The 522,606-nt window shown below is 49.5% G+C and overlaps 5 protein-coding genes across 14 annotated transcripts; 3 read left to right on the top strand and 2 right to left on the bottom strand.

Annotated features, from left to right (window-relative positions):
- Positions 1–102,274: 102,274 nt before the first annotated feature.
- LOC141055651 (farnesyl pyrophosphate synthase-like) lies at positions 102,275–154,043 on the top strand. 4 transcript variants are annotated; one of them, XM_073552316.1, is made up of 10 exons: positions 102,275–102,296; positions 133,479–133,625; positions 133,705–133,845; positions 133,918–133,998; positions 134,072–134,194; positions 150,610–150,698; positions 150,779–150,851; positions 150,923–151,000; positions 151,071–151,205; positions 153,023–154,043. In XM_073552316.1, exons 2-10 carry the CDS (start codon positions 133,488–133,490, stop codon positions 153,221–153,223), a joined length of 1,059 nt encoding a protein of 352 aa, XP_073408417.1. In that variant the 5' UTR covers positions 102,275–102,296; positions 133,479–133,487; the 3' UTR covers positions 153,224–154,043. The 4 variants fall into 4 exon arrangements, with proteins under 4 accessions (XP_073408417.1, XP_073408416.1, XP_073408415.1 ...); XM_073552315.1 differs by lacking the exon at positions 102,275–102,296 and adding an exon at positions 102,340–102,408; XM_073552314.1 differs by lacking the exon at positions 102,275–102,296 and adding an exon at positions 103,344–103,565.
- A 58,072-nt stretch (positions 154,044–212,115) lies between these two features.
- RUSC1 (RUN and SH3 domain containing 1) lies at positions 212,116–305,358 on the top strand. Of its 3 annotated transcripts, XM_073552309.1 has the most exons (12): positions 212,116–212,228; positions 287,608–289,204; positions 289,899–290,204; positions 295,217–295,279; positions 302,102–302,178; positions 302,476–302,650; positions 302,728–302,827; positions 302,958–303,004; positions 303,176–303,674; positions 303,750–304,118; positions 304,580–304,705; positions 304,833–305,358. In XM_073552309.1, exons 2-12 carry the CDS (start codon positions 287,767–287,769, stop codon positions 304,999–305,001), a joined length of 3,369 nt encoding a protein of 1,122 aa, XP_073408410.1. In that variant the 5' UTR covers positions 212,116–212,228; positions 287,608–287,766; the 3' UTR covers positions 305,002–305,358. The 3 variants fall into 3 exon arrangements, with proteins under 3 accessions (XP_073408410.1, XP_073408412.1, XP_073408411.1); XM_073552311.1 differs by lacking the exons at positions 289,899–290,204; positions 295,217–295,279; XM_073552310.1 differs by lacking the exon at positions 289,899–290,204 and having other exon boundaries at positions 303,176–304,118.
- A 3,749-nt stretch (positions 305,359–309,107) lies between these two features.
- On the bottom strand, positions 309,108–435,565 carry ASH1L (ASH1 like histone lysine methyltransferase). 4 transcript variants are annotated; one of them, XM_073552306.1, is made up of 28 exons: positions 435,418–435,565; positions 358,773–359,170; positions 331,244–334,964; positions 330,968–331,057; positions 329,726–330,392; positions 329,434–329,619; positions 327,836–327,930; positions 326,289–326,362; positions 326,157–326,202; positions 324,213–324,321; positions 323,933–324,139; positions 323,713–323,859; positions 322,984–323,092; positions 322,748–322,906; positions 322,585–322,673; positions 321,720–321,868; positions 321,489–321,641; positions 318,262–318,316; positions 313,359–313,491; positions 313,038–313,286; positions 311,886–311,975; positions 311,725–311,815; positions 311,509–311,647; positions 310,645–310,817; positions 310,393–310,559; positions 310,269–310,309; positions 309,929–310,191; positions 309,108–309,806 (listed from the first exon to the last, which is right to left on the bottom strand). In XM_073552306.1, exons 2-28 carry the CDS (start codon positions 359,115–359,117, stop codon positions 309,715–309,717), a joined length of 7,839 nt encoding a protein of 2,612 aa, XP_073408407.1. In that variant the 5' UTR covers positions 359,118–359,170; positions 435,418–435,565; the 3' UTR covers positions 309,108–309,714. The 4 variants fall into 4 exon arrangements, with proteins under 4 accessions (XP_073408407.1, XP_073408406.1, XP_073408408.1 ...); XM_073552305.1 differs by lacking the exon at positions 435,418–435,565 and adding an exon at positions 360,983–361,200; XM_073552307.1 differs by lacking the exon at positions 435,418–435,565 and adding an exon at positions 360,983–361,197 and having other exon boundaries at positions 311,886–311,972.
- On the bottom strand, positions 406,830–411,768 carry LOC141055650 (uncharacterized; the record flags this gene model as incomplete). Its single annotated transcript, XM_073552312.1, has 1 exon — positions 406,830–411,768. A coding segment is annotated over one exon (3,351 nt), but the record flags the coding sequence as incomplete, so codon positions are not given.
- A 77,541-nt stretch (positions 435,566–513,106) lies between the features above and the next one.
- Positions 513,107–521,333, top strand: DAP3 (death associated protein 3). Of its 2 annotated transcripts, none has more exons than XM_073552303.1 (13): positions 513,107–513,239; positions 516,509–516,541; positions 516,646–516,750; positions 517,968–518,069; positions 518,134–518,242; positions 518,342–518,434; positions 519,089–519,219; positions 519,393–519,473; positions 519,577–519,735; positions 519,847–519,906; positions 520,010–520,099; positions 520,778–520,895; positions 521,002–521,333. In XM_073552303.1, exons 1-13 carry the CDS (start codon positions 513,234–513,236, stop codon positions 521,085–521,087), a joined length of 1,173 nt encoding a protein of 390 aa, XP_073408404.1. In that variant the 5' UTR covers positions 513,107–513,233; the 3' UTR covers positions 521,088–521,333. The 2 variants fall into 2 exon arrangements, with proteins under 2 accessions (XP_073408404.1, XP_073408405.1); XM_073552304.1 differs by lacking the exon at positions 513,107–513,239 and adding an exon at positions 513,291–513,315.
- Positions 521,334–522,606: the final 1,273 nt, after the last annotated feature.

The raw sequence follows: 522,606 nt of genomic DNA, 5'->3' as shown, positions 1-522,606 counted from the left end.
TCCTCCTCCTCCTTACAGGGACAGGAAAAGCACACGAGAGGTTAAAAGGTCATGTCCCACCCCCTCTCCCTCAGTGTTTTTCCTGTCCCTGCATGGAGGGACACATGAGAGACTGCGCTGAACTTACCGGAGGGGCTCGGGATCGTGTGGCAAGTCCAAACCTTCCCCTGTCAAGAGGTCCCGGGGCCGAAACGCCGAGGGGGGAGTCCCTCTGCTCCAAAGGCCAGGAGCAGGACGACGCTCCTGGAGGGAGCCGTTCCTCCCCATGGGAGGCTCTCGGCTCCAGGATTCACCGCTATAGCAGGCGATGGTCGGCTGGCCGAGCAGGCACCGGCAGGAGGATGGCACGGTCGGCGCCGGGAGGAAGGAGCTGCGGCTCCAGCAGACCGCCATAACAGGCGGAGGTCAGCTCCCCGCAGGCGGCAGGCCGAGCGGGCACTGGCAGGAGGACGGTGCGGTCGGCGCCGGGAGGAAGGAGCGGCAGCTCCAACAGACCGCCACAGCAGGCGGGGGTCGGCTCCCCGCAGGCCGAGCGGGCACCGGCAGGAGGATCTCAAAAATTATGGAGGGCACCACTAAGGGATCACCAATTACATGCTTAAGACCAATATCATAAACCAGAAAAGAGGCATGTAAAGAGGAGGGATCACCAATAAGGTATAACAAAATACAAGATAATAAACTTTTTATTAATCATCCAAAACAAACAACATGTAGTGCAATTATAAAAACAGTTAAAACCGCACAATCGCGTTCATTAAACACAATAACCCCTGCACAAACCCTTCATGATGCTATTATTTGCAATTATGCTAACAAAGCACCTGGTATGAGTATATAAAACCCTATCAACAGGTAATGAAAAACATACACTCCACCTTCCACCTTATATAATAATGGATGCAAACTACCTAGTTAGTCTAACAAATTGTTAGGACAAAAAACCTGCTCAAATTAGCACAAAAAACCCCTAGCAAATAAACAATGTGTATGCACAAATGAGAACATAGGGGTTGATAGGGTAAAAGGCTGCTAATGCAGTGTAAACAGGCCAAAAAACAAGGGTCCCAATTGCCAATGGCCCCCTCTATACAACCTGTTAAGAGCAAAATAATGCTGGCAGGTAAAGCCCTAATCCAGTAACCAGTGGAGGTAAGAGTGAGAAGTGGTGAGGCAGGGGCAGAGGAAACGCCCGACGCGTTACGCCAGAGCAACTGGCTTCATCAGGAGCAGTGTCATGTTGTGAGTGGATGGTGTATAAATACCCATAACATCAGCTTTCAGCCAGGGAACAGGTGTGAGAGCAAGGCTCAAGGGTTGCCATGACATAGTGCAATGATCACAAACCGGAAGGGAGGTGTCTGGTTTTGCACAGCCGCAATAGACTGAGATGAAGTCTTCATAATGGTGTACAAAAATGGCGCTGAGAAAACTCTAATGCGCATGCCCAAAGTAGCGCAACTTCCGGAACCACACCGGAAGTAGAGTGTCCGGTGTTGCGCAGCCGTAATAGGCCAAAAAAAAAAAAAAAGCGTACAAAGTACACCAAGATGGCTTCTAGCGGGCTCCAGAGCGCATGCCTAGATACAAAAGACATTAATGAGCGGGTAAGGGTCACCGGCCATCTCCCACATCTTATCAGAGACCGGAAGCCATAAAAATATGAGAGAAAAAAAAAAAAAACACTCAGCAATAAAAATAGTAACAGAATCCCAGTTTTAGAATGAATGCGCTAAGAGAGCTTAAAGTCATGAGCCACAGTTCTATTCAAGTGCTACTTGGTATAATAGAAAAAGTGTATGAAAAAATACCATACAGAAAGGGATAGGAGAGAAAGAAAGAAAAAGGGGTTAAATGGGGAATTAGAATAGCGGCTAGTTATATCATGATGAGACCACATATGTGCCTTACAATAAAATTAAGGCAACTAGCCTGAAAATATACACAAAAAGAGAAACACAAGTCTCATATGATTTTGACAGACTAACAGTCCCATTCCTTCTTTTGCATTTAATTAAAAAACCATGGTTTTTTAAGCAGATAGAATACAATTCATCTGCAAAGTTGAAATACCAAAAAAAAAAAAATAAATAAATTTTAAATTTATATTCCTTAAATTTTAATCAGATTTTACCCCTATAGCTCATTGTAATTACAACAATAAATATACACTTATAAAGATAAGAAAAAAAAATAAAAATATATATATGTATATACAAAAGCCAGTGTAAGCTGATATAATAATTGACTAGCCCCCATAAGAAAGCGCAAGGACCAACAAACATTATGAAAATCAAAATAGATCCATCAAAGATGTAACACGGATTTGATTGCAGTGTTATCTCAGTCTATTGCGGCTGTGCAAAACCAGACACCTCCCTTCCGGTTTGTGATCATTGCACTATGTCATGGCAACCCTTGAGCCTTGCTCTCACACCTGTTCCCTGGCTGAAAGCTGATGTTATGGGTATTTATACACCATCCACTCACAACATGACACTGCTCCTGATGAAGCCAGTTGCTCTGGCGTAACGCGTCGGGCGTTTCCTCTGCCCCTGCCTCACCACTTCTCACTCTTACCTCCACTGGTTACTGGATTAGGGCTTTACCTGCCAGCATTATTTTGCTCTTAACAGGTTGTATAGAGGGGGCCATTGGCAATTGGGACCCTTGTTTTTTGGCCTGTTTACACTGCATTAGCAGCCTTTTACCCTATCAACCCCTATGTTCTCATTTGTGCATACACATTGTTTATTTGCTAGGGGTTTTTTGTGCTAATTTGAGCAGGTTTTTTGTCCTAACAATTTGTTAGACTAACTAGGTAGTTTGCATCCATTATTATATAAGGTGGAAGGTGGAGTGTATGTTTTTCATTACCTGTTGATAGGGTTTTATATACTCATACCAGGTGCTTTGTTAGCATAATTGCAAATAATAGCATCATGAAGGGTTTGTGCAGGGGTTATTGTGTTTAATGAACGCGATTGTGCGGTTTTAACTGTTTTTATAATTGCACTACATGTTGTTTGTTTTGGATGATTAATAAAAAGTTTATTATCTTGTATTTTGTTATACCTTATTGGTGATCCCTCCTCTTTACATGCCTCTTTTCTGGTTTATGACACCGGCAGGAGGATGGCGCGGTCGGCACCGGGAAGAGAAAGGAGCGGCGGCTGAGCGGCATCGGCGGCAGGAGCATAGCGCGGTCGCGCGCAGGCACAGCCCGGGCAGCAAGAGGAGGAGGCGGCCTATCGCGAGAGTTTGCACGTCACGTCCCGTGACATCACACGCCGGCCTTGAATCCCAGCGCGCGCTCCTGAGGTCATCATCGCTTTGCAGAATCGCGCAGGATGGAAGGAAACGCTCCAGCAGGTAGAGGGGTAAGTGCGCAGAGCGCAGACCACCCTCCCCCACCCATCCCCGCAGCCCAGATCTGAGTAGGTGCCCCATTCTGTATTATTAGGAGAAGGGAGCCCCTGCAGAATCCCCCTCTGGGGTGAAGGACCCGGCAAAAGCCACCTCCAAATAGGTCTGATGCCCTGTATGTAGGATAAAGCTGCCAGACACCTATAACAAGACCCTATGCGGACCCTGTACCTCAAGGGTCATAGGCGAGAAACAGCCATCCCTCCTTTCCGAAAGATCGCTGATAAGGGAGGAAGTTCAGGCCTCTGCAGCCAGCCTTGCATGGCGTCAGTCCCCCAGCCCAGGGCTGAGTCGCAAGCGTCCAAGGTGGGAAGCAGACCCAGTTTCGGAAGCAAGCCCTAGTGAGGAGTCCGGCTTCTGGGATTCAGATCAGGAGGAAGAAGGCGAGATCCTGGGGGATAGACAGGATCAGAGCAGGAAGTACCAGTTCAGACTGGAGGACACAGACGAGTTGGTCCAGGCAGTCAGAAATACTATGCAAATAGAGGAAGTCCCTAAACCACAGTCCAGACAGGACTTAATGTTTGGAGGACTGGTGGCCTGGAAACAGGTAGTGTTCCCCGTAAGTGAACACATCAAGACAATGGTCCAGGAGGAGTGGAAATAGGCAGAGCGTCGGTTGATACTCTCCCGAGACTTTAAAAACAGACTGCCTTTTGATCCCGAGGAAACACGGGCATGGGAGGAAGTCCCTAAAATAGACGTTCCAGTCGCCAAGGTTACCAAGAAGACGGCCATCCCATTCGAGGACTCATCAGGTCTCCGAGACCCGATGGATAGGAAAGCGGACGTCTTGTTAAAGAGAACATGGGAGACGTCGGCGGCTCTTATTATGGCCAACATAGCAGCCACCTCGGTGGCCAGGTTTATGTTTTTGTGGATGGGGCAGTTGGAGGAACACCTATCCAACAAGACCCCTAGATCAGAGATCCTAGCATCACTTCCTCTCATGAAATCGGCCACGGCGTTCCTGTCGGATACATCGGCTGAGTCAGTGAGGTTTGCAGCCAGAAACAGCTCCCTCTCTAATGCGGCCCGAAGAGCAGTCTGGCTTAAATCCTGGTCAGCGGATAACGCTTCTAAAACAAAGCTATGCGCCATCCCCTTCTCGGGCCTGAGGGTATTTGGTCCAGCCCTAGATAACATTCTAGAGCTAGTGTCCGATAAACATAAGGGATTCCCGGAGGAAAAACCTAGACGGCCCCAGCCCTTTCGGAGAGGCTCCTTCTCTAGGAGACAGACTGACTTCAGGGGTCGGGCAAGGTCCAATAGAAGCTCCTATAGGAGCTCCTTCAGCCAAGGTGGGAGGAACAAGGGTCCCCTCTTCACATCAACATCTAGATTGAGGAGGCAATGACGCCATAGGTATTGGGGGGAGACTTCGCCACTTCGCAGCAAATTGGTCCCGAGTCACCCACAATCAGTGGGTCCTCCGAACCATCACGGAAGGCTACAGTATAGAGCTTTATTCACCTCCCCCCGACAGATATATTGCCCCCACTGTCATCCCGGAGGACTCCGCTATGTGGATGGTCCTACAGGACATGGTCAACTCAAAAGTCATAGTACCAGTTTCCCCGACGGAAAGAGGAAGAGGGCACTACTCTTCCCTGTTTTCGATCACAAAACCATCCAGCGAGGCCCGCACTATCATAAACTTGAAACCACTGAATGCCTGGGTCAGGTACAAGAGATTCCGGATGGAACCGATCCGATCCGCAATCCTCCTAATAGACAGGGACGCCGTCATGTGCACCCTAGACCTGAAAAAGGCATACTACCAGGTCCCTATCCATCCCTCATCCCAGAGGCTACTAAGGTTTGCGGTCAGTTTACCAGCCCGGACCTGCCACTTCCAGTTCCAGTGTCTTCCATTTGGGTTGGCTTCAGCTCCCAGAATCTTTACAAAGCTGGTGGTGGAGGTGGTGGCCTACCTGAGAGATCAGGGTATCGTGATCATTCCATATCTAGACGACTTCCTACTGGTGGCAAGATCCAAAGAAGCGCTCATTCGAGACAGGAACCGAGCAACTACCGTAATGGAGTTCCTTGGCTGGGTGATTAATTGGGAGAAGTCGGACCTCAGGCCAGAGACCAGGAAAGTATTTCTCTGAGTCCTTCTAGACTCAGCCGACAGAATATCCTGGCTACCCGAGCGGAAGCAGAGGACTATTTAGGCCAGAACCAGAGACCTGTTGAGGCGTTAATGCTCCATAAGAGAGGCAATGGAGGTCTTGGTCCTCATGACGGCCTGCATCCCGTGTGTCCGATGGGCCCAATTCCACTCAAGATCATTGCAGAGAGAGATCCTCGCAAAGTGGGACAGAAGTCAGGCGTCGCTAGACAAACCCCTAAGGCTGCCAGAACGAGTAAAGGAGTCCCTTCGGTGGTGGACACAGTCCAGAAACCTTCAAGTGGGCGTACTATGGACAACCTCTCCATACATGGTAGTCACCACAGACGCCAGTGCGTGGGGATGGGGAGCCCACATAGAAGGGAAGATCTTCCAAGGAAAATGGCCAGTAGACATCAAGACCAGATCCTCCAGTTTCAGAGAGCTCTTCGCGGTCTGTGAAGCGTTGCGGCGAAACCAGTCGGTACTAAAGAATCGTCACGTTCGCATATTATCCGATAATATAACGGCAGTTGCATTCCTGAAGCACCAGGGAAGGCCCAGACATCAACCACTACAGGCCCTGGTGGGAAAAATATTCACTTGGGCAGAACGAACAGTCCGATCAGTGACCGCAGTACACTTAGAAGGTTCCCAGAACGAAGTAGCAGACTACTTGAGCAGACAACAGATCCACCCGACAGAGTGGGAACTGAACATGGAAATCTTCGACCATCTTTGTCAGCGTTGGGGGACCCCCAGTATAGATCTTTTTGCAAGCCGAAAGAACTCGAAGGTCCCCAGATTCTACTCCCTGAATCCAACGGACCACTCGGAAGGCGTAGACGCCCTGAGTCAGACTTGGGGAGAATCCCTCTCTTATGCGTTCCCACCACTGGCTCTCATACCGGCAGTGCTCAGGAAGATACGCGAGGACCACGCAAGAGTGATGTTGATCGTTCCATACTGGCCGAAGAGAAGCTGGTTTCCCCTTCTAGGAGCCATGACAGTAGGAAATCCAGTCGAGCTACCCCTGTGGAAGGACATCATCCACCAGGGCCCAATCCACCACCCGAACCCAGCAAGACTCCACCTATCGGCTTGGATCCTGAGAGGGACATCCTGAAGGCGAAGGGGTTGTCGGATCAGGTCATATCCACCCTACAGGTCAGTAGAAAACCGGTGACATCCGCAATCTATCGAAAGATATGTAAAAGATTCTGTCTGGAGGGTGGCAGGTCCGATCTCGTGGCAGGCACCCCTGACCTCCCTAGCATACTAAGCTTTTTGCAGGCAGGGTTTAATAAAGGCCTTAAGCCCAGTGTAACGGGGTCTCACAAGCTGGAGTACCTCTTTCAGTACCACCCCGTGTTTTCGGAGGTCCGCTCTGCGTTGGCTGGAGTCTGAATGAATGACAGTGGCTGGAATTCCTTGGTTACATGGGCGCATATAAAAGATCACTGCTTCTCCACATATTTCCAGTCTGACAACACTTTACTCACAGGACACAGAATATATCACACAGATACAGAGAGCAGGCCAATAGAAAAACGGCAGGCCAGACATGCATTACAAAAGCCGCAGGTGGCCGGAGCCTGCCGATGTTTACTGTGGGAATTACAAAGGTGGGGGAGGGCGGACAAAAGGAGAATATCATGTCCCCTCTGCCCAGGGGCGCAGCCTGTGGCCTGTTGCATTAGGGACATGCATCTCACATAGAACCTATTATACATACATATAAGTGTACAACATATTCTGGGTGTTGAGTGGTTCTGTAACATGTAACACCCAGCACTCTAAAAGTCCAGATTTCGGCCTTGAGCGCCTTCTTTGATTACCAGTTAGCTTCCCATCCCTGGGTAATAAGATTTATAAGAGCCACGCAGCGCCTGCGCCCCACGATTAGGCAGCTCACCCCGCCTTGGGACCTGGGCCTGGTACTCAGGTTTCTCTGTACAGACCCCTACGCTCTCGGCGAGAAAATAACCATCTATGCTCTCACTCGTAAAACGGCCTTCCTGGTAGCCATTACCATGGCCAAAAGAATATGGGAGATCCAGGCCCTGTCCACTAAGGATCCATATCTCCAGATAAGAGATGACCATATAATCTTAAGGTTAGACCAGGCATTTACCCCAAAGGTAGCCTCTTCTAAAAATTTAAACCAAGAAATAGTGTTACCATCTTTCTGTGATAATCCCCGTAATAAAAAGGAACAGCGTCTTCACTCACTGGATGTGAGGTGGGCAGTTCTAGACTATCTACAGGCCACCAATAGCTGGCGCATCGACCCAAACCTGTTCATCCTTTTTGGGGGGAAAATAAGGGGTAAAAGGCCTCTAAGGCGTCCATCGCGTGCTGGGTTACCTCAGTAATCTCTGACGCTTACCAAGCCGAAGGCGCCAACCCGCCAGATTCCATAAAGGCCCATTCTACAAGGGCGGTATCGGCCTCATGGGTTGAACGGTCGGGGGCCTCGGTTGATCAAATTTGTAGAGCAGCAACCTCGGCCAATCTTAATACATTCTGCAAGCACTACAAGCTTGATGTGCTAGCTGGTCAGCAGACCGCATTTGGGAGAAAAGTTCTCCAGGCAGTAATCCCACCCTGAGGAGGTGCTTTGGTATTCTCCATGGTGCTGTCAGGTGGATGTCCTGGAAAATAGGTATTAGATCTATCGGTAATGATGTTTCCAGGAGTCCATCCTGACAGCACGGGTAGTTCCATCCCTGTTATGTTATACTACGTTGTATTATGTTATGTCATATGCTGCAATATGATTGTTTCATGAAACTGTTACTAGCATCATCCCCCTTGTGGTACTTGTTATATCACTGAGGGAGAGGGGGTGGGACATGACCTTTTAACCTCTCGTGTGCTTTTCCTGTACCTGTAAGGAGGAGGAGGACGTCCTCCATGGTGCTGTCAGGATGGACTCCTGGAAACATCATTACCGGTAGGTCTAATACCTATTTTTCACCTCCTTCCATAGGATGGACCTCTTACAGGGGGAGTTCAACCCCTTAACATTTAGAGACATAGTGGTAACACTCATAATTAATCATTATAAAACTTGCTATCACACAAACATCTTCATGAACCCATATCACCTGCATCAGGGCTCGTGTGTTGGCAACATAGAGAACCACAGTAGCTACTTTAAAAAGACCCATCTCGAAGGTGTACCTAAAAAACAGGAGACAAGGGAAACAAAACAGAGAACACTGAAAAAAATTCTAAACACAAAGTCATGCAGCCACTAGGCCAAAGGCCAGGCTAGTCAGGCAGTGAAACGCCTGAGTGGTCAGTCCTAGACCGCAGGTAAATGTCAGCTCGGGGCAGTTCCAAGGTTCACTCCCAAAAAGATGGAAAATAACCGAGAGTTATCTTGGACGGGGTGCTGAAGCAAAAAGAAAAAAGGTGGAAAAAGGGAAATAGGTTACAAAATCCGTAGCACCCTCACAGCAGAGTCCTGCATCCAGACAGCATCTCATCCTCCTCTTCAAGTTTGAATCCAGTCCTGAACAATTTTCTTTCCCATCGGGTTCTGGCAGCGAGCAAAGGAAATCTTCCAATCGGTTAGCATGTTCTCAGCCTGTTTGGGAGATTGGCAGACCACACCACGACCTTCATAGGATATTATCAGCCTGACTGGATTGAATCCCCATTTGTATCGGATATGAACATCACGTAGTGCTTTACAAACAGGAGTGTATTCTCGCCTCTTTGCCAGCGCGGACGCTGATAAGTCTGGGAACACCTGTAAGCCTTTGTATTCAGCAGGGAGCTCAGGGGGATTCCTCATCCTCTGCATGAAGGCGTCTTTGGTAGTATAGAAGTGGACGCATGCCAAAGTGTCTCTGGGCAAGGCTGGGTCCACATGCCGGGGTTTGGGGAACCTATGTAACCTGTCAATCAGGAAATCTCTGGGGAGCAAGGTTGGGAGTACAGTTTGCATGAATTTAAGCAAAAAGTCAGGGAGCTCCTTATCTGGAATGTCCTCCGGTATGCCCCTGACACGCACATTATTCCTCCGTGATCTATCTTCTAGATCATACATCTTATCCTGGACCACAGCCATAGCCTCCCTCAAAGCTTCGTTGTCATCAACTAGAGCATTTATAGCTTGGCATATTCAGCCATCTTGCTCTCATCATGAGCAGTTCTCTCCCCCAGGGACGAGACATCCCCTCTAATCTCCTGCAGCATGGACGGCATGTCTTCCTTTAGGGAAGCACAGATGGAGGCCAGAAAGGCCCTCATGTCTCCTTTAGTAATAGGAGACAGGTTGTTGTGAGTCTCAGATGCCCCCCTCCCCACAGAGCCACCCAACAAGCGGGAGGAAGCTGAGGGGGAAGCCGCCACCATTTTAGCTGCAGCATGTACAGTCTGTCCTCGGGGGAAGAAGTCTGGGAGCTTCGGCGGGGAACTGCGTTTCTGCGCTCTCCTTTGGGTCATCATGTGCCCAGGACCTTCCAGGAGCCATTACTGTGCACAGGGAGGAGGAGAGGTAATATAGAATGCTGTTATTAGCCGGTTTAAGTCCGGAGAAGCAGGAGCCTGTGAGTTATGTGGCCTCTCTGGTCTGCATGCAGGACACGCCTGTCCATTTCTTTGTGATCCTCCTTGAGATGGTTCTACTCCTTCATTGGAGTACAGCTGTGTTTAATTAAACTGATAGGACTTGATTTGTAAAGGCTCACACCTGTCTATATAATGCCTCACCGCTCACAGTGCATGTCAGACCAAATGAGAATCCTGAGGTCAAAGAAATTGGCCAAGGAGCTCAGAGACAGAATTGTGGCAAGGAACAGATCTGGCTACGGTTACAATAGAATTTCTGTGGTACTCAAGGTTCCTAAGACTACAGTGGCCTCCATAATCCTTAAATGGAAGAAGTTTGGGACTTCCTAGACTTGGCCGTCCAGCCAAACTGAGCAATCATGGGAGAAGAGCCTTGGTGAGAGAGATAAAGAAGAATCCCAAGATCACTGTGGCTGAGCTCCACAGATGCAGTAGGGAGAAGGGAGAAAGTTCCACAAAGTCAACTGTCACTGCTGCCCTCCACAAGTTGGGCCTTTATAGCAGAGTGGCCCGACAGAAGCCTCTCCTCAGTGCAAGACATATGAAAGCCCGCATAGCTTGCTAAAAAAACACATGAAGGACTCCCAGACTATGAGAAATAAGATACTCTGGTCTGATGAGATGAAGACAGACCTTTTTGGTCTAAGCGGTATGTGTGGAGAAAACCAGACACTGCTCATCACCTGCCCAATACAATCCCAACAGTGAAACATGGTGGTGGCAGCATCATGCTGTGGGGGTGTTTTTCAGTTGCAGGGACAGGATGACTGGTTGCCATTGAAGGAAACATGAATGCGGCCAATACAGAGATATCCTGAATGAAAACCTCCTCCACAGTACTCTGGAACTCAGACTTTGCCAAAGGTTCACCTTCCAACAAGGCAATTACGCTAAGCACACAGCTAAAATAACAAAGGTGTGGCTTCAGAACAACTCTGTAACCATGCTTGACTGGCCAAGCCAGAGCCCTGACCTAAACCCAATTGAGCATCTCTGGAGATACCTGAAAATGGCTGTCCACCAACGTTCACCATCCAACCTGATAGAACTGGAGAGGATCTGCCAAGAAGAATGGCAGTGGATACCCAAATGTGAAAAACTTGTGGCATCATTCCCAAGAAGACTCGTGGCTGTACTAGCTCAAAAGGGTGCTTCTACTCAATACTGAGCAAAGGGTCTGAATACGTATGACCAAGTGATATTTCAGTCTCTAAGGAACCATATCTACGTTTGATATTATATTCGCCCAGTCAAAATAAAAGTTGTTGGATTGTTCATCGGCCTGCTGTCCCTGCCTGCTCTGTAGCACACCTTGCCACAAACTGGTTGGCAGTGGCGGGATCAGAGCAGAAGGAATGGAGAACAGCGGCCCAGCAACGAATAAAGCCAGATCCTCAGGATACAGGAATTGGTCTGTTGGGAACCTGAATACAAAGGCCCACGAATTAGGGGTCAGTTACAAATGACTGTCCAAAGATCGACTTATTGAGGTTTTGGAAGAAGTTAACCTTCAAGATGGCACTGGAGAGAGATTCCCAGAGCAGATGGAGGAAAGACGGGACCTGGAGGTAAATACCCGGAAAAGTCAGTGGGTTGAGTGGTATCAAGAGGAGATGGCATTGCTAGGGGATGAAGCCACCATAGAAGATAAAAGAGAAGCTATTCGAAGAGCTCATGAAAGGCAGCTCGCTGTGGAAACAGCTAGAATTTCCAGGCAGACATTGATCACAACACCCACCATGAGGGAAGCCTCAAGAGTGTCCTAGAACATTATGCTGTAACTCCAGACACTTACAGAACTCAGTTCCACTCATTAGCCTGTAATGGGGAAGGCTCTTTTAAAATGTATACACTTAGGATCAAACAGGTGTGTTATCGCTGGCTGGAGGGAGAGGGGAGCCTTAACTTGGAAGACCATCATCCAGGCCATCCTAAAAGAACAGTTCTTTGCCAAATGTCCTGCGGAGGTCAGGGAATGGGTGCTTGAAAGAAAACCAGTAACGGTAGAACATGCTGCTGCTTTAGCTGATGAAGTTCTCACCATGAAGCCTCTGTGGAAAAAGCTACTGGTGGACGGTAAAAAAAGTACCAACACCTCATCAGTGGTCTCTTGTCCTACCGTTTCCAAAGTTTGCTATCCCACTAGATCACTACCTCCTGTTGATACCCATGTGAATCACCTTCAAGCTACTCCTAACTCATCCTCTGGAATGTGACAAGGAGAGAAAATAGTAGAGCGCAGGCGTTATGGCTGTGGGCATCCCGGGCATCTGCAGACTACATGCCCAACTATCCAGTGGAGGAATCATCCTCCACTCCAACAACCACCTCATGCATCTTCACATGGAAATCAGCCTCCAAGTTCCCTTACCTCTGTTCCCAGAGTGCAAATGGGAAGGAGGGCTACACAGCGCAGATGTTGCCGATGTGGGCAGCCAAGACAGCTGCAAGGCACCTGCCCTCAGGGTCAATTGAGGAATGACCCTGCACCAAATTGGCCCATATATTATTTACAGCCAAATACAATGGGGGAAAAGGCATCACCTCTCCAAGTTGACTTGCCTAATGGATCAAACACCCATATTCAACCACTAGGGGTTTATGAGGTGCGGGTTACAGCTGTGAGTTCCTCTAATCATCAAGGAAAACACTTACAGGCTTCTCCTGAAGGGAGGGAAGGATTTGGAAGACCCTTCGGGATAAAGACCGATATCATTAATAAATCAAGATGTTAAACTTCTCTCAAAAATAATGGCAGACAGGCTGGCTAGGATACTGCCTAGATTGATATCAAAGCAACAAACAGGTTTTGTGAAGGGAAGATCAGCCGTTACTAATATAAGGAAAGCCATGTTATTGCTAGACAAGATTAGAGGGAAGCATTTGGATAAGGGAGAGGATCCAGCTATGGTCACACTGGATGCAGAAAAAGCGTTCCATAATGTGAAGTGCCCATGGCTGGGTCAAGTGTTGGATAAAATAAATCTGGTAGGTCCGTTTAGACAATTTTTGGTGGTACTATATCAGAATCCCAAAGCAAGGGTATACATTCCGGGGTTTCTCTCAGATGCCTTCGAGCTGAAAAAGGGAACGAGGCAGGGGTGCCCGCTGTCCCCCTTACTGTTTAGTTTGGCGATAGAACCTATGTCGACATATTTAAGTGATTGCAGTTCCTACAAAGGGATAAAGGTGGGAAATGAGACAGTCAAAAATGCCCTATTTGAAGACGACGTAATTCTGTTCATGAACAACCCAGAGGAAGATCTCCCTATGTTGCTGCTTGAAATTGAAAAATTTGGAACATTCTCGGGCTTTCGTTTAAATAAGTCTAAATGTGAGATTTTGTTCATGAGGAGTGAGGTAAAATGTGGCCAGGAGAGTAATATAATGGGTATCCCGAAAGCGACAACATCTATAAAGTACTTGGGGAGAACGCCGAAACAGATTTATGATCTCAATTATAAGCCTATCCTAGACAAAATAGAGAAGGAGTTGGAGAGGTGGGGAAATCTACCCCTCTCGATGCTGGGTCGCTGCCACCTAATCAAGATGAGAATCTTTGCGAGATTACTGTACCCAATGCAAACTATCCCAATATTAATTCGCTATGCAGAAGTTCTTAGATTAAACAGGGCCTTTTCTAAATTCATCTGGAGGGGTAAAAGAACAAGATTGGCTATAAGAACTCTAATGCACACAAAGGAGGGAGGGGGAGTGGGATTGCCAAATATTAGGGGATATAATTTATTGTGTTTAATGAGGAATGTAATAGACTGGATTAAAAAAAACGGGGCGATATACTGACTACAAATGGGAAACGGAATTTTGTGGTTTGTGGGACCTGACGGCTCTGCTACATACGCCGCTGTCACATATACCGCCAAACATTAAATATTCGGTAATATGTAAAGATACCATTGCCACATGGAAGGCAGTAAAAAAAACTAAAAATGTCGTGGAGAGTGTCGAAACACCTGAATCCTTGGGCATTTCCTGCCTTTAGATTAGAAAGAGAAAATAAATTATACACAGAGTTGTTGGGGAAAGGTATATAGACGTTAGGGGACTTACTACATCTACAAGAAGGCCGCTGGTTGACGGGATTGGAAGTGATAGACAAATTTGAACTGCCGAGATTTCATTTGAAGTTATATAATCAATTAAAGCATTATGTATTAGACCTCCTTCAGGATGTGAGGAAGGAAATCGATTCAGAAATATGGGAGGACATGGTTACCAAAGACATTGGAGAAATATCTATCACCTCAATATATGGGATGCTGAGGGACATATTACACCCTTCAGGGAAGGGCAAAATATTTCAGAAATGGGAAAAACATATACATGATGAAGAACTTGAGCATAAGATTCTGCGGGGCTGGGAACTGGTAAGAAAGCATATCATCAATGAACAATGGAGAGATAGTCAGTTCAGAATAATGCATAAAACAATATGTGGCTTCAATATACCTCCGACTCTGCAGAATCCTGATAGGCAGACAAGTTGCCCAAAATGTACAATGCCCAAAACAGACACAGAACATGGATTGTGGTCATGTCCCAGGACACAAGAGCTCTGCTTAAAAGTCCAGGATATGTATCTGAAGATATGTGGGATATGGGTAGAAGTAGATCCATTGTGTTGGTTGTTTCACTTTACGACGGGTAAAACAAGAGGGGGACGGCTACATGACTTGTTTCACACCATTGCAATGGTGACAAAACATCTAATTCTGCAACACTGGCTAGCTAAAACACTCTTAGGGATAAAAGAGATCAAGGAAGGTTTAACATCGGTCTTATTTTTGGAAAAAAGAGAAACAGAAAGAAATAAAGATAAAATGACAATTTTTTTTTTTTCAAATGGAGTGTTTATAGAAACGTCACTGACCACCAGAGAAATTCAAGACTTAATGAGCACCTTTGTGGATTCGGATTGGTATCAGAGGATTTGAGTGGTAATCTGGGTAAACTGAAATGTGTTATATGAGCTATATGGAGGATAAGGTGGAGCTGGAGATAAGGTGTCTGATTTCAGTCAATGTAATCTATGAAAATGTGGACGTAAGGGGGTTTGATAATTTTATATTTGTTAAGCTTATTTTTGCTTCTATTCAGGCTTAGGTGATAAGCATGTTTAAATATGTTCTTTGTAACAATTCAATGCAACGTTTATAACTTGTAATATGCAACTTCATTACAAAATCAATAAAAATGATGTTTCAAAAAAAAAAAAAAAAGATGTAACTTATATATCTACATATATATGCCTATAGGGGCTATCTCGAGCAACCAAACAAGTTAACAGTAGTTATCTTCGCAGGGATCAACACAAGAATACACTGGTGACACAAACATGACTAACCTGGCAAAGACCGGTCACTATAGGGCTGTGGTATGGCCGACTACGGGTCCAGAATGTTAACTACAATGTGTCACTTATCCTCTCTGATGTCCGGCAGAGCGATGGTCGATGATGCTTCGGCGTATCAGCCGCTGGGCCCAGCCGAGGATTTGGTGGAGACTTTGGGCGTTCCTACGCCCCGACGAAGTGGGGGCACAGTGGGATGGCGTTGCCTGGGGTCCAGACGGCGTAGGCCGCAGCCACGGGCGGCAGCAGACAGGCCGCAACTGTTGGCTGGAGAGTCGGGCAGCGGCCGCCGCGGGCGGGAGCGGATGGGCCACACCCGCGGGGTGGAGTTAGGCATCATCTGCCGCAGGCGGGAGCGGACTGGCCGCACCCACGGGGTGGTGTCGGCTGCCGTGGGCGGGAGTGGGCGGACCGCACCTGCGGGTTGGAGTCGGGCATCGGCTGCCGCGGGTGGGAGCAGTCAGGCCACACCCATGGGGCGGAGCTGGGCAGTGTCTCTCCGTTGGACGGCTCGGTGCTGTCTCCCTTCTGTTAGCGGTAAGTCTCCCTGCAGTCTCTCCCATCGCTGCTCTGCTCTCCTTGCTCTGGTTCTGGCTCTCTGGCGCCCTCTAACTTCCTTGCTTCTCCTCTCCTGCTGCGTCGACTGACCCCTGCTGGCGTCCTCAGCCCCTTTTATAGTGGCTCCTCCCCCAACCTTTCTAGAAGTCTCTGCGGTCCGTCCCCCAATTTTGTCCCCCGGAAGCAGTCTCCCTAGGAACCTTGGTGACGGCCCCCTTGGTTCCGGTCTGGATACACAGCAGGGACTCCTCCTCCTATGCTCCCCCATCCTGTATGCTCGCCAAGTCCTCGGGCGGGGGCTTGGGGAGGCCTGGGTCGGTGTCTCGAGACAAAAGTTTCGTTTGCCATATGAACTGATCCTGCTCGTAGCGTTCGGGGGGTTTGCCAGCTGTTGACCGCTCGGAGCGTCTTGATTCGACTGTGGTGGAGTGTTCTGGGGTGGTGGAAGGTGGCGGGTCGGTCGGGCCTGGTGTGTCGACTGGGTCCGCTTGGATATTATTCATTGAAGTGTCCGTTTGTAGTGCTGGGAGGTCTTCCTCATCGTCCTCATCCCATACTGCTGGCAGAGGTTCTGAGACCTGAGGCATGGGCTTGGGTCATGTGGAGTCAGTGGAAGTACAGGGCCGTAACATATTACGGTGCACGGTACGGGTAGGGAGATCCCCGTCTTTCTCAGGTTGTATTTTGTACACTGGCCCGTCGGGGCTTACTCAGTGCAACAGTCGATATGGACTCTCTTCCCAGCGGGGTTCCAGCTTGTTCCGAGGGCGGTGATCTCGTACGAGTACTTGATCCCCGGCCCGAAGGTCGATGGGTTGACGCAGAGTCCCTCCTGGATGTTCCAGGTCCTGAAGTTTTGTGTGGACGATTCGGTGCAGGGTTTGTAGCCGATGCCTGTGGTTCCGGACCCACGACGAGACCTCTGTCCACGGTTGTTGCTCTTCCGGATTTAATTCCACCTCCGTGATCCCCTTGCCTTCCCGGCCAAATAGCAGCGAGTAAGGAGTGTAACCGGTGACGCGGTGTACCCGGTTGTTATAAACCCACACCAGTTCAGGGATGTACTCAGGCCAGCGGGCCTTCCGGTCGCTCTCCAGGGTGCGTAACATTTGGATTAGCGTCCGATTAAATCATTCGCAGGCCCCATTCCCTTGTGGGTGGTACGGAGTGGTCCAGGATTTATTGATACCATACAGATGGTGTAGTTCTTCCATGACTCTTCCCAGGAAGCACACACTCTGATCTGTATGTATCCATTGGGGGCAGCCGTACACTTGGATAAAGTTTTTACAAATCGCGTAGGCGGCCGACTCCGCAGTTTGATCTCGAGTAGGGGTTACCACGGCGAATTTGGTGAAATGGTCCACCATGACAAGACAATGTTCATTTCATACCCCTGGTGTGCAGGGCCAATGGTCAAATAGTCAATCTTCAAGAGTTCGAGGGGTGCTGATGTTACTATGGTCTGTACTGGGGCCCATTGTGCGGGTGGTTTAGTTAGCTCGCATAGGCGGCACACACGGCAAGCTTCTTCCACTACAGTCTGCAAGCGAGGATGGTAAGCTATTCGTTGTAACCACTGAAAAGTCTTTTGAGCCCCAAAATGAGCCCCTTTTTCATGGGCCTCTCGAGCTAGTTCATTAAGTTGGGCTCCTGGTACGACTACTTGCCAAGCTATTGCTGATGTTGTCCACGATACCGCCTTGCAGGACAACAGTCCTCCTTTGATTACCAATTTCTCCCATTGGCATAGCATTAACAAAGTGTCCTGAGTCAAAGTTTGTCTCTGAGTGTCGTTAGGTATTTTGCCGGTGGCCACCCATTGGCACAGGACCCCAATCTCTCCATCTTCTTGTTGCTGTTGGATCCACTTGTCCCGGGATTGTTCTAGCATGCCTCTAGTGAGTCCTATTGTCACGTGGACCCGTCCTGTGTGACACGACCCGCAGGTCGGTAACTAAGACAACAAGACACAGGGGAAGGGGAAACAGTTACAACGGTGGGCCCTGCGATAGGTAAAGGGGACGTGGAGACCTCCTGCACTCCCCTGAGCCAGTGTCCCTCACACTCCTAACGTTCCCTATACAGGCTCCTCACCTGTCGCCGAGCCAGAACCTGTCACCCTAGCACACCCTACACCTATCCCTTGCTAGGGAGCTGGGTGGTGCAGGCACTGGCCCCACCGCTGTACTAATACACACCAGGGAAAAATACAAACAGGGAAACACCACTTAGCTTTGCTCTGTTGCTATTGCTCCCAACAACAGAGTCCACCACCAGAATGCAGCTTTCCTCCTGAATAGCTGCTACGTCACCCAGCGTTGTCAGAACTGCAAGGAACTCTAGCTCCTTCCGCACCAGGATTCTGACTGTGCTGCAAGGAACTCTCTCTAGCTCCTTCCTCCACCAAGGATGGTTGGAAATGCCCAATATCACCAACAGTGATTGCAACCACCTGACACTCTTTTATAGGTAAGAGCCAGCAATCACACCTGCTTCATAATCACGTGCACTAAACTAAAGTAACCAGAGTGCAATGACCCTAACGGCCACTGGGGGCAAAACAAGAACTGAAACCACACAGTGCAATGACCCTAATGGCCACTTGGGGCAAAAACTAACTTTAAGTACACAGCTTAAGGAAAAAAAAGGTTACTAGTGCTTTTGTCTGTCATAATCCAGCATGGATCATGACACCTCTGTGGGATTGTTCTCGGATCATGGCAGTGAGTCCGGCGGGGGTCAGAGCGAGCGGCGTCTCTTCTTCTTTCAGTTCGTAGTCTCGACTGTGCCCTGGGTTTGTACGTCGAATCCTGGAGAGGGCATCAGCAGGTACATTCTCCGCTCCCCTTTTATAGGTGATCTTGTACTTGAACTTGGCCATCCGGGCCACCCATCGTTGCTCCAGGGCCCCTAATTTGGCATTTTTGAGGTGTGCCAGCGGATTGTTGTTGGTTCGTACCATCACCTCGGAGCCCGCCAGGTACTCTGCGAACCGCTCCGTCATGGCCCACACTACTGCAAGGAGCTCAAGCTTAAAGGAGCTGTAATTGTCGGGATTACGTTCAGAGTCATGGAGTGATCAACTGCCGTAAGCGATCACTCTTTCCCGGCCATCTTGGACTTGCGACAATTCAGCTCCTAGCCCATGTAGGCTCCTGTCAGTGTGCAGTAAGAACGGCTGCGAGAAATCCACATAAGCTAACATCGGGGCTTCCGAGAGTGCGGCTTTGAGATCTCGGAAGGCCTCTTCCTGGGGTTCTCGCCACTGAATCTTCCATCCATTCGCACCGGCAGGGGATCCTTCAGCAGATCTTTCAGGGCTCGGGCTCGACGTACAAAGTTCTTTACGAAGCGGCGGTAATATCCGTCCAACCCCAGGAAGGCTCGTATATCTTTTATCATCTCGGGAGTAGGCCACCCTTGGATCACGGCGACCTTTTCCATGGACGGTCTAACGCCTTCGGCGAAGACAGTATGCCCCAGGTATTTGATCTGTGTATGAAACAAGTGGCATTTCTGGGGCTTTACCTTCAACCCGTACTTCTGCAGCCTCCCGAGCACCTGGCAAACCCGCCGCAGGTGGTCCTCAAATGTGGCGGCATAGATGATGATGTCGTCCAGGTATATCAAAGTGGCCTCGAAGTTGAGATCTCCCAGACACTGCTCCATCAGCCGTTGGAAGGTCCCGGGGGCGTTGGCCAGCCCAAATGGCATACGATTAAATTCGAACAGTCACCTGGGGAGAATGAATGCGGTCTTGGCATGGTCTTCCTCTGTGTAATGTAATGTCTGCAAAATATGATGTTTACGGTTGGAACCTTCCAGAATCTCCCCTTTTCAGCTGAGTTACATTGTACATGTCAGCTCCTACAGCTTTCATCCGTCCCCCTCCTTAACAGCCGGTGTCCGCACTGGTAATAGGACACTTCCTGTTACAAACATTTGGCTCCTCTCCACAGCTAGGAAGGTTAATTATGCTGAAGAAAAAAAAAGGGATTCCTTTGTTTGGAAGCCATGAGGCCAATCTAGCGATGAGTAACATTAAAAAGAAGCCTAGCGTGCACTTCGCTCGTACCAGAGATATAATAATCACATTTCTATGATCTGAGTGGACCCGGCTTCGCTACGGTGGCTCTTGCAAAGTTCTAACACGTCCAGAAAATGAGATATGGATTCCTTCTAAACGGTGTGTCTGAAATACTGCATATTTGGGCTTGAATTATTGTAATCAACAAACTACAAAGAATGATACCATGTGCGTGTTTGTGCGAACTTCCTCCTACGAGATATAGTTATTCTAAGTTTTGTAGCCAAATCATAACTTGGAGAGAGGGAGGTTGGACCTCTCCAGACCGCCCCTTTCATGAGGTCAAAAGCCCTAGTCTAGAGTCATTCCCTACCATATCCCAGTCAGTTGGAGCTGAGTTTTGATGCTGAACAGACCTACTCCCATGTCTTGGGACGTCTGGCCCCTTCCCCCCAGCCACATGGGATGCCTAAAGATTCATAAGCAAACGTGAGTGTACTTTCTGTTTTCATCCACTTTTGTTTTATACTTGTATCTGTACATATTTTATGTCTCAACTTTATAGCAACTTTTATCTGTATAATCACTGCCCACATTTTGGGAATAAATCGTAAAATTATCAGTTTGTCTCCATGCTCTAAGAAACGAACTATGCGCCTCTTTTAGATAATCGCTACTGATTGCAGGGGTTTGCCACGGACCCTCTTAATATAACTCTGTGAATTAAGAAAAGCATGGATGGTGGCAGCGTGGTGTGTGCGATTGATTAGGCTAGTTGGCAGGACAGAGGGGTCTTATATTGCTAAAGGGGGGCTGCGGCCTCAGCATTGATAATTCCCTTACTGCGGTTGCCTAATTGCCCGTGCACAACAAACAGCCCGTCCGGCGACTAATTATCCTAGGTGCAGTTCCCTGACTGACCTGAGGGTAAGGGGGGCGCCGGAGAGCTGCGAGTTCCAAAGTGAAACTGAGAAAGTGGGATATACATAAATCCCCGCAGTTCTTGGAAGGTTGTTAGCAGTGGTGGGGCAACCAAAATACCCCCTGCGATAAATTGTTAGAGCAAGATTAGCTTGCTGTGTTTTGGTCACATGGTGCTAGTGGTGGGATAACTAAGATAAGCCCCCACTGTGCCTGTGATAGCCATGTGCCGGCAGTGTGTCGCGTCCCTCCATCCGCTGATACACCCGTGTCAGTGGTGGGATTGTGACATATTGGTGAAACAGGGTCCGCTGTCCGTCGCGTTTTGGTGGCAGCGGGTCTCCCGTTCGTCACATATTTGGTGGCAGCGGTGGGCTGTTCATCACATATTGGTGTCAGAGCGGTGGGATAATCCTAGAGCATTAGTGATTTGGTTTGAGCAATCATTCCTCTCACTAAAGACCTGCACGGTTCCTGCGGGAATCCTGCATCATAGGTTTTGGAGAACAGACTCAGTGGTTTCTAGTCCTGAGACATTTTTGTGTACTTGCAAGTATTCCCTCCCTTTCTCTCCATTTTTCTTTTCTATCTTTTATTTGGCAACCATGGCTACGCAGGGAGAATCTTATTATAAGCAGCTCAATAAGGACACCCTGACGTCCCTGTGCACCTCAAAGCAGATTGACATCGCCGACAAGACCAAAGCCCCGGCTTAGTGCAATGGGATGAGAGCCAGGGCGCAGAAGGCAGCGCCAGTGCCGATGGTACAGCCGCAGGGGTCCAGATGGTGCAGACCAGCAGCCGGGAAGTCCTGGACCCCTATCTGCAATTGGCCCTACAGCAACTCCCTGCCGAAGACCATGTGGGACGTCTGCAGCTGATCCAGCTATACCGGCAGGAGGCCCAAGTCGAAAGAGAGGCTGAGAGAGCCGAGCGCCAGGCGGAGAGGGCCCATGAGTTGGAGATGCTCCAACGGGGGGGAATTCCCCCACAGCTCGAAGCATGAGCCCAGCAGCGTCGAGACTCCTAAACCCCGGCCAGAGCATTTTCCCGTGATGGAAAAGGACGGGGACTTGGACATGTTTCTGCGAGCCTTTGATAAAGCCTGCAGACAGTACCAGCTGCCTACCGACCAATGGACCAGGTACTTGACCCCAGAGCTAAAAGGCAAAGCCCTGGAGGCATTTGCTTCTCTTCCGCAAGCGCATGATGATGACTATGATGCCATCAAGCAGGCCCTGATCGCCAAATACCGGCTGACACCTGAGGTATACCGAAAGAAGTTCCGGCACCTCCAACGTGGCCCACATGATAGCTACAGTGATGTGGTGCAAGGACTCAGGACCCACTTTGACCAGTGGATCCATGGACTGTCCGTTGATTCCTTTGAGCTGCTATGGGACCTGATGATCAAAGACCAGTTCCTGCATCTCTGCCCAGCTGAGGTCCGACAGTTCATCCTGGACCGCGAACCACCGAATGCGGACAAAGCGGCGCAGATCGCCGACAACTATGAGGCCAACCGGAAGCCAGAGACGCGGAGGCCAGTCACCACCAGCTGGAGAGGGGGTAAGCCTGCAACCAACCCCAGTGCCCCAGCTAGCCGTCTCTCCGGAGACCCTGTCCCTGTTGCCAACACCAGGCCTACTACTGACCGTCGCCTGTGTTTCACCTGCAATCGGACTGGTCACTTCCGTTCCTCCTGTTCCGAAAAGCCGAAGAACCCCCCAGCCAAGGCCTCTGGGCCCAACGCCTCTGTTCTTTCGGTGGGACATGTGGTTGGGAGGACTGACGACAACGTTCAACCTGTTCAGGTGGGGGCCCATCTTGCTACAGGCCTCAAGGACGCCGGGGCTGAACGAACCCTCATCCGTCCTGGACTGGCGGCCCCTGAAGAGTTTGTTGAGGGGAAAACCCTGACTGTCACCGGGATTGGAGGCACCCGTTGTCCCTTGCCAGTGGCCCGGGTTTTTCTTGATTGGGGTGCTGGGAGCGGGTTGAGGGAGGTGGGAGTGTCTGAAAACCTGCCCACTGATGTTCTATTGGGGACTGACTTAGGGAGGATGGTCGCATACTACGTCCCTGACACCCCTCCCAAGTCTGATAATAAGGGTAACGTTAACCCTGATGATGATGATGATGATGATGATGATGGGAAACTGAATGTGTTACCTGCTAATGCCTTGATGAGTAATGATGCAATGAACAACCATTCTTTCCCCAGGAATGATGCTGATGATAATGTGAATGTACCAAAGCAATCTGATAACCATTCTTTTCCTAGGAATGATGATAATGATGATGATGATGTATCTGTGCCGACTGAACATGTTAACCCTTTCTTTGAAACGGTAGATGTGTCCACAGGTACCGAAGTGCTCAGCCCCGTCACTCTGCAGAGTGAGACGGCTGAGGAACCCCTGGCAGGAGCAAGCAACGGTGCTCAAGGAAATGGGGAGGTGCATGGGGACCATGAGGAAGGTAATGCCATGCAGCTGACCAGTGCCACCGAGGAAGGTAACTGGCCCATAAGTAGCACTGCTCCTGAAGTGTTGGGGGTGGATGGGGAGGTAGGGCCCATGGCAGCACCGATTGGTGGGTCAGTAGAAATCCCCAGGGAGATAGCATACATAGCAGCTGTCACACGCAGTCAAAGTGCCCAGATCGCAGGTAGCGCCTTGTCTTCTGGACCCTCTTCTGCTACAGGAGAGACTGAACCAGAGGTGACTCCAGAGCCGGTTCCAGAGGGTCCCAGTATGGAAGGAACCCTGATGTCACTTCTGGCAGCCTCCAGCAAGGCGTTCCAGGCTGCTCTGCACTCAGATGCCAGCCTGGAGAAATTGAGACACCTCGCCGAGACGCCCACCTCCGAGCCTGATAAGGAGAGGGTGTTCTGGGAACGAGGAAGGTTGTACTGGGAGACAGTACCCGGAGATCCCCAAAAGGAGTGGTTGAGGGAAAGACAGCTAGTCGTTCCCCTACAGTTCAGAACTGAGATGTTGCGGATTGCCCATGAGATTCCACTCGCTGGACACTTGGGGATCATCAAAACAAAGGCACGGCTGTCTCAACACTTCTATTGGCCCAAGATGGGGACAGATGTCATGACCTACTGCCACTCCTGTGCCACCTGTCAAAAAGTGGGTAAGGCGGGGCCTGCTCTTCAGGCTCCCCTTATTCCTTTGCCGGTGATAGAGGAGCCTTTCCAGAGAATCGTGGTGGACATTGTAGGCCCGCTGGCAGTCCCCAGCCGCTCTGGAAAGCGATACATTCTCACCGTGGTAGACTACGCTACCCGGTACCCAGAGGCAGCAACTCTGTCTTCAACCAGTGCAGATAAGGTGGCTGACGCACTGGTGACCATCTTTTCAAGGGTAGGATTTCCCAGGAAGATGCTTTCTGATCAAGGGACCCAATTCATGTCTCGCCTAATGGAGGCTCTCTGTAAGAGAGTTCAGGTAAAGCACCTGGTTTCAAGTGCGTATCACCCACAGACTAATGGTCTGTGTGAACGCTTCAACAGTACCCTCAAACAGATGCTCCGCATGCTGGTTGAGACCCAAGGGCGCGACTGCGAGCGGTACCTCCCACACCTGCTGTGCTTACAGAGAAGTTCCACAGGCCTCGACCGGGTTCTCCCCCTTCGAGCTCCTGTATGGCAGGCGAGTCTGGGGACCCCTTGGGTTGATAAGAGAATCCTGGGAAGATGAGCCAAACCCCACAGAAGTGTCCATCGTGGATTATGTCATGTGCTTCCGTGACAAGATGCAGACCTTGACGCAGTTGGTGCATGACAACATGACGCAAGGTCAGGCTGACCAGAAGCACTGGAACGACCAGAACGCTCGGGAGCGGACCTACCAGATGGGTCAAAAGGTGTGGGTACTGGTCTCTGTACCAACGGATAAGCTTCAGGCAGCCTGGGAAGGCCCATACGTTGTCCACCAACAGCTCAACCCGGTCACCTACGTGGTCACGCTTGACCATGCTCGGGGTAGGCGCAAGGCCTTTCACGTCAATATGCTGAAGGCGCACCACGCAGGTGAAGCTTGCGTCCTACCGGTCTGCAACCTGCCCGAGGATGGGGAGGAAGAACCCCTCCTGGACATGCTGGCCCAGGCCAAGGCCAATGGGTCCATTGAGGACATGGAGATAAGTGGTTTGCTAACCGTATCCCAGCGGTCGCAGTTGGTGGAAACCCTGGAACCCTTCCGGGCCGTGTTCACCAACCGACCTGGGAGGACGGAGTTAGCGGTTCATGAGGTGGACACCGGGAATCACGCCCCACTTCGGCGAACACCTTATCGGATCTCTGAGGCGGTGAAACAAGTCATGCGCCAAGAGATCGATGAGATGTTAAGGCTAGGGGTGATTCGACGGTCAAAAAGCGCGTGGGCTTCACCTGTAGTTCTCGTGCCTAAAAAGGATCGAACCACCCGGTTCTGCATGGACTACAGGGGGCTCAACTCCATCACAACCTCTGATGCCCACCCGATGCCGCGCATCGAGGATCTGCTTGAGCGGTTGGCGAAAGCAAGGTACATATCCATCATGGATTTGAGTTGGGGATACTGGCAGATTCCCCTGAGCCCCGAGGCGCAGGAGAAATCCGCCTTTATCACCCCCTTTGGACTGTACGAGTCCACAGCCATGCCCTTCGGCATGACAAATGCCCCTGCCACTTTCCAGTGGATGGTCAACCACCTGCTTCGGGGACTGGAGGAGTACGCAGTGGCATACTTAGACGACATCGCCATCATCAGTTCCACCTGGGAGGAGCACCTTCAGCACCTCCAGGAGGTGCTCAAGCATCTTCACAAGGCAGGCCTGACTATCAAGCTGGGAACGTGCCAGATGAGCATGAGCGAGGTCCACTACCTGGGGCACCGGGTAGGCAGGGGTTCCATGAGTCCGGAGCCAGAAAAGGTGGACGCAATCGCGTCCTGGCCCACCCCCAGGACCAAGAAACAGGTGAAGTCCTTCTTGGGCACTGCAGGGTACTATAGGCGGTTTGTTCAAGACTATAGCACCCTTGCAAAACCCTTGACTGACCTCACCAAGCAGAGGCTATCCCAAACAGTCAACTGGACAGATGACTGTGAGGTGGCTTTCCAAGCTTTGATAGCAGCCCTGTGCAGCTCTCCAGTGTTGAGAGCAGTCGACAGCAGTCGCCGGTTTCTGGTACAGACCGACACCAGCGAGATTGGCCTCGGTGCTGTGCTCAGCCAGGTCGACTCGGGGAACCAGGAGCACCCCGTGTTGTACCTGAGCCGGAAACTTTTGCCGAGGGAAGTGGCATACTCGACCATCGAGAAGGAGTGTCTGGCCATGGTGTGGGCACTGCAACGTTTGCAGCCCTACTTGTACAGGCGCACCTTCACAGTGGTAACCGACCACAACCCTTTGAGCTGGTTGGTCCGGAACCAATGGAAGGTTGCTCCGCTGGAGCCTTGCCCTTCAACAGTACGACTTTACTGTACAACACAAAAAGGGCAGTGAACACGGCAATGCCGATGGGTTGTCCTGCTGGTGCGAACCCGCTGAGGTGCGCATGGCTAATTACCGACAGGTAATGCCGCCGTAGCGCCCTCTAAAGGGGGGAGGTGTAATGTAATGTCTGCAAAATATGATGTTTACGGTTGGAACCTTCCAGAATCTCCCCTTTCCAGCTGAGTTACATTGTACATGTCAGCTTCTACAGCTTTCCTCCTTCCCCCTCCTTAACAGCCAGTGTCCACACTGGTAATAGGACACTTCCTGTTACAAACATTTGGCTCCTCTCCACAGCTAGGAAGATTAATTAAGCTGAAGAAAAAAAAGGGATTCCTTTGTTTGGAAGCCATGAGGCCAACCTAGCTATGAGTAACATTAAAAAGAAGACTAGCATGCACTTCGCTCGTACAAGAGATATAATAATCACATTTCTATGATCTGAGTGGACCCGGCTTCGCTACGGTGGCTCTTGCAAAGTTCTAACACGTCCAGAAAATGAGATATGGATTCCTTCTAAACGGTGTGTCCGAAATACTGCATATTTGGGCTTGAATTATTGTAATCAACAAACTACAAAGAATGATACCATGTGCGTGTTTGTGCGAACTTCCTCCTACGAGATATAGTTATTCTAAGTTTTGTAGCCAAATCATAACTTGGAGAGAGGGAGGTTGGACCTCTCCAGACCGCCCCTTTCATGAGGTCACAAGCTCTAGTCTAGAGTCATTCCCTACCATATCCCAGTCAGTTGGAGCTGAGTTTTGATGTTGAACAGACCTACTCCCATGTCTTGGGACGTCTGGCCCCTTCCCCCCAGCCACATGGGATGCCTAAAGATTCATAAGCAACCGTGAGTGTACTTTCTTTTTTCATCCACTTTTGTTTTATACTTGTATCTGTACATATTTTATGTCTCAACTTTATTGCAACTTTTATCTGTATAATCACTGCCCACATTTTGGGAATAAATCGTAAAATTATCAGTTTGTCTCCATGCTCTAAGAAACGAACTATGCGCCTCTTTTAGATAATCGCTACTGATTGCAGGGGTTTGCCATGGACCCTCTTAATTTAACTCTGTGAATTAAGAAAAGCGTGGATGGTGGCAGCGTGGTGTGTGCGATTGATTAGGCTAGTTGGCAGGACAGAAGGGTCTTATATTGCTAAAGGGGGGCTGCGGCCTCAGCATTGATAATTCCCTTACTGCGGTAGCCTAATTGCCCGTGCACAAGCAGCCCGTCCGGCGACTAATTATCCTAGGTGCAGTTCCCTGACTGACCTGAGGGTAAGGGGAGCGCCGGAGAGCTGCGAGTTCCAAAGTGGAACTGAGAAAGTGGGATATACATAAATCCCCGCAGTTCTTGGAAGGTTGTTAGCAGTGGTGGGGCAACCAAAATACCCCCCTGCGATAAATTGTTAGAGCAAGATTAGCTTGCTGTGTTTTGGTCACATGGTGCTAGTGGCGGGATAACTAAGATAAGCCCCCACTGTGCCTGTGATAGCCGTGTGCCAGCAGTGTATCGCGTCCCTCCGTCCGCTGATACACCCGTGTCCATGGTGTGATTGTGACATATTGGACACAGGGTCCGCTGTCCGTCGCATATTTCGTGGCAGCGGTGGGCTGTTCATCACACTCTGACATTGGCACCTGCCTGTACCCGCTGGCCAGATCTAAAGTCGAGAAGTATGTTGCCTTCCCCAGGGTGGAAAGGGACTCCTCTATCCGAGGCAGCGGGTACGAGTCTTTGATGTACAAGCGTTCAATTTTCGATAGTCCACACAGAACCGCAAGGTGCCATCTTTCTTGCGCACCAACACGATGGGGGCCGCTCAGGGGCTCTGGCTTTCTCGGATGACCTCCTTCCGCAGCATTTGGTCCAGTAATGTTTTCACCTCCTGATATAGTCGCGGGGGAATCTGTCGATATCGTTCTCTGATGGGAGCCGTTCCTGCAGCGGGGATGCCGTGTGTGATGGCTGTGGTACATCCAAAATCATCCTCATGGTTGGCGAATACCGGCTCCTGCTACTGCCCGAGTAGCGTTTCTACCTGGAGAATTTGGGCCGGGGTAAGGCCAGAGAGCTCTGCTCACATTCTCTCCAGCAAGGCTCGGCCCTTTTCTTCAGTCGAGGTCCCGGTGGCCTGAAGAGACCGGATAGACACCGCCCAAGGGTCCCCTGCCTCAATTTTAGTTGTAACGCAGGGGTTGGAAGCACCTCTTCCAAAGGTCTCACCAGCTTCGCCATTTCGGCTCATGGCTTCGGGACGATCTCTTGGTCTTCTATGTTGATGCAGCGCACCAGGACGGTCCCTTTCCGCACAGTGGCTAGGGTGCGGGCCACCAGGACTCTAGAGGGTAGGCGCTCTGAGAAGCATGGCTCCACCTGCACCTCTACTCCCTCCAGGGGCACAGGGGTTCGGATAGGCAAGGCCACTACTGTCTGCCCAGGCGGCAGCACAAGTGGAAGAGCCGCCGGCGCGATCACCTTCCCCAGTACGTCGCCCTCCTGGCAGTCCTGGAGGACTTGCGCTCCCCGCACCAACTGCTGGAAGACCCGCCCTTGGGGCGTGCGGGAGCCTCACTGGCTCATAGTCTCTTGTGTGGGCTCATTGAGGAGGAGGTTGCCGAACTCTCGCAGTATGTTCATGCCCAGGATAACCAGATGTTTGTTGTTTGAGTCTCCCTGGGTCAGGACCACTCCCCGGCGGCCGAGTGATTTGCTGCTTAGCGAAATCTGCATCCAGACTACTCCGACGACAGGAACCGGTAGCTGGTTGGCGGCTACCAACTTTATCACGAACCCCCACTGAGGTCTCACGGCTTTGTGAAAATGCTGCCGAAAATAAGTCTCTGGCATGGTCGTTACTTGCGACCCTATATCTACTAGACATCATAAGGCACGGCCTTCAACCTCTGCCCATACCACTGGACACTGCGCGACCAGGTCTTTATGACTTCCACAACCCCGTGTGGTGGGCTCTGGCCCCGAGCGGCGTCCCCCCAGCTCAGGGTCCTCTGATCTACTTGGCCAGCGGGGCAGGTTCCTCCTGCAACATAGGCACTCTTGGGCAGAGTGTCCCAATCCTCCACAACCGTAACAGGCGAGTGGTCGCTGGAACCGACTCTGGTGAGGGCCGTGATGGTTCATGCCTCCTCTGCCCGGCCCTAGCCAACTTCTTGTGGCCTCTTTTTTCGCTTCAGCCAATTCACCTTTACTACTTTGTATCTCTTGCTTCATCTCTTGTACCCAGTGGGGTTCATTCAGGGCGCTTACGGATGCTTCGATACTCCGAGCCATCCCCACAGGGACCATTACCCCTTGCTCCTATTCCCGAACACATGCCTCCTTTTCTATGTCCGAAAAGGTCAGGTGTGGGTCCACTCGCACCCGCTCTTGCAGAGCCTGTTTCGTCAGGGTGTCTCGTAGCCCGGTCACTAAAAGGTCACGTAATGTTACGTCCACGGTCCCCACGCCGACCCCATCCTTCCTTTCAATGGCTACAAACAATTCCTGCAAAACAGACTGCAATAGTGAAGATGAGGAGGGCACCACCAACAATAAATACAGGGATACACCAATAGTCAGTGTGGTAGGGTGCCGGGTTAGGGGGGTGGGCCACTGCTTACCAGACGAGGCAAAGATGAGACGGAGACAGCTTCCACTTGTAACAGTTCCGGATTTATTTGTCGTCCTCCTGACGACTACCAAACATGCACCGCAGCTTCTTTACACCACTGTATCGCCAGGCCCGGGTACCTATTCTTCAGCTCCAGTCGCAGTAACGCACCTCGCGGATCTTTCACTGGGGGCTGTCCTAGACCAATCTACCCCTAGCGCTTCACCTACCCGAGGTCGTCTTCCAATCGGTACCCCCGGGGCCTCGTTTGTTCTGCGGTCCGTTAAGTCAGGGTCTCCCCCCTGGCTGCCTCTTCTCCTTGCCTGTCCTGCAGTCCGTCGGGCCAGGGCCACCCCCCTGACCGTCCCTCCCCGGGCCATCCCCCTGGCCGAGCCCCTCTCACTTTCTCCGTCTTCCTCTGAGCTCCTCCCGGGACTAAACTCTCCTGGAGCCAGGCCTTCTTCTATTTATCCCCTCTCTCACAGGGGAATTTCCCACCCGGGCTCCTATCTCCCCGCCCCCCATGACCAAGCAGTTTCCTAAGCCCTAAGCTGATGTTAAGTCCTGCACCACTCTCCCCTGCCATCTTATGGTCATCTCACGGTACCGCACTCCCTTTTCTGTCTTTCCCTGCTGTTACCTTTCTAACCTGTCAATCTCCGTCCCTAGTGCACAAACCGTCCCCTCCTTCTACCAGTCATGTCTGTCCGTCAAGTCACCTTCCCCACATCAGTACAAATCAATAATGCAGTAAAAGAGAGAAAAAGCTACTGACCAAACACTGGGATCACCACAATAAATCACCAAATATACAAATGTTATTAATTTTCAGACAGGCCAAAACACAATTTAAAAACATTAAAAAGTCACACCATGACAATTATAGTATACCCATGGGGTTAGTAATATAACCCTAGAAGACTCCCCTGTCACACTTGTACAGTGTAGATAAAGACAAACAGCTGGTCAATATATTAGATGAATGACAGAATCATGTTGTATCAAAAATATCATATACATATAAATATGAGTAGAACCCAAATGGAAACACTGTAAGACCAGAATTATTAGGCTGCTATATACTGAGGAAATGCACCTATAATCAAACTACCCTGTGAGTCAGTGAAAAGACATAATACGGAGGTAAAAACAATAGGTGCATATGCGCCCTGAATGCAATGGCTCAGAACCAGGTGACCATCCTCCAAAGTAGCGCATACCATAAGCGCTAAGCACATAGCAGCTATACCATACCAAAGAAAGGGGGAGCCTGTGGAAGTGCCCGACGCGTGTCGCTACCGCAAGGTAGCTTCATCAAGGGCTTGCAGTAGCGACACTTCTGCCTCTAGGTCGGGGGTCAGTGGATGCATCCTAAATAGCCCTCGCATTCGCTCTGTCCAGTTCCACAGAATAGTATTGCTGCCGGAGAACCTGGGTAGATTGCTCAGAAGAGCCCCCAAGGATAGGCTGGGCCGGGGCCCACCATTGCCTCCCTGGCCCATTCCATCTCCGCTCACGCTCGGAGACTGCATCCTGCCAACTACGCCAAATGTAGTAATCGCAGGTACGTGGGATGCAGTGACGAGGCGAGAGACGGGAGGAGCTTTAAAATGTAACTTTTATTTATATATATGCCTATAGGGGCTATCTCGAGCAACCAAACAAGTTAACAGCAGTTATCCTCGCAGGGATCAACACAAGAATACACTGGTGACACAAACGCGACTAACCCGGCAAAGACCGGTCACTATAGAGCCGCGGTATGGCCCACTACGGGTCCAGAATGTTAACTACAACGTGTCACTTATCCTCTCTGACGTCCGGCAGAGTGATGGTCGATGATGCTTCGGTGTATCTGGGTCACCCTCGCTGGCTTCACCCAGGGCTGTGGGGTACTCGGTACCGGGTCGGTGTCAGGGGGATGTGTCGTGGTGTCACAGCAGCGGTGACCTGGTCCGTGGCCCTTGGCACCCAATATCAATGGCGGTGATGTTTGTAGTGTAGTTTATATGAAAAGTTTGTGACGCCACCCGTGGTGTTTGGCAAGTAAGATGGTAAGCCAACGCTGCGTGCAGGTCCACTGGGACTGATGGTGTGATGCAGCAAAGATGGTATAGCTCCCCACAGGTAGAGCTATAGCCCCAGGGCAGTGTAGGTGCGATGAAGGAGTAGGGGGCACCGGATGGTGTAGATGTTGATACCCAAATGTAGCGGTGCTGATGCGGGAATGAATGGAGGACACCAGAGCTTGCAGTTTCAAAGCTTTACTCACAGTTCGTAGTGCACACAGGTGCCTGCTTCGGTACCGTGTCATCCGGGGCAGAGGCCCAGCCAAACTCCAGGCAAGATAGGACTCTCCCCGCCAGCACCCCGCCAACATGTGCCTTCCTGAACGACTCCTCTATTGCGCCTTTTAGTATGAAGAGCTCCAGTACCGTGGTTCTCTGAAGTTCCTCCTGTCAGATGTTACTAACAACTCTCACTTGTATGACAGACAGCTGTAGCCTGCTTCGGGGACTCCCTTCTCCTGAATCCCAGCTCTCTATCAGTTTGCTGTTGCGTCCCAAGTCTTTGATGGGAGTAGTGCATTTACAGCCAACTACTCCACCGGTGTCTGCTGCAGAACCATAAGTGTCCGTACAACCTCGAGGACCGGGCCCCGGCCTTGCACTGAGAACCTATAGGCAGGGTTCCTAGCCAACCCATTCCTCCTCTCTGTTCTCTCTGCATGGAAATGCAGGTTACAGTTCTACGTCTCTCTTTCCTTTCCCGTGCCAGCTGGCTCAGGTCACTGAGGCAGCTGCAGCACTTCTTCCTCCATCCCTTCTTCCAGGGACCTCTGGGACTCATCCCAGACTCAACTGTGTCTGATGGCCCCCTAAGGGACTGACCTCTATCCGACTCTCCCCCTCAGGGACTGAGCTGTAATTCTATCTTTCCCCTTCTTTTTATACTAACTCCACCCACCTCCCAGCAGATCTCGTGTTACGAAGCAGGGTTCCACGAAAGGTGCTCTGCTACACACCCTGAGCCTAAAGCTGCAATGTGGCCCTGCTGAACTATCCTGTGTGTGGGATGCAGGTGTTGGAGTGTGGCAAGGAGTTCCCACCTTACCTGGATGGTGGGGCACTACACCTTAGGAGAAGGTTCAGTACCTCTGTGGTGATTGAGCCACAGGGGCGCCACATATCAGCCGCTGGGCCCAGCCGACGAGGATTCGGCTGAGACTTCTGGCGTTCCTACGCCCCGGCGAAGTGGGGGCACAGCAGGCCCCTGAAGAGTTCCTCTGCATCGCACCTCCCGGCGGAGGTGGGATGGCGTTGCTCAGGGTCCGGATGGCGTAGGCCGCAGCCGTGGGCAGCAGCAGACGGGCTGCAACTGCGGGCTGGAGTGCAGCGGCGGGCACGGCCGGGCCGCACTCGCAGAGTGGAGTCGGGCGGCGGCTGCCGCGGGCGGAAGCGGACGGGCTGCAGCCGCGGGGTAGAGTTGGGTGTCGGCTGACACGGGTGGGCCGCACCCGCGGGGTGGAGACGGGCGTCGGCTGCCGTGGACGGGAGCAGTCAGGCCGCACCCGCGGGGTGGAGTCGAGCGGTGGCGGCCGCGGGCGGCATCGGACAGGCCACACCCGTGGGGCGGAGCCGGGTGGTGTCTCTCCGTTGGACGGCTTGGTGCCGTCTCCCTTCTGTTAGCAGTGAGTCTGCCTTCAGTCTCTCCCGTCGCTGCTCTGCTCTGGTTCTGGCTCTCGCTCTCTGGCGCCCTCTAGCTTCCTTGCTTCTCCTCTCCTGCTGCATCGACTGACTCCTGCTGGCGTCCTCAGCCCCTTTTATAGTCTTTTTTTTTTAAGTCTCTGTGGTCAGTCCCCCAATTGTGTCCCCCGGAAACAGTCTCCCTAGGAACCTTGGTGACAGCCCCCTTGGTTCCTGCCCGGATACACAGCAGGGACACCTCCTCCTATAGTGACGCCACCCCACATTCTATGCAGGTATCTATGACTGTGGTGACGTCACCTCACACTGTATACAGGTATCTATCACTGTGGTGCCACCACCCCACACTCTATACAGGTATCTATGACTGTGGTGATGTCACCTCACGCTGCATTCATATTATGTCCAAAGATCAAATAATTTCCTTTCCCCCTTTTTTTTTCTTTTTTTTTAATTAAAGGCATAATAATAAGCCCAAAAGGAAAAAAGGATGAGAAAGTGTGGGTTTTTTATTTTTCACTCAATACTTTTTCAAAATTTATTCGTGTATACAGTGCGTTGCGAAAGTATTCGGCCCCCTTGAACTTTTCAACCTTTTCCCACATATTATGCTTCAAACATAAAGATACCAAATGTAAATTTTTGGTGAAGAATCAACAACAAGTGGGACATAATTGTTAAGTTGAACGAAATTTATTGGTTATTTTAAATTTTTGTGGAAATTCAAAAACTGAAAAGTAGGGCGTGCAATATTATTCGGCCCCTTTAACATAATACTTTGTTGCGCCACCTTTTGCTGTGATTACAGCTGCAAGTCACTTGGGCTATGTCTCTATCAGTTTTGTACATGGAGAGACTGAAATTCTTGCCCATTCTTCCTTGGCAAACAGCTCGAGCTCAGTGAGGTTTGATGGAGATCGTTTGTGAACAGCAGTTTTCAGCTCTTTCCACAGATTCTCGATTGGATTCAGGTCTGGACTTTGACTTGGCCATTCTAACACCTGGATATGTTTATTTGTGAACCATTCCATTGTAGATTTGGCTTTATGTTTGGGATCATTGTCTTGTTGGAAGGCAAATCTCTGTCCCAGTCTCAGTTCTTTTGCAGACTCCAACAGGTTTTCTTCAAGGATGGTCCTGTATTTGTCTCCATCCATCTTCCCATCAATTTTAACCATCTTCACTGTCCCTGCTGAAGAAAAGCAGCCTCAAACCTTGAGGCTATGTGCACACATTGTGGATTCTACTGCGGATCCACAGCGGATTTGGCCCTGCGGGTCCGCAGCAGATTCTGCTGCGTTGTACAGTACCATTAAAGTCAATGGAATTTGAAAAACGCTGGGCACATGCTGCGGAAAAATCTGTGCGGAAACGCTGCAGGTTCATTTCCGCAGCATGTCAATTCTTTGTCCGGATCTGCAGCGTTTCTGCACCCATTGACTTGCATTGATCCACAGCAATATCCGCAGGTCTCAAAAAGATCTGCGGCTTTGCTGTGGATGAAACGCTGCAGATCAGGAGTGGAGGCGGAGTGTGGGCGGTGATTTGTGCGTGTATGGTGTGTGGGCGGTGACTGGGCGTGTATGTGTGTGCAGGCTATGTGTGTGTGAGGGGGTCTGCGGGGCTCATTGGGCTGTCGGGGGGTTTGTGCAGGGCCTGTGCGATGGTCATCGGGCTGTCGGGGGTCTGTGCGGGGCTGTTGGAGGTCTGTGCGGGGCTTATCTAGCTGTCGGAGGTCTGTGCGGGGCTTATCAGGCTGTCGGGGGATCTGTGCGGGGCCGGTGCGATGGTCATCAGGCTGTCGGGGGTCTGTGCGGGGGTCAGTGCGGGTCTCATCATGCTGTCGGGGGTCTGTATGGGGCTGTCAGAGGTCTGTGCAGGGCTCATCGGGCTCGCGGGGGGCCTGTGTGGGGCTCATTGGGCTGTCGGGGGGTCTGCTGGGGTCTTGCGGGGGGGCTGCGGCACTGTACTTGGGTCATCTGTCTGTCCAGTGGATGTGCGGGGGGGGGGCTGCGGGGCTGTATGTGTGTGTGTGTGTGTGTGTATATGTATGTATGTGTATGCAGGCATCGTCCGATGGGACTTACAGGTCCCATCGGGCTATGCTGCTACCCTGATAGTGATTGACACATTAGCCAATGATGGGACAGCAGTAGTCCCATCATCCGGCTAATGTGTTGAAAGTAAAAAGAAAAAAAAAACATGCAACATATAACATACAGAACATATAAAGAACATACATACTACAGAACATACATATTAGATACAGAACATATAACATACAGAACATACATATAACATACAGAACATTGTTATGAATAGGCCACCGAGGAGGAACAACAAAAAGCTAAGTCCCAGAAAACCAGAGAGTTTGGTAACTATGCAGATTGCAGATCCCTGGTCTTAACCACACAACTAACAGTAGCAGTGGAGCGTTCCTACGTTGTTCCTAGACGCCTCGTCACCGCTGGAGGACTGCATAAACCTAAAGCAAGAAAAGGGAAAACTAACTGCCCCAGAGCAGATCTCAAAGGAAAAGACAGCCCCCACTCATGTATTGACGGTGAAGCAAAATGAAAACACAAACACAGACAGGAAAATAGGCTGAGCAAACGATGGGGCCCAAACTAACTAGAAAGGACAGGAAAGGAAAGACACTGTCTGCAAGCTGCCAAAAAACCCTATCCAACACGTCTGATAGCAAAATTAACCCTGAAGTCACTAGACTTCTCCCACTATATCAGCACTCTGAAATATTCTGAAACAGAGCAAAAAGAGGCCAATCTAATAAGGGACAAAAAGGCAAATTGGCAAATACAGATAAATAGGAGTGGAAGTTCAGCATGGCCCTAGCAGGGGCAAGCTGACCACACAAGAAACTGAATTGACCATCAAGCGCAAGTGTGAACATTAGCAAAAAACAAACTTAACTTAAGAAGACTGGAAGAGAGCTGAAGTCCAAGACCTGAGAAGCAAACTGAATCACCAGCACTAGGATAGGGCGTCGGCTGTCTTATATCCAGTCTGATACTCCAGAGATACAATCGTTATCCTTCTCATCAGGTGGCAGATCACTACCACTTAAACCAACCTCACTACCTCCTGTCACCACCAGAGGGAGAACGGAAGGAGAACTCTCAACTGGTGGAGCAGAAAATGAGCTCATAACAGAACATACAACATATAACATACAACACATAACATAGAGTACATTCTCACCGCACACACCTAATTCCCCGAAGTCATCGATCTCCTGTAATAAAGATAAAATAAACAAACCTATGCTCACCTCTCTGCCATAGTCCAGATAATAATGAGGGTCCCACAACGATCTCCCGATGCGACCGCTCTCCAGGGGCTCCAGCACTGAAAATACTGGCAGAGATAATCCTCCGCTGAGTATCCCTCCGCCGAAAGAGGTCCTGTAACCCTAACCCTAGCCCTAACCCTAATTGCACGGGAGCTCACGCCATTTTTTCCCTTTTTTTTAAATATATATGGCTATATATCTATAGATATATCTATGGAAATATCTATAGATATATCTATAGATATATCCATGGAAATATCTATAGATATATCTATCAAAATATCTATGGAAATATCTATAGATATATCTATGGAAAAATCTATGGAAATATCTATAGATAGATCTATGGAAATATCTAAGGAAATATCTATGGAAATATCTATAGATATATCTATCAAAATATCTATGGAAATATCTATAGATATATCTATGGAAATATCTATAGATATATCTATCGAAATATCTATGGAAATATCTATAGATATATCTATGGAAATATCTTTAGATAGATCTATGGAAATATCTAAGGAAATATCTATGGAAATATCTATAGATATATCTATGGAAATATCTATTATCTATGGAAATATCTAGGGATAGATAGATATATCCATATATCTATATCTAACGATCAATCTATCCCATATTTATCTATCTATCTATCTATCTCTCTATCTGTGTGTGTAATGGAGTGTGGGTTGGACAAATGGAAAAGAGGAGGTTAGACAGAAATGACATCACAAATCTTTTTTTTTGTTTTTGTTAAATAACATATCTTTATTTAGCTTACAAAACACATAGAAATCCACAGGCAAAAGCGCAACGTGTGCACATACTCTTAGGCTAAGTGCACACGGAGATTTTCCTCCTGTGGATTTTTCCTCGCAGATTTGAAGAAATCCGCAAGTCAAATGACCTGCATTTTTCCTGCGGATTTCTTCCTGTTTTTGTGCGGTTTTCTTGCGGTTTTTGTGCGGTTTTCCACTGCGGTTTTCCCCCTGTGGATTTGGAGAATGGAGCAGGTGGAAAACCGCACAAAAGAAGTGACATGCTGCATTTTTTGCACCACACAAAAACCGTGCGGAAAAAACCGCAGCGTCTGCACAGCTTTTTTTTTTGTAATTGATTTACATTGTACCTTAAATCACTTTGCGGATCCGCAGCATTTCTGCGCGGTAAAATCCGCTGCGGATCGGCAGGAAAAATGCATTATGTGCACATGGCCTTAGGCTTTAGACTTAAAGAGACTGTGGTAATTTGAGGCCTTTAACTTAAGGTGACTGGGACTCTATGGACTCTATGAGGACTAGGACTTTCAGAATACAAGGAGATTAAAAGAGGCAGTTACACTACAGGCCTGGGAGTTAGATCTGTACACTATAGTCTGTTGGATATGACTCAGTGCTGTGGCTCATTATACAGGATGGGAATGTGCCCCAATAACGTATCCTGTACCAGGACTGCACCATGTATGCCCCATAATGTTCCCTGACATGTTCTGTGCCCCATTTTACAGGACAGGAGTGTGCGCCATAATGTACCATGTGTGTCCTACTGTATATGTGTCCTGTATTAGGACTGCTCCAATGCCAGGTCAGAGCCTGACACCATGTGTGCCCCATAATGTGTGCTGACATGTGCGGTGCCCCATAATGTGCTGTGCTCCGACATGTGCTATGCCCCATAATGTGTCCTGCGTTTCATCATGTGCCCAATAATGTACCTTTGGGCCCCAAAATGTGTCTTGTTCCAGGACTGCACAAACACCTGGTCAGAGCCTGACGTGCTGTGCCCCATTATATAGCACAGTAGTGTGTCCCATATTTTGGCCCATAACAGATCTGCCAGAGCTCTAGTTACAGTATGTGCTGTATGTAGGGATCTATGACTGTGGTGATGCCACCTCTCACTGTACACGGGTATCTATCATTGTGGTTGTCAGAAAAATATGAATATGTTTACATTCTATGTACACTTCCAGAGCTTATGCTGCCCCTCCCCCATTATGTTTGTGCCGTACAGGACTGAGCTCTCATGCGCAGCGTCCAACCCCCTTCCTCTTTCCCCTCCAGCTATGCCAGCTCTTGTAATGTGAGATCCTGGCCGGCTAGCTCAAACAGGAAGTAAAGGTTTGAGCACACGTTTTCTTTGTTCCTTCAAACTCGAATATAATAGCACAGAATAATCATAGAGGCAGGAAACTTATACATTTGGCGTATGCATAATTTAAGCTATCCACAGGTGGATTTTGAAGCTTGTGCGGCCGCCAGAAATCTGGAAATTTCTTCCCTCTCCAGCCTCCCAGACACGGCATGTTTGATCTTAAATGAAAGATAATTTGGTAAGAAAACATATAATACTCCTGTCGTCACTCTGGGAGCCTCACAGCCAGAGTTATGGCACTTATAAGTTTTTAGTAACTTTAGAAAGTGAAATCAGCAAAGAAAAGCATAAGGCTAGAAGGCTCAATGAAGCCACTGTTCAGACCTGGGGAGACAGCTTTCTACCATCCATGCTGTGGACTGAATCTTTGTCCTTGGGAATCCAACTCCCCCTCCTCTACATGGCGTGCCAGTGACTGAGATTTATAAGTTTCATATCTTAATCCCTTTTATTTTGTAATTGTCTGTATATACTGTATCTTGTCTCTTTTGTAACATCTTTTATATTTTTATAAACACTGCCTATATTTTCTCAACTAAAGGTACTGTCACACTTAGCGATGTACCAGCGATCCCGACCAGCGATATGACGCGGTCAGGATCGCTGGTACATCGCTAAGTGATTGCTAGTGAGCTGCCACACAGGCAGATCTCACTAGCGACATCGCTGGGGACGGGGGTCGCTACTTACTTGTCACACCAGGCGATCCTGCGTCCTCCTGCCCGGCTCCACGCGTCGCTCGTCGTCACAGCAGGAAGCACCGCAGGAAGCTGACGACGAGAAACAGTCCAGGACGTTCTTGCGCAATCAGCGATAACCAGTGGGGGAGCGGGTTGTAGGTAAGTATCACACACAGCGATATCACTAGCAATATCGCTATAACGTCACAAGTTATAGCGATATTGCTAGCGATATCGCTTGGTGTGACAGGCCCTTAAATCTAAAAAATTTACTAGTTTCATTTTTCTTGCTCTATAAACGAACCACCACGACCTCCGCGCTAATTAAGCTACACTGTGGGTGGGCTCCTGACCCGTTATTGGTTTTAATGTCAAACGAGGGGCTGGTGGCAGAAACGTGTTCTGGGGATTTTGGAGACCCTGGAAGTGACGGAACAGGGAGTTTCTGTGTGTATTTCCTGCCTGAGACTGGGACTGGGGAAATAGATTACTGCCCTCACAGCAGAGTGCCCAATAGCCAGTATAGGGCAAGGCAGCCTTTCTGGTGACTACTTACCCTAGGTGTAGTTCCCTGAGTGACCTGAGGGTAAGGGGGGTGCCAGAGAGCAGCATGTTCCTAACCGTAACTGGAATGTGGAATCGCAACCTAGGATTCCATGACATATTGATGGCAGAGCAGTGGGATAATAGAACATTAGTGACAGTGTTTGAGCAATCATTACTCTCACTAAAAACTTGCACAGTTCTTGCAAGGACCCTGGGCAAAAAGTTTTGGAGAATTAACTCAGTGTTCATTAGTGCTGAGACAATACTGTGTATAGCAGTTACTCCCTCCCCTTCTGTTTGTTTTTCTGTCCTATCTTTTATTTGACAATCATGGCTACGCTGGGTTAAGGCCCCGTCACACTAAGCGACTTACCAGCGATCCCGACACCGATATCAAGGTGTCAGGATCGCTGGTAAGTCGGTATGTGATCGCTGGTGAGCTGTCACACAGACAGCTTCACCAGCGATCACAGCGATGCCGAGCGCCCAGCAGCGCTGGCCATCCTGTAAAAAATAGAATCAAAATAAAAAATATAGTTATTCTCACCTTCCGACGTCCCGTTCAGCCATCCCGCCTCTCTCCACGCTCCGGTCCCAGTGATCCTTTGCACGAATGACCGCGAGATGTCACAGTCTCGCGGGATAACAAAGTCTCGCGGTCATTCGTGCAAAGGATCACTGAGACCGGAGCGTGGAGAGAGGCGGGATGGCTGAACACGACGTCGGAAGGTGAGAATAACTATATTTTTTATTTTTTTTATTATTTTTTACACCTGATCGCTGGTCTCCCGCCTGTCACACACAGCGATGCGTGCTGGCCAGCGGGAGACCAGCGACCAAAGAAATGTCCAGAGATTACTTGCAGCGATCAGCGATACTGGCAGGGGGGCCGCTCGCTGATCGCTGTCACACACAGCGATCTCGCTGGTGAGATCGCTGTTACGTCACAAAAGTTGTGACTCAGCAGCGATCTCGCGACCGAGATTGCTTAGTGAGACGGGGCCTTTAGGCCTGGTATAAGCAGCAGAAAAAGGATACTCTTGCTGGACTATGTACCACCAGAGGCAATGAGCCCCGTGGCAAAAACAAAAAACAAATAGTCACGGAACTGGTGCTACTTGAAGCAGAGCCAGTGGAGAAATAAACTTGGCACTCAAAGTTAATAAAAAGAAAGGTTCCTTTTATTTCGCATACAGTGATTATGTTGCTCAGTTAAACGTTTACAGTTCACTTCTGGACCTTCATCAGAACTTATAGTTGTTAACTGGTTCTGTAGGTAAGCCGCAGGGATAGGTCAATCCTGTTGTATTTCAGGATGAATCTCAGTGGAACCCGGATGCTGAAAGGAGCCACTGTGCTTTAGCCCGTGGTACTGCGAATAACGTCGCCTGGGGAATGATGGAAAAGGACGGGGACTTGGACATTTTCATGCGGAGATTTGAAAAAGCCTGCAGACAGTACCAGCTGCCTGCAGACCAATGGGCCCAATATTTAACCCCAGGGCTCAAAGGAAAAGCTCTGGAGGTGTTTGCTTCTCTCCCTCCAGACCAAGATGGAAACTATGATGTCATCAAGCAGGCTCTGATAAAGAAGTACCAACTGATTCCTGAGGTTTACCGTAGAAAGTTCCAGAACCTCCAACGTGGCCCACATGACAGCTACAGTGATGTGGTGCATGGACTCAGAATCCATTTTGACCAGTGGGTCCAAGGACTGTCAGTGACCACCTTTGAGCAGCTGCTTAACCTGATAACACATCTTTGTCTGGCTGAGGTGTAACAGTTTGTGATGGACCAGGAGCCAAAAGATGCAGACAAAGGAGCGCAGATCGCCAATCCCTACGAGGCCAACCGTAAACCGGAGGTTTGAAAGCCGATCACCGCCAACTGGAAAGGGGGTAAGCCATTAACCAACCCCAGTACCCCTGCCAGCTGACTCACTGGAGGCCTTGTCTCCTTTGCCAATGCCAAGGCCTACATCTGCTTGCACTCATATTTGCACACTGTCTGTGGAGTTTTTAATCGTGTGAAAACTTTTTTGGAATCATTAAAGGATTACATTTTTTAAAGGAGCTGGAACAAACTTTTTTTTTTTTTTGCCTACATCTGAGCCCTGCAAGTGTTGTGTCTGCAATCAGACTGGACATTTCAGCGCCACTTGTCTGGAGAAGCAGAAGAAGAACCCCCCAGCCAAGGCCTTAGGGCCTAATGCAGTTCTTTTGGTGGGTGGGGTGGTTGGGAGGGCATATGAAAATTTGCAATACGTCACCGTGGGGAGCAAGGGCGATATAGGCGTCAAGGACACAGGGGCCGAACGAACCCTCATCCAACCTGAACTGGCGACCCCTGAAGAGATTATTCCGGGTAAAACCTTGGCTGTCATCGGGATTGGGGGCGTTCGTTGTCCCTTGCCGATGGCCTGGGTTTTTATAGATTGGGGTGCCGGGAGCGGGGTGAAGGAAGTGGGGTTGTCCAAAAACTTGCCCACACAACGTTTTGTTGGGGACCGATTTCATGAGGATGTTCACGTATTATGTCCCTGACACCCCTCCCCAATCTGATACTGAGGGTATTGTTAATGATAATAATGTGAATATGTGTAATACAATGGCCGCCGGGGAGTAGCTTCTGCGGCCGCTCCACTTTGGGGACCCAATGGACTGCAGACAGAGGCTGGAAACAACTTTAACAACTCAACTTTATTCTCTTCAGGGCACAGCATATCCACAATGGCTACAGGACTCTTTACTCGATAACAGTAATACATCTTCATCTACAGCAGTACGTCACTTCTTCCTTCACTTCACACATATGAACCACACAGACAAGCTGACACGTCACACGGAGCACGGTGAACACGGAACTACTTCCTTTCTTCCTGAGCCCGACTTCAGCCCACTTAGGTACCTGACTTCTCCGTTACAGCTCACCCCTTAACGGCACTGTTGCTCCTGTTCGTGTCCTACATTTGCAGCTCACTAGACTTCTCACAAAGCTCCCATACTTCAGCTGCTACTTCCACAGGGGGCTCACCCATGGACCTTCCTGGCTTTCACAACTCCAGACATGGGTGTCAGGAACACCGCACTGCACTTGCTCACTGTGCCAGTGCGGGTGTCCTGAGTACAAAGACAGTACTCACAGATACCTGTGGAGCAGGGCAGCAGCGGTGACGATGCGTGCTTCAGAGTATCAGGACCTGAAGCACATGACTGCTGGGGGCATGGCCTAAGCTCCACAGATCTAGGAGCTGCAGGGAAACTCCTAGAAAGGTAACTACGGGGCAATGTTACCAAGGGGCATAGACAGAGACAGAACCCAGACGAAGCCAGGGTCAAAGCACCAGATAGCAATACAGTACCACGGGGTTTAGACAGAACGGATAGTCAGGACGTAGCAATAGGTCAGAAAACCAGAACGGGCAATAGACGGTACAATAGGGACAAACTGTAACGGAGTAACGATAGCCAAGCCAGGAGGTCAGAACCGGAGAAGACAGTAGTACCAAAGCGAGAGACGGAGTACAGAGTGAGGGAACAGGCTGGGTCATACACGGGAATCAAACAAGCAACGCAGAATACACGCACACCAGGGGTCAGACACACCAGAACAACAGTATAGCTGACAGAGAACCCTGGTAAAGAGTGAGTATAAATACCCCTCCCAGATCCAGAAAGAGGCCACGAACACTTAACCCTGTGAGTGCAGGACAAGAACCCTGTTCAAACCATGACAGTACCCCCCTCTTAATGGGGGGCCACTGGACCCCCAGGCTTGTCTGGGTATCCGGCGTAGAAAGACCGCACCAGACGATCGGCATGCACCGAACTGGCCGGAACCCATGACCGATCCTCCAGAGAGTACCCCTTCCAGTGTATCAGATACTGGAGTCTCCGGCGCACCCACCGGGAGTCAACAATGCACCCTACTTCATATTCCAGCTGCCCCTCTACCAGCACTGGCGGAGCATTTGATGAGGGATCCTCTCTCACCGTCCCCACAGGCTTTAACAGGGACCTGTGGAAGACATTAGAAATTTTAAAGGAGGTGGGCAGCTGCAGTCGGTAGGCTACTGGGTTAACAACCTCCACAACTTTGTATGGGCCAATAAACTTGGGGCCCAGCTTTATAGAAGGTATCTTAAGCTTGATATTGCGGGTGGATAGCCACACCTTCTCCCCTACTGCAAATGCTGGACCTGGCCCCCTCCTCGTGTCAGCAAACCACTTATAGTTTTCCTGGGCCTTGGAAATATTCCTCTGAACCTCCCTCCAAAGAATTCTAAGACGTTGTGTCACATCCTCAGCACCAGGACAACCTGAATCCATACGGGAAAACTCTGCAAAATGTGGGTTAAAGCCATAGTTGACCTGAGAAGGAGACTTCCCAGCAGACTGACTCACACGACAGTTGAATGCAAACTCTGCCATGGGCAATACCTCACACCAGTCCTCCTGCCTGGAAGAGGCCAAGCATCTCAGAATCTGCTCCAACGATTGGTTCGTGCGCTCCGTCTGTCCATTAGACTCTGGGTGGTAGGCAGAGGAGAAGGACAACGAAATCCCCAGCTTTTTGCAAAAAGCCCTCCAGAACCTGGCTACAAACTGTACCCCTCTGTCTGACACCACATTCATAGGCACTCCATGTAACCTAATTATATGCTGCATAAATAAGCGGGCCAGGGTTTCAGCAGATGGTAACGCGGGGAGAGGTACAAAGTGAGCTTGTTTTGAAAACCTATCCACCACCACCCATATCACCGAGTTGCCCCTGGAAGGGGGAAGATTTGTGATAAAATCCATGGACAAATGTGTCCATGGTCTATCCGGAATTGGCAAAGGCACCAATTCCCCGGCTGGCCGGACCTGAGAACTTTTAGAACGAGCGCACACCCCACATGCAGTCACAAACTTTTTAATATCTGTTACCATAGAGGGCCACCAGAAATCCCTCGCAATTGCCCCCCCGGGTAGCTGCAATCCCAGGATGAGCACTCATCACAGAATCATGAAATTCCTGCATAAGTCCGAGACGGAAACGTTCCGGTACAAACAATTTACCCGGGGGTTTACCACCAGGAGCCCGAGCCTGGGCCTCCAAAATCCCTCTCTGTAACTCAGATGAGATTTCGGCCACCACTACTCCTGGCTGAAGAATGGAGGAGGGAGGTTCTGGAGGGGACACCGAATCAAAGCTTCGGGATAAGGCATCAGCCTTGATGTTTTTAGATCCCGGGCGGAATGTGATGGTAAACTGAAAACAAGAAAAAAAAAAGTGCCCACCGAGCCTGTCTGGGGGTCAATCTCTTGGCAGACTCGATATAGGCCAAATTTTTGTGATCAGTGATGACTGTAATGGGATGAACAGACCCCTCCAGGAAATGCCTCCATTCTTCAAAAGCCAACTTTACCGCCAACAACTCTCTATTGCCGACATCGTAATTTCTCTCAGCAGAGGAAATTTTTTTAGAGAAGAAGGCGCAAGGCCTCAGGTTAGTAAGGGTAGGAGGGCCCTGAGACAAAACTGCCCCCACCCCCACTTCCGAGGCGTCAACCTCCACGACAAAAGGTCTTGACGGGTCGGGTTGTACCAATACAGGGGCTGAAGAAAAGCACTTTTTTAATGTCATGAAAGAGTTTTTTGCAGCTACAGACCAATTTTTTACATCAGCTCCCTTGAGAGTGAGGTCCGTTAGAGGCTTTACCACCTGCGAAAAGCCCTTAATAAATTTCCTATAAAAGTTGGCAAAGCCCAAAAATCGTTGCAACCCTTTCAAGTCATGAGGTTGCACCCACTCCGTAACAGCCTGGACTTTCTTAGGATCTATGCGGAACCCCTCTCCTGACACAATCAACCCCAGAAAGGATACTTCTTGCATGAAAAATTAGCATTTTTCCAGCTTGGCATACAAATGATTTTCCCTCAGTCTCATGAGAACCATCCGCAAATGGTGCAAGTGAGATTGACTGTCCACCGAGTACACCAGAATGTCATCCAAATAGATAACCACAAAACGACCGATTAAATCAGAGAAAATTACATTAATAAAATTCTGAAAAACAGCAGGAGCGTTGGTGAGACCAAAGGGCATAACCAAGTTTTCGAACAGCCCTTCAGTCGTCAGGAATGCTGTTTTCCATTCGTCCCCTTCACGGACTCTTATAAGGTTATATGCCCCACGTAAATCCAGTTTAGAGAACCACTTGGCCCCGGTGAGTTGGTTACATAAATCAGGAATTAGGGGGAGAGGGTATGAATTTTTCACAGTAATTTTGTTTAATTCCCGAAAGTCGAGGCACGACCGCAAACCACCATCTTTTTTCTTAACAAAAAAGAAGCCCGCTGCCACAGGTGAAACAGAAGGCCTAATATGCCCTTTGCGGAGACTCTCAGTAATGTACTCCTTCATGGCTAGACGTTCGGGCCCGGACAAATTGAACAGGCGAGCCTTGGGTAACTTGGCTCCAGGGACTAGATTAATGGCACAATCAAAGGGTCTATGTGGTGGTAGTGCCTCAGCCTCACTTTCAGAAAATACGTCTTGAAAATCTTTCAGGCACTCCGGAATACCTTCCAGATCGACAGACGACACTGACACAGATTTTACTGGGGTGACAAGGGTTGTCAAGTTACAACATAGACCATTAAGCCATACAACCCCACTGAATGATCTCCCCTGTGACCCAGTCAATAGTAGGATTGTGACGTTGAAGCCAAGGCATACCCAGTATCAGTCCAGCCGGCAGATTATTTATGACAAAACATCTTAATTTTTCCACGTGAGTGGAACCCACTTTCAGAGAAAAGGTATCAGTCATGAAACAAATTCCCTCCTGGGTGATAGGAGAAGAATCAATTGCCACGATTTTAACAGGATCTTTTAACCTGACTGTCCCTATCTTATGAAAAGTCACAACTTTGGCATCGATCAGATTAATAGAAGAACCACAGTCAACAAAGGCGGTAGTCCCAACCGGACCGCCTGTAAGTTCCAGTTCCACCGGAAGCAGAATTTTAGTAAGCGAGTAAAAGGGTACCTGGGAGTCTGGGCAACCTCCTTGATTGTTACCCAGACTCAGTCGTTTTCCTGACGACTTCACTGAAGAAGGACAAGAAGGACAGTTCCTTCTCCAATGTCCAGCGGATCCACAGTAAAAGCACAATTGGTTGTTTCTTCGGTGTCTCCTCTCTTTTTCCTCCAATGACGTGGCACCAACCTCCATGGGCTCAGGACTAGATGCAGAGTCTCTCAGATTGGAGAATAAAGGGGTCTCCTGCAGCATGACCCCTCTTGCCCGCAGCCTACGGTCCATGCAGACAGCCTGGATCATAGCGTCCTCCAAAGAATCCGGTGGAGGATGAAGGGCTAGGGCATCTTTCAAACGTTCGGACAGGCCTCTACAGAACTAACCCCGGAGGGCAGCGTCATCCCAGGAGACCTCCGCTGCCCAGCGTCTGAACTCAGAGCAGAAGAGCAGAACCATTCAGCAGAGTTCCTTCCCTGTGTCACACTCATCACCATATCCTCTGCCAGACGCACTCTATCAGGCTCATCATAAATGTGCCCCAGAGCCTCAAAGAACAAATTCACAGACATGCGTTCAGGAGCAGAGGAAGAGAGAGAGAAAGCCCATGCCTGTGGAGCCCCCCGAAGTAGGGAAATGACGACCCCCACCCTCTGGAACTCATCCCCGGAAGAGCGGGGCCTCAGAGAAAAAAAAAGCTTGCATCCTTCTCTGAAAGACCTGAACTCCTTTTTATCCCCTGAGAAAAGGTCTGGCAATTTAACCAGAGATTCTGGGAATGCCAATGACACATCTCTATCCCCAGCACAAGAATCCCCTGTAGAGGCAGCCCCCTGTACCGTATCCACCAACTGTTGCTGGGTCTGGGCCATCATGCGCTGTTCCACATTAAGTTTGTGGAACATTTGGGTCAGGTGCTTGACCTGATCAGCCAAGGCTTGTATGGGATCCATGAGGATAACACACTTTTTTTTTTTTTCTCAGAGGGGGAAAAAAAAAAACTGAAATGGTCAGCTATAATGTCAGGAACACCGCACTGCACTTGCTCACTGTGCCAGTGCGGGTGTCCTGAGTACAAAGACAGTACTCACAGATACCTGTGGAGCAGGGCAGCAGCGGTGACGATGCGTGCTTCAGAGTATCAGGACCTGAAGCACATGACTGCTGGGGGCGTGGCCTAAGCTCCACAGATCTAGGAGCTGCAGGGAAACTCCTAGAAAGGTAACTACGGGGCAATGTTACCAAGGGGCATAGACAGAGACAGAAACCAGACGAAGCCAGGGTCAAAGCACCAGATAGCAATACATTACCACGAGGTTTAGACAGAAAGGATAGTCAGGACGTAGCAATAGGTCAGAAAACCAGAACGGGCAATAGACGGTACAATAGGGACAAACTGTAACGGAGTAACGATAGCCAAGCCAGGAGGTCAGAACCGGAGAAGACAGTAGTACCAAAGCGAGAGACGGAGTACAGAGTGAGGGAACAGGCTGGGTCATACACGGGAATCAAACAAGCAACGCAGAATACACGCACACCAGGGGTCAGACACACCAGAACAACAGTATAGCTGACAGAGAACCCTGGTAAAGAGTGAGTATAAATACCCCTCCCAGATCCAGAAAGAGGCCACGAACACTTAACCCTGTGAGTGCAGGGCAAGAACCCTGTTCAAACCATGACAATGGGCTGGTTTCAATAGACTGGCTTGGTTGTCACTTCAGCTCTTCCTTGCTAGCTGACTTGACCAATGAGACTTTCTCTCTTAGGGTCCCGTCACAACAAACGATGCACCAGTGATCCCGACAACAATACCACCTGGTCAGGATCGCTGGTACATCACTACATGATCGCTGGTGAGCTGCCAAACAGGTAGACCATGGAGGACACTGGTATCCAAGGTAAATATCGGGTAACTAAGTGCGCGCATCGCTTAGTTACCCGCTGTGTACCTTGGATACCAGCGTGCTCGCGCTGAGAGCTGGTATCCAAGGTAAATATCGAGTAACTAAGCGTGCGTGGCACTTAGTTACCCGTTGTTTACCTTGGATACCAGCTCTCAGCGCGCTTAGTTATCCGATATTTACTTTGGATAACAGCTCCCAGCGTCTGCTTACAGCGATGGGAGCTCACTGATCGTTGCTCTCCCGCTGCCATAAGCAGCGATGCGTGCTGGCCAGCGGGAGACCAATGATCAAAAAATGGCCCAGGACGTTCCTGCACGATCAGCGATACCCAACTGTTATGAATGGGTCAATGAGGAGGATGGCAGGAACAAGCTAAGCCACCAGGAAACCAGAGAGGTTGGTAACTAAGCAGATTGCAGACCCCTGATCCTATCCACACAACTAGCAGTAGCTGTGCAGCGTACCTACGATGCCCTAGATGCCTCGGCACAGCCGGAGAGCTAACTAAGCCTAAAGCAAGAAAGGTGAAATCTAAACTGCCCCGGAGCAGACCCCAAAGGAATAGATAGCCCCCAAACATATATTGTCGGTGAGACAAGATGAAACACAAACACAGGCAGAAAAATAGACTGAGCAAATGATGGGGCCCAAACTGACTAGACAGGATAGGAAAGAAAAGACACTGTCTGCAATCACGCAAAAAAATAATCCAACACATCTGATGTACACAAAAACACTGAAGTCACACGACTTCGCCCCCACTATATCAGCACTCCGTTATTAACTGGAAGCAAAGCAAAAGAGACCAATATAACAGGGGACTGAACAAACTGACACAAGCAGTATCATATGGAGTGGTGGTCCAGCACAGCCCCCAGCAGGAGCAAGCTGAACCCGCACAACAAGCAGAGATAGACAAAACCAGATCAGATGCAAATGAATCACTTAGCTTAACAATACAGGAACAGGGCAGGAGACATCATTCCTCTGAATGCACAGGAAAGCAATCACCAGCAGGGATTGCAGGAAGTCTGCAGACTTAAATACTCCAATCCGTAACCCCAGATCTCCAATCGTCATCATCATCATCAGGTGGCAAATCTCTGTCAATGTGGCAAGCTCCACTACCTCCAGTAACCACTGGAGGGAGCAGGGGGAGCTGAGGCTCAGAAGTCTGCGATTATTAACAGTTAAGAGACATTTCTTTACTCCTGATTCTGGTATTGGTAATCAATTTTCTGATATATCATCCTTGAGTTCAAACAATGTTGATTTGTTGCCACTTGCTGCTCCTGTTAGAGATCAAATTTTGTTTGACATGTTGTCTAGTTTGGAGAACACAAATCAACATACAGCAGTACAATGTGACACAAATGTACAGATATCTAACCCCACTTTTTATCCCCTGATATCTAGAGTGCCCATTATGGATACTTTCCAGAGGGCAATAGAACGTGATGTTAAATCTCTGTTGGATTCAGATGTGCAGTCTTGTATGAATTTATCTGCAATTGAGCAGCATGCGCTTCATTTACTAAGTAAGAACCAACATATAGTAGTCCGCCAATCAGACAAGGGGGGGTCAGTGGTGATTCTAGACTCACTACTATATCGCAATGAAATTTTATCCATGTTATCTGATATTAATACATATCATCCTCTCAACAATGATCCTACAAGCTGTATTCAGCAGGGTTTATCTGTGATTTTGCAGGAGGGTCTTGCTTTGGGAGTATTGGACAAGCGCATGGCTGATTTTTTATATGTGGATAAACCTGTGTGCTGTATTTCACGCCTTACCCAAAATTCATAAAGGCGTGTTTCCTCCACCTTTCAGGCCCATAGTGGCCGGTATTGGAGGGGTTAATGAAAAACTCTCCGAGTGGATAGACAGAAAATTACAACCTTTGGTTTTGAAAACACCAGGTCACATTAGAGACACCAAACAGCTTCTGCAGGCACTTCAGGAGGTTGCATGGGGGCCTCACCACACATGGATAACATGTGATGTTGTTGCTCTATATTCATGTATACCTCATGATTTGGCATTATCTGCTGTTTCCACCATTTTGACTGAAGAAAGTAATTTCAGTTCTGATCTTAAAAAATTTATCATTATGGCGTTACAACATCTTTTGAACACCAATTTTTTCAAATTTGACACTAAGTACTATCTTCAGGTGTGTGGCTGCCCGATGGGGTCAAAATTCTCTCCTACTCTGGCCAACTTATATATGTCCTTTTGGGAGAACAAATATATATATACTATGGATAATCCCTATTTAGACAATGTATTGTGGTGGGGGAGATACATTGATGACGTGATCCTATTGTGGTTTGATCGTTGTGATGTATCTCCCTCTCCTGGCATGCTTAAGTTTTTTGAGTATATTGGGACTAATTCTTTGAATATTAAATTCACCCACGAAATACATGGCATTTGTGCCACATATCTGGATGTTAAAATTATGGGAGATGTCAAAACGGGGAATATACAGTGGGGCAAAAAAGTATTTAGTCAGTCAGCAATAGTGCAAGTTCCACCACTTAAAAAGATGAGAGGCGTCTGTAATTTACATCATAGGTAGACCTCAACTATGGGAGACAAACTGAGAAAAAAAAATCCAGAAAATCACATTGTCTGTTTTTTTTTCATTTTATTTGCATATTATGGTGGAATATAAGTATTTGGTCAGAAACAAGCAATCAAGATTTCTGGCTCTCACAGACCTGTAACTTCTTCTTTAAGAGTCTCCTCTTTCCTCCACTCATTACCTGTAGTAATGGCACCTGTTTAAACTTGTTATCAGTATAAAAAGACACCTGTGCACACCCTCAAACAGTCTGACTCCAAACTCCACTATGGTGAAGACCAAAGAGCTGTCAAAGGACACCAGAAACAAAATTGTAGCCCTGCACCAGGCTGGGAAGACTGAATCTGCAATAGCCAACCAGCTTGGAGTGAAGAAATCAACTGTGGGAGCAATAATTAGAAAATGGAAGACATACAAGACCACTGATAATCTCCCTCGATCTGGTGCTCCACGCAAAATCCCACCCCGTGGGGTCAGAATGATCACAAGAACGGTGAGCAAAAATCCCAGAACCACGCGGGGGGACCTAGTGAATGAACTGCAGAGAGCTGGGACCAATGTAACAAGGCCTACCATAAGTAACACACTACGCCACCATGGACTCAGATCCTGCAGTGCCAGACGTGTCCCACTGCTTAAGCCTGTACATGTCCGGGCCCGTCTGAAGTTTGCTAGAGAGCATTTGGATGATCCAGAGGAGTTTTGGGAGAATGTCCTATGGTCTGATGAAACCAAACTGGAACTGTTTGGTAGAAACACAACTTGTCGTGTTTGGAGGAAAAAGAATACTGAGTTGCATCCATCAAACACCATACCTACTGTAAAGCATGGTGGTGGAAACATCATGCTTTGGGGCTGTTTCTCTGCAAAGGGGCCAGGACGACTGATCCGGGTACATGAAAGAATGAATGGGGCCATGTATCGTGAGATTTTGAGTGCAAACCTCCTTCCATCAGCAAGGGCATTGAAGATGAAACGTGGCTGGGTCTTTCAACATGACAATGTTCCAAAGCACACCGCCAGAGCAACGAAGGAGTGGCTTCGTAAGAAGCATTTCAAGGTCCTGGAGTGGCCTAGCCAGTCTCCAGATCTCAACCCTATAGAAAACCTTTGGAGGGAGTTGAAATTCCGTGTTGCCAAGCGAAAAGCCAAAAACATCACTGCTCTAGAGGAGATCTGCATGGAGGAATGGGCCAACATACCAACAACAGTGTGTGGCAACCTTGTGAAGACTTACAGAAAACGTTTGACCTCTGTCATTGCCAACAAAGGATATATCACAAAGTATTGAGATGAAATTTTGTTTCTGACCAAATACTTATTTTCCACCATAATATGCAAATAAAATGAAAAAAAAACAGACAATGTGATTTTCTGGATTTTTTTTTCTCAGTTTGTCTCCCATAGTTGAGGTCTACCTATGATGTAAATTACAGACGCCTCTCATCTTTTTAAGTGGTGGAACTTGCACTATTGCTGACTGACTAAATACTTTTTTGCCCCACTGTATATACTTCCCTATATAGAAAAGATACCAGTGGTAATGCCATATTGCATGCGGATAGTTGTCACCCGCCACATGTGATACGAAATTTACCGTTGGGTGAATTAATCCGTGCCAAAAGATCGTGCTCTAATGACGCTCTTTATGAATCCGAGCGTCGTAAAATTTGCACCAGGCTATCAAAAAGGGGTTATAAGAACTGGATGTTAAATAGGGCTATTAAGAAAGTGGATAACAAAACTAGGAGTAGTTTATTGCAGAATGACATGGTACACACTAATCAAAATAAAAATATTCCCACTTTTTCTACCGCTTTCAGTTCAGATTACAAGGGTGTTATTAAAATCATAAATAAACATCTTCCCTTACTGCATCAAGATCCAGTCTTATCGCAGATATTGGCTGGTGGACATAGGTGTGTTCCAAAGAGAGCTAAAAATTTGAGTCATTTTTTGTCCCCCTCATTGTATTTGTCTGATTGCACTAAACCTACGTGGTTAAATTACTTGGGCAATTATAAGTGTGGTGAAAAATTGTGTGGTTTGTGCCGCTATATGGATATTACAGATAAATTTGTTAATTTTAGTACACAACAAACCTACAAAATTAAAACCTACATGAATTGCAACACCACACACTTAGTGTATATGGCAGAGTGCACATTGTGCAGTTTATATTACATTGGCTGCACTACACGCAGCCTGAAGAGGAGACTAAGTGAGCACATCACCGCTTCTAATCCAGAGTCTATGTCCAGTCGTAGGAATGTGTCTGGCTTGTCCAAACATTTCCTTGAAATACACAAGGGTAATTTATGCAGTCTTAAAGTTAAGGGAATAGAACGGGTATTGAAACCCCCCAGAGGGGGTGACTGGGAACATTTACTACACTGTCGGGAAGCCTTCTGGATACTTGCGCTTGATGCACGATATCCGCAAGGTCTAAATTATAGAAATGATCTTATGTATTTCTATTGAGTGCTGAGATTTTTGGTGTTTTTTATTTATTTATTTATTTTTATTTTTTTTTTTATTTATTTTTTTTTGTTGCTTGTCATTTGATAGTTGCTATGTATTTATGCATTTCTACGTGTGTATTGCACATGTTTTTATTTATTCTATGTCTTGTCCATTGTTGTATAGGTCTTTTCCTTTTTTTTTTTTTTTTTTTCTTCTTGCAAGGGAGTGACTCCACCAGTGATTTGAGGGCTTAGTTGTCTGCCTCTTTGATTATACACATGTGTGGAGTCCCTCTGCTGATTAGGAATGTTTATAATCATTTTGTGAACTGTTCTGTTTCATGTCTCTGAGGAAGAACCTGGTGTAAGGTTCGAAACGCGTCAGGCGTGGGGGGTCTGTTTTCCCCTTTATGGTTTTATCATGAAATTATGTGAATAAAACTTATCGTGGATTTTATCAAGTCTCCAGTGCCGGATCTTCCTTCTCTCTTCATGTTTGCAACACATGGTGGTCAGCCATTTGATCCCTAGGCACGACCGGCTTACAGGACTATTTTGGTGAGCACAAATTTCCCTTTCCCCTTCCTAATTTTCTACAGGAAAGCAATCACCAGCAGGGATTGCAGGAAGTCTGCAGACTTAAATACTCCAATCCGTAACCCCAGATCTCCAATCGTCATCATCATCATCAGGTGGCAAATCTCTGTCAATGTGGCAAGCTCCACTACCTCCAGTAACCACTGGAGGGAGCAGGGGGAGCTGAGGCTCACAAGTCTGAGCCAGGGAATTCACAACACCCGGCAGGGGGGGGCGGTCGCTGATGCGTGCCACACACAGCAAGATCGCTGATGCGTCACAAAATCAGCGATCTCGCTATGTGTGACGGGCCCCTTAGTCTCCCTAGTCCTGCAGTTCCCAGTCTCTAACTGCAGGACCTCGAACGACCTTCCTCGCTGGCTACTGCTGTAGGCATTTGCTGTTCTTCTACCACCGTCCTGTATAGCTACCCCCGGCTCAACTCCTCATGAGGGAAAAACCTTCTTCCTTTTTGTCTCTGGCTAGCCACTCCTCTAACTTAACCTTCTCCACAGGTTCCCTCAGTTATGCTCGGTGCCCCTATCTAGTGTCCCTTAATGGTACTACAACTAACTCTAACTAACTATTGTCATGCAGCCGCAAACACACACACATGACATATATACTGCACATAGACATGTAAGGAACACAGTTAATCCAACATAACAATATTTACAGGGCTATGCCCTCACCTCCTTACATTCCCCCTTCCTGAAAACTTTGCCGTCCCCGGCAATGCCAAAATTTACCTAAAAGTCAAACTTATTAATCTATACAATATGTACACTTCTATATCTCACTTTAAAAACATTTTTCACACTTTTTCTAAATCCTCCTACTAAGCATAACACTTTTACTAGCATAGATATATATGTTTCTATGTATTATTCCCCATAGAATATATCAAACTTCTTTTCTTTTAGAAAACACAGCTACACCGTACATATTACAAATATCAAAATTCTCATCACGTCTTGTAAAAATGCAGTACTCAGTTGAGAAAAAACAATAATGTCCATTTTTTTCTCTGTAACACGATGACGCACATGTCCATATATAAAACTTCTTCAGAGAAAAACAAAAGTGTCCTTTCCAACCCCTTCCTGTGAGGGGAGCACTACTTATTTTCTTACCACACGCTGGTGTGCTGAAACAGTCCTCCAAAGCACACCGTCAGTCCATCTTTACAAAATATCTTCACTTTAGCAAACCTTAAAGGGGTACACCCCTTCCTGGTGTACAGCACAGTCCGGTGCTACATGTGCGGGCTGCCAGGTAATAAAACGCAGTCTATTGCTGCAGCCGCACTTGGTCCAAAAGTCCATGGACCTATGGCCCCACAAAAGGCAAATCCTATAACGTGAGCGCAGCAGGCGCCATAGAAAAACACAAAGCAAAAAAAACATTTTCACAAAAAAGGTCCTATAGACCGTCATAGGCTCTCCAGAAGAGCGTTGTAGGGTTCCCTTTAGGCTGTGTATAGCTTTTTTTGCATTTTCGCAGTTTTTAAACGCGCGATTTTGCCACGAAAACGCAACATTCCTATGGGATTCCGCAATGCTGTGCTAATGCTGCGGATTTTTCCACGGCGGAATCGCATTGCAGAAAAATACGCAGCATGCTCATTAATTTTGCGGAATCGCGGCGATTCCGCCCACATAGGAATGCCTTGTTCTGCTTACTTTCCGCATGTGGCTGTGCCCATCATGCGAAAAGAAAGAACATTTGCGGATGGTACCCACAGTCTGGAGGAGAGGAGACTGTCCTCCGGGCTGTGAATACCACAGAGGAAGGTAACTTTCTCATATATAGCACTGCTCCTGAGGTAATGGGGGTGGATGGAGAGGTAGTACCCATAGCCGAGCAGGCTGACAGGACTGTGGAAATCCCTGGGGAGACGGCCTTCATAGCCGCTGTCACCCGCAGTCAGAGTGCCCAGAATGCAGATAACGCCCTGCCTTCTGGACCCTCCTAAGTCAGAGGGATGACTAAACCAGAGACGGACCCAAAGCAGGTCCCAGAAGGTTCCCGTGAGGAAGGGACCTTAACGTTGCTTCTGGCTGCCTCCAGCCAGGAGTTCCAGGATGCTCTGCACTCAGATGCGAGCTTGGAGACCTTGAGACACCTCGCTGAGAAGCCCACCTCCGAGACTGATAAGGAGAGGGTGTTCTGGGAACGATTGAGGTTGTACCAGAAGACAGTTCCCGGTACATCCCAAAAGGAGTGGTTGAAGGAAAGACAGCTGGTCGTCCCCTACCAATTTAGGGGTGAGTTGTTACGGACTACCCATGAGATTCCACTCACTGAACAATTGGGGATCAGCAAATCTAAGGCCTGGCTGTCTCAACACTTCTATTGGCCCAAATTGGGGACAGATGTAACAAACTACTGCCGCTCCTGTATCACCTGTCAAAGAGTGGAAAAGTCCGGGCCTGCTCCAAATGCCCCCCTGATCTCTCTGCCAGTGATAGAGAAGCCTTTACAGTGGATTGCTGAGGACATTGTGGGACCACTGGCTGTACCCAGAAGCTCTGAAAAGCAGTACATCACAGTGGTAGACTATGCTACCCAGTACCAGGAGGCAGTGGTTCTGTCCTCAACTAGCGCGGATAAGGTGGTGGATGCCCTGTTGGCCATCTTTGCACGAGTAGCATTTTCCAGGGAGGTGCTTACTGACTAGGGGACTCAGTTCATGTCTCGCCTAATGGAGGCTCTCTGTAAGAAAATGCAGGTGAAGCATTTGGTATCGAGCGCATATTACCTCCAAACCAATGGTTTGTGTGAGCACTTCAACGGTACCCTCAAACAGATGGTAAAAATGTTGGTTGAGAGGTTCCGCAGGCCTCGACGGGGTTTTCTCCCTTTGATCTCCTATACGGCAGGCGAGTCCGGGTACTCCTTGCGTTGGTAAGGGAATCCGGGGAAGATTATCCGAGTCCTTCGGAAGTGTCCATCATGGAATATATCATGAGCTTCCGTGACAAGATGCAGAACTTGACGCAGTTGGTGCATGACAACATGTCACAGGCTCAGGCTGACCAGAAGCACTGGTATGAACAGAATGCCTGGAGCAGACCTACCAGGTAGGTCAGAAGGTGTGGGTGCTGGTCCCCGTAGCAAAGTATGAGCTTCATGCGGCCTGGGAAGGCCCGTACATCGTACGCCAACAGCTCAACCCTGTCACCTACGTGCTCTTGACCACACTCAAGGTAGGCGCATGGTCTTCCACGTCAACATGAAGAAAGCTCATCAAGAACGTGGAGCCAGCATTCTACCGGTCTGCAACCTGCTAGAGGACAGGGAGGAAAACCCCCTCCTGGACATGCTGGTCCAAGCTAAGGCCGGTAGGTCCACTGAGGACGTGGAGGTAAGCACCTTGCTATCCGCACCTGTCATGATCCAGGTGGGATCTGACAGAGTAAATGCACAAAGTAACCCTTTTTTTTCCCTTGGCTGTGTGCCAAAGGTGGTTTTGCCCCCAGTGGCCATTAGGGTCATTGCACTGTTGTGATTTCAGTTGTAGTTTTCCCCCCAGTGGCCATTAGAGTCATTGCACTTTGGTTACCTTCGTTTGTGCACATAATTAATGGATCAGGTGTGATAGCTCTATAAGAGAGTATCAGGTGTGTTGATCACTGTTGGTGATAAAGGTCTTCATTTGCAAGCAAGCCAGGGTGAAGGATGGAGCTAAAGGAGAGTCACGGGCAGCTCAGGGAGATTCCTGGAGTAGCAGCTATGGTGTCTGCAAGGAGGGCTGGCATGGCGTGGTGGAGTCGCAGCTATGGTGTCAGCAAGGTGTTCGTGCATGGATTGGTGGAGTGGCAGCTATGGTGTAGAGCTGCACTCAAAATGCTGGACGTTGTTGCTGAGAGCTGGACTCAAGCATGCTGGACTTTTTGGCAGAAAAGCTGGACTCATTTGCGGGACTCTGTTTTTGGACAGCTGCATGGAGGTGGTGGACTCTGGTTGCTCCAAGGCTGCACTATGGTGTTGGATCCGGTCGGAGGAAAAGATGCATGCAGGTGGTGGGCTCTGTTGCTGGGAGCATAAGCAACAGAGCAAAGCTAAGTGGTGTTTCCCTGTTTTGTCACTTTTCCTTTTGTGTGTTTAGTGCAGTGGTGGGATTAGTTTCCACAATGACCAATTCCCTAGCAAGGATTTAGGTGCAGGGCGAGTCAGGGTTGTTAGGTTCCTGATCAGCGCCTGGTGCAGAACCGGCCTAGGGAACCTTAGGAGTGTAGAGACACTGACTCAGGGGAGTGCAGGAGGTCTCCATGTCCCCCATTCCCTATCGCAGGGCCACCATTGTTATTGTTACCCAGGTTTTCCCTATTCCCTTTGTCTTATTGTATTAGTTACCGGCCTGCGGGCAGCGTCACATAGAACAAGTACATGTTCCGCGTCCAGTTGTATCAGTTACCGGCCTGCTGGCCCTGTCACTCAGCACGGGGCACATGACAGCACCCCAGTGGTTGCAGCTGCAAGCCACGCTGGAACCCTTCCGGGCTGTGTCTATCAACCAATCCGGAAAGACTGAGGTAGTGGTCCACGAAGTGGACACTGGGAATCATGCCCCCCTACGGTGGACAACCTATCGGATCTCTGACAAAGTGCCTTTTGGCATAAAGAATGCCCCTGCCACATTCCAGCGGATGGTCAACCACCTGCTTCAGGGACTGGAGAGGTGCGCGGTGGCATACCTGGATGACATTGCCGTCTTCAGTTCCACCTGGGAGCAACACCTTCAGCATCTCCAGGAAGTGTCCGGGCGCATCCACCAAGCAGGCCTGACCATCAAGCTGGGAAAGTGCCAAATGGGCATGAGCGAGGTCCACTACCTGGGGGGGCACCGGGTAGGCGGGGGTTCTATGAGGCCAGAGCTTGGGCAAGTCGACTTTATAGCGTCCTGGCCCACCCCCAGGACCAAGAAGCAGGTCATGTCCTTCCTGGGCATTGCGGGGTATTATAGGCGCTTTGTACAAAACTATAGCAGCCTTGCGAAGACCTTGACGGACCTCAAAAGGAAAAAGCTACCCCATACAGTTGACTGGACAGATGGCTGTGAGGTGGCTCATAGGGCTTTGAAAACAGCCCTGAGCAGCTCTCCTGTGCTAAAGACAGTCGACAGCAGTCAGCCGTTCTTCATACAGACCAACGCCAGCGAGTTTGGCTTCGGTGCTGTACTTAGCCAGGTCGACTCGGAGAACCAAGCGCACCCCGTGTTGTACCTGAGCCAGAAGCATCTGCCGAGGGAAGTGGCCAATTCCACCATAGAGGAGTGGCTGGTCCTGGTTTGGGCCCTGCAGCATTTGCAGCCCTACCTGTACGGACGCACCTTCATCGTGGTGACCGACCACAACCCCCTGAGCTGGCTGCACACTGTGTCCAGCACCAATGGAAGGTTGCTACGCTGGAGCCTTGCCCTCTAGCAATATGACTTTGCCATCAAGCACAAAAAGGGTAGCGAGTATGGCAACGCAAACAGGTTGTCCCGACGGGGCGAATCCACAGAGGTGCGCATGGAGGAGTACTGAGAGGACCTGCCTAAGAGAGAAACGTTGTGCACACACGTTTTCTGTGGGTGGTGTTCAACCTAAGTTTCTTCTGGCAATTACTTTGATCTGCTCCCTGTCCACATTTTCCGCCAAGGCTTTTGTGGATTCAGGAACAGCTCTGAACCTGATGGACTTGGATTTTGCTAAACGTTGTGGATTTCCTATGACACCTCTGCAGACGCCTATCCCTTTGATGGGGTATTGATGCTACTCCTTTGGCGAAGAATAAACCTCAATTTTGGACCCAGGTGGTAATGCGGGTCGCCCCAGACCATCAAGAAAATTGCAGATTTTTGGTTTTGCATAATTTGCATGACACCATTGTTCTGGGGTTTCCCTGGTTGCAAATCCATAATCCAGTTCTGGATTGGAAATCTTTGTCTGTGGTGAGTTGGGGTTGTCGGTGTGCCCTTAGTGATGCTCCTGTTTTCTCCACCTCTCCCCAGTCGCATGATGTTCCTGACTATTTGGCTGACTTTTATGATGTATTTAGTGAGAATGAGTCTGCGTCTTTGCCTCCTCATAGGAGTTATGAGTGACTGTGCAATTGAGCTGAAGCCGGGGTGTAAATTCCCCAAGGGTCGGCTTTTCAATTTATCTGTACCCGAGCACGAGGCTATGCGATCCTATATTAAGGAGGCATTGGAGAAGGGTCATATTAGACCATCCTCTTCACCCTTAGGTGCTGGGTTTTTTTTCGTGGCTAAAAAGGATGGTTCATTAAGGCCTTGTATTGACTATCGTGCCCTCAACAAAATTACTGTTAAATATCAGTATCCGTTACCCCTGATTTCTGATCTATTCTGCAGAGTTAAAGGTGCTGCTTGCTGGTTTACCAAGCTTGACCTCAGGGGGGCGTATAATCTTATTCGCATTAAGCATGGGGATGAATGGAAGACGGCGTTTAATACTCCGGAGGGACATTTTGAGTACCTGGTGATGCCTTTTGGGCTCACTAATGCCCCTTCTGTCTTCCAGTGCTTCATGAACGATATATTCCGAGACTTTGTGGATAAATTTTTGATTATCTATCTGGATGATATTTTGATCTTCTACAAGAATTGGGATTCTCATGTGGAACATGTTCGGACTGTGTTCCGGATTTTGAGGGAGCATTCCCTGTATGTCAAGGGATCGAAATGCCTTTTTGGGTACAGAGGATTTCATTTTTGGGATTTATTTTGTCTCCGTCAACTATTGAAATGGACCCGGCCAAGGTACAGGCCATTTATGATTGGGTTCAGCCCACTTCTTTGAAGGCCCTCCAGAAGTTTTTGGGTTTTGCTAATTTTTATCGGAAATTTATAGCTAATTTTTCTGGTATTGCCAAGCCATTGACGGATTTGACTAGGAAGGGTGCTGATGTGCTGAATTGGTCTCCGGAGGCTGTTTCTTCCTTTCAGGAGCTGAAGCGAAGATTCACTTCTGCTCCGGTTTTGCGGCAACCTGATGTCTCACTCCCGTTTCAGGTGGAGGTGGACGCTTCTGAGATTGGTGCAGGAGCGGTGTTGTCCCAAAAAGATCCTGTGACATCTAAAATGAATCCTTGTGCTTTCTTTTCCCGAAAGTTCTCCGCATCCGAACGTAACTATGATGTGGGGAATCGGGAACTGTTGACCATGAAATGGGCATTTGAGGAGTGGAGACATTGGTTGGAGGGAGCCAAACACCAAGTCGTGGTCCTTACTAACCACAAGAATTTGATTTACCTGGAGTCGGCCAAGCGCTTGAATCCTAGACAGGCTAGGTGGGCCTTGTTTTTCACACGTTTTGATTTTGTGGTCTCTTTTCTTCCGGGCACTAAGAATGTCAAGGCAGACGCCCTCTCTAGGAGTTTCCTTGCTGATTCTCCTGTTGTGACTAAGCCTGCTACCATCTTAGGCGAGGGGGTAGTTCTTTCTGCCATCTCGCCCGATTTGAGACGTGCTCTGGAAGAGTTTCAGGAGGACAAACCTGAGCGTTGTCCCAGTGGAAAGTTGTATGTTCCTGACCAGTGGAGGAAGAAAGTGATGTCTGAAGTTCATTGCTCTGCATTGGCTGGTCATCCAGGTATTTTTGGTACTAGAGATCTGGTGAGTTGGTCTTTTTGGTGGCCCGCCTTGTCTCATGATGTCAGGAATTTTGTGCAGTCCTGTGGGACTTGCTCCCGGTCTAAACCTTGTTCTCGCTCTAGTGGCTTGTTGATGCCTTTGCCGGTGCCCAGGAGGCCATGGACCCATATTTCAATGGATTTTATCTCTGATATGCCTGTCTCTCAGAGAATGACTGTTATTTGGGTGATTTGTGATCTTGTACCACTCCCTAAGTTGCCATCTTCCTCTGAGTTGGTGCCCTTGTTTTTGCAACAGGTGGTTCGCTTGCACGGGATTCCTGAGAACATTGTATCTGACAGAGGAGTTCAGTTTGTGTCTAGATTTTGGAGGACTTTCTGTTCCAAGCTGGGAATTCAGTTGTCCTTCTCCTCTGCGTTTCACCCTCAGACCAATGGGCAGACGGAGAGAACAAACCAGACTTTGGAGTCGTATTTGAGATGTTTTATTTCTGCCGATCAGGATGATTGGGTTTCATTTTTGCCCTTGGCCGAATTTGCTTTAAATAATAGAGCTAGTTCTGCCACTTTGATGTCACCTTTTTTTTGTAACTTTGGTTTTCACCCTCGATTTTCTTCAGGGCAGGTGGAGCCTCCTGCCTGCCCAGGTGTTGACACTGTGGTGGAGAGAATGCACCAGATCTGGGACCAAGTAGTGGATAAGTTGTCTCTCTCCCAGGAAAAGGCCCAGCGGTTTTCCAACCGGCGTAGGACCTTTGGTCCCCAGTTTAAGGTGGGTGATATGGTTTGGTTGTCATCAAAAAATATTGCTATGAAGGTGGCTTCTCCTAAGTTTAAGCCTAGATTTATTGGACCTTACAAGATTTTGGAGATTATTAATCCAGTCTCTTTTCGGTTGGCTCTTCCTGTCACATTTAAAATTCATAATGTGTTTCATAAGTCCTTGTTGAAGAGGTTTGTTGAACCAGTAGTTCCTGTGGTGGCACCTCCTGACCCTATATTGGTTGAAGGTAACATGGAATATGAGGTAGAGAAGATACTGGATTCCCGTCTGGCTAGACGGAGACTCCAGTAATTGGTTAAGTGGAAGGGTTATGGTTAGGAGGATAATTCCTGGGTCTCTGCCTCTGATATTCATGCCGAAAGATTGGTGCGTGCCTTTCATCGGGCTCTCCCGGATCGCCCTGGTGGCATGGATGAGGGTTCGGTGACCCCTCCTCAAGGTGGAGGTACAGTTGTGAGTTCATTTTTCCCTTCATCATTGAGGTCTGATGAACTCCCTCCTCTGTTGAAGGAAGGTAGTGAGGCTGATTACCAAACACCTGGGCAGCTAGATGATGACTGGGTGGCTGGAATTGAGGACTGGATATAAGGCTGCCGACGCCCTTCTTCCTGGCTGGTGATTTTCCTGCTGGATTCTTGGAGACCAGTCTGATTCCTGCATCTCAAAGCTAAGTTTTTCTGCTCTTCTTTGTACTCTTCAGTTTTGTTTTTGTTTTGCCTTGTTTTTTGGGAGTTCTGCTATCCCCAGCCGGGGGTGAGCTGAACTCCATTTTTGTCTCTGTTCTGTTGATATTTTGCTCTGTTTTCAGAATATACCTGAGTGCTGATATAGTCTTTTGAAGCCTAGCGACTTCAGGGCCTGTTTTTCCTATCAGTCGGTTGGCTCATTTTGATAGGGTTTTTGCGGATGGCAGACAGCAGCTTTCCTATCCTCTCCTATGTAGTTAGCTTGGGCCCCATCATTTGCTCAACCTATCTTTCTATCTGTGTTAGTGTTTTCATCTTGCTCACCGTCATTATATGTTGGGGGCTGCCTATTGCTTTGGGGTCTGGTCTGGGGAAGTTTAGTTTTTCCCCTTTCTGTCTTTAGGCTATATAGTTCTCCGGCTGTGATCGAGGGGTCTAGGGCACCGTAGGAACCCCCCACGGCTACTGCTAGTTGTTGTGGATAGGTTCAGGGGTCTGCAATCCGATAGCTGCCAACCTCTCTGGTTTTTCTGGACTTAGCTGGTATTTTGTTTTTTCCTCCTTCGGTGACTCATCATAACAGGCATTCTTCATTCGTACAGTCCAAAAGGGGTAATAAAGACAGAACATTCCCGTGCCTCCTGCTCAGCCTGAAATTCCCACACTGCCAGGAGTTTATCACAGGTTGCCTGGTCCTGAGCCTTGAGATGAGCTAGAGCCACTTGCAGTAGGGCATACGATCCTGCTTGGCTGGGGTTGGTAGGTGAGGGGAAGTCCACTGCAGGACTGAGCTGGACTCCCTATAAGCTTAAACAACATAATCGTCCACCTCCTCCCCATGGACCATAGCAATGGCCATTTCCTTAGCTCTGACCCCAGTGCCAAATCGAAAATGGAACCTCTCCCGTCCCTCACAACATCAGCCTAATATTGTATACAGGGATTTATGACTGGTGACATTACCTCACTCTGCATAAAGAGATCTATGACTGTGGTGATATCACCTCACACTGTATACAGCTATCTATGACTGTGGCGACGTCACCTCACATTATATACAGGTATCTATGACTGTGATGACATCACCACACACTGTATACAGGTATCTATGACTGTGGTCACGTCACATCACACTGCATACAGATGTAAGGTACTAGCAGGAATGCGGGACGCAGTGACAAGCAGGAGGCAGATCAAGAGTTAGCAGGTGTTTTTATGCAAGAATAAAATTAGAAGTATATGCTCCACGCAGGGAGCACGAGGGTTCAACAGATGTAAAGCGGTACACAGACAATGTACAATGAACACTTTGCAGAGTCAAGATTGATAATAAAACGTGTTAACTTATCAGTTCGTAGTTCCTGGAAGCGGGAGGTTGGAGGAGTCTTCGGTGACGCGAGACGGTATTGAAATTATAGCACAGTCTCTGTACTGAAGCGGTGCTCCTAGGCTTTTTCAGGCGGAGTCTCTCAGTGCTGGTACACGTCAGGGAACGAGTGGAGCTCTCAAACACCGCATGCGTAGTGTAAAGTCCCGGAGCGAAGGCCACAGCCGCCACTTCGCGTTCAGAGCAGTAAAGGGGCCCAGCGGTGAGTGAAGTGCCGAACCTTGTCTGGGACGTCGGTCTAAGGCAGTGATGGCGAGCCTATGACAAGCGTACCAGAGGGGGCACGCAGAGCCCTCTCAGCTGGCACGCGGCCTCGCCTCACTGCTCCGGAGCTGCAGCTTCCATCCTCTCACTTCGTCTGTTATTGAGCGGCGCGGCCGCGGAGCTGAGTGATGGTGTCATCCGGCCGCGCCGCTCAATGTGTGAGAGGAAGTGAGAGGAAGGTAGCTGCCGGTGCGCAGAGAGGTGAATGTGGCCGCTGATGTATGTGTTTGGCCGCTGGTGTGTGTGTGTGGCCGCTGGTCTGTGTGTATGTGGCCGCTGATGTATGTGTGTGGCCGCTGGTGTGTGTGTGTGTGGCCGCTGGTGTGTGCGTGTGTGTGGCCGCTGGTGTGTGTGGCCACTAGTGTGGCCGCTGGTGTGTGTGTTTTTGTGTGTGGCCGCTGGTGTGTGTGTGTGTGTGTGTGGCCGCTGGTGTGTGTGTGTGTCTGTGGCCGCTGGTGTGTGTGTTGAGTGTGGCTGCTGGTGTGTGTGATGGGGAGAGGGCCAATGATGGGAGTTGTGGTACCGGCAGATACGCGGGATGCAGTGACGAGAGACACAAGACTTTATGCTTTTGGTAATAACTTTTTATAAGTATAGATCAGTTGACTAGTCTAAGCAACCAAACAGGTAACAGGGATTGTCCTCACAGGGACTCAACACAAGCAAGCACGGATATATATGAACGTGCCTACCACGGCAACGGCCGGTCACTATAGGGCCGCGGTATGGCTGGCTACGGGTCCTTAGTTATATAATGTCACTTATCCGTCCTGACGTCTTCAGCGTCCTGGGTGATGGTTCTTCGGCGTAGCAGCCGCTGGGCCCAGCTGCTGAAGAACTGGCGAAGTCTTTGAGCGTTCCGACGCTCAGTCGAAGCAGGGGCACAACAGGCCCCGGAAGAGTTCTTGGACAGATGGGCCGCAATCCCCGGACGGGGGTAAGCGGTCGCGAAAGCGGCGTGGTGATTCACAAGCCACTGGCGCAGCCAGCGGCTGTAAAAGGGAGTCCGCGGCGGGCGACGGCCCGACTCTTGCCACGGACTGGAGCGGGGAACTAGTGGCTGCCGTCTGCAGTGAACTGGCCGCAGCCGCGGTCGGGAGCGGGGCGGCTGCGGGCTGCGAGGGTTAGGCCGCAGCCGTGGGCTGGAGTGAGGCGGCAACAGCCGCAGGTGTCCGCAGGCAGGCCGCAGGTTGTGAGCGGAGCAGCGGTTTTCTGACGGCCGACTCGGCGCCGTCCCTCTGCTGTCCAGTGTAAGTGTCCCTCTTGCTTCTGTCCTCCTCTCGGGCCTCTGTACGTCGTTCTGGCTCTCACACACTCCCACGATCTCCTGCTCCTTCCCCGTTCTGCTGACTCACTGTGACTGGCGTTCTCCTCCCCTTTTAAATCTGTCAGTCTCAACGGTCCGGCCCTGAACTCTGTCCCCCGGAAACAACCTGCCCCGGAACCTAAATGATGGTCCCCTTGGTTCTGCCCGGACACTCGACGGGGGCCCCTTCTCCCACACTCCCCCATCCTGTATGCTCGCCAGTCCTCTGGCGAGGGCCTTAGTGGGCTTGAAGTGGTCTTTGGAGATGACAGTTCTTGTCGCCATACGAACTGATCCTGTTCGTAACGTTCGGGGGGTTTGCCAGCTGTTGACCGCTCGGAGTGTCTGAGTTCAACTGAGGTGGAGCCTTCTGGGGTGGTGGAGGGTGGTGGGCTGGTCGACTCTGGTGGGCTGACTGAGTCTACTGCCATGTCCATACTTGGAGAGCCCGCTGATATGGCTGGGCAGTCCTCTTCATCGTCTAGGTCCCAGACCGTTGGTGGAGGGTCGGGGACCTGAGGATAGGCTCGGGTCGTGTGGGGTCAGTGGATGCACATGGACGTAACATATTACGGTGCACGGTACGAGTGAGGGGTACGCCGTCTTTCTCAGATTGTATTTCATACACAGGTCCATCGGGGCTTACTCGGTGCAACACTCGATAGGGGTTTTCCTCCCACAGTGGGTCTAACTTGTTTTGGGGCCGCTGATCTAGGACGAGTAGTCGATCTCCAGTTCGGAAGTCAGTGGGTGGAGGCAGCGCTCCCCCCGGGTGCTCCAGGTCCTGAAGTTTTGTATGGACGATTCGGTGGAGGGTTTGCAGCCGGTGCCGGTGGTTTCAGACCCATGATGACACTCCAGTCCCAGGTTGGGGTTCTTCCGGGTTTAATTCCACTTCCGTGATTCCTTTGCCTTCTCGTCCAAATAGCAACGAGTAGGGGGTGTACCCGGTCACCCGATGCACCCGGTTGTTATAAACCCACACCAGCTCAGGGACATACTCAGGCCAGCGGACCTTTCGGTCACTCTCCAGGGTGTGCAACATTTGGATTAATGTTTGATTAAATCGCTCGCAGGCTCCGTTTCCCTGCGGATGATAAGACGTAGTTCTGGACTTGTCGATACCATAGAGTCGATGCAATTCTTCCATGACTTTTTGCTAAGAAGCACGCTCCCTGGTCTGAGTGTATTCGTTGCGGGCAGCCGTATACTTGGATGAAGTTTTTACAAATTGCATAGGCGGCCGACTCCGCAGTTTGGTCTCGGGTGGGGGTGATCACGACGAACTTATTGAATTGATCCACCATCACGAGACAATGTTCATACCCCTGGTATGAGGGACCTATGGTTAAATAGTCCACCGTTAAGGGGCTCAAGGGGAGCTGAAGACACTATTGTTTGCACCGGGGCTCGTTGTGCGGATGGTTTGGCGAGCTCACATTAGCGGCAGGTCCGGCAAACTTCTTCCACGGCAGCGTGCAAGGACGGATGGTAAACGATCTGTTGCAACCATTGCAAAGTCTTTTGAGCACCAAAGTGAGCCCCCTGTTCATGGGCTTCTCTAGCCAGTTCAGCTAGTAGGGCTCCAGGCACGACCACCTGCCAAGTTGTAGCAGACGTCATCCGTGACACTGCTTTATGGTACAATAGCCCTTTCTTGATGATGAATTTTTCCCATTGGCGCAACATCAACAGCATGTCCTGAGTCAGAGTCTGTCTCTGTGAATCAGCGGGCAGTTTGCCGGTGGTCACCCATCGGCGCAGGAGCCCAATTTCTCCATCTTCCTGCTGCTGTTGGATCCATTTGTCCCGTGGTTGCTCCAGCATCCCCCGTGAGGGTCCTGAATGGGATGCCTCCTGTGCGCTCGCTGTAATCATGGCATGGGTGAGGGCGAACGGCGTCTCTTCCCCTTCCAATTCGTCATCCCGACTTTTCCCTGGAGTTGTATGCCGAATTCTGGAGAGGGCGTCAGCATGTACATTTTCGGCCCCTCTTTTATAGATGATCTTATAATTGAACTTGGCCATTCGAGACACCCACCGTTGCTCCAGAGCTCCCAATTTGGCATTTTCCAGATGGGCCAGTGGGTTGCTGTCCGTCCGTACTACTACCTCGGAGCCCGCCAGGTACTCTGCGAACCGCTCCATCATGGCCCACACACTACTTAAGCTCGAGCTTAAAGGAGCTGTAATTGTAAGGCTTAAGCTCGGATTCATGCAGCGATCGGCTACCATAGGCGATCACTTTCTCCCGACCATCCTGAACCTATGATAACACAGTCCCTAGTCCCTGGAGGCTCCCGTCAGTGTGCAGTATGAACGGTTGCGAGAAATCTGCATATGCTAACACCGGGGCTCCTGAGAGTGCAGCCTTAAGGTCTTGAAACACGGCTTCTTGCGGTTGCTGCCATTGAATTTTCCGTCTATTTGCCCCGGCATAGCCCCGAAAGAAATGCTGGACCGGGGGCCTCCGTTACCTGCGTCACCTACGGCCCCGACTTGTTCGGGTGTGCCGCTGTCTGCGCTCGGAGACTGCATCCTGCCGACTACACATTGGAGAAAAAAGGATTTAGTTCAGCTCACCCCTCATTGATGCTGCAGCAAGGTCCGAGCAAGGACACGTCTCCACTTGGACGTCTTGGAATACTTCATAGAAAAAGGAAAGTCCAGCTCAAGGAGTAAAATCCAGAATTTTCTTTATTTATTTCATTAAAATACAAGCATGGCTGCTTTAGTCATCATTGCGGTTTTTACCCTAACATGGGATAGCCGCACAGATAGTGCCCAGGAGGTTCTGTACGCATTTCGAGGGGTATACGCTCTTAGACTCAGAATAACCCCAAAGAGCTAACACAGCAGAATATCAAGAAAGTGCACAGGTGCACATAATTAATTATTTAAAATAGACACAGAGAAAAAAAAAAACAAAACAACAGGAATGTATCCAAAAAGGACAAAAACGCAAATATAAGTGAAGTATACATGACATTAAATTAATATATCACATCAACAATAAAACAAAAAAAAACTTTATGTGACTATGATTAATAATAAAGCATAAACTCTTTCCTCAAATTCATACCCATAGGTGTTCGTGTATCAAGAAGGTAAATCCAAAATGCCTCTCTGTCTCTTAGTAATTTTTCTCTATTTCCACCTCTGGTTCTTATGTTAATTTGTTCTATAGCATAAATTTTAATGAAAGAAAGATCCCTATTGTGAACAGACACAAAGTGCCTCGATACATTGGATATATTTAATCTTACATCTACTAAGAGAAAAACTTTGAAAAATTTGAAATCTAACCCTTGATATCATAATTAAAATGTCTGATAAAGGGGGCTCGGTTGTGATTATGAATTCAGATGATTATCTTACTGCAGATGATCTCTAAGGATACCATTTACACTGTTTTACAAGGAGATCCTACCGTTCCTTTTCTCAGCAAATGTAAATCAATCATTGATGACGGCGTTAAATAAGGTTTTTTTTTACTAAAAAAACAGTCAGAATATCTTTTGATTGACAATCCTGTCATCCCAATTCTACATGCACTACCTAAAACACCTAAGAATGTATTTCCCCCTCCCATGCGCCCAATAGTGGCAGGCATAGGTTCAGTGAATGAACGTTTGGGTCAGTGGTGGGACTCGGTTCTCCAGCCTTTAGTGCATCATATTCCAGGGTTTGTAAAAGATACAAAAGACGTCTTAGGTATTTTTCACTATGTTTCTTGGCACACTAATTGGACATGGCTTACAAGTCACGTAGTTTCGCTATACACGTGTATTCCCCATAACATTGCAATGTCAGCAGTACGATATCATCTATGCAAATATAGTTCATATTGTGTGGAACTACAGAACTACATTGTTGCGGTGTTACAATTTTTGCTGTCCCACAAATTCTTCTTATTCAATGAGAAATTCTATCTACAGAATAGTGGTGTGTCGATGGGGGCCAAGTTTTCCCCCTCGGTCGCTAACTTGGTGATGGCATGGTGGAAGGAGCTGTTGTTCTTTGATGTAAATAATCCTTTCTTGGAAAACATTGAATGGTATATAAGATACAGAGACGACCTGCTCATTATATGGAAGGGTGACGTTTGCCTCATTCCTCTTTTTATTGATTACATTAATGTTAATCAATTTAATTTGAAATTCACACATAGTTTTGATAGGTCTACAATTTGTTTTTTAGATCTTTGTTTAATTGGGACACGGCAACAGTGCATTTCCTCCTCCACCTATCGCAAAGAGGTTGCTGGCAATACAATCTTACATGCACATTCCTTCCACCCTGCTCACACAATTAAGGCGATTCCTGTGAGTGAATTAATTAGAGCAAAGAGAAATTACCGTGAAACTTCGTCTTTTGACAGGGAATTTTCTTCTATAAAAAATCTTTTAAATAAACATGGCTATCCAAATTGGACAATAAATAGAGCAGCTAATATCGTAAATAACAAAACAAGGGAAACATTACTCAAACCGAAATGACATAATCAAAATAGAACTCAACAGAATGATAGTCCCACACTGGTTCTTACCTACAGTTCTTACTTCAAAGAAATCAGTAAAATAATTAATAACAATTTACATTTTCTCCGTAATAACGATGTTATGGACAAGCTATTAAAAAATGGGATCAGGATTGTTTCTAGGAGAGCCTCAACTCTGGGGAATTTTTTATCTCCTAGTTTATACAGTACTAATAAAAAAAAAAATTGCTTATCGGTAACGGGCTACCACAGATGTGGTCAGTCTCCCTGTAAATCGTGCACCTTTTCATTCAAAACCCTGTCTTTTTTGATTCCTCAAACAACAAAGAATATAAAATAAAAAAAATTTTGGACTGTAATTCAAACTTTGTTGTTTATATTGTGGAATGTACACTTAACTTAAAATATGTGGGTTAGACCATTCGTAGAATAAAGGACAGGATTCGGGAGCACCTGTATGACATTGTTCAGCCCACAACCCGCAATATATCCAATGTATCGAGGCATTTTGTGTCTGTTCACAATAGGGATCTTTCTTTCTTCAAAATGTATGCTATAGAACAAATCAGAAAAAGAACCAGAGGTGGAAATAGAGAAAAATTACTACGAAGGCAGAGAGGCATTTTGGATTTACCTTCTTGATACACGAACACCTATGGGTATGAATTTGAGGAAAGAGTTTATGCTTTATTATTAATCATATTCATATAAATATTTTTTTGTTTTATTGTTGATGTGATATATTAATTTAATGTCATGTATACTTCACTTATATTTGTGTTTTTGTCCTTTTTGGATACATTCCTGTTGCTTTTTTTTTTCTCTCTGTGTCTATTTTAAATAATTAATTATGTGCACCTGTGCACTTTCTTGATACTCTGCTGTGTTAGCTCTTTGGGGTTATTCTGAGTCTAAGAGCATATACCGCTCAAAACGCGTACAGAACCTCCTGGGCACTCTCTGTGCGGCTATCCCATGTCAGAGTAAAAACCGCAATGATGACTATAGCAGCCATGCTTGTATTTTAATGAAATAAATAAAGAAAATTCTGGATTTTACTCCTTGAGCTGGACTTTCCTTTTTCTATGAAGTAATCCTGCCGACTACGCCAAATGTGGTACCGGCAGGTACGCGGGATGCAGTGACGAGACGCAAGACTTTATGCTTTTGGTAATAACTTTTTATAAGTATAGATCAGGTGACTAGTCTAAGCAACCAAACAGGTAACAGGGATTGCCCTCGCAGGGACTCAACACAAGCAAACACAGATATATAAACTGTGTTCCAAATTATTATGCAAAAAGAGTTTCGGAGTGATAAGGTTAGAATTTTTTTGTTTGTCATTTAAACTCATTGATGGTGATGTGTGTTAGGGCTCTTTATATCACTGAAAGCAATTGCAGATACCTGTGCAAATTAGTTTGGCAGGTGTGTCCAAATAAAGGCAAGACTACTTAAGAAGGCTGTTACACATTATTAAGCAGCCTACATTTTTTGCCAAAATGGGAAAGAAAAAGGATGTGTCGGCTGCTGAGAAGCAACAAATTGTGGAGTATGTAGGTCAAGGCATGACTACAATCAACATTGCCAAGACACTTCATCGTGATCATCGCACAATCAAGAAGTATGTAGCCGATTCCCAGCACACACGTGTGCGTGCTGATAAGGAAAAATTGAGGACTCTTTCCAACAGGCAATTGCGTCAGGTTAAAAGAGCAGCTGCAAAGGCAAGCCCGGACGCCTGCCCCAAAGGGGCTACAGGGAGGGCGCACATGACTAAGGAGGGATGCTAGGCCTGAGGGTTAGTGAAGGGTAAGGTGTAGTGCTTTTGTGTTTGTGGGGAAGGTGTGGGTTGGAGCTATGGGGCTTATGGTGCAATGTGAGTTGGCAGGGAGTGGTCAGTAGTGCTTTGTGCTTGTGGGGAAGGTGTGGGTTGGAGCTATGGGGCTTATTGTTCAATGTGAGTTGGCAGGGAGTGGTCAGTAGTGGGATGGATATATAGGGCAGAACTGTGGGGGGATGGTCATTCCTTACCTTGCAGACGTCCGGAATCGTCCCGCCCTCCCGCCCTAATTTTAGGATCTTCTGGAGATCGACATGGTGAAGAGAAGAAGAGGTTTGACGTTGTCGCAGCAGTCGGCGGAAAGGAGGGGGGGTATTTGAAGTCGGTGGATTGCACAAAGAGCGGGGGGGTGAACCCAGTGCAGGAGCGGGTTACCCCTGGTGGTGCAATGGTATACTTGGTTAAGGTGGGTCCCAGCTGTGCTGGGTCACAGCGGGACATGTTAACGTGGGACCCTGCTGTGCTCGGTCACAGCGGGGCATGTTAACGTGGGTCCCTGCTGGGCTGGGTCCCAGCAGGACATTGGTTGGGCAACACTCGGCTGGGTGTCCTCGAGCCGGTGTGATGCGGCTGAGGGCACGTGGTGGAGCTGGTGTTGCAATCATGTACAATGGGTTTTGCAACACTCGGCTGGGTGTCCTCGAGCCGGTGTGGTGCGGCTGAGGGCACGTGGTGGAGCTGGTGTTGCAATCATGTACAATGGACTCTTCATTTACCCCCCCTCCTTTTGCTTGTGGTTATGTTTATGGAATATTTCTACGTTTATGGATAAAATGTTATTGCTTGTTTGGTGTTAATAAACGGGGCTGCTGTGGCCTTTTACATCCAATGTCACGCAGTCGTGTCTTATTTAAGTTAAGAAGGGGTAAGTGTGGGTTTTGGGAGGGGTCATTACAGTGAAGCCGTCAGTCAGACTTTCCTAAGTCAAGATGCCTTGTCATAGCAGCAGACAAGTTTTTGAAGCTGCTGGTGCCTCCAACGTTTGCAGCTGTGCGTAAGCCATCCTGTCGACCACCTCTATCCACTGCACACAAGCAGAAACGGCTCCAGTGGGCCAAACGATACATGAAGACTGACTTCCAAACTGTTTTGTTCACCGATGAGTGCCATGCAACGCTCGATGGTCCAGATGGATGGAGTGGAGGATGGCTGGTTGATGGAAACCCCATGAAAACACGGCTAAGGCGCCAACAAGGAGGAGGTGGAGTAATGTTTTGGGCTGGAATCATGGGAAGAGAGATTGTCAGCCCCTTTAGGATCCCTGAAGGGGTAAAGATGAACTCCATAATCTATGTGGAGTTTCAAAAACAGCACTTCCTGCCATGGTTCAAGAGGAAGAACCGTGCTTTCCACAGCAAGATCATTTTCATGCATGATAATGCACCGTCTCATGCTGCAAATAACACATCTGCATCTCTGGCTGTTATGGGCATAAAAGTGGACAAACTTATGGTGTGGCCACCATCTTCCCCTGACCTCAACCCCATTGAGAACCTCTGGAGCACCATCAAAAGGAGTGTCTATGATGGCGGGAGGCAGTTCACATCTAAGCAACAGCTTTGGGAGAGTATTCTGTCCACATGCAAAACAATTGAAGCACAAACCATCCAAAAACTGACAAATTCAATGGACGAGAGTTCAGAAGCTTCTTTCGAACAAGGGGTCCTATGTGCAAATGTAACATCACCTAGAAGAAAGTTTTGACTTGAAAACTGTTTGATTTCATTTTGTAATAAGCTGATAATGCTTATAATTTCACAATTCACCATTTTTTTGTTCAAAATAAAAATAAAAAGGTTGAAAACTCTGCTGTGCATAATAATTTGGAACATGCATTTTGAGTGTTTCTTATTTTTAAAAATATACTGTTTTCATAGGCAGTTTGTTTAAAAACATTGCAATTATACTAGAATATTAGATGGCGTCCTGAGTGTTAGTTCTTTGGCGTAGCAGCCACTGGGCCCAGCTGCTGAAGTCAAGTCTTCCAGCGTTCCGATGCTCAGGCGAAGCAGGGGCACAACAGGCCCCGGAAGAGTTCTTGGACAGATGGGCCGCAATCCCCGGACGGGGGTAAGCGGTCGCGAAGCAGGGTGGCGATTGACAAGCCACCGGCGCAGCCAGCGGGTGTAACAGGGAGTCCGCGGCAGGCGACGGCCCGACTCTTGCCACGGACTGGAGCGGGGAACTAGTGGCTGCCTCTGCAGTGAACTGGCCGCAGCCGCGGTCGGGAGCGGGGCGGCTGCGGGCGGCGACAGGTAGGCCGCAGCCGTGGGCTGGAGTGAGGTGGCAACGGCCGCTGGTGACCGCGGGCAGGCCGCAGCCGAGGGCTGGAGTGTGGCGGCAACGGCCGCAGATGACCGCGGGTAGGCTGCAGCAAAGGGCTGGAGTGTGGCGGCAACAGCCGTCCCTCTGCTGTCCAGTGTAAGTGTCCCTCTTGCTTCTGTCCTACTCTCGGGCCTCTGTACGTCGCTCTGACTCTCACACACTCCCACGGTCTCCTGCTCCTTCTTCCCCGTTCTGCTGACTCACTGTGACTGGCGTTAACCTCCCCTTTTATATCGACTCCTCCCCCAGCCCATCTGTCAGTCTCAACGGTCCAGCCCTAAACTCTGTCCCCCGGAAACAACCTGCCCCGGAACCTAAATGACGGTCCCCTTGGTTCCGGCCCGGATACTCGACGGGGGCCCCTTCTCCCACAGAGTGATGGGGAGAGGGGAATGATGAGAGTGATGGGTAGAGGGCTAATGATGGGAGTGATGGGGAGAGGGGAATGATGGGAGTGATGGGGAGAAGGCAATAATGGGAGTGATGGAGAGAGGGCAATGATGGGAGTGATGGGAAGGAGCAAATGATGGAGGTGGCGGAATGGGCAATTTCTACATTTCTACCTGAAGGGGATCATGATGGGGCATATCTCTGCATGAAAGGGATCATGATGGGGCACATTTCTACAAGAAGGGGATCATGAAGGGGCATTTGCCACGTGTTGGCACTTCGTCATAAATAATTGGGTTTTAGGTTGCAGTTTGGGCACTCGGTCTCAGAAAGATTCGCCATCACTGGTCTAAGGCCTCTTTCACACTTCAGTCTTTTGGTGTCATTCGAAATCCACCATTTTTGAAAAAAAACGGATCCGCTTTTGTTTAGGTGGAATCCATTTTTTTCCCATAAACTTACATTAGCGGCGGATTGTGACAGATGGTTGTCCGTTGCATCCGTTTTTTGATGGATCCATTGGAATTTAAGAGTCTTGAGTAGATGGACAAAGTAACGTTTTTTTCAGTGGCGGAACTGCTTTTTTAAACTGAGCATGCCCAGAAGAGTTTCCCATTCATGCAATTTAACCCTAAAAGCCGTTCTAGAAAAGGCCAAAAAAAAAACCGGATCCGTTTTTTTACACTTTGACGGTTTGCAACTGACATCAAAAGACTGAAGTGTGAAAGAGGAATAAAAGAGGGCATATAAGGACTACAGTCTGAGTGGAAAGGCGGTCAGGAGCTGCACAGTCAGCGTGAGCGGGGGAGGACAGGCAGTCAGCCTGGCTGGATACTTTGCCTGGCAGAGCGGAGACAGAGTAAACCTTCTTCCTCAGGGTAAGCTCTGCTCCCACCAAAAGCCCCAACTTCGCACGCTCTCCTCTTTTTATGATTACCCAGCCCGCTGCAGTCAAGTGCCCAGGTCTGCTCTGGTCTGGAAATGCTTCCCCCTGCAACAATGGTGACAGCCCCGATGGCTCCAACCCAAACACACAAGAAGCTGCCCCAGCCCAGTCCATCTCCCTACACAGATATCTACTGTATGACTGTGGTGACATCACCACACAATGTTTACAGGTTTCTATGACTGTGGTGACGTCACCTTGCACTGTATACAGGGATTTATGACTGAGGTGACATCACCTCGCACTGTATGTTCTGTCTCCAACATTTAATTCATAATCCCTGATTATCTGCTTGTTAATGTTTACAGTGTTTTCTGGCTCCGTCTAGTGACCAGAGTCATAACCGCATTGTTATTGTATGTTTACTTTCACTTTGCTATTTCCCTCCGTTTGCAGTGCATTCTGGTAAGGTTGCAGTACACCCTAGTAGCCTTTTGCAAAGGATTATTGTTAGTTCAGCCCCATTTTCCCTTCAGTCCACCGTTTTCTTTCTGCCTGCATTCAGGAAGCATCTCATTTCTCTTCTCCCCTTGTGACAGCATCACTGGTATGTACTTATGTTTCCTGTATCCAATTCCTGTCTCATATTAGCCTGCTTAGTTATTTCTCCCCTGGTTAGCTATTAGTGCAGATATGTATTATGTATTTGTATTATGTATATATGAATCCCTGATGAACCCAGTATTGATTGTATGCATATGTTTTGTTTGTAGTTTCACCCCGCCAATATACCATCACGTTCAATAAAGCACAGATTCAACCTACAGTCTCCTTATTGGACCCCGGTATAGCGGTTTAGCTGCCTGTATAAGCTACATCAATTCTGCTTCATTTAGTGAAGACAGAACACTGTACACAAATATTAATCACTGTGGTGATGTCATCTCACACTGTATACAGGTATCTATGACTGTGGTGATGTGACGTCACCTAACATTGTATACAGGGATTTATGACTGGTGACATTACCTCACTCTGGATAAAGAGATCTATGACTGTAGTGATATCACCTCACATTAAATACAGGTATCTATGACTGTGGTGACGTCATCTCACACTGCATACAGGGATCTATGACTGTGGTGACATCATTTCACACTGTATACAGGTATCTATGACTGTGGTGACATCACCTCACATTATATACAGGTATCTATGACTGTGGTGACATCACCTCACACTGTATACAGGGATCTATGACAGTGGTGACATCACATCACAGTGTATACTAGGATCTATTACTGTGGTGACGTCAACTCACACTGTATACAGGGATCTATGACTGTGATGACATCATCTCACACTGTATACAGATATCTATGACTGTGGTGATGTCACCTCACACTGCATACAGGGATCTATGACTGTGGTGATGTCACCTCACACTGCATATAGGGATCTATGACTGTGATGACATCACCTCACACTGCATACAGGGATCTATGACTGTGGTGACATCATGTCACACTGTATACAGATATCTCTGACTGTGGTGACGTCACCTCTCACTGCATACAGGGATCTATGACTGTGGTAACATCATCTCACACTGTATACAGATATCTATGACTGTGGTGACGTCACCTCACACTGCATACAGGGATCTATGACTGTGGTGATATCATCTCACACTGTATACAGATATCTATGACTGTGGTGACGTCACCTCACACTGCATACAGGGATCTATGACTGTGGTGACATCATTTCACACTGTATACAGGTATCTATGACTGTGGTGACATCACCTCACATTATATACAGGTATCTATGACTGTGGTGACATCACCTCACACTGTATACAGGGATCTATGACAGTGGTGACATCACATCACAGTGTATACAAGGATCTATTACTGTGGTGACGTCAACTCACACTGTATACAGGGATCTATGACTGTGATGACATCATCTCACACTGTATACAGATATCTATGACTGTGGTGATGTCACCTCACACTGCATACAGGGATCTATGACTGTGGTGATGTCACCTCACACTGCATATAGGGATCTATGACTGTGGTGACATCACCTCACACTGCATACAGGGATCTATGACTGTGGTGACATCATGTCACACTGTATACAGATATCTCTGACTGTGGTGACGTCACCTCTCACTGCATACAGGGATCTATGACTGTGGTAACATCATCTCACACTGTATACAGATATCTATGACTGTGGTGACGTCACCTCACACTGCATACAGGGATCTATGACTGTGGTGACATCATCTCACACTGTATACAGATATCTATGACTGTGGTGACGTCACCTCACACTGCATACAGGGATCTATGACTGTGGTGACATCATCTCACACTGTATACAGATATCTATGACTGTGGTGACGTCACCTCACACTGCATACAGGGATCTATGACTGTGGTGACATCACCTCACACTGCATACAGGGATCTATGACTGTGGTGACATCACCTCACACTGCATACAGGGATCTATGACTGTGGTGACGTCACCTCACACTGCATACAGGGATCTATGACTGTGGTGACATCACCTCACACTGCATACAGAGATCTATGACTGTGGTGACATCATCTCACACTGCATACAGGGATCTATGACTGTGGTGATGTAACCTCACACTGCATACAGGGATCTATGACTGTGGTGACATCACCTCACACTGCATACAGGGATCTATGACTGTGGTGACATCATCTCACACTGCATACAGGGATCTATGACTGTGGTGACGTCACCTCACACTGCATACAGGGATCTATGACTGTGGTGACATCATCTCACACTGCATACAGGGATCTATGACTGTGGTGACGTCACCTCACACTGCATACAGGGATCTATGACTGTGGTGACGTCACCTCACACTGCATACAGGGATCTATGACTGTGGTGACATCACCTCACACTGCATACAGGGATCTATGACTGTGGTGACATCACCTCACACTGCATACAGAGATCTATGACTGTGGAGACGTCACCTCACACTGCATACAGGGATCTATGACTGTGGTGACGTCACCTCACACTGCATACAGGGATCTATGACTGAGGTGACACATCACCTCACACTGTATACAGATATCTATGACTGTGGTGACATCACCTCACTTTATATTCAGGTATCTATGACTGTGTTGACGTCACCTCACACTGTATACAGGGATCTATGATTGAGGTGACATCATCTCACACTGTATACAGATATGACAGTGGTGACGACACCTCAAATTGTATACAGATATCTATGACTGTCGTGATATCACTTCACACTGTATACAGGGATATATGACTCTGGTGACATCACCTCACACTGTATTCAGGGATTTATGACTGTGGTGACATTACCTTACACTATATATAGATATCTATGACTGTGGTGATATCTCACACTGCATACAGATATCCATGACAGTGGTGACGTCACCTCACACTGTATACAGGAATCTATGACTGTATATGACGTCACATCACTCTGTATACAAGTATCTATGACTGTGGTGACATCACATCACTCTGCATAAAGAGATCTATGACTGTGGTGACATCACCTCACACTACATACAGGGATCTATGACTGTGGTGACGTCACATCACTCTGTATACGGGTATCTATGACTGTGGTGATGTCACATTACTCTGTATACAGGTATCTATGACTGTGGTGACATCACATAACAATGTATACAGGTATCTATGACTGATGTCACCTCACACTCCATACAGGTATCTATAACTGTCGTGACGTCACCTCACACTGTATACAGGGTTCTATGACTGTGGTGACATCATATCACTCTGTATACAGGTATCTATGACTGTGGTGACATCACATCACTCTGTATACAGGTATCTATGACTGTGGTGACGTCACATCACTCGGTATGCAGGTATCTATGACTGTGGTGACATCACCTAACACTGTATACAAGGTATCTATGACTGACGTCACTTCACACTGTATACAGGTATCTATGACTGTGGTGACATCACATAACAATGTATACAGGTATCTATGACTGATGTCACCTCACACTCCATACAGGTATCTATGACTGTCGTGACGTCACCTCACACTGTATACAGGGTTCTATGACTGTGGTGACATCATTTCACACTGTATACAGGTATCTATGACTGTGGTGACATCACATCACTCTGTATACAGGTATCTATGACTGTGGTGACGTCACATCACTCTGTATGCAGGTATCTATGACTGTGGTGACATCACCTAACACTGTATACAAGGTATCTATGACTGACGTCACTTCACACTGTATACAGGTATCTATGACTGTGGTGACATCACATAACAGTGTATACAGGTATCTATGACTGACGTCACCTCACACTGCATATGTGGCGCCCCTGAGGCTCATTCGCCACAGAGGTACTGCACCTTCTCCTAAGGTGTGGTGCCCCACCCTCCAGGTAAGTTGGAGGCTCCTGACCATGCTCCAACACTCGCACCCCACACAATAGAGTAGTTCAGCACAACCACATTGCGGCTCTTTGCTTAGAGAGAAGCAGAGCACCTTTGGTGGTTCCCTGCTTGGAACACTAGACGTGCTGGGAGGTGGGTGGAGTTCAGAATATATATATGAGCGGGATGGTTTAGGATGAGAGGTCAGTCTGACAGGAGGTCAGTGAGGAAGGAAGCCACTCGGGAGGAGAGGGGATCCCTGCAAGAAGGGATGGAGGAAGGAGTGCTGCAGCTTCCTCCGTGACCTGAGCCAGCTGGCACGGGAAAGGAAAGAAGGAGAAGGACGTTGACCCGAAGCCTGAGCTTCCATAGAAGGGAAAGGACAAGTACGGAACGTAGGAGTAATAGGGAACACAGAGGACGTGGGTTAGAGGAGAACCCTGCCTAGAAGTTCTAAGCGCAAGGCCGGGGCCCGGTCCCCGAGGTTGTATGAACACTAATGGTTCTGCAGCAGACACCGGTTAAGTAGTGGGCTGTAAATGCACTATTCCCATCTAAGACTTGAGGGCACAACAGCAATACGGATAGAGAGCCGGGACTTAGGAGTAGAGAGTCCCCGAAGCAGGCTACAGCTGTCTGCCGTGCAAGTAGAGTTCTTGAGAACATCTGTCAGGAGGAACTCCAGTGTAACACGGTACTGGAGATCTTCACACTTAAAGGCGCTATAGAGGAGACGTTCAGGAAAGGCACATAAGTTGGCGGAGCGTGGAAGGGAGCTTTCTATCTTGCCTGGAGGTTGACTGAGTTCCTGACCCGGAGGGCACGGCACAGAAGCGGGCACTACAGACTGTGAGTAAAGCTTTGGAACTACATGCCCTGGTGTCCTCCATTCCTTCCTGCGTCCGTCCGCCTGACACTGCTTCATCCCCTGCGCCAGACACTACATCACCTAAGTGTCTCCACATCTACACTGCCCTGGGACAACAGCCCTGCCTGTGGAGGGCTATACCATCATTGCTGCACCACACCATCTGTCCTGGAGGATCTGCATGCAGCGTCGGCTTAACACCTCCCTTGCCGAACACAACAGGTGGCGTCATGAACTATACATTTAACTACATTTCACCATTCACATCTTCCTATTACTTGGGCGCCCAGGGCCACGGTCTGGGTCACCGCCGCTGTGACACATCCCACTGACACCGGCCCGGTACCGAGTACCCCACAGCCCTGGGAGGGCGACCCACATACAGGTATCTATGACTGTCGTGACGTCACCTCACACTGTATACAGGGTTCTATGACTGTGGTGACATCACATCACTCTATATTTAGGTATCTATGACTGTGGTGACGTCACATCACTCTGTATGCATGTATCTATGACTGTGGTGACATCATCTCACACTGTATACAGGTATCTATGACTGTCGTGATGTGACCTCACACTGTATACAGGGTTCTATGACTGTGGTGACATCACATCACTTTGTATACAGGTATCTATGACTTTGGTGACGTCACATCACTCTGTATACAGGGATCTATGACTGTGGTGACGTCACATCACTCTGTATGCAGGGATCTATGACTGTGGTGACATCACATCACTCTGTATGCAGGTATCTATGACTGTAGTGACATCACCTAACACTGTATACAGCTAACTATGACTGTGGTGACGTCACATCACTCTGTCAGGCCCCCCCCCCGCAATAAAGAAATACATAAAGGGGAGGTCCCATGGCCATACGGGCCGTAATAATATTTATTTATTGTTTTAATTCGAATTTTTAAAAAATGGGTTAAAAGTTGGCTGGATGCCCTCAGTATGGTTTGTGGAGAAGGGCATGTCTGGTTTCTGACTGGTTTCCTTGGCAACGTTTTAATGGGCCAGGATTGGCTGGAGAAATTTGGCGGTTTTTCTGTGTTTATAAAAAGCCCTGCACTGGCAGTTTTTACCTCAGACAACATTTTCCTGAAGAAAGAAGATTCCTTATAAAGATGGAAGCTCTTCTTCAGCAACTTTTAGCAAGAGCCGGCGAGGAGGGAGGTCTGGAATGGCTAAAAAACTGCATGGCGACTAGACCTTCATCCGCAGGGCCTGACGCTGCCTCTCCTACCTCAGCTCCATGTACCCAGCTCCAGACTCCGGGTCAGCCTCCAGCCTCAACCGCGGCACCCCCATCTGTAGGGAGAAGTAGGAGACCCCCGGCAGCCTATTCTCCTACTATATCACCGCAGCGCTCCAGACTTCCTGTCAGGGAGCAAACCAGGAAGTCTCGCCGTCCTCCTACCACGAAATCCCGCAGCCCAACGCGGAACACCGGTCGTCGTCATCATCAAAGGCCGGGTATGTCAGCTGATTCCGCTGGCAGGGCAGATCGGCGCTGTGGTCGTAAAAGCACCTTGGCGGCCACTAAGCAGATTGCCCTGGGGCCGGCTTCCACACTGCCCCCAGCACAGCAAGCCACATCATCTGAGGAAGAAGATGACGATTCACCTGCAGGCACCTCTCAGCTGCGCTCGCCCAACATGGAGGGCTCGAGTGCAGGCTGTACAGCAGAACAGTCTACAGCATCCTTAAACCATGGAAAGGGTGAGGACTTGAACTTGTCTTTATTTTCTAGTCAGAGTGAACATAAAAAAATGATTTAAGATGTTCTGGCAGAGGCTTTAGGCGGAGCTATCACTCCAGTTCCTCAGCCGCCAGCTAGTATTGATTTAATTAATAATCCTCTCCCTTTGAGAGGCAATGCAAAAAAGAATACGTTTAAAGAAACTTTAGTTTGTGAATTATCACCACTTGGATTCCATTTAAGTTCCGCTATTAAGGAACTTTTTTGGGATGGACAGTATGTCGATTTATTCTCTCTTATTCCTCGCAGAGAACAGCCAAATAAATTGGAAAAAAAAAGATGACAAATTTGAGTCAGACGACTCTAGGAAGGGCTCAGTCAAGTCCTTCAATAATTGGATCATTGAAGCATTTTCCATTTATTCTGCTGTCATTGGCGAGAAATGCCCAAATTTATGTAGTAGTCTTTTTCAACATTTGGACATAATCCTTGAGGCATATAGAAATTTTGGTGGATTAGCTTGGCTTCATTACGATGAAGCATTTAAACAGAAACTGGCCGTTCACCCTGAAGTTTACTGGTGGACTAAGGATGTCGGATTGTGGATTAATTTGATGCTTCCCCAAAGACAGGCTTTTTCCAGACAATTTTCCACCCCCGGTGTTAAAAAAGGATTTTGCTTTGCATTCAATGACTCCTTTTGTAAGTGGAGTCACAACTGTAAATTCAAACATGAATGCTCTTTTTGTGAGAATTCCCATCCCGCCTCAAAGTGTTTCAAAAAGCATTCAACCCAGCTGTCAACTGCTAAGGACGCTAACACAAAAGGCCTTGACTCCGGTGAAGGTGGAAAACATGCGCTATTGGCTAAGCATTTATCTAAACAAGGAGATTAGCAAATTATTGTTTGATGGTTTTACGTACCGCCCTTTGAGGGTGTTGGCTGCTCAATTGTTAACAATCTCCCTTCTATAAGGTTGCACCCACAGGTGGCAAGTGAAAAAATTTTGAATGAGATCTCGCTAGGTAGATTTGCCGGTCCCTTTTCTTCTCCTCCTTTCAAATATTTTCGGATTTCTCCGTTAGGCATTGTTCCTAAGAAAGAGCAAGGCTCTTTCCGTTTAATACATCACCTATCGTACCAACATGGTAATTCATTGAATGATCAAATTGACAAGGCAGCGAGTTCAGTTACATATGCCTCTTTTGATTCAGCCATTCTCCTACTAAAAAAATTTGTCCGGAATGCTTTAATGTCAAAATCTGACATTAAATCTGCTTTCAGACTCCTTCCGGTGCATCCAATGGGATTTAACTCTTTAGGGTTTTATTTCAATAATGAATTTTTCTTCGACAAATGTTTGCCTATGGGCTTTTCTCTGTCTTGCTTTTACTTTGAAACATTTTCTTCTTTTTTACATTGGGTCTAAGGGTATGTGCACACATAGTTTTTTGTCTCTGCGGATTTTGTAGAGAAAACCGCAGGAAATCCGCAGGACAAAGTGCTGCGGTTTTTCTGCGGTTTATCTGCGTTTTTTCTGCGGATTTGCCCTGCGGTTTTACACCTCAGGCCATGTGCACACGATGCAGATTTGCAGCGTTTCCGCAGCGGATTTTACCGCGCAGAAATGTTGCATATCCGCATTGTGATGTACAGTACCTTTAAAATGAATGAAAAAAAAAAACGCTGTGCAGACGCTGCAGATTTTTCTGCGCGGTTTTCCTGCGGTACAAAATCCGCAGCATGTTACTTCTTTTGTGCGGTTTTCTATCTCCCCTGTCACCAAATCCGCAGGGGGAAGACCGCAATGGAAAACCGCACAAAAACCGCATGAAAACCGCGTGAAAAATGGAAGAAATCCGCAGGAAAAATGCAGGTCATTTGACCTGCGGTTTTCTTCCATTCTGCACGGAAAAATCCGCAGGGCTCAAAACTCCGTCTGCACTCAGCCTCATAATGGATGAGGTGTAAAACTGCAGCGTTTCTGCAACAAACAATTGACATGCTGCGTTTTGAAAACAGCAGCAAAACCGCGCGGAAAAAAACGCAGCATGTGCACAGCTTTTTTTATTTCCATAGGAAATAAAGGTACTGTACAACACAGCAGAATCTGCTGCGTTTCTGCAGAGCCAAAAACGCTGCGGAAACGCAGCAGAAACCGCAAAGTGTGCACATACCCTTAGAATCCACTACTAGCAATGTAGGAATACTACATTATTTGGATGATTTTTGTTTGTGGGACCAGCTTCATCCCCAGATTGCTTACATGCTCTTTCCGGTTTTGTAGAGCTATGTGAATTTTTTGGCGTTCCAATTGTGCATGAAAAAACGGTACTACCTTCCAAATGTATCGAATTTTTGGGTATTTCTTTAGATTCTACCATGATGGAATCAAGGCTCCCTTTGGACAAAGTTTCAAAACTGCATGATGCTTTGTCGAAATTTATTAGCAAGGAAAAGGTTATGCTAAAAGAGTTGCAATCTTTATTAGGATTGCTGAACTTTGCACTCAGAATTATTCCCATAGGCAGGCCGTTTTCAAAACGCCTTTACGAAGCTACGAAAGGTCTATCATCTCCCAAGTCTCATATCCGAGTTGGTGCGGAGTTGAAGGAAGATGCCAGGACTTGGCAAAAATTTTTATCAGATTTTAACGGAAAATCTTGTTGGCAGTCCGATTTTATATCTGCGGATTCTTTTCCGTTCAATTTTTCTGTTCACCCCACGACGGGTTGTGCAATTCTTTTCTCCTCTCAATGGACTGTTCAGAGGTTGCCCTCTCAATGGATAGCTATAGATTTGAATCAAAATTCCATGGTTTTGGAATTATTTTCAGTATTTTTAGGTATTTTTCTTTGGGGAAGATTTATGCGGAATTCTAGGATTGTTTTACTTTCAGAAAATCAAGGTTTTTTGTTGTCCGTCAACACTCTTTCATCTAAGAATAGATGGGCTTCAATAATCTTGAGACAATTGACACTCCTCTGCCTAAAATTTAACATTTGGATTAAGGCAAATGTTGGCTCTAGTCATTGGAAAGAGGCTACAGAATCCTTATTGACAAGTCATCGAGTAATTTTTTGCCAACAGGTTCCAGAGGCAGCTGTCGAAGCAACACCTTGCCCTCAAGAATTTTGGGACTTGATATCAATCTGATACCTTATTTCATTCAACAGTCGTTATCTGAAAGATCATGGGCAGATTTCTCGGCTGCCTGGTTAAAATGGTACTATTTTTGTAACTTATATGATTTGGATCCCAAAACTTCGGATCCAGTATATGGTTTAAAATTTGCTGAATATTTAGTACTTAAAGGATTGTCCTATTCAGCAGTAACTAAATTGATCATTGGTGTTTCATTCCTTCTCAAACTCTTAGGCTCCCCACCTTTGACAGCTTTCTTTCCTTTGAAGCAATTTTTGAAAGGATATAGGAAAAACAATTTCAAGCTGGATGTGAGACGTCCAATTTCTTTACCATTGTTAAAAAAAATCTATGCTTATCCCTTAATTCAGTTTGCTTGAATCCGTACGAAACACCGTTATTTTCTACAGCATTTTTAACTGCATTTTTTGGTGCTTTGCGTATAGGCGAGTTAATTTCTTCAAAAAAGTCGGAACTTTCCGGACCGATGATTTCTGATGTTCAGCTTCACGAGCTGTATATAATTTTGTTTATAAGAAAATCAAAAACAGATCAATTGGGAAGGGGGGCTAGAATGAAGATTGATATTTTCCCTGACTCGGTCCTATGCCCTGTCAGTAATTTAAAAAATGGGTTGAAATCCGTCCTAAAGTGCAAGGTCCTTTATTTTTACATTCAGATCTTTCCCCTGCTACCATTTTCCAATTTAATATTTTGTTAAAGAAATATCTACGTTTTTTGGGAAAAGAGAACTTAAGAATTACCTCCCACTCATTTAGAATTGGGGCCGCTACGGAAGCAGCTAGGGTTGGCCTTTCAGATTCAAGAATAAAAAGTTTGGGTAGATGGGATTCAAAAAGATTTAGAATCATAGAATCATAGAATCGTAGAGTTGGAAGGGACCTCCTGGGCCATCTGGTCCAACCCCCTGCTCAAAGCAGGATTCGCTAAATCATCCCAGTCAGATGTCTGTCCAGCCTCTGTTTGAAGACTTCCATTGAAGGAGAACTCACCACTTCTCGTGGCAGCCTGTTCCACTCATTGATCACTCTAACTGTCAAAAAGTTTTTTCTAATATCTAATCTGTGTCTCCTCCCATTCAGTTTCATCCCATTGCTTCTAGTCTTTCCTTGTGCAAATGAGAATAAAGTTGATCCTTCTACAATGTGACAGCCCTTTAGATATTTGTAGACAGCTATTAAGTCTCCTCTCAGTCTTCTCTTTTGCAAACTAAACATTCCCAAATCCTGCAACCTTTCCTCATAAGACAGGGTTTGCAGACCGGTCACCATTCTGGTCGCTCTTTTCTGAACTTGCTCCAGTTTGTTGATGTCTTTTTTAAAATGTGGTGCCCAAAACTGGACACAATATTCCAGATGAGGTCTGACCAAAGAGGAGTAGAGGGAAATAATGACTTCACGTGATCTAGACTGTATGCTTCTGTTAATACATCCTAGAATTGCATTTGCCTTTTTTGCTGCTGCATCACACTGTTGACTCATATTCAGTCTGTGATCTATTAGTATACCCAAGTCTTTTTCACATGTGCTGTCACTTAGCCCTATTCCTCCCATTCTATATATGCTTTTTTCATTTTTATTGCCCAGATGTAGTACTTTGCATTTCTCCCTGTTAAAAACCATTCTGTTAGTTGCTGCCCACTTCTCCAGTTTATTTAAATCTTTTTGAATCCTCTCTCTTCTCTAGTATTAGCTATCCCTCCTAGCTTTGTGTCATCAGCAAATTTAATCAGTTTACCCTCAATTCCTTCATCTAAATCATTGATAAAGATGTTGAACAATACAGGGCCCAGGACAGAGCCCTGTGGTACCCCACTTGAGACATTCTTCCATCTGGATGTGCAGCCATTTACGACCACTCTTTGGGTCCGATCACTAAGCCAGTTATGAATCCACCTAACAGTTGCCTTGTCCATTCCATACTTAGTCATTTTTTCAATAAGGATTGTATGAGAGACTTTGTCAAATGCTTTGCTGAAGTCAAGATATACTATATCTACAGCATTTCCTTGATCCACCCAATCAGTGATACCGTCATAGAAGGAAATAAAGTTAGTCTGACATAACTTATTAGTTACAAACCCATGCTGACTCTGTTTAATCACTTCATTCTTATCCAGGTATTGACATGCTTGTTGTTTAATAATTTGTTCAAAGATCTTTCCTGGTATAGAAGTCAGACTCACCGGCCTATAGTTGCCTGGGTCCACCTTCTTCCCCTTTTTGAAGATAGGAACAACATTTGCTCTTCTCCAGTCTTCTGGCACTTCTCCTGTTCTCCAAGAATTTTCAAAGATTATGGAGAGGGGTTCAAAAATTTCTTCTGCTATCTCCTTCAGTACTCTGGGGTGTAATTCATCTGGACCTGGAGACTTGAATTCATTTAGGTTAGCTAAGTGTTTCCTCACTATCTTTCTGTTTATAGATATCCTGGATTCTTCTATTCCCTTAATAGGACAGTGAAGAACAGTTGATGTTACATTTCCTTTCTGAGAGAAAACAGATGCAAAATAGGAATTTAAAAGTTCAGCCTTCTCAACATCCTGTCTTACCATTTCATCATTTTCATCCTGTAAAAATCCTATAGCATCTTTGACTTTTCTTTTACTTTTGACATATCCCCAATCCTTTATTATTGCTTTTGACATCTCTTGCAAGCCTCAATTCATTTTCAGCTTTAGCTGAATTTAAATTATACATTTGTCATGAGTTATATGATTACTAACACTTTATTTAATTTTAGGCCCTTTGGTTGTCTGGATCATCGACCATTCCTTTGTGTTTTGGGCCTAGAAGAGGGCTAAGCTTCGCTATTATTCCGAGAACTTATCATTCAGCCCTACTTCAGTTCAGATTTATTGGCACAGCGTTCGAGGAATGAAGTGGTCAAGTTTTGTTTTAGAGTTTAAGAAATGTTATATTTATTATTTATTTATTATTATTATTTATTGTTCTAGCGCCATTTATTCCATGGCGCTTTACATGTGAGGAGCGGTATACATAAAAACAAGTACAATAATCTTAAACAATACAAGTCATAACTGGTACAGGAGGAGAGAGGACCCTGCCCGCGAGGGCTCACAATCTTCAAGGGATGGGTGATAATACAGTAGGCGAGGGTAGAGCTGGTCGTGCAGCGGTTTGGTCGATCGGTGGTTACTGCAGGTTATAGGCTTGTCGGAAGAGGTGGGTCTTCAGGGTCTTTTTGAAGGTTTCGATGGTAGGTGAGAGTCTGATATGTTGTGGTAGAGAGTTCCAGAGTAGGGGTGATGCGCGAGAGAAATCTTGTATGCGATTGTGGGAAGAGGAGATAAGACGGGAGTAGAGAAGGAGATCTTGTGAGGATCGGAGGTTGCGTGCAGGAAAGTACCGGGAGACGAGGTCACAGATGTATGGAGGAGACAAGTTGTGGATGGCTTTGTATGTCATGGTTAGGGTTTTGTAATGGAGTCTCTGGGCAATTGGGAGCCAGTGAAGGGATTGACAGAGGGGAGAAGCTGGGGAATAGCGGGGGGACAGGTGGATTAGTCGGGCAGCAGAGTTTAGAATAGATTGGAGGGGTGCGAGAGTGTTTGAGGGGAGGCCACAGAGCATGAGGTTGCAGTAGTCAAGGCGAGAGATGATGAGGGCATGGACTAGGGTTTTTGCAGATTCTTGGGTGAGGAATGAACGGATGCGTGAAATATTTTTGAGTTGAAGTCGGCAGGAAGTGGAAAGGGTTTGGATATGTGGTTTGAAGGAGAGATCAGCGTCAAGGATTACTCCGAGGCAGCGAGCTTGTGGGACTGGGGAGAGTGGGCAGTCATTTACTGTAATTGATAGGTTCGTAGGGGGGGTCACGTGAGATGGGGGAAAGATGATGAATTCTGTTTTGTCCATGTTGAGTTTCAGATATCTAGTGGAGAAGAAGGATGAAATAGTGGACAGACATTGAGGGATTCTGGTTAGTAGGGAGGTGATATCTGGTCCAGAGATGTAGATCTGTGTGTCATCAGCATAAAGATGATATTGAAAGCCATGAGATTCTATGAGCTGTCCCAGGCCAAAGGTGTAAATAGAGAACAGCAGGGGCCCAAGGATTGAACCTTGTGGGACTCCGACAGATAGGGGGCGAGGTGAGGAGGTGGTGTGTGAGTGGGAGACGCTGAATGTCCGGTCTGTTAGGTATGATGAGATCCAGGAGAGGGCCAAGTCTGTGATGCCGAGGGATGAGAGGGTCTGTAATAATAGGGAATGGTCCACTGTGTCAAAGGCAGCCGACAGGTCCAGGAGGAGGAGGACAGAGTAGTGTCGCTTGCTCTTGGCAGTTAAGAGGTCATTGGTGACCTTAGTAAGGGCAGTTTCAGTGGAGTGGTGTGACCGGAAGCCAGATTGTAAGCGGTCGAAGAGGGAGCAAGAAGAGAGATGGGAGGACAGTTCAAGGTAGACGTGTTGTTCCAGTAGCTTGGAGGCGTATGGGAGAAGTGATATAGGGCAATAGCTAGATACAGAGGATGGGTCAAGAGAGGGCTTTTTGAGGATAGGTGTGATGGAGGCATGTTTAAAGCTTGAGGGGAAAACACCAGTTGTTAGTGATAGGTTGAAGAGATGGGTTAGGGTTGGGATGAAGACTGTGGTGAGGTTTGGGATGAAGTGGGATGGGATCGGGTCGAGTGCACAGGTGGTGAGATGTGATCTTGAGAGTAGAGTGGAGAGTCGATCTTCTGTAATGGTGGAGAAGTTGGTTTTGAAGGTGGAGGGCTGGGAAGTCGGGAGGAAGGGCTCTGGGGGTTGTTGACCAAAACTGTCCCTGATGTTATCAATTTTCTGCTTGAAAAATGAGGCAAAGTCTTCAGCTGAGATGAGTGGGGAGGGAGGAGGTGCTGGGGGGCGGAGGAGAGAATTGAAGGTGTTGAATAACTGTTTAGGGTTGTGAGACAGGGAGGATATGAGAGATGAGAAGTAGGTTTGTTTAGCTGTGGCGAGTGTGGTCTTGAAAGTAGTGAGGGACTGTTTGAATGCGATGAAGTGCTCGTTGGAGTGGGATCTTTTCCATCTGCGCTCAGCAGCCCTGGAAGCTCGCCTCAGCTCTTTGGTCAGGCTGGTGTGCCTGGGCTGTCTGTTGATTTTGCGAGTTTTGGTATGTGTAAGTGGGGCAGCGGATTCCAAAGCTACAGCTATTGTGGTGTTATATAGAGCGGCAGCGTCATCCGCATTGTGTAAGGAACTTATATCTGTAAGAGGGAGGAGGGGTTATAGGTTTTTTCCATGTCCTGATTTAGTTATATTTCATATTGGTGGTAATGATCTAGGGAAAATGAAGACTTTGGACCTGCTCGCATTAATGAGATTGGATGTTTCGGTTTTGAAACAATCCTTTTCTACTACAGACTTCGTTTTCTCGGAGATCATACCCAGACTTTTATGGAAGAGGAACGGTTTATATTTCATGAACAAGATACGTATAAGGGTTACCAGGGGCATTCAAAAGTTTTTACCATTGATTAATGGTTTTTCTTTTCGGCACACAGAGCTTGAGGGTTTTATTTTGGGCTTATATATACAGGACTTGGTTCATTTGTCCGACATTGGACTGGACATTTTTAATTTGGATTTGCATTCTATGGTAGAGAAGTGGCTGTGTGGTTTGGGGGGGGGCCATGTCTCAGTGAGCCCTGGCTTTTGGGAAAATCGCCCGGATTGTTTCTCTGGTATGGTAATATTGGATAATTTTATGGAATTATTTATTTAATGGTTTGGTTATTTATTTATTATTAACCCAAAATAAACTCACGGCCACTTTTCTTCCATTATTAAAGTGTGTGGTGTCATTTATTTACTGATATCGGTCCTGTAGGGCCATGTCAGCACCCCCCCCCCGCGCAATAAAGGAATACATAAAGGGGGGGTTCCATGGCCATACGGGCCGTAATAATATTTATTTATTGTTTTAATTCTAATTAAAAAAATGGGTTAAAAGTGGGCTGGGCGCCCTCAGTATGGTTTGTGGAGAAGGACATATCTGGTTTCTGACTGGTTTCCTTGGCAACGTTTTAATGGGCCAGGATTGGCTGGAGAAATTTGGCGGTTTTTCTGTGTTTATAAAAAGCCCTGCACTGGCAGTTTTTACCTCAGAAAACATTTTCCTGAAGAAAGATTCCCCCTCCCTCCCTCCCTAATTTTCAGATTATCTATCGTGATGTTTTACTATGGGAAAATCGCCCGGATTGTTTCTCTAGTATGGTAATATTGGATAGTTTTATGGAATTATTTATTTAACGGTTTGGTTATTTATTTATTATTAACCCAAAATAAACTCACGGCCACTTTTCTTCCATTATTAGGCCATGTGCACACGCTGCGGTTTTGCTGCGGTTTTGGCCCTGCAGAACTGCAGCAGTTCCACAGACATGGTACTTTACCATGTTAGCCTATGGGTTTTCAAAACCGCAGTGCTCACGCTGCGGTTTTTTACCTGCGGAAAAGCTGCGGTTCTTTTCTTTTTCCGCAGCATGTCAATTGTTTCTGCGGATTCTGCTGCGGTTTCACACCTTTAACATAGTAGGAAAAAACCCGCAGCAGAATCCGCAGCGTGTGCACATACCCTTAAAGTGTGTGGTTCATTTATTTACTGATATCGGTCCTGTAGGGCCATGTCAGCACCCCCCCCCCGCGCAATAAAGGAATACATAAAGGGGGGGTTCCATGGCCATACGGGCCGTAATAATATTTATTTATTGTTTTAATTCTAATTAAAAAAATGGGTTAAAAGTGGGCTGGGCGCCCTCAGTATGGTTTGTGGAGAAGGACATATCTGGTTTCTGACTGGTTTCCTTGGCAACGTTTTAATGGGCCAGGATTGGCTGGAGAAATTTGGCGGTTTTTCTGTGTTTATAAAAAGCCCTGCACTGGCAGTTTTTACCTCAGACAACATTTTCCTGAAGAAAGATTCCCCCTCCCTCCCTCCCTAATTTTCAGATTATCTATCGTGATGTTTTACTATGGGAAAATCGCCCGGATTGTTTCTCTGGTATGGTAATATTGGATAGTTTTATGGAATTATTTATTTAACGGTTTGGTTATTTATTTATTATTAACCCAAAATAAACTCACGGCCACTTTTCTTCCATTATTAGGCCATGTGCACACGCTGCGGTTTTGCTGCGGTTTTGGCCCTGCAGAACTGCAGCAGTTCCACAGACATGGTACTTTACCATGTTAGCCTATGGGTTTTCAAAACCGCAGTGCTCACGCTGCGGTTTTTTACCTGCGGAAAAGCTGCGGTTCTTTTCTTTTTCCGCAGCATGTCAATTGTTTCTGCGGATTCTGCTGCGGTTTCACACCTTTAACATAGTAGGAAAAAACCCGCAGCAGAATCCGCAGCGTGTGCACATACCCTTAAAGTGTGTGGTTCATTTATTTACTGATATCGGTCCTGTAGGGCCATGTATACAGGTATCTATGACTGTGGTGACGTCACCTCACACTGCATACAGGAATCTATGACTGACATCACCTCACACTGCATACAGGGATCTATGACTGTGGTGACGTCACCTCACACTGTATACAGGGATCTATGACTGTGGTGACATCACCTCACACTGTATACGGGAATCTATGACTGACATCACCTCACACTGCATACAGGGATCTATGACTGTGGTGACGTCACCTCACACTGTCTGTGTACACCCACCTATGACTGACATCACCTCACACTGCATACAGGGATCTATGACTGTGGTGACGTCACCTCACACTGCATACAGGGATCTATGACTGTGGTGACATCACCTCACACTGTATACGGGAATCTATGACTGACATCACCTCACACTGCATACAGGGATCTATGACTGTGGTGACGTCACCTCACACTGTGTACACCCACCTATGACTGACATCACCTCACACTGCATACAGGGATCTATGACTGTGGTGACGTCACCTCACACTGCATACAGGGATCTATGACTGTGGTGACGTCACCTCACACTGCATACAGGGATCTATGACTGTGGTGACATCACCACACACTGTATACGGGAATCTATGACTGACATCACCTCACACTGCATACAGGGATCTATGACTGTGGTGACGTCACCTCACACTGTGTACACCCACCTATGACTGACATCACCCACTGCATACAGGGATCTATGACTGTGGTGACATCATCTCACATTGTATACAGGTATCTATGACTGTGGTGACGTCACCTCACACTGCATACAGGGATCTATGACTGACGTCACCTCACACTGTATACAGGGATCTATGACTGACGTCACCTCACACTGCATACAGGTATCTATGACTGTGGTGACATCACCTCACACTGTGTACGGGAATCTATGACTGACGTCACCTCACACTGTATACAGGTATCTATGACTGTGGTGACGTCACCTCACACTGTGTACGGGAATCTATGACTGACGTCACTTCACACTGTATACAGGTATCTATGACTGTGGTGACGTCACCTCACACTGTGTACGGGAATCTATGACTGACGTCACCTCACACTGTATACAGGTATCTATGACTGTGGTGACATCACCTAACACTGTATACGGGAATCTATGACTGACATCACCTCACACTGCATACAGGGATCTATGACTGTGGTGACGTCACCTCACACTGCATACAGGGATCTATGACTGTGGTGACATCACCTCACACTGTGTACACCCACCTATGACTGACATCACCTCACACTGCATACAGGGATCTATGACTGTGGTGACGTCACCTCACACTGCATACAGGGATCTATGACTGTGGTGACATCATCTCACATTGTATACAGGTATCTATGACTGTGGTGACGTCACCTCACACTGCATACAGGGATCTATGACTGACGTCACCTCACACTGCATACAGGTATCTATGACTGTGGTGACATCACCTCACACTGTGTACGGGAATCTATGACTGACGTCACCTCACACTGCATACAGGTATCTATGACTGTGGTGACGTCACCTCACACTCTATACAGGTATCTATGACTGTGGTGACGTCACCTCACATTGTATACAGGTATCTATGACTGTGGTGACATCACCTAACACTGTATACGGGAATCTATGACTGACATCACCTCACACTGCATACAGGGATCTATGACTGTGGTGACGTCACCTCACACTGTGTACGGGAATCTATGACTGACGTCACCTCACACTGTATACAGGTATCTGTGACTGTGGTGACGTCACCTCACACTGTGTATGGGAATCTATGACTGACGTCACCTCACACTGTATACAGGTATCTATGACTGTGGTGACGTCACCTCACACTGTATACAGGTATCTATGACTGTGGTGACGTCACCTCACATTGTATACAGGTATCTATGACTGTGGTGACATCACCTAACACTGTATACGGGAATCTATGACTGACATCACCTCACACTGCATACAGGGATCTATGACTGTGGTGACGTCATCTCACACTGTGTACACCCACCTATGACTTGGGTGATGCTGCCTCAGGATTCACCTCTGTACGAGGCTGAAGTTGGCTTCTTATTCGACAGTCTCTTATTCTGCAATTTTTTCTTTTCTGTTTTTTTATAGGTTTAACCACGAAAGAGAAGTATCACAACAATAACATATAATGCAGCGAGGAGCCTGGTGAGAATACACTTAACAGCTACAAAGAGTATAACATGGGCACCAAAGGGCGTTAATCAAAGGCCTGTTTCACACATCAGTTTTTTTGGTCAGTCAAAGTCCGCTAAAATGGCGGATAACGGATCCATTCCTGTACTGACCACAACGTTTGGCACCGGACCGTTATTTTAACGGATCCGTCAAAGGAAGAATTTTAAAGGAACCGCTGGGGGGGGGAGAGAGAGAGAGAGAAATTGGCGGATCCGTTTTTTTCCAAAACGGCGGATTTTGACTGATGGACACAAATGGATGTGTGAAACAGGCCTAAGACTACACAGATAGTGATGCCCCCCCATCAAGCCCAGGTCACTCCAGCCTGGCCCAAATGGGTTCTGGGCATCAGAGTAGGCATCAAAGTGGGCTGTTTGCCTAACCAACTTCAGCCTCATTAACCCCTTTCTGACATCAGACGTGCTATCCCGTCCATGGGACCCGGGCCCCTATGCCCATGGACGGGATAGTACGTCTAGCGCGATCAGCGGGGCCCATGTGGTGAGCGCCGCTGATCGAGGCCGGGTGTCAGCTGATTATCACAGCTGACACCCGGCACAATGTGTCAGGGGCGGTCACGGACCGCCCCCGACACGTTAACCCCTTGCACACCACGATCAAACATGATTGCGGTGTACCGGGGTTTAAAGGGAAGCATCGGCAGGGAGGGGGCTCCCTCCGTGCTTCCCTGAGCCCCCCACGGCAGCGCAATGTGCAGCTCCTTCCCTGCAGGCCCCCGAATCCAAGATGGCGACGGGGGCCTGCAGGAAGCTGGCTTCCTCAGTGTCTGCAAAGCGCAGGTATGAGGAAGTCTGCAGCAGTGCCTGTGACAGATCGCTGATCTGTCACAGTGATCTGTGATGTGACAGATCAGCGATCTGTCACAGGACAGTGATGTCCCACCTGGGACAATGTAATAAAGTTAAAAAAAAAAAGTGTTACAATAATTTTAAAAAAATCGCCAAATAAATTAGAAAAAAAAAAAATTCCCCCAATAAATCCATTTTTTGGAAATAAAAAAAAAACAAAAACAATAAAAGTACACATATTAGGTATCGCCGTGTCCGTAACGAACTGCCCTATAAAACTGTCCCATTTAGCGAACCCCTTATAAAATAAAAATAAAAAACAAAGCAAAAAATAATGATTTATTATCATACCGCCAAACAAAAAGTGCAATAACACGCGATCAAAAAGACGCATATAAATATCCATGGTACTGCTGAAAACGTCATCTTGTCCCGCAAAAAACGAGCCACCACGCAGCATCATCAGTGAAAAAATAAAAAAGTTATAGCTCGCAGGAGAAAGCGATGCAAAAATAATTATTTTTTATATAAAATAGTTTTCATTGCATAAAACCGACAAAACATAAAAAAAGACCTAAATGAGGTATTGCTGTAACCATACTGACCCGAAGAATAAAACCGCTTTATCAATTTTACCGCACGCGGAACGGTGTAAACACACCTCCCAAAAGAAATTCATGAAACGCTGGTTTTTGTTCATTCTGCGTCCCAAAAATCGGAATAAAAAGCGATCAAAAAAGTCACGTGCCCGAAAATGGTACCAATAAAAACGTCAACTCGTCCCGCAAAGAATAAGACCTCACATGATTCGGTGGGTCAAAATACGGAAAAATTATAGCTCTCAATATGTGGTGATGCAAAAACTATTTTTACAATAAAAAGCGTCTTTTAGCGTATGACAGCTGCCAAACATAAAAACCCGCTAAAAATAGTAAATCAAACCCCCCGTTATCACCCCTTTAGTTAGGGAAAAATAATAAAAAATAAAAAAATGTATTTATTTCCATTTTCCCATTAGGGTTAGGGCTAGGGTTAGGGCCAGGGTTAGGGTAAGGGCTAGGGCTAGGGTTAGGGCTAGGGTTAGGGCTGAGATTAGGGCTAGGGCTAGGGGTGTGTTGGGGTTAGGGTTGGAGTTAGAATTGGGGTTTTCCACTGTTTAGGCACATCAGGTGCTCTCCAAATGCAACATGGCGTCTGATCTCAATTCCAGCCAATTCTGAGTTGAAAAAGTCAAATGGTGCTCCTTCCCTTCCAAGCTCTGCCATGCGCCCAAACAGTGTTTTACCCCCACATGTAGGGTATCAGCCTACTCAGGACAAATTGCAAAACAACTTTTGGGGTCCAATTTCTCCTGTTACCCTTAGGAAAATAAAAAATTGGGGGCAAAAATATCATTTTTGTGGAAAAAAATGATTTTTTTATTTTCACGCCCGGGCGTTATAAACTTCTGTGAAGCACTTGAGGGTTCCAAGTGCTCACCACACATCTAGATAAGTTCCGCGGGGGGTCTAGTGTCCAAAATGGGGACACTTGTGGGGAGTTTCAATAGTTTAGGTACATCAAGGGCTCTCCAAACGCACGACACCCGCAGACCATTCCATCAAAGTCTGCATTCCAAAACGTCACTACTTCCCTTCCGAGCCCCGACGTGTGTCCATACAGTAGTTTTCGCCCACATATGGGGTGTCAGCCTACTCAGGACAAATTGGACAACAACTTTTGGGGTTCAATTTCTCCTGTTACCCTTGGGAAAATAAAAAAAATTGGGGACTAATTGATCATGTTTGTGGAAAAAATACAATTTTTTTTATTTTCATGCCCAGCCATTATAAACTTCTGGGAAGCCCTTGGGGGTTCAAAGTGCTCACCACACATCTAGATAAGTCCCTTAGGGGTTCTAGTGTCCAAAATGGGGTCATTTGTGGGGAGTTTCAATAGTTTAGGTACATCAGGGGCTTTCCAAATGCCCATGACACCCGCAGACCATTCCATCAAAGTCTGCATTCCAAAACGTCACTACTTCCCTTCCGAGCCCCGACGTGTACCCATACAATAGTTTTCTCCCACATATAGGGTATCAGCATACTCAGGACAAATTGGACAACAACTTTTGGGGTCCATTTTCTCTTGGTACCCTTGGGAAAATAAAAAAAATTGGTGACTAATTGATCATGTTTGTGGAAAAAATACGATTTTTTTATTTTCATGCCCTGGCATTATAAACTTCTGTGAAGCCCTTGGGGGTTCAAAGTGCTCACCACACATCTAGATAAGTTCCTTAGGGGGTCTAGTTTCCAAAATGGGGTCATTTATGGGGGGTTTCCACTGTTTAGGTACATTAGGGGCTCTTCAAAGGCAACATGACACCCGCAGACCATTCCATCAAAGTCTGCATTCCAAAACGTCACTACTTCCCTTCCGAGCCCTGACGTGTGCCCATACAGTAGTTTTCTCCCACATATGAGGTATCAGCATGCTCAGGACAAATTGGACAACAGCTTTTGGGGTCCAATTTCTCCTGGTACCCTTGGGAAAATAAAAAAAATTGGTGACTAAAAGATCATGTTTGTGGAAAAAATACAAATTTTTTATTTTCACGACCGGGCGTTATAAACTTCTGTGAAGCACTGGGGGGTTCAAAGTGCTCACCACACATCTAGATAAGTTCCTTGGGGGGGTCTAGTTTCCAAAATGGTGTCATGTGGGGGGGTTTCCACTGTTTTGGTACATCAGGGGTTTTCCAATCGCGACATGGTGTCGGATCTCAATTCCAGCCAAAAATGTCAAATGGCGCTGCTTCCCTTCCGAGCTCTGCCACGCGCCCAAATAGTGGTTTACCCCCACATGTGGGGTATCAGCGTACTCAGGACAAATTGCACAATAACTTTTAGGGTATGTGCACACGCTGCGGATTCTGCTGCGGGTTTTTTCCCACGGAAACGCAGGTAAAACCGCAGGTAAAGTGACCTGCGGTTTTGCTGCGGTTTGGCCTGCGGTTTTGCCCTGCGGTTTTGCCCTGAGGTTTCACACCTGTACTATGTTAAAGGTGTGACACCGCAGCAGAATCCGCAGAAACAATTGACATGCTGCGGAAAAAAAACCGCAGCTTTTCCGCAGGTGAAAAACCGCAGCGTGAGCACTGCAGTTTTGAAAACCCATAGGCTAACATGGTAAAGTACCATGTCTGCAGAACTGCTGCAGTTCTGCAGGGCCAAAACCGCAGCAGAACTACAGCAAAACCGCAGCGTGTGCACATAGCCTTAGGGTCCTGTTACCTCTGGGAAAATAAAAATTGGGGCTGAAAAGATCATTTTTGTGGAAAAAATATGATTTTTTAATTTTACCGCTGTATGTTATAAACTTCTGTGAAGCCCTTTGTTCAAAGTTCTCACCACATATCTAGATAAGTTCCTTGGGGGGGTCTAGTTTCCAAAATGGGGTCACTTGTAGGGGGTTTCCACTGTTTAGGCACATCAGGGGCTCTCCAAACATAACATGGCGTCCGATCTGAATTCCAGTCAATTTTGCATTGAAAAAGTCAAACGGCGCTCCTTCCCTTCTGAGCTCAGCCATGCGCCAAAACAGTGGTTCCCCCCCACATATCAGGTATTAGCGTACTCAGGACAAATTGCACAATAACTTTTGCAGTCCAATCTATCCTGTTACCCTTGGTAAAATAAAAAAAATTGAACCTGAAGTATTTTTTTTGTGAAAAAAAGTTAAATATTCATTTTTTTTTAAATATTCAAAAAATCCCTGTGACGCACCTAATGGGTTAATAAACTTCTTGAATGTGGTTTTGAGCACCTTAAGGGGTGCAGTTTTTAGAATGGTGTCACGTTTGGGTATTTTCTATCATATAGACCCCTCAAAGTGGCTTCAAATGTGATGTGGTCCCTAAAAATAAAATGGTGTTGTAAAAATGAGAAATCGCTGATCAACTTTTAACCCTTATAACTTCCTAACAAAAAAAATTTTGGTTCCCAAATTGTGCTGATGTAAAGTAAACATGTGGGAAATGTTACTTATCAAGTTTTTTGTGTGCCGTATCTCTATGATTTAAGGGCATAAAAATTCAAAGTTGGAAAATTGCAAAATTTTCAAAATTTTCGCCAAATTTCCGTTTTTTTCACAAATAAACGCAAGTTATTTGAATGAAATTTTACCACTAACATGAAGTACAATATGTCACGAGAAAACAAAGTCAGAATCACCGGGATCCATGGAAGCGTTCCAGAGTTATGACCTCATAAAGGTACAGTGGTCAGAATTGTAAAAATTGGCCCGGTCATGAACGTGCAAACCACCCTTGGGGGTGAAGGGGTTAACTTTGTACTGTTGACAACTACCAGTGGGCGGAGCTTTGCTGCTTCCCGAGCGGTGATTGGCTTATCTGTACAGAGCCCATCCTCATACGATACCAACAACCAATAAACGTGATAGATGTCATATTGCCTTCGTTCGTCTCGTCCCATCTGCCGAGTCCCTGCCTTCTCCTGGGAATTGTAGTTCTTGCTGAGGTGGTGAATACAGTAAGTATAGAAAGGATGAACTACAAGTTCCGGCATGCAGGGGGACTGGAGAAGCGTTTAAAGTCGGTCTCTAGGTATAGGGCTGTAGTACTGAAGCCGGTGCACGAGAGAGGTAATGGCTGCTGATGCGGATGAGGAGTATTCAGAGTCTGTCAGCATGATGATGGGGGGAGATGATATTATGGAGACTGTCAGCAGGGTGATGGGGGGAGATGATACTATGGAGACTGTCAGCAGGGTGGCGGGGGAGATGATACTGTGGAGACTGTCAGCAGGGTGGCGGGGGAGATGACACTGTGGAGACTGTCAGCAGGGTGGCGGGGAAGATGATACTGTCAGCAGGGTGGCGGGGGAGATGACACTGTGGAGACTGTCAGCAGGGTGGCGGGGGAGATGACACTGTGGAGACTGTCAGCAGGGTGGCGGGGGAGATGACACTGTGGAGACTGTCAGCAGGGTGGCGGGGGAGATGACACTGTGGAGACTGTCAGCAGGGTGGCGGGGGAGATGACACTGTGGAGACTGTCAGCAGGGTGGCGGGGAAGATGACACTGTGGAGACTGTCAGCAGGGTGGCGGGGAAGATGACACTGTGGAGACTGTCAGCAGGGTGGCGGGGAAGATGACACTGTGGAGACTGTCAGCAGGGTGGCGGGGGAGATGACACTGTGGAGACTGTCAGCAGGGTGGCGGGGAAGATGACACTGTGGAGACTGTCAGCAGGGTGGCGGGGAAGATGACACTGTGGAGACTGTCAGCAGGGTGGCGGGGAAGATGACACTGTGGAGACTGTCAGCAGGGTGGCGGGGAAGATGACACTGTGGAGACTGTCAGCAGGGTGGCGGGGAAGATGATACTGTGGAGACTGTCAGCAGGGTGGCGGGGTAGATGATACTGTGGAGACTGTCAGCAGGGTGGCGGGGTAGATGATACTGTGGAGACTGTCAGCAGGGTGGCGGGGTGATGACCATTTGATGAGGGGGATGAAGAGCTCCTGAGAGCATGGGTGAATTAATTGCTGCAGTGGGCGTGGCTGAGCCCATATATGGCCGGGCGGAACCTTATGACGCTGTTCCTAGGCAGCAGTGGAGACGCCGGTGGGCGGGGCTCGTTATCGGTGGAGGTGACGGCGTTCTGCATGTGGTTCCGGGTCTTGAGCGCCGGACTGCTGTGGCTCCGCCCTCTCCGGGGCGTCAGCGGCCCAACATGCGCCCGGTACCGGCCAACTAAAGATGTGATATTGAGGAGACCCGGAGCGGCCGGAAAACGGGTGCGTGCGGTACTTCCTATGCGGTGCGGTGTGCTTGTATACAGCAGTATGTGACGTCACCTATTATATATATGTCCTCTCCCATCACATACATATATCGTGCATACAGGAGGTGTGTGTGTGTGTGTATATAGTGTGTAGAGCAGAGCCCGGCTGTCCTCTCCCATCACATACATATATGGTGTATACAGGAGGTGTGTGTATATAGTGAGTGTACAGCAGAGCCCGGCTGTCCTCTCCCATCACATACATATATGGTGCATACAGGAGGTGTGTGTACAGTGTGTATATAGTGAGTGTACAGCAGAGCCCGGCTGTCCTCTCCCATCACATACATATATGGTGCATACAGGAGGTGTGTGTACAGTGTGTATATAGTGAGTGTACAGCAGAGCCCGGCTGTCCTCTCCCATCACATACATATATGGTGTATACAGGAGGTGTGTGTGTATATAGTGAGTGTACAGCAGAGCCCGGCTGTCCTCTCCCATCACATACATATATGGTGTATACAGGAGGTGTGTGTGTATATAGTGAGTGTACAGCAGAGCCCGACTGTCCTCTCCCATCACATACATATATGGTGTATACAGGTGGTGTGTGTGTATATAGTGAGTGTACAGCAGAGCCCGGCTGTCCTCTCCCATCACATACATATATGGTGCATACAGGAGGTGTGTGTATATAGTGAGTGTACAGCAGAGCCCGGCTGTCCTCTCCCATCACATACATATATGGTGTATACAGGAGGTGTGTGTGTATATAGTTAGTGTAGAGCGGAGCCCGGCTGTCCTCTCCCATCACATACATATATGGTGCATACAGGAGGTGTGTGTACAGTGTGTATATAGTGAGTGTACAGCAGAGCCCGGCTGTCCTCTCCCATCACATACATATATGGTGCATACAGGAGGTGTGTGTACAGTGTGTATATAGTGAGTGTACAGCAGAGCCCGGCTGTCCTCTCCCATCACATACATATATGGTGTATACAGGAGGTGTGTGTGTATATAGTGAGTGTACAGCAGAGCCCGGCTGTCCTCTCCCATCACATACATATATGGTGTATACAGGAGGTGTGTGTGTATATAGTGAGTGTACAGCAGAGCCCGACTGTCCTCTCCCATCACATACATATATGGTGTATACAGGTGGTGTGTGTGTATATAGTGAGTGTACAGCAGAGCCCGGCTGTCCTCTCCCATCACATACATATATGGTGCATACAGGAGGTGTGTGTATATAGTGAGTGTACAGCAGAGCCCGGCTGTCCTCTCCCATCACATACATATATGGTGTATACAGGTGGTGTGTGTGTGTATAGTGAGTGTACAGCAGAGCCCGGCTGTCCTCTCCCATCACATACATATATGGTGTATACAGGAGGTGTGTGTACAGTGTGTATATAGTGAGTGTACAGCAGAGCCCGGCTGTTCTCTCCCATCACATACATATATGGTGTATACAGGAGGTGTGTGTGTATAGTGAGTGTACAGCAGAGCCCGGCTGTCCTCTCCCATCACATACATATATGGTGTATACAGGAGGTGTGTGTACAGTGTGTATATAGTGAGTGTACAGCAGAGCCCGGCTGTCCTCTCCCATCACATACATATATGGTGTATACAGGAGGTGTGTGTATATAGTGAGTGTACAGCAGAGCCCGACTGTCCTCTCCCATCACATACATATATGGTGTATACAGGAGGTGTGTGTATATAGTGAGTGTACAGCAGAGCCCGGCTGTCCTCTCCCATCACATACATATATGGTGTATACAGGAGGTGTGTGTATATAGTGAGTGTACAGCAGAGCCCGACTGTCCTCTCCCATCACATACATATATGGTGCATACAGGAGGTGTGTGTACAGTGTGTGTATATAGTGAGTGTAGAGCAGAGCCCGGCTGTCCTCTCCCATCACATACATATATTGTGCATACAGGAGGTGTGTGTGTGTGTGTATATATAGTGAGTGTACAGCAGAGCCCGGCTGTCTTCTCCCATCACATACATATATGGTGTATACAGGAGGTGTGTGTATATAGTGAGTGTAGAGCAGAGCCCGGCTGTCCTCTCCCATCACATACATATATGGTGCATACAGGAGGTATGTGTGTATATAGTGAGTGTAAAGCAGAGCCCGACTGTCCTCTCCCATCACATACATATATGGTGCATACAGGAGGTGTGTGTGTATATAGTGAGTGTAGAGCAGAGCCCGGCTGTCCTCTCCCATCACATAAATATATGGTGCATACACGAGGTGTGTGTATATAGTGAGTGTACAGCAGAGCCCGGCTGTCCTCTCCCATCACATACATATATGGTGTATATAGTGAGTGTACAGCAGAGCCAGGCTGTCCTCTCCCATCACATACATATATGGTGTATACAGGAGGTGTGTGTATATAGTGAGTGTACAGCAGAGCCAGGCTGTCCTCTCCCATCACATACATATATGGTGCATACAGGAGGTGTGTGTGTATATAGTGAGTGTACAGCAGAGCCCGGCTGTCCTCTCCCATCACATACATATATGGTGTATACAGGAGGTGTGTGTACAGTGTGTATATAGTGAGTGTACAGCAGAGCCCGGCTGTCCTCTCCCATCACATACATATATGGTGTATACAGGAGGTGTGTGTATATAGTGAGTGTAGAGCAGAGCCCGGCTGTCCTCTCCCATCACATATATGGTGCATACACGAGGTGTGTGTATATAGTGAGTGTACAGCAGAGCCCGGCTGTCCTCTCCCATCACATACATATATGGTGTATATAGTGAGTGTACAGCAGAGCCAGGCTGTCCTCTCCCATCACATACATATATGGTGCATACAGGAGGTGTGTGTGTATATAGTGAGTGTACAGCAGAGCCAGGCTGTGCTCTCCCATCACATACATATATGGTGTATACAGGAGGTGTGTGTATATAGTGAGTGTAGAGCAGAGCCCGGCTGTCCTCTCCCATCACATACATATATGGTATATACAGGAGGTGTGTGTATATAGTGAGTGTAGAGCAGAGCCCGGCTGTCCTCTCCCATCACATACATATATGGTGCATACAGGAGGTGTGTGTGTGTGTGTGTGTATATAGTGAGTGTACAGCAGAGCCCGGCTGTCCTCTCCCATCACATACATATATGGTGTATACAGGAGGTGTGTGTGTATATAGTGAGTGTACAGCAGAGCCCGGCTGTCCTCTCCCATCACATACATATATGGTGTATACAGGAGGTGTGTGTGTATATAGTGAGTGTACAGCAGAGCCCGGCTGTCCTCTCCCATCACATACATATATGGTGTATACAGGAGGTGTGTGTATATAGTGAGTGTAGAGTGGAGCCCGGCTGTCCTCCCATCACATACATATATGGTGCATACAGGAGTTGTGTGTGTGTATATATAGTGAGTGTAGAGGGGAGCCCGGCTGTCCTCTCCCATCACATACATTTATGGTGTATACAGGAGGTGAGTGTAGAGCAGAGCCCGGCTGTCCTCTCCCATCACATACATATATGGTGTATGCAGGAGGTGTGTGTATATAGTGAGTGTAGAGCGGAGCCCGGCTGTCCTCTCCCATCACATACATATATGGTGTATACAGGAGGTGTGTGTACAGTGTGTATATATAATGAGTGTAGAGCGGAGCCCGGCTGTCCTCTCCCATCACATACATATATGGTGCATACAGGAGGTGTGTGTACAGTGTATATATAGTGAGTGTAGAGCGGAGCCCGGCTGTCCTCTCCCATCACATAAATATATGGTGCATACAGGAGGTGTGTGTACAGTGTGTATATATAGTGAGTGTAGAGCGGAGCCCGGCTGTCCTCCCCCATCACATACATATATGGTGTATACAGGAGGTGTGTGTGTGTGTGTGTGTATAGTGACTGTAAAGCAGAGCCCGGCTGTCCTCTCCCATCACATACATATATGGTGTATACAGGAGGTGTGTGTATATAGTGAGTGTAGAGCGGAGCCTGGCTGTCCTCTCCCATCACATACATATATGGTGTATACAGGACGTGTGTGTATATAGTGAGTGTAGAGCGGAGCCTGGCTGTCCTCTCCCATCACATACATATATGGTGTATACAGGCGCTGTGTGTATATAGTGAGTGTAGAGCAGAGCCCGGCTGTCCTCTCCCATCACATACATATATGGTGTATACAGGAGGTGTGTGTATATAGTGAGTGTAGAGCAGAGCCCGGCTGTCCTCTCACATACATATATGGTGAATACAGGAGGTGTGTATATAGTGAGTGTACAGCAGAGCCCGGCTGTCCTCTCCCATCACATACATATATGGTGTATACAGGCACTGTGTGTATATAGTGAGTGTACAGCAGAGCCTGGCTGTCCTCTCCCATCACATACATATATGGTGTGTACAGGAGGTGTGTGTATATAGTGAGTGTAGAGCAGAGCCCGGCTGTCCTCTCCCATCACATACATATATGGTGTATACAGGAGGTGTGTGTGTATATAGTGAGTGTAGAGCAGAGCCCGGCTGTCCTTTCCCATCACATATATATATATATATGGTGCATACAGGAGGTGTGTGTACAGTGTGTGTATATAGTGAGTGTAGAGCGGAACCTGGCTGTCCTCTCCCATCACATACATATATGGTGCATACAGGAGGTGTGTGTGTATATAGTGAGTGTACAGCAGAGCCCGGCTGTCCTCTCCCATCACATACATATATGGTGCATACAGGTGTGTGTGTGTATATAGTGAGTGTACAGCAGAGCCCGGCTGTCCTCTCCCATCACATACATATATGGTGCATACAGGAGGTGTGTGTATATAGTGAGTGTACAGCAGAGCCCGGCTGTCCTCTCCCATCACATACATATAGTGCATACAGGAGGTGAGTGTACAGCAGAGCCAGGCTGTCCTCTCCCATCACATACATATATGGTGTGTGTATGTAGTGAGTGTACAGCAGAGCCCGGCTGTCCTCTCCCATCACATACATATATGGTGTATACAGGAGGTGTGTGTATATAGTGAGTGTAGAGCGGAGCCTGGCTGTCCTCTCCCATCACATACATATATGGTGTATACAGGAGGTGAGTGTAGAGCGGAGCCCGGCTGTCCTCTCCCATCACATACATATATGGTGTATACAGGAGGTGTGTGTATATAGTGAGTGTAGAGCGGAGCCCGGCTGTCCTCTCCCATCACATACATATATGGTGTATACAGGAGGTGTGTGTACTGTGTATATATAGTGAGTGTAGAGCAGAGCCCGGCTGTCCTCTCCCATCACATACATATATGGTGTATACAGGAGGTGTGTGTATATAGTGAGTGTAGAGCAGAGCCCGGCTGTCCTCTCCCATCACATACATATATGGTGTATACAGGAGGTGTGTGTATATAGTGAGTGTAGAGCAGAGCCTGGCTGTCCTCTCCCATCACATACATATATGGTGTATACAGGAGGTGTGTGTATATAGTGAGTGTAGAGCGGAGCCCGGCTGTCCTCTCCCATCACATACATATATGGTGTATACAGGAGGTGTGTGTACTGTGTATATATAGTGAGTGTAGAGCAGAGCCCGGCTGTCCTCTCCCATCACATACATATATGGTGTATACAGGAGGTGTGTGTATATAGTGAGTGTAGAGCAGAGCCCGGCTGTCCTCTCCCATCACATACATATATGGTGTATACAGGAGGTGTGTGTATATAGTGAGTGTAGAGCAGAGCCCGGCTATCCTCTCCCATCACATACATATATGGTGTATACAGGAGGTGAGTGTAGAGCAGAGCCCGGCTGTTCTCTCCCATCACATACATATATGGTGCATACAGGAGGTGTGTGTGTATATATAGTGAGTGTACAGCAGAGCCCGGCTGTCCTCTCCCATCACATACATATATGGTGCATACAGGAGGTGTGTGTATATAGTGAGTGTACAGCAGAGCCCGGCTGTCCTCTCCCATCACATACATATATGGTGCATACAGGAGGTGTGTGTATATAGTGAGTGTACAGCAGAGCCCGGCTGTCCTCTCCCATCACATACATATATGGTGCATACAGGTGTGTGTGTTTTTAGTGAGTGTACAGCAGAGCCCGGCTGTCCTCTCCCATCACATACATATATGGTGCATACAGGAGTTGTGTGTACAGTGTGTATATATAGTGAGTGTAGAGCAGAGCCCGGCTGTCCTCTCCCATCACATACATATATGGTGTGTGTACAGTGTGTATATATAGTGAGTGTAGAGCAGAGCCCGGCTGTCCTCTCCCATCACATACATATATGGTGTATGCAGGAGGTGTGTGTATATAGTGAGTGTAGAGCGGAGCCCGGCTGTCCTCTCCCATCACATACATATATGGTGTATACAGGAGGTGTGTGTACAGTGTGTATATATGAGTGTAGAGCGGAGCCCGGCTGTCCTCTCCCATCACATACATATATGGTGCATACAGGAGGTGTGTGTACAGTGTATAGTGAGTGTAGAGCGGAGCCCGGCTGTCCTCTCCCATCACATACATATATGGTGCATACAGGAGGTGTGTGTACAGTGTGTATATATAGTGAGTGTAGAGCGGAGCCCGGCTGTCCTCCCCCATCACATACATATATGGTGTATACAGGAGGTGTGTGTGTGTATATAGTGAGTGTAAAGCAGAGCCCGGCTGTCCTCTCCCATCACATACATATATGGTGTATACAGGAGGTGTGTGTATATAGTGAGTGTAGAGCGGAGCCTGGCTGTCCTCTCCCATCACATACATATATGGTGTATACAGGCGCTGTGTGTATATAGTGAGTGTACAGCAGAGCCCGGCTGTCCTCTCCCATCACATACATATATGGTGTATACAGGAGGTGTGTGTATATAGTGAGTGTACAGCAGAGCCCGGCTGTCCTCTCCCATCACATACATATATGGTGTATACAGGAGGTGTGTGTATATAGTGAGTGTACAGCAGAGCCCGGCTGTCCTCTCACATACATATATGGTGAATACAGGAGGTGTGTGTACAGTGTGTGTATATAGTGAGTGTACAGCAGAGCCCGGCTGTCCTCTCCCATCACATACATATATGGTGCATACACGAGGTGTGTGTGTGTATATAGTGAGTGTACAGCAGAGCCCAGCGGTCCTCTCCCATCACATACATATATGGTGCATACAGGAGGTGTGTGTATATAGTGAGTGTACAGCAGAGCCAGGCTGTCCTCTCCCATCACATACATATATGGTGCATACAGGAGGTGTGTGTATATAGTGAGTGTACAGCAGAGCCCGGCTGTCCTCTCCCATCACATACATATATGGTGCATACAGGAGGTGTGTGTATATAGTGAGTGTACAGCAGAGCCAGGCTGTCCTCTCCCATCACATACATATATGGTGTATACAGGCACTGTGTGTATATAGTGAGTGTACAGCAGAGCCCGGCTGTCCTCTCCCATCACATACATATATGGTGTGTACAGGAGGTGTGTGTATATAGTGAGTGTAGAGAAGAGCCCGGCTGTCCTCTCCCATCACATACATATATGGTGTATACAGGAGGTGTGTGTATATAATGAGTGTAGAGCAGAGCCCGGCTGTCCTTTCCCATCACATACATATGTGGTGCATACAGGAGGTGTGTGTACAGTGTGTGTATGTAGTGAGTGTAGAGCAGAGCCCGGCTGTCCTTTCCCACCACATACATATATGGTGCATACAGGAGGTGTGTGTATATAGTGAGTGTACAGCAGAGCCCGGCTGTCCTCTCCCATCACATACATATATGGTGCATACAGGTGTGTGTGTATATAGTGAGTGTACAGCAGAGCCCGGCTGTCCTCTCCCATCACATACATTTATGGTGTATACAGGAGGTGAGTGTACAGCAGAGCCAGGCTGTCCTCTCCCATCACATACATTTATGGTGTATACAGGAGGTGAGTGTAGAGCAGAGCCCGGCTGTCCTCTCCCATCACATACATATATGGTGTATGCAGGAGGTGTGTGTATATAGTGAGTGTAGAGCGGAGCCCGGCTGTCCTCTCCCATCACATACATATATGGTGTATACAGGAGGTGTGTGTACAGTGTGTATATATAATGAGTGTAGAGCGGAGCCCGGCTGTCCTCTCCCATCACATACATATATGGTGCATACAGGAGGTGTGTGTACAGTCTATATATAGTGAGTGTAGAGCGGAGCCCGGCTGTCCTCTCCCATCACATACATATATGGTGCATACAGGAGGTGTGTGTACAGTGTGTATATATAGTGAGTGTAGAGCGGAGCCCGGCTGTCCTCCCCCATCACATACATATATGGTGTATACAGGAGGTGTGTGTATATAGTGAGTGTAGAGCGGAGCCTGGCTGTCATCTCCCATCACATACATATATGGTGTATACAGGCGCTGTGTGTATATAGTGAGTGTAGAGCAGAGCCCGGCTGTCCTCTCCCATCACATACATATATGGTGTATACAGGAGGTGTGTGTATATAGTGAGTGTACAGCAGAGCCCGGCTGTCCTCTCCCATCACATACATATATGGTGTATACAGGAGGTGTGTGTATATAGTGAGTGTACAGCAGAGCCCGGCTGTCCTCTCACATACATATATGGTGAATACAGGAGGTGTGTGTACAGTGTGTGTATATAGTGAGTGTACAGCAGAGCCCGGCTGTCCTCTCCCATCACATACATATATGGTGTATACAGGCACCGTGTGTATATAGTGAGTGTACAGCAGAGCCCGGCTGTCCTCTCCCATCACATACATATATGGTGTGTACAGGAGGTGTGTGTATATAGTGAGTGTAGAGCAGAGCCCGGCTGTCCTCTCCCATCACATACATATATGGTGTATACAGGAGGTGTGTGTATATAGTGAGTGTAGAGCAGAGCCCGGCTGTCCTTTCCCATCACATACATATATGGTGCATACAGGAGGTGTGTGTACAGTGTGTGTATATAGTGAGTGTAGAGCGGAGCCTGGCTGTCCTCTCCCATCACATACATATATGGTGCATACAGGAGGTGTGTGTGTATATAGTGAGTGTACAGCAGAGCCCGGCTGTCCTCTCCCATCACATACATATATGGTGCATACAGGTGTGTGTGTATATAGTGAGTGTACAGCAGAGCCCGGCTGCACTCTCCCATCACATACATATATGGTGCATACAGGAGGTGTGTGTATATAGTGAGTGTACAGCAGAGCCCGGCTGTCCTCTCCCATCACATACATATAGTGCATACAGGAGGTGAGTGTACAGCAGAGCCAGGCTGTCCTCTCCCATCACATACATATATGGTGTGTGTGTATATAGTGAGTGTACAGCAGAGCCCGGCTGTCCTCTCCCATCACATACATATATGGTGTATACAGGAGGTGTGTGTATATAGTGAGTGTAGAGCGGAGCCCGGCTGTCCTCTCCCATCACATACATATATGGTGCATACAGGAGATGTGTGTACAGTGTGTATATATAGTGAGTGTAGAGCGGAGCCCGGCTGTCCTCCCTCATCACATACATATATGGTGCATACAGGAGGTGTGTGTATATATAGTGAGTGTAGAGCGGAGCCCGGCTGTCCTCCCCCATCACATACATATATGGTGCATACAGGAGGTGTGTGTGTGTGTGTGTATATAGTGAGTGTAAAGCAGAGCCCGGCTGTCCTCTCCCATCACATACATATATGGTGCATACAGGAGGTGTGTGTATATATAGTGAGTGTAGAGCGGAGCCCGGCTGTCCTCCCCCATCACATACATATATGGTGTATACAGGAGGTGTGTGTGTGTGTATATAGTGAGTGTAAAGCAGAGCCCGGCTGTCCTCTCCCATCACATACATATATGGTGTATGCAGGAGGTGTGTGTGTGTATATATAGTGAGTATAGAGCAGAGCCCGGCTGTCCTCTCCCATCACATACATATATGGTGTATACAGGAGGTGTGTGTATATAGTGAGTGTAGAGCAGAGCCTGGCAGTCCTCTCCCATCACATACATATATGGTGTATACAGGCGCTGTGTGTGTATATAGTGTGTGTACATCAGAGCCCGGCTGTCCTCTCCCATCACATACATATATGGTGTGTACAGGAGGTGTGTGTATATAGTGAGTGTACAGCAGAGCCCGGCTTTCCTCTCCCATCACATACATATATGGTGTATACAGGAGGTGTGTGTGTATATAGTGAGTGTAGAGCAGAGTCCGGCTGTCCTCTCCCATCACATACATATATGGTGCATACAGGAGGTGTGTGTGTGTGTATATAGTGAGTGTACAGCAGAGCCAGGCTGTCCTCTCCCATCACATACATATATGGTGTGTACAGGAGGTGTGTGTATATAGTGAGTGTAGAGCAGAGCCCGGCTGTCCTCTCCCATCACATACATATATGGTGCATACAGGAGGTGTGTGTGTGTGTGTGTGTATATAGTGAGTGTACAGCAGAGCCCGGCTGTCCTCTCCCATCACATACATATATGGTGCATACAGGAGGTGTGTGTATATAGTGAGTGTAGAGCGGAGCCTGGCTATCCTCTCCCATCACATACATATATGGTGCATACAGGAGGTGTGTGTATATAGTGATGAGTGTACAGCAGAGCCCGGCTGTCCTCTCCCATCACATACATATATGGTGCATACAGGAGGTGTGTGTGTATATAGTGAGTGTACAGCAGAGCCGGGCTGTCCTCTCCCATCACATACATATATGGTGTATACAGGAGGTGTGTGTGTATATAGTGAGTGTACAGCAGAGCCCGGCTGTCCTCTCCCATCACATACATATATGGTGTATACAGGAGGTGTGTGTATATAGTGAGTGTAGAGCAGAGCCCGGCTGTCCTCTCCCATCACATACATATATGGTGCATACAGGAGGTGTGTGTACAGTGTGTATATATAGTGAGTGTAGAGCAGAGCCCGGCTGTCCTCTCCCATCACATACATATATGGTGTATGCAGGAGGTGTGTGTATATAGTGAGTGTAGAGCGGAGCCCGGCTGTCCTCTCCCATCACATACATATATGGTGTATACAGGAGGTGTGTGTACAGTGTGTATATATGAGTGTAGAGCGGAGCCCGGCTGTCCTCTCCCATCACATACATATATGGTGCATACAGGAGGTGTGTGTACAGTGTGTATATATAGTGAGTTTAGAGCGGAGCCCGGCTGTCCTCCCCCATCACATACATACATGGTGTATACAGGAGGTGTGTGTATATAGTGAGTGTACAGCAGAGCCCGGCTGTCCTCTCCCATCACATACATATATCGTGCATACAGGAGTTGTGTGTGTGTGTGTGTGTGTGTATAGTGAGTGTAGAGCAGAGCCCGGCTGTCCTCTCCCATCACATACATATATGGTGCATACAGGAGGTGTGTGTGTATATAGTGAGTGTACAGCAGAGCCCGGCTGTCCTCTCCTATCACATACATATATGGTGCATACAGGAGGTGTGTGTGTATATAGTGAGTGTACAGCAGAGCCCGGCTGTCCTCTCCCATCACATACATATATGGTGCATACAGGAGGTGTGTGTGTATATAGTGAGTGTAGAGCGGAGCCCGGCTGTCCTCTCCCATCACATACATATATGGTGTATACAGGCGGTGTGTGTACAGTGCATATATAGTGTGTAGAGCAGAGCCCGGCTGTCCTCTCCCATCACATACGTATATGGTGCATACAGGTGTGTGTGTGTGTGTATATAGTGAGTGTACAGCAGAGCCCGGCTGTCCTCTCCCATCACATACATATATGGTGTATACAGGCACTGTGTGTATATAGTGAGTGTACAGCAGAGCCCGGCTGTCCTCTCCCATCACATACATATATGGTGTGTACAGGAGGTGTGTGTGTATATAGTGAGTGTAGAGCAGAGCCCGGCTGTCCTCTCCCATCACATACATATATGGTGTATACAGGAGGTGTGTGTATATAGTGAGTGTAGAGCGGAGCCCGGCTGTCCTCTCCCATCACATACATATATGGTGTATACAGGAGTTGTGTGTGTGTGTATATAATGAGGGTAGAGCAGAGCCCGGCTGTCCTCTCCCATCACATACATATATGGTGTATACAAGAGGTGTGTATATAGTGAGTGTAGAGCGGAGCCCGGCTGTCCTCTCCCATCACATACATATATGGTGTATACAGGCGGTGTGTGTACAGTGCATATATAGTGTGTAGAGCGGAGCCCGGCTGTCCTCTCCCATCACATACATATATGGTGCATACAGGAGGTGTGTGTGTATATAGTGAGTGTAGAGCGGAGCCCGGCTGTCCTCTCCCATCACATACATATATGGTGTATACAGGCGGTGTGTGTACAGTGCATATATAGTGTGTAGAACAGAGCCCGGCTGTCCTCTCCCATCACATACATATATGGTGTATACAGGAGGTGTGTGTGTGTGTGTGTGTGTGTGTATATATATAGTGAGTGTACAGCAGATCCCGGCTGTCCTCTCCCATCACATACATATATGGTGCATACAGGAGGTGTGTGTGTATATAGTGAGTGTACAGCAGAGCCCGGCTGTCCTCTCCCATCACTTACATATATGGTGTGTACAGGAGGTGTGTGTATATAGTGAGTGTACAGCAAAGCTAGGCTGTCCTCTCCCATCACATACATATATGGTGTATACAGGCACTGTGTGTATATAGTGAGTGTACAGCAGAGCCCGGCTGTCCTCTCCCATCACATACATATATGGTGTGTACAGAAGGTGTGTGTATATAGTGAGTGTAGAGCAGAGCCCGGCTGTCCTCTCCCATCACATACATATATGGTGTATACAGGAGGTGTGTGTGTATATAGTGAGTGTAGAGCGGAGCCTGGCTGTCCTCTCCCATCACATACATATATGGTGCATACAGGAGGTGTGTGTATATAGTGAGTGTACAGCAGAGCCCGGCTGTCCTCTCCCATCACATACATATATGGTGCATACAGGAGGTGTGTGTGTGTATATAGTGAGTGTACAGCAGAGCCGGGCTGTCCTCTCCCATCACATACATATATGGTGTATACAGGAGGTGTGTGTGTATATAGTGAGTGTACAGCAGAGCCCGGCTGTCCTCTCCCATCACATACATATATGGTGTATGCAGGAGGTGTGTGTATATAGTGAGTGTAGAGCGGAGCCCGGCTGTCCTCTCCCATCACATACATATATGGTGTATACAGGAGGTGTGTGTACAGTGTGTATATATAATGAGTGTAGAGCGGAGCCCGGCTGTCCTCTCCCATCACATACATATATGGTGCATACAGGAGGTGTGTGTACAGTGTGTATATATAGTGAGTTTAGAGCGGAGCCCGGCTGTCCTCCCCCATCACATACATACATGGTGTATACAGGAGGTGTGTGTATATAGTGAGTGTACAGCAGAGCCCGGCTGTCCTCTCCCATCACATACAACTCCTGTATGCACGATATATGTATGTGATGGGAGAGGACAGCCGGGCTCTGCTGTACACTCACTATATACACACACCTCCTGTATGCACCATATATGTATGTGATGGGAGAGGACAGCCGGGCTCTGCTCTACACTCACTATACACACACACACACACACACACACACACACACACACACACACACACACACACACACACACACACACCTCCTGTATGCACGATATATGTGTGTGTGTGTGTGTGTGTATATAGTGAGTGTAGAGCAGAGCCCGGCTGTCCTCTCCCATCACATACATATATGGTGCATACAGGAGGTGTGTGTATATAGTGAGTGTACAGCAGAGCCCGGCTGTCCTCTCCTATCACATACATATATGGTGCATACAGGAGGTGTGTGTGTATATATAGTGAGTGTACAGCAGAGCCCGGCTGTCCTCTCCCATCACATACATATATGGTGCATATAGGAGGTGTGTGTGTATATAGTGAGTGTACAGCAGAGCCCGGCTGTCCTCTCCCATCACATACGTATATGGTGCATACAGGTGTGTGTGTGTATATAGTGAGTGTACAGCAGAGCCCGGCTGTCCTCTCCTATCACATACATATATGGTGCATACAGGAGGTGTGTGTGTATATATAGTGAGTGTACAGCAGAGCCCGGCTGTCCTCTCCCATCACATACATATATGGTGCATATAGGAGGTGTGTGTGTATATAGTGAGTGTACAGCAGAGCCCGGCTGTCCTCTCCCATCACATACATATATGGTGTATACAGGCACTGTGTGTATATAGTGAGTGTACAGCAGAGCCCGGCTGTCCTCTCCCATCACATACATATATGGTGTGTACAGGAGGTGTGTGTGTATATAGTGAGTGTAGAGCAGAGCCCGGCTGTCCTCTCCCATCACATACATATATGGTGTATACAGGAGGTGTGTGTATATAGTGAGTGTAGAGCGGAGCCCGGCTGTCCTCTCCCATCACATACATATATGGTGTATACAGGAGGTGAGTGTAGAGCAGAGCCCGGCTGTCCTCTCCCATCACATACATATATGGTGTATGCAGGAGGTGTGTGTATATATTGAGTGTAGAGCAGAGCCCGGCTGTCCTCTCCCATCACATACATATATGGTGTATACAGGAGGTGTGTGTATATAGTGAGTGTAGAGCGGAGCCCGGCTGTCCTCTCCCATCACATACATATATGGTGTATACAGGAGGTGTGTGTGTGTGTGTGTGTGTGTATATAATGAGGGTAGAGCAGAGCCCGGCTGTCCTCTCCCATCACATACATATATGGTGTATACAGGCGGTGTGTGTGTATATAGTGAGTGTAGAGCGGAGCCCGGCTGTCCTCTCCCATCACATACATATATGGTGTATACAGGAGTTGTGTGTGTATATAATGAGGGTAGAGCAGAGCCCGGCTGTCCTCTCCCATCACATACATATATGGTGTATACAGGCGGTGTGTGTACAGTGCATATATAGTGTGTAGAGCAGAGCCCGGCTGTCCTCTCCCATCACATACATATATGGTGTATACAGGAGGTGAGTGTAGAACAGAGCCCGGCTGTCCTCTCCCATCACATACATATATGGTGTATACAGGAGGTGTGTGTGTGTGTGTGTGTGTATATATAGTGAGTGTACAGCAGATCCCGGCTGTCCTCTCCCATCACATACATATATGGTGTATACAGGAGGTGAGTGTAGAGCAGAGCCCGGCTGTCCTCTCCCATCACATACATATATGGTGCATACAGGAGGTGTGTGTGTATATAGTGAGTGTACAGCAGAGCCCGGCTGTCCTCTCCCATCACATACATATATGGTGTGTACAGGAGGTGTGTGTATATAGTGAGTGTACAGCAAAGCCAGGCTGTCCTCTCCCATCACATACATATATGGTGTATACAGGCACTGTGTGTATATAGTGAGTGTACAGCAGAGCCCGGCTGTCCTCTCCCATCACATACATATATGGTGTGTACAGAAGGTGTGTGTATATAGTGAGTGTAGAGCAGAGCCCGGCTGTCCTCTCCCATCACATACATATATGGTGTATACAGGAGGTGTGTGTGTATATAGTGAGTGTAGAGCGGAGCCTGGCTGTCCTCTCCCATCACATACATACTGTATATGGTGCATACAGGAGGTGTGTGTATATAGTGAGTGTACAGCAGAGCCCGGCTGTCCTCTCCCATCACATACATATATGGTGCATACAGGAGGTGTGTGTGTATATAGTGAGTGTACAGCAGAGCCCGGCTGTCCTCTCCCATCACGTACATATATGGTGCATACAGGAGGTGTGTGTGTATATAGTGAGTGTAGAGCGGAGCCTGGCTGTCCTCTCCCATCACATACATATATGGTGTGTACAGGAGGTGTGTGTATATAGTGAGTGTAGAGCGGAGCCCGGCTGTCCTCTCCCATCACATACATATATGGTGTATGCAGGAGGTGTGTGTGTGTATATAGTGTGTGTGTGTATATATAGTGAGTGTAGAGCGGAGCCTGGCTGTCCTCTCCCATCACATACATATATGGTGCATACAGGAGGTGTGTGTATATATAGTGAGTGTAGAGCGGAGCCCGGCTGTCCTCTCCCATCACATACATATATGGTGTATCCAGGAGGTGTGTGTACAGTGTATATATAGTGTGTAGAGCAGAGCCCGGCTGTCCTCTCCCATCACATACATATATGGTGTATAAAGGCGGTGTGTGTGTGTATATAGTGAGTGTTGAGCAGAGCCCGGCTGTCCTCTCCCATCACATATATGGTGTATACAGGAGGTGTGTGTACAGTGTATATATAGTGAGTGTAGAGTAGAGCCCGGCTGTCCTCTCCCATCACATACATATATGGTGTATAAAGGCAGTGTGTATATAGTGAGTGTAGAGCGGAGCCCGGCTGTCCTCTCCCGTCACATACATAGATGGTGTATACAGGAGGTGTGTGTACAGTGTATATATAGTGAGTGTAGAGCAGAGCCCGGCTATCCTCTCCCATCACATACAGTGCCTACAAGTAGTATTCAACCGCCTGCAGATTCAGCAGGTTTACACATTCGGAATTAACTTGGCATTGTGACAATTGGACTGTAGATCAGCCTGGAAGTGTGAAATGCACTGCAGCAAAAAAGAATGTTATTTCTTTGTTTAATTTTTTTTTTTAAATTGTGAAGTTTTTTTAGAGGGTCATTTATTATTCAACCCCTCAAACCACCAGAATTCTGTTTGGTTCCCCTAAAGTATTAAGAAGTATTTCAGGCACAAAGAACAATGAGCTTCACATGTTTGGATTAATTATCTTTTTCCAGCCTTTTCTGACTATTTAAGACCCTCCCCAAACTTGTGAACAGCACTCATACATGGTCAACATGGGAAAGACAAAGGAGCATTCCAAGGCCATCAGAGACAAGATCGTGGAGAGTCACAAGGCTGGCAAGGGGTACAAAACCCTTTCCAAGGAGTTAGGCCTACCTGTCTCCACTGTTGGGAGCATCATCCGGAAGTGGAAGGCTTATGGAACTACTGTTAGCATTCCACGGCCTGGACAGCCTTTGAAAGTTTCCTCCCGTGCCGAGGCCAGGCTTGTCCGAAGAGTTAAGGCTAACCCAAGGACAACAAGGAAGGAGCTCCGGGAAGATCTCATGGCAGTGGGGACATTGGTTTCAGTCAATACCATAAGTAACGTACTCCACCGCAATGGTCTCCGTTCCAGACGAGCCCGTAAGGTACCTTTACTTTCAAAGCGTCATGTCAAGGCTCGTCTACAGTTTGCAGGGGGTTGAATACTACTTGTAGGCACTGTATGGTGTGTACAGGAGGTGTGTGTACAGTGTATATATAGTGGGAGAGGACAGCCGGGCTCTGCTCTACACTCATCACATACATGTATGGCGTGTGTATATAGTGAGTGTAGAGCAGAGCTCGGCTGTCCTCTCCCTTCACATACATATATGGTGTATACAGGAGGTGTGTGTGTGTATATAGTGAGTGTACAGCAGAGCCCGGCTGTCCTCTCCCATCACATACATATATGGTGTATACAGGAGGTGTGTGTATATAGTGAGTGTACAGCAGAGCCCGGCTGTCCTCTCACATACATATATGGTGAATACAGGAGGTGTGTGTACAGTGTGTGTGTATATAGTGAGTGTACAGCAGAGCCCGGCTGTCCTCTCCCATCACATACATATATGGTGCATACACGAGGTGTGTGTATATAGTGAGTGTACAGCAGAGCCCGGCTATCCTCTCCCGTCACATACATATATGGTGCATACAGGAGGTGTGTGTATATAGTGAGTGTACAGCAGAGCCTGGCTGTCCTCTCCCATCACATACATATATGGTGCATACAGGAGGTGTGTGTGTATATAGTGAGTGTACAGCAGAGCCAGGCTGTCCTCTCCCATCACATACATATATGGTGTGTACAGGAGGTGTGTGTATATAGTGAGTGTACAGCAGAGCCAGGCTGTCCTCTCCCATCACATACATATATGGTGTATACAGGCACTGTGTGTATATAGTGAGTGTACAGCAGAGCCCGGCTGTCCTCTCCCATCACATACATATATGGTGTATACAGGAGGTGTGTGTATATAGTGAGTGTAGAGCAGAGCCCGGCTGTCCTTTCCCATCACATACATATATCTTGCATACAGGAGGTGTGTGTACAGTGTGTGTATATAGTGAGTGTAGAGCGGAGCCTGGCTGTCCTCTCCCATCACATACATATATGGTGCATACAGGAGGTGTGTGTATATAGTGAGTGTACAGCAGAGCCCGGCTGTCCTCTCCCATCACATACATATATGGTGTATATAGTGAGTGTACAGCAGAGCCCGGCTGTCCTCTCCCATCACATACATATATGGTGCATACAGGTGTGTGTGTATATAGTGAGTGTAGAGCAGAGCCCGGCTGTCCTCCCCCATCACATACATATATGGTGTATACAGGAGGTGTGTGTGTGTATATAGTGAGTGTAAAGCAGAGCCCGGCTGTCCTCTCCCATCACATACATATATGGTGTATACAGGAGGTGTGTGTATATAGTGAGTGTAGAGCGGCGCCCGGCTGTCCTCTCCCATCACATACATATATGGTGTATACAGGAGGTGAGTGTAGAGCGGAGCCCGGCTGTCCTCTCCCATCACATACATATATGGTGTATACAGGAGGTGTGTGTATATAGTGAGTGTAGAGCAGAGCCCGGCTGTCCTCTCCCATCACATACATATATGGTGTATACAGGCGCTGTGTGTGTATATAGTGAGTGTACAGCAGAGCCCGGCTATCCTCTCCCATCACATACATATATGGTGTATACAGGAGGTGTGTGTACTGTGTATATATAGTGAGTGTAGAGCAGAGCCCGGCTGTCCTCTCCCATCACATACATATATGGTGTATTCAGGAGGTGTGTGTGTGTATATAGTGAGTGTAGAGCGGAGCCCGGCTGTCCTCTCCCATCACATACATATATGGTGTATACAGGAGTTGTGTGTGTGTGTGTGTGTGTGTGTGTGTGTGTGTATATATAATGAGGGTAGAGCAGAGCCCGGCTGTCCTCTCCCATCACATACATATATGGTGTATACAGGAGGTGTGTATATAGTGAGTGTAGAGCAGAGCCCGGCTGTTCTCTCCCATCACATACATATATGGTGCATACAGGAGGTGTGTGTGTGTATATATAGTGAGTGTACAGCAGAGCCCGGCTGTCCTCTCCCATCACATATATGGTGTATACAGGAGGTGAGTGTAGAGCAGAGCACGGCTGTCCTCTCCCATCACATACATATATGGTGTGTACAGGAGGTGTGTGTATATAGTGAGTGTAGAGCAGAGCCCGGCTGTCCTCTCCCATCACATACATATTTGGTGTATACAGGCACTGTGTGTATATAGTGAGTGTACAGCAGAGCCCGGCTGTCCTCTCCCATCACATACATATATGGTGTGTATAGGAGGTGTATGTATATAGTGAGTGTAGAGTAGAGCCCGGCTGTCCTCTCCCATCACATACATATATGGTGTATACAGGAGGTGTGTGTGTATATAGTGAGTGTAGAGCAGAGCCCGGCTGTCCTCTCCCATCACATACATATATGGTGTATACAGGAGGTGTGTGTGTGTATATAGTGAGTGTACAGCAGAGCCCGGCTGTCCTCTCCCATCACATACATATATGGTGCATACAGGAGGTGTGTGTGTACAGTGTGTGTATATAGTGAGTGTAGAGCGGAGCCTGGCTGTCCTCTCCCATCACATACATACTGTATATGGTGCATACAGGAGGTGTGTGTGTATATAGTGAGTGAACAGCAGAGCACGGCTGTCCTCTCCCATCACATACATATATGGTGCATACAGGAGCTGTGTGTATATAGTGAGTGTACAGCAGAGCCCGGCTGTCCTCTCCCATCACATACATATATGGTGCATACAGGAGGTGTGTGTGTATATAGTGAGTGTACAGCAGAGCCCGGCTGTCCTCTCCCATCACATACATATATGGTGCATACAGGAGGTGTGTGTATATATAGTGAGTGTACAGCAGAGCCCGGCTGTCCTCTCCCATCACATACATATATGGTGCATACAGGAGGTGTGTGTATATAGTGAGTGTAGAGCGGAGCCCGGCTGTCCTCTCCCATCACATACATATATGGTGTATACAGGCGCTGTGTGTGTATATAGTGAGTGTACAGCAGAGCCCGGCTGTCCTCTCCCATCACATACATATATGGTGTATGCAGGAGGTGTGTGTATATATTGAGTGTAGAAGGGAGCCCGGCTGTCCTCTCCCATCACATACATATATGGTGTATACAGGATGTGTGTGTACAGTGTGTATATATAGTGAGTTTAGAGCGGAGCCCGGCTGTCCTCCCCCATCACATACATATATGGTGTATACAGGCGGTGTGTGTGTGTGTATATAGTGAGTGTAAAGCAGAGCCCGGCTGTCCTCTCCCATCACATACATATATGGTGTATACAGGAGGTGTGTGTGTATATAGTGAGTGTAGAGCGGAGCCCGGCTGTCCTCTCCCATCACATACATATATGGTGTATACAGGAGGTGTGTGTGTATATAGTGAGTGTAGAGCGGAGCCTGGCTGTCCTCTCCCATCACATACATATATGGTGTATACAGGAGGTGTGTGTATATAGTGAGTGTAGAGCAGAGCCCGGCTGTCCTCTCCCATCACATACATATATGGTGTATACAGGCGCTGTGTGTGTATATAGTGAGTGTACAGCAGAGCCCGGCTATCCTCTCCCATCACATACATATATGGTGTATACAGGAGGTGTGTGTACTGTGTATATATAGTGAGTGTAGAGCTGAGCCTGGCTGTCCTCTCCCATCACATACATATATGGTGTATACAGGAGGTGTGTGTATATAGTGAGTGTAGAGCGGAGCCCGGCTGTCCTCTCCCATCACATACATATATGGTGTATACAGGAGTTGTGTGTGTATATAATGAGGGTAGAGCAGAGCCCGGCTGTCCTCTCCCATCACATACATATATGGTGTATACAGGAGGTGTGTATGTAGTGAGTGTAGAGCGGAGCCCGGCTGTCCTCTCCCATCACATACATATATGGTGTATACAGGCGGTGTGTGTACAGTGCATATATAGTGTGTAGAGCAGAGCCCGGCTGTCCTCTCCCATCACATACATATATGGTGTATACAGGAGGTGTGTATATAGTGAGTGTAGAGCGGAGCCCGGCTGTCCTCTCCCATCACATACATATATGGTGTATACAGGCGGTGTGTGTACAGTGCATATATAGTGTGTAGAGCAGAGCCCGGCTGTCCTCTCCCATCACATACATATATGGTGTATACAGGAGGTGAGTGTAGAGCAGAGCCCGGCTGTCCTCTCCCATCACATACATATATGGTGCATACAGGAGGTGTGTGTGTGTGTGTGTGTATATAGTGAGTGTACAGCAGAGCCCGGCTGTCCTCTCCCATCACATACATATATGGTGCATACAGGAGGTGTGTGTGTATATAGTGAGTGTACAGCAGAGCCAGGCTGTCCTCTCCCATCACATACATATATGGTGTGTACAGGAGGTGTGTGTATATAGTGAGTGTACAGCAGAGCCAGGCTGTCCTCTCCCATCACATACATATATGGTGTATACAGGAGGTGTGTGTGTATATAGTGAGTGTACAGCAGAGCCCGGCTGTCCTCTCCCATCACATACATATATGGTGCATACAGGAGGTGTGTGTATATAGTGAGTATAGAGCGGAGCCTGGCTGTCCTCTCCCATAACATACATACTGTATATGGTGCATACAGGAGGTGTGTGTGTATATAGTGAGTATACAGCAGAGCCCGGCTGTCCTCTCCCATCACATACATATATGGTGCATACAGGAGGTGTGTGTGTATATAGTGAGTGTAGAGCGGAGCCCGGCTGTCCTCTCCCATCACATACATATATGGTGTATACAGGAGGTGTGTGTGTATATAGTGAGTGTAGAGCGGAGCCTGGCTGTCCTCTCCCATCACATACATACACTCACTGGCCACTTTATTAGGTACACCTGTCCAACTGTGTGTTAAGACTTAATTTCTAATCAGCCAATCGCATGGCGGCAACTCAGTGCATTTAGGCATGTAGACATGGTCAAGACAATCTCCTGCAGTTCAAACCGAGCATCAGTATGGGGAAGAAAGGTGATTTGAGTGCCTTTGAACGTGGCATGATTGTTGGTGCCAGAAGGGCTGGTCTGAGTATTTCAGAAACTGCTGATCTACTGGGATTTTCACGCACAACCATCTCTAGGGTTTACAGAGAATGGTCCGAAAAAGAAAAAAAATCCAGTGAGCGGCAGTTCTGTGGCCGGAAATGCCTTGTTGATGCCAGAGGTCAGAGGAGAATGGGCAGACTGGTTCGAGCTGATAGAAAGGCAACAGTGACTCAAATTGCCACCCGTTACAACCAAGGTAGGCAGAAGAGCATCTCTGAACGCACAGTGCGTCGAACTTTGAGGCAGATGGGCTACAGCAGCAGAAGACCACACTGGGTACCACTCCTCTCAGCTAAGAACAGGAAACTGAGGCTACAATTTGCACAAGCTCATCGAAATTGGACAGTAGAAGATTGGAAAAACGTTGCCTGGTCTGATGAGTCTCGATTTCTGCTGCGACATTCGGATGGTAGGGTCAGAATTTGGCGTAAACAACATGAAAGCATGGATCCATCCTGCCTTGTATCAACGGTTCAGGCTGGTGGTGGTGGTGTCATGGTGTGGGGAATTTTTTCTGGGCACTCTTTGGGCCCCTTGGTACCAATTGAGCATCGTTGCAACGCCACAGCCTACCTGAGTATTGTTGCTGACCATGTCCATCCCTTTATGACCACAATGTACCCAACATCTGATGGCTACTTTCAGCAGGATAATGCGCCATGTCATAAAGCTCGAATCATCTCAGATTGGTTTCTTGAACATGACAATGAGTTTACTGTACTCAAATGGCCTCCTCAGTCACCAGATCTCAATCCAATAGAGCATCTTTGGGATGTGGTGGAACGGGAGATTCGCATCAGGGATGTGCAGCCGACAAATCTGCGCCAACTGTGTGATGCCATCATGTCAATATGGTCCAAAATCTCTGAGGAATGCTTCCAGCACCTTGTTGAATCTCTGCCACGAAGAATTGAGGCAGTTCTGAAGGCAAAAGGGGGTCCAACCCCTTACTAGCATGGTGTACCTAATAAAGTGGCCAGTGAGTGTATATGGTGTATCCAGGAGGTGTGTGTACAGTGTATATATAGTGTGTAGAGCAGAGCCCGGCTGTCCTCTCCCATCACATACATATATGGTGTATAAAGGCGGTGTGTGTGTGTGTGTGTGTGTGTGTGTGTATATAGTGAGTGTAGAGCAGAGCCCGGCTGTCCTCTCCCATCACATATATGGTGTATACAGGAGGTGTGTGTACAGTGTATATATAGTGAGTGTAGAGTAGAGCCCGGCTGTCCTCTCCCATCACATACATATATGGTGTATAAAGGCGGTGTGTGTACAGTGTGTATATAGTGAGTGTAGAGCAAAGCCCGGCTGTCCTCTCCCATCACATACATATATGGTGTATACAGGAGGTGTGTGTACAGTGTATATATAGTGAGTGTAGAGCAGAGCCCGGCTATCCTCTCCCATCACATACAGTGCCTACAAGTAGTATTCAACCGCCTGCAGATTCAGCAGGTTTACACATTCGGAATTAACTTGGCATTGTGACAATTGGACTGTAGATCAGCCTGGAAGTGTGAAATGCACTGCAGCAAAAAAGAATGTTATTTCTTTGTTTAATTTTTTTTTTTAAATTGTGAAGTTTTTTTAGAGGGTGATTTATTATTCAACCCCTCAAACCACCAGAATTCTGTTTGGTTCCCCTAAAGTATTAAGAAGTATTTCAGGCACAAAGAACAATGAGCTTCACATGTTTGGATTAATTATCTCTTTTTCCAGCCTTTTCTGACTATTTAAGACCCTCCCCAAACTTGTGAACAGCACTCATACATGGTCAACATGGGAAAGACAAAGGAGCATTCCAAGGCCATCAGAGACAAGATCGTGGAGAGTCACAAGGCTGGCAAGGGGTACAAAACCCTTTCCAAGGAGTTAGGCCTACCTGTCTCCACTGTTGGGAGCATCATCCGGAAGTGGAAGGCTTATGGAACTACTGTTAGCATTCCACGGCCTGGACAGCCTTTGAAAGTTTCCTCCCGTGCCGAGGCCAGGCTTGTCCGAAGAGTTAAGGCTAACCCAAGGACAACAAGGAAGGAGCTCCGGGAAGATCTCATGGCAGTGGGGACATTGGTTTCTGTCAATACCATAAGTAACGTACTCCACCGCAATGGTCTCCGTTCCAGACGAGCCCGTAAGGTACCTTTACTTTCAAAGCGTCATGTCAAGGCTCGTCTACAGTTTGCAGGGGGTTGAATACTACTTGTAGGCACTGTATGGTGTGTACAGGAGGTGTGTGTACAGTGTATATATAGTGTGTAGAGCAGAGCCCGGCTGTCCTCTCCCTTCACATACATATATGGTGTATACAGGAGGTGTGTATATATAGTGGGAGAGGACAGCCGGGCTCTGCTCTACACACCTCACATACATATATGGCGTGTGTATATAGTGAGTGTAGAGCAGAGCTCGGCTGTCCTCTCCCTTCACATACATATATGGTGTATACAGGAGGTGTGTGTGTGTATATAGTGAGTGTACAGCAGAGCCCGGCTGTCCTCTCCCATCACATACATATATGGTGCATACACGAGGTGTGTGTGTATATAGTGAGTGTACAGCAGAGCCCGGCTGTCCTCTCCCATCACATACATATATGGTGCATACAGGAGGTGTGTGTATATAGTGAGTGTACAGCAGAGCCCGGCTGTCCTCTCCCATCACATACATATATGGTGCATACAGGAGGTGTGTGTGTGTATATAGTGTGTGTAGAGCAGAGCCCGGCTGTCCTCTCCCATCACATACATATATGGTGTATATAGTGTGTGTAGAGCAGAGCCCGGCTGTCCTCTCCCATCACATACATATATGGTGTATATAGTGAGTGTAGAGCAGAGCCCGGCTGTCCTCTCCCATCACATACATATATTGTGTGTGTACAGTGTATATATAGTGAGTGTAGAGCAGAGCCCGGCTGTCCTCTCCCATCATATACATATGTGGTGTATACAGGCGCTTTGTGCATTTAGTGAGTGTACAGCAGATCCCGGCTGTCCTCTCCCATCACATACATATATGGTGCATACAGGAGGTGTGTGTACAGTGTGTATATATGAGTGTAGAGCGGAGCCCGGCTGTCCTCTCCCATCACATACATATATGGTGTATGCAGGAGGTGTGTGTATATAGTGAGTGTAGAGCGGAGCCCGGCTGTCCTCTCCCATCACATACATATATGGTGCATACAGGAGGTGTGTGTATATATAGTGAGTGTAGAGCGGAGTCCGGCTGTCCTCTCCCATCACATACATATATGGTGTATACAGGAGGTGAGTGTAGAGCGGAGTCCGGCTGTCCTCTCCCATCACATACATATATGGTGTATACAGGAGGTGTGTGTACAGTGTGTATATATAATGCGTGTAGAGTGGAACCCGGCTGTCCTCTCCCATCACATACATATATGGTGCATACAGGAGGTGTGTGTACAGTGTGTATATATAGTGAGTGTAGAGCAGATCCCGGCTGTCCTCTCCCATCACATACATATATGGTGTATACAGGAGGTGTGTGTATATAGTGAGTGTAGAGCAGAGCCCGGCTGTCCTCTCCCATCACATACATATATGGTGTATACAGGCGCTGTGTGTGTATATAGTGAGTGTACAGCAGAGCCCGGCTATCCTCTCCCATCACATACATATATGGTGTATACAGGCGCTGTGTACAGTGTATATATAGTGAGTGTAGAGCAGAGCCCGGCTGTCCTCTCCCATCATATACATATATGGTTCATACAGGCGCTGTGTGTATATAGTGAGTGTAGAGCAGAGCCCGGCTTTCCTCTCCCATCACATACTGTACATATATGGTGTATACATGCGCTGTGTGTGTATATAGTGAATGTACAGCAGAGCCCGGCTGTCCTCTCCCATCACATACATGTATGGTGCATACAGGAGGTGTGTGTTCAGTGTATATATAGTGAGTGTAGAGCAGTGCCCGGCTGTCCTCTCCCATCACATACATATATGGTGTATACAGGAGGTGTGTGTATATAGTGAGTGTAGAGCAGAGCCAGGCTGTCCTCTCCCATCACATACATATATGGTTCATACAGGCGCTGTGTGTATATAGTGAGTGTAGAGCAGAGCCCGGCTTTCCTCTCCCATCACATACTGTACATATATGGTGTATACATGCGCTGTGTGTGTGTATATAGTGAATGTACAGCAGAGCCCGGCTGTCCTCTCCCATCACATACATATATGGTGTATACAGGAGGTGTGTGTGTGTGTATATAGTGAGTGTACAGCAGAGCCCGGCTGCCCTCTCCCATCACATACATATATTGTGTGTGTACAGTGTATATATAGTGAGTGTACAGCAGAGCCCGGCTGTTCTCTCCCCATCACATACATATATGGTGTATACAGGAGGTGTGTGTGTGTGTATATAGTGAGTGTACAGCAGATCCCGGCTGTCCTCTCCCATCACATACATATATGGTGCATACAGGCACTGTGTGTATATAGTGAGTGTACAGCAGAGCCCGGCTGTCCTCTCCCATCACATACATATATGGTGCATACAGGCACTGTGTGTATATAGTGAGTGTAGAGCAGAGCCCGGCTGTCCTCTCCCATCACATACATTTATGGTGTATACAGGAGGTGTGTGTGTATATAGTGAGTGTACAGCAGATCCCGGCTGTCCTCTCCCCATCACATACATTTATGGTGCATACAGGCACTGTGTGTATATAGTGAGTGTACAGCAGAGCCCGGCTGTCCTCTCCCCATCACATACATATATGGTGTATACAGGAGGTGTGTGTGTGTATATAGTGAGTGAACAGCAGAGCCCGGCTGTCCTCTCCCATCATATACATATATGGTTCATACAGGCGCTGTGTGTATATAGTGAGTGTAGAGCAGAGCCCGGCTTTCCTCTCCCATCACATACTGTACATATATGGTGTATACATGCGCTGTGTGTGTATATAGTGAATGTACAGCAGAGCCCGGCTGTCCTCTCCCATCACATAAATATATGGTGTATACAGGAGGTGTGTGTGTATATAGTGAGTGTAGAGCAGAGCCAGGCTGTCCTCTCCCATCACATACATATATGGTTCATACAGGCGCTGTGTGTATATAGTGAGTGTAGAGCAGAGCCCGGCTTTCCTCTCCCATCACATACTGTACATATATGGTGTATACATGCGCTGTGTGTGTATATAGTGAATGTACAGCAGAGCCCGGCTGTCCTCTCCCATCACATAAATATATGGTGTATACAGGAGGTGTGTGTGTATATAGTGAGTGTAGAGCAGAGCCAGGCTGTCCTCTCCCATCACATACATATATGGTTCATACAGGCGCTGTGTGTATATAGTGAGTGTAGAGCAGAGCCCGGCTGTCCTCTCCCATCACATAAATATATGGTGTATACAGGAGGTGTGTGTGTATATAGTGAGTGTAGAGCAGAGCCAGGCTGTCCTCTCCCATCACATACATATATGGTTCATACAGGCGCTGTGTGTATATAGTGAGTGTAGAGCAGAGCCCGGCTGTCCTCTCCCATCACATACATATATGGTGCATACAGGAGGTGTGTGTTCAGTGTATATATAGTGAGTGTAGAGCAGAGCCCGGCTGTCCTCTCCCATCACATACATATATGGTGTATACAGGAGGTGTGTGTGTATATAGTTAGTGTAGAGCAGAGCCCGGCTGTCCTCTCCCATCACATACATATATGGTGCATACAGGAGGTGTGTGTTCAGTGTATATATAGTGAGTGTAGAGCAGAGCCCGGCTGTCCTCTCCCATCACATACATATATGGTGTATACAGGAGGTGTGTGTGTATATAGTGAGTGTAGAGCAGAGCCCGGCTTTCCTCTCCCATCACATACTGTACATATATGGTGTATACATGCGCTGTGTGTGTATATAGTGAATGTACAGCAGAGCCCGGCTGCCCTCTCCCATCACATACATATATTGTGTGTGTACAGTGTATATATAGTGAGTGTAGAGCAGAGCCCGGCTGTCCTCTCCCATCACATACATATATGGTGCATACAGGCACTGTGTGTATATAGTGAGTGTACAGCAGATCCCGGCTGTCCTCTCCCCATCACATACATATATGGTGCATACAGGCACTGTGTGTATATAGTGAGTGTACAGCAGAGCCCGGCTGTCCTCTCCCCATCACATACATATATGGTGTATACAGGAGGTGTGTGTGTGTGTGTGTGTGTGTGTATAGTGAATGTACAGCAGAGCCCGGCTGTCCTCTCCCATCACATACATATATGGTGCATACCGGAGGTGTGTGTATATAGTGAGTGTACAGCAGATCCCGGCTGTCCTCTCCCCATCACATACATATATGGTGCATACAGGCACTGTGTGTATATAGTGAGTGTACAGCAGAGCCCGGCTGTCCTCTCCCCATCACATACATATATGGTGTATACAGGAGGTGTGTGTGTGTGTGTGTGTGTGTGTGTGTGTATAGTGAATGTACAGCAGAGCCCGGCTGTCCTCTCCCATCACATACATATATGGTGTATACAGGAGGTGTGTGTGTATATAGTGAGTGTAGAGCAGAGCCCGGCTTTCCTCTCCCATCACATACTGTACATATATGGTGTATACATGCACTGTGTGTGTATATAGTGAGTGTACAGCAGAGCCCGGCTATCCTCTCCCATCACATACATATATGGTGTATACAGGCGCTGTGTACAGTGTATATATAGTGAGTGTAGAGCAGAGCCCGGCTGTCCTCTCCCATCATATACATATATGGTTCATACAGGCGCTGTGTGTATATAGTGAGTGTACAGCAGAGCCCGGCTGTCCTCTCCCATCACATACATATATTGTGTGTGTACAGTGTATATATAGTGCGTGTAGAGCAGAGCCCGGCTGTCCTCTCCCATCACATACATATATGGTGCATACAGGCACTGTGTGTATATAGTGAGTGTACAGCAGAGCCCGGCTGTCCTCTCCCATCATATACATATATGGTGTATACAGGCGCTGTGTGCAGTGTGTGTATATAGTGAGTGAACATTAGAGCCCGGCTGTCCTCTCCCATCACATACAGCGCCTGTATACACCATATATGTATGTGATGGAGAGGACAGCCGGGCTCTGCTGTACACTCACTATATACACACTGTACACACAGCGCCTGTATGCACCATATATCTGTGTACAGTGTGTATATAGTGAGTGTACAGCAGAGCCCGGCTGTCCTCTCCATCACATACATATATGGTGTATACAGGAGGTGTGTGTACAGCGTATATATAGTGATTGTACCCATAGCCCGGCTGGCCTCTCCCATCATACATATCTGGTGCATACAGGAGGTGTGTGTACAGTGTATATATAGTGAGTTTACAATAGAGCCCGGCTGTCTTCTCCCATCACTTATATATGGTGTATACAGGCGCTGTGTATATAGTGAGTGTACAGCAGAGCCAGGCTGTCCTCTCCCATCTCATACATATATGGTGTATACAGACGCACATTTCACATTTTAGGCTTCCTAAAGGGGGCTATACCACTGCATATACATTTAGAGTTATTAGGAGGCTGGTCTCTTCTGGTTGAGTATATGATCTGGCCTCGGGGTGGTCTGCTCTTGCTCTAGCATTCTCTTTCCCCGCAGGACTGGACTATGAGCTCAATGGCTGGGACTTTTGTGTCTGATCAGCGCCAGGAATTCTGCGGTTTCTTTGATCAGATTGTGCAGGATCTGACTGCGGAGGATTGGGGTCACCCTGAGATTGGCGATGCGGTTTCGCGCTTACGGCAGGTGAGATTCTTGATTTGATCTTGCGTGGAGATCGCTTTCCATGGTCCTTCTGTGTCCTACATGGCGGTTTATTGTGCAGGTCCTGGAGTATAATGCTGCTGGGGGTAAGTGTAATCGCGGGATGACCGTCTTGGCCTCGTATCTGGAGTTGGTGGGTCCCGAGTTGCAGAAGGATGAGAATATCCAGAGGGCATTGGCGGTGGGCTGGTGTGTGGAGCTGGTAGGTGTGCTGCCCTGTGGCTCCTGCCCCGTTATTCGCGGACCTCTCCATCCTCATCGTTTCTTCTTTTAGCTCCAGGCTTTCTTCCTGGTGGCTGATGACATTATGGATAACTCTGTGACCCGTCGCGGGCAGCCATGCTGGTACAGGAGGGTAGGTGGTTATAGAGAGGAGGGGGATATGCTGTTACACGATGGATATGCTGATCATACTTCTCCTCCTGTAGGCCGGCATCGGACTGGACGCCATCAATGATTCCTTCCTACTGGAGGCCTCCATATACCGTGTCCTGAAGAAGTACTGCCGACAGCAGCCATATTACCTCAGCCTGCTGGAGCTTTTTCTGGAGGTGAGAAGGGACCTCCGATTGTCACCCTCAGATCTTGGGAGGCGCTATACATGGCAGCATGTTCCATTGTGGGAGGGCGCTATACCTGGCAGTCACACTCGCTCTTCTGCTCACAGACCTTCTATCAGCTATCAGGCTGAGCTGGGGCAGGCGGTACATACCACTGTGCAGAGAGGGGAGATGTGAGGACTCTAAGACAAAAAGAGGAACACCGAACATCATTTGTCACTGCACGCATGTTTTATTGTCACATCACATGTTTTAGTCATTTTTTGCACAATTATTTCATGAAGTGATTTTATTATCCATCTTCTATATATCTTTCAAGATAGAGATAGATTATTTATATATATATATATATAAATAATCTATCATTTTTTTATATCCTTATTGCTGTGTCTCACTAACCATATTTCCCCTTTTACATATTGTGTTTTTTTGTTTTATATTTATTTTTTTATAATTTTTATTTCTATTTTTATTTTTCCTTTTTTATATAACTTTGTGCAATAGTCTTATTTATACTTTTTTGTTTTAATTACCTGTGGCAATTGAGTCTTTATTATTATTATTATTATTATTATTATTATTATTTATTTTTTTCTATTGTATTTCCTAAATTATTTTAAGTTATAATTGTTTTTTTTTCTTTCTCCATGTTGGCACCCATCTTAATTGTAGTGCTATTTTTACCCTCATTAATAGAGGTATTTTAGATATATTTTTAGTCTCACCAATTTTATCCTTGTTCGGTGTTCCTCTTTTTGGTCTTCACGATTTATTTTACCTCACTGGCTCTGTGATATGTATCTATTGTGGTTTTTTTCACTAGGTCTCTAACCCAGCAGCTGCTGTGCACCAGGTGGCAGCTCTTCCCTCTGAGCTATTCAGCTTGCTGGACAGTTCCGTGCTAACGTGTCAATAGCTTGGAGGATTCCCATTCAAAATAAAACATAACCTTTAATAATCCATTAACCCCTTCACCCCCAAGGGTGGTTTGCACGTTCATGACCGGGCCAATTTTTACAATTCTGACCACTGTCCCTTTATGAGGTCATAACTCGAACGCTTCCATGGATCCCGGTGATTCTGACCGTTTTCTCGTGACATATTGTACTTCATGATAGTGGTAAAATTTCATTCAAATAACTTGCGTTTATTTGTGAGAAAAACCGAAATTTGGCGAAAATTTCGCAATTTTCCAACTTTGAATTTTTATGCCCTTAAATCACAGAGATACGGCACACAAAAAACTTGATAACTAACATTTCCCACATGTTTACTTTACATCAGCACAATTTTGGAACCAACATTTTTTTTTTTTGTTAGGAAGTTATAAGGGTTAAAAATTGACCAGCGATTTCTCATTTTTGCAACACCTTTATATTTTTACGGACCACATCACATTTGAAGCCACTTTGAGGGGTCTATGATAGAAAATACCCAAAAGTGACACCATTCTAAAAACTGCACCCCTTAAGGTGCTCAAAACCACATTCAAGAAGTTCATTAACCCTTTAGGTGCATCACAGGAATTTTTTTGAATATTTAAAGAAACAAAATGAACATCTAACTTTTTTTCACAAAAAAATACTTCAGGTTCAATTTTTTTTATTTTACCAAGGGTAACAGGAGAAATTGGACTGCAAAAGTTATTGTGCAATTTGTCCTGAGTACGCTGATACCTGATTTGTGGGGGGGAACGACTGTTTCGGCGCATGGCAGAGCTCGGAAGGGAAGGGGCGCCGTTTGACTTTTTCAATGCAAAATTGGCTGGAATTCAGATCGGACGCCATGTCACATTTGGAGAGTACCTGATGTAGGGGCTTTCCACTGTTTAGGTACAAGTGACCCCATTTTCGAAACTAGACCCCCCCCACCCCCAAGGAACTTATCTAGATATGTGGTGAGAACTTTGAACCCACAAGAGCTTCACAGAAGTTTATAACGTACAGCGGTACAATTAAAAAATCATATTTTTTTTCCACAAAAATGATCTTTTCAGCCCAATTTTTATTTTCCCAAGGGTAACAGGTCCCTAAAAGTTATTGTGCAATTTGTCCTGAGTACGCTGATACCACACATGTGGGGGTAAACCACTATTTGGGCGCATGGCAGAGCTCGGAAGGGAAGCAGCGCCATTTGACGTTTTTGGCTGGACTTGAGATCGGACACCATGTCGCGATTGGAAAACCCCTGATGTACCAAAACAGTGGAAACCCCCCACAAATGACACCATTTTGGAAACTAGACCCCCTAAGGAACTTATCTAGATGTGTGGTGAGCACTTTGAACCCCCAAGTGCTTCACAGAAGTTTATAACGCTTGGACGTGAAAATAAAAAAAACATTTTTTTCCACAAAAATGATATTTTTACCCTCAATTTTTTATTTTCCTAAGGGTAACAGGAGAAATTGGACCCCAAAAGTAGTTTTGCAATTTGTCCTGAGTAGGCTGATACCCTACATGTGAGGGTAAAACACTGTTTGGGCGCATGGCAGAGCTTGGAAGGGAAGGAGCACCATTTGACTTTCAACTCAGAATTGGCTGGCATTGAGATCAGACGCCATGTTGCGTTTGGAGAGCTCCTGATGTGCCCAAACAGTGGAAAGCCCCAATTCTAACTCCAACCCCAACCCCAACACACCCCTAGCACTAGCCCTAACCCTAACCCTAATGGGAAAATGGAAATACATACAGTGCCTACAAGTAGTATTCAACCCCCTGCAGATTTAGCAGGTTTACACATTCGGAATTAACTTGGCATTGTGACATTTGGACTGTAGATCAGCCTGGAAGTGTGAAATGCACTGCAGCAAAAAAGAATGTTATTTCTTTGTTTAATTTTTTTTTTAAATTGTGAAAAGTTTATTCAGAGGGTCATTTATTATTCAACCCCTCAAACCAGCAGAATTCTGTTTGGTTCCCCTAAAGTATTAAGAAGTATTTCAGGCACAAAGAACAATGAGCTTCACATGTTTGGATTAATTATCTCTTTTTCCAGCCTTTTCTGACTATTTAAGACCCTCCCCAAACTTGTGAACAGCACTCATACATGGTCAACATGCGAAAGACAAAGGAGCATTCCAAGGCCATCAGAGACAAGATCGTGGAGGGTCACAAGGCTGGCAAGGGGTACAAAACCCTTTCCAAGGAGTTGGGTCTACCTGTCTCCACTGTTGGGAGCATCATCCGGAAGTGGAAGGCTTATGGAACTACTGTTAGCCTTCCACGGCCTGGACAGCCTTTGAAAGTTTCCTCCCGTGCCGAGGCCAGGCTTGTCCGAAGAGTCAAGGCTAACCCAAGGACAACAAGGAAGGAGCTCCGGGAAGATCTCATGGCAGTGGGGACATTGGTTTCAGTCAATACCATAAGTAACGTACTCCACCGCAATGGTCTCCGTTCCAGACGAGCCCGTAAGGTACCTTTACTTTCAAAGCGTCATGTCAAGGCTCGTCTACAGTTTGCTCATGATCACTTGGAGGACTCTGAGACAGACTGGTTCAAGGTTCTCTGGTCTGATGAGACCAAGATCGAGATCTTTGATGCCAACCACACACGTGACGTTTGGAGACTGGATGGCACTGCATACGACCCCAAGAATACCATCCCTACAGTCAAGCATGATGGTGGCAGCATCATGCTGTGGGGCTGTTTCTCAGCCAAGGGGCCTGGCCATCTGGTCCGCATCCATGGGAAGATGGATAGCATGGCCTACCTGGAGATTTTGGCCAAGAACCTCCGCTCCTCCATCAAGGATCTTAAGATGGGTCGTCATTTCATCTTCCAACAAGACAACGACTCAAAGCACACAGCCAAGAAAACCAAGGCCTGGTTCAAGAGGGAAAAAATCAAGGTGTTGGAGTGGCCTAGTCAGTCTCCTGACCTTAACCCAATTGAAAACTTGTGGAAGGAGCTCAAGATTAAAGTCCACATGAGACACCCAAAGAACCTAGATAACTTGGAGAAGATCTGCATGGAGGAGTGGGCCAAGATAACTCCAGAGACCTGTGCCGGCCTGATCAGGTCTTATAAAAGACGATTATTAGCTGTAATTGCAAACAAGGGTTATTCCACAAAATATTAAACCTAGGGGTTGAATAATAATTGACGCACACTTGTATGTTTAAAATTTATTAAAATTTAACTGAGCAACATAACTTTTTGTTTTGTAAGATTTATGCATCTGTTAATAAATCCTGCTCTTGTGTGAAGTTTGAAGGCTCTAACTTATTTGCATCTTATCAAACCTGCTAAATCTGCAGGGGGTTGAATACTACTTGTAGGCACTGTACATTTTTTTTTTTTTTTTTTTTTTTTTTAATTTTATTATTTTTCCCTAACTAAGGGGGTGATAACGGGGGGTTTGATTTACTATTTATGGCGTTTTTTGTTTGGCAGCTGTCGCATGCTAAAAGACGCTTTTTATTGTAAAAATAGTTTTTGCATCACCACATATTGAGAGCTATAATTTTTCTGTATTTTGACCCACCGAGTCATGTGAGGTCATTTTTTGCGGGACGAGTTGACGTTTTTATTGGTACCATTTTCGGGCACGTGACTTTTTTTTTTTTTTTTTTAATCGCTTTTTATTCCGTTTTTTGAGACTCGGTATGAACAAAAACCAGCGTTTCATGAATTTCTTTTGGGGGGTGCGTTTACACCGTTGCGCGTGCGGTAAAATTGATTAAGCGGTTTTATTCTTCGGGTCAGTACGGTTACAGCGATACCTCATTTAGGTCATATTTTTTTTTTTTTTTTGTTTTGGGTTTTATGCAATAAACTTTTATATAAAAAATAATAATTTTTGCATCGCTTTATTCTGCGAGCTATAACTTTTTTATTTTGTAGCTGATGATGCTGTATCGCGGCTCGTTTTTTGCGGGACAAGATGACGTTTTCAGCGGTACCATGGATATTTATATGCGTCTTTTTGATCGCGCGTTATTACACTTTTTGTTTGGCGGTATGATAATAAATCCTTATTTTTTTGCTTCGTTTTTTATTTTTTAAGGGGTTTGCTAAAGGGGCTAACTAATGGGACAGTTTTATAGGGCGGGTTGTTACGGACGCGGCGATACCTAATGTGTACTTTTAATGTTTGGTTTTTTTTTTTGTTTTTTTTTTTTTAAATTAACACTTTTTATTTTTTTTAACTTTATTACATAGTCCCAGGTGGGACATTACTGTCCTTTGACAGATCGCTGATCTGTCACATCACAGATCACTGTGACAGATCAGTGATCTGTCACAGGCACTACTGCAGACTTCCTCAGGCCTGCGCTTTGCAGGCACTGAGGAAGCCGGCTCCCTGCAGGCCCCTGTCGCCATCTTGGATTCGGGGGCCTGCAGGAAAGGAGCCCCCCGCAGCAGCGCTGCACATTGCGCTGCCGTGGGGGGCTCAGGGAAGCACGGAGGGAGCCCCCTCCCTGCCGATGCTTCCCTTTAACCCCCGGTACACCGCGATCATGTTTGATCGCGGTGTTTAAGGGGTTAACGTGTCGGGGGCGGTCCGTGACCGCCCCTGACACATTGTGCCGGGTGTCAGCTGTGATAATCAGCTGACACCCGGCCGATCAGCGGCGCTCACCACGTGGGCGCCGCTGATCGCGCTAGACGTACTATCCCGTCCATTGGCATAGGGGCCCGGGTCCCATGGACGGGATAGTACGTCTGATGTCAGGAAGGGGTTAAAATCTAAGACAACACATACACACGAGCACATTATGTCTGTTTATCAGTGCTCATTTAAAAAATGGTTCGGTCTCCCCATTAATCATGGACCTAGACGCCCCGGCGTATTTTTCAGAGGTCACCTGCCGGGTATTCGGGTCCATATAGCAGCACAAGACAGCATGTGGAAAAGGAGGTTAATGGGGTTACAGGTGTGCAGTTTTCCCTAGCCTCCCTGTCGTGCCCAGGTATTACTCCTGCCCTTACAAGGACAGGCCCCAAATGGACCCTAGTGTCACCCCCAGTCCTCAGAAGGGGTATTGGCTCCCTACGTGTTTCCTCTCCAATAACGTCCCTTACTTTTTGGCAGTGATATGTACAGTCACTCTGCTGGTTGAGGCACCCGGCCATTGCGGGGACTTCTTTTTCTTTATGGACAAATATATTCAAACCCCCTTATATCTATTTGTATAACTCCCCTGATGAATCCCTGTTATTGAGGAGGAAACGCGTAGGGAGCAAATACCCCTTCTGACGACTGGGGGTGACACTATAGGGTCCATTTGGGGCCTGTCCTTGTAAGGGCAGTAGTAATACCTGGGCACGACAGGGAGGATCGGGAAAACTGCACACCTGTAACCCTATTAACCTCCTTTTCCACACGCTGTCTTGTGCTGCTATATGGACCCGAATACCCGGCAGGTGACCTCTGAATAATACGCCGGGGCGTCTATGTCCATGAGTAATGGTGAGACCGAACCATTTTTTTAAATGAGCACTGATACGCACGAGCACTATTATGTCTGTGTTTATGTGATGTCTTTACCTTTTAATAATCCATTAAAAAATGTTTTATTTTGAATGGGAATCCTCCAAGCTATTGACATTTAACCCTTGAGGGTTACACATGTGGTACTAAGCATTCTTTGCCAGAGCTGATTTTGTACAGTTCTGTGCTAACCCAGATACTTGCACCTGTGTTGTTTGGCTTCACCCTGATTGAGCATCCTATTTAAACCTGGCATAGCACGCCCTTCCTTTCAAGATTGAGCTACCAGCCTCTAGTCAAGCTTTCTTTCACCTGCTCCTTCATTCAAAGATTACATTGCTGCTCCTGTGTACCGACCCCTGACTACGCTACATGCTGCTCCTTTAAACTACATTGCTCCTCCTGTGTACCAACCCCTGGCTATCCCTAACTATGCTGCCCCTAGTGGTTTCAATATCACTACTCCAACTCGCGTTGGTCCATAACAGAATAATATTGTGCACAAATGGAGTTTGTTGCAGCCCAACAAAGCCAACAAGTTGCTGAACTTCAGAAAGTTTTTCTTGGTATGTGGTCCCAAAATTCTGAATTGCATACTCGGGTGTTGGGTCAGCAAAAACAAATTGAGTTACAGAGGTAGCTTCTGGATTTGCCGCTGCCCACAAAATTCAGTGGGGATCGTTATCATTACGGTGGATTCCTAAAACAATGCCGTATCTATTTCCAGATGCAACCTTCTCCGTTTACCAGTGACAGGAAAAAAAGTTCTGTTCATCATTAATCTCCTGACTGATGAGGCTGTTTTCTGGGTATCACCTTATGTGGAGAACAACTCTGACCTCCTAAATCACTTGGTCTCTTTCGTCACTGCTATGGATCAAGTGTTTGATTACCCAAGTCGTTCTACTACAGCTGAAAACAAATTGCATAACCTACGTCAAGGGTGGTGCTCTGTAGCTGAATATACCTCCGAATTCCGCCACTGGGTGGCAGATACCACATGGAATTTAGCTGCCCAGAGGAGTCAGTTTCTCCGAGGATTATCAGAGCTAATAAAAGATGGACTTGTAAGGGTCGAGACCCCTAATAATTTAGAGGACTTTATTCAATTGTGCATCCGAATTGATCAGAGCCTCATTCAACAAAGAAAAGAAAGGGGCAACTCCAAACACTCGCTGCCTAACTACTCCTTTACTAAATCTGCATTAAAACACCAACAGGAAATGGAAATTGTGCCTGAACCTATGCAAATTGATGTAATCCTAAAACCTCTCTGCAGTGGAAAAAGTGAGGGTTTCAGAAAATGTATACCTCTATTGTGGGGGCACTGGACATTTTGCCATTAACTGCCTAATAAAAGGATCATAGCCTTCACAAACGCCAGGACTGAAAACCATTTAGACCTTTTTGAACGGCCAGACCCAGTTCTGCAGACCATCTCATCTGTTCTTGGCCTTTATCATGCCATTGTCCCATTTTGTCGTTCCCTTACAGGTCATAATTGTGAGCCCAAAATACAATGCTCTGCCATGTTAGATTCTGGAGCAGAATGGACTTTTTTTTCATGGCCTTACAATTTACACTTGATATTAAAATAGCAAGTAGGACTAAATTCATGTCAATCGATATGGAAACTGGATAGATCACCTTTATCATCTGGACCTCTTACTCACGAGACAATTGAAGTTGAAATCTGCATTGAACCAAATCATCATGAAGTGGTTAGTTTTCATCTTATTTCATCTCCAAAATTTCCAGTTATTCTAGGAATTCCCTGGTTTACAATCCATAACCCATCTATCAACTGGTCATCAAGGACCTTTACCTTTCCCTCTGAGTACTGTAAGAACAATTGCCATGCTAATGTTTCTGTTCTCAAACAAATTCAAGTATCTGAGATTTCTTATCAGAATTATAAACTATCACCTCAATATCAGCAGTTCATTGAGGCCTGGAGTAAGAAGAAAACTGATCCACTACCTCCTCATTGTCCTTACGACTGTCCCATTGAATTGCTTCACAGAGCATCAGTTCCATTTGGGCAGATTTACTATCTTTATGAGAATTGAAAGTACTAAAAGAATGCCTAGATGAAAATGTAGAGAGCGGCTTTATTCAACCTTCTTCTTCACCAGCTGGAGAACCCTTGTTTTTTGTAGAAAAGGACTCAACCATGCGGCCATGTATTGATTATAGAGAAATCAATAAAATTATCATCAAGAATCGCTACCCACTCCTCATAATCCCTGAGTTGCTGGAGAAACTGTGTTCTGCCACGATTTCTACCAAACTCTATCTAAGAAGGGCTTATAATCTCATACGAATTCGCCTGGGAGATGATTGGAAAATTGCCTTTAGAACTAGATATGGACATTTTGAATACCTGGTTATGCCTTTCAGCCTTAGCAATGCCCCTGCCACCTTTCAGCACTACATTAATGATTTCCAAGATTTCGCGGCTCAATTTTGTAATCTTGATTACATTCTTATATTTTCAGATTCCTTGGAGGAGCATTGCAGACAGTTAAGGGGGTTTTACACTAAGCGATATCACTAGCAATATCGCTAAAACGTCACTGGTTTTGTGACGTTATAGCGATATTGCTAGCAATATCGCTATGTGTGATACTTACCAGCGACCGGCTCCCCCGCTGTCCATCGCTGATCGCGCGAGAATGTCCGGCTCCATTTCTCGTCGGGCGCTTCCTGCTGAGACTTCCTGCTGTGACGATGAGCGACGCGTGGAGGCGGGCGGGAGGACGTCAGGATCGCTGTGTGTGAATGGTAAGTATCGTGCGCTGCGTCGCTGCTGCATCGCTGTGAGGTCTGCCTGTGTGACAGCTCACTAGCGATCATTTAGCGATGCACCAGCGATCCTGACCGGGTCGGATCGCTGGTGCATCGCTAAATGTAAAAGGGCATTTAGTCCTGGACCGTCTACAGGACAACCCTATTTCAAAATCGAAAAATGTGAACTCAAACAAAACAGAACTCCATTTCTGAGATATATCCTCTCCCCAGAACGTCTGAGCATGGATCCCAGTAAAATCAAAGGGGTAGTTGACTGGCCTGCCCCAAAAAATATAAGATGTTCAGTGCTTTATAGATTTTGCAAATTTCTACAGAATATTCATTAAAAACTTTTCAAAAACTATTTTACCAGTTACTTCACTCATAAACAACAAAACGCTAGTTTTTCTTGTGTGCAGAGGCACAAGTGGTTTACGACAAACTGAAGACACTTTACTTGCGCACCATTACTAGTCCATCCAAACCCTGAACTGCCATTTGTTGTCAAAGTAGACTCCTCAGACTCTGCCGTGGGAGCCATTTTATCACAATAAGTTAGAGAACAGCATGCAGCTTCATCAATGTGCATTTCTTTCTCATACTGTGTCATCTGTAGAAAAGAATTAGGACATTGGAAATAAAGAACTTTTAGCTGTTAAAGTTGCCTTCTCTGAATGGAGACATCTTTAGAAGTGGATTAACAGCAAGTGATCTTCTAGCTAGAAGACTCTATCTACACCAGCAAGCTAGAAAAATACCAGAAATAAAACTAATCCACTTTATTCAAAATTAGGTTTAAAAAGGACTTAGTCCATGCATAAAAAATGTACATGTACAAAAAGACAAACACTTACAAGAAACCGCTCAATCTGACGCGGTAAGACCAAATTTTTAAACACCCTACCGGTATACCCTTGGTGTCTTTATCCAACTCTCCATAGACACCCTCTCAGAGTATCCGCTTCGTGTGAATTTGTTTTGAAAAAACACACTCTCATGGTGCCAAAAAAATGTATTTTACAGATCTATTGTCCTTTATGTGCCACTTCTGTGTAGCAACCATAGTCATCACTAACAATGATCTTAAACAAATATCATAATAACAGCCTTATATAAAATAATCACCTCTAATTAGAGAATGGCATAATAAATAGTCTGTAATAATATATAACCAAGGTGTAAATCAAGACATTCCTCTTTGCATCCTACAATTCACCACCTTTACAGATTTTTTATGTCATTTAGTATATCATGGAAAGATCTCACCCGAATCTTAACATTCATGGGTTCCTCCATGTGACGCTCCCTTCTCCCTACGCGTTTCACCAAACAGATCATCAGGGGAGTACTGAGTACAGCGTTATGCCTACATGAGAAAAATGCCATCACTGGGCTGTTCATTTATCTGCTTTTTATAGCATGCACTCTTTAGTGTGTTCCCGCCTCATAAAGATGGGCGGGTGTATGCCCATGACCATTTCCTGTTTGTATGTCACTATGGTGACAAGCCTGTTATTTTATATTCATTCACATCATCTACTCGCCTACTCTCATAGCATATTAATAGTATGCGACCACATATGCCTACGTTCAAAATACATGATTGTGCGCATTCTTTCCTTTATCGGGTTGCATAGTAACGCATTAGGATCAGCTTACTTCAGCGCATGCGCATTCTTCTTAATAACATCCAACCCTCTTTTTTACGTCACGGCGCCTATTTACCTCCTTCTATCAGCATCAGGAGAATTATCGCGCCTGCGCACTCCCAAACCTTAGCCGCTTCCCAGCGGGCTTAAACTTCTCAGTGCACGCTAGTCCCCTTATCGTGCCTGCGCACTCCATAAACACCCGCTTCTTTGCAGACTATTATTTGTTAATGCATGAAAGTTCCTCCTATCACAGGAACACATAATCGTGCGCATTCTTTTCCTTATCGGGTTGCCTAGCAACGCATTGTCGCCATCTTATTTTAGCACATGCGCATTCCTCACTACAACATTCAACCCACTTTTCTACGTCACGGCGCCTATTTACTTCCCTATATCAGCATCAGGGGAATTGTCGCGCCTGCGTACTCCCAAACCTTAGCCGCTTCTTTGCAGGCTCCAACTTCTTAGTGCACGCTAGTCCCCTTACCGCGCCTGCGCACTCCACAAACAACCGTTTCTTTGCAAACTATGATTTATAAATGTATAAAAATTCCTCCTATCACAGGATTATTTCATGAGAGCACCTATACCGCCATCAAAATGAATGGCACATAAATGCTTCACATTGTGGTCACCAATTGTAGGTAAATGCTCACTATCCAATCCTCAATTAAACCTATAGGCATAAATCTTACCCTTCTAAAGAAATGGGTTTCACAGTCATTTTGGGCATATTTCAATATTTACTATCCAGTTTTAGGACTTTCAGGATATTGAAGATATTAAACTTCATTAAGTATCCCCTTAAAAAATCCTCTCAACTATCCCGAGCGATCACTAAAGACAATGTACAATATTTTGCTCAGACTTGATACATCCAAAAGATACTTCTTCTCTTCTCTTGATCCTATTCCATTAAATTCCTAAGGTATTAACTCCGTGTTTAAACAAACAAAAAAAAAAAAAAAAAAAAGCAAAAAAAAGGGGGAACATAACCCAATAGAGAAGTATAGCTCCTTTTGGATTCCCTCCTGAGTAACCACACTACCCTTTAACCCCTATACAGGGATCTGGCTTTACGTGGGGCACAATGGAGCTTGTCCTCCGGGGCTCCATCTCATTGTATATGGGTTAATTAGTTTACAAAAAAGCCATGAAAGATAATTGTTCATTGAGACCTGTTGGTTGGAGTGTTCTCAGCCAAAATGACTGTGAAACCCATTTCTTTAGAAGGGTAAGATTTATGCCTATAGGTTTAATTGAGGATTGGATAGTGAGCATTTACCTACAATTGGTGACCACAATGTGAAGCATTTATGTGCCATTCATTTTGATGGCGGTATAGGTGCTCTCATGAAATAATCCTGTGATAGGAGGAATTTTTATACATTTATAAATCATAGTTTGCAAAGAAACGGTTGTTTGTGGAGTGCGCAGGCGCGGTAAGGGGACTAGCGTGCACTAAGAAGTTGGAGCCTGCAAAGAAGCGGCTAAGGTTTGGGAGTACGCAGGCGCGACAATTCCCCTGATGCTGATATAGGGAAGTAAATAGGCGCCGTGACGTAGAAAAGTGGGTTGAATGTTGTAGTGAGGAATGCGCATGTGCTAAAATAAGATGGCGACAATGCGTTGCTAGGCAACCCGATAAGGAAAAGAATGCGCACGATTATGTGTTCCTGTGATAGGAGGAACTTTCATGCATTAACAAATAATAGTCTGCAAAGAAGCGGGTGTTTATGGAGTGCGCAGGCACGATAAGGGGACTAGCGTGCACTGAGAAGTTTAAGCCCGCTGGGAAGCGGCTAAGGTTTGGGAGTGCGCAGGCGCGATAATTCTCCTGATGCTGATAGAAGGAGGTAAATAGGCGCCGTGACGTAAAAAAGAGGGTTGGATGTTATTAAGAAGAATGCGCATGCGCTGAAGTAAGCTGATCCTAATGCGTTACTATGCAACCCGATAAAGGAAAGAATGCGCACAATCATGTATTTTGAACGTAGGCATATGTGGTCGCATACTATTAATATGCTATGAGAGTAGGCGAGTAGATGATGTGAATGAATATAAAATAACAGGCTTGTCACCATAGTGACATACAAACAGGAAATGGTCATGGGCATACACCCGCCCATCTTTATGAGGCGGGAACACACTAAAGAGTGCATGCTATAAAAAGCAGATAAATGAACAGCCCAGTGATGGCATTTTTCTCATGTAGGCATAACGCTGTACTCAGTACTCCCCTGATGATCTGTTTGGTGAAACGCGTAGGGAGAAGGGAGCGTCACATGGAGGAACCCATGAATGTTAAGATTCGGGTGAGATCTTTCCATGATATACTAAATGACATAAAAAATCTGTAAAGGTGGTGAATTGTAGGATGCAAAGAGGAATGTCTTGATTTACACCTTGGTTATATATTATTACAGACTATTTATTATGCCATTCTCTAATTAGAGGTGATTATTTTATATAAGGCTGTTATTATGATATTTGTTTAAGATCATTGTTAGTGATGACTATGGTTGCTACACAGAAGTGGCACATAAAGGACAATAGATCTGTAAAATACATTTTTTTGGCACCATGAGAGTGTGTTTTTTCAAAACAAATTCACACGAAGCGGATACTCTGAGAGGGTGTCTATGGAGAGTTGGATAAAGACACCAAGGGTATACCGGTAGGGTGTTTAAAAATTTGGTCTTACCGCGTCAGATTGAGCGGTTTCTTGTAAGTGTTTGTCTTTTTGTACATGTACATTTTTTATGCATGGACTAAGTCCTTTTTAAACCTAATTTTGAATAAAGTGGATTAGTTTTATTTCTGGTATTTTTCTAGCTTGCTGGTGTAGATCTTTAGAAGTGGCCAGTCATCCGGTAACTACCTACTGTCCACAAAAATTTAGTATTCATCCATACAGCTAAGACGTTGTGTGCAAAATCAGCACGTTGGGCCTTATTTTGCTCCAGGTTTAATTTTTTTTTTAAATTTGTTATTGGCCTAGTTCAAGAAATTGCAAGGCTGATGCTCTGTCTAGGATATTTACTGAACCTGGACCTCAGGAGAGGCCTAACACTGACTGTACCATTCTACATCCAAACATTTTTTGGGAATGCTGGACTCCAAAGAATTTTTAAAGAAAATTAAAGATGGATGCCAAACTGACTTTTTTTTCCTTTAATTATCCCTCTAAATACCTTGCTCTTTTAAGGAGGGGTTTTGAATGCAGAACTAACCAATATATGTCCCCGATTCTTCTCGACTTGAAGTCCTCAAACTTGAGTGATTCTAAATTTGTAGGTCACCCTGGAGTAATGAAAACACAAGATCTACTGCTTTGTTCTTTTTGGTGGCCTAATCGTAGAAAGGATGTGAGAAAATGTTTCCTCCTGTTTAACGTGCACGGAACAAGACACCACGATCCTCACGTCTAGGACTCCTTCAAACTCTTTCAGTGCCATCCAGGCCTTGGGGATCAATCTCAATGGATTTTATCATGGACCTACCTCCTTTGTGGTGGATCAGCTCACAAAGATGGCCCATTTTATTCCAACTAAAGGGATTCCTACCAGTGAACAAACCGCAGAATGACAATGTCATTTGTGATGGAGATGTTCAGTTTACATCAAGATTTTGGAAAAACTTGTGTACAGCTTTAGGAGTGATTGTTACTTTGTCTACTGCCTTCCACTCACAATCCAATGGCCAGACTAAAAGAACTAACCAAACGCTTGAATAATACCTGCACTATTTTATTTCTTACCTACAGGATGACTGGCTGGGCTATTTCCCAACAGCAGAATTTACTTATAATAACTCCAAGTACATCCCAAAGCCCATTTTTTTTTTTTTTTGCTAACTATGGCTTGCATCCAGTATTTATTCCTAATCTTGCATTTAATACTTCGGTTCCTGCTGTTACAAACAGACTAAAGGGCCTGTCACACTAAGCGATATCGCTATAACGTCACTGGTTTTTGTGACGTTATAGCGATATTGCTAGCGATATCGTTATGTCTGATACTTACCTCCGACCGCTCCCCCGCTGGTTATCGCTGATCGCGCGAGAACGTCCTGGACCGTTTCTCGTCGTCTGCTTCCTGCTGGGGCTTCCTGCTGTGGAGACGAGCGACGCATGGACGCGGGCGGGAGGACATCAGGATCGCCTCGTCTGACAGGTAAGTAGCAACCCCCGACCCCTGCTATGTCACTGGTGAGATCTGCCTGTGTGGCAGCTCACTAGCGACCACTTAGCGATGTACCAGCGATCCTGACTGCGTCATAGCGATGCACCAGCGATCCGGACTAGCGATAAGTGTGACCGTACCTTAACAGAGTTGTAGAAAGCTCAAACAGAACTGAGATGTTACAAAAGAGCCAAGAAGATTATAAAGAAACAGGTAAACATCGCAAAGTTCCTCCTACCCTTCAGGTTGGTGACAAGGTTTGGCTTTCTTCCAAAAATCTGATAACTAACATACCATCTTCTAAATTGGGTCGAAAATTCATAGGACCTTTTTCAAATTTCTGCACAAAATAAACCAGTTTTCCGTTTAAATCTTCCTAGCAGCCTTAAAATTCACCTTGTATTCCATGTATGCTTGCTCATACCATTCAGTGAAATCCCATTTTCAGGAAAAACTCAACCACCTCCTCCACCAGAAAAAGGCCATAGTGGCTGAAATTCTGGACTCTAGAAGATTTAGAGGAAGACTACAATATTTGGTGCAATGAAGGGGTTACGGACCAGAAGATAATTCATGGGAGCCGGAGGGCAACGTGCAGGCACCCAGGCTTACAAGAGCTTTTCATCAGAGACCTCCAGAGAAACCAGCACCTGACAAGTCTAGAGGCCATCCTGGAAGGAGGAGAGTACTGTCAGGACTCAAACCCAGCATCTCTTGTGCACCAGGCAGCATCTCTTCCCTCTAAGCTATTCATCTCGCTGGACGGTTCCAGGGTAACACAAATACTTATATCTACAAGCCTCTAGTCAAGTTTCCTTTCACCGGCTCCTTCATTCTAAGATTACATTGCTGCTCCTGTGTACCGACTCCTTGGCTATCCCTGACTACACAACCTGCTGGTGCTGCCCCTAGTAGTTGCAATACCACTACTGCAACCCAGGGCAGTCCATAACAGAGGCACTGTGCCTGGCAGTTATCCTTGCTCTTCTGCCCGAAGACCTCCTATAAGACAGAGATGGGACAGGCAGTACATACCACTGTGAGGGGCGCTCTGCTTGGCAGTCACGCTTGCTGTTCCACTCACAGAACTATCAGAAGGAGCTGGGGCAGGCGGTACATACCTGAGGGTGGGCTTTGCGTCTGGCAATCATGCTTGCCTTTCTGCTCACAGACCTACTATCAGATGGAGCTGGGACAGGCAGTACATACCACTGTGTGGGGAGGGGGGGTGCTGTTTCTGGGGTCATGCTCTCAGACCTCCTATCAGATGCAGCTTGGACAGGTGGTACATACCACTGTTTGAGGGGACGCTGTACCAGGCAGTCACATTCTCTCTTGTACTTGCAGACCTCCTATCAGACGGAACTGGGGCAGGCGCTGGACCTGATCACAGCTCAGCCGGGGAAGGTTGATTTGGATCGCTACACAGAGAGTAGGTAAGTGACGCCCCTGTTTCTTGCCCTGGTTTTGTTTTGTTTTTTTCCCCTTCAGCGTCTCACACCCGTCTCCCTATTAGATATAAGTCCATAGTGAAATATAAGACTGCCTTCTATTCCTTCTATCTGCCGGTGGCTGCCGCCAAGTATATGGTGAGTATAAGGGACTGTTGCTCTGGTGGCCGTTGTGGCAGTCAGATGTTAATTGTCTTCTCTCCTCGCAGGCCGGGATAGACAGCGAGGACGATCACCAGAACGCCAAAACTATCCTGCTGGAAATGGGCGAGTTCTTCCAGATCCAGGTGAGGTGGGTGATGGTGGGGTACGGTGTCCCCAATATCTTCGGGTATTAATGTCCTTGTGTGTTACTAGGATGATTATCTGGACTGTTACGGGGACCCCAGTATCACGGGGAAGATTGGAACCGACATCCAGGACAACAAGTGTGGCTGGCTGGTGGTGGAAGCCCTGAAGCGAGTGACTCCTGAACAGCGGGATGTTCTCCAGGTAAAGAGGGGTGCAATCAACCCAGCCATACACTACATCACACCCCACCAGAGAACTGCCGTCTCCTCCACCGCCATACACTATATCACACCCCGCCCGTTATCAGACCTGGTGGGCTTCACGCCATCTCCCATCCCATGAATTAAAGGGGGTTGTCCGGGCTTTTCACATAATCTCAGTACATATCTGGGCTGCAGAATTTGACAATAAGTAATTTACTTTCTGTCACTAGTTTGCACGGTTTTCTAGATATTCTGGCCAGAACGTCCAAAGGGGGGGGGGGGGTGTTATGGCATTGAAATGAGAACTAGTCGTAACCTCCTACTCTACTCCAAACATGCCCTCTATAGCAACAACCCCACCCTCCATAGCTACAGGCCCTCCCTGTCCACATGAAGAAGCCCTCATCACACAGTAACAAATCCTCCCCCCTCTAGCAGCCTCACCGCAGAGAGCTGCTCCTCCCCCAGACACACACTGAACAGTTATCTATGGAAAGTGAAACTAGTGAGGAGGGAAAATCATCCTGTATTCTGGGCCATGCCATGATTACAATACATAACTCATTATCAGTAATTCCTTCCCTCACTGTCCCAGGCTGCTGGCAGCAGTGAGAACATGATGGCCAGTGATGGGGGTCTGCAGCTTCTAATCTGCACAGGGGATGGCAGTCACTGATGTAATCTGTTGTGTGACAAAGCCTCTGCTGTGTGAATGAGACAGCTCTGTGTCACTGATGTCTTCACACAGCAGCAGATTTGGTGCAGTGTATGTGCCAAGCTCCAGTGACCAACATCACCCACTGCCCACTCATTGGCTGGCAGTAAACTGCACCAGCACTCATCTCTATCATCATTCCAGCATTGGAAAGATCACAGCAGTGATCCTGTATTTGTGACAGCAGCACAATACATACACCCCCAACACTTCACACTGTTACAGCTGCTGATTGGACAGGCTGCTCCCATCAGCAGCTGTAACAGTGTGAAGTGTTGGGGGGTGTATGTATGTATTGTGCTGCTTCCACAAATACAGGATCACTGCTGTGATCTTTCCAATGCTGGAATGATAAAGATGCGTGCTGGTGCAGTTTACTGCCAGCCAATGAGTGGGCAGTGGGTGGTGCTGGTCACTGGAGCTTGCTGGGAGTTTGGTGGAGCTTCGCACATACACTGCACCAAATCTGCTGCTGTGTGAAGACATCAGTGACACAGAGCTGTCTCATTCACACAGCAGAGGCTTTGTCACACAACAGATTACATCAGTGACTGCCAACCCCTGTGCCGATTAGAAGCTGCAGACCCCCATCACTGGCCATCATGTTCTCACTGCTGCCAGCAGCCTGGGACAGTGAGGGAAGGAATTACTGATAATGAGTTATGTATTGTAATCATGGTGTGGCCCAGAACACAGGATGATTTTTCCTCCTCACTAGTTTCACTTTCCATAGATAACTGTTCAGCGTGTGTCTGGGGGAGGAGCAGCTGGGTGGTTCTGCTCTCTGCAGTGAGGCTGCTAGAGGGGGGAGGATTTGTTACTGTGTGATGAGGGCTTCTTCATGTGGACAGGGAGGGCCTGTAGCTATGGAGGGTGGGGTTGTTGCTATAGAGGGCATGTTTAGAGTAGGAGGTTACGACTAGTTCTCATTTCAATGCCATAACACCCCCCCTTGGACGTTCTGTGCACGGTTTTCTAGATATTCTGAAAACTAGTGACCGAAAGTAAATTACTTATTGTCATAATCTCAGTACACATCTGGGCTTCAGAATTATGTGAAAAGCCCGGACAACCCCTTTAACCCTTGCTTTTGTTACCAGGAGAACTATGGACAGGATGACACAGAGAAGGTGCAGCGGGTGAAGCAGTTGTATGAGGAGCTGGATCTCTCAGGGGTCTACACACAGTACGAGGAGGACAGTTACCAGAGACTGCAGACCCTCATCTCTCAGCATGCCAATGGTCTGTCCAAAGAGATTTTCCTGGGGCTGGCACGTAAAATCTACAAAAGGCAGAAGTGAAGGCATAAACTGTATATAACCCGCCCCCCCCATCCAGAGGGGCTTCTCCAGCAGGTCCTGAATAATGCCCTCTGCCATGGCTGACAGCGGGGGAGAGGGGCTGTGCCTGCGGCATGTTTCTGTATCAGTGTTACACCTTGCTATTCTGGGAGGTTTGGAACTCCTCTCCGTTCTGAGAACCCACAACACTGAAGACCACATCTGTAAATGGTTATAGCTGCGACTCCTGCTGGGTTAGATGTGAATGTGGAAATAAAAAAAACATAGGTTGTCTACAAGAAGTATGAGGCCATGTCTTCTGCAACGTTCAACAACACGCACTGGGGCTAAGAGCCTATGCCACCGATCACACATACTGAGCTCAGAAGTTGTCACTAGCCCCACCAAACACATGTACGGAGCACAAAATTTGCAGCTAGTGCCACCGATAACATACTGAGCCCAAAAATCATCAGTAGTTCCGCTGGTCATGTAAACTGCCCAGAAGTCGTCACTAGTGCCACTGATCACATACTGAGACCAGAAGTCACTAGAGCCACTGATTACGAAACCAGAGCCCAGAAGTCGTCACTAAAGTCGATAACATATATTGAGCCCAAGAATCGTCACTAGTGCCACCACTCAAATATACTGAGACCGGAAGTCTTCACCAGTGCCACATATACTGAGCCTAGAAGTAGTCACTAGTGCCACCGATCACATATACTGTGACCAAAAGTCGTCCTAGTGCCATCTACCACATATACTGAGCATACAAAAGACAAAATGAGAAAAACCCTGCTGTAATTAAATAAAAAGCAAAAGTGCATTTAAATCCCGAGTTCTTAGTAATACTGTATTTGATCAAATATAGCATAAAAGCCGTCCCACCATCGACAAGGTGACTCTGTGGTCGGGGCGGTCCTACACTGTCTAATATTAAAAACCTTATGTGTAAAAGTTGACGTCAATGTATGAATAAGGGCAGACAAAAGGACCGGGTCCCAATCAGTGGACACCAGTCAGGGGAAGCCTTTAAATACAATTTCCAGCTCAGAGGGAGGCCACACCCTGGCTTGCACAGAATGCAAAAATACAAAGAAAAAACAAAAAAATTGAGCTTGGTTTGTGTTGGTATACATGCAGTGTATAAATTATGTTCACATTGGCCATAAAGCACACAAAACCTACAAAAGACAAAATGAGAAACCCTGCTGTTTTTAAATAAATAAAAAGCAAAAGTGCATTTAAATCCCGAGTTCTTAGTAATCCTGTATTTGATCACATATAGCATAAAAGCCGTCCCACCATCGACAAGGTGACTCTGTGGTCGGGGCGGTCCTACACTGTCTAATATTAAAAACCTTATGTGTCAAAGTTGACGTCAGTGTGTGAATAGGGGCAAACAAAAGGACCGGGTCCCAATTAGTGGACACCAGTCAGGGGAAGCCTTTAAATACAATTTCCAGCTCAGGAGAGGGAGGCCACACCCCGGCTTTCACAGAATGCAAAAATATAAAGAAAAAAACAAAACATTGAGCTTAGTCTGAGTTGGTATACATGTAGCATATAAACACATGTTCACTTTGGCCACACACGGATGTCAACATTGACACATGACAAGGTTTTTAGGGGTAGCGATCACATTTACTGCGACTAGAAGTAGTCAACATTGCCATCGATCACATATACTGAGCCCAGAAGTCATCAGCAGTGCCACGGATCACATATACTGAGACCAGAAGTTGAAACTAATGATACCAATCACATACTGAGCCCAAGAGTCGTCACTAGTGCCATTGATCACATACACTGAGACCAGGAGTCATCACTAGTGCCACCGATCACATATACAGTCATGGCCAAAAGTTTTGAGAATGACACAAATATTATATTTGCACATGATCTGCTGCCCTCTGGTTTTTATGTGTGTTTGTCAGATGTTTTTATCACATACAGAAATATAATTGCAATCATATTATGAGTAACAAAAGGTTATATTGACAGTTAGAATGAGTTAATGCAGCAAGTCAATATTTGCAGTGTTGACCCTTCTTCTTCAGGACCTCAGCAATTCTCCCTGGCATGCTCTCAATCAACTTCTGGATCAAATCCTGACTGATAGCAGTCCATTCTTGCAAAATCAATGCTTTTATTTTGTCTGAATTTGAAGGTTTTTGTTTGTCCACCCGTCTCTTGATTGACCACAAGTTCTCAATGGGATTAAGATCTGGGGAGTTTTCAGGCCATGGTTTCAAAATCTCTGTTTTGTTCCCTGAGCCATTTAGTTATCACCTTTGCTTTATGGCAAGGTGCTCCATCATGTTGAAAAAGGCATTGTTGATCGCCAAACTGCTCTTGGACGGTTGGGAGAAGTTGCTCTTGGAGGACATTCTGGTACCATTCTTTATTCATGGCTGTGTTTTTAGGCAAGACTGAGAGAGAGCCCATTCCCTTGGCTGAGAAGCAACCCCACACATGAATGGTTTCAGGATGCTTGACAGTTGGCATGAGACAAGACTGGTGGTAGCGCTCACCTGGTCTTCTCCGAATAAGCCGTTTTCCAGATGTCCCAAACAATCGAAAAGGGGATTCATCAGAGAAAATGACTTTACCCCAGTCCTCAGCAGTCCACTCCCTGTACCTCTTGCAGAATATCAGTCTGTCCATGATGTTTTTTCTGGAGAGAAGTGGCTTCTTTGCTGCCCTCCTTGAGACCAGGCCTTGCTCCAAGAGTCTCCGCCTCACAGTGCGTGCAGATGCACTCACACCTGCCTGCTGCCATTCCTGAGCAAGCTCTGCACTGCTGGTAGCCCGATCCCGCAGCTGAAACACTTTTAAGAGACGATCCTGGCGCTTGCTGGTCTTTCTTGGGCGCCCTGGAGCCTTTTTGGCAACAAGGGAACATCTCTCCTTGAAGTTCTTGATGATGCGATAGATTGTTGACTGAGGTGCAATCTTTCTAGCTGCGATACTCTTCCCTGTTAGGCCATTTTTGTGCAGTGCAATGATGACTGCACGTGTTTAGAGAATAAATACAAATGAGTGGGCACCATCCAGCTATACCTGAACAGTATACTAATGCAGGGATCACCACATGCACGTAAATTAGATCAATAAACAAAAGGAGAAGAAAGACTCTGCATATATGTGGGATCACCACGCATGAAACAATTATATGAAAATATAAATTTTTATTGATTGCACAAAAGCAGCAAAAAACACCACACATTAAAAATTAAAAACAGACTAATCAGCATGTACACCGCTGGCTGCAGAATATAATGGCACTAAATATGGATCAATCAAGCTATTAATGAAGCTCCATGTAATACAGACAATACAGTGGGAGCAATAGAAAGAGATAATCAAAAAATGACTGGACAAATTATTATAACCCTGTAGTAATATAATGTGCTAAATGTATAACAAACGGCAAGGAAAACCAATCGATAATCCCTGATAAGAACCCAGCAGTGTTTGGTAAATACCTGATGGAAAGAGGTACAGAGAAACCTGGGTAACAAATGGAGCTCCTCATGGAGTGAAATCACTTATTTAACAAAGCAACTAAAGCTCAAAAAATGGAAGAGCTCATAAAGTGCAATAGTTCCAGACCCCAAACTGGAGTGCAATACATCACCCAGGAGCAGAACAATCAAAGAGTCCAGTCAAAGTCGCCCCAATGTCTGTGTGAAAAGCCAGCAGCCACAGCGGGGTACAGTGACCCACGCGTTCCGACACCACAGGTGTCTTTCTCCAGGTGAGTGCTAATGTTGCTTAGTAGAGCAGCTATTTAAGTCAAAATAATCACTGATAAATCTTTGCCAGGTGGCAGCTAGAGGCGTGCAGACGCGCAGGTAGGCGGATATGGCGTCATGAGTTTCAAGTATACTGCGCAGGCGCCGTCACAGCATAACAAACAAACATTGAAGTATAAGTCGAGATCTCGTGAGAGTTAGATGTCACGCGCATGCGCACTACAATCAGGCAGGTAGCCATAGCGCTATTTATAAGCGCCATCACAAAATGCAAAGCGGCGTTTATTTTAAGTCAAGGTCTCGCGAGATTTACAGATTTCACACATGCGCAAGTACGCCCTAAGGTAACCATAGCAATACAACCAAGTACTAACACATCATACACGGCGGTAAACCAAGATATCATAGGGCCCATACATCACATGTAGGCACAATTCGGCTGAACATATGACTAAAGCAATAGAGGCTAGACAAAAGTGTGAGCACTGTCATAGTCTCCGCTATGTTGCAGAAAACAATGGCTAATACACACATATTAATGTGACAAAAGGGCGGCGTTTGATAGAGATTGAGTCTCATGGACTTAAAGCAGCCCGTGCATACGTTGTGTATTTAAAACTATGGATCAGCATCTTATTATAAAGTCCCGCGCAGGCGCACTGCAATCAGGTAGGTAACCATAGTGCAATTTGTCAACATTATCACAGGCGTCCGTTGCAAGTCAAAGTCTCGTGAGATTTACAAATCTCACACATGCCCAATTAGGCCCTGAGGTAACCATAGCGATAAAAACGAGTGCTGGCACGTCATACAAGGCGGTAAACCAATATCTCATAGGGACCATACATCACATATAGGCACAATTCGGCTGGACATATGCCTAAAGCAGTAAAGGTTAGACACATATAATCTATAATAATAAATGACCTAAGCAACTTCCGGTTGTAACAACTTCCGTCCAGTTGTAACCGCTGACGTCACTGCACACCTCTTTCCATGTTAACCCTCAACACACACACTCCACTCACCTTTCACCATCTCCACTCACGTCCACTCACTCTTTCACTCCACATACGACCCTTTCTCTCACTCCGTCTCTCATACTCACGCCGTCATCGCCGCTGATTCACGATCCCCAACATCTTCCGCCGGCGCCATCCTGGATCCAGACGTCCTCCACGCCGGCGACATGTTCTTGCGGCGATGCCATTTTGGATCGGCAAGAACATGTCGCCGGCGAGGACAACGTCTGGATCCAAAATGGCGTCGGCAAAAACTCGCAAGATTTCGCCGACGCCATTTTGGATCCCGACGTCGTCCACGCCGGCGACATGTTCTTCCGGCGACGCCATCTAGACTATCGCGGGATTTCACGATACTCAAGATGGCGTCGCCGCAAGAACATGTCGCCGGCGTGGACAACGTCTGGATCCAGGATGGCGCCGGCGGAAGAAGATGTCGGGGATCGTGGAGCAGCGGCGATGACGGCGTGAGTATGAGAGACGGAGTGAGAGAAGGGGTCGTAGGTGGAGTGAAAGAGTGAGTGGAGATGGTGAGAGGAGTGTGTGTTGAGGAGTGTGTGTGTGTTGAGGGTTAACATGGCAAGAGGTGTGATGCTATCGCATCCTCCCGATGCGATAGCATCGGGCCATAATCTAGTTAGAATATAAGCGCTGTCATAGTATCCGCTAAGTTGCGGAAAACGATGGCTAAGAATGATAAAGGACGGTTTAATATATACATATTAATGCGACAGAAAGGGCGGCGCTTGATAGAGGTTAATTCTCATGGACTTAATACAGCCCGTACTAACGTTGTATATTTGTAACTATGAGTCAAAAACTTATTAAAGAGACCCACGCAAACGCATTGCAAACAGGCAGGTGACCATTTCTATTGCTCCCACTGTATTGTCTGTATTACATGGAGCTTCATTAATAGCTTGATTGATCCATATTTAGTGCCATTATATTCTGCAGCCAGCGGTGTACATGCTGATTAGTCTGTTTTTAATTGTTTTTAATGTGTGGTGTTTTTTGCTGCTTTTGTGCAATCAATAAAAATTTATATTTTCATATAATTGTTTCATGCGTGGTGATCCCACATATATGCAGAGTCTTTCTTCTTCTTTTGTTTAGTGTTTCTTTAGAGATAACCATGGTTAACAGAAGAGAAACTGATGCCAAGCACCAGCCTCCTTTTAAAGTGTCCAGTGGTGTCATTCTTACTTAATCATGACAGATTGATCTCCAGCCCTGTCCTCATCAACACCCACACCTGTGTTAATGGAGCAATCACTGAAACGATGTTAGCTGGTCCTTTTAAGGCAGGGCTGCAATGATGCTGAAATGTGTTTTGGGGGATAAAGTTAATTTTCTAGGCAAATATTGACTTTGCAAGTAATTGCTGTTAAGCTGATCACTCTTTATAACATTCTGGAGTATATGCAAATTGCCATTAGAAAAAATGAAGCAGTAGACTTTGTAAAAATTAATATTTGTGTCATTCTCTAAACTTTTGGCCATGACTGTATAGAGCCCAAAAGTTGTCCCTAGTGCCACCGATCACTAATACTGAGCCCAAAAGTCATCATTAGTGCCAACGATCATACAGTTGTGGCCCAAAGTATTGACACCCCTGCAATTCTGTCAGATAATACTCAGTTTCTTCCTGAAAATGATTGCAAACACAAATTCTTTGGTATTATTATCTTCATTTAATTTGTCTTAAATGAAAAAACACAAAAGAGAATGAAGCAAAACATTAATCATTTCACACAAAACTCCAAAAATGGGCCAGACAAAAATATTGGCACCCTCAGCCATTGCTGGCCACCTTAGAAGTCTCCAGTGCTTTCTCTCAAACCATTTTCTAGTGCTTTTTGAAGTGTGTTTTGGGTCATTGTCCTGCTGGAAGACCCATGACCTCTGAGGGAGACCCAGCTTTCTCACACTGGGCCTTACATTATGCTGCAAAATTTGTTGGTAGTCTTCTGACTTCATAATGCCATACACACGGTCAATCAGTCCAGTGCCAGAGGCAGCAAAGCAACCCCAAAACATCAGGGAACCTCCGCCATGTTTGACTATAGGGACCGTGTTCTTTTCTTTGAATGCCTCTTTTTTTTCTCCTGTAAACTCCATGTTGATGCCTTTGCCCAAAAAGCTCTAGTTTGGTCTCATCTGACCAGAGAACATTCTTCCAAAACGTTTTAGGCTTTTTTAGGTAAGTTTTGACAAACTCCAGCCTGGCTCTTTTATGTCTCGGGGTAAGAAGTGGGGTCTTCCTGGGTCTCCTACCATACAGTCCCTTTTCATTCAGACGCCGACGGATAGTACGGGTTGACACTGTTGTACCCTCGGACAGCAGGGCAGCTTGAACTTGTTTGGATGTTAGTCGAGGTTCTTTATCCAACATCCGCACAATCTTGCGTTGAAATCTATTGTCAATTTTTCTTTTCCGTCCACATCTAGGGAGATTAGCCACAGTGCCATGGGCTTTAAACTTCTTGATGACACTGCGCACGGTAGACACAGGAACATTCAGGTCTTTGGAGATGGACTTGTAGCCTTGAGATTGCTCATGCTTCCTCACAATTTGGTTTCTCAAGTCCTCAGACAGTTCTTTGGTCTTCTTTCTTTTCTCCATGCTCAATGTGGTACACACAAGGACACAGGACAGAGGTTGAATCAACTTTAATCCATGTCAACTGGCTGCAAATGTGATTTAGTTATTGCCAACACCTGTTAGATGCCACAGGTAAGTTACAGGTGCTGTTAATTGCACAAATTAGAAAAGCATCACATGATTTTTCGAACAGTGCCAATACTTTTGTCCACCCTCTTTTTTATGTTTGGTGTGAAATTATATCCAATTTGACTTTAGGACAATTCTTTTTGTGTTTTTTCATTTAAGACAAATTAAATGAAGGTAATAATACCAAAGAATTTGTGTTTGCAATCATTTTCAGGAAGAAACTGAGTATTATCTGACAGAATTGCAGGGGTGTCAATACTTTTGGCTACAACTGTATATACCGAGTGTAGAAGTCATCACTAGTGCCACCGATCACATATACTGAGCCCAAAAGTCATCACTAATGCCACTGATCACATATACTGAGCACAGAAGTCATCACTAGAGCCATAGATAACATATACTGAGCCCAGAAGTTGTCACTACTGACACCGATCACATATACTGAGCCCAAAAGTTGTCACTAGATCCAAAAATCACATAAACTGTACTCAAGTCAACAATAGTGCTTCTGATCACATACACTGTGCCTAAAAGTCATGACTAGTGGCACTGTCACATATTTTGAGACCAGAAGTCATCACTATGGGTAGGGATCACATTTACTAAGACGAGAAGTAGTCAACATTGCCACCAATCACATTTTCTGAGCCCAAAATTCGTCACTAGTACCTCCGATCACAAACTGCCCAAAAGTTGTCAGTAGTGCCACCGATCACATATCCTGATCCCAGAAGTCGTCACTAGTGCCACCGATCATATATACTGAGTGTAGAAGTCATCAGTAGTTCCACCGATCACATATACTGAGCCCAGAAGTCATCTCTAGAGCCACCAATTACATATACTGAACCCAGAAGTTGTCAATAGATCCAACGATCACATAACACTGATCACATATATTGAGACCAGAAGTCATCACTAATGCCACCAATTACATATACTGAGCCCAAAATTTGTCACTAGTGCTAACAATCACATAAACTGTGCCCAAAAGTTGTCACTAGTGCCACCGATCACATATACTGAGCCCAGAAGCCCGATCAAATATACTGAGCCTAGATGTCGTCATTACTGCCACTGGTCATATTTACTGAGCCCAGAAGTCGTCACTATTGCCTCCGATCACACATACAGTGCCTTGCAAAAGTATTCAGCCCCCTGGAACTTTTCAACCTTTTCCCGCATATCATGCTTCAAACATAAAGATACCAAATGTAAATTTTTGGTGAAGAATCAACAAGTGGGACACAATTGCGAAGATGAACAAAATTTATTGGTTATTTAAAATTTTGTGGAAATTCAAAAACTGAAAAGTGGGGCGTGCAATATTATTCGGCCCCTTTACTTTCAGTGCAGCAAACTCACTCCAGAAGTTCATTGTGGATCTCTGAATGATCCAATATTGTCCTAAATGACTAATGATGATAAATATAATCCACCTGTGTGTAATCAAGTCTCCGTATAACTGCACCTGCTCTGTGATAGTCTCAGGGTTCTGTTTGACGCACAGAGAGCATCATGAAGACCAAGGAATACAACAGGCAGGTCCGTGATACTGTTGTGGAGAAGTTTAAAGCCGGATTTGGATACAAAATGATTTCCAAAACTTTAAACATCCCAAGGAGCACTGTGCAAGTGATCATATTGAAATGAAAGGAGTATCATACCACTGGAAATCTACCAAGACCCGGCCGTGCCTCTAAACTTTCATCTCAAACAAGGAGAAGACTGATCAGAGATGCAGCCAAGAGGCCCATGATCACTCTGGATGAACTACAGAGATCTACAGCTGAGGTGAGACAGTCTGTCCATAGGACAACAATCAGTCGTACACTGCACAACTCTGGCCTTTATGGAAGAGTGGCAAGAAGAAAGCCTTTTCTCAAAGATATCCATAAAAAGTGTCGTTTAAAGTTTGCAACAAGCCACCTGGGAGACACACCAAACATGTGGAAGAAGGTGCTCTGGTCAGATGAAACCAAAATCGCACTTTTTGGCAACAATGCCAAACGATATGTTTGGCGTAAAGGCAACACAGCTCATCACCCTGAACACACCATCCCCACTGTCAAACATGGTGGTGGCAGAATCATGGTTTGGGCCTGCTTTTCTTCAGCAGGGAGAGGAAAGGTGGTTAAAATTGATGGAAGCTGGATAGAGCCAAATACAGGACCATTCTTGAAGAAAACCTGTTGGAGTCTGCAAAAGGCCTGAGACTGGGATGGAGATTTGTCTTCCAACAAGACAATGATCCCAAACATAAAGCAAAATCTACAATGGAATGGTTCACAAATAAACGTATCCAGGTGTTAGAATGGCCAAGTCAAAGTCCAGAGCTGAATCCAATTGAGAATCTGTGGAAAGAGCTGTTCACAAACGATCTCCATCAAACCTCACTGAGCTCGAGCTGTTTGCCAAGGAAGAATGGGCAAGAATTTCAGTCTCTCGATGTAGAAAATTGATAGAGACATACCCCAAGCGACTTGCAGCTGTAATCGCAGCAAAAGGTGGCGCAACAAAGTATTAAGTTAAAGGGGCCGAATAATATTTGAATTTCCACAAAAATTTAAAATAACCAATAAATTTCGTTCAACTTCACAATTGTGTCCCACTTGATGTTGTTTCTTCACCAAAAATTTACATTTGATATCTTTATGTTTTGAAGCATGATATGTGGCAAAAGGTTGAAAAGTTCCGGGGGGCCGAATATTTTCGCAAGGTACTATACTAAGCCCAGAAGTCGTCACTAGTGCCACTGATTACATACACTGAGTCCAGAAGTCACTGATGCCACCAATCGCATATATTGAGTCCAGAAGATGTCACTCATGCCATCGATCACATATATTGAGCCTAGAAGTCGTCAATAGTGCCTCCAATCATATGAACTTAGCTCAAGTCTTCCCTAGTGCCACCGATCACATATACTGTGCCCAGAAATCGTCACTAGTGCCATCAATCATGTATACTGAGCCCAGATGTTGTCACTAGTGCCACCGATCACATATACTGAACTTAGAAGTCTTCACTAGTGCCACTGACCACATATACTGAGCCAAGAAGTAGTTAATAGGTCCAATGATCACATATTGAGTCCAGATGTCGTCACCAGAGCCACCAGTCAAATATACTGAGTCCAGAAGTCGTCACTAGTGTCACTGATCACATATCCTGAGCCTAGAAGTCATCACTATTGCCACTGAACACATATACTGCGCCCAGAAGTCGTCACTAAAGCCAATCCCATATAGTGAGCCCTGAAGGCATCACTAGTGCGACCGATTACATATACTGAGTCTATAAGTCATCATTACTGCCATCAATCACATATACTGAGCCCAGAATTTGTCATTAGTGCCAACGATCACATATACTGAGCCTCGAAGTCGTCACTAGTGCCACTAATCACATATACTGAGCCCAGAATTCGTCAGATGTGCCACCGATCACATACTGAGCCTAGAAGTCATCACTAGTAGCATTGATTACATATACTGAGCCCAGAGGTCGTCAGTAGTGCCTCCAATCACATATACTGGATGGTGCTTCCTCATCCCAACGCACGTTTCGCTGTCGCTTCCGGGGGTATACCGGTTGAGGGTGCTCCAGGAGTTCCACGATTCTGCTCTTAGTGGGCATCCTGGAATCTCAGCCACTCGTAGAACTATTGCTAGGCTGCTTTGGTGGTCCTCTTTGGCTTGTGAGGTTGCCGTGTTCGTGTCTTCCTGTGATACTTGTGCCTGTGCTAGAAGCTCTTATAACCGGCCGGCCAGGGAATTGGTGCCATTGCCAATTCTGGATAGACCTTGGACTCATTTGTCCATGGACTTTATCACTGAGCTCCCTCCTTCCAATGGCAAAACTGTGGACTGGGTGGTGGTGGATAGATTCAGTAAACAGGCGCATTTTGTACTTTTGGCGGGACTGCCTAATGCTGAAACACTTTCTAGGTTGTTTGTTGAGCACGTGGTGCGATTGCATGGTGTGCCTTTGAATGTGGTTTCAGATGGGGGGGCTACAATTTTTGTCCAAATTCTGGAGGGCGTTTTGCAAAAGGTTAGGTATTACTTTGGCCTTCTCCTCAGCCTATTATCCTGAAACCAGTGGTCAGACGGAGAGGACCAATCAGTCTCTTGAACAAATTTTGCAGTGTCTTGCCACATCCCAGCACAATGATTGTTGTTCTTTGTTACCAGTGGCGGAGTTTGCCTTTAATCATCTAATTAATCAGTCCACGGGCACCTCTCTGTTCTTTTGTAATTATGGCTTTCACCCCCATTTTGGTGAGTTTTCCAGGATGGACTCGGGGTTTCCAGGAGCTGATTCGGCCATTCAGCGGTGAAGGGCGGTATGAAGTGAGGTCCAAAGGAACTTTGGGGATGTTCAAGGCAAACAAACAGTTTGCGGATAAGCGACGATCTACAGGACCCATATTCCTGGTGGGAAATAAAGTATCGTTGTCGACCAAGAACATTCGGCTCAAAGTGCCTTCCACTAAGATAGGTCTCAGGTTTATACGTCCTTATGAGGTAATTCAGGTTGTCAATCCAGTTGCCTTTCGCTTACGTCTGCCTCAGTTGTTTCGGATCCCCAATGTGTTCCATAAGTCTCTCCTGAAGCCATTTGTACCTTCCGCTGATGGGTCTCCATCCCCTCCGGTTCCTGTGGGTGCGCAGATGGAGTATGAGGTGGAACGGATTGTGGATTCGCACATGGTCCGTAGTTCGCTGAAGTATTTGACCCATTGGAGGGGTTACGGTCCTGAGGATTGATCCCGGGTCCTGGCGCGATTGGTTCATTCCGATCCATTGGTTTGGGCGTTTTCATGCGTGATATCCTGGGAACCCCCCCCCCTTGAGAAGAGGGTACTGTCATGATCCAGATCGGCTTTTGAGTCCTGTTTTCCCTTTATCCCGGTCTGGTCATGTCGAAAGGTAACCTTTCTCAGCCTCTCTCTGGGTTATAGTTGATTATTCATTATTCATCGCCGTTGCTTCCTGCAGTCCATGTCAGTTATAATTTTTGCCTACTGCTGCTGTAGCTGACTCTGATTGCTCTTGCTGCATTTTCTGTCTGAACCCGTGTCTCTGTTTTCCCCTATTCACATCTTGACTCAGTGTTTCCCTTTAGTGTGCTGACTCCCTGGTTTTGACTTGGCTGGTATCCTGAATAGTGATAGGCAAGCACTAAAATGCTCGGGTCGAGGAAATTGGAATACTCAGATACTCGGACAGAACAACGAGTCCTTTGTAAGTCTATGGGAGACCCGAGCATTTTTACTGTGATACCCCGGGGCTCCTTTTAAGGTCTAAAAACGTCAGAAAATGATGGAAACACTGCTCAAATGACACAGGGACATCATGGGGATCGCCCCTGGAAGCATTCCTGACTCCTAGTTCACAGCTTTAAAAAATGTTTTCAGAGTTTCATGCCATTTTTACCGGTGCACCAAAAACATACCAAAACTGATTTTGCTGGGAAATATGTTAAGTATAAAGCAATAGAACAAAAATTGCAATGAGAACAACATTAACAATGGTCATTAGTTTCAGAAATTCCCTCCGTCCCTCCCTTTCCCCCTGCCCCCAAATTACATACAAGAGCAGCAAATACTGCATGGTGTAATCTAAATTCAGGTTCATCTTCTCTCCACCCAAGGTGTCCAAAGAGTCTCAAATGTTCTTATGCCGTTTCTCTTAACGTAAATGTTTTTTTCCACATCCTTTCCAGGTTAATGACTTGTATATAAGGCAAAATAAATAACCCCAGACCAAAATGTTCTTCCCCCACTTGGGCTATGTTCAGACGCAGTGCTTTTGAAGCGTTTTTGAACTTTAACATTGCTTTCAACCAATAATAATGCGTTCACTGGGAAATGTAATTGTAACATTTAACAACCCTAGCCGGCCATGTGGTGTGTGACACATAAGCAGACACATATTTTCATTTATGAAGGAGAGACTCTTAAAGTCACAGAGCCTATTTTTACAGGGGCATCAGGCGGCATTAATCTGCTTAAAGGGCCATTATTAATCAGTGGGTCTCCTAAACTGTTATAGCCTATGCAGTGAGTGGATGGGCTGCCAAGAATTACGACGCACCCCAATACTCCTTTCACGAGAGGTACAGGAGGGCTTCCCTAAAAAATGTTGCACTGAATGCAAGGCCTGCACTGCTACCAAGTCATATGCACCCCAATAAGCCTTTGAACCCACATACTGGTTGGAAACAGGAAAAAACACTTCACATTATTCATTTTGTACCCTTATTCTGTTTACTTATGACTTGACTGTGTGCTGTTCCGTCTACGTTATGATTATATGGTTTATATAGACTGTGTTATATTACCATTCTTTGTGTACAGTCTTGCATTTGGTCTGCTGCCACCTGCTGTCCTTTTTCTGTATAGCAGCCTGCAGCTTATTAATTCTAGTACATGCCTTCCACTTCCAGGTCAGGTCACTCCTCTTCCTGCTTGCTTCATTTTCACCCGGGAGAGACGAGCCTGTACCGGGCTGTGAAAGGCATCAGGTTTTTGACCACCTTGCTGATCCTTGCTGCACACACATTGCTGTATCACCTTGGTTGTTACATCTGCACATCTGGAGAACCTACTGCATTACCAATCATATGCTGTATGCCCAGATCTCCAAATAAACAAGTCTGGACTTCACAATCCTTGGTGTGTATCATCTCTCCGGACGTATGAACAGCAAAACAGCAACAATGGTCCTGTCTGCTCTGCATTGAGGAAACGGAAGGTAGGAATCTCTCCCAGCCCCAATCAACTACTCCTCCATTCGCCTCATGTTGGGGCAGAACAGTCAAAAAACTGCCTTGAAGCCCAGCAAAAAATCACCCTTATATCCCAACCCATCTGCCCACTTATATACTGCAGCCCTGCTCTGCTAAGAAACTCTGCAGCATCACCCCAGACCGCATTGCGCATAGAGACTGTCTGTATATTATACAACTTCGCTGCAGATTGTCAGACTGCAAAACCCCACAATTCTCCAAAAGCAGCTTGGGAATCTTATCAGGACGTCTTAACTAAGCTGCTCTGCGATTTCCAGCCCCCAATTCAAAAGTTCAGTTTCTTAAAGAGACAGCGCACCTTAAATCAAAATGGCCGAAAAAGACCCTGCACAGTCTCCCACTGCTGAAACAGAGCAAATACTACCCGATACTGTCCATTATGAAGAGGGGGAAACAGAGCCAGCTTCTGAAACAGACCAAGACTCACGACCAACACGCTCTGTCAAACCAACCATAAAGGCTGTCGAAAACTATCATAATACAAAGGATGAGTTCAATGACAACCTGGACGACCTATGGGAACGAGTCACCTCCCTCATGTCAAGCATCCAACGCCACAAAAATGATGCAGTGAGTCTACAGGACACTATAAAATGGCTAGACACGGCCCACGGAAGATACAAGAGACTATCTGCAAGGTACGTTGCCTTCCTAAAAGACTCTAAAATTGATGAAGCCTCATCAGAATTAAGCAAAATAGATTCCACAGAAAGAGAAGGGGACGCCGCTGTGCAAGACACCAAAGATAAAGCGGAGCTCCGTATTGCTCATCTGCAAGAATCAAGATCCCACAGGTCAGGCTCATCCAGACACTCTTCTCGGTCATACAAATCATCCTGCTCAAGAACTTCAGCCTTCAGTGACAGAATCCCAGAGGCCCGTTTAAACGTAGAGCGATCCAAACTAAGACGCTCCTACACAGAAAAGAAAGCAGAGGCAGAAACCAAGAAGGCAGAGGCAGAAGCCAAGAAAGCAGAAGCAGAGGCTCAAGCAAAGATTCTTCAAACAGAAATGGAGGAAAAAATCGCATTAGCTGAAGTAAAAATACTCGAGCAAGCATTGAATCAAAACCTCGACCCGACTTGCCTACCACCACTGGAAGAAGAGGACCCAGCCGTCTGTGATTACGTGCAGAAACAGATATCTGCAGCACATACCTTTTCCAGCGACGTGCAGCCCAACAATGTGGAAACGTCCAAGTCAGCCCAACTTACGGTGCCAGTGTTACCCACAGCATCTGCAGAAACCCAACACCAACGCCATAATGTGTTCCCTCAAGAGCAGCAATCATCACAAGACGACCACAAGACGCATTCTAGTCCATCTCCACAGTTCAAGCCGCATTCATCAAAATCTCCAGAGGTTAAACCACAGCTCAACCCTGCAGCAACATCATTCTACCCGGGAACAATTCACCCTTCCACGCCACACAGCTTATACACTCGAGAGGCAACACAAGCTAACATGGTAACATGGAGTGAAGGATCGGACATGTCCAAGATTGCCAGGTTTATGGTGAGCAAAGATCTAATCAGCACTAGCCTCTCAAAGTTTGACGACTGTGCAGAGAACTACAGAGCCTGGAAAGCAACCTTCAAGGCCACCATTGCTGACCTCAATCTATCGGCAGAACAGGAGCTCGACCTCATGGTGAAATGGTTGGGTCCTGACTCCACAAACCGTATCAAGAGTCTTCGGACCGTCTATGTGGGGCAAGCTGAAGCAGGTCTCGCTGCTGCCTGGCTGAGACTCGAAAGAACCTATGGCAGCACTGAAGCCATAGAAAAGTCCCTATTCAAGAGACTGCAGAACGTTCCAAGGATCAAACCTAAGGAAGCCCACAAGCTTCTGGACTTAAGTGATCTGCTTATGGAGCTGGAACTTGCAAAAAGAGACCCTCGTCTGTCTGGATTATGCTACCAGGAAACCACCCATGGGGTGAACCGAATCGTCTCAAAGCTGCCGCATAGTCTGCAAGAGAAGTGGGCAGTATGCGTTTCCAGGTACAAAAGGTCACATGATGTTACCTTTCCACCGTTCAATCAGTTCTGCAAGTTTGTCGACGAACAGGCCCAAATGAGAAACGACCCTAGCCTAGACTTCCAGGAGTCTAACACTACAGCTCGAGCAACACCGTCATCAAGGTACGAAAGCGTCTCACATAGACGCAAGGACTTGAGGAGCAGTATAAGTGTCAGAAAGACTAATCTGCCACCATCTGTAGTAACTGCCGATAAACAGTACACTATTCCATCAAGAGATAAGTCTTTCAATCGTGAGTGTCCCATTCACAAAAAACCACACTCACTGAACAAATGTAGAGGCTTCATGTCCAAAACCATGCAGGAGAGCAAGAAAATCCTCAGCAAACTTGGGGTGTGTTTCAAGTGCTGCGCCTCATTAGAACACATGCTGTTAAGTATGAAGAGTGTCATAGTGACAATCACCCATCAGCTTTGCATCCAACCTCAGCCACCAGCGATCCAGCAGTCGCAGTTACCTCTAGTCCTCTACAAGCCATGGCGGGGAGCCACAGAATAACGCCAAGTCTACCACGGCTGTCTCCTGCTCATGCTCAGAGGTCTGTGGGGAGAGCCAAAGTGATAAATGCTGTGCCAGGATATGCCTAATCAGAGTTTATCCAGAAGGGCAACCAGAGAAGGCAGTAAAAATGTATGCCATCATTGACAATCAGAGCAATCGATCCCTAGCTGGACCTAAGTTCTTTGAAGCCTTTGGAATCAAGGAACCATCAACGCCCTATACTCTGAATACTTGCTCAGGCCACATAGAGACTAGTGGCAGGAGGGCACAAGGTTTCATTGCTTCTCCTGTCAACGGAGGCATAGAAATACCCCTATCTACGCTAATTGAATGCGATCAAATACCCAGCCAAAGGGATGAGGTTCCTATATATTTCTATTATGTTATGTATTAATGTGTTTTTGTGTTTTTTCTTTTTTTTTCTTATTTTTCTGATTTTATTATTTTTGTATAAATTGTTCACTTCTGATTAGATCACCTGTGACAGAGTTTTATATGTGGTTCAGCTGATATTCCACAGCTACTCTGAGTCTAAGAGCATTTGTGCTTGAAACGCGTACAGAGACCTGGAGAATATCCCCATGCGGTGAACTTTGTTGCCATTACTTGATCACAAGCAGCCATGAATGTATTTTAAACATGATACAATAAAAATCCTGGATTTTAAATTTCTGGAGCTGGACCTTTCTTCCCTTTCTTGGAGTCATTACACGTCCTGGCAGAGACGTGTCCACGCTCAGAGCTTTTCAATAGTTCTTACGAACTTACAAGAGGTGAGCTGAAATTTATCTTTTTCATGAGATTCCTACACCAGAAGCCGCGTTCCACCAACCACACCTAAGGCACCTAGTCAGTGTTGTCCCAACTATGGACTCAGATGCCGAAATCCTACTTCTGCTTGGCAGAGACAATTTAAGGATACATAAGGTCCGCCAACAGTGCAATGGTCCTGACTATGCCCCCTACGCACAGAGACTCGACTTGGGGTGGGTAATCATAGGAAATGTGTGCTTGGACCGAACAAGAGTCGATTCCTTTTACGCAGAGAAGGACGAGCTACTTTCTGCAAACCATGCCCTCATCACTATGAGGTGAAAGAGAAGCCTCCAGATCCCGTACAGCTGCCTGATGTCATTCCTTCACCCCATGCAGACGACATGGGAAGATCGGTGTTTCATACAACTAAGGAGGTAGCCCCGTCAATGGAAGACAAGGAATTTGTCAGGATAATGGACAATGAGTTCCTTAAGGACGAGACTAATCACTGGGTTTTCACCCTACCCTTCCGAGCTACCAGGGTAAGACTCCCGAACAATCGTGAACAAGCCTTGTCCAGATTCGGCTCTCTCCAGCGCACACTTAGCAACAAACCGGAGATGAAAGAACACATTGTCACCTTTATGAGCAAGATATCCGGAATAACCATGTGGAGCCAACGCCTCCCTTAAAGGAAAACGAGGAGTGCTGGTACCTGCCCTCATTCGGAGTATATCACCCTCGGAAACCTAAGCAAATCAGAGATGTCTTTGATTCAAGCGCCAAACATCAAGGCGTATCTCTCAACGATGTCCTCCTCACGGGTCCTAATCTTACAAACAACCTAGTAGGAGTGTTGATGAGGTTCCGGAAAGAGCTCATTGCAATCACCGTCGACATTGAACAGATGTTCCACTGTTTCATAGTCAGAGAGGACCATAGGAATTTCACAGGTTCCTGTGGTACAAGGACAATGACCCCAGCAAAGAGATGGTGGAGTATTGCATGAGGATGCACGTATTCAGGAACAGCCCTTCCCCCTCAGTGGCAACCTATGGCCTGCGGAGAACAGCACAGGAAGGAGAGTCCGGATATGGAACAGACACCAGAGACTTTGTAGAGAAAGACTTTTGTGTGGATGATGGACTAAAATCTCTACCCACAGAAGAAGCAGCTATCGATCTACTCAAGAGGACCCAAGGTATGCTGTACCAAGCTAAGCTTAGATTGCACAAAATTGCTTCAAACAGCCTGGCTGTCATGAGAGCCTTTGATTCAAGTGACCACGCCCCAGGATTCAAGGACATAGACCTGGGACCGGACTGTCCGCCTGTGCAGAGAAGCTTAGGCTTGAGGTGGAACCTGTCAGTCGACACCTTCAGTTTCCAAATCAACTGTGCAGACAAACCATTCACTAAACGTGGAGTCCTGTCAGTGGTGAATAGCTTATATGACCCACTGGGGTTCGTAGCACCAATTACCATACAAGGTAAATCCCTTCTGAGACAGCTTTCCGAAACCGTCAAGGACTGGGATGCCCCACTCCCTCCTGATAAGGAACCAAAATGGGAAAACTGGAAGCAGTCCTTGTGTGCCTTGGATGAGATCCACATACCGAGATGCTACGCCAGAACCTCACTTGCTACTAGCACTAGGAAAGAACTCCACGTGTTCTCGGATGCATCCACAGAAGCCATTGCAGCCTTCGCCTACTTGAAGGTGACGGGACCCGACAATCTAGTTTATGTTGGGTTCGTCTTTGGCAAGGCTAAGTTGGCTCCCAAGCCTGATCACACTATTCCCAGACTTGAACTCTGTGCAACCATGCTTGCAGTAGAACTCAGAGACTTTATACAGCACGAGATGGACACCAACATAGACGACGTACAATACTACACTGACAGTAAGGTTGTCTTAGGTTACATCTACAACCAAACAAGGCGCTTCTATGTGTACATCAGTAACCGTATCGAAAGAATAAGGAGGTCTTCGAAGCCTGAACAATGGCACTATATCTCATCTGAACTTAATCCAGCTGACCATGCCACGAGACCTATGTCTATAAGGTCTTTTACTAACTCTTCTTGGCTTTCAGGTCCTAAGTTTCTGTTGGAACAGAAGGGAAGTGAACGTGTCCAGGAAGTCTTCAGCATCCAGGATCCAGATGGTGATCCAGAAGTCCGCTCCGAGGTCAGTGCTTTGGCGACGAACACTAAAACAACCTCCAGCTTTGGTTGCCAGCGCTTCGAACGCTTCTCCAATTGGATGAGACTCGTCAAGACTATCGCAAGGTTAGTCCACATTGCAAGATCTTATCACAACTCACGTGGAGACAAAGACTGTCACGGCTGGCACGTCTGCCATAAACCACTCTCTGCCGAGGACATTTCTCACTGTGATTCCCTTATAATACGTTACGTCCAGCAGAGCGTAATCAGTACTGAATGGGAATGCCTACACCACAAACAGCAGATCCCTCTGAAAAGCCCCATTGCCCATTTGAATCCAGTAATGGACACCTTCGGTTTGCTGAGAGTCGGTGGTCGTTCAAATCAAGTCAAGATTGCGGCTTCAGAGCAACATCCTTGCATCATTCCCAGTAAACATCATATCACTGATCTACTGATCCGGCACTTTCATGAAAAAACCGAGCACCAAGGCAGGCAGATCACGGAAGGCAAGTTACGGTCTGCAGGGCTTTGGATCATAGGTATGAAAAGACGTGTAGCAGGATCACTACATCGTTATGTGCAATGTCGGAAAACCAGAGGAAAACAGGTACATCAACAAATGGCCGACCTGCCCTCTGACAGATTGAGTGACGAACCGCCTTTCACCTACGTTGGCCTAGATGTCTTTGGGCCATGGATGGTATCTGCACGCAGAACTCGAGGTGGCCATGCCAACAGCAAACAATGGGCCGTACTATTCACTTGCATGAGTGTCCGTGCTGTCCACATAGAGGTAATAGAGTCTATGGACACATCCAGCCTGATCAACGCCCTACGGCGGTTTCTAGCAATCAGAGGGCCGGTGAAACAGTTGAGGTCTGACCGCGGAAGCAACTTCATCGGTGCATGTCGAGAGCTGGATATTGACATAAAGCCAATTCAGGATCAGCTGGCAGAAAGAGGTTGCACCTGGATCTTCAATCCTCTGCATAGTTCTCACATGGGAGGTTCCTGGGAAAGGATGATCGGGATCTCACGCAACATCCTGAATTCTAGGTTTATGGACGTAAACTCTTCAAGGCTTACGCATGAGACCTTGGTTACTCTTCTGGCCGAAGTTTCTGCCATAATCAACTCAAGACCACTTGTCCCAGTGTCAATGGATCCCGAAATGCCGACCAGTCTTACGCCAGCAACTCTTCTCACCCAAAAGACCGGGAACCCGCTAACAGTCAGCGGAGAGTTTACTCATGCAAACACCTACCAGAAACAGTGGAAATGTGTGCAGTACCTCGCTGATTACTTCTGGAACCGGTGGAGAAAGGAATATCTTGTGATCCTCCAAGGAAGAAAGAAATGGCGACAGAGTAAACAACAAGCCGGAAGGATCGACTGGCCTATGGGAATCCTTACAAAGACTTTCCCTAGTCAAGACGGTAAGGTCCGAAAGGTGGAGCTGAAGGTCCTTAGGCTCGCCTTTCCTAAGACATTTCAGAGGCCAATCCACGAGCTCGTATTGATACTACCAATTGAGGACATTCCGGTAGGATGAACCATGAACAGAACACTGCCCTAGTACTTCGTCCATTGGATTACCTTTGGGTCGGAGACAGTTTGGCCTAGTACTGATTCTCTTATCCGAAGATGGGTTTCCTTTTTGATTGTTTCAGGAACCTACCTCATTTTTAGTTATTATTGCATTGAATGCATATTTGTGTTTCTTTTCTAGGTTATTGAACTTTACTTAAAACAAAAAAAATTAATATAGTGAAAGCCCTTACGGAATTTCAGACGGGGAGTGTGCTGTTCCGTCTAAGTTTATGATTATATGGTTTATATAGACTGTGTTATATTACCATTCTTTGTGTACAGTCTTGCATTTGGTCTGCTGCCACCTGCTGTCCTTTTTCTGTATAGCAGCCTGCGGCTTATTAATTCTAGTACATGCCTTCCACTTCTGGGTCAGTTCACTCCTTCTCTTCCTGCTTGCAGCCATTCTTAGTTTCATTTTCACCCGGGAGAGACGCGCCTGAACCGGGATGTGAAACGCATCAGGTTTTTGACCACCTTGCTGCACCTTGCTGCACACACATTGCTGTATCACCTTGGTTGTTACATCTGCATGTCTGGAGAACCTACTGCATTACCAATAACATGCTGTATGTCCAGATCTCCAAATAAACAAGTCTGGACTTCACAATACTTGGTGTGTATCATCTCTCCAGAGGCGTGAACAGCAAAACAGCAACAATGGTCCTGTCTGCTCTGCAATGAGGAAATGGAAGGTAGGAATCTCTCCCAGCCCCTATCAACTACACCTCCATTCAGCTCATGTGGGGACAGAACAGACTGCAAGGCCTGCCCTGCTACCAAGTCATATGCAACCCAATAAGCCTTTGAACCCACATACTGGATGGGCACAGGAAAAAACACTTCACATTATTCATTTTGTACTTTTATTCTGTTTTCTTATGGATTGACTGCAAGGCCTTCCCTTCTACCAAGTCATATGCACCCCAATAAACCCAATCCCCCCTTGGAAGAAACATGTAGGAGGGCCTCTTAACAAAAAATGTCCCATTAAACAGGAGTGGATCTCCTAGACTTGTAATGCCCATACACTAAGTGTGTTGGCTGGCAAACATGTTCCCCTGTAGGGTACACCTCAACCTTTTCCATAACAAGTATTTTACTCCCAACAAAACTACCCACCGTTGTTCGTGTGAGGACTCCTGGCGTGGACCCTCTGGGCTGTAATACCAACCCACCCTGGGCGAGCTGACCTAGTGACGACCACCCCTATACAGGGAGCGTCAGGGGCAGGCCCAGGGGAATAAAGTACCATGACTGCTTGAACCAGGTGGCCAGCTTGAAGGAGGCACGAAAGACAGTGTTTAGCAGGGTGAAGATGGGGGCACGCAGGGTACAGTATGGTGCAGGACGCGTACTGGGAAGCACGCCTGGGTACAAGACAGAGCAGAGTGCGTGCTGGGAAGAATGCTTGGGTACAAGACAAAGTTGAGTGCGAGATGGGAAGCACGTCTGGGTACAAAACAGAGCAGAGCACGTGCTGGGAAGCATGTCTGGGTACAAGAAAGAGCAGAGCACGTGCTGGGAGGCACATCTGTGTACAAGACAGAGCAGAGCGCATGCTGGGAAGCACGCCAGAGTACAAGGTAGTGGACCTGAGTACAGAGAGCCACCATGCAGGCACCGAGAAGGCCTAGCAAGGAAGCAAAGGTGATAAAAAGGTGCCGCCTACAGGAAGAGGCAGCCTGATATAGGGAATGCGCGCTGGGACTTCCGGGTCAGGTCCTCCAGGACCATAGAGACGTCAGAGACAGTGAGGTCACAGTCAGAGCTGTGGGTTGTGCACACGATGGGACCTGGGACCGGGCACGCAGTCGCAGAGTCAAGAGCGTGCAGCACATGTGCACACCCTAGGGGACCTCGGCGCCGGCCGCGAGACCGGAAGTGAAGAAGTCGGGCGGCGTGCTCCAACTCTGGAAGTACGCGGTGAGAGCGGCGTAACAGTTCAGAATTCTGTTGCAGCACGGACCATGTTAACGCTGGTGATCTAGTGGCGGCGGATGATGAGACATGGAGGAAGACATCATTAAAAACTAGGCCCAATTTAAAGGAGCGGGTCTCCTAGACTCGTAATGCCCATGCGCTAAGTGCATGGGCTGACAAACACATAATGATAAATCATACTGAAATCAAACAAATAAATAAAAAATGTGAATCCACCTATGAAAGAAAATAACGAAAGGGAGGGGCGAACACGGGTTCATAGACATGAAGCCAGAATGTGCCCAACGAGATATGTTTGTCCGTAGCGACAGCTCAGAGACAGGGATATAAATTAAAATATAATATAATAGTATTTCACTATTTTTATAATGGAGAGGAATACACTAGGTCATAAGAGGATGTTCCACAGATAGGAAAAATGGAAAATATAAGAATAAATGGGAAAATATATATATATATATATATATATATATATATATATATATATATCACTTTTATGATAGTTTCCCCTGGGGGAGTAACATTTGTTTTGTTTCAAATTAGTAATGGGAATCATAGAAACAGCCTTGCCAAAAATTGAGTGACTTTGGCATCACGGAATACGTTCACCCTGGTGTTCTACTGGTTGTGGATGATGAGGATAAGGAGGAGGATAACACCAAATAGACCAAATCAGGAAGCAAATACCCATGTGTGATTGTGAAGAGGTGCATGAGAATACAAGACAATGTATTTGAGGTTATGTTTCACTGTTTTCATTCGGTGGTGTACAGAAGTCTTGCCCAATCCAGCCCTTGTTCATTTTCATGAGTCAGCCTGTCAGCATTGTCAGTTGACAGGAGGATGCACTTAACTGTTTATAATTCCACCAGTGTCACTAAAAACCAGCTCTGACAGAACGCTACCAGCAGGGCAGGCCAGGACCTACAAGGCGTAGAGATTCAGTTCATGCCACGTGTCTAGCTTGGATACCCAATAATTAAAAGGCACAGAAGAATCCCGGAGGACGTTTATACGATCTCCAAGGTACTCCCTCACCATCTTAACAAACATTGCACTTCTTCTGACAGCACCCCTTACCTCTGTGGCGGCACGATGGGAGAGTCTGAGAAAACTGTTCCAGAACTTTGCCATTGTTCCCCTGCCTGAGCTGGATTGTACTCCTGTCTCTCTCGCTTGGACTCCTTGGCTGTACAACTCTGACGTCTGCTGCCAGCGTTCTCACATGGGAATGTTTTCAGTAATTCCGCTACAAGGGCCCTCTGGTACAGCAACATTTGTGTACATCTTTCTGCCTCTGGAAGAAGAGTTTGAAAGTACTCCTTGTAGCTTGGGTCTAGAAGTGTCACCAACCAGTAATGAGTGTCCCCGAAAATTTTTATAATGCGAGGGTCACAGGAAACGCAGCGAAACATAAAGTCAGCCATGCGTGTCAGACTGCTAACTGGCAAGACTTCCATTTCTTCACAAACAGGATGACTGACCATGCTGTCCTCCTCCCTGTCCTCAGGGCATCCCCGCTGAACAGACTTATGACAGCTGTGCTTGTAGTACCATCTATAGCGCATGAAAGTAGCTCCTGTTCTTCCTCCTCCTCATTATCTGCCAATCCACGTTGCGACGTCATGTGGCTGGGCTGAGTGTAATGACCCTGTATGTTTCCTTTCTCCATGTCCTCTTGCCCGGCCTGCAATCCATCATCTTTAATTGTGAGCAGAGAGGTTTTCAGAATGTTGAGAAGTGGGATGGTGACATTAATTATGGCATCATCACCGCTCACTATCTTGGTGCAGTCCTCAAAGTTCTGGAGGATGGTACATATGTCTGACATCCATGTCCACTCCTGAGGACTTATGCGTGGAGTCTGAATTGAATATCAACGGCCTTGTTGATGCTGGTAGTCAACAACTGTCCTCTTCTGCTCTCAAATTCTTTCCAACATATGCATTGTAGGGTTCCAACGCGTGGGGACATCTCACACCAGTCGGTGAGCTGGAAGCTGCAAATGCTGCTGAAGCCCGGCAAGGACGGCTGAAGTTGAAGCTGAATTTCTAAAATGGGCAGACAGATGGCATACTTTCACTAGCAGATCCGGCAGCTCCGGGTAGCTTTTGAGAAAATGTTGAACCACAAGGTTAAGCACATGGACCAGGCAAGGTACGTGTGTGAGCTTGCCTTGTCTCAGAGCCGCCACCAGGTTCCGGCCATTGTCACACACGACCATGCCTGGCTGTAGGTTCAAAGGTGTCATCCAAATATCTGACTGCTCTTTCAGTGCTGTCCACAACTCTTCTGCATTGTGTGGTTTGTCACCTATGCAGATTAGCTCCAGCACAGCCTGTTGCAGCTTGCCTGAGGCAGTGCTGCAGTGCTTCCAGCTTCTGACTGATGTGTTCATTTCAGAGATGGAGGCTGAAGAAAAGGAGAAGGAGGAGGAGGTGCAAGAGCTGTAGACTGTGGGGGCAACCCTGATTGATGTAGAGCTCGCAATCCTCAGCGTGGGGAGGATGTGTTCCATCCCAAGGTCCGACAGGGTCCCAGCTTCCACTATATTAACCCAGTGTGCTGTCAGTGAGATGTACCGTCCCTGCCCACAGGCACTTGTCCACGTGTCCGTGGTTAGGTGGACTTTCCCAGTAACAACATAGTTGAAGGCATGGGTAATGTTCTGGTACACATGCTGGTGTAATACCGGTACGGCACAACGGGAGAAATAGTGGGGACTGAGTTCCTTGGGTCGGCCGCCGCCATCAGGTTGCGGAAAGCTTCCGTCTCAACGAGCCTAAAAGGCAACATTTCGAGCGCAAGCAGACGAGAAATGTGCGAATTAAGTACTGTGGCCTGTGGGGCATTGGCTGCGTATTTCCGCTTGCATTCCAATGACTGGGGTATAGACAACTGAAGGCTAGGCTGGGACAAGGACGTGGATGGGCTTGATGATGGTGCTGGTTGACTGTGGGCAACAACAGGTGCAGGGCCCGAGGCATCTTCACAGGCACAGTGAACTGGGGATTGGCTTGTACGCAAAACAGTGGAAGAAGCAGTATTGTCGCCTGCAGACAGTGTTCCTGGAGCCTGGGGTTCGGCCCACAAAGTTGGGTGCTTTGCTGCCATGTGCCTAATCATGCTGGTGGTTGTCAGGCTGGTAGTTTTGCTACCCCTGCTGATGTGGACATGGCAAGTTCTGCAAATAGCCTGTTTGGGGTTATCGGCAGAGTCTTTAAAAAAATAACCAGACTCGGGAAGATCTAACAGTTGGAATGGCAACTTCCGTCCTGTTGGATGCACGCCTTCTGTCTGCGGCCACCACACTGCTTCTTCCTGGCTGTTTGGGTGATATGCCTCCTTCCCCATGTGTGCTGCTGTCCTCGCTCTGCATGTCCTCCTGCCAGGTTGGGTCAGTCACTGTGTCATCCACCACCTCGTCTTCTACATCCGCACCCTGCTCCTCCTCCTGACTTTCCGACAATTGTGTCTCATCATCGTCCATCTCTTGTGACTGTGGCTGCTCAAAGATTTGTGCCACCCTACATGGAATATCATCTTGCCCCGCTTCAAGTGGAGCGGGCGAGAGGCACGAATCTCCAAATGGAAAACTGAACAGCTCTTCAGAGTGTCCGAGTGTAGGATCAGTTGTCTCAGGGCACTCGGCATGGTGGGAGGAAGGAGGATCAGGGTGAGTAATATCCGGTCCACTTGACCATGTGGAAGACATGGTGGTGGTGGTGGTGGTTAAGTGACAGGAAGCATTATCCGCTATCCAACCAACAACCGTTTCACACTGCTCTGGCTTCAATAGTAGTGTGGTGCGGTCCCCTAGAAACTGGGACAGGAAGGTCGAGCGCCAAGATGCGGGTTTTTGCTGTGGCACACTTTCAGCTTGGCCACGGCCTCGTCCTCTGCATGCACCATCAGCATCACGTCCACTTCCCCGTCCCTTGCCCCTTGCCTTGCCCATTTTAAAAGGACTACTGAAATATTTGAAAAGCTTAATACAAATAGATTTATTTGGAGAAAAATATGTGATAAGTATGCCTGCAAAGCGAAGATTTTTCCACAACAGATACACCAGGCCTCAACCTGAGATAACAAACTGTATTAATTTTTTTTAGGTTTTGTGTTAATTTTGGAAAACACAAAATAATGAGTAGCAAAAGGCTAGCAGACAGAACTATGCAACGTATGCCTGAGAATCAAAGATTTTTACACCATAGAAAAACCAGGCCTCAGCTTGAGATAACATCTGTATAAAATTTTTTTTATTTTTTGGATACAAAAGACTGCTGGATATAACGACAGTGACAGCCAGGCCAAAAAAATGAAAGCCGCCGTAAACTGGCCAAACTTTGAGCACGCACAGATATGAGCTGGCCTTGCACTGATGTGTATACAGCAACGTACACTAACCTGCCTGCCTAACACTGCAACCTATATACTCCGGAATTAGTCCTTAGAAGGACTGTTGGTTTAGCTGATTGTGAGTATTTAGGATGGTAGACCCCACACTAACTTATAAATCCCCGATTCTGACCCTATCAAGGCAGCCGCTCTCCCTACACTCTCTCAATCCGGAGCTGAATGCGCCGAGCAGGGCGGCGTCTGGTCTCTTATACCCCTGATGATGCTGTGCGGCCAGCCAATCACTGCACGACCACAACAAAGATGGCTGCGGCGTTTCATAGCCTGGCAGACAATCCCTGCAGCATGATTCGGTCTCTTAAGTCCGCCAAAAATGCTGAGTGGAGACCCGATTTCCCACCGAGTAATCCTAGAAATGCTCGGTGCTCGCCAAGTACACCGAGTACCGTGATACTCTGGCGAGTAACAAGTAGTGGCAAGCACGTTCGCTCATCACTAGTGTTGAGCGATACAACCCGATACTGAAAAATATTGGATCGGAATGGAGCAGCCGATCTAAAAAAAAGTATCGGGTATCGCCGATTCCGATCCCGGAAGTCCCATTCAAGTCAATGGGACAGAAATATCGGAATTGAAAAAAAAAAACCCTTTCTTGCCTTGTACAGCCTGTTCGGGAGGGGGGAAGAGTGTGGGCGGTGCGTGGGCAGACACTGTGCGTGTCTGTGTGTGCGGGCGGGGTATGTATGGGCCTCTCGGTGGTCTGTACGGGTCTCTTGGGGGCCTGTGCCGGCCTGCCGGGGGCCTGTGCCGGCTGTCGGTGGTCTGTATGGGCCTCTTGGGGGCCTGTGCCGGCCTGCCGGGGGCCTGTATGGGCCTGCCGGGGGCCTGTGCCGGCTGCCGGTGGTTTGTAAGGGCCTCTCGTGGGCCTGTGCCAGCCTGCCGGGGGCCTGTGCCGGCTGTCGGTGGTCTGTATGGGCCTCTCGGGGGGGGGTCTGTGCCGGCCTGCCGGGGGCCTGTGCAGCTGTTGGTGGTCTGTATGGGCCTCTCGGGGGCCTGTGCCGGCCTGCCGGGGGCCTGTGCCGGCTGTCGTGGTCTGTATGGGCCTCTCAGGGGCCTGTGCCGGTTGTCGGTGGTCTGTATGGGCCTGCCGGGGGCCTGTGCCAGCTGCCGGTGGTCTGTATGGGCCTCTCGGGGGCCTGTGCCGGCTGTTGGTGGTCTGTACGGGCCTGCCGGGGGTCTTGTGTGTGTGCAGGCATCGTCCGATGGGACTACAAGTCCCATCGGGCGATGCCTGCTACACTGACAGTGATTGACACATTAGCCAATGATGGGACAGTAGTAGTCCCATCATCCGGCTAATGTGTTGAATGTAAAAAAACAAAAACATACATACTACATACATACTACATATATACTACATTCATACAGCATACATACATACTACATACATGCTACATATATACTACATTCATACAACATGCATATATACTACATACATACTACATATATACATACTACATACATGCTACATACATACTACATATATACAACATTCATACAACATACATACATACATGCTACATATATACAACATACATACATACTACATACTACATATATACTACATTCATACAACATACATATATACTGCATACTACATATATACTACATACAACATGCATACATACTACATACATGCTTCATATATACTACATTCATACAACATACATATATACTACATACTACATACATGCTACATATATACTACATTCATACAACATAAATATATACAACATACATACATACTGTATATACTACATTCATACAGCATACATGCATACTACATACTACATACATGCTTCATATATACTACATTCATACCACATACATACTACATACAACATACATAGTACATACATACTACATACATGCTACATATATACTACATTCATACAACATACATATATACTACATACTACATATATACTACATACAACATACATACATACATTCATACAACATACATACTACATACAACATACATACATAGTACATATATACTATATACAAGCTACATATATACTACATTCATACAACATACATATACTACATACATGCTTCATATATACTACATTCATACAACATACATACTACATACAACATACATACTGTACATACTACATACATGCTACATATATACTACATTCATACAACATACATATATACTACATATATACTACATACAACATACGTACATACTACATTCATACAACATACATACATACTACATACAACATACATACATAGTACATATATACTACATACAAGCTACATATATACTACATTCATATAACATACATATATACTACATACATGCTACATATATGCTACATTCATACCACATACATATATACTACATGCATACATACATACAACATGCTACAGACATACAACATACATACTGCATACAATACATTCATACAATACATACATATAGACATACAGTACATATAACACAGAGTACATACTCACCAATACTTGTCACTTTGATCCCTGAAGCCAGTGTCATCTAAGGAAAAATATGAAAATAACAAACCACCAAATACTCCCTGATCCGCAGAAATCCACGTGTGAGTGTCCCACGCCGATCTCCTGTGGAGAGCAGCAGCATCAGCTGATGCGACCGCTCTCTATGGGGCTCAGGAATCCAGTGTCGGGAGGTAGGTATCCTTCCGCACTGTATTCCTCCGCCACTGTAAAAAAATAGTCCCTGGTCTCACTTTATGGCAAATGCTGCGTGGGAACTTTTTCACACAGCAATGCCAAAAGTGAGACTAGGGACTATTTTTTTTCCAGTGGCGGAGGAATACAGTGCGGAAGGATACCTACCTCCCGACACTGGATTCCTTGAGCCCCTAGAGAGCAGTCGCATCAGCTGATGCTGCTGCTCTCCTCGGGAGATTGGCGTGGGACACGCGTGGATTTCTGCGGATCAGGGAGTATATGGCTTGTTTGTTATTTTCATATTTTCTGCGGATCAGGGAGTATATGGCTTGTTTGTTAATTTAATATTTTTCCTTAGATGACACTGGCTTCGTGGAACAATGTGACAAGTATTGGTGAGTATGTACTATATGTTATATGTACTGTATGTCTATGCATGTATTGTATGAATGTATTCTATGTAGTATGTATGTATTGTATGAATGTATGTATGTTGTATGTAGTATGTATGCACTATGTAGTATGCATGTATGTATGTATGTTGTATGTCTGTAGCATGTTGTATGTATGTAGTATGTATGTAGCATGTATGTAGTATCTATGTATGTTGTATGAATGTAGTATATATGTAGCATGTATGTATGTAGTATGTATGTTGTATGAATGTAGTATATATGTAGCATGTATGTAGTATGTATGTATGTATGTTGTATGAATGTAGTATATATGTAGCATGTATGTAGTATGCATGTATGTATGAATGTAGTATATATGTAGTATGTATGTAGTATATATGTATGTATGTTGTATGAATGTAGTATATATGTAGTATGTATGTAGTATATATGTAGTATGTATGTAGTATGTATGTATGTTGTATGAATGTAGTATATATGTAGCATGTATGTAGTATATATGTATGTATGTTGTATGAATGTAGTATGTATGTAGTATATATGTAGTATGTATGTATTATGTATGTAGTATGTATGTATGTTGTATGAATGTAGTATATATGTAGCATGTATGTAGTATGTATGTAGTATGTATGTATGTTGTATGAATGTAGCATATATGTAGCATGTATGTAGTATGTATGTTGTATGAATGTAGTATATATGTAGCATGTATGTAGTATGTATGTATGAATGTAGTATATATGTAGCATGTATGTAGTATGTATGTATGTTGTATGAATGTAGTATATATGTAGCATGTATGTAGTATGAATGTAGTATATATGTAGCATGTATGTAGTATGTATGTATGTTGTATGAATGTAGTATATATGTAGCATGTATGTAGTATGTATGTATGAATGTAGTATATATGTAGCATGTATGTAGTATATATGTATGTATGTTGTATGAATGTAGTATATATGTAGTATATATGTAGCATGTATGTAGTATGTATGTATGAATGTAGTATGTATGTAGCATGTATGTAGTATGTATGTATGTTGTATGAATGTAGTATGTATGTAGTATCTATGTATGTTGTATGAATGTAGTATATATGTAGCATGTATGTAGTATGTATGTATGAATGTAGTATATATGTAGCATGTATGTAGTATATATGTATGTATGTTGTATGAATGTAGTATATATGTAGTATATATGTAGCATGTATGTAGTATGTATGTATGAATGTAGTATGTATGTAGCATGTATGTAGTATGTATGAATGTAGTATATATGTAGCATGTATGTAGTATGTATGTATGAATGTAGTATATATGTAGCATGTATGTAGTATGTATGTATGAATGTAGTATATATGTAGCATGTATGTAGTATATATGTATGTATGTTGTATGAATGTAGTATATATGTAGTATATATGTAGCATGTATGTAGTATGTATGTATGAATGTAGTATGTATGTAGCATGTATGTAGTATGTATGAATGTAGTATATATGTAGCATGTATGTAGTATGTATGTTGTATGAATGTAGTATATATGTAGCATGTATGTAGTATGTATGTATGTTGTATGAAAGTAGTATATATGTAGCATGTATGTAGTGTGTATGTATGAATGTAGTATATATGTAGCATGTATGTAGTATGTATGTATGTTGTTTGAATGTAATATATATGTAGCATGTATGTAGTATATATGTATGTATGCTGTATGAATGTAGTATATATGTAGTATATATGTAGTATGTATGTAGTATGTATGTATGTATGTTGTATGAATGTAGTATATATGTAGCATGTATGTAGTATGTATGAATGTAGTATGTATGTAGTATGTATGTATGTTGTATGAATATAGTATATACGTAGCATGTATGTAGTATATATATATGTATGTTGTATGAATGTAGTATATATGTAGCATGTATGTAGTATGTATGTATGCTGTATGAATGTAGTATATATGTAGTATGTATGCAGTATGTTTTTTTTTTTTGTTTTTTTTTTTTACATTCAACACATTAGCCGGATGATGGGACTACTACTATCCCATCATTGGCTAATGTGTCAATCACTGTCAGTGTAGCAGGCAACGCCCGATGGGACTTGTAGTCCCATCAGACGATGCCTGCACACACAAGACCCCCGGCAGGCCCGCACAGACCAACGACAGCCGGCACAGGCACCCGTCTGGCCTGTACAGACCACCGGCAGCCGGCACAGGCCCCCGGCAGGCCCGTACAGACCACCGGCAGCCGGCACGGGCCCCCAAGAGGCCCGTACAGACCACCGGCAGTCGGCACAGACCCCCCGCAGTCGGCACAGACCGCGCATCATGATGACGTCATTTCAGCAGCCAATCACAGTCATGCCAATAGTTAACATGCCTAACAGGATGTGCCCACACTTCTGAGGATTCCCGTTGGCTGAATCAAATCGAGCAGGCTGATAGCTTTATGGGAACTTCCGATTCCGGTATCCGATACGAAAAAAGTATTGGAAGTCAGTATCGGAATTCCGATACAGCTAATAACGTCCGATACCCGATACTTGCGGTATCGGAAAGCTCAACACTACTCATCACTAATCCTGAACAGTTTTTGTCCTTTGTCTTTTCTGCTCCTGACCGTTTTTGACCCCCTGGCTTGTCTCTGACCATGAGTTTTCTTATTCCTTTGGTACTGTGCTACAGTCTAGGATTTGACCCAGCTTGTTTGACTATTCTGCTGCCACCTGTGGTAGCCTCACTGCTGCACTGCAGGCCAGCTCTGTTTAGGTGCAGACTTACTTCCACTCTACTGCCATCTAGTGAAGGCTGCACCTACTGGCATTGCAGCGGCGTGACAACTAGCACTTGTTATGCCATCCAGCTTGTCCTATTACAAGAGGATTGTGAACACCACAGCAGAGTCCTACGCCGGTTTCTAAGGTAAACAGCAGGTATCCAGGAGTCACACGTCTCCTGGATACCCGACGTTTACATTAGAAACTAGCGTCCAGCATCGCTGGTCCTGATCACTGGGGCTGTCTATGTGACAGCTCACCAGCGATCAGCCTAACGATGTTCCAGCGATCCCATCCATGTCGGATCTTTGGTGGGATCGCTGGCACATCGTTTAGTGTGACGGGGCCTTAAGGAAATCCTGAAAACATGATCTGTTGGTGGGCCCTGAGGACTGGAGTTGGGGAACCCTGCTCCACAATTTGAAGAAGATGCCAATTTCTATTAATTGCTGTTCTGATTTGTCTGTAGTGTACATGGGGCCAAACTCAAAATTAGGTCAGAGTCACGCTTAACGTATGAAAAATCGGTCCTATTCTCTCAGCCGAGAGTCGCATGAGTGTTCTCCTTATGATCATCCGTGTGTAATCCGTTTGCAAAGCGATGATGCGATTTCCTCGCATCTAAGTATCCGTATGGCACCCGTATGTCATGCGTATGCCGGGACGTTCTCGTGGACTTGCAAAATGGACATAAATGGCTCAATGGCCTGAAATGAATTAAAACCTAATCATGAACCCTACTTATTGGGTCAACGACAAGTTCTCTCCTCCAACCTTTGCATTACAGTCCTTGCTGGTGTTTTGGTATTGCTGCTTTGTGTCAAACATGTCATACAGGCTAACCTTCAAAACAACTGAGCGGGTTCTTTTCCACTGGGTTTTGTCCCAACATTTTGGGGAGCCTAACCCAGTGATTGTGGATCCGAGGAGGCGGAGAAGAATGTGGGTCCATCCGCTTTTGAGGCGACGGCTGACTGAGGTGTGAATCGGACGGCCGTATAACTCGTGCGAGAATCGCATGGCACTGCACGGATTGACACGCCACCTCTCCTGACCTGAGCAAGACAGCATGATGGATTACTATACAGCTGTCAAGCTCAGGTCAGGAGAGCGGACAGCCAGTGCGAGGTTTACCATTTGATTCTCGCACGAGAAATACGGCAGTCTGCCTCTGCCCTAAAGGTCATTCCCACCTTCTGTACGCAGCCATCCTGACAAGTTCTACCAGTATTGTCGGAGGAGCCTGGCAATATTTGAGATTCTGATGGAGATTGTGAGCCCTGGAATCACCCTCAAGGACACCAAGATGCGCCAGTGTATTTCCGCAGAGGAACGCCTTTTACTTACATTACGGTATGTATTCATCCTCTATGTTGCTTGTGTTTTTTTTTGGGGGGGGTTAGCTATATACACTGCTCCCTTCCTTTTGTTTTAATGGTTTGTTCCTTTTTATCAAATTTAATTTGTTCAGCACATTTTGCATTTCACATTCCCTGCTGTTTGTCATTTAGATCTGTTACGTGACCATTTAATACTGTTGACACTTGTTGAGCCAGGGCTTCGTTTGCACTGTCCATAACTTTTATGATGTCCTAAACTGTTAAGATGATGCATGGATATGTCCTTTTCTAATTTTTTTTTTTTTTTTTAAGATTCCTATCCACTGGGTTCTCCTATGCGGCACTTCATCTTGAGTTTTTAATTGGGAAATCCACCATCTCAGGCATTGTCCGCTCTACAGGCTCAGAAATATGGTCCCGACTGCATCAATCGGTAATTCATGAGCCCAAAAAAGAAGACTGGCTGCGGATAGCTTGTAGCTTTGAGGAAATGTGCCAACTGCATTGGATCCCTGGATGGAAAGCACATCCGTGTTTATAAGCTGCCCAACTCCTGGTCCCAATATTACAATTACAAACAATATTTTTCTGTAGTGCTGTTGGCCCTGGTCGACAGTGCCTACAGGTTTATAATTGTAGTTATTGGGGCCTATGGAAGAACTGGAGACTTCAGAGTCTTCAATTCTTCCATAATGGGTCGGCGGCTGCGCAGTAATGATTGGACCTCCCACCCCCTCATCACCTACCAGGGGCTACTATGGAAGCGGTGCTGTCATGATCCAGGTTGGATATGACAGGTTTTGAATAAGTAACCTTTTTTTTCCTTTGAGCTGGTTGCTTAGAGTTGGTTTTGCCCCCGGTGGTCATTGGGGTTATTGCACAGTGGTGTCTTTTGTTCTAGTTTGCCCCCGGTGGTGGTGAGCATTATTGCACGGGAATCTCTAACAGTTGTGAGACTCTGGCTCCTAACTATAAAGGTGTGTCAGGTGTTCTCACTGACTGTTGGTGATATTGGTCTTTTCCAAACATCCTTGGTGAAGGAAGGAGCTAGAGAGAGTTCCTGGCAGCTCAGTCAGAATCCTGGAGTGGCAGCTATGGTGTCAGCGAGGAGTTCTGGCAAAGCTTGGAGGAGTGGCAGCTATGGTGTCAGCGAGGAGTTCTTCTAAAGCATGGTGGAGTGGCAGCTATGGTGTCAGCAAGGAGTTATTGCAAAGCTTGGTGGAGTGGCAGCTATGGTGTCAGCGAGGAGTTCTTGCAAAGCTTGGTGGAGTGGCAGCTATGGTGAAAGCTGCACTCAGATGCTGGACTCTGTTGCTGGAAAGCTGCACTCAGATGCTGGACTCTGCTGGAAAGCTGCACTCGGATGCTGGACTCTGTTGCTGTAAAGCTGCACTCGGATGTGAGACTCTGTTGCTGGAAAGCTGCACTCAGGTGTTGGATCCGGTTGGAGGAAAAGATGCACTCAGGTGTCAGACTCTGTTGCTTGGAGCATTAGCAACAGAGCAAAACTAAGTGATGATTCCCTGTTTGTCATTTTCCTCAATGTGTGTTTTAGTGCAGTGGTGGGATAAGTTTCTGCATTGCCCACTTCACTAGTAAGGGATTGGTTCAGGGCGAGCCAGGGATTTCAGGTATCCTGATCGGCGCCCGCTGCATAACCGGCCTAGGGATTGTTAGGAGTGTAGAGACACTGACTCAGGGGAGTGCAGGAGGTCTCCACGTCCCCGTTTCCTATCGCAGAGCCACCATTGTAATTGCTTTCCTGGTTTCTGGTTTTCCCCTTCATTCTGAAATTTGCCCTGCTGGAGGCGGTGTATCCAGACATACGTATACTACTGAAATTCGCCTGCTGGAGGCGGTGTATCCGGCTGCACGATCTATTGTTTAAATTCGCCCTGCTGGAGGCTGTGTGTCCAGTCACACGTGACCATGACAGGTGCCTTATGTGATGGTTGCTGATGAGGCCTTTCAATTGAACTGTAGCATCATAAGGCCCTATCCATGTAGAGCCCTGGACCACCGGCGCAGAGTCCTTAATTTTCGCCTATGCCACGCACAACTATTGGTGGAGTGTGCATTTGGCATTCTCTGTGTCAAATTGTGGGTCCCGCAGTCTTCTATTCAACTTAGTGTAGGAAATGTGAATCAGGTTATTAAAGCCTGTGTGATACACCAGATTCCATGACTGTACATCAAATGATGGTGATGATCGTGCGGATGGAAATAATGGCATGGCTACTACACATGTACATCATCCACGTCGTCAGTCCTCTGGACTAAAAGTGCGGGATGGGTTTACTAATTATTTTGTTTCACCAGAGGGGTATACTCCATGGCAAAAAATGCAGTGTCTATGTTGTGATTTTTTTTTAATAATTTTATTAACAATAAAGATATGGTAATATTTGAAGTGTGAGATGTTTTGGCCTTATAATGTTCTAATATTAAACTCGTCTATATAGTTATTACAGCAGAAACCACACACATTGAATTAACTTTTTTTTAATGAAAACATGTTTGTTACCCACAAACATACCATATTTAAAGCATATGGCATATTGGGCCTCTATTACAGGGCCAACAATTTACAAACGAAAAAAAGTTTAGTCCGGGAGGACAGCATGAGTGCTTTGGGTACTTTGTGGCCCAACCTGATTGTGACCCTGAGAAGTGGATGAGGGTGGATTACCGACCAAGGAAGGATCTGGTGTGGATACCCCCCAAGTATGGCCATGTCGAGCATACCCATGTTGTGACCACTCTCCTACAGTGGGTATGTTCCAGTGGCCATATTGTGAACGTGCAGCTGGAGCTGGGAAATGCACATGTTGTGAGTGGTGTTGGTTTGGGGCTTGATGTGACTGTGGTGATGGCATCCATGTGGGAGGTGGTTCAGCGACTGATAGTGCCTGCTCATCGTGGATTCCAGGTATTTGAAGTTGGCTCTCACTGGACATCTGCCATCTTTCTAGGTACAAAAATACCGGAGTTGGATTATTTGGTGGGGTACATGCATCAATTAAAATTTGTATGGCACCTCTGGCACGCAGCCTTGCCTCACAGAGAATTGTGCGCAGATAACATGCATATGCCTCCTCACCGTTATCGTTCTTGGTTCGTGAAAGATAGTCCAAAACCCCAGTGTCCACTTGCCGCCTGTTACCAGTGGTAGCAAGCTCCCTCCTGCTCCGGCCAGGGTGTGGTATGGCTGCAGCCTCGGGTGAAGTATCCAGGGGTAGTGTTGGACTACTACTGTGGCCAAGGTCCTCATCTACTTGATTAGCCTCCTGTCCTGCAGAAGGCCCTGCTGGTGGTGGTGGTTGGTTTGTTGATGATGCTGCAGAAGATGGTCCAGCCACTACATCAGCTTCACCAACAGGGTCGACGTTGACCTCGGAGTCTGAAGCAGTTTCCCGTTCGGTAAGGTTGGAGTCAGTTCTGTTTTTTAGCACAAAGATAAAAAAAGAAAACATTAAGATTGGATCATAAGGCCATGTGTAAAATGTTGGGTCAGGCATGCACTTACGGACGTAGATCCATAACGGGAGCAAGAAAATTTAATCTGTCATAATAGGTGTATTTTCCTTTTTTTGTGCACTCAGCACTACTCTTGGCCCGCTGCTGGCGCTGACGGCGATACTGGTCATGGCAGCTGCACCACCGTTTAGTGACATCAGACTCTGCAAAGTAACACAATAAATGTTTTAAATTTGGATCACAGTGTTTGTATTGCCAAATATACTGTAGATTACAGTGTAATATAGCATTCTACTTGGCAAGTGTAAAGTGTGAAATAGGCAGGATATTACAAAAAACATCACATATGATGTTATGTTCATTTGTTGCTTCATTTTTAATTTTTTGTTTTGTTTTTTTTTATGATTTTACTTACTAATTTCCTGCTGCACCTCATGAGGACTTTCCTCAGACTGCAGCGACCCCAGAGCCAGGACCCGGACCCCCTCCTTTGGCACACTTTCCAAAACACAAACCCCAACCAAATAATGCACATAACACAAAGTGATGGGTGAAGGTCGGTCACAGCTTTATTATCTTTTAATAACAACCATTAAAAAGGCGCTTATATTTTATTAAGACGTTCTCGTCGCCCAATGCCCTGTTCCCAATTCACAGGCAAGTCAGCCAACGAGCCATAGTCTTGGGTCCTTTCTTTCTTTTACAGCTGTGACTTGGAATCTAGGAAAAAACAAAACAATTAGAAAAAATATTACAAACTCATCTCAATAAGGGAGGGAGGGTGGGACAAGCGCCTCCAGGACCCGCTCCAAGCCGGGAGGAAGAGGAAGTAATAGGCATCATACCATAGCATATATAGGAGCTGTAAGAAGGAGGGAGGGGTGAATTGAAACCCCTGCCCCTGATTGGCTTACGATCCCTCACCCCATCCCTAGTCCTCCCACCATGGGCAGCTGAACCAAAGTGTGCCTCAGACAAGCTTGGGGGAAAGAGGGGTGAGAGAGGGGAAGGCGCAGCAGTCAGTCACTCTCCTTAGGCAGTGCAGTGCCTGCCAGACTGCAGCGACCCCAGAGCCAGGACCCGGACCCCCTCCTTTGGCACACTTTCCAAAACACAAACCCCAACCAAATAATGCACATAACACAAAGTGATGGGTGAAGGTCGGTCACAGCTTTATTATCTTTTAATAACAACCATTAAAAAGGCACTTATATTTTATTAAGACGTGCTCGTCGCCCAATGCCCTGTTCCCAATTCACAGGCAAGTCAGCCAACGAGCCATAGTCTTGTGTCCTTTCTTTCTTTTACCACCACGGAGGATCCTGTAAATTAGACAGGACTCCGACCCCCACCCATCAATAACAGAGCCAGCTCAACACCATCTTAAAGCCCTGATAGAAAGATTTATAGCCTGATATTAGCCGGGTGGATGCAGTCCGACCTCAATAATGCCACATTATCTTCTTCTAGTTGCCTGTGACGAATGACAAACCCAAATCTCTCCTGAATGAATTTGGAAATACGAGCATTAAGCCTTCTTGTCCACTCAACAGCTCTTGCCCTTGCCGCAATGCTCTCAAATTATTTTAGACCAAACGTAGACTAACTCTGGAAAAACTGCGAAAACAGTCCACATCTGAGCGCATCATGAACAGAAACTCTGCCAATTTGTAGGGGCATAAGTCATTTCCCCCCCATGCAGCGCAAGGATTATCGTACCAGTGTTTGTTCTGGGGATGTACACGACATCAGTAAGCACTTGTGGCCAATGTAAACCCCTTATACCCTGACACATAAAATTCACCTCCCAAAACCCAAATTTCTACCTCCAGGACGGCCTTCAGCCCGTTGGGTAACCCAGAAAATAAATGAGTGGCTCAAAGGCCAAACCCTATGCCTCATGGCACCTGCGAGTAAAATAGACGGCAACCATACAAGAAATCGGGCCTAAGGCACCTAACAAAGCACGTCAAACGCCACCAACCCAATCACTGCACCTTGAAATCCGGTAAATCCACCTAGCTGCCTTTGTCGCATCCCCAAAACAAATGCGTGGGTGCCATATTCCCGTGGCTCAACACCCAGCGCTGACAAAATTATCGTAAATATGGACTGGAATTGATACCTCGTGAAAAGAGAACCACAACATGTGACAAGACAAAACTATACCTCGCACTGCGTGATGAATAATCGTTAATTAAAGTAATGGGACAAGTAAGGCCTTCAAACGGCCGGATAATCACACAAGCTCCTTTACCCAACAGGTCTTTCTTCGACTTGTGGAAATGAAGACAAATAGTATTCTGTACAACCACGACATTGGCAAATAACCCCCCTACTGAGCTAAACTTCGACCCCAAGAACAAAACGCACCAAAAAGGCGATCCCGAAAGCACCCGAAAAAGAGCTTGGACTTAAAAGTAGAGCTGCATGGAAACTCAGTACAGGCTATAATACTGCTAAGCAAAGTTAAAGAGACGGAATGCCTGCACTCAATGCTAGGTTGCAACCTCTTGCAAACCCTCCTAGCTTGACGAATAATAACATTTTTGTAACATCCGCTCAATCCAACAACTGAAAAACAACAGGCCAACCTAGATAAGCGCTGCTGAGCATACGTGACCGATAAACCCCATCGATGAATCTTCAACAGAAACTACATGGAAACCTGCAAGCATGCTTGGTCACAAGACGTAAACAGATTATTATTTACCAGTATACACCACTCTACCCATGCCTAACCGAATGCTTGCCAAATCTATGGAGCCACAGAAGAACGCACCAGCGGCATTAGTAGATCACCACCACTTCCCTTACAGAAGAAGGGCAAGCAAAAAACTCCTCAGAAAATATCGGGAAAGTCTTCTTTGACGGCTTGACAAATGAAACAATCATAGCAAGAGTGTCGTCTGTTTTTGGCATATGCCGCACCTGTGGTAAAACATTAAATCACAGACATAACACTAAACGACGAAGAAGACCAAACACCGTGGGTGACACGGACGACCTGAGGTTTATACAACGCAATACACCAAGGCTGTTTAACAAAACAAACTTTCTTACTGAACAATTAAGCACCCCAAAATTCTACGATCAATGCAATAGAAAAAACTTTGCATAAAATAAATGTCCTGACTAGCGTTGAGCATTCCGATACTGCAAATATCGGGTATCGGCCGATATTCGCGGTATCGGAATTCCGATACTGAGTTCCGATACTTTTAGCATACCGGAATCGGAAGTTCCCATAATGCTATGAGCCAGTTTGATTTGATTCAGCCAATGAGGAATCCTAAGGCTTCTTTCACACATCAGTTTTTCGCCGTCAGGCGCGATCTGGCTATTTTTACGAAAACCGGATCCGGCGAAATGCAATGTTGGATCCGGTTTTTCCCCATTGACTTGCATTAGCGCCTGATCACGCCGGATGGTCATGCGTTTCATTCGGTTTTGGCCGGATCCGGCAATGTGTCGCAATCCGCCGTCTGGAAAAAAACGACAACTGTAACGTTTTTTGTCTCCGGCGATTTCACACAATGAAAGTCTATGAGCGCCGCAATGTTCTGGATCCGGCAAAAGCCGGATCCGGTTTTTTTGGTCTGAGCATGCTCAGTAGCCCTGCCCACAGCAAACATATATAAAACCATGACAGTGGGACCCTCAGCCACAGCCAATATGCCAGCCAAGAGAGGAGCCAGCCGCAGGAGAAGGCAGGAGAGTACCGCACCACCAGCACCACCACCCCTAATGGAGTCAAGGGACCTTGATGAACAGGCAGAGGGGAATCCAGCAGCAGACGACAGATGGTAATTATCAAATCCCCCATTCCTCAAAACTAGGGCCATGGAATATCAATATATTCAGTGGCCCTTTGTTTCTCTTTAATCACCAGCAGAAGACACCCTATAGATGCAGCAACAGCAGCACCAGCAGCAACAGCAGGAGTGGAGACTGGCCAGCAGGAGGACACCACATCTTCTTCTGGGAGCCCTCCCTCACATCGTCAGCGTTTTTATTTCCAAAATCCATCATCTCTGGAATATATGTCTATTCATTGGCTTTTATTTCAAAACTGGAATCACAAGCTGAAGAGGAGCTCCCAGAAGAAGAAGGAAGGGGTGGACAGATACCTGGAGTGGGCTCGCAATTGGTAAGTTTCCTGCATCAAACGCAGAAACACAACATCACACTACATACAACACATAGAAAACAATGTAGCGCAGATATCACACAGCAAACACATATGCCTATATCCAACCACATAATTTTTTTGCTTTTCTTTTCTAGTCTTCCCAATCTGGTGCTCGACCAAGAGGTCCTCGCAGTGCCTCCCAGGGTCGTCGGCGACAGCAACGCGGCGGTCACCAGCGTGTAAGTATTATAATTTTGATTTGATTTTTTTGCACTTTTTATTTCATTTCTTTAAGTGTGGAGGCTAATTATGTTAATTTTCTCTTTTTCTTTAACAGCCTTCACAGCGTGCTCCCGACTCTGACGGTGAGGATGGAGGGATTGATGTCGACCACCTCATCGATCTTGTTAGAGAAAGGGAGCCGCTTTGGAATATGGCTGACCGCCGACATGCTGATCTAATTGTGACCCGACGCCTCTGGGAGGAAATCTGTTCGCTCCTTGTGGACCGCTGGGAGGACCTTGAAGCTCGGGCCCAGATTAAAGAGCGTAAGTATATACAGTTCCCGTTGCTTGATGTCAAGCAGTGTTTCCCGAACTCCAGTCCTCGTGGTACCCACGGGTCATGTTTTCATGATTTCCTTTTGAGCAACACTATGGAAATCCTGAAAACATGACCCGTTGGAGACCACGAGGACTGGAGTTTGTGAAACACTGATGTTGTATACTAACCACTTCGTGCTTTCTCGTTTCATGGGAGAAAATTGTGAAGCGGTGGCGATCTGTGAGGGATCGTTTCAAGAAGGAGTTCAATAAAGAGATGCGGGCCCCGAGTGGATCTGGAGGATGCAGGAGCAAGTACAAGCACGCCCGAGCCCTGTCGTTCCTCCGGGATACAATGGTCACCAGAAGGTAAATATGAAACATCCCATGTATAAAAAAAAGTTTACATGTCTAAATTTTTTTCAGCCAGGGCCAATGGTATGTCAGTATATTAATTGCATTTTTTTCTCTTTGTTCCACAGCACGGTGACCAGCACTCGGGAGCCTGCACGGTTGGACCCTTCTGCAGCGATCCCTGAGGAGACCGGCACCGAGGGACACTTCGAGCACCCCGGCACATCTGCATCTTCCCAACCTTCCCTCACATTCGACCCATCTGTCCCATCCACCAGCGCAGGAGCATCGTGGCCGCCTATATTACATGAAGCTGCTGGTGAGGAGATCGCTTTCCCTTTACCCCACCCTTCTGCCCCTGCCACCTCTAGTACACCTGCTGGTACTGGGCGGCAGCGGCAGAGGGGTCAGGGAAAGAGCTATGCCCCAGAGTTCTTGCATCTGAATGCATCTTTCCAGAACTGTCTCAAAGTCTTGTCAGAGCAAATCTCCGCAGGCTTTCAGCTGATCAACTCCAGCATTCTGGAGTTGAAGACACTTCTGCAAACAATGCATTCCGAAGCAAGATCTTCTCCAAACCACACCTTTTTCAGGTCTGTTGTGGAGCGCATGGCAACGCTATCTCCTACCCAGCAGATGCATGTAATGCATTCGTGCCACGGTGATCTACAGCTGGTTACCTCCCAACCTACACCTCCCACCACAGTAGTTCCTCCACCTGCACCCCCTCCAGCCACTGCCCCTCCTCCCCCTCCTATTCCATACCAGCAACCTCCCCAGTACCAGCAACCTCCCCAGTACCAGCAACCTCCCCACTTCCAGCAACCTGCCCCGTACCAACCTCCTTCACCGTACCACTTCTCAACCACATCATCTTTTACTCCAGTCCCTGCCCAACCCTCCTCTCCACCACCCACCACCTGTTCTGCCACCCACATGTCCACCCATTCTTTTGCTTTTTCCACCCCTTCACCTCTAACTGTTCCTTCCCCATCACGATCCCAGTCCTCTCTCCACACTCCCAGTGTCGAAGTGTCCCGCAGCCCCTCCAGCAGTATTTCCACCCCACACTACACTAATTTATAAATGTGTGTATGCAAATAAAAAAGAAAAACATTTTGGGCAATTAACAGTTTATTAAAAACAAAAATTTTTCAAAAAAATTTAAATTATTGGTTTACACTGGTTGTCTGTCTTTTATTTCTGTGGCGAACTATGGTATAAAAAAAGGTTAAGTACAGGGTAGACAAAAGGTAAAAATGTATACAAAACCAGGTACATAACTGTGGGTAAAAGATAAATAAATTTTACCTTTTGGCCACAGTTGTGTTCCTGGTTGTGTTTGAGACAAAGTATTTCACCTTTTACCAAAAGTTGTGTATCTTGTTGGGGATTTCACAACTTTTGTTAAAAGGTGAAAGACTTTGCCTAAATCACAACCAGGTACACAACTGTGGTCAAAATGTAAAAGTAATTAAACGACAAGATAGCCAACTTTGTTTGGAAAAGGTATATACTGTTGGTACAAAAGGTACACAACTTTGGTTAAGGGCAGAAATTTATCAAATTCTGTCATCTTGTCAGTTTATTCTGCCTTGAGGTGACATAAAGTATTGTGCAAAATTGTCCCTCATTCGTGACACCGTCACAGAACTTCTATTGGTAAGGTTCTGGTAATCTTGCAAGGTTGTTTCTTCAGAGGTGTCCTCAATGGAAATGGGTTCCTTGCAGATAACAAAATTGTGGAGTACCACGCAAGCTTTGATCACCTTGTCCACAGTTTCAGTCTTGAGGTTGATCGCAGTCAATAGGACACGCCATTTGGCTGTCAGAATACCAAAGGAGCATTCCACCATTCTTCTTGCTCTTGTTAGGCGGTAATTAAAAATGCGTTTTGTTCTTGTCAATCCTCTGCTACAGTACGGTTTTAAAAGGTGTTCTGACAGCTGGAATGCTTCATACCCTACACAAACAAAAGGCATAGGTGGACCAGATGTTTGCGGCAGCGGTCTAGGGGATGGGAACTGGAAAGTGTTTCCATACAGTTTACGCCCCATGGCAGACAGTTTGAAAACTTGAGAGTCATTGGAGCGGCCATAGGCCCCAATATCAACAGCAATAAATTTGTATTCCGCGTCAGCGATGGCCATGAGGACAATGGAAAAATATTTCTTGTAATTGATCCCGATCCTGCTGGCTTTACAATGCGGATATGTTTCCCGTCCACAGCGCCCAAGCAGTTCGGAAACTGACATATCTGTAGAAACTTTTCAGAAATTTCAATCCACCTCTCTGTTGTGGGCTCTGGTAAAAACTCTTCAACTATGGAGTCCCACAGTGCACGGCATGTGTACTTGACGATTTCAGATATGGTGGAAATCCCGAGTCTGTACTGGAAATGCAGTGACGAAAGGGATTCTCCAGTTGCAAGAAATCTGTGGGTAATTAAAAAAAAAAAATTTGTTTAAAATCTTTTATTACATACCAAAACTCAGCTATAACACTTGGAGATACAAACTACCACCAACGCGATTGCAGTGAAAGTGTGCTCAGATGCGAGCATATCCAATAAATGTGGCTTACCTTAAAGTCACCATCAGGCGCTCTGCGGGTGAAATGGAGAAGCGGCAATAGGTGTCCGCTTTTCTTATGAGGTGTGCAAGGCGCTCCACCAAGTAATCAAAATTCTCCGTTTTCATGCGAACATGTGCAAAAAATTTCTCCGGGTTTCGTCTAAAGTCCATGCAGAGTGTAGAATAGACCCCACGCGTCATTCTCTTGGCTGTGATGGGGTGGATCCACAAACGGCATCGCTGATGCCTGATGCGCTGCTGTCTCGCTCTCTCCTTCTCCAGAACAATCACCCTCAAACGGTTCGCCTCCGCTGTAAAATCCACCACATTCTTCAAAATATTTGCAATCACAACATCCATCTTTGCCAGTCACTTCTCTCCAACCTGCAGTTTCTCCTCTACAACCTGTCAAAGATGGGCTGTATGAACACGGTATATATAGATTTCAGCAGCCAATCCCGTTTCGAAGCCCCCAAGGGGCGTTTTTAAAAACCGGATCCGGCGTAATCCGTCGGAAAATGGATGGAAAAACGGATGAAACGGAAGAGACGGATCCGGTTTTTGGTCTGATGACCAAAACGGATCCGGCAGAAAACCGGATCCGTCATATCCAGTTTTCCATAACATTTGCCGGATCCGGCACCCCGGCGCGATGCCGGATCGCGCCTGACGGCGAAAAACTGATGTGTGAAAGTAGCCTAAGAAGTGTGGGCACATCCTGTTAGGCATGTAGGCATGTTAACTAATGGCATGGCTGTGATTGGCTGCTGAAATGATGTCATGATGCACTATAAAAGCCTATGCCTGCTGCGGGCACCAGTGACTCAGCACCCCCCATTTTTACCAGGGAACAGTCCTTTATGTGCAGCTTTGTAGGAGCTCGCCATACCCCACTGCTGCGGGACGAACAAATTGAAGCCGATGTCGGATGGATGGCAGCTAACGCATCGACTTCAATTACTTCCACATCCTCTCAGGTCCAGAGCACTGAAGAGCAACCATCTGTCTCTTCACCACCTGCCAAATTGCCCAGGCAGTCAGAGAGCCCAGGACAGGAGCCATCTCTACTTCTGTTCTCTGAATCTCTTGGCTTGGAAAGAGGGGGCCAGCCAAGCAACATTCTAGAATGTGAAGAAGAGGGAGTATGCAGTGATGCGCAACTGCTTTGTCCCTCTGAATCTGAAGAGGCGGGTGTGGTCAGCACACCTCAGTACGCATCAGATGATGAGACTCAGGTGCCACTTTCTGGTGCGTACTGTGCTGGCGAGACTACCCAGGAGAAGCAGGTGTTTGAAGAGGGGAGTGTAGATGATGAGGTCCTTTACCCATCATGGCGCGAGGAACTGGAAGGTGGTGGGAGCAGCGCTGAGGAAGAGATTCCCCGAACGGCCAAAACAGGAGGGAGAGGGAGGGGGCAGGCTTGGTTGCCTGTAGCCTCCACTTCGGCACCCATTAGGAGCATTCCTCTTCCAAAACCCAAAACGGGCGCTCCCAGGACTTGCAGTGCGTGGTCCTTTTTTGACACAGTTGCAGATGACATTTGCTTTGTCAAATTCAAGCTATATAATCAGAAAGTTAAAAGAGGGAAAAGTGTCAGCAACCTCAATACCACAAATATGTGGAAACATGTGCGGACCAAGCACATGGTGGAGTTACAAAGACACACTGAAGACGTAGGCCAACCTACAGCACCACCTACCACCTCTTCAGCTCGTGTTGTAGCCTCTTCCTCCAGCTCACACACAGCTGGTTCGGCTTCCTCACAGGATCGCCATGGAAGAACCTCTGGCACTCTTGTCCAGAGACCCAGTGACATTCCACCCACAGCACCACATTCCCTGTCATCCTCACACTCCCAGGCCACTCTACAGCCATCGGTAGCACAGGCATGGGAGAAAAGGCGTCCATACTCAGCAAACCATCCTCGAGCACAGGCTCTGAATGCTGGCATTGCAAAACTACTGGCCCTTGAAATGCTCTCATTCAGGCTAGTGGAGACTGACACCTTCCGTAACTTCATGGCATTGGCAGTCCCACAATACACCGTGCCCAGACGCTTTTATTTCAGCAGGCAAGCCGTCCCTGCCCTGCAAAAGCATGTGGAGGGAAAAATTAAACATGCGCTACTAAACGCCGTCAGTAGCAAGGTCCACCTGACCACCGATGCGTGGCCAGTAACCATGGACAGTGACGATACCTTTCCCTCACTGCCCATTGGGTCAATGTTGTGGAGCTGGGTACAGATCTTGAGAGTGGTGCTGTACGTGCTCTGCCAACTCCAAGGATTGCAGGAATCCAGTCTGTACACATTGACTCCTCCTCATACTCCAGTTCCTCAGAATCAGCGCTGCAGGAGTCATCACGGTCTACCTCCACATGGACCCATGAACGCTTACCTGTTACGACCGATATGAGCACAGCCATGGCCAAACGTCAACAGGCCGTACTGAAATTAATTTCTTTGGGGAATCGAAGCCACACAGTGCAGGAGCTCTGGAATGCCATCAAGCAGGAGAGCGACGTGTGGTTTGTGCCAGCGAATCTCCAGCCAGGCGTGGTAGTGTGTGACAATGGCCGAAATCTGGTGGCAGCTCTGGGCCTAGGCAACCTTACTCACATCCCATGTCTGGCACATGTGCTCAACTTGGTCATGCAGAGCTTTCTGAGGGACCATCCGGATCTTGATGCACTGCTGCACAAGGTCCACATAAAGTGCGCTCACTTGCGGCATTCCAGCATGGCAAGATCGCGCATTGCAGCTCTGCAGCGCCGATTCCGCCTTCCGGAACATCGCATCATATGTGACCTACCCACCAGGTGGAATTCAACGTTACATATGTTGGAGCGGTTGTGTGAGCAGCAGGCAGCAGTAATGGAGTACCAGCTGCATCAGGCGCAAACAAGTCGCACTGCGCACCGGTCACACTTCACCACCACTGAGTGGGCCTCTATGAAGGACATCTGCCACGTTTTGCGTGCCTTCGATGATTCCACGTAGATGGCGAGTGCAGATGATGCACTAGTCAGCATGACTGTCCCCCTTATCTGCCTGCTTCAAAAAACACTGCAAGCACTAAGGGAGGAGGTTTTGGAAGAGGTGGAGGATGAGGAGTCACAAATGCCATCTGCTTCTGGATAGTCTGCGCAACGTGGTTCCTCACAAAGGCCTAGGCAGTGGACACTTTGTGAGGAGGATGAGGAAGAGTCAATGGAGGAGGAAGACATCTCTCCAGAGGAGGGAGGTACACAATGCTCTAGTAGTCAGTATGTAGAGCGAGGGTGGGGTGATGCAGAGCAGGCAGAGATGACGCCTCAAGCAGGGGACAGCGTTTCTTGGCCAGTTGGGAGTCTGCAGCACATGGTTGATTTCATGCTGCAGTGCCTGAGAAACGACCGCCGCATCACCCACATTCTCAACACGGCTGAATATTGGGTGTACACCCTCCTAGATCCTCGCTACCGGGACAACTTACAAAGCCTCATAACACCGTTGAACCGGGAGCGTAAAATGTGGGAGTACCAAGACACACTGGTGCATTCCATCATGTTCTCCATTCCACCTGAGAGCAGTGCTGCCAGTGCTTTACAAAGCAGCTCTGTGCGTCGAGGCAGTGGAGGAAGCTCTGCACAAAGAGAGAGCAGAAGCAGCGCCTCAGCACAAGGCAAGACCAGTATGGCCAAAATGTGGCAAAGTTTTGTGTGCCCGCCACAAATGTCTACACCATCACAGACGGCTCCAGTCAGCAGGAGGCAACGTTTCCGTCAGATGGTGACGGACTACATGTCTTGCCCTCTCAGTGTACTCCCAGACGGCTCTTCCCCCTTCAAGTTTTGGGTCTCTAAGCTGGATACCTTGCCAGAGCTTAGCCAGTATGTATTGGAGGCGCTGGCTTGCCCTGCTGCTAGTGTATTATCGGAAAGCGTCTTTAGTGCCGCAGGTGGTGTACTAACCGACCGTCGCATGCGACTATCCTCCGATAACATTGACCGGCTTACTTTTCTGAAAATGAACAAGGCCTGGATCTCACCTGAATTTGCCAGTCCTCTTCCAGATTAAATAATTGGTTGGCGACAGTATCCAGGTCTCCTGTTGTGTTCATGTTTCTACCACCTGAACTGTAATCCCTGGGCTCCAACACGACCAGTTGCTGCTCAGAAGTGCCGTCTGCACAGAAAAAAACACTAGCTCCTGTGTTAGTGGGGTTCAGAAACATCAGCTGCTCCCCTGCTGTGTGTCCGGCAATATCTCCTGCTCACTCCACATTCAAACTACATCAGATTTTAAACTTGCTCCAAGTAGGCCTCAGCCTACACCATGATTGATCCTGGGCTCCAACACCACCAGTTGTTGCTCAGAAGTGCCATCTGCACAGAGAAAACCACTAACTCCTGTGTTAGTGGGGTTCAGTAACATCAGCTGCTCCCCTGCTGTGTGTATGGCAATATCTCCTGCTCCCTACACATTCACCCCGCATCAGATATTAAACTTGCTCCAAGTAGGCCTCAGCCTACTCCTTCATTGACCCTGGGCTCCAACACCGCCAGTTGTTGCTCAGAAGTGCCATCTGCACAGAGAAAAACACTAGCTCCTGTGTTAGTGGGGTTCAGTAACGCCAGCTGCTCCCCTGCTGTGTGTCCAGCAATATCTCCTACTCCCTCCACATTCAAACTACATCAGATTATAAACTTGCTCCAAGTAGGCTTCAGCCTACTCCATGATTGACCCTGGGCTCCAACACTGCCAGTTGTTGCTCAGAAGTGCCGTCTGCACAGAGAAAAACACTAGCTCCTGTGTTTGTGGGGTTCAGTAATGCCAGCTGCTCCCCTGCTGTGTGTACGGCAATATCTCCTGCTCCCTCCACATTCAAACTACATCAGATTTTAAAATTGCTCCAAGTAGGCCTCAGCCTACTCCATGCTTGACCCTGGGCTCCAACACCGCCAGTTGTTGCTCAGAAGTGCCGTCTGCACAGAGAAAAACACTAGCTCCTGTGTTAGTGGGGTTCAGTAACGCCAGCTGCTCCCCTGCTGTGTGTGCGGCAATGTCTTCTGCTCCCTCCACATTCAAACTACATCAAATTTCAAAATTGCTCCAAGTAGGCCTCAGCCTACTCCATGATTGACCCTGGGCTCCAACACCACCAGTTGTTGCTCAGAAGTGCCGTCTGCACAGAGAAAAACACTAGCTCCTATGTTAGTGGAGATCAGTAACACCAGCTGCTCCCCTGCTGTGTGTCCAGCAATATCTCCTGCTCCCTCCACATTCAAACTACATCAGATTATAAAATTGCACCAAGTAGGCCTCAGCCTACTCCATGATTGACCCTGGTCTTTAACACCGCCAGTTGTTGCTCAGGAGTGCCATCTGCACAGAGAAAAACACTAGCTCCTGTGTTAGTGGGGTTCAGTAACGCCAGCTGCTCCCCTGCTGTGTGTCCGGTGAAGTCTCCTGCTCTGTCCACATTCACAATACTACTGATTTTAAACTTGCTCCAATTAGGCCTCTGACTCCACTCTGTCTCTAGTATTTACCATGGGCTCCAACACCGCCAGTTGCTGCTCAGAAGTGCCGTCTGCACAATCGACACTTGCTCCTGTGTTACTGGGGTTCAGTAACGTCAGCTGATCCCCTGCTGTGTGTCCGGCAATTTCTCTTGCTCTGTCCACATTCCCACTAGAATGTGGACAGAGCAGGAGAAATTACCGGACACACAGCAGGGGATCAGCTGACGTTACTGAACCCCAATAACACAGGAGCAAGTGTTGACTGTGCAGACGGCACTTCTGAGCAGTAACTGGCGGTGTTGGAGCCCAGGGTAAATACTAGAAACAGAGTGGAGCCAGAGGCCTAATTGGAGCAAGTTTAAAATCAGTTGTAGTCTACAACAGATATTAATCTTGATCCAATTAGGCCTCTGGCTCCACTATGTTTGTAGTATTAACCCTGGGCTCCAACACCGCCAGTTGCTGCTCAGAAGTGTCGTTTGCACAGTCAACATATGCTCCAGTGTTATTGGGGTTCAGTAATGTCAGCTGATCCCCAGCTGTGTGTCCGGCAATTTCTCCTGCTCTGTCCACACTCACACAACTACAGATTTTAAACTTTCTCCAATTAGGCCTCTGTCTCCACTCTGTTTGTAGTATTTACCCTGGGTTCCAGCACCGCCAGCTGGTTCCCGGCAGTGTCTTTTGCACGGCTACTCCCTCCTGCCCAGCCTGGTTCCAGCACGCCAGCTGTTTCTGGGTAGTGTCAACGTCACTTTGCCTCCAAAACTTTGTCCTGTCGTGTTGCGGTCGTGTTAGCCGACCCTATGGTGCCTGCAGTTTAGGTGCTTCCTATGTGGGCTGCGGGATCTGGCAATAAAGGCTGGTTCCGTAGTGCCAATAGGACAAGCACCCCCTGTAGGACTGTGGGTTTCGGTAACTGCTGCCAGCTCGCGGCCTTGCAACTTTGTTTTTCATGGGTTCCTTCTGCTACCCATCCGGGTTCCAGCACCGTCAGCTGGTTCTCGGCAGTGCCTTTGGCTTAGGTGCCTCCATCTCGGTATCCCAGTTCCAGCAAAGTCTGCTGGTCCTTGGTAGTGCTTTCTAGCACATGTACCTCCTGCTTAGTAACCGGGTTCCAGTACCAACAGCTGGTCCTCGGTAGTGCCATTGGCTCTTGTAGCTTCTGCTACCCATCCGGGTTCCAGCACCATCAGCTGGTTCTCGGCAGTGCCTTTGGCTTAGGTGCCTCCATCTCGGTATCCCAGTTCCAGCAAAGTCTGCTGGTCCTTGGTAGTGCTTTCTAGCACATGTACCTCCTGCTTAGTAACCGGGTTCCAGTACCAACAGCTGGTCCTCGGTAGTGCCATTGGCTCTTGTAGCTTCTGCTACCCATCCGGGTTCCAGCACCATCAGCTGGTCCTCGGTAGTTCTATTGCCTCTTGTTCCTTCTGCTGCCCCTCTGGGTTCCAGCACCGTCAGCTGGTTCTCGGCAGTGCCTTTGGCTTAGGTGCCTCCATCTCGGTATCCGAGTTCCAGCAACGTCTGCTGATTCTTGGTAGTGCTTTCTAGCACAGGTACCTCCTGCTTAGTCACCGGGTTCCAGTACCGTCAGCTGGTCCTCGGTAGTGCCATTGGCTCTTGTAGCTTCTGCTACCCATCCGGGTTCCAGCACCGTCAGCTGGTCCTCGGTAGTTCCATTGCCTCTTGTTCCTTCTGCTGCCCCTCCGGGTTCCAGCACCGTCAGCTGGTTCTCGGCAGTGCCTTTGGCTTAGGTGCCTCCATCTCGGTATCCGAGTTCCAGCAACGTCTGCTGGTCCTTGGTAGTGCTTTCTAGCACAGGTACCTCCTGCTTAGTCACCGGGTTCCAGTACCGTCAGCTGTTCCTCGGTAGTGCCATTGGCTCTTGTAGCTTCTGCTACCCATCCGGGTTCCAGCACCATTACCTGGTCCTCGGTAGTTCCATTGCCTCTTGTTCCTTCTGCTGCCCCTCCGGGTTCCAGCACCGTCAGCTGGTTCTCCCAAGTTATTCCTATTTACCTCTTGTCTGTTCTGACATATAGTCCTATTGATTGAACACACCAGAAGATTCACATACTTTTGACACTCACAGAAATGTGATACTGGATCATTTTTGTCAATAAAAAGGCAATCTCTATATATAAAAATGAATGTGTGTGTGTGTATCACCAACCAATCACAAAGCATCTTTCATTTCACCAGAGCTGGTTAAAAGAAGCTGAGCTGTGATTGGTTGCTATGACCAACAGTTTTCCCACTTGACACTGACAGCAGACACTGACATGGTGGGAGAAATCTAGCATCTTCGGGAACATAATCTCCCAGCCATTGTCTGCCCCCCTGAAAGGAGCACAGAGCACATGACAGAAATGAATCCCCCCTCCTGTGCCCATATACCATCACATATCCACCATCCTATAGGCACATCTTCCCTCTTAAAGGGATCATTGGTATGGAAGTCAGAGCAAATCCATCCAGCGCTTTGGTTTTGACCCCAGGCCTCGCTTAAAGGGATCCCTGGTATGGAAGTTAGGACCGTTCCACTCAGCTCTGTGGTTCTGACCCCAGGGTCTCTTAAAGGGATCATTGGTATGGAATTTAGGGCAAATCCACACTGCGCTTTGGTACTGACCCCAGGCCCTTCTTAAAGGGATCTCTGGTATGGAAGTCAGGGCAAAACCATCCAGCGCTTTAATTCTGACCCCAGGCTCTCTTAAAGGGATCCCCAGTATGGAATTCAGGGCAATTGCCTTCAAATGCTCTGGTACCAATCCCAGGCTCTCTTAAAGGGATCTCCTGCATGGAAGTTACGGCAAATCCCTCGGCGCACTGATTCTGACCCCACGGTTCTATTAAAGGGATCATTGGTATGCAAGTCAGGGCCAATCCACTCAGCGCTCTGGTTCTGATCCCAGGCCTCTCTTAAAGGGATCCCCGGTATGGAAGTTAGGGTAAATCCACTCAGCGCTCTGGTTCTGACCCAAGTCCCCTCTTAAAGGGATCCTTGGTATGGAAGTGAGGGAAAATCCACTCTGCGCTTTAGTACTGACCCCAGGCCTCTCTTAAAGGGATCTTTGGTATGGAAGTTAGGGTAAATTCCTCAGCGCTCTGATTCTCACCCCAGGCTTCTATTAAAGGGATAATTGGTATGGAAGTCAGGGCAAATCCACTCAGCGCTCTGGTTCTGACGCCAGGCCTCTCTTAAAGGGATCCCCACTATGGAAGTTAGGACCGTTCCACTCAGTGCTCTGGTTCTAACTCCAGGCTGAGGGGATGATGTGGGATATTAGTGGTAGTTGTCCGGTGGCTCTGGCTGATGGGATGATGTGGGATATTAGGGGTAGTAGTCCGGTGGCTCTGGATGACGGGATGATGTGGGATATTAGGGGTTGTAGTCCGGTGGCTCTGGCTGATGGGATGAAGTGGGATATTAGGGGTAGTGGTCCGGTGGCTCTGGCTGATGGGATGATGTGGGATATTAGGGGTAGTAGTCTGGTGGCTCTGGCTGATGGGATGATGTGGGATATTAGGGGTAGTAGTCTGGTGGCTCTGGCGGACGGGATAATGTGGGATATTATGAGTAGTAGTCCTGTGGTTCTGACAGGATGATGTGAAATATTAGGGGTAGTAGTCCGGTGGCTCTGACGGGATGATGTGAAATATTAGGGGTAGTAGTCCGGTAGCTCTGGCTGACGGGATGATGTGGGATATTAGGGGTAGTAGTCCGGTAGCTCTGGCTGACGGGATGATATGGGATATTAGTGGTAGTAGTCCGGTGGCTCTGGCTGATAGGATGATATGGGATATTAGTGGTAGTAGTCCGGTGGCTCTGGCTGACGGGATGATGTGGGATATTAGAGATAGTAGTCCAGTGGCTCTGGCTGACGGGATGATGTGGGATATTAGGGGTAGTAGTCCGGTGGCTCTGGCTGACGGGATGATATGGGATATTAGGGGTAGTAGTCCGGTGGCTCTGGCTGATAGGATGATGTGGGATATTAGAGATAGTAGTCCAGTGGCTCTGGCTGACGGGATAATGTGGGATATTAGGGGTAGTAGTCCAGTGGCTCTGGCTGACGGGATAATGTGGGATATTAGGGGTAGTAGTCCAGTGGCTCTGGCTGACGGGATGATGTGGGATATTAGGGGTAGTTGTCCGGTGGCTCTGGCTGATGGGATGATGTGGGATATTAGGGGTAGTAGTCCGGTGGCTCTGGATGACGGGATGATGTGGGATATTAGGGGTTGTAGTCCGGTGGCTCTGGCTGATGGGATGATATGAGACATTAGGGGTAGTAGTCCAGTGGCTCTGGCTGACGGGATGATGTGGGATATTAGGGGTAGTGGTCTGGTGGCTCTGGCTGACGGGATGATGTGGGATATTAGGGGTAGTAGTCCGGTGGCTCTGGATGACGGGATGATATGAGACATTAGGGGTAGTGGTCTGGTGGCTCTGGCTGATGGGATGATGTGGGATATTAGGGGTAGTAGTCTGGTGGCTCTGGCTGATGGGATGATGTGGGATATTAGGGGTAGTAGTCTGGTGGCTCTGGCGGACGGGATAATGTGGGATATTATGAGTAGTAGTCCGGTGGTTCTGACAGGATGATATGGGATATTAGGGGTAGTAGTCCGGTGGCTCTGACGGGATGATGTGAAATATTAGGGGTAGTAGTCCGGTAGCTCTGGCTAACGGGATGATGTGGGATATTAGGGGTAGTAGTCCGGTAGCTCTGGCTGACGGGATGATGTGGGATATTAGTGGTAGTAGTCCGGTGGCTCTGGCTGATAGGATGATGTGGGATATTAGAGATAGTAGTCCGGTGGCTCTGGCTGACGGGATGATATGAGACATTAGGGGTAGTGGTCTGGTGGCTCTGGCTGATGGGATGATGTGGGATATTAGGGGTAGTAGTCTGGTGGCTCTGGCTGATGGGATGATGTGGGATATTAGGGGTAGTAGTCTGGTGGCTCTGGCGGACGGGATAATGTGGGATATTATGAGTAGTAGTCCGGTGGTTCTGACAGGATGATATGGGATATTAGGGGTAGTAGTCCGGTGGCTCTGACGGGATGATGTGAAATATTAGGGGTAGTAGTCCGGTAGCTCTGGCTAACGGGATGATGTGGGATATTAGGGGTAGTAGTCCGGTAGCTCTGGCTGACGGGATGATGTGGGATATTAGTGGTAGTAGTCCGGTGGCTCTGGCTGATAGGATGATGTGGGATATTAGAGATAGTAGTCCGGTGGCTCTGGCTGACGGGATGATATGGGATATTAGGGGTAGTAGTCCGGTGGTTCTGGCTGACGGGATGATGTGGGATATTAGGGGTAGTAGTCCGGTGGCTCTGGCTGACGGGATGATGTGGGATATTAGGGGTAGTAGTCCGGTGGCTCTGGCTGACGGGATGATGTGGGATATTATAGTGAATGTGGCTATGCGGAGTGGGCGGGGCTATACACTCAGCTTTATATCTAATATATAAAGCTCAAAGTGTATGTATGTATGTGTATATGTGTATGTGTGTGTATGTCCGGGATAGGCATCCGCATCGTCGCAGCTACAGCCACAAAATTTGGCACAGTCACACGTCTGGACCCCGAGAGCGTCCTAAGCTATGTTGTGAGGTGAAATTTTAACCCCGCGCATTCCAATTCACCAAACAATTTTGCCCCTGTCTACATAGTGGGGAAAAAGTGTGTGTGTGTCAAGCCCCGCCCCTCATTATGATGTCATAATGCCCCTATCTTCATGATGGGGAAACAGTATGTACGTATCAAGCCCCGCCCCTCATTATGATGTCACAATGGTTGCCATGGCGACGCTGATGTCATCAAGCCCCGCCGCTCATTATGATGTCCTAATGGTTGACTATGGGATGGAGGATGTGTGACGGGTATATAGGCACGGGACTATGGGATGGAGAATATGTATGACAGGTATATGGGCACGGGACTATGGGATGGAGGATGTGTGATGGGTATATGGGCACTGGACTATGGGATGGAGGATATGTATGACGGGTATATGGGCACGGGATTATGGGATGGCGGATATGTATGATGGGTATATGGGCACGGGACTATGGGATGGAGGATATGTATGATGGGTATATGGGCATGGGACTATGAGATGAAGGATGTGTGATGGGTATATGGGCACTTGACTATGGGATGGAGGATATGTATGATGGGTATATGGGCATGGGACTATGAGATGGAGAATATATATGATGGGTATATGGGCATGGGACTATGAGATGGAGAATATGTATGATGGGTATATGGGCATGGGACTATGGAATGGAGAATATGTATCATGGGTATATGGGCACGGGACTATGGGATGGAGGATATGTATGATGTGTATATGGGCATGGGACTATGAGATGGAGGATTTGTATGATGGGTATATGGGCACGGGCCTATGAGATGGAGACTATGTATGATGGGTATATGGGCATGGGACTATGGAATGGAGAATATGTATGATGGGTATATGGGCATGGGACTATGGGATGGAGGATATGTATGATGTGTATATGGGCATGGGACTATGAGATGGCGGATATGTATGATGGGTATATGGGCATGGGACTATGATTTGGAGACTATGTTTGATGGGTATATGGGCATGGGACTATGGAATGGAGAATATGTATGATGGGTATATGGGCACGGGACTATGGGATGGAGGATATGTATGATGTGTATATGGGCACTGGACTATGGGATGGAGGATAATTATAATTTGTTATAACTAACCGTAGTTAGTTACTATGCCCGGGCAGCGCCGGGCTCTTCAGCTAGTATATGGATATAATCATTATAATTTGTTATAACTAACCGTAGTTAGTTACTATGGCCGGGCAGCGCCGGGTCTTTCTTAGATTTCTTTGTTATCTACCTTTAAGACTTGTGTGAGAATTTGATGTAATTTTCGGTCAAGTTTAAAAGAAATATGGAGAATTCCGTTGAATTCCCGAAGTTTAGAATGCTGCTGGATCTATCACGGTTGTTCAGATCAGACGAGTCCTCATTTTTCCTCCATCTAAAATGGAAAAACAAGCTGATCACCGCTGACAATACATCCCCGCCACACACACTGTTGTAGCCAGATATTGGGAATTGTCACTTTTCTATACACACAGCTTTGATAATGGGAACAGTTTCACTTTAACAGCACCCCCTCTGGATGTTCACATAGTCACTAGTTGGGTGGCTCCCTGTACTGCAGGCTCATCCCTCAGAAGATCCCTCTCATGGTCCTCCTAACTCCCTCTGACAATCTGCTCCTTTACTGCATGCCTCCGTGTGTCAGCAGAGCCCCCTCCTCAGTCCTGGTGCCGCCCTGACTGTGGATGCAGAGGAGTGCAACCTCCTCCTCCATAGATGCTGACACCCCTCCCCTGGTGCTGCAATTCCTGGATGCAGGGAAGCCGCAGACATCCGCCAGGACTTCAGGTACCAGGGATGTGGATGGAGGAGATGGACATTGTGGAGGATGTGGATACTGGTGGAGGGGCTGGATATTGTGGAGGAGCAGGATACTGGTGAAGGGTCTGGATATTGTGGAGAATGTGGATACCGGTGGAGGGGCTGGAAATTATGGAGACTGTGGATACTGGTGGAGGGGCCAGATATTGTGGATGATGTGGATACTGGTGGAGGGACTGGATATTGTAGAGGATGTGGATACCGGTGAAGGGGCTGAATATTGTAGAGGATGTGGATACTGGTGGAGGGGCTGGAAATTATGAAGACTATGGATACTGGTGGAGGGGCCGGATATTGTGTATGATGTGGATACTGGTGAAGGGGCTGGAAATTATGGAGACTATGGATACTGGTGGAGGGGCCGGATATTGTGGATGATGTGGATACTGGTGAAGGGGCTGGAAATTATGAAGACTATGGATACTGGTGGAGGGGCCGGATATTGTGGATGATGTGGATACTGGTGAAGGGGCTGGAAATTATGGAGACTATGGATACTGGTGGAGGGGCCGGATATTGTGGATGATATGGATACTGATGGAGGGGCTGGAAATTATGGAGGATGTGGATACTAGTGGAGGGGCCGGATATTGTGGAGGATGTGGATACCGGTGGAGTGGCTGGATATTATGGAGACTGTGGATACTGGTGGAGGGGCTGGAAATTATGGAGACTGTGGATACTGGTGGAGGGGCCCCATAATGTGGATGATGTGGATACTGGTGGAGGGGCTAGAAAATATGGAGGATGTGAATACTGGTGGAGGGGCCGGATATTGTGGAGGATGTGGATACCGGTGGAGGGACTGAATATTGTAGAAGATGTAGATACTGGTGAAGGGGCTGGATATTAAGGAGGATGTTGATAGTGGTGGAGGGGCTGGATATTGAAGAGGATGTGGATATTAATGGAGGGGCTGGATATTATGGAGTATGTGGATACTGGTGGAGGGGCTGGATATTATGGAGTATGTGGATACTGGTGGAGGAGCTGAAAATTTTGGATACTGGTGGAAAGGCTGGATATTGAGAATGCTGGTGGACGGTCTGGATAATATGGAGGATGTGGATACAGGTGCAGGGGCTAGATATTGTAGATGGTTTGGATACTGATGAAGGTGCTGGATATTGTGGAGGATGTGGATACTGGTGGTGGGGCTGGAAATTGTGGATACTGGTGGAGGGTCTGAATATTCTGGATGATGTGGTGTCACGGGGTTACCGCGACAGTGTGGAGCCAGAAGACCGTAGCGTTTGATTGCTGCTACTCCGATGCTGAGAAGAAGCACTTCTTCATTTTAAATGTATTTATTTCTTCTGGCAGAACAGGGGTTAATCGGCCATGTTGTAAATCCCTGTGTTCACAGCTGTGCATGGTTAGCTACTCCTTTCCCCTTTATAATCTGGGCTCTGTTAAAAATCCTTGTCAGAGCTAGCATTTGCTGCATGGCTAACGGAGGAAGAGGAGTACATATGAGGAGAGTTGGATGAGTTATTAGTGATTGATGTTTGGTTTGTATGTTTGATAATTCCTTATCCTTCTCTCTTTTGGTTTATTCCCCTACCTTCACACCCAAGTGCATTTCTTTGTTATTTGTGAGTGAATATTTGTATGCCTGGAGTTTTCTGTTAAGCCTTGCCTGTGTTGCATTGTTTATCGGGTTGGTGTTCTACGGTGCACAGTAGTGCCCCCTCTTCCCTGGTTGGGGGAAGAGAACAGATGGAGGGCTAACTCAGTCATAAGGCAAGGGCAGATGCCCTGGCATCTTCACCATCTGAAGTATCCTGGGAAGCAGGGCGAGCTAGTGCACCCCCTAATGTTAGGGACAGGGAAGGAGCTCCCGGTCCTGGGTCACCCGACAGCTGTGCCATGACATTTGGCTACTGGTGGAAAGGTTGGATATTGTGAAGGATGTGGATACTGGTGGAGGGGCTGGATATTGTGAAGGATGTGGATACAGGGGGAGGGGCTGGATATTGTGGAGGATGTGGATACTGATGGAGGGGCTGGATATTATGGAGGATGGGATACTGGTGGAGGGGCTGGATGTTGTTGTGGATGATGTGGATACTGGTGGAGGGGCTGGATGTTAAGTAACATAGTAACATAGTTAGTAAGGCCAAAAAAAGACATTAGTCCATCCAGTTCAGCCTATAAAATTCTGTCAGAATAAATCCCCAGATCTACTGTATGTCCTTCTAAAGAACCTAACAATAACTGTAAGATACAATATTGTTACGCTCCAGGAAGACATCCAGGCCTCTCCAGAACCCTTCGACTGAGTTCGCCATCACCACCTCCTTAGGCAGGGAATTCCAGATTCTTACTGCCCTAACAGTAAAGAATCCTCTTCTATGTTGGTGGAAAAACCAACATAGGATGTGAATACTGGTGAAGCGGCTGGATATTGTGGATTCTGGTGGAGGAACTGGATATTATGGAGTATGTGGATACTGGTGGAGTGACTGGATATTGTGGATGATGTGGATACTGGTGGAATAGCTGAATACTGTGGATGATGTGGATACTGGTGGACGGGCTGGATATTGTGGAGGAGCAGGATACTGGTGGAGGCTGATATTCTGGACAATATTAATACTGGTGGAGGAACAGGATACTGTTGGAGGGGCTGGATCCTGGTAAACTGGAAATTGGTGGAGGGGCTGGATATTATGGAGGAGCAGGATACTGGTAGAGGGGATGGATATTATGGAGAAGCAGAATACTGTTGGAGAGGCTGGATATTGTCGATAATATGGATAGTGGTGGAGGGACTGGATTGCGTTATGCTATACCCGTTAGCGCAGATGAATCACAGATGATTAATCTGCGCTTACGGTGACGGAGCCTCAGACGCTGCATGACCTTTACGGCATGCGTCGCGATGCGCCCAACAATGGGGCTCAATGGCAGCGTTAACGTACTGCGTTACGTATATGTAGTCACATGGTGTTCCTGTTAAGCTCCATAATAATGTTGAATATTATGTTATTAAACTGGACGTCTTCTCGTGCTCTGTAAACAACTGATGTGGGAGAGAGGTACCGTCCTTTTTATCTGTAGGTTTCCTGTCCTTGACGGGTGGATCCCCTTTCTCTGTGGTGCTGTCATGGGCTCTGAGAAGTCCCGTTACCAGTAATTAACTACATCTTTCTATAAAATAGTTTTTAATGTGTAAAAGCGTCAAAACATAAAAAAACTATAAAAATTAGGTATCACTGTAATCGCACTGACCCGATGAATAAAGCTGCCTTATCAATTTTACCACACACAGAACAGCATTAAAAAACCCTCAAAAAGCAATTCCTGAATTGTTTTTTTTTCATTCTATCTCCCAAAAATCGGAATAGAAAGCGATCAAAAAGGGTCATGTGTCAGAAAATGTCAAGTAAGGCTAGTTTCACATTAGCGTTTACGGCCGCAGCGTCGGGCTGCGCACGGCCGCCGCTAAGCCCCGCCCCCTGCCGCACCTCCGCCGGTAGCTCCGCCTACGGGCGCATGACGCTGCATGTGTCCTTCGTCCCCTATCTTTAGCACTGGGGACGCAGGCCGTGCGCAGGCGCATGCGTCCTTTTGACGCTGCGCCGAGCGCACCAAATTGCAACCTGTTGCGTTTGGCGCTGGTCGGCGCAGCGTAAAAAGGACGCATGCGCCACCAAACGCATACCTGCGCACAGCCTGCATCCCCAGTGCTAAAGATAGGGGACACAGGACGCATGCAGCGTCATGCGCCCGTAGGCGGAGCTACCGGCGGAGGCGCGGCAGGGGGCGGGGCTTAGCGGCGGCCGTGCGCAGCCCGACACTGCGGCCATAAACGCTAATGTGAAACTAGCCTTATCCCGCAAAATACACGCCATAACATGACTGTGGGCTAAAATAAGGAAAAAATTATAGCTCTCAAAATATAGTGATACAAAAACTAGTTTTTGCAATAATTTAGCGTCTTTTAGTGTGTGACAGCAGCCAAACATAAAAAAATCGCTATAAATCTGGTATTACCCTAACTGCATCGACCTGAAGAATAAAGTCGCCTAATCACTTATACCGCACGGGGAATGGGGTAAAAAATAAATAAAAACAATTCTTCACATGCTGTTGATGTGTTCATTCAAAGATCGCAGTACGTTCGGCTCACATTTGTCCTGCGTTCTGCGCTAACATTGGGGTTTTCCGTGGAAATCTCTGAAATATGTGATTCAGACATAACCCCGGGCAGAAAATTCCTTGTAATGAGGCAGATGGAGGCACTGTGGACAGTCTCACCTGTGATTTGGCGGTGTCTGTCTTTTAGGCGTGCCTTAAAGTGCCGATGGTCAGAGTTTTGGGCATCTCTGTAAAGGACATCGCTTAAGAGAGGTCAGACGGAGTCCAGAGTAACTCTGCTGCCTCATTGTAGTGAATGGATCCTGCGGGGTTTTCATCTGAATCATGTCACTCAGAGATTTAAATGGAAACCGAAATATAAGTGCTCAGTGTAGAGAGAAGGATAAATGTGATCCCAAACATTATGTAAAATGTTCCAAACAAAAGCTTCAACTCAATCCCCCAACAAAACAAGTCTCCATTCGGGTCTGTCACCTGTCAATGGAAATATAGGGGACATCCACATTACTGGTAGCACAAAGGATCTGGGAAAGCAAAATAGCTCCTCACCACCAAAAGAAATACAGCAAATTCTGCACACTCCCAAATCCAAATGTCCTTCTCCCTTCTGGTCCCCAGTGTGTCTAGACCACATTTAGCGTCCACATTTGGCATTTCTGTACTGATGAGAGCCCGCCTAATTTACGGGTGCATGTCTCCAGAAGAATTAGCCTGGCATAATGCACTGGTCATTACAACGACAGTTTGTAATTTTCACTCAGCAACATCCACTGCAGTTTGTTTCTAGAAAACACCAATTGAGCCAAAATCATCAATACACCTGTAGATAAATTCCCAAAGGAGTATATTTTCTAAAATGGGGACAATTCAGGGGGGATTCTGCTTTTCTTTCACTTGGGGCTCTGTATATGGAATCTGCCAAGTATTCTTGGAAAATCTGTGCTACAGGAGGCAAATAGCGCTCCCTCCCGAGTATGTATGGCTAAGCAGTACTGTACAGCCTCATATGGGGTATTTTTACATTCAGAAGAAATTATGCAGCACATTTGGTGCTATTTTACCCATTTCTCAGTATGAAATGTAAAATTTGAGGGTAACACAAAATCTTTGTGGTAAAAAAAGCATTATTTTTTCTTCACTGCCCAATGGTATAAAATTATAATCACTGCACCCCTAGCTGAATTTACTGAAAGGTGTAGACTGTAAAATGAGGTCACTTATGGGGGGGTTCTGCTGGTCTGGCACTTCAGGGGCTCTACCAATGTGACATGGCACCCTCAAACCAGTCCAGCTAAATCTGAACTTCAGTATGGTGCTTCTTCCCTTCTGAGCTTTGCACTGTGCCTCAAAAGTAGTTTTCGACCACATATGGGGTATCGTTGTACACAGAAGAAATTGCACAACAAATTTTATGGTCTATTTTCTCCTGTTACCCTTGTGAAAATGAAATATTTGGGGCTGAAAAACATTTTTGTGGGAAAAAATGTGATTTTTTTTTTTTTTTTATTATTTAACGGCTCAACGTTATAAACGTCTATGAAGCACCTGAGGGTTTAAACTGCTCAGCAGACATCTAGATACGTTCCCTGAGGGGTCTGGTTTCCAAAATGGTGTCCCTTGTAGGGGATTTCCACTGTTTAGGCACATCAGGAGCTCATCAAACATGACACGGCGTCAGCTAAGTATTCCAGCAAATTTTACATTCAAAAAGTCAAATGGCGCTCATTACTTTCAGAGCCCTGATAAGTACCCAAACAGTGGTTTTCCCCTCAGGAGAAAATGCACAACAAATTTTGGGGTCCATTTTCTTCTGGTACTCTTGTGAAAATATAAGCTGACCTTTGGACCGTTTTCTGACTACCCGTTTATTATTGCCCCTTTGCTTATCCGCCGTTTCTCTGGTATTCTGACCCTGGTATGTGACCTGACTTACAGCTTCGTATTTTCCATTGGTTTACTATGTGTTCTTTGGTATTGACCCCGGAACGTCTGACTTCACTGACTCACGGCCTGTCTGTGGGTTGTGACTAGCATCACATATGAATACCAGAGACAAAGTGTCTAACTGCAACTGTACAGTTTTTCTTTGAAGAAAATAAGAGTTACCTCTGAAGGTTCTACATTTTTCACTTCTCTACCTCTTGAATACACGGATCTCAGACTTTGTCTTTTTCCCAGCAACTGTCCCTATTGTAATTATCTGGTCATAGCAGGAGGTCACTACTTCAACGGAGATTGAATTATCTCTCTCTCATTTCCTTTGTTTTAATTAGTCCCTCTGTTCCTAGGTCTAATTAATTTAATATGTTCAAAGTGACGGCCTACTGCAATGGAAATTGAAGTATCAGCTCTTTTCCCTTCTCTAGAGATGTCTTTATGGATTTTAATTTTTCTCTATGATGGGGGCTATAATGGGACACCCAGTATGATGTATTTTGGGGATCCTGGAGAAGAGTTACATAGACTTAAAAAAAAAGACTTATTTCCATCGTGCCGGAGCCTAAATCACTTGTGGATGGATTACAGCCATGGATTGGTTACTGCCACTCCTGCTGCCTCTCTGTACCAGCTCATCTGTCATTCCCACCTACTTGGATAGGGCCTTTGTCTTAGTAAGAGCTGTAAAAAGTCTAAAAACAAAAACCATTCCTTCTTTAGCACATTCAGTCCAACAGTACCCCACCCGGGAAGGCGTATGTCCTAGCTATGGAGGTGGCTAATATAAGATACGCCTCACACACTTTCGGTTTCCTTGCTATGGAAGTGGCTAAGATAAGATACACCTCGCACACTTTTGTAATACGTAGTCAGACGATTCGGCTTCAGGGCATGCAGCACAGGTTCAGGATACGTAGCCAACGTCAGGAACGTATGGAAAGACTGAACGAGAACACAATGGGAGGCACTGGCGGACAGAGACCAAAAAGGGCCCCAGCGCAAGAATAGCATATGGGTCCTTCCCCATCCAGTAGCTCATCATAATGCAAAATATCACCTACTTTGGAGGTGGTAATGGGCCCCCTTACCTCTTGGGCCCCTGTGCGGCTGCACAGGTTACACCAATGATATGTCCGCCCCTGATGGGAGGTATAAACAACATAACATCTTAACAAGAACTAGATGCAAACAGCAAATTAGAATGTAAGCTCAGGCAAAGGTGTGGAGGACGGTGCCGCTTAACATAGCACTGGGTGGTTGTTGATTGCCTTGGGAATCCAAACACTTCAGGACACAGCATGGCTAAATTCCTGCAACATTTGTCCAAGCTCCCTGTGACACAGCATTTATTCTTATTTATGGTAGATGTATTGTTCAGTAGGTCAAGGACTGTAGGAGGAGGAGTCACCGCTGTGTGTCTGGGCCAGAACCAAGGGGGCTGTCACCAAGGTTCCTAGGGGGATTGTTTCTGGGGGACATAATTAGGGGATGGAACACAGAGACTTCTAGAAAGGTTGGGGGAGGAGCTAATATAAAAGGGGCTGAGGACGCCAGCAGAGGGCAGTCGACGGAGTAGGAGAGAAGGAGCAAGGAAGCTAGAGGGCGTGAGAGAGCCAGAGCAAGGAGAGCAGAGCAGCTATGGGAGAGACTGAAGGGGGACTCACCACCCACAGAAGGGAGACGGCACCGAGCCGTCCAACGGACAGACACCAACCGCCTGACCGTGCTCCCAGTGGCCGCCGCCGCCCGACTCCACCCCGTCCACTGCCGCCTGCGGCCGCTGCCCGTGGCCGCCGCCCGACTCCACCTCGCGGGTGCGGCCCGTCCGCTGCCACCTGCAGCCGCCGCCACCCGACACCACCCTGCGGGTGCGGCCTGTCCGCTGCCGCCTGCAGCCCCCGCAGTTCGGCTCCGACCCGCAGCTGTGTCCTTGGTCACTGTCCCCCGCAGCCTATGCTGCTGCCCGTCCGCAGCTGGTGGCTGCGGATTACACGTTCCAGTCCCCAGGCAACGCCTTCCCACCTCCACTGGGAGGTGAACGCAAAGGGAGTCTTCAGGGGCCTGCTGTGCCCCCAATTCGCCTGGGCGTAGGAACGCCCAAAGCATCCGTTAGATCCTCGTCGGCTGGGCCCAGCGGCTGAAATGCCGAAGCAGCACCGACCACCACTCTGCCGGACGTCAGAGAGGATAAGTGACACATTGTAGTTAAGACTCAGGACCCGTAGTCGGTCATTCCGCGGCCCTATAGTGACCAGTCTTTGCCGGGTTAGTCGTGTTCGTGTTACCACTGTATTTTTGTTTTGATCCCTGTGAGGATAACTATTGTTAGCTTGTTTGGTTGCTCGAGATAGCCCCTATAGGTATATATATATATATATATATATATATATATATATATAAAAGTCACATCTTAAGTTCATCCCGTCTTGTCAATGCATCCCGCGTACCTGCGATTACTACAGGACCATTGTTCATATGAGCCTGTACGTTAACTCTTGAATCTGTGGAACTGATTTTGTATTGCATCTTCCCCCTGCGGTTTAGTAGTCTACACACACTGAAGAACAAATAGGTAGGTTAAATGAATTGGACAATGAGGGATTACATCCCTCCAATACAGTGGGACAATGCCCTGAATGTGGAATATAAAAAGGGGGCTTCATCTATCTACACATGTGGTCAAAATTGTTGGTACCCCTCGTTTAATGACAGAAAAACCCATAATGGTCACAGAAATTACTTGAATCTGACAAAAGTAATAATAAATAAAAAAATCTATGAAAATTAACAAATGAAAATCAGACATTGCTTTTCAACCATGCTTCCAGAATTAAAAAAAAAAAATAAAACTCATGAAATAGGCCTAGACAGAAATAATGGTACCCTTACCTTAATATTTTGTTGTACAACCTTTTGAGACAATCACTGCAATCAAACAATCCCTGTAACTGTCAATGAGACTTCTGCACCTCTCGACAGGTATTTTGGCCCAGTCCTCAAGAGCAAACTGCTCCACTTGTCTCGTGTTTGAAGGCTGCCTTTTCCAGATGGCGTGTTTCAGCTCTTTCCAAAGATGCTCAATAGGATTTAGGTCAGGGCTCACTTCAGAATAGTCCAATGTTTTCCTCTTAGCCATTCTTGGGTGTTTTTAGCTGTGTGTTTTGGGTCATTATCCTGTTGCAAGACCCATGACCTGTGACTGAGATCAAGCTTTCTGACACTGGGCAGTACATTTCTCTCTAGAATCCCTTGATAGTCTTAAGATTTCATTATACCCTGCACATATTCTAGACACTCTGGGCTAGATGCAGCAAAGCAGCCCCAGAACATAACAGAGCCTCCTCCATGTTTCACAGTAGGGACAGTGTTCATTTCTTGATATGCTTAATTTTTCCGTCTGTGAACATAGGGCTGATATGCCTTGCCAAAAAGTTCCATTTTTGTCTCATCCGAAGCTTTGTGGCTTGTCAACATGTAGTTTGGCAAATTCCTGTCTGGCTTTTTTTATGATTTTTTTCAACATTGGTGTCCTTCTTGGTCGTCTCCCATGAAGTCCATTTTGGCTCATACAACGACGGATGGTGCGATCTGACACTGATGTTCCTTGAGCTTGAAGTTCACCTTTAATCTGTTTAGAAGTTTTTCTGGGCTCTTTCGTTACCATTCGTATTATCCGTCTCTTTGATTTGTCATCAATTTTCCTCTTGCGGCCACGTCCAGGGAGGTTGGCTACAGTCCCATGGCGCTTAAATTTCTGAATATGTGCAACTGTAGTCACAGGAACATTAAGCTGCTTGAAGATGGTCTTATAACTTTCACCTTTAACATGTTTGTTTATAATTTTCCTTCTAATCTCCTGAGAAAACTCTTTCCTTCGCTTCCTCTGGTCCATGTTGAGTGTGATACACACCATGTCACCAAACAGCACAGTGAGTATCTTTAGTCCTATACACAGGCCCACTCACTGATTCCAAGATTGTAGACACCTGTGATGCTAATTCGTGGACACACCTTGTTTTAACAAGTCCATTTTGTCACATTCTTTTCAGGGGTACCATCATTTCTGTCCATGCCTATTTCATAAGTTTAATTTTTCAAATTCTGTGGAAGCATGGTTGAAAAGCAATGTCTGACTTTCATTTGTTCATTTTCATAGATTTTTAATTTATTATTACTTTTGTCAGATTCAAGTTATTTCTGTGACCATTGTGGGTTTTTCTGTCATTAAACGAGGGTTACTAACTGCTCCAGAAACCCCCATCACCCCGAATAGGAGATGCATGTATGATAGGTGCAATGTGAGATGCATACCCCTAATGCAGCAACCGACCGGCTGCGACCCCTGGGCAGAGGTAAACGAGATATCCCACTTCTGACCTCCCCCCACCTTTTTAAATCCCATGGTAAATGATCGGGGGCCGCCGGCCACCTGCGGCTATTGTAATGTGCGTCTGGCATCTTAGTTGGAGCCTGTCTACTGGCCCGCCACATATTGACTGTCCTGTCCTCTGTATGTATATATATTCTGAGACCGGTGAGTAAAATGTTGTCACACTGGAAATACGTGGAGAAGCAGTGATCTTTTATATGTTCCCATGTTACAAAGCCTTTCAAGCCAGCGTCCTTCATCCAGAAGTGAGCAAAAGCAGAGTGGACCTCCTGAAACATGGGGTGGTAATGTAAGAGGTATTACAGCACAGAAGTCCCCGTTACACTGGTGGCAGTGGCGGGATATGATACCCCGTCTATAAGAGTAAAGGACTGAATGGAAAACAACTACCAGAAGTTAAAGAGAAATACATTAAAACACCTGGTGGAAGCTCGAGGTGTAATAATAATAATAATAATAATAATAATAATCTTTATTTATATAGTGCCAACATATTCCGCAGCGCTTTACAGTTTAACAGTTTCAAAACACAAGTCATAAGTAACAACGCTAACAATACAATAATTAAAGCAAAATAAGACGAAATAAGACGACCCTGCTCGTGAGAGCTTACAATCTACAATGAGGTGAGGGAGATACAGAGTACAGGTGTGTATTTACAATGGTGTATTTACAATGAAGGTCCAGCCATCTTGCGGGAGTGAAGGATGGATGGAGATAGTGAATGGGCTACACACGCACACTTACACAGAGAATGACTTTGATTAGTGAATGTGATAGGCCGCTCTGAACAGGTGTGTTTTGAGGGAGCGCCTAAAACTATGCAAATTGTGGATAGTCCTGATTTCTTGGGGTAGAGCATTCCAGAGGATAGGAGCAGCACGGGAGAAGTCTTGGAGTCGGGAGTGGGAGGTACGGATTAGTGCAGAGGTTAGTCGAAAGTCGTTTGCAGAGCGCAGCGATCAGCTAGGCCGATAGACAGAAATGAGAGAAGAGATGTAAGGGGGTGCCGCACTATGGAGAGCTTTGTGGGTGAGAACAAGTACTTTGAATTGGATCCTATAATGAATGGGCAGCCAATGTAAGGACTGGCGAAGAGCGGACGCGTCCGAGTACCGATTACCCAGATGGACGATCCTGGCCGCTGCATTAAGTATGGACTGGAGAGGGGATAGTCGAGTGACGGGGAGGCCAATTAATAGAGCGTTGCAGTAATCCAGGCGAGAGTGGATCAATGCAACAGTGAGGGTTTTTGTTGTTTCCATAGTGAGAAAAGGGCGGATTCTAGAGATGTTCTTTAGGTGTAAGCGGCAAGAGCGGGCAAGGGATTGTATATGGGATGTGAAGGAGAGATTGGTGTCAAACATAACACCCAGACAGCGCACCTGCTGCCGGGGTGTTATTGTGGTACCACCCACGGAGAGGGAAATGTCAGATTTAGGGAGGTTAGTAGACGGCAGGAGCAGAAGAAGTTCAGTTTTGGAGAGGTTGAGTTTCAGATAGAGAGCGGACATAATATTGGAGACTGCGGACAGACAGTCACTGGCGGTCTGTAGTACAGCGGGGGTAAGGTCGGGGGAAGACGTGTATAGTTGTGTGTCATCAGCATAAAGATGGTACTGAAAGCCAAATCTGCTGATGGTCTGTCCAATTGGGGCCGTGTAGAGAGAGAAAAGAAGGGGGCCAAGGACTGAGCCCTGAGGTACCCCGACGGCAAGAGGAAGAGGAGATGACGTGGAGCCAGAGAACAAAACACTGAAGGAGCGGTCAGAGAGATAGGAAGAGAACCATGAGAGTGCAGTGTCCTTAATGCCTAGTGACTGGAGCCTAGAGAGTAGGAGATGGTGGTCAACAGTATCGAAAGCTGCAGATAGGTCAAGAAGAATGAGCAGAGAGTGGTCACCGTTACGTTTTGCTGTCAGAAGGTCATTGGTCACTTTGATGAGTGCAGTTTCAGTCGAATGTAGGGGGCGGAAGCCGGACTGTGAAGGGTCTAGAAGGGAGTGAATGGAGAGGTAATGGGTAAGGTGTAATCGCTAGCAACAAAATAAAAGCGGATTTGATAGCAGCCATCATGGAACCAGGGCCGCAGCTATAATGAGGCGAGTTGAGCCAGCTGCTGAAGCGGCAGGCAGCCAGGGGCGGCATTATGCGCTCCTCTACCCGCAGCACCTACAATTTAGGCTCTGCACGTTGGTGCTGCGGTCGTGCAAGAGGCTGTAATTGATGAGGTCACAGAAGGGAAGGAGTCAGGGCCCCCAGATCATGTGACCCCTGACTCCTCCCCTCCAGTGACCTCATCACAGGTCCTGTGCGCATCAGCCCTTGTTTTATGCAGGACTCTGCTGTCTGTGCTGGCTGTCATCGTCCTGGATGAGTTTATTTGTGGGGTCAGGGGGGTTTACAGGGTGGATGTAGCAGAGCCGCGTGTGTGTGAAATGTACGGGGCGGAGGCGTGTGTGTGTACGAGGTGTACGGAGCAGAGCCGCGAGTGTGTGAGGTGTGTGGAGCTCTGTGTGTTCGAGGTGTACGGAGCGGAGACGCGAGTGTATGAGGTGCACGGAGCGGAGCTGTGTGTGTACGCGGTGTACGGAGCGGAGCCGCGTGTGTACGAGGTGTACAGAGTGGAGCCGCGTGTGTACGAGGTGTAAGGAGCGGAGCCAGGTGTGTGTACGAGGTGTCCGGAGCGGAGCCATGTGTGTGTACAAGGTGTACGGAGCGGAACCGTCAGTGTGTGAGGTGTGCGGAGCTGCGTGTGTGCGAGGTGTACAGAGCGGAGCCGTGTGTGTATATGAGGTGTACAGAGCAGAGCCGCGCGTGTGAGAGGTGCACGGAGCAGAGCTGCACGTGTACGAGGTGTAAGGAGCAGAGCCGCATGTGTACGAGGTGTACAGAGCGGAGCCATGTGTGTGTACGGAGCAGAGCCGCGAGTGTGTGAGGTATACGGAGTGGAGCTGCGTGTGTGCGAGGTGTACGGAGCGGAGCCGTGTGTGTATGAGGTGTACGGAGCAGAGCCGCGAGTGTGTGAGGTGTATGGAGCGGAGCTGTGTGTGCGAGGTGTACGGAGCGGAGCCACATGTGTACGAGGTGTAAGGAGCAGAGCCGCAAGTGTACGAGGTGTACGGAGCAGAGCCGCATGTGTACGAGGTGTACGGAGCAGAGCCGTGTGTGTGTATGATGTGTACGGAGTGGAGCAGTGTGTGTGTATGAGGTGTACGGAGCAGAGCCGTGTGTGTGTACGGAACGGAGCCGTGTGTGTGTACAAGGTGTACGGAGCAAGCCGTGTGTACGAGGTGTACGGAGCGGAGCCGTGTGTGTGGGAGGTGCACGGAGCAGAGCTGCCCGTGTACGAGGTGTACGGAGTGGAGCTGTGTGTGTGTACGGAGCGGAGCCGTGTGTGTACGAGGTGTACGGAGCAGAGATGTGTACGAAGTGGAGCTGTGTGTGTACACGGAGCAGAGCCGTGTGTGTACAAGGTGTATGGAGCAAAGACGCATGTGTACAAGGTTTACGGAGTGGAGCCATTTGCGTACAAGGTTTACAGAGCGTGGCCACATGTGTACAAGGTGTACGGAGCAGAGCCGCATGTGTACGAGGTTTACGGAGTGGAGCCATGTGTGTACTGAGTGGAGCCGTGTGTGTGCGAGGTGTACAGAACGGAGCCGTGTGTGTACGAGGCATAAAAAGCGGAACCGTGTGTGTATGATGTATGCGGAGCCATACATGTACAAGGTGTATGGTGGGGGGCATTCATACCTCCCAGCGGGACAGTCCCGATTTTGAGAGAGATTCTGCCCCACTGCCCCGGCTGGGAGCTTACTTTTCCCGCGGACACAGGAGTACATGGCGGAGCCCCGAGGAGCACTTTAAAATTCGCACGTGACGTTCCGCCGGAAGTGACGTGCTAGAAGCTGACCGGAAATGATGTAATTTCGGGAGGAAATTGTGACGGAACCATGGAGGCACTTCAGGGAATGCTTCAGATCCATCACAGTGTCCTCCTCCAACAGCGTGGACAGCAGGATTGCCTTGGACTCGGGGATGCCGGCCATGTGAGCGGATCATGATATGTCCTGCATCGGGAGGCTCAGGTGGGCACTACAGTGGGAGCCGGGCTGCTATAGTATCTTTATAGAATCTTTCTTTCTCTCTCTGTTTCTTTATCTCTCTAATCTTTCTTTTTTCTTTCTCTCTCTCTGTTCTTTCTTTCTCTCTCTGTTTCTTTCCTTCTTTCTTTTCTTTCTTTCCCCTCTTTCTTTCTCTCTCTTGTTTCTTTCCCCTCTTTCTTTCTCTGTTCTTTCTTTCTTTCTCTCTCTGTTTTCATGTTCTCTCTGTTCTTTCTTTCTTTTCCTCAGTACCAGTCAGTGTGCCCACAGTACCAGTAGAATAAGAGGGGTAGGAAACTAGGTGGCACTGGTCACATTGAGCCTCTCATACTTTTTACTGGTGTATAATCATATCCCCTGAGCACCCCCATAAAGAGGGCCAGCCCCAGACAACAGGGTACAAACAAATAATAATAATAATAATAATAATAATAATAATAATAATAATAAATTTTATTTCTATAGCGCCGACATATTCTGCGGCACTTTACATTTCAGAGGGGATTTGTACAGACAGTAGACATTACAGCATAACATTAATCACATAGATTATAACAAATACCAAGAGGAATGAGGGCCCTGCACGCAAGCTTACAGTCTATGAGGAAAGAGGTAGACACGAAAGGTGGGTGGTAACAGTTGCCCCGATTGTATGGACCAGCCATAATGTTAAGTGTGTAACAGTACAGACACAGAGGGCTAATGGATGCATAAAGCATGTGGGAACATGATGCGGGGAACCTGGTTATGGTAAAACTTTTGACTGTGCCACACAGGGATAGATTAGGTTAATGTGTGGAGGCGACAGGCCAGTCTGAATAAATGCATTTTCAGGGCACGCTTAAAATTGTGGGGATTGGGAACTAATCGTGTTGACCTGGGAAGTGCATTCCAAAGAATTGGCGCAGCACGTGTATAGTCTTGGAGACGGGAGTGGGAGGTTCTGATTATTGAGGATGCTAATCTCAGGTCATCAGCAGAACGGAGGGCGCGGGTAGGGTGGTATACTGAAACAAGGGAGGAGATGTAGGGTGGTGCTGTGCCATGGAGGGCTTTGTGGGTGAGGGTAATAAGTTTATACTGAATTCTGGAGTGGATGGGTAGCCAGAGTAATGACTGGCACTAAATCACTATTACTATCAGTCAAAGTGGACAATTATATAGGTAAAGATAATGATGTCCCTGTGCCAAGCAGTGCGGAGGATGAGAATACACTGAGGAGACCAGAACAGCGGGGTTTGGGTAGAAGAATTATATGGGGCCCATTATACTGTATGAAGTAATATATGGTTCCCATTATGCTGTATGAAGTAATATATGGTGCCCATTACACTGTATGAAGTAATATATGGTGCCCATTATACTGTATGCAGTAAAATATGGGGCTCATAATACTGTATGAAGTAATATGTGGGGCTTATTATACTGTATGAAGTAATATATGGGGCCCATTATGCTGTATGAAATAATATTTGGGGCCCATTATACTGTATGAAGTAATATATGATGCCCATTATACCGTATGCAGTAAAATATGGGGCTCATAATACTGTATGAAGTAATATGTGGGGCTTATTATACTGTATGAAGTAATATATGGGGCCCATTATACTGTATGAAGTAATATATGGTGCCCATTACACTGTATGCAGTAATATATGGTGCCCATTATGCTGTATGAAGTAATATATGGGGCCCATTATACTGTATGAAGTAATATATGGTGCCCATTATACTGTATGAAGTGATATATGGGGCCCATTATACTGTACGAAGTAATATATGGTGCCCATTATACTGTATGAAGTAATATATGGTGCCCATTATACTGTGTGAAGTAATATATGGGGCCCATTATGCTGTATGAAGTAATATATGGTGCCCATTATGCTGTACGAAGCAACATATGGGGGCCCAATATACTGTATGAAGAAATATATGGTCTCCATTATACTGTATGAAGTAATATATGGGGCCCATTAAACTGTACAAAGTAATATATGGTGCCCATTATACTGTATGAAGTAATATATGGTGCCCATTACACTGTATGAAGTAATATATGGTGCCCATTATACTGTATGCAGTAAAATATGGGGCCCATTACACTGTATGAAGTAATATATGGGTCCCATTATGCTGTACGAAGTAATATATGGTGCCCATTATACTGTATGAAGTAATATATGGTGCCCATTATACTGTATGAAGTAATATATGGGGCCCATTACACTGTATGAAGTAATATATGGGTCCCATTATGCTGTACGAAGTAATATATGGTGCCCATTATACTGTATGAAGTAATATATGGTGCCCATTATACTGTATGAAGTAATATATGGGGCCCATTATGCTGTATGAAGTAATATATGGGGCTCATTATGCTGTATGAAGTAATATGTGGGGCTTATTATACTGTATGAAGTAATATATGTGGCCTATTATGCTGTATGAAGTAATATATGGGGCCCATTACACTGTATGAAGTAATATATGGGTCCCATTATGCTGTACGAAGTAATATATGGTGCCCATTATACTGTATGAAGTAATATATGGGGCCCATTATGCTGTATGAAGTAATATATGGGGCTCATTATGCTGTATGAAGTAATATATGCGGCCCATTATGCTGTACGAAGTAATATATGGTGCCCATTATACTGTATAAAGTAATATATGGGGCTTATTGTGCTGTATGAAGTAATATATGGGGCCCATTATACTGTATGAAGTAGTATATGGGGCCCATTATGCTGTACGAAGTAATATATGGGGCCCATTATACTGTATGAAGTAATATATGGAGCCCATTATGCTGTATGAAGTAATATATGGGGCCCATTATGCTGTACGAAGTAATACATGGGGCCCAATATACTGTATGAAGTAATATATGGTGCCCATTATACTGTATGAAGTAATATATGGTGCCCATTATACTGTATGAAGTAATATATGGTGCCCATTATACTGTATGAAGTAATATATGGGGCCCATTATGCTGTATGAAGTAATATATGGGGCTCATTATGCTGTATGAAGTAATATATGCGGCCCATTATGCTGTACGAAGTAATATATGGTGCCCATTATACTGTATAAAGTAATATATGGGGCTTATTGTGCTGTATGAAGTAATATATGGGGCCCATTATACTGTATGAAGTAGTATATGGGGCCCATTATGCTGTACGAAGTAATATATGGGGCCCATTATACTGTATGAAGCAATATATGGAGCCCATTATGCTGTATGAAGTAATATATGGGGCCCATTATGCTGTACGAAGTAATACATGGGGCCCAATATACTGTATGAAGTAATATATGGTGCCCATTATACTGTATGAAGTAATATATGGTGCCCATTATACTGTATGAAGTAATATATAGGGCCCATTATGCTGTATGAAGTAATATATGGGGCCCATTATGCTGTACGAAGTAATATATGGTGCCCATTATACTGTATAAAGTAATATATGGGGCCTATTGTGCTGTATGAAGTAATATATGGGGCCCATTATGCTGTATGAAGTAATATATGGTGCCCATTATGCTGTACGAAGTAATATATGGGGCCCATTATACTGTATGAAGTAATATATGGGGCCCATTATACTGTATGAAGTAATATATGGGGCTCATTATACTGTATGAAGTAATATATGGGGCCCATTATACTGTATGAAGTAATGTATGCGGCCCATTATGCTGTACAAAGTAATATATGGTGCCCATTATACTGTATAAAGTAATATATGGGGCTTATTGTGCTGTATGAAGTAATATATGGAGACCATTATACTGTATGAAGTAGTATATGGGGCCTATTATGCTGTACGAAGTAATATATGGTGCCCATTATACTGTATGAAGTAATATATGGGGCCCATTATGCTGTATGAAGTAATATATGGGGCCATTATGCTGTACGAAGTAATACATGGGGCCCAATATACTGTATGAAGTAATATATGGTGCCCATTATACTGTATGAAGTAATATATGGTGCCCATTATACTGTATGAAGTAATATATGGGGCCCATTATGCTGTATGAAGTAATATATGGGGCCCATTATGCTGTATGAAGTAATATATGGGGCCCATTATGCTGTACGAAGTAATATATGGTGCCCATTATACTGTATAAAGTAATATATGGGGCCTATTGTGCTGTATGGAGTAATATATGGGGCCCATTATACTGTATGAAGTAATATATGGTGCCCATTATGCTGTACGAAGTAATATATGGGGCCCATTATACTGTATGAAGTAATATATGGGGCCCATTATACTGTATGAAGTAATATATGGGGCCCATTATACTGTATGAAGTAATGTATGCGGCCCATTATGCTGTACGAAGTAATATATGGTGCCCATTATACTGTATAAAGTAATATATGGGGCTTATTGTGCTGTATGAAGTAATATATGGGGACCATTATACTGTATGAAGTAGTATATGGGGCCTATTATGCTGTATGAAGTAATATATGGGGCCCATTATACTGTATGAAGTAATATATGGGGCCCATTATGCTGTATGAAGTAATATATGGGGCCATTATGCTGTATGAAGTAATACATGGGGCCCAATATACTGTATGAAGTAATATATGGTGCCCATTATACTGTATGAAGTAATATATGGTGCCCATTATACTGTATGAAGTAATATATGGGGCCCATTATGCTGTATGAAGTAATATATGGGGCCCATTATGCTGTACGAAGTAATACATGGGGCCCAATATACTTTATGAAGTAACATATGGTGCCCACTATACTGTATGAAGTAATATATGGTGCCCATTATACTGTATGAAGTAATATATGGGGCCCATTATGTTGTATGAAGTAATATATGGTGCCCATTATGCTGTATGAAGTAATATATAGGGCCCATTATGCTGTACAAAGTAATACATGGTGCCCATTATACTGTATAAAGTAATATATGGGGCCTATTGTGCTGTATGAAGTAATATATGGGGCCCATTATACTGTATGAAGTAATATATGGGGCCCATTATGCTGTACGAAGTAATATATGGGGCCCATTATGTTGTATGAAGTAATATATGGTGCCCATTATGCTGTATGAAGTAATATATAGGGCCCATTATGCTGTACAAAGTAATACATGGTGCCCATTATACTGTATAAAGTAATATATGGGGCCTATTGTGCTGTATGAAGTAATATATGGGGCCCATTATACTGTATGAAGTAATATATGGGGCCCATTATGCTGTACGAAGTAATATATGGGGCCCATTATACTGTATGAAGTAATATACTGGTCCCATTATACTGTATGAAGTAATATACGGGGCCCATTATACTGTATGAAGTAATATATGGGTCCCATTATACTGTATGAAGTAATATATGGGGCCCATTATGCTGTACGAAGTAATATATGGTGCCCATTATACTGTATAAAGTAATATATGGGGCCTATTGTGCTGTATGAAGTAATATATGGTGCCCATTATACTGTATGAAGTAATATATGGTGCCCATTATACTGTATGAAGTAATATATGGGGCCCATTATACTGTATAAAGTAATATATGGGGCCTATTGTGCTGTATGAAGTAATATATGGGGCCCATTATACTGTATGAAGTAATATATGGTGCCCATTATGCTGTACGAAGTAATATATGGGGCCCATTATACTGTATGAAGTAATATATGGGGCCCATTATACTGTATGAAGTAATATATGGGGCCCATTATACTGTATGAAGTAATGTATGCGGCCCATTATGCTGTACGAAGTAATATATGGTGCCCATTATACTGTATAAAGTAATATATGGGGCTTATTGTGCTGTATGAAGTAATATATGGGGACCATTATACTGTATGAAGTAGTATATGGGGCCTATTATGCTGTACAAAGTAATATATGGGGCCCATTATACTGTATGAAGTAATATATGGGGCCCATTATGCTGTATGAAGTAATATATGGGGCCATTATGCTGTATGAAGTAATACATGGGGTCCAATATACTGTATGAAGTAATATATGGTGCCCATTATACTGTATGAAGTAATATATGGTGCCCATTATACTGTATGAAGTAATATATGGGGCCCATTATGCTGTATGAAGTAATATATGGGGCCCATTATGCTGTACGAAGTAATACATGGGGCCCAATATACTTTATGAATTAATATATGGTGCCCACTATACTGTATGAAGTAATATATGGTGCCCATTATACTGTATGAAGTAATATATGGGGCCCATTATGCTGTATGAAGTAATATATGGTGCCCATTATGCTGTATGAAGTAATATATAGGGCCCATTATGCTGTACAAAGTAATATATGGTGCCCATTATACTGTATAAAGTAATATATGGGGCCTATTGTGCTGTATGAAGTAATATATGGGGCCCATTATACTGTATGAAGTAATATATGGGGCCCATTATGCTGTACAAAGTAATATATGGGGCCCATTATACTGTATGAAGTAATATACTGGTCCCATTATACTGTATGAAGTAATATACGGGGCCCATTATACTGTATGAAGTAATATATGGGGCCCATTATACTGTATGAAGTAATATATGGGGCCCATTATGCTGTACGAAGTAATATATGGTGCCCATTATACTGTATAAAGTAATATATGGGGCCTATTGTGCTGTATGAAGTAATATATGGTGCCCATTATACTGTATGAAGTAATATATGGTGCCCATTATACTGTATGAAGTAATATATGGGGCCCATTATACTGTATGAACTAATATATGGGGCCCATTATACTGTATGAATTAATATATGGGGCCCATTATACTGTATGAAGTAATATATGGGGCCCATTATGCTGTATGAAGTAATATATGGGGCCCATTATACTGTATGAAGTAATATATGGGGCCCATTATGCTGTATGAAGTAATATATGGGGCCCATTATACTGTAAGAAGTAATATATGGTGCCCATTATACTGTACAAAGCAATATATGGGGCCCATTTTACTGTATGAAGCAATATATGGTGCCCATTTTACTGTATGAAGTAATATATAGTGCCCATTATACTGTATGAAGTAATATATGGTGCCCATTATGCTGTATGAAGTAATATATGGGGCCCATTATACTGTATGAAGTAATATATGGGGCCCATTATGCTGTATGAAGTAATATATGGGGCCCATTATACTGTATGAAGTAATATATGGGGCCCATTATGCTGTACGAAGTAATATATGGGGCCCATTATGCTGTACGAAGTAATATATGGTGCCCATTATCCTGTACGAAGTAATATATGGTGCCCATTATACTGTACGAAGTAATATATGGGGCCCATTATACTGTACGAAGTAATATATGGGGCCCATTATGCTGTATGAAGTTATATATGGGGCCCATTATACTGTATGAAGTAATATATGGGGCCCATTATGCTGTATGAAGTAATATATGGGGCCCATTATACTGTATGAAGTAATATATGGGGCCCATTATGCTGTATGAAGTAATATATGGGGCCCATTATACTGTATGAAGTAATATATGGGGCCCATTATGCTGTATGAAGTAATATATGGGGCCCGTTATACTGTATGAAGTAATATATGGGTCCTGTTATGCTGTATGAAGTAATATATGGAGCCTGTTATGCTGGATGAAGTAATATATGGTGCTCATTATACTGTATGAAGTAATATATGGGGCCCATTATACTGTATGAAGCAATATATGGGGCCTATTATGCTGTATGAAGTAATACATGGTGCCCATTATACTGTATGAAGTAATATATGGTGCCCATTATACTGTATGGAGCATTATATGGGGCCCATTATACTGTATGAAGTAATATATGGGCCACATAATACTGTATGGAGCATTATGTGGGGACAGGGGATGACTTTCTGTTTGTTGTGGATCTGACTGCTGGGATCCCCATGATCCTGGGAAACGTACCTTTGAAGAGCACCATGTAAATGGAGCTGTGGTCGATCATATGTACTGTGACGCCATTCACATGTGGCTCTTCAAATAACTCCTTATAGAGAGTGATGAGGGGACGACAAAGTATAGCAAAAATTCACTGATTGGGGTGAGGAGTGCTATTGTTTGTGGGCTGGTGGGATTTGTGTGGCAGGGCTGCTTTTTTGTCCCAGTCCGGCCCTGTGCCAAGCCTACCATTGCCATTATTGACCCTTGTTCTGGATACTTCTGTGTTGTTCTTGCATGTGCGTGTGATGGCCCTGACATCCTTGTGTTTGGACACCTTTTTTTTCTATTTATCTAAATCAAAATGTCCAGTATTGTACTCAGTTTTACAGGATAGATATGAAAATTTACTTTGTGTGCAGGGGGGGGGTTCATTTTGCTGCTCGCCTCAGGCAGCAGATAGGCTAGGTTCACCCCTGCATGGAACATGGCAGTGCAGCGCCTCCCAATGTGAACGTGGAAGAGACTGAATTCCATAGGGAGGTAAAGAGCAGACTGGCGTTCTATGGCCCAAACACTGCAGTAGAGATCGTACAAGAAGTGATGGCTGATGTACGTACTGATCTGAAGGAAAAGATAGCAGAGCGGACCAGGGTAGAGCTAGCCAAGATGGAGATGGCAGAGCGGACCAAAATAGAGCTAGCCAAGATGGAGATGGCAGAGTGGAGAGAGGAGAGTCAGTGAGCAGGGTGAGCTCTGGCCTCCGCCCAGGTACCGTCAGCAGTAAGCCACAAAAAAATCCAGCATAATGCCTTCCGACAGTTGGGGGAGGCAGAGGAAGACATTGATGGCTTTCTGCAGGACTTTGAGCGGCAGTGTGCCCTTCATCAAGAGAAGCCAGAGGATTGGGTTCAGGTTCTGGCCAGCAAGCTGACAGGCCGGGCAGCGGACGCCTATCGCACGGTACCTGATGAGAACTGCATGGACTATGAGCGGGTCAAAGAAGTGATCTTGGCGCGGCATGCGCTGACTCCAGAGGCATACCGCCAAAAGTTCCGCGGACTTATAAAACAGGTACCAGATACCCATGCTGAATGGGCCTGTAAACTAGGGCGGACACTGCTACAGTGGGTACAAGGGAGCCAAGCAACCACTAACTAGGACGTCCTCCAGCTCTTCTTGTTAGAGCAATTCTTTACTGGACTAAACCCCGAGACACAAGAATGGCTTCAGGACAGATGGCCAATGACTCTTGAGGAGGCCGCTCAACTGGCCGATGAACATCCTGATGCCAGGAGGTCTCAGTTGCCAGGATCAAAGACTGTCACTAGGGGCCCTTCCATGGGTCTGGAGGCCCCTAAACCACAGAAGATTGTCGTGGGACCAGCTAAAACCCCGGCCTACCAGAGTCCCCCTGGGGCGCGATGCTACACCTGCCATCAGCTGGGGCACCAGCAAAGACAATGTCCCAACCGGACTCATCATACCCAGCGGCCAAAGGCAGGAACGGCTACCGTCAACCAGGCCGCTGTACACTACTACCAAGGTGAAGCTGACCCGGCATTGGGAGCTAGGACTAATCCGGGGATGCAAGAGATGGAGGAAGTGCTGCATGATGTAGACCCCATGCAGGCAGCCCGGGCAGATAATCGACAACAGCATCGACAGGCGGTGTGGGTTAATGGGAAAAGTATGCAGGGACTAAGATTCCAGAGCAACTTTGACTCTTGTTAAGCCTCATCTCGTCTGGGACCAAGAGAAGATGGACCGGACAGTGGCCGTCCAAGTAGCCGGGGGAGCCATACATCGACTGCCCACTGCCAGGATTCACCTGAACTGGGGAGTCGGGGATGGCCTTGTTGAGGTCGGCCTGATGGAGGATTTGCCTGCGGACGTCTTGCTCGGAAATGACTTGGGGCCCATGTTATCTGCATTCTCAGTGGCCCCTCTGGCTGAGACCTATCCTGTGACCACCCGGAGACAAGCTCTAGCTGCGGAGGCGGAATTACACTCAGGAGGCCCAGGTAAGACACCCCAGCCCTGCACGTATTCCCATAGCCAGACACATTTCTTGGGCCACCCCAGCTGAGTTTAAAAAGGGGGTACTTGAGGATCCCTCATTACAGGGGTATCGTGGGAAGGCACAGGACGGGAGAGGAGTACTGGAAGGGGAACAGTTTGTATGGCATCAGGGACTCCTCTACCGGGTTACAGAGCAGCGCCACACAGGGACGAGCACCACTATAAAACGACAGCTGGTAGTGCCCAAGAAGTATAGGCAGGAGCTACTGCAAATCTCTCATGACATACCCTTGGCCGGACACCTCGGCGTCAGTCGCACCAGGCATCGTCTGACACAAAACTTCTTTTGGCCGGGGGTAACCTATGATGTTCGTCAGTACTGCCAGACCTGTGACAGTTGCCAGCACATTGGCAAGAGGGGAGATCGCTGCAAGGCCAAATTACACCCTCTCCCCATTGTGGAGGAGTCATTTAGCCGAGTAGCGGTCGATCTGATAGGGCCGTTAGCCAAACCCAGTCCGTCATTGAAAAAGTATATATTGACAGTGGTAGATTATGCCACACGGTATCCAGAGGCGGTTGCATTACCTAACATACTGGCAGAGACGGTGGCGGCTGCCCTGCTCCAGGTTTTCTCACGGGTTGGATTTCCCCGGGAGGTTATCTCTGACTAGAGTACCCAATTTACAGCAGAGGTGACCAACCAACTGTGGAAGCTGTGCAGCGTAAAGTCCATTAGAAGCGCCCCGTACTACCCACAAACCAATGGGTTGTGTGAACGTTTTAACGGAACATTAAAACAACTCATTGGGACTTTTACCAGGACCTACAGGGACTGTGAGAAATTTTTGCCACACCTCCTGTTTGCCTATCGGGAGGTGCCCCAAGAATCCAAGGTGTTCTCCCCGTTCGAACTGTTAAATGGGAGGCGGGTAAGGGGACCCCTAGACTTAGTGCGGGAACACTGGGAAGGGGAGGGAACCATAGAAGGGATACCTATTGTGCCCTATGTGCTGGAATTCCGGGACCGCCTACAGGAGCTGACTCAGGCTGTACGTGGGAACATGCAAGCGGCCCAACGGCGCCAGCGCGTGTGGTACGATCGGAGGGCCAGAGAACGCACCTTTGAGATAGGACAGAAGGTCCTGGTGTTAGAACCAACTAGGCAGAACAAGTTCAAAGCTGCATGGCAGGGGCCCTACCAGGTAGTGGGGAAATTAGCCAACACCACCTACAATGTCGCCGATTGTGACGACCCCAGGGCTATCCGCATGTTCCACATGAATATGCTGAAGCCCTACCAGGAGCGCCCTGAAGAGGTAGTGGCCATCTGTGTACCCAAAGCAGAGGATTTAACAGGATTCCCCTTGCCTGATGTCTTAGGGTAGAGGACTCAGTCTAAAACATGGGACCAGGTACACTTGGGAGAAAACCTAGGGCCCCGGGAGAGACAGCAGGCGGAGGCGTTGAGGCAGTGACAGAGGATGTTTTCAGAGAGACCGGGGTACACCCGCCTGGCACAACACAAGGTTGAGACCCAGGATCAGACCCCTCTGAGACAACCCCCCTTCCACGTTCCTGAGTCTGTACGAGAAGGGATGCGACAAGAGATGTTGCGTTTAGGAGTCATTGAAGAGTCAGATAGTCCCTGGGCATCCCCCGTAGTGTTAGTACCCAAGAAGGATGGGACTACCCGGTTTTGTGTAGACTATCGCAAGCTAAATGAGAAAACGGTGACGGATGTGTATCCCATGCCGCGTATGGATGAGTTCTTAGACCGGCTGGCGGGGGCATAGTATTTGATCACCATCGATCTATGCAAAGGCTATTGGCAGATCCCCCTAAGTCCTGACGCTATTTCCAAGTCTGCATTTGTCACCCCGTTCGGCTTATTCCAGTTTCGAGTTATGCCATTCGGGATGAAGAATGCCCCTGCGACCTTCCAGAGGCTGGCTGACCGGCTTCTGGATGGTCTCCAGGACTATGCTTGTGCCTACCTGGATGACATCGTCATCTACAGCGTGACATGGGATGAGCATCTAAATCACCTAGAGACAGTATTGGACAGGATCCACAAGGCCGGAATCACCTTGAACCCCAACAAGTGTCACGTGGGCAAAGCAGAGGTTAAGTATTTAGGACATTGGGTCGGAAGTGGGAAACAGCGACCAGAACCAGCCAAGATTGAGGCCATAGCCAAATGGCCCACCCCATGCACTAAAACCCAGGTCATGGCGTTTCTAGGGACAGCAGGGTATTATAGGAAATTTATCCCCTATTACAGCAGCATAGCCAAGCCCCTCACTGATCTGACCTGTAAGAACCTCCCCCACCAGGTAACCTGGACCCCCGAGTGTGAGGAAGCCTTCCGCCAGCTAAAGGGCGCCCTCACAAATACCCCGGTATTGGCCGCACCCGATCCAACTAAACGTTTCCTTGTTCACACAGACGCTTCTATGTTTGGACTGGGGGCAGTGCTGAGCCAAGTTGGGCCGAACAGTCAAGACCACCCGGTAGCTTACCTGAGTCAGAAACTACTGCCCCGCGAAGTAAGCTGTGCGGTCATCGAGAAGGAGTGCCTGGCAGTAGTATGGGCACTCAAGAAGTTACAACCATATTTGTATGGACAACAGTTTTCCCTCCTAACGGACCATAATCCCCTAGTGTGGCTTAATCAGGTCTCTGGAGACGCCAGATTACTGCAGTGGAGTTTAGCCCTACAACCTCTAGACTTCACCATCCACTACAGACCCGGCAAACAAAATGGTAACGCCGATGGACTAAGTCGACAAACGGAACTTGTTCCAACCCTATAGACTTCGGTCATCCCCAAGCCGATCCGTTAAGGATCAGACTGTGTATGCCGATCGCGTCGCTGAAAAGGGGGAGCCGTGTTACAGAACCCCCCAGCACCCCGAATAGGAGATGCATGTATGATAGGTGCAATGTGAGATGCATACCCCTAATGCAGCAACCGACCAGCTGCGACCCCTAGGCAGAGGTAAACGAGATATCCCACTTCTGACCTCCCCCCACCTTTGTAAATCCCACGGTAAATGACCGGGGGTCGCCGGCCACCTGCGGCTATTGTAATGTACGTCTGGCGTCTTAATTGGAGCCTGTTATCTACTGGCCCACCACATATTGATTGTCCTGTCCTCTGTATGTATATATATTCTGAGACCGGTGAGTAAAATGTTGTCACACTGGAAATACGTGGAGAAGCAGTGATCTTTTATATGTTCCCATGTTACAAAGCCTTTCGAGCCAGCGTCCTTCATCCAGAAGTGAGCAAAAGCAGAGTGGACCTCCTGAATCACGGGGTGGTAATGTAAGAGGTATTACAGCACAGAAGTCCCTGTTACACTAACAATTTTGACCACATGTGTATAGAGAGACTATAAGATCAGCCTAAGGGAACATGGCTCCAGCTGGGAGAATACAGATCTGCTCCACTGTCCATCACTGAGCTCACAAAGACATTTGGAGAACCCCAGTTGAGACTGTACTATATGTTGTTGCTGGCTGGAGCTGGAAACACGTGCTATGCTCTTGGTATCGGTCGTCTGGAGAGGCATGGGCTGTGACTGCAGACTATACCGGTGAAAGATAGAAAAGCTGTGGGCCAACCAAAAGTTGGGACTATTGCCTGGTACGGGGACAGTGGAACTACCAGTACTGGGTTGGGATCTTGTGGCCTGAGGGCATCTTTTTGCGGCCATCTCCCTGAGGATGCTGTAAGACCATGGACGGAAGAAATAAAGCTAATTGAGTCATTAAGTATCAAACCAAAAATAGAAGACAAAAATGGTTTTGGAGGGATACATCAATTATTAACAAATTGGAGAACCCTCCTCTAAAAAATCTCTCTATCAAACCATAAAATTTAACTTTTATGTTTATGCTTAAAATACTGAAGGTTATAAAACTTATCCCTAATCTGCCTCAAATTGAATTATTCCTCACAACTAAATTGTACCGGGTGAGTCATAAAGGACGGACGTTTTTAAACTAATCATAAAATCGTTAAATATTTATTAAATATAAATGTATTCACAGATTTGGTTACGTATACTAATAGCATTTGACAAATTCAAGTGTGGAAAACAACATCTGCCATGTGGTGGCCATTATCAGTGATGCATTTCCAAAGGCGTTCTTGGAAGTTGGCATCAACACGTTCCAACACAACTGTCGATTTGGGCAACTTCCACTCGAATAGCTTCCTTCAGTTCTTGTAATGATCGAGGCTTAAGCTTGTATACACGTGATTTGAGGTGACCCCATAAGTAATAATCGCACATGGACAGGTCTGGGGACCTAGGAGGCCAATTAATATCGCCAAACCTGGAAATGATGCGACCAGAGAAGAGAGGGCGAAGAACGTTCATTGTTGCTCCGGCTGTGTGGGCCGTTGCCCCATCTTGTTGAAACCACACACTAGAGATGGGGATATGTTGCCGTCGTAACTCAGGAACAAAGAAGTTATTTATCATGGCGATATAAAGTTGTGAGTTCACGGTAACAGTATTGCCATTATCGCCTTCGAAAAAGTACGGACCGATCACGCCATATTTGCCCATAGCGCACCACACCGTTACCTTAGGGCTGTGCAGCGGTACGTGCCGTTCGTGGAGCCCCCGGTGGTCGTTTGTTCATTAGTGTACCTCGTGTACGGAGTGCTTCAACCCAACGTAGGATAGTGTTACGAGCGGGAACAGCTTGATTTCTGTGAATATTGAAATGACGCCGAAACTCACGCTGAACGGCTGTGATACACTCATTATTCTTGACAAAACTGTCGTACGCAAAAACGCGATGTTCTATCGTCCACGGCACCATAGCTTAAACTGAAACTAAAATAAAAACAATGCTTTCACCTCACAAACATAACCCCGCCTCCCGCACATCTCTACCTCCACCTGGTGGTGAGTTATAGCCACTTCAAATACATCCGTCCTTTATGACTCACCCGGTATATATTTACTGACTGACACTCCGGGGTGCTAGCACTTATAGGGCAGAATAGGACAATAAAAGTTATAGCATGTGTCCCCTCAACATGTTTCACTGCATGTGCAGCGTCATTAGGGGTTGGGGCAATGGCATGAATGGAGATGTCAGTGTCAGGAATTTTCAATTTGAGGCAGATTAGGGACAAGTTTTATACCCTTCAGCGATTTAAATGTAAACACAATAAAAGTAAAATTTTATTGTTTGATAGAGAGGGATTTTATTGGGAATGTTTCCCCAATTTGTTAATAATTGCATTGCTAACCTGTCTATGTGATTATTACAACCACAACATCAGATCTTCAAACCCCCCTGTAGCCATGTGGAAACTCAACGGTATGTGGCAGAGTTAGAAATGCTGCATGGACTCATATGGCAGCCTGGCAGAGTTGCGGGAACACATGCAAGTTACTGCCATTACAGGATCCCCCCTTTTTCGGCCAGACTGATAACAGAGACTTCTCTAGAATGGCAGGGGCACATATAATTTCGGCAGTCTCGCCAGAACTCTCCTTCAAGCAAAAGTCTTTCACTTCAAATACATCCAAGAGAACCATAGGGACAGCAGGAACCGACAAAGGCAGAAGGGACCCACCGATTCTTGTTACTGGAGGACTTGCATATGCCGACATGGCTGACCCTCTTGGATATGTGTCGGTTATACAAACTTCTCCTCCTAGCTGAGGGAGAACAAAGGTTTTACCCAGAGGAATGTCTCTTAGAAGAACAGGTGCCGCTTCCCCAACACTAGCCGGGTAAGGAATGTGTTGTGGTTCCTCAGTCATATCGAAGTATCAAGACACGAGTTTCAGGCAGGGACAGAGGAACATCTGGGCACAGGGAGGAGAAAAAAGGCCTGAAGGCATGGAAGGCGGAATCTTGGGCACAATGTTGGCAAGCCAGTTGGTTGCACTATACAATCCCAATTGAAGCACCTGGCAGATGGACCAGTCATCAAACAGTGAATGTCAACGCAACCAAGGGAGGCCTAGAAGAACAGAGTTTACAGACTTAGGCAGAATATAGAAAGAATTTTTTTGGGAGTTCCAATCTGCAGGGTGACTGACAGCGTGATATTACAATTAGGTTCTGCCAGAAGTTGTCCTTCAATGGACGCAATAGACAGGGGATGATCCAGCTGTTGTATAGGGAACTGAAATAAAGGACCAGATCCAGATAAAGTTGCCTACGGAGTCGGATTCCAGATGGGCAGCTGAGGAGAGGGACTTTTACTGCCAGGACAGTGTAACTTCGGTCACCAGTTTTAGAGAGCAATCTCTCTTACCTAGGCTCAACTCTCTCTTACTGGGCACTGACGAACATAATGGCTTTTGCCACCACAGAACATGCACACGTTATCACGATACCTTTGCAGTCGCTCTTTTACAGAGAGAGTTTGGCTAATTGCAGCTGCAAGGGGTACTGATAGACTGCAACCAAACTGGGAGGTTCTCTGAAAAGAAAAGACACTTGAGCCTGTTCCAGAGCATGCTCACAGAAACAGAGATCAATCCTTGTAGAGAGGTGTATAAAGGCATCCAGAGAGAATGGAAGATCTCTGCCTGCTGACACATCCTTATGTGGAATGTACAGACCCTGTCAAAAGGTTGCCATTGGGTCTTCTTCAATCTAGACAAGCTCCGCCGCCAGGGTGTGGAAACATAACACATACTGAGCCTTGGTTAACATGTTTTGTCTTAGAGTCAGCAGGGGTTAGGTGGAAGACTAGGAGCAGTCAGCTTCCTCAACTACTGTCCAAAACATCTCAAGGAATGTCCCGGTGTTGCGAGTCTCAGGACCACCATGCTTCCAAATGGGGTTTGCCCAAGCCAGGGTTCATCCAAAGAGCAGAGAGACTACAAACACAATCTTGGTCTGGTCCAAAGGAATAAGATGAGAGTGGAGAGGGAAGTTGATCTGTCACTGGTTTATGAAGTCGTGGCTTTCCTTGGGAAGTGGGAAGTAAGTGGAAACTGAAAGACTGGACAGAAATGGGGTGATGAGCACAGGTTCAGGATATGTAGCCAAGGTCAGGAGTGAAGGAAACAGACAGGACGAGAACACAAGCCAGGACAGTAACGGAATGTATAAACAAAAGAACACTTTGACAGGAACTATATGCAAACGGCAAACTGGAATCTAAGTTCAGGCAAAGGTATGGAGGGCAGCGTTTCCTAATATAGCACCTGCTGGATGGTGATTGGCTGGAGAATCCAAACCCTGCAAGACACAGGGTTTTCTCCCTCTAGCCTTGTGGAGAAATCAGGGATATGCAGCAGAGTTGGAAGTTCTACATGGACTCAGCGCAGTGGTCAGACAAAGCAGTAAATGGCACGGCGGCGGGAACACATGCGAGTGACCGCTGTGACACCTTGTTTTTGCATTCCCAGATTGTATTTCAGACAATACTGAGCAATTGGGGAAGAAACCGAAATAAATGGCTAAATACTGACAGCAAAACACATCTACAGACCAGTGCCTGATTCGCTCTTAGTACTCTGCACATTTTCAATACTTGAACTAAACTGTTTGGGAAAGTGAGAGCATTGCTACCAGTTAGTGGCCAATTATAAGCTGCAGCAGTCACATGATGTAATGTCACACATGCACCAGCAGATACAGATTCAGTCCGGAGGGGAGTATACTGCTGAATTTTAAGAAGGGGTTGTCCAAGTAGTGGAATTAAATGATGTAAAAGACCAGGGCCTAATGCAGGCCTTCTGCAGACTGCACTTTCCCATACACACGGCTGAGTATTATCAATGTGGATAGAGCTGCTGCGTGACACATTTGGCAGTGGCCATCTCCCCTAAAAATAAAAAAGGGGGTGATGAAATTTCAACTGCCCGATCCTTCTCTTTCTCAACATCATGTATGAGAGGAATCTGAAGGCTCCTACACACATCATATGGTCGACTGATCCCACTGAGATTGGAGGGTTATGCTAAATTCTGTCTAATGTGTATGGAGCTGTAATTCAGATCTTGGTGTTTACTACCCCTGGAATAATTTTCTTGGTACAGATCCTTCTCTTCATTGCTTTCAGTACAAGTCCTTGCGATCTCCTCTGAGTCTCCAAGCACAGATATATGCGCTCTTCTCTGCTTCTCCAGGAAGAAGTCCTTGCAGTCTCCTTGGCTGCTACAGGCACAGGTCCTTGTGGTCTTCTCTGCTCCAGACAGATCCTTGCAGTCTCCTCTGCTACTTCTGGCACAGATCCTTGCTGTCTAATTTTCTGCTCCTGGCATGATCCTTGCTATCTCCTCTGCGGCTCCCGGCACAGATCCTTGGTGTGTCCGAAGCTCCCGACACTGATCCTTGTCGTTTCTTCCACTGCTCCCAGCACAGATCATTGCTGATCCCTCTGCTGCTCCAGGCACAGATCCATGCGGTCTTCCCTGCTTCTTCTGGCACAGGTCCTTGCAGCTTTCTCTGCTGCTCCCGACACAAATCCTTGCTGTCTCCACTCAATGCTTCCATAACAGATACTTGCTTTCTTCTCTGCTTCCCCCAGCACAGATCCTTTCCATCTTCTTCGCTGTTTCAGGCACGGATCCTTGCTGTCTCCTCCACTGCTCCTGGCAGAGGTCCTTGTGGACATCGCCATTTCTCTTGTCACAGGTCCTTACTGTCTCCTCTGCTGCTCCTGGCGCAGATCCTTGCTGTCTCCTCTGCTGCTCCCAGCTCAGGTCCTTGCGATCTTCTCCACTGCTCCCAGCACAGATCCTTTCCATCTTGTCCATTGTTCCAGGCACTGATCCTTGCTGTCTCCTCTGCTGCTCCTGGTACAGGTCCTTGTGGTCGTCGCCACTTCTCCCGCAATAGGTCCTTGGTGTCACCTTTGCTGCTCCTGGCACAGAGCCTTGCCGTCTCCTCCTCTGCTCCCTGCAGAGATCATTACTGTCCCCTCCGCTGCTCCAGGCACAGATCTATGTGGTCTTCTCTGCTTCTTCTTGCACCGGTCCTTGCAGCTTTCTCTGTTGCTCTCCGCACGGATCGTTGCTGTCTCCTCTACTGTGTCTGAAACAGATCCTTGCTTTCTCCTCTGCTGCTCACAGTGTGGTACTGGCAGGTACGCAGGACACAGTGACAAGGCGCGAGACGGTTTAGTGCTTTTAGTAATAACATTTATAGGCCTAGAGGAAACTGTCCTCAGTCGTAGCCTGACCAACAAAAGAGGTAACAAGAGTTGCCCTCGCAGGGGCTCAATACAAGCAAACACAAACAAAGTAGAACACGACTACGTCCAGCGAAAGCCGGTCACTATAGGGCCGCGGTATGGCCGACTACAGGTCCTTAACTATATAGTCAACTTAGCCGTCCTGACGTCCCTCGGTGTTCTGGACGGTGGTTCTTCGGCGTAGCAGCCGCTGGGCCCAGCTGCTGAAGAGTTGATGTAGTCTTCGAGCGTTCCGACACTGGGGCACCACAGGCCCCGGAGAAGTCCTTGGACTTATATATATATATGTATATATATATATATATGTATATATACATATGTATATATATATATATATACATATATATACACATATATATATACATATATATATATATATGTGTATATATATATATATATATACTTATATATATATATATATATGGTCAGTATATGTAATAGGCAGCAGCAGCAGACAGTAATGGAATGGACCCTCTATGTATGCAATGATATCTATATACCCACATACAGTGCCTGCATGCCGTGCACTGATGTGCATATAGCCACATACACTCCCTGCTTACCACTGCAATCTATATACCCCGTAATTAGTCCTTAGAAGAACTGTTAGTTTAGCTAGATATGTGGATTCAACGATGGTATACCCACACTAATAAAAGCACAAATCTCTCCCTATCTCAGCAGCAGCTCTCCCTACACAGTCTGATTCCTCTGGCGACTGGATCGAGCAGGGCAGCGCCAGATTTGATATAGACCTGATGACGCTGTGCGGCCAGCCAATCACTGTAATACCACAACAAAGATGGCTGCGGCATTACAGTGCATGACAAACAATCCCTGCATGTTGATTGGCGCACTAAAGAGCGCCAAAAATGCAGGGAGGGGACCCCAGCTCCCGACGAATAATCCCGGATATGCTCAGTGATTGCCGAGTACAGCGATACTCGCGCGAGTACCGAGTAGTGGCGAACATGCTCGCTCATCACTAATGAAGATATAATAGGTGACCTCCAAAAGACTGCAAGGATCTGAGCTGGGAGCAGCAGAAAAGACCTTAAGGACCCATGCTGGTGTGGGAACAAGGGCCCCCCGCCGAGTGTCCGGGCCGGAACTAAGGGGACCGTCACCTAGGTTCCGGGGGAAACTGTTCCCGGGGGGGAGAGTTCAGGGACAGACCGTTGAGATGGACAGATGGGCTGGGGGAGGAGCCAGTATAAAAGGGGCGGGGAGCGCTAATCACGGTGACTCAGCAGACAGGGGCAGAAGCAGCAGGAGACTGTGGGAGCGACAGAGCCAAAGCGACTTACCAGAGCCAGGAGAGATGTTCACCTAGGACATCAGAGGGACGGCGCCCAGACGACCATCCGAGAACCGCTGCCCCGCTTCAACCCGCGGCCGCTGCCCCGCTTCAACTCGCGGCCGTTGTCGCCTCATCCCAGCCCGCGGCTTCGGCTTGCCCGCAGTCACTCGCAGCCGTTGCCGCCTCACCCCAGCCCGTGGATTCAGCCTGCCCGTGGTCGCTCGTGGCCGTTGCCGCCTCGCTCCAGCCCGCAGCTGCGGCCTGTCTCCTGCCACTCGCAGCCGCCCTGCTCTCACCCGTGGCCGCAGCAAGTCCAGTGCCATCGGCGTCCATCACTGCCCTGCTCCGGTCCGCGGCAAGGGCTGGGCCATTGCTCGCCGGAGATTCCCAGTCGCAGCTGTTAGCTGCACAGGTGGCATGCCAATCGCCACCCCGCATCGCAGCCGCTTGCCCCAGTCCAGGGGCTATGGCCCATCCATATCATCTTCATCCTGATTATTTGATTCCAAAGCAATCCAGAGCTCTTTTTTATCTCCATTTGCCTGTTGACACAGCAGACTACTGCCAGAGCACAGCGTGAAAATCCAGCTATTTTAAACGGGGGGTGCCCATCCCAGCCATCACATCTGAGTGCGCAAACATTTCTGACATTTTTGTGGTACTGTTAAATTTTTTTGGGAGTTGCTTATAGAATTTCTTGACACCATTTTGGTGCCCAAAAAATACTTAGCTACCAAAAAAAATTTAGCTACAAGGCAGATACTTTACACCGTGTTTTGTCCGCCACAGGGATCACATCTCATTGCACTCAAAATTGTGCCATTTCAGGCCTCCATAGAAATTTTTTTGTTGTGTCTTATCTTAGCCTACTTGTTGACACAATTTAGCTGGGGAAAAAAAAAATACAGGCCAGATATTGAACAGTCTGGTATCTCTGTCAGATGCCTGATCTATCTGTGGGCTACAAATTGTGGCATTTCAGGCCTACATTCACCTTTTGACGTGTCATACACTAGTTCTACACACTATTTTTGGGGAAAAAGTAAAAAAAAATTCAGGCCACATATTGAACAATCTGGTATCTCCGTCAGACGCCTGATCATGGGCGGACATACCGCCGGTTCATCACACGGGGGCCCAGAGGCTCCAGGGGGCCCCTGCAGGGCGGCTAATGATGAGGGCAACTTGGCAGGTTTCTCCGAGCCCGAGGCTCCGGGGGCCCCTAGCCAGATTGCCCTCATGTGTAGCAGCGGGCAGGGAGAGATCCCAACAGCTCCGCTGCCTGCAAGAGAAAACAGCAGGAGTGGAGCTGCAAGGATCCTTCCTGCCCAGAGCCAGCGCTTCCTGCCTCTCTGACACACACAGAGAACAGCGCCGCTGAATGACGTCATCATTCAGAGGCGCGGCTGCTGTGCCAGAGAGACACAGGAAGCAGGCGGAGGGTGGAGGCGGTGATGCTGTGGAGCGGACATCATGTGAGGTACTGCCCTGCCTGTCACTGCTGCTGTGTGTGTGCATGTGACTGTGTACGTGTGTGTATGTATGCAGTGTGATGGGGAGTGATGGAAGAAGGCAATGATGTAGTATGTGTGTGGAGTAGATGTGTGTGTATATATGTGTCGTGTGTATGTGTGTGTGGATTAATGTGTATGTGTGTAGGTGGAGAAGGCCATGATGGGGTGATTGGGAGGCCATAATGAAGGTGATGGGGAGAAGGCCATGATGTAGGTGGAGAAGGCCATGATAAAGGTGATGGGGAGAAGGCCATGATGGAGGTGATGGAGAGAAGGCCATGATGGAGGTGATGGGGAGAAGGCCATGATGGAGGTGATGGGGAGAAGGCCATGATGGAGGTGATGAGAAGGCCATGATGGAGGTGATGGGAAGGCCATGATGGAGGTGATGGAGAGAAGGCCATGATGGAGGTGATGGGGAGAAGGCCATGATGGAGGTGATGGGGAGAAGGCCATGATGGAGGTGATGGGGAGAAGGCCATGATGGAGGTGATGGGGAGAGGGCCTTGATGGGGGTGATGGGGAGGCCATGATGGGGTGATGGAGAGGGCAATGATGGGGATGGTGGGGTAAGAGGAAATAATGGAAGTGGTGAAAAGGGCAATGATAGGGTGGGGGAGAAGGCAATGATGGTGGTAGTGGAAAAGACAATGATGGGAGTGATGGGGAAGGAGGCAATGATGTAGGTGGTGGAAGGGCAATAATGGGGTGGCAGGGGAGAAGGCAATGATGGAGGTGGTGGAAAGGGCAATGATGGGGTGGCAGGGGAGAAAGCAATGATATAGGTGGGAAAGAGGGCAATGATGGGGTGGGGGAGGACAATAATGGGATGCGGGGAGAGGACAATGAGGGGTTTAGGGGATTGGGATGGGAGGAAGGGGGACTTATAATGGACTTAGGAACAGAGGGAGGTGGAGGAAGACATTATTATCGCTTATTATGTCTAACACAGTCCCTTAGTATATAGTGTACTCACTAATTCTGTATAACACCATCCTTAGTTACATAGTTTCCTCTTTTATTATGTATAACACCGTCCCTTATTACCTACCATCCTCTCTAGTTATATGTGGTGCCGTCCCTTATTATATAGCTTCCTCTGCTGTTATGTACAGTGCTGTCTCTTACATAGTGTATTCTTTTTAATTTTGTTATTAACAGTGCCCTCTTTTATTACAAAGTCCCCTCTCTTTTTAGATATAAAATGACTGCTGATGGAGCAGGCGGAGACCAATCTACCAGTCCATCAGCTCCTCCATTAGAAAGGAAGCTTTCCTAGCCATCATTGCATTATACAGCTAACAAGACAGGACGGTATGTAATAAAAAACATGGCTCTGTATAATCCAGTATGTAGGGAACGGTGCTGTACATAGCAAGAGAGGGCACTGCATAATAAGGGACGGCAATATGAATAATAAAGGAGACTATGTAATATATACATGTATGTGTGTGGCGCAATATATATATATATATATATATATATACACATATATATATATATAGCTTTGTCGCCTTAAAAGGAAGGGGGCCCAGACACATTTCTTGCACAGGGGCCCCAAGCTGTCAGTGTCCGCCCCTGCACTTGATCTATCTGTGGGCTACAAATTGTGGCATTTCAGGCCTCCTTTCACCTTCTTTTGATGTGTCATACACTAGTTCTATACACTATTTTTGGGGAAAAAGTAAAAAAAATTCAGGCCACATATTGAACAGTGTGGTATCTCCGTCAGACGCCTGATCTGTGGGCTACAAATTGTGGCATTTCAGGCCTATATTGAACTGTTTTTGCTGAGTGCTACTGTGGTATCCCACAAAGTGGCCATTTGTATGGGATACCGGATATATAGTGTGTTGTCATATAAATGCTGTGAATGTTTATGAGGACTGTGCATTTTAAATACATTGTCAGACCTGCTGACAGGCAGCACTAAATATCTTCTCCTCCCAGGCTTAAGGCCTGTTTCACACTTCAGTTTTTTGTTTCAGTCAAAATCCGCCAAAATGGCGGAAAGCGGATCCGGTGCTAAAGTGATGTGAACGGATGCCACCGGACCGTTATTTTGACGGATCCGATGAATGAAGAATTTTAAAGGAACCGTAGCGAGCGAGAGAGAGAATTTTTTCCGTCCGCCAGAAATGATTTCAGGGTTAAATTGCTGGCTGACTTCCTTCCTCCGGGCATGCGCACTCTAAAATGCGGATCCTGCAGCAAAAAAAAGTTGCATAGTCCGTCCGGCCATGTCGGCGGACGCAAAAAATTTGGCGGATCCGCAAAAAAAAGGATCCAACGGATGGCCATCCGTCAAGATCCGCTGCTAATGCATCTCAATGGGGAAAAAAACGGATCCGCCAAAAAAATGGCGGATCCGTTTTTTTTTTTTAAAAACGGCGGATTTTGACTGATGGTCAAAAACGGAAGTGTGAAAGAGGCCTAAACAGGTGACCTAGCTGTTTTAATATGCCGCAGGTTCTTTAAAAACAACTCAGGGCACTCTGCCAATGACTGCAGCTCTAGCGTCACATGGAAGGGGGATGAGCCAAGTCCTGGGACAGAGTTTTAAACTTTGAAGTGGCAGTTGGTGGTCAGACATCTTGGTAAGAGGAGACCATTTTGTAGGTGAAGGAATTACCTACTTGCTCCCTTACAGCTTTGTGGACTGGCAAGAAAAGGGGAGGTAATAGTCTCCATATGAGGAAGAATACCATTGCACCTCTAGGAGGGAGAATTACCACAGGGAACAAACAGAGCACAGTGCTGAAGAAGAGATATTCAGAGTTAATAAAACCAGAGGTTACTGATCTTCTGCCTAAAGTCAGTTATTGCGCTGATAGAAATTATGAGGAGCAGAGGGTGAACACTTGGGAGGTGCTGTATTCTGTTAGTGGATTACAAAGTCAAAAGCTTCTAGATTAAATCATGACTGGAAGAGCCAGAGCAAGTGGAAGAGCACGGTGCCAGGACTCGCAACCACCCAAGCCTGGGGTTCCTGGGCAGAAATCTGGCAAGCAATCACCTAGTAATGCTGAACTTGTATGACGATGACGTCAAAAAGGAGCCCCTACAATTGCTAGAACAGAAGCTAGAGATTTTGACATTTCGGCTGGATTTCAAGATGTGTCAATTGGAGAGCAAGGAGGTCGTAGACGTGACTTCCATGATATGGGTATTTCCACTAGACAATCCATCCAACATGTCATAGAATCAAAATCTGCTTTTTCTGCCAACTCTATTCAGCTGTGCACAAACTATGTCAACTTTACCAGCATGATAAATTAATAGGAAAAAGCATGTGCTTTTGATGGAGCTGTTCTTTTCTTGCCAAAGAAACAAAATAAGATCAACGAGGTGGGTAGCCGCACACGCAATGGAGAAATATTACAGATTGTGAAAGTTATTGTAAACAACTTACCAATAACTTCACTAACTTGATTTCATTTTTACATTATATTCCGAAGCCTTGAAGATGAATTTGAAGCAAATAGGTATGAATTATTATCACCCAAATCATGTCACAGAAGTCAGAATATAACAACCTGTGTGGCACTGATTTACCACTGATATTTTGAAATATGAGACTAGTATCATTTTGTGGATTGATGTGAGCCACAAAGTCCTTCAAAGTGAAACTGTTCTGGATGTAATGTACAATTTACTCTAAAAAATTAGAACATGCCTTCTATGATGCTTGCATTAAAGAACTGATTGGCCAGATATGTACAGACTCAGGAAGACCGGGCTTGCGGGTACCTGTGCTGCGCCGGGTCCGGAACTGTCAAGGCTGTTTCCTCTGTTTCCTGGGGGAAGGAATAGGGGAACGGACAGGCCCCATTACCCAGGAAGAGGGGGCGTGTTTAGACGAGGAACCCGCCCAGAAGTTGAGGGAAAAAGCACGTGAAGCAGGAGCGAGTCCCCCGCTGTCAGTATGCGAGCAACAAGGGGCAGCTCGCTACGCACCCGAAGCGCCGTCACTGCGACGGACTGCAGGAGACAGACCCAGTGACCTAGAGGCAGGGTGCGAGGCAAAGAGAAAGTGCGCATGACAGCAGAGTGTTTTGGCAGGTACAAGCAGCACGTAGGAGGCTGAGCAGCATGCTCAGTCCTTCGAGCACTGACACCACGAAGGACTCTTCCCGGTGGCTCCTGCCGCTAACAACGGGTCTGGCAAATAGCGAGGCGACGTTTCCGGTGATCGCCAGAGAGCGAGGTGCCATGTGCTCCAAGACCGTGAGTACAGCGCACGTGTGCAGGAGACAATTCATGCCACATGTCCAGCTTGGATACCCAATAGATAACGCACATATGAATCACGGAGGACGTTGGTACGGTCAGCAAGGTACTCCCTCAGCATCTTCAAAAACTTTGCACTCCTTGTGAGAGTACAGCGTGCCTCAGGTCCAGGGCGGTGGGAGGGTCTGATAAAGCTCTCCCAGAACTTTGCCAGTGTTCCACTGCCTCTGCTGGATTTGTGTTGGGTTTCTCTCACCTGTACTCCTTGGTTGTCCAACGAACTGTGACATCTTCTGCCAGCATTTTCAGATGGGAATTTTTTTTAATAATTCCGCAAGAAGGACCCTCTGTTCCTCCAACATTTTAGTACACCTGTCTGCCTCGGGAATAAGAGATATAAATTTCTCCTTGTAGCGTGGGTCTAGAATTGTCACCAATCAGTATTGCCTGTCATCCAAAATTTTGAGAACACGAAGGTCACGTGAAAGGATGCGTAACCTAAACTCAGCCATGCATGCCAGACTGTAAATACAGATTGTAAATACATCATTTTAAACATACACCTGTACTTTGTATCTCCCCCACTTCATTGTAGATTGTAAGCTCTCATGACAGGGTTGTTTTATTTATATTTAATTATTGTATTATTGTTACTTAGGACTGTTGTGTTTGAAACTATTAGTCTGGCATCACACTGCGTTATGGCAGTCCGTTAGACGGACTGCGTTACACTGCAGCATAACGCAGTCCATTAACACTGCCATTCCCTCCAATTATCGGGTGCATCGCTAACGCATGCCATAATCGGCATGCGCTAGCGATGTGCGGTCACTGTGACGGAGCCTCGGACGCGGGCTACAGTGTCCGAGGCTCCGTCACCGCTAGCGCAGATGAAGCATCTGCGCTAGCGGTATAGCATAACGCGATCGCGTTATGCTATAGCGTTAACGCAGCCTGTCAACGCTATGCGTTGAACGGACTGCTTTAAAGCAGTGTGACCCCAACCTTAAACTGTAAAGCACGGCGGAATATATTTGCACTCTATAAATAACAATTATTATTATTATTAGAACACAGAGAAGTGGGATGTTGACGCAAATTATGGCGTCATTGACGTTCACCATCTTGGTAGACGCCTCAAAGTTTTGTAGGATGGTACATATGTCTGACATCCATGTCCACTCGTGAGGTTTTATGTGTGGAGTCTGCACTTAATAGTGATGGCCTTTTTGATGCTGGTAGTCATCAACTGCCCTCTTCTGCTCACAAATCCTTTAAAACATCTGCAGTGTAGAGTTCTAATGCGTGTGGAGTCACATCACACAGCAGTCGGTGAGCCTGAAGCTACAAGCGCTGCTGAAGCACGGCATGGGCAGCTGAAGCTTTAGCTGACTTTCTAAAATGGGCACAGAGGCGGCGTACTTTCCCAAGCAGATCCGGCAGCTCTGTAGAAAGAGTTGAACAATGAGGTTAAGCACATGGTCCAGACATGGTACGTGTGTGAGTTCGCCTCGCCTCTCCTCAGAGCTGCCACCAGGTTCCTGCCATTGTCACACACGACCATGCCTGGCTGTAGGTTCAGTGGTGTCAACCACAGACCAGTCTGCTCTTTCAGACCTATCCATGTCCACAACTCCTTCAGCATTTTACGGTTTGTCACCTAAGCATATTAGCTTCAGCACAGCTTGTTGCCGCTTGCCTGAGGCAGTGCTGCAGTGGTTCCAGCTTGTGACTGATGTGGTCATTTGGGAGATGGAGGCTGAAGAGGAGGTGCAGGAGCTGTAGACTGTGGGGAAAACCCAGACTGACATAGAACTCACAATTCTCGACTTCGGGAGGATGTTTTCCATCCCAAGTACCATTATTCCACAGCCTCTCCTCTCAGACAGGCCCTTCACAGGCTTTCTATTGGCCAGAGGCTACAGTTCAAATCCATAAATATGACCTACCAAGCCATCCCCAACCTGTCTCCTCCATACATCTGTGACATGGTCTACCAAGGTCCTACTGAGTCTCAGCTTCCACTATGTTAACCCAGTGTGCTGTCAGCGAAATGTACCTTCCCTGCCCACAAGCACTTGTCCACGTATCCGTGGTTAGTTGGACTTTCCCTGTAACTGCATTGTTGAGGGCACGGGTAATGTTGTGGGACACATGCTTGACTGTCTAATGCCGCACACCGAAAGAAACAGTGGCGACTGGGGACCAAGTACCTTGGGACTGCCGCCACCATCAGGTTACATAAAGCTTCTGTCTCCACAAGCCTAAAAGGCAACCTTTCAAGCGAAAGCAGATGAGATTTGTGTGAATTAAGTACTGTGGCCTATGGGGTGTTGGCTGCGTATATTACAATGACTGGAGTAGAGACAACTGAAGGCTGCATTGGCACAAAGACGTGCTTGATCACGGAGCTAGTTGAGTGTGGCCAATGACAGATGCAGGGCAGGAGGCATCTTCGTCTGCACCATGAACAGGGGAATGGCTTGCACGCACAACAGTGGAAGAAGCAATGGTGTCACCTGCAGACACTGTTCCTGGAGCCTGGGGTTCGGTCCACAAAGTTGGGTGCTTTGCTGCCATGTGCCTGATCATGCTGGAGGTGGTCAGGCTGGTAGTTTTGCTACCCCTGCTGATGCGGGCATGGCAGGTGGTGCAAATGGCCTGTTTGGGGTTGTCTGCAGAGTCTTTAAAAAAACAACCAGACTCTGGAAGACCTAACAGTGGTACTGCCAACTTCCGTCGTGTTGGTGTTACGAGTAACGGTTGCCCACCTTCTGTCTGTGGCCACCACACTGCTTCTTTCTGCCTGTTAGGGTGCTACACCTCCCTCCCCCGTGTGCTGCTGTCCTCGATCTGCATGTCCTCCTGCCAGGTTGGCTCAGTCACTATTCAATCTCTCTCATGCCCCTCGGCCCACCAACAAACATGATGGATGACTTCTCTTGCTCCTGTCCAATACCTGCTCCTTTACCACAATTCCGCTACCACCCTACTCTACTCTTCCTTAGTTTTAGGTGCACTACGTCCGCATCTGTTACGTGTTACAGAACCACTCAGCACCCAGAATATGTTGTGCAGTTATATTTATGTATAATAGGTTCTATGTGAGATGCATGTCCCTAATGCATCAGTTCACAGGCTGCGCCCCTGGGCAGAGGGGACACGATATTCTCCTTTTGTCCGCCCTCCCCCACCTTTGTAATTCCCACAGTAAACATCGGCAGGCTCCGGCCACCTGCGGCTTTTGTAATGCATGTCTGGCCTGCCGCTTTTCTATTGGCCTGCCCTCTGTATCTGTGTGATATATATTCTGTGTCCTGTGAGTAAAGTGTTGGCAGACTGGAAATACATGGGGAAGCAGTGATCTTTTATATGCGCCCATGTAACCAAGGAATTCCAGCCAGCGTCATTCATTCAGACTCCAGCCAACGCAGAGCGGACCTCCGAAAACACGGGGTGGTACTGAAAGATGTACCCCAGCTTGGTAGACCCTGTTACAGCATCTATTCCCCTTCAACCTCCCGCTTGCTGTAATCTAACGCCACCCAGAACTAGCCATCTCCACCTTTATTGACCACTTCACCACCTGGCTACGTAATTTCTTTTGTGCTGACATCTCCTCTATCATCATGGCTGACTACAATATCCCCATTGACCCTTCCACCTCAGCTACCTCTAAAATTTTATCAAAGACTGCCTCTTTCAGCCTCACTCAATGTTCCTCTGCGGCCACTCATAAAGATGGTCACACGCTGGACCAAATCTTCACCCGCCTCTGTTCCCTTACTAACCTCACCCCTCCCCCTGTGTGACCACAACCTACTGACATTCTCTTCCCTCTCCTCTCCGAGTGCGCAACCCCCACTTCAGAAACTCGCTCACCCTTGCAGAAATCGCAAACACCTCAATTTACACTTACTCTCTAAGTACCTTCTCCCTCTTACAGACATAGCTTCCTTAAATGATACCTATGCTGCTGCGACTTTCTATTATACCACAATAACAGCAGCACCCGATTCGGCTGCCCCCCTCATGCACAGCAAAATTCATATAATCAACAGGTAACCCTGGCTGACCAGCCTGACCAAAGAACAGAGACGGGCTTCCAAGGTTGCTGAGCGTAGATGGAAGAGATCCCATTCTGCTGAGCACTTAATCGCATACAGGCAGGCCATCATATCCTCTCAGTCTCACAACCCTAACCCTTTCTCTACTCCGTCCCCCAGCACCTCCTCCTTCTCCTCCCATTTCTGCTGAAGACCTAGCCTCTTTTTTTTCTCAGCAGAGTTCACCTATCAGTTTCTTGTGTCTCCCCCCATCCAATGAGGAGTCCAAATAAATCTAAATTTGAAAAAAATTATAGGGTTGTATAGGCAGAGCAAATAGATAGTCGTGGTATGGGTCAGCGCCCTGCCAACACTAGAGTATTTTTTTTTAATTATTACCATCCTTACATAAAAATGTTGAAATTCAGATGAAGTTGATAGAAAACCACAATCTGTGTCCTCCCACTATTCCTCTGTACACATCTCACTATTTATATCACTAGTAGCGTGATCGATTTCCTTTCAGCATTTCTCGGTCTTCAGATCACACATATCACCACATGATTCAATCGCAGGGCAATAAGTATTGCCTACAATTGAACAGTTCTGGATGACATTTTACAGTGTGAAAAATTAATCAGGCATAAAAAATTTATTTGTCTACAACACAGTCGGTGGACACTTAGTAACCCCTGTAGGGATTCAACTCGCTTAGGTGCGACGGGAGACAACCAGGAGGCACGTTCCTTTAAAAGTTCATAGGGTATATTGCTCCATAACCCAGAAACCAGCACATAACATAAGGAATAGCCTTTAGCTCAGGCGAAAGTAAGTATAAGTGTCCATTGTTTCAGGCTCAGTCCTGGAGCCTCAGCAAACACAGGAGGCTTATCCCTCCTCACATACAGCCAATATACATAGGCCTTACCGGGTCAGCAGCCTCAGCACGTGGTCTTCAGGAAGGTAGCACACCTTCCTCCACTTAGGCCTACCGGGACCTTCCACATGGCCCAATCAGATCCATGCGCTCTCTCATGTGACCTACTCTGGTTACCTTATATGGTCCGTAGCCACGCCAACCGGGTCACATGGCTATGACCTCATCACAGGTCCTTCAAGCATTCATACACATATACTTTATTATGACACTCTTAAACACACCCCTGGGTGGATTTGTAGATAGCTCTCGCTGACACAGTGTAACAACAGCTCAGCAGTGCCTCTGCTGATCAGCACATAAGCAAGCCTTCATCTCAAGGCCACCTACCTTGAGATACATAACGATCCTTCAGCTTCCTATACCCATTACCACAATGGATATGACTGTAGGCCCGTCTTGGGACACCCACACAGCGCCCCCTAGCGGACAAAGTGGTCACCGCACCACACCCCCCATTTACTGGAATATGAAGGTCTTGAGGTACATTTGTAGGAATCTAGATATTAAAACAACAAAGATTATCTTTAAAGTAGAAACAGATTATTAAACAAATGTAAACAAGATATTCAACATTTAGCCTCACTTGACAAAACAGTAGAACCATAATCGTGCTCTATCACAATACTAGAGCAAGGGGAAAACGGAAATTCTTGGTGCAATAACGCAAATGCCCCACAACGAAGGTGAACTGTACTACAATGCTGGGAACAGGATTAATTGTCCAATGTCTGATGCCAGACTCCTTCAAACATCAACTACCTGCTGGTGATCATCAGCGATAAACAAAAACCCAGAATAAAAATGAAGGTTTTTTATTTTTAAAGGTGTCTCTGTGCCCATATGTGAATTGTGAATCTCTCTTTTTTACAGTCTCCAAGTTCTGTTGGTGTCATCAGAGCTTAATCTTAAATGCAGTTGGTTGGATGATTGCTGATGACCCTGAGGATTTAAAGACTGCTTTTAAGATAGAATCAGGATCAACTTCAGCTGGAGGATTTTAAGCAACACTGGAGGAGGAGGATATTCCGTTTCTTCTAGATTCACCTTCCTTTTTTTGATGGGGTGTTACTTAATCTTAGAAGTATGGGCTGTTCTGATGTTATCACACTACCATTCAAAGAAAGATTGCGTTTCATTGGTTGTCCATCTAGGTATCTGTTGGATTTTTTGTAGGCACCAACTGTATATTCCTTTCTTACAAACACAACCTCTGCAACTCCGCAACTCAACAAGCAGGTGCGCTTCGAGGCACCGCATACACAGAAAAGCTCCAGGATACCTCCCTCTGTGACTCTTGGATGCAACTGTAACTGTCTATGTAACGCTGGAGGGTGAGGACCCACTGCGCCAAGGGCCAAGCTTACCCTGGAGGGCATGACTAAGTGTCTACCGTGTCTTTACTGGAGCCTCTGATGGTGAGGATAGGCTGGGCTGCCGGTAGACACCAGGTACCACTCCAGGGCAGTCCCTGGGACTGCAGCAGCTGACCGCAGGGTTAGGCTACTTTCACATTAGCGTTTTTTTGCACAGCGCATCATGCGCAATAGAAACGCATGCAAAAAACGCATCATGTATTTGCGTTTTTTATGCGCATTCGTTCTCTAGGGGTTAAAACCAGTGTCTACACATTTTTACGCCAAAAACACATGCGCACTAAAACGCAGACGAACGCATGTCCATGCGCACGCCTGCGTTCCCATAGACTGTAATGCGTCATTTTATCGCATTCAGTGCGCAAGCATGAACATGCTTTTTTTATGCCTTACGGCGGACCCAAAAATGCAGCAGGTTGCGTCTGGCGCGCCTAGGCGCACACGACGGAAAAACGCATGCGCACGAAAATGCATATGAACGCGTGCAAACGCAAGACCATGCGCCCCCATGTTAAACATAGGGGCGCATGGCGCATGCGACCGATAGCGCACGATGTGCTGCGCTAAAAAACGCTAATGTGGATCCAGCCTAAGGGTCCTGTTTCACTTAGTGACGCACCAGCGATCCCGACAACGATGCGAACTGGTAGGGATCGCTGGTGCGTCGCTAAATGATTGCTAGTAAGCTGCCAAACAGGCAGATCTCTTCAGCGATGCAGCAACGATCCAGCGATCAAATACAGCGAAGCATGCTGGCCAGCGGGACGCCGACGATGAAAAAATGTTCCAACTCCAAGACATTCCTGCATGATCAGTGATATCCAGCAGGGGGGCCGGTCGCTGCTGCGTGTCACATGTAGCGAGATCGCAGGCAAGATCGTCACAAAATCTGTAATGCATTAGCGATCTCGCTATGTGAGACGGGGTCTTAAGAGTTGTGGGTACCAGGTACAGAGGGGCAGGACAAATGTGTAGCCAGACACTCTGAGGTCAGGGCAGGAGGAGTTCACAGAACAAAGCAGGAGTCAGAGATGGAGAAGTCAAGCAGAGCAGGTAAACAGGCTGAGTCGATAATGGAAGATAAAATATGCTTAAACAAGGTGCTAGCAGTCTTGGAACCAACAATCAGGCAAGGAATGGGGGTGGAGTCGCCTGATGTATCACCTGCTAGAAAGTGATAGGCTGTGTATTCAAATCTCTGCAAGACAGAGCAGATACAAACTCCTGCAGAGTGCACCCGTGCCCCCCATGACTCCACCAGCACAAGGCAACTAAAAGCGATGGATGGAGCACAGCAAAACATATGGGGAGTAGGGCGGTGTAACAATACTCCCTACTTACACTTTCTGGAAGACCAGATAGGTCTTCCCTTGAACCTTTTTCTATATCTAGCATGTCCGAGGGAACAGTTGTAGTGGAAGTAGCATGGGGATTCGAGAAGTGACTCAACACCACTGGCTTCAGCAGCAAGATATGAAAGGTGTTTGGGATCTGTAGATTTAGAGGGAAATGAAGACGGTAGGTCACTGGATTAAGTTGCTTGTGGATTTTGTACGGACCGAGTAATGAACTTGTACGAAGGCATCTTCAGTCGAATATTCCGGGATGAAAGCCAGACTATGTCCTGGAAGATACTAAGGAGGCAAACTTCTCTTCTTGTCTGCATGAGTCTTCATCCGAGACACAGCCTTAAGGAGTGAAGCCTGAGTCTGCTGCCAGATCTGTAGAAAGTCACAGTACAAGGCATCAGCTGCTGATACCTCCCCAGAGGAAGCAGACATAGCAGAGGGCACTTGAGGATGATGGGAGTATACCACGAAAACTGGAGATGCTCCAGAAGACTCTCCGACATGGTTGCTGTAGGAAAACTCTTCCCAGGATAGTTGTACCCAGTCATCCAGGAGAGTAGTTGTACCCAGTCATCCTGAAGGGCAAAGATAAAATCGCTAAGGTAGTTCTAAAGAATCTGATCAACCCATTCAACCATTCTACATGCCCATTGGTCTGCGGATGATTCAAGGAGGAAATGTTTAGCTGGACATTTAGCAATTTGCAAAGAGCTCTCCAAAACATCAAAGTGAACTGGACTCCACGATCAGAGACTATGTATAGAGGAAGTCCAGGGAGATGAAATATGCTGGAAGAACTTTGTGGCGAGCTTAGGAGTAAAAGGAAGGTCAGTCAGAGGAATGAAGTAAGCCATCTTAGAGAACCTATCCACCACTACCCAGATAGTGACTCAACCCTCGGAAAGAGGAAGGTCCATAATGAAGTCAATAACAATATGTTCTTATGGAGAGGAAGAAACTGGCAGAGGCTGAAGGAGACCAGTAGGCTTGTCCATGGAAGACTTGTTTCTGGTGCACTGTGAATAGGCGTTTACAAAGTCCTGAACATCATTGGCTAGAGGGCCACCAGAAGCAATGAATAATCAGATTGGTAGACTTGTGTATGCCCATATGACTTGGATTTGTGACCTCAAAACAGAATACTCCTCCTCTTAGCAGTTGGGCTAAAATTGGTCACATCCAAGGACCGAGACAGCGCATCAACTGACATTCTTCTTCACAGGGCGGAAGTGTATTATAAAGTTAAAACAAGTGAAGAAGAGTGTCCACCTGGCTTGTTAAGGAGTCAGCCCCTGGGTGGACTGCAGGAAGGTCAGATTTTTACAAGCTGGAGATCCTGACTCCGCAGTCCCTCAAAGTTCCTGCGTGATCAGAGACAGCCCTAACAAGAAAATAGATCGCAACTCGGACCTATGTTGTCTAAGAGGTCGTCAAGCGCTTCACATTCCTCCTAAGGAACAAAAGGCAGAGCAGAGTGTGAATTAGTTACAAAAGGGAAAGTGTGCTGAAAAAAAGAAAGATCCCAGCGTGAGTAATATAAACCACAAAATAAAGTATGTACTGTTAGATAATATATGGCCTACTTCCTAAAAAGAAACAAGATTGGTGCAGAGAAAAGAACTGAAACAGCAAAAGGATATAAACCCTAGCTGTAAATTCACTGGCTGGCTTTAAACTACAGCGGAATGTTACGAGTGTGCTGCACCCTGCTGGGACCTGTGGTTCACCTTGGATCAGAATATCAAAATGGGTAGCTGATCATATGTCCTCTTTGGAGTCTACGAGACCCTTCACATGAGTGGTGCAGGTTTACTGTTTCTTTTGGTACGGAAAGGGTTATTAGCCCTTGGTTTAAGTCTGCTGAGATTCCATTTGGCTTTGGTACACTCCCCCTTCACTATTTAAACTCATTTCTGGCTTCCTCTCATGCAAGCAATATGTTTATCTATCCTGTGCATTACTTACCTGGAGAAGCTGTTGTATTCCTGGAGAGCTGAAGAGTTCTTGGAGAAGTTGTGTGTTTCCCGTCTGTCCCTTTCCCTGTGTTGTCTTATTTTAGTAGTACGACTAGTGGTTTGCTGACCAGCTCAATATCTAGAGTTAAGACCCAGGGTCAGCCAGGGCTTAGGCATGTTATGGTGCAAGGGGGGATGGACCTGTCTAGGGTGTTAGGGAGCACAAGTGTCAGCATAAAGTGAGTGTTGAGGGGTCATCAAGTTCCCCCTCTCCCTACCGTCAGGACTCCCCTTTACCAGTTCCCTCACGCCCTCCCTTTGCGCCGTACACCAGGTATCTCCTTGCCCTGGTGTGACACGTAATGGCTGAACATCCACATGATACCATCACCAGCAGGAAGTACCAGCAGAGGAAAAGAATATAAAGCCGCACCCGAAAGGTGATTGTCAAATTAGTACTATAGGTTCTATGGAACTCAGTGGCATGATTTTATTTCCGCAATGTGTCAGATGTTCAATGACCCTAACCGAAGTACCACGGCAGGAACCGCATTGCTAGCCCTCCATCAGGGAAAGCGCCCTGTCGTAGAATACGCAATGGAATTTTGGAGGTGGGTATTGGACACTACGTGGTGCGACTCAGCAAAATACGCAGTGTTTAGGAGGGGTTTATCTGCCACAATTAAAGATGAACTGGCTAGAGGCGAGTCACCCGCTGCCCTGGGACACTTCATAAATCATTGCATTCGGATTGATATCCGTCTTGCTGAACGCCGGCAAGAGAGATGGGCAGACGCTAACCGCAGTAATTTTGTAACCCTGCCGTCTCCCTCCAGGGAAGCCCAGAGCAAGTCCTTCCTCCCAGTAGAGTCAGAACATATGCAGGTCGATGCAATACGGAGAAGTCCTCCTGACCCACGCAAGGAGCACCGCTTTAGAGAAAATTTATGCTTCTACTGCGGAAAATCAGGTCACTATATTTCGAATTGTCCCGGTAAGAATCGCAAGACCACGGCTGCGGTGATCGAATGTGACTTTTCGGACGTATCTTCAGTAGTTTCCCACTCAAATCCTTAGAAGGAAAGAAATAGTCGACTGGAATCACGACTTCTCCGACTGTACTTCAGAAATATCCTCACCGGTGAATGCAGCCATCTCTTCAGTGAGTCCCACTACTTCGACCTTGGACGGCTCAAGGAAGGACTCACACTGTTATATCCCAATCAAGATATGGACCCAGTCCCAATGGATTGCTAGTTTCGCTATGGTGGACTCAGGGGCCAGCGGCAATTTTATGGACATTACATTCGCTAAAGAACACAGTATATGTTCACAAAAGAGGATCTCTCCGGTATTGATGGAAACTGTGGATGGTTCCCCACTGGTGTCCGGGCCCGTAGATCTTGAAACAACATCACTGAAAGTCCGTATGGGGGCGGATCACTCAGAAAGACTCTCCTTCTTAATTTCCTCCCCTCATTTTCCCATAATCCTAGGATTACCATGGCTACGACTGCAAAAACCTACTATCAATTGGGAGACGAAGGAAATACAATTTCCTAGAAGAAAGATATCATCGAAGGAACCAGCTTTAGTTGGGTCAGCATGCTCCGTTGACTTAAATCTGCCAATAGAGTATCAGGATTTCATCGATGTATGTGACAAGAAAAATGCAAATTGCCTCCACATCGGCCGTACGATTGCCCCGTGGAACTGCTACCTGGTGCCGCGATTCCGTTCGGTAACATTTACCCTTTGGCTGGGCCAGAATTAAAAGCCCTCAAGGAGTACATCGATGAAAACCTAGCCAAGGGATTTATACGACCATCCTCCTCCCCGGCGGGTGCCCCGATCTTCTTCGTGAAAAAGAAGGATGGCTCACTCCACCCATGTATTGATTACCGAGAGCTCAACAAAATTACGATCAGGAACTCCTATCCACTTCCATTAATTCCCGAATTACTGGAAAGGGTGCGACACTCTAAAATCTTCACGAAATTAGATCTCCATGGAGCATACAATCTAGTACGGATCCGTCCCGGTGACGAGTGGAAGACAGCCTTCCGGTCCCGCTATGGACATTTTGAGTACCTCGTCATGTCTTTTGGTCTCCGTAATGCGCCGGCTACGTTTCAACACTTGGTGAATGACATTTTCAGGGACATACTCGATATTTTTGTTGTTGTTTATTTGGATGACATTTTAATCTTTTCCAGCAACATCAAGGAGCATCAGCAGCACGTGATAGTCTTGGATCGCCTACGGCAGAATCACTTGTATATCAAGCTAGAGAAATGTGAGTTCCACAAAACGGAAATCCAATTCTTGGGCTATGTTATCTCTCCTCAGGGTCTCAGCATGGATGCCAGTAAAACTCAAGCCATCCAGGAGTGGCCAATTCCCAAGTCCGTGAAGGAAGTACAACGATTTATTGGATTTGCCAATTTTTACAGACGATTCATTAAAAATTTTTCAGAGATCGTCATACCCATCACCCAATTGACCCGGAAGAAGATACCATTTGTCTGGTCACTGCAAGCGCAGACGGCATTTTCCAAATTGAAAGCTAAATTTACATCAGCCCCGATCCTCGTACACCCGGATCCGGATCGAGCTTTCATAATGGAAGTAGACGCTTCCGACTGTGCGATAGGGGCCATTCTCTCGCAAAGAACAGGTGAGAAAGATCTTTTACATCCTTGTGCCTTTCTTTCGCAGAAATTATCGCCTGCAGAGAAGAATTATGATGGCGGAAATAAAGAGCTATTGGCCATTATAACCGCATTCAAGGAATGGAGGCATCTACTGCAAGGAGCATCTCACCAGATTGTCGTACTTACGGACCATCGGAACCTCGAATTAATGAGATCGGCAAGGTGTCTAAAGCCCAGACAGGCCCGATGGACTTTATTCCTTAATCAGTTCGACTTCATTGTTTCCTACAGGCCAGGCTCTCGTAATGGGAAGGCCGATGCACTATCTAGGATTCACTCAGGTAACGCAACTCCAGCATTACCTCCGAGGACCATACTCTCAGAAACAAACTTCATAGGGGTGTTACGCAATCAAGATCTATTAACAAGTATTAAGGAAGCCTACACTGGAGACCCACTACTGATCCGACCCCCAAATCAGGTAAACCTAACATTGAAAAACAGACTTTGGTTTCAGGGACAACGCCTGTATATTCCGGAAGCGGTCAGACTAAGTGTACTAAAATTAATACATGACTCAAAGATCGCCGGTCATAGAGGAGTCCAGAAGACCCAGGAATTCTTGTCTCGCTTTTGGTGGCCGACCTACCGGAGAGACGTTCAGCATTACGTCTCGTCATGTTAGGTATGTGCAAGATCAAAGGTTCCCCGCTCCTCACCTACGGGACTGCTACAACCCCTCCCTATTCCATCTCGCCCCTGGGGGTCTATTTCAATGGATTTTATTGTAGAGTTGCCTACTTCTAAGGGGAGAAACACTATCCTAGTAGTGATCGACCGTTTGACCAAGGCTGCCCATTTCATTCCCTGTATCGGTCTCCCGACAGCCAAACAGACAGTGGACCTCATCGTACAAAATGTTTTTCGGCTACATGGAGTTCCTGACGAAGTGATATCAGATCGAGGGGTCCAATTTACCTCAAGATTTTGGCGAAGCTTCTGTGCCGCCCTGGATATCAAGGTAAATCTATCATCTGCTTTCCATCCGCAGTCTAACGGACAAACGGAACGGACTAATCAAACCTTGGAGCAGTACTTGCGTTGCTATGTATGCCACTTACAAGATGATTGGGTAAACTTACTCCCGATGGCCGAATTCACATATAACAACTCGCAGAGTGCCTCCACCAAGCAGTCTTTCTTTGCTAATAAGGGGTATCATCCCAGCATTCTCCCTCGACTCCCGAGACACGTCCGTACCCGCAGCAGCTGACCGAATTACGTATTTACAACAGAATTTAGAGTCTTTGAAACAAACGCTGGCTACAGCTCAGGAGAGATACAAGAAGGCTGCAGAAAGGTACCGTAAACCAGCATCAACATACAAGGTAGGAGACATGGTCTGGCTTTTGACAAAAATTTTAAAATTAAGGATTCCGACATCTAAGTTGGGACAGAAATATGTTGGCCCATACAAAATCAACAACATAGTAAGTCCCGTAGCCTGCCGTCTTAAATTGCCTACATCTTTGAAAATACATCCTGTTTTTCATGTCTCCCTGCTTAAACCAGTAGTACCGAATCCTTTTCCCGGACGTACACCCGTTCCACCTGGTCCGGTTCTCATTGACTGGCAAGAAGAATTTATTGTGGAAGGGATCATCGACTCTCGGATCCATAGGAGGAAACTTCAATACTTGGTGAAATGGCAGGGTTACCCATCGGAGAATTCCTGGGAACCTCAGGAGAACATTCGAGCTCCTCGTCTGATCCAACAGTTCCATAGCCGATACCCCAGTAAACCAGATCTAAGGTCGTCCGGAGGACATCCTTGAAGGAGGGAATGGTGTGAGGTTCTGTGCCATGTTTCTGTTCTGCCTGACTTTGCCCTTAATTTTGCCCTTATCAAAGATGGAGTGAGTAGCTTCACAAGGTGCCACCTTGTTCCTGTTTGACTTTTCCTGTTTCCTGCCTGCTGTGTACTTAAGGGACTCTGCAAATTATACCTGTGCTTGTGTATCTGGATCTTCACCTGCTGCCAAGCTTGGAGAACTTGCATTGTGCCTGCTTCTTCTAAACCTCGGGATTCCCCGTTTGTTACTTACCTGCCGTCCTGCCTGACCGTCTCTCCTGTCCGGATCTGCTCTGCTTCTGTCATCTCTGCGGCCTGCTCTCCGCTTGGAGCCTGGTCCAGTCTCAGGACCTTAGGACTGTGTGCGCCTGGACCTCAGACTCTCGCCAGTTGGTTCGTACAGACTTTACCTGTTGCCAGAACTTATATCTACATACCGTGCAATACTGAAGCTTGTTTACTATAATACCCTGAACTACATCTGAATAGTACTGAGACCTGTTGCTACAATACAATACTGAACCTTTGAACATATACTGTGTTTGTCTTCTCTGACCCATGCCACTGAGTTGCATAGAACCTATAGTACTAATTTGACAGGATACACAAGCCATCAAATATGGAGCTCGCTGGGTCAGATTCTGTGGATGTACGCTTTAAAAAGATATGCACATTTATCTCAGGACTTCAAGGGGAGCTTCAGGCTACCAAAACAAAATTGTCAGCACTAGAGACTCAAGCTAACCATAATGCTACTATAGCCGATACATCCATTCAGGCGTTAGCTACTCGTCTCTCAAAGCTGGAGACTACAGTTTCAGCCTCAGCCACAACCCCACCTTCGGTTCCAGCTTTCCCTAAACTCCCGCCATTCAGGTTCGGTGGCGCAAGAGAAAAATTCCGAGGGTTCCTAAATCAGTGTCAGCTGTATTTTGCTGCGCATGCGGCTCAGTTTCCAACAGGACGAGACAAGGTGTTGACTATGATAATGCTGTTAACCAACAAGGCTCTTGCTTGGGCAAATCCCCTGACTTTAGAAGAAGCAGGCACAATGCAAGTTCTCCAAGCTTGGCAGCAGGTGAAGATCCAGATACACAAGCACAGGTATAATGTGCAGAGTCCCTTAAGTACACAGCAGGCAGGAAACAGGAAAAGTCAAACAGGAAAAAGATGGCCCCTTGTGAAGCTACTCACTCCATCTTTGATAAGGGCAAAATTAAGGGCAAAGTCAGGCGGAACAGAAACATGGCTCAGAACCTCACAGTGATAGGGCAGAAAATGTAAAACACCTGTGTGAAACTAGACAGACTGCACAAGTTAAACTTCGTGAGAAATATGAGAGGTATGTGTGCTGTGGCTTGGTGGACAGAGAAGCTGACCAAAAAACAGACTCAAGGGTTCGAACCCAGGAGCATGACACAGACCTTGGAGGATGAGGCCAGTAAAGAACAGCAGAAAATTTCTGTGGATCCTTTTTCAGACCTTGGTTGGAAACAATGTGGCCATGTGAAGGCAAGGAGGTCTTTTCAAAGGCACATTTGGACCATCTGGCAAATTGTTCAACTGATGATACTGCAGAACTTGATGGATGTGTTCTCTGTGGGAAGGTAGATTAGGGGAGAATATCAGGATATTGCACACAACCTCTGAAACATAGCGGAGATATGGGCAGATGTCATTAACGAACTCCTGAAACACGGCGGGTGCATTACACAGCCAAAACGACATGACGAGATACTCATAGTGACCATCACAGGTATTAAAAGCCTTTTCCACTCGTCACCCTAATTGATACGAATGAAGTTTTGACCCTCGCAGATCCAATTTAGAGAAGATCTTAGCTCCACGGATTCTGTCAAATAGCTCAGAAATCAAAGGCAGGTGGTACTTGTTCTTAAGAGTAATTTTGTGAAGACCTCAATAGTCTATACATGGGCGTAAAGAACTAACCTTCTTAGTCACTAAAAAGAATCTAGCACTGGCAGGAGAAAAGGACTTACGGATGAATCTTAGAATGTTTGAGTTGGAAGGGACCTCAAGGCTCATCGCATCCATCCACCTGCTCAATGCAGGATTCACTAAACCATCTCTGACAGATGTCTGTCCAGCCTCTGTTTAAAGATTTCCATTGAAAGAAAACTCGCCACCTCGCGTGGCAGTCTGTTCCACTCATTGATCACCCTCACTGTCAAAAAGTTTTTTCTAATATCTAATCTGTATCTTCTCCCTTTCAGTTTCATTCCATTGCTTCTTGTGTTTCCATGTGCAAATGAAAATCCCTTCAGATATTTGTAGACCGCTATTAAAGTCTCCTCTTAAACTTCATTTTTGCAAGCTAAACATTGCCAGTTCCATTCCCAAATCCTTTAAGTGTACCACGAAGGACATACTTTGTCCGCTTACCATCTGTCATGTCGGCGGCGGTGATTGCCACTGTTCCAGCAGCGGCGGGGTCCGCCGCCACCGCCTCTACTCACCAGCCCATGTCTCGCCTCGCGGTGCCCGCCTCCTCCTCCTTGCTCTCGTCCTCCTGGCGCGTGGCTGTCCTGCACAGGCGCCCTAGGCCGCGGGCACGCTCTGCAGGTTTCTTAACCCTTAGGTGCCCGCCCAGAGGCTCTGGTCACCCAATCAGCCAACTGCATATAGTATATCAGGCGTCTCCAAGATGGTGGAGACGCCTGATTATCGTGAGCTGTTCCTTGCGGTATTCTGGTCGAGTTGTAGGGGGCTGCTCTACAACTTCCTTTTGTTCCCTGTACTCCGTTCTCCATCCTGTACTCCGTGCTTAGTCCTGTACTCCATACTCCGCCCTGTACTCCTCACTCAGTCCTGTACTCCGTCCTGTACTCCTCACTCAGTCCTGCACTCCTCACTCAGTCCTGTACTCCGTACTCCATCTTGCACTCCTCACTCAGTCCTGTACTCCTCACTCAGTCCTGTACTCTGCCCTGTGTTCCGTATCCATCTTGTGCCCTGGTTCCGCCAGTTGCTCTCTGGTCCCTTGAGCCGCCCCTCTTGGTTCTAGCTGTCACGGTGTCTGTCTTCCGAGGATCTGCCCCTAACGGTCCCTGTATAGGGGTCGGCTCTACCTGGCGCGCTCGCCCTCGGGAGCTCCAGTTCCATGATCCAGAGGGTCCACTCTCGGACGTTGCCTCCCTTGGTCGTCACAGCATAATCAGGCCATGGACCCCGCTAGTGCCTCAGCGGCCATGCAGAAAGAATTGCTCTTTTTACGGGAGAACCAGACTAGAATAATGTCCTTCATGAAATCCATGGACACCCGGTTTTCCGCCTTACAAACTGCTGACCCAGGGAACGCCCTGTTGCTAGCTGGGCTCCAGCAGGAGCTCGTGCAGCAGCGCGATGCCCAGTCCCACATGCTGAGTTACATGGCGTCCGTGGATGACCAACTTCTGTCTCTTCAGTCCTCCGCTGCCGCTTCGGCTCTATCATGGGACCCCGTATCTCTACCGCATCCACGCTTAGGGAAGCCTCCCAGGTATAGTGGCGACCCCAAGTTATGTCGGGGGTTTTTAAATCAGTGCCGGTTACACTTTGAGCTCCTGCCCCAGCAATACCCCTCCGATCGAGCCAAAGTAGCGTTTATTGTGTCCCATCTTGAGGGGGAGGCCTTAGCTTGGGTGAATCCCCCTGTGGGAGAGAGATGACCCGGTGGTATCTAGCATACAGAACTTTCTGGATACTTTCCGCAGGGTATTTGACGAGCCTGGCCGTGTGGCCTCTACCACTGAGGCTCTTTTCAACCTCCGTCAGGGATCTCTCACCATAGGACAATATGCCATCTGCTTCCGGACACTATCCTCTGAGCTAGGGTGGAATAATGAGGCTTTGGTGGGTGCCTTTTGGAGGGGACTCTCGGGCAAAATAAAAGATGAGCTTGCCGGTTGAGACACTCCAACCACCCTGAAGGATCTCATATCTCTAGCCACCCGTATAGATTTACGGTTTCAAGAACGCTCCCGAGAGTCAGTTAGGGAGAGGAGACCCTTTAGGCTATGTCAAGTGCCCATTCCCCGCTCCCCGGCATCTCCTAGTAAGTCCACTCCTGAGCCCATGCAGGTGGACCGAGTAAAGTTGTCCGAGCAACGTCGCAGGGAGAGGACGCAGGTGCTATGCCTTTACTGTGGCGGGGCCAATAATTTTGTGCATAATTGCCCAGAGAGGCCAGGAAACGCCTCCACCTAGGCCAGGTGAGAGGCCTCCCTAGGTGATACTGATTCCTCTCTGCCCCTTGCCATTTCGGCTCTAATTGTTTTAGGTCGGGAGCGTAGATCTGTGGAGGCGTATGTGGACTTGGGTGCGGCTGGTAACTTCATTCGGCTCAAGGAAGTGGACCAGTTCCGGTGGTTACTGTAGAAAATCCACGCACAATCGCCTCTGTGGATGGCAAACTGCTACCTGAACCCATCACCATGGTCACTGTCGAGGTGGAGTTACAAGTTGGAGCTCTTCACCGGGAAAAGATCGTCTTTTACGTCTTGCCTAAATTGTACCACGCCGTGCTCCTCGGCCTACCATGGCTATGCTTACATGAGCCCGTTCTGGACTGGCGCTCTGGGGAGATCCTACGCTGGGGACACTCCTGCCATGAACATTGTTTGTTGTCGGTATCTCGTCCTGGATCACTGCACGCTCTTACCGATCTTCCTGGGCTTCCCACAGCTTACCATCTGTACACAGATGTCATCAGCAAGAAAGAGGCAGAGATCCTGCCGCCGCATCGGTCCTACGATTGCCTAATCGAGTTGATTACGGGAGCTACACCCCCCAGGGTGAGAACTTATCCGCTGTCTCCAGCGGAGACCTCGGCCATGTCTGAGTACATCCGGGTGTGATATTTTAGGAAGAACTCCCGGAGTAGACCCGCTGGACTGTGGCAACGAACCTCCCACGGGCGAGCTGACCAGGTGGACCAGCCCCTATACAGGGAGTGTTAGGGGCAGGCCCGCGGGTAACTATCACCACGGCAGCTGGTACCCTGGGAAGGACACAGGAGTCACAACTGGAGGTCAGAGAGGCTGGCGGGGGATCTCCCCAGGACAGGAGCACAGATGGCGATCAGGACTGGAATGACAGCAAAGCGGCAAGGATCGGACACGGACTGGAAGACAGCACAGGGCGGAGTGGAGCCCCGGAGAACCAGGACCTAGAAGAGAGAACAGCGGAGAGCATGGGTAAGATATAGGCAGGAGAGCAGGAGCTGCAGGCAGAAGAACGAACGGAGGGAGGAGGGGCCAGAATCACTAGCTAGGCACAAGTGATCATCAGGCACCGCCAGGAGGAAGAGGCGGCCTGATATAGGGAGTGTGCCTGGAACTTCCGGGTCATGACCTCCTCCCAGAGCAGAGAGAAGAGGAGGGCGCGCGCCTGCAGGGGGAATGGAGCGCGTGAACGCTCCTGAGCACATTGTGGGCGCGCGTCCGAGGAGCAGGAAGCCAGGCAGGGGCGCGCGCCCGACAGAGAGCAGGGGACTGAGCGGGAGCGCGTGCTGGGTGAGTGCGCCGGGGAGCTGAGAGCTGCGGTGAGGACCGAGGCGGGCGCGGCAGCGGTGTGGGAGCCGGGAGTGGGACGGCTGGAGTGGCGGTGAGGGAGCCGGCTGGGACCGCGATGCAGCCGCAACAGGGGCGTGACACCGGGAAAACTTGGCCCGGGGTTTTATTCGGAAGTCATCTTCTCCTGCTGGAGCAGGGTTTTTCTTCGTCCGGAAGAAAGATGGATCCCTTTGGCCGTGTATTGACTACCGAGGCTTGAACACTATCACAGTCAAAAATAGGTATCCTCTCCCGCGAATCCCTGAACTCTTTGACCGTTTGAGAAGGGCCCGGATCTTTACCAAGTTGGATCTGCGGGGAGCCTATAACCTGATCCGAATCCATGCCAGGGACGAGTGGAAGACAGCCTTCAATACTCGGGCGGCCATTACGAGTATTTGGTCATGCCTTTTGGTCTCTGCAATGATCCGGCGGTATTCGAGGAGTTCGTTAATGAGATCTTGCGAGACCTGCTGTACTCATGTGTCGTATATATCTAGATGACATCCTCGTCTTTTCACTTGACTTATCCTCCTAGAGGAGTGTTCGGCTGGTCCTGCAATGCCTACGGGATAACCGACTCTATGCTAAATTAGAGAAATGCCTGTTTGAGCAAACTTCATTGCCCTTCTTATGGTATGTTATCACAGACTCCGGGGTGAAGATGGACCCCGAGAAATTATCTGCGGTACTCAAATGGCCACGGCAGGTTGGAGTAAAAGCCATCCAATGGTTTCTGGGTTTCGCAAATTATTACAGGCAGTTTGTCCCTCACTTCTCTTCAGTGACCAAGCCCCTCTCCGCTCTGACCCAAAAAGGGTCAAAAGCAAATGTCTGACCTTCAGAGGCCGAAGAGGCCTTTCTTGCCTTGAAACGGTCCTTTGCTACAGCCCCGATTTTACACCGGCCGATAGTTAGTAGGCCCTTCATCCTAGAGGTGGATGCGTCCTCCACCGGAGCAGGGGCGGTCCTTTCCCAGCGGACGCCTTCTGGCCACTTGGTGCCTTGTGGGTTCTTCTCTAAATCATTCTCTCCCGCAGAATTCAACTATTCAATTGGAGATCGGGAATTACTGGCCATTAAGATTGTTCTGGAGGAGTGGTGGTATCTTCTGGAGGGGGTGGTCCTTCCATTCATAATCTTCACGGACCACAAGAATTTGGCGTATCTTCAGTCTGCGCAAAGGCTCAACTCCAGGCAAGCCAGGTGGTCGCTGTACTTTTCCTGCTTTGATTTCAAACTCCATTTTCGGCTGGGGGATAGGAATACCAAGGCTGACGCCCTGTCCAGGTCCTTGCAATCACCTGAGACTGAGGAGGTTCCTTCATATATCATTGAGCCTGCCAAAGTTATCACCGCGGCACCCGTGACGCTCTCCCCCATTCCGCCAGGCAAGACCTTCATACCACAGAATAAGAGGTCGGAAGTGCTAGACTGGGGGCACTCTTCCAAGATTGTGGGTCACCTCGAGGTCAAGAAAACCCTCAGCCTCCTCTCTCGCTACTATTGGTGGCCTTCTCTTCGTCAAGACGTGACAGATTTAGTAGCCTCCTGCACGACTTGTGCTCAGAACAAAGTACCAAGGAGTCTGCCATCCGGCCTGCTTCACCCTCTGCCTCCCCCTGAGGCCCCTTGGCGACAGATTGGTATAGACTTCATTACTGATTTACATCGCTTTTCCAGGTGTACTACTATCCTAGTAGTGGTCGATCGCTTCTCCAAGATGGCCCATTTTATCCCGTTGCCCGGATTACCTACGGCACCTGAGTTGGCCAAGGTCTTCATCCACCAGATCTTCAGACTTCATGGACTCCCTCAACGAATTGTCTCTGATCGAGGGGTCCAGTTTACCTCCCGATTCTGGAGAGCACTCAGCAAACTCATGGGTATATCTCTGGATTTCTCCTCCGCCTATCATCCTCAGTCCAATGGGCAAGTGGAATGGATCAATCAGGTTTTGGCAGCCTACCTGCGTCACTTTTTTAACGCCCATCAAGACAACTGGGTGTCCCTCCTGCCATGGGCAGAGTTCGCCCATAACAATCACCCTAATGAATCCACCACTAAAACGCCGTTCTTTGTGGTTTCCGGCCAGAATCCTGGTGTTCTGCTACCTCTCTCCACGCCTTCTGGTGTTCCTGCAGCGGATGCCCTCTCTTCTGAGTTTTCTCAGGTCTGGAGGGAGATCAGAGAGGCACTTGAACAATCGACTATCCGGATTAAGAGACATGCAGACAAGAGACGCAGGGACCTTCTGTCATACCAACCTGGCGACAAAGTCTGACTTTCAACTAAGCATATCCGCCTAAAGATGCCTTCTTACAAACTGGTTCCCTGGTACATCGGTCCGTTTGAGGTTCTTGGACGCATTAACAACGTGGCTTATAAATTGAGGTTGCCGGCTTCACTCCGGGTCCCTAACGCCTTCCAAGTCTCGCTCCTTAAACCTGTTGTTCTTAATCGGTATCGCCCTGTACCACCTCCTTCCCCTCAGCCAGTAGGGGCTGATAACATCTTTGAAGTAAGAGATATTCTAGCCATGAAAAGAGTTCGGGGACGAACCTTCTTCCTTATCGATTGGAAGGGTTTTTGTCCTGAGGAGTGGTCCTGGGAACCTAGGGAGAATATTAATGCTCCACTTATTTTAAGGAGGTTTTTGTCCAATCTCAGGGGGTCCGCCGCCGCCTCTACTCACCAGTCCATGTCTCGCCGCGCGGTGCCCGCCTCCTCCTCCTTGCTCCCGTCCTCCCGGCACGTGGCTGTCCTGCGCAGGCGCCCTAGGCCGCGGGCGTGCGCTTTGCAGGTTTCTTAACCCTGCAGCACCCACCCAGAGGCTCTGGCCGCCCAATCAGCCAGCTGCATATGGTATATCGTGTGCTGTTCCTTGCGGTATTCTGGCTGAGTTGTAGGGGGCTTCTCTACAACTTCCTTTTGTTCCCTGTACTCCGTCCTGTACTCCGTGCTTAGTCCTGCACTCCGTACTCTGCCCTGTACTCCACACTCAGTCCAGTACTCTGTACTCCGTCCTGTACTCCTCACTCAGTCCTGCACTCCGTACTCCGTCCTGTACTCCTCACTCAGTCTTGTACTCCTCACTCAGTCCTGTACTCCGTACTCCGCCCTGTACTCCTCACTCAGTCCTGTATTCCGTACTCCGTCCTGTACTCCTCACTCAGTCCTGTACCCCGTCCTGTACGCCGTTCTCCGTCCTGTACTCCGTACTCTGTAATGTACTCTGCCCTGTGTTCCCGACCCATCTTGTGCTCTGGTTCCGCCAGTTGCTCTCTGGTCCCTTGAGCTGCCCCTCTTGGTTCTAGCTGTCGCGGTATCTGTCTTCCGAGGGTCTGCCCCTAACGGTCCCTGTATAGGGGTCCCTGTATAGGGGTCGGCTCCACCTGGCGCGCTCGCCCTCGGGAGCTCCAGTTCCGCGATCCAGAGGGTCCACTCTCGGACGTTGCATCCCTTGGTTGTCACAGCATCATGGTAGCTCATCCCAGTTTTACGATGTCTTTTTTAAAATGTGGTGCCCAGAACTGGACACAGTATTCCAGATGAGGCCTGACCAAGGAGGAGTAGAGGGGGATAATTACTTCACGTGATCTAGACTTTATGTTTCTCTTAATACATCCTAGGACTGTTTGACTTTTTTGCTGATGCATCACATTGTTGACTCATGTGCTTTCTGTGATCTTTTAGTATACCCAAGTCTTTTCCACATGTGCTGTTGCTCTATTCCTCCCATTCTATAGATGTAATTTTTATTTTTCATGCCCAGATGTAGAATCTTGCATTTCTCCCCATTAAATACCATTCTATCAGTTGCTGCCCATTGTTCAAGCTTATCTAGAACTTTCTGAATCCTTCCTCTGTCTTCTCTAGTGTTAAGGCGAGATTGCTGATTTTGTAACACATCAGTGATCTCGCCAGCGAGATCGCTGTGTGTGACGGGGATCATCGACCGGCCCCCCTGCCGGTTATCGCTGATCGTGCAGCATCAGCCAGGGCCGTTTTTCGATCGCTGGTCTCCCGCTGGCCAGTGCGCATCGCTGCGTGTGGCAGCGAGAGACCAGCGATCAGCGGCGCTGGTTTCTAATGTAAACATTGGGTATCCAGCTAGCGATCTCGCTATGTGAGACGGGGCCTTAACACTGACCAGGACAGAGCCTTGTGGTACCCCACTTGAAACACTCTTCCAATTGTATGTGCAATCATTTATTACCACTCTTTGATTATGATCACGGAGCCAGTTATGAATCCACCTAAAGCCCCCGTTACACACTGCGATATCGCTAGCAATATCGCTGTAAAGTCACCGATTTTGTGACGTTACAGCGATATTACTAGCGATATCGCTGCATGTGATACTTACCTCCGACCGGCTCCTCCGCTGGTAATCGCTGATCGCGCGAGAAGCTGCTGGACCATTCCTCGTCGTCCACTTCCAGCAGCGCTTCCTGCTGTGACGACGAGCGACGCGTGGAGCCGGGTGGGAGGACACAGGATCGCCGCGTCTGACAGGTAAGTAGCGATCCCCGATCCCTGCTATGTCGCTGGTGAGATCTGCCTGAGTGGCAGCTCACTAGCGACCACCCAGCGATTCACCAGCGATCCTGACCGCGTCATATCGCTGGTCGGGATCGCTGGTGAGTCGCTAGGTGTAACGGTACCCTAACTGTAGCCTTTTCAATCCCATACTTGGTCATTTTTTCAATAAGGATAGTATGAAATTCTTTTCAAATGCTTTGCTGAAGTCGATATATAGTATATCTATTGCATTTCCCTGATCCACACAGTCAGTAATTCCATCATAGAAGGAAATTAGATTAGTCTGGCATGACTTGTTTGCTACAAACCCATGCTGGCTCTGGTTACTTACTGTATTCTTATATCCTAATACCTAAATACATTCTGTTTAATATTTTGTTCAATAAGAAATGATCACTGGCCTGTAATTTCCTGGCTTTGTCTTCTCTCCTTTTTTGATGATAGGGCCAACTTTTGCCCTTTTCCAATCTTCTGGGACTTCCCCTGTTCTCCAGAATTTTTCAAAGATTCTAGCTAGTGGTCCTGCAATTTCCTTTGCTAACTCTTTCAGTATCCTAGAATGTAATTCATCTGGACCAGGAGATTTAAATTAGTGATGTGTTCCCTCACCATCTCTCTGTTTATCGATAAAGTGGATTCTTTTATTCCTTCTGTGGCACCGTGAAGATTAACTGATGTTGCATTAGCTTTCTTAAGGTACCGTTACACATAGCGACTCACCAGCAATCCCGACAACTATTTCAACGTGTCAGGATCGCTGGTGAGTCGCTACATGATCGCTGGTGAGCTGTCAAACAGACAGCTTCACCAGCGATCAGCACCAGCGACGCCGAGCGCGCGGCGTCACTGTGTAATTTAGTTACCAGCGCGCTGATGCAGGGAGCTGGTAACTAAGGTACACATCGGGTATCTAAGGCCTCTTTCACACTTCCGTTTTTTACAATCAGTCACAATCCGCCAGGTTTTGAAAAAAAACGGATCCTCAAATTTTTTTTGAGGATCCGTTTTTTTCCCATTGACTTGCATTAATGGCGGATTGTGACGGATTGCTGTCCGTTGCATCCGTTTTTTGTGAGGATCCGCCAAAAGTTGCTGTCCGTCACCATCCTCAAAAATTTCAAAACGGAGCTTGTAACGTTTTTTTCTCTGGCGGATCCTGCAAACACTGATTTCACCCGAATTTCTTTCTGGGTGCCGGACAAAAAAAAAAAGAAAATTCTCTCTCTCTCTCTCTCGGCCAGCGATTCCTTTAAATTTCTTCATTTTCAGGATCCGTCTGAAAACGGATCCTGTGCCATCCGTTCACATCACTTGAGAACGGATCCGCTTGTCCGCCTTTTTGGCGGATTATAACTGATGCAAAAAACTGAAGTGTGAAAGAGGCCTAAGGGACGTGCGTCACTTAGAAACCCGATGTATACCTTAGTTACCAGTTCCTTGCATCAGTGCGCTGGCAACTAAGGTACACATCGGGTATCTAAGGGACGCACGTCCCTTAGATACCCGATGTGTACGTTACCAGCTGATCGCTGGTCTCCCGCCTGTCACACGCAGCGATGCGTGCTGGCCAGCGATCAAAGAAATGTCCAGGGCTTTCCAAGAGCGATCAGCGATACCGGCAGAGGGGCCGGTCGCTGATCGCTGTCACACACAGCGATCTCGCTGGTGAGATCGCTGTTGTGTCACAAAACTTGTGACTCAGCAGCAATCTCGCTAGCGATAAGGAATAGGAATTTAAAAGTTAATCTTTCACATTATTTTTGACCACTTCACCCTTTTCATCCTGTAAAAATCCTGTAACATCTTTGACTTTTCTTTTGCTTTCGACATACCCCGAAAATCCTATTTTGCTGCTTTTGGTCTCCCTTGCAAGTCTTACTTTACTCTTCTAAGTCGTGCCCTGCATTCCCTGCAAACAGCATTATATTCTTCTTTAGATATGCCCCCTCTTTCCATTTGATATACATTTATTTTTTACATTTTAAAAAGTGATTAAGTTCTGAGTTCCTTCACCCTGGTCTCTTTAAATGCTTCCAATTCTTCCTTCTTTTCGGGATTGTTACTGATTGTGGGGTGAGAATTTCATATAGCAAAATCTCCCATCCTTCTTGGACATTTTTGTCCTTTAGATCAACCAGCCATTGGACCTGTCCTTCCCGCTTTCCGTGTCCATTAAAATCTGCCTTTCTGAAGTCCAACCTTAAAGTCTGAGTCCTTGCTGGTCTTCCTCCTCTTGTAATCCAAAATTCGAGGATAGCATGATTGCTTCCTCCTAAATTTCCAGCCACCTTTACTTTCTCAACCATTTGCTCCTGGTTAGTAAGAATTACCGTATTTTTCGGACCATAAGATGCACCCCTATTTTCAGAAGGAAAATAGGGAAAAAAATAATAATGTGTCAAATGGGGGTCCGTCTTACAGTCCGAATTCAGCTTACCTGGGAAGGGATCCGGCACAGGTGGAGAAGTAGTCACAGGGGTCATTCAGTGGTCCAGGCTTGTGCGGTGGCGGCGGCTCTGTGCTGGGGCAGCTGCGCTGGGGCTGGGGCGGGTGGGCTGTGCAGGGGCAGCTGTGCTGGGGCAGGGGCAGCTGTGGCAGGGGCAGCTGTGCTGGGGCAGCTGTGGCAGGGGCAGCTGTGGCAGGGGCAGCTGAGGCAGGGGCAGCTGTGCTGGGGCAGGGGCAGCTGTGCTGGGACAGGTGGGCAGGGGCAGCTGTGGCAGGGACAGGTGGGCTCTGCGGTGGTGGCAGCGGGCGGCGCTCTGCGGTGCGGTGGTGGCAGCGGGCTGTGCTCCGGTGCAGGGGCGGCGGCTCCGCCGGCGTTTCTTCGCAGCCCGGAGGCCCCCGCACACCCCTTGCTGGGCGCCGCCATGTTGCGGTGGCCTCCGGGAGCATGGACGCCGGCAAGATGGCCGCCGGTCCGGGAACGGCGCATGCGCAGCTTCAGATCTCGTGCCGAGATCTCGGGGGACGAGATTCAAATCTCGGCAACGAGATCTCGTCCCCCATCGACGTAGCCAGTTGTTCACCTGTAGAATCCTGTTCAATCTCCTTGGTCCATGTCCATCCACTGGGAGGATCGATGAGAAGACGACCTTTGCTCCCAGTTCCTTCACTTTCCAGCCTATGTCTTCAAAGTCTCTGCCTATAGTTTTCAGGTCCTTACTTGCTGTGTCATTTGTTCCTACTAGTATTAATAGGCTCGGGTAGTCATCTTTAGCACTGAAGAGTTTTGATACCCTATCAGACATCTTTGATTTGGACACCTGGAAGACGGCACACTTCGCGTGAAGTAATGTCGGCAGATAGCGGCTTTTGTTTTTCTCAGTAAGGAATCGCCCACGACCACCATTTTCCTTTTCTTCACCACAGTGCTTCTTTTTCTCCCTTCAAGAGGCTTCTGATTTCTTGCTGGGGTGTGATTCCTGGCCAGAGCACTTTTTTATGTACATCTTCATAGTTGTCCTGCGTGAGAGCCTGGTAGCGGTTCTTCAGCAGTATGGATGCTGAATGCCTCCTCATCCTCCTGCTTTTTTGGGTCACACGCTTCCAATTTTCTTCTTCGGCCGGGGTCACACTTCGTTATAGGCAGTCCGTTGACACACTGCGTTACACCGCAGTTAACAAGGTGTAACGCAGTCCGTTAACGCCGCCATTGATTCCCACTGTCAGGCGCATCGCGACACATGCCGTAAAGCGGCACGCGTTCGCGATGTGCCGTCATTCGCTGACAGAGCCTCGGACGCGGCCTGCAGGGTAGCTATTCTCTCATGAAGACTTTGCATCTTTTCCTCTGAGTCACAAGCGTGCATTTCTGGCACGTAAAGTTATTCATTTTCCTCTGGTAAGTCTGTAAACATATAGCACTTATTGCAATACACCATATAGGTAATCTCCTTCTCCATATTGAACAAAACAACTTTCTGTGGAATTACCGTGAAGATTTGTGTGCGAGATTGCACAGGAATATGCTAATTATCTCCCACGAGCTTCAATTCCTGGTTTGATGATTTCCTCCAAGCAGCTCGATCCAGCTACACCCAAAGATCCTTAGACTCACTGCGACTCTTCACATCCCAAAATGCACCAGGAATATGCTAATTATCTCTCACGACCTTCAATTCCTGGTTTGACGATTTCCTCCAAGCAGCTTGATCCAACTACACGAAAAGATCCTCAGACTCGCTGCAACTCGTCACTCTTCCCAGAATGCACCAGGAATATGCAAATTATCCCCCCACAAGCTTCAATTCCTGGTTCAAATGCCTTGGCTAAGTTCACTTGGATGTATTCAGACATGGCTCGAGTCTGAGGTAGAGTTATGGGATACACCCACACCCAGGATGGTGAAGTGTCAGGTAAGAGATCGATGAGACAGTCATAAGGTCTGTGGGGTGGCGAGACCTCAGCCTTCTTTTAACAGAAGACATCTGCAAAGGCACAATAATGAATGGGCAGCTAAGTGAGGTTTGAATGCAAAGGAGGGAGAGTCTTGGGCATGACTTTGGCTAGGCAGTTGGAAACACAGTGCTGTCCCCTATGACATACCAGACCGGAGGACCAGTCAATAACTGGTGCATGTAGACGAAGCCAACATAGCCCCAGGAGTATAGAGTTCACAGATCTAGGTAGCGTGTAGAAGGAAATCATCTCAGTAGGCAGGGCTCCAACCCGCAGCGTGACTGGCAGCGTGATGAATCAAACAGATTCAGCCACAAATTGTGCATCAATGGAGGCGACAGTCAGGGGATGAAACATTTGTTGAATAGGGAGTTGAATTCGATGGGCCAGATCCAAATGAATGAAGTTGCCTGCAGAGTTGTAATCCAAATGGGCAGCAGCAGAGAAGGACCTCTCCTGCCAGGTCAAGGCATATTCAGTCAGTAGCTTTGGAAAGCAATTTTGCTCCAGTCTCTTCAGCCAACCCTAGATGCTGGAGTTTCCTGGTCTCACTGGGCACTGGTGAACAAAATGTCCCTTGCCTCGACAGTACATAGAAATGTTCTCTCTGTACCTCCGCTGTTGTTCCTGAATAGAAAGTTTGGCCTCTTCAACCAGAATTGGCTCAGTTGCTTGCTGGTGGTGCAACTTGTGGTAGCAAAGGGAACTGGAAATTTGGACCCAATCTGTGTAATCTGGTGACACAAGGAGATGCTGAATGTTGTTCAAGAGCTCACTTGTGAAAGTGGAGATCAATCCTAGTGGCCAGGTGTATAAAGAGCATCCAGTTAAGATGGTAAGTCTCTGCCATCAAACTTATCCTTGATATGACCAAATATGCTGAAGTAGCACAAGAAGAGGACTTAAAAATCCTCCAATAATACAAGAAAAAAGCAGAGAGGTTTACCCGTCCAGGCCTCCAGACAAATGCACTATCAGGATGCAGTGGACCCATATAATTAAGATGGCAAGTGGCAACACAGGTGCAAGAATACCGATGAAACAACCGCTCACAGCCTACCAATACATGGAGGGGGCAGTTGCCTGGTGACTAGATATGCCCTACCGGAAGGTGGCCACAGGGGCCTCTTCATTCCAAGCCAGCTCAGCCACTAAAGGACAGAAGCGTAAGGCATACTGCGCCACGGTTTCCAGGTTCTGCCATAGAGACAACAGGGACGAAACAGGAGAGGAGGTGCAGAATGGAACCTTGAATACCACTCAGAACATCTCCAGGAAACTGCAAACATTGCCGTTCTCTGGACCTCCATGCTCCCAAGTGGGGTTTGCCAAGGCCAGGGCTTATCCAGACAGCAGAGAGACCATAAACACTATCTTGGTCTGGTCCGGTGGAAATAGGGGAGTGTGAAATGAATCTGACACTGATTGATGGTCATGGCTTTCCTTGGGGGTCTCCATTATAGCCAGATGGAAGTGAAAGCTGGAGCTTGGCAGTTCACCAGAAACTGGAGCATTAGGCGGTTCCTTTGGAGAGGCTAATGTTCGAAAGGAGGGTTGGCCAGACATGGTAAAAGCGGGAGGCAGAGTGGACATTGCGGCAAACAGACCCTGCAGCTGGGTTGTCACCACATTGATGACTTGCATCAGCTGGTCCTGACGCTCATGCTGAGAGGGGACCTCCTCATACAATATTTGTACCCTAGACTTTGGATCCCTGGGGGGGCCATGGCCCAAACGTAATATAACACTGGTGGTTGCAAACCCACTGGGCCACAAGTCGAGCTCACCCTCGAGAGCCATTACTAATTGTCTTCCGTGTCTTCTCTAGGGCCTCTGATGGTGAAGATAGGCTGGGTTGCTGGTAGACACAAGGTACCACTTGATGGAAGTGCCCGGGACTGCAGCAGCTGACCAGCAGCGGTGGTACAAGGTACAGGAAGGCGAGAAATAAGCACATTCAGATGGTCCGAAGTTGGGGCATGCAGCACGGGTTCATAGAACAAATCCGGAGTCATGAATTTAGAAGTCAAGCAGAGCAGGTAAACAGGCCAGATGGATAACAGGAGACAAAATATGGAGATACCCTTAAACAAGGTGCTAGCAGACTAGGAACCAACAATCAGGTGAAGAATAGAGGGTGGAGTTGCCTGATATATCATCTGCTAGCAGATGATAGGCTGGGGAAGCAAATCTTTGCAGGACAGGGTGGCTACAAATTCCTGCATAGTTCAGCCACGCCCCTTATGATTCACTCCTAGCACAAGGCAACTCAGAGTGATGGTCAGGTACTGGGTGGAGCAGAGCAAAACACACAGTGAGTAGGGTGGCACTTGGAAGGCGTGAGAGTGGTCGGCGTAACTGCCTATAAGCTAAGCTTTATAATTCACTAGCTGAAGAGCCCGGCGCTGCCCGAGCATAGTAACTACGGTTAGTTATAACAAATTATAATGATTATATATATAGCTGAGTGTAGAGCCCCGCCCACTCCGCATAGCCACATTCACTATAATATCCAACTTCATCCCGTCAGCCAGAGCCACCGGACTACTGCCCCTAATATCCCACATCATCCCGTCAGCCAGAGCCACCGGACTACTACCCCTAATATCCCACATCGTCCCGTCAGCCACAGCCACCGGACTACCCTTAATATTCCACATCATCCCGTCAGAGCCACCGGACTACTACCCCTAATATCCCACATCATCCCGTCAGCCAGGGCCACCAGATAACTACCACTAATATCCCACATCATCCCGTCACAGACGCCGGACTATTCCCCCTAATATCCCACTTCATCCCGTCAGCCAGTGCCACCGGACTACTATCACTAATATCCCACATCATCCCGTCAGCTAGAGCCACCGGACTACTACCACTAATATCCCACATCATCCCGTCAGCCAGAGCAACCGGACTACTCCCCCTAATATCCCACATTATCCTGTCAGCCTGGGGTCAGAACCAGAGCACTGAGTGGAACGGTCCTAACTTCCATACCAGAGATCCCTTTAAGAGAGGCCTGGGATCAGAACCAGAGCGCTGAGTGGATTTGCCGTGACTTGCATACCAATGATCCCTTTAATAGAACCCTGGGGTCAGAATCAGAGCACTGAGGGATTTGCCCTAACTTCCATACAGGACATCCCTTTAAGAGAACCTGGGGTCAGAACCAAAGCGCTGGATGGATTTGCCCTGACTTCCATACCGGAGATCCCTTTAAGAATGGCCTGCGGTCAGTACCAAAGCGCAGAGTGGATTTGCCCTAACTTGCATACCAATGATCCCTTTAAGAGACCCTGGGGTCAGAACCACAGAGCTGACTGGAACTGTCCTAACTTCCATACCAGGGATTCCTTTAAGGCCTCTTTCACACATCAGTATTTTTGATCAGTATTTCATCAGTATTTGTATGCCAAAACCAGGAGTGTCTCCAAAACAAAGAACAGACATCAGTCTTTCAATTATATTTTTTCTTGGTAAGTTCCATTCCTGGCTTTGGCATACAAACACTGATGCAAAATACTGACCAATACAGTGTGAATGAGCCTTAAGAGAGGCCTGGGGTCAAAACCAAAGCCCTGGATGGATTTGCTCTGACTTCCATACCAATAATCCTTTTAAGAGGGAAGATGTGCCTACGGGATGTAGGATGTGTGATGGGGATATGGGCAGGGAGGGGGGGATTCATTTCTGTCATGTGCTCTCTGCTCCTTTCAGGGGGGCAGACAATGGCTGGGAGCTTATGTTTCCGAAGATGCTAGATTTCTCCCACAATGTCAGTGTCTGCTGAGGTGTTGTCAAGTGGGAAAACTTGCTCATAGCAACCAATCACAGCTCAGCTACTTTTAACCAGCTCTGGTTGAAATGAGAGATGCTTAGTGATTGGTTGCAAGGAAAACTGCTGCTTATAGGAACCAATCACAGCTTAGAGTCTTCTGAACAGCTCTGGTAAAATGAAAGATGCTTCGTGATTGGTTGGTGATACACACACACATACATACATTCACTTTTATATATAGAGATGAATAAAACAATAAAACTGCAGTGCAGTCTGACACAGGAGGAAACAGAGAGGGCATGACACTACATGTGAAAATGTATATTTACCAATCAGGAAGCAGTTAAAAGGCCACTCAGGCTAGCTTCACACTAGCATTCGGCAGGGCTGAGGATGGCATCCTACTTCCTTCTCTCTGCCTCCGTTAAGCCCAGCCCACTGCCGCATCTCTTCCTTCAGCTCCGCCTACATCTGCATGCGTCCTGAGTACCCTATCTTTAACTTTGGGTACGCAGGCCATGCGAATGTATGCTGACGCATGCGCATGCGTCGTTTTGACACGTCCGCAACAAAGTGCAACATGTTGCGTTCAGCATGGCCTACATACCGAATGTTAAAGATAGGGTACGAAGGACGCATGCAGACGTAGGTAGAGCTGAAGGAAGAGGTTTGACAGTGGGCGGGGCTTAATGGAGGAAGAAAGACGGAAGTAGGCTGCCATCCGCAGCGCTACACAACGCTAGTGTGAAGCCAGCCTTAGAACATGTCTTTTTGAATTTGTGACCTTGACTTGGGACAAACCAAAAATGACAGTCGACTGCAGGGCAGCATTACACATGATAGGGGCTTGCAATTCTGGGGGACTTATGTACTAGTATAAACTAGGGCAGCAAGGATAATAGCCTGACACCATGTTCCTCTAGGTAATATGATGTAGGCAGTGACCTGTTTTGTGGATATAAGTTCTTGTGTCGTGAGTTTACTGTGACAGAAAGGAGCCAGAAGCATCTGATTTCGCCTACTCCTGCATTGTTTAGAAATACTTCACCTTTAGGGTATGTTTCCACGGTCAGTAAACGCTGCGGATTGGACGCTACGTACAGCCACAGCGTCCAGATATTACAGCATAGTGGAGATAGGATTTTATGAAATCCCATCTCCACTATGCATGCAGGGACACCCGTGGCTTCCCTGCGTAATCGTACATGCGGCGTGTCTATCTAGACCGCCGCATGTCTATTTATCTTGCGGAGACGCTCAGTCTCCGCAAGATAAATATCACAGTCTATGTATAGGATGCGGTGATTCCGCATGGTTCAATAAACACATACGGAATCACCGCACGTACCAAAGCCTGGCAGCACTTTGGACGGAGCTGCGTCCAAAGCACTGCCAATACTGACCATAGAGACATATCCTTATATTAAACAGTGCAGGTATATTTTAGCAGTGCAGAAGTTAATCTGCTCACTTGAGAGTTCTTAGAAGTTTTCCTACCTAAGGCTCTCAACTATTTACTGTTGGCCACTCCCATCTCCTATATAATCTGGGCCCTGGCTAGCACTCATTGCCAGAGAAGCTTATACTGCATGGTTAGGAGATGGTGGTTTGTGGCTGTTGTTTGAGAAGGCATTTGGTGGATTTATCTGTGACTGTTGATAGGTTTTGGGTGTGTGCCAATTCCTCTCCTTCTCCTACTTTGGTTTTGCCCCATCATCCACTCCCCGGTGTTTACACCTGTTTGTGTGGGTATATTTGTATATTGGTATTTTTCTTTATCCCTGTTTGTATTACCTTCTTGGTCTGGTTGGTGTATTATGGTAGACTACTACTCCCCTCTTCCCTGGGTGTGAAAGGGAAAAGACTGAGGGCAGATTCAGGAGCTAAGGCAAGGTTCGTGGCCCCGGCGTCTTCACCATCAGAAGTATTCCGGGGAACAGAGAGAGCTAGGACACCCCCAGCGCTAGGGACAGGGTAAGAGCCCCTAGTCCCGAGACACCCAACAACAAAGTTGTGACATCTTGTTTCTGGATACCTGGTGATTGTGTTGTCCCGTCTTCATTGTGTAAAGTATTTACCCCTTAAGGTTTCTTGGACCTAATGCCTCATCTTGGACCTTCCTGATTCTTATCACCCACAGGAAACCAATAGGAAAAGGGGTGCTTGGAGACTATGGGAAGCAAGATTGAATGACTGATGACTACATCCACAGTGGAAGTTGGACCTCTCCTGGTAGCTTTACCAATCTGAAGACCTTTCATGTTCACATTGTAACCAAGCACTAAGAGCATATTTCACAATGCTGGCCTCTAGAAAAGCTCTTCTGAGCAATCTGAACTATGTCCACCTACATCACGTGTCCCTTGGTGTCCATCTATCAATGCACCCTGAAGTGACTGATACTACCATGAACCAAGGAACAGGAGTGAAAGATAAATGTCACCACAAGTGGGGAAACAAAGAAGAGGTGGACCCCAACTCAAACGACCCATCGATGCCTTGTCAGTGCTGTGACCAACACCCGAAGCAGGAGTCTTTACAGTACAGCTCCTTGGAAGATCTGGAGGCAATCATATGTGATGAGTGCCTGTCCCCTGATGATCTCCCATTGAGTCCTCTGTCTCTCTCTTCTCCTTCCACCGACAGTAGCAGCTCATCAGACTTCACTCTGGATGATTCTCCGGTCTCCATGTGTTACAAGGAATACTGTCAGGATGGCCTAGACACCCCGGACCAGCAGCCAGATATTATTCCTCTTGATGTGGCCACAAACGGTCTGTACTGTCTTTCACCACAAAAAGTGGAAACCCCCAACTCCAACCTATCGGAGACCAACTACCAAGAGATCACAAACAACAACATGCAGGCAGACGATACACCATTCATAGACTGGGACTCTGATTCAATACTGGATAGTAACAGTAATACCCTCATAGAAAAATCGGGGTGTTCTTCCTTGGACAGTGATACCATCACAGAGCTGGAACACCAAACAAGCAAAATGGGCCAAGATCAGTGGCCCGAGGAGCAGGACCTACTTCCAGGATTACCCTTCCCAGAAAACACAGCCATGCCAACCCCAAAGAAGAAAACTATCACTTCATTCCATGAGTTGGCCATGAGAAGGCGGAGGAGTGGGGGAGAGCTGTCTTCACAATCAAAAAGAGACTGTAGTGATTGGCTCATTGCCTTCTCCCCCGACACTGAGCATCCCCCTATAAATGAACTGACGGTCTCTGCTTTTGATCATGGATTTCTGGAATCCCAAGTTCACCCATTAACGGCAGCAAATGAAGTCACTACGTTTCGGGAACTGAGATATCGTAACACACTGAACAAGATGAGTGTCCAGCAGATAAAGGTCCATGAAGAGAGGTCAAGCATGACCTCAGCAGAAGCCACCACTGATCCCTCACCTATAGGACAAATTCTGCATGGAGCCAGGGAACAAAAAGATTGCCAGCAGCTCCTCAAAACACATGATGACACCATCGGAGAGACCAACAACCAGACTCAAGGGTCACAGCGCCCTAAGAATCCAGCCAGTAGAAATGGCACAGATACAAATATACCATCCAGGACAGATCATAAACAGTCCAGCCCAGTTAACACCCTGCCAAGGATAAAAAATAAAGGTGACAGGTATTGGAAAATCCCAGACAAGGATGCCATGCCAACTGCTGCAGTGACCTGGACACGAGGATTGGCAGATGGAGGTGATCGGAGAGGTCAAGAAGGTAAGAACCTGCGAACACAAGTACAACATGATACACTTCACATTGACACCCCTAAACTCATAGGGCCAGGGAAATCGGGAGGGGACAGGATCAATAAAACAAAGAACTCCAGAAACAGTTGATGATATGTTCAAGAAGCACATGATAACATCAGAATTAAAAGCAACACAACTCCCTTTGTGTGTAAAACTGGGCAGTTTATATCCGTTTCCTGATACTAGACAGCAGTGCATTGTGGGATCACAGATGAGTCAGTGCACATATCTGTGATGGTGATGAGCTGCCACCAATAGAATTCTGAAATCAGCTCTGGTAGCTGAATGTGCCGTAGCCCCAAATGGTGATCACTTTGCACTGATGCCTCCTGGTCAGACAAGTCACCTGCAGTGAGACATAGGTCCCGCAGGGTCTATGATGGAGTATTTAGCAGATTTTCTGGGTGTGGTAGTAAAGTACAGGAGCAGCCGCTCTCTGCTGACATCGGTGTAATCTACTCCATTTTTGTGTTGCCACTAACTGCCCTTCCACCTGTTCTCTTGCTTTGCTCATTCCACCCTTGGGATAACCCCCATGTGTCTGCTTCACTTCACCCCCTGTTGGCACCATGTGTTGGTATTGCGACTCCTGTGCATCACATTTTTTCCACTATAACATCATCATGTGACATCACCATGTAACCCTGCCAATGCTACAGATGCTACGACCTTTGCTTCTTCTCAATTTCTCCTCCCTAACTCTAAGCTGTGGCCCCTCTACCCACCCTCCCTGATGTCCTGGCATAGCTTTGGCCCTGCCCAGGTGCCCTGGTACCCTGGCTTACCACCCCGTCTCTCCCCTGTGGGGGCTTCCTCCCCTCCTCACCGGGCATTGCTCCCATTGATGGACTCACCAGATGTTGCCGTCCTGCTATCACCATTGTTTCCAAGGAAAAGAACCTGCATCCAAGTGAGGAGAGGCCATGAAGCATGGTGCCAGGTGAAGACAGACACCCTTGACACAGGTTATGCAGCTTTACACAACGTTTCTTCATTGCATATCAATGGTTGTCAGCAGGTGACCACCCGACATCAACCCCACCGCCTCGCACCCCTACCCCTAAGTATTTCATGTGTTGCACACCTACCCCTCTTTGACTCTTTTCATTCCGTTTGCTTCCATCCCCTGTGCATCTCTCTTCTCAACTCCTCTGTATCTCTCCTGTAAGCCCTTTACCAAGTATCACATTTTTTTATCTCACCGCGCCCCTCTGTATCTCCTCTCAGCATCTCCCTTCTCCCCCCCTATATATCTCTCCTTTCACCCCTCCATGTTTCTTCTCACCCAGTGTATCGCTTGCCTTTCACCAGCTCTGTATCTCTTCTCTCATCCCTCCATGTTTCTTCTCACCCCGTGTATCTCTCCTCACACACAGCGATCTCGCGAGATCGCTGATTTTATGACACGCCAGCGAGATCGCTGTGTGTGACGGGGATCAGCGACCGGCCCCCCTGCCGCTTATCGCTGATTGTGCTCGAGCAGCCTGGGCCGTTTTTCAATCGCTGGTCTCCCACTGCCCAGCACGCATCGCTGCGTGTGGCAGCGAGAGACCAGCGATCAGCAACGCTGGTTTCTAATGTAAACGTCAGGTATCCAGGAGCCACGGCTTCTGGATACCCGACGTTTACATTAGAAACCAGAGTCCAGCGTCGCTGTTCCTGATCGCTGGGGCTGTCTATGTGACAGCTCACCAGCGATCAGCCTAACGATGTCCCAGCGATCCCATCTATGTCGGATCGTTGGTGGGATCGCTGGGACATCGTTATGTGTGACGGGGGCTTTACCCAGTGTGTAGCTCGCCTCTTATCAGATCTGTATCTCTTCTCTCATCCCAACGGTGTCTCGTCTCACCCACTCTGTGCCTGCTCTCACCCCCTCTGTATTGCTTTTCTCAATCCCCTGTATCTCTTCTCATCCTGTTTATCTTTTCTTACCGGTGTCTCCTCTCACTCTCTCTCCACTCCTCCATGTTTCTTCTCACCCTGTGTATCTCTCCTCTTACCCAGTGTGTAGCTGTCTCTCGCCAGCTCTATATCTCTTCTTTCATCCCCTTTGTCTTTGCCTCCTCTCACTCCTCCATGTTTCTTCTCACGCAGTGTATCTCTCCTCTTACCCAGTGTGTAGCTCGCCTTTCACACCAGCTATGAATCTCTTTTCTCGTCCCTTCTCACCCCTTGCTGTCTTTTTCCCTGTGACGCTTCACACCCTCTGTATCATTCTTCTCACTCACTGTATCTCCTCACCCCATGTGTCTCTTCTCAACCCCTCTATATCTATCCTGTCAGCTCTTTACCAAGTATCCCACCCATCTTTATCTTACAGTGCCCCTGTGTATGTCCTTTCGGTATCTCCGTGTCCCTCCTCACGCTTTAGCTCTCATTTCAACCCTTCTATAACTCAATTCAATCCCCGTCTGTATCTCTCCTCACCCCCTCTGAATAGCTTTCATCTTTTTAGTATCCCTCCTCCTGTCTTCTCTCACTGTGTGTCTCCTCTCACCCCTGCCGAGTCTTTTCTTCCATCTTATTTCTCCCCCTATGCATCTCTCTTTACACCTCTGTATCTCTTTTCTTACCTGTGTCTCCTCTCACCCCTGCTGTATCTCTCCTCTCACCCTCTTTATCTCTCCTTTCATTCCTTTCATTTTCACTCCATTTCATTCATACCCATAGCTCTCCTCTCACCCCCCACCCCTTGTGTATCTTACCCTTCTTTACATCATCTTTCAACACCCCTCTCCTCTTTATCTCTGGTCTCAGCCACTCAGTCTCCTCTGGTTCCCTTTGTAGCTCTCTCCTCTCAGCCCCTCTATCTTCCTTCACAACCCCTATTCTCTCTTAGCCCCTCTGTATCGCTCACTTCTCACCCCTAGTCTCCTCTCAGCCCCTCTGTATCTCTCTTCTCAGGCCCTCTGTATCTCTCTTCTCAGCCCTTCTGTATCTATCTCTTCTCAGCCCCTCTGTCTCTCCCTTCACAGCCCTTCTGTAAATCGCTCTTCTTAGCCCCTCTGCATCTCTCACTTCTCACTCCCTTAGTCTCCTCTCAGCCCCTCTGTACCTTTCTTCTCAGTGCCTCTCCTTTTATTGTCAGTATTTCTCTTCTCAGGCTTTCTGTAACTCTTCTCACCCCCTCTGCATCTCTCTTCTTAGTCCCACTCCTCTCAGCCCCTCCATCTCTCCTCAGTCCCTTTCTCGCTCTCCCTTCACAGCCCTTCTGTATATCTCTCTTCTTAGCCCCTCTGTATCTCACACTTCTCACCCCCTTAGTCTGCTCTGAGCCCCTCTGTATCTCTCCTCTCAGCCCATCAGTAATTCTCTTCTCAGTCCCTCTCGTCTCAACCCCTCTGTATCTCTCTTCTCAGCCCCTCTGCTTCTCTCTCTTCTTGGCCCGTTTCTTTCTTCTCAGCTCCTCTGTATCTTTCTCTTCTCAGACCGTCTCTTTTCAGCCCCTCTGTAGATCTCTTCTCGCCCCCCCGTATGTCTCTTTTCAGCACCTCTGTAGATCTCTTCTCGCCCCCCCGTATGTCTCTTTTCAGCTCCTCCATCTCTCTTCTCAGCCTTTCTGTAGATCTCTTCTCTCCCCCCCGTCTCTTTTCAGCCCCTCTGTAGATCTCTTCTCTCCCCCCACCGTCTCTTTTCAGCCCCTCTGTAGATCTCTTCTCTCCCCCCCGTATGTCTCTTTTCAGCCCCTCTGTAGATCTCTTCTCGCCCCCCCGTATGTCTCTTTTCAGCCTCTCTGTAGCTCTCTTCTCGCCCCCCCGTCTCTTTTCAGCCCCTCTGTAGCTCTCTTCTCGCCCCCCCCCCGTATGTCTCTTTTCAGCCCCTCTGTAGATCTCTTCTCGCCCCCCCGTATGTCTCTTTTCAGCTCCTCCATCTCTCTTCTCAGCCTTTCTGTAGATCTCTTCTCTCCCCCCCACTGTCTCTTTTCAGCCCCTCTGTAGATCTCTTCTCTCCCCCCCGTCTCTTTTCAGCCCCTCTGTAGATCTCTTCTCTCCCCCCCCGTATGTCTCTTTTCAGCCCCTCTGTAGATCTCTTCTCGCCCCCCCGTATGTCTCTTTTCAGCCCCTCTGTAGATCTCTTCTCGCCCCCCCGTATGTCTCTTTTCAGCCCCTCTGTAGATCTCTTCTCGCCCCCCCGTATGTCTCTTTTCAGCTCCTCCATCTCTCTTCTCAGCCTTTCTGTAGATCTCTTCTCTCCCCCCCACTGTCTCTTTTCAGCCCCTCTGTAGATCTCTTCTCTCCCCCCCGTCTCTTTTCAGCCCCTCTGTAGATCTCTTCTCTCCCCCCCCGTATGTCTCTTTTCAGCCCCTCTGTAGATCTCTTCTCGCCCCCCCCGTATGTCTCTTTTCTGCCCCTCTGTAGATCTCTTCTCGCCCCCCCGTATGTCTCTTCTCAGCCCCTCTGTAGCTCTCTTCTCGCCCCCCCCGTATGTCTCTTTTCAGCCCCTCTGTAGATCTCTTCTCTCCCCCCGTATGTCTCTTTTCAGCCCCTCTGTAGCTCTCTTCTCGCCCCCCCGTATGTCTCTTTTCAGCCCCTCTGTAGCTCTCTTCTCGCCCCCCCGGATGTCTCTTTTCAGCCCCTCTGTAGATCTCTTCTCTCCCCCCGTATGTCTCTTTTCAGCCCCTCTGTAGCTCTCTTCTCGCCCCCCCCCGTATGTCTCTTTTCAGCCCCTCTGTAGATCTCTTCTCTCCCCCCGTATGTCTCTTTTCAGCCCCTCTGTAGCTCTCTTCTCGCCCCCCCCATATGTCTCTTTTCAGCCCCTCTGTAGATCTCTTCTCGCCCCCCCCCGTATGTCTCTTTTCAGCTCCTCCATCTCTCTTCTCAGCCTTTCTGTATATCTCTCACTTCTCACCCCCTGAGTTACACCACACAACTCCTCCTTCGTATCTTGCCCTTCTCCCCTTCCCCCTTTTTTTGCTCTCCCCCCTCCGTATCTCCATATTGGGCCGGGGTCACACTTTCAACTGCATTGCAATTGCAAGTGTGACGCCGAGACCTTACTTTACTTCTCGCGTCTTTCGGCGGGAACGGTCAGCCGCAGAGCACGTGACCGCCTTTGGAATTTTATCAGGAAGTAACTGTGATTGGTTGATGTGTCACGTGACGCGCCTCTGCAAATCACAAGTTGGACCGGCGTTAGCGGGTGTGCGACCGCAAAGGGTGAGTGACAGCGTCGGCCCCGCCTCAACACGTGACCACAGCCCCTCAACATAAAGCGTCTGCCTGGATGCCGCAGGCCCGCTTAGATCGGGTCGCACTTACGAGTGCATGCGATGCGAGAAGCCTTCCGGCCTTCCACTCTTCTGCTGATATGGGTCGGAGCGGTTGGACTCGGAAGTGCACCTCTGCTGGGGGCAGTGTGACTGATTTCTGAGGGGCCCTCGAAGTTTCTCCTGAGACTCGACTCAGCCCCTAGTACCAATCATAAAGGTCCACTCCGTTCTCCTGGTATGGGGCCCCTCCATCCCCCTGTCACTTTATGGGGCTCTCGTTTCCCTGTCATTATAGTATTATACATTGTTATAGCGCCATTTATCCCATGGCGCTTTACATGTCAAAGGGGCAAAAATAGACAAGTACAACAAACAGGAGCAATACAAGCACACAAGGCGAGGACCCTGCCCGCCAGGGCTCACAGTCTACAAGAATGGGGCCCCTCTGTCCTCCTGTCATTATTACATAGGGCCCCTCTGTCCTGTCTTTATATGGGGCCCCTCTGTTATGTAGGGGCTGTTTGGGTGAACCTTTACTTTTGTTCTCCATAGGTCATGACCTTTATATCATGCTCTACTGGAGCACGATGGGCGGTTTGGGGTAATGACCGCAGCCGTTGCTCCTCTTTGGCGCCGGCCTCATCTTCCCTGCTGCGCCGATGCACACGGAGGGATAAGATTCCTGGGGTGTGGGTCTTCCTCACCCCACAGACTTGATGCTATTTGCCCCAATAACAAGATATGACACCACCTCTGTTCCTGCAGCTGCTGAGTGTGAGCTGTTAATGGCGGAGGAGACTGAAGACTCTGGGCAGCGGCAGAAAAAAAGTGAGTGCCTTACCTGGCTCAGGCGAGGACCCCAAGTGTAAAGGCAGGAAGTAGGTCACACATTTACCCTGGAGACCCCATTAAACTATTTTTTAATCTGTGATCATAGTGCCAGCTCCGAGGGCTGTACTGTCAGAGACGGGAGACATGGGGCAGCACATAATACACCAACACAACGAGTGTAAGCGCCGAGGTCTGCGCAGGCAGAGCCGGGAGACAAGGGACAGCACATTATACAACTCCACAATCAGGGCTGTGGAGTCGGTAAGCCAAACCTGCGACTCCGACTCCTCAATTTCCCTTACACCGACTTCGTCTCGCACATATATTGCTTATATTTAAGTGAAAAATTTATTGTAGTACAATGTGAACATCAGACATTTAATCGTTTCTATGATACAATAATCAAGATAGTTAGAACATAATATCTATTTATTGGAATACAACTTTAGAACACAAAAACTAATAAATTGTAAATATGTAATACGCTGTATAATATCGATTACATACATACGGTACAGACCAAAGTTTGGACACACCTTCTCATTCAAAGAGTTTTCTTTATTTTCATGACTATGAAAATTGTAAATTCACTCTGAAGGCATCAAAACTATGAATTACATGTGGAATTATATAATTAACAAAAAAGTGTTAAACAACTGAAAATATGTCTTATATTCTAGGTTCTTCAAAGTAGCCACCTTTTGCTTTGATTACTGCTTTGCACACTCTTGGCATTCTCTTGATGAGCTTCAAGAGGTAGTCACCAGAAATGGTCTTCCAACAGTCTTGAAGGAGTTCCCAGAGATGCTTAGCACTTGTTGGCCCTTTTGCCTTCACTCTGCGGTCCAGCTCACCCCAAACCATCTCGATTGGGTTCAGGTCTGGTGTCTGTGGAGGCCAGGTCATCTGGCGTAGCACCCCATCACGCTCCTTCTTGGTCAAATAGCCCTTACACAGCCTGGAGGTGTGTTTGAGGTCATTGTCCTGATGAAAAATAAATGATGGTCCAATTAAACACAAACCGGATGGAATAGCATGCCGCTGCAAGATGCTGTGGTAGCCATGCTGGTTCAGTATGCCTTCAATTTTGAATAAATCCCCAACAGTGTCACCAGCAAAGCACCCCCACGCCATCACACCACCTCCATCATGGTGGGAACCAGACATGTAGAGTCCATCCGTTCACCTTTTCTGCGTCGCACAAAGACATGCTGGTTGGAACCAAAGATCTCAAATTTGGACTCATCAGACCAAAGCACAGATTTCCACAGGTCTAATGTCCATTCCTTGTGTTCTTTAGCCCAAACAAGTCTCTTCTGCTTGTTGCCTGTCCTTAGCCGTGGTTTCCTAGCAGCTATTTTACCATGAAGGCCTGCTACACAAAGTCTCCTCTTAACAGTTGTTGTAGAGATGTGTCTGCTGCTAGAACTCTGTGTGGCATTGACCTGGTCTCTAATCTGAGCTGCTGTTAACCTGCGATTTCTGAGGCTGGTGACTCGGATGAACTTATCCTCCGCAGCAGAGGTGACTCTTGGTCTTCCTTTCCTGGGGCGGTCCTCATGTGAGCCAGTTTCTTTCTAACAGTCTATTCAGTAGGACTATCACCTGTGTATCCACCAGACTTCTGAACACAACTGATTGTCCCAACCTCATTTCTAAGGCAAGAAATCCCACTTACTAAACCTGACGGCACACCTGTGAAGTGAAAGCCATTTCCGGTGACTACCTCTTGAAGCTCATCAAGAGAATGCCAAGAGTGTGCAAAGCAGAAATCAAAGCAAAATGTGGCTACTTTGAAGAACCTAGAATATAAGATATACAGTATTTTCAGTTGTTTCACACTTTTTTGTTAATTATATAATTCCACATGTGTTAATTCATAGTTTTGATGCCTTCAGAGTGAATCTACAATTTACATGAAAATAAAGAAAACGCTTTGATTGAGAAGGTGTGTCCAAACTTTTGGTCTGTACTGTGTGTACATATATATATATATATATATATATATATATATATATATATATACACACACACACACACACTATGACTTATCTCGGCTAATATAAAGCCTAGATCCTCAGGCTACATTCACACTATGGTCGTAGCCAGGATCAAACCTGGGGGGGGGGGGGGGGGGGCAGAACCTCATACCGTTCTGCAGGATTTCATGCTGCACACCTCAGCTGCTGCAGAACCTCGTACTTCACACCCCTACACTTGAAAATAAAGCCTGCACTTTAAGAAGATGTGGTGATGAATGCAGTCTATTTATTCCAGCTATCAATTGATGTTGATGTGTTACTGAAGACGAGCAATGCCTGTCCTGGGCGTCCTTTTGGGCAGCTATGAGGTGTACCTGACTGGTGCTAAAAAAAGGAGTGTTAGTCTGTGTGCTATCCGGCTTTCATTCTTTTTGGTACAGATATGATATGGATAGACAGATATGGATAAATGGATATATAGATAGATAGAGCAGATTTCTAATCTGCTTTTGCTATTGAAAACATTATCTATGAGCTCAAAAACCTTTCAGGTGATGCGGTTTTTTAAAAAGCTGATCTGCTTTTGCAACTGAAAAACGTATCCTCAAAAAACGCAGGAAAAACGCTGTGTGTGAATGTAGCCTTAGATCAGGAATAGAACAGTCATTTATAGGACATTTCATAACTTTCCCAAATTCCTATGAAAAAATATTCAGCACATTCTGCATTGAACTACTGTACCCAATTTATTATATATTTTAGGAGTCGGTCCATTTTATACCGACTCCAACTCCGCCAAAATGAGCACAGACTCCACAGCCCTGTCCACAATGAGTGTAAGCTCCCAGGTCTGTGTAGTCAGAGGCGGGAGACATGGAGCAGCACATAATACAACTCCATAATGAGTGTAAGCTCCCAGGTCTGTGCATTCAGAGCCGGGAGACATGGGACAGCACATTATACAACTCCACAATGAGTGTAAGCTCCCAGGTCTGTGCATTCAGAGCCGGGAGACATGGGGCAACACATTATACAACTCCACAATGAGTGTAAGCTCCCAGGTCTGTGCAGTCAGAGCCAGGAGACATGGAGCAGCACATAATCCAACTCCACAATGAGAACAAGCTCCCAGGTCTGTTCATTCATAGCCGGGAGACATGGGGCAGCACATTATACAACGCCATAATGAGTGTAAGCTCCCAGGTCTGTGCATTCAGAGCTGGGAGACATGAGGCAGCACATTATATAACTCCACAATGAGTGTAAGCTCCCAGGTCTGTGCATTCAGAGCCGGGAGACATGGGTCAGCACATTATACAACTCCACAATGAGTGTAAGCTCGCAGGTCTGTGCATTCAGAGCCGGGAGACATGGGACAGCACATTATACAACTCCACAATGAGTGTAAGCTCGCAGGTCTGTGCATTCAGAGCCAGGAGACATGGGGCAGCACATTACACAACTCCACAATGAGTGTAAGCTCCCAGGTCTGTGCAATGATAGCAGGGAGACATAGGACAGCGCATTATACAACTCCACAATGAGTGAAAGCTCCCAGGTCTGTGCATTCAGAGCCGGGAGACATGAGGCAGCACATTATACAACTCCACAATGAGTGTAAGCTCCCAGGTCTGTGCATTTATAGCAGGGAGACATGGGACAGCACATTATGCAACTCCACAATGAGTGTAAGCTCCCAGGTCTGTGCATTTATAGCAGGGAGACATGGGGCAGCACATTATACAACTCCACAATGAGTGTAAGCTCTTAGGTCTGTGCATTCAGATCCGGGAGACATGGGACAGCACATTATGCAACTCCACAATGAGTGTAAGCTCCCAGGTCTGTGCATCTATAGCAGGGAGACATGGGGCAGCACATTATACAACTCCACAATGAGTGTAAGCTCTTAGGTCTGTGCATTCAGAGCCGGGAGACATGGGACAGCACATTATACAACTCCACAATGAGTGTAAGCTCCCAGGTCTGTGCATTTATAGCAGGGAGACATGGGGAAGCACATTATACAACTCCACAATGAGTGTAAGCTCCTAGGTCTGTGCATTCAGAGCCGGGAGACATGGGACAGCACATTATACAACTCCACAGTGAGTGTAAGCTCCCAGGTCTGTGCATTTATAGCAGGGAGACATGGGACAGCACATTATACAACTCCACAATAAGTGTAAGCTCCCAGGTCTGTGCATTTATAGCAGGGAGACATGGGGCAGCACATTATACAACTCCACAATGAGTGTAAGCTCCTAGGTCTGTGCATTCAGAGCCGGAAGACATGGGACAGCACATTATACAACTCCACAATGAGGGTAAGTTCCCAGGTCTGTGCATTCAGAGCCGGGAGACATGGGGCAGCACATTATATAACTCCACAATGAGTGTAAGCTCCCAGGTCTGTGCATTCAGAGCCGGGAGACATGAGGCATCACATTATACAACTCCACAATGAGTGTAAGCTCCCAGGTCTGTGCATTCAGAGCCGGGAGACATGGGACAGCACATTATACAACTCCACAATGAGTGTAAGCTCCCAGGTCTGTGCATTGAGAGCCGGGAAACATGGGCCAGCACATTATACAACTCCACAATGAGTGTAAGCTCCTTGGTCTGTGCATTCAGAGCCAGGAGACATGGGGCAGCACATTACACAACTCCACAATGAGTAAGCCCCCAGGTCTGTGCATTCAGAGCCGGGAGACATGGGGCAGCACAATACACAACTCCACAATGTGTGTAAGCTCCCAGGTCTGTGCATTTATAGCAGGGAGACATGGGGCAGCACATTATACAACTCCACAATGAGTGTAAGCTCCTAGGTCTGTGCATTCAGAGCCGGGAGACATGGGACAGCACATTATACAACTCCACAATGAGGGTAAGCTCCCAGGTCTGTGTATTCCTAGCCAGGAGACATGGGGCAGCACAATATACAACTCCATAATGAGTGTATGCTCCCAGGTCTGTGCATTCAGAGCCGGGAGACATGAGGCAGCACTTTATATAACTCCACAGTGAGTGTAAGCTCCCAGGTCTGTGCATTGAGAGCCGGGAAACATGGGGCAGCACATTACACAACTCCACAATGAGTGTAAGTTCCTAGGTCTGTGCATTCAGAGCCAGGAGACATGGGACAACACATTACACAACTCCACAATGAGTGTAAGCTCCCAGGTCTGTGCAGTCAGAGCCAGGAGACATGGGGCAGCACATTATACAACTCCACAATGAGTGTAAGCTCCCAGGTCTGTACAGTCAGAGCCGGGAGACATGGGACAGCACATTACACAACTCCACAATGAGTGTAAGCTCCCAGGTCTGTGCATTTATAGCAGGGAGACATGGGGAAGCACATTACACAACTCCACAATGAGTGTAAGCTCCCAGGTCTGTGCATTTATAGCAGGGAGACATGGGGCAGCACATTATACAACTCCACAATGAGTGTAAGCTCCTAGGTCTGTGCATTCAGAGCCGGGAGACATGGGACAGCACATTATACAACTCCACAATGAGGGTAAGTTCCCAGGTCTGTGCATTCAGAGCCGGGAGACATGGGGCAGCACATTATATAACTCCACAATGAGTGTAAGCTCCCAGGTCTGTGCATTCAGAGCCGGGAGACATGAGGCATCACATTATACAACTCCACAATGAGTGTAAGCTCCCAGGTCTGTGCATTCAGAGCCGGGAGACATGAGGCATCACATTATACAACTCCACAATGAGTGTAAGCTCCCAGGTCTGTGCATTCAGAGCCGGGAGACATGGGACAGCACATTATACAACTCCACAATGAGTGTAAGCTCCCAGGTCTGTGCATTCATAGCCGGGAGACATGGGGCAGCACATTATACAACTCCATAATGAGTGTAAGCTCCCAGGTCTGTGCATTCAGAGCCGGGAGACATGAGGCATCACATTATACAACTCCACAATGAGTGTAAGCTCCCAGGTCTGTGCATTCAGAGCCGGGAGACATGGGACAGCACATTATACAACTCCACAATGAGTGTAAGCTCCCAGGTCTGTGCATTCATAGCCGGGAGACATGGGGCAGCACATTATACAACTCCACAATGAGTGTAAGCTCCCATGTCTGTGCATTCATAGCCGGGAGACATGGGGCAGCACATTATACAACTCCACAATGAGTGTAAGCTCCCAGGTCTGTGCATTCAGAGTCGGGAGACATGAGGCAGCACATTATACAACTCCACAATGAGTGTAAGCTCCCAGGTCTGTATATTTAGAGCCGGGAGACATGGGGCAGCACATTATACAACTCCACAATGAGTGTAAGCTCCCAGGACTGTGCATTTATAGCCGGGAGACATGGGGCAGCACATTATACAACTCCACAATGAGTGTAAGCTCCCAGGTCTGTGCATTCTGAGCCGGGAGACATGGGACAGCACATTATACAACTCCACAGTGAGTGTAAGCTCCCAGGTCTGTGCATTCAGAGCCGGGAGACATGGGGCAGCACATTATACAACTCCACAATGAGTGTAAGCTTTGAGGTCTGTGCAGTAAGAGCCATGACACATCAGGCAGTACATAATACATATACACAAGTGTAAGCTCAGACGTCTGAGCAGTTGCAGCTTGGACATATCGGGCAGCATCCATGGGACAGGATGAATCAGGCTGAAGTGGGGGCAGAAGGTGACGCGTAATGTCATCAGACTCTCTTAGAGGCCACTGATGGATGTTGCCTCAGAATACGTTAGGAGTGATCCTGAGTCCAGGGTCCGCTCTGGAGGAGACTTTTATATTGGTGGGGGAGTTTTGTGTCACCACCTTGTCTTATCTCCACCAGCTCTCCTCATTGCTGTTGGCTCATCCGTGGAGAAGATCATCTCTCATTTCAACACGAGCAGGAACCAAGTTCAGAAGGTGAGTGGCCCTTGGGCCAGACAATTGCCGCACAGGCACAGCTCTTCCTCTGGGGACTTGATAGTGTTGTAGTCCTTCACGTGGGTATTAGACACTAGCAGCGCTTCAGGGCGACCTAAAAGCGTTCAGGTTTCGGAGTGGGAGAGGATCCCATTCTGTGAACATCATGATATTCTTGTCCTGTAGATGCCACGAAGCTGCAGGATTCTATCTTTGTGGCATTGGGTCTTTCTGCTCTTCCAGCACCTCCTTGTGGTTGCAGAGGGCTGGTGTTACAGTTATAGCTCTTTCTTTCAGGCACAACTCGGCGACAGTAGACTGAGTCCTGTATTGGGCTACCTCATTCTGAATCACCTTTGTCCCTCGCTGTACTCACTCCTCGGGGATGGACTGAAGCCCTATCAGAAGGATGTAATCATCGGTCGGCGGAGGTCCAGTCCATGGAGTTTAGTGGAGGCTGCTACGAAGACGGGTGAGAAGTTTGTTCTATACTCAAAAGTGTAGTCAGGACCTCGCTTTTTCGTCTAACATCTGTCATTGTGGACACAGGCCCCAAGACCGTGCACCTCTTGTTCAGTAAAGTCAACCATTTACCGCAGCTACGAGACCCTCAGAGGAAATTCAATGCCTTCATCTTTGGCCTCCTGAAGTGAGTAAAGAATGGGAGCAGCATGTGTTGTGGGCAGGGGTATCTAGCTCAGGCAGTCCCATATACGACAAAGCGTCAACCCTTACTTCCATATATGCTATGCATGTGACGTCACGTTTTGTCTTTGTAGTATGAAACAACTGGACGTGTGGGTTCTGCACCTTCATCAGATATATGGTAAGTGCTCCTCCACTGGTAAGCAACTGCTATCTTCTCTGGAGCCTGGTCTACATTCTCAGCTCCTCCGGTCCTTGCTTCGCACCCGCCCCGCCCTGTCTGCCGGTATTCTCTGATAGGATGTGACTGCTGAAAAGCTTGGTTGTTTCACCTCACATTCTTTGTCTGCAGACCAGATTTCCACATTTTACCTCCCATCTGGGTTTGTGGCGTTGGCAGCAACTTTGCATCTGAATCTTCGGGATGAGCTGCTGCTCAGCTTGCAGCCCCTTTCTGCGCTCACCTTTCACACCGACCTTCTGTTTGAACATCATCACCTCTCACTACATGATCTACCGACACCTCATAGAGCGCACAACCCTGTGTCCAACAACTGGGCAGTACCTTCCTTACAGAACATATTGGACCTAGGAGGCTGGATCACACACAACCTCACAGGGAACGCTGAGAAGAAGGACCCATCTCCTAATAAAGGAAAGTCAGTGGATGATGCTGATGAAAAGTATGCTGCTGATGGCTCACAACCAGACTCAGTTGCCCGGGCTGGAGATCGTCCACGCAGTAGAGATACGTTTGTCCACTCTGAGACTTCATCTTCAGACATAGATGCCAAGGAGCTGTTGGCTGCCTACAATGCTGAATCTTCTCAAGACCTGGCCCCTGGCAACTGGTGGGTACATCTCAGCCAGGCCTCCCATATCTACATGTCAGAAAATAAGGAATCGCTAACCTTTTCTACTCTTAGGAAACTGACAAGCTGGGACCCCATAGACAAAGAGTCGAACCATAGGGCATCGGCTACGAAAGAAAGAGATTTACAAGAACAAAGATTCTCAGAGGAGATAATCAGTGGAGTAGCCCACAAAAACATGCCAAGAGGGACTGAGCATCAGAAGCAAGAAGGTACGAACGTGCTGTGTGCAGCATTCACCCAGGGAACATCAGATGGTACTTGCTGCAGCTCTGGAGCTGAGTCTATGAAGGATGCCACCACCATGGACAGCAGCCGAGGGCAGTGTCTAGCCATTGACGAGAAGGGCAAGTGGCTTGGACAACTATTTGGTGCAAACTCCAGTCATGGGCGAGAGACAGAAGCAAAAAGTTATAAATCCAGGTAGGACAAATACAAAATGGTGGTGGGTTTTTAGTGAGCTACTTTTATAGGGGAAACCCAAGATACAGCAACATTGTACTCTTCCACTGAATCCCGCCTCAAACTTCCACTCCTGTACAAGTGGCCATCAGATGGGAGGTGGTGTGGAACAATGGGCTGGTGGATGATGCAGCCTCACACATTTTACCTTAGTTACACCAGACATACACCGTCAGTGATAGCTGTGAATGGATAATCATCCGTGACCTCTCGGACAATGGTGGTCCGTCATCAGCAACTAAAACCATTGTCATTACCTTTAATCCAATAAGCAAAAGTTTTAAGTAAAGAGTAACATGTATTGGCGCAGCTGCCTTCCCATCCTGGCATTTTCTGGATGATGTATCCCTCATCACACCATTCATTAGCCGTTACCTGCTACTGGAAGTACTCTATCTAATGCACATGCTTTCATCCTATAGGCGTCCTTCTAGTTGGCTTCTTCCGAATGTCAATGTTTGGCACCTCATAAGGAAGCAATCCACCCCGGCAAACACAGATATCTTCTCACAAAAAGAAGAGATGAAGGATAGCAGCAGACCACAAAGGCACGTAAGATGTTTTTAGTGTGCAGGAAACGCCATGGTCACTGTTACATGCCACATTTGGGGTGTGTAGGGGGTGGGTGTTGTGATGGTTCCTACTGGGCATAAATCACAATTTCCCTCCTGGCAGGTCTCTCCGTGCACTCTGTGATCACTCCGCCTCAGCCAAGACTCAGCTAAGCTTTAAGAAAGGTGATGTTCTGCAGTTGCTCGGTACGGTGGATGAGGACTGGATACAGTGTCGTCGAGGCAGTGATACAGGTTTGGTACCAGTGGGATACACATCGCTGATCCTATGACGACTTCCCTATGTACAAATGTCTTCTATCCAAGCTTCTTACTCCATGTGAGATACTTCGCCTCCCACATCCCAGTATTCAGCCCCACTGTTGTCAGGGGCGTCCTGATCATAGTATGTTGTGCTGCCATGATGTGAAGATCCGAGGACGGTCTGCAGATAGACAACATATTATGGAGGCAACGGCCCCCGTCATTATGCATTAGTATATTAATGTTATGATGGCACAACCTGGAATTCAGAAGGCCGGTGGTGCAGAAGATGCCGCGCCGACATTTCTCTGCATCACTCCCAGTCTGTAATTGTTATCAGATAAAACTGCAAAAATTAATGAATGAAAATAAAAGCTGCGGCTCCACTTTTGTCGTGTCTTGTGCTCCGGTCACATCCAGAGCTGCGGCTCCACTGTGTTCCAAATTATTATGCAAAAAATATTTACTAATTTTCTCTAAATTACCTATATGAATTGCAGTCATTGTTATTTTCCAGTCAATTAATATTCTAGTATAATTGCAATGTTTTTGAACAAACTGCCTATGAAAACAGTATATTTAAAAAAAAAATAAAACACTCAAAATGCATGTTCCAAATTATGCACAGCAGAGTTTTCAACCTTTTTATTTTGAACAAAAAAATGGTCAATTGTGAAATTATAAGCATTATCAGCTTATTACAAAATGAAATCAAACAGTTTTCAAGTCAAAACTTTCTTCTAGGTGATGTTACATTTGCACATAGGACCCCTTGTTCGAAAGAAGCTTCTGAACTCTCTCGTCCATTGAATGTCAGTTTTTGGATGGTTTGTGCTTCAATTGTTTTGCATGTGGACAGAATACCCTCCCAGAGCTGTTGCTTAGATGTGAACTGCCTCCCGCCATCATAGACACTCCTTGTGATGATGTTCCAGAGGTTCTCAATGGGGTTGAGGTCAGGGGAAGATGGCGACACCATAAGTTTGTCCTCTTTTATGCCCATAGCAGCCAGAGATGCAGATGTGTTATTTGCAGCATGAGACGGTGCATTATCATGCATGAAAATGATCTTGCTGCGGAAAGCACAGTTCTTCCTCTTGAACCATGGCAGGAAGTGCTGTTTTAGAAACTCCACATAGATTATGGAGTTCATCTTTACCCCTTCAGGGATCCTAAAGGGGCCGACAATCTCTCTCCCCAGGATTCCAGCCCAAAACATTACTCCACCTCCTCCTTGTTGGCGCCTTAGCCGTGTTTTCATGGGGTGTCCATCAACCAGCCATCCTCCACTCCATCTGGACCATCGAGCGTTGCACGGCACTCATCGGTGAACAAAACTGTTTGGAAGTCAGTCTTCATGTATCGTTTGGCCCACTGGAGCCGTTTCTGCTTGTGTGCAGTGGATAGAGGTGGTCGACAGGATGGCTTACGCACAGCTGCAAACTTCTGAAGGACCCTGCATCTTGTTGTTCGGGGGACGTTGGAGGCACCAGCAGCTTCAAAAGGCATTTTTGCAGCTGCTCTTTTAACCTGACGCAATTGCCTGTTGGAAAGAGTCCTCAATTTTTCCTTATCAGCACGCACACGTGTGTGCTGGGAATCAGCTACATACTTCTTGATTGTGCGATGATCACGATGAAGTGTCTTGGCAATGTTGATTGTAGTCATGCCTTGACCTACATACTCCACAATTTGTTGCTTCTCAGCAGCCGACACATCCTTTTTCTTTCCCATTTTGGCAAAAATTTTAGGCTGCTTAATAATGTGGAACAGCCTTCTTAAGTAGTCTTGCCTTTATTTGGACACACCTGCCAAACTAATTTGCACAGGTATCTGCAATTGCTTTCAGTGATATAAAGAGCCCTGACACACATCTCCATCAATGAGTTTAAATGACAAACAAAAAAATTCTAACCTTATCACTCCTAAACTCTTTTTGCATAATAATTTGGAACACAGTGTACGCATGTCGTATCTTATCTGGTCACATCAAGAGCTGCCGCTTCATTTCTATGTATGTTGTGTCTTGTGCTTCAGTCACATTGAGAGCTGTGGCTCCACATCTACGTATGTCGTGTCTTGTGCTTCGGTCACATCCAGAGCTGCAGCTCCACAGGTATGACTGACAGACACATCCTAGGCCCATTTCTGGGAGTGTAGTTTCCAGGAAGTGCACAGGGTGGGAGCATGCAACATCACACTCTGACCATGTGGTGTGACTAGGAAGCTGCAGAATAGAAAGCGCAGCTCTGAATGACACCACCAGATAATGGCTACCACTTCCTGCAGCTCAGGGCTCATTTTTGGGAGAACTACTGCTCGGTCATTTTTCCCTCCTACAACACTGCCGTAGCACGAACCGTCACACTGTCCATATGGTGTGACCAGGAAACAGCAGAATAGAGAGGGCAGCTGTGGATGAGACCACTAGATAATGGCTACGACTTCCTGTAGCTCGGGGCTATTTATGGGAGAACTAACCTCAGTCATTTGTCCCTCTGACTACACTGCCAGAGCATGCGCCATCACACACAGACCATGTGGTGTGACCAGGAAGCAGCAGAATAGAGAGGGTAGCTCTGCATGAGACCACCAGATAATGGCTACCACTTTCTGCAGCTTGGGGATCATTTATCCCTCTGACAACACTGCCTGTGCTCTGGTTCTGTCATACATGCATGGGTGCCACACCGGACAGGACCAGGCAGAACATCCTGGCGGAGCCACTGGACAGAGCGTCTGGGCGAAGTCATCAGGCAGAGCAACCAAGCAGAGCGTCCAGGCGGAGCCACTGGGTAGAGTGTCCTGGTGGAGCCACTGGGTAGAGTGTCCTGGTGGAGCCACCGGGGGAGCGTCTGGGCGGAGCCGCCATGCAGAAGACCTTCCTGGTGGAGCCAGCAGGTAGAGTCCTAGCGGAGCAACTGGGTAGAGCATCCCGGTGGAGCCAAACAGGTAGAGCATCCTGGCGGAGGAACAGGGCAGAGCCACCAAACAGCATCCTAGCGGTGCTACTGGGCAGGGCATCCTGGCGGAGCCATCGGGCAGAGCATCTAGGTGCAGCCACCAGGCAGTGTCCTGGCAGAGCATCAGGGTGGAGCATCCTGGCAGAGGCACCGGGGGGGGGGGTTGTTTGGGGGGAGCAAATAGAAAAAACTGACCGTCGCATCCAAGCATAAGCATAGTGTGAACAGGTGCTTAACCTAGAGTCACCAACTCATATACATTCAAGCAAAAAAGGAAGCACACTGTAGCGCCAAACCATGCAAACATGAAAAATGAATAATGAATTGCATTACTGCATTAGAAGTATGAAACATTGAGAAAGTTTAGCGCATAAAATGGCCAAGTTATGTGTACCTGAAAGCCACGTTAAGGCATTTCTCGTTTTCCAGGTCCCTATTCTATGCCAAAGCATAAGCCGCGGAGACACCATCACGTTTCTCAAAGCAAGCAATGACTAGCCAGGTCTTTCCCCGGGAAGGAACAACCATGGGAAGGGCAGTCTCCAATGAAGGAAACCACCTATGCCAAAAAACATGGTATCCATCCACAGACAGCTGTTTCGGGGTATTGCCCCTCATCAGTGTGGAGTAGGAAACTGGCCAGTAGGTGCAATGCGTAGTAGAAGACTACACACCTATTCTATGCCAATCCTCACTAAGACTGTAGTCTCCATCTGAATGGGAACCTATGAAAAATCCTCTGTTAGGACTGAAGTCTAAACTTTCTCAGCTTTTCATACTTCTAATGCAATTCATTATTCATTTTTCATGTTTGCATGGTTTGGCGCTACAGTGTGCTTCCTTTTTTGCTTGAATGTTTGGGAGGAGCGTCCTTGCAGGGCATCCTGGTGGAGCATCTGTGCAGAGTGTCCCGGTGGAGCATCCAGGCGTGTCCTGGCGGAGGCACCGAGAGAGCGTCCGAGCGGAGTATCCTGGCAGAGCCTCCTGGCAGCCTGCTGTAGTGCTTAGAAACCATTAATGGAAAACCACCAGAAATGATGGAAAAAAACACAAGTGACACAAACAAAATGCCGATCTGGTCAGTGATTGCAGGGCCGGCTGCAGCTCCTCGCTGCGCTGTTACACGCAAAGCGCCGGCGCTCGACAGTAGGAAAACATGCACAACACATCTGTGGCCTTTTTTCTTTTTTAATAAAATATTTTTTTACTGAAATGATTTGTGCGCTCTGGCAGGGACGAGCGCTCATCCAGACGGGGCGCGCCGCCACGCATCATATTGCTTTACTCCCATGGGACTTGGCACCTTTCTCTCCTTCTTTTACAAGGACTGGACACAATGGTTAAGCTTGGCTTTATTTACAACCACCAGCCCCAGGTGGTCCTTTTTCCTGGGCGCTGGGAGTTTCGGGGGTGGGACACCTCCGCTTAGTGTGTGCTGACCGTCACCGTCGCTTATCCCGCTGGGTAAAGTGCCTCTAGACCGTGATGACAGCTGGGGGACATTGGGTAAAGTGCCTGTTGCCTGCTGCGCCTCTTGCTGCCCTGAGGAGGGCGCTGATTCGTCAGTGAACCGTTCATGTAAACACCAATGAGCAGGAGCCGGCGGGGGTCTGCAGATCTCTGCCCCTTACATTCAGCGCTCTGCATATTGTGGGTACTTAGTGTAAGGAGACCTCTCTACTGCCGTCAGACAAGGTAGGCGGGGAACACCCAACCCTGCGGACCACGGAGCAGCTCAGTTAGCTATTCTGGCCTCCATCACTCCAGCATGCTCGGAGGTCACTTTCTGAAGATGCACTCGGGGAGGTTCAGAGTTCGGCGTCGTAGCTTCCGGCATGGACCCTCCTCCAGGAGATATGTGACATCGATGGCTGCAGAAAGGAGAGAGCGATCATCACCAGGACTAGACACAATGAGATGGAGGACCTTGGCCCCGTGCAGTGGGTGACAGGGGTCCTCGTATGGACATACACGTGGGGGGCACGGGACTTACCATTCTTCCCCGGCAGTTTCTCCAGAAGTCGGAGTAGCACCCGGTTCAGCTTGTCTCTTTTAGTTCGCTGTCGTTCTTGCAGGGACAAGAGACGCGGCGTCTTCTCACTCATTTCAGCCTGGGGGGGTGTGAGTACCTCTGGAGCAAGGGCCTCACTGCCCACCAGTAGGTCCTCTATGACAGGAATGGGCTCCTCTTGCTGTACGTCTGTTCTGGATGCCTTGGGCAGCTCACATTTGGGCAACTCACATTTCCATGAAGACCTGCGAGATGAGCAGTCATTGTTAGAAGGCACCACAGTAACGTACAACACTTATATCCAGGAACGCCGCGCGCTCACCTGCCACCATTACGCTTGTAGTTATCTGGCACATAATGGGGCTGAAAAACAAGAAATAGGGCACATTACAGCAGCTGAGGCGGTGTCTGGAGACTAGAACGTGGGACTCGCTCGTAACACTCACTGAAAAGTCCCTTTTTGGGTTCAGCTTCTTGGGGAAATGATGGAAGGCGTAAGTCTTGGTGCAGACTGGGAAGCGGTTGCGGTGGATTTTGTAGAAGAGGTGAGCGGACTTATCCAGCCTGTAGTCGCAGATATACACGTCCGACTCCTTAACTCCTTTTGGACGCCCTGTAATAAGACAGAGGGGTGTCATGGCTGTTGTACAGACAAGGCTCATGGCGGCTACCGCTGCAGAACTTGGCCCTTTCTCTACCTTTGCAGTATGTGTACAAGTCCAGGACACAGCAGGTGCCGACCACGGCCTCCAGGGGGATGATCTCGTACAGCGGTACGCGGAACAGCTCATTCTGGTAGAACTTGCGCGACGGCGAGTGATGGGTTTCATGTGGCCGAAAGTAATGGTGGCCGAACGCAAAGCGCTCGCCTCTGCGGAGAGAAGAACAACGGTTTGTGGCATGCGCAATGTCCATCACTCAGGGGGTACAGAGGAGACACCAAAGGTGGGGTGGAAGGGCGCACGGAAGCCGACCGTCGGCGGCAGGGGAACGGAAGCCGACCGTCGGCGGCAGGCGCTCGGAAGGCGCCCGTCGGCGGCAGGCGCACGGAAGCCGACCGTCGGAGGCAGGCGCACGGAAGTCGACCGTCGGAGGCAGGCGCACGGAAGGCGCCCGTCGGCGGCAGGCGCACGGAAGTCGACCGGCGGCGGCAGGCGCACGGAAGTCGACCGGCGGCGGCAGGCGCACGGAAGGCGGCAGGCGCACGGAAGTCGACCGTCGGCGGCAGGCGCACGGAAGGCGCCCAGAAAGCGGCAGGCGCACGGAAGACGATCGTCGGCGGCAGGCGCACGGAAGTCGACCGTCGGCGGCAGACGCACGGAAGTCGACCGTCGGAGGCAGGCGCACGGCAGGCGCACGGAAGTCGACCGTCGGCGGCAGGCGCACGGAAGTACCGTCGGCGGCAGGCGCACGGAAGTCGACCGTCGGCGGCAGGCGCACGGCAGGCGCACGGAAGTCGACCGTCGGCGGCAGGCGCACGGAAGGCGACGGTCGGCGGCAGGCGCACGGAAGGCGACGGTCGGAGGCAGAGTGCCTATTCACACGATAAGTGGTGGCCATACTTCTCGTTCTTCCACAGCTTCTCTATCCGGAAAATATCCAGCTTCTCTCGGTTGATGTGTGACAGCAGTCGGTAGGACTGTCTGATAGGCTGTCCATCAGTTGTCCGGCGGCTGTCCCGCATGAGATAGACGCAGTCACCTGACAGACACAAAGTTAGAAGTCACACACCCATCATACACCCACGTCTAGTACTACTCTCTTGTGACTGCCCGTACCTTGGCGAAGCAGAAGTTCATCTCGCAGGAGACAAATGAAGTAGATGAATCCGGGCTGAGCATAATGTGGGCATGGGATCATGGGAACTTCCTGGAATATCACATGACTCCATGATGAGTAGGCACCAACGCAACCGCAAAACTATGATGTTATCACTAACCTTATCCACAGCCCGCGGGTCACAGTGCTCGCACAGGTAATGCTCCACGTCAGATGTCACCCCCATACAGTCACAGTGCTGCCAGACCTGCTGGGCATAGAGCCATCACTAGGTATACGGAAGATATCGCCAAGATACAGTGTACACACCACTCATACTGCACATTACAGGATATAGCAGGAGGATATACAGTATATACACTGCTCATACTGCACACAACAGAATATATCAAGGGCTGTCACACTGTAGAAGGGTCATCTTTATTCTCATATGCACAAGGAAAAACTAGAAGCAATGGCATGAAACTGAATGGGAGGAGACACAGATTAAATATTGGCAAACATTTTTTGACAGGGTGATCAATGAATGGAACAGGCTGCCACGAGAGGTGGTGAGTTCTCCTTCAATGGAAGTCTTCAAACAGAGGCTGGACAGACATCTGTCTGGGATGATTTAGTGACTCCTGCTTTGAGCAGGGGGGTGAACCAGATGACCCAGGAGGTCCCTTCCAACTGTGCCATTCTATATCAGGAGGATATACAGTATTTACACCGGTCATACCGCACATTACAGCATATATCAGGAGTATGTAAAGTAAATACACCACACATTACAGGAGACAGGATATACAGTATAGACACCGCTCATACTGTACATTACAGGATACATCAGGATATACAGTATATACACCACTCATACTGTACGTTACAGCATATAACAGAAGGATATATAATGTATACACAGATCATACTGCGTATTACACTAGATAGGATATACAGTATATACACCGCTCATACTGCACATTACAGCATATAGAAGGAGGATATATAGTATATACACCACTCATACTGTACATAACAGGATATATCAGGAGGATATACAGTATATACCTCATACTGCACATTACAGGATATATCAGGATATACACCGCTCATACTGTACATTACAGCATACATGAGGATATACAGTATATACACTGCTCATACTGCATATTGCAGCATATATCAAGAGAATATACCTCAATATAGTAGTCATATACACACACCAGCCTCTGTACCCTAGTCATACACACACCAACTTCTGTACACTAGCCAATCACTCACCATCCTCCATATACTAGTCATACAGACAAGTTGACATCTGTATACTCACCATACACTTCTCACACTGAATCATTAGTCCTTCATCCTTGTAGAGGTCACATATACAGCGGATGATGTCATCCTCCTTCTCATGGCCTCCATCTTTGCCGCACAGAGAGTTCTCGCTGCTGTCTGCTTCACTAGCAGTCTCCCCCATGATTTCATCGATCTGTGCAGCAGAGTCGTGCCGAGCACTGTAATAAGCCTTCCGGAGCCGACACACATCTCTCCCGATAGCGGACTTCCTCCCGTGATATTTCTGGGAAATGGCAAGATTTTATCTTCACATTCTGTTTCCCATAAATGGAGGCCAGCCCAGTGTGTGACTTACCTCTGCGTTACGGAAAACTTTCAACATGTCCGTGTCAAAGGCTTCAACTGTCTTGTAGAATCCACTTAAAATCTGTTTCTCAACCGTCAGCAGGTCTAGAGGATCGCCCACCTTCTCATAGTAGTAAGGGTTCCTGTAACGGAAGCAGCAACTACTGTTAAGACCACTCAGTTAAGACCACTCAGGAGAGGGACGTGACCCCACAGCAGACCCTTATACATATAGAGAGCGACCCCACCGCTGCACTCTATACAGATAATAGGGAGCGACCCCACGGCCTCCATCTATACAGATAATAGGGAGCGACCCCACCGCCTCCATCTATACAGATAATAGGGAGCGACCCCACCGCCTAAATCTATACTGTTAATAGGAAGCGACCCCACCGCCTCCGTCTATTCAAATAGGAAGCGACCCCACCGCCTCCATCTATACCGATAATAGGAAGCGACCCCACCACCTCCATCTATACAGATAATAGGGAGCGACCCCACCGCCTCCCTCTATACAGATAATAGGGAGCAACTCAACCGCCTCCATCTATACAGATAATAGGGAGCAACCCCACGGCCTCTCTCTATACAGATAATAGGGAGCGACCCCACGGCCTCTCTCTATACAGATAATAGAGAACGACCCCACTGACTCCCTCTGTACACAAAATAGAGAGCAACTCTACTGCCTCCCAATACACAGATAATAGAGAACGACCCCACCACCTCCCTCTATACAAATAGAGCGACCACACCGCCTCCATCTATACAGATAATAGGGAGCGACCCCACCACCTCCATCTATACAGATAATAGGAAGCAACCCCACCGCCTCTCTCTATACAAATAGGAAGCGACCCCCACCGCCTCCATCTATACAGATAATAGGAAGCGACCCCACCACTTCCATCTATACAGATAATAGGGAGCGACCCCACGGCCTCCCTCTATACAAATAATAGAGAGTGACCCCACCGCCTCCATCTATACAGATAACAGGGAGCGACCCCACGGCCTCCCTCTATACAAATAATAGAGAGTGACCCCACCGCCTCCATCTATACAGATAACAGGGAGCGACCCCACGGCCTCCCTCTATACACATAATAGAGAGCAACTCCACTGCCTCCCAATATACAGATAATAGAGAACGACCCCATCGCCTCCCTCTATACAAAGAGTGACCCCACCGCCTCCATCTATACAGAAAATAGGAAGCAACCCCACCGCCTCCTTCTATACAAATAGGAAGCGACCCCATCGCCTCGTTCTATACAGATAATAGGGGGCAACCCCACCGCCTCCCTCTATACAAATAGGAAGCGACCCCACCGCCTCCTTCTATACAGATAATAGGGAGTGACCCCACCACCTCCTTCTATACAGATAATAGGAAGCAACCCCACCGCCTCCATCTATACAGACAATAGGAAGCAACCCCACCGCCTCCCTCTATACTAATAGGAAGCGACCCCACCGCCTCCCTCTATGCAAATAGAAAGCTACCCCACCGCCTCCCTCTATGCAAATAGGAAGCGACCCCACTGCCTCCCAATATACAGATTATAGAGAACGACCCCACCACTTAACTCTATACAAATAACAGAGTGACCCCACAGCCTCCATCTATACAGATAATAGGAAGCAACCCCACCGCCTCCCTCTATCTCTATACAGATAATAGGAAACGACCACACCGCCTCCCTTCAAAACAGATAATAGGGAGTGACCCGACTGACACCCTCTGTACACATAATAGAGCGACCCCACCGCCTCCATCTATACAGATAATAGGAAGCGACCTCACCGACTCCATCTATACAGATAATAGGAAGCGACCCCACCGCCTCCCTCTATTCAAATAGGAAGCGACCCCACTGCCTCCATCTAAACAGATAATAGGAAGCGACCCCACCGCCTCCATCTATCCAGATAATAGGAAGCGACCCCACCGCCTCCATCTATCCAGATAATAGGAAGCGACCCCACCGCCTCCTTCTATACAGATAATAGGAAGCAACCCCACCGCCTCTCTATACAAATAGGCAGCGACCCCACCGCCTCCATCTATCCAAATAGGAAGCGACCTCACCGCCTCCTTCTATACAGATAATAGGAAGCAACCCCACCGCCTCTCTATACAAATAGGAAGCGACCCCACCACCTCCTTCTATACAAATAGGAAGCGACCCCATCGCCTCGTTCTATACAGATAATAGGAAGCAACCCCACCGCCTCCTTCTATACAGATAATCGGAAGCAACCCCACCACCTCTCTCTATACAAATAGGCAGCGACCCCACCGCCTCCATCTATACAGATAATAGTAAGCGACCCCACCACCTCCTTCTATACAAATAGGAAGCGACCCCATCGCCTCGTTCTATACAGATAATAGGGGGCAACCCCATCGCCTCCCTCTATACAAATAGGAAGCGACCCCACCGCCTCCATCTATACAGATAATAGGGAGTGACCCCACCGCCTCCTTCTATACAAATAGGAAGCAACCCCACCGCCTCTCTCTATACAAATAGGAAGCGACCCCACCGCCTCCATCTATACAAATAATAGGGAGCGACCCCACGGCCTCCCTCTATACAAATAATAGAGTGACCCCACCGCCTCCATCTATACAAATAGGAAGCGACCCCATCGCCTCGTTCTATACAGATAATAGGGAGCAACCCCACCGCCTCCCTCTATACAAATAGGAAGCGACCCCACCACCTCCATCTATACAGATAATAGGAAGCAACCCCACCGTCTCCTTCTATACAAATAGGAAGCGACCCCACCACCTCCATCTATACAGATAATAGGAAGCAACCCCACCGCCTCCCTCTATACAAATAGGAAGCGACCCCACCACCTCCATCTATACAGATAATAGGAAGCAACCCCACCGCCTCCCTCTATACAAATAGGAAGCGACCCCTCCACCTCCATCTATACAGATAATAGGGAGCGACCCCACTGCCTCCCTTTACACAGATAATAGGGAGCGACCCCACTGCCTCCATCTATACAGATAATAGGAAGCGACCCCACCGCCTCCACCTAGACAAATAGGGAGCGACCCCACGGTCTCCCTCTATGCAAATAGGAAGCGACTCCACTGCCTCCATCTATACAGATAATAGGAAGCGACCCCACTGCTTCCATCTATATAGATAATAGGAAGCGACCCCACCGCCTCCCTCTATGCAAATAGGAAGCGACCCCACTGCCTCCATCTATACAGATAATAGGAAGGCGACCCCACCGCCTCCATCTATACAGATAATAGGAAGGCGACCCCACCGCCTCCATCTATACAGATAATAGGAAGGCGACCCCACCGCCTCCATCTTTACAGATAATAGGGAGCGACCCCACCGCCTCCATCTATACAGATAATAGTAAGTGACCCCACAGATATAAAGCAAGCTCTGATCCTTACTGTTTCTATTAGGAAGGCGACCCCACCGCCTCCATCTATACAGATAATAGGAAGCGACCCCACCGTCTCCCTCTATACAGATAATAGGAAGCGACCCCACCGTCTCCATCTATACAGATAATAGGGAGCGACCCCACCGCCTCCATCTATACAGATAATAGGAAGCGACCCCACCATCTCCCTCTATACAGATAATAGGAAGCGACCCCACCACCTCCCTCTATACAGATAATAGGAAGCGACCCCACCACCTCCCTCTATACAGATAATAGGAAGCGACCCCACCACCTCCATCTATCCAGATAATAGGAAGCGACCCCACCGCCTCCATCTATCCAAATAGGAAGCGACCCCACCGCCTCCTTCTATACAGATAATAGGAAGCGACCCCACCACCTCCTTCTATACAAATAGGAAGCGACCTCACCGCCTCCTTCTATACAGATAATAGGAAGCAACCCCACCGCCTCTCTCTATACAAATAGGCAGCGACCCCACCGCCTCCATCTATACAGATAATAGGAAGCGTCCCCACCACCTCCTTCTATACAAATAGGAAGCGACCCATCGCCTCGTTCTATACAGATAATAGGAAGCGACCCCACCGCCTCCATCTATACAGATAATAGGGAGTGACCCCACTGCCTCCTTCTATACAGATAATAGAAAGCAACCCCACCGCCTCTCTCTATACAAATAGGAAGCGACCCCACCGCCTCCATCTATACAGATAATAGGAAGCGACCCCACCACTTCCATCTATACAGATAATAGGGAGCGACCCCACGGCCTCCATCTATACAAATAGGGAGCGACCCCACGGCCTCCATCTATACAAATAGGAAGCGACCCCATCGCCTCGTTCTATACAGATAATAGGGAGCAACCCCACCGCCTCCCTCTATACAAATAGGAAGCGACCCCACCGCCTCCCTCTATACAGATAATAGGAAGCAACCCCACCGTTTCCCTCTATACAAATAGGAAGCGACCCCACCACCTCCATCTATACAGATAATAGGAAGCAACCCCACCGCCTCCCTCTATACAGATAATAGGGAGCGACCCCACTGCCTCCCTTTATACAGATAATAGGGAGCGACCCCACTGCCTCCCTTTATACAGATAATAGGGAGCGACCCCACTGCCTCCATTTATACAGATAATAGGGAGCGACCCCACTGCCTCCATCTATACAGATAATAGGAAGCGACCCCACTGCCTCCATCTAAACAGATAATAGGAAGCGACCCCACTGCCTCCATCTATACAGATAATAGGAAGCAACCCCACCGCCTCCATCTATACAGATAATAGGGAGCGACCCCACCGCCTCCATCTATACAGATAATAGGGAGCGACCCCACCGCCTCCATCTATACAGATAATAGGGAGCGACCCCACCGTCTCCATCTATACAGATAATAGGAAGTTACCCTACAGATATAAAGCAAGCTCTGATCCTTACTTTTTCTTCGGTGGGAGGCTGAGCAGAGGAGCTGCAAGACTTCGGTTGATGGAATCTGCGTGATTAGGAGAGGTCAGATACACAGTCATTATGTCCACCATGCTCTACATTACAACATGCAGTCATTAAGCAGTACCAGAGGTAGATAGTAATGTGTATAAAGAGAAGGAAAATAAAAACATGGAAGCCTAATATTACAGTGTATTTATATACAGAGGGGAAGATAAGTATTTGATACAATAGAAAAACAGAACTTTAATATTTGGTCCAGAAACCTTTGTTTGAAATTACAGAGGTCAGACATTTCCTCTAGTTCTTCACCAAGTTTGCAAATACTGCAACAGGGATTTTGGCCCACTTCTTCATACAGATCTTCTCCAGATCTTTCAGGTTTCAGGGCTGTCGCTGGGTAACATTGAGTTTCAGCTCCCTACAAAGATTTTGTATTGGGTTCAGGTCTGGATATTGGCTGGGCCACTCCAGGACCTTGCAATGCTTCTTGCAGAGCCACTCCTTAGTTGCCCTGGCTTTGTGTCATTGTCATGCTCGAAGACCCAGCCACAACCAATCTTCAATGCTCTTACTGAGGGAAGGAGGTTGTTGGCCCAAATTTCGCGATACATGACCGCATCCATCCTCCCTTCAATACGATGCATTTGTCCTAACTCCTTTACAGAAAAGCACCCCCCAGTGTATAATGTTTTCCCCACTATGCTTCATGGTTGGGAGGGTGTTCTTAGGGTTGTACTCATCCTTCTTCTTCCTCCAAACACGACGAGTGGAGCGGATACCAATAAGTTCTATTTTGGTCTCGGTCTCATCTGACCACATGACCTTCTCCCATGCCTCCTCTGGATCATCCAGATGGTCATTGGCAAACTTCAAACAGGCTTGGACATGTGCTGGTGTGAGGAGGACCTTGCTTGCCCTGCAGGATTTTAATCCATAACGGCATAGTGCGTTACGTAATGTTTGAGACTGTGGTCCCAGCTCCCTTTAGATTATTGACCAGGTCCTCCTGTGTAGTTCTGGGCTGATTCCTGACCTTTCTCAGAATCACAATGGTAAACACCACAAGAAAAAACACACATAGTGAACATGCCACTAAAGGCCAACCTGCCAGGATTCCTTAATATGGTGCCTATGCTAGCACCTACCTGACTGCGGAGGTTGGCACCCTAAGGGGGGAATGATTTTGGCACCCCCGCTCAACAATGGCTGTCCCTATAAAATAACTTTGGGGGCTAGGAATTCCATAGACACAGTTGATCTCTGTATAGTATCAGTGGTCCCTTTAGCTTAATGTTTGGGCAGGGGGTATCCAATTAGACTGCAGGGTTTAGCTAGGGACAGCCATCATTGAGCAGGGGCGCCAAAATCGTTCCCCCCTAGGGTGCTAACCTCTGCAGTCAGGAAGGTGCTAGCATAGGCTGGCAGGTTGGCCTTTAGTGGCATGATCACTATGTGTGTTTTTTCTTGTGGTGCTTACCATGGTGGTTTTTAATGTAATTAATAAAATAATTTATATGTGGATTTTCTATGATTTTTATACAAAAATATCCCATCTGTGAAATTGGTTTACAAAAATACTTTCTCAGAATCAACCTTACCCCACGAGGCAAGATCTTGCACGAAGCCCAAGACCTATGTACATTGACAGTCATCTTGTGTTTCTTCCATTTCCTAATAATTGTGCCAACAGTTGTTGCAATCTCAGCAAGCTGCTTGCCTATTGTCCTGTAGCCCATCCCAGCCTTGTGTAGGTCTACAAGTTTTGTCCTTGGTGTCCTTAGACAGCTCTTTGGTCTTGGCCATGGTGGAGACGTTGGAGTGTGATTGAGTGTGTGGACAAGTGTCTTTTATGCAGATAAATTCAAACAGGTGCAATTAATACAGGTAATAAGTGCAGAGTAGGAGACTTCTTAAAGAAAAAGTAACAGGTCTGTGAGCTAGAATTCTTGAACGTTGGTCGGTGATTGAATTTTATTGCATGAAATAAGTATTTAATTTAGTTATTTAAAAATCATACAATGTGATTTTCTGGTTTTTATTTTTAGATTCTGTCTCTCACAGTTGAAGTGTACCTAGGATAAAAATTACAGACCTTTCCAATATTTATAGGTGGGAAAATGTGCAGCACTGTATCAAATACTTATTTTCCCCAGTGTTTGTTCATGTACAGCACCAGCCATAAGTTCTGACACCCCTGCAGTGGCTTTCCCTGTTCTTATGGGAATGTGCACATTTTAGATTCAGACTGGAGGCAGCAAAACCATAGGAGGAATAGATCCACAAACAAAGAATAAAGACACATGGCAGACAAAAGCCAGAATATGTTACCCCTCAGATTCCGCCTGGTGCTGCCCATTTACTCTGATGAAAGCTTTACACTTCATCAGCATCCTCTCGAGCAGCTTCATCAGCGAAAGTCTCTTCTCGAATGCCGTCATCAGTGGCCTCTTCTCGATTCCCTTCTTGTTTGCCACCCTCAGTGGCGGTCCCTTCTGGTGCTGCCGCCCTCAGTGGCGGCCCCTTATCTACTGTCCTCGGTAGTGGCTTTTCGTTTCTGATTCTCACTATTGTCTTCTTTGTAGCAGTTTGACCATGAAGGCCACTTCTCGCAGTTTCCTCTGCACAGCCGATGTTGGCATGTGTCTGCTACTTGAGGTCTATGTATCATTTATGAGAGCTGTTATCTGAGATGCAGTCTGTGTGTTCTGGGGCTAGTAACTGATGAACTTATCCTCTGCAGCAGAGGCCATTCTTGGTCTTCCTTTCCTATGATGGTCCTCAGTAATAATGGACTGTGGCTTCTCTTAGCTGAGGAATTTTAATTTATGGCTTAGAATAGCACTGTATGAAGCTGCCTCTGCAAAACATTTAATGGCCGTAAGCACTTTCTGATGACCAGTGACTTCATACTTGAGGTCCTGAAGAGGCGACCTGATCACTGGAAGCGATTCCAGGTGTCGAGACAATGAAGCTGCAGATAGGCTGCTGAGGATGTAAAATCGTCATGGGGGTGCCACAAGAGGAGTCTGAGGGGTAACATCTGCTGGTCCATGTCATACGTCGCTCTACCCCTTATCTCCATATTGTTTCCTTCCTGGTTTGCTGTTTTGGCATAAGAACAAGGAAACCCACTACAAAGCAGGGGTGTCCTAACTTCTGAATCGTTCTGTATGTATCAGTGCACACTAGTTTGTAAGTCAGTGTGTGTTCTGAACCTTTAGCATAGATTATCCCATCAGAGATCTCCTTAAATATCTGTGCAAGGCGGGCAGTCCGGGCCACCTCAATGTTCTCCTCCGCAGCTGCTAGCCTCCGGGTGCGGACTGAACGCGATGTCTGTAGAGCTGCGAACTGCGTCAAAAAGACGTCTATAAAAGAAAAGGTGAAAGTGCTTACTGCCCAACCGAGCACAGGACACAGGAGGCCACGCCAGAGGCCAGCCTCACCAGACTTAATGTTCCCATCATCTCTACACACGCTGCTCCACCGGCTGTACAGCGAGGACGAGCTCAAGTCATCCTTCACCTCCTCGTGTCTGCGCCGTGTCGTCTCCCAGTTCCTCAACAGGAAAACACGATGTTTCAACACAAAATTCCTGAAAAGGTAAAAGTGATGCAAGGATCGGCACATCAGGTATCAAAACATTAGGACGGTAGTGATCAGACAGGAATCAGCGATCAGACGGGCAGCAGCAAGGCAGCAGCGGTCAGACGGGCAGCAGCAAGGCAGCAGCGGTCAGATGGGCAGCGATGGAGCAGCGGTCAGATGGGCAGCAGTGGTTAGACAGGCAGTGATGGGGTGCAGGGAAATACAGTTGACACAAACGGGGCAGTAGCGGTCACACGTGCAGTGACGGGGTGTGGGGCAGTAATGTGGGCACACACAGGGACAGCAGCGGTCACACGTATAGTGACGGAATGCGGGGCAATACGGTGGACACATACAGTGCAGCAGCGGTCACACGAGCAGTGACAGGGTGGGAGGTAGTATGGTGGGCACACATGGGAAAGCAACAGTCACACGTGCACTGACAGGGCGGGAAGTAGTACGGTAGGCACACCTGGGCAGCAGCGGTCACATGTGCAGTGACTAGGTGTGGGGCAATACGATGGACACACATGGGCAGCAGCAGTCACGGGAGTAGTGACGAGGCGGGAGGTTGTACGGTGGGCACAAACGGGGCACACGTGCAGTGACGGGGAGCAGGGCAGTACAGTGGGCGCACACAGGGGCAACAGCGGTCACACGAGCAGTGACGAGGTGCAGGGCAATACGATGGGCACACACAGGGGCAGCAGCAAGTTTCCTCACCTCTCTCTGTTGGACATGGGCTTCATGTGCAGCTGGGTGCAGGGGCGATTACCAGAGCCGACACTGCGCTCCTCACTCATGAGCCCTCTCTGCAGGAGAGAAATGTGATGCGATTATTGTGCATGTCTCCAGACCCTCGCAGAGACTGCGGCCTCACACTCACCCTCCTCTTCAGCCGGTGCTTGGATTTCCTCTTCTCCTTGGAGCGTCCTGGCCTACGGTGGGAGGGGACATGGCCAGATTTGGTATGCAGTCCATTCATTCTCTGACTCTTGCCACCAATGATCCCACGACATTGCTCGAAGCCGCATTTACAGAGTTGCTGCAGACAAGAGCAGGGATGTCATGTTACCCATGAGGCCTAGCTGTGCCAGCAGACCCCTAGATTCAGGGCCCCACCTGCTTCTCAGTGTTGAATGAGTGGAAGTTATAGTCATAGGTCAGCTCGGTCCCGGCAGCCATGTCCTTCAGGGCGTACAGTCCGATGCGATACACACCATTCACAGACCTGTGACCAATCAATAAGCAGACGTCATTTCCCATCCTCTGCCACAGCAGGCCCAGACCCAATCTCAAACCCCTCGCCAAAGCAGTCCCAGGCCCCATCTCCCTTCTCTAGCCACAGCAGGCGCAGATGCCATCTCCTATCCCCGCCACGGCGGGCCCAGACCCAATTTCCCTTCCCCAGCCATAGCGGACGCAGACCTCATCCTCCACCCCCCCGCCACAGCAGGCACAGACCCAGTCTACATTCCCCAGCCATAGCAGGCAAAGGTGCCTTCCCCAGTGGACAAAAACCCAATATCTCTTCCCCAGCCACAGCCCCCATCCTCCTCAAAGCAGGCGCAGAACCAGTCTCCCTTCTACAGCGAGCACAGACCCGATCTCTTACTCCCCGCCACAGCAGGTGCCAACCCAGTCTCCCTTCCCGAGCCATAGCAGGCACAGACCCAATCTCCCTTCACCAGCGGGCCTAGACACCATCTCCCATCCTGCCACAGCGGGCCTAGACCCAGTCTCCCTTCCCTAGCCACTGCGGGCCCCGACCCCATCTCCCATCCCCCACCACACGGGGCACAGACCACAACCCCCGCCACAGCGGGTACAGACCCCTTCCCGCTTGCTCACCACTTCTGCATCTCGCAGTTAGGGTCACAGCTGTGGTTGATGAAGCGCGCTTCATTGCCCATCCGGTAGCTGTCGATTACCATGCCGCTGTCCAGGCTCAGGCAGTAATGGTCGCTATGGTTGTGGTACTGCTCGATGGTCCGGTTCCTAGGAGAATGTGGCACTTACTACCACTCCCATCATTCAGCATTCAAGCACACAGCACAGGGAGACGTAGTACCTGAACTCTTGCTCGCTCACCACCTCGCCCAGGTACTCGATGATGAACTGTGAGGTCCGCAGAGCCTCCTTGGTGCGGATGCCCCAGCCCTTGCCCTCGGCCCGGAAGCGCTCCAGGCAATGCACCCACTCGTGTCTCTGGATCCGCTGGTTGCTGCACTGCTGTCCACACGGACACGTGTTAGGGGAGCATTCAGCAAAAATCATCCTACCCAGAAAGAGAACGTCAGCACCAGGCACACCCCGAGCAGCCCCCATGAGCCCACCAGGCCACAGCCCACCGGTTCAGACAGTCCTCGGCACAGCCCAGCTCCGTAATGTTCTCCGGCCTCTTACAGTTACAGGTGGTGGCTTCATCTCCAGAGAGCGGCCGCACATCCACATACACGTCTGCCGGGAAAAAGAGAAATATGGGGGGTTAGCAACCAGGGCACAGCACCATGGGGTCACATATACAGGACACTCCCTGTAAGGGGTGCAGTGTGGGGCTACAGCACCATGGGGTCACATATAAAGGACACCCCTGTACGGGGAGCACTGTGGGGGTACAGCACCATGGGGTCACATATACAGGACACTCCCTGTACGGGGTGCAGTGTGGGGCTACAGCACCATGGGGTCACATATAAAGGACACCCCTGTACGGGGAGCACTGTGGGGGTACAGCACCATGGGGTCACATATACAGGATATCGCTGTACGGGGAGCACTATGGGGGTACAGCACCATGGGGTCACATATACAGGACACTTCCTGTTTGGGATGCTGTGTGAGGCTACAGCATCATGGGGTCACATATACAGGACACTACCTGTATGGGGTGCAGTGTGAGGCTACAGCATCATGGGGTCACATATACAGTACAGCCCCTGTATGGGGATCAGTGTGGAGGTACAGCACCATGGGGTCACATATACAGGACACTCCCTGTACGGGGTGCAGTGTGGGGCTATAGCACTATGGGGTCACATATACAGTACATCCCCTGTACAGGGAGCAGTGTGGAGGTACAGCACCATGGGGTCACATATACAGGACACTCCCTGTACGGGGTGCAGTGTGGGGCTACGGCACCATGGGGTCACATATACAGGACACCCCCTGAATGCGGTGCAGTGTGGGAGTACAGCATCATGGGGTCACATATACAGTACAGCCCCTGTATGGGGATCAGTGTGGAGGTACAGCACCATGGGGTCACATATACAGGACACTCCCTGTATGGGGTGCAGTGTGGGGCTATAGCACTATGGGGTCACATATACAGTACATCCCCTGTACAGGGAGCAGTGTGGAGGTACAGCACCATGGGGTCACATATACAGGACACTCCCTGTACGGGGTGCAGTGTGGGGCTACGGCACCATGGGGTCACATATACAGGACACCCCCTGAATGCGGTGCAGTGTGGGAGTGCAGCATCATGGGGTCACATATACAGTACAGCCCCTGTATGGGGATCAGTGTGGAGGTACAGCACCATGGGGTCACATATACAGGACACTCCCTGTACGGGGTGCAGTGTGGGGCTATAGCACTATGGGGTCACACATACAGGACACCCCCTGAATGCGGTGCAGTGTGGGAGTACAGCATCATGGGGTCCCATACAGAGGACACCCCCTGTATGCGGTGCTGTGTTGGGCTACAGCACCATGGGGTCACATATACAGGGCAACCCCTGTACGGGGAGCTGTGTGGGGCTACAGCACCATGGGGTCACATATACAGGACAACCCTGTACGGGGAGCACTGTGGAGGTACCGCACCATGGGGTCACATATACAGGACAACCCTGTACGGGGAGCACTGTGGAGGTACAGCACTATGGGGTCACATATACAGGACACTCCCTGTAAGGGGTGCAGTGTGGGGCTACGGCACCATGGGGTCACATATACAGGACACCCCCTGTATGCGGTGCAGTGTGGGGGTACAGCATCATGGGGTCACATACAGAGAACATCCCCTGTATGCGGTGCAGTGTGGGGGTACAGCAGCATGGGGTCACATATACAGGATTTCCCTGTACGGGGTGAAGTGTGGGGTTACAGCACCATGGGATCACATATACAGGACACACCTGTACGGGGTGCAGTGTGGGGGTACAGCATCATGGGGTCACATATACAGGACACCCCTTGTACGGGGAGCCACGTGGGGGTACAGCACCATGCCTGGACACCTCCTGTTTAGGGTGCACTCTGGACAGGGGGGTTACTTACTGGAGCGGATTTTCTTGTAAAGCGGCACATCCGGCTTCTTGTACAACTACGAGAGAGAGAGTGTGGAAATACGAGAGACGGCGTGGACCAGCCAGTGTGCAGACCACCCGCACCCTCATCCTCTGCACCTACCTGATTGTGCTTCCACTGCCACAGGATGTCGTATGGCAGCTGGAAGTCGCTTCTCTTATGTCGCAGATACTTTCCTGAAACACAAAAGGAAGGGCTGATGAGACTCCGCTCTGTGGCCCCTCAGGTACCAGACGTCGGGGACCACCAATGCTGGTCACATGATGAGAAGGGCAGGAGATATCCCGGGCGATTATTCATCTGCCCTCAGTTAGGACATCTCTGTTCCCGGCAGCTCCAGGAAGAGCCCAATCTGCTGGGAATCGGCTCCTTCTGGGGTGACCTCACCAACTACAACAAAGGCCTCATTGAGCAATGGTGGCGGCCGGCCAGGAGCACAGCTCATCTGTGAGATGCCAGGACCAGGAGTACGGGCGCTACCAGGACAGCGCACAAGGAGTGAGGATGCTGCCAGAACCGTGCACCAGGACTGGAGGCGCCACCAGGACCATGCACCATGAGGGGGGGGGGGGCTACCAGGACCATGCACCAGGAGTGGGGGCGCTGCCAGGACCGTGCAACAGGAGTTGGGACGCTACCAGGGCCGTGCAACAGGAATGGGGGTTCTAGCAGGACCGTGCACCAGGAGTAGGGACGCTACCAGGACCGCGCACCAGGAGTGGGGACGCTACCAGGACCGCGCACCAGGAGTGGGGACGCTACCAGGACCGCGCACCAGGAGTGGGGACGCTACCAGGACCGCACACCAGGAGTGGGGACGCTACCAGGACCGCACACCAGGAGTGGGGACGCTACCAGGACCGCACACCAGGAGTGGGGACGCTACCAGGACCGCACACCAGGAGTGGGGACGCTACCAGGACGGCACACCAGGAGTGGGGACGCTACCAGGACCGCACACCAGGAGTGGGGACGCTACCAGGACCGCACACCAGGAGTGGGGACGCTACCAGGACCGCACACCAGGAGCGGGGACGCTACCAGGACCGCACAACAGGAGCGGGGACGCTACCAGGACCGTGCACCAGGAGTGGGGACGCTACCAGGACAGTGCACCAGGAGTGGGGGCGCTACCAGGACAGTGCACCAGGAGTGGGGGCGCTACCAGGACAGTGCACAAAGAGAGAAGGTGGCACCAGGACTGGGGGCGCTACCAGGACCATGCACCAGGAGTTGGGGCGCTACCAGAACCATGCACCAGAAGTAAAGGCGCTACCAGGACACTGCACCAGGGGTGGGGGCGCTATCAGGATAGTGCACCAGGACCATGCACCAGGAGTGGAAGCGCTACCAGGACGTGCACCAGGAGTGGGGGTGTTATCAGGACAGTACTCCAGAAGTGGGGTCACTACCAGTACCATGCACTAGGAGTGGGGGTACTACCAGGACCGTGCACCAGGAGAAGGGGCGCTACCAGAGACTGTGCACCAAAACCGTGCACCAGGACTGTGCACCAAAACCGTGCACCAGGAGTGGGGGAGGTACCAGGATCGTGAATGAGAACTATGTACCAGGACCGTGCACCATCACCAGAAATGGTGCTGACCAACAGATCCCTCAGACTTTAGTGCCTTGTACTGACCACTCACCGATGTGGATGGGGGCCGGCAGCAGCCCGTACTCCTGCTCTCGGGGGACGTATTCCAACTTCTCCTTCTTCAGCTGCATCAGGCGGGTCTTAGGGCTGCAGAATGAAGACACAAGAGGTGACACACGGACTTCACAACTCATCCCTGACACACGGATGCCACACCCCGTCCCCGACACACTGATGCCACACCCCACCATACTGATACCACACATTAACGCCACACCCTGTCCCTGACATATGGATACCACACCCCAACACACACGGACGCCATACCCTGTCCCGACACACGGATGCCACACCCTGTCCCCAACACACGGACGCCGCACCCCGTCCCCGACACACGGACGCCGCACCCTGTCCCAGACACACGGACGACGCACCCCGTCCCACGGACGCCACACCCAGATACCAAAACACGGACGCCACACCCTGGCCTCAATACACAGATGCAACAACCTGTCCTCGACACGGACGCCACACCCGGCCCCCAAAGTGGCCCCCGACACATGGCTGCCACGCCCAAGCCCGACCACCCCCCGTCCCCGACACACGGAGCTCTCACTCTGGCCCCGACACACGGATGCAACAACCCATCTGCCAACACACTGATGCCACACCCCGGACACACAGACGCCTCACCCCGTCCCCGACACACGGACGCCACGTCCCAGCACACCCCGTCCCAGGCACATGGACGCCACACCCAGTCCCCGACACAGACACCACACCCAGTCCCTGACACACGTACACCACACCCAGTCCCAGACACACGAACACCACACCCAGTCCCAGACATACAGACCTCTCATCCTGGCCCCGACACACGGATGCAACAACTCAACCCCCGAAACACTGATGCCACACCCCGTCTCCGACACACGGATATGACAACCAGGCAACCAAACATGGAGCGGACACACTTGTCACTTTGAGAACACCCCACCTCCATAGCTGTCAGAATAGTATAAGAGTTAGGGTATGTGCATACAGTGTTGAATCTGCTGAGAAATTTTCCCTTCAGCTTTTGCTAGATCCACAGGTAAAATGACCTGCGTTTTACCTGCGGATTTACTACAGTTTTTGTGCGGTTTTCCCCTGCAGTTTTCCACCTGCGGATTTCTAGAATGGAGCAGGTGTAAAACTGCAGCAAATCTGCACAAAAGAAGTGACATGCTGAAGTTTTCAATCCGCAGCAAATCTGCACGGAAAAATCCGCAGCATGTGCACTGCGGATTTTGTTTTCCCTACACTACAATGGTACTGTACATCACTTGCAGTTCTGCTGCGGAACCGCAGGGCCAAATTCGCTGTGGATCCCCAGCAGAATCCGCAATGTGTGCACATACCCTAACCGACACATAGCAGTGACCGTAGACTTCCCCTTTTGGAGAGGATCTGCTTCTTTCGCAGAATTGGACAACCCCTTTAATAGCAACATTGTCAATGAGCCTGTGCCTCACCCTCCCACGTAACAGTATACACATCAGCGCTACATGCACCACTCATCACAGTGTTCCCTCTCCGCGTTCCCAGCCCTGCCCTCGGGAAGCAGCACACTGTCCTCGGCAAGCAGCACTGCTCACTCACATTACTCACTCTGCGACTTTATACACGTCGGAGAAGAGGCCAGCTTTCTGGAACTTCTTCTTGGGCAGACGAGCGACCTTCTTCTCTCGCTGCACCAGTGGTGTCAGGTGACAGGACGGACCACTGTCACACATTTTGCGGCTTGTGTCAACATCATGACTGGGGGCAACTTCTCCAAGATGCAGGTCAGCCACACTGTAAAGGATTAAGGCAGCAGAAATCACTGACCAGCGTCATTCCCTATTCCTTCATTTAACCTATAGGCAGACAGATGGGAAAATGCATACACAGTCCTCTGTACCTGCTGGTGGGGTCCGGGTCCTCCTCACTCCTCTGCCTCTTCTCTGTCTTCTCCAGCTCATGGTGCTTCCTCTTCCAGCCTCTGCAAAGCTCACTCTCCAGGCTCACACCTTGTATTACAGCCTCAATGACATCAGTAACGGTGTCTGCCCGTCCACTGAGGGTCCGGGAGATCAGCTGCAGAGGGAGGCCATTCTGCAAGGGGTATTTGCGGGGTCTTCCAGGCCGTCTCTTAACTATGTTGTTCCCAGTCCGGGACTGTCTCTGCAGCTTCTTGGCTTTCAGGATCTTGTTGACATGGTCCAAGTTCTTCTTGGAGGCCAGGATGCGGTTGTAGTTACACATTCTGCGTGCCTGCTTGTGTATGGCCTCCACTACGCTCCTCTTCAGACTGTGGCTGGCGTAGTTACTGGGCAGACGATTAGAGGACATGCTGTCTATTTGGGATTCTGGAGGTCCGGGGTCTGACTTGCCCTGGCTCTTCTCCAGGTTAAATCCTCTAGCTGGGCTGGAGGAGGGAGACACTGAGATGTTTGCGGTAAGGACCATGTCCACCTCCTTGGCCAGAGCACTCTGCTTCTCTCCACAGCCATTCCTGTGCAGCAAGCCGTCCACCGATTCATAACCAGCAGAGCCATGCCTCGTACCTCGCAAAGGAATCCCCATGACTGAAACAAGAAGGTCCAATTTGTTACATACAGGCGCACCCAGAACAGCGCCCCACCCACCTTCCAGAACACATCATACGTATCTCACCGCCTCTAGTGATCCCATAGAAATAAAAGGTCGGTTTCCACGGATTTAATCTTGTCACATGCAGTCACCGATGTCTACATTACCATCTCCTAGTGACATAACCTGGTCTGCGTCTCCACGAGGCCCCCCAATTCTGACAGTGTGGAGCCTCTGCAGCCAGAGACTCCTTCATGTCCAATGTAAAATATAGGTCACCATCAACCAAATCAAGGCTGGCAACCTTCTAAGCGACTTGTTTTTTATACCTCACAATTATCAAAACGTATGATTGCAGTCAATGAATTTAAACAGCAGTGAGACTGCATCTTGATTTGGTCCTGCCGAGGGACAGCGGCCCCTCGTCAGTGCCGAGGGCAGCACAACCCAGTGTGTGGAGACCCAATGACTGACAACAAGCAGAGTCCGGAATATGGGGAGAATTTGGAGGTTTTCATTCTGCAGTGGCTGAGCTTTCTGAGCATTGTAGCACTGTCCATTGCTTACGTACCTGAGCATGCAGTACTCTCTGAGGCACTCCGTCTTCTGGGAGGACTACATCCTGACCGCTCCGGTGTTCTCAAGCTTCGCTCCTGAAAAGCTGAAAGATGAGGAGATCATTACACGGGACATCACCTACAACCTCAGCGTCACTCCATCACGGAAAATGACTAGAAACAATATCATATCCATGGGGGGCCATCAGTGCCAGGAGGAGGGTCAGGCCATACCTTGGGACATGAGACAGAATGCCACCTAACGACATCACCACCATTATCACCATTACCTGACTGGGATGGGGGGCTCTCCTTCCTCAGCCACCTGCCGTCTGAGAATAAGGATTGGCAATCACTAAGTGCTTTGCGGCTGGCGCCTGCTGATAGTCCGCCCCGGCAGCTCCCTATTGCGCTGGTGAAGAGGTTGGTGTGCTCTTCGCTGCTGGCAGGTTCAGAAGCGGCAGTGTGATTACCAAGCGAGAGGCCAGGAGAACCACTGCAACAGTCGATCTGTAGTGGAGTCTGAAGTCCGAGAGCCAATGAGTTGGACTCGGGGTTCTCTCTGCGGAGCCACGGCTCTTCTCGGCTCATTAACCCTTTGGAAGGAGTCAGGTGACCACACGATAGGTGGCAGCGGTGCTTGTCTTTGTGTTTGTACCGATCGGTCATATGATCTTTCCCAAATCTGTAACGTTTTAAAGAGCCCAGAACGGTCCTAGAAGAGCCGACTCCAGCCAGAGGGTCGATGGAGAGCGCCTGCTGTTCGGAGCGGTGGTCTCGGTGCTTGTGGCGGTGCCGGTGTTTGTGCTCGACCATCCAGCTGTACGCCATGTCTGGTGGGACGCTGGGGTACGTACCCACTGGCAGGAGTGGGGTATGGCTGGTAGTTAGAAAGGCTTCCTGCCGCAGCAGCTTGTGTTTCTTCTTATGGTACTTTGCGGGGTTAAGTAGGAGATGACCCGTGTGCATATAAGATGGTGGGTGCAGTGGTGCGGTAAATGATGGGGATGGAGGGGGAGGATAAATAGTAGGGGGGTATCGTCCATAATAACTTAAGCCGATGGGGGCAGCTGTAAGAGGTGAGGGGGAGTAAGGCATGCTGTATGAGGGGTAGAAGCCTGTGTTGGAGAGCGGGAAGCCCAGGCTGTGCATAAATGGCATTTCTGACAAGGTCTCCCGCATTTTAGGAGGACGCCCCCTTTTCTTTTTTAGATCCGGTTTTCGGATGTAGTGCAAAGGGTCCAGAGGAAATGTTGGGCGACTGTAAAAGCTATTGAAGTTGAGGCGAAATATTGTGGGGAGCAAATCTCTGGGGATGAAGTGATGACTGCGATGGGTAATGTGGAGCTCGCTCAGGTGGGCCATGATCTCCTCCAGCTCGGCCAGGAAATCTGCGTCCTGCCGACTGCGTAGCTGCGGGTGCTTCTTTTTCCGCTTCCTTTTCTGTCTCTTGATTTTGTCGTAGGATATGACGTTGTAGCTCCGGTGCTTGCACTTGTGCTTGTGCTTCTCTTTGAGGTTGCCGAGAACAGCTGAAACCTCTGGAGCGACGAGTGAGATGTGCTCGAAAGAATGCCTCCTCTTCTTTTGGGCACAGAACTTCTCAGCGCGGTCTGAGGTGCTGTTGTTGTCCGTCCCGATGCCGCTATCACTGGGGATTGTCTCGTCACTGTGAGACTCACTGATGGGAGAGGACGTGGCTTCCTTCAGAGACGTCATCTCGTTTACGTGAGACGGAGAGTTCGGCATTAATGTCGGGGGGGACAGCTGCCGAGAATCCTTGGAAGCTTTTCTCATGGCCAGCGTCTGGAGGAAGGAACCGTGCCGAGAGGGTATGTGAGCGTATGGCACTGAGCTTGGCTCCACAAAGCTGGCATCGTTGCTTAATGGGTTCTGGGTATCACTAGCAGCAGAAGAGAAAGAGGTAACAGGAGAAGGGAAGGTCTGGGCACTGGGCATAGCTGGAGACATCACAGGTGACACAATGGACTCCGGCTGGCCAGTTTTCACCACTAAACTCTCAGTGGTGGCGGTCCTGGCCAAGATGCAGTCAGTGGTTGCTTTTGGCTTCCGGCCTCGCCTCTTCCCGATGTAGATGGTGCCTTTTTTGCTGACATTTATTTGCTGGCCCAGCTTGGAGCTGAAGGTGGCAGCCAACGAACAGACAGGTCCCGGCACTTTTGCTTGCACTTTCCCCTTGCAGCTTTGGTCAGTGCCAGCGGAGAGGATCTGGCTCAGAAGCTTCTTCCTCTTGATGGTCTTCATCTTATTGATCTTCCGTATGATGGTCTTCATGAGCTGCCCATTATTCCTCCGCACAGACTTCTTGTCTGGCTCACCACATGTAGGGCCTGCTCTATAGGAGTTGTCGGTGTGGTGAAGTTTGCTGTGCAGAGCATCTTCATTTTGCTTCCAATTACTTTCACAATCTGTTCGTTTTGGATTATGGGTCACCAAAAAAGGTGCGACAGAGAGCACAGGTGGAGCCCGCAGTGGTGGGGCCGCGTCCCTTCTGGGTCTACCTCTCTTCCGCGGAAATAACGACCTAGAGAGATTAGCTTTCAAAGAGGGCATCTGTATTTCAGGCTGCAGAACGGGAGGACCCGCCTCTTCTCTAGACTGTGAGGAAACAACCTTACAGGATGGGATTTTTAGGGCTCTTTTAAGAGGGCTGTCCAAATGTGGAATGTCCTTACTCTTTGGCTTTCCCTTGCTGGGCTTCTCAGGTGAAAGGCATGCCATTTTATAGCTCCGGAGAGTGCCATGTAGTCTCGGCGATTCCTTGTGGGCCTCCTTGGCAGGTACATGGTTTGAAGAGCTTGGTATGGGCAATGTAGACTTCTGCACGTGACTAGACAGTGCTGCTCTGCCGCCACCTTTGTCAGGTCTGGCTTGCTGATGGTTCTGTTGTTCCCTGGAGGAATGGATATTTTTGGTGGGTACTTTAGTCCACCGGGGCTTCCTGCCTTTTCGTCTTCTGAAGTGTTTTTTTCCTGGAGGTTCAGGTTGCACACTGGAGCTCAATTTCTCCGTCAGGGTAACTTTTATCTGCTGCTTTTTCCTAAGCAAACTGGCAAAGCTGACAATGGAGGGGTCAGACTTGTGAGTAGCAGGCTCCACGCGCTGGGTAGGCTTTTTGGCAGATGCACAGGGTCCAGGGACCAGACGGCTGCTTACTTTCACCTCCTTACAGATCTTATTCTGGTTGTGTAGGAAGTCTGAAGAGTGCAGGGAGGCTCCCGGACCCGGTACGGCGGTGGCATGCGATATAAACGAGCTTTTGTCACTTGGCTCATCAATACATTCCACGTGTAATGTGTTAGGGGTTAAGTGCAATGAGCTAGAGGGGGACTGGGGACCGTTCACATTTGAGCTCCTGCTGCAGGACTTCAGAGCCTGCAGAGTTCCTTCACGGAAAGGTGACACGGCGGTGGGAGCATCAGATGCATTCCCCTTCCTGTAGTCCAATGAAGTGCAAAATATAGGACCTAGCTTCTCCTGCGTCTCAGACATCCCTTTATCAAGAGGCGCACTTTTCCTGGTGTTTTCCAGGATGCTCTCCTCGGCTTGTCGTACACTAGTATGCTCTAACACTGGGCTGGTGCTTTTGACGGGGTTGTCCGAGGATCCATTAGGTAGGGCAGAACGTTTCCCGACTGAAGCAGAGTCCATGCGCAGCGCTCCCCACTCATCGGTGACTGTGCCGCCCTGAGTGGACCCGGACTGCTTTTTGGCTCTGATTTTGGAAGACTTGGAAGGTGGGCAGGTGGCAATAAGTTGGGCGAGCTTCTCAGTAACACTGGTGGCTGTGCCATTTAACACAACCCTGTCTTTTAAGTCAGGGTCTCTGTTATTGATGGGGGTCGGTGCCTTGTGCTCAGTTAGTTCAGAGTGCAAAGGTGAAGGATTCTTGGAGGAGGAGCTTTTCTCCTCAGGTCGGGCATATAAACGCTGTTCCTCGGGGTCATCAGGAGCTTGGCTGTCTGTAGACTCCAATACTTTGGAAGAATCCTAAAAGACACAAAGGTAAAAGCAGGGTCACATGGGAGGACACATGAGACTGGTCTGCTCGCAAATCTTCATTTGACTCATCATAATTAAACGCCGGGGTCAGGCATGGCTGTGGACTAATGAGTCACCACAGAACGAGATCAGCAGCCATTTCTCAGAAGGATTCTGAGTATTCAACATCAGGCGCAGTAGCGTAGCTACTGGGGAGGGCAGAGGGGGCTGTCGCCCCGGGCCCGTCGCCCCGGGCCCGTCACATGAAGGGGCCCACAGGGAGTCATGAGGCAGAACACAGCACAGGAGGAAAGCAGGAAAATGCCTGCTCCCCTGCCTGACGGAGACTCTGCACGCTGGTATCACAGTGGCCAGTTGTAGAGTCTTCCCCCTGCACTGTACGGCTGAAGTGGGGAAGGGGGGACAAGTGGGGGAAGGGGGACAGGGCACAGGCAGGTGAATGTGAGAGGATGGGGTATTGTGGGGGCTAAAGTGGGGGAGGGGGACAGGGTCCTGGGGGGTGAGTGAGAGCATGATGGTATTGTGAGGGCTGAGGGGCGACAGGGTACTGGGGGGCTGATTATTATATTGTTTTGTTAGGAGATAGCATTACATGCTCATGGAGTATAATCCTAAAATATTAAGCTTTATTAGGCATATATTAAAAACTAGATGGAGGCCTGATGCTATCGCATTGGGAGGGCACAGTGCTCTGCACACGGGATTTCCGTTACAGAGAGATATACTCACCTTCCGAATGCCCCTGAACTCCTCTCCATGCTCCCGGCATCTTCCGGTCCCAGTAATGCTCAGCGTGAAGGACCGGACATGACGTCACTCTCGCGTGAGCGCGACGTCATCAGCGGTATTTCGCGCAAAGCATTACTGGGACCGGAAGATGCCGGGCGCGTGATGAGAGAAGGGAAAGAGTCCGGGGGCCGTCTGAAGGTGAGTATATCACTATTTTTTATTTTAATTCTATTTTTTACAGGTTTATGGTACCCAGGGCCTGGAGGAGAGTCTCCTCTCCTCCGGACCCTGGGTACCATCCGCACATTGAGCGCTGCGCCGGTCATCTCCCAGCTGCGTCGCCGCTGACCAGGAGATGACCCACGGCAACCGTCGGGAGATCAGTGGCTAGCGCCGCAGATCTCCCGACGGTAGCGGTGGCGTATGTCGTTCGAATGCCGCACCAATTCGAGGCTGGACCGCACTTGTCGCTGATTGGTCGCGCCCGACAGAATTAGGCTAGTTTCACATTAGCGTTTACGGCCGTAGCGTCGGGCTGCGCACGGCCGCCGGTAAGCCCCGCCCCCTGCCAGTAGCTCCGCCTACGGGCGCATGACTCTGCATGCGTCCTGCGTCCCCTATCTTTAGCACTGGGGATGCAGGCCGTGCCAGGTATGCGTTTAGCGGCGCATGCGTCCTTTTGACGCTGCGCCGACAAGCGCCAAACGCAACCTGATGCAATTTTGTGCGCTCTGCGCAGCGTCAAAAGGACGCATGCGCCGCCAAACGCATACCTGCGCATGGCCTGCTTCCCCAGTGCTAAAGATAGGGGACGCAGGACGCATGCAGCGTCATGCGCCCGTAGGCGGAGCTACTGGCGGAGGCGCGGCAAGGGGCGGGGCTTACCGGCGGCCGTGCGCAGCCCGACGCTGCGGCCGTAAACGCTAATGTGAAACTAGCCTTAGAAGATTATATAGTAGATAATGGTTAAAATACAGAGGGTGCTAATCTTAATGGGGGGAACAAACAGACTGACTGGAAGTGCAAAGTGCATAAATATACACTAATTTTTGGGCAGATATTACAATGATTCAATCATACAAAGTGCCTAAAGAAAATATTGTACAAATGGTTCACTCTCCATAGAAAAAGCAGAAATAACAGTGCAGAATAACCCCAAACTTCCAGGCTTTCACAACAGAGAGGCTGAATGAAGCCAAGCAGGGCCGCCATCAGGGCATTACTGCCCTTACTGCTGTATGGGGCCTGGTTAGCAGCAGAACAGAGGGGGGCCTGCAGGTCCGCAGCCCCGCTCTTGTGCTTCTGCTGATCGGGCACCATCGTGCACTAAAATAAAGTGCACTGCGGCACACATTAGCGCTGGGGCCCAGGAGCCTTTTTGGAGCTGTCCACAGCCATCTTACCTAGTCGGCTGCACAGCTCCTGCTCGGCTGTAGCTAGAATGACTCTGCAGGTCCTGACTACAGCCCATACATTCTAGATGCTTCACTGCTGAGAACACTTTACGCCCTGGGAACGACTGAGGTAAGTATAAAAAACATTTTTGCTTTTTTAAATGGGTGAGGTGGGGGAGAGTGAGACTGTAAATGATGAAGTGTGTTTGAGAGGGTACTGCACATGTTGAAATGATAGGGGGCTGCAAGTGATGAAGGGGGACTGCAAATGATGATATGGGGTGATGGGGACTGCAAAGAATGAAGTGGGGGTGATGGGAACAGCAAATTAAGTGAGTGCGAGGGACAGCAATTGAATTGAAGGTGGTACAACCAGACTGTCCGCAAATGGGGTCAACCGGAGGTGGACCTCTTTGCCACCAAAGAAAACAGGAAGGAAAAAACTTTCTGCTCCCTAAATCCCAGGGAAAATCCACTGGCAGTGGACGCCCTCCTAATAAAATGGGACTTCTCGCTGGCATATGCCTTTCCACCTTTGAACCTTCTACCTCTGGTAGTGAGGAAGGTCAGGGAGGATCGGGCAAGGGTCATATTAATTGCCCCCTTCTGGCCCAGAAGGACCTGGTTTGCATGGTTGAGGACCATGTCAGTGAGCGATCCCTGGGTACTGCCGAACCTTCCAGATCTCCTCTACCAGGGGCCAGTCAACCACCCACAAGTAGCGGGACTCCGTTTGACGGCATGGTGTTTGAGAGGGCACTATTGAAAGATAGAGAATTCTCAAAAAATGTAATTGATACCCTCCTAAAAAGCAGGAAACAAACCACCACAGATATCTATGCTAGAACCTGGAAGCGATTCCTGTCCACCATTGAGTTTAATATCAGGGATGGAATACCCATAAAACAGATTCTGGAATTCCTCCAGAAAGGTCTCGAGTTGGGCCTTGCCACTAGTACATTAAAAGTACTGGTTTCAGCTTTAGGGGCCCTATTTGCATGCGACATTGCCGGTAACCATTGGGTGGCGAGATTCATTAAGGCAGTTACCAGATCGAGACCCATACTCAAGGATAGGTGTATACCTTGGGACTTAAATTTAGTCCTGACAGCCATGACAGAAAGACCGTTTGAAACTCTGGATTCTGCTTCACTAAAGATGATATCACTTAAGACAGCCTTTTTGGTAGCAATAACATCTGCACGTAGAATAAGCAACATACAGGCACTTTCCAGATTGCCACCTTACACAGAATTCTTACAGGATAGAGTAATCCTAAGGCCAGACCCGGCATACCTTCCCAAGGTAGCATCTCATTTTCATAGGACACAAGAGATAGTTCTGCCTTCCTTCCTCCCTAATCAAACCATTCCTAAAGAACAAAAATTCAGACTATAGATGTTAAGAGATGCCTTCTTAAATATTTAGCAGCCAAGGATCCTTGGAGGAGGGAGAACGCATTATTTTTATCCTTCCAAGGTCCCAGGAAAGGGTGTAGAGTGTCAAAGCGCACGTTAGCGAGGTGGATTAGGGAGGCTCTCTCTCTTGCCTACACAGCAGGTGGCGGTCCGGCTCCACAGAACCTGAGGGCGCATTTCACTCGTGCCATGGCATCATCTTGGGCAGAGAGATCTGGAGTGTCAATTGACCAGATATGTAAGGCGGCCACCTGGTCATCTCCTTCCACCTTTTCTAACCACTATCGGTTAGACATGGGTGCCTCCTCAGATCTCACCTTTGGGCTAATGCCACTTTCACACTTCAGGCTTTCAGTACCCGGCATGGTGCGGCGAAAAACCGGACTGCCGGATCCGGCGCCTGTTACGACCAGATCCGGCTTTTTCCCCGTGCTGTTTCATTGGTGCTGCATTGCGCCGGATGGCAATGCTGCGCGTCCGGTTTTTTCCGGATCCGGAGAAAATAGCTGGTTCGGCGTCTGGAAAAAACGTTGCATGCAACGTTTTTTCCCAACGCCGGACCGTTTTTTTCGCACTGCGCATGCCCGGAAACCTTCTCTGCCAGGAATATATCCGGCAGAAAGAAGGATCCGGTGTCTGCGTTTGCGGCCGGATCCGGTAGTCCGGTTTTTCGCCGCACCATGCCGGATACCGAAAGCCTGAAGTGTGAAAGCGGCCTAAGGGTGCTGCAGGCTGTAGTCCCTCCCTAAATTAGTTTACATGTCTGTAATTCTCTCGTGGTGCTGTCATGGGAGTCCGAATAAAGTATTAAGTTACGTACCGGTAACAGTATTTTTCGGAAGCCCATGACAGCACCCTTAGTTCCCTCCCTTGTTCACATATAGGGGTGCACTCCTTTAGAAGATTGTTCACAAATTTACCTTATGTGGGAGATGGTATAAAATTTTTTTGGCAAATAGGATAGATAGGTTGTATACTAACCATGGTAGCCTCTCAAGCTCTGTAATCCAACTGATGCGTGGGAGAGGTGCCGTCCTTTTGTATCTGTAGGTTTCCTGTTCCTGAAGGGCGAATCCCCTCTCTCGTGGTGCTGTCGTGGCGCTGTCATGGGCTTCCGAAAAACACAGCTACCGGTACGTAACTTAATACTATTTTAGCCGCTCCCCAGAATGGCATTTCATAGTTAAAATGCTTCCCGGCGTGACGCTTCCAGGCATGCGCACAGCAAAAGAACGGATCATCAAAGAAAAAAAAACGTTGCAGTGTCCGTCCCATCCGCCCGGGAGCCGCTGAAATCTTGGAGGATCCGTCAAAAAGCGGGTGGGACGGACGAACGTCAGTCAAGATCCGCCACTAATGTAAGTCTATGGGGAAAAAAACGGATCCGCCCCTTTTTTGGCGGATCCGTTTTTTTCAAAAATTGGCGGACTTTGACTGACGTCAAAAAACGGAAGTGTGAAACAGGCCTTAGATAAAAAAGAACTTGGACATGTTTGGTGTCTATGAACTCGTAATGACCTGGAGAATCATAACGGCAGGACAATTTTAGAATTTAGTGAACCCAGTAAAAGAGACAAACAAAAAAAAGTGTGGGATTGCACTTTTTTTTGCAATTTCACTGCACTTGGAATTTTTTTCCCGTTTTCTAGCACACGACATGTTAAAACCAATGGTATCAATCAAAAGTATAACTCATCTCGCAAAAAACAAGCCCTCATACGGCCATATTGACGGAAAAAGAAAAAAGTTATGGCTCTGAGAAGAAGGGGAGCAAAAAACGAAAACGCAAAACTGAAAAAAGCTCCGGTCATGAAGAGGTTAGGAAAGTAAAGTAATATTACATGGATAAGAAAATGAAAGGAAAAGTATATAGAATACTTACAGAAGGGTAAAGTCGGTTTGAATGAACTCCGTCGCCTCAACACACGTTTCGATGCTACTTCATCAGGAGCCATCATATGTCAATATAATAGGTCATACACGTCCCGGGGGCTACAGATTCCCTTTAAAGCACCACTCTAAGATTTTTTTTTTCTTATTTCACCCTGTAGTGGCGCCATCAAATCCAAGACTTCTACTGACTGTCTGATACTCACCTTCCGGCATTTTTATCTGCTTTCGCAGCCGCTTGGCTCCATCTCCTGCAGTTTGTGACCTGATCACTGCTCCAGTGTTTCATGGAGCGGCGCAGAGGTCTCTAATCAATATGAGTTTATGAGAACCTCGTTCTGGCCTCTGTCTTTCATAGACTTACATTGAGAGCTTGTGACGTAGCTTCTAACTTCTGGCCAGTCAGAAGCTGCGCTCACAAGTTTGAGGCGCAGGACTGGAGCGGTGCCAAAAACTGGTTAATAAGCCGGAGGATGACCGGTGCAGGGGACTTGCGCTTAAAGCACCACTCCAGAGGTAAAAAAAAAAAAAAAAAAAAAAAACTGGAGTGGTGCTTTAATAATTAATAAGCAATTTATTATTATAAAGTTAATAAAGGCTTGGAATAAATATATGCAGTCCCTTTAGATGACTGCAGACTGCCAAATCATGACAGGGAGCGCCTGCTGCATGAGTCAGCCATATCATTGGATTTATCAGGCGGTCATGGACCCCACGTTTGCTATGAACATGTGTCCACCAGAAAGATTTGGCATCTATCAATGGAAGAGAATTGAGAGAAGCCGTCACATGAAAATCTGCTCGAATCACTGATACTGGGGCCATTGCTACTGTGCATGGGGGGACTCAGGGGACATTATAAAGTGTTAAGTGGGCACTTAAAGGGAATCTGTCACCCCTTTTTCCGAATATGAGCTGCCGGCACCGACATCAGGGGCTGATCTACAGCATACAGGAATGCTGTACATCAGCCCCTGATGTCGGTGCCGGCAGCTCATATTTGAAAAAAGGGGTGACAGATTTCCTTTAAGAAGCATTATTGTTATAGGGGCACTCAGAGTACTGTGACCATAAAAAAAATGCATGTGGGGTATTATTACTTTTTAGAGACAAAAGGTGGAGGGCACTAGCACAGGGCATTAATATTTTTAGGGGGGAATTTTAATACCTAGAGAGCACAAAAGGTGGCATTATTACTATGTAAGGAGCACAGTGGTGGCATTACTATGTGGGGCAGTAAGAGGAGCACGGTTATTGTACCACACAGCAGGTGCAGAAATAGGGGCACATATGGCAGCAGCGGCTCAGTATTGGGGTGTCAGCGGGATTATGAGTTTGTGGAGGTTAGTAACGGATGGAGACGATGCAGGAAATATGAGAAGTGAGATGTGTTGTAATCTCTGCAGATGAGTTCTAGCTGGAGAAGTCGTCATGTCGGTCTGGGCCAGGTGGAAAAGACGGGAAAAGTGAACAACTCCATCAGAAAGAACGTCAGCGGTAATTCATTATCTATAACTGTACTGTGATCTCTTATATGGTAAGCAGGACTGGGATCTACCACTATATGTCAGCATATAGTAATTTCAGTGTTCATTTTTGCATATAGATTTATTTTCAGTCACAGCTCAGGCACCTGCTGATGTTCCCCTATGCACCATGTAGCTGTAGTCAGGATTACCTGGTTAGGGGCCCACTCAGATTTTTTCCCTCCCTAAGCTGAAATCCTAGCTACGCCTCTGATCAGGCGTCAAGGACGGCTTTCAAGGCAGTACACCACGCCTCACTCCTGATCCAGAACATTACACCAGAATCTCACACCTCACAAGCCTCCTGACACTAGCCCAGAATATGAAGAGGCAGACAACAGGGCTATTATACATAGATATGTGGTGCTATGCAGACATGGAGGCAGATCCGCTGCAATCATCTGTCCGGGTTTGGTGTTCACACTGAACCCTGAGAAGGAATGCAACTGATACTACAGAGAAATGGGCATGGTGCCAGCCTCCTCCCGCCCCACACACTGGCCTGTGCACAATCCTAAAATCCACCAGGAAACATCCTAGTGACTCGCACACTGGTCTGTGCACAACCTGCAGCTCCACAATCACACAATCCACCAGGAAACATCTTAGTGACTCGCACACTAGTCTGCACACAACCTGCAGCTCCACAATCACACAATCCACCAGGAAACATCTTAGTGACTCACACACTGGTCTGTGCACAACCTGCAGCTACACAATCACACAATCCACCAGGAAACATCTTAGTGACTCACACACTGGTCTGTGCACAACCTGCAGCTCCACAATCACACAATCCACCAGGAAACATCTTAGTGACTCACACACTGGTCTGTGCACAACCTGCAGCTCCACAATCACACAATCCACCAGGAAACATCTTAGTGACTCGCACACTAGTCTGCGCACAACCTGCAGCTCCACAATCACACAATCCACCAGGAAACATCTTAGTGACTCGCACACTAGTCTGCGCACAACCTGCAGCTCCACAATCACACAATCCACCAGGAAACATCTTAGTCACTCGCACACTGGTCTGTGAACAACCTGCAGCTCCACAATCACACAATCCACCAGGAAACATCCTAGTGACTCGTACACTGGTCTGTGCACAACCTGCAGCTCCACAATCACACAATCCACCAGGAAACATCTTAGTCACTCGCACACTGGTCTGTGCACAACCTGCAGCTCCACAATCACACAATCCACCAGGAAACATCCTAGTGACTCGCACACTGGTCTGTGCACAACCTACAGCTCCACAATCACACAATCCACCAGGAAACATCTTAGTCATTCGCACACTGGTCTGTGCACAACCTGCAGCTCCACAATCACACAATCCACCAGGAAACATCCTAGTGACTCGTACACTGGTCTGTGCACAACCTGCAGCTCCACAATCACACAATCCACCAGGAAACATCCTAGTGACTCGCACACTGGTCTGTGCACAACCTGCAGCTCCACAATCACACAATCCACCAGGAAACATCCTAGTGACTCGCACACTGGTCTGTGCACAACCTGCAGCTCCACAATCACACAATCCACCAGGAAACATCTTAGTCACTCGCACACTGGTCTGTGCACAACCTGCAGCTCCACAATCACACAATCCACCAGGAAACATCCTAGTGACTCGCACACTGGTCTGTGCACAACCTACAGCTCCACAATCACACAATCCACCAGGAAACATCTTAGTCACTCGTACACTGGTCTGTGCACAACCTGCAGCTCCACAATCACACAATCCACCAGGAAACATCTTAGTCACTCGCACACTGGTCTGTGCACAACCTGCAGCTCCACAATCACACAATCCACCAGGAAACATCCTAGTGACTCGCACACTGGTCTGTGCACAACCTACAGCTCCACAATCACACAATCCACCAGGAAACATCTTAGTGACTCGCACACTGGTCTGTGCACAACCTGCAGCTCCACAATCACACAATCCACCAGGAAACATCCTAGTGACTCGCACACTGGTCTGTGCACAACCTGCAGCTCCACAATCACACAATCCACCAGGAAACATCTTAGTCACTCGCACACTGGTCTGTGCACAACCTGCAGCTCCACAATCACACAATCCACCAGGAAACATCCTAGTGACTCGCACACTGGTCTGTGCACAACCTACAGCTCCACAATCACACAATCCACCAGGAAACATCTTAGTGACTCGCACACTGGTCTGTGCACAACCTGCAGCTCCACAATCACACAATCCACCAGGAAACATCTTAGTGACTCGCACACTGGTCTGTGCACAACCTGCAGCTCCACAATCACACAATCCACCAGGAAACATCTTAGTGACTCAAAGAACAGCAGTTGTAGCAGCCAGGAAATCACATCACTAACAGATCTCTACGCAAGACACAAGAAGAGGAGGACATCCGGGCAGAACGATGACTGATGATTGGAGGACATCGGGGCAGGACGATGAGTGGTGAGCCGTGTGCGGAGGACATCAGGGATACATAATGACTAGTGAGCGGAGGATATCGGGCACAGATGATGCGTGCACGGAGAATATTGGGAAAGAATTCGTGAGTGGCAAGATGGAGGTCCTAGGACCCGCATGGCGAGTGCGCAGAGGACCTCGGGCCCGCAAGGCGAGTGCTCAGAGGACATCGGGCCAGCATAATGCATGTATAGATCCTGTAATATGGATGTGATGGATTGGGTCCGTGTCACAATATAATTATCATATAATAAGCTTCCCCATCACCTCTGAAGCCTAATTTCAATGTGTAGTCTAAAAACTCCTGCCTGCATGCACGAATTAGGTCAGCCGTCACCATGGAAACTATGAAAAGCTGCATCAAGATAGCAGCTAAGGCAAACATTGCTTTACCAAAACTAAGAATACCATCACGTCTGCATGCAGCACCATCAGCAGAGATCAGCAGCGCCCCCTGATCAGTGACCTCTACCCCAACAGCCTCAACATACATCTAACAGCTGCCTATAGGCAGCCGCACACTACCACTGATGGAAAGCAAGATGTGAGACCACGAGCAGAGACTGCACTGACCAGTACAGACACTGTGGGACCATGAGCACATACCACACAACCGGTACAGACACTGTGTGACAATGAGCAGAGACTGCAATGACAGGTACAGACACCGAGAGACCGTGAGCAGATACCGCATCGACCGGTACAGACACTGTGTGGCAATGAGCAGATGCCACACGACCGATACAGACACTGTGTGACAATGAGCAGATGCCACAAGACCGATACAGACACTGTGTGACAATGAGCAGATGCCACACGACCGATACAGACACTGTGTGACAATGAGCAGATGCCACAAGACCGATACAGACACTGTGTGACAATGAGCAGATGCCACACGACCGATACAGACACTGTGTGACAATGAGCAGATGCCACACGACCGATACAGACACTGTGTGACAATGAGCAGGTGCCACACAACCGATACAGACACTGTGTGACAATGAGCAGTGTTATGAATGGGAAACAGAGGAGGAAAAAAAGACAACAAGCTAAGTCTCAGAAAACCAGAGAAGTTGGTAACTATGCAGATTGCAGATCCCTGATCTTACCCGCACAACTAGCAGCAGTCGTGGAGCGTTGCTACGTTGGTCCTAGACGCCTCGTCACAACCGGAAAACTACATAAGCCTAAAGCAGGAAAAGAGGAAAACTGCCCCAGAGCAGACCCCAAAGGAAAGACAGCCCCCCACATGTATTGACGGTGAAACAAGATGAAAATACAAACAAAGGCAGGAAAATAGGCTGAGCAAACGATGGGGCCCGGCTAACTAAAAAGGACAGGAAAGGAAAGACACTGTCTGCAATCTGCCAAAAAAAACCTACAAAAATATTTTCCAACACTTCTGATAGCAAAATTAAACCTGAAGTCACTAGACTTCTAAACCTATATCAGCACTCTGAAATATTCTGAGACAGAGCAAAAAAGAGGCCAATCTAATAAGGGACAAAAAGCAGATTGGCAAATACTGATACATAGGAGTGGAATTTCAGCATAGTCCCAGCAGGGGCAGGCTGATTACACAAAAAACTGAATTGACCAACAAGCGCAAGTGTGAACATTAGCAAAAAACAAACTTAACTTGAGAAGACTGGAAGAGAGCTGAAGTCCAGGACTTTAGAAGCAGACTGAATCACCAGCACCCGGATAGGGCGTCGGCTTTCTTATATCCAGTCTGATACTCCAGAGATCCAATCGTTATCTTCCTCATCAGATGGCAGATCACTACCACTTAAACCAACCGCACTACCTCCTGTCACCACCAGAGGGAGAACGGAAGGGGAACTCTCAACTGGTGGAGCAGAAAATGAGTTCATGACAGAGCAGACGCCACACGACCGATACAAATACTGTGTGACAATGAGCAGATGCCACACGTCCGATACAGACACTGTGTGACAATGAGCAGATGCCACACGTCCGATACAGACACTGTGTGACAATGAGCAGATGCCACACGACCGATACATACACTGTGTGACAATGAGCAGATGCCACACGACCGATACAGACACTGTGTGACAATGAGCAGATGCCACACGACCGATACAGACACTGTGTGACAATGAGCAGATGCCACACGTCCGATACAGACACTGTGTGACAATGAGCAGATGCCACACGTCCGATACAGACACTGTGTGACAATGAGCAGATGCCACACGTCCGATACAGACACTGTGTGACAATGAGCAGATGCCACACGTCCGATACAGACACTGTGTGACAATGAGCAGATGCCACACGTCCGATACAGACACTGTGTGACAATGAGCAGATGCCACACGTCCGATACAGACACTGTGTGACAATGAGCAGATGCCACACGACCGATACAGACACTGTGTGACAATGAGCAGATGCCACACGACCGATACAGACACTGTGTGACAATGAGCAGATGCCATACGACCGATACAGACACTGTGTGACAATGAGCAGATGCCACACGTCCGATACAGACACTGTGTGACAATGAGCAGATGCCACACGTCCGATACAGACACTGTGTGACAATGAGCAGATGCCACACGTCCGATACAGACACTGTGTGACAATGAGCAGATGCCACACGACAGATACAGACACTGTGTGACAATGAGCAGATGCCACACGACCGATAAAGACAGTGTGTGACAATGAGCAGATGCCACACGACCGATACAGACACTGTGTGACAATGAGCAGATGCCACACGACCGATACAGACACTGTGTGACAATGAGCAGATGCCAAACGACCGATACAGACACTGTGTGACAATGAGCAGATGCCACAAGACCGACACAGACACTGTGTGACAATGAGCAGGGACTGTCTGGCCAGTACAGACACTGTGTAAAGGCGAGCAGCGACTACACCAGCCGGGAAAGATACTGTGTGACCACGAGATACAGACACTGTGTGACTGCAAGCAGCAGTTTCAGCACCAGAAAGTACAGATACTGCGTGACCTTGAGCAGCGAAAGCACCAGCTCACACAGACACTGTGTGACTGCGAACAGCGACTGCACCAGCCGGTACAGACACTGCGTGACCGCGAGCACCTATTGCACCAGCAGTTACAGACACTGTGTGACCGCGAATAGCGACTGCACCAGCCGGTACAGACACTGCGTGACCGCAAGCACCTATTGCACCAGCCGTTACAGAAGCTGTGTGACAGGGAACAGCGATGGCACCAGCCGGTACAGACACTGCGTGACCGTGAGCGCTTATTGCACCAGCCGTTACAGACACTGTGTGAAGGAGAGGAGCGAGTACACCAGCCGGTATAGACACTGTGTGACCCAGAGCAGAGAGTACACCAGCGAGTACACACACTGTGTGACAGCGAGCAGCAACTACACCAGCCGTTACAGACACTGTGTGACAGCGAACAGCGATGGCACCAGCCAATACAGACACTGCGTGACCGCAAGCACCTATTGCACCAGCCGTTACAGACACTGTGTGACAGCGAACAGCGATGGCACCAGCCGGTACAGACACTGCGTGACCGCGAGCACCTATTGCACCAGCTGTTACAGACACTGTGTGACAGCGAACAGTGATGGCACCAGCCAGTACAGACACTGCGTGACCGCAAGCACCTATTGCACCAGCCGTTACAGACACTGTGTGACCGCGAGCACCTATTGCACCAGCCGTTACAGACACTGTGTGACAGCGAACAGCGATGGCACCAGCCAGTACAGACACTGCGTGACCGCAAGCACCTATTGCACCAGCCGTTACAGACACTGTGTGACCGCGAGCACCTATTGCACCAGCCGTAACAGACACTGTGTGACCGCGAGCACCTATTGCACCAGCCGTTACAGACACTGTGTGACAGCGAACAGCGATGGCACCAGCCAGTACAGACACTGCGTGACCGCAAGCACCTATTGCACCAGCCGTTACAGACACTGTGTGACAGCGAACAGCGACTGCACCAGCCGGTACAGATGTAGGGTCGGTGGGCCGAGCTGGGGGGTGGTCCCTCGATATACCGCGCAGAGACAAAACAGAGACAAGATGGAGGCAGGTTCTGGGTGCAACAGGTCCAAGTTTATTACACTCGCCGTCCGCCTGACGGCCTTAGCAGCACACCGCACTTCTCTTCACCTCACGGCCCTCCGTTTCTAGGGCCCGTTATACACACCGTACTTTTCACACTAGGGACGTACATGCACGTACCGTCCCTTCTTCACTTGTTTGACGCTCCTGACAGGTCCGTCACTGTGGCCGCCTTAGGCCCGTAAACCAACAGCAATTTTACTGGTCAGGCGTCGTGTCAAATACGGTGTCCCACACCTGATGTCTCGTCTCTTCTATGGTTCTTCCTGTCAGGACCACCCCCCCCTGACGTTCTCTCTCCTCAGTCCCCCTGGTTCGGTTCTCCTCAGAGTGCACAAACTGTCGTAGTCCTCCTGTCACCTGAGCTCCCCCTGGGGACTGGAACTTTCTGGAACCCTCCTTCAAATTTATACCTTTCCCGGTTCCCTGTAACTCCGCCCCGCATGACCAACGGTTTCCTAAGCCCTAAGCTGATGTCAAGTCCTTTGCCCACACTCCTCCCTGCCCTCTAATGGTCAACCCAAGGTACTGCACGTCCACTACACTTTCCTAGCTGATTCCCCACAGTAGTAACTGACACCTACCTACACTGTGCATCCCTTTCCTTCTTCACTCTTGACAAGTCCATCCGTCCGGTCATCTTCCCTACACAGACACTGCAAGACCGTGAGCGCTTATTGCACCAGCCATTACAGACACTGTGACCGTGAACCCTTATTGCACCAGCCGTTACAGACACTGTGTGAAGGAGAGGAGCGAGTACACCAGCCGGTATAGACACTGTGTGACCCAGAGCAGAGAGTACACCAGCCAGTACAGACACTGTGTGACAGCGAGCAGCAATTTCACCAGCTGATACAGACACTGTGTGACAGCGAGCAGCAACTACACCAGCTAGTGCAGACACTATGTGACAGTGAGCAATGACTACACCAGCTGGTACAGACATTATGTGACCGCAAGCGGTTATGGCACCAGCCGTTACAGACACTGTGTGACCACGAACAGCGACTGCACAAGCCGTTACAGACACTGCATGACCGTGAGCAGCTACTGTACCAGCCGTTACAGACACTGTGTGACAGCGAACAGCGATGGCACCAGCCGGTAGAGACACTGCGTGACCGCGAGCACCTATTGCACCAGCCGCTACAGACACTGTGTGACAGCGAACAGCGATGGCGCCAGCCGGTAGAGACACTGCGTGACCGCGAGCATCTATTGCACCAGCCGTTACAGACACTGCATGACCGTGAGCAGCTATTGCACCAGCCGTTACAGACACTGTGACCACAAGCAGCGACACCAGCTGGCCAACACACACACACACACAGTGAAACACATGACAATATTGACACCACTGCCACAGAACATGTGTATGAAGCACAGGACTGAGCACCAAACAGAGACGAAGCACGCAACGATGAGAACCAAATAGTAAGTGGAATAAGTGGACTACAACACTCAGGAAGAAGACAAAATGGCTGAGGCGAACCTAGCATCTACATATTGTGGTGTAGTGACCACTTTGTCCGCTGTGTGGGTGTCCCAGGAGAGAGGATGAGTGGTAGGCTACTGAATGACCGTTATGTATCTCAAGGTGGGTGGCCTTGGGATGGAAGCTTGAACATGTGTGTTGGTCAGCAGAGGTACTGCTGAGCTTCTGTTACACTGTGTCAGGGAGAGTGTTCCAGGTAGCTGGTGAGACGGGCTGAACCAGCTACCTACAAATCCACCCAGGGGTGTGTCTAGAACGCCATAGTAAAGAATGTAGGAATGCTTGTAGGACCTGTGATGAGGTCATAGCCATGTGACCCGGTGGGCGTGGCTACGGACCATATAAGGTGGCCAGGGTAGGTCACATGAGTGAATGCTTGGAATACTCACCGGGGGGGGCGATATGGTCCGATGGGTGTTGCGGTTCGGTGCCTCCCATCTTCATAGGATGCCGTCCTCTTCTTCCCTTCCTGTAGTGGCTCCGGCGCACTGCTCTGCCCTGTTGAGGGAAGAGCAGAGTCCTGCAGTGCGCAGGTGCCGGGAGAGGTCCGGTGTCTGCGCACTGCAGTATTCTGCTCTGCCCTCAACAGGGCAGAGCAGTGCGCCTGCGCCGGAGTTAAGACGGAAAGGTAAGGAGAGGACGGCATCGTATGAAGAAGGGAGGCGCTGGCCAGGACCGCCCCCACTCCCGTTCTTTCAGGTTACATCGGGGGCTTATCTACAGCATTACAGATTGCTGTAGACAAGCCCCTGGTGTTAATGCCGGCAGCTCATATTAAAAAAAAAAAAAAGGGTGACAGATTCTCTTTAAACAACTAACATAATAAGTACCACTTTATGCTCTCTACTCTATTTCAGCTATCTTTTAGACTGTTTTCAGTTGAATTGACCCCGTCTGTGATTTGACTGTTTCTACTTTCTATCATGAAACTAATATTGCTTGCCTGCATTTTTCCTTGGGGGGTTATAGGTTATATTGCCTATTATGGGAACTCCCAGGGTCAGCCATCGTTGAGCGGGGGCGCCATATCCGCTGTCAAGTAGGGTGCCAACCTCTGCTGCTAGGCAGGTTTGTTCAGATAGTAACAGCATAGAGGGGTATTTTCACTTATGCGCATCACTTTATGTTGCATATCAATTTATCTGATTCCTTCCAAATGATGCTTTTGGGGTTCTCTAAACAATATTTCTCTGTTTGACACTGACCTATCCACATCTCTGAACGTCAGCTGACCACTGGTCTGATAAAGTTTTCCCCTACATCCTCACTAATGCATGAGTGGATGATCAACTCCACTTTTCTGTAGGGTCTCGTATCAACAAAAATTAGGGTGCCAACCTCCGCTGGTAGGTAGTGGTCAAGGTTAGGGTTCTATACACAGGGTGAACTCAGTGTGCACTATTTATGTATGGTGTGTGTTGGTTTTCAATAATTATTGTATTAAAAGTATCCAAAACACAAAGAACTCTATTATCTATAGACAAGCCATCAGATACAATCGTATATGTTCCAACTCCATGGATAGAGACAAACACCCTGGTCGCCTCAGAAAGACCTTTTTGAATCAGGGCTGCCATCCAAGAACAATTGAAAACCAAATTCCAAGAGCCACCAGAATGTCAAGGAATCACCTGCTACATTACAAAGCTAAAGAAGAAAATAACCGGGTGCCTCTAGTAGTCACCTACAACCCAAATCTGGAAGTGCTAAGGGGAGCTGCACGGAAATTACAACCTTTACTACAAAAAGATCCCCGATTACAATCCATTTTTCCAGACCCCCCACTACTGTGCTTTAGGCAGCCCTCAAATCTAAGAAGCATCATTGTTAGAAGCTCCCTGTCCTCTCCAACAGCTGGAGGAACCTTTCCTTGCAACCAGAAAAATGTAAAACCTGTCCATCTATAATGACCACGGACAAGATAAAGATCCCCAACTCACATCAGGACTACAAGATCCCAGGTACTTTCACCTGCATTACATCTAATGTGGTGTACTTAATTATTTGTACTAAATGTCCAACTGGGGGTCTGTATGTGGGGGAGACAGGGCAAAAGCTTAGAACAAGGATGAATGCTCATCGTCACACAATAAGAGAAAAAAGAATAGATCTACCTGTGGCAAAACATTTTTGTATGATGGACCACAACACCAGGGATATGAAATTACTGGTATTGAAAGGTAACGTCACATCTCAGAGAGAGAGAAGAGTCTGTGAGTATAAATTTATGACGACCTTTGACACACTCAATGCTGGAATGAATGTGTCGCATGGATTTATGCCTTTTTACATCAATTAAGGAATTTGCTCCTAAGACCGTGTGGGGGCATCACGACACATTAGGCGACCCCAATCAGAGGACTATAAAACATCCGGACTCCTTATTTATGTACTGGTCCAATATTTATGTTTCTCCCTCTCCCATAATCATAATTCTGCTTCACGTCACTTGTCTCATCTATTGCATTTTTTTCTGTGCTGTATTGTGTAAAAATATGTGATTCTTCAGATGTTGTATTAGTCTATGCCTGATGAAGAGACCTGAGTAGTCTTGAAAGCTTGCAATGTGTTACCATCTTTTCAGTTAGTCATTAAAAGGTATCAACCAGTGAGGACTCTCAATTCTGAATATTTTTCTATCTACTGGCTAACACGGTACAAAGATATACATCTTTCCTGTATTAAAAGTTATATTTTATATATAATTTGTTTCTTTGGGGCTTTCCATGTAAGCTTAACAGTGACCAAACATTACACAAGATGCTAGAAACGAGCAGTGACCACACATTATACAGAAAGCTAGAAGTCTAGAAGTGAACCGTGACCATAGATTACACAGGGTGCTAGAAGCGAGAGGTGACATTACAGAGGGTGCTAGAAGCGAGCAGTGACCATACATTACACGGTGCAAAAAGCGAGCAGTGACCATACATTACACAGGGTGCTAGAAGCAAGCAGTGACCTTACATTAGAGAGGGTGCTAGAAGCGAGCAGTGACATTACATTAGAGAGGGTGCTAGAAGCGAGCAGTGACATTACAGAGGGTGCTAGAAGCGAGCAGTGACATTACAGAGGGTGCTAGAAGCGAGCAGTGACATTACAGAGGGTGCTAGAAGCGAGCAGTGACCATACATTACACAGGGTGCAAAAAGCGAGCAGTGACCATACATTACACAGGGTGCAAAAAGCGAGCAGTGACCATACATTACACAGGGGGCAAGAAGCGAGCAATGACCATACATTACATAGGGTGCAAGAAGCGTGTAGTGACTATACATTACACAGAAACCTAGAAGTGAGCAATGACCATACATTACATAAGGTGCTAGAAGCGAACAGTGACCATACTTCACATAATGTGCTAGAAGCGAGCAGTGACCTTACATTACACAGAAAGCTAGAAGTGAGCAGCAGCCATACATTGCACCAAGAGCTAGAAGAGACCAGTGACCATACATTACACAGGGTGCTAGAAGCAAGCAGTGACCATACAATACACAGGGTGCTGGAAGCGAGCAGTGACCATATATTTCACACATAGCTAAAAGTAAGCAGTCGCCATTCATTACACAGAAAGCTACAAGCGAGCAGTGACATTACACTATAATGAGAGCTACATGTGAGCAGTGACCTTACATTATACGGAGTGCTAGAAACGAGCAACAACTCAATGTTATACTGAGAGGTAGAAGAAAATGCTGACCGTGCAATAACCCTATGTTCTACTGAGAGGTAGAAGCAAATAGTGACCATGCAATAACCCTACATTATACTGAGAGGTAGAAGCAAATAGTGACCATGCAATAACCCTACATTATACTGAGAGGTAGAAGCAAATAGTAACCATACATTACACAAAGAGCTAGAAGTGATTAATAACCCTTCATGATAGTACTGACATCTAGAATGTAAGTCCGTAAGGACAGGGTCCTCTCCCCTCTGTACCAGTCTGTCAATGTAAATTTGTTTACTGTTATCGATATCTATAACTTTGTATGTAACCCCCCTTCTCATGTACACATGGAATTAATGGCGCTATATAAATAAATAATAATCTCTATAATCAGAGCTAGAAGCGAACTAGTACATTATACTAAGAGCAGCTAGAAGCAGTCACCATACATTACACAGAAAGGTTAGACTCGAGCAAATAACTGAGAATTACACTGAGCATTGGAAGCGAGCAGTTACTGCATACTAAACTGAGGCTATGTGAACACGTTGCAGATTCTGCTGCGTTTCCGCAGCATTTTTGGCCCTGCGGAAACGCAGCAGTTCCGCAGAGAGTGTACAGTACCATGTTAGCCTATGGCAATTCAAATCCGCTGTGCTCTCGCTGCGTTTTTTTCCACGCGGTTTACAAACCGCAGCATGTCAATTGTTTGTGCGGATTCCGCAGCGGTTTCACACCTTTAACATAGTAGAGGTGTGAAACTGCAGGGCAAAACCGCAGACTAATCCGCAGGAAAACCGCAAGTCACTTTACCTGCGGTTTTACCTGCGGATCCACGCGGAAAAACCCGCAGGTGAATCCGTAGCGTGTGCACATAGCCTGAGAGCTAGAAGAGAGCAGTAAAAGTAAACTATAATGAGAGCTAGAAGCCAGCAGTGACCTTGCATTATTACACAGAGGTAGAAGCAAGTAGTGACCATACATTACAGAGAAAGTTAGACGCGGGTAGTGACCATACATTAAAAGTGAAAGCTACAAGCGAGCAGTGACACTACACTATAATGACAGCTACACGTGAGCCGTGACCTTACATTATACTGAGAGATAGAAGCAAACAGTAATCATACATTACACAGAGAGCTAGAATCGAGTCGTGACCTTTCATTATAGACAGCAATGACATATCTCGATACTGAGAGCTTGAAGCGAACAGGTAAAAGCAGCAACCACACATTACAAAAGAAAGCTAAAAGCGAGCAGTGACCTTACATTACACTGAGTGTTGGAAGCGAGCAGTGATCTTACATTACTCATAAAGCTAGAAGCGAGCAATGACCAAACATTACACAAAGCAAAAAGCGAGCAGTGACCATACATTTCACGGAAATCTAGAAGCGAGCAGTGACCCTTTCATTACACAGAGCTAAAAGCAAGCAGTGACCTTTCATTACATTAAGCGTTGGAAGAGAGCAGTTACCTTACATTTAAAGGAAAGCTAAAAACAAGCAGTGACCTTACATTATAGACAGCAATGACCTAACTCTAAAAGGAGATCTAGAAGCAGTGACCATACACTATATTGAGAGCTAGAAGAGAGCAGTGACCGTAAATTATAATGGGAGCTAGAAGCAAACAGTGATCATACACTATACTGAGACCTAGATGCGACCATTGACCCTACATTACACTGAGCGCTGGAAGCAAGAGGTGACTATACATTGCACAGAAAGCTAGAAGTGAGCAGTGACCATACATAGCCTAGATTTAGAGGCGACCAGTGATGATACAATGCATAGAGAGCTATAAATGAGCACTGGCCATACATTAAACAGAGCGCTATATGCAAGAAGTAACCACATTACAGACAGCTAGAAGCAAGCAGTGATCATAAATTAAAATGAGAGCTAGAAGCTAGCATTGACCTTACATTACACAGAGAGATAGAAGCAAACAATGACCATACATTACAGAGAGCTGAAAGCAAGCGGTGACCATACATTAGACAAAAACCTAGGAGCGAGCATTGACCACACACTGCACAGAAAGCTAGAAGCGAGCACGAGCAGTAACGACATTACAGAGAGCTAGAAGCAATCAGTGACCATACATTACACAGAAAGCCAAAAGCAAGAAGAAGTGACCTTTCATTATAGAAAGCAATGACCTAACTCTAAGCGGAGATCTAGAAGAAGTAAACATTCATTATACTGAGAGCCAGAAGCGAGTGGTAGCCATACATTACACAGAAAGCTAGGAGCAAGCAAAGACCTTACATTATGATACAAGCTAGAATTGACCTTACAATACATAGAGTTAGAAGCAAGCAATAACCTTATGTTACAATGAGACCATACCATGACCGTACATAACCGAGAAAGCTGAAAGTCAGCAATGACCATACAATATAATGAGAGCTACCAGCGAGCAGTGACCGTACATTACACAGAAAGCTAGGAGCAAGCAATGACCGTACATTATACTAAGAGCTAGAAGCGAGCAGTTACCGTACATTATACTGAGAGCTAGAAGCGAGCAGTTACCGTACATTATACTGAAAGCTAGAAGCGAGCAGTTACCGTACATTATACTGAGAGCTACAAGCCAGCAGTTACCGTACATTACACTGAGAGCTAGAAGAGAGCAGTTACCGTACATTATACTGAGAGCTAGAAGCGAGCAGTTACCGTACATTATACTGAGAGCTAGAAGCGAGCAGTTACCGTACATTATACTGAGAGCTAGAAGCGAGCAGTTACCGTACATTATACTGAGAGCTAGAAGCGAGCAGTTACCGTACATTATACTGAGAGCTAGAAGCGAGCAGTTACCGTACATTATACTGAGAGCTAGAAGCGAGCAGTTACCGTACATTATACTGAGAGCTAGAAGCCAGCAGTTACCGTACATTATACTGAGCGCTAGGAGCGAGCAGTTACCGTACATTATACTGAGAGCTAGAAGCGAGCAGTTACCGTACATTATACTGAGAGCTAGAAGCGAGCAGTTACCGTACATTATACTGAGAGCTAGAAGCGAGCAGTTACCGTACATTATACTGAGAGCTAGAAGCGAGCAGTTACCGTACATTATACTGAGAGCTAGAAGCGAGCAGTTACCGTACATTATACTGAGAGCGAGAAGTTACCGTACATTATACTGAGAGCTAGAAGCCAGCAGTTACCGTACATTATACTGAGAGCGAGAAGTTACCGTACATTATACTGAGAGCTAGAAGCGAGCAGCTACCGTACATTATACTGAGAGCTAGAAGCGAGCAGTTACCGTACATTATACTGAGAGCTAGAAGCGAGCAGTTACCGTACATTATACTGAGAGCTAGAAGCCAGCAGTTACCGTACATTATACTGAGAGCTAGAAGCGAGCAGTTCCCGTACATTATACTGAGAGCTAGAAGCGAGCATTGACCTTACATTACACAGAGAGATAGAAGCAAACAATGACCATACATTACAGAGAGCTGAAAGCAAGCGGTGACCATACATTAGACAAAAACCTAGGAGCGAGCATTGACCACACACTGCACAGAAAGCTAGAAGCGAGCACGAGCAGTAACGACATTACAGAGAGCTAGAAGCAATCAGTGACCATACATTACACAGAAAGCCAAAAGCAAGAAGAAGTGACCTTTCATTATAGAAAGCAATGACCTAACTCTAAGCGGAGATCTAGAAGAAGTAAACATTCATTATACTGAGAGCCAGAAGCGAGTGGTAGCCATACATTACACAGAAAGCTAGGAGCAAGCAAAGACCTTACATTATGATACAAGCTAGAATTGACCTTACAATACATAGAGTTAGAAGCAAGCAATAACCTTATGTTACAATGAGACCATACCATGACCGTACATAACCGAGAAAGCTGAAAGTCAGCAATGACCATACAATATAATGAGAGCTACCAGCGAGCAGTGACCGTACATTACACAGAAAGCTAGGAGCAAGCAATGACCGTACATTATACTAAGAGCTAGAAGCGAGCAGTTACCGTACATTATACTGAGAGCTAGAAGCGAGCAGTTACCGTACATTATACTGAAAGCTAGAAGCGAGCAGTTACCGTACATTATACTGAGAGCTACAAGCGAGCAGTTACCGTACATTATACTGAGAGCTAGAAGCCAGCAGTTACCGTACATTACACTGAGAGCTAGAAGAGAGCAGTTACCGTACATTACACTGAGAGCTAGAAGCCAGCAGTTACCGTACATTACACTGAGCGCTAGGAGCGAGCAGTTACCGTACATTATACTGAGAGCTAGAAGCGAGCAGTTACCGTACATTATACTGAGAGCTAGAAGCGAGCAGTTACCGTACATTATACTGAGAGCTAGAAGCGAGCAGTTACCGTACATTATACTGAGAGCTAGAAGCGAGCAGTTACCGTACATTATACTGAGAGCTAGAAGCGAGCAGTTACCGTACATTATACTGAGAGCTAGAAGCCAGCAGTTACCGTACATTATACTGAGCGCTAGGAGCGAGCAGTTACCGTACATTATACTGAGAGCTAGAAGCGAGCAGTTACCGTACATTATACTGAGAGCTAGAAGCGAGCAGTTACCGTACGTTATACTGAGAGCTAGAAGCGAGCAGTTACCGTACATTATACTGAGAGCTAGAAGCGAGCAGTTACCGTACATTATACTGAGAGCTAGAAGCGAGCAGTTACCGTACATTATACTGAGAGCTAGAAGCCAGCAGTTACCGTACATTATACTGAGAGCTAGAAGCCAGCAGTTACCGTACATTATACTGAGAGCTAGAAGCCAGCAGTTACCGTACATTATACTGAGAGCTAGAAGCCAGCAGTTACCGTACATTATACTGAGAGCTAGAAGCGAGCAGTTACCATACATTATACTGAGCGTTAGAAGCGAGCAGTTACAATATATTACACATTAGGGTAGGAGCAAGCAGTGACTTTGCAGGTACCGCAGAGTATCAGACCTGCCCCTGCTCTTACACATGGCAGCACAATTTTGTGTCCCCCCCTAGGTTGGAGATGTCTCAGTTGTATACACAGGTGGGGTCTCACCTGCTTATTGGAGTCCTCTCCCATCTTCTTGCGGGGAATAAGCCTCCGCGTATGCCTGATGCTTGTCTTTATTGCAGGGCGACAGACATAGTTCTCCAGGTTTTTGGGGGGCTTCTTAGTCCTTTTAGCCTGGAGGCCGATTTTCAGCTTTAGATTTCCCTCAGAGAAGTCAGTCTGGGTGACAGAGAACTGCTGTGCCTGGTCCCCTGGGAGGGCGTCAGGGGTCCTATCCTGCGTCTTGGTTCCACAGTCGGAATCAGTCTTGCCTGCAGATGCACTGGGAGATTTCACGTGCCCATCAGAATCGGCACCCACTCCTGACATAGCAGAGTTCCTATGGTCCATACCAGGCTGGCAGCGCCTTCCCACGGTGGGCAGAAGGCATCTACCGGCCGGAGCTGTCAGGACATGAAACAGACCAGAGTTATTCCCATATCAGAGCAGTGCAAGAACATCACAAGCAGTGAGACTCAGGCTATGTGCCCACGTAGCGTTTCTTAGGGTGTGTGCACACGCTGCGGATTGCTCTGCGAAATTTTCTGCGCGGATTTGAGAAAAAACGCAGGTAAATCCGCAGGTCTTTTTGACCTGTGGTTTATCTGAAGTTTTTGTGCGGTTTAGCCTGCGGGTTTCCCCTGAGGTTTGACACCTGTCATGGAGCAGGTGGTAAACCGCGGCGGAATCCGCACAAAGAATTGACATGCTGCGGTTTTGTGACTGCAGCAAATCCACGCGGAAAATTCCAGAGTGCACTGCGGATTTCATTTTCCATAGACAAAGGGTACTGCACACTGCAGCAGAAACTGCTGTGGACCCGCAGGGCCAAAACCGCTGCGTATCCGCAGCGTGTGCACACACCCTTAAGCAGATTATGCCTGAGCAGAAAAGCACAGCCTGTTCCCGGGAAAATGCATGCGGTTTTTGACGCGCTTTTTTAAGCGTTTGTCAAGCGTTTTAGCATGCGTTTTCCTAAGCGTTTTTGCCCATACAATTGATGGAATGCGGAATCGCACGCGATTCTGCAAAATTAATGAACATGCTGTGTTTTTTTACCGCTAAGCGATTCCGCAGCAGTAAAAAACGCACATTTGGAACAACATGTGCGGAATCAATTATGATTCAATGGAATGCTTTTCTTAAGCGTTTCTGAGGCAGAATCGCACGTTTAAAAACGCAGCGGAAACACTTAAAAAACGCTACGATGGGCACACAGCCTTAGGATAACCACCCATCTAAGAGTTAGCTACACACTCACTGCAGATACTGACCAGACTCCAAACTAGGACACAGCTACACTATACATCCCCACAATATTACACACAGAGCGGCGGTGGCGGCGCTCCACACAGCGACAGATGGGGGGGCGGCGCTCCACACAGCGACAGACGGGGGGCGGCGCTCCACACAGCGACAGACGGGGGGCGGCGCTCCACACAGCGACAGACGGGGGGCGGTGGCGTCACCCCACAGAGGGGGCGGGGGCAGTGGCGTCACTCCACCCCACAGAGGGGGCGGGGGCGTCACCCCACAGAGGGGGCGGGGGCAGTGGCGTCACTCCACCCCAGAGGGGGCGGGGGCGTCACTCCACCCCACAGAGGGGGGAGGGGGCGGGGGCGTCACTCCACCCCACAGAGGGGGGAGGGGGCGGGGGCGTCACTCCACCCCACAGAGGGGGGAGGGGGCGGGGGCGTCACTCCACCCCACAGAGGGGGGAGGGGGCGGGGGCGTCACTCCACCCCACAGAGGGGGGAGGGGGCGGGGGCGTCACTCCACCCCACAGAGGGGGGAGGGGGCGGGGGCGTCACTCCACCCCACAGAGGGGGGAGGGGGCGGGGGCGTCACTCCACCCCACAGAGGGGGGAGGGGGCGGGGGCGTCACTCCACCCCACAGAGGGGGGAGGGGGCGGGGGCGTCACTCCACCCCACAGAGGGGGGAGGGGGCAGTGGCGTCACTCCAGACCACAGAAGGGGGCACTGACGTCACTCCACACCACAGAAGGGGGCACTGACGTCACTCCACACCACAGAAGGGGGCACTGACGTCACTCCACACCACAGAGGGTGGGGTGATCATGTCCCTCAGGCCTGCTGCTTACAAGCTCAGAGCGTGACGGCGACGTCACAGAGTGCGGCCTTCAACCTCCGGCTGCTGCGTAGCAGGCCCACCTCACACTCCTGACATGGGAGCGCACATCCCGCAGTCACTGTACCTGGTCCCGGCTGGCTGGCCCCCCCGGCTGGCTGGTCCCTGCTCTGCCTTCGGCTACACTGGCCTCTGTGCTCTGTTTACACTGAGGAGGGCTGGCCCTTCACTGAAACCCAACCTGCCACAAGCCCCTGCATCTGTACTGGGGGAGGGGAGACGCGACGAGAGGGAGGGATTCCCAGGAACAGAACGATTAACTCCTTTCTGCCGGGCTCTGCTCCAAGGCAAACACACACAGCAACCCCCGCATCCTATACCCTCAGCCTCCTCCGTACACTGTATCCCCCTCAGCCTCCTCTGTATCCTGTATCCCCTCTCAGCCTCCTGTATGCTGTATCCCCCTCAGCCTCCTCTGCACGCTGTATCCCCCTCAGCCTCCTCTGCACGCTGTATCCCCCTCAGCCTCCTCTACATGCTGTATCCCCCCTCAGCCTCCTCTGTATACTGTATCCCCCTCAGCCTCCTCTGTATACTGTATCCCCCTCAGCCTCCTCTGTATGCTGTATCCCCCCTCAGCCTCCTCTGTATACTGTATCCCCCTCAGCCTCCTCTGTATGCTGTATCCCCCTCAGCCACCTCTGCATGCTGTATCCCCCCTCAGCCTCCTCTGTATGCTGTATCCCCCCTCAGCCTCCTCTGTATACTGTATCCCCCTCAGCCTCCTCTGTATCCTGTATCCCCCTCAGCCTCCTCTGTATGCTGTATCCCCCCTCAGCCTCCTCTGTATACTGTATCCCCCTCAGCCTCCTCTGTATGCTGTATCCCCCTCAGCCACCTCTGCATGCTGTATCCCCCCTCAGCCTCCTCTGTATGCTGTATCCCCCCTCAGCCTCCTCTGTATACTGTACCCCCCTCAGCCTCCTCTGTATCCTGTATCCCCTCTCAGCCTCCTGTATGCTGTATCCCCCTCAGCCTCCTCTGCATGCTGTATCCCCCTCAGCATCCTCTGCATGCTGTATCCCCCCTCAGCCTCCTCTGTATACTGTATCCCCCTCAGCCTCCTCTGTATGCTGTATCCCCCTCAGCCTCCTCTGTATACTGTATCCCCTCTCAGCCTCCTGCATGCTGTATCTCCTCTGTATACTGTACCCCCCTCAGCCTCCTCTGTATGCTGTATCCCCCTCAGCCTCCTCTGCATTCTGTATCCCCCCTCAGCCTCCTCTGTATACTGTACCCCCCTCAGCCTCCTCTGTATCCTGTATCCCCTCTCAGCCTCCTGTATGCTGTATCCCCCTCAGCCTCCTCTGCATGCTGTATCCCCCCTCAGCATCCTCTGCATGCTGTATCCCCCCTCAGCCTCCTCTGTATGCTGTATCCCCCTCAGCCTCCTCTGTATGCTGTATCCCCCTCAGCCTCCTCTGTATGCTGTATCCCCCCTCAGCCTCCTCTGTATGCTGTACCCCCCTCAGCCTCCTCTGTATCCTGTATCCCCTCTCAGCCTCCTGTATGCTGTATCCCCCTCAGCCTCCTCTGCATGCTGTATCCCCCCTCAGCATCCTCTGCATGCTGTATCCCCCCTCAGCCTCCTCTGTATACTGTATCCCCTCTCAGCCTCCTGTATGCTGTATCCCCCTCAGCCTCCTCTGCATGCTGTATCCCCCCTCAGCATCCTCTGCATGCTGTATCCCCCCTCAGCCTCCTCTGTATACTGTATCCCCCTCAGCCTCCTCTGTATGCTGTATCCCCCTCAGCCTCCTCTGTATACTGTATCCCCTCTCAGCCTCCTGCATGCTGTATCTCCTCTGTATACTGTACCCCCCTCAGCCTCCTCTGTATGCTGTATCCCCCTCAGCCTCCTCTGCATGCTGTATCCCCCCTCAGCCTCCTCTGTATGCTGTATCCCCCCTCAGCCTCCTCTGTATACTGTACCCCCCTCAGCCTCCTCTGTATCCTGTATCCCCTCTCAGCCTCCAGTATGCTGTATCCCCCTCAGCCTCCTCTGCATGCTGTATCCCCCCTCAGCATCCACTGCATGCTGTATCCCCCCTCAGCCTCCTCTGTATACTGTATCCCCTCTCAGCCTCCTGTATACTGTATCCCCCTCAGCCTCCTATGTATGCTGTATCCCCCTCAGCCTCCTCTGCATGCTGTATCCCCCCTCAGCCTCCTCTGTATGCTGTATCCCCCCTCAGACTCCTCTGTATGCTGTATCCCCCCTCAGACTCCTCTGTATGCTGTATCCCCCCTCAGCCTCCTCTGTATACTGTACCCCCCTCAGCCTCCTCTGTATGCTGTATCCCCCTCAGCCTCCTCTGCATGCTGTATCCCCCTCAGCATCCTCTGCATGCTGTATCCCCCCTCAGCCTCCTCTGTATGCTGTATCCCCTCTCAGCCTCCTGTATGCTGTATCCCCCTCAGCCTCCTCTGCATGCTGTATCCCCCCTCAGCATCCTCTGCATGCTGTATCCCACCTCAGCCTCCTCTGTATACTGTATCCCCCTCAGCCTCCTCTGTATGCTGTATCCCCCTCAGCCTCCTCTGTATACTGTATCCCCTCTCAGCCTCCTGCATGCTGTATCTCCTCTGTATACTGTACCCCCCTCAGCCTCCTCTGTATGCTGTATCCCCCTCAGCCTTCTCTGCATGCTGTATCCCCCCTCAGCCTCCTCTGTATGCTGTATCCCGCCTCAGCCTCCTCTGTATACTGTACCCCCCTCAGCCTCCTCTGTATCCTGTATCCCCTCTCAGCCTCCTGTATGCTGTATCCCCCTCAGCCTCCTCTGCATGCTGTATCCCACCTCAGCATCCTCTGCATGCTGTATCCCCCCTCAGCCTCCTCTGTATACTGTATCCCCCTCAGCCTCCTCTGTATGCTGTATCCCCCTCAGCCTCCTCTGTATGCTGTATCCCCCTCAGCCTCCTCTGCATGCTGTATCCCCCCTCAGCCTCCTCTGCATGCTGTATCCCCCCTCAGCCTCCTCTGTATGCTGTATCCCCCCTCAGCCTCCTCTGTATACTGTACCCCCCTCAGCCTCCTCTGTATCCTGTATCCCCTCTCAGCCTCCTGTATGCTGTATCCCCCTCAGCCTCCTCTGCATGCTGTATCCCCCCTCAGCATCCTCTGCATGCTGTATCCCCCCTCAGCCTCCTCTGTATACTGTATCCCCTCTCAGCCTCCTGTATGCTGTATCCCCCTCAGCCTCCTCTGCATGCTGTATCCCCCCTCAGCATCCTCTGCATGCTGTATCCCCCCTCAGCCTCCTCTGTATACTGTATCCCCCTCAGCCTCCTCTGTATGCTGTATCCCCCTCAGCCTCCTCTGTATACTGTATCCCCTCTCAGCCTCCTGCATGCTGTATCTCCTCTGTATACTGTACCCCCCTCAGCCTCCTCTGTATGCTGTATCCCCCTCAGCCTCCTCTGCATGCTGTATCCCCCCTCAGCCTCCTCTGTATGCTGTATCCCCCCTCAGCCTCCTCTGTATACTGTACCCCCCTCAGCCTCCTCTGTATCCTGTATCCCCTCTCAGCCTCCAGTATGCTGTATCCCCCTCAGCCTCCTCTGCATGCTGTATCCCCCCTCAGCATCCACTGCATGCTGTATCCCCCCTCAGCCTCCTCTGTATACTGTATCCCCTCTCAGCCTCCTGTATGCTGTATCCCCCTCAGCCTCCACTGCATGTTGTATCCCCCCTCAGCCTCCTCTGCATGCTGTATCCCCCCTCAGCCTCCTCTGTATACTGTATCCCCCTCAGCCTCCTCTGTATGCTGTATCCCCCTCAGCCTCCTCTGCATGCTGTATCCCCCCTCAGCCTCCTCTGTATGCTGTATCCCCCCTCAGCCTCCTCTGTATGCTGTATCCCCCCTCAGCCTCCTCTGTATACTGTACCCCCCTCAGCCTCCTCTGTATACTGTATCCCCTCTCAGCCTCCTGTATGCTGTATCCCCCTCAGCCTCCTCTGCATGCTGTATCCCCCCTCAGCATCCTCTGCATGCTGTATCCCCCCTCAGCCTCCTCTGTATACTGTATCCCCTCTCAGCCTCCTGTATGCTGTATCCCCCTCAGCCTCCTCTGCATGCTGTATCCCCCCTCAGCATCCTCTGCATGCTGTATCCCCCCTCAGCCTCCTCTGTATACTGTATCCCCCTCAGCCTCCTCTGTATACTGTATCCCCTCTCAGCCTCCTGCATGCTGTATCTCCTCTGTATACTGTACCCCCCTCAGCCTCCTCTGTATGCTGTATCCCCCTCAGCCTTCTCTGCATGCTGTATCCCCCTCAGCCTCCTCTGTATGCTGTATCCCCCCTCAGCCTCCTCTGTATACTGTACCCCCCTCAGCCTCCTCTGTATCCTGTATCCCCTCTCAGCCTCCTGTATGCTGTATCCCCCTCAGCCTCCTCTGCATGCTGTATCCCACCTCAGCATCCTCTGCATGCTGTATCCCCCCTCAGCCTCCTCTGTATACTGTATCCCCCTCAGCCTCCTCTGTATGCTGTATCCCCCTCAGCCTCCTCTGCATGCTGTATCCCCCCTCAGCCTCCTCTGTATGCTGTATCCCCCTCAGCCTCCTCTGTATACAGTACCCCCCTCAGCCTCCTCTGTATCCTGTATCCCCTCTCAGCCTCCTGTATGCTGTATCCCCCTCAGCCTCCTCTGCATGCTGTATCCCCCCTCAGCATCCTCTGCATGCTGTATCCCCCCTCAGCCTCCTCTGTATACTGTATCCCCTCTCAGCCTCCTGTATGCTGTATCCCCCTCAGCCTCCTCTGCATGCTGTATCCCCCCTCAGCATCCTCTGCATGCTGTATCCCCCCTCAGCCTCCTCTGTATACTGTATCCCCCTCAGCCTCCTCTGTATGCTGTATCTCCCTCAGCCTCCTCTGTATACTGTATCCCCTCTCAGCCTCCTGCATGCTGTATCTCCTCTGTATACTGTACCCCCCTCAGCCTCCTCTGTATGCTGTATCCCCCTCAGCCTCCTCTGCATGCTGTATCCCCACTCAGCCTCCTCTGTATGCTGTATCCCCCCTCAGCCTCCTCTGTATACTGTACCCCCCTCAGCCTCCTCTGTATCCTGTATCCCCTCTCAGCCTCCTGTATGCTGTATCCCCCTCAGCCTCCTCTACATGCTGTATCCCCCCTCAGCCTCCTCTGTATACTGTATCCCCCTCAGCCTCCTCTGTATACTGTATCCCCCTCAGCCTCCTCTGCATGCTGTATCCCCCCTCAGCCTCCTCTGTATACTGTATCCCCCTCAGCCTCCTCTGCATGCTGTATCTCCCCTCAGCCTCCTCTGTATACTGTATCCCCCTCAGCCTCCTATGTATCCTGTATCCCCTCTCAGCCTACTGCATGCTGTATCTCCTCTGTATACTGTATCCCCCTCAGCCTCCTATGTATACTGTATACCCCTCAGCCTCCTCTGCATGCTGTATCCCCCCTCAGCCTCCTCTGTATACTGTATCCCCCTCAGCCTCCTCTGTATCCTGTATCCCCTCTCAGCCTCCTCCATACACTGTATCCCCCTCAGCCTCCTGCATGCTGTATCTCCTCTGTATGCTGTATCCCCCTCAGCCTTCTCTGCACGCTGTATCCACCTCAGCCTCCTCTGTATGCTGTATCCCCCCTCAGCCTCCTCCGTACACTGTATCCACTCTCAGCCTCCTGCATGCTGTATCTCCTCTGTATGCTGTATCCCCCCTCAGCCTCCTCCGTACACTGTATCCCCCTCAGCCTCCTGCATGCTGTATCTCCTCTGTATGCTGTATCCCCCTCAGCCTTCTCTGCACGCTGTATCCCCCCTCAGCCTCCTCTGTATGCTGTATCCCCCTCAGCCTCCTATGCACGCTGTATCCCCCCTCAGCCTCCTCTGTATGCTGTATCCCCCCTCAACCTCCTCTCTATGCTGTATCCCCCTCAGCCTCCTCTGCATGCTGTATCCCCCTCAGCCTCCTCTGTATGCTGTACCCCCTCAGCCTCCTCTGTATGCTGTATCCCCCCTCAGCCTCCTCTGCACGCTGTATCCCCCCTCAGCCTCCTCTGTATGCTGTATCCCCCCTCAGCCTCCTCCGTACACTGTATCCACTCTCAGCCTCCTGCATGCTGTATCTCCTCTGTATGCTGTATCCCCCTCAGCCTCCTCTGTATGCTGTATCCCCCCTCAGCCTCCTCTGTATGCTGTATCCCCCCTCAGCCTCCTCTGTATGCTGTATCCCCCCTCAGCCTCCTCTGTATGCTGTATCCCCCTCAGCCTCCTCTGTATGCTGTATCCCCCCTCAGCCTCCTCTGTATGCTGTATCCCCCTCAGCCTCCTCTGTATGCTGTATCCCCCCTCAGCCTCCTCTGTATGCTGTATCCCCCCTCAGCCTCCTCTGTATGCTGTATCCCCCCTCAGCCTCCTCTGTATGCTGTATCCCCCCTCAGCCTCCTCCGTACACTGTATCCACTCTCAGCCTCCTGCATGCTGTATCTCCTCTGTATGCTGTATCCCCCTCAGCCTCCTCTGTATCCTGTATCCCCTCACAGCCTCCTCTGTATGCTGTATCCCCCTCAGCCTCCTCTGCACGCTGTATCCCCCCTCAGCCTCCTCTGTATGCTGTACCCCCCTCAGCCTCCTCTGTATGCTGTATCCCCCTCAGCCTCCTCTGTATCCTGTATCCCCTCACAGTCTCCTCTGTATGCTGTTTCCCCCTCAGCCTCCTCTGCACGCTGTATCCCCCTCAGCCTCCTCTGTATGCTGTATCCCCCCTCAGCCTCCTCTGTATCCTGTATCCCCTCACAGCCTCCTGCATGCTGTATCCTCCTCAGCCTCCTCTGCATGCTGTACCCCCCTCAGCCCTCCCCGTATACTGTATCCCCCTCGGCCACCTCCGTGTGCTGTATCCCCCTCGGCCACCTCCGTGTGCTGTATCCCCCTCGGCCTCCTCCGTGTGCTGTATCCCCCTCGGCCTCCTCCGTGTGCTGTATCCCCTCTCAGCCTCCTGCATACTGTATCTCCTTTGTATGCCGTATCCCCCTCAGCCTCCTCTGCATGCTGTATACCCCTCAGCCTCCTCCGTACACTGTATCCCCCTCAGCCTCCTCTGTATCCTGTATCCCCTCTCAGCCTCCTGTATGCTGTATCCCCCTCAGCCTCCTCTGCACGCTGTATCCCCCCTCAGCATCCTCTACATGCTGTATCCCCCCTCAGCCTCCTCTGTATACTGTATCCCCCTCAGCCTCCTCTGTATACTGTATCCCCCTCAGCCTCCTCTGTATGCTGTATCCCCCCTCAGCCTCCTCTGTATACTGTATCCCCCTCAGCCTCCTCTGTATGCTGTATCCCCCTCAGCCACCTCTGCATGCTGTATCCCCCCTCAGCCTCCTCTGTATGCTGTATCCCCCCTCAGCCTCCTCTGTATACTGTATCCCCCTCAGCCTCCTCTGTATACTGTATCCCCCTCAGCCTCCTCTGTATGCTGTATCCCCCCTCAGCCTCCTCTGTATACTGTATCCCCCTCAGCCTCCTCTGTATGCTGTATCCCCCTCAGCCACCTCTGCATGCTGTATCCCCCCTCAGCCTCCTCTGTATGCTGAATCCCCCCTCAGCCTCCTCTGTATACTGTACCCCCCTCAGCCTCCTCTGTATCCTGTATCCCCTCTCAGCCTCCTGTATGCTGTATCCCCCTCAGCCTCCTCTGCATGCTGTATCCCCCTCAGCATCCTCTGCATGCTGTATCCCCCCTCAGCCTCCTCTGTATACTGTATCCCCCTCAGCCTCCTCTGTATGCTGTATCCCCCTCAGCCTCCTCTGTATACTGTATCCCCTCTCAGCCTCCTGCATGCTGTATCTCCTCTGTATACTGTACCCCCCTCAGCCTCCTCTGTATGCTGTATCCCCCTCAGCCTCCTCTGCATTCTGTATCCCCCCTCAGCCTCCTCTGTATGCTGTATCCCCCCTCAGCCTCCTCTGTATACTGTACCCCCCTCAGCCTCCTCTGTATCCTGTATCCCCTCTCAGCCTCCTGTATGCTGTATCCCCCTCAGCCTCCTCTGCATGCTGTATCCCCCCTCAGCATCCTCTGCATGCTGTATCCCCCCTCAGCCTCCTCTGTATGCTGTATCCCCCTCAGCCTCCTGTATGCTGTATCCCCCTCAGCCTCCTCTGCATGCTGTATCCCACCTCAGCATCCTCTGCATGCTGTATCCCCCCTCAGCCTCCTCTGTATACTGTATCCCCCTCAGCCTCCTCTGTATGCTGTATCCCCCTCAGCCTCCTCTGTATGCTGTATCCCCCTCAGCCTCCTCTGCATGCTGTATCCCCCCTCAGCCTCCTCTGCATGCTGTATCCCCCCTCAGCCTCCTCTGTATGCTGTATCCCCCCTCAGCCTCCTCTGTATACTGTACCCCCCTCAGCCTCCTCTGTATCCTGTATCCCCTCTCAGCCTCCTGTATGCTGTATCCCCCTCAGCCTCCTCTGCATGCTGTATCCCCCCTCAGCATCCTCTGCATGCTGTATCCCCCCTCAGCCTCCTCTGTATACTGTATCCCCTCTCAGCCTCCTGTATGCTGTATCCCCCTCAGCCTCCTCTGCATGCTGTATCCCCCCTCAGCATCCTCTGCATGCTGTATCCCCCCTCAGCCTCCTCTGTATACTGTATCCCCCTCAGCCTCCTCTGTATGCTGTATCCCCCTCAGCCTCCTCTGTATACTGTATCCCCTCTCAGCCTCCTGCATGCTGTATCTCCTCTGTATACTGTACCCCCCTCAGCCTCCTCTGTATGCTGTATCCCCCTCAGCCTCCTCTGCATGCTGTATCCCCCCTCAGCCTCCTCTGTATGCTGTATCCCCCCTCAGCCTCCTCTGTATACTGTACCCCCCTCAGCCTCCTCTGTATCCTGTATCCCCTCTCAGCCTCCAGTATGCTGTATCCCCCTCAGCCTCCTCTGCATGCTGTATCCCCCCTCAGCATCCACTGCATGCTGTATCCCCCCTCAGCCTCCTCTGTATACTGTATCCCCTCTCAGCCTCCTGTATGCTGTATCCCCCTCAGCCTCCACTGCATGTTGTATCCCCCCTCAGCCTCCTCTGCATGCTGTATCCCCCCTCAGCCTCCTCTGTATACTGTATCCCCCTCAGCCTCCTCTGTATGCTGTATCCCCCTCAGCCTCCTCTGCATGCTGTATCCCCCCTCAGCCTCCTCTGTATGCTGTATCCCCCCTCAGCCTCCTCTGTATGCTGTATCCCCCCTCAGCCTCCTCTGTATACTGTACCCCCCTCAGCCTCCTCTGTATACTGTATCCCCTCTCAGCCTCCTGTATGCTGTATCCCCCTCAGCCTCCTCTGCATGCTGTATCCCCCCTCAGCATCCTCTGCATGCTGTATCCCCCCTCAGCCTCCTCTGTATACTGTATCCCCTCTCAGCCTCCTGTATGCTGTATCCCCCTCAGCCTCCTCTGCATGCTGTATCCCCCCTCAGCATCCTCTGCATGCTGTATCCCCCCTCAGCCTCCTCTGTATACTGTATCCCCCTCAGCCTCCTCTGTATACTGTATCCCCTCTCAGCCTCCTGCATGCTGTATCTCCTCTGTATACTGTACCCCCCTCAGCCTCCTCTGTATGCTGTATCCCCCTCAGCCTTCTCTGCATGCTGTATCCCCCCTCAGCCTCCTCTGTATGCTGTATCCCCCCTCAGCCTCCTCTGTATACTGTACCCCCCTCAGCCTCCTCTGTATCCTGTATCCCCTCTCAGCCTCCTGTATGCTGTATCCCCCTCAGCCTCCTCTGCATGCTGTATCCCACCTCAGCATCCTCTGCATGCTGTATCCCCCCTCAGCCTCCTCTGTATACTGTATCCCCCTCAGCCTCCTCTGTATGCTGTATCCCCCTCAGCCTCCTCTGCATGCTGTATCCCCCCTCAGCCTCCTCTGTATGCTGTATCCCCCTCAGCCTCCTCTGTATACAGTACCCCCCTCAGCCTCCTCTGTATCCTGTATCCCCTCTCAGCCTCCTGTATGCTGTATCCCCCTCAGCCTCCTCTGCATGCTGTATCCCCCCTCAGCATCCTCTGCATGCTGTATCCCCCCTCAGCCTCCTCTGTATACTGTATCCCCTGTCAGCCTCCTGTATGCTGTATCCCCCTCAGCCTCCTCTGCATGCTGTATCCCCCCTCAGCATCCTCTGCATGCTGTATCCCCCCTCAGCCTCCTCTGTATACTGTATCCCCCTCAGCCTCCTCTGTATGCTGTATCTCCCTCAGCCTCCTCTGTATACTGTATCCCCTCTCAGCCTCCTGCATGCTGTATCTCCTCTGTATACTGTACCCCCCTCAGCCTCCTCTGTATGCTGTATCCCCCTCAGCCTCCTCTGCATGCTGTATCCCCACTCAGCCTCCTCTGTATGCTGTATCCCCCCTCAGCCTCCTCTGTATACTGTACCCCCCTCAGCCTCCTCTGTATCCTGTATCCCCTCTCAGCCTCCTGTATGCTGTATCCCCCTCAGCCTCCTCTACATGCTGTATCCCCCCTCAGCCTCCTCTGTATACTGTATCCCCCTCAGCCTCCTCTGTATACTGTATCCCCCTCAGCCTCCTCTGCATGCTGTATCCCCCCTCAGCCTCCTCTGTATACTGTATCCCCCTCAGCCTCCTCTGCATGCTGTATCTCCCCTCAGCCTCCTCTGTATACTGTATCCCCCTCAGCCTCCTATGTATCCTGTATCCCCTCTCAGCCTACTGCATGCTGTATCTCCTCTGTATACTGTATCCCCCTCAGCCTCCTATGTATACTGTATACCCCTCAGCCTCCTCTGCATGCTGTATCCCCCCTCAGCCTCCTCTGTATACTGTATCCCCCTCAGCCACCTCCGCACACTGTATCCCACTCAGCCTCCTCTGTATACTGTATCCCCCTCAGCCTCCTCTGTATCCTGTATCCCCTCTCAGCCTCCTCCATACACTGTATCCCCCTCAGCCTCCTGCATGCTGTATCTCCTCTGTATGCTGTATCCCCCTCAGCCTTCTCTGCACGCTGTATCCACCTCAGCCTCCTCTGTATGCTGTATCCCCCCTCAGCCTCCTCCGTACACTGTATCCACTCTCAGCCTCCTGCATGCTGTATCTCCTCTGTATGCTGTATCCCCCCTCAGCCTCCTCCGTACACTGTATCCCCCTCAGCCTCCTGCATGCTGTATCTCCTCTGTATGCTGTATCCCCCTCAGCCTTCTCTGCACGCTGTATCCCCCCTCAGCCTCCTCTGTATGCTGTATCCCCCTCAGCCTCCTATGCACGCTGTATCCCCCCTCAGCCTCCTCTGTATGCTGTATCCCCCCTCAACCTCCTCTCTATGCTGTATCCCCCTCAGCCTCCTCTGCATGCTGTATCCCCCTCAGCCTCCTCTGTATGCTGTACCCCCTCAGCCTCCTCTGTATGCTGTATCCCCCCTCAGCCTCCTCTGCACGCTGTATCCCCCCTCAGCCTCCTCTGTATGCTGTATCCCCCCTCAGCCTCCTCCGTACACTGTATCCACTCTCAGCCTCCTGCATGCTGTATCTCCTCTGTATGCTGTATCCCCCTCAGCCTCCTCTGTATGCTGTATCCCCCCTCAGCCTCCTCTGTATGCTGTATCCCCCCTCAGCCTCCTCTGTATGCTGTATCCCCCCTCAGCCTCCTCTGTATGCTGTATCCCCCTCAGCCTCCTCTGTATGCTGTATCCCCCCTCAGCCTCCTCTGTATGCTGTATCCCCCTCAGCCTCCTCTGTATGCTGTATCCCCCCTCAGCCTCCTCTGTATGCTGTATCCCCCCTCAGCCTCCTCTGTATGCTGTATCCCCCCTCAGCCTCCTCTGTATGCTGTATCCCCCCTCAGCCTCCTCCGTACACTGTATCCACTCTCAGCCTCCTGCATGCTGTATCTCCTCTGTATGCTGTATCCCCCTCAGCCTCCTCTGTATCCTGTATCCCCTCACAGCCTCCTCTGTATGCTGTATCCCCCTCAGCCTCCTCTGCACGCTGTATCCCCCCTCAGCCTCCTCTGTATGCTGTACCCCCCTCAGCCTCCTCTGTATGCTGTATCCCCCTCAGCCTCCTCTGTATCCTGTATCCCCTCACAGTCTCCTCTGTATGCTGTTTCCCCCTCAGCCTCCTCTGCACGCTGTATCCCCCTCAGCCTCCTCTGTATGCTGTATCCCCCCTCAGCCTCCTCTGTATCCTGTATCCCCTCACAGCCTCCTGCATGCTGTATCCTCCTCAGCCTCCTCTGCATGCTGTACCCCCCTCAGCCCTCCCCGTATACTGTATCCCCCTCGGCCACCTCCGTGTGCTGTATCCCCCTCGGCCACCTCCGTGTGCTGTATCCCCCTCGGCCTCCTCCGTGTGCTGTATCCCCCTCGGCCTCCTCCGTGTGCTGTATCCCCTCTCAGCCTCCTGCATACTGTATCTCCTCTGTATGCCGTATCCCCCTCAGCCTCCTCTGCATGCTGTATACCCCTCAGCCTCCTCCGTACACTGTATCCCCCTCAGCCTCCTCTGTATCCTGTATCCCCTCTCAGCCTCCTGTATGCTGTATCCCCCTCAGCCTCCTCTGCACGCTGTATCCCCCCTCAGCATCCTCTACATGCTGTATCCCCCCTCAGCCTCCTCTGTATACTGTATCCCCCTCAGCCTCCTCTGTATACTGTATCCCCCTCAGCCTCCTCTGTATGCTGTATCCCCCCTCAGCCTCCTCTGTATACTGTATCCCCCTCAGCCTCCTCTGTATGCTGTATCCCCCTCAGCCACCTCTGCATGCTGTATCCCCCCTCAGCCTCCTCTGTATGCTGTATCCCCCCTCAGCCTCCTCTGTATACTGTATCCCCCTCAGCCTCCTCTGTATACTGTATCCCCCTCAGCCTCCTCTGTATGCTGTATCCCCCCTCAGCCTCCTCTGTATACTGTATCCCCCTCAGCCTCCTCTGTATGCTGTATCCCCCTCAGCCACCTCTGCATGCTGTATCCCCCCTCAGCCTCCTCTGTATGCTGAATCCCCCCTCAGCCTCCTCTGTATACTGTACCCCCCTCAGCCTCCTCTGTATCCTGTATCCCCTCTCAGCCTCCTGTATGCTGTATCCCCCTCAGCCTCCTCTGCATGCTGTATCCCCCTCAGCATCCTCTGCATGCTGTATCCCCCCTCAGCCTCCTCTGTATACTGTATCCCCCTCAGCCTCCTCTGTATGCTGTATCCCCCTCAGCCTCCTCTGTATACTGTATCCCCTCTCAGCCTCCTGCATGCTGTATCTCCTCTGTATACTGTACCCCCCTCAGCCTCCTCTGTATGCTGTATCCCCCTCAGCCTCCTCTGCATTCTGTATCCCCCCTCAGCCTCCTCTGTATGCTGTATCCCCCCTCAGCCTCCTCTGTATACTGTACCCCCCTCAGCCTCCTCTGTATCCTGTATCCCCTCTCAGCCTCCTGTATGCTGTATCCCCCTCAGCCTCCTCTGCATGCTGTATCCCCCCTCAGCATCCTCTGCATGCTGTATCCCCCCTCAGCCTCCTCTGTATGCTGTATCCCCCTCAGCCTCCTCTGTATGCTGTATCCCCCTCAGCCTCCTCTGCATGCTGTATCCCCCCTCAGCCTCCTCTGTATGCTGTATCCCCCCTCAGCCTCCTCTGTATGCTGTACCCCCCTCAGCCTCCTCTGTATCCTGTATCCCCTCTCAGCCTCCTGTATGCTGTATCCCCCTCAGCCTCCTCTGCATGCTGTATCCCCCCTCAGCATCCTCTGCATGCTGTATCCCCCCTCAGCCTCCTCTGTATACTGTATCCCCTCTCAGCCTCCTGTATGCTGTATCCCCCTCAGCCTCCTCTGCATGCTGTATCCCCCCTCAGCATCCTCTGCATGCTGTATCCCCCCTCAGCCTCCTCTGTATACTGTATCCCCCTCAGCCTCCTCTGTATGCTGTATCCCCCTCAGCCTCCTCTGTATACTGTATCCCCTCTCAGCCTCCTGCATGCTGTATCTCCTCTGTATACTGTATCCCCCCTCAGCCTCCTCTGTATGCTGTATCCCCCCTCAGCCTCCTCTGTATACTGTATCCCCCTCAGCCTCCTCTGTATACTGTATCCCCCTCAGCCTCCTCTGTATGCTGTATCCCCCCTCAGCCTCCTCTGTATGCTGTATCCCCCTCAGCCTCCTCTGTATGCTGTATCCCCCTCAGCCACCTCTGCATGCTGTATCCCCCCTCAGCCTCCTCTGTATGCTGTATCCCCCCTCAGCCTCCTCTGTATACTGTACCCCCCTCAGCCTCCTCTGTATCCTGTATCCCCTCTCAGCCTCCTGTATGCTGTATCCCCCTCAGCCTCCTCTGCATGCTGTATCCCCCTCAGCATCCTCTGCATGCTGTATCCCCCCTCAGCCTCCTCTGTATACTGTATCCCCCTCAGCCTCCTCTGTATGCTGTATCCCCCTCAGCCTCCTCTGTATACTGTATCCCCTCTCAGCCTCCTACATGCTGTATCTCCTCTGTATACTGTACCCCCCTCAGCCTCCTCTGTATGCTGTATCCCCCTCAGCCTCCTCTGCATTCTGTATCCCCCCTCAGCCTCCTCTGTATGCTGTATCCCCCCTCAGCCTCCTCTGTATGCTGTACCCCCCTCAGCCTCCTCTGTATCCTGTATCCCCTCTCAGCCTCCTGTATGCTGTATCCCCCTCAGCCTCCTCTGCATGCTGTATCCCCCCTCAGCATCCTCTGCATGCTGTATCCCCCCTCAGCCTCCTCTGTATGCTGTATCCCCCTCAGCCTCCTCTGTATGCTGTATCCCCCTCAGCCTCCTCTGCATGCTGTATCCCCCCTCAGCCTCCTCTGTATGCTGTATCCCCCCTCAGCCTCCTCTGTATGCTGTACCCCCCTCAGCCTCCTCTGTATCCTGTATCCCCTCTCAGCCTCCTGTATGCTGTATCCCCCTCAGCCTCCTCTGCATGCTGTATCCCCCCTCAGCATCCTCTGCATGCTGTATCCCCCCTCAGCCTCCTCTGTATACTGTATCCCCTCTCAGCCTCCTGTATGCTGTATCCCCCTCAGCCTCCTCTGCATGCTGTATCCCCCCTCAGCATCCTCTGCATGCTGTATCCCCCCTCAGCCTCCTCTGTATACTGTATCCCCCTCAGCCTCCTCTGTATGCTGTATCCCCCTCAGCCTCCTCTGTATACTGTATCCCCTCTCAGCCTCCTGCATGCTGTATCTCCTCTGTATACTGTACCCCCCTCAGCCTCCTCTGTATGCTGTATCCCCCTCAGCCTCCTCTGCATGCTGTATCCCCCCTCAGCCTCCTCTGTATGCTGTATCCCCCCTCAGCCTCCTCTGTATACTGTACCCCCCTCAGCCTCCTCTGTATCCTGTATCCCCTCTCAGCCTCCAGTATGCTGTATCCCCCTCAGCCTCCTCTGCATGCTGTATCCCCCCTCAGCATCCACTGCATGCTGTATCCCCCCTCAGCCTCCTCTGTATACTGTATCCCCTCTCAGCCTCCTGTATACTGTATCCCCCTCAGCCTCCTCTGTATGCTGTATCCCCCTCAGCCTCCTCTGCATGCTGTATCCCCCCTCAGCCTCCTCTGTATGCTGTATCCCCCCTCAGCCTCCTCTGTATACTGTACCCCCCTCAGCCTCCTCTGTATCCTGTATCCCCTCTCAGCCTCCTGTATGCTGTATCCCCCTCAGCCTCCTCTGCATGCTGTATCCCCCCTCAGCATCCTCTGCATGCTGTATCCCCCCTCAGCCTCCTCTGTATACTGTATCCCCTCTCAGCCTCCTGTATGCTGTATCCCCCTCAGCCACCTCTGCATGCTGTATCCCCCCTCAGCATCCTCTGCATGCTGTATCCCACCTCAGCCTCCTCTGTATACTGTATCCCCCTCAGCCTCCTCTGTATGCTGTATCCCCCTCAGCCTCCTCTGTATACTGTATCCCCTCTCAGCCTCCTGCATGCTGTATCTCCTCTGTATACTGTACCCCCCTCAGCCTCCTCTGTATGCTGTATCCCCCTCAGCCTTCTCTGCATGCTGTATCCCCCCTCAGCCTCCTCTGTATGTTGTATCCCCCCTCAGCCTCCTCTGTATACTGTACCCCCCTCAGCCTCCTCTGTATCCTGTATCCCCTCTCAGCCTCCTGTATGCTGTATCCCCCTCAGCCTCCTCTGCATGCTGTATCCCACCTCAGCATCCTCTGCATGCTGTATCCCCCCTCAGCCTCCTCTGTATACTGTATCCCCCTCAGCCTCCTCTGTATGCTGTATCCCCCTCAGCCTCCTCTGTATGCTGTATCCCCCTCAGCCTCCTCTGCATGCTGTATCCCCCCTCAGCCTCCTCTGTATGCTGTATCCCCCCTCAGCCTCCTCTGTATACTGTACCCCCCTCAGCCTCCTCTGTATCCTGTATCCCCTCTCAGCCTCCTGTATGCTGTATCCCCCTCAGCCTCCTCTGCATGCTGTATCCCCCCTCAGCATCCTCTGCATGCTGTATCCCCCCTCAGCCTCCTCTGTATACTGTATCCCCTCTCAGCCTCCTGTATGCTGTATCCCCCTCAGCCTCCTCTGCATGCTGTATCCCCCCTCAGCATCCTCTGCATGCTGTATCCCCCCTCAGCCTCCTCTGTATACTGTATCCCCCTCAGCCTCCTCTGTATGCTGTATCCCCCTCAGCCTCCTCTGTATACTGTATCCCCTCTCAGCCTCCTGCATGCTGTATCTCCTCTGTATACTGTACCCCCCTCAGCCTCCTCTGTATGCTGTATCCCCCTCAGCCTCCTCTGCATGCTGTATCCCCCCTCAGCCTCCTCTGTATGCTGTATCCCCCCTCAGCCTCCTCTGTATACTGTACCCCCCTCAGCCTCCTCTGTATCCTGTATCCCCTCTCAGCCTCCAGTATGCTGTATCCCCCTCAGCCTCCTCTGCATGCTGTATCCCCCCTCAGCATCCACTGCATGCTGTATCCCCCCTCAGCCTCCTCTGTATACTGTATCCCCTCTCAGCCTCCTGTATGCTGTATCCCCCTCAGCCTCCTCTGCATGTTGTATCCCCCCTCAGCCTCCTCTGCATGCTGTATCCCCCCTCAGCCTCCTCTGTATACTGTATCCCCCTCAGCCTCCTCTGTATGCTGTATCCCCCTCAGCCTCCTCTGCATGCTGTATCCCCCCTCAGCCTCCTCTGTATGCTGTATCCCCCCTCAGCCTCCTCTGTATGCTGTATCCCCCCTCAGCCTCCTCTGTATACTGTACCCCCCTCAGCCTCCTCTGTATACTGTATCCCCTCTCAGCCTCCTGTATGCTGTATCCCCCTCAGCCTCCTCTGCATGCTGTATCCCCCCTCAGCATCCTCTGCATGCTGTATCCCCCCTCAGCCTCCTCTGTATACTGTATCCCCTCTCAGCCTCCTGTATGCTGTATCCCCCTCAGCCTCCTCTGCATGCTGTATCCCCCCTCAGCATCCTCTGCATGCTGTATCCCCCCTCAGCCTCCTCTGTATACTGTATCCCCCTCAGCCTCCTCTGTATACTGTATCCCCTCTCAGCCTCCTGCATGCTGTATCTCCTCTGTATACTGTACCCCCCTCAGCCTCCTCTGTATGCTGTATCCCCCTCAGCCTTCTCTGCATGCTGTATCCCCCCTCAGCCTCCTCTGTATGCTGTATCCCCCCTCAGCCTCCTCTGTATACTGTACCCCCCTCAGCCTCCTCTGTATCCTGTATCCCCTCTCAGCCTCCTGTATGCTGTATCCCCCTCAGCCTCCTCTGCATGCTGTATCCCACCTCAGCATCCTCTGCATGCTGTATCCCCCCTCAGCCTCCTCTGTATACTGTATCCCCCTCAGCCTCCTCTGTATGCTGTATCCCCCTCAGCCTCCTCTGCATGCTGTATCCCCCCTCAGCCTCCTCTGTATGCTGTATCCCCCTCAGCCTCCTCTGTATACAGTACCCCCCTCAGCCTCCTCTGTATCCTGTATCCCCTCTCAGCCTCCTGTATGCTGTATCCCCCTCAGCCTCCTCTGCATGCTGTATCCCCCCTCAGCATCCTCTGCATGCTGTATCCCCCCTCAGCCTCCTCTGTATACTGTATCCCCTCTCAGCCTCCTGTATGCTGTATCCCCCTCAGCCTCCTCTGCATGCTGTATCCCCCCTCAGCATCCTCTGCATGCTGTATCCCCCCTCAGCCTCCTCTGTATACTGTATCCCCCTCAGCCTCCTCTGTATGCTGTATCTCCCTCAGCCTCCTCTGTATACTGTATCCCCTCTCAGCCTCCTGCATGCTGTATCTCCTCTGTATACTGTACCCCCCTCAGCCTCCTCTGTATGCTGTATCCCCCTCAGCCTCCTCTGCATGCTGTATCCCCACTCAGCCTCCTCTGTATGCTGTATCCCCCCTCAGCCTCCTCTGTATACTGTACCCCCCTCAGCCTCCTCTGTATCCTGTATCCCCTCTCAGCCTCCTGTATGCTGTATCCCCCTCAGCCTCCTCTGCATGCTGTATCCCCCCTCAGCATCCACTGCATGCTGTATCCCCCCTCAGCCTCCTCTGTATACTGTATCCCCTCTCAGCCTCCTGTATGCTGTATCCCCCTCAGCCTCCTCTGCATGCTGTATCCCCCCTCAGCATCCTCTGCATGCTGTATCCCCCCCTCAGCCTCCTCTGTATACTGTATCCCCCTCAGCCTCCTCTGTATGCTGTATCCCCCTCAGCCTCCTCTGTATGCTGTATCCCCTCTCAGCCTCCTGCATGCTGTATCTCCTCTGTATACTGTACCCCCCTCAGCCTCCTCTGTATGCTGTATCCCCCTCAGCCTCCTCTGCATGCTGTATCCCCCCTCAGCCTCCTCTGTATGCTGTATCCCCCCTCAGCCTCCTCTGTATGCTGTACCCCCCTCAGCCTCCTCTGTATACTGTACCCCCCTCAGCCTCCTCCGTATACTGTACCCCCCTCAGCCTCCTCTGTATGCTGTATCCCCCTCAGCCTCCTCTGCATGCTGTATCCCCCCTCAGCCTCCTCTGTATACTGTAACCCCCTCAGCCTCCTCTGTATACTGTATCCCCTCTCAGCCTCCTGCATGCTGTATCTCCTCTGTATACTGTACCCCCCTCAGCCTCCTCTGTATGCTGTATCCCCCCTCAGCCTCATCTGCATGCTGTATCCCCCTCAGCCTCCTCTACATGCTGTATCCCCCTCAGCCTCCTCTGTATACTGTATCCCCTCTCAGCCTCCTGCATGCTGTATCTCCTCTGTATACTGTACCCCCCTCAGCCTCCTCTGTATGCTGTATCCCCCCTCAGCCTCCTCTGCATGCTGTATCCCCCCTCAGCCTCCTCTGTATGCTGTATCCCCCCTCAGCCTCCTCTGTATACTGTACCCCCCTCAGCCTCCTCTGTATCCTGTATCCCCTCTCAGCCTCCTGTATGCTGTATCCCCCTCAGCCTCCTCTGCATGCTGTATCCCCCCTCAGCATCCTCTGCATGCTGTATCCCCCCTCAGCCTCCTCTGTATACTGTATCCCCTCTCAGCCTCCTGTATGCTGTATCCCCCTCAGCCTCCTCTGCATGCTGTATCCCCCTCAGCATCCTCTGCATGCTGTATCCCCCCTCAGCCTCCTCTTTATACTGTATCCCCCTCAGCCTCCTCTGTATGCTGTATCCCCCTCAGCCTCCTCTGTATACTGTATCCCCTCTCAGCCTCCTGCATGCTGTATCTCCTCTGTATACTGTACCCCCTCAGCCTCCTCTGTATGCTGTATCCCCCTCAGCCTCCTCTGCACGCTGTATCCCCCCTCAGCCTCCTCTGTATGCTGTATCCCCCCTTAGCCTCCTCTGTATACTGTACCCCCCTCAGCCTCCTCTGTATACTGTACCCCACTCAGCCTCCTCTGTATGCTGTATCCCCCTCAGCCTCCTCTGCATGCTGTATCCCCCCTCAGCCTCCTCTGTATACTGTATCCCCCTCAGCCTCCTCTGTATACTGTATCCCCTCTCAGCCTTCTGCATGCTGTATCTCCTCTGTATACTGTACCCCCCTCAGCCTCCTCTGTATGCTGTATACCCCCTCAGCCTCATCTGCATGCTGTATCCCCCTCAGCCTCCTCTACATGCTGTATCCCCCCTCAGCCTCCTCTGTATACTGTATCCCCCTCAGCCTCCTCTGTATACTGTATCCCCTCTCAGCCTCCTGCATGCTGTATCTCCTCTGTATACTGTACCCCCCTCAGCCTCCTCTGAAAGCTGTATCCCCCTCAGCCTCCTCTGCATGCTGTATCCCCCCTCAGCCTCCTCTGTATACTGTATCCCCCTCAGCCTCCTCTGTATACTGTATCCCCCCTCAGCCTCCTCTGCATGCTGTATCCCCCTCAGCCTCCTCTACATGCTGTATCCCCCCTCAGCCTCCTCTGTATACTGTATCCCCCTCAGCCTCCTCTGTATACTGTATCCCCCTCAGCCTCCTCTGCATGCTGTATCCCCCCTCAGCCTCCTCTGTATACTGTATCCCCCTCAGCCTCCTCTGCATGCTGTATCTCCCCTCAGCCTCCTCTGTATACTGTATCCCCCTCAGCCCCCTATGTATCCTGTATCCCCTCTCAGCCTACTGCATGCTGTATCTCCTCTGTATACTGTATCCCCCTCAGCCTCCTATGTATACTGTATACCTCAGCCTCCTCTGCATGCTGTATCCCCCCTCAGCCTCCTCTGTATACTGTATCCCCCTCAGCCACCTCCGCACACTGTATCCCACTCAGCCTCCTCTGTATACTGTATCCCCCTCAGCCTCCTCTGTATCCTGTATCCCCTCTCAGCCTCCTCCATACACTGTATCCCCCTCAGCCTCCTGCATGCTGTATCTCCTCTGTATGCTGTATCCCCCTCAGCCTTCTCTGCACGCTGTATCCACCTCAGCCTCCTCTGTATGCTGTATCCCCCCTCAGCCACCTCCGCACACTGTATCCCACTCAGCCTCCTCTGTATACTGTATCCCCCTCAGCCTCCTCTGTATCCTGTATCCCCTCTCAGCCTCCTCCATACACTGTATCCCCCTCAGCCTCCTGCATGCTGTATCTCCTCTGTATGCTGTATCCCCCTCAGCCTTCTCTGCACGCTGTATCCCCCCTCAGCCTCCTCTGTATGCTGTATCCCCCTCAGCCTCCTATGCACGCTGTATCCCCCCTCAGCCTCCTCTGTATGCTGTATCCCCCCTCAACCTCCTCTCTATGCTGTATCCCCCTCAGCCTCCTCTGCATGCTGTATCCCCCTCAGCCTCCTCTGTATGCTGTACCCCCTCAGCCTCCTCTGTATGCTGTATCCCCCCTCAGCCTCCTCTGCACGCTGTATCCCCCCTCAGCCTCCTCTGTATGCTGTATCCCCCCTCAGCCTCCTCCGTACACTGTATCCACTCTCAGCCTCCTGCATGCTGTATCTCCTCTGTATGCTGTATCCCCCTCAGCCTCCTCTGTATGCTGTATCCCCCCTCAGCCTCCTCTGTATGCTGTATCCCCCCTCAGCCTCCTCTGTATGCTGTATCCCCCCTCAGCCTCCTCTGTATGCTGTATCCCCCTCAGCCTCCTCTGTATGCTGTATCCCCCCTCAGCCTCCTCTGTATGCTGTATCCCCCTCAGCCTCCTCTGTATGCTGTATCCCCCCTCAGCCTCCTCTGTATGCTGTATCCCCCCTCAGCCTCCTCTGTATGCTGTATCCCCCCTCAGCCTCCTCTGTATGCTGTATCCCCCCTCAGCCTCCTCTGTATGCTGTATCCCCCCTCAGCCTCCTCCGTACACTGTATCCACTCTCAGCCTCCTGCATGCTGTATCTCCTCTGTATGCTGTATCCCCCTCAGCCTCCTCTGTATCCTGTATCCCCTCACAGCCTCCTCTGTATGCTGTATCCCCCTCAGCCTCCTCTGCACGCTGTATCCCCCCTCAGCCTCCTCTGTATGCTGTACCCCCCTCAGCCTCCTCTGTATGCTGTATCCCCCTCAGCCTCCTCTGTATCCTGTATCCCCTCACAGTCTCCTCTGTATGCTGTATCCCCCTCAGCCTCCTCTGCACGCTGTATCCCCCTCAGCCTCCTCTGTATGCTGTATCCCCCCTCAGCCTCCTCTGTATCCTGTATCCCCTCACAGCCTCCTGCATGCTGTATCCTCCTCAGCCTCCTCTGCATGCTGTACCCCCCTCAGCCCTCCCCGTATACTGTATCCCCCTCGGCCACCTCCGTGTGCTGTATCCCCCTCGGCCACCTCCGTGTGCTGTATCCCCCTCGGCCTCCTCCGTGTGCTGTATCCCCCTCGGCCTCCTCCGTGTGCTGTATCCCCTCTCAGCCTCCTGCATACTGTATCTCCTCTGTATGCCGTATCCCCCTCAGCCTCCTCTGCATGCTGTATACCCCTCAGCCTCCTCTGTATCCTGTATCCCCTCACAGCCTCCTTTGTATGCTGTATCCCCCTCAGCCTCATCTGCACGCTGTACCCCCCTCAGCCTCCTCTGTATGCTGTACCCCCCTCAGCCTCCTCTGTATGCTGTACCCCCCTCAGCCTCCTCTGTATGCTGTATCCCCCTCAGCCTCCTCTGTATCCTGTATCCCCTCACAGCCTCCTCTGTATGCTGTATCCCCCTCAGCCTCCTCTGCACGCTGTATCCCCCCTCAGCCTCCTCTGTATGCTTTATCCCCCCTCAGCCTCCTCTGTATGCTGTATCCCCCTCAGCCTCCTCAGTATGCTGTATCCCCCTCAGCCTCCTCTGTATGCTGTATCCCCCCTCAGCCTCCTCTGTATCCTGTATCCCCTCACAGCCTCCTGCATGCTGTATCCTCCTCAGCCCCCTCTGCAAGCTGTACCCCCCTCAGCCCTCCCCGTATACAATATCCCCCTTGGCCTCCTCCGTGTGCTGTATCCCCCTCGGCCTCCTCCGTATGCTGTATCCCCTCTCAGCCTCCTGCATGCTGTATCTCCTCTGTATGCTGTATCCCCCTCAGCCTCCTCTGTATGCTGTATCCCCCTCAGCCTCCTCTGTATCCTGTATCCCCTCAAAGCCTCCTCTGTATGCTGTATCCCCCTCAGCATCCTCTGTATGCTGTATCCCCCCTCAGACTCCTCTGTATCCTGTATCCCCCTCAGCATCCTCTGTATGCTGTATCCCCCTCACAGCCTCCTGCATGCTGTATCCCCCTCAGCCTCCTCTGCATGTTGTACCCCCCCAGCCCTCTCCGTATACTGTATCCCCCTCGGCCACCTCCGTGTGCTGTATCCCCCTTGGCCTTCTCTGTATGCTGTATCCCCCTCAGCCTCCTCTGCATGCTGTATCCCCCCTCAGCCTCCTCTGTATACTGTATCCCCCTCAGCCTCCTCTGTATACTGTATCCCCTCTCAGCCTCCTGCATGCTGTATCTCCTCTGTATACTGTACCCCCCTCAGCCTCCTCTGTATGCTGTATCCCCCCTCAGCCTCCTCTGCATGCTGTATCCCCCCTCAGCCTCCTCTACATGCTGTATCCCCCCTCAGCCTCCTCTGTATACTGTATCCCCCTCAGCCTCCTCTGTATACTGTATCCCCCTTAGCCTCCTCTGCATGCTGTATCCCCCCTCAGCCTCCTCTGTATACTGTATCCCCCTCAGCCTCCTCTGCATGCTGTATCCCCCCTCAGCCTCCTCTGTATACTGTATCCCCCTCAGCGTCCTCTGTATCCTGTATCCCCTCTCAGCCTCCTGCATGCTGTATCTCCTCTGTATACTGTATCCCCCTCAGCCTCCTATGTATACTGTATCCCCCTCAGCCTCCTCTGCATGCTGTATCCCCCCTCAGCCTCCTCTGTATACTGTATCCCCCTCAGCCTCCTCCGCACACTGTATCCCACTCAGCCTCCTCTGTATACTGTATCCCCCTCAGCCTCCTCTGTATCCTGTATCCCCTCTCAGCCTCCTCCATACACTGTATCCCCCTCAGCCTCCTCCGTACACTGTATCCCCCTCAGCCTCCTGCATGCTGTATCTCCTCTGTATGCTGTATCCCCCTCAGCCTCCTCTGCACGCTGTATCCACCTCAGCCTCCTCTGTATGCTGTATCCCCCCTCAGCCTCCTCCGTACACTGTATCCACTCTCAGCCTCCTGCATGCTGTATCTCCTCTGTATGCTGTATCCCCCTCAGCCTCCTATGTATCCTGTATCCCCTCACAGCCTCCTCTGTATGCTGTATCCCCCTCAGCCTCCTCTGTATGCTGTATCCCCCTCAGCCTCCTCTGTATCCTGTATCCCCTCAAAGCCTCCTCTGTATGCTGTATCCCCCTCAGCCTCCTCTGCACGCTGTATCCCCCCTCAGCCTCCTCTGTATGATGTATCCCCCCTCAGCCTCCTCTGTATGCTATATCCCCCCCTCAGCCTCCTCTGCATGCTGTATCCCCCTCAGCCTCCTCTGTATGCTGTACCCCCTCAGCCTCCTCTGTATGCTGTATCCCCACTCAGCCTCCTCTGTATGCTGTATCCCCCCTCAGCCTCCTCTGCACGCTGTATCCCCCTCAGCCTCCTCTGTATGCTGTATCCCCCCTCAGCCTCCTCCGTACACTGTATCCACTTTCAGCCTCCTGCATGCTGTATCTCCTCTGTATGCTGTATCCCCCTCAACCTCCTCTGTATGCTGTATCCCCTCAGCCTCCTCTGTATGCTGTATCCCCCCTCAGCCTCCTCTGTATGCTGTATCCCCCCTCAGCCTCCTCTGTATGCTGTATCCCCCCTCAGCCTCCTCTGTATGCTGTATCCCCCTCAGCCTCCTCTGTATGCTGTATCCCCCCTCAGCCTCCTCTGTATGCTGTATCCCCCCTCAGCCTCCTCTGTATGCTGTATCCCCCTCAGCCTCCTCTGTATGCTGTATCCCCCCTCAGCCTCCTCTGTATGCTGTAAACCCCCTCAGCCTCCTCTGTATGCTGTAACCCCCCTCAGCCTCCTCCGTACACTGTATCCACTCTCAGCCTCCTGCATGCTGTATCTCCTCTGTATGCTGTATCCCCCTCAGCCTCCTCTGTATGCTGTATCCCCTCACAGCCTCCTCTGTATGCTGTATCCCCCTCAGCCTCGTCTGCACGCTGTATCCCCCCTCAGCCTCCTCTGTATGCTGTACCCCCTTCAGCCTCCTCTGTATGCTGTATCCCCCTCAGCCTCCTCTGTATCCTGTATCCCCTCACAGTCTCCTCTGTATGCTGTATCCCCCTCAGCCTCCTTTGCACGCTGTATCCCCCCTCAGCCTCCTCTGTATACTGTATCCCCCCTCAGCCTCCTCTGTATCCTGTATCCCCTCACAGCCTCCTGCATGCTGTATCCTCCTCAGCCTCCTCTGCATGCTGTACCCCCCTCAGCCCTCCCCGTATACTGTATCCCCCTCGGCCTCCTCCGTGTGCTGTATCCCCCTCGGCCTCCTCCGTGTGCTGTATTCCCTCTCAGCCTCCTGCATACTGTATCTCCTCTGTATGCCGTATCCCCCTCAGCCTCCTCTGCATGCTGTATACCCCTCAGCCTCCTCTGTATCCTGTATCCCCTTACAGCCTCCTCTGTATGCTGTATCCCCCTCAGCCTCCTCTGCACGCTGTATCCCCCCTCAGCCTCCTCTGTATGCTGTACCCCCCTCAGCCTCCTCTGTATGCTGTACCCCCCTTAGCCTCCTCTGTATGCTGTATCCCCCTCAGCCTCCTCTGTATCCTGTATCCCCTCACAGCCTCCTCTGTATGCTGTATCCCCCTCAGCCTCCTCTGCACGCTGTATCCCCCCTCAGCCTCCTCTGTATGCTTTATCCCCCCTCAGCCTCCTCTGTATGCTGTATCCCCCTCAGCCTCCTTTGTATGCTGTATCCCCCTCAGCCTCCTCTGTATCCTTTATCCCCTCACAGCCTCCTGCATGCTGTATCCTCCTCAGCCTCCTCTGCATGCTGTACCCCCCTCAGCCCTCCCCGTATACAGTATCCCCCTCGGCCACCTCCGCGTGCTGTATCCCCCTTGGCCTCCTCCGTGTGCTGTATCCCCCTCGGCCTCCTCCGTATGCTGTATCCCCTCTCAGCCTCCTGCATGCTGTATCTCCTCTGTATGCTGTATCCCCCTCAGCCTCCTCTGTATGCTGTATCCCCCTCAGCCTCCTCTGTATCCTGTATCCCCTCACAGCCTCCTCTGTATGCTGTATCCCCCTCAGCCTCCTCTGCACGCTGTATCCCCCCTCAGCCTCCTCTGTATGCTGTATCCCCCCTCAGCCTCCTCTGTATGCTGTATCCCCCCCTCAGCCTCCTCTGTATGCTGTATCCCCCCCTCAGCCTCCTCTGTATGCTGTATCCCCCCCTCAGCCTCCTCTGTATGCTGTATCCCCCTCAGCATCCTCTGTATGCTGTATCCCCCTCAGCATCCTCTGTATGCTGTATCCCCTCTCAGACTCCTCTGTATCCTGTATCCCCCTCAAAATCCTCTGTATGCTGTATCCCCCTCACAGCCTCCTGCATGCTGTATCCCCCTCAGCCTCCTCTGCATGTTGTACCCCCCCCAGCCCTCTCCGTATACTGTATCCCCCTCGGCCACCTCCGTGTGCTGTATCCCCCTTGGCCTCCTCCGTATGCTGTATCCCCCTCGGCCTCCTCCGTATGCTGTATCCCCCTTGGCCTCCTCCGTGTGCTGTATCCCCCTCGGCCTCCTCCGTGTGCTGTATCCCCTCTCAGCCTACTGCATGCTGTATCTCCTCTGTATGCTGTATCCCCCTCAGCCTCCTCTGTATGCTGTATCCCCCTCAGCCTCCTCTGTATCCTGTATCCCCTCACAGCCTCCTCTGTATGCTGTATCCCCTCACAGCCTCCTCTGCACGCTGTATCCCCCATCAGCCTCCTCTGTATGCTGTATCCCCCTCAGCCTCCTCTGTATGCTGTATCCCCCTCAGCCTCCTCTGTATGCTGTATCCCCCCTCAGCCTCCCCTGTATCCTGTATCCCCTCACAGCCTCCTGCATGCTGTATCCCCCTCAGCCTCCTCTGCATGTTGTACCCCCCCAGCCCTCTCCGCATACTGTATCCCCCTCGGCCACCTCCGTGTGCTGTATCCCCTTCGGCCTCCTCCGTATGCTGTATCCCCTCTCAGCCTCCTGCATGCTGTATCTCCTCTGTATGCTGTATCCCCCTCAGCCTTCTCTGTATGCTGTATACCCCTCAGCCTCCTCTGTATCCTGTATCCCCTCACAGCCTCCTCTGTATGCTGTATCCCCCCTCAGCCTCCTCTGTATGCTGTACCCCCCTCAGCCTCCTCTGTATGCTGTATCCCGCTCAGCCTCCTCTGTATCCTGTATCCCCTCACAGCCTCCTCTGTATGCTGTATCCCCCTTCAGCCTCCTCTGTATGCTGTATCCCCCTTCAGCCTCCTCTGTATGCTGTATCCCCCTCAGCATCCTCTGTATGCTGTATCCCCCTCAGCCTCCTCTGTATCCTGTATCCCCTCACAGCCTCCTCTGTATGCTGTATCCCCCTCAGCCTCCTCTGTATGCTGTATCCCCCTCAGCCTCCTCTGTATGCTGCACCCCCCTCAGCCTCCTCTGTATGCTGTATCCCCCTCAGCCTCCTCTGTATCCTGTATACCCTCACAGCCTCCTCTGTATGCTGTATCCCCCCTCAGCCTCCTCTGTATGCTGTATCCCCCTCAGCCTCCTCTGTATGCTTTACCCCCCCTCAACCTCCTCTGCATGCTGTACCCCCTCAACCTCCTCTGTATGCTGTACGCCCCCTCAGCCCCTTTCATATGCTGTATCCACCAGCAACCCCCTTCATATGCTATATCCACCCTCAACCCCCTCAGTGTGCTGTAGTCGCTCAGCCCCTTCCGTATGCTGTATCCCCCTCAGCCTACTATACCCCCTCAGCATCCTCTCCATGCTGTATCCCCCTCAGCATCCTCTGTATGCTGTACCCCCTCAGCCTCCTCTGTATGCTGTACCCCCCTCATCCCCCTTCATATGCTGTATCCACCCTCAACCCCCTCCGTGTGCTGTACCCGCTCAGCCCCTTCCATATGCTGTATCCCCCTCAGCCTACAATACCCCCCTCAGCCTCCTCTGTATGCTGTATCCCCACTCGGCCCCCTCCGTATGCTGTATCCCCACTCGGCCCCCTCCGTATGCTGTATCCCCATCGGCCTCCTCCGTATACTGTACCGCCTCGGCCTCCTCCATATGCTGTATCCCCCTCAGCCTCCTGTGTATACTGTACCCACCTCAGCCACCTCCGTATACGCTATCCCCGGCAGCCACCTCCATATGCTGAATCTCCCTCGGCCTCCGCTGTATGTTGTGACCCCCCCAGCCTTCTTCATATGCTGTATCCCCTCCACAGTCTCCTACATACACTGTACTGTATCTCCCAAAGGCTTCTTTGTACACTGTACTGTATCCCCCGAAGCATCCTTTGCATGCAGTATCCCCCCTCAGCCTCCTCTGTATGCTGTATCTCCCCTCAGCCTTCTCTGTATGCTCTAACCCCCTCAGCCTCCTCTGCACGCTGTACCCCCCTCAGCCTCCTCTGTGCTGTATCCCCCCTCAGTCTCCTCTGTATGTTGTACCCCCCTCAGCCTCCTCTGCATGCTGTATCCCCCTAAGCATCCTTTGCATGCTGTATACCCCCTCAGCCTCCTCTGTATGCTGTATCCCCCTCAGCCCCCCTTCGTATGCTATATCTCCCTCAGCCCCCTCCATATGCTATATCCCCCTCAGCCCCCTCCATATGCTATATCCCCCTCAGCCCCCTCCATCTCCTCCGTATACTGTGGCCTCAGCCTCCTCCGTATGCTGCATCCCCCTCAACCTTCTCGATATGCCGTATCCCCCTTCCTGTATCCCTCTCAGCCCCCTCTGTATGCTGTATCCCCCTTTAGCCACATCCGTAAGCTGTATCCCCCTCAACCTCCCCGTATACTTTACCCCCTCAGCCTCCTCCGTATGCTGCATCCCCTTTTGCCTCCTCCGTATATTATATCCCTCTTTGCCTCCTCTGTATGCTGCACCCGCCTCAGCCACCTCCGTATACTGTACCCCCCATCAGCCTCCACTGTATACTGTATCCCCCTCGGCCTCCTCTGTATGCTATATCCTCCATCCTGTGTCCCTCTCAGCTCCCGCTGTATCCCCCTTTAATCACATCCGTATATTGTACCGCCTCAGCCTCCTCCATATGCTGTATCCCCCTCAGCCTCCTCTGTATACTGTACCACCTAAGCCACCTCCGTATACTGTACCACCTGGGCCTCCTCCGTATGCTATATCCACCCGCAGCCACCTCAATATGCTGTATCCCCCTCAGCCTCCTCCATATACTGTATCCCCCCAAGCCTCCTCTGTATACTGTATCCCCCTCAGCCTCCTCCGTATACTCTATCCACCCGCAGCCATCCCGTATGCTGAATCTCCCTCAGCCTCCACTGCATGCTGTGTCCCCCCCAGCCTCCTTCATATGCTGTATCCCCTCCACAGTCTGCTACATACACTGTACTGTATCCCCCGCAACCTTCTCCGTACACTGTACTGTATCCCCCGAAGCCTTCTCCGTACACTGTACTGTATCCCCCGAAGCCTTCTCCGTACACTGTCATGTATCCCCCGCAGCCTTCTCCGTACACTGTACTGTATCCCCAGAAGCCTACTCCGTACACTGTACTGTATCCCCCAAAGCATCCTCCGTACACTGTACTGTATCCCCCGAAGCATCCTTTGCATGCTGTATCCCCCCTCAGCCTCCTCTGTATGCTGTATCCCCCTCAGCATCCTCTGCATGCTGTACCCCCCTCAGCCTCCTCTGTATGCTGTACCCTCTCAGCCTCCTCTGTATGCTGTATCCCCCTCAGCCTCCTCTGCATGCTGTATCCCCCCTCAGCCTCCTCTGTATGCTGTATCCCCCTCAGCATCCTCTGCATGCTGTATACCCACTCAACCTCCTCTCTATGCTGTATCCCCCCTCAGCCTCCTCTGTATGCTGTATCCCCCTCAGCGTCCTCTGCATGCTGTACCCCCTCAGCCCCCTCCGTATACTGTACCGCCTGGGCCTCCTCCGTATGCTGTATCCCCCTTAGCCTCTTCCATATACTGTATCCCCCTCAGCCTCCTCCGTATACTGTATCCCCCTCAGCCTCCTCTGTATCCCCCTCAGCCTCCTCCGTATACTCTATCCACCCGCAGCCATCCCGTATGCTGAATCTCCCTCAGCCTCCACTGTATGCTGTGTCCCCCCCTGCCTCCTTCATATGCTGTATCCCCTCCACAGTCTGCTACATACTGTACTGTATCCCCCGCAGCCTTCTCCGTACACTGTACTGTATCCCCCGCAGCCTTCTCCGTACACTGTACTGTATCCCCCGCAGCCTTCTCCGTACACTGTACTGTATCCCCCGCAGCCTTCTCCGTACACTGTACTGTATCCCCCGCAGCCTTCTCCGTACACTGCACTGTATCCCCCTCAGCCTCCTCTGCATGCTGTACCCCCTAAGCCTAATGTACCCCCCCAGCCTCCTCTGTATGCTGTATCCCCCCTCGGCCCCCTCCGTATGCTGTATCACCCGCAGCCTCCTAAATATGCTTTATCCCCCTCCGTATGCTGTATCCCTCTCAACCCCCTCAGTATGCTGTATCCCCCTCAGCCCCCTCCATCTCCTCCGTATACTCTATCCACCCTCAGCCTCCTCCGTATGCTGCATCCCCCTCAGCCTTCTCCATATGCTGTATCCCCCTCAGCCCTCTTCATATGCTGTATCCCCCTCAGCCCCCTCCATCTCCTCCGTATACTGTATCCACCCTCAGCCTCCTCCGTATGCTGCATCCCCCTTAGCCTTCTCCATATGCTGTATCCCCCTTCCTGTATCCCTCTCAGCCCCCTCTGTATGCTGTATCCCCCTTTAGCCACATCCGTATGCTGTATCCCCCTCAACCTCCTCCATATACTTTACCCCCCCTCAGCCTCCTCCGTATGCTGCATCCCCTTTTGCCTCCTCCGTATACTGTATCCCTCTTTGCCGCCTCTGTATGCTGTACACGCCTCAGCCACCTCCGTATACTGTACCCCCCTCAGCCTCCTCTGTATACTGTATCCCCTCGGCCTCCTCTGTATGCTGTATCCTCCATCCTGTGTCCCTCTCAGCTCCCGCTGTATCCCCCTTTAATCACATCCGTATACTGTACCGCCTCGGCCTCCTCCATATGCTGTATCCCCCTCAGCCTCCTCTGTATACTGTACCCCCTTCAGCCTCCTCTGTATACTGTACCCCCCTCAGCCACCTCCGTATACTGTACCGCCTGGGCCTCCTCCGTATGCTATATCCACCCGCAGCCACCTCCATATACTGTATCCCTCTCAGCCTCCTCTGTATACTGTATCCCCCTCAGCCTCCTCTGTATACTGTATCCCCCTCAGCCTCCTCCGTATACTGTATCCCCCTCAGCCTCCTCCGTATACTGTATCCACCAGCAGCCATCCCGTATGCTGAATCTCCCTCAGCCTCCACTGTATGCTGTGTCCCCCCCAGCCTCCTTCATATGCAGTCTTCTCCGTACACTGTACTGTATCCCTCGCAGCCTTCTCCGTATACTGTACTGTATCCCCCGAAGCCTCCTCCGTACACTGTACTGTATTCCACGAAGCCTCCTCCGTACACTGTACTGTATGTATCCCCCGAAGCCTCCTCCGTACACTGTACTGTATCCCCCAAAGCATCCTTTGCATGCTGTATCCCCCTCAGCCTAATCTGTATGCTGTATCCCCCCTCAGCATCCTCTGCATGCTGTACCCTCCTCAGCCTCCTCTGTATGCTGTACCCCCCTCAGCCTCCTCTGTATGCTGTATCCCCCTCAGCCTCCTCTGTATGCTGTACCCCCCTCAGCCTCCTCTGTATGTTGTACCCCCCTCAGCCTCCTCTGCATGCTGTATCCCCCTCAGCCTCCTCTGTATGCTGTACCCCCCTCAGCCTCCTCTGTATGCTGTATCCCCCTCAGCCTCCTCTGTATGCTGTATCCCCCTCAGCCTCCTCTGTATGCTGTACCCCCCTCAGCCTCCTCTGTATGTTGTACCCCCTCAGCCTCCTCTGCATGCTGTATCCCCCTCAGCCTCCTCTGTATGCTGTACCCCCCTCAGCCTCCTCTGTATGCTGTATCCCCCTCAGCCTCCTCTGTATGCTGTATCCCCCTCAGCCTCCTCTGTATGCTGTACCCCCCTCAGGCTCCTCTGTATGCTGTATCCCCCCTCAGCCACGTCTGCATGCTGTATCCCCCTCAGCATCCTCTGCATGCTGTATACCCCCTCAACCTCCTCTCTATGCTGTATCCCAGGGCTGTGGAGTCGGTAAGCCAAACCTGCGACTCCGACTCCTCAATTTCCCTTACACCGACTCCGACTCCCACATATATTGCTTATATTTAAGTGAAAAATTTATTGTAGTACAATGTGAACACCAGACATTTAATCATTTCTATGATCCAATAATCAAGATATTTAGATAGAACATAATATCTATTTATTGGAATACAACTTTAGAACACAAAAAACTGTAATAAATTGTAAATATGTAATACACTGTATAATATTGATTACATATATACAGTACAGACCAAAAGTTTGGACACACCTTCTCATTCAAAGAGTTTTCTTTTATTTCATGACTATGAAAATTGTAGATTCATTCTGAAGGCATCAAAACTATGAATTACATGTGGAATTATATAATTAACAAAAAAGTGTGAAACAACTGAAAATATGTCTTATATTCTAGTTTCTTTACAGTAGCCACCATTTGCTTTGATTACTGCTTTGCACACACTTGGCATTCTCTTGATGAGCTTCAAGAGGTAGTCACCGGAAATGGTCTTCCAACAGTCTTGAAGGAGTTCCCAGAGATGCTTAGCACTTGTTGGCCCTTTTGCCTTCACTCTGCGGTCCAGCTCACCCCAAACCATCTTGATTGGGTTCAAGTCTGGTGACTGTGGAGGCCAGGTCATCTGGCGTAGCTCCCCATCACTCTCCTCCTTGGTCAAATAGTCCTTACACAGCCTGGAGGTGTGTTTGGGGTCATTGTTCTGTTGAAAAATAAATGATGGTCCGACTAAACACAAACCGAATGGAATAGCATGCCGCTGCAAGATGCTGTGGTAGCCATGCTGGTTCAGTATGCCTTCAATTTTGAATAAATCCCCAACAGTGTCACAAGCAAAGCACCCCCACACCATCACACCTCCTCCTCCATGCTTCACGGTGGGAACCAGACATGTAGAGTCCATCCGTTGTTCACCTTTTCTGCATCGCACAAAGACACGGTGGTTGGAACCAAAGATCTCAGATTTGGACTCATCAGACCAAAGCACAGATTTCCACTGGTCTAATGTCCATTCCTGTCTCTTCTGCTTGTTGCCTGTCCTTAGCAGTGGTTTCCTAGCAGCTATTTTACCATGAAGGCCTGCTGCAGAAAGTCTCCTCTTAGCAGTTGTTGTAGAGATGTGTCTACTGCTAGAACTCTGTGTGGTATTGACCTGGCCTCTAATCTGAGCTGCTGTTAACCTGAGATTTCTGATGCTGGTGACTAGGATGAACTTATCCTCCGCAGCAGAGGTGACTCTTGGTCTTCCTTTCCTGGGTCGGTCCTCATGTGAGCCAGTTTCTTTGTAGCGCTTGATGGTTTTTGCCACTGCACTTGGGGACACTTTCAAAGTTTTCCCAATTTTTCGAACTGACTAACCTTCATTTCTTAAAGTAATGATGGCCACTCGTTTTTCTTTACTTAGCTGCTTTTTTCTTGCCATAGTACAAATTCAAATACAGTCTATTCAGTAGGACTATCACCTGTGCATCCACCAGACTTCAGCACAACACAACTAATGGTCCCAACCCCATTTATAAGGCAAGAAATTCCACTTATTAAACCTGACAGGGCACACCTGTGAAGTGAAAACCATTTCCGGTGACTACCTCTTGAAGCTCATCAAGAGAATGCCAAGAGTGTGCAAAGCAGAAATCAAAGCAAAAGGTGGCTACTTTAAAGAAACTAGAATATAAGACATGTTTTCAGATGTTTCACACTTTTTTGTTAATTATATAATTCCACATGTGTTAATTCATAGCTTTGATGCCTTCAGACTGAATCTACAATTTTCATAGTCATGAAAATAAAGAAAACTCTTTGAATGAGAAGGTGTATCCAAACTTTTGGTCTGTACTGTATATATATATATATATTATACATACACACACACACACACACACTATGACTTATCTCAGCTAACACAAAGCCTAGATCCTCAGGCTACATTCACACTATGGGCGTAGCCAGGATCAAACCTGGGGGGGGGGGGGGGGCAGAACCTCATGCTGTTCCGCAGAATTTCATACAGCACACCTCAGCTGCTGCAGAACCTCATACTGCACACCCCTACACTTGAAAATAAAGCCTGCACCTTAAGAAGATGTGATGATGAATGCAGTCTATTTATTCCAACTATCAGTTGATGTGAAGACGAGCAATGCCTGTCCTGGGCGTCCTTTTGGGCAGCTATGAGGTGTCCCTGACTGGTGCTAAAAAAAAAGGAGTGTTAGTCTGTGTGCTATCCGGCTTTCATTCTTTTTGGTACAGATATGATATGGATACAAATATGGATAAATGGATATATAGATAGATGGAGCAGATTTGTAATCTGCTTTTGCTATTGAAAACATTATCTATGAGCTCAAAAACCTTTCAGGTGATGCGGTTTTTTCAAAAGCTGATCTGCTTTTGCAACTGAAAAACATATCCTCAAAAAACGCAGGAAAAACGCTGTGTGTGAATGTAGCCTTAGATCAGGAATAGAACAGCCATTTATAGGACATTTCATAACTTTCCCAAATTCCTATGAAAAAATATTCAGCATATTCTGCATTGAACTACTGTACCCAATTTATTATATATTTTAGGAGTCGGAGTCGGTCCATTTAATACCGACTCCAACTCCACCAAAATAAGCATCGACTCCGACTCCACAGCCCTGCTGTATCCCCCTCAGCCTCCTCTGCATGCTGTACCCCTCAGCCTCCTCTGCATGCTGTACCCCTCAGCCTCCTCTGCATGCTGTACCCCCCTCAGCCTCCTCTGTATGCTGTACCCCCCTCAGCCTCCTCTGTATGCTGTACCCCCCTCAGCCTCCTCTGTATGCTGTACCCCCCTCAGCCTCCTCTGTATGTTGTACCCCCCTCAGCCTCCTCTGTATGTTGTACCCCCCTCAGCCTCCTCTGCATGTTGTACCCCCCTCAGCCTCCTCTGCATGTTGTATCCACCCTCAGCCTCCTCTGTATGCGGTATCCCCCTCAGCATCCTCTGCATGCTGTATCCCCCCTCAGCCTCCTCTGTATGCTGTATCCCCCTCAGCCTCCTTTGCACGCTGTACCCCCTCAGCCTACTGTACCCCCCTCAGCCTCCTCTGTATCCTGTATCCCCTCACAGCCTCCTCTGTATGCTGTATCCCCCTCAGCCTCCTCTGTATGCTGTATCCCCCTCAGCCTCCTCTGTATGCTTTACCCCCCCTCAACCTCCTCTGTATGCTGTACCCCCCTCATCCCCCTTCATATGCTGTATCCACCCTCAACCCCCTCCGTGTGCTGTACCCGCTCAGCCCCTTCCATATGCTGTATCCCCCTCAGCCTACAATACCCCCCTCAGCCTCCTCTGTATGCTGTATCCCCACTCGGCCCCCTCCGTATGCTGTATCCCCACTCGGCCCCCTCCGTATGCTGTATCCCCATCGGCCTCCTCCGTATACTGTACCGCCTCGGCCTCCTCCATATGCTGTATCCCCCTCAGCCTCCTGTGTATACTGTACCCACCTCAGCCACCTCCGTATACGCTATCCCCGGCAGCCACCTCCATATGCTGAATCTCCCTCAGCCTCCGCTGTATGTTGTGACCCCCCCAGCCTTCTTCATATGCTGTATCCCCTCCACAGTCTCCTACATACACTGTACTGTATCTCCCAAAGGCTTCTTTGTACACTGTACTGTATCCCCCGAAGCATCCTTTGCATGCAGTATCCCCCCTCAGCCTCCTCTGTATGCTGTATCTCCCCTCAGCCTTCTCTGTATGCTCTAACCCCCTCAGCCTCCTCTGTGCTGTATCCCCCCTCAGTCTCCTCTGTATGTTGTACCCCCCTCAGCCTCCTCTGCATGCTGTATCCCCCTAAGCATCCTTTGCATGCTGTATACCCCCTCAGCCTCCTCTGTATGCTGTATCCCCCTCAGCCCCCCTTCGTATGCTATATCTCCCTCAGCCCCCTCCATATGCTATATCCCCCTCAGCCCCCTCCATATGCTATATCCCCCTCAGCCCCCTCCATCTCCTCCGTATACTGTGGCCTCAGCCTCCTCCGTATGCTGCATCCCCCTCAACCTTCTCGATATGCCGTATCCCCCTTCCTGTATCCCTCTCAGCCCCCTCTGTATGCTGTATCCCCCTTTAGCCACATCCGTAAGCTGTATCCCCCTCAACCTACCCGTATACTTTACCCCCTCAGCCTCCTCCGTATGCTGCATCCCCTTTTGCCTCCTCCGTATATTATATCCCTCTTTGCCTCCTCTGTATGCTGCACCCGCCTCAGCCACCTCCGTATACTGTACCCCCCATCAGCCTCCACTGTATACTGTATCCCCCTCGGCCTCCTCTGTATGCTATATCCTCCATCCTGTGTCCCTCTCAGCTCCCGCTGTATCCCCCTTTAATCACATCCGTATATTGTACCGCCTCGGCCTCCTCCATATGCTGTATCCCCCTCAGCCTCCTCTGTATACTGTACCACCTAAGCCACCTCCGTATACTGTACCACCTGGGCCTCCTCCGTATGCTATATCCACCCGCAGCCACCTCAATATGCTGTATCCCCCTCAGCCTCCTCCATATACTGTATCCCCCCGAGCCTCCTCTGTATACTGTATCCCCCTCAGCCTCCTCCGTATACTCTATCCACCCGCAGCCATCCCGTATGCTGAATCTCCCTCAGCCTCCACTGCATGCTGTGTCCCCCCCAGCCTCCTTCATATGCTGTATCCCCTCCACAGTCTGCTACATACACTGTACTGTATCCCCCGCAACCTTCTCCGTACACTGTACTGTATCCCCCGAAGCCTTCTCCGTACACTGTACTGTATCCCCCGAAGCCTTCTCCGTACACTGTCATGTATCCCCCGCAGCCTTCTCCGTACACTGTACTGTATCCCCAGAAGCCTACTCCGTACACTGTACTGTATCCCCCAAAGCATCCTCCGTACACTGTACTGTATCCCCCGAAGCATCCTTTGCATGCTGTATCCCCCCTCAGCCTCCTCTGTATGCTGTATCCCCCTCAGCATCCTCTGCATGCTGTACCCCCCTCAGCCTCCTCTGTATGCTGTACCCTCTCAGCCTCCTCTGTATGCTGTATCCCCCTCAGCCTCCTCTGCATGCTGTATCCCCCCTCAGCCTCCTCTGTATGCTGTATCCCCCTCAGCATCCTCTGCATGCTGTATACCCACTCAACCTCCTCTCTATGCTGTATCCCCCCTCAGCCTCCTCTGTATGCTGTATCCCCCTCAGCGTCCTCTGCATGCTGTACCCCCTCAGCCCCCTCCGTATACTGTACCGCCTGGGCCTCCTCCGTATGCTGTATCCCCCTTAGCCTCTTCCATATACTGTATCCCCCTCAGCCTCCTCCGTATACTGTATCCCCCTCAGCCTCCTCTGTATCCCCCTCAGCCTCCTCCGTATACTCTATCCACCCGCAGCCATCCCGTATGCTGAATCTCCCTCAGCCTCCACTGTATGCTGTGTCCCCCCCTGCCTCCTTCATATGCTGTATCCCCTCCACAGTCTGCTACATACTGTACTGTATCCCCCGCAGCCTTCTCCGTACACTGTACTGTATCCCCCGCAGCCTTCTCCGTACACTGTACTGTATCCCCCGCAGCCTTCTCCGTACACTGTACTGTATCCCCCGCAGCCTTCTCCGTACACTGCACTGTATCCCCCTCAGCCTCCTCTGCATGCTGTACCCCCTAAGCCTAATGTACCCCCCCAGCCTCCTCTGTATGCTGTATCCCCCCTCGGCCCCCTCCGTATGCTGTTTCACCCGCAGCCTCCTAAATATGCTTTATCCCCCACCGTATGCTGTATCCCTCTCAACCCCCTCAGTATGCTGTATCCCCCTCAGCCCCCTCCATCTCCTCCGTATACTCTATCCACCCTCAGCCTCCTCCGTATGCTGCATCCCCCTCAGCCTTCTCCATATGCTGTATCCCCCTCAGCCCTCTTCATATGCTGTATCCCCCTCAGCCCCCTCCATCTCCTCCGTATACTGTATCCACCCTCAGCCTCCTCCGTATGCTGCATCCCCCTTAGCCTTCTCCATATGCTGTATCCCCCTTCCTGTATCCCTCTCAGCCCCCTCTGTATGCTGTATCCCCCTTTAGCCACATCCGTATGCTGTATCCCCCTCAACCTCCTCCATATACTTTACCCCCCCTCAGCCTCCTCCGTATGCTGCATCCCCTTTTGCCTCCTCCGTATACTGTATCCCTCTTTGCCGCCTCTGTATGCTGTACACGCCTCAGCCACCTCCGTATACTGTACCCCCCTCAGCCTCCTCTGTATACTGTATCCCCTCGGCCTCCTCTGTATGCTGTATCCTCCATCCTGTGTCCCTCTCAGCTCCCGCTGTATCCCCCTTTAATCACATCCGTATACTGTACCGCCTCGGCCTCCTCCATATGCTGTATCCCCCTCAGCCTCCTCTGTATACTGTACCCCCTTCAGCCTCCTCTGTATACTGTACCCCCCTCAGCCACCTCCGTATACTGTACCGCCTGGGCCTCCTCCGTATGCTATATCCACCCGCAGCCACCTCCATATACTGTATCCCTCTCAGCCTCCTCTGTATACTGTATCCCCCTCAGCCTCCTCTGTATACTGTATCCCCCTCAGCCTCCTCCGTATACTGTATCCCCCTCAGCCTCCTCCGTATACTGTATCCACCAGCAGCCATCCCGTATGCTGAATCTCCCTCAGCCTCCACTGTATGCTGTGTCCCCCCCAGCCTCCTTCATATGCAGTCTTCTCCGTACACTGTACTGTATCCCTCGCAGCCTTCTCCGTATACTGTACTGTATCCCCCGAAGCCTCCTCCGTACACTGTACTGTATTCCACGAAGCCTCCTCCGTACACTGTACTGTATGTATCCTCCGAAGCCTCCTCCGTACACTGTACTGTATCCCCCAAAGCATCCTTTGCATGCTGTATCCCCCTCAGCCTAATCTGTATGCTGTATCCCCCCTCAGCATCCTCTGCATGCTGTACCCTCCTCAGCCTCCTCTGTATGCTGTACCCCCCTCAGCCTCCTCTGTATGCTGTATCCCCCTCAGCCTCCTCTGTATGCTGTACCCCCCTCAGCCTCCTCTGTATGTTGTACCCCCCTCAGCCTCCTCTGCATGCTGTATCCCCCTCAGCCTCCTCTGTATGCTGTACCCCCCTCAGCCTCCTCTGTATGCTGTATCCCCCTCAGCCTCCTCTGTATGCTGTATCCCCCTCAGCCTCCTCTGTATGCTGTACCCCCCTCAGCCTCCTCTGTATGCTGTACCCCCCTCAGCCTCCTCTGTATGTTGTACCCCCTCAGCCTCCTCTGCATGCTGTATCCCCCTCAGCCTCCTCTGTATGCTGTACCCCCCTCAGCCTCCTCTGTATGCTGTATCCCCCTCAGCCTCCTCTGTATGCTGTATCCCCCTCAGCCTCCTCTGTATGCTGTACCCCCCTCAGGCTCCTCTGTATGCTGTATCCCCCCTCAGCCACGTCTGCATGCTGTATCCCCCTCAGCATCCTCTGCATGCTGTATACCCCCTCAACCTCCTCTCTATGCTGTATCCCAGGGCTGTGGAGTCGGTAAGCCAAACCTGCGACTCCGACTCCTCAATTTCCCTTACACCGACTCCGACTCCCACATATATTGCTTATATTTAAGTGAAAAATTTATTGTAGTACAATGTGAACACCAGACATTTAATCATTTCTATGATCCAATAATCAAGATATTTAGATAGAACATAATATCTATTTATTGGAATACAACTTTAGAACACAAAAAACTGTAATAAATTGTAAATATGTAATACACTGTATAATATTGATTACATATATACAGTACAGACCAAAAGTTTGGACACACCTTCTCATTCAAAGAGTTTTCTTTTATTTCATGACTATGAAAATTGTAGATTCATTCTGAAGGCATCAAAACTATGAATTACATGTGGAATTATATAATTAACAAAAAAGTGTGAAACAACTGAAAATATGTCTTATATTCTAGTTTCTTTACAGTAGCCACCGTTTGCTTTGATTACTGCTTTGCACACTCTTGGCATTCTCTTGATGAGCTTCAAGAGGTAGTCACCGGAAATGGTCTTCCAACAGTCTTGAAGGAGTTCCCAGAGATGCTTAGCACTTGTTGGCCCTTTTGCCTTCACTCTGCGGTCCAGCTCACCCCAAACCATCTTGATTGGGTTCAAGTCTGGTGACTGTGGAGGCCAGGTCATCTGGCGTAGCTCCCCATCACTCTCCTTCTTGGTCAAATAGTCCTTACACAGCCTGGAGGTGTGTTTGGGGTCATTGTTCTGTTGAAAAATAAATGATGGTCCGACTAAACACAAACCGAATGGAATAGCATGCCGCTGCAAGATGCTGTGGTAGCCATGCTGGTTCAGTATGCCTTCAATTTTGAATAAATCCCCAACAGTGTCACAAGCAAAGCACCCCCACACCATCACACCTCCTCCTCCATGCTTCACGGTGGGAACCAGACATGTAGAGTCCATCCGTTGTTCACCTTTTCTGCATCGCACAAAGACACGGTGGTTGGAACCAAAGATCTCAGATTTGGACTCATCAGACCAAAGCACAGATTTCCACTGGTCTAATGTCCATTCCTGTCTCTTCTGCTTGTTGCCTGTCCTTAGCAGTGGTTTCCTAGCAGCTATTTTACCATGAAGGCCTGCTGCAGAAAGTCTCCTCTTAGCAGTTGTTGTAGAGATGTGTCTACTGCTAGAACTCTGTGTGGTATTGACCTGGCCTCTAATCTGAGCTGCTGTTAACCTGAGATTTCTGATGCTGGTGACTAGGATGAACTTATCCTCCGCAGCAGAGGTGACTCTTGGTCTTCCTTTCCTGGGTCGGTCCTCATGTGAGCCAGTTTCTTTGTAGCGCTTGATGGTTTTTGCCACTGCACTTGGGGACACTTTCAAAGTTTTCCCAATTTTTCGAACTGACTAACCTTCATTTCTTAAAGTAATGATGGCCACTCGTTTTTCTTTACTTAGCTGCTTTTTTCTTGCCATAGTACAAATTCAAATACAGTCTATTCAGTAGGACTATCACCTGTGCATCCACCAGACTTCAGCACAACACAACTAATGGTCCCAACCCCATTTATAAGGCAAGAAATTCCACTTATTAAACCTGACAGGGCACACCTGTGAAGTGAAAACCATTTCCGGTGACTACCTCTTGAAGCTCATCAAGAGAATGCCAAGAGTGTGCAAAGCAGAAATCAAAGCAAAAGGTGGCTACTTTAAAGAAACTAGAATATAAGACATGTTTTCAGATGTTTCACACTTTTTTGTTAATTATATAATTCCACATGTGTTAATTCATAGCTTTGATGCCTTCAGACTGAATCTACAATTTTCATAGTCATGAAAATAAAGAAAACTCTTTGAATGAGAAGGTGTATCCAAACTTTTGGTCTGTACTGTATATATATATATATATATATATATATATATATAATATACATACACACACACACACACACACTATGACTTATCTCAGCTAACACAAAGCCTAGATCCTCAGGCTACATTCACACTATGGGCGTAGCCAGGATCAAACCTGGGGGGGGGGGGGCAGAACCTCATGCTGTTCCGCAGAATTTCATACAGCACACCTCAGCTGCTGCAGAACCTCATACTGCACACCCCTACACTTGAAAATAAAGCCTGCACCTTAAGAAGATGTGATGATGAATGCAGTCTATTTATTCCAACTATCAGTTGATGTGAAGACGAGCAATGCCTGTCCTGGGCGTCCTTTTGGGCAGCTATGAGGTGTCCCTGACTGGTGCTAAAAAAAAAGGAGTGTTAGTCTGTGTGCTATCCGGCTTTCATTCTTTTTGGTACAGATATGATATGGATACAAATATGGATAAATGGATATATAGATAGATGGAGCAGATTTGTAATCTGCTTTTGCTATTGAAAACATTATCTATGAGCTCAAAAACCTTTCAGGTGATGCGGTTTTTTCAAAAGCTGATCTGCTTTTGCAACTGAAAAACATATCCTCAAAAAACGCAGGAAAAACGCTGTGTGTGAATGTAGCCTTAGATCAGGAATAGAACAGCCATTTATAGGACATTTCATAACTTTCCCAAATTCCTATGAAAAAATATTCAGCATATTCTGCATTGAACTACTGTACCCAATTTATTATATATTTTAGGAGTCGGAGTCGGTCCATTTAATACCGACTCCAACTCCACCAAAATAAGCATCGACTCCGACTCCACAGCCCTGCTGTATCCCCCTCAGCCTCCTCTGCATGCTGTACCCCTCAGCCTCCTCTGCATGCTGTACCCCTCAGCCTCCTCTGCATGCTGTACCCCCCTCAGCCTCCTCTGTATGCTGTACCCCCCTCAGCCTCCTCTGTATGCTGTACCCCCCTCAGCCTCCTCTGTATGCTGTACCCCCCTCAGCCTCCTCTGTATGTTGTACCCCCCTCAGCCTCCTCTGTATGTTGTACCCCCCTCAGCCTCCTCTGCATGTTGTACCCCCCTCAGCCTCCTCTGCATGTTGTATCCACCCTCAGCCTCCTCTGTATGCGGTATCCCCCCTCAGCCTCCTCTGTATGCTGTATCCCCCTCAGCCTCCTTTGCACGCTGTACCCCCTCAGCCTACTGTACCCCCCTCAGCCTCCTCTGTATGCTGTATCCCCCCTCGGCCCCCTCCGTATGCTGTATCACCCTCAGCCTCCTAAGTATGCTTTATCCCCCTTCGTATGCTGTATCCCCCTCAGCCCCCTCCGTATGCTGTATCTCCCTCAGCCCCCTCCATATGCTGTATCCCCCTCAGCCCCCTCCTTATACTGTATCTACCCTCAGCCTCCTCCATATGCTGCATCCCCTCAGCCTTGTCCATATACTGTATCACCTTTCCTGTATGCCTCTCAGCCCCCTCTGTATGCTGTATCCCCCTTTAACCACATCCGTATGCTGTATCCCCCTCAATCTCCTCCGTATACTTTACCCCCCTCAGCCTCCTCTGTATACTGTATCCCCCTTGGCCTCCTAAGTATGCTGTATCATCCATGCTGTATCCCCCTCAGCCTCCTCTGTATACTGTACCCCCCTCAGCCACCTCCGTATACTGTACCGCCTGGGCCTCCACCGTATGCTATATCCACCGGCAGCCACCTCCATATGCTGCATCCCCCTCAGCCTCTTCTGTATACTGTATCCCCCTCAGCCTTTTCCGTATACTGTATCCCCCTCAGCCTCCTCTGTATACTGTATCCCCCTCAGCCTCCTCCGTATACTCTATCCACCCGCAGCCATCTCCGTATGCTGAATCTCCCTCAGCCTCCGCTGTATGTTGTGTCCCCCCCAGCCTTCTGCATATGTTGTATCCCCTCCACAGTCTGCTACATACACTGTACTGTATCCCCCGCAGCCTCCTCCGTACACTGTACTGTATCCCCCGAAGCCTTCTTCATACACTGTACTGTATCCCCCGCAGCCTTCTCCGTACACTGTACTGTATCCCCCGAAGCCTACTCAGTACACTGTACTGTATCCCTCGAAGCCTTCTCCATACACTGTACCCCTCCCCCGCAGCCTCCCCCGTACACTGTACTGTCCTTAAGGGGGGGAGGGAAGGAGGGAGGAAAGAGAGAGGGAAGGAAGGAGGGAGGGAAGAGGGGAGGGAGGGAAGAGGGGAGGGACGGGGAGGGAAGAGGGGAGGGAGGGAAGAGGGGAGGGAGGGAAGGAGGGAGGGAGGGAGAGAGGGAGGGAAAAGGAGGAGAAGAGGGAGAGGAGGGAGGGAGAGGAGGGGGGGAGGGAAGGAAGGAGGGGAGGGAAGGAGGGAGGGGAGGGAGGGAAGGAAGGAAAGGAGGGAGAGGAGGGAGGGAAGGAAAGGAGGGAGAGGGGAGGGAGGAGAGAGGGGAGGGAAGGAGAGGAGGGGGGAGGGAAGGAGAGGAGGGGGGAGGGAAGGAGAGGAGGGGGGAGGGAAGGAGAGGAGGGGGGAGGGAAGGAGAGGAGGGGGGAGGGAAGGAGAGGAGGGGGAGGGAAGGAGAGGAGGGGGGAGGGAAGGAAGGAGGGGGAGGGAAGGAAGGAGGGGGAGGGAGGGGAGGGAAGGAAGGAGAGAGGGAAGGAAGGAGAGAGGGAAGGAAGGAGAGAGGGAAGGAAGGAGAGAGGGAAGGAAGGAGAGAGGGAATGAGGGAGGGAGGGAATGAGGGGAGGGAGGGAATGAGGGGAGACAGGGAAGGAAAGGAGACAGGGAAGGAAAGGAGACAGGGAAGGAAAGGAGACAGGGAAGGAAAGGAGACAGGGAAGGAAAGGAGACAGGGAAGGAAAGGAGACAGGGAAAGAAAGGAGAGAGGGAAGGAGGGAGGGAAGAAAGGAGAGGAGGGAGGAAAGAAAGGGAGGGAGGAAAGGAAGGCAGGGAGGGAGGAAAGGGAGGGAGGAAAGGAAGGGAGGGAGGAAAGGAAGGGAGGGAGGAAAGGAAGGGAGGGAGGAAAGGAAGGGAGGGAGGAAAGGAAGGGAGGGAGGAAAGGAAGGGAGGGAGGAAAGGAAGGGAGGGAGGAAAGGAAGGGAGGGAGGAAAGGAAGGGAGGGAGGAAAGGAAGGGAGGGAGGAAGGAAAGGAAAGGAGGGAGGGAGGAAAGGAAAGGAGGGAGGGAGGAAAGGAGAGGAGGGGGAGGGAAGGAGAGGAGGGGGAGGGAAGGAGAGGAGGGAAGGAAGGAGTGGAGGGGGGAAGGAGTGGAGGGGGGAAGGAGGGGAGGGGGGAGGGAAGAAGGGAAGGAAGGGAAGGAGGGGAGGGAAGGGAAGGAGGGAGGGGAAGGAAGGAGGGAGGGGAAGGAAGGAGGGAGGGGAAGGAAGGAGGGAGGGGAAGGAAGGAGGGAGGGGAAGGAAGGAGGGAGGGGAAGGAAGGAGGGAGGGGAAGGATGGAGAAAGGGAGGGAAGGAGAGGAGAGAGGGGAGGGGCGGGAGGGAAGCAGGAGGGAGGGAAGGAGAGGAGGGAGGGAAGGAGGGAAGGAGGAGGGAAAGAGGGGAGGGAGGGAAGGAGGGAAGGAAGGAGGGAGGGAAGGAGGGAAGGAAGGAGAGAGGGAAGGAGGGGAGGGGAGGGAAGGAGGGGAGGGAAGGAGGGGAGGGAAGGAGGGGAGGGAAGGAGGGGAGGGAAGGAGGGGAGGGAAGGAGGGGAAGGAGGGGAGGGAAGGAGGGGAGGGAAGGAGGAAGGAGAGGGGAGGGAAGGAGGAAGGAGGGGGGAGGGAAGGAGGAAGGAGGGGGGAGGGAAGGAGGAAGGAGGGGGGAGGGGAAGGAAGGAGGGAGGGGAGGGAAGGAGGGAGGGGAGGGAAGGAGGGAGGGGAGGGGAGGGAAGGAGGGAGGGGAGGGGAGGGAAGGAGGGAGGGGAGGGGAGGGAAGGAGGGAGGGGAGGGAAGGAAGGAGGGATGGAAAGAGGGAGGGAGGGGAGAGAGGGAAGGAAGGAGGGAGGGGGAGAGAGGGAAGGAAGGAGGGAGGGGGAGAGAGGGAAGGAAGGAGGGAGGGGAAGGAGACAAAGGAGGGAAGGGAGGGGAGGGAGAGGAGGGAGCGAGGGGAGGGAGAGGAGGGAGGGGAGGGAGAGGAGGGAGGGGAGGGAGAGGAGGGAGGGGAGGGAGGGGAGGGAGAGGAGGGAGGGGAGGGAGGGGAGGGAGAGGAGGGAGGGGAGGGAGGGAAGGAGAGGGGGGAAGAAGAGGAGGGAGGGGGGAGGAGAGAGGGAAGGAGAGAGGGAAGGAAGGAAAGAGGGAAGGAAAGAGGGAAGAAGGAGAGAGGGAAGGAGAGAGGGAAGAAGGAGGGAAGAAGGAGGGAGGGAAGAAGGAGGGAGGGAAGAAGGAGGGAGGGAAGGTAAGTAGGGGGGAGGGGAGGGAAGGAAGGGGGGAGGGAGGGAAGTAGGGGGGAGGGAAGAAGAGGGGGGAGGGGAGGGAAAGGAGACGAGGGAGGGAAGGTGGGAAGGAGACGAGGTAGGGAAGGAGACGAGGGAGGGAGGAAAGGAGACAAGGGAGGGAGGAAAGGAGACAACGGAGGGAGGAAAGGAGACAAGGGAGGGAGGGAAGGAGACAAGGGAGGGAGGGAAGGAGACGAGGGAGGGAGGGAAGGAGACGAGGGAGGGAAGGAGACGAGGGAGGGAAGGAGACGGAGGGAAGGAGACGGAGGGAAGGAGACGGAGGGAAGGAGACGAGGGAGGGAGGGAAGGAGATGAGGGAGGGAGACGAGGGAGGGAGGGAAGGAGACGAGGGAGGGAGGGAGGGAAGGAAGGAGGCGAGGGAGGGAGACGAGGGAGGAAGGGAGACGAGGGAGGGAGACGAGGGAGGGAAGGAGACGAGGGAGGGAGGGTGTGATGTCACGGATAACTGGATACTCCGCCTCCAGCAGGACGAATTTCTATGACACCCGTGACCCTGGATACACCACCTCCAGCAGGGCGAATTTAAACAATGAAGCGTGCAGCCGGATACACCGCCTCCAGCAGGCGAATTTCAATAGTTACAAGTGTATCTGGATACACCGCCTCCAGCAGGGCGAATTTACAGAGATAAGGGAAACACCAGGGAAACCGATACAATGAAGGGCCCTGCAATAGGGAACGGGGGCGTGGAGACCTTCTGCACTCCCAAGTCAGTGTCTCTACACTCCTGACGGTCCCTAGGCAGTTTCCGCACCTGGCGACGAGCAGGATTCCTAAAAACCCTAGCTCACCCTGCACCTATCCCTTTCTAATGAATTGGATGGTGCAGAAACTAATCCCACCACTGCACTAAAACACACATAAGGAAAGTTACAAACAGGGAAAAACCACTTAGCTTTGCTCTGTTGCTATTGCTCCCAGCAACAGAGTCCAGCACCTGAGTGCAGCTTTCCTCCTGAATAGCTGCTACTTCACCAAAGCTTTGTCAGAGCTGCAAGGAGCTCCTTCCACACCTGGACTCTGACTAATTTGCAAGGAACTCTTCTCTAGCTCCTTCCTCCACCAAGGATGGTTGGAAATGACCAATATCACCAACAGTGAGTGAGACCACCTGACTCTCCTTCATAGGCAAGAGCCAGAGCCATCACACCTGCTAGTGATTCCCATGTAATAATACTAGCCACCACCGGGGGCAAAACTAGAACTAAATACACCACTGTGTAATGACCCTAATGGCCACTGGGGACAAAACTAACTTTAAGCAAACAGCTTAAAGGAAAAAAAAGGTTACATGAGCTTTTATCTGTCACAATCCAGCATGGATCGTGACAGAGGGAAGGAGACGAGGGGGGGGAGAGAAGGAGACGAGGGAGGTAGGGAAGGAGACGAGGGAGGGAGGAAGGGAAGGGGACGAGGGAGGGAGGGAAGGAGTCGAGAGAGGGAGGGAAGGAGACGAGAGAGGGAGCGAAGGAGAGGAGGGAGGGAGAGGAGGGGAGGAGACGAGGGAGGGAGGGAAGGAGACGAGGGAGGGAGGGGAGACGAGGGAGGGAGGGGAGGGAGGGAGGGGAGGGAAGGAGACGAGGGAGGGAGACGAGGGAAGGAGACGAGGGAAGGAGACGAGGGAAGGAGACGAGGGAAGGAGACGAGGGAAGGAGACGAGGGAAGGAGACGAGGGAAGGAGACGAGGGAAGGAGACGAGGGAAGGAGACGAGGGAAGGAGACGAGGGAGGGAGACGAGGGAGGGAGACGAGGGAGGGAGACGAGGGAGGGAGACGAGGGAGGGAGACGAGGGAGGGAAGGAGACGAGGGAGGGGAGGGAAGGAGACGAGGGAGGGGAGGGAAGGAGACGAGGGAGGGGAGGGAAGGAGACGAGGGAGGGGAGGGAAGGAGACGAGGGAGGGAGGGAAGGAGACGAGGGAGGGAGGGAAGGAGACGAGGGAGGGAGGGAAGGAGACGAGAGAGGGAGGGAAGGAGACGAGAGAGGGAGGGAAGGAGACGAGAGGAGGGAGGGAAGGAGACGAGAGGAGGGAGGGAAGGAGACAAGAGGAGGGAGGGAAGGAGACGAGGGAGGGAGGGGAGGGAAGGAGACAAGGGAGGGAGGGGAGGGAAGGAGACAAGGGAGGGGAGGGAAGGAGACAAGGGAGGGGAGGGAAGGAGACGAGGGAGGGGAGGGAAGGAGACGAGGGAGGGAGGGGAGGGAAGGAGACGAGGGAGGGAGGGGAGGGAAGGAGACGAGGGAGGGGGAAGGAAGGAGACGAGGGAGGGGGAAGGAAGGAGACGAGGGAGGGGGAAGGAAGGAGACGAGGGAAGGAGACGAGGGAAGGAGACGAGGGAAGGAGACAAGAGGAGGGAGGGAAGGAGACGAGGGAGGGAGGGGAGGGAAGGAGACAAGGGAGGGAGGGGAGGGAAGGAGACAAGGGAGGGGAGGGAAGGAGACAAGGGAGGGGAGGGAAGGAGACGAGGGAGGGGAGGGAAGGAGACGAGGGAGGGGAGGGAAGGAGACGAGGGAGGGAGGGGAGGGAAGGAGACGAGGGAGGGAGGGGAGGGAAGGAGACGAGGGAGGGGGAAGGAAGGAGACGAGGGAGGGGGAAGGAAGGAGACGAGGGAGGGGGAAGGAAGGAGACGAGGGAAGGAGACGAGGGAAGGAGACGAGGGAAGGAGACGAGGGAAGGAGACGAGGGAAGGAGACGAGGGAAGGAGACGAGGGAAGGAGACGAGGGAAGGAGACGAGGGAAGGAGACGAGGGAAGGAGACAAGGGAGGGGAGGGAAGGAGACGAGGGAGGGGAGGGAAGGAGACGAGGGAGGGGAGGGAAGGAGACGAGGGAGGGAGGGGAGGGAAGGAGACGAGGGAGGGGGAAGGAAGGAGACGAGGGAGGGGGAAGGAAGGAGACGAGGGAGGGGGAAGGAAGGAGACGAGGGAAGGAGACGAGGGAAGGAGACGAGGGAAGGAGACGAGGGAAGGAGACGAGGGAAGGAGACGAGGGAAGGAGACGAGGGAAGGAGACGAGGGAAGGAGACGAGGGAAGGAGACGAGGGAAGGAGACGAGGGAAGGAGACGAGGGAAGGAGACGAGGGAGGGGAGGGAAGGAGACGAGGGAGGGGAGGGAAGGAGACGAGGGAGAGAGAGAGAGAGACGAGGGAGGGAAGGAAGGAGACGAGGGAGGGGAGGGGACGAGGAAGGGAGGGTAGGAGAGGAGGAAGGGAGGGGAGGGAAGGAGACGAGGGAGGGAGGGAAGGAGACGAGGGAGGGAGGGAAGGAGACGAGGGAGGGAGGGAAGGAGACGAGGGAGGGAGGGGAGGAGACGAGGGAGGGAGGGGAGGAGACGAGGGAGGGAAGGAGACGAGGGAGGGAAGGAGACGAGGGAGGGAAGGAGACGAGGGAGGGAAGGAGACGAGGGAGGGAAGGAGACGAGGGAGGGAGGGAAGGAGACGAGGGAGGGAAGGAGACGAGGGAGGGAGGGAGACGAGGGAGGGAAGGAGACGAGGGAGGGAAGGAGACGAGGGAGGGAAGGAGACGAGGGAGGGAAGGAGACGAGGGAGGGAAGGAGACGAGGGAGGGAGGGAAGGAGACGAGGGAGGGAAGGAGACGAGGGAGGGAGGGAGACGAGGGAGGGAAGGAGACGAGGGAGGGAAGGAGACGAGGGAGGGAAGGACACGAGGGAGGGTAGGACACGAGGGAGGGAAGGACACGAGCGAGGGAGGGGAGGGGAAGGAAGGAGACGAGGGAGTGAGGGGAGGGGAGGGAAGGAGATGGGGGAGGGAAGGAGACGAGGGAGGGGAAGGAAGGAGACGAGGGAAGGAGACGAGGGAAGGAGACGAGGGAAGGAGACGAGGGAAGGAGACGAGGGAAGGAGACGAGGGAAGGAGACGAGGGAAGGAGACGAGGGAAGGAGACGAGGGAAGGAGACGAGCGAGGGAAACGAGGGAGGGAGACGAGGGAGGGGAGGGAAGGAGACGAGGGAGGGGAGGGAAGGAGACGAGGGAGGGGAGGGAAGGAGACGAGGGAGAGAGAGACGAGAGAGGGAGGGAAGGAAGGAGACGAGGGAGGGGAGGGGACGAGGAAGGGAGGGTAGGAGACGAGGAAGGGAGGGGAGGGAAGGAGACGAGGGAGGGAGGGGAGGAGACGAGGGAAGGAGACGAGGGAGGGAAGGAGACGAGGGAGGGAAGGAGACGAGGGAGGGAAGGAGACGAGGGAGGGAAAGACACGAGGGAGGGAAGGACACGAGGGAGGGAAGGACACGAGGGAGGGAGGGAGGGAGACGAGGGAGGGAAGGAGACGAGGGAGGGAAGGAGACGAGGGAGGGAAGGACACGAGGGAGGGAAGGACACGAGCGAGGGAGGGAGGGGAGGGAAGGAGACGAGGGAGTGAGGGGAGGGGAGGGAAGGAGATGAGAGAGGGAGCGGAGGGGAGGGAAGGAGACGAGGGAGGGGAGGGAAGGAGACGAGGGAGGGGAGGGAAGGAGACGAGGGAAGGAGACGAGGGAAGGAGACGAGGGAAGGAGACGAGGGAAGGAGACGAAGGAAGGAGACGAGGGAAGGAGACGAGGGAAGGAGACGAGGGAAGGAGACGAGGGAAGGAGACGAGGGAAGGAGACGAGGGAGGGGAGGGAAGGAGACGAGGGAGGGACAGGGTGGAAAATATGTTAGTTGGGGTAATTAACATACAAGGCGGGGCAGCTGGTGACCACGCCCCGCTTTGTAGCACCTACTCTGGTGTCCGTCTGTGTGTTCCTCGCCGCAGCACTCACCTGTGTGTGGCACGAGGGGAGGGAGGGGAGGCAAGGAGACGAGGGAGGGGAGGGGAGGAGAAGAGGAAGGGAGGGGAGGAGACGAGGGAGGGGAGGGAAGGAGACTGTTACGTGTTACAGAACCACTCAGCACCCAGAATATGTTGTGCATTTATATGTATGTATAATAGGTTCTATGTGAGATGCATGTCCCTAATGCATCAGCCCACAGGCTGCGCCCCTGGGCAGAGGGGACACGATATTCTCCTTTTGTCCGCCCTCCCCACACCTTTGTAATTCCCACAGTAAACATCGGCAGGCTCCGGCCACCTGCGGCTTTTGTAATGCATGTCTGGCCTGCCGCTTTTCTACTGGCCTGCCCTCTGTATCTGTGTGATATATTCTGTGTCCTGTGAGTAAAGTGTTGTCAGACTGGAAATACGTGGAGAAGCAGTGATCTTTTATATGCGCCCATGTAACCAAGGAATTCCAGCCAGCATCATTCATTCAGACTCCAGCCAAAGCAGAGCGGACTTCCGAAAACACGGGGTGGTACTGAAAGAGGTACCCCAGCCTGGATAGACCCGTTACACTGGTGGCAGACAGCGGGATTTGATACCCCTTCTACAGGAGGAAAGAAATTAATGGAAAATAACTACCAGAAGTTAAAGAGGAATACATTAAAAGATCTGGTGGAAGCCCGAGGGTTGATCGCCAGCAACAAAACAAAAGCGGATTTGATAGCAGCCATCATGGAACACGACAGTGCAGCGCCCCCCAATGTGAATGTGGAGGACACCGAATTCCAGAGGGAGGTAAAGAACAGACTGGCGTTCTATGGCCTAAACCCTGCAGTAGAGATCATACGAGAGGTGATGGCTGATGTGCGTACTGATCTGAAGGAAAAGATGGCCGAGCGGACCAGGATAGAGCTAGCCAAGATGGAGATGGCAGAGTGGACCAAAGTGGAGCTGGCCAAGATGGCAGAGCGGACAGAGTAGAGTCAGCGAGCAGGGGGAGCTCTGGCCTTCGACCGGGTACCTTCAACAGTAAGCCACAAAAAGATCCAGTATAATGCCTTCCGACAGTTGGGGGAGGCAGAGGAAGACATTGATGGCTTTCTGCAGGACTTTGAGCGGCAGTGTGCCCTTCATCAAGTGAAGCCGGAGGAACGGGTTCAGATTCTGGCCAGCAAGCTGACAGGCCGGGCAGCGGACGCCTATCGCACAGTACCTGATGAGGACTGTATGGACTGTGAGCGGATCAAAGAAGATCTTGGCCCGGTATGCGCTGACACCAGAGGCCTACCGCCAAAAGTTCCGCGGACTTATAAAACGCGTAACCGATACCCACGCTGAATGGGCCTGTAAATAACGGCGGTCACTGCTACAGTGGGTACAAGGGAGCCAAGCAAACACTAAGGAGGACGTCCTCCAGCTCTTCCAGTTAGAACGATTCTTTAATGGACTAAACCCCAAGACACAGGAATGGCTTCGGGACAGGCGGTCAACGACTCTTGAGGAAGCCGCTCGTCTGGCCGATGAACATCATGATACCAGGAGGCCGCAGTTGTCCGGATCAAAGGTGGTCACTAGGGGCCCGCCCATGGACCTGGAGGGCCCCAAACCACCGAAGATTGTAGGGGGACCAGCTAGAAAAACGGCCTACCACAGTCCCCCTGGGGCGCGATGCCACACCTGTCGCCAGCTGGGCCACCTGCAAAGACAATGTCCCAACCGGACTCAGCATACCCAGTGGCCAAAGGCAGGAACAGCTACCTTCAGCCGGGCTGCTGTACACCGCTACCAAGGCGAAGTTGACCCGGCATTGGGGGCTACGACTAACCAAGGGGTGGAAGAGATGGAGGAAGTGCTGCATGATGTAGACCCCGTGCAGGCAGCCCGGGCAGATAATCGACAACAGCATCGACAGGTCGTGTGGGTTAATGGGAAACGTATGCAAGCACTAGGAGATTCCGGGGCAACTTTGACCCTTGTGAAGCCTCATCTCGTCAGGGACCAAGAGAAGACGGACCGGACAGTGGCAGTCCGTGTAGAAGGGGGAGCTATACATCGACTACCCACTGCCAGGATTCACCTGAACTGGGGAGTCGGGGATGGCCTTGTTGAGGTCGGCTTGATGGAGGATTTGCCTGCAGACGTCTTGCTGGGAAATGACTTGGGGCCCGTGTTGTCTGCATTCTCGGTGGCTCCTCTGGTTGAGACCTATCCTGTGACCACCCGGAGACAAGCTCGAGCTGCGGAGGCGGAATCACACTCAGAGGAGGCCCAGGTAAGACATCCCAGCCCTGCACCTATTCCCATAGCCAGACACATTTCCTGGGCCACCCCAGATGAATTTAAGAGGGAGTTACTTGAGGATCCTTCATTAGAGGGATATCGTGGGAAGGCACAGGAGGGGAGAGGAGTACTGGAAGGGGAACAGTTTGTATGGAAGCAGGGACACCTCTACCAGATCACAGAGCAGCACCACTCAGGGACGAACCCCACTATAAAACAACAGCTGGTAGTTCCCAAGAAGTATAGGCAGGAGTTACTGCGAATCTCTCATGATATACCCTTGGCCAGGCACTTCGGCGTCAGCCGCACCAGGCATCGTATGACACAAAACTTCTTTTGGCCGGGGGTAACCTATGATGTTCGTCAGTACTGCCAGACCTGTGACAGTTGTCAGTGCATTGGCAAGAGGGGGAATCGTTGCAAGGCCAAATTATGCCCCCTCCCCATTGTGGAGGAACCATTTAGCCGAGTAGCGGTCGATCTGATAGGGCCGTTAGCCAAACCCAGGGAAAAAGTATATATTGACAGTGGTAGATTATGCCACACGGTATCCAGAGGCGGTTGCGTTACCTAACATACTGGCAGAGACGGTGGCAGCCGCCCTGCTCCAGGTTTTCTCACGGGTTGGATTTCCCCGGGAGATTATTTCGGACCAGGGTACCAAGTTTACAGCAGAGGTGACCAACCAACTGTGGAAGCTGTGCGGCGCAAAGTCCATTAGAAGCACCCCGTACCACCCGCAAACCAATCGGTTGTGTGAACGTTTTAACGGGACATTAACCCCTTCACCCCCAAGGGTGGTTTGCACGTTCATGACCGGGCCAATTTTTACAATTCTGACCACTGTACCTTTATGAGGTCATAACTCTGGAACGCTTCCATGGATCCCGGTGATTCTGACATTGATTTCTCGTGACATATTGTACTTCATGTTAGTGGTAAAATTTCATTCAAATAACTTGCGTTTATTTGTGAGAAAAACGGAAATTTGGCGAAAATTTTGAAAATTTCGCAATTTTCCAAATTTGAATTTTTATGCCATTAAATCACAGAGATACGGCACACAAAAAACTTGATTACTAACATTTCCCACATGTTTACTTTACATCAGCACAATTTTGGAACCAAAATTTTTTTTTGTTAGGAAGTTATAAGGGTTAAAAATTGACCAGCGATTTCTCATTTTTACATTTTATTTTTAGGACCACATCACATTTGAAGCCACTTTGAGGGGTCTATATGATTTAAAATACCCAAAAGTGACACCATTCTAAAAACTGCACCCCTTAAGGTGCTCAAAACCACATTCAAGAAGTTTATTAACCCTTTAGGTGCGTCACAGGAATTTTTTTGAATATTTAAAAAAAAAATGAACATCTAACTTTTTTCACAAAAAAAAATACTTCAGGTTCAATTTTTTTTATTTTACCAAGGGTAACAGGAGAAATTGGACAGCAAAAGTTATTGTGCAATTTGTCCTGAGTACGCTGATACCTGATATGTGGGGGGGAACGACTGTTTCGGCGCATGGCAGAGCTCAGAATGGAAGGAGCGCCGTTTGACTTTTTCAATGCAAAATTGGCTGGAATTCAGATCGGACACCATGTCACGTTTGGAGAGTCCCTGATGTACCTAAACAGTGGAAACCCCCTACAAGTGACACCATTTTGGAAACTAGACCCCCCAAGGAACTTATCTAGATGTGTGGTGAGAACTTTGAACCCCCAAGGGCTTCACAGAAGTTAAAAACGTACAGCCGTACAATTAAAAAATCATATTTTTTCCACAAAAATGATCTTTTCACCCTCAATTCTTATTTTTCCAAGGGTAACAGGACCCTAAAAGTTATTGTGCAATTTGTCCTGAGTACGCTGATACCCCACATGTGGGGGTAAACCACTATTTGGGCACATGGCAGAGCTCGGAAGGGAAGCAGTGCCATTTGACGTTTTTGGCTGGAATTGAGATCGGACACCATGTCGCGATTGGAAAACCGCTGATGTACCAAAACAGTGGAAACCCCCCACAAATGACACCATTTTGGAAACTAGACCCCCTAAGGAACTTATCTAGATGTGTGGTGAGAACTTTGAACCCACAAGGGCTTTACAGAAGTTTATAACGTACAGCGGTACAATTAAAAAATCATATTTTTTCCACAAAAATGATCTTTTCACCCCAATTTTTATTTTCCCAAGGGTAACAGGACCCTAAAAGTTATTGTGCAATTTGTCCTGAGTACGCTGATACCCCACATGTGGGGGTAAACCACTATTTGGGAGCATGGCAGAGCTCGGAAGGGAAGCAGCGCCATTTGACGTTTTTGGCTGGAATCGAGATCGGACATGATGTCGCGATTGGAAAACCCCTGATGTACCAAAACAGTGGAAACCCCCCACAAATGACACCATTTTGGAAACTAGACCCCCTAAGGAACTTATCTAGATGTGTGGTGAGAACTTTGAACCCCCGAAGGGCTTCACAGAAGTTTATAACGCCCGGGCGTGAAAATAAAAAATTTTTTATTTTTTCCACAAACATGATCTTTTAGTCACCATTTTTTTATTTTCCCAAGGGTACCAGGAGAAATTGGACCCCAAAAGTTGTTGTCCAATTTGTCCTGAGTATGCTGATACCCCATATGTGGGAGAAAACTACTGTATGGGCACACGTCGGGGCTCGGAAGGGAAGTAGTGACGTTTTGGAATGCAGACTTTGATGGAATGGTCTGCGGGTGTCATGTTGCCTTTGGAGAGCCCCTAATGTACCTAAACAGTGGAAACCCCCCACAAATGACCCCATTTTGTAAACTAGACCCCCTAAGGAACTTATCTAGATGTGAGGTGAGCACTTTGAACCCCCAAGGGCTTCACAGAAGTTTATAATGCCCGGGCATGAAAATAAAAAAATCGTATTTTTTCCACAAACATGATCAATTAGTCCCCAATTTTTTTATTTTCCCAAGGGTAACAGGAGAAATTGAACCCCAAAAGTTGTTGTCCAATTTGTCCTGAGTACGCTGACACCCGATATGTGGGAGAAAACTACTGTATGGACACACGTCGGGGCTCGGAAGGGAAGTAGTGATGTTTTGGAATGAAGACTTTGATGGAATGGTCTGCGGGTGTCATGTTGCCTTTGAAGAGCCCCTAATGTACCTAAACAGTGGAAACCCCCCACAAATGACCCCATTTTGGAAACGAGACCCCACTAAGGAACTTATCTAGATGTGTGGTGAGCACTTTGAACCCCTAAGGGCTTCACAGAAGTTTATAATGCCCGGGCATGAAAATAAAAAAATCGTATTTTTTCCACAAACATGATCAATTAGTCCCCAATTTTTTCATTTTCCCAAGGGTAACAGGAGAAATTGGACCCCAAAAATTGTTTTGCAATTTGTCCTGAGTAGGCTGATACCCTACATGTGGGGGTAAAACACTGTTTGGGCGCATGGCAGAGCTTGGAAGGGAAGGAGCACCATTTGAATTTTTCAACTCAGAATTGGCTGGAATTGAGATCAGACGCCATGTTGCATTTGGAGAGCCCCTGATGTGCCCAAACAGTGGAAACCCCCAATTCTAACTCCAACCCGAACCCCAACACACCCCTAACCCTAATCTCAGCCCTAGCCCTAACCCTAGCCCTAACCCTAATGGAAAAATGGAAATAAATAATAAAATAAAAAAAACATATTTTTCTCTAACTAAGGGGGTGATAACGGGGGGTTTGATTTACTATTTATGGCGGTTTTTATATTTGGCAGCTGTCGCACGCTAAAAGACGCTTTTTATTGTAAAAATAGTTTTTGCATCACCACATATTGAGAGCTATAATTTTTCCGTATTTTGACCCACCGAGTCATGTGAGGTCTTATTTTTTGCGGGACGAGTTGACGTCTTTATTGGTACCATTTTCGGGCACATGACATTTTTTTGTTCGCTTTTTATTCCGATTTTTGGGACGCAGAATAAACAAAAACCAGCGTTTCATGAACTTCTTTTGGGGGGGGTGCGTTTACACCGTTCCGCGTTCGGTAAAATTGATAAAGCAGTTTTATTCTTCGGGTCAGTACGGTTACAGCGATACCTCATTTAGGTCTTTTTTTATGTTTTGTCGGTTTCATGCAATGAAAACTATTTTATATAAAAAATAATTATTTTTGCATCGCTTTATTCTGCGAGCTATAACTTTTTTATTTTTTCACTGATGATGCTGTGTGGCGGCTCGTTTTTTGCGGGACAAGATGAAGTTTTCAGCGGTACCATGGATATTTATATGTGTCTTTTTGATTGCGCGTTATTACACTTTTTGTTTGGCGGTATGATAATAAATCATTATTTTTTGCTTCGTTTTTTATTTTTAGTTTTTAAGGGGTTCGCTAAAGGGGTTAACTAATGGGACAGTTTTATAGGGCGGGTCGTTACGGACGCGGCGATACCTAATATGTGTACTTTTATTGGTTTGGTTTTTTTTATTTCCAAAAAATGAATTTATTTGGGGGAATTTTTTTTTTTTCTAATTTATTTCGCAATTTTTTTTAAATTATTTTAACACTTTTATTTATTTTTTTTTAACTTTATTAAATAGTCCCAGGTGGGACATCACTGTCCTGTGACAGATCGCTGATCTGTCACATCACAGATCACTGTGACAGATCAGCGATCTGTCACAGGCAGTGCAGAAGGCTTCCTCATGCCTGCGCTTTGCAGGCACTGAGGAAGCCAGCTTCCTGCAGGCTCCCGTCGCCATCTTGGATTCGGGGGCCTGCAGGAAAGGAGCCCCCCGCAGCAGCGCTGCACATTGCGCTGCCGTGGGGGGCTCAGGGAAGCACCGAGGGAGCCCCCTCCCTGCCGATGCTTCCCTTTAACCCCCGGTACACCGCGATCATGTTTGATCGCGGTGTGCAAGGGGTTAACGTGTCGGGGGGCGGTCCGTGACCGCCCCTGACACATTGTGCCGGGTGTCAGCTGTGATAATCAGCTGACACCCGGCCGCGATCAGCGACGCTCACCACGTGGGCGCCGCTGATCGCGGTAGACGTACTATCCCGTCCATGGGCATAGGGGCCCAGGTCCCATGGACGGGATAGTACGTCGGATGTCAGGAAGGGGTTAAAACAGCTCATTGGGACTTTTACCAAGACCTACAGGGAATGGGAGAAATTCTTGCCACACCTCCTGTTTGCCTATCGGGAGGTGCCCCAAGAATCCACGGGGTTCTCCCCGTTCGAGCTGGTATACGGGAGACAGGTAAGGGGACCCCTAGACATAGTGCTGGAACACTGGGAAGGGGAGGGCCTCATAGAAGGGGTACCTATTATACCCTATGTGCTGGAATTTCAGGACCGCCTACAGGAGCTGACTGTTATGAATGAGTCACCGTAGGAGGCAAAAACAGAAATGCTAGCTAAGTCCAGAAAACCAGAGAAGTTGGAAGCTATCGGATTGCAGACCCCTGAACCTATCAACAACAACTAGCAGTAGCCGTGGGGGGGTTCCTACGGTGCCCTAGACCCCTCGATCACAGCCGGAGAACTGCCTAGCCTAAAGACAGAAAGGGAAATCTAAACTGCCCCAGAGCAGACCCCAAAGCAATAGGCAGCCCCCAACAAATAATGACGGTGAAGCAAGAAGAAAAAACACTAACACAGATAGAAAGATAAACTGAGCAAATGATGGGGCCCAAGCTAACTAGATAGGACAATAGGAAGGCTGCTGTCTGCAATCCGCAAAAACCCTATGAAAATAAGAGCCAACAGACTGACAGGGAAAAAGGCCCTGAAGACGCTAGGCTTCAAAAAGACTATGTCAGTACTCAGGTATTTTCTGAAGACAGAGCAACCGGCAAAAAAGGAATTCAGCTCACCCCAGCAAGGAATGGCAGAATCCAGAATAGCAAGGCAAACTAAAACCAAAACACAAATGCAAAAAGGCAAAGCAGAAAACTTAGCTTTTGAGGAGCAGGAATCAGACTGGTCTCCTAGAATTCCACAGAGAAATCACCAGCGAGGAGGAAGGGCGTCAGCTGCCTTATATCCAGTCAGAGATCCCCGTCGCCGAGTCATCCGCTCCCAGCTCAGGTGCTTGGTAATCAGTCTCACTACCTTCCTTCACCAGAAGAGGGAGTTCAGCAGACCTCAATGGTGAAGGGGAAAATGAACTCATAACAGCTGACCCAGGTTGTACGTGAGAACCTGCAGGCGACACAGCGGCGCCAGCGCCTATGGTACGATCGGAGGGCCAGAGAGCGCACTTTGGAAATAGGACAGAAGGTCCTGGTGTTAGAGCCCACTAAGCAGAATAAGTTCCAAGCTGCATGGCAGGGGCCCTACCAGGTAGTGGGGAAAATAGCCGACACAACCTATAATGTCGCCGATTGTGACGACCCCAGGGTTAGCTGCATGTTCCACGTGAATATGCTGAAGCCCTACCGGTAGCGCCCTGAAGAGGTAGTGGCCATCTATGCACCTGAAGCAGAGGATTTAGCCGGACTTCCCTTGCCGGTGTAATACTTATGTATGGAATAAGGACTTCAATGGCGTAGGGCAATGACGGCAGAGACACGCTTAGTGAAGGAAATGATTTATATATAATTGTGCACAATAAACGTGGAAATACGTAACGGGTTCAGAGCACATACATACAGCAGCACATAGCAAAAGGTTCAGCAAAGATGGTAAGTTATTAAGAGTCACTGAGTACGGAATATAACTGGGTATTGCAGGCAAAGTCCAGAGTATAACAAATGTCCAGCAGGATAATGTTCAGCGGGCATCGGGTAACAGCTACTAACCAGTATAGCAAACAGAAGTCCAGTTGTAGCAAGCCTCTGGTATGATGAGTCCGGTGGAGATCCAGTAAGGGGACCTTCAGTGGGCACAAACTCTAACCGGTTACGGTAGCCAGAAGTCCAGCAGTATCCAGAGGTCCAGAGAGGTGAAGTTTCAAGCAGGAAGCAGGGTTGTTCCAGAGTCACAAGATCTGGGAGAGTGGCAGGGCAGGAGCACACCAGGAATCAATATACTCGAGCGATTTGCTTGTGCTTAGGGGCGGGTTTTTATGCAGCTGGGGAGGAAGTGATGTAAACGAAAACTCCATCTTAACTAAGGGCAGCTAAGAGGAAGTGATGCGACAGGACCGAAAACTCCATCTTAACCAAGGGCAAAAGTTTATTCAAAACAGACCGGAAAGTCCTAGGATCCTGACAGCCGGATGTCTTAGGCCTCTTTCACACTTCCGTTTTTGACCATCAGTCAAAATCCGCCAGTTTTTTAAAAAAACGGATCTGCCATTTTTTTTGGCGGATCCGTTTTTTTCCCATTGAGTTGCATTACCGGCTGATCTTGACGGATGGCCATCCGTTGGATCCGTTTTTTTTGCGGATCCGCCAAAATGTTTGCGTCCGCCGGCATGCCTGGACGCAGCCTGCAACGTTTTTTTTTGCTGTAGGATCCGCATTTTACTGTGCGCATGCCCGGAGAAAGGAAGTCAGCCGGGAATTTAACCCTGAAATCCTTTCTGGCAGTGGAAAAAATCTCTCTCTCTCCGGTTCCTTTAAAATTCTGCATTCAACGGATCCGTCAAAAAAAACGGTCCGGTGGCATCCGTTTGGAGCAGTTACAAACTGATCCGCTTTCCGCCATTTTGGCGGATTTTAACTGACTAGAAAAAACGGAAGTGTGAAAGAGGCCTTAGATAGAGGACTCAGTCTAAAACATGGGACCAGGTACACTTGGGTGAAGACCTAGGCCCCCGGGAGAGACAGCAGTCGGAGATGTTGTTGAGGCTGCGACAGATGTTTTCAGAGAGACCGGGGTACACTCGCCTGGCACAACACAAGGTTGAGACCCAGGATCAGACCCCCCTGCGACAAAACCCCTTCCGCGTCCCTGAGTCTGTTCGAGAGGGGATGCAACAAGAAATACAAGAGATGTTGCGTTTAGGGGTCATTGAAGAGTCAGTCCCTGGGCATCCCCCGTAGTGTTAGTACCCAAGAAGGATGGGACTACACGGTTTTGTGTAGACTATCGTAAGCTCAATGAGAAAACAGTGACGGATGCATACCCCATGCCGTGTGTGGATGAGTTGTTAGACCGGCTGGCGGGGGCAAAGTATTTGACCACCATCGATCTATGCAAAGGCTACTGGCAGATTCCCCTTAGTCCTGACACTATTCCCAAGTCGTCATTTGTCACCCCGTTCGACTTATTCCAGTTTCAAGTTATGCCATTCAGGATGAAGAATGCCCCGGTGACCTTCCAAAGGCTGGCTGACCAGCTTCTGGATGGTCTCCAGGACTATGCTTGTGCCTACCTGGACGACATCGCCATCTACAGTGCGACATGGGAAGAGCATCTAAATCACCTAGAGACAGTATTGGACAGGATCCACCAGGCCGGAATCACCCTGAACCCAAACAAGTGTCACGTGGGCAAAGCAGAAGTTCAGTATTTAGGGAATTGGGTGGGAAGTGGGAAACAGCGACCAGAACCAGTCAAGATTGAGGCCATAGCCAAATGGCCCATCCCACGCACTAACACCCAGGTCATGGCGTTTCTACGGACAGCAGGGTATTACAGGAAATTCGTTCCCAATTACAGCAGCGTAGCCAAGCCCCTCACTGATCTGACCCGTAAGAACCAACCCCGCCAGGTAACCTGGACCTCAGAGTTTGAGGAAGCCTTCCGCCAACTAAAGGACGCCCTCACCAATACCCCTGTATTGGCCGCACCTGATCCAACTAAATGTTTCCTTGTTCACACAGACGCTTCTATGTTTGGATTGGGGGCAGTACTGAGCCAAGTCGGGCCGGACGGCCAAGAACACCCGGTATCTTACCTGAGTCGGAAACTACTGCCCCGTGAAGTAAGCTATGCGGCCATTGAGAAGGAGTGCCTGGCGGTAGTATGGGCACTCAAGAAGTTGCAACCATATTTGTATGGACGACAGTTTTCCCTCCTAACGGACCATACTCCCCTAGTCTGGCTTAATTGGGTCTCTGGAGACAACGCCAGATTGCTGCGGTGGAGTTTAGCCCTACAACCTCTGGACTTCACCATCCACCACAGACCCGGCAAACAAAACGATAACGCCGATGGACTAAGTCGACAAACGGAACTTGTACCAACCCCATAAACTTCGGTCATCCCCAAACCGATCCGTTGAGGATCAGACTGTGTATGCCGATCGCGTCGCTGAAAAGGGGGAGCCGTGTTACAGAACCACTAAGCACCCAGAATATGTTGTGCAGTTATATGTATGTATAATAGGTTCTATGTGAGATGCATGTCCCTAATGCATCAGCCCACAGGCTGCGCCCCTGGGCAGAGGGGACACGATATTCTCCTTTTGTCCACCCTCCCCCCACCTTTGTAATTCCCACAGTAAACATCGGCAGGCTCCGGCCACCTGCGGCTTTTGTAATGCATGTCTGGCCTGCCGCTTTTCTATTGGCCTGCCGTCTGTATCTGTGTGATATATTCTGTGTCCTGTGAGTAAAGTGTTGTCAGACTGGAAATACATGGAGAAGCAGTGATCTTTTGTATGCACCCATGTAACCAAGGAATTCCAGCCAGCGTCATTCATTCCGTCTCCAGCCAACGCAGAGCGGACCTCTGAAAACACGGGGTGGTACTGAAAGAGGTACCCCAGCCTGGGTAGACCCCGTTACAGAGACGAGGGGAGGGAAGGAGGCGAGGAGAGGGAAGGAGGCGAGGAGAGGGAAGGAGGCGAGGAGAGGGAAGGAGGCGAGGAGAGGGAAGGAGGCGAGGAGAGGGAAGGAGGCGAGGAGAGGGAAGGAGGCGAGGGGAGGGAAGGAGGCGAGGGGAGGGAAGGAGACGAGGGAAGGAGGGAGACGAGGGAAGGAGACGAGGGAAGGAGACGAGGGAAGGAGACGAGGGAAGGAGACGAGGGAAGGAGACGAGGGAAGGAGACGAGGGAGGGAGACGAGGGAGGGAGACGAGGGAAGGAGACGAGGGAAGGAGACGAGGGAAGGAGACGAGGGAGGGAGGGAAGGAGACGAGGGTGGGAGGGAAGGAGATGAGGGAGGGAAGGAGACGAGGGAGGGAAGGAGACGAGGGAGGGAAGGAGACGAGGGAGGGAAGGAGACGAGGGAGGGAGGGAAGTAAACTAGGGAGGGAGGGAAGGAGACGAGGGAAGAAGACGAGGGAGGGAAGGAGACGAGGGAGGGAGGGAAGGAGACGTGGGAGGGAGGGAAGGAGACGTGGGAGGGAGGGAAGGAGACGTGGGAGGGAGGGAAGGAGACGTGGGAGGGTGGGGGGGACAGAAGGAGACATGGGAGGGAGGGTGGGAGGGAAGGAGACGTGGGAGGGAGGGTGGGAGGGAAGGAGACGTGGGAGGGAAGGAGACGTGGGAAGGAGACGTGGGAGGGAGGGTGGGAGGGAAGGAGACGTGGGAGGGAGGGTGGGAGGGAAGGAGACGTGGGAGGGAGATGAGGGAGGGAAGGAGATGAGGGAAGGAGGGAAGGAGACGAGGGAAGGAGACGAGGGAGGGAAGGAGACGAGGGAAGGAGACGAAGGAGGGAAGGAGACGAGGGAAGGAGACGAGGGAAGGAGACGAGGGAAGGAGACGAGGGAGGGAAGGAGACGAAGGAGACGAGGGAGGGAAGGAGACGAAGGAGACGAGGGAAGAAGACGAAGGAGAGAGGGTGGGAGGGAAGGAGACGAGGGTGGGAGGGAAGGAGACGAGGGAGGGAAGGAGACGAGGGAGGGAGGGAGACGAGGGAGGGAGGGAAGGAGACGAGGGAGGCAGGGAAGGAAGGAGACGAGGGGGGGAGGGAAGGAGACGAGGGAGGGAAGGAGACGAGGGAGGGAAGGAGACGAGGGAGGGAAGGAGACGAGGGAGGAAGGGAAGGAGACGAGGGAGGTAGGGAAGGAGACGAGGGAGGTAGGGAAGGAGACGAGGGAGGTAGGGAAGGAGACGAGGGAGGAAGGGAAGGAGACGAGGGAGGGAGGGAAGGAGACGAGGGAGGGAGGGAAGGAGACGAGGGAGGGAGGGAAGGAGACGAGGGAGGGAAGGAGACGAGGGAGGGAAGGAGACGAGGGAGGGAGGGAAGGAGACGAGGGAGGGAAGGAGACGAGGGAGGGAGGGAAGGAGACGAGGGAGGGAGGGAAGGAGACGAGGGAGGGAGGGAAGGAGACGAGGGAGGGAGGGAAGGAGACGAGGGAGGGAAGGGAAGGAGACGAGGGAGGGAAGGGAGGGAAGGAGACGAGGGAGGGAAGGAGACGAGGAAGGGAGGGAAGGAGACGAGGGAGGAAGGGAGGGAAGGAGACGAGGGAGGAAGGGAGGGAAGGAGACGAGGGAGGAAGGGAGGGAAGGAGACGAGGGAGGAAGGGAGGGAAGGAGACGAGGGAGGAAGGGAGGGAAGGAGACGAGGGAGGAAGGGAGGGAAGGAGACGAGGGAGGGAAGGAGACGAGGGAGGGAGGGAGGGAGGGAAGGAGACGAGGGAGGGAGGGGAAGGAGACGAGGGAGGGAGGGGAGGGAAGGAGACGAGGGAGGGAGGGGAGGGAAGGAGACGAGGGAGGGAGGGGAGGGAAGGAGAAGAGGGATGGAGGGGAGGGAAGGAGACGAGGGAGGGGAGGGAAGGAGACGAGGGAAGGAGATGAGGGAAGGAGATGAGGGAAGGAGATGAGGGAAGGAGATGAGGGAAGGAGATGAGGGAAGGAGATGAGGGAAGGAGATGAGGGAGGGGGGACGGAGGGGGGGACGGAGGGGGGGAGGGAAGGAGACGAGGGAGGGGAGGGAAGGAGATGAGGGAAGGAGACGAGGGAGGGGGGGAGGGAAGGAGACGAGGGGGGGAGGGAAGGAGACGAGGGAGGGAGGGAAGGAGACGAGGGAGGGAAGGAGACGAGGGAGGGAGGGAGGGAAGGAGACGAGGGGGGGGGAGGGAAGGAGATGAGGGAGGGAGGGAAGGAGACGAGGGAGGGAAGGAGACGAGGGAGGGAAGGGAGGGAAGGAGACGAGGGAGGGAAGGAGACGAGGGAGGGAAGGAGACGAGGGAGGAAGGGAGGGAAGGAGACGAGGGAGGAAGGGAGGGAAGGAGACGAGGGAGGAAGGGAGGGAAGGAGACGAGGGAGGAAGGGAGGGAAGGAGACGAGGGAGGAAGGGAGGGAAGGAGACGAGGGAGGGAGGGAGACGAGGGAGGGAGACGAGGGAGGGAGGGAAGGAGACGAGGGAGGGAGGGAGGGAAGGAGACGAGGGAGGGAGGGAGGGAAGGAGACGAGGGAGGGAGGGAGGGAAGGAGACGAGGGAGGGAGGGAGGGAAGGAGACGAGGGAGGGAGGGAAGGAGACGAGGGAGGGAGGGAAGGAGACGAGGGAGGGAGGGGAAGGAGACGAGGGAGGGAGGGGAAGGAGACGAGGGAGGGAGGGGAAGGAGACGAGGGAGGGGAGGGGAAGGAGACGAGGGAGGGGAGGGGAAGGAGACGAGGGAGGGGAGGGAGGGAGACGAGGGAGGGAGGGGAGGGAGGGGAGGGAAGGAGACGAGGGAGGGAGGGGAGGGAAGGAGAAGAGGGAGGGGAGGGAAGGAGAAGAGGGAGGGGAGGGAAGGAGAAGAGGGAGGGAGGGGAGGGAAGGAGACGAGGGAGGGGAGGGAAGGAGACGAGGGAAGGAGACGAGGGAAGGAGACGAGGGAAGGAGACGAGGGAAGGAGACGAGGGAAGGAGACGAGGGAGGGAGGGAGGGAGGGAGGGAAGGAGACGAGGGAGGGAGGGGAAGGAGACGAGGGAGGGAGGGGAGGGAAGGAGACGAGGGAGGGAGGGGAGGGAAGGAGACGAGGGAGGGAGGGGAGGGAAGGAGACGAGGGAGGGAGGGGAGGGAAGGAGACGAGGGAGGGAGGGGAGGGAAGGAGACGAGGGAGGGGAGGGAAGGAGACGAGGGAAGGAGATGAGGGAAGGAGATGAGGGAAGGAGATGAGGGAAGGAGATGAGGGAAGGAGATGAGGGAAGGAGATGAGGGAAGGAGATGAGGGAGGGGGGACGGAGGGGGGGACGGAGGGGGGGAGGGAAGGAGACGAGGGAGGGGAGGGAAGGAGATGAGGGAAGGAGACGAGGGAGGGGGGGAGGGAAGGAGACGAGGGAGGGAGGGAAGGAGACGAGGGAGGGAGGGAAGGAGACGAGGGAGGGAAGGAGACGAGGGAGGGAGGGAGGGAAGGAGACGAGGGAGGGGGGGAGGGAAGGAGATGAGGGAGGGAAGGAGACGAGGGAGGGAAGGAGACGAGGGAGGGAAGGGAGGGAAGGAGACGAGGGAGGGAAGGAGACGAGGGAGGGAAGGAGACGAGGGAGGGAAGGAGACGAGGGAGGGAAGGAGACGAGGGAGGAAGGGAGGGAAGGAGACGAGGGAGGAAGGGAGGGAAGGAGACGAGGGAGGAAGGGAGGGAAGGAGACGAGGGAGGAAGGGAGGGAAGGAGACGAGGGAGGGAGGGAGACGAGGGAGGGAGGGAGACGAGGGAGGGAGGGAAGGAGACGAGGGAGGGAGGGAGGGAAGGAGACGAGGGAGGGAGGGAGGGAAGGAGACGAGGGAGGGAGGGAGGGAAGGAGACGAGGGAGGGAGGGAGACGAGGGAGGGAGGGAGGGAAGGAGACGAGGGAGGGAGGGGAAGGAGACGAGGGAGGGGAAGGAGACGAGGGAGGGGAAGGAGACGAGGGAGGGAGGGGAAGGAGACGAGGGAGGGGAGGGGAAGGAGACGAGGGAGGGGAGGGGAAGGAGACGAGGGAGGGGAGGGAGGGAGACGAGGGAGGGGAGGGAGGGAGGGGAGGGAAGGAGACGAGGGAGGGAGGGGAGGGAAGGAGAAGAGGGAGGGGAGGGAAGGAGAAGAGGGAGGGAGGGGAGGGAAGGAGACGAGGGAGGGGAGGGAAGGAGACGAGGGAGGGGGGGAGGGAAGGAGACGAGGGAGGGGGGGAGGGAAGGAGACGAGGGAGGGGGGGAGGGAAGGAGACGAGGGAGGGGGGAGGGAAGGAGACGAGGGAAGGAGAAGAGGGAGGGAGGGAGGGAGGGAGGGAAGGAGACGAGGGGGGGGGAGGGAAGGAGATGAGGGAGGGAGGGAAGGAGACGAGGGAGGGAAGGAGACGAGGGAGGGAAGGGAGGGAAGGAGACGAGGGAGGGAAGGAGACGAGGGAGGGAAGGAGACGAGGGAGGAAGGGAGGGAAGGAGACGAGGGAGGAAGGGAGGGAAGGAGACGAGGGAGGAAGGGAGGGAAGGAGACGAGGGAGGGAGGGAAGGAGACGAGGGAGGAAGGGAGGGAAGGAGACGAGGGAGGGAGGGAGACGAGGGAGGGAGACGAGGGAGGGAGGGAAGGAGACGAGGGAGGGAGGGAGGGAAGGAGACGAGGGAGGGAGGGAGGGAAGGAGACGAGGGAGGGAGGGAGGGAAGGAGACGAGGGAGGGAGGGAGGGAAGGAGACGAGGGAGGGAGGGAAGGAGACGAGGGAGGGAGGGAAGGAGACGAGGGAGGGAGGGGAAGGAGACGAGGGAGGGAGGGGAAGGAGACGAGGGAGGGAGGGGAAGGAGACGAGGGAGGGGAGGGGAAGGAGACGAGGGAGGGGAGGGGAAGGAGACGAGGGAGGGGAGGGAGGGAGACGAGGGAGGGAGGGGAGGGAGGGGAGGGAAGGAGACGAGGGAGGGAGGGGAGGGAAGGAGAAGAGGGAGGGGAGGGAAGGAGAAGAGGGAGGGGAGGGAAGGAGAAGAGGGAGGGAGGGGAGGGAAGGAGACGAGGGAGGGGAGGGAAGGAGACGAGGGAAGGAGACGAGGGAAGGAGACGAGGGAAGGAGACGAGGGAAGGAGACGAGGGAAGGAGACGAGGGAGGGAGGGAGGGAGGGAGGGAAGGAGACGAGGGAGGGAGGGGAAGGAGACGAGGGAGGGAGGGGAGGGAAGGAGACGAGGGAGGGAGGGGAGGGAAGGAGACGAGGGAGGGAGGGGAGGGAAGGAGACGAGGGAGGGAGGGGAGGGAAGGAGACGAGGGAGGGGAGGGAAGGAGACGAGGGAAGGAGATGAGGGAAGGAGATGAGGGAAGGAGATGAGGGAAGGAGATGAGGGAAGGAGATGAGGGAAGGAGATGAGGGAAGGAGATGAGGGAGGGGGGACGGAGGGGGGGACGGAGGGGGGGAGGGAAGGAGACGAGGGAGGGGAGGGAAGGAGATGAGGGAAGGAGACGAGGGAGGGGGGGAGGGAAGGAGACGAGGGAGGGAGGGAAGGAGACGAGGGAGGGAGGGAAGGAGACGAGGGAGGGAAGGAGACGAGGGAGGGAGGGAGGGAAGGAGACGAGGGAGGGGGGGAGGGAAGGAGATGAGGGAGGGAAGGAGACGAGGGAGGGAAGGAGACGAGGGAGGGAAGGGAGGGAAGGAGACGAGGGAGGGAAGGAGACGAGGGAGGGAAGGAGACGAGGGAGGGAAGGAGACGAGGGAGGGAAGGAGACGAGGGAGGAAGGGAGGGAAGGAGACGAGGGAGGAAGGGAGGGAAGGAGACGAGGGAGGAAGGGAGGGAAGGAGACGAGGGAGGAAGGGAGGGAAGGAGACGAGGGAGGGAGGGAGACGAGGGAGGGAGGGAGACGAGGGAGGGAGGGAAGGAGACGAGGGAGGGAGGGAGGGAAGGAGACGAGGGAGGGAGGGAGGGAAGGAGACGAGGGAGGGAGGGAGGGAAGGAGACGAGGGAGGGAGGGAGACGAGGGAGGGAGGGAGGGAAGGAGACGAGGGAGGGAGGGGAAGGAGACGAGGGAGGGGAAGGAGACGAGGGAGGGGAAGGAGACGAGGGAGGGAGGGGAAGGAGACGAGGGAGGGGAGGGGAAGGAGACGAGGGAGGGGAGGGGAAGGAGACGAGGGAGGGGAGGGAGGGAGACGAGGGAGGGGAGGGAGGGAGGGGAGGGAAGGAGACGAGGGAGGGAGGGGAGGGAAGGAGAAGAGGGAGGGGAGGGAAGGAGAAGAGGGAGGGAGGGGAGGGAAGGAGACGAGGGAGGGGAGGGAAGGAGACGAGGGAGGGGGGGAGGGAAGGAGACGAGGGAGGGGGGGAGGGAAGGAGACGAGGGAGGGGGGGAGGGAAGGAGACGAGGGAGGGGGGAGGGAAGGAGACGAGGGAAGGAGAAGAGGGAGGGAGGGAAGGAGAAGAGGGAGGGGAGGGAAGGAGACGAGGGAGGGGAGGGAAGGAGACGAGGGAGGGGAGGGAAGGAGACGAGGGAGGGAGGGGAGAGAGGGGAGGGAAGGAGACGAGGGAGGGAGGGGAGGGAAGGAGACGAGGGAGGGGAGGGGAGGGAAGGAGAAGAGGGAGGGGAGGGAAGGAGAAGAGGGAGGGAGGGGAGGGAAGGAGACGAGGGAGGGGAGGGAAGGAGACGAGGGAGGGGAGGGAAGGAGAAGAGGGAGGGAGGGGAGGGAAGGAGACGAGGGAGGGGAGGGAAGGAGACGAGGGAAGGAGACGAGGGAAGGAGACGAGGGAAGGAGACGAGGGAAGGAGACGAGGGAAGGAGACGAGGGAAGGAGACGAGGGAAGGAGACGAGGGAAGGAGACGAGGGAAGGAGACGAGGGAAGGAGATGAGGGAGGGGGGACGGAGGGGGGGACGGAGGGGGGGACGGAGGGGGGGAGGGAAGGAGACGAGGGTGGGGAGGGAAGGAGATGAGGGAAGGAGACGAGGGAGGGGGGGAGGGAAGGAGATGAGGGAGGGGGGAGGGAAGGAGACGAGGGAGGGGGGAGGGAAGGAGACGAGGGAGGGGGGGAGGGAAGGAGACGAGGGAGGGGGGGAGGGAAGGAGACGAGGGAGGGGGGGAGGGAAGGAGACGAGGGAGGGGGGGAGGGAAGGAGACGAGGGAGGGGGGAGGGAAGGAGACGAGGGAAGGAGAAGAGGGAGGGAGGGAAGGAGAAGAGGGAGGGGAGGGAAGGAGACGAGGGAGGGGAGGGAAGGAGACGAGGGAGGGGAGGGAAGGAGACGAGGGAGGGAGGGGAGGGAGGGGAGGGAAGGAGACGAGGGAGGGAGGGGAGGGAAGGAGACGAGGGAGGGGAGGGGAGGGAAGGAGAAGAGGGAGGGGAGGGAAGGAGAAGAGGGAGGGAGGGGAGGGAAGGAGACGAGGGAGGGGAGGGAAGGAGACGAGGGAAGGAGACGAGGGAAGGAGACGAGGGAAGGAGACGAGGGAAGGAGACGAGGGAAGGAGACGAGGGAAGGAGACGAGGGAAGGAGACGAGGGAAGGAGACGAGGGAAGGAGACGAGGGAAGGAGACGAGGGAAGGAGACGAGGGAGGGGGGACGGAGGGGGGGACGGAGGGGGGAGGGAAGGAGACGAGGGAGGGGAGGGAAGGAGATGAGGGAAGGAGACGAGGGAGGGGGGGAGGGAAGGAGACGAGGGAGGGGGGGAGGGAAGGAGACGAGGGAGGGGGGGAGGGAAGGAGACGAGGGAAGGAGAAGAGGGAGGGAGGGAAGGAGAAGAGGGAGGGGAGGGAAGGAGACGAGGGAGGGGAGGGAAGGAGACGAGGGAGGGGAGGGAAGGAGACGAGGGAGGGGAGGGAAGGAGACGAGGGAGGGAAGGAGACGAGGGAGGGAAGGAGACGAGGGAGGGAAGGAGACGAGGGAGGGAAGGAGACGAGGGTCGGGGGGAAGGGAAGGAGACGAGGGAGGGGAGGGAAGGAGACGAGGGAGGGAGGGAGGGAAGGAGACGAGGGAGGGAGGGAGGGAAGGAGACGAGGGAGGAAGGGAGGGAAGGAGACGAGGGAGGAAGGGAGGGAAGGAGACGAGGGAGGAAGGGAGGGAAGGAGACGAGGGAGGAAGGGAAGGAGACGAGGGAGGGAGGGAAGGAGACGAGGGAGGGAGGGAAGGAGACGAGGGAGGGAGGGAAGGAGACGAGGGAGGGAGGGAAGGAGACGAGGGAGGGAGGGAGGGAAGGAGACGAGGGAGGGAGGGAGGGAAGGAGAGGAGGGAGGGAGGGAAGGAGACGAGGGAGGGAGGGGAAGGAGACGAGGGAGGGAGGGGAAGGAGACGAGGGAGGGAGGGGAAGGAGACGAGGGAGGGAGGGGAAGGAGACGAGGGAGGGAGGGGAGGGAAGGAGACGAGGGAGGGAGGGGAGGGAAGGAGACGAGGGAGGGAGGGGAGGGAAGGAGACGAGGGAGGGAGGGGAGGGAAGGAGACGAGGGAGGGAGGGGAGGGAAGGAGACGAGGGAGGGGAGGGAAGGAGATGAGGGAAGGAGATGAGGAAAGGAGATGAGGGAAGGAGATGAGGGAAGGAGATGAGGGAAGGAGATGAGGGAAGGAGATGAGGGAAGGAGATGAGGGAGGGGGGACGGAGGGGGGGACGGAGGGGGGGAGGGAAGGAGACGAGGGAGGGGAGGGAAGGAGATGAGGGAAGGAGACGAGGGGGGGGGAGGGAAGGAGACGAGGGAGGGAGGGAAGGAGACGAGGGAGGGAGGGAAGGAGACGAGGGAGGGAGGGAAGGAGACGAGGGAGGGAAGGAGACGAGGGAGGGAGGGAAGGAGACGAGGGAGGGAAGGAGACGAGGGAGGGAGGGAAGGAGACGAGGGAGGGAGGGAAGGAGACGAGGGAGGGGGGGAGGGAAGGAGACGAGGGAGGGAGGGAAGGAGACGAGGGAGGGAAGGAGACGAGGGAGGGAAGGAGACGAGGGAGGGAAGGAGACGAGGGAGGGAAGGAGACGAGGGAGGAAGGGAAGGAAGGAGACGAGGGAGGAAGGGAGGGAAGGAGACGAGGGAGGAAGGGAGGGAAGGAGACGAGGGAGGAAGGGAGGGAAGGAGACGAGGGAGGGAGGGAAGGAGACGAGGGAGGGAGGGAGACGAGGGAGGGAGGGAGACGAGGGAGGGAGGGAAGGAGACGAGGGAGGGAGGGAGGGAAGGAGACGAGGGAGGGAGGGAGGGAAGGAGACGAGGGAGGGAAGGAGACGAGGGAGGGAGGGGAAGGAGACGAGGGAGGGAGGGGAAGGAGACGAGGGAGGGAGGGGAAGGAGACGAGGGAGGGGAGGGGAAGGAGACGAGGGAGGGGAGGGGAAGGAGACGAGGGAGGGAGGGGAGGGAGGGAGACGAGGGAGGGAGGGGAGGGAGGGGAGGGAAGGAGACGAGGGAGGGAGGGGAGGGAAGGAGAAGAGGGAGGGGAGGGAAGGAGAAGAGGGAGGGAGGGGAGGGAAGGAGACGAGGGAGGGGAGGGAAGGAGACGAGGGAAGGAGACGAGGGAAGGAGACGAGGGAAGGAGACGAGGGAAGGAGACGAGGGAAGGAGACGAGGGAAGGAGATGAGGGAGGGGGGACGGAGGGGGGGACGGAGGGGGGGACAGAGGGGGGGAGGGAAGGAGACGAGGGTGGGGAGGGAAGGAGATGAGGGAAGGAGACGAGGGAGGGGGGGAGGGAAGGAGATGAGGGAGGGGGGAGGGAAGGAGACGAGGGAGGGGGGGAGGGAAGGAGACGAGGGAGGGGGGGAGGGAAGGAGACGAGGGAAGGAGAAGAGGGAGGGAGGGAAGGAGAAGAGGGAGGGGAGGGAAGGAGACGAGGGAGGGGAGGGAAGGAGACGAGGGAGGGGAGGGAAGGAGACGAGGGAGGGGAGGGAAGGAGACGAGGGAGGGGAGGGAAGGAGACGAGGGAGGGAGGGGAGGGAGGGGAGGGAAGGAGACGAGGGAGGGAGGGGAGGGAAGGAGAAGAGGGAGGGGAGGGAAGGAGAAGAGGGAGGGGAGGGGAGGGAAGGAGACGAGGGAGGGGAGGGAAGGAGACGAGGGAAGGAGATGAGGGAAGGAGACGAGGGAAGGAGACGAGGGAAGGAGACGAGGGAAGGAGACGAGGGAAGGAGACGAGGGAAGGAGACGAGGGAAGGAGATGAGGGAAGGAGATGAGGGAGGGGGGACGGAGGGGGGGACGGAGGGGGGAGGGAAGGAGACGAGGGAGGGGAGGGAAGGAGATGAGGGAAGGAGACGAGGGAGGGGGGGAGGGAAGGAGACGAGGGAGGGGGGGAGGGAAGGAGACGAGGGAGGGGGGGAGGGAAGGAGACGAGGGAGGGGGGGAGGGAAGGAGACGAGGGAAGGAGAAGAGGGAGGGAGGGAAGGAGAAGAGGGAGGGGAGGGAAGGAGACGAGGGAGGGGAGGGAAGGAGACGAGGGAGGGGAGGGAAGGAGACGAGGGAGGGAAGGAGACGAGGGAGGGAAGGAGACGAGGGTCGGGGGGAGGGAAGGAGACAAGGGAGGGAGGAAGGGAAGGAGACGAGGGAGGGGAGGGAAGGAGACGAGGGAGGGGAGGGAAGGAGACGAGGGAGGGAAGGAGACGAGGGAGGGAAGGAGACGAGGGTCGGGGGAAGGGAAGGAGACAAGGGAGGGAGGAAGGGAAGGAGACGAGGGAGGGGAGGGAAGGAGACGAGGGAGGGGAGGGAAGGAGACAAGGGAGGGGAAGAGACGAGGGAGGGGAGGAGACGAGGGGGGGAGGGAAGGAGACGAGGGAGGGGAGGGAAGGAGACGAGGGGAGGGAAGGAGACGAGGGGAGGGAAGGAGACGAGGGGAGGGAAGGAGACGAGGGGAGGGAAGGAGACGAGGGGAGGGAAGGAGACGAGGGGAGGGAAGGAGACGAGGGGAGGGAAGGAGACGAGGGGAGGGAAGGAGACGAGGGGAGGGAAGGAGACGAGGGGAGGGAAGGAGACGAGGGGAGGGAAGGAGACGAGGGAGGGGGGGAGGAGACGAGGGGGGAGGAGACGAGGGGGGAGGAGACGAGGGGGGAGGAGACGAGGGGGGAGGAGACGAGGGGGGGAGGAGACGAGGGGGGGAGGAGACGAGGGGGGGAGGAGACGAGGGGGGGAGGAGACGAGGGGGGGGAGGAGACGAGGGAGGGAGGGAAGGAGACGAGGGAGGGAGGGAAGGAGACGAGGGAGGGGGTGGAGGGAAGGAGACGAGGGGGGGTGGAGGGAAGGAGACGAGGGGGGGTGGAGCGAAGGAGACGAGGGAGGGGGGGAGGGAAGGAGACGAGGGAGGGGAAGGAAGGAGACGAGGGAGGGAGAGAGACGAGGGAGGGAGAGAGACGAGGGAGGGAAGGAGACGAGGGGAGGGAAGGAGACGAGGGGAGGGAAGGAGACGAGGGGAGGGAAGGAGACGAGGGGGGGCAGGGAAGGAGACGAGGGAGGGAGAGAGACGAGGTAGGGAAGGAGACGAGGGAGGGAGGGAGAGAGACGAGGTAGGGAAGGAGACGAGGGAGGGACAGGGTGGAAAATATGTTAGTTGGGGTAATTAACATACAAGGCGGGGCAGCTGGTGACCACGCCCCGCTTTGTAGCACCGCCTCTGGTGTCCGTCCGTGTGTTCCTGGCCGCCGCACTCACCTGTGTGTGGCGCCTGCTCAGGTGTCTGGTTCTTCCTCCCGATTACCAGTCTTGAGCTCCAACGTGACAGCTGCGCGCCCTGTTCTCTTTCCCGCGCATGACGTCACCGCTACATTGCCGGAGGTGACGCAGAAGCTCTGGAGGCCATATTGGTTGTGGGACTTTCTGTGTTTGTCCCGCCCCCTTCCAGGTCTGGTCAGCGCAACTCAGCCTGTGCGTGCTTTGCGTAGTTCCGTTATTCCCGGCCCTTTTCTATCGGTAGCTACTAAAACGGAGTTGAATTATTGTGGTAAAGATGTCACAGGAAGGGGCGGAGCCTACTTCAGAGTCCAGGGAAGACACGGTGGTCACGGTGGGTAGCAGCGTTGTTCTGAGGGAAATAGTATTGATCCTTACACAGATGGGAATCAGGACTCAGTGTGCGTGCTCGAGGCTGTATATTGCAATAAGTTGATGTTACTTGCGTGGGGCTTTGCGGAGGTGGGCACGATGGGGGGCTGTGTGGAGAAAGGGGGAGATGATAGGTTGGGGGGACGATGAGGGGCTGGATGGGGAATGGGGGGATGATGAGGGGCTTTGTGGACTATGGGGGGGCACAATGAGGGGCTTTGTAGAGAAGGTGGGCATGAAGGGCTGCGTGGGGAATGGGGTCACGAGGATGAGGGGCTGTGTGGGGGAGATCATACATATTGGTTTGCTGCAAGGTGAATGGGGAGGTGTAACTCATACATTAAAAAAAACAGCTTAGGCCTGTTTCACACTTCCGCTTTTGACCATCAGTCAAAATCCGCCGTTTTTGCAAAAAAACGGATCCGCCATTTTTTTTGGCAGATCCGTTTCTTTCCCCATTGACTTACATTACTGGCGGATCTTGACGGATGGCCATCCGTTGGATCCGTTTTTTTGCGGATCCGTCTTTTTTTTTTGGCGTCCTCTGAGATGCCTGGACGGACCATGTAACGTTTTTTGTAGTGAAGGATCCGCATTTTTATACAGCGCATGCCCGGAGGAATGAAGTCAGGAGGAAATTTAACCCTGAAATCATTTCTGGCGGCAAGAGAGTCTCTCTCTCTCCACATCAGTTACGAACGGATCCGCTTTTCCGCCTTTTTGGCGGATTTTGACTGACACAAAAAACTGAAGTGTGAAACAGGCCTTACCCAAGCTCTAGGTGCACGGAATCCCTGGGACAAAATGTAAAAAAAATCATGAAGAATATAATGCTGGAAATAACAAATAGTAATGAAAAATAGCATAGCAACGCGTTTCAAACACATGAGGCCATGTGTGTCTGAAACGCGTTTCTATGCTGTCTCAGCAATTTAGCACGGGGTGCGTCTTATAATTATTATTATTTATATAACACCATTAATTCCATGGTGCTGTACATGAGAAGGGGGTTACATACAAATTTATAGATATCGATAACAGTGAACAAATTTACAATGACAGACTGGTACAGAGGGGAGGGGACCCTGTCCTTGCGGACTTACATTCTACAGGATAGCGGGGAAGAGATGGAAGGTCGGGGGTGCAGCAGCTCTGGTGGTGATGAGGCCGCAGCGAGGTGGCAGAATGGTTATTGCAGGCTGTAAGCTTTCCTGAAAAGATGGGTTTTCAGGTTCCGTTTGAAGGATCCGAGGGTGGTGGATAATCGGACGTGTTGAGGCATGGCATTCCAGAGGATAGGGGATATTCGGGAGAAATCTTGGAGGCGGTTGTGTGAGGAACGAATAAGTGTGGAGGAAAGTAGGAGGTCTTGAGAGGATCGAAGAGTACGTGAGGGAAGATATTGGGAGATTAGTTCAGAGATATAGGGAGGGGGAAAGGTTGTGGATGGCTTTGTAGGTCAGTGTTAGTAATTTGAACTGGATTCGTTGGGGAATTGGGAGCCAATGGAGGGATTTGCAGAGGGGGGAGACGGGAGGAGAGAGGTGGATTAGTCAGGCAGTAGAATTGAGGACAGACTGGAGTGGTGCAAGAGAGTTAGCAGGGAGGCCACAGAGGAGGGTGTTGCAGTAGTCAAGGCGGGAGATGAGGGCATGTACAAGAGTTTTAGTATATTGAGGACTGAGGAAGAGAGGGATTCTGGAAATATTTTTGAGGTGGAGGCGACAGGAGGTGGCAAGAGTTTTGACGTGTGGTTTGAAGGACAGGGCAGAGTCGAGAGTTACTCTGAGGCAGAGGATTTCAGGTGCGGGAGAGAGCATAATGCCATTTACCATAACAGATAGGCCATGGACTTCTATAGCCCCTATCCAGGATCTGCCCCCATCCACCTTCCCTATGCCATGGACTTCTATAGCCCCCATCCTGGATCTGCCCCATCCACCTTTCCTACAGCCCCTTCCCAACATCCCTACAGTCCCTATCCCTACTTCCTTTTGTACACTTGCTTTGGCAAAACTAACGTATATTTAGTCCTGCCAATAAAGCTGCTTTGAATTTGATAGATTGGGTAGGGAAGATACGTGAGATGGAGGAAAGATAATGAGTTCAGTTTTGTCTGCGTTGAGTTTTAGGAAGCGAGAGGTGAAAAAGGAGGCTATGGCTGACAGACACTCTGGGATTCTGGAGAGCAGAGAGGTGACATCTGGGCCAGAGAGGTAGATCTGAGTGTCATCTGCATACAGGTGGTACTGGAAGCCACAGGAATTTATGAGTTGATCTAGGCCAAAAGTATAGATGGAAAAAAGTAGGGGCCCCAAGACAGAGCCTTGGGGAACTCCAACAGAGAGGGGGCGGGATGAGGAGGTAGTGTGGGAGTGGGAAACGCTGAATGTGGGGTCAGAAAGGTATGAGGAAATCCAGGACAGGGCAAGGTCTTTTATGCCAAGGGAAGAAAGAATCTGTAGCAGTAGGCAGTGGTCAACTGTGTCAAAGGCAGAGGACAGGTCAAGAAGGAGGAGGATGGAGAACTGTCTGTTAGCTTTGCTGTGAGTAAGTCATTAGTTATTTTGGTCAGGGCAGTTTCAGTGGAGTGGTGGGGGCGGAAGCCAGATTGCAGGATGTTAAGGAGGGAGTTAGATGAGAGGTGGGAGGAAAGTTGAGCATGGACATGCTGTTCGAGGAGTTATAATGCAGATTAACAAGCACTTTTCACCTACTGTGTTCCCCCCACATTTCCTTGTAGATTGTAAGCTTGCGAGCAGGGACCTCACTCCTAATGTCACTGTTTAAATTGTCTTAACCTGTATTGAATTTATTGTCTGTACGTGTCCCCACTTAATTGTGAAGTGCTGCGGAATATGTTGGCGCTATATAAATAAAAATTATTATTATTATCGGCGCACTGCTGCTCTGTGTCCTGCTGCACGCTGCAGGGGGGCCTCTGCACAGGAAACAATAGAACTGCCGGGGAGCTCTGGCCTATCACAGCAGAGCAGCACCGTGGGACACAGCACAGCCACGCCACCAGGACAACACAGCAGCGGCACTGGACACCAGCAGCGACGGACATCGGAAAACCCTCTCATCCCAGGCTGCAGCGACCTGGGACCCCGCTACACTGCAGCCACCAGCCCCGGTAAGCAATAAGACGCATGGATTATAAGAAGCACCACCATTTTATTAAAAAAAAAAAAATTCTCAAAATTTGGGGTGCATGTTATAATCCGAAAAATACGGTATCTTTTTTCCAATAAATTTAGCAATTTCCAAGAAGTTGGATTTACTTTACATTTGTGAATCCCTTGTGGTTTTTGGCAGTGGGTAATGTCACTCTTGTAAGGCTGTGGGGGAGGGAAGAGGGAGTTGTCACTCTCGTGAGGCTGGTCACTCATGAGGCTGCATGTTGGTGAGGCTGTCGGGGGGGGGGGGGGGGGGGGAAGAGGTTGCTGTCACTCATGAGGTTGCATGTTGGTGAGGCAGTGGGGGGGGAGGGTGCTGTCACTCTTGTTAGGCTGCATGTTGGTGAGGCTGTGGGGGGGAAGAGGATGCTGTCAGTCTTGTTAGGCTGCATGTTGGTGAGGCTGTGGGGGGGAAGAGGATGCTGTCAGTCTTGTTAGGCTGCATGTTGGTGAGGCTGTGGGGGGGAAGAGGATGCTGTCAGTCTCGTGAGGCTGCATGTTGGTGAGGCTGTGGGGGGGAAGAGGGTGCTGTCATGATGCTGCATGTTGGTGAGGCTGTGGGGGGGAAGAGGGTGCTGTCACTCAGGTTGCATGTTGGTAAGGCAGTGGGGGTTAAGAGGGTGCTGTCACTCTTGTTAGGCTGCATGTTGGTGAGGCTGTGGGGGGGGGAAGAGGATGCTGTCACTCATGAGGTTGCATGTTGGTGGGGCTGTGGGGGGGAAGAAGGTGCTGTCACTCGTGAGACTGCACGTTGGTGTGGGGAAGATGGTGCTGTTACTTGTGAGGCTGCATGTTGGTGAGGCTGTGGGGGGGAAGAGGGTGCTGTCACTCATGAGGTTGCATGTTGGTGGGGCTGTGTGGGGGAAGAGGGTGCTGTCACTCGTGAGGCTGCATGTTGGTGAGGCTGTGGGGGGGAAGAGGATGCTGTCAGTCTTGTTAGGCTGCATGTTGGTGAGGCTGTGGGGGGGAAGAGGGTGCTGTCACTCTTGTTAGGCTGCATGTTGGTGAGGCTGTGGGGGGGAAGAGGGTGCTGTCATGATGCATGTTGGTGAGGCTGTGGGGGGGAAGAGGGTGCTGTCATGATGCTGCATGTTGGTGAGGCTGTGAGGGGGAAGAGGGTGCTGTCACTCATGAGGTTGCATGTTGGTGAGGCTGTGGGGGGGAAGAGGGTGCTGTCACTCGTGAGGCTGCATGTTGGTGAGGCAGTGGGGGGAAGAGGGTTCTGTCACTCTCGAGGCTGCATGTTGATGGAGCTGTGGGGGGAAGAGGGTGCTGTCACTCCTGAAGCTGCATGTTGGTGAGACTGTGTGAGGGAAGAGAGTGCTGTCACTCATGAGGCTGCATGTTGGTGAGGCTGTGTGGGGGAAGAGGGTGCTGCCACTCGTGAGGCTGCATGTTGGTGAGGCTGTGGGGGGGGTGCTGTCACTTGTGAGGCTGCATGTTGGTGGGGCTGCAGGGGGAAGAGGGTGCTGTCACTCATGAGGCTGCATGTTGGTGAGCCTGTGGGGGGTAGAGGGTGCTGTCACTCTTGTGAGCCTGCATGTTGGTGAGGCTGGGGGGAAGAGAGTGCTGTGACTCTCTTGAGGCTGCATGTTGGTGAAGCTGTGGGGGGAAGAGGGTTCTGTCACTCTCGAGGCTGCATGTTGATGGAGCTGTGGGGGGAAGAGGGTGCTGTCACTCTCGTGAAGCTGCATGTTGGTGAGGCTGTGTGGGAGAAGAGGGTGCTGTCACTCATGAGGCTGCATGTTGGTGAGTCTGTGGGGGGGAAGAGGGTGCTATCACTCGTGAGGCTGCATGTTGGTGAGGCTGTGGAGGAAGAGGGTGCTGTCACTTGTGAGGCTGCATGTTGGTGGGGCTGTGGGGGGAAGAGGGTGCTGTCACTCTTGTGAGGCTGCATGTTGGTGAGGCTGTGGGGTGGAAGAGGGTGCTGTCACTCAAGAGACTTCATGTTGATGAAGCTGTGGGGGAAGAGGGTGCTGTCACTCTAGTGAAGCTGCATGTTGGTGGGGCTGTGGGGGGAAGAGGGTGCCATCACTCATGAAGCTGCATGTTGGTGAGGCTGTGGGGGGAAGAGGGTGCTGTCACTCGTGAGGCTGCATGTTGGTGGGGCTGTGGGGGGAAGAGGGTGCTGTCACTCATGAGCCTGTGAGGGGGAAGAGGGTGCTGTCACTCGTGAGGCTGCATGTTGGTGGGGCTGTGGGGGGAAGAGGGTGCTGTCACTCATGAGGCTGTGAGGGGGAAGAGGGTGCTGTCACTCGTGAGGCTGCATGTTGGTGAGGCTGTGGGGGGGGGGAGAGGATGCTGTCAGTCTTGTTAGGCTGCATGTTGGTGAGGCTGTGGGGGGGAAGAGGGTGCTGTCACTCTTGTTAGGCTGCATGTTGGTGGGGGGGAAGAGGGTGCTGTCATGATGCTGCATGTTGGTGAGGCTGTGGGGGGGAAGAGGGTGCTGTTACTCATGAGGTTGCATGTTGGTGAGGCAGTGGGGGGAAGAGGGTTCTGTCACTCTCGAGGCTGCATGTTGATGGAGCTGTCGGGGGAAGAGGGTGCTGTCACTCGTGAAGCTGCATGTTGGTGAGACTGTGTGAGGGAAGAGAGTGCTGTCACTCATGAGGCTGCATGTTGGTGAGGCTGTGTGGGGGAAGAGGGTGCTGCCACTCGTGAGGCTGCATGTTGGTGAGGCTGTGGGGGGGGTGCTGTCACTTGTGAGGCTGCATGTTGGTGGGGCTGCAGGGGGAAGAGGGTGCTGTCACTCATGAGGCTGCATGTTGGTGAGCCTGTGGGGGGTAGAGGGTGCTGTCACTCTTGTGAGCCTGCATGTTGGTGAGGCTGGGGGGGAAGAGGGTGCTGTGACTCTCTTGAGGCTGCATGTTGGTGAAGCTGTGGGGGAAGAGGGTTCTGTCACTCTCGAGGCTGCATGTTGATGGAGCTGTGGGGGGAAGAGGGTGCTGTCACTCTCGTGAAGCTGCATGTTGGTGAGGCTGTGTGGGAGAAGAGGGTGCTGTCACTCATGAGGCTGCATGTTGGTGAGTCTGTGGGGGGGAAGAGGGTGCTATCACTCGTGAGGCTGCATGTTGGTGAGGCTGTGGAGGAAGAGGGTGCTGTCACTTGTGAGGCTGCATGTTGGTGGGGCTGTGGGGGGAAGAGGGTGCTGTCACTCAAGAGACTTCATGTTGATGAAGCTGTGGGGGAAGAGGGTGCTGTCACTCTAGTGAAGCTGCATGTTGGTGGGGCTGTGGGGGGAAGAGGGTGCCATCACTCATGAAGCTGCATGTTGGTGAGGCTGTGGGGGGAAGAGGGTGCTGTCACTCGTGAGGCTGCATGTTGGTGGGGCTGTGGGGGGAAGAGGGTGCTGTCACTCATGAGGCTGTGAGGGGGAAGAGGGTGCTGTCACTCGTGAGGCTGCATGTTGGTGAGGCTGTGGGGGGGGAAGAGGATGCTGTCAGTCTTGTTAGGCTGCATGTTGGTGAGGCTGTGGGGGGGAAGAGGGTGCTGTCACTCTTGTTAGGCTGCATGTTGGTGAGGCTGTGGGGGGGAAGAGGGTGCTGTCATGATGCTGCATGTTGGTGAGGCTGTGGGGGGGAAGAGGGTGCTGTTACTCATGAGGTTGCATGTTGGTGAGGCAGTGGGGGGAAGAGGGTTCTGTCACTCTCGAGGCTGCATGTTGATGGAGCTGTCGGGGGAAGAGGGTGCTGTCACTCGTGAAGCTGCATGTTGGTGAGACTGTGAGGGAAGAGAGTGCTGTCACTCATGAGGCTGCATGTTGGTGAGGCTGTGTGGGGGAAGAGGGTGCTGCCACTCGTGAGGCTGCATGTTGGTGAGGCTGTGTGGGGGGTGCTGTCACTTGTGAGGCTGCATGTTGGTGGGGCTGCAGGGGGAAGAGGGTGCTGTCACTTGTGAGGCTGCATGTTGGTGGGGCTGCAGGGGGAAGAGGGTGCTGTCACTCATGAGGCTGCATGTTGGTGAGCCTGTGGGGGGTAGAGGGTGCTGTCACTCTTGTGAGCCTGCATGTTGGTGAGGCTGGGGGGGAAGAGGGTGCTGTGACTCTCTTGAGGCTGCATGTTGGTGAAGCTGTGGGGGGAAGAGGGTTCTGTCACTCTCGAGGCTGCATGTTGATGGAGCTGTGGGGGGAAGAGGGTCCTGTCACTCTCGTGAAGCTGCATGTTGGTGAGGCTGTGTGGGAGAAGAGGGTGCTGTCACTCATGAGGCTGCATGTTGGTGAGGCTGTGTGGGGGAAGAGGGTGCTATCACTCGTGAGGCTGCATGTTGGTGAGGCTGTGGAGGAAGAGGGTGCTGTCAATTGTGAGGCTGCATGTTGGTGGGGCTGTGGGGGGAAGAGGGTGCTGTCACTCTAGTGAAGCTGCATGTTGGTGGGGCTGTGGGGGGAAGAGGGTGCCATCACTCATGAAGCTGCATGTTGGTGAGGCTGTGGGGGGAAGAGGGTGCTGTCACTCGTGAGGCTGCATGTTGGGGCTGTGGGGGGAAGAGGGTGCTGTCACTCGTGAGGCTGCATGTTGGTGGGGCTGTGGGGGGAAGAGGGTGCTGTCACTCATGAGGCTGTGTGGGGGAAGAGGGTGCTGTCACTCGTGAGGCTGCATGTTGGTGAGGCTGTGGGGGGGAAGAGGATGCTGTCAGTCTTGTTAGGCTGCATGTTGGTGAGGCTGTGGGGGGGAAGAGGGTGCTGTCACTCTTGTTAGGCTGCATGTTGGTGAGGCTGTGGGGGGGAAGAGGGTGCTGTCATGATGCTGCATGTTGGTGAGGCTGTGGGGGGGAAGAGGGTGCTGTCACTCATGAGGTTGCATGTTGGTGAGGCAGTGGGGGAAGAGGGTTCTGTCACTCTCGAGGCTGCATGTTGATGGAGCTGTGGGGGGAAGAGGGTGCTGTCACTCTCGTGAAGCTGCATGTTGGTGAGGCTGTGTGGGAGAAGAGGGTGCTGTCACTCGTGAAGCTGCATGTTGGTGAGACTGTGAGGGAAGAGAGTGCTGTCACTCATGAGGCTGCATGTTGGTGAGGCTGTGTGGGGGAAGAGGGTGCTGCCACTCGTGAGGCTGCATGTTGGTGAGGCTGTGGGGGGGGGGGTGCTGTCACTCGTGAGGCTGCATGTTGGTGAGGCTGTGGGGGGGGGGGTGCTGTCACTTGTGAGGCTGCATGTTGGTGGGGCTGCAGGGGGAAGAGGGTGCTGTCACTCATGAGGCTGCATGTTGGTGAGCCTGTGGGGGGTAGAGGGTGCTGTCACTCTTGTGAGCCTGCATGTTGGTGAGGCTGGGGGGGAAGAGGGTGCTGTCACTCTCTTGAGGCTGCATGTTGGTGAAGCTGTGGGGGGAAGAGGGTTCTGTCACTCTCGAGGCTGCATGTTGATGGAGCTGTGGGGGGAAGAGGGTGCTGTCACTCTCGTGAAGCTGCATGTTGGTGAGGCTGTGTGGGAGAAGAGGGTGCTGTCACTCATGAGGCTGCATGTTGGTGAGGCTGTGTGGGGGAAGAGGGTGCTATCACTCGTGAGGCTGCATGTTGGTGAGGCTGTGGAGGAAGAGGGTGCTGTCACTTGTGAGGCTGCATGTTGGTGGGGCTGTGGGGGGAAGAGGGTGCTGTCACTCTTGTGAGGCTGCATGTTGGTGAGGCTGTGGGGTGGAAGAGGGTGCTGTCACTCAAGAGACTTCATGTTGATGAAGCTGTGGGGGAAGAGGGTGCTGTCACTCTAGTGAAGCTGCATGTTGGTGGGGCTGTGGGGGGAAGAGGGTGGCATCACTCATGAAGCTGCATGTTGGTGAGGCTGTGGGGGGAAGAGGGTGCTGTCACTCGTGAGGCTGCATGTTGGGGCTGTGGGGGGAAGAGGGTGCTGTCACTCGTGAGGCTGCATGTTGGTGGGGCTGTGGGGGGAAGAGGGTGCTGTCACTCATGAGGCTGTGAGGGGGAAGAGGGTGCTGTCACTCGTGAGGCTGCATGTTGGTGAGGCTGTGAGGGGGAAGAGGGTGCTGTCACTCGTGAGGCTGCATGTTGGTGGGGGTAGGAGGGTGCTGTCACTCATGAAGCTGCATTTGGTGAGGCTGTGGGGGGAAGAGGGTGCTGTTGTGGCGCCCCTGAGGCTTCAGTCGCCACAGAGGTACTGCACCTTCTAAGGTGTAGTGCCCCACCATCCAGGTAGGCTGGGAACTCCTTTCCGCATTTCACACCTGCACCCCACACACAGGATAGTTCAGCAGGAACCCATCCATGCTTTATGCTGGAAAGGTCATAGGGTGCCTTTTGTGGTCCCTGGCTTCGTAACACAAGGTGTGCTGGGGAGGCGGGTGGAGTTAGATATAAAAGAGAGGGAAGAGTGAAAGTTAGTGGTTAGTTGGTTAGAGAAGAGAGAAGATGGGTGTCTGAGGGACGTGCTGCAGCAGGTCCCAGTGATCTGGGCTGCTGGCATGAGAAAGACCAGAGAGAGAGAGACTGATAAGATTGATAACCTAACCTTCCATAAGAGAGATAGAACAGATCGGAACGAAGGAGAAGAGAAGGACGGTGGGAAGCAGGTTGAGAAAGAGAGAGAACCCTTCCAGTCCAGAGAGCGCAAAGGCCGGGGCCCGGTCCCCGAGGTTGATTGGAACTTTATGTCCGGCAACAGACACCGGAGGAGTAGTGAGCCACTAACGCCTTGCTCCCATCATAGACTTGGGACACAACAGCAACTGAATAGAGAGCCGGGATGTAGTGAGGAGTCCCCGAGCAGGCTACAGCTGTCTGTCATACAAGTAGAGACTAGGAACACCTAGAGAGAGGCATTCCAGGGTAACTAAGTACTGGAGTGCTTCGCCCCTAAAGGCGCATTGGAGGAGTCGTTCAGTAAAGTACATGTTGGCGGAGTGTGGAAGGGAGAATCCTATCCTGCCTGGAGGTTGGCTTGAGCCCTGACCTGGAGAACACAGTACGGAGGCAGGCAGTTGTGTGATCTGCAAACAGTGAGTAAAGCTTTGGAACCGCATACTCTGGTGTCCTCCAGTTATTCCTGCACCACTACATCTGGGTACCAGCCTCCATACCATTCTGCGCCTCTTCTCATCCATTGCACCTACACTGCCCTGGGACTACAGCTCCACCTGTGGGGAGCTATACCATCTCTGCTGCACCATACCATCAGTCCCAGTGGATCTGCACGCAGCGTTGGCTAACACCTCATTTGCCAAATACCACGGGTGGCGTCACGAACTATTCATATAAACATTAACATCAGCGCCATTGATATTGGGGCCCAGGGCCATGGACCGGGTCACCGCTGCTGTGACACATCATTTGCGCCTTGACCCCGGCCCGGTACCGAGTTCCCCGCTGCCCTGGGTGAAGCGAGGGCGACGCACTGTCACTCGTGAGGCTGCATGTAGTGTGGCTGTGGGGGAAGAGGGTGCTGCCACTCATGGGGCTGTGGGGGGAAGAGGGTGCTGTCCCTCTCGTGATGCTGCATGTTGGTGAGGCTGTGGGGGGAAGAGGGTGCTGTCACTCTTGTGAAGCTGCATGTTGGTGAGGCTGTGGGGGGGGAAGAGGGTGCTGTCACAATTCTCTCACTCCCCGAGACCCACAAACAGACATGGTGATGGAGTCGGCATACTCCTGTCCCCACAATGCACTTTCTAGGTCATCCCCCCCCAGTTCCATCACTCTTATTGCCTTCTTTTGAGGTCCACACCATCAGGCTCTTCCGTCCCCTCTCCCTCAGCGTAGCGGTCATATACCGGCCCCCAGGCTCACCCACCCACTTCCTTGACCACTTTTCAGCCTGGCTGCCGCACTTCATGTCTTCAGAACTTCCAACCGTTATCCTGGGAGACTTGACATCCCCATTAACAGCCCTACTTCCACATCTGCATCCCAGCTTCTATCACTAACCACCTCTCTAGGCCTCTCACAGCTTTCAACCTCTGAGACACACAAGGACGGTAATACCCTTGATCTGGTCTTCGGCCGGCTCTGTTCAATATCCCACCTAAACAACTCACCGCTTCCACTCTCTGACCACAACATTCTCTTCTTCACGCTCACAAATCCTCGCCCACCCCAGCTCACTCCTACCTACCACACAGTCAGAAATCTACAAGCCATGAACTCTCAGACACTTTCAGACTCCCTACTCTCATCACTGTCCCCACTCTCCTCTTTTTCCTGTCCAAATCTGGCTGTTCATCACTACAATGACACTGTTAGAAGGACCCTTGACCAAGTAGCTCCTCTCACCCTCAGAACCTCCAAGCACAGAGTAAAACAGCCCTGGCTCACATTGCAAACTCAACTTCTCCAGCGATGCTCTAGAAGTGCTGAACGCCTATGGAGAAAAACCTGCACACCAGAAGACTTCATCCACTTCAAATTTATGTGAAGAACCTATAATGCTGCCCTTCACCTCACCAAACAGACCTACTTCATCACCCTGATCTCCTCACTAGCCAAAAACCCCAAGAAACTTTTTGACACTTTTCACTCCCTCCTCAGGCCAAAAGCAGAAGCCCCTATCACAGACATTTGTGCTGATGACCTGGCCTCCCACTTTACAGAAAAAATAGATAATATCCGTCAGGAAATCTGCTCCCAACCACCAAGTGCTGTGACGCCCATCCCTTCCTGCATCTCCCCTGGCTCACTTTCCACATTTGATCCCATCACAGAAGAAGAAGTCTCCAGACTCCTCTCTTCTCTTCTGACTACATGCACTACCGACCCCATTCCCTCACATCTCCTCCAGTCTCTCCAGTCGTCACAACCCACCTAACTACAATCTTTAATCTCTCCCTCTCCTCGGGCATTTTCCCATCCTCCTTCAAACACGCCATCATTACTCCATTACTAAAGAAACCCTCTCTCGACTCATCCTGCACAAACAACTACAGACCAGTCTCCAATCTCCCCTTCATCTCTAAACTTTTGGAGCGCCTAGTTTACTCCCGCCTTACCCGTTACCTCTCCACTCACTCCCTTCTAGACCCTTCACAGTCCGGCTTCCGCCCCCTACATTTGACTGAAACTGCACTCATCAAAGTGACCAATGACCTTCTGACAGCAAAACGTAACGGTGAGCACTCTCTGCTCATTCTTCTTGACTTATCTGCAGCTTTCGATACTGTTGACCACCATCTCCTACTCTCTAGGTTCCAGTCACTAGGCATTAAGGACACTGCTCTCTCCTGGTTCTCTTCCTATCTCTCTGACCGCTCCTTCAGTGTTTTGTTCTCTGGCTCCACTTCATCTCTTCCTCTTGCTGTCGGGGTACCTCAGGGCTCAGTCCTTGGCTCCCTTCTCTTCTCTCTCTACACAGCCCCAATTGGACAGACCATCAGCAGATTTGGCTTTCGGTACCATCTTTAAGCTGATGACACACAACTATATACGTCTTCCCCCGACCTTACCCCCTCTGTACTACAGAACGCCAGTGACTGTCTGTCCGCAGTCTCCAATATCATGTCCGCTCTCTATCTGAAACTCAACCTCTCCAAAACTTAACTTTTTCTACTCCTGCCGTCTACTAACCTCCCTGAATCTGACATTTCCCTCTCCGTGGGTGGCACCATAATAACACCACAGCAGCAGGCGTGCTTGTCTGGGTGTTATGTTTGACACCGATCTCTCCTTCACATCCCATATACAATCTCTTGCCTGCTCTTGCCACTTACACCTAAAGAACATCTCTAGAATCCGCCCTTTTCTCACCATGGAAACAACAAAAACCCTCAATGTAGCATTGATCCACGCCCGCCTGGATTACTGCAACGCTCTATTAATTGGCCTCCCCGTCACTCGACTATCCCCTCTTCAGTCCATACTTAGTGCAGCAGCCAGGGTTGTCCATCTGGCTAATCTGTACTCGGACGTGTCCGCTCTTCGTCAGTCAGTACACTGGCTGCCCATTCATTATAGGATCCAATTCAAAGTACTTGTTCTCACCCACAAAGCTCTCCACGGTGCAGCACCCCCCTACATCTCCTCCCTCATTTCTGTCTATGGGCCTAGCCGATCACTGCGCTCTGCAAACGACTTTCAACTTACCTCTGCACTAATCCGTACCTCCCACTCCCGACTCCAAGACTTCTCCCGTGCTGCTCCTATCCTCTGGAATGCTCTACCACAAGAAATTACAATTTGCATAGTTTTAGGTGCTCCCTCAAAACACATTTGTTCAGAGCGGCTTATCACGTTCACTAATGAAAGTCATTCTATGTGTAAGTGTGCATGTATAGCCCATTCACCATCTCCATCCATCCTTCACTCCCTCAAGATGGCTGGACCTTCATTGTAAATATAAAATTGTAAATACACACCTGTACTTTGTATCTCCCTCACCTCATGGTAAATTGTAAGCTCTCACGAGCAGGGTCGTCTTATTTGGTCTTATTTTGCTTTATATATCGTATTGTTAACGTTGTTACTTATGACTTGTGTTTTGAAACTGTTAAACTGTAAAGCGCTGCGGAATATATTGGCGCTATATAAATAAAGATTATTATTATTATTACTCGTGATGCTGCATGTTGGTGGGGCTCTGAGGGGGAAGAGGGTGCTGTCACTGACGTGACACTGCATGTTGGTGGGGCTCTGAGGGGGAAGAGGGTGCTGTCACTGTCGTGACACTGCATGGTGGGGCTGTGGGGGGAAGAGGGTGCTGTCACTCGTGAGGCTACATGTTTGTGAAGGTGTGGGAGGGAAGAGGGTGCTGTCACTCTTGTGAGGCTGCATGTTGGTGAGGCTATGAGGGGGAAGAGGGTGCTGTCCCTCTCGTGAGGCTGCATATTGGTGAGGCTGTGGGGGGGAAGAGGGTGCCGTCACTCATGAGGCTGCATGTTGGTGAAGCTGTGGGGCAAGAGGGTGCTGTCACTCTCGTGAGGCTGCATGTTGCTGAAACTGGGGGGAAGAGGGTGCTGTCACTCATGAGGCTGCATGTTGATGAAGCTGTGGGGGGAAGAGGGTGCTGTCACTCGTGAAGCTGCATGTTGGTGAGGCTATGTGAGGGAAGAGGGTGCTGTCACTCATGAGGCAGCATGTTGGTGACGCTGTGTGGGGGAAGAGGGTGCTGTCACTCGTGAGGCTGCATGTTGGCGAGGCTGTGGTGGGGAAGAGGGTGCTATTACTTCTGAGGCTGCATTTTGGTGGGGTTTTCACTCATGACGCTGCATGTTGGTGAGGCTGTGGGGGGGAAGAGGGTGCTGTCACTCTCGTGAGGCTGCATGTTGGTGAGGCTGTGGGGGGAAGAGGGTGCTGTCACTCATGAGGCTGCATGTTGAAGAAGCTGTGGGGGGAAGAGGGTGCTGTCACTTGTGAGGCTGCATGTTGGTGGGGCTGTCGCTAATATGGCTGCATGTTAGTGAGGCTGTGGGGGGGAAGAGAGTGCTGTCACGCTCGTGAGGCTGCATGTTGGTGAAGCTGTGGGGGGAAGAGGGTGCTGTCACGCAAGAGGCTGCATGTTGATGAAGCTGTGGGGGGAAGAGGGTGCTGTCACTCATGAGGCTGCATGTTGGTGAGGCTGTGTGGGTGAAGAGGGTGCTGTCACTCGAGAGGCTGCATGTTGGTGGGGTTGTAAGGGGAAGAGGGTGCTGTCACTGGTGAGGCTGCATGTTGGTGGGGCTGTGGGGGGAAAAGGGTGCTGTCACTCATGAGGCTGCATGTTGGTGAGCCTGTGTGTGGAAGAGGGTGCTGTCACTCATGAGGCTGCATGTTGATGAGGCTGTGTGAGGGAAGAGTGTGCTGTCACTCATGAGGCTGCATGTTGGTGAGGCAGTGGGGGGGAAGAGGGTGCTGTCACTCTTGAGGCTGCATGTTGATGAGGCTGTGGTGGGAAGAGGGTGCTGTCACTCGTGAGGCTGCATGTTGGTGAAGCTGAGGGGGTAAGAGGGTGCTGTCATTCTCGTGAGGCTGCATGTTGGTGAAGCTGTGGGGGGAAGAGGGTGCTGTCACTCATGAGGCTGCATGTTGACGAAGCTGTGGGGGGAAGAGTGTGCTGTCACTCTCGTGAAGCTGCATGTTGGTGAGGTTGTGTGGGGGAAGAAGGTGCTGTCATTCATGAGGCTGCATGTTGGTGAAGCTGTGTGGGGGAAGAGGGTGCTGTCACTCGTGAGGCTGCATGTTAGTGAGGCTGTGGGGGGAAGAGGGTGCTGTCACTTGTGAGGCTGCATGTTGGTTGGGCTGTCACTCATGAGGCTGTGGGTGGGAAGAGGGTACGGTCACTCTTGTGAGGCTGCATGTTGGTGAGGCTGTGGGGGGAAGAGGGTGCTGTCACTCTCGTGAGGCTGCATGTTGGTGAAGCTGTGGGGGGAAGAGGGTGCTGTCACTCATGAGGCTGCATGTTGATGAAGCTGTGGGGGGAAGAGGGTGCTGTCACTCATGAGGCTGCATGTTGACGAAGCTGTGGGGGGAAGAGGGTGCTGTCACTCTCGTGAAGCTGCATGTTGGTGAGGCTGTGTGGGGGAAGAGGGTGCTGTCACTCATGAGGCTGCATGTTGGTGAGGCTGTGTGGGGGAAGAGGGTGCTGTCACTCGTGAGGCTGCATGTTAGTGAGGCTGTGGGGGGAAGAGGGTGCTGTCACTTGTGAGGCTGCATGTTGGGCAGTCACTCATGAGGCTGTGGGGGGAAGAGGGTGCTGTCACTCATGAGGCTGCATGTTGATGAAGCTGTGGGGTGAAGAGGGTGCTGTCACTCTCGTGAAGCTGCATGTTGGTGAGGCTTTGTGGGGGAAGAGGGTGCTGTCACTCATGAAGCTGCATGTTGGTGAGGCTGTGGGAGAAAGAGGGTGCTGTCACTTGTGAGGATGCATTTTGGTGGGGCTGTCACTCATGAGGCTGCATGTTGGTGAGTCTGTGGGGGGGAAGAGGGTGCTGTCACTCTCGTGAGGCTGCATGTTGGTGAGTCTGTGGGGGGGGAGAGGGTGCTGTCACTCTCGTGAGACTGCATGTTGGTGAGGCTGTGGGGAGAAGAGGGTGCTGTCACTCTCGTGAGGCTGCGTGTTGGTGAAGCTGTAGGGGGAAGAGGGTGCTGTCACTCATGAGGCTGCATGCTGATGAAGCTGTGAGGGGGAAGAGGGTGCTGTCACTCGTGAGGCTGCAGTTGGTGGGGCTGTGGGGGGAAGAGGGTGCTGTCACTCGTGAGGCTGCATGTTGGTGGGGTTATGGGGAAGAGGGTGCTGTCACTCGTGAGGCTGCAGTTGGTGGGGCTGTGGGGGGAAGGGTGCTGTCACTCGTGAGGCTGCATGTTGGTGGGGTTATGGGGGGAAGAGGGTGCTGTCACTCGTGAGGCTGCATGTTGGTGGGGCTGTGAGGGGAAGAGGGTGCTGTCACTTGTGAGGCTGCATGTTGGTGGGGCTGTGGGGGGAAGAGGGTGCTGTCACTCATGAGGCCGCATGTTGGTGGGGCTGTGGGGGAAGAGGGTGCTGTCACTCGTGAGGCTGCATGTTGGTGGGGTTGTGGGGGGAAGAGGGTGCTGTCACTCGTGAGGCTGCATGTTGGTGGGGCTGTGGGGGGAAGATGGTGCTGTCACTCATGAGGCTGTGAGGGGGAAGAGGGTGCTGTCACTCTCGTGAGGCTGCATGTTGGTGAGGCTGTGGGGGGAAGAGGGTGCTGTCACTCGTGAGGCTGCATGTTGGTGAGCCTGTGTGGGGAAGAGGGTGCTGTCACTTGTGAGGCTGCATGTTGGTGAGGCTGTGTGGGGGAAGAGGGTGCTGTCACTCGTGAGGCTGCATGTTGGTGAAGCTGAGGGGGTAAGAGGGTGCTGTCACTCGTGAGGCTGCATCTTGGTGAAGCTGAGGGGGTAAGAGGGTGCTGCCACTCTCGTGAGGCTGCATGTTGGTGAAGCTGTGGGGGGAAGAGGGTGCTGTCACTTATGAGTCTGCATGTTGGTGAGTCTGTGGGGGGGAAGAGGGTGCTGTCACTCTCGTGAGGCTGCATGTTGGTGAGGCTGTGGGGAGAAGAGGGTGCTGTCACTCGTGAGGCTGCGTGTTGGTGAAGCTGTAGGGGGAAGAGGGTGCTGTCACTCATGAGGCTGCATGTTGATGAGTCTGTGGGGGGGAAGAGGGTGCTGTCACTCTCGTGAGGCTGCATGTTGGTGAGGCTGTGGGGAGAAGAGGGTGCTGTCTCTCTCGTGAGGCTGCGTGTTGATGAAGCTGTGGGGGAAAGAGGGTGCTGTCACTTGTGAGGCTGCATGCTGGTGGGGCTGTCGCTTATGAGGCTGCATGTTGGTGAGGCTGTGGGGGGAAGAGAGTGCTTTCACTCGTGAGGCTGCATGTTGGTGAAGCTGTGGGGGGAAGAGGGTGCTGTCACTCATGAGGAAGTATGTTGGTGAGGCTATGTGGGGGAAGAGGGTGCTGTCACTCCTGAGGCTGCATGTTGGTGAGGCTGTGTGGGGGAAGAGGGTGCTGTCACTCGTGAGGCTTCATGTTGGTGAGGCTGTGTGGGGGAAGAGAGTGCAGACACTCATGAGGCTGCATGCTGGTGAGGCTGTGAGGAGGGAGAGGGTGCTTTCACTCTTGTGAGGCTGCATGTTGGTCAGGCTGTGAGGGGGAAGAGGGTGCTGTCACTCGTGAGGCTGCAGTTGGTGGGGCTGTGGGGGGAAGAGGGTGCTGTCACTCGTGAGGCTGCATGTTGGTGGGGTTATGGGGGGAAGAGGGTGCTGTCACTCGTGAGGCTGCATGTTGGTGGGGCTGTGGGGGGAAGAGGGTGCTGTCACTTGTGAGGCTGCATGTTGGTGGGGCTGTGGGGGGAAGAGGGTGCTGTCACTCATGAGGCCGCATGTTGGTGGGGCTGTGGGGGAAGAGGGTGCTGTCACTCGTGAGGCTGCATGTTGGTGGGGTTGTGGGGGGAAGAGGGTGCTGTCACTCGTGAGGCTGCATGTTGGTGGGGCTGTGGGGGGAAGAGGGTGCTGTCACTCGTGAGGCTGCATGTCGGTGGGGATGTGGGGGGAAGAGGGTGCTGTCACTCATGAGGCTGTGAGGGGGAAGAGGGTGCTGTCACTCTCGTGAGGCTGCATGTTGGTGAGGCTGAGAGGGGGAAGAGGGTGCTGTCACTCGTGAGGCTGCATGTTGGTGGGGCTGTTGGGGGAAGAGGGTACTGTCACTCATGAAGCTGCATGTTGGTGAGGCTGTAGGGGGAAGAGGGTGCTGTCACTCGTGAGGCTGCATGTTGGTGGGGCTGTGGGGGGAAGAGGGTGCTGTCCCTCTCGTTATGCTGCATGTTGGTGGGGTTGTGGGGGGGAAGAGGGTGCTGTCACTCTCGTGAAGCTGCATGTTGGTGAGGCTGTGTGTTATGAATGGGTCACCGAGGAGGAGAGCAGTTCCAGGCTAAGCCACAGAAAACCAGAGAGGTTGGTACCTAAGCAGATTGCAGACCCCTGATCCTATCCACACAACTAGCAGTAGCCGTGGAGCGTACCTACGATGATCCTAGATGCCTCGGCACAGCCGGAGCGCTAACTAAGCCTAAAGCAAGAAAGGGGAAATCTAAACTGCCCCAGAGCAGACCCCAAAGGAATAGATAGCCCCCAAACATATATTGTCGGTGAGACAAGATGAAAACACAAACACAGGCAGGAAAATAGACTGAGCAAATGATGGGGCCCACACTGACTAGACAGGACAGGACAGGAAAGACACTGTCTGCAATCACGCAAAAAACCCTGCAAAAAGTCCAACACATCTGATGCAAAAAACACTGAAGTCACACGACTTCGCCCCCCACTATATCAGCACTCTGGTATATTCTGAAAGCAGAGCAAAAAGAGACCACTCTAACAGGATAAAACAAACTGGCACAAGCAGTAACATATGGGCGGTGATTCAGCACAGCCCCAGCCGGAGCAGGCTGACCCGCACCAAGAAGAGATAGACAAAACCAGATCAAATGCAAACAGAATAGCAAATAAACCACTTAGCTGAACATGCAGGGACAGAGCTAGAGAAGTCAGACCTCAGGAGGAACAGGAAGCAAAATCACCAGCAGGGATAGAGGGAGTCAGCTGTCTTAAATCCCAATCTGAAACCCCAGATCTCCAATCGTTATCATCATTATCAGGTGGCAAGCCTCTGTCAATCAGATCAGCTCCATTACCTCCAGTAACCACTAGAGGGAGCCCGGAAAGAGAATTCGCAACTCCTCTGTCAACCAGCTCCACTACCTTCAGTAATAACCAGAGGGAGGCCAGAAAGCAAATTCACAACAGCTGTAGGGGGAAGAGGGTGCTGTCACTTGTGATGCTGCATGTTGGTGAGGCTGTAGGGGGGAAGAGGGTGCTGTCAATCTCGTGAGACTGCATGTTGGTGGGGCTGTGGGGGGGGGAAGAGGGTGCTGTCACTCGTGAGGCTGAATGTTGGTGAAGCTGTGGGGGGAAGAGGGTGCTGTCATTCTCGTGAGGCTGCATGTTGGTGAGGCTGTGAGGGGGAAGAGGGTGCTGTCACTCTCGTGAGACTGCATGTTTGTGGGGCTGTTGGGGGGGAAGAGGGTGCTGTCACTCGTGAGGCTACATGTTGGTGAAGCTGTGGGGGGAAGAGGGTGCTGTCACTCTTGTGAGGCTGCATGTTGGTGAGGCTTTGAGGGGGAAGAGGGTGCTGTCACTCTCGTGAGACTGCATGTTGGTGGGGCTGTGGAGGGAAGAGGGTGCTGTCATTCGTGAGGCTGCATATGGTGGGGCTCTGGGAGGAAGAGGATGCTGTCACTCGTGAGGCTGCATGTTGGTGAGGCTGTGAGGGGGAAGAGGGTGCTGTCACTCTTGTGAGGCTGCATATTGGTCAGGCTGTGAGGGGGAAGAGGGTGCTGTCACTTGTGAAGCTGCATGTTGGTGGGGCTGTGGGAGGAAGAGGGTGCTGTCACTCGTGAGGCTGCATGTTGGTGAGGCTGTGTGGGGGAAGAGGATGCTGTCACTCATGAGGCTGCATGTTGGTGAGGCTGTGGGGGGAAGAGGGTGCTGTCACTCTCGTGAGGCTGCATGTTGGTGAGGCTGTGGGTGGAAGAGGGTGCTGTCACTCATGAAGCTGCATGTTGGTGGGGCTGTGGGGGGAAGAGGGTGCTGTCACTCTCGTGAGGCTGCATGTTGGTGAGGCTGTGGGGGGAAAAGGGTACTGTCACTCATGAGGCTGCATGGTGGTGAGGCTGTGGGGGAATCGGGCAATCGGTGCACAAGCCGACTGTGGCGGCCATTTTCCTGAAGCCCGACCACTTCTTCCAGCCCAGGACCCACAGCCTTGCAGTGCTGGGATACCCTCCCCCCCCCCCCCCCCCCAGGGCCTGCAGCACTGTCCTACCGCCGCCGGTTTTGCGCACTTTGCCTCCTGTGACCCCAATCTACCGCTCCCCATGTTAGATACCGTAAATGCGAGCTGGGGGTGCCTCTTCTGGTGTGAAAAATACAGTAAATTAAAAATAAGTAAATAAAAAACATGTTAATCGTTCATGTAACCAATTTCTTAGGTCCCAGCGGTGTTTCTCAGTGTACGTCGGCCTTCTGTGGCCACTTACCATTCTCGGTGACCCATGCAGCCTGGTCCGTCTTAAGTCATATAGGACATTTTTTTATGGATGTTTATTAAAGGGCCATCAGTTGCTGGGGGTCTGACTGCTGGTGCCCCCTCTGCTCCATAGCACATACTCTGGCAGAGGTCACACTACATATTTTACAGAGCGGTAAAAATACTCCTCTTAATTCTTGGAGTATTTTTAGCCAAGAAGGATATAATTTGCAGTAACTCATTTTTATACTTAGTATACAGGAGATCCGGCCCTCTGGCTGTTCCTGTCAGGCGTGTGGACTGAGGCGGCCAAAGGGTGTGAAAATTGCGGCCCACGGGGCTGCACCATGCATTTGCTTTCTCGGCTACCAAGCTTGCCAACCGTCCAGAAATTCCAGGATGGTCTATGAAAACATGGCAATTTTTTGCCCTGTCTGCAAAAAAAAAAAATTGAAGGTGGTCATGATTTTTTTTTTTAATCTGAAGAAACTTATGCAGATAGTTTTTTTTTTTTTTGACTAATTCTCATAATTTTATAGTGAATGCAGCTATTGTCTTCATATCATAATTATGGATTGTAGATATGTACCATTTACAGCCATAATGATTTTTCAATGTGTCCATTTAATTTCTTTTTTTTGCCTGTCTGATTTTTTAATTGGCTGTCCAGAAAAAAAAAGTCAAGTTGGCAACCCTACCGGTCTCCCAATATATGGTGGAGGAGACAACCCTATCGGTCTCCCAATATATGGTGGAGGAGACAACTCTACCGGTCTCCCAATATATGGTGGAGGAGACAACTCTACCGGTCTCCCAATATATGGTGGAGGAGACAACCCTACCGGCGACCCAATATATGGTGGAGAAGACAACCCTACCGTGCTACGATTTCACTCTGAAATGAGATGGGTGTCACAAAAAAAATCAGATGCCATATGGACCATCAGTATATGGACCACCAGGATATGGAACACCAATATACGGACCAATAGTATGTGGACCACCAGCATGCCGGCCATCTTTATATGGACCACCAGCATACGGACCATCTTTATATGGACCACTAGTATGGCATCATATTTTTACAAATATATTACTGTGAAGAAACCAGATTATATCTTAATTACCCAGATGACAATGTTTAGCAAACCAAGAAGAATTGACTTTTTATCTGTATGTTGGCTTTTGGATTTAAGTGTTGGTTTCTGGTGGGACAAGAAAACAGACTTTTTGTCATGATCCAGTGTTGGATCTGGCGGTATTAAAAGCACAAACTGAACTTTTTTTTACTTTGGTTAAGTTCAAAGGTGTTTTGACTGTCCCCGGTGGTGGTTGTGGTATTGCACTTTGGGTTTTTGTGCACTTAATTAGGTATTAGGTGTGACACCCTATAAAGGTGTGCTAGAGGTGTGCAATCACGGCCTGTTACATTGTGAGTTTGTGTTCACTCTTTTTGGAGAGCCTGGATGAAGTCGCAGTTTATGGAGTCAGCGGGAAGTGTCTGCATGGTCTGGTGGAGTGGCTACTATGGAGAGTGGCACTCACCATGTGGGACTTGGCCGCTGAGCTGGGCTCAAGCATGCTTGACTTCGTGGCAGAAGCTGAACACTTCCTTGGGACTCTGGTTTTAAGCAGCTGCAACTGGTGTTGGACTCTGCTCCAAGGCTGCACTAAGGTGAAGGATCCTGTTACGGTGATGGATTCAGGTGGAGGAGAAGATGCACTCAGGTGGAGGGCTCTGTTGCTAGGAGCGCACGCAACAGAGCAAAGCTAAGTGGTGTTTCCCCTGTATTGTCTCTTTCCTCATGTGTGTTATTAGTGCAGTGGTGGGATTAGTTTCCGCACCGACCTATTCCCTAGTGAGGGTTTAGGGTCAGGGCGAGCTAGGGCGTTGAGGTACGCGTGCGGCGCCCGGTGCGAAACCGGCATAGGGAATGTTAGGAGTGCAGGGACACTGGCTCAGGGGAGCTCAGGAGGTCTCCAATTCCCTTTTCCCTATAGCAGGGCCCACCATTGTTAATGTTTCCCAGGTTCCCCCTCTATTATTTGATTATTGTATGTATAACGTGTAATACCTAAATTCGCCAGGTGGAGGCGGCGTATCCACCTGCACGTTTTATTATTTAAATGTGCCCCACTGGAGGCGGTGTATCCAGGGTCACGTGTGTTATGGGTCCGCCTTGCGGAAACATCTGCGTCCTGACACACGTGATCATGACATTATCACAGGCCCTACAGTTTTTTTTTTCTGGTGAGCTTTGGCCATGTGGAGACCGCTGAGTAATTGCTGCTGGGCCTCACTGATGTGAGTGGGGAGCGGCAAGGTGTTTAGAGCCGCTGCAGCAGCAGTTATCACGGTCTGGGGCCTCTGCTCAGATAACCAGAGAAAAAAAAAAATGGCGGCTGCGGTCTGGCAAAAGCCCCTAGAGTCGCTGCTGGGGAGCGGGACTTGCTCTCGCACGGGGAGGTACCCAGGCAGGTGGGAGGAATGGTGCCCCACAGAGCTGCCTGGTATTCCCCGAGGTGAAGGGGTACATCCCTGTGGTGAGCAGACTAGGTGTGTAGTCGCTGCTGGGGAGCGGGACTTGCTCATGCACGCGGGCGTACCCAGGCAGGTGGGAGGAATGGTGCCCCACGGAGCTGCTTGGTGTTCCCCGAGGTGAAGGGGTGCGTTCCAGTGATGAGCAGACTGATGTAGAGTCCGCGGAGTTTAAGCCAAATCTTCAAATACCACCGTAGAAGCCGCCCCTCCTGGCCGTGTGGAGGCGGCCAGTGAGTGTATATGTCCTCCATTTCCCGGTCCCCTTCTCCTCTTGGTGTGTGCAGCAGGTGTGCTGCGGGGGAGTAGGGACAAATCTCTACCCTCGCCATTAACCAACCCTAGGAGGCGCAGTCCTCATGGTGAAAGGGTTGGAGGGTGGTGTCCCTTGGTGAATAGTGGGGGTGTGAGTGTGGTGACACAGGGGGACGCCTCTGTTGTCAAGTCCAGAGTGAGTTCACCAAGTTATGACAAATGTATGTGTGCAATAAACGTTCAGGTCTGGACCTGTGTGTGAACGAGCATGTATGGGTGCCACCAAAAAACATCTTGGAAATGTGTTGTGGAGTCTGATCAGCTCTTAGCATACATACACATACATAATCTCGTTCCCCAGGTCGGCGCTGTGGAGATGAGTGGTGCCTCCAAAATGAACATGTATTGCCAATACCAGCGGTGCGTTTGTCATAAACCTGAAGTGTCAGGTAATGGTGGGGTGAACTCAGGATCTGGGCGTCCCCGCTGTAGGTGTTTCCCTAATTAGGGGTGGTCTTGAGGGTCCAGAGGCCCCTCATTAAGGAGGGGGTACTGTCATGATCCAGTGTTGGATCTGGCGGTATTAAAAGCACAAACTGAACTTTTTTTACTTTGGTTAAGTTCAAAGGTGTTTTGACTGTCCCCGGTGGTGGTTGTGGTATTGCACTTTGGGTTTTTGTGCACTTAATTAGGTATTAGGTGTGACACCCTATAAAGGTGTGCTAGAGGTGTGCAATCACGGCCTGTTACATTGTGAGTTTGTGTTCACTCTGTTTTTGGAGAGCCTGGATGAAGTCGCAGTTTATGGAGTCAGCGGGAAGTGTCTGCATGGTCTGGTGGAGTGGCTACTATGGAGAGTGGCACTCACCTTGTGGGACTTGGCCGCTGAGCTGGGCTCAAGCATGCTTGACTTCGTGGCAGAAGCTGAACACTTCCTTGGGACTCTGGTTTTAAGCAGCTGCAACTGGTGTTGGACTCTGCTCCAAGGCTGCACTAAGGTGAAGGATCCTGTTACGGTGATGGATCCAGGTGGAGGAGAAGATGCACTCAGGTGGAGGGCTCTGTTGCTAGGAGCGCACGCAACAGAGCAAAGCTAAGTGGTGTTTCCCCTGTATTGTCTCTTTCCTCATGTGTGTTATTAGTGCAGTGGTGGGATTAGTTTCCGCACCGACCTATTCCCTAGTGAGGGTTTAGGGTCAGGGCGAGCTAGGGCGTTGAGGTACGCGTGCGGCGCCCGGTGCGAAACCGGCATAGGGAATGTTAGGAGTGCAGGGACACTGGCTCAGGGGAGCTCAGGAGGTCTCCAATTCCCTTTTCCCTATAGCAGGGCCCACCATTGTTAATGTTTCCCAGGTTCCCCCTTTATTATTTGATTATTGTATGTATAACGTGTAATACCTAAATTCGCCAGGTGGAGGCGGCGTATCCACCTGCACGTTTTATTATTTAAATGTGCCCCACTGGAGGCGGTGTATCCAGGGTCACGTGTGTTATGGGTCCGCCTTGCGGAAACATCTGCGTCCTGACACACGTGATCATGACACTTTTATTGATGTAAGCCTGGAATATTGGACTTTTAGGCTGATATTTGATATAACATAGTGTGCTCTTATCCTTGATGAATAGTGAGATCTACTGATATGCTAATTATGCATTGTCTAGCCCAGATAGTTTGTTGATTTTTAAAACAGAGGAGGAAAATCTGTGCAAACAGATTGCATAATCAAATAAGGCAACTTAAAGCCCCCGTTACACACTGCGATATCGCTAGCAATATCGCTGTAAAGTCACCGATTTTGTGACGTTGCAGCGATATTGCTAGCGATATCGCTATTTGTGATACTTACCTCTGACCGGCTCCCCCGCTGGTTATCGCTGATCGCGCGAGAAGCTGCTGGACCATTCCTCATCGTCCACTTCCTGCGGCGCTTCCTGTGGCGCCGACGAGCGACGCGTGGAGCCGGGAGGGAGGATGCAGGATCGCCGCGTCTGACAGGTAAGTAGCGATCCCCGTCCCCAGCGATGTCCCTAGTGAGATCTGCCTGAGTGGCAGCTCACTAGCGACCACCTAGCGATTCACCAGTGATCCTGACCGCGTCATATCGCTGGTCGGGATCGCTGGTGAGTCGCTAGGTGTAACGGTACCCTAAGGCACCATTCTTTTCCTTAACTGTTAAGGCCCCATTACACACAACGATATTGTGAACGATATCGTTGCAACGTCACCAGTTTGGTGACGTTGCAGTGATGTCAAAACAACATCGTTGCGTGTGACATGTACCAACGATCAAGGATCAGTTGGCTGATGGTTAATCGTTGCCTAATGGTCTGGGCCATAATTCTATCGTTGGTCTCCCGCTGGGCAGCACACGTCGCTGTGTATGACAGCGAGAGACCAACGATCAGCGATGCTGGGAGCTGGTATCCAGGGTAAACAGCGGGTAACTAAGAGCCACGCGGCTCTTAGATACCCGCTGATTACCTTGGATACCAGCGTGCACGCTGGTCCTGATCGCTAGTGAGTCTGTCTATGTGACAGCTCACCAGTGATCAGCTAACTATGTCCCAGCGATCCCATCCACTTCGGATCGTTGGTGAGATCGCTGGGACATTGAAGCGTGTAACGGGGCCCTTAGGGTGGACTGAAGGACACTGGGTAAATCTAAAAATAGGTTGCATGCCTTTGTATAAAGAGACTCCGAGACAGAGAGTGCGACACAGCCGGACATTCTGCAAAAACATCCAAAGAACCAGAGACAGGACAGCAGCCATTTTAACTCATGGCACCATCACGAGCGGCACGGATCTATCATTCTATAGGAAACAACCGAAGGGTTTTCAGCCCCCTGTTGGAAGGATACACATCTTCTCCATTGGCCATCGCTGAAACAAGGATACATTTGGAGAAAGCCAGGATTGGGACCCATTGGTCGACTGGCTCCATGGAGATGTTCGGATAAGCCAGGTGGTGACTCTCGTGTCAACTGGCTTTGGACCTTGTATGGACTAAATGGACTATCATCTTCCTACGCTTATTGTTACCTCCTCTGTGTGTACCACAGGTGGGGTAGCCAACCTTGGAAGCTCTGACGTAACATCTGCCATTATCCCGGCGGGTCAGCGGAAGGACAAGACTCTGTAATGTGCACCATCTTGGGGTATTTTCTGGGACTGTTCTATGTGTTATCTGCCTGTTTTGTGGTTCAATAAATTGTTGCCACACTGTTTTACCCTCACCCTGCATTGTTTGAGTAGCGTTATGCCTACTTTAACGGGAGAGTGGGTATTAGGCGTGACGATCCCTGGTCCATGCGGTTCCGGCTAGCGGACCTGGGTGCCCGCTGACCCCCCATTTCCCCACAATTACAATTCTGTAAGATGGGAAACTGTAAATGATCCTATAAAAGATTAATAGCTGCTGAGTAAAAAAAACAGATTGTACACGGATGTTAAGTGAGAAACAATTGTTCTACTCTCCTGGATGAGAATGGGTTGGATAATACATTAGTGTGAATGAGTCCTTAGAATTGAGCAGCACTGCACATGTGTGAGGAGACTGCAGGCACGTAGGGTGCAGTAACGGACTGTACATAGACCAAGGGTGAAAGGGGTTTATTATACAGTAGAAACTCCACGCAGGGAGAAAATGGAGAGATAACATTCCCTAATACAGCAAAAGGCTAATGGGGATAACTTAAGGAACAGGGACAAGTAAAGCCGACAATACAATAAAATATAACTTATCACTCAGGCGCCTGTCTCGGTTGAACTTCTGTCTGTGACTGGTGCTGCCTAGATTGCGTCACAGTGATGTCGGCTGGGACAGCGATGTCTGAGCGGTACTCAGTCTCCCGTCAAAGCGCTCTGCCGTCCCAGGCTGTGCTCTGCCCAGACGCCTCTCAGCTGATTTTACCTCACAGGTGTCCCGTGCACCCAAAGTTCCCACCCAACTGTCTGGTCCCTTGCGCGCTGCAGCTCTGTCTGCTAAGCCACGCCCCTTTTCTCAAACACAGAGTACGGTCTGGAGTCTCAAGCTTTCTAACCCGCAATATAGGTGACAGCCCTAACGATTCCGGACTCTTCACGGAGGAGACATGCCTAGTTACTTCCTTCCGCTTACATTCACCCTCTCTTTGTTCAGAAAGTCGTAAACTGGGAATATCAGTTGGTTCTACTTGAGTGATAGAATCAGGCTGAATGGACAAAGGTGTTGGCGCGCTCAGCCCTGGAAAAACAGCCCTTGTAGGAATTCCAGGAGTCCCAGAGGTCTCAGGTTTCTGTTCTTCTGATTCTGCCTGTGGTGGTTCAGGGCATTCGTCATCTTCATCTTCACAAGTGAATGATAGAAGATTCTCAGGAGCATCATGCTCTTCTTTCTCTTCGCGTAGGGTCTCTAGACACACAGGGGCGTAACATGTTTCGGTGCACAATACAAGTTGGAGCATCATCGGCCCCCTCAGGCTGAATTTCATAGATAGGCCCTTCAGAACTCACTCGCTGCCGTACACGATACAGTGTATTCTCCCAGCAATGATCTAACTTGTCTCCAGGACGTTTTTCTATAACTAGTACCCGGTCTCTGGCCTGTAGATCTGTCCCCCGTAGAGGAGCCGTCTCTGGGTGTTCCAACTCTCAAAACCGAGTCTGCACCGGACGATGTCGAGTCTGCAATCGATGATGGTGTTCTCGGACCCAGGTGGACACCCCCGCCTGTGAGTAGTCCTCCTCCAGGTCCAGCTCCACTTTGCTGATCTCTTTTCCTGGTCTGCCAAAATGTAGAGTATAGGGCGTGTATCCTGTAGTGCGATGTACTCGATTGTTGAACACCCACACTAGTTCTGCTACAAATTCCGGCCAACGGGCCTTTTGCTCTTCTAATCTCCTCAACATTTGAATAAAGGTTCGATTGAACCGATCACATGCTCTATTGCCCTGAGGGTGGTAAGGGGTTGTACGAGATTTCTCATTTCCATACAAATGGTGTAGCTCCTCCATGACTCACCCTAAGAAGCAGGCACCTTGGTCTGAGTGAATTTTTTTCGGGCAGTCATATACTTGAATGAAATTTTTACAGATAGCGTAAGCTGTGGATTCGGCAGTTTGGTCCCGAGTAGGGGTCACGACAGCGAACTTAGTGAAGTGGTCCACCATGACTAAACAGTGTTCATACACTTCATGGACTGGGCCTATTGTCAGATATTCTATCATCAACAATTCTAACGGGGCGGAGGTTACGATAGTTTGTGTGGGAGCTCTCTGTTCCAGAGGTTTGGACAGTTCACAGTTCCTACAGAGTCTACATACTTCTTCCACCGTTGTTTTAAGCAGTGGATGGTACACCAGTCTCTGCAACCACTGAAAGATTTTTTCTTGACCGAAGTGGGCCTTTTTTTCATGTGCCTCTGTGGCCACTTGATGTAACAGCTTCTCAGGAATCTCTACTTGGCAAGTGGCAGTCAGGTCCCGCTGTAAGCTGGACTTTTCTATACAGCAATCCTCTCAGGTGGGGCCTCTCCCATTGCCGTACGATTTTATTTTGTACCAGGAGACAGGTTTTCTCTCTCCTCCCGGCTAGGCAGTTGTTTGAAGTCCACCCACTGCCGAAGTTGGGCGAGCTCTCCATTCTCCTGCTGAATTCGTACCAACTCATCACGAGGCTGTCCCAGCACACTTTCTGAGATTCTGCCCGATTTTGTTCCCCCATAGCTGCCAACATCCTGACAGGTCCTCGGAACTCCGGCACTTCATCGCCCTCCAGCTCTTTATCTCGGTTACAGCAGGGCTGCTTATATGGAACCCTGGATAACGCATCTGCATGTGTGTTTTCAGCCCCCCCGTTTGTAGGCTATTTTGTACCGGTATTTGGCCATTCTAGCAACCCAGCGTTGCTCCAGAACCTCTATCTTCGCTTTCTCCAAGTGGGCCAGTGGGTTGTTTGTGCGCACCAGTACCTCAGATCCGGATAGGTATTCCGCAAACTTTTCTGTCATGGCCCATACCAGTGCCAACAATTCTAGTTTGAACCAGCTGTAGCTGCTTGGATTCCATTCAGAGTCATGGAGGGAAAGACTTGCATAGGCAATCACCCTCTCTTTCCACCTTGGATCTGCGACAGTAGGGCTCCGAGCCCATGTAAGCTCCCATCTGTAAGGAGAATGAAGGGTTGAGAAAAATCAGTGTAGGCCAGGACCTGGGCTTCTGTCAGAGCCATTTTCAAGGCTTGGAACGCATTCTCCTCGCGCTCTCCCCACTGAATCTTCTGAGTTTTTGCTCCTGCCAGTACTCCATTCAACTGTTCTAGTTCTAATAACAGATCCAAAACGAGCAAAAAAGAAGCCAAGTCTAAAATATATCAATTTTTATTGGATTATCGCTAAAAAATCTTACATGAAATGCAAGTAGCAATTTGAGCATGAAATGTGCGGACACTACAACAAAGAAAAATGTCACCGCACCATGAGGCAAACAGCAAAAATTAACGAATGAAAATAAGTATCTACAGAGATGCAAAATTTATATACACATATCAATGCTAAAATAAATGCATAACAAAAACATTTTTGCATTGTGCTTGTTTCTGTTTCAATTGTTAATTTTTGCTGTTTGCCTCATGGTGCGGTGACATTTTTCTTTGTTGTAGTGTCCGCACATTTTATGCTCAAATTGCTACTTGCATTTCATGTAAGATTTTTTAGCGATAATGCAATAAAAATTGATATATTTTAGACTTGGCTTTTTTTTTTGCTCGTTTTGGATGTATTACATTTGAAGCTGTCTATTTCACGGGCATTTCTTATTAGGAATATTTAGTTCTAATAACAGATTCACAATATGGGTGAAGTCTTTCACGAACTGTCGGTAATACCCAGTCAGGCTCGAACATCCTTTACGGTTCTCGGGGTAGGCCAGTCTTGCACTGCCGCAATCTTCTCACGGGACAGACGTACGCCTTCTGCGGAGACCACATGCCCCAGGTACTCAATCTGGGTGCGGAACAGGTGACATTTAGATGGTTTCACTCTCAGCTCATGTTTCTGGAGTTGGTTGAGTACTTGCTCAAGGCACTGCAAATGCTCTTCGAACGTTGGGGCAAATACAATTATATCATCCAGGTCGATGAGAGTGGCCTCAAGTTTAGATCTCCCAAACATCGTTCCATGAGTCGATGAAAAGTACCGGGAGCAATAGCTAATCCAAACGGCATTCTGTTGAACTCGTACAGGCCCATAGGTAGTATAAAGGCTGTCTTCGCTCGGTCGTGTTCTGATATCGGCACTTGCCAGTACCCACTAGCCAGGTCTAGAGTGAAGTATCTTGCGTTCCCCAGAGCGGACAAGGATTCTTCAATACGGGGTAGTGGATATGAATCTGGCACAGTGCAGGCATTTAATTTGCGATAGTCCACACAGAACAGCAGAGTTAAATCTTTTTTTCGCACTAGGGCAATGGGTGCAGCCCATGGGCTTTGGCTCTTTCGGATGACACCGTTCTGTAGCATTTGTGTGAGCATTTCTTTTACCTCCTGGTACATTTGCAGAGGAATCTGTTGATAATGCTCTCTCACAGGCGCAGCATTACCCTTTGGAATCTCATGTGTGATGGCAGTCGTACAGCCGACATCATCCTCATGTCGAGCGAACACGTCCTGGTAATGTCCCAGTAAGGCCTCCACCTGCTGCGGTGTAAACTCTGTCAGCTCAGCCCGGGCTTGTTCTAAAATGTGACACCCCTTTCTCTGTGATTGGGGTTAGAGCACAGGGGCTGTCTCTACAGCTACGGTCCATGAATCTTCCCTTTTTACCTGTGAGGGTATCAACTCCTCTGGCATACCTACAATTTGCCCGATTTCACTTCTGGGGGTAAGCGTCAGAGTGTCTTCCCTTAAGTTCACACACCGCACAGGTATCTTTCCATCACGCACGGTAGCTAACGTCCTGGCTACTAAGAGCCCTGACGGTAGATTTTCCACAGTAGCTGGTTCTAGTTGTACTTCGACCCCTCCAGCGGGATGCAAGTTCAGACAGGTAAAGACAGCACACTTTGACCCGGAGGTAAGTCTAGTTTGGTTGTAGCTGAAATGATCACTTTTCCCCATACCTTTCCTTCACAGGAAACCTCTTGTGCCTGGGCCATCTGGATCAATTGCTGAAACACTTTCCTTTGTGGTGTATGTAGGCTCCATTGTTTCAGGAACGCGTTCGCAGACTCGTTAATAAGAAGACTTCCAAACTCTTTAAGTACATTCATTCCTAGTGTGACAGTATGTCCTTGCACGGGGTCGCCTGCAGTTAACACCACTCCCTTGTGGCCCAGGTCTTTACTGCAGACCTTAATCTGCATCCATGCCACCCCTGTGACCGGGATAGGCAGTTGATTGGCGGCCGTCAACTTGATCACTGGCCCCCACCCAGGCCTTATTGCTTCTGGGAAGTATCTTTTAAAGTATGTTTCAGGCATCATGGTTACTTGGAAGCCCATGTCTACCAGGCAGCATGTGTTCGGTCCGTCCATCGATTGTGCTCCTTTCGGGCTGTTCTGGCTCCAGGTGGCGTCCCCCAGCCTCAGAGTCCCTTAGTTTAACAGGCGACGCTGTAGTGGCCGCCCATGTTGCGGGCAGGCCCGGACCATATGTCCTAATTCTCCACAGAGGTAATACGTTGGGGGCTCTTCCCGACGAGATCCTCTTCCACCCCGTCGTGGCTCTGAGAGGGTTTTGCTTCCGGGGGGTATGTAGCGAAGTGACCTTTTTAATTTCGGTCAGATCCTCCCTCATGGATTCGATCTCTTTCCGTACATCTTCCACCCATCCTGGTTCAGCAACTGCATTCACGGTCGCCTCCTGGCTCCGGACCTTCGCCGCCGAGACTGTCACCACCTGCTCCTGTTCACGCGCCTCGCTTCCCACCTCTGCAAAGGTCATATGAGGGTTCACAGGGCCTCCATAAGCAACGCATTTCTCATCCCGGTCACTAATTGGTCTCATAACACTACATCAGTCGGCCCTACTCCCAAGCCGTCTTTTCTGACTATGGCAGTGTGAATTTCTTGCAGCGCGTTTATATACTGGGTCACCGTCTCACCCTCTCTTTGAATACGCCTGAACAGACGCATGCATAATTCTCCTACATCCGTTGGGTCCCCGTGAGTCTCCTCCAGTATTTGTAATACTTTGTCAAGGGTATCTCGATCCTGGGGGGCTGCAACATAACTGCATCTCTCGCCTCCCGTCCAAAGCCATCACGGCGACCTCTGCCTGCAAGGCGGAGACCATAGGGTGCATTCTCATCATTCTCTTTATACGCTCAGTCCAGCTCCATAACATGGTGTTATTCCCATTAAACTTCGGAAGGTTATTTAACATTGCCCCCAGAGAGATACTGGATCTAGGGCCCTCTCCAGATGCTTGGTCTGCCATGTCCGTACGTGTGGACAGCATTCTGCTAAATCCAAACGATGCCCTCGATCTCAGTAAAAAATAAAAAAACAACAATATACCATACCTGTCCGACGAACAGTCCCATGGTGTAATCCATATCTTGGGGTTAAATAGTTTATAACTGGGAGTGGTGAAAATGCTACCACCCCGGCTGTAAACCACTGAGGAATGAATGAGAAGCTGCGAGCGGCAGCATTAGTGGCGTCAGCGCAGTCTCCCAGCCTGACCCGAGGTGAACTCTTGAGCATGGGTAAGTGACAGTTCATTTTCCCACGCTGCCAAGTTCACCTCGGGTCTGGCTGGGAGGCTGTGCAGACATCACTGACGCTGCCGCCGGCAGTTTCTCATTCATTCTTTAGTGGTTTACAGCCGGGGCGGTCGCATTAGCACTGCTCCCGGTTGTAAACTATTTAACCCCTAGATATGGATTACGCCGTGGGATTGTTCGCCGAATAGTTTGATTAGCGGAAGAATAAAGATGGCAGAACTGTGTGTTCTTTCACTTTATTAAAATAATTTATTCTGCATGTGTGTTTATTTAACCCTTTACAAACTATAGGATTAGTAATGGATAAGTGTCTTATTGACACCTCTACATTACCAAGCCAGGCTTAATGTCACCTTACAATACAAAGGTGACATTAACCCCTTATTACCCCATATGCCACCACTACAGGGCAGTGGGAAGAGAGTGGCTAAGTGCCGGAATTGGGGGTGGCTGGGGGCAGATTTTTTTAGCTGGGTGGGCAATAACCATGGTCCCTTTCTAGGCTATTAATATCTGCCCTCAGTCACTGGCTTTCCCTCTCTGGCGCACAAAATGCCAGTTTTTTCCGTGAATACATTCTTTTAGTAAATACATACAGGTCCCAAATTTTACACGCACATACTGCTAACAGTATTAGACACTGACATAAATAAATGTAACTGTTCTGCATGGGTTTACTGTATGTAAACCATGTCTCCTATCTGCAAAGATTTTACAGAAGCCAGCAAATGAATTATCGGCTATTCTGCTAGCTACTTTATCTCTCTATGAAATATAAAGATATATATATATGTGTGTTTCACTGACATAGAATAGGTGTGCATATATATACCTATTCTATGTGTGTATATCTATTCTAACCTATTCTATACTGTAGGCGGCAGATCATTTGTTGGCTTTTTATCTATCTATCTACTTTAAGGATTATTTGGTATTTAAACAATGTTTACAGTTGTGTATTACAATGCTATTTTAACATGAGCTTTTACATACAGAGAACTGCTGTATGTAAAAGCTCATGTTAAAATCGCATTGCCACCGCATCACAGCCCCGGGACCGGGTGTGCCAAGACCGCTGTAATGGAGCCGACACAGGAGGGGAGTATAGGCTTATGATTTTGGAGCACCCCGCACGGCCTTAGGTTACTCAGTACCGGGCCAGTCAGGTTCATTAAAGGGGATGTCACGGTGGCAGTAACCCGGTCCGTGGCCCTGGGCGTCCAGTAAGAAAGGAAAGTTATGTGGTGTATAATCGTGAAGCCACCCGTGGTGTTCGGCAATGGGCGGCCAACTCTGCGGTTTTGGACCACTGGGGCTGATGATGATGCAGCAAAGATAGTTCAGCTCCCCACGGATAGAGCGGGGCCCCAGGGCAAATATATTTGATTGTTCAGATGGTGGTGAACATTGTGGTGCAGAGAATAAGTGAAGGACACAGAGAGGTGCAGTTTTCTTTACCTTTTACTTGAAAGTAGTTGCAATCTGGGATACCACATACAGATGATGGATTGAGTCCGGCTTGCCTGGAGGTATTCAGGAGATCCACCCTGCCAGGTGGGGTTGGGGACCTTCCTTCGGCGTTGTTTTCGGGTCCCTGCTGCTTGTAGCTAAGCTGCGGCCCTCTCCTGCGTGATGATCTCTAACCTGTATGACTAACAGCGTGAGCCTATATCACGGGTACTGTACTTTTCACTGTCAGCCCCGGGCTCTTGGTCTGCTGCCATGCCTTCAGGTGTTCAGTGTGGCCAAGGAACTTGCAGTCCCTTGCACTCCAGATTCGGCTTTCAGGTCATAAGCTCCTGCTCAGCCAAGAACTCTGGCGTCCCTTTTTATCAGCGCTTCGCTCTGGGGTCAGCTATATGCAATTTTAGTTCCCCAGAGCCCCTTGTCTCTGCTCCTGTCCCTTCCCTCTCCACAGACCAACTTCAACTGTCTTGTCCAACTGCTCCCGTTTCCATGACAGCTCTTTTGTTTACTTCCTCAGCTGCCTTCTTACTGACTCACTAACCCCACCTGCTGGCCAGAATTTATAAGGAAGCTCCCCTTTCTGGCCTGCAGCAGGAATTGTCATGTACACTGTGTTACCTGGCATGGGGACCCCCCTCCTGCCTCCAGGCATGACATCACCCCTTAGATGGAGGCAATGTCACTGTGGCAACCAGACTCTGGGGTGCCACATTTTTATAGGGGCAGAACATTTAGTTTAAGAAGGGGTTGTCCTAGTAGTGGACAACCCCTTTAAATGTCTGGCCCACAAGAGTGCACCTAGCACCTGTGCTTGTTTTGAATAAACATTCTGTGCTGACAAAGTCCTTTTAAAGGGGTCGTGCAGTGAAAACAAGTTATCACCTAACTATGGGTGTAACAACCCTGCCGGCATCACTGCATGGCCTCCCATCCCTCACACACCAACCTACAGTGCCTAGCGAAAGTATTCGGCCCCCTGGAACTTTTCAACCTTTTCCCACATATCATGCTTCAAACCTAAAGATACCAAATGTAAATTTTTAGTGAAGAATCAACAACAAGTGGGATACAATTGTGAAGTTGAATGAAATTTATTGGTTATTTTAAATTTTTGTGGAAATTCATAAACTGAAAAGTGGGGCGTGCAATATTATTTGGCCCCTTTACTTTCAGTGCAGCAAACTCACTCCAGAAGTTCATTGTGAATCTGAATGATCCAATGTTGTCCTAAATGACGAATGATGATAAATATAATCCACCTGTGTATAATCAAGTCTCCGTATAAATGCACCTGCTCTGTGATCGTCTCAGGCTTCTGTTTGATGCACAGAGAGCAAGGAACACAACAGGCAGGTCCGTGATACTGTTGTGGAGAAGTTTAAAGCCGAATTTGGATACAAAATGATTTCCAAAACTTTAAACATCCCAAGGAGCACTGTGCAAGCGATCATATTGAAATGTAAGGAGTATCATACCACTGCAAATCTACCAAGACCCGGCCGTCCCTCTAAACTTTCATCTCAAACAAGAAGACTGATCAGAGATGCAATCAAGAGGCCTATGATCACTCTGGATGAACTACAGAGATCTACAGCTGAGGTGGGACAGTTTGTCCATTGGACAACAATCAGTCGCACACTGCACAAATCTGGCCTTTATGGAAGAGTGGCAAGAAGAAAGCCTGTTATGAATGAGTCACCGGAGGAGGAAAAAACAAAAACACAAGCTAAGACCAGAAAACCGGAGAGGTTGGTAGCTAGCGGATTGCAGACCCCTGATCCTATTCACCACAACTAACAGTAGCCGTGGGGGGTTCCTACGGTGCCCTAGACCCCTCGTCACAGCCGGAGAGCTAAATAAGCCTAAAGAAAGAAAGGGGAAATCTAAACTGCCCCAGAACAGACCCCAAAGCAATAGACAGCCCCCAACATGTATTGTCGGTGAAAAACAGATGAAAACACAAACACAGACAGAAAGACAGGCTGAGCAAATGATGGGGCCCAACTAACTAGATAGGAAAGGACAGAAAAGATGCTGGCTGCAATCACGCAAAAAAACCCTGCCAAAAATAATGTCCAACACGTCTGATAGAAAAGGCCCTGAAGTTGCTAGACTTCAAAATCACTATATCAGCACTCAGGTATATTCTGAAGACAGAGCAAAGAGATCAACTGATCAGAGACAAAAATGGAGTTCAGCCCGTCCCAACCAAGGCAGGCTGAACACAAACACTAAGTAAACAGACAAAATCTCATGGAAAAATAGCAGAGAAAAAACTTAGCTTTTAGTAGACAGGAACTAAACTGGATGCCAGAGCTCAGAGCAGAAAGGATCACCAGCGACCCTGCAGGGCGTCGGCTGCCTTATATCCACTCAGAAATTCTGGATGTCCAATCACACTCCACCTGTTCAGATGACAGGTTCTTCCCATCCAGATCAATTTCACTACCTCCTTTCACCAGCAGAGGGAGTTCATCAGACATCCGAGGTGAAGGAGAAAATGAACTCATAACAGTACCTCCCCCTTGACCCCTTGAGGAGGGGTCACCGAACCCTCATCCACGCCACCAGGGCGATCAGGATGGGCCCGATGAAAAGCACGAACCAATCTTTCGGCATGAATATCGGATGCAGAGACCCAAGAATTATCCTCCTGGCCATAACCCTTCCATTTAACCAAATACTGGAGTCTCCGTCTAGCCAGACGAGAGTCCAGTATCTTCTCAACCTCATATTCCACATTACCTTCAACCAATACAGGGTCAGAAGGTGCCACCACAGGAACTACTGGCTCAACAAATCTCTTTAACAGAGACTTATGAAACTATGGATCTTGAATGTAACAGGAAGAGCCAATCGAAACGAGACTGGATTAAGAATCTCCAAAATCTTGTAAGGTCCAATAAATCTAGGTTTAAACTTTGGAGAAGCCACCTTCATAGAGATATTCTTTGATGACAACCAAACCATATCACCCACCTTAAACCGGGGACCAATGGTCCTATGCCGGTTGGAAAACCGCTGGGCCTTTTCCTGGGAGAGAGACAACTTATCCACCACTTGGTCCCAGATCTGGTGAATTCTCTCCACCACAGTGTCAACACCTGGGCAGGCAGAAGACTCCACCTGCCCTGAAGAGAATCGAGGATGAAACCCAAAGTTACAAAAAAAAAAGGTGACATCAAAGTGGCAGAACTAGCTCTATTATTTAAAGCAAATTCGGCCAAGGGCAAAAATGAAACCCAATCATCCTGATCAGCAGAAATAAAACATCTCAAATACGACTCCAAAGTCTGGTTGTTCTCTCCGTCTGCCCATTGGTCTGAGGGTGAAACGCAGAGGAGAAGGACAACTGAATTCCCAGCTTGGAACAGAAAGTCCTCCAAAATCTAGAAACAAACTGAACTCCTCTGTCAGATACAATGTTCTCAGGAATCCTGTGCAAGCGAACCACCTGTTGCAAAAACAAGGGCACCAACTCTGAGGAAGATGGCAACTTAGGGAGTGGTACAAGATGGACCATCTTAGAGAATCTATCACAAATCACCCAAATAACAGTCATTCTCTGAGAGACAGGCATATCAGAGATAAAATCCATTGAAATATGGGTCCATGGCCTCCTGGGCACCGGCAAAGGCATCAGCAGCCCACTAGAGCGAGAACAAGGTTTAGACAGGGAGCAAGTCCCACAGGACTGCACTAAATTCCTGACATCACGAGACAAGGCGGGCCACCAAATAAACCGACTCACCAAATCTCTAGTACCAAAAATACCTGGATGACCAGCCAATGCGGAGCAATGAACTTCAGACATTACTCTCTTCCTCCACTGGTCAGGAACATACAATTTTCCAATGGGACAACGCTCAGGTCTGAAACTCTTCCAGAGCATGTCTCAAATCGGGCGAGATGGCAGAAAGAACTACCCCCTCACCTAAGATGGTAGCAGGCTTGGTCACAATAGGAGAATCAGCAAAGAAACTCCTAGAGAGGGCGTCTGCCTTGACATTCTTAGTGCCCGGAAGAAAAGAGACCACAAAATCAAAACGTGTAAAAAACAAGGCCCACCTAGCCTGTCTAGGATTCAAGCGTTTGGCCGACTCCAGGTAAAACAAATTCATGTGGTCAGTAAGGACCACGACTTGATGTTTAGCTCCCTCCAACCAATGTCTCCACTCCTCAAATGTCCATTTCATGGCTAACAGTTCCCGATTCCCCACATCATAGTTACGTTCGGATGGGGAGAACTTTCGGGAAAAGAAAGCACAGGGATTCATTTTAGATGTTACAGGATCTTTTTGGGACAAAACAGCTCCTGCACCAATCTCAGAAGCGTCCACCTCTACCTGAAACGGGAGTGAGACATCAGGTTGCCGCAAGACCGGAGCAGAAGTGAACCTTCTCTTCAGCTCCTGAAAGGAAGAAACAGCCTCCGGAGACCAATTCAGCACATCAGCACCCTTCTTAGTCAAATCAGTCAATGGTTTGGCAATACCAGAAAAATTAGCTATAAATTTACGATAAAAATTAGCAAAACCCCAAAACTTCTGGAGGGCCTTCAAAGAAGTGGGCTGAACCCAATCATAAATGACCTGTACCTTGGTCGGGTCCATTTCAATAGTTGACGGAGACAAAATAAATCCCAAAAATGAAATCCTCTGTACACCAAAAAGGCATTTCGATCCCTTGACATACAGGGAATTCTCCCTCAAAATCCGGAACACAGTCCGAACATGTTCCACATGAGAGTCCCAATCCCTGGAAAAGATCAAAATATCATCCACATAGATGATCAAAAATGTATCCACAAAGTCTCAGAAAATATCATTCATGAAGCACTGGAAGACAGAAGGGGCATTAGTGAGCCCAAAAGGCATCACCAGGTACTCAAAATGTCCCTCCGGAGTATTAAACGCCGTCTTCCATTCATCCACATGCTTAATGTGAATAAGATTATACGCCCCCCTGAGGTCAAGCTTGGTAAACCAGCAAGCACCTTTAACTCTGGAGAATAGATCAGAAATCAGGGGTAACAGATACTGATATTTAACAGTAATTTTGTTGAGGGAAAGATAGTCAATACAAGGCCTTAATGAACCATCTTTCTTGGCCATGAAAAAAAAAACAGCACCTAAGGGTGAAGAGGATGGTCTAATATGACCCTTCTCCAACGACTCCTTAATATAGAATCGCATAGCCTCGTGCTCGGGTACAGATAAATTGAAAAGTCGACCCTTGGGAAATTTACACCCAGGGCTCAGCTCAATTGCACAGTCATAACTCCTATGAGGAGGCAAAGATGCATACTCATTCTCACTAAATACTTCAGAAAAATCAGCCAAATAGTCAGGAACATCATGCGACTGGGGAGAGGTGGAGAAAACAGGAGCGTCACTAAGGGCACACCGACAACCCCAACTCACCACAGACAAAGATTTCCAATCCAAAACTGGATTATGGATTTGCAACCATGGAAACCCCAGAACAATGGTATCATGCAAATTATGCAACACCAAAAATCTGCAATTTTCTTGATGGTCTGGGGTGACCCGCATTACCACCTGGGTCCAAAACTGAGGTTTATTCTTCGCCAAAGGAATAGCATCAATACCCCTCAAAGGGATAGGCGTCCGCAGAGGTGTCATAGGAAACCCACAACGTTTAGCAAAATCCAAGTCCATCAGGTTCAGAGCTGCTCCCGAATCCACAAAAGCCTTAGTGGAAAATGTGGACAGGGAGCAGATCAGAGTAATTGCCAGAAGAAACTTAGGTTGAACACCACCCACAGCAAATGTGTGTGCAAAACGTTTCTCTCGTTTAGGGCAGACAGAAACAATATGAGAGGCATCTCCACAAAAAAAACACAGCTTATTACGCCTTCTGAACTCCTGATGTTGCGCCCTAGACAAAACTCTATCACATTGCATAGGTTCAGACATTTGTTCAACAGGTGACAACACCTCTCGTGCAGTTTTGCATTCACGCAAACGCCGATCAACCTGAATGGCTAATGACATAGAATCGTCAAGACCAGAGGGAACAGGAAATCCCACCATAGTATCTTTTACGGTTTCTCACAAACCCTTCTGAAAGAGAGCTGCCAAGGCACCATCATTCCAGGTAGTAAGGACCGCCCACTTTCGGAATTTTTGACAGTACAACTCTGCAGAATCCTGACCCTGGCTCAATGACAACAGGGCCTTTTCAGCCTGATCAATAGCATTAGGTTCATCATACAACAACCCCAAGGCTTGAAAGAATGTGTTCAAATTAGTTAGAATAGGATCATCAGGTTTTAAAGAAAACGCCCAATCCTGGGGATCGCCGCGCAGCAAAGAGATGACAATTTTAACCTGCTGTGCGGAGCTCCCCGATGAGTTAGGCTTCAAGGCAAAAAATAATTTACAATTATTCTTAAAATTCAAAAATTTAGACCGATCCCCAAAAAACACATCAGGAGTAGGGATCTTTGGTTCAGCAGCATGTGAATGAGCAAGATAGGTGGAAATTCCCCACACTTCAGCAGTGAGCTGCTCCACATGATCAGACAATTGCTTAATCTCCATTGAGAAAAAATTCCCCCTACGGCCTCAGAGAAATAGAGGAAAAAATATACAGAAAAAAAAAAATTCTGACACTTTTTTTTTTCTTTTTTTATACAATTCTTTCCTGCTATTGAGTACCCTAGAATCTGCGGTATGGCTGGTGATTCTGTTATGAATGAGTCACCAGAGGAGGAAAAAACAAAAACACAAGCTAAGTCCAGAAAACCGGAGAGGTTGGTAGCTAGCGGATTGCAGACCCCTGATCCTATTCACCACAACTAACAGTAGCCGTGGGGGGTTCCTACGGTGCCCTAGGCCCCTCGTCACAGCCGGAGAGCTAAATAAGCCTAAAGAAAGTAAGGGGAAATCTAAACTGCCCCAGAGCAGACCCCAAAGCAATAGACAGCTCCCAACATGTATTGTCGGTGAAAAACAGATGAAAACACAAACACAGACAGAAAGACAGGCTGAGCAAATGATGGGGCCCAACTAACTAGATAGGAAAGGACAGAAAAGATGCTGGCTGCAATCACGCAAAAAACCCTGCCAAAAATAATGTCCAACACGTCTGATAGAAAAGGCCCTGAAATCGATAGAGTTCAAAATCACTATATCAGCACTCAGGTATATTCTGAAGACAGAGCAAAGAGATCAACTGATCAGAGACAAAAATGGAGTTCAGCCCGTCCCAACCAAGGCAGGCTGAACACAAACACTAAGTAAACAGACAAAATCTCATGGAAAAATAGCAGAGAAAAAACTTAGCTTTTAGTAGACAGGAACTAAACTGGATGCCAGAGCTCAGAGCAGAAAGGATCACCAGCGACCCTGCAGGGCGTCGGCTGCCTTATATCCACTCAGAAATTCCGGATGTCCAATCACACTCCACCTGTTCAGATGACAGGTTCTTCCCATCCAGATCAATTTCACTACCTCCTTTCACCAGCAGAGGGAGTTCATCAGACATCAGAGGTGAAGGAGAAAATGAACTCATAACAAAAGCCATTTCTCAAAGATATCCATAAAAAGTGTCATTTAAAGTTTGCAACAAGCCACCTGGGAGACACACCAAACATGTGGAATAAGGTGCTCTGGTCAGATGAAACCAAAATCGAACTTTTTGGCAACAATGCCAAACGATATGTTTGGCGTAAAGGCAACACAGCTCATTACCCTGAACACACCATCCCCACTGTCAAACATGGTGGTGGCAGCATGGTTTGGGGCTGCTTTTCTTCAGCAGGGACAGGGAAGATGGTTAAAATTGATGGGAAGATGGATGGAGCCAAATACGGGACCATTCTTGAAGAAAACCTGTTGGAGTCTGCAAAAGACCTGAGACTGGGATGGAGATTTGTCTTCCAACAAGACAATGATCCCAAACATAAAGCAAAATCTACAATGGAATGGTTCACAAATAAACGTATCCAGGTGTTAGAATGACCAAGTCAAAGTCCAGACCTGAATCCAATCGAGAATCTGTGGAAAGAGCTGAAAACTGCTGTTCACAAACGATCTCCATCAAACCTCACTGAGCTCGAGCTGTTTGCCAAGGAAGAATGGGCAAGAATTTCAGTCTCTCCATGTACAAAACTGATAGAGACATACCCCAAGCGACTAAATTTGCACTTGGTATCTTTATGTTTGAAGCATGATATGTGGGAAAAGGTTGAAAAGTTCCAGGGGGCCGAATACTTTTGCAAGGCTCTGTACTCACTGCTCCAGGCCTTGCTGTGTGTTTTGTCTGTTGCCAGCTCCATGCTGTGTGCCTCTTGCTTCCTGCCTGCTCTCTGCATGCTTCCTGGCTGTGTGCATGGGGGGGCGGCACCAGAACTCTCTGGTTCTTATGGAATCAGGGTGCATCTGTTTAATGTGTCCCTGGCCAATTGCCAAGAGGCCTCTATTATTTAGGGCAGCTCCACTCAGTGGAACCTGCCTGTGCAATGTCTTAGCTCAGTTAGTGTCTTACTGCTGAGTTGTCAGGTCTTGTTCTGTGTTTCGCCTTCTCTGGAGGCTTTATTCCTTGCTTTGCCTTGTACCTGTCTTTCCGCCCTCCAGGAGGCAGAATATCCTGGTCCCTGTGCTATTGCTCCCTGCCTTGTCTCATACCTATAATTTCTGCCCACCAGGAGGCAGTATATCCTGCCTGTGTCTCAGCCATGCCTACCTGCCAGTGTCTCAGCCGTGCCTGCCTGCCTGTGTCTCAGCCGTGCCCGCCGTGGTCACCTGCCTGTCTGCTACTCGTGCCTGCTGCCCGTACTGTCTCCCCAAGTGTGATCAGAAGCCACAGGCAGACACCAACCTGGAGTGGCACCTGGCAGCTGCCCATGTCCCTGTGCCTTTCCAGTTGGTTCTGTCCCTGTGTCTCAGCCGTGCCCGCCTGCCAGTGTCTCAGCCGTGCTCGCCTGCCAGGGTCTCAGCCGTGCCCGCCTGCCATTGTCTCAGCCGTGCCTGCCTGCCAGTATCTCAGCTGTGCCCGCCTGCCTGTGTCTCAGCTGTGCCTGCCTGCCTGTGTCTCATAGAATCATAGAATCGTAGAGTTGGAAGGGACCTCCTGGGCCATCTGGTCCAACCCCCTGCTCAAAGCAGGATTCGCTAAATCATCCCAATCAGATGTCTGTCCAGCCTCTGTTTGAAGACTTCCATTGAAGGAGAACTCACCACTTCTCGTGGCAGCTTGTTCCACTCATTGATCACTCTGTCAAAAAGTTTTTTCTAATATCTAATCTGTGTCTCCCATTCAGTTTCATCCCATTGCTTCTAGTCTTTCCTTGTGCAAATGAGAATAAAGTTGATCCTTCTACAATGTGACAGCCCTTTAGATATTTGTCAGTCTTCTCTTTTGCAAACTAAACATTCCCAAATCCTGCAACCTTTCCTCATAAGACAGGGTTTGCAGACCGCAAAAAACAGCCGACAGCACAACGGAGGAATGGATGCCAGTTCAAAGGTTCATGGACCCAAATGAACAATAGTCCAAAATAAGGAAGAGGAACAGCATCCGGTCTGGGTGAAAAATTGTATCAAAAATTTATTCTGCCAGTACAAAATACAACGTTTCGGCCATATTGTGGCCTTTTTCAAGTATAACATAACAGTACATATGGTGGCCTTTTATAGTGTGGCACAGCCAATCACCATCTAGGTAACACCCATCACAAAGAATCCATACATAAAATACATATAAATACATCCATCAGTTACATGTATATTCAATAACACAGCTTATCAAATCGTTAACAATGATAATCATAATCATATTAAAAATATTGCAAAAACATTTCATATATAAACATCAATCCCCAAATCAGCCCACCAATGGTCGTAATGCATCAAAGGTATCCATAGAAATAGCACACCAATCACTTGCAGTAATACATACCCATATATAAACCGCCAATCCCTAATCACATAATAGTGGCGCCAACCCCAATGGACCAATCATGCGTGGACTCACAAATCCCTATATCGGCAGAGTTCCCTCTCCCCATATGACAGCATCAGCCAGAGCCAGGCCACATCAGGAGCGCAGTCTAATGACGCGCGCTACAAGGCCACGGTGAGCGCGCCGCCCATCCCCGCCCAGGTCCGGTCACGTGAAGACTCCATCACCGAACACCGCACATGCGCGGTGCTATGCGAGGAATCAGCCACACGACCCGCCCACCAGGTGGACCGCGCACGCGCAAAGGCCCAGAGCGCGCGATCACACACCACACTCCCTTGTAAACCCGCACATGCGCTGGTAAATAAGAACAAGTGTAAAACCACATTTAAATTAATGAGTCCACACAAATAGACCAAAAATGCTCCCAAGAAAACCGCAGCATATATGAGACATTTAGAATTAAAAAACCATATCCATGGTAAATTTAATAATATTCCATACTTCATGAGAAGTATGTTGTACATTATATAAGGAGCAAAACTGGGATATTTACAAAAAAGAAAAAAGAAAAAGAAGAAAAAAGGGCACGGGGAATGGTAGGCAAGAAATAACAACAAATTCAAAAAGGACAACATCCTCTTCATAATTTCAGGACTGTTCAGTCCCCATGTCCTCCATTCTTTCAAATGTATCACCTATAGACACTAAAAAATAAAAAAATATTTAATTAAAAAACTATAAAGGCCACATAAGTAAATATATACCCATAACAAAGAATAATGACACAAGGTGAGGGATTAGGTGACACAAGTATGTAGATTGTAATCCAAGTTCAAACCCCTTGGTTGCAACGTATCAAGAATCGATATCCATCTCAACTCCTTTTTTTTCAGCATCTTAACCCTATCACCCCCACGTCTTAATACAGGAACCCCATCTATCACTCTAAATCGTAACTGATTCACTGAATGTCTGCATTCTAAAAAATGCTTCGGAATCGGCAACTCCACTAGTTTAGTCCTAATCGTACTCTTATGCTTACTAATGCGAGCCCTAATCTCCATAGTGGTCTCTCCTATATACATAAGCCCACATGGGCACAAAATCAAGTAAATCACAAAACTTGACGAACACGTATACCTCTCCTTAATAGAAAACTTTTTTCCAGTTCGAGGGTGATTGAAACTGTCACCTTTTAACATATTGCCACAACAGGCACATCCCAAGCATGGAAAATTGCCCATCTTAGGAAGACATATTGTCCTTTGTACGTTGACTTTTGATGAACCAATATCTGACCTTACCAATCTATCTTTAAGATTATGTCCACGTCTATATGAAAGTAATGGCCTATCCACAAATTCTGATATTTGGGGCAGACCCTTTTGTAAGAGGCTCCAATGTTTGTTCAAGATACCTCCAATCCTGCCACTAACTGGACAATATGTTGAGACAAAAGGAACTCGTCTCTTAGGCCCATTAATTTGCTTACGGTTAGAATCCTCTACCGATATATTTTGAGCCTTAACTTTATAAGAATTAACTCGATCCATCGGGTAACCCCTGTTAATAAATTTTGTACACATCTGATCCAATCTTAGGTCCAACTTATCATCCTCTTTAACAATCCTCCGTACACGTAGCATTTGACTCCATGGTAGTGACTCCACCATCCGTCTTGGGTGATTACTATCAAACACCAAAAGACTGTTCCTATCTGTCTCTTTTATAAAAAGATCGGTATATAGAGACTCATCTTTCTTATAAACCAGCGTATCCAAAAATTGGACCTGATCATAAGAGTAGGTCAGTGTAAACTTCAACTCATACATTATTCAATTCATTTGCTCTTATTTACCAGCGCATGTGCGGGTTTACAAGGGAGTGTGGTGTGTGATCGCGCGCTCTGGGCCTCTGCGCGTGCGCGGTCCCCCCGGTGGGCGGGTCGTGTAGCTGATTCCTCGCATAGCACCGCGCATGCGCGGTGTTCGGTGATGGAGTCTTCACGTGACCGGACCTGGGCGGGGATGGGCGGCGCGCTCGCCGTGGCCTTGTAGCGCGCGTCATTAGACTGCGCTCCTGATGTGGCCTGGCTCTGGCTGATGCTGTCATATGGGGAGAGGGAACTCTGCCGATATAGGGATTTGTGAGTCCACGCATGATTGGTCCATTGGGGTTGGCGCCACTATTATGTGATTAGGGATTGGCGGTTTATATATGGATATGTATTACTGCAAGTGATTGGTGTGCTATTTCTATGGATACCTTTGATGCATTACGACCATTGGTGGGCTGATTTGGGGATTGATGTTTATATATGAAATGTTTTTGCAATATTTTTAATATGATTATGATTATCATTGTTAACGATTTGATAAGCTGTGTTATTGAATATACATGTAACTGATGGATGTATTTATATGTATTTTATGTATGGATTCTTTGTGATGGGTGTTACCTAGATGGTGATTGGCTGTGCCACACTATAAAAGGCCACCATATGTACTGTTGTTATACTTGAAAAAGGCCACAATATGGCAGAAACGTTGTATTTTGTACTGGCAGAATAAATTTTTGATACAATTTTTCACCCAGACCGGATGCTGTTCCTCTTCCTTATTTAGGGTTTGCAGACCGGTCACCATTCTGGTCGCTCTTTTCTGAACTTGCTCCAGTTTGTTGATGTCTTTTTTAAAATGTGGTGCCCAAAACTGGACACAATATTCCAGATGAGGTCTGACCAAAAAGGAGTAGAGGGAAATAATGACTTCACGTGATCTAGACTGTATGCTTCTGTTAATACATCCTAGAATTGCATTTGCCTTTTTTGCTGTTGAATCACACTGTTGACTCATATTCAGTCTGTGATCTATTAGTATACCCAAGTCTTTTTCACATGTGCTGTTGCTTAGCCCTATTCCTCCCATTCTGTATATGCTTTTTTCATTTTTATTGCCCAGATGTAGTACTTTGCATTTTTCCTGTTAAAAACCATTCTGTTAGTTGCTGCCCACTTCTCCAGTTTATTTATATCTTTTTGAATCCTCTCTCTCTTCTCTAGTATTAGCTATCCCTCCTAGCTTTGTGTCATCAGCAAATGTAATCAGTTTACCCTCAATTCCTTCACCTAAATCGTTGATGAAGATGTTGAACAATACAGGGCCCAGGACAGAGCCCTGTGGTACCCCACTTGAGACATTCTTCCAACTGGATGTGCAGCCACTTACGACCACTCTTTGGGTCCGATCACTAAGTCAGTTATGAATCGACCTAACAGTTGCCTTGTCTATTCCATACTTAGTCATTTTTTCAATAAGGATTGTATGAGATACTTTGTCAAATGCTTTGCTGAAGTCAAGATATACTATATCTACAGCATTTCCTTGATCCACCCAATCAGTGATTCCGTCATAGAAGGAAATTAAGTTAGTCTGACATGACTTATTAGTTACAAACCCATGCTGAATCAGCCGTGCCCGCCTGCCAGTGTCTCAGCCGTGCTCATCTGTCCATCTGCTACTCGTGCCTGTCGCCCGTACCGTCTCCCCAAGTGGGATCAGCAGCCACAGCCAGACACCACCCTAGAGTGGCACCTGGCAGCCACCTGACGCACAAGCCTGACCTCACCATCAGAGGCTCCAGTGAAAACCAAGGCAGCTGTCTTAGTCACGCCCCTTCCAGGGTAGTCTGGCTTGTGGCACAGTGGGGCCACAACCCCCTGGCTCACGCCCACCAGTCAGGACGTGAGCGTGACAGTTTGCACAGGCCATGGTCTCCCCTGTATCCCATGTCCTTCCGCTCGCAGAGCATGATGAACTTTTTCTTTGCCGTATGAGCAACCGGAAGCATTTGTTCCACCCAGGGTAGTTCAGATTGTTGACACACCAGACGCCATCATAGTCTCTAATGCTACCTACAATCAACTCCTGGCTTATGAGAAGATCAACCCTGCAGACCCGCCAACGTTCTATGGGAATCCTAAAGAGTGCTAAGGGTTCCTGGAGCAGTGCTTGCGCTACATCCAGGGGAATGCAGCCTGTTTCCCCTCTAACTGGGTCAAGGGGGGATACATCATGTCCTACCAGGCCGAAGATGCTTTGATATGGATCACTCCCCTCTGGGAAGCAGGGGATCCTATCATCACGGACCTAGAGGCCTTCCTGGTGGCCTTCTGTAAAGCCTTTGATGTACCTAGTCCAGCTACTCCTACCAAGTCTTCCCTTTCCAGATCCGAGAGGTGCTCCAGACGGGCGAAACCAATGAGGAACCCACCACGTCTGACCACGACAATCCGAAACCCTCATGTTCCTCTTCCTGTTAAAGCAGCTACTCGAGTAGAACCCAAGAAGACTGTTAAGAGTGGGCTGGCAAAGCAGCAGCCTAAAACTAGTCATGAGAAGGGCATATTGTATTGCTGCGGGTGTGAGGAACACCCGGATGGCCTCTGTTCAAAGGATCTAAAGCTCCAGAACCTTGGGCCAGTAGGAGAGGCTGCCCTTGGTGAGAGTACCTCCCCTCCACTAAAGTATGTGACTGTTCCGGTGCCTTGTGGGCGCTTCGGCCCTGCAGATGTATCCAATCAGCAAACCAGATGGAGTCTGTGTGTGGTTCCTGCTCCACAGCTCCAGAATCCAGTGAGGGTGTTTGGTGATGGCCGAGCCCTACTTATGAACAGTCCAGTGTTGAAGGGACAACTACAGCTCCTAATCGGAGCGTTATACACGGAGAAGTTTGTGTTCCACTCGCTCACCAGTTTGCCCATCGATCGTTTTAAGCTGGGTACTCTTCTGCCCTTTCCGGTCCGAAGATCCAGCGTGGTGCTGCATTTGAAGCTATCTAGTCACCAGAGGTATCTAGTTACAATATTGCAATGTCAGTCTACAGTGTTGTCACCTTCTCCACCTGATCTGCTGGTTATTAACTCATGGTGTGCTGACGCCACTGAAGAAAAGGAAGCAGTGGCGCCGTCTCCACACATCTCCTGTGACTATACCTGTGACCAGTTCCCAGGAACATCCCTGTCACTTAAAAATTTTCCTCTAGACCATGGGCAAAAGATGGATCCTGTGAGGATGCCTTCAGATTCCATGTGGCAGGTGAAGAAGTTGGAGCAGAAGCCTTTGTATCTCTGTTTTTCACCAACCCGGAGGAAGAGGTCCAATTTTCTTTAGATAACGGGCAGGAGATGGATCCTATGTGGGTACCCTCAGCTTCCATGTGGCCGGTTGGTAAAGACACCCAGGCAGAGGTGCTTCCCTCTGATCCAAAGGAGCAGCCCCAGTTTTCTCGGGATAACGGACTGAAGTTGGACCCAGTGAGGGTGTCTTCAGTTTTCAAGGGGCCAGCTGATGTAGAGGTCAAATCTTTTTTTTTTTTAAATTCGTTTATTGAACCATAAACCATAAACAGGTGCACAATACACATATATTGGTACATGACGTTAAGCATAATACAAAATATGCATGTTTCCTATGACATTAAAAAGTAGAGTAAAATGTACACACCAGTTATATGCAAATAAAATAAAGCATAATGCCTATCAAATCACAATGACCTTGTGTTGTTATTCCAGCGATGAAATCTACCTAACTTCCAAACCATGACTATTCCTACAAGAACAAAAACTAAAACTACTCCGCAGCCTACTTTCACCTAATTAGCTATTTATTATGTGACATCTCCACTCTACAGAGTGAGGTGAGAGGAATTCCACCTCTCCCAAATCTTTTCGAATTTACCTTGGCATCCTCTGTTCTGATACAACATACGTTCATATGGGATAACTGAATTCACTAAATTGACCCAGAATCCAAGAGAAGATGAACCCCCCTTCCATCGCAACGCCAGAACCTTCCTTGCCATAAATAGTCTCTCCCTTAGGAAAATTCCAACATATTGACCCCATGTCTCCTCGTCCCATACTCCAAATAAACAGACCAGCGGCTCAAGGGGAAGAGGAGCTTGTACCAGAGATGTCAATAGTGATGTCACCTCCCTCCAATATTGTGCAACGATAGGACAACTCCAAATCATATGGATAAAATCTGCATCTACGGAATGACATCTCAAACATTCTGATGATTGGTATCGGCCCATCTTAAAGAGTCGAGTTGGAGTCAAATATGAATGGTTCATAATATATAATTGTATCATCCTGTTGTTAACAGATGGAGATACTCTGATCGATGACTCTAGAATTTCTTCCCATTCCTCTTCCTGTGTATCTGGGATGAGCCTTTCCCATTTCTTCCTAACGGAGTCTATGGTAGATTCTGTCCCCACTGACAGCATATACGTATACAGAGAAGAGATGAGACCCTGGGGGCCCTGTGATTTAAGGATCCCTATCAAAGGTAGAGACGAGATAGTGCTATCCATACCCATACATCTCATGTGTGACTGAAAAGCTGACCTTAGTTGTAAATAACGAAAGAACTGGGACCTCGGGACATTGTGAGTAATCTGTAATTGTTCAAAAGAGATCAAAGTTCCACGATCATACAGATCGCCTATCGTAAAGACACTATACTGAGCCCAAAACTCGGCAGATGGATGTTCAAGTAGCATCGGGAGATAGCCATTATTCCACAGGGGCATCTCAGCCACAATATCTGCAAATCCAACCACTTTTTTGATCTGTTTCCATATTGATCGTGCTAGACGGAGCAGGGGCAACAATCGCGAGACACTGGCTTTCCTCATTTCCAAAAAACCCAGTGGGCAACTAATTTGTGCGGTATGAAGTAAATGGTTTTCAGAATTAGAGAGGCGGCCGCCGGGCATCCATGTGCTTATGGCTCTGGCCTGCCCAGACAGATCATACAGAAAGAAATCTGGTAACGCCACCCCCCCTCCCCTCTTGGGTCTCTGCAGAGTGGATAGTTTAAGCATAGGCCTGGTTTTTCCCCAAATAAAGGATGTGACCTGGGAGTTCAGATTAGCGAAAAAGGATCTGGACACCACTACAGCACTGTGTTGGAGAAAATAGCTAAGCTTGGGGAGTAATATCATTTTAATTAAATTAATACGTCCGGCTACAGACAGCGGAAGTTTACCCCAGATCGTAAATTTAGCTTTGACCATCTCCAATAATGGAGATATGTTAAGTTGTAAATCCAATTTACTGTCTTGAGAAATATGGACACCCAGGTATTTAAAACTGGTTACAATAGGTAATGAGGAAAGAGTCTCAAGTCGTGGCATTGGAGCATGGGAGAGAGGCATCAGAGCGGATTTCTCCCAATTTATATATAGGCCAGAATATTTACCAAATTTATTAATAATAGCAATCACTTTTGTCAGGGTTTCCCCTGCTTTGTCCATAAATATCACCATATCGTCAGCTTATAAGCCTATGGTGTCTGTCCGATCCGCTATCTCTATGCCAGCTATATTAGGGGAAGATCTTATGCGAATTGCGAATGCCTCAATAGCAAGAGCAAACAGAGCCGGGGAGAGGGGGCACCCCTGACGAGTTCCCCTATGCAGTGAAAATGGCTCAGATATGGAATTATTTACAATGACCTGGGCCTTGGGTTTCATGTATTTAATACTGACCCATTTTTGAAATGTATCACCAAAACCATACCTCTGCAAACATGCCCGAAGAAAAGGCCATTCTAAAGAGTCAAAGGCCTTGGCCACATCAGGCGATGCCAACGCCCATTCGTTGTCCGGTACCAGAGAACTATATTGGACCACTGACTGGACCCGTCTAATATTAATGGAGGAGCTCTTACCAGGCATAAAACCAGTTTGGTCAGAGTGTATGAGGTCCAATATGACTGAGTTCAATCTTTTGGCCAAAATTTTTGTAAAAATCTTATAATCTACATTTACCAATGATATGGGTCGATAAGATCCACAATCTAGAGGGTCCTTCCCCTCTTTTTTAAGAACTATTATATTGGCCTCATAAAAGGATACCGGCATGCAACCTCCCTCCCAAATCTCACGAAACACCATCAACAAAAGGGGGGGCCAGTATTTCCTGGTATTTTCTATACAGTTCAACAGGAAAGCCATCCGGCCCAGGGGCCTTTCCAGAGGCCATATCCCTTATGGCATCCTCCACCTCTTCCAAAGTAAACTCAGCATCCATAAAGGCCTGTTGGGGAGGGCTTAGTGTGGGAAACTCCATATCTGACAGATAATTTAAACACTCCGGGCCATCACTATCAGTTTTAGAGTTATACAATGAACTATAATAATCAGAGAAGCATGTCAGAATTTCTTCAGTTGAAGAAACTAAAGTACCATCCGGAATGCGAATCTGCAAAACTGTATTGGTTGTATTATGTTGTCATACTAAATAGGCCAAAAATTTACTTGCTTGATTCCCCATCTCAAAATAAGATTGCTGGGCAAAAAATAAGTTACGCTTGGTTTTAGTGTCAATATATTGAGTATATAGCCTTTGAGCAGTCAACCACTCTACCCTATTATTATTTGTTTGATTAGATATGTAGGCTGCCTCCGAATCTTTCAGACGTTGCTCCATCTCGCCATCCTCCCCCGATGTCACCCACTTAATATAAGAGATCGTAGAGGATAAACAACCCCTCAGATAAGCTTTAAGAGTATTCCAAAATAGATTAATATCTTGGGGTTCAGGGTGGGACGAGACGAAGCAACGTAAATGATCGATCGTTCTATCTGGCGATTTTATCAACTTCAGCCAAAAGGGGTTCAGCCTCCATGTTGTCCTATTAGTCGATAGCCCATATTTAAGCTTAAGAACAACCGGACTATGGTCCGAAACCCCCGTTGCCATGTTTAATACTATCAACCCATATTGCTAGGCTGCTGGATCCAAAAATGTAGTCTATACGGGACAGAGAGCGTTTAGTGGAGGAATGACAAGTATACTCCCTCGCCTCAGGATGACGTATTCTCCATAGATCCAGCCACCCACTACCCGCCATAAATTGCGATAGCTCGGAAGCAGCCAAGGGGAGGGTCCCACTCTGTACTCCATCACCCAGTCTCAACCTATCCAGATGATTATTCATAACCAAATTAAAATCTCCCATACAAATGACGTGGGCATCCGGGTAATTCAGGGCAAAACTCAATGCCTTCTGGATAATTGACATGTTGGCCGGAGGAGGGTTGTAAATACACAAAATAACATATTTCTGAGAGTTGATCAGCGCATGCACAAACACAAACCGTCCTTCAGGGTCTTTCCAGGCCTCTCTGATCTCCCACCGAACATCTTTATGTATTAACAATGAGACTGCCCTCGAGTAACTAGTGTGAAAAGCATGTAAAACCACTGTACCCACGGCTTCTGCACACACCGAACCGTATCCCTGGTCAGGTGTGTCTCAACCAGAGCCACAATATGAGGGCGATATTGTCTAATTTGTGAGAACACCTTGATTTTCTTTCGGGGGGTTTTTATTCCTCTAACATTCCAGGTCATACAAATCAGCTCAGAACCCATTCCTGCCTATCCGAATATGTTGCATCACGGTACCCAAACAGAGTGCAGAGATATTGGCTGCGGCATTTACCTAAATAAGTACAAAAACTACAATCCTTGAGAAAGAAAAAACAAAACAGGAACCTAATAATATAGGAGCATAGTCTCTCGCCCCTATCAAAAAATAAACAAGGGGATACCATCACTGCACACAGTGTCCGGTATTGTTGGTAATTGGATACTCGCCGAGAGAGCTCCAATTAGACCTTTACCCAAAAGGATCTCAATCAACAATCGCCATATCAGGGTTCCTTCGCTGGGGATCCCCCGTGGGATCGTAGCCACTCAGTCGCCTCCGCTGGATCCGTGAAAAACACGGAAGTACCTCCGTGAACAACTCGGAGCCGGGCCGGATATATCATTGAATACATAATGTTTCTGTCTCTGAGCAGCTTCTTAATCACGATGAACTGTGCCCGCTGCTTCTGCAACTCCATGGAGAAGTCCGGAAAAATGGATATTACAGCATTGTTATACTTGATGGGTCTCTTTAGTCGTGCGAGGCGCAGAATGGCATCTCTGTCCTTACAATTGAGGATGCGTGCCAGTAAGGGCCGAGGTGGGGCTCCCGGAGGCAGGGATTTTGTAGGGACCCTATGAGCCCTTTCAATGGCAAACACAGAGGAGAAGTTATCTCCCAGGGAGGTCTTAAGCCAATCCTCCAGAAACTGCTCAGGGTGCTGACCTTCCGAGCGTTCAGGTAGACCAATAATGCGGATATTATTTCGGTGCATCCTGTTTTCCAAATCGTCCGCCTTTTGCTTCCAAGCATTCATAGAACCCGCCACCTTCGTTAACTTGGTCTCCATAGGCGTAATGGTATCTTCCACCCTGGACACCCTCGTCTCCACCTCCGTAATACGTCCCTTCATGGCCTGCATATCCTGGCGTAGTCTCCCCACCTCCGTGTACACATCCTCTATTTTCTCGGCCAGGGATGTCTTGGTCAGAGAGATAGCCTGCATCGGTTGCTCAGATGCTTGTTTAAGAGTCAATTCCTCCTGCTCCATCACTTCCTCACCCCCAGAAGAGCGATTTTTGCGTTGAATTTGGGAGGAAGTATTCCTATGAGGTCATGCACTTTCGGAGGGATCAGGTCTTGCAAACTCCCTTAGCTTTTCTGCCGCTCCCGGCCATTTAAGTCGACTCATGGCCAGCTGTAATGCAATCTAGCCAATTAGCCATAAATGCGCGTCTCGGACACTTGCCACCACAGAGGGCAGTCACAGCTGGGCTATTAATGGATTATAGTTCAGATCATAGAAAGGTGGCTATATGGAATTATGAGGGCAATGAGCACTGATCCAGAAAAGGTCTTTGCGGCCAGGGGAAGGAGAGGGGGCCCCTCACAGACAGCAGCAGCAGGGGAGGGTTCTCAGAGCCTCCCTCAGTAATGGTGGTAGCCGGCGCAGTGAGGATGGAGCTGAGGGGAAGTATCACGCAGGGCCCAATCTTGCAGGGCACTCACTGTGCATCCCCTGTTTATCTGCCGGTGTCTTCACTGCCCGAGCAGCGGAGCAGCAACATAAGTCGGCGCCGTGGCTCTCAGCAGCTGAGCCGCGCGTCCCAAGATGGCCGCCGCCTCATGGAGGAGCAGGACCAGCCACCCGCTCCAATCTCCCCAGCCACCCACTTACAAGAGCCACCCACCCTCCTGCGGGGCACCGGAGGGATCCCAACATCCAGGGGGGTCCAAATGGCCGCAGGTAAGCCGCATAAAAAGGGGTCCAGAGTCAGGATATTCCAGGATCTTGAGGAACTCTCTCTCTAAGCGTACTCTCTTGTCTGCTACATAGCCACGCCCCCCGAGGTCAAATCTGAAGCTTCCAAGTCCCTGCTTTCTGTCAGGAGGAAGAGGTCCAGATCCTTGTACCGTCTGTGTTGGGAGCTGACCTCACTGGGCACAAAGAGACTTGTCTTGTCTCATACCTATCCTCTCTGCCCACCAGGAGGCAGTATATCTGGCCCGTGTCCTTGGTCCTAAATCTTGTCTCGCACCTGTTACGACTGCGGCCGCAGCCCAGCAGGCGCCTCCACGCTGAAGGCGAGGGGGTGGGCGTCCCCCGGGACACAATATGGACCCTCTATACGACAGAGAGGGGCCCGAGCCTACCCGAACTAGGGAAGGGCAGCGACCGGGGTTCGGTGGCAGCTGAGCATGTGGACAAAGAGAAGACACGTAGGACTTGATAACACTGCATAACTTCAGGTATAAAGAACATAAAGTTTACTTAAAGTAAATTCACAGTACATAGACGAAACAGGGCTATGCCAGGCTCCCAATTCCACATCTCCCAGAAGGGTACCACCCAGTGGACCCCAAGGCACCAACGGATCACTGAGGCACTCATAGGCGGGACATCGGGACACAGGTAGGACATAAGGGTACATAAGGATATCAGGACACAGGCTGGACATCAGGAACACGGGTCACAGGCTGGACGTCAGGACACAGGCTGGACATCAGGACACAGGCTGGACATCAGGACACAGGCTGGACATCAGGACACAGGTTGGATATCAGGACACAGGCAGGACATCAGAGTCACCGGCAGACATCAAACAGGACTCGGATCTCAGATAGAACGTCAGAACACTTGCATCGGACTCCAGACATCTGGCAACGATCGACAGGTTCCGGACATCAGGCTCCGGACATCAGGCCGCAGTCATCAGGCTCTGGACATCTGGCAGCAATCGGCAGGTTCCGGACTTCAGGCAGGGAAGGATAGGATCCGAACATCTGGCGGAGGACATCAGGCACAGCACATCTAGAAATGGTTATCAGACACTGGACATCGGGCCACGGTCATCAGGCTCCGGAAGAGAGGCCACAGTCATCAGGTTACGGACATCTGGCAGTGACCTAAAAAGGAACCCAAGAGGTCTGGTGCAAGCCCTGCCAGGTTGGACTGGAACCGGCCGGGGATTGCACCGAATAACAAGCTGAGCACAGAGTAGCAGAAACACACCGGACTCCTACTTCTAAGATGAACCCAGGTTAGATCACAGAAGGTCAGTTAGCAAAGAGTCACAGGGCACAGGATCCAAAACACAGGACTTCCAGGAACATAACAGCGGACACAGTTCAGACAGGGTCAGGTACAGAACAGGTTCAGGATCAAGGATTCAGGCCTGGATATACCGCCTCCAGGGCAGGGCGCAGGAACAGGACAAATCAGGAATCAAGGCAGGGACTTTGGTACCAAAACAGAGACAGGAGAGGTCCAGGGACACAGACACTTTTACGGGCGTGCCGAAAGCACCAAATAATATAAGATGGTATAGAGGTGCGTTCGCAGCCCGGGGTCATCCGTGCAGATATGTTAACTGCTGCTTGGTAATGGCAGAGAACTAACTAGACACCGGCGGGTTACCTGCTGACCCGGTGTGTACAGGTGCGAACTCAGTTACCTCACTGAGCCGCTGGAACAAGTGCGAGAGCCTGTTTATCCTCACAGGACTCGGCAGGAGAGCGCTAGAGGTAAGACACAGGACTCTGCCCCAAGGACACAGGGTTAAAGCCCCTCTAGTCCCATTAGCGCTCAGCACCACACAGCGATGCGTAGACAGATACTAATAGAATGCTGTGCCCTGTTAGCAGTCACAGGGTGCAGCTGCACATTGCTTACCGCACTATGTATGTACAGCGCAGCTTTGGCAGACGCCACTAACCAGCCTAAACTCAGGGCTGGAAAGCACATAAGACGCGCACGGCGCCGCTCTCAGGGATGCTGCAGTACCTTCAGTAGCGTAGTGCCTAAGGTAGAGTGGCGCACTCTGGTGCTAGCATGTGTGAGGAGCTGGGAGCACTGCGGTGCCACAACTTGGCGCTGACTCAAGACTCTAAACCCTACCAACATACGTATCAAAGGGAAAGGGTTTCATAATGAGTTATTCAGCGGTTCACAAGCATCCATCATCACACACATCACTACCAAATACTTGTCTATACTAGCGCATGGCCGAGCAGCAATGCGAACCTTTTATAGCAGCGTCCTTCCGGGACCTTCCTGATGGTCCAATCTGAGTTGGAGAAGGACCTGAGCATGTGACCACCGATCTCCAATGAGAGATAATCCCACAGGCATGCTCACTGGACCGAAAGGAGGACTTAGTCCCTGGAGTAGCTCGCTGCTGACCAGCATACGTTGCTATAGCTGGACCAGAGGTGGCAGCAGCAACCAAACCCACAGTGCTGGTCTGAGCAGAGCGCCGGGATCGACGAGTCTGCCTCCTCTGGGAAACCGCCGAAGGCAAGGCTTGGGATTCCTGCTGTGCAGCGACAGGGACCCGACGTCCAACATTACCCCCCTCCTAGGGCCCCCTCCTGTCTGAGCCTCGCTACGCTCAAATGCCGCAATGAGAAGCGGAGCGCGGATGTTCTCCACTGGCTCCCAGGTCCGAGCCTCTGGACCATAACCCTTCCAGTCCACCAAATAAAACTTTTTTCCACGTACCACCCTGCATCCCATGATGGCACTAACATCAAACTCGTCCGAGGACAGGTCTGAAGTCCTGGCAGATGAATCAGAGAACCGGGACATGTGGAGAGGGTTAAGGAGGGACACGTGGAAGGTGTCAGTGATAGCCAAGTGTGGTGGAAGGGCCAGACGGTAGACCACAGGGTTGGCCTGCTCAAGAACCTTGAAGGGGCCAATGTAGCGAGGTGCGAATTTAGTGGACTAGACCTGCAGCCTGATGTTACAGGCGGAGAGCCACACTAAGTCGCCAGGAGCAAAGGTCGGAGCGGGGCGCAGGTGCGTGTCGGCGGAGGTCCTTATTCTCTCCTTGGAGGCCCAGATGGCATCCTGAGTGCGATCCCAAATGTCACGTGCCTCCACCGCCCAGTCTGCCACCCTGGAATCAGTGGACAACACGGGCATAGGGACAGGGACGAGTGGATGCTGGCCGTAATTGAGGAATGGGGTCTGACCAGTGAAATCGGCCACAGCGTTTTTCAAGCAAACTCCGCCCACGGTAGCAAGGATGCCCAATCATCCTGCCTGGCCGAGGCAAAATGTCGTAGGTATGTGACCAGGGTCGGGTTGGCTCTCTCTACCATCCCTTTCGTCTCAGGATGATAGGCCGTGGAGAGATTTAGCTCAATACTGAGAATATTACAAAGCTCTCTCCAGAACCGAGACGCAAACTGTGGACCCCAGTCACTGACTATCTTGTCTGGCATGCCATGCAAGCGAAAGACATGCTTAACGAACAATGCCGCCAGGCCCCGTGCAGAAGGTAGCAGCGAGAGTGGCACCAGGTGCACCATCTTGGAGAAATGGTCGGTGACAACCCAGATAACTGTGCTGCCACAGACCCACCACGAAGTCCCTGCTGACCATTTCCCAGGGTCTGTCTGCCACCGGCAGGGGGTAAAGTAACCCAGCGGGCCTTTACCGAGAAGACCTGTTCTGGGCACAGGAGACACATGCCCGAATGTAGTCTCCAGCGTCGCGGGCCATATGCGGCCACCAATATGTCCTCGCCAGTAGCTCAGAGGTCCGCTTCATCCCAAAATGTCCACCCACCCTGGATGCGTGAGCCCAAGAGAGGACCTCCGGTCACAAACGGGCAGGGACAAATGTCTTGCCCGGAGGCACCGACTCAAGGGCGACTGAAGTCACAGTCCTCAGACTCTCATAAGGGACAATTAGCCGAGGCTCATCATCCTCCTCCTCCGCTGACACCACGGAGCGAGAGAGGTTATCGGCCCGGATGTTCTTCTCACCAGAAAGGAAATGAAGGGTGAAGTGGAACCGGGAGAAGAAAAGGGACCATCTGGCCTGGCAAGAATTCAGCCGCTGGGCTGTCTGTAGGTATACCAAGTTCTTATGGTCGGTGAACACCTGGAAAGGGAACCTAGCCCCTTCCAGGAGGTGTCTCCACTCCGAGAAGGCCAATTTCATTGCTAGCAACTCACTGTCCACGAAGGAATAGTTCCTCCACCGACGTAAGAGGCATCCACCTCCAAGATAAATGACCTATCTACATCGGGGCGATGTAGAATGGGAGTGCTAGCAAACTTGGACTTGATGGAGGAAAAGGCCTTGGAGACCTGTTCCGACCATAACTTGGGGTTTGCTCCCTTCTTGGTGAGGGCAACCAAGGGAGCTACTTAGGTGGAGAAGTGGGGAATGAACTAGCGGTAGTAGTTCACGCACACCAAAAAGCATTGCACCGCTTTGAGGGAGTGGGGTTCCTGCCAGTCCATTACCACCTGCAGTTTGGTAGGATCCATAGCCAAACCCTGGGTAGAGATAATATAGCCCAGGAAATGCAAGGACTCCTGCTCAAACAGTCACTTCTCCAACTTGGCGTAGAGGGAGTTAGCTCGCAAGCGGGCGAAGACTTTGCCAAACTCTATCCGGTGGGAGTCCATATCTGGAGAGAAGATGAGGATGTCATCCAGATAGACAACCACTGAAGTGGAGAGCATATCACGAAAGATATCATTGACAAGGTCCTGGAAGACGGCCGACATATTACAAAGAACAAAGGGCATGACCAGATACTCATAATGGCCATCCCTGGTGTTAAATGCCGTCTTCCATTCGTCCCCTCACGGATGCGTATCAGGTTATAGGCCCCCCCGCAGACCTAATTTGGTGAGGACTCTCGCTCCCCGTAATCTAGCGAACAGTTCTGATATCAGGGGCAGAGGATACTTCTCTTATCGGTAATAGCGTTAAGACCCCTGTAATCGGTGCAGGGACGAAGTTCTCCATTCTTCTGGATGAAGAATCCCGCCCCCGCTGGTGACAGACCACTTAATGAATCCTCTTGCCAGATTCACCCTGATGTATTGAGACATGATCTCTGTCTCCGGGAGAGATAAGGGGTAGACTCGACCCCGGGGAGGCTCAGCACCCGGCAAGAAGTCTATAGGACAGTCATAGGGGCGATGCGGTGGAAGGTGTTCGCCTTTTTGGAGAACACGTCCGAACACTGTCGATAGTGTTTGGGAAGCGAGGAAAGATCTGCGGGGACCTCGGTGGAAGCAACCTGGGCGCACTCCCTCAGACATCTACCCTCACATGATTTACTCCAACCAAGAATTTTCCCCGAGGACCACACTATATGGGGAGAATGATACCGCAGCCAGGGAACCCCTAGAAGGACCTGGTTAATTTCCTCGGGCATGATGAGGAGGGATATCGTCTCTTGATGAGATGGAGACACTGAGAGTATCAATGGAGCGGTCTGGTGGGTAATCTGTGAGGGCAGAGTCGCGCTGTTTACTATTCTGACAGTGACTGGCTTACATATCATAACCAGTGGTATTGTGTGCCGTTGAGCGATGGCAGATGACATAATATTGCCCTCGCTCCGGAATCCAGGCAAACCTCCACCGCCAGAATGGAAGAACCAAACTCAAGTGTCCCCTTAAAGGACAGCTTGGAGTAAAACGCCACAGATTCTAGTGAGCCGCCTCCTACGGCCACTAGACGCGAACGTTTTCCCGGCCTCTGTGGGCACCGGTTGGCAAGGTGACCAGACTGCCGGCAAACATGACAGGTTACAGGAGCTCGAGCGGACCGGGACCTGGATCCCGTACAGGAGGCCCCCTGACGCTCGGACGCCCGATCTGGAAATTCTAGAGGTTTAGCAAAACTGGGTGCCAACCTAAACCTCTGCCTACACTGGGACCGTTCCAACCTTCGCTCGGCAAAGCGAAGGTCTATACAGGTGGAGACAGTGATAAGCTCCTCCAGTGTGGCGGGAATCTCCCTGGTGGCCAGGGCATCCTTCACATGGTCAATCAGACCTCTCCAGAACACCGGAATGAGGACCTTATCAGGCCACTCCAACAGAGGCAAGCATCCGGAACAGGATGGCGTAGTGTCTGACCATGGACGAGCCCCGTGACAATGCCAGCAGCCGAAGCGCGGTGTCATGGGTGACTCGTGGTCCCAGGAAGACCTGCTTCAGAGTGCCCAAGAACTGTGAGGCACTCTGCACCACATAATCACCACGCTCCCACAGCGGTGTGGCCCACTCACTCCAAAACCCTGCCCGACAAGAGGGAAATAATAAATCCCACCTTAGCCTGCTTGGAGGGGAATCGTGCAGCCAGCAGCTCCAGCTGTATAATGCACTGGCTCACAAAACCCCTACAAGAAGCACTATCGCCCGAGAACTTCTCGGGCAGCGGGATGCAGAACAAAGTCGGGGCAGGGATGGCAGTGGACACACGGGAGACAGCCTCCGTGACAGCCTGAAGAGCGACCGCGGTAAGATCCACAGCTGAGGTTGAGCGCTCGAGAGCCGCCAACCTGCCCCTCAGCTGCTGGATGTACCTGTGAAGTCGTTGCTTGTCCGCTATTACTAGCCAGACCCTGGCTCTAGTATAATTTTACGGGCTTGCGGAAAGCACCAAATAATATAAGATGGTATAGAGGTGCATTCGCAGTCCAGGGTCCACCGTGCAGAGATGTTAATGGCTGCTTGGTAATGGCGGAGTACTAACTAGACACCAGCGGTTTAACTGCTGACCCGGTCTGTACAGGAGTGAACTCAGTTACCTCACTGAGCCACTGGAACAAGTGCGAGAGCCTGTTTATCCTCACAGGACTCGGCAGGAGAGTGCCAGAGGTAAGACACAGGACTCTGCCCCAAGGACACAGGGTTAGAGCCCCTCTAGCGCTCAGCACCACACAGCGATGCGTGGACAGACACTAATATAATGCTGTACCCTGTTAGCAGTCACAGGGTGCAGCTGCATGTTGCTTACCGCACTATGTATGTACAGCACAGTTCTGGTGGACACCACTAATCAGGCTAAGCTCAAGGCTGGAAAGCGCATAGAATGTGCTCTTTGCCGCTCTCAGGGATGCTGCAGTACCTGCAGTAGATTAAAAACACACATGTGACATGCACAATGTGAACAAGTCTGTTGGACCATGTTCACTCCACCCTGACTCAAACACAAACAAAAAGCACAGAATGACAAATGTGCAAAAATACCTTGCAATAAGACATAACAGTAGTCAGCAAGTGCTGATAAAAGGTAATAACAAACACAGGGTATTTAGTCTATACGTTTTTTTGCAAAAAAATGTATACCAAGCTGCCTCACCAACGTCAAGGTAACCCGTATTGAAGCAGTCCCTATCTAATGTATTTAATACCTGAACATATGAACTGTGTCTAAATGAGCAGGATTAAGATAGGCGCTTTCTGGTATGGGCACGTGATGCAAGACAGCTCCTTATGTGCATGTCACACAAGAGAGGGGTGGGGTCTCTCAAATCATGCATAAGCATGAAAAAAACTGGATTAAAAACACACATGTGACATGCACAATGTGAACAAGTCTGTTGGACCATGTTCACTCCACCCTGACTCAAACACAAACAAAAAGCACAGAATGACAAATGTGCAAAAATACCTTGCAATAAGACATAACAGTAGTCAGCAAGTGCTGATAAAAGGTACCTGCAGTAGAGTAGTGCCTAAGGTAGAGTGGCGCACTCTGGCACTAGCATGTGTGAGGAGCTGGGAGCACTGCGGCGCTAGGCAGTGCCACAACTCGGCGCTGACTCAAGACTCTAAACCCTACCAACATACGTATCAAAGGGAAGTGATTTCTTAATGAGTCATTCAGCGGTTCACAAGCATCCATCATCATACACATCACTACCAATTACTTGTCTACACTAGCGCATGGCCGAGTGGCCATGCAAACTTTTTATAGCAGCATCCTTCCGGGACCTTCCTGATGGTCCAATCCGAGCTGGATATGGACCTGAGCATGTGACCTCTGATCTCCAATGAGAGATCATCTCACGGGCATGCTCAGTGGACCGAAAGGAGGACTTGGTCCCTGGAGTAGCTCGCTGCTGACCAGCATGCGTTGCTATACCTGGACCAGAGGTGGCAGCAGCTACCAAACCCACAGTGCTGGTCTGAGCAGAGCGCTGGGATCGACGAGTCTGCTGAGCAGCCTCCTCTGTGGCCGGAGAGGAATGGGAGACAAGGCTTGGGGTTCCTGCTGTGCAGCGACAGGAATCCGACACCTAACAGACACAAAACAGACATGGAAAAGTTCAGGAGCTTTGTGAGTAGCTCTGGCAATGCCCAGCAGGGAAGGGGAAGTTTATATTATATAGGAGCCGCCCCTCAGCAATAGGCTGGGGACAGCATTTCAAATATACACAATAACCCTGATAAAAGCAGGGGAGGTGTGGCTGCACACACACACAGAAACCATTGCAGCACAGTCAGTGCAGTAACTGAGGCTTATAGCACCTGGCATCTACAAGCCTAGACAGACGTGGAAAGTCAGGCACCAGCTGCAAATGACCTCGCAACCCACGAACAGCTTCCATAGCGGCAACCAGGGACTGCACATGTGGATGGTCAAGCAGCAGAGCAAAGACCTAGCAACACATGTGCAGCTATGTAGCAGAGCAGGGAACTGAACAGGCTCCATACAGGTAACAGCCAACAGTATCCCAGCTCAATTAGGGGGAAAGGAGTAAAGGGTTAAAGCAAAGACATGCATTGTCACGCCGACAACCAGGTACAGACAGAATGCCGTGACAGCACCATTACCTTGTCTGAACTCTGTCCTACCTGTTTGTCAGGCTCCTTTCCCTGATGTGTCTTTCCTTGTGTCCTCTCCATCTGCCTGAGCTCTGCACTCTCGCGGCTCTGCTTGTGCTTCGCGCTCTGCCTGTGCTCCGTACTCTTGCGGTTCTGGTTGTGCTGCTGCAGAACCTCTTGCTGCTCTACAGCTCTTCTCCGCAGCCTTGCATTTCTCTGCCAAGTGTGAACAGGTCCAAACCTGTTACTTCATACTCCACTCCTTCCTGTCAGTATCCGTACCTGCACCTCCTGTGTGAACTGGTCCAAACCTGTTCCTTCATACACCATTTCTTCCTGCCAGTACTTGCACCCGCTGTGTGAACAGTAGCCTACCTTTTCCATACACCACTCCTTCCTGCCCGTGTCCCTGTGCCTTTCCAGTTGGTCCCTGTCCCTCAGCCGTGCCTGCCTGCCAGAATCTCAGCCGTGCCCGCCTGTCCATCTGCTACTCGTGCCTGTCGCCCATACCGTCTCCCCGAGTGGGATCAGTAGCCACAGCCAGACACCACCCTAGAGTGGCACCTGCCTGACGCACAAGCCTGACCTCACCATCAGAGGCTCCAGGGTAGTCTGGTTTGTGGCACAGTGGGGCCACAACCCCCTGGCTCACGCCCACCAGTCAGGGCGTGAGCGTGACAATGGGACAGTTGATAACAGAGCTGGTCAGTGAGTGTGCGACCGCTGGGACCTGAAAACCATGTCTCCTATCCTGTCGGGTTCTGCAATGATTTTACAGTAGTGACAATTGAATTATTGGCTATTCTGCTATGTATCTCTCTATGAAATATAAAGATACTGTATATATATATATATATATATGTGTGTGTGTGTCACTGACATACACTACTGTTCAAAAGTTTAGGGTCACTTAGAAATTTCCTTATGTTTGAAAGAAAAGCACAGTTTTTTCCAATGAAGCTAACATTAAATGATTCAGAAATACACTCTATACATTGTTAATGTGGTAAATGACTATTCTAGCTGCAAATGTCTGGTTTGTAATGCAATATCTTCATAGGTGTAGAGGCCCATTTCCAACAACCACACTCCAGTGTTCTTATGGTACTTTGTGTTTGCTAACTGTGTAAGAAGGCTAATGGATGGTTAGAATACCCTTGAAAACCCTTGTGCAAGTATGTTAGCACAGCCGAAAACAGTTTGGCTGATTAGAGAAGCTATAAACCTGACCTTCCTTTGAGCTAATTGAGAATCTGGAGGATTACATCTGTTGGTTCCATTACACTCTCAAAATGGCCAGAAAAAAAGAACTTTCATATGAAACTCAACAGTCTATTCTTGTTCTTAGAATTGAAGGCTATTCCATGTGAGAAATTGCCAAGAAACTGAAGATTTCCTACAACGGTGTGTACTACTCCCTTCAGAGGAGAGCACAAACAGGCTCTAACCAGAGTAGAAAGAAAAGTGGGAGGCCCCGCTGCACAACTGAGCAACAAGACAAGAACATTAGAGTCTGCAGTTTGAGAAATCGATGCCTCACAGGTCCTCAACTGGCAGCTTCATTAAATACTACACGCAAAACGCCAGTGTCAGCATCTACAGTGAAGAGGCAACTCCGGAATGCTGTCCTTCAGGGCAGAGTGGCAAAGAAAAAGCCATATCTTAGACTGGATAATAAAAGGAAAATATTAATATTGTTAGAAGTCAGATTTCTGCCTCTCCTTTGCTGAAATCTAGATCCTCACATTCTGCAGTCCCCTGCTCTTCATCTGCTGTAGAGGAGACTGCAGAGGAGATTGTCTTGCGGCAACTCTCTCCAGAGGCTAAGTCCTCTACTCCTGCGTCTGAGCATGCTCATGGGACGAACTCCCATTAGAGTTCGGGAGTCAGGAGTTCAGGTCCTGTGTCGGATCCCATTGGCTCCTCTTGGAGACCTGGAGATTTCCGGAAGGTCCCGTTCGCTATAAAAAGCACGCATGGCTGTTCCGCCATGCGCTAGTATAGCCATACTGCTGCTCTATGTTTGTTGATGGATGCATGGACTGGTGAATGACTCATTGGAAACCCCTACCCTCTGATACTACGTCTGTGAGAGTGCCTGAATTATTGCCAGTATCAGCGCCAGCGCGCTATTGCTCCATTGCCTCAGCAGCCTAGCGTTAGCATTGCGCCTGCTAGTTAGCAGTGTCTTTGCAGCGGCTCTGTTCTTGCCGCGCTGCAGTAGCAGCTCTGCCTGCGTTCGCGGTTGCGACGCTCTACACCCGATCCTTGTCGGTAGGTCTAGACGGAGTAAGTACCGCCATCTAGTGCTACTCCTGTGACCAGATACCGCGGGTGCAGCGCTGTAGTTCTGTGTCCTAAACAGACTCAGCGTTTTTGCATTTATTGTTGTTTCTAGGACTCTGTGAGTTCAACAGAGTCTGTGCAGTGCACATTGGGTGCAGTTAACCCTGTGCACACTACCGCCAGATTGCTCTGTCGTCACCTAGCAGCAGTTATTACATCCTCTGCACGGTGGACCCCGAGTGGCGAAGGCACTTTATTTATATTTTTATTTAGTGCCTTCCGCCACTCCTAACAAATATGGGCAAAAAAACACAGACATTGGACAGAGGAAGATTGGAAAAAAGTGTTATGGACAGACGAATCCAAGTTTGAGGTGTTTGGACCACTCAGAAGAACATTTGTGAGAAGTAGAACTGAAAAGATGCTGGAAGAGTGCCTGACGCCATCTGTCAAGCATGGTGGAGGTAATGTGATGGGGTTGCTTTGGTGCTGGTAAAGTGGGAGATTTGTACAAGGTAAAAGGGATTTTGAATAAGGAAGGCTATCACTCAATTTTGCAACGCCATGCCATACGCTGTGGACAGCACTTGATTGGAGCCAATTTCATCCTACAACAGGACAATAAGGACAATGACCGAAAGCACACCTCCAAATTATACCAGAACTATTTAGGGAAGAAGCAGGCAGCTGGTATTCTATCTGTAATGGAGTGGCCAGCGCAGTCACCAGATCTCAACCCCATTGAGCTGTTGTGGGAGCAGCTTGACCGTATGGAACGCAAAAAGTGCCCATCAAGCCAAACCAACTCGTGGGAGGGGCTTCTGGAAGCATGGGGTGAAATTTCTTCAGATTACCTCAGCAAATTAACTTCTAGAATGCCAAAGGTCTGCAATGCTGTAATTTCTGCAAAGGGAGCATTCTGTGACAAAAGCAAAGTTTGAAGGAGAAAATTATTATTTCAAATAAAAATCTTTTTTGTGAACCTTGTCATTGTCTGGACTAGATTTTAAATTCATTTGGCAACTCATTTGATTAATAAAAGTATGAGTTTTCATGGAAAACACAAAATTGTCTGAGTGACCCCAAACTTTTGAACTGTAGTGTGTATGTATGTATATATATATATACTCACTGTACAGTAGTGCAGCACTTACCGCATGTGTAGGGGGACACTCGCTTGGCACGTGATTAACGTAGGCAGGCACAGTTTTGCTCACATAAACAGTCTATGAGGTATATTTTATACAGCATAAACCACACGGTAGTTCCTGTTGAATGTCACAGGCCTATCACCGTCCATAATACTTCAACATACGGATGTCACACTGTTACTAGATGTGAGGAAATCGCATCCTTGCATTGCAAACGGATTACATATCACTGTTCAGGTAACATTTGTGAGATTCTCGGCCGTCAAAATAGGACCGATTTGGGGGGCGTGGCTATGTAGCGGCGGTGAGAGGACGCGTTCAGGGAGAGCTCCTTGCATCCTGACATAAATCCTGTCAGCGGACCCGTGGTGCTGCGGCATACCTGCCGGTACTGGACCCCCTGGGCCGTGGAGCACCTCTGGAACCCTGTGGGAGGCCGAATCTCGGCGCGCAGACGGCGGTAAAGGCTGGGGCGGCCGGCGGGGCCTGCAAGGGGCGACGGCCATCTTCAGAAGCGCGCGCTCTGGCTGTGAGAGATGTGGCGCTTGCCCCCTCCTCACAGCGCTGACAGGACGGTGGGCACCTATTCTGTGGATCTGACAGGGAGAAGCGGTGAGTGCTCTGGAAGATTGGGCCCCACACTCCCCTCTGCTAAGTCACCCAGCTGGTCAGTGCTATTACTTTAGGGTCCTATGAACTCATCCCTGGCTGCTGTCTCTGTGGGCACTGCGGTCCCTCCCCAGCCATAAGGCCTCTCTTACTATTCAGAACCGAATCTTATCCTCCCGGGTGACCCTTCTGCTCTGTGTTGCCCCTGGGACACTTGTCATTATCATATTATAGCGCTGCTGTGCTTATAATTTGGACCTGGGAATCTCCTGGACATACCATTTCAGTTGCGCGCGTCTGTGTCATATTGCTATTAAAAATGAACCGCTTCAAGGGGGCAGGAGCAGCCGAAAAATTGAAAGAGTTTGCTAGACCTGACCATTCTGACACCGCACGGTCCCTCAGAAATAACCCCTCACAGGTTCAGCGTAAAAAACGCCCCTCTGAGGGTGGTGAGGAGAGTGAGCAGGAGGAATTAACCCTCAAGCAAGCATCTGAACAACTGATGCAGGCCATCTCTTTAACCAGAACATCGATGATGGGGAAAATAGAGGACGTGTATACCGAGGTGGGGCGTCTTCGACAAGATATGTAGGCCATGAGAGGGCGCATTAAGGAGGTTGAGACAAGGGTGTCCAAGGTAGAGGACACCATTGCACCCATGGAAGCCAAGCTTACGAAAGCGATGGGCTCGGTAAATGCTTGGAGGCAAAAAGCAGATGACCTGGAGAATAGAATGTGCCGAAATAACGTCCGAGTTATTGGTCTGCCGGAACGCTCGGAAGGTCAACATCCGGAACAGTTTCTAGAAGATTGGCTCAAAACCTCTCTGGGAGACGGAGTCTCCCCAACATTTGCTGTGGAAAGGGCCCATAGGGTCCCTACAAGACCTCTTACTCCTGGAGCCCCACCTAGACCTTTTTTGGCATGTCTCCTCAATTGCAGGGACAGGGATGCGATTCTACGTCTAGCTCGACAAAAGAGTCCCATTAAGTTCAACGATGCCACGATCTCAATTTTTCCAGACTTTTCCATGGAATTTGAGAAACAACGAGCACAATTCATGGAAGTCAAGAAGCTGCTCCGGGAGAGGAATATTGTGTACTCAATGATCTATCCGGCCAGGCTCCGGGTGGTCCATGAGGGTTCTTCTCTATTTTTTACTGATCCGACGGAGGCGGCTGAGTGGCTGCGGTCCCACAAAGGATCTGCTGCGAAGAAATCCTAGTGTTTCTACTGTTAATCAGAATTCTTTCCATTGATGGTTTGATTAGAGCCTTTTCCACGGACGCCCGGATTACCAACAATACCGGACACTGAGTTCAGTGATGGTATCCCCATGTCTATTTCGTGATGGGAGAGCAGGACTTTGCTCCTGCATTGTTTGTTTCTCCACTTTGATTTTTTTTATAGTGGTTTTGGTTATATTTGTTTTTTTAGATATAATTCGCAGCCAGCAGCAGTTTCAGCTTATGTGTGGTGTCTCTAAATTTTCCCCAGCTACTGATGTAGGCCATATCCAGCGGAGTAAATATGGGGTCTGAGATGATATGTATGACATGGAATGTGAGAGGTATAAAAACCCCCCTGGAAAAACATTGTGGCCTTGGTGGAGACGCACCTGACCAGGGATACAGCTCGGTGCGTGCAGAAGCCTTGGGTACAATGGTCTGTTCACCCATTCCATACTAGTATCTCGAGGGGGGTCTCACTGTTGGTGCATAGAGATGTTAGATGGGAAGCCAGGGAGACCCGGAGGGATCCTGAGGGTCGTTTTGTCTTCGTCTATGCATCAATAAATACCAGGAAATATGTGATTTTTTTGTGTGTATAATCCGCCTCCGGCTAATATGTCCATTCTCCAGAAGGCGTTGAGTTTCGCCCTAAATTATCCGGATGCGGATGTTATCTGTATGGGGGACTTCAATATGGCTATGAATAATCATCTTGATAAATTGAGACTGGATGATGGAGTAGCTGGGGGGGTTCCTTCGTCGACAGCAACCCAACTGTCGCTATTTATGGGGGTAGCGGGTGGCTAGATTTGTGGAGAATGCAGCACCCTGAGTTGAGAGAGTATACCTGCCACTCATCCACTAGACGCTCCCTATCGCACATAGATTACATATTCGGAACCAGTGGGCTGGCAATGTGGGTGGATAGTGTGGAACATGGCAATAGAGGGATCTCAGACCATAGCCCGGTCATCCTCAAACTTAAGTACGGGCAATTAAATAAAAAGATGGTTTGGAAGTTGAACCCTTTCTGGCTGAAACTGATAGTAACCCCCAATAGAACAATCGATCAATTGCATTGTTTCATTTTGTCCCATCAGGAACCTCAGGATATTAATATATTTTGGGATGCCCTTAAGGCATATCTGAGGGGCTGCTTGTCCTCCACAATTTCTTATATTAAGCGGGTAACATCAAGAGAGGATGATGTGATGGAACGGCGATTAAAGGATTCGGAGGCTGCATACATATCCAACCCGACCAATGGCAATAGGATTGAGTGGTTGGCTGCCCAACAATTATACACCCAGCACATAGACACTAAGTCTAAGCGCAAATTATTCTTTGCTCGCCAGTCTTATTTTGAACTGGGAAACCAAGCGAGCAAGCTTTTGGCCTATTTGGTACGTCAACATAATACTTCTAATACAATATTACAGATCCGTAAGTCGGATGATTCGTTGGTGTCTTCAACTGAGGAGATTCTTGGCTGCTTCTATGATTATTATATGTCATTATATGAATCTAAAAGTGGCTCTGATAATTTGGAGTGTTTGGATTACTTGTCGGATGTAGCATTCCCTGTCTTAGATTCTGATCAGCGAGCCTTTATGGACGCTGAATTCACTGTGGAGGAGATAGAGAATGCTATAGCGGACATGGCCTCTGGGAAGGCCCCTGGGCCGGACGGCTTCCCTATTGAATTGTATAGGAAATACCGAGATATTAACACCACTTCTGATAAAGGTGTTTCGGGGAATATGGGAGGGGGAATCTATGCCTGAATCCTTTTACGAGGCTAATATCATAGTGCTTAGGAAGGAGGGGAAGGACCCTTTGGAATGTGGCTCCTATCGTCAGTAAACGTGGACTATAAAATCTTTACTACAATTCTCGCCACCAGATTAAATTCGATTATACTGAACCTTATACATCCTGACCAGACAGGCTTTATGCCTGGTAAGAGTACTTCAATTAATATCAGATGAGTCCAGTCAATAGTCCAATATAGTTCTCTAATGCCAGACAACAAATGGGCACTGGCGTCGTTGGATGCCGCCAAGGCTTTTGACTCTCTTGAGTTGCCTTTCCTCTCCGCATGCCTACAGAGGTATGGCTTTGGTGATAAGTTTATAAAATGGGTTAAACTACTGTATATGAAACCTAAAGCCCGTATTATTGTGAATAATTCCATATCTGAGTCCTTTTCATTACACAGGGGGACCAGTCAGGGGTTCCCCCTTTCCCCGGCCCTCTTCGCCCTTGCGATTGAGGCACTGGAAATACGCATAAGGTCTTCCCCTGGCATTAGAGGTATAGATATATGGAGCAAATTACCGCTGTCTGTGGCCGGACGATTCAACCTGATTAAAATATTACTTCCCAAACTTAGCTATTACCCTTCAATACAGTGCCGTAATGGTACCCAAGTCCTTTTTTGTGAATCTTAATTCCCAGATCACGTCTTTTATATGGGGGAAAACTAGACCTAAACTTAAGTTGTCCACTCTGCAGAGGCCCAAAAAGGGAGGTGGGGCGGCGCTACCAGATTTCGTCTTATATAATTTGGCTGGACAGGCTAAAGCCTTAAGTAAATGGATGCCGGGTATCTCCCTAATTCTGAAAGTCACTTGCTTCACGCTTCAAGAACTGATTGCCCACTGGGTTTCCTGGAGTTGGAGGGGCCTGGAGTCCCTCGTTTACTGCCCCTGCTCCATCTGGCACGATCAGTATGGAGGCAAATTAAGAAAGTGATTGGATATAGGGACATTATAGCTGAAATGCCCCTATGGAAAAATGCCAATTTTTCAGTATTACTAAGTCACCCGTCCACTGATTTTTGGACTCAACATAATGTCTCCTTGATAGGAGACTTGTATGATCATGGGACCTTAATGTCTTTTGAGCAGATACAGGCTAAATATGATGTCCCGGGATCTCAATTTTTCCGCTATTTACAACTAAGATCTGCTCTTCAGTCGGACTTAAGAAGTATAAGTGTGGGCCATGCCATTTTGTCCCTACCTCTGATAGGAATCCTTAACTCACAGGGTCCCCAGGGCCTTATCTCCTCTTTATATACGTACATGCTGTCGGTGGGAGCGGAATCTGCAATAAGTTCTGTTAAAGGGAAGTGGGAAAGAATCATCCCCAATACGCAGGGAGAGGAGTGGGAAGAGATCCTGGAGTCTCCGATCGGAGTATCACCATCTGTTAATAATAGAATGATACAGCTGTGTATAATAAACCAATCATATTTGACGCCGATACGACTTTTTAGGATGGGTCGATTCCAATCATCAGAATGCTTGCGATGTCACTCATTCCCTTGTTGGAATGTCCACTCGCTCCAGCCTTCAGGTAAACAAATGGGGAAGATGATGGGGGTTGTGGTATTATGGGGGGTGTATGTGGGTGATGTGCGGAGGATGCTGAGGGTTGTGGTACTACGGCCGGTGTATGTGGGTGATGTGCGGAGGATGCTGGGGGTTGTGGTACTACAGCCGGTATATGTGGGTGATGTGCAGAGGATGAGGGTTGTGGTACTACGGCCGGTGTATGTGGGTGATGTGCGGAGGATGCTGAGGGTTGTGGTACTACGGCCGGTGTATGTGGGTGATGTGCGGAGGATGGGGGTTGTGGTACTACGGCCGATGTATGTGGGTGATGTGCGGAGGATGCTGGGGGTTGTGGTACTACGGCCGGTGTATGTGGGTGATGTGCGCAGGAGGATGGGGGTTGTGGTACTACGGCCCGTGTATGTGGGTGATGTGCGGAGGAGTATGGGGGTTGTGGTACTACGGCCGGTGTATGTGGGTGATGTGCGGAGGAGTATGGGGGTTGTGGTACTACGGCCGGTGTATGTGGGTGATGTGCGCAGGAGGATGGGGGTTGTGGTAGTACGGCCCGTGTATGTGGGTGATGTGCGGAGGAGGATGGGGGTTGTGGTACTACAGCCGGTGTATGTGGGTGATGTGCGGAGGATGCTGGGGGTTGTGGTACTACGGCCGGTGTTTGTGGGTGATGTGCTGAGGATGCTGAGGGTTGTGGTACTACGGCCGGTGTATGTGGATGATGTGCGGAGGATGCTCAGGCTTGCGGTACTACGGACGGTGTACGTGGGTGATGTGTGGAGGAGTATGGGGGTTGTGGTACTACGGCCGGTGTATGTGGGTGATGTGCGGAGGAGGATGGGGGTTGTGGTACTACAGCCGGTGTATGTGGGTGATGTGCGGAGGAGGATGGGGGTTGTGGTACTACAGCCGGTGTATGTGGGTGATGTGCGGAGGATGGGGGTTGTGGTACTACGGCCGGTGTATGTGGGTGATGTGCGGAGGATGCTGGGGCTTGTGGTACTACGGCCGGTGTATGTGGGTGATGTGCTGAGGATGCTGAGGGTTGTGGTACTACGGCCGATGTATGTGGGTGATATGCGGAGGATGCTGGGGGTTGTGGTACTACGGCCGGTGTATGTGGGTGATGTGCGGAGGATGCTGGGGGTTGTGGTACTACGGCCGGTGTATGTGGGTGATGTGCGCAGGAGGATGGGGGTTGTGGTACTACGGCCGATGTATGTGGGTGATGTGCGGAGGATGCTGGGGGTTGTGGTACTACGGCCGGTGTATGTGGGTGATGTGCGCAGGAGGATGGGGGTTGTGGTACTACGGCCGGTGTATGTGGATGATGTGCGGAGGATGCTCAGGCTTGCGGTACTACGGACGGTGTACGTGGGTGATGTGCGGAGGAGTATGGGGGTTGTGGTACTACGGCCGGTGTATGTGGGTGATGTGCGGAGGAGGATGGGGGTTGTGGTACTACAGCCGGTGTATGTGGGTGATGTGCGGAGGAGGATGGGGGTTGTGGTACTACAGCTGGTGTATGTGGGTGATGTGCGGAGGATGGGGGTTGTGGTACTACAGCCGGTGTATGTGGGTGATGTGCGGAGGATGCTGGGGCTTGTGGTACTACGGCCGGTGTATGTGGGTGATGTGCTGAGGATGCTGAGGGTTGTGGTACTACGGCCGGTGTATGTGGGTGATATGCGGAGGATGCTGGGGGTTGTGGTACTACGGCCGGTGTATGTGGGTGATGTGCGGAGGATGCTGGGGGTTGTGGTACTACGGCCGGTGTATGTGGGTGATGTGCGCAGGAGGATGGGGGTTGTGGTACTACGGCCGATGTATGTGGGTGATGTGCGGAGGATGCTGGGGGTTGTGGTACTACGGCCGGTGTATGTGGGTGATGTGCGCAGGAGGATGGGGGTTGTGGTACTACGGCCGGTGTATGTGGGTGATGTGCGGAGGATGCTGAGGGTTGTGGTACTACGGCCGGTGTATGTGGGTGATGTGCGGAGGAGGATGGGGGTTGTGGTACTACGGCCGATGTATGTGGGTGATGTGCGGAGGATGCTGGGGGTTGTGGTACTACGGCCGGTGTATGTGGGTGATGTGAGGAGGAGGATGAGGGTTGTGGTACTACGGCCGGTGTATGTGGGTGATGTGCGGAGGATGCTGGGGGTTGTGGTACTACGGCCGGTGTATGTGGGTGATGTGCGGAGGATGCTGAGGCTTGCGGTACTACGGCCGGTGTATGTGGGTGATGTGCGGAGGAGGATGAGGGTTGTGGTACTACGGCCGGTGTATGTGGGTGATGTGCGGAGGATGCTGAGGCTTGCGATACTACGGCCGGTGTATGTGGGTGATGTGCGGAGGAGGATGGGGGTTGTGGTACTACGGCCGGTATATGTGGGTGATGTGCAGAGGATGAGGGTTGTGGTACTACGGCCGGTGTATGTGGGTGATGTGCGGAGGATGCTGAGGGTTGTGGTACTACAGCCGGTGTATGTGGGTGATGTGCAGAGGAGGATGGGGGTTGTGGTACTACGGCCGGTGTATGTGGGTGATGTGCGGAGGAGGATGGGGGTTGTGGTACTACGGCCGGTGTATGTGGGTGATGTGCGGAGGATGCTGAGGGTTGTGGTACTACAGCCGGTGTATGTGGGTGATGTGCAGAGGAGGATGGGGGTTGTGGTACTACGGCCGGTGTATGTGGGTGATGTGCGGAGGAGGATGGGGGTTGTGGTACTACGGCCGGTGTATGTGGGTGATGTGCGGAGGATGCTGAGGGTTGTGGTACTACAGCCGGTGTATGTGGGTGATGTGCGGAGGAGGATGGGGGTTGTGGTACTACGGCCGGTGTATGTGGGTGATGTGCGGAGGAGGATGGGGGTTGTGGTACTACGGCCAGTGTATGTGGGTGATGTGCGGAGGATGCTGAGGCTTGCGGTACTACGGCCGGTGTATGTGGGTGATGTGCGGAGGAGGATGGGGGTTGTGGTACTACGGCCGATGTATGTGGGTGATGTGCGGAGGATGCTGAGGGTTGTGGTACTACAGCCGGTGTATGTGGGTGATGTGCGGAGGATGCTGAGGGTTGTGGTACTACAGCCGGTGTATGTGGGTGATGTGCAGAGGAGGATGGGGGTTGTGGTACTACGGCCGGTGTATGTGGGTGATGTGCGGAGGATGCTGAGGGTTGTGGTACTACAGCCGGTGTATGTGGGTGATGTGCAGAGGAGGATGGGGGTTGTGGTACTACGGCCGGTGTATGTGGGTGATGTGCGGAGGAGGATGGGGGTTGTGGTACTACGGCCGGTGTATGTGGGTGATGTGCGGAGGATGCTGAGGGTTGTGGTACTACAGCCGGTGTATGTGGGTGATGTGCGGAGGAGGATGGGGGTTGTGGTACTACGGCCGGTGTATGTGGGTGATGTGCGGAGGAGGATGGGGGTTGTGGTACTACGGCCGGTGTATGTGGGTGATGTGCGGAGGATGCTGAGGCTTGCGGTACTACGGCCGGTGTATGTGGGTGATGTGCGGAGGAGGATGGGGGTTGTGGTACTACGGCCGATGTATGTGGGTGATGTGCGGAGGATGCTGAGGGTTGTGGTACTACAGCCGGTGTATGTGGGTGATGTGCGGAGGAGGATGAGGGTTGTGGTACTACAGCCGGTGTATGTGGGTGATGTGCGGAGGATGCTGAGGGTTGTGGTACTACAGCCGGTGTATGTGGGTGATGTGCAGAGTAGGATGGGGGTTGTGGTACTACGGCCGGTGTATGTGGGTGATGTGCGGAGGATGCTGAGGGTTGTGGTACTACAGCCGGTGTATGTGGGTGATGTGCGGAGGATGCTGAGGGTTGTGGTACTACAGCCGGTGTATGTGGGTGATGTGCGCAGGAGGATGGGGGTTGTGGTACTACGGCCGGTGTATGTGGGTGATGTGCGGAGGATGCTGAGGGTTGTGGTACTACAGCCGGTGTATGTGGGTGATGTGCAGAGGAGGATGGGGGTTGTGGTACTACGGCCGGTGTATGTGGGTGATGTGCGGAGGAGGATGGGGGTTGTGGTACTACGGCTGGGAGCAGGATGACGATGGTAGTAGCTGCACTTATCGGTGTTTGCTCTGAGATATCATGGCGGCTGCAGCACGTCCTCTTCACCTGCGCTGTTTGATGACGTCTTCAGCGCGTGTGACTGGCTGAGACCGGAACCAGAGAGTGCAGCTGTAAACTTACACCCGGCAGGACGGCATGGAGGTAAGGAGCGGTACGGGGGCCACTGAAGGAGGGTCGTTCCTTGTCCGGATGGGGTGTCTTGCACTCATGACTAGGGGTAGGTCTTTGTACGGATGGGGTGTCTTGCACTCATGGCTGATGGTCGCTCCTTGTACGGATGGGGTGTCTTGCACTCATGACTGGGGGTCGCTCTTTGTACGGTTGGTGTGTCTTGCACTCATGACTAGGGGTAGGTCTTTGTACGGATGGGGTGTCTTGTACTCATGCCTGAGGGTCGCTCCTTGTACGGATGGGGTGTCTTGCACTCATGCCTGAGGGTCGCTCCTTGTACGGATGGGGTGTCTTGCACTCATGCCTGAGGGTCGCTCCTTGTACGGATGGGGTGTCTTGCACTTATGCCTGAGGGTCGCTCCTTGTACGGATGGGGTGTCTTGCACTCATGCCTGAGGGTCGCTCCTTGTACGGATGGGGTGTCTTGCACTCATGCCTGAGGGTCGCTTCTTGTACAGATGGGGTGTCTTGCCCTCATGACTGGGGGTATGTCTTTGTACGGATGGGGTGTCTTGCACTCATGCCTGGGGGGGTCCATGCACTCGTGGCTGGGGGTCGCTCCTTGTACGGATGGGGTGTCTTGCACTCATGCCTGAGGGTTGCTCCTTGTACGGATGGGGTGTCTTGCACTCATGCCTGAGGGTCGCTCCTTGTACGGATGGGGTGTCTTGCACTCATGCCTGAGGGTCGCTCCTTGTACAGATGGGGTGTCTTGCCCTCATGACTGGGGGTATGTCTTTGTACGGATGGGGTGTCTTGCACTCATGGCTGACGGTCGCTCCTTGTACGGATGGGGTGTCTTGCACTCATGACTGGGGGTCGCTCTTTGTACGGTTGGTGTGTCTTGCACTCATGACTAGGGGTAGGTCTTTGTACGGATGGGGTGTCTTGTACTCATGCCTGAGGGTCGCTCCTTGTACGGATGGGGTGTCTTGCACTCATGCCTGAGGGTCGCTCCTTGTACGGATGGGGTGTCTTGCACTCATGCCTGAGGGTCGCTCCTTGTACGGATGGGGTGTCTTGCACTCATGCCTGAGGGTCGCTCCTTGTACGGATGGGGTGTCTTGCACTCATGCCTGAGGGTCGCTCCTTGTACGGATGGGGTGTCTTGCACTCATGCCTGAGGGTCGCTCCTTGTACGGATGGGGTGTCTTGCACTCATGCCTGAGCGTCGCTCCTTGTACGGATGGGGTGTCTTGCACTCATGCCTGAGGGTCGCTCCTTGTACGGATGGGGTGTCTTGCACTCATGCCTGAGGGTCGCTCCTTGTACGGATGGGGTGTCTTGCACTCATGCCTGAGGGTCTTTCCTTGTACGGATGGGGTGTCTTGCACTCATGCCTGAGGGTCGCTCCTTGTACGGATGGGGTGTCTTGCACTCTTGCCTGAGGGTCGCTCCTTGTACGGATGGGGTGCCTTGCACTCATGCCTGAGGGTCGCTCCTTGTAAGGATGGGGTGCCTTGCACTCATGCCTGAGGGTCGCTCCTTGTACGGATGGGGTGCCTTGCACTCATGCCTGAGGGTCGCTCCTTGTACGGATGGGGTGCCTTGCACTCATGCCTGAGGGTCGCTCCTTGTACGGATGGGGTGCCTTGCACTCATGCCTGAGGGTCGCTCCTTGTACGGATGGTGTGTCTTGCACTCATGCCTGAGGGTCGCTCCTTGTACGGATGGTGTGTCTTGCACTCATGCCTGAGGGTCGCTCCTTGTACGGATGGTGTGTCTTGCACTCATGCCTGAGGGTCGCTCCTTGTAGGGATGGGGTGTCTTGCACTCATGCCTGGGGGGGGTCCATGCACTCGTGGCTGGGGGTCGCTCCTTGTACGGATGGTGTGTCTTGCACTCATGCCTGAGGGTCGCTCCTTGTACGGATGGGGTGTCTTGCACTCATGCCTGAGGGTCGCTCCTTGTACGGATGGGGTGTCTTGCACTCATGCCTGAGGGTCGCTCCTTGTACGGATGGGGTGTCTTGCACTCATGCCTGAGGGTCGCTCCTTGTACAGATGGGGTGTCTTGCCCTCATGACTGGGGGTATGTCTTTGTACGGATGGGGTGTCTTGCACTCATGGCTGACGGTCGCTCCTTGTACGGATGGGGTGTCTTGCACTCATGACTGGGGGTCGCTCTTTGTACGGTTGGTGTGTCTTGCACTCATGACTAGGGGTAGGTCTTTGTACGGATGGGGTGTCTTGCACTCATGCCTGAGGGTCGCTCCTTGTACGGATGGGGTGTCTTGCACTCATGCCTGAGGGTCGCTCCTTGTACAGATGGGGTGTCTTGCCCTCATGACTGGGGGTATGTCTTTGTACGGATGGGGTGTCTTGCACTCATGGCTGACGGTCGCTCCTTGTACGGATGGGGTGTCTTGCACTCATGACTGGGGGTCGCTCTTTGTACGGTTGGTGTGTCTTGCACTCATGACTAGGGGTAGGTCTTTGTACGGATGGGGTGTCTTGTACTCATGCCTGAGGGTCGCTCCTTGTACGGATGGGGTGTCTTGCACTCATGCCTGAGGGTCGCTCCTTGTACGGATGGGGTGTCTTGCACTCATGCCTGAGGGTCGCTCCTTGTACGGATGGGGTGTCTTGCACTCATGCCTGAGGGTCGCTCCTTGTACGGATGGGGTGTCTTGCACTCATGCCTGAGGGTCGCTCCTTGTACGGATGGGGTGTCTTGCACTCATGCCTGAGGGTCGCTCCTTGTACGGATGGGGTGTCTTGCACTCATGCCTGAGGGTCGCTCCTTGTACGGATGGGGTGTCTTGCACTCATGCCTGAGCGTCGCTCCTTGTACGGATGGGGTGTCTTGCACTCTTGCCTGAGGGTCTTTCCTTGTACGGATGGGGTGTCTTGCACTCATGCCTGAGGGTCGCTCCTTGTACGGATGGGGTGTCTTGCACTCTTGCCTGAGGGTCGCTCCTTGTACGGATGGGGTGTCTTGCACTCATGCCTGAGGGTCGCTCCTTGTACGGATGGGGTGCCTTGCACTCATGCCTGAGGGTCGCTCCTTGTACGGATGGTGTGTCTTGCACTCATGCCTGAGGGTCGCTCCTTGTACGGATGGTGTGTCTTGCACTCATGCCTGAGGGTCGCTCCTTGTACGGATGGTGTGTCTTGCACTCATGCCTGAGGGTCGCTCCTTGTACGGATGGGGTGTCTTGCACTCATGCCTGGGGGGGGTCCATGCACTCGTGGCTGGGGGTCGCTCCTTGTACTGATGGGGTGTCTTGTATCCTGTAGATTCTTCTCAGATGTGGTCAGAGATCAGCTCAGGTAAGATGTCTCTACCCTGAGGGGTTGCTTGTGTGGGGGAGTCACATTTCTGGCGTCTTACGGTAATTCAGTGATGCGGAGTTGTCTCTGGTCTTTCTATGTAGCTGTGTTCGGTCAGATGTATGCCAAACAGGGGACGATGCAGTGTGGTACCTCCAGCACAGCAGGCGGCCCCCCGAGAAGTCTTTCGTACCACAGAGTGTGATCCTGTAAGTATTCTACTACACCCACCACCTGCAGAGGGCGAGCTCCCAAATTTCAATGCCACCCCAACCGGAATTATCATGTCAATGCTTCCCCCCCCCACACCGTATTATCATGTGGTCACTGGTTCCCCCCCCCCCACCGTATTATCATGTGGTCACTGCTTCCCCCCCACCGTATTATGATGTGGTCACTACCCTCCCCCCCCGTATTAACACGCGGTCACTACCCTCCCCCCCTCTGTATTAACATGCGGTCACTACCCTCCCCCTCTCCGTATTAACACGCGGTCACTACCCTCCCCCTCTCCGTATTAACACGCGGTCACTACCCTCCCCCTCTCCGTATTAACACGCGGTCACTACCCTCCCCCTCTCCGTATTAACACGCGGTCACTACCCTCCCCCTCTCCGTATTAACACGCGGTCACTACCCTCCCCCTCTCCGTATTAACACGCGGTCACTACCCTCCCCCTCTCCGTATTAACACGCGGTCACTACCCTCCCCCTCTCCGTATTAACACGCGGTCACTACCCTCCCCCTCTCCGTATTAACACGCGGTCACTACCCTCCCCCTCTCCGTATTAACACGCGGTCACTACCCTCCCCCTCTCCGTATTAACACGCGGTCACTACCCTCCCCCTCTCCGTATTAACACGCGGTCACTACCCTCCCCCTCTCCGTATTAACACGCGGTCACTACCCTCCCCCTCTCCGTATTAACACGCGGTCACTACCCTCCCCCTCTCCGTATTAACACGCGGTCACCACCCTCCCCCTCTCCGTATTAACACGCGGTCACTGCCCCCCCCCCGTATTAACACGCGGTCACTGCCCCCCCCCCGTATTAACACGCGGTCACTGCCCCCCCCCCCCCCGTATTAACACGCGGTCACTGCCCCCCCCCCCCCCCCGTATTAACACGCGGTCACTGCCCCCCCCCCCCCCGTATTAACACGCGGTCACTGCCCCCCCCCGTATTAACACGCGGTCACTGCCCCCCCCCCCCGTATTATCACGCGGTCACTGCCCCCCCCCCCCGTATTATCACGCGGTCACTGCCCCCCCGTATTATCACGCGGTCACTGCCCCCCCCAACCCGTATTAACATGTGGTCACTACCCTCCCCCTCTGTATTATCATGGGAGTGGCTTTCCCTGTTCTTCCCCGCACCCCCTTTTGGTCACTCTTCGCGGACCTTTGTGGCTTTTGTTCCCCAGGACCAGCAGACGTCAGACCATGAAGGCCAGTTTTACTCCATCCCTTCTGAGTCCGTTCGGGCCATCTTCCCCCACGGGTTGCCTCGACGATTCCAGTTGCAGGTGAGCGTGCAGCAGTCGGTGCTGTCTGGTCCGCATCTTTGTGGTGACTCCGTTTTCTCTGCAGTGCTCCACCTTCCATGAGACCAGTATAATGGTGCGGCGGCCGGCGCTGGAGCTTATACGGTACCTGCGAGACTCCAACCTCTCCCGGCCCGCACTCCGCTACCTGCTGTGTATCCTTCCTGCAGCATTTTACTGGGTGGTCATACAATGGTGGGCGGGGGGGACACAGTGCATTCTAACTCCATATTTGATCCTTAATGTGTTGGCAGATGGGAAAATTGGGACAGGGAAGAGTCTGACGATGTGTCATGTCTTACACTACTGCCATTCTCAGGGCTGGCTCATCGTACACCTGCCTGACGGTGAGTCCAACACGTCGCCATATGAGGGGGCAGACGGCTTGCAGGTGGGTCAGAGTTAGGAGTCAGACTGGACAGCCCGCAGTTGGATGGGGGGGTGGCAGGGGATTAACGGCCTGCAGGTGGGTAGCCGGGAGGCATGAGGCGGACGGCCCGCTGGTGGGTAAGTGGGAGATGGATGGCTCAGAGGAGGTGGGAGGCAGGTGGAGGACGGCCTGCAAATGAGTAATGGGGGACGCAGGAAGCGGATCACACGGAGTTGGACTTCCCTGAGGTGAGTGAGATGGTAGACGGGGGTAGGTGAAAGGACCAGAGGTGGGATGAGGGGTACGGCGCGGAGGTAGGTTTAGACTGACAGCCAGGAGATGGGAGTAGAATGTGGAGGGTCCGTGTGTGGGAGGGGAGACAGAGGGCCCGTATGTGTGTGGGGGGGTAGAATGTAGAGGGAGACCGAGGGCTCGGGGGGGGGGGCGGCGGTGTAAGGTGGAGGGGACCAGAGGTGGGTAAAGGGGGAATTACGAGGCGGACAGCACGGGGGTGGGCAGTGGAGGAGGTAGAATGAGGTATGAGGTGGGGGGAAGGTGGAGGGACTGGAAGAGGGGCGTGTACAGGGCTTGGGGCTTTGGTAGGTGACGCCGCCTTGCTCTCTGGTTGCAGCGCACCTTCTGGTGAAGAACTGTAAAGAGCTGATGACGTCGTCGCACAGTCAGCAGCGCTGGGATCAGCCGCTCGAGGCCTGCTCTTGGCTAAAGAACTTCAGGGCTTCCAACGAGCGCTTCCTCTCTCAGGTGAATATTCAGGAAAGGGTTAACAGCTGCATTTTCATCCATTTAATGGGGTGTGTGAGATCATGTGAGGCGTGAGGATGGTGGGTGTTGCGGAATTTGATCACCTTGCTCTGATGGGAGTCATGTCCATGCGCTTCCTCCTCCATGTTGGTCGTTGTCTCCTGCTGTTGCAGATTGTGACGCAGCAGCGCTACGTGTGGAGTAAACGTGAGGCCACAGAAGTGGGGAGACCACTGGGGGAGGTGGTGGATCAGGTGAGTGTCGGGGGTGCAAGGATCGGCTCCTTTCCTGGGGCCAAGTGTCAGGGGTGCGAGGAGCAGCTCCTCTCCTGGGAACATCTGATTTTGCCTCTTTCAGGGTCTCGCCAGGGTGAAGACTTCCAGTGATGTGGTTGGGGTGGTACTTAAGGAGCTGAAGCTGCAGAGCGGGGGCCTGGCTTTCCGGCTCTTGGTGTCTGTAGATGGAGTGAACGCTTTATGGGGGAGGAGCACCATTAGGAAAGAAGATAAGTCCTTTGTAAGTGGCATTCCCTTGTGGGCCTCCTTTCACGTACTCCCACTTGTGGTCCTCCCTCCTCGCTCCCCTCTCCACCTTGTGAGCTCATCTGACAGCTGCGGTCTGTTGCAGGTGTTTCCGGAGGAGCTGACTCTTGTCCATAATTTCAGGAAAATGCTGCAGAATGACTGGGTAAGAAGTGTCCCTGCTGCGCACATCACTGAGCTGCGGCCCTCGGATTACTCCCCATTCCTTATCAGATTGTGTTGTTTATGTTGCCGTAATTTTGCTGTAGACAGGCGGTGCCATAGTGACAAGTGTCACCCACACCGGCTCCGTGTTCACCTCCAAGGGGTCCTATCTACCGCAGGCGCTGCTGGGGAAGGTGAGTGATAAACCAGGAACTTGTACTACATTCACATGTAGATGCTTCATGAACCAGTGTCTTTCGCACCCAATGATCAGGAGTCAGCGTGTCTCATGTACGCGTTGTGCACACCGACCAGGAGCCAGCATCTCTGATGTACGCGTTGTGTACACTGACCAGGAGCCAGCGTCTCTCATGCAGGCGTCATGCACATCCGTCAGGAGTCTGCTTATTTCACGCACGCACCGATCAGGAACTCGGTCTTGTGTAAATGGTATGCACCGATCAGCAGCAAGATTCTCACGCACCAATCAAAAGCCAGCGTCTCATTCACACGTGGCATTCACCTATGAGTCGTCAGCGTCGCTCGCTCACACGTCTGTCAGGAGGCGGCTTCTCTCATGCATTCACCGATCAGGAGCTGGGTCTCTGATAAACCAATCAGGAGCTCAGTCTTGCGGACACATGGCATGCAACAATCGGGAGCCAGTGTTTCTCATGCACACGTGGCACGCACTGATCAGAAGCCAGCGTCTCTTGCGCACTCGCTAATCAGGAGCCAGCGTCTCTTGCGCACGCGTGGCATGCACTGATCAGGAGCCAGCGTCTCTTGCGCACACGTGGCACGCGCTGAGTACTCATTACATATGTGCAGGGCGCCGTCTAGCCTCACGGGTGACGGGCCTTATGTTGCAGGGTGGCTTTGATGCTCTGGATCCCTTCATCCCGGTGCTCGTCGACTCGTACAGTGAGGAGGAGTTTGAGAGCTGTTACCGCTATTACACTGAGAGAAGGTGGCTGCAGCATGAGAAAGGTACGGTGACCCCTGTGGGTTGGAGATGGGTGTGACCCGCCGTCGGGGTGCCGGTACTTATAGTGCATCCAGGGTGTGTGTTAATCTGAGACTTTTGTGATTTTAGCACGGACGGAGGAAGGGAAGAAGGAAATTGTTTTCTTGTGTAACTACAATCCCCGGGAGATGGAGAAGCTCTGTGCCTTCCTGTAGGTGATGTCTGCTTGGCTCCAGGACGTCCCCTTATCCAACTCACGGCAATCTATAACCGGGAAGTCCTCCCCAGTATCAGGGACGCTGAGACCATCAAGAGGTCCTGCACAATGGCTGCGGAGCACCATGTCAGCTGCACATCACCGTCCATCATCCGCTCTGCAGTCGACTCTCACGGCTTATGTTACCAACTACTGAGGGTGAGGCTGTAAAATAAAGCGATCAGGATCAAAACCAGCGAAGGAACTGTGCAGCGTCTCATGTCATTACTACATGTCACAATGTGTGGGTGCGTGGCTTGTGGCGAACGCTGCAAGTATAGACCTGGTAACTGTTTCCCGTATACAGCCTACATAACAAGTACGGGGTAACTGTCTCCTGTGTACGCGTCCCCCACCATTACTAGTACGGGGTAACTGTCTCCCGTGTACGCCCCCCATCACTAGTATGGGGTAACTGTCCTGTGTATGCCTCCCATCACTAGTACGGGGTAACTGTCTCCCGTGTATGCCCCTCCCATCACCAGTACGGGGTAACTATCTCCGGTGTACAGCCTCCATCACTAGTACGGGGTGACTGTCACCGGTGTACGGCCCCCCATCACTAGGATGGGGTGACTGTCTCCGGCGTACGGCCTCCTCCCCCCCCATCACTAGTAAGGGGTGACTGTCTCCGGTGTACGGCCTCCCCTTCATCACTAGGACGGGGTGACTTTCACGTGTACGGGCCCCCCCTACACTAGTACGGGGTAACTCTCACGTGTACGCCCCCCCCCCATCACTAGAACGGAGTAACTGTAACTCAAGGCGTGCAAAACAAAATGAAGAAAAAGAATGAACATGGCAAGTTATAGGTCCAAAGACATGGAGAGGTAGTATAGATTTCTTTTGCATCTAAAGGGCCTGTCACACTAAGCGATATTACTAGCGATATCACTATGTCTGATACCTCCGACCGCTCCCCCGCTGGTTATCGCTGATCGCGCAAGAACGTCCTGGACAGTTTCTCGTTGTCAGCTTCCTGCGGCACTTCCTGCTGTGGAGACGAGCGACGCGTGGAGCCGGGCGGGAGGACGTCAGGATCGCCTCGTCTGACAGGTAAGTAGTGACCCCCGACCCCTGCTATGTCACTGGTGAGATCTGCCTGTGTGGCAGCTCACTAGCGACCACTTAGCGATGCACCAGAGATCCTGACCGCGTCATAACGCTGGGTGGGATCGCTGGTACATTGCTTAGTGTGACAGTACCTTTAAATATGAAATGAACATGTAATATATGTAGATAATAGGGGAATGCGCACATATCCCATATATACAGGTGTATATTATATTCCCTGAGCTTTATAGGTGGGGAAAGAGCATGAAATATATGTAGATAATAGGAGAATGAGGACATCTCATATAAACAGGTGTATATTATATTCCCCGAGCTTTATAGGTGGGGAATGAACATGAAATATATGTAGATAATAGGGGAATGAACACATATCCCATACAAACAGCGGTATATTATACTCTCTG

Source organism: Dendrobates tinctorius, unplaced genomic scaffold (assembly GCF_039654945.1).
Source record: "Dendrobates tinctorius isolate UK_male_01 unplaced genomic scaffold, ASM3965494v1 ptg000189l, whole genome shotgun sequence".
In the NCBI taxonomy this organism is placed as follows: domain Eukaryota; kingdom Metazoa; phylum Chordata; class Amphibia; order Anura; family Dendrobatidae; genus Dendrobates; species Dendrobates tinctorius.
The sequence above is the reverse complement of the archived record's forward strand: the minus strand, read 5'-3'. Positions and strand labels throughout refer to the sequence as shown.

Coding starts and splice junctions, on each gene's coding strand:
- ASH1L (XM_073552306.1), bottom strand. CDS start 359,117: ATGGACCATAGGAACTCTGCTATGTCAGGAGTGGGTGCCGATTCTGAT. Junction 331,058..331,243: donor GAGCCCCCCATCCCAGTCAG/GTAATGGTGATA, acceptor CTCATCTTTCAG/CTTTTCAGGAGCGAAGCTTG. Junction 326,203..326,288: donor GGCAGTGGAAGCACAATCAG/GTAGGTGCAGAG, acceptor TCTCTCTCGTAG/TTGTACAAGAAGCCGGATGT.
- LOC141055651 (XM_073552313.1), top strand. CDS start 127,612: ATGGTCAACATGGGAAAGACAAAGGAGCATTCCAAGGCCATCAGAGAC. Junction 133,999..134,071: donor AGCCATGCTGGTACAGGAGG/GTAGGTGGTTAT, acceptor CTCCTCCTGTAG/GCCGGCATCGGACTGGACGC. Junction 134,195..150,609: donor TGCTGGAGCTTTTTCTGGAG/GTGAGAAGGGAC, acceptor TTGTACTTGCAG/ACCTCCTATCAGACGGAACT.
- RUSC1 (XM_073552309.1), top strand. CDS start 287,767: ATGCTGGCCTCTAGAAAAGCTCTTCTGAGCAATCTGAACTATGTCCAC. Junction 302,828..302,957: donor TTCATCTTTGGCCTCCTGAA/GTGAGTAAAGAA, acceptor TTGTCTTTGTAG/TATGAAACAACTGGACGTGT. Junction 303,675..303,749: donor GACCTGGCCCCTGGCAACTG/GTGGGTACATCT, acceptor TTCTACTCTTAG/GAAACTGACAAGCTGGGACC.
- DAP3 (XM_073552303.1), top strand. Junction 516,751..517,967: donor GTACCACAGAGTGTGATCCT/GTAAGTATTCTA, acceptor TTTGTTCCCCAG/GACCAGCAGACGTCAGACCA. Junction 519,736..519,846: donor GGAAAGAAGATAAGTCCTTT/GTAAGTGGCATT, acceptor GGTCTGTTGCAG/GTGTTTCCGGAGGAGCTGAC.